The sequence below is a fragment of the Camelus bactrianus genome, chromosome 14 (genome assembly GCF_048773025.1).
Source record: "Camelus bactrianus isolate YW-2024 breed Bactrian camel chromosome 14, ASM4877302v1, whole genome shotgun sequence".
Lineage (NCBI taxonomy): Eukaryota > Metazoa > Chordata > Mammalia > Artiodactyla > Camelidae > Camelus > Camelus bactrianus.
The window spans coordinates 67,834,033-68,410,748 of NC_133552.1; the positions used below are offsets into that span (position 1 = coordinate 67,834,033).

General features: G+C 45.0%; 1 protein-coding gene and 1 long non-coding RNA gene across 2 annotated transcripts; one reads left to right on the forward strand and one right to left on the reverse strand.

Annotated features, from left to right (window-relative positions):
* Positions 1–11,416: 11,416 nt before the first annotated feature.
* On the forward strand, positions 11,417–448,802 carry MYO16 (myosin XVI). The gene is made up of 35 exons (XM_074378522.1): positions 11,417–12,261; positions 121,137–121,400; positions 149,362–149,432; positions 157,227–157,370; positions 163,141–163,249; positions 169,402–169,526; positions 174,286–174,411; positions 181,109–181,184; positions 183,741–183,894; positions 196,954–197,104; positions 202,377–202,487; positions 208,336–208,401; positions 211,965–212,092; positions 216,825–216,930; positions 223,164–223,281; positions 232,732–232,879; positions 264,627–264,738; positions 267,777–267,894; positions 268,659–268,730; positions 270,589–270,730; positions 287,104–287,176; positions 301,869–302,021; positions 305,903–306,103; positions 322,636–322,711; positions 328,164–328,339; positions 330,681–330,761; positions 331,015–331,220; positions 362,689–362,788; positions 379,493–379,589; positions 383,083–383,329; positions 385,196–385,467; positions 393,348–394,427; positions 416,330–416,488; positions 426,520–426,605; positions 447,464–448,802. Exons 1-35 carry the CDS (start codon positions 11,628–11,630, stop codon positions 447,689–447,691), a joined length of 6,210 nt encoding a protein of 2,069 aa, XP_074234623.1. The 5' UTR covers positions 11,417–11,627; the 3' UTR covers positions 447,692–448,802.
* On the reverse strand, positions 68,697–72,308 carry LOC105066900 (uncharacterized). The gene is made up of 3 exons (XR_835097.3): positions 71,917–72,308; positions 70,554–70,674; positions 68,697–69,522 (listed from the first exon to the last, which is right to left on the reverse strand). It is a non-coding gene; the product is annotated as an uncharacterized LOC105066900 (long non-coding RNA).
* Positions 448,803–576,716: the final 127,914 nt, after the last annotated feature.

Sequence of the window (576,716 nt, forward strand, 5' to 3'; positions counted from 1 at the left end):
TCTATTGTGTATATAGTAGCGTGTATCTGCTAATCCCAAACTCCCAATTTATCCCTCCTCCCCTTTCCCCCTTGGTAACGATAAGTTTGTTTTCTATGTTTGTCAGTCTTTTTCTGGTTTGTAAATAAGTTTGTTTGTATCATATTTTAGATTCCACGTATAAGTCATATCGTGTGATATTTGTGTACTTCTCATAATATGTTTTAAGAGTGATAAAAGAGAAAGCATAAGTGGGCAACTGTATTCATCTCACTTTGAAACAGAAACTCTATTCTAAACTTCTCTAAGAGTTGTTTTTGTTTCTTTTTATGAAACTAGTGCTAAAGCCCGACAGCAAAATTGCTGTTTCTAAACCGGGCTCAACGCGCCTCAGATGGGATCTTGTTTGGAAGGCTGAGCTGGATGTGAACAGCAGCTCTGCATCTTGAGATTTTCTTCATCAGTGACTCCGAGATTTTGAATCCGGTTCCTGCTGTGTGTCTCAGTTTCACGTAATCGCGGGGAACCCGTTTGGGGCAGGTAGTATTTAAGAGTGTGGACTTGATGCCTCTGCCTCAGTTTGAAGCTGTGTGACCTTGGGCGGGTCACTTCTTTCTGTGTCGGATTTCTGTGATAAAACGAGAATTAGCAACAGCGGCAGCTGGTGCAAGGCTGAATTTGGGGCACGTTTGCAGGGACACTTAGAGCCGTGCCGTGGTGCAGGGTAACGTGGCTGCCTCTGCTGCGGCTGTGATGGTAGCTTTCTTTACCATCATCTGATTCTTTGGGAAGCTGCCATTGACCTTGAACGTCGACTAAATGATCAAGGAACACGTGAGGCGGGCTACCTTCCATGTTATTCCTCTGCGTGTACTTTCAGGGTTTCCCATCTCATTTCTGATATCCCTTCTCTTGCTTCAGGAAGTTCCCAAACCTGCGCCTGCTCACTGATGTCACCTCTCTACCAGTGGAGAAAATGGCAGCCAAGACTCAAAGTAGGAAACGAGGTGTCTTTTTCACTCAAAGTGTATTTCAAAAAGGAAGAGCTAAGAAGAGTGAGACTGTCCCACCCACTGGTAATGAAAATGTCTTCAGTAAGTGGATAAATAGGTAGCAGTGGCATTCAGCCTGAATTTGCAGAGGTTTAAGTTCATTTGTAGAGACCAGGAATCCTGCAGTAATCACGATACGAGTTAATGCAGTTAATTTGCACCAGGCATGCTAGGAAGGGTTTACAGGTAGTAATTCATTTGTTCTCTTAGTAAACTTACAAGGCAATTGTCATTATCATGCCCATTTTTCAGAGGGGCAAACTGAGGCACAGAATGTTTAAGGTGCTCTCACAAGGTCACTGATATTACGTAGCAGAGCTGTGGAGCCACAGAGCATGCCCATGACCAGGACACTGCAGCTCAAGGCATGCCTTTACATACAGTTCTCACACAGGTTAACCCAGGACATTTATCTGCTCAAAGCATCTCAGGGACATCACGACATTTACTGGGCTCTCGTGCTACTTACTTTTCTTCTGAATATTGGAAATCTTGGCTGTGCTTCTCCTCCACCCCACAATGGATAGTGTCTGCCCTCCCATGTATCCTGACAGCTTCGTGACTAATAGTTTAACTTATTTCTCAGTGTTTAACTTAATAGTGGTTTGCAGCATTTCTGAGTGTGTCATGCATGAGGCAGGCCACATCCAGACCTTTCTCTCTGATGAGGAGAGCAGGCCTGAAGACACAGAAAGAACAGAGATATGGATGGAACCGGGTGGGCAGTGCAGCAAGGAAGCCCACGGAGGGCTGTACGCACCTGCCCCCCTCTCCCCGCCACGTCAGCTGCAGCATTAAAAGGCAGCAGTGCTGGTAATTCCCAGGTTATCCTGGGGTCCTGGTTAGTCAAGAGCTGGGGGATGGCCCACTCCCTGTGGACTCCAGGCCTGGTATCAGGTAAGAATTTGTGAGGGAAGCAGGAGCCGAGGAGAGCTCACACACAGTGCACGTTTTCTGGATCTCCAGGGCTCGGCATCCACCAGTTTGATTATGACACTAAGTGAAAGTAACCTTAGCCACTTGGGGTTGTTCCTGTGGTCAGATCTTGAACTGAAACCAGACTTTGTGGTTTGGCCATTTCTATTTATTTCTCTCTGTTTTGTTTTTCTTTTTCATTTCTACTTATTTTTACTCTGAGTTGAATATAGTGAAGTTCTGAAAGCAAAACTATAAGCCAGGTCTTTAACATACATTATTGGTGATCTGCTTAAAATATTGCTCTGCTAGATTTGTTTTCATCTTCAAGAAAGACAAGTTCCAAATTTCCCAAATGATGATTGGATATAAATACAGAAAAATGGGCTCTATCATTGTGAAATTAAAGCCTGAATAATTGGGTCACCAAAGCTCTTTTAAATGGTTCCCCATTAAAAATTAAATGATCAGTAAAAGCAAAACTGAGTTGACCTCGGGTGCATCAGTCAGAGAGGAGCCTGCTGACTCCAGCGAGCCGATCCTCACTTTAGGAGAGCCAGTTTCTACCCTGTGATAACGAGAAACGTGGGTAAGTCCAGACACTTAATTGTATGGATTCTTTCGTGAAACTCATCTTTTTTTTTTTTTTTTTTTTTGGCTAACTAAAGTTTAAAGGCTGTGGACCTTCCTCATTCCTGACAAAAAGGTTGTTATTGGTTAACTGTGAAATAAATAAATTTGTAAAGGAAGAAAGTCACTACATGCTCGCCTCTGTAATCCAGTCACACCCACCTTGATGTGGGCACTTCGGAGTCACTGCACAGAGGCATTCATTCCTGGGTTTCTAGGTCCATCTGCTTCACTGAGCCATCCGCTACCGTACAGTGGGGAACCCACTCAGAAGACTCTGCATTCCCCGCAAGTTTTGAATAGTCACCAAGCCCAAAGCTGAGGGGTGGGGCGTTCACAGAGTGACTGCTGTGCTGTGCACACCTGCCTGTCTGATGCCACTGTCAGGTGTTACCAGGCTTTGTCGGCAACATTTCTGCTATTATCACCTTCTGGTCCTTTTACTGCAGACCCAGTGTGTGGCCTGGACCCTGCGAAAGCTGGCTTCAGCTTGCAAGTGTCACAGAGTAGAAATTCCCACTGGAACTGAGATTTGGGAGTTTCATGCACAATTATCACGTGAGAGACTGCTGAATGCTTCGCTAAAATCAAGATGTTCTATATGATTCGGCCTTTACTTTCTGTACAATAACATTAATAAGAAAAAAATGTTAGTTTTGCACACCTTGGTTTTAGTGAACTTGCTTTAGTTCTGGCTTTAATGGTCACTTCCTTTTTCAAATGATCTGCTCATGGGGGAGAAAGTGGCTTTTTCTACAAATGATGAATTGGTTTTATTTCAGTAACTAAAATCTACATCTCACCATATGAGATCAGATTAGTCATTGTATTTTTAATTGTCATTCATTCTTTTTTTTACACCCTTTTTTTGAAAAGAGCAATTAAGTGGAATTTAAGAACAGTTAATAGGAACAGGCAATAGCAGTGTAACAAGTCATTGTGCTAAAAAAAGGCCAAATATAATAAATAAAATAAAATTAATTTCTAAATGACTACAAGGAACAAACAATGCCAGTTTTCAGTGAACGCTGGAGGTGAACCCTAGTGGAGAACATTCACTTGGCATTTGGATTCAAAGCCCTGTGAACCTGTTGAAAATATGGGTTCCAAGACATAAAGAATGAAAAAATAACCCAAAAAACTAGGCTCAGAAAATGAGTGTTACCACTTTTGTAAATCTGCCAAGATTCTCAATACAACTGCCAAAGTTTTGATGTTCAGAAAAACGCAGCGGAATTGCTGACATGCATGCTGCCTAAATGACTATTCATTGGATGAATGCTGTGGCTTATATGTGACTGCTTTCCCTGGCTGACTAATATATCAAGCGTGGTACTTGTTTTGTCCATTGAAAAACTTTCTCCATTACCATAGTAACCTCGACATGTTGGCGGAAGCTGATGTCATTCAAGGTATTATTCATTCCAAGTGAATTGATACTCAGAGTGCTAGTAAGTCTCAGGGAGACCAAAAAAGGAACTAAGTATACACACTGGTTAAACATTACTTAACCCTTTCACCCCACACCACCGTCAGATGCCCACGGAGGGGGTTACTGAGGGAAGTTTAAAATGTCATGTGTACTCACAATGATTATGCAGCCTGGGTCACGGTTAAGTTACGGCTCACTTTTCTCAGTAGGTTTGTATCACTTGGTCCTCTGCTCAGACTGCCATCACCAAATACCGCACAGCGAGTGCCCAAAGAAACAGAAGCGCATTTTCTCACAGTCAGAGAGGCTGGAAGTCCAAGATCAAGGTGCTGGGAAATTGGATTCCGGGTGAAAACTCTCTTCCTGTCTTGCGAGTGTCTCTGCTTTGGGGGACCCTGATCAAAATTCAGAAGGAAAACTTTCTAATGTAAATTTAAAATAAAAATGATAGGTTTGGAATGTAAGTAGAACTTTATGCCTGGAATTCAAGGGAGGTCATTATACAATTTGGAATCCTGGGATCTGAATTCGAGTCCTAAATCTTTCCCTCATTCAATTAGGTTCTTGCTCCAGAACTCGAAGAGGTCTGGTGATCTCAGACATAAAATGGAAGTAATGATAATCACAGTTTTTCTAAGAATGGTAAGATTAAAAGTCTTGTTGTATGTAAAAGGGATTTGTAAGCTTTCTGGTAATGTACACATGTTAATTGTCATTCTTGTTGTTTTATCTTGAAATACTGCACATTTTCTAAACCTGTGTATTACTATAGGTAGAATCAGCTACAACCATTTTTGGAACACTGCCTCTTAGACAACCTGGTTTTATGTGTCTCTAAATAAAATGCCTCATGGAAGTTATTTTTCCCAGACCAAAATAATGAGAAAAGAAAGTACATCTCCACAGCGAACAGTACACATTTATCTGGTGAAAAGTGCAAATGTTGGTGTAGATTATATTTACATTCACTTTACTGCTTAGACTGAAACAGGGTGAGGACCAGTTTTAGTGGACATTCATGCTCACTACGTTATTTACCAATTACTCATTGTAACTGTCATTCCAAGAACTTCACAGCGCACAGTGCTGTGCCCTAATGACTTCTCTTCTCTCATCTTATGGTTTTGCCTCAGGTTGGCTTTTGCCTTTATTTTAAAACTATTCATCTCTTTCTACTTTATAATATTTCTCCTTGGAAGCTATTGGATGTCTTTTTGGAAAGAGGAGAAGAATAAATAAAAACAAACATATCTCAGAAATACTGCTCATAAGTTATGTTTGAGATAATTGTGATACACATATAACTATATATCATTTATAAATTGATTTATAAATTAAATAATATATAAATGTATAAATCTAATTTATAAATATATATATATATAGAAAACAGATTTTAAAATGCTTTTTATGGTGTAACTAAATTGAGAATATTTAGTTAAGTAAGTATCATACACCACAGTTGTGCTCAGTCTTGTTAAAAAGACAAGATGTAATTGTTAAAAATTCAAGTTTTGAACATTGTGTTTTCAGAGACCAATGATAGTTTTGGTTTTATTCTTAGTGATTTTCTAATAAGACAGAAATGAGGAACCATGTGAAAATCCAATGGCTAAAACAAACCAGTTTGGTCTCTAGAGGTTTATTTGAAATGATGCCTCATTTTCTCTGGCAAACATACTCTAGTACAAAAAAATTTCTAAAATGCCCAGAGGTGATGGCATTTACACAACTGAGTTGAAACAAAGCAAAATGATTGATTACAGAGGTTTCAACATGGAAACAAATGGGGCCTCAGTTGCTAACTGGCATTCACATTTAAAAGATTTTAGCACAGTTAAGAGAGACCTGAGCTTGGTTAAGAATCAAGCTGGCCTCTGGCATTAGCCCTCAGGCAGGAGGTGGTTTTCTACGAGTCTTGGAGATGTGAAAGGAAGAACTTCTCTCTGCCCGCTTCTCTTGATTAAGAAGAAACAGGAAAATCACAGAATCAGAAAGGCTGGCTTTGGGGATCTCTGATCTTTGTTCAGCTCTCCTTTTCCCGCTCCTTCCCCTAAGGGTACCTCATGATTTCTAACACAGAAAAGATATCGTATTATCATTTACACTGATTAAAAGTGAATTCCTTGTCATCTGTCAGCAATAAAGCTCTTCAGTATCTTTGTTTTAAAATATTTTCTTCTTCCTGTTGGAAGAAAAGAATTTGTGGCTAAGAAATTTCAACTAATATGAAAGTACAATTTTTAGTAGTAGGAGGATGATAACTCTTACTAAGACCATAACACATTTTTTAACACGAGGAAGATGATATTTTAAGACCGTATCATACTTAAGACCAGCCTGACACTGAACCAGCTTACTTACTTTCAAAGCTCCGTCAAAAGGAGGAAGCTGAATCAAAAAGGTGGACAGACAGCTAAGACGGTCACTTGCTTCCCTTTACTTTTCCCTCCTCTTCTCTTTCCTAAGATGACCGTGCCATCCCTGTCCTCCAAACCCCCTAGAAGCTTCACTTCAGAACCAGATCCTCAGACGCCTTCCTCTACCTGGTGCTTTTGCTTCCCATTCATCTTGCTTAGCAGGCATGCTGTCATTTCCCACCAGGCACGTCCTCCCATCCCAGCTTCGACAGCTTCTAGAAGACCCGACACAACCAGAGGAAGCAGGAGGGTAGTTTAAGTTCCTGTCTGTTACGTGTTCAGGGGACCAGGATGAAGGTCGGATAGACTCTGGTAGATGAGCTTCTAAGGCCATCGAAGACTCTCAGATCATGTAGGGGTCAGTTAGGAATAGGAGAGCTCAAAATATTGAAGAATACCTATCTAAAACTTGTTTGCCTTTTAACCTCTAGAAAACAGAATTTTTAATATAAGATGGTATCATAAACAACACACCCTACTGAACTGAGTTATAGATGTTGTTAAGATTTAAAAAAACACAACTGCAAGAGAGAAACTAAAAGCTAATTTGGCTACTAAAAATAATTTTAATTACAGCAGTTGAAATGAGTGTCTTAACTTTCTTGTCTAATGAGCATGAAGCACAATAATAATTACATAAATCACTAGATCTGTCTGATTCAGCCGGTTCAAAGTGTAGATTGCAATCATGAAGTCAATGTATCAATCAACAAGAGATGCTGACATTGTGATGGGATTGTATATCCACTTACCCTCGTCATTTAATCATATCTTAAAAAACACATAGTTAACCCTAATTAGAGAAATGGAAAAGAGCCCTGCTGTCCAGTGCAGACTAATAATATAATAACTAGTAAAACACCAGCATCAGGGCAGAGATAAACCACAGAGTCACAGACTGAGCAGATTCCATAAAGATGGAGACAAGACAGTTTCAACATGAGGGCACTGATCAGGGAAGAATTTTTTCTAGAAGTAAAAATGGGGTTCAGAGTTTAGATTTGGGAAATGCAGGTAAAAAAGTCTGTTTATATGAAAAGACAGAGTAACCGAGTGAGTAATTAACCTGGAATCAGAGTCTGTGCGATCATAAAGCCTGGAAGGAACTACGTCTAAGTAAGGTAATCAGACCCAGGAGGCGAGGATACAGGGCAGAATAAAGTCCTCTGGAGGAAGAGGAGGGGCTCTGTGAGAAAGATCCAGGGCTTGTGTGATAAACTCACCAGCGATGTCACAGCTGGAAAAGCTTGGTACTCACGCTAGGAAAGCAGCCTGCCTTTTGTCTGATAAAGTGAAAAGTAGCTCAGCCTTAGACACTTGGATGTAACTGAAATAGTTTTAATGTAAACTGTACTCTATACTTTGTGGCAGTGTTACACGTTTTTCTGATCAATGTAGCAGAAATGTGGTGTCTTCTTTACCGCAGGGGTCTTCAGGTCCACTTGCCCGTTGCCCTATTCTGACTTCTGGAAACTGAAAAGAGTGAGGTTGCAAAAATCATGGGTAATTATAATTTATGATTAAATTTATTTAAATCAAAAGAAAAACAATTACGCTTTAGAAAGTAAAACTATTTTAAAACGAAACCTGTTTGCAGATCATTTGTATGTTTATAAAATTGAAAACCATTTCATGGACAACTCATAGATTTATAAATAGATTTCACACCACATATGTGGTCTCAGTAACCACCACACAGTGTCTGAAGTTCTCTAAGCCTCATCTTTCTGTCAATAAGCTCTGTGTATACAAATGACATCGGTGTCTCCATGGTAACTGATGTACCTTAGTGTTGGTTCCCAAGCTCAGGAGTTCCCCAGGTGAAACCTGAAACTGGTCCCGTCCAGGAGGGCAAGGAGAGGCAGAGAAAGAGGCAGTCTCTCCAGATTGGTAGGTGGCAGGTGTAGTAAGTAAGGGAACTTACCTACAAGGCTTGTCTTGGGCGTTGCAAGCTGAACTGATCTCCACACTTGCCCACCAGAATCTTAAAAGTTTATAGAAAGGTCTTAATGGGGTTCAGGCATGTGTACTGTCCAGGTGGTCGCAACCACACGGTGCTCTCAGGGCTGCATCCTTGAACACGGCTCCCACTGTGGCAACAGTGGGCAAAGTATACATTCCAAGGACGAGGATGAGGTGAGGAGCCCCTGATCACCCACGTCCAGCTGGAGGGTCAACTGGTGGTCACATCCTTTCCACGACCTCCTCCCACAGTGAGTGTCACACTCTAAATAGAAAGACACAAAGAGGTCAAAAGTTAAAAGATGGAATGAGATACTATGCGGACACTAATCCAAAAAAACAAAAATGCTGAAGTGGCTACATCAGTATCAGAAAAAGTAGATTTCATCTCCAAGAATAGTAGGGGTAAAAAAGATCATTTCAAAGGACAAAGGGATTTATTCACCAGGAATACATAGCAATTTTAAACATTATGCACTGAAAATAGAAATTATGAACACATGCAATAAAAATGGACAGAACTGCAGGAAAACTACAAAAAATCATAATTAAAGTTGGAGATTCCAATACCGCTCCGTCGACAGTTGATGGAATCATGTCTTAGTTCTGGTCGCTATGACAAAGTATCAACAGCACAGATTTATTTCTCACAGTTCGGAGGCTGGGTGTCTGAATCCAGGCCCGGCTTAACCGGGCTCTGGGGAGGGACCTCTTCTGGGTAGAGGATGACTGTCTCCTCAGGGGGCGCTCACACAGCAGAGAGCAGGAAGCAAACAGGAAAGCCCTCCTGTTTCTTCTTTTAAGAACACAGGCCATCAGGGGCTGCGCCCCCAGGACCTAATCACTCCCCGCCAAAGCCCCTCCTGCTGAGACCGTCACATTGCAGGTTAGGATTCCAACAGATACATTTTGGGGACACACAAACACTTTGTCGCTAATAAATAAACTGGACTTCCATACATATTGTGAAGCAGGAGTTAAAACTGTGTGTTATGTAAAAAAGGACCCTGTGTCCCGATAATACATATGAAATGCTCCGTTTGCTGGCACATGTCAATACTTTCAGGGATGTGACTTTGGTCTAAATACATTATTTCCTGGGAAGTGATGTCTCTTGTTTCCCCAAAATGTGAAGAATTAGCAAATTGCCATATTTGCATTTTTAAATTGCCAGTTCATTTGAGAAAGGTATCTAAGAGGCACAGTGGGTTAGGAGTGTAATAAAATACGAGGAATTCACTGCACACACTTTTCTATAAGATGAAGCTAATAATTCATATCCTGCAACGTAACAAGAACTTTAATTCAGGATGCAAAAGTAGCCTGGCTGGGGTTTCTATTTAAGGCAACCCTCCTTTACTACGATGCCAGAGCTGGGTAATGCCTGCTTCTGTGCTAGCAGAACAAGTGTTATCTCAGAATAGGATGTCTCCGCGTAAACAGAGTGCTCACCAATGGCAAAACAGCGTCTATATCTCACTTTAAAGAGAAAAATTACCTCTGGGAACTGAACCAATATGACATTCTTAATAAGATACTGCCTATATACTTGGCTAGCAACGTCATTTTTTAAAACCTGAAAGTCAGTTGTGTATTTGAAGCCACTGCTTTGACTACATGAGGCAGAGTGTGATGCAAATGCCTAGAATACGAAGGAGAGGTTGTTAATCGTGGATATTTTTATGATCATAGTTTTCTTTAATTTCTTATAAGCTGCTAATGTAGAACGTTAGATGTATGATAGATATAAACATATATCAAAGATATAGCCTACGTGTGAGAAATACAACACTGTACCGTGCAAAGCATAAACAGGCTAAATGCATGTCAGTATTTTAACAGACACTTTTTGTTTGATGTCTGCGGAGTATAAGCGCTGGTTACCAGAGCTAACTTTTGTTAGAGTAAATCTGTGGAAGGTTTTTCCACTAAACAAATTTTACAATATAGAGAGAAATGGAATGGTTTCACATATATTTTTCTGCTAAGTTCAAATGCATTTTTGGATAATACAAAAAAGTAATCCTTGAAAATCGGAAAACGTAACAGAAAAAGAGCACAATAACTTAAGTATTAAACATCCGTATGAAATAACTGTTGCAAAGTTTGACAAAAATGCACATTCAAAACATACGGCTATCTAAAAAAAAACAAAAAACAAAAAACAAAAACCCCAGAAACAGAAAAAAACACTGCAAGATTCTGTAGAACCAATGTTATGTCACCGCCAGGAGACAGTCCTCACAGCCTGCTTCTACTTCTTGGTGCCAATGTGTAGGAGGAGAAGACAACAGCTAGGTGCTGAAATATTTATTTTACTTTTAATTCAGAGTTGTTCTTACTAGCCTACATTATTCTTAGCAGTATTGCTGAATTGCTTTGATATGTTCAATGAGCTTGTAAATTATTTTTGTAAGAATTCAGTCCGACTTGGGCCTCCAATCTTGTCGCATTATGTAGGGACAGCACCCCATGGAGTCTCATGTAGTTGCAAGGTTATTTAATTCATTTCATTGATCCTATCTATGAAATTCAAAAAATGTATCTCAAATAAGAAAAATAAGAAATGTAAATGAAAATTAAAACGGTATCTCAGAATCATTATTTAATCCTTTCCTGAACACTGTAATGTTGCTTAAGTATGACTGTACATTCTGTACAGACAGCTCTAAACGTTGCATTTCTTATACACCCATGTCATATGATTCATGCAAATATATCCAATAACTAAAAAGCAGTATAGTTGCAATCTCATTGGAATAAACATTTATTATGTGGTATATACAAGGCCTTATTTTATTGTATACTGTTACATATCTGGACATATTTTATATACACATCTGTATGCAGATATATATGTATATCTGTATACATAGATCTGTATGTATATATCACATTAACCTTAGAATTAATATAGAATATAGCCCTCATGGCAAAATGTGGACAGTGAAACGCATTTACAGAGCCAACCAAAAACAAAATATTTATTTTGTCATGAAAATTGCAACAGAGATCAGCTGCCTGGAGAAAGGCTGTTCCTTGCCCACACTCGTCTTGTCCCACGCTGAAGTTCATATTTTGGAGTAGATTTCAGGGGAATCTCAGGGGTTCTCGAATACCAGAGCTGGAAGGGCTATTATGGCCTCTGTATCTTTAAAAGGGGTCACTCATCTCATCTGGTGACAGCTGCCACAGTCCCCGCGATGGCCTTTGTTCTGGTCGGACTGCCCAAGGGGGATGCCCGCTCCAGGTCGCAGCTCCGGGCCACTGCGCAGAGGACCCGCCTCCGGGCCACCCCCTGCCCCTCCTGCTGCCTCGCTTCTTGCAAAGTCAGGTCGGAAAAGTTTGAAGAGTGAGCCCTATTCTCAGAGTCGCAGCAAAGCGGGAGGCGAGAGACTCGCAGGGGAGGGTCGGGAGCTGGAAGAGGAGAGAGAGGCGCGGTCTCAGACAACGCGCGAGAGCGTGGGAAGGAGGGAGGCTGGAGACCTGGAGGGGCCGCCGGGCGGGAGCGGAGGGAGGCGGGCTCCGCATCCCGGCACAGGCAGGAGGGAGACGCAGAGCGAGGGCAGGCGGCGGGCCGAGCGGCGCCCCCGGCAGCCGGAGCCCAGCCGGTGGCCCGCGGGGCGCGCGGGGAGGGGCGAGCGTGGCCACGGACGCCGGGCTCCGACCGCGGAGCCAGCACCGCCGACCGGGAGGCGAGCGGCCGTCACCAGCCCCGCCGGCCGGGCTGCGCGCACCGCGCCCGCCCCGAGCGCTCTGCGGCCCCGGGCGCAGGAGACCCGCGCACCGCGCACCCTCGCGGGGCGCACCCGGAGCCGACCCCGGCGATCACGCGATCACCCCACGGCTCCCGAGGACCCTTCTCCAGCAGGTAGGGGCGGCGGCGGGCGCCGTGCGCGGTCCCCAGCGCGGTCCTCAGCGCAGAGTGCTTGGCCCGGCCGCCTCGCCTCCAGGTCTGGAGGTCGGCTGGGCGCAAAGCTCCCCTGCCCCGCGGCGCCGGCGACTCCGGGATGGTGCGTGCTGCTGGCACCTGCGTCGCCGGTCCCCAGCCAGAGTCCCAGGGTGGAGAGCAGGGCGTGGAGAGAAGGCTGGTGGTCCCTTTCCGGATAGGGGACATAGGGAGGTGTGTGGCTGCGAGCTGAGAGCAGACCCTCTCTGAACTCTGGACCCGGCCCGGGAGAAGGGAAACTGGCGGTGGAGAGGGACTGCAGTCCTCTCGTTGCCACGGGAGATGCGAGGAGCGGCGCGGTCCTCTACACGACCACTCCGGGGGGCTGTGGGGTTCGTCCTCTGTCTCTTTTTCTTTGAGGATGAAAAAGAGCGACTACTTCAGAGAACAAAGATGCGGGGATGAAGGAGAGCCCCCAGGCTGTTGTCTCTTCCACTGATCTACTGACCCCTGACCGCGACCCCCGCCGGACAGTGTCCGCTCCATTGTCTTAGAGGCCGGGCGACCGCAGGGTGGGCAAAGTGGGCGGGCGGCGTGGTACCCACCGCGGGCTCTGCGTTCATGGCTCCTGCTCCCCACCGAGCCCCCGCCCCATCTTTCCCTGCTGGGGGAACCAACCAGATCTGTGAAAGTGCTGGGTTTATCTGGTACCTTGTACGCCCCCGAAAGGTAACGGGGATGGTTTTCAAGTTCTCTTCGCATTTCTGTCATTTGTCGAATGGCTGTTAGCTGCTCACTCCTGGCTCAGCCCTCTGTTTGAGGGGAGTGAGCCAGACGTTCACTTTGTGTGTTAAGCGTTTGCGGCGGGGAAGAATTATTTAGCCCCTGGAGGAGGGACTGTCTTCTGCTAACGCAGGGCCAAGTAAAACTTAGCCGCTCTGAATTGGCCGGAGCAGTCCAGGGGCAGGAAGGAAGGCGGACGACGAGCTGGTCTTTATCCTCCCCAGTGCCGGAGCTCCGAGAAGCGCTTACCCTCTCCGAGTGGTGGCTTTCTTTGAGGATCTCATGAGATGTCTGGAATCTGCTCAGATGAAGGTTAAAGTGTCTCGCACATGTTTGCCCTGGGCTCTTGGGGGGTGCTTATGAAGCCACTGCAGTCTATCCACGCAGTTCCTAGTGATTTTCTCAGAATCAAGGGGAAGGAGGAGGGACTCCAGAGTCATCCATGAGATTCTGGACTCAGAGCCACGTGACTCGGGAGGAGGCAGCCACAGACCCGCCCGGAACAGCACGCTTCCTCATTGTGGGGATCACTAAATAGCTTCCAGGACACATTAAATTGTGCTCTTGATCTTTTAAAAGGCTTTGAAGGTAATTTGTCATCCTTGGGTTAAGGGTCCTTTGAAATACGTCTCTTTCTCTGTGTGAAGTTGTTTGGTTTATGATGATTATACAAACGTATACAACATACGCTTACCATTCACCGCTATGGTCCTTACGCATCTGGTCGATCTGTGTGAGCGTATGAGGATTTTAGCTGACGGACGTTTTGGAAACCAGAATATACACCATTGCTTTGGAGATAGTACTAGGAAGCCCCAGAGATCTATTACTTGCTACAAAAGTCACCCGGAGTGTGATTATTTAATTACTGAAGGAAAAGTAACTTTAATCAATATAATTTTACCTAGAGGGGATAATGCTATAGTTGAGCTTATCTGTGTCCTGCGAAAATTGGGGGAGTGGAATGATTTGTTTAGTACACCCCAAAATAGCAGAAATATTTTATGTTGCGCGTGCAATTAATACTTTAAAGATTTATTTCTTCTGGTCTGAGGATGCTTGAAGAAACCATCCCCAGTAGCTTCCGTGTTGGGCTGTTCTGTGATCGGGGGGTAAATGAGCAGTCTTGCAGGTAAAGGAGATTGTCCACTAAATACGAGCGCACTGCAGAAGACGAATGTCCTTGAGGGAGATTAAATAAAAATAGAAACATTTCCTCTTTAAGAAATCAGAAAATTAAACTTGTTGAGTAAAACCATAGCACATATAATGCATATGTGGTCATTCATTCCACCTTCCCTATTTCGGATCACTGAATTTGGTTCCTTCTCCCTGGTGGAGGTGCCCCTAGGCAAACATTGGTGCTCTTCCAAAACTCACCTGTATACAGGTGGGCAAGTATGCCATTGTGAGTTTGCTGTGCTCAAGTCTGTTTTCACCTTCATTTCCCAACTGCCTACCCGGGATGTGGTCTCAGTAAGAATTCAGTCAATGCTCTAAGACTATATTGAACTGATGAGTTGATTTAAACTGAGCATTTATACTCAGCTGGCTCCTTTAAGCATGAACTTTTTTCAAGGGAATGTGCCAATGAATTTTAGATGATGTGAAGTGATAAGCATTTATTAGCAGTTTTCTTGTGGGATATTTCCTGAGAGTGGGTAACCATTCGTGTACACAGTAACTTGACTTAGGAAAGAAGATGGTGGACCTCTAAGGACCAGGGCAGTGTGCCAACTCTAGCTCCCCTGGAGGTACCTGTCAGAGTGTATTTCCTCAGCCCACCTCAGACCTACAGACTCTGGTCTGGGCTGACACATGCATCAGCCCTGAGTGATTTCCAGGACAACTGCAGTTGTGAACCACAGCGAGATGGTCATTCAAGTTCACCTTTAGTCTCCTCCACACGACTAGAGTCATGTCTCTTTCTCAACTTCTTTAGGAATCTGCAAAGATTTTCTTCCTTGGTTATTCTTATATTTGATTATAGTAACTGGGAAGATTTGACAATAAACCAAGCTATTAGTTTATGGAAGTTTAGCTTCCCAGTATCTACCTGCAACTAAAAGTATGCATAGAAATGTATTAGTATTTTTGAATGGATAATGAACTTTGAGTGGCAGAATCTTATCCACTGATTTATTTTATATTTCACAAAGGATGACAATACCTTGTGCACAACTGTGTTAAAAGAACTCAATTTTTAATGAGCAAATTTCTTACGGTAGTTGATTTACAATGTTGTTTAAATTTTTGGTGTACAGCATAGTGTTTCAAATATATGTATATATTGAATATGTATATGTATTCTTTTTCATTATAGGTTATTACAAGACATTGAATATAGTTCCCTGGCCTATACAGTAGGACTTTGTTGTTTATATATTTATATATAGTAGTATATATCTGCAAATCCCAAACTCCCAATTTATCCCTCCAGGATAGCCCCTCTTTCCCCCTGGTAACTATAAATTTGTTTTCTTTGTTTGTGAGTCTGTTTGTTTTGTAAATAAATTCCTTTGTGTCGTTTTTAAAGATTCCATATATAAGTGATATCATGTGGTATTTTTCTTTCTCTTTCTGGCTTACTTCACTTAGTATGATAATCTCTAGGTCCATCCATGTTGCAGCAAGTGGCATTGTTTTATTCTTTTTTATGGCTGAGTAGTATTCCATTGTATATAACACCACAACTTCTTTATCTAGTCATCTGTCAATGAACATTTATGTTGCTTCCATGTAATGTTTATTGTAAATAGTGCTGCTATGAACATTGAGGTCCACGTATCTTTTCGAATTAGAGTTCCCTCCAGATATATGCCCAGGAGTGGGATTGCTGGATCATCGGTTAAGTCTATTTCCAGTTTTTTAAGGAATCTCCATAGTGTTCTCCATAGTGGCTGCACCAAACTGCATGCCCATCAACAGTGTAAGAGGGTTCCCTTCTCTCCACACCCTCTCTAGCAGTTAATGTTTGTAGACTTTTGAATGATGGCCATTCTGACTGGTGTGAGGTGATACCTCAGTGTAGCTTTGATTTGCATTTTAAATGACCTGGTCATTATCATTTCTGCAGTGTGTGTATCTCTCGGGGTGTGGAGGAGCTGGGGTAGAGAATCTGCATCACTGCACTCTGTCAGAGTTCACCCCTCAGCCCCGTGCCATCCAGCTGCGATTCAGCCCATGTGGCTGAACTGGTGCCCCCACCGTTGGGTCCCACTCCCTGACCAGCACTCACCCTTCAGCTGCTCCTGGTTCCTCTGTGTCCCCTCCCTGGCTCTGGGCCTCTCATCCGTCTCCTCTCATGGGTTCGTCCATGCTCTGCCTTCAGACCGTTGCTCGTCCTGCTCTCCCTATCACTCGAGGGTCCTCCTCCGTTCTGCGTGCATGTGGACAAGCTCCAGACCTGCAGCCCAGGCCCCAAGTTCTTTTTGTGCTTTCAGGCCTCTGTCTGCCTGCGGACACCGTACCTGGGTGTCCTGTCATTACCTCGATGCTTCATGCCACTTCTGGCTTCCTGGGGCCACGCTGGAATACGTGGCCTCGGCTGCTCTCTCCAAGCCTGCCTCTGTGAGTCCTGGGTTTTCTTTCCTGCCCCAGTGGTGGACGCACCAGCCATGTCTCCTCATTTATTCCGTTTCCCTTTCCTGCCCCCACGTCCCATCGGTCCTCAGGTCTTTACAATTTAACTTATAAGCATTGTCAAGATCAGTCTTCTCGGTTCTGACCTTCCATGACTGCCCTTGGTCAGATCTGCATCAGCCCCTGCCAGGGCTAAGGGACCAGTTTCTAATTCATCTTCCTGCTCTAGCCTGGCCCCTCATCCAGACTTACAGAAGGCGGGGTGATTTATCGTAAATGCGGATTTGGCCCTGAGATCTCCTGCTGAAAGGACCTCAGTGGTTTCCCTTGACCCACAGCATCCAGCACATGCTCCTCTGCACCCCCTCGCCACCCTTCCCGACCCCATCCTGCCTCGGCTCCAGCCTGCTCTCCGCTCGCCTGACCCCGGCTCCTGCTTGGACCACACGGTGTGCAACTTCGCGCTCTCACTGCCTGGACTTTGTTCATGCTGCTTGCACTGGGAACGCACTGCGCCTCTCTTCGCTGAGCTGGAGTCAAACCCAGAACATCTTCCCACAGAAACTCACCCCAGAGACGTCCCTCTCGTGACCTCTCCTTACTGCGGGCACGTGTTGTGCTCTCAGCCTTACCCGCCCTGTTGAACGTCTGCCTTCCCGCTGTGCTGCAATCAGTGCCTCCTTACTCATCGCTGTGTCAGTGTCTAGATTTCTAGAATGGGCATAAGCTTTGCAGCTGAGAAGGCAAGCGGCCTAGAAACACCCTTTGGAGGTTGTAGCTCTCAGGGCTCCCAAGCTCTGGCCACGTGGAGCCTCCATCTCACTTTTTCCTGTAGCTCTTGTCTAACCCTACACCCAGATCCCACCCAGAGGGACCCCTGATCTCCCTGGCTCTCCATCCCCTTCTCCCTCCCATGAGCATCATCTGTTCTGTTTTACAGATGAATCAGAAAAGAAAACCCAGAGAGACCGAGTAATTTATTCAAAGTTGCGCTGCTAGCTTAAGGCCCTCAAGTTGCAAAGGAGTGTAATGATGAGTCTTGAGCTCTTATCCCTTGGCCAGAATCCAGGTTCTTTCTTTATAAGAGAAAAAGAAATGCTTCTTTTACAAATGCCTTATTGGAAACCATTACGGCTGGGGATCAACAAACCACAGCCGGTGGCCAAATGCACCCTGGTCCTACTTGTGTGCAGCCTGTAAGCTAGCCCCCCTGTTTACATTTTAAAGGGTAGTAAAAAAAATAGTAAAAAATAAACAAACAAGCAAAGGATGTGTGACCCACCGAGAACCCAGGGCTCTTGTAGCCTAAAATATTTGCCATCTTGTCCTTGGCAGAAAATCTTTGCAGAGCCTGACCCAGAGGAACAATGGGGCTCCGAAGGTCATGTTTAGTGTCATTTATGTAGGAACTGACTTTAGTAAATAATTGTAATACTAGAAAAAAAAACACAATAAAAATAAGTTGTTGATTAACTGAATTTTAAGAAGAAAAAAAAGAAGACATGACCCATACCTCAGTCGAATGGTTGAGGTTTGGTATTTATTTCTGAAATTTTTGATGCTTCTCACTTATCCATAAATAACTGCCATGATAGACAGCACTGCTAGTAAGTGACATAAGTTACATCAGGCAAGCCCTCATAACAATCACTGTCGGCATTTTCGGTTAAACAATATGATTGCAGGTATGGATAAGGGTGAGTTTGATCAAATTATTTTAATTGGAATATAATTATACATAAAAACAGGCATTTGAATATCCTTTCTATAAATAAAGTGTTGAATGCATTTTTTATTTTTATTACTGGAATTAGTGTTTTGATAATTAACTTGGGAGGTTAAAACCTCTAGCATGTGGCTCTGAATGTCTTTAATGAACACATTTGAAATATTAAATAATTTCTTTAAGAATGATAAAGTCTTATTCAGGCTTACTCTTTTTCTTTCTAATTTAGATTCTTACTTATAAGCAGCTCAGTAATATGTGGTGGGAGTCCCTGGGTAGAAATCATTTCACGAACTCCCCAATCTTCTTTTAAAAAGTCGATTAATATGCCTTTTATCTTTGCAATTTGGAACAGCGAGTCATTAACTTTACATTTATTTCAGTGATTTAAAACTAAATGCAAAAGCGAGACAAAAGAACTCTCACACAAGGAATAAAGAAATTTAGTTGAACAGAAATATTTGATATGGTTTTAGCTTCTCTTTTCATTTTCAGTGTGCATAGAAAGAAATAACAGTGTTTCGGGGTGGACCGAAGATATGTTATTTCTCAGGAAGGGGTTTGCTGAATCTATAGACACATGATAGTTCAAATAAAGATGATAAATAGAGCTTTTATAATATAGGTGATAACAGAGGCATTGAGGCAGGTAATTGCAATGCAGTATAAATAGTCAATGAGAGGGTGAACTTGGGATGAGCAAACATATGCTGGAATTCCAGGTCTGCCTCTTACTTATTTGGGATCATGAATATAGGAAAAAAAACCACAAAAAACCCCCCAAAAACTTTCAGGGTTCATCTGTGAAATGGGGTTAGTAAAGTACCTGCCTTGTAGGACTCAATGTGGGATTAAATGAGATAGAGGTTTTGGTATCTCCTTAGCTCCGGTTTGTCACTGAGCAGCAGCTTTGTACGCCGCGGGGGCTGTCAGCCAGCCCTGGGGAAGACGGCAGTGTATTAAGACCTCTGCTGAAAGTTTCATTCTGTGAAAGTCGGGGTTAATTTAAAAAACTTGAGTTGCCTTCCAACAAGCTTACTGTTGCAAATATCTAAATAATGAGAGGAAATGCTATGATGTTCTTGATTCTAGTTAATCAGTAAGTACTCGGTGAGCTATATATGATGAAAAGATGAGAAAAAATTATTCTGCCATCTTAGTTTGTGCTCCCTTGAAATCGCCTGGTGGATAATAGATCATAAGAGAGAAGGTTTTGAAATGTGAGAAAGAAAGATAGTCAACGGACAGAAATTGTAAAATCAGATATGGTGTAGATGGAATGGGGCCTCTAAAAAGCCAAATAATGGCTTTGTATTATGTATTTCCATTATGAGGAAGCCAAAGAAGTCACAGAGAAATGCCGTGTCACTCCCCAGGGTCCACCTGTGAGATGACATTTAGCCAGGACGTGTGTACCAGGTAGAGGGTGGGGCAGGTGTCCAGGCAAAGAAACACGGAGTGCCAGGAACCCACGAGAACATCAGGACTGAGTCGCGTCGTGAGTGCAGGTTTGGAAAAACTGCTGACGACAAAAAACAGGCTTATTTTGATCATGTTTAAAGTTAGGAGAGCAAGGCACTGGTCAGCCTCTGCTTGGGGCCGATGATGGAAAAGTACAGATGATACAAGGTGGATCTACTTAGCGTAATTTTGGTCCCCATCCTCTTCATCAAAGAGAATGAGCTTAGAAAAGGCAGATGAATCCGAATCTTGGATTAAAGTCCATGAAAGGTGAGGAAATTAAAACGAAAACTTAAAACAAAAAATCACTTGGCCCTTTAAGTGAATTCAGATTAGGCTCCGCTTAATCCCTGCTAGGGCACTGAGGGGACTGCAGGCGTGATTCTGTGAGTGCAGTCGGTACTCTTGGGATGTGGTGGAGCATTACAGGAATGCTAGCGAACTGGGGTGAGTCAGCTGTCCCGAGCTTCATAAAGCATCCTAGAAGCTGTAAACTGGTACATAGACTTGCATCAAAAATAATAAAGTATGTATACATACACACACACATATATAATGTACACACATCACAAATAATTTTAAATCTTTAGGAAAACACAAGGAACCAGAACGGTTCCCAAAAGTAAGTCATTGTAAACCAACCTGATGACTTGGTTGAATAAAGCCAGTTAAAAATTAAGCTATACTTTGTTCCTCTATAAAATTAAGTGAATTAATTTCCAAGTTTCCTAATGTTTTAAGAACTTAACAGAGTTTAGTTCCATTTGTTTTTGGCTTTTCTTGGTGTCATTTTTAATTGTGGTAAAAAAAAAAGCACATAACAAAATTTAACCATTTTAAGATGTGTACAATGGTGTTAATTGTTGTGCAGCAGATCATTTTGCAAAACTGAAACTCTATCCCCATTGAACGACTTTCCATTTCCCTCCTCATCCCCTGCTGACCACCGTCTACTTCTGCGTTTGACTACTTTAGACACCGCATATCAAAATAACCATGCAGCATTCATCTTCCGTGTGTGTGACTGGCCTGGTTCACTTAGTATAATAACATGTCCTCAGTGTTCATCCTTTTTGTAGCCACTGACAGGATTTCCTTTTTTTCTGAGGGCTAAATAATATTCCGTTGTATGGACAGACCACATTTTGCTCATCCATCATTGCTAAATGTCCAAATGGCAGTGGACATTTAGTTTCCTTCCCCTTTTGGGAAATTGTGAATATTATTGCAATGAATGTGAATGTGCAAATAACTCTTTGAGATCTTGTTTTCAATATTTTTGATGTATATCTAGAAACAGGATTACTGAATCATATGATAATTCTGTTTTTAACTTTTTCCAGCTTTATTGAGATATAATTGACAACAACGTTGTGTAAGTTTAACACAGACGACATAGTGATTTTATATATATGCATATATTGCCAAATGATTACCACACTAACACTCGTTAACATATCCATCACCTCACATAGTTACAATTTTGCCTGTGTGAGGTAAGAACTTTAAAAATCTACTCTCTTAGTAATTTTCAAATACACGATATTGTCCCAATGCTGTGCATTAGATCCTCAGAACTTAGTCATCTTATAACTGGGGTTGACCTTTGAGACCTAGGTTCTCTCTCAAGAGACAGGAAAAGTTCGCAACCCCAACCAGGGAAATCCTGGGTAACCTTAAATATCCTGCTGGAAGCATTTCTCTGCATCTTGAACAGAGAGGTATTTCTTAGCCCTAAATTATAACTTCCATTACCACGTGTAATGTGACTCAGACAATTACACCTGTTTTCTGTATGAATAACTACTGCTTGAAAAGGGTATAAAGTCAAAACAAAGGAAAAAGTAACCCCCAGGGACAGACATATTAACAGAAGTTGTGAAAAATCACATTCCACAGGGAATAAGGCTTTATGGGGCCCATTCAGAGCTCTCGCTTACTCAGTTCAGAGTAATCTTGACTGATAGAAGTAGGAATTGCAGTGGAGGGGGTTCTTACTGAGACGACAAAGGAATGTCAGAATACAAGACGCTTTAGAAACCCAATGATTATTTTACTTTTCTAAGACAATTGAATAGGATTAAATATTTCCATCAGGTCAAAGGATGGGCATGAGTTTAGCGATGTGACCTCAAACTGATGTACTCAAAACAAGAAACACTCTCCCTAAGCATCTGGGACTAGATGCTGCTTTAAAATTGTCAAGAAAATAGAAAGAAAGAAAGAAATCCTAGTGCTTAAATATTTTTATATTCTCAAGATATCAGCAGCATAATAAGTTTCTTAAATCTGCATCAAGATCATTTTACCAGAGGCAAGAAGTTCAGATCTCACACAGGTGAGCAGGAAGAATTTAATCTTGCACGGCAGATGGCTCCAGGTCAGCGGCCAATAACAATTTGTAACACACCAGTGAGGGCGTGAGGAAGCCAGCTCTCCCCTGGCATGCAACCTGCCTGACAAAAATAAATCAGGCTTCTGACTTTTCCTGCGGGGTAGAAGCTGATCTTCCTTTCTTTCTTCCTTCTTTCTAGGCTATGGGTCTAACTGTATGTGGCTTTTTTTTTTCCTTGCTTTGGTAACCATACTGCATATATATCTAAACAGGTATTTATATACAAATTTGAACCATGTCAAAATAGTAAAATAAGATTTACTTGGCCAAAATAAGCAATATGCTAAATCTCTCTCCTTTCTTTCGCTCTTACAACCACATGCATTTCAGGAAAAAATTCCAACTTTTACCCAAAGTCCAAATGTTTTCTTAAGAGAACATTACTTATAAAAGCTTTACCCTAAATGGACATTATGTAAACATAAGAACGGGGAGACCATTTGTGAGAGTCAGTGAAGATACGTGAGGGGGAGGTTCTCCGGTTTCCTCTTTCCCTCAAAAGAAGGAACTGCCGTTATTGGCATCATTATCAATACACTGAAAACACAGTTGTGAAAAATTAAGCACTTGTAAATTTTAATGCAAATCTGTTTTAATTAAGAATTTGATGTACTAAACCACATCTAAAGGAAGCCGACCTTTTTTGTCCTTGAGTCTGTGACTCTGGGACATCGGTTTACAAGGTAGCAACTTCTTAGAATTTTGAGTATATTGTCACTGGGGAAATAAGAGAAGTGAGGATGAAACATTCATTTTTGTCTAGTTTTCCACTGCTCTTCCCTTCGCTCTGTTCTTTTTTTCTCTCTGTCCCTACCTCCATGTGACCCGGGGCAGGTCGTTTAATTAATCATTGTGTGATGGTGTTGGTGCCCTAATTCATACAGTGTGTATCGTAAGGTCTGTCTGGTCTGCTTCAGTTTTAGTGAGAATTAAACGAGATGATGGATGCATATGAAAGTCATTTTCAAAACTATAATATGTACTTCATGCACACATGTATCTCTATATATTCCTGTTATATATCTCTGTCAGTAAAAATGCACAATTATAGTCACAATGAAACCCTGGATCATTTTCCTTGAAAAGATATCATTTGAGTTTATAAATAAAGGTATAATTAGACTCTATTATTTGGATATTAGAGATTATTCTTATATCTGCATTGTGAATTTGAGATTCTTTTTTATTTCTTTTTCAGTTTTATTGGTAGAATTACTACAGTTTGACTGCACATATATATTATATTGCATGTAAGTACATACATACAATACACTGCACATGTTTTTTTTTTTTAGTTTGCATACAGGTATTGATCATTGTTTCTAAGAACAGATTAGAGCTTTAGCTTTTTAAACTTACATGGTTATCAAAGGAATAAAGCCAACCACAAAATAAGAATCAACAGAATGCGATTATCCAGTCATAAAGGACAGTCAGATGTGCTTACACATTCAAGAGATCAGTCATCTAAGTTATAAATGATAAGCAGTTCATTTGTATCCTATTTTTTAGATTCCACATGTAAGTGATGTCATATGGCATCTGAGATTCTTATATTTTTAGAAGCTTGCCAGTAAGCACTCATGTGGGGGAATTAATGGTCTTGATGCCTTGAATTAATAAAATACAGCACACCGAACAAAATCGGTATTTGTCAAGGAGAAAACTAGCTAATAAAACTCTGTGGACGATCTGATGTATTTTTGCAGTTCTATTCAATTACAAATACATTGAAACCTTCCTCAGTCTCAGATACATTGAAGTCAATAAATTAGTAACACTCTGTGATATGGGTACATTCAACTCATAAGCATAGGAGACAAATGCGATTTTGACAGAATAGAAGTGTGTCTTTTCAGAGTAAAGATACTTCAGCGGGTGTGAGCATCCTGTCTCCCAGCGGCAACAGGCAGCGGACACTCTGACTCTCCTCTTCCAGGCGGTGGAGGACTGGCATCGGTCAGGGTTTGGACATACGGGCTCAGTTCACTTTGTGTAATGAATGGGTAATTCCCAGGTCACGTGCGTCCTCTCTGCCCTGGTCCCTCATCCTGCCTCTTCCTGCCTTCCTTTCCCCCCTTCCTGGGTAAATAGCACTATTCAACCCGATAACTGTCCTCTTTATATCTGAGAATCTGCCTCTGAGCCTGGTATTTGGGATCTGAAGCAGTTTTGCTTGTAAAGGTAATTATATTTAATGACCTGTTTTATGAGTTCAATGGCTTTTCCTTTCTGTGTGTAGTCAGCTGAATTTGTGGAAAAAAAGTAAAGAAATGTGAGCGTTACACGTTGCAGAAAATGTTCCTATTATGGTGCGTATTTTCAACTTTGTTCTAGATTTATACTAAACACAATTTCATTGTTATTCATCTCAAACCACATAAATATGGTGTAGACTCACGTAAATGTCCTGCGAAGTTTTTCCAACCTTTCTACTCCTCAGTGGAATATATCCAGCATTGTATACAAAGGATGCTAAATCCACAGTTACTAATTTTTTCCCAGTGTAAAAGCGAAATCAAAGTCGTGCAGGGAAGAAGAAAAGAAACACACGTGGAGACTATTTCACACAGTTACTGACAACGTACTAGAAAGGATAGTTTGTTTGTTTGTTTTAATATGTGTGCTCTTTAATAGCTCATAACTGGGCCAGAATTTTGGAGGTGATCAAACTCTTTTCTATCCAGAAAGCAGCGACTTCTTTGAATTATGTGATCTCAGTAATGTACAGGAAAGCCAACCTCTGGCAAGAGTACTCCTGTTTGTTTACTGAATGACTCTGTAAATAAATTACACGTAGTATCTGTCAATTCTTTTCTCCGTGGGTGTTAAGTTCTTGAATTCAACCTATAACAGTGTCCAAAAAAGATCCTGATCCTTTCTTTGTAGGCGTCATGTAGACAGAAGGTAAGGTTAAATGCAGAATGCGAGACCTGGTGAGACGACACCAGGATGGAGGCGTTCTCAGGTGCCCTGGGCGTGCTCATGACAGAGTGCTCACGTCCGGAGGAGGGGAGTCGGGGAAGGTTAACGGAGGAGACAGAATTTGCGAGTTGAAGAATGTGCAGGAATTCGTCTGGTGAACAGGAACCTCAGGTTTAACTTATTTAAAAGGAAACTCAGTTTTTAACCCAAACTGGCAGCTGCTCCTGGATCCCTTGATTCGGTTTGTGGAGCCAATGGAATCTGAAACTTCTCTCTCCTCCGTTGCATCATTTAGACCGTGAATCTCCTCTCTTCTGTCCTCATAAATCACCTGTGTCTGTACCCCCCTGCCATCTTCTCTGCCGCTGCCCAGCATTGGACCTTGTTTCCAGAATGCCAGTGGTGTCCTGTGATACCGCTGCCTTTGTCAGCGTTCCTTCCTCGTCCCTCCTGCACATCACTCCCTGATTCATTTCCTTGGTACCACTTGGATCATTGCTCTGCAGGCCCCAAACCTTCAGTATCTGCTGTCTGCCCTTCTTATTCAAGCTCTTTACCCCGGTAAGCTGCCAGATCTTTCACAGCCCGGCCCTTTCCTTTATTTCCCGTGTCAATATTCAGTAGGGTTAGAGATTCTCAGCGTGGGCATGGACTCTAGAAGTCATGGGGTTTACCCCCGCACCACATGCATGAATCCTTCAGCAAAATCCCAGCTCGGTGGCCATGTCTTACTTCTGTCCCCAATTCCAAGAACGTTGCCGGTCACACAGCTGACCTCTCTGTTCACGACCGTGTTGAGCACGTGGCTGTGCTTTCCCACTTCTGCTTCTTTGTCGATGCCAGTGTTATGCGGTCTTCTTCCGAGACACCTTCACCCTGGCGCGTGTCTACCCCATCCTTCAAGCCTGTTTCCCGTGTTCCTTCCGCGGTGGGGAGTGACTGTGGCACTCAGATGGTAACACCTGAACCAAGGATTGTGCTGGGGTTAAATGACAAACATAAGCAAGATGATGAACTAAAGATGGAGATGGAGAAGGAAAAAAAAAAAAAGAAGTGGAACTCAAATGTTAAGTTTTTATTGAAGTGTGGATATTTTACACATGAGTTAGTTTTGAAAAGGTGAAGATGATTTTTAAAGTCAACTTGCCTATTTAAGATTATTTCTGATTTCAAGGTAAAATGATTGCCCGATAGTTTATATTTTAAAAATGTAAAACAAATCAAACTGCTGTAATATGACTAGTCCAAGTGCAGGAGTGAAATCGTAGAGGGGGAGGTCCCGTGTGAGGACCAAGGGTTCTCATGTATCAGGCGCAGACCGTGCCTCTGGGTCCCACCGCGAACAGCAGTCGGAACCACCTCTGGACCCTGGGAGGTGGGCTGGGGCTGAGTGCAGATGGTGCAAAGCAAGCTGCCCCTTCCTTCACTCACTTATCAATACGTTTCACAGGGAACATTATTGCCTCATACATGTTAGGGAACAATCTACGTGATGGCTAAATTAAATTTTTTGGATCTCCCAACTCTGAAGTAGTCAGTATTAGGTATTTTCTGCTTATAATGGAACTAATGACATTGATGAAATAACACCATTTACCAAACCGTGTGAAGCTTGCACTCCCTTCGCAGTCCTTGGACGGCGTGGGGAGGTCCCCATGCTTTATGACTTTGTTTGAGCCTGAGTCTGAATGGTGTTTTGTCCCTGTCTCCCAGTGGCCATTTTTTTTTTTTTTAATTCTTTTCTATTGAAGTGCTGTCGATTTACAATGTTAGTTTCAGGTGTACAGCAAGGCGATTCAGTTATACATTTACATATATATGTATACTTTTCCAGATTCTTTTCCATTACAGTTCGCTACAAGAAATTGGATATAGGTCCCTGTGTGAGACAGTAGGTCCTCATTGTTTATCTGTTTTACATACAGTGATGTGAGCTGTTAGTCCCGAACCCCTGATCCATCCCAGCAGCCTTTTGCATTTGAACTTTGCATCCAAGGAGGGCACTGGATGAGAAAGGAGCTCTCCTGGCCTCCTGCACCTGCCTAGCACGCCTTATACACTTGCTATCGTATTAAAGGGGCTTTAAAAAGAACCCTGAAACTAAAATGCACACATCTGTGATTCCTTCAGTGAGTGTGCTGCCTGTAAAGAAGGGTGTGGAATTAAATTGCTTTTTACTCACTTTACACACTTTCTGTGTGTATTGAGCAAATGATGCCAATTTTTTTTTCTTTTTTTAAGTTTGGCAGCAGACACTGCTCTTCATCATCCTACGTCTGATTTTTTGTGTGTGGTGGGGGGAGGAGAGGGGCAGGAGTGACACCAGCTGGTGAGTGCAGAATTAATTACAGATTGTTTCCCTCAAAAAAGACACACATGGATTACCAAACCCTAATGATTCTGGCAGCTGCTCCTGCCCTTTTAAGATTACCAGTAACTGAACAGATACTTTATTCTTTTTCTTGGAAGCGTATGTTGCAATTTTGTGGGATTTGGACACTAGGAGCTTTGTTACAGATGCCACATCTGATGAAAAATTTAGACTTCATACGTGATATTGCCTTGGAAATCCACCATAACATTTATTAATTCACTAACTTCTTGGTAGTTCTTGAATTTCTATTAAATCCAAATGTATAAATATATTTCAGAACTACTGACTTGGAATTAAAGCATATATGTCTTAAAAGTGGAAAACTTTCAGATAAGTGAAGAATGATCTTCTCATTTATTTTGGATTTGAAAGAAGAGTGATTTCAGTAATGTTTAAGTGAGCCTTAAAATGAGTTGTGTTCATGGCAGCATTTTTGGGGAGAGTCCTTCCCTTCTCCATATTCTCAACAGTTAATGGTTAATTGCCTTGAAATAGGAAGTTTGAAAAAATACAGGTGGTTAAAACAAAAATGATCTTTGCTAGACTAATAATACTGTATTAAATCTTATAAGTGACATTATTTTAATGTAAATTATATAGTTGAAAGGAAGGATCTTAGTTGTCTCAAAAATACAATCTGCATACTGTCTCCAATTTCTCACTTCCTATTTATTCCTCAATCCACTAAATTTAAACCTAACTCCAAGAGTTTCATTAACTAGTCCACTGGATATTCCTGTGAATATTCTATTTCACTTCTGCCTTCCTCTCCTAGTCATCATGCTGCAAATTCTGCCGTTAATATTCCCTCTAATATTTTACTTCTTTCATGAAGAAGCAACATAGTGTCACGGTTAAAAGCGCAAACTCGTTGTCAACCTGCCTGGGGTCAAATCTTCCTTCTGCGATAGGTTGATCTTGGGAGAAGCCGTTACAAGGTGCCATCTTGTTCTCTCACTGACAATTAAGGTCAAGTTATTAAATTTGGATGGAGTTACAAAATACTGTGCGATCACAGATGGTGAGTTAATTATCATGAAGTTGGTGGATAAAATCAACCTTCTATGACAAAATGGTTCATAACCTTAAGTGAACAAGTACATCTTTCAAAGACAAATGTCCCACAAATGCAGCTTCTTACAACAAGCAATCAGAAATACAGTCCTTGGAACTTTTAAATTCTCTAACCTTATTTTCCAATATTTTTAGAAAAAACCTGTTTTTCCCATTACAAACAGTTTCTCTAGAAATTCAAGTTTATAAGGGCAAATTACGGATTAAGTGTAGCATCAGCTTGAGTTTGATGGTAACTAGTCAGTAAACGCTGACAACCTTTTTCTTACTTTTTAATAAGATGGAATAGATAGTGTGTGCTTTGTTTCATCAAGTTCCCTGTGCTGGTGCTCTCTCAACTCTTTCCATGCTTCTTTATTAAACTATTAATTAAAGCTCTGGCTTCAGTTACAGTTTTGAGTAAAGGCTGAATCAAAGAGCATGGGGCTTAGAGTTTTCCATTTCCATGTTCACTCAGCGAAGAAATCATTTAGCACAGACTCCTGCAGGTGCTCAAAATTGTTTGGCAGCTCGAATTACGTTGTCTATGAGCCATCAGTCTGCGTAGCCTGGCTGCTCCGGTGCCTCCCTGGTAACAGCACATGTCAGTAAAAGGAGGCTTTGAACGTGAGGGGATCTCACAACTTTCCCGTTTCATTTGTAAGGATTATTCATATAGCGGTCTTCGTTCAGGAATAATCCTGTTCGCTTTGCCTGCTGTAATTCAAAACAGTTTTCTTTTTCAGTTGGCCTTTCTAAAGTCTCCGTGTTAACAAGTGTGCCAGGGAAAAGAAGCTTTGCGACTGAGGGAGTTAGCTCTCCGGCTTCTTCGTGGGCTTCCCAAATACGCCCTTTGCGTTATGGTTCCCTCGTGGTCCCTGTGTCTCTGGAGTAAACACCTCACTCCACTGACAGCCTGCTCCTTGGGACCCGATTCCACTCATTTTGACACTTGGGAAGTTGGTACCCACAGGTTACCAACCATCACCTGAGTCACGAGGAAGTAGGGTTACGGTAAATAAGAAGAGCAGGAAAAAAGTGATGAGCGTGCACAGATGTGAGACTTCAAGCAATTAAGTGGAAGTACTGTTTCATGGAACCAAATTAGCAAATGTATTTAATATGTCTGACAGCTTTTTGTTTACATGGTATTTTATTTATTTATTTATTTATTTATTAAATTGAAGGCTAATCAGTTTACAATGTCATGCTAGTTTCTGGTGTACAGCACAGTGATTCAGCTATACATGTATGTATATTCCTTTTCATATTCTTTTTCATTATGGGCTATTAAAAGGTATTGAATACAGTTCACTGTGCTGTACAATAGGACCTTGTTGTTTATCTATTTTATATATAGTAGTTTGTATCTGCAAATTCCAAACTCCTAATTTATTCCTCTACCCTCCCCCTTTCCCCCCCAGTAACCACAAGTTTGTTTTCTATGTCTGTGTCTGTTTCTGTTTTGTAAATAAGTCATTTGTGTGTGTGTGTGTGTGTGTTTTAAGATTCCACATATAATTGATATCATACAGTATTTTTCTTTCTCTTTCTGAATGACTTCACTTAGTATGACTATCTCCAGGTCCATCCATGTTGCTGCAAGTGGCTTTATTTCATTCCTTTTTATGGCTGAATAGTATTCCATTATGTATATATATACACACATATACAAACCACATATATATATATATATACACACACACACACATACTTATATATACCACAGCTGCTTTATCCAGTCATCTGTTGATGGACATTTAGCTTGCTTCCATGTCTTGGCTATTATAAGTAGTGCTGCTATGAACATTGTGGTTGAAATTAGAGTTTCCTTTGAATATATGCCCAGGAGTGGGACTGCTGGATCATATGGCAAGTCTATTTTTGGTTTTTTAAGGACTCTCCATACAGTTTTCCATAATGGCTGCACCAAACTCCATTCCCACAGCAGTGTAGGAGGGCTCCCTTTTCTCCGCACTGCCTCCAGAAGTTATCCTTTGTGGACTCTATGGTATTTTATTTTAAGTGAAAGCTTGCGAATGAGACAAAGGGAAAAATCCCACAAGGAGACAGAGCCTCAAACAGTTGACTTTTGGCCAGATGCCACCACTGGACGCTGTTTATCAAGATCTGAGGATAGAATTTGGGACAAGAAACATTAGGTCCAATGCCAAGAATAAGACAAGAAACTACACAGTGAGGAGACACGGACCGACCCCGGCTGAATAGGTGAGGCAGGATTTAAAGTGCAGCTCCTCGGAGTAACTCGGAAGCACTCGTTCCCTGAGTGATAGTCCTTGGCTGCGAGGGACTGAGGATGGCGAGAAAGAACATAGGTTTAGGAGACAGTACTGACTCTTTCCTTTCATTTTCTTTCTTTTTTTCATTTTCTTTCATTTCCTCTTCTCTTTCCTTTCGTGTTCTCTCTTCCTTCCTCCCTGCATCCCTCTCTCTCCTTCCTTTTGGCTTTTGACTTTCTTACTAAGGCGATAGGGAGTGAAAAGAAGTGACATCTTAACCAGAGGAAGACAAGATAAGTTGAACAGGGAAGAAGAGAGGTCAAGGGTTGAATCCAATCTAGGGTGCCGGGTCAGGAGAGATGTCTCACGTCCAGGAAAACTGGACCAAAAGAGAAGACCACAACTGGACCACAACTGGACCAAACAGAAGACCAGCAAAGCAGGAGCAGAGAACAGCGTTTTAGACACTGGCCGGGCCAGCCCCTCCTTCGGCACGCTGTGGGAGACAGGACTGTGATCTATACCCTCCCCCAGACGCAAGGCTTACATTTTCATTTTTCACAAGCTTTTTTCAACTGGAAAGGACATGCCGTCAAGTCCTGTCTCACTGCCTAGACCCGGTGCCCCTCTGCCTTCACACTGGGGTTTTTCCCACCCGCATGCACCACCTGCAGCTTTACTCTGCCACCAGATTAAAAATACACTATGCCCAGGTGTCATTTAACAGAAACATCACTTTTCATGGGGAGGGTATAGCTCAGTGGTAAAGCGTGTACTTAGCATGCAGGAGGTTGCGGGTTCAATCCCCAGTGCCTCCATTAAAATAAATAATTAGATAAATAAATAAACTTAGTTACCTCCCCCCTTGGGGAAAAAAAGAGGCTTTTCAACATTTCATGTTCTGTACTTGAGTTAAGAGAAATGGATTTCATCAGTGTTTGCCAAAGACTCTGTCTTTCTAAGAAAATATCCTTCTTAGCATTAATAATTTACGTGATGTGCGAAAACTAATGTTCACTATTTGCTTTGCAGAAGAGCAAGCTGCTTCATAGTCTTCCTCCCAGATTCACCCTGCAGCGGAGAACAGGCCCACACTTCCTTGGTACTGGCCAAACAGCAAGCTACTTAGACCCGCCCCTTTTCAGTTTTCAGTTCTTAGAGAGCTGGCATTTTATCTTTTGTGCAAATGAATGATGAATGACTTAAAATGTATATTAAACTTCCTGGTTTATCCAGGAAACCAGGACAAGGAACTGTGAATTGATGATCTAACTTCCCTGCGGGTCAGATAACTTATGATCTGTCAAAGAGTGAATGAAACACTCTGGTTCAGAGGGAATATGGTGGTGGTTATGTGCAGATGTTTCTTACATTGAAAAATGGGTTTATTAATGGCATGCTTATAAAGAAAGTTCTAATCTGGGATTCTGTTACCATATTTAATTAACTAGTCAGCCGTTGAAGATCCACGAAGCTCAGATCTGGAAGTGAGTGGTAATCAATTTTGGGTTTTGCTCTGTCCACAGCTAAGAAGAGGCTTGTTGCAGACCCCAGAAAGCTCAGTGCAAAGAGGAGATCAGTGTTTTGTCTCTGTCACTGGCCAGCTAGTGGGAGGGAACAGGCAGGTGTTCTTGCTTTTTGCTTGCCTTACACTTGCATAATTTTCAAAGGGGTGCAGGGCTGGGAAGAGAGCATTGGATCATTTGTGTTGGTGTGAGATGATGGTGACGTGCCGGAACAACGCAAATCGTGTTTGTCACTAAAATTCAAACTAACAGGGGGGTATCCACCACCAACAGAACCTTCCTAAGAAAAAAGATTCAAAATTTTAGGGACAATCAGCTTGTTCTCTGTATTTGTAGAATGAGCTCCATCCGTTTTCTGATACAACTTGAATTAGATTCTACATAAACTAGACTGTAATGAAGGACACAGGGGGAAGAATATTTGATATTATCCTCATATGTGCCCAGTCATGTGACGGTCGGCAGAAATGGTAGAAATGCCACAGGCTTTGCAAAACAATTTGGACACCTCTTTTTATGAATTTTACTTTGTGGCAAAACCAGTATTTGGTAGGACAGTTAAATAATGGTAGCTCTTGTGTAAAATGAGGATATTGGAAAATTTTTCTTTTGTCCATTTGGGAAAAGCCCTTATTTTACTAATGATGTCATACAAGAGAAATGAGCCTGGGATGGCCAACAAACACCTTGAAGGACAGAAGTCTGTGGCATAACTGAGATTTCCTCTCCACAAGAAAGAAATTATTTACGACCTGTATGATTCTAAACAGTTGTGTTCAAAGCTCAGTCCACTAAAGGCTGGAAAATTGGAGTGGTTTTTTCCCCCCAACACATAACAGAGACATATGTGCTGCAGTATAACTTCGTTAGTTAGCAACATACCATCCGCATTTCTTCACCTGCTTCAATATTCATTGTAACAGGAATGTTGGAAAGACTATTTCTGAGGAGCTTCTCTCAGAAAGTAAAATGAAACGGCTTATTTGGATCAGAACGAATAAAGCTTTGTGTTTTCCCAGAGGAAGAACTATTCCAAGAATGTATCCTCCGAATCAACTTGCCCAGAAGGAGAAGGTTCTGTCTTACTCACGAAATTATGGCAACGTTTTAATTTTCTATGTGTGAAACTTTATAAAGCTTAATTGTATTATTCAAAATAAACCTGTTGAGTGGAAATGTGAAGATCAGGGAATGTTTCAGGTGAGATACATATGGAGATGGAGTGTATGATTTTTCATTTGAGGGGAACTGAGATTTTATTTGCCTAGAAGACCATGCGATTTCCATTCAGGCATCACTGAACGCCTGTGACCCTGTATTTGTCAATATGCTCCGATGACTCCTCACCGCTGCCATTTGCCACAGTGTTATTCCAATCGAAGTTGGGAAACTGAAGTAACAATTCACGCGTCTCCTGTAAGTGTCTTTTAACGATCTATGCTCTGTATATTTATTCATTATACATATTTGCATGGATACTTGTGTAAATACTAAAATGAATATAGGCATATATACAGAATTCTATAAGGAATGCGTTTTTGATCACTGTAATATTGAATGGACAGTTGATTTAACCACTAGGCTATTTTGTTCCATATGTCATGTTTTATGCTTTAAAGTCCTGAGCTCAACATTTTCTTTCGTCCTCCTCTTGAACATTTTTTCATGAAAGAATGCTCAACAAATGTCAAAATAGAATTAATAGTATAGTACATCTTAAGGTACTCTAAATTCAGCAATTATTATTTGTTTCTTAACAAAAGTGTTATCGGGGTTTTGGCTATCTGACTTCCTTCAGTGTCTGAAACCCTGTAGTATTTCTTGAAATGGGTTAAATACACAAATTTATCCTTGGTATAAGTCTTCATTTTAAAATATCTACAAATTCCCAGAAAACAGTAGCCACACTAAAATTTATATGAATGCTACTTTTAATATTTTGACATTGGAATATTTTCCATAATTACAGTTAAGATACAATTGATTATTTCTATAACTTTAAATAGTATTCTTGAGAAAGAGTTTTTTACAACTGGACTAAATGTGTGAATCAGGGAAGTTATGGTGAAGCTCCTCTCCATTTTTAAGGCTTTATTAATTTTTAAAGAAGCCATTAAATTTTACATTAAGATTTTATTGTTATGTAACAGATGTGGTTTTTTTTTTACAAGTATGTTGACATCAACCTGAAGATGACTGTGAACAGATAAAACATTGCTTTGTATTCTACCACAGAAATCAGCTGTTTGATTTCATCCTAAAATATCATGCTTACTTGTTTTAATAAAAAACGTTTTTCAATATCAAAACTCACAAGCTTCTCCTTACAGGAAGTCTCAAATGAATATTTGGTAAAGACAAGGACATTCATTATTGAATGAATAAAATGAAGAGTGATTCTTCAGAAAGATTTATTTGGAGAAAGGGCCATTTTCAAGTAGTTAAAGTTTAATGACCATAGTCTATGCTTACTGTGATTGTAAAATGCACAAGAATATATTGTAAGTAATTTTAGCATATTCTAAGGTTAATATACTTTTTTTAAAATAAAACTTTTTGGGGGTATTAATTAGGTTTACTTATTTATCTATTTTTAATGGAGGCACTGGGGGTTGAACCCAGGACCTTGTGCCTGCTAAGCACATAGTCTACCACTAAGCTACACCCCTACTCCTGTTAATATACCTTTATAAAATAAGATCTTATCTGAGCAAAGTAGAACCCCAGATTCTCTTATTTGACCAAAGTAAATTTAAACAAATTGTTTGCTGTTGGTTTATGCTTTGTATCATGAAAGATAATGATACCTTCCTTAGTTTTTTTTAACTTCCCATAGTATACACAATGTTAGATTATAATGCTTTTTAAGCACCTGTGTGCATTAATATGTTTAAATTAAAATTCCAATTTGCGAGCTCATGTATTACAGGAAGCATGTAGAGATGAGCTCTCGCCCTCAGTTGATCAGACACAAGGCCCCAGAGGTTCTCCTGTCACCTTGGCCCTGAGACGGCAGGTGAGAGTCAGAGGACTGGCTGAGTCAAGGTCAGAGAGAAGGAGCCGTTGAGCAGGGCGGGGCTGGGTGTACCCCTCGGGGCAGCGCCTGGCAGTGGCCAAGACCTTGGCGCGCTGAGTCAGGACTGAGTGAGTGTGGCTTCCAGTTTTGCCTCTTACCCTGTGCTTGGTCAGTCTTCTTAGCTGTCATGAAATGGAGGTGTCTACCTCGCAGTTCCCGTGAGGACCCGATGCGAGAAATGTGTGGATGATGCCTGCCACGTAATAATCTCTCAGTGTGCACTGGCTCCTGGTGGCAAAGGCTGCCGTGATCCTGGGTGGGGACCCTTGGCCAGGGTGGCACAGCTTCCTCTCAGCTGTGCTCTGCTACTGTTTGAGTGGTGACAAGGTGTGTTCTGTGTGTGAAAACGGGGGTACAGGCAAAAGTGAGGTCAGGGGTCTCCCTGACGTGGCCTGGAGCAGTGGCATTCAGATGACTGAGTGTTCTGGGGTGGCTGTGGTCACTGCTGGCTGGGAGCCCATTGGGCTGAATCCTGAGCCTATGGGTCCCAGTGATCAAGTTGCCCACATTCTATTCTGTTCTGAGAATAGAAGTTTCCTGTTATGAGAAGACCAAAACTGCCCTACTGGGGGCTCTTCTCAAAATGGCCTTCTCTGGGACACTTGGTTTTAGTGTGCGAAAACAACATCAAGAACTTGAAGGTGCATCCAAGAGCTTTAAGCTGTGCAATGTGGCAGTGTGATATCTCTGGAGAGCAGATTTATCTCAGAGAAATCTCTCTCTCACACACACAGCCCCAAGTGCAGCTTATATACGCCTGGCTGGCCCTTCCCAGCGCTAAATGTTTACTTCCATTTGCTTTTGGACTGTTTAGCGGAGAAAATCCTCCCTGGATAATGGCGTCATTGTACAAGATGTCAGCGTCCCTGTTTCTCCCACAATGAAAGTCTCTCCCACTGATGGACACAGACCCCTCCTGGAGGGGCGTCCACTCCATTTCTCGCCTCGTTGTGTGTGTTTCCACTTCTCATCTTTGTTTTTCAGTATAATCAAAATAACAGAATTTTGTCTTTGTAGTGCATATTTCAAAACTGACTTTCAAATCAAGAGGAAATTCACGCGAGGTTGGTGGCTGGTAGCCATTATCCTCTTCTGGGATAAAGGCAGAGAGCAGAAATCAGAGCTGGTTCAGAATCCCTCAGTAAGTTCATATCAGGGCTCAGAACAAAACCCAGGACTGTTGAATAGAAGGCCATTGTCAACTCCCCTGTGTCTCCTGGCAGCCGTGTCTGTAACGGTTAACAGTTGACTCATTCCCGGGGGTGGGAGGAGGTAGCCCTGATAGTAGCATTGCATGGTCTCTGAAGTTTGGCTAGTTTCAAGCTACTGACATGATGTCCCTGAACACAGAGTTGGGGAGAGATGCACACCTTTTTGGATATTCAGAGTCACTCACTGGATCTCTAGCAGGTCATCGCTAAGAGCAACACAATGCAGAACAGCAAAGATGTGGGATGTCCACCACAGCATCCGCCACCCAAGAGCTCAACAATAAAGACGGTAAATGGATGTATGAAGGATGCACCATGACCCAGGTGGGCACTGGTTGTCCGACAGTTGCCATACATAGGCCGAGGTGGGTAGGGCCACTGAAGGCTGAATGAGCAGGACTTAGGATAATAGAATTTAAATGAGTGGAACTCTTCAGCGTTGAGACTGAGTCACGCATTCTCATTAGAAACATTACAAACTTCAGAAACTAGATGCAGTTCACATCCTCTGTTTCTAATTTGGATCATTCTTTTGAGCTTGTCACGGTCCCTTCTAGGTCAGATGCCGTTTCATTTCTACTTTCCCAGACACAGCATGGTTTTGAGGAAAGCACGCTGAGTTGTCAAAAGGTCTAGATTAAAAATGGATTCATTACTTTCCAGTAGAAGGTGTTGGGCAGGTCCCTACATGTCCTCACTTATCTGAGCCAAAATTGTCTTCGTATGTGAAATATATGAGGTAGTCCTTTACAAGAATTGTGGTTTCCATTGCAAGCTTGTTTTGAGGAGAAATGATGTATTCAAATGATATAAATCAGTTTATGAGTACACCGTGCTGTAATGCTGCTGCTGCCTAGGATGATGGTGGTGGTGGTGACATTGATGGGATGATGCTGTTGATGATGATGATGACGATGATGGTGATTACAATGGTGGTGATGGCGTGGGGGTGTTGATAATGAAGGCAGTGGCGGTGATGATGATGGTGATGGTGATGTTGATGATGTTGGTGGGGTTGATAATGTGGTTGATGATGATCATGATGGAAATCTTCAGTAAAGACTCTCACTTTAGCTGCCCACCGCAGTCTTTCAGATTCAAAATTAGCCAATAGGATATCTTCGGAATTCATTAATAACTAGTTGCTCTAGTATGGATTAGTGAAATAAAATTGGCAGGAATTCCAATGCATGCATTCCTCTTTGAGTAGAATTTCCAAGGTCCTCTTCTCCATTTTTTTGGGAAGGAAGCTCTGAAGGCACCAGGCCAATCACAGTGTAATTTCACACAGACCTTGGATATTCACCAGCCTACCATACATCTCTTCCTCTCTCTCTGTCTTTGTCCTTAGCCATCGTTGGTGTGTTAAAATACTTTTATAAGATGAAAAAGAAATTATCAGAAAAGAGATTCCATTCTATGCAAAAAAGCATGTTTTTCAGGAAAGAAAAGTTATCTAATATTTACATATATCCTGCTCCTGTTACTCCTAGTATGGTTCCATGCCTGGCACAAAAAAATATTAAACAAACAGAATGTGGGTAAGAGACCAAGTTGTGGAAGGTGGTATTTAACGTAGTAAGAGATACATGTACCTTTTTTTTTTTTTTTACCAAATAAGAATGTTGTTTATACTTTATTTTCATTCCCTAGCACAATTTCATTTAAAAAAGTTGGTGACTACAATTTTGAAAATCTACCTTCTTTTATTGGAAACTTTTAAAAGATTAAACTTTACCCTTGCTGTTTCCACAAGTGATGCCAGGTTCTGCTGGAGATGTGTGAATGTGGTGTCACTGTGTGTGTGTGCATGTGCATGAGAGTGCATGTTCACACACGTGCCCTGAATCAACAGTGATGCGTTTTATTTGGGAGAAAATGATAAAGAGGTAATTAATCAGAATAATTGGTACACCATGACAGTGTGTCCCAATGCCAAGTACATCCTATAATAGAAATCAGGGTTTTAAATGGCTGTTTTCGCCGGCGAGGAATGGCCCAGAATATCTGTCTTCTTTCTTGCAAAGATTAAATGATACAGGATGATGATTACTTATTGGTTCCAATTTATTTGCTGTCAGCTGGTTTTTGTTTGGTCAGATTTTATATTCTTCTCACGTAGATTTCCAGTCTTGCTGGGAAAGTCAGAGCTCTTTAGAGAAACTAATATTGCCTATTAGTAAATTCTGATTTGTGTTTCTGGGGTCGTATCAACAAAAGAATTCTACAGCTATCAGCAATAAATTAAATGGTACATATTCTAAGTATGAATTTTACCTCATCTGCTTATGTTAAAAACATTTAGCATATGAAACAACATTTCTCCTGGCCTAGAAGACCTCAGCGTGAAAGCTTTCTTTATTTATATTCTGAGGCACAAGATAACTCATGGTGGATTATATCTTATATAATTTGATCTTTAGTATAATAGTATTTTATCTTATCATGTTATATAATTTATAGTATATAAATAAGCCTATAATTTTGTGCTTTAAAAAATACTATTTTAAAGTCATAGAGGATTTACAATACTAAAATGCCTGAAACAATGGTATATGTTCTCCTTGGTTCAAGTTTAGTTTTATGTCTCTCAGGAGTGTGTTATAACTCTCCTCACTTAGCTTTTGGAAATTTATTGTTTTGTGTATACACACACACACACACATACACACTCATTTAACTTTTGTGAAATCTTTTTTTTCTATAACACTGCAGAATGGTGCATTTCTTTTTTTATAATCTGTTTCCATTAAAAAATTATATTCTAAGAAGAGAATTTGTTTTGTTCACTGTTGGATCTCCCATGCTATTAGTAGTACGTGGTACATAATAAGAATACTGAAAATATACTATATTGACTGATGGATTGACTTCAGTATAGTTGCTGTAAAGGATTATATAAGTTATAAGTGTATAATATTGTGATTCACAATTTTTGAAGTTTATACTTCATTTTTAGTTACTAAAAATGTTGGCCATTCCCCGTGTTGTACAATATATCCTTGTAGCTTATATCAAAATGCACTTTTGGATAAATAAAAGTACATACAGGTAAGCTTCTTCCCTCTCCCTAACCATTCTTCTCCCAAACACATCTCTCCTTTCAGACAAGGTCTTAGAGATTTTCAAGATAGGCCCTTATATTTAAGTGGAGTTTATTACAATTATCATGGAGAAAATAAGTTCTAGAGCAGAAATTACAGACTGGCAACTCTTGGCAAATTTAGCAGACATCTGTGTTCTTCTCTGAACAAGGTTTAAGTCTATTTTTCAGTTGTGTGGTGCCCACATGAACCCTGAGAATTTTTTTTTAATTGAAGTATGTGGATTTACAATGTTGTCGTAGTTTCTGGTGTACAGCATAGTGATTCAGTTATACATAGATTACATTCTTTTTCGTATTCTTTTTATAGTGGATTATTACAAGGTATTAGATATAGTTCCCTGTGCTGTACAGTAGGGCCTTGTTGTTTATCTTTTCTGTATATCATAGTTTGTATCTGCTAATCCCAAACTCCCAATTTATCCCTGCCCTACTGCTCTCCCCTTTAGTATCCATAAGTTTGTTTTTTATGTCTGTGAGTCTGTTTCTGTTTTGAAATAAGTTCATTTGTGTCATTTTTTTAAGATTCTACATATGTGGTATCATATGATATTTGTCTTTGACTTACTTCACTTAGTATGATCATCTCTAGCTCCATCCATGTTGCTACAAATGGCATTATTTCATCCCTTTTAATGGCTGAGTAGTATTCCATTGTGTCCATATACCACATCTCCTTTATCCACTCATCTGTTGATGGGCACTTAGGTTGTTGCCCTGTCTTGGCTGCTGTAAATAGTGCTCTGTGCCCTCAGGGTGCACCTCAGTGTTCCTCACCACTGCTTTCTGTGCGGTTGGTTATTGCTCATCTGTTGAGAATCAGTTTGTTTACCCCATCATCCGGAAAGTTCTGACTACCCTGCCATCCCTCCTTTCCAACTTTAATTATGTGCTTCACTTTTAGGATTCTGAGAAAACCCAATCAGGTGTGGTATAAGTGTATATATGTCACAGCAATATCTTCCAAATGGGCAATAATATTCCTGAGCACAGGGATTTGACAAGAGTTCTGATTGTTGGCTTCCCATGTGTGGTAGCAGAATAATGCTCCCCCAATGGTGTCCATGTCCTAATCCTTGGAACCTGGGACCATGTTACCTTATATGGCAAAGGGGACTTTGCAGATGTGATTAAATTAAGGATTTCGATATGGAGAGATTATTTTAGATTATCCCAAAATAATCCTGAACATTCTTATAAAAGTAAGGCAGGAGTGTCAGAGTGAGAGAAATCAGAAGATACATCACTGCCAGCTCTGAAGATTGAGGAAGGGGCTAGAAATCAAGAGATGCAGGCTGCCTCTGGAAGCTGGGAAGGGCAAGAGAGCAGACCTTCTGCTGGGTCCTCCAGAATGACCGCAGCACTACTGACATTTGGCTTCTTTTCCCAACAAAGCCATTTTGGCTTTCTCAACTCCAGAACTATAAAATAAAACATTTGTATTGCTTTGTGTTATTGAACTTGTAGTATTTTGTCATAATAACAATGAGAAACTGGTACAAAATATATAGAAGAGAAAGTTTGTAAATGTTAGATGTTAAGTAAATGAATGATAGCATGGAGCATATGATGGAGCAAATTAGATCTCATGTCAGGTGCATAAGAGGAAGTCAGTCCTCAGGGGATGGAGAAAAGAAGATGTTAGTGGTCGGTGGGAGTGAGGAGCAGAGAGAAGACTCTGTCGGTAGGTGTCTGAGATGGAAGACTTCCAGAATACTGAAATAATGGAAATGAGATTAAAATGGCAAAAAAAAAAAAAAACCCTTCAGCTACACTAGAAGATGTTACAAAGTGGTTGAAGGTTAAAAACACGCCAACTCGTGGAGCAGCAGGAACACTTCTTCATTGCTGGTGGGGATGCAAAGTGATCCCACCACTTTGAAAGAGAGTTTAGCGGTTTCTTACAAAACTGAACATCCTCTTACCATACCATACAGCAATTGCACTCAGTATTTACCTGAAGGAGTTAAACACCAATGTCTATGCAAAACCTGCACATGGCTGTTTATAGTAGCCTTCTACTCACCTAAACTTAAAAGCAACCAAGATGTCCTTCAGTAGGTGAATGGAGAAATAAACTGTGGTCCATCGAGCCAGTGGAATATTATTTAGCTCTAAAAAGAAATGCACTATCAATTCATGAAAAGACATGGAGGAACCCTAAATGCCCGTTACTAAGTGAAAGAAACCAATCTGGAAGGGTCACATACTGTATGATTTCAACCGTATGACATTCTGGAAAAGGCAAAACTATGGAGACAGTAAAAAGCCCAGTGGTTGCTAAGAACTGGGCTGCGGTATGAATAGGCAGACCATGAGAATTTTTAAGGCAGTGGGAATACTCTGTCTGATACTATAATGATGGGTACGTGTCATTTTGCATTTGTCCAAACCCAGAGAATGTACAACACCAAGAGTGAACTGTCATGTAAACTATGGACTTTGCGTGATGATGACACGTCAACACAGGTTCATCATTGTAACAAACGTCACGCTCTGGTGGGGGACACTGACAATGGAGGGGGAGGGTGCTGTGCATTGTGGGATCAGTGGGTATATGGGAAATGTCTGTACCTTTCCCTCAAATTTCCTGTGAACATGAAACTGCTCTAAAAATAGTCTTAATTAAAAAAAGTCTTCATAAATCTGACTTAAAATAAAAGCTAACTTCGGTAATAATGTAAAGTAGGAGAAATGACCCTGAGCCCACATTTCCTGCAGGAACTTTGGTGCAGACTCTCTGGTCCCTCCTGGGGCGGGAGACTTTGGACTTGTGTCTTTGATGGTCTCCATGCTGTTGGAACTGGACCCAGCTCTGTTTCATGTCCATGATGCTGAGGGGGCCAGCTGGCTGGCAGACTGCGCTGTCTTTGTGCAGCCCTGGCCTGGACTGCTGATGGGCACGCAGTGGAGCGTACCAGCCAGAGGAGAGACAGCCGACCTCAGGCATGGATCAGCCGCTGGCGACACTGTTCCTGCCCGTCTGCTGTTTGACAGAGCTGCTAGGGTGCTGCTTCCAGTGGCGTCAGCGCATTGGCAGCTGCGCCCAGGGTCTGGGAAAGAACCAGCCTTTGCAGTTGCCTGGTGGTCCAGCTCCACTTCACCCTTGAGCTTTTAACTCCAGCGTAACTTGTGGGCAAAGACACAGGGCACGTACCCACCAGTGATGTCAGAAAATTACCCTCCAAGTGATGTCGACACAAACTTAGCCCTTCAGACCTGATTATGGAGTTTAGGGTTCTTTCAAGAAAGCATAAAAGTAGTTTTCTTCTCAGCTGCTGGAGTACAAACAAAATCCAAAATAGAAAAGCAAGTTGGTGAGGTTAGACCTGCTGTTTGTATTCTGTCCTGACTTTTAATTAAGGCAAATAATACTGCATCATTCAGGCACTTAGAGATTTATTTAAGTCGTAATGTCTGTGGATCTGTAATAGACATGAACTAAACGGAAAGAGGAAAGTAATGACCCTCATTTGTCTTCATTGTACTGTGCTTACCAGAGCTATCCCTCGCCTCTAAATTTGCTTTTCCAATTAAAAAACATTTATTGAATCCCTGCTAATGCTCTGAAAATGAATGATGGCATTTGGGAGAAAAACATTCCACATTTTTCTCTTTTCTTCTTTGCCAGCAATGTTAACTGGCTGTTTGAGAATGCGTCTTAAAGAGAAATACTCTATCCACAGGCATAACGCGTGATTAAAAATGAACCTAATATTTTATGCATTTGATAAATACTGATGTCAGGAAGCCATGCTTTGTAGGAGTTGGCAATGTGCCTGGTGCCTTTTTCTGGAAACTTCTTCTTTGCTTTTTGTAATAATACCAAAATAGCATCATCCCCTGTAATGGCAGCTTCTCCTCACTTTCCTTCCCTTCACACACTTTTTTAATCCGTACTTTTCTTAAATATTGGGGTTCTAAAAATCTGCTCCGTCTTCTGTTTTCACACTACTCAGTCCTCTTGAATAATTTCATCTGTTTCCTTGGTTTCATCTTCATACCAGGTAACCTCCTTATCTACTCCTCAGCCCCCATCGTTCTACTAAGCTTCAGTCTCATCCAGCCAGCAGTCCAGGGAACCCCTTCCTTGGCCAGCTCCCTGGCTCTGAGGTTGAGCTCATTACCCACCCCCTGACCCCCAGACCTGCTCCTGCTTCTTTCTTCCACTGAGAAACGACTAGCCCTGCCTGGATGTAACTCTGAAGCCTCATTCTCAGTTCTCTCATCACCTGGTCTTGCCCACTTGCCATCTCTTGAATCTGTTTTCTTGTCACCCATCCTACCGTAGACTGGCACTTAGCCTTTCCTATATCCTACTGCAGTTGTGCGGTACCATCTTAGTGGCCCCTTCTACCTCTAGTCTGGTTTTCCTACATTTCATTCTGTGTGGTTATTCCAGAATTTTCTCGAACTTCATCACATTTTTGCTCTGTGAAATCTTTCCACATTTTTGCATTGCCTGGGGGATAAATTCTTCACCCTTAAGGTTTGTAGAAAAGCCTTATGATCTGATCCTTATTTTTCTCAACTTACCTCTAGTCACTCCGCAGCTAACATCTAATATTCCAGGCGCACTGAGTTCCCTGTGGCTTCCTCATGGATACTATTGGGTGGGGAATAGTCCTGATGCAACTGTAGCTTCCAAATGCACGGCCAGTCAGGCTGCTCAGGGGCTGCAGAACAGAAAAGCTCATACATGAAAGTACAGTGCCACAAACTTGATTTAAAACACACAGCAAGAGCCAGGGGAGGACATGAGTGTGCTAATATGTAAAGGACAGGGTGCAGGCAGTGTGGACCATCTTACTTGAGTCCTGGGATATTGATGGTGGTGATGATGGTGGTGGTGGTGATGATGGTGATAATGGTGACGATGATGGTGGTGGTGATGGTGGTGATGGTGATGATGGTGGTTGTGATGAAGATGATGCTGTGGTTATGCCCTCAAATTGAGGGTTAAGCCAGGGACCCACGGGTAGACAGTGCTCTGGGCTGTGCCACTTGCTTCCTGTCTTGGAGAGCAGGTTCCCCTGGACAGAGCTGTCGCTTACTCATCAGCCAGCTGTCAGATGTGGGATTCTCTGCTTTTGTTAGGTTGAGCACATGTGGGACAAGGTGGGAGCATATTCAGTGTCACCAGTGGGTGACCACATTCGGGGGACAGAGCTGTCAGCCCAGAGGTGACAAGGTAACAGTGTAGCGCTGCCATCGCTACTAGCCATACACAACACTCCTGTTTGTTGACACTTACTTTTGTTTGTTCCATCTGTCTTCAGCATGTGTCACAGCTCAGTAACACTCCTCGCAGTCCTGACTGCGTCGTACCTTCCTCTTTACACATTACCTGTGCTTAACATATTGCGTGCATGTTGCCTTTACCTCGCAAACTACCAGCTTGCCTGCAGTTTACATTGAATACTTTTTATAAGCTCATCCATCCTTTTTGTGTATGTCATCTAGAATGCTGTACTCTCAAACACATTCTCAAGTGCATCTCCTCCAACACTGTGACGTTCCAGCCGGCACTGTGATGTATCTCTGGGCCCAAGCTCCTCCCTCCTGTCCTGTCTACCTGCCTCCCATTTTCAAGGCTAATTTTCATTCACCCTTTGAGGCCCCAATTTGCTGCTCCCTGTGGAAGCTTCCGTGAGTGTCCAGTGTGGACCAGAAGTCCTGGAGATAATGCTCCCTTTGTCTACCTCTGCCGTAGCGTTTACTGGTAGTTTACTGTAATTTCAGGCGATGGCTAGGTTCTCTGACGTTACACTGAAACAAGCTGGGGCAGCAATTTTGCCTTGTGTCTGCTGGTGTTCTGAGCTATCCCAGGCCGAGCTGTTCCCACGGTGGGAATGGGGGCTGTGGTCTTGAGAACAAACGGTCTTTCTGTGGCTTTGCTCCTACTCCCAGTTGCAAATATTCTGGTTCCACGTCAAGAGTGTGCCTTCCCCCGACAAAGTAAGAAATCCCTGAGAGGTAACTCCTGTGTGCTCCTGGCACAGCCCCTCATCTGCCCCGTGGGCCGTGGCACCCCACTTCTGTTCTTCCCTCCTTCCTAATGTACCTGCAGCTGATGACTCTAGTGCCGAGAAAGAGGAGAAAAGTGTCCTCCGCTGTCCCAAACCAGCTGTGCTGTCTCATCTGAGCACTGGTCTTCCTTCATGTACCATGCGAAGGTCCTATGGGGGGGGGGTCTCTGCATTGGGGCAAATCTCCCTTTATTTTATACTCTGTTCTTGGATCAAATCAATGCTGTCTGACTTGCCAGCAGTGGCAGAAGTCGGGCGCTGTGGCAACACTGCTCATCCTGAAACATCTCCGACCTGCTTTCTGCGATGCGGACTTGTCATGTTACTTCGACCGTTTTTTGATTTGCTTCTTTCCCTGGGGTTTTTTTTATTAATTTATTTTATCTCGATTTCCTAAAGGGAGAAATCTGAAGTACGTGCTTACCTCCCAGTCTTCTCTGTAAGTGCCTGTCACGGAGTGCTCATCCCCTCTTTTGTCTTGAGTGGCTGTATTTATGGCACTGGCTCCTTATTCTAAATGATTAATTTTGCCATCCTGTCTGTGTATTTGTCATGCTTTTATTATTGTCCACTTCGGGGGGATTTTAATATTTCCCAGATTCTACGAGCTTCTCCAATCTATATTTTCACCTTTGATCTGAAAATGAAGTATCTCCACTCAGCCTCTAGTGGTGTCTTTTATAAACGGGGAAGAGATCTGGCTATCAGGTAACAAGTGCAAACTTCTCAGACCCGTCAGATGTTTAACTCGTGTGCTCTGTTTCATTTGCTAACGCTGAACATCTAGCAAGTGTTTAAGCAGTTGTTCATCAATTGGCTATTCTTAAAAGAGGATCTTTGTATGTTTGACTTATGTGTATTCTTTAAACCATTTCTTCTTCATCAGTCATCCAACAGACTTCTGTCAAGTGCTCACTGTGAACTGAAGCTCTGTAAGGAGTGAGGTAGACTCACAGGCACACAGAGAAGCTGACCGCAGGTGATGTCTGCCCGGGTACAAGCAGGTAGGGTAGGTCCCTGAGGGGCAGTGGCTTTCAGTTTTTTTTAATCATGATACACATTAAGGAAATATATTTAACGCTGCACCAAAGGTATTTACATACCACAGACATATATATACACTTACAACTGAAACCTAAGTGTAACTTACAACTGAAATAAAAGTTTCACAGAGTAATACTTGTCTTACTCTTAAGGCAGACTCTGGTCTTTCCAAGTCTAGTGAGGTCGCTGCTTTCTACCCTCTAAACTGATTTCACAGCTTGAACAATGCCTTTGTGGTTGACTTGAAGTTGGGGACAATTGATATTGACTTTGTCCTCAAAGTAGGAAATGGTATGTTCACTCTAAAATCTTAGAAGAGAAGAAACTTTTCAATTATACAAATAAAATGGGTGAAAATAGGTGAATAGATTATTCGAAAGAAAGCACTGACATGTTTCCTACTTAGCAGTCTCGCTCATAAACGCAAAAGGGATTATGCAAAGAAAACCTTAAATACTAGAACAAAACCCTCAGGTCTTACACATGCTTTTTCTCTCATTTAATTTTATTGCTATATAGTGATTAAAAGCATATATAAAATTATATATCCATAGATAACTATATAGATAAGTAGAAAGTTGAAAGATGTACACATGCTCACACAGTAGGACTACATGATAACTGGATTGACTCTAGCAACCAGCATGACGCATCCCTTGAGAATAATTATGGCACTCTTTTATTAAAGCCTTTTTCTCATTTTTCTTAAAGAAGGATTCTAAATATTAGAAGCCTTGCTGCAGTAGAATAAGAAAAAATAACACGGTGACTGCAGTTTTCCTCGGGAGCACTGGAGTTACTCTCCAGCAGAGGCAACGGCGCCCGCTGCCGTGAGCCCATGGGGCCCTCTTTCCCTGTTCCAGGTGTTCGTTGTGCCAAGTTTCCCAGTTTCCCATTGAAGTCAACTTGGCTTTTGTGATGCCTGCTGATTTCACTGGCTCCCACTGACTTTTGCTTTACGAAAAGTCTCCAGTCTTCTGCCCTCTCACATTTGGAAGAGGGCTTCCCATGAGCACGGGTGTCCTTGGTCCTGCTTCCTGAGCTCCACCGTGAATCAGAGGGCAGAGCTACTGTCTGCGGCCCGTGTGTCCTGAGGGCGGCCCCTCACTGGGGTCTCCTAGATTAGCAGCCATGGAGAGAAACGCAGAGTGGAGGGCTGTGCTCTGTGGGGTGTGTGCAGAGGAAATCTGTGTCCGAGGGAAGTGGCAGGGGTGGGAGATGCTCATCCTTGTGCTGCCAAAGCCGCTGCCCACCCCAGCCTCCAGGGATGCGTCCTACATGCTCTGCCCTCGGGGAGTCTCTGGCACCAGCAGGCTGAGCCGTCGGGCTCCTCTGCCCCCTGCAGCTCCCACATGGGCAGGAAGCCGTCTCCTAGGCCCAGGGCGATGCCTGTGGATGCAGCGAGGGACAGAATGGTCCAGAGCCCCGGGCAGGTGTCACCTCCCACCCCTCGGCCGTGCTGAACTCCTTTTCTCACTTGCTCCTGTACTGGGAGCCCAGTTTAGTCCTGGGGTGCCCATCCACACAGGTGCATGAAGCAGTGGGATGCATGTCCCCTCAACAGCACCATGACGGGTGAATTGTGTGCCCCCAGAGCTATGCTGAAGTCCTACTCCAGTACCTCTCTGAGTGCGACCGTATTTGGAAATGGAGTCTTTGCAGGTGTGATCGGCTAAGATGGGCCCTTAGGGCAGCCCTGATGTGACCCGTGTCTTCGTAAGATACACAGATCCAGAGCAGAAGGAAGACGGCCGGCCAGGGAGACAGAGACAGAGGATGCGGGTAACTCAGCTAGGCACCGAGGTTGGCCAAGGCTTGGTGGCAGCCACCGGGAGCTCAGAGGAAGGCATGGAAGAGTCTCCCCGAGACTGCAGCCCAGCCGACACCGTGACTCTGGACTTCTGGCCCCAGAACTGTGAGACAATCCTGTCCTGTTGTTTTAAACCCCAGGTTGAGACACCTCGCTCCGGCAGTCAGAGGAAACTCACACAAACACGTATCACTATACCAGGAAGATTCTGTGCGGAAGACAAGGAGCGACACCGCCATCATTTTAGAGAACCACGTTTTATTTGAAAGTGTAAGATTGTGCCGTATTATTCAACCTGAAAATCAGTGACTTAAACATTGTTCAGGTCAACTCCGGGCCCTCTCACACCTGTAACAATGACGATACAAGTTAGCTCCTGCTCTGTTCATTAGGGCTTTTAGAAACCTTTAGACATGCTCCAAAACGCACTCTCTAGCAAAGAGTCAACCTTATGTTTGCTTTTCTCGTGCTGAATTATCATTAGTTGGTATTAAAACATCACTGCTAAAGCATCAGGCCAAGAGTGACAATGACATTTTACCGGCCCATCGTCCATGAAGGCGCCGTGAAGCTGTGTGCCTGAGGCGGTTCCCTGTGCACTGGGCCTGGAACAGCAGAGCTTGGCTGGCGGTTACCAGGCTGCAGAGTTGCTATGGCAATTTCAAACCCATGAATGGACCACCTCCCGGAGACGGGGAGGGGAGGAAGTGCGAAGCTGATTCAGTTGTACGCAGGAATACGCTCAAGCCAAATTTGTCAGGATCAAATTTCTGGTAGGGAACGGCGTTTTTAATTATACAGACATGATGACTGTGATGTTAAATATTTACTCTGGATATTCTAGTACAACGGTGTTTGAAAATTAAGTGTATTATGGAAATTTTATGCTCTTTATATATGCTCTGTGGTTATTTCAGGTAACACTGAATTTGTTTTCGTTCGTTTAAATTTGGATCTCTAAAGCAGAATTTTGTATTTGAGATGAATATTTTAAGTTGCATATCCTTGATGTTAAACTGCCTTCATTTGCTCATTTTAGATGATCATGTTTAGAGAAATGACTTTTAAAAAAATGTAAATGAAAGTTGTTATTATATGTTTTTATTTTTAGATAACATTTTAAAAAATGTAAATTCCATTTTACATCGAATAGTGTAAAATGTGAGTGGTCTAAATCAGTCAAAAAGAAAAGGTTTACAGTTTTAATATTTCAGGAGCCTATGGTAAGGCTTTATAAAAATGACTTACTCAGAAGACGTTATTTAACTGTGTTGAGGACTCAGGTTTTGCTTGCAGTTGTTAACACGGTGTTATTCCAGGTGTGAAGCGTGTCTTGAAATTGGGGGACGCCATCCTTATGATAAATGGTTGTTTCGAGTCATCTGATAAAATGGATGTGACTTGCTTCCTTCCTTTTCTTACTTATGATGCATACACTTGGCTTTGTCTCCCCATAAGGTGGCTGAATACAGAACAGAGAAAGGTCTGTCTGTGATCTGACGTGGTAATTACTGAAATGCCTCTATCTGTAACTGAATGTGGTTCAGATTAACCAGATAATATTTATCAGGCATAATCGGGTTGAAATTAGAGCATGTCTAACCCCTGGGAGCCCCGTCCATGCTAAGAGCTGTCTACTTTCCCATTAGTTCAACTTGGAGAACGGAGGAGCATGACTGGTTTACATAACAGAAACCAATATTTGCTCTCTTTTATTCTCTTGGCATGGTCTTCCCAGGGCAACGTTTGCCAGATCCTTGCGAAACCCCTTGCTGACGATGCGTTTCTCCTTGGGTGATAAAATGGAACTCTCAAGACTGAAACAATGCTGCCTGAACGTTGTTACGACTTCCTGATAGTTCTCTGTGGATCGTTGGTTTTTCTTATAAAGATACAAATGTTTTTAATTAAAACTGAGGTTAGACATTATAAAATATATTAAGGGTGTTCCCTTTTATTGCATGATCAACACGGATATTTATTTGAAAATAGCAGTCTGTAGTTTTTCAGTAGCATATGTCAATCATATGATTAATGTGTTGCCTTAGATCAAACTGTACTTTGAACTGTTACAGCCGTATGCGTGTCTATATAGATGCTGTCATCTAGTCCCTGTGTATAAGCCCATTTAGAGCTGTGAACATCCCAACTTAGGGAAAAATGCATATTCAGAGTACTAAATAAGACATGCCACTCAAGCAAGTAAATCAAATAAATCCCCTGGTACTGAGTCACTTTTGGAATAATGGTATATTTTCTGGTATCCAGGTAGAACGTCTATTCCAAACAGAATCTCAGGAGACAAGAAAAGTATTTCTAAATACCACCTCCCTCTGTCAGTGCCTTTACAGCATGTCTGAGTCTGGACTCTGTAATCAGCTAGCCCTCCCAGCTCTACTTGTCCAAGTAAGCTTTTCACAGAAGAGGCCCCAAGTGTCGGAGAACACAGGAGCACGCAGGGGAAGTAGAAAAAAGGAATGTCTATTTAGAAATCACGGCCACAGCACCCACTGGCATGTCATTCGCTGCAGATTTTAAGGGTGTGACAATGTATTGGTGATGAGCTCCATTTCTGGGAAACTTGCTGTGTATACTGCTTGGGGTACCTGCATTTAAATATGACATTAGAGACAATTGTGATACTATTTTGGTACACTTACAGAGACCAGTGCTGGTCTGGGGATTTTGTTGTTTTTGTTGATCTGTCGTAAGTACTGGCATTGACAGAATGTGCTTGGAAGTATTTAGATGGAGCGGCGTTGCTGGGACACCCAGTTGCCTGGCCGGGGTCTCATCGCGTCAGCGTGGTCCACATGGGGTACCACTGGGCCTTGTGATGTGTTGCAGGTGCTTTAGTAGGACCACACTTTTCCTAGTCCATTGTATTGAGGTATGATCGACATGTAAAAAGTTGTAGATGTTCAGTGTATACAACTTGATGCGTTTGGAGATAAATATGTACCCATGAAATTATCACCAAAGTCAAGGCCATAGGCGTATCCAACTCCTTCCAAAGTTTCCGCCTGCCTCCTTTATTATTATTCATATTATTGTTATTATTCGTGTGTGTGGTAAGAGTACTTAGCATAAGATCTACCCTCTGGGCAAATTTTAAGTATACAACAGGGTATTGTCAGCCGTAAGCACCTGCCATAGAGGAGATGCCCAGGGGCCACTCACCTTGCAGAGCTCAAACTTTGGGCCCTTGACCTTCACCTTCCCAGCTGCCCCTCCCCCATGCCTGGCACTCCCTGTCTACTCTCTGCTTCTCTGGGTTTGACTGTTTTAGGTGCTACATGTAAGCGCGATCATGCAGTATTTGTCTCCCTGTCTGGCTTATTCTGCTTGCTGCAGTGTTCACTGGGTCCAGCATCCATGTTGCTGCAAGTGGTAGGATTGCTTCCTTTTTTGAGGCTGAATAACATCCCACTGTATCTTCCTTATCTTTTCATCTGCCGGTGGACGTTTAAGATGTTTCCCTGTGCTGGCTGCTGTGAATGATGCTGCCGTGGCTTGGGGGTGCAGATGTCTCAGGAATCCAATTTCAATTGAATGACCACATATTTACTGACAATTCCTTTTCAAAAAGTCATTCATACAGATAGTTTAGGAGGCACTGGTGTGGGGATGTAGGCCAAGGGCTTCTTTCTTTCAAAAGATCCAATATCATAACTTTATAGACATGAACTATATAACATATTCAATGCAGAATACTTTTTAAAGAGAAAATAATTCTGATTCTGACGGGGAACAACAGAACAATTACAGCAAAAACCTGCCACTTCCCGAGTACTAGGTGTATTTTTGGCACCTTGTGGATTTCTTCACTTCCATTGTGTTACTTAATTCATATAAGACTCCTGAAGTGGGTGATATTATTCCCATTTTAGAGATGAGAATACTAAAATGGAGAGCGGTGTTGTTGCTTGCCTGAACCTTAGCACAAGGGGCAGGTCTGGAATTCAAGCCTTTTGCTCAGCCTTAGGCTTTCCTGGCTGCACCGTGAAGAAGTATTTAATTGAGTGGACACCTGACTTGAGCTAAAACAGAGAGGTGGAGGCAAGAAGGGAGACAGTTCAAAGTGGAAGTGAGGTGTTACCTATGGAGATGGGGGCTGGAGACCATCTCAGGGTAGTAATTAGAGCAGTCTGACCAGAGTAGGAGACTGGTTAGTGTGAAATGCCAGAAAATAGCGTGGGAAGAGCTGAGAATGTGACCAGTACATGGAGGCTTGCATTGCCAAAAGATTGATCCTAACCTCATAGGCGATGAGGAAATACTATTGTTGAGCCAAATGATTCCACACAGAAAGAGACTTTAGAAATTCATTTTTAACATGAGTAAGAGTGAGGAGAAACTATAGGCAGGAGAAAAGGGAGGGAGGATATGAAATCGCCTAGCCTTGAGATAATGAGGTAAAGAATCAGGGGGATGGAAGGAGCAATAGAAAGGGAGGGGCAGTTAGGAGAGGACCCAAAGCAAAGGATGAAACTTGATGTGTGGGTGCGAAGAGAGAGGGACATGTAGGTGCTGGCTTGGAGCTGGGACCTGGGTGAAAAGAAGGTTCCCTGCCTGACCGTGGGAGTTGATCAAGGAGCCAGAAGGACAAGATCGATTGGTCACCTGCATTGAGGTACAGCAAAACCTGCAAGTCAGAATGGACCACAGACAGTTGAAAACTTGAAGACAAGATCTGGGCATAGGAAAAGATGTACAGATATTTTGTGATGACCTGAAACCCATTTAAGACGATACTCATGGCATCCATGAGCTTTAGGGAATAAAAGAATAGAACTTTGTGAAGGAAACAGTGTTTTTGAAATTATACTATGGAGTACATGTAACATGAAAGCTAAAATGTTCCCCAGAATAATCTACCAGGATTCAATACAAACTCTATCAAAATTCTAGCTGAGCCTTTGTGAAGAAATTGGCAAGCTGATCATAAAATTCATATGAAAAGGCGAGAAACCCAGACTACCCAAACCGATCTTAAGAGAAAGAATGACATTACAGGGCTCACATTTAGCAATTTCAAAACTTACCAAACAGCCACAGTAATCAAGACAGTGTGACTGGCATAAGGAGAGATTGATGGAATATCATCGACAGTCTATAAACAAACCCTTAGATTTTTCGTCAATTAAATTTTGACAGAGGTGCAAATAAGGAAGAATAGTTCTTTAACAAATGATGCTGGAAAACTTAGTATTCATGTAAAAGAAATAAAGTTGGGCCCCTTCCTTACATCATACACAAAAATTATCTCAAAACGGATCGTCAACTCATAGACCTAAATGTAAGAGTTAAAACTATAAAAGTCTCAGAAGAAAATGTAGGCATAAATCTTTGTGGCCTTGAATTAGATAGTGTTTTTTTTTGTTTTTTGTTTTTTTTTTTTCAGGTCTGACACCAAAAGCACAAGTGGCAAAAAAAAGAAGATAATTTGGACTGTAGTAAAATCTAAAATTTTTGTCATGCAGTTGTGAAAGGACAACCTACATAATGGGAGAGAACATTTGCAAACCATATGTTCTAAGGGACTGTTACTCAGAATGCCGTATCAAGAATCTTTACAACTCAACATGAAAAAGGCCACTCGAGTAAATAATGGCCAAAGGCTATGAATAGACAGCTCACCAGAGAAGACGCACAACTGGCCAAGAAGCACATCACGAGACACTGTTCGTGATTGGTCATTAGGGAGATGCGAGTTACAACCGCAGCCGGGACCGCTTCTCGCCCCGTAAGAAGGCTGCAGTCACAGTCCACACAGCAGGGGTGCTCATGAGGCCAGGGAAATGCCAGCAGCCTTGCACATTGCTAGCAGAATATTAAAATACCTCTGTCAGTGTTTTTTTCTTGCGATGTCCACCTGGTCTGGGTGATACTGGTGTCATGTGATGAGTTGGGAGGCATTTTCTCTTTTTCCACGTCTTGGGAAGTTTCTGTGAAGAACTGGTGTGACTTCTGCTTGAGCGGCTGCTGTAATTCCCGGTGAGGCCACATGCGCCTGGGAAGTCAGCAGTTAGGGCTGGATTTTCTTACCTGTTTGCTCCTTGGGGAACAAGAGTCTGAAGCACTTCGTAGGTCCTGCCAAGTCCATGTGTATGCCTGTGTCAATAATGCAGGGAAAGCATATTTAATTGAAGACTTTATGAAAATTAAAAAAATGCAATGAGAATGACCAACTTTGTTTCTGATTATAAATAGCACAGTTATTGCTAAGAGCTTCGCCTCTTCGCTGCTCTCCTATTAGTCTGTTTTGCAGCCAAGCTTTTCCGTGATTTTATGCTGAGATTAGGGCTCTCCTTTGAGAGGGAGCCATTATTTGAATTAAAACATCTCTTGGGTCTGTTAGACACTTGCTTAAAGTTAGCTCTGAGGACAAAGCATTTATCGGAAACCTTCTGAGGGGGTCTCAGGCAGCACCAACAGGCTACTGTGATTTGGGGTTTTGGTGTAAGTACATGTGAGTGAGTCCAGATCTGATTACCTCAGGTTTTAATGTTACTAAGGCAAAGGGGAAAAAGAGATAGAAAAAGGCAAGTAGTTAGTGCTGTGTTCCCCATTATTTTTTGTTTCCAGGCTCCAGGCAAACTCTTCCCTGATGACTGAATCTCTGTGCGCTGTCGGAGTCTAGGACTTGGCTCACCGGTTAAGGATAAGAGGCTCCAGGGAAGATGAAAGCAGGGGGGTCAGAGGATGGCTCAGAACTGAGGATTAGCCCCGGGAGGGAAAAAAGACAAAACTGTCAAGGTTGGCGAACTGTGGAGAGCAGGAAAAATAAACCAGTGCCAAAGCTGGGAAGGAGTGCGGACGTTTAAGTCATGATACTGAAACTGATTTGAGAAATTTCTAAAATAATAAAAGATTAATCGGGAGTGTTGCAGGGAATCCTCACTTAAGGTTTTCATTAGTTGTATGCCAAGAGCGAGATGTATTTTGAAAGGTTTCAAATGTGCAGGACGTGGAGGGAAAGAGAAGGAGCAGCGCGGGTGGCTTCAGCCTCACGCCTGCAGGGGCAGGGGTGGGTGCACGTCAAAAGAAAACCAAGTGCTAGCTTTGCTGTGTTTGAAAACAAAGTCGGCTCCTTACAAGTCCCTATATATTTATTTCTGAGTGTTTTTCTTATTTCTTTTGCTATTGTAAATAGTTTTTTCCCTAACTTAATTTGACTTGTTTATTAGTGCACAGAAATGTAATTGAGTCTCGTATGTTGATCTTGGACCCTGCAAACCTGCTGAACTCAGCTTTTAGTTCTAAAAGACTTTTTTGTATGGATTCCTTAGGATTTTCTCATACAAGATGATGTCTTTTGTTGGCAGAGGCGGTTTTATTTTCCTTTCCAATCTGGATACCTTGTATTTCTTTCGATTGTCCACTTGTCCTGGCTGGAGCCTCCATCGCAATGTTGAGTAGAACAAGTGAGAGCAGACACCCTTGTCTTGTTTTGATCTTCGAAGGAAAACTTCCAGGGTTTGACCATGAAGTAGGACACCAGCTCTGGGGTTTTGGTAGATGTTCTTTATCAGCTTGAGGAAGTGCCCCCCTCTTCCTTTAAAAAGGAATGTTGTTGGATTTTGTGTCTGTTGCAATGACTATGTATTTTTTCATCCTTTATATTATTAATATGGTATGTTGCAGTGATTTCTTTTCACATGTTAAACCAACTTTGCGTTCCTGGGAAAAATCCTACATGATCGTGGTGTGTAATCCTTTTTATATGTTTCCAGATTTCATCTGCTCATCATGATTGAGAATTTTTTGCACTGACATTTCTGAGACACTGTTGTTGTTTTCACTCTCAGTGAGCTGGAGAAAGTCTTAGGTGAGTTGCAAGAACCCAGTATTCTTATAGTTACCAGTATTCCACTGAGCTGCAGGTTTCTTGAAGGGAAACCACGACATAAACTTTAAAATAAATAGATACATTTTGTCTCCCACTAAACTAAGGTTAAACATGCTTAGTGAAGACAGTGTTCCCTTTGTTGTTGGATGAAAATTCTGACAGGTGAGATGACTTTTCTGCTAACTCCTTTGTGACAGAAAGGCCCAGATCACGTTCCTTCTCAATAAAGTTTCAATTCAGTAACTTAATACGTTAGTGCCTGAAAGTCAGTATTTCTAAGCTGACTTAAGGCTAAATCTTCTCCCTTCCTGAAGTTGAGGCTCTACTGAATATTACTCTGTGTGTGAGAGAGAGAATGAAAGATTCTTTTTCTGCAAGAATGTCTTCCCCAGTTTAAGTCTTTTCTCACAACCAGTACTACGTCTGTGACTAGAGACGGGTTTAATTCAGGAATTAAAATACTAAAGACACTATGTATAACTGCCATGTGAAAAGTGGAAACTAGATAATAAGAAACTTGTTTATATAACTTTATAATTTCAATCCATTTAACAGTCTGAACCCAAATGAGAATTATTACACAAAGTAAAATATCCAGGCTGCCGGGGCTGGATGCCCATTTGAAGACCTTAAGACGAGAAACAACCGCTTGGAAAAGGCGTGTTATGTTGTCCATGAAGCACATGGCCCATGACTCCATATCTCTCTTTGTGGGATTGGTTCTGTTGTTAACAGCATTCGTTTTCTAAGAGAGCTGCCCAAGTTTTTACCAGGGTTGGCATAGTGTCCGCGCGGTGTTTCACACTCAGGTTCAGAACGTGGGAGAGCTGGTCTGGGTCGCTCCCACGGACAGCACCGTGAGCACGCACGCCATGAACTCACGTTCCAGCTCCTTTGCTTTCTTCTCGGTGACATGATTACCTTGAAATGATTATCACCATGACTGTGTGTGTTGGGTGTGTATTTCTAGCTTGGATGAATATTTGTTATTCCAACATCAGAACATCGTAAACATAATTGCTGAGAAATCATCCATTTTTTATTGAAGTCTAGTTGATTTACAAGGTTGTGTTAATATCCTGGTTACAGCATAATGGTTCAGCTATACATACATATTCCTTTTCATACTCTTTTTCATTATGGGTTATTACAAGATGTTGAATACAGTTCCCTGTGCTCTACAGTAGGACCTTGTTGTTTGTCTATTTTATATATAGTAGTGTGTATCTGTTAATCCTGAATTCCAAATTCATCCCTCCCTCCCCACCATCCCTTTGCCCTTTGGCAACCATAAGTCTGTTTTCTATGTCTGTGCGTCTGTTTCTGTTTTGTAAATAAGTTCATTCACGTCATATTTCAGATTCCACATATAAGTGATATCATACAACATTTGTCTTTCGCTGTTTGACTTACTTTACTTATTGGTTACCTCCAGGTCCACGGATGTTGCTGCAAATGGCAATAGTTCATTCTTTTTTATGGCTGATTAGTATTCCATTGTGTATACACACACCAGTTTCTTTATCCAATCATCTGTCAATAGACATCTAGGTTGCTTTGTTTTTGGTAAATAAATTTTATTGGCCAGGTGAGACTCCTATTAATTTAAGTATTTCCTAGGGCTGCTTCTGCGATTTTGTAACGGAAACTGGGCAGCCCACAAAATTCAAAATATTTACTGCCTGCTCTTTGACAAAAGAAGTTTTCCAGTCTTGGTCTAGAGTCTGGACACTTGAAGCTGTGGCATAAGCAACTTGAGTTTCAAAATATAATTCTGGAACTGTTACGGAGAATGTCTTAGAGCACAGAAGCTGTTTTAGAGGCTTGTGGTATAGATGATAGAGACCGAGGACTTTGGCTCTGTGAATTATGACTGGAGACATAAGGAAGAATCAAGGTTTTGTTTCTAGGGGATAAGAGCAAAACTGACATTTTTTAGAAAACAGAGTTGAGAGGTGGACATGTTCACTTCTGTTTGCATGTGTGGAATTTTGCATGTATGCACATCATCTGATTAATCTATGTGGTGAGAAACAGTGACAAAACCTCTGTCTATTGATTAAGATTATGAGCCAGTTTAAATCACTTTCCAATCTCCCTTCATTTAATTTATATTTCTAGGCCCCAAAGAAACCACATTTCTGCTATGATAGAGATACTTCTGTTTAGAGGCTAGATAACATACCAGGATCTACTGGAAATTAATGTATTAATACTTTTCCACAGGCATTTTATGTAGGCGATGTCCCAGAGTGCAAATATTAACATCCTTGTAAAAACTGCATGGCTGGTTTTGACACGGGAGTTTTGGCCTTGGCATTTCTTCCCAGTAGCAGATTACTATACATAATTCCAGGTTTTCCATGCTCCTTCCAACAGGCTGGCAATGCAGGCAGTGTGTTCTCTCTCGTGACCTTAGTTTTCGCTCCAGTGCTCTCGACCAGGCTTCCGCCCAAACTCTAGGGGTCATCGCAGAATCTTACTGTTGTGACTTCTGTTTGATACCTAAGTACGTCCTTTGTATCTTTTCAGTCCTTGGATGTCTAATTACCAATTTTTTGCACCTAATTCCCTTGAGACACTAGCTGGTGTGGCTCTGACTCCCAGTGGGTGCTGACCAACACACTCGCCCTCCCTTGCCCCAGCATTTACGTCACGAGGCTGGAGGGGCACCCTGTTACGCTCTGTGGGGCTGGGGCAGAAGGGAAAGGTTAAGGTCTTTCACTGGGGCTGGAGGTCAGTGGCCGGGTCATATCTGAGGAGATGTGCTCACGAGTAAAGAGAATCATGTCCAAGAAGGTCATCGAAGACGAAGGCTTGAGTCAAGAGTTGCTGAGGTTCTGCAGGGACGGGTCTCGGGAGCCTGTGCTGCCGTGTGGGGACAGCTGCGACGCCCCAGAGGTGGAGGGCTGACTTTCCGGGATATTAAGAGACATCAGGAGAGGGCTGCTGTCCCCCAGGGACTTGTTTCAGGGGAGCTGGGAGAACAGAGTCACGATGTCCAGGACAGTTAGTAGTGGGTGCTGGGGGCCAGGGACACGCACAGGTGGACAGAACACCACCCCCTAGAGACGTAAAGGGGGAGAGGTCCCGGGGGATTCTCAGGGGCTGCTGGGCATCTTGGGACTGGGGGACACAGTGGTGGTCCACACGTCATGGGCTCATTATTTGCAGTTAAGACTGTGTCCCCACACTGGTGTGGGTGTAGCGTGTAGCTTTGGCCCAGGCCACTAGGGGTCTTCCCACCAGCCACCCTTGCCTTTGGGACAAGCTGGAGAAGTAAAATGAGAAGCTGTTAGACATTTACTGTCTCCAAGGCTAATCCCAGAAGGCGGTCACTTGAAGCCGGGAAGAGAAGCCGGTCATCACGCGCCGCAGACGGGGAGGGTCCGTGCTGCCGACTGAGCAAGCGCTGAGGGCACGTTTGGGGCGTCGTCTCCCGAAGGAGGGAATGTGGTGCAGCCGCCCCGGATCCGCAGGACGACTGTGTCCCATTCCTCTAGTCGGAACCATTCACTCACATCAGGAAACTTTGAAATAAATGAATAAAGGTATTCTAACTAACGCTCTGGTTTGCATATACTGAAAAACTTTAACGTAAATGGGAATCCAAACATTGTGATGTCGGGCCTTCCTGAGACAGGTCCACTGGTTAGCGGTCCAGGGGGCTTCCTTCGCTGAGTCACTCAGGTGACAAACCCGGTGAATTCTAGGTTTATGATTCTTCAGGTCAAGCTGGAACTGAAAAACACGGGTGCCATGATCTGAATGCACAGTCTTCCTAGGGTTTGTGAATTTCTCCTCAAGCATTCGTGTCCCCAGCTCACCAGACAGTGCTCATCGGGACAGCTTTGGGTTTGCAAAGTATTAAGCTTAGTTTGCATCATGATAATGCCATTTGTCTGTACTCAATGCACCTGTTTATTTAGTTAAGTTATGTAATCATAAGAAGTACAGATGGCGTGTCCCCATTTGAGACGAGGTCATGCACTCTTGGTGAGCTCCCGTCTCCGCAGGTGGGAATAGAATTCTCCAGGCTGACTGGGGACCAGACCAGTGGCCTAGGTGCCACCAACATGGATGAAGATGTTTCACAGAGGGGACAGAGGACATCCGGAGATGGGAACTCAGAGTCGCTGTTTGTTTTGCACAAGCTAGCAATCCAGAAAATAACACCTAGCCGTCTTGACACGTAGGCTGCGTGGACGCTAGCATACTGAGGAGAATAGATGTCTGTGGGTTGTTCTTCAAGGCTTTAATACACTGTTGCTTTTGCAAGTGCATTTAAAAATTCTTTTTTTTGTACGGCTGGAGATGTGAGTGATTTTAATCAAAGTAAGTTTATATGGGGTGAATATATAATTCCATGTGGATGCATACGATTGATACAATGAACGTAGTCATTTTAGGGTGTTGTTTTTGACTACCTGCTTTAGAGATATAAGAATCTATTAAGTTCTTTTAAATTTACGATTCACTAAAATCATGTGGCAAAAATGATGAAGTATATGTCACCCAATGCACATTGCTTGAAGCAGAATCACATCTAGTAATATGAAGAGCATTAGAGACTTTGGCTGAAATTCTTTTGGACTGTCTGAACCCCGCGTCAGACACAGACGACACGCACATGCAATATGCATGCTAAACTGAGCAAAGGGTTCCAACTCTCAGACTAGCTAATTCTCGTTCCACAATGTTTTCCAGTAATTGAGGCCTTTTTTCTACCTATAAACCCCCATCTTTCTTCTTGCTTATTTGTGTATATAGTACCTGTATTTCTTATTATCATCTTCCCGCTGAGATTTACTCTTTTCCTGCTCATCCTCACGGGGTAACCCTAGGCAACCTTACGAAGTAGGCGTAGGATGTCAGCACTTTTAGATTCAAGTGGAGCTGTTTAGATTCCTCCAGCATTGCCAGTGCGTTTATTGAACTAATGCATATTCATTGCTTCCATTTGAGGGACTGTAAATTATTCAGATACCTTCAATAGTATATTTTCTGTGTACCATTAAGGCCACTCTAGGATAAGATGAAGACCACACATTTTTCCTAACTTGGAAATATTTTTTATGTAAATTCTTTCATATTCCTCAGTACTTTTCATCGTGATGGTTTGATTTTGAAGACTTTCTCTCGAAGGCTGGTGACCATTTCAGATTCAAAGAGATGATGGACTGTGGTGAAATTGCACTGACACTCGACAGTAAAACACTGCCGCGTTGCTAATGCCATAGCCTTTTGCATAATTGAAGTATGGTTGATTTACAGTGTTGTGTTAATTTCGGTGTACAGCAAAGTGATCCACTTTTATATGTGTATATATATATTCTTTTTTAGATTCTTTTCCATTATAAGCTATTACAATATAATTCCCTGTGGTCCATAGTAGGTCCTTGTTGTTTTCCTATTTTTTATATATAGCCATGTGTATCTGTTAATGCCAAACTCCTAATTTATCCTTCCCCTTTCCTCCTGGTAACCATAAGTTTGTCTTCTATGTCTGTGAGTCTGTCTCTGTTTTGTAAATATGTCCATTCGTGCCATCTTTCTGGACTCCACATACAAGGGATAGAAGGTGATACGTGTCCCTGCCTGACTGACTCCACTGAGTGTGATGGTCCCCAGGCCCATCCGGGCTGCTGGTTGATGCCTTGCTCTTGGCCTTGCGTCTCAGTTCGCTTCCATCCTGTCCCGTCCCATAGTTACCTGTTCAGCCTGTTCTGCACGAGGCATCTGCACAGATGCTGCAAGTACAGAGCGAAACAGACTAACATCCCAAACTTGAGGATCTAAGGAGAAGGAGGATGTTCCAACCAGGAAAGAAACACCCCCGCCCTCAGCACCCAGGACGCCCAAACCCAGTCGAGGGAACAAGGAAGACATTTGAGCAGAACACTCAATCCCTAGTGCAAACATTAGGAAACGGTGCTGTAGGACCAGACTGCAGGGACAGTTACCAAGTGCTCTTGTCTGTATACAGTTTTTGGAGATTGTCTCTGTGTCATGTGACGAGTGAGTTGAATTTTGAGGAATGAATAGGGACTGGTCATATCAAGGATGTGAGCGTGTGTGGTGGGAATGGGGTAAGGGAGGAATGGAGAGGAAGATTCCTTCATACAAAAGGAAGACAGGCTTGCATTAAGCAACATTATGGTGTCTAAAGTCATTGCCTAAAAGTTTATGACTTGTTTGGCAGGTGAAGAATGATTAAAACATGACCTTCTTTGTTGACCTCTAGAATTGTAGGGTCTTCCACCCCAAATGGGATCACGTATGGAAAATCACTTTAAAATACGCTTAATTGCAATGTTATGATCATATTCACCTTTAATGTTGATATTTTAGATTCAGACTATGTAATAGTCAAGTTTATGGGTGAATGTGGAAAATTAAAGAAAACATTCAAAGAGCAGTAATAGTTGAAAATTGTACGGTGTACATTTTGGCTGTTACGTTCCAAACAAAATGATAGGAGCAATAGTGATTGTCTTATTTTTAATTTTTACTTTTTACAAAAATGTATATAGGGATTTTATTTTGTACACATTTACTTTCTTCGTATTTTTGATCTGAGAAGATCTAGGATATAAGAGCCACTATTGAGAGCCCGTCCGTAAATCATCCAGGGGCCAAGAAGAAGGACCGTCCATCACGTTGACAGCGTTGATGGTGGTGTTCCCTCGGAATTCCGGTATGCAGATGCAGAGGTTCTAGAAGAGAGATTGCTTAGACAGAAGGCTTCCCTGAGACATGATTACAGTATTCTTTTGGGGTTGTTAAACCTTTAAATGTTAGTACATTGTGGATTTGAACCTCAGATTTCAGCATGAACATCACAAGCAAGCATCATGGACTTGAAATAGTACAATCCAGGGATATATCACTATTTTTGAATAGTTAGGAAGGTGATATATTTTATTTTGTCACTTTTTCAAACTGAGGCTAATTTCGTGATAATTTTCAGTGAAATTAAGGCTTATATTATTGCATTTACATGGTAAAGATGGAAGAGGATTTAAGCAATGAAAATGGATCTGTTGATCAATGGATCTGTTGTTGGGGTGATGAATGATCATAATTTATTCACTTTGGGATTTTGTATTCCTCTGTAATTTTTCTAAATTACAAAGGTGATTCTGGCACAAAGAAGAAAATTTGGAAAACAACGATAAGAAAAATGAAGGAATTAAAGCCACTGTCAGTATCACCAGCAGAAAACAGTAACTGCTAGCTTTCTGGTACCTACCCATCCAGTCCCTTAACAAAAAGGAGTTTACAGATAAGATATACATTAATTTCTGTAAATACTGAATCATGCTTTTGGGTAACTTGCTTTTTCCATGTCATTTATTGTACTGTTGCTTGAGTTAAAATACTTTAATATCTATGGAGGAAACATTACCAGAAGATTAAAATTAAGAATTAAAAGGAAGGAGGGACTCTCTGAGATTTATTCTCTATTAAAATCAATTTTGAATCAATTTAAATGCACATAACTGTTTGCACTCTCTGATTTCTGATCAAATACTGTTTATGTATATGTTCGTTAGAGCAACTTAAGACTAAATTCAGTGACTCAATTCAGAGAAAGTGACATCTGTAAAATATGGTCTGATCTGTAGCATTTTTGTCGCAGGAGCCGATTTGTCTACATTTAGTAGAAAATTATAAAAACAATATAAAATAAGACAAAAATCAGAAAAAAATTACTTAAGGAAGGAGAGAAAGAGAGCAGACTGCCTCCCTCCCAAAGCAACCCCCTCTCAGCCCCCGGAACTAGAAAGGTCTTCAGAACAAGAGCACGGTTCGAGATCCTGAGTGAGGCGGCAGTTTTACGGTGCTCATTAATTACAGCTGCAAATGGTTCCGCTTCACCTCTTCCAGACACCAGGCAGGACTGCACGCTCTAGACCTTTCTTGGTTGGGTGGCACCACGTGATGAGTTTGGGCACATGAGATGAGACAGAAAGTGTCCCTGTGTCTTTTCCAGGGCGGGTCACTCACTCCTGTGGGGGGGGCCTCGGAGGCTGGGCTGGCGATGCTCCCGGTTAATCTGGGCAGAGACCCCGCCTACCCGGGACGGGTGCAGACCACGGAGGACAAGGAGGCTTGGGTTGTTTTCAGCCCCTGGGGTTTGGGGTTGGTTTCCCCACAGCATAATGTAGCCTATTCTTACTCATAAAATAATACAGTATTTGTGGGTTCTGTGCACAACATTTTGGAATCGATTGTGCACTAAAAGAACACTCTTTCATGTTTGCTTGTAGAAGAGACATTAGAAAGGGCTAAGGCAGTGGCAGGGAAAGTGAAGTCAAGCATCATGGCGGAGCAGGTTAAGAGGACAGTGACCGCACATCTCAGGTTGGGAGATAGTCCTTGCATGGTTATTAATAGTGACGACTGCTCCTCTCCAGGGTCCTGGTTGGGATGGTGGGGTGTGTCCCAGTTCTGTGGGACCCACATGTTGAACACGACGTGTGGCTTGTTTGTTACTGTTAACCTGATTAATCAGCTTGGCTACACTCCCCTGTTAGTGCTTTATTCACGTGTTACTCGGCTATATCTCCCAGTTTACTAGCTGCTGTTCTCATTAACACACTGTTTTCCTCTGGATTATCATATACCAGTATTTCTCTGACTCCTTACTGTTCGCCATCTTATAATGAAAACCGTGTACTTTATTGTTTCATAAAATTGCTGTTACTGTCTAGCAGTGATCACTGCAACAGCAAAGCAAATGCTGATACAGGGTTATCCTCAGTCCAGAGAAGAAGACGGCACCCAATGTAACTCATTTCAGCCTTTTCTCAGCATTTTCTAGAGGTCCAGGCTGACTGTACTTACTGAATACCTCATTCTTCCTTTTCCTTTTTTACTGAGAAATTGCACCTATCTATTTAAAACACTTAGAAGCCATTCCAAGTGTTTTCTGAAATCATGACTCTGGGAAATTGGGAACAATTTAGAGGGAATAGTCCAAATACAGTTTTATATTACAGCCCCTTTGGAGTAAAATTAGAGAGAGGACACCATGGCAAGTCTTGAAGATGGTGTTAAGATATCATGAATGCAGTCAGATTAATTTCCCAAACTCAAATCTCTTCAGCTTAATTGTCTCATATGCATTTTCTTCCTTAAACCTATACCTTTATTTCTAAACATCTCTAATGACTAGATATCAGAGTAACAATTTTATAATATGTATTATGTCCATTTTAAAGGAATTACCAAACATCTATAATTACATTGATGAGAAACTTTTGGGTTTTTAAAGAGTGTTATCAAAAAGCCTCTGCTTTTTAAGCAGCGTATATTTAGCACAGACTAATTAACCAGTATATTTTCCTCCAGTTTGTGCTGAGAAGAAAATGTAAACATCTGTTTTGAAAGAGTACACATTTTCACAAGAGCGGTAAAAGCTGTGTCTTAGGCAGTGGTCCTCAACCCTTGCAATGCACTAGAAATACCTGAGGCTTTAAAGACTTGGTGATGCCTCGTTTTACGCCTGGAGGGTCAGACTTACTGGGTGAAATTGGTAAAGTTCCCCAGGTGGTCCTGATGAGCAATGAGTGTGCAGAAACACAGCTTTAGCAGGTCCCAAACGTTGCTGCGATGGGCAAGCATTTTGGGTTGAATCGTGTCCTGTGAGGACGTGTTGAAGTTTTAGCCCCTGGTACCTGTGGGTGTGAGCTTATTTGGACACAGGGATTTGGCAGATTGACTAAGACGAGATCACGCTGAAGTCAGGTGGGCTCCAGTCCAATGACTGGTGTCCTTATAAGAAGAGGGATTTTGGACACAGACGCCCAGAGAGGAGAACGTCGTGTGAGGACATAGAGGCGGAGGAGACACAAACGCATGATGCAGAGATGGAGGTGGAGATCGGAGTGATGTGTCTACCACCCAAGGAACACCAAGGATGCCAGGCACACCAGAAATGAGAAGCGGTGGGGACGCATTCTCCCCTGGAGGCTTCAAAGGCGACACAACCCTGCCAACACCTTGATTTCAGATTTCTAGCCTCCCGCACCGCAAGAATGAGTTTCTGTTGCAACCTACCCAACTGCAGCACTCGGTGACTACGGCCCTAGGAAACTGACCCAGTGTATTGTGGCCACTTGTTGAAATACTTTAACATAAAGAGGTTCAATCCCTACTACCTAAGTACTTACCCTGGGTCCTGGGTGTGGGTCGTGGGTTGCTGAAGTTTTTCCGAGTTCAGCATCATTGACATCACCTGGGGCTCATTGGAAACGCTGGGGCAGGTCCTGAGTCAGATCTCTTGAATCCCACCTGCTTTTGAACAAGAACCCGGTGTGATTTGTGTGCACCCTGAGGTCTGAGAAGGAGGAAGGAGGCACCCTGGAGCATGAGCTTGGTTGCTGTCACCAAGAACATCATTTTTGAGGTGAGTAAGGTCTCCAGTCTTCCAGGAAATGGACTTGGTGGATAAGAACAGGATTTTTTCCCTAAACATACAAAGGACAACGTCGTTGAAAACTGAGTTCGACAGAAAACGCTGAGTCACTTGCTTTTTAAAAGAAAGGAAAGTCTGGCCTTCAGGTTCATAAATGGTTAATGTTTCCAGTCCTTTATTTTGAGCACTAGGCTGCTGTTTTTTGTGGGGTTTTTTTGGGTTTTTTTTTGCTTTTTCATTGTTAGCTTACAGTCAATGGCCTTTCATAACGACTGGAAGGAAATTTAACAACGAAACTAATTTTGTGACTTTTTTCCCGATAGTACTGAACAATGTGCTTTAGAGAAAAAAGGAGCATTTGGATTTGGGTTTCTCTGTTGTTGAGTCTTCGTTTGTATGTTAACGGCCTTCTCTTTCTTCTTCCTTGTCCTTCTCGCTGTGTAAATGACCTACTTTGAAGTTTCGAATAAAAAGAAGTTAAATAGGCTTTTATTTGGCGCTTGACGCTGTCTTTTTCTAGCAAATTTGGAAAAGGTCCTGACTCCGAGTGTAACACAGCTGAGCGTGGAGAAGCAAGAAAGAGCGCTTCCTGTCTTCTCGCCCTTTCTGGGCTGCTCGCGAGAACTCCTGCAGCTCCGAGGGAGAGCACCCGACCTGCCGGTGTGTGCACTCTATGGGTGGAAGCATTTGAGTTAAAAAATATTAAAAAGTAAGCAATAAGAGATGTTTACCTAGTTTTTGAGACTTAGAATGAAAAATCATTAAGGGACAAATCCTGTGTGAGTGTGTGAGTGAGTGTGTGTGTGTGTGTACTCAGCGACTGTAGGGTAGGAAAAATAATTTCTCCTCTGCTGCCTTGAGTTCTTAGCTGAGACCCCCTGTAATAAAAGGTAGATTGACAAGAGAAAAACAAGCTAGAAGTTTTACAACTGTATACCTTGTGTATACACCAGGGGGAAATTTGTAACCCAAAGAGAAGGTTTAGAATTCAGGATTCAATACCATTTCAATAGGGGAAGGGGAGGAGGGGCGTGAGCCTCCCAGGGGAGGGTAAGTGATTTTTTAGGAAAGATGAATGCGCCCTTAGAAGAAGGGGTGGGAGATGTCACAGCGTGGGGGCCACCTCTGGTCTCCCGTCCTGGGACAAGGGCCACCCTTCTCGGGTTAGGGAAGCTCCCGGGGCTGGAGGGGGCGGGGTGGTCTGCGACACTGCCTCTCTTTGGGAGGCTTTGTCCTTAGGCAGAGTGCAGAGAAAAGCAGTGACAGCTCAGAGCAGGCCACGCCACACAGTGGCATATTTGGGGGTGGCACATCCCAGTTCCTAAAGTCGTATTCTGGGGGGTGTATTCCCTCGCCTGCATAGCGGTTTTTTCTGTCTTCAGTGCTGTTAGCCACGTGCGGCCATTCACGTAGGATTTGATGGCAAAAGATTGTTTTTTTAATAAACAAAGTATATCACTGTTGAACTAGGAGACTTCTACATAATTTTTTATTTATCTGAATTCATAAGCCACGGGGCTCTTTTCCACAAGAAATAATAACTATAATTCTTTCAAAATAAAATAGCCCCTCTCTCCATGGACTTAAACTGACCTAGTTTGGTGATACCTCTGTTGCTGGTTCTGTGAACATAGATGAAATACAACATCTCTTACTCTGTAACAGATGAGAACTCTTACCGACATTCCCATGTTATCCACTGGGGTGATCCTTTCTCTCTTGACACGTGCGAGCGGATGAAGGGTGGCTAAGTACAGGTGGCTATAATGCTTAAGAAATGACTGACAGCTCCTTGAGATGCGCATAGTTTATTAGAAGTGTTGAGCAGAGTTACAGCTAGGTGTAAAAACACAACATAGAGAGATTAAATAAACTGAAATATTCAAGGAACTGTTCTAGGGAAGTTTAAGATCCAAGCATGAGTCAACACTGGACGATTTAAGCTGTGTGGCAGGTGCGGAAGGGATGCTGGAGGGTTCTGGGGTCACCTACCCGGGGGGCAGCGCGGTGGGGGCGGTGCGGCAGAGGCAGGGGGCATGAGCTGCTCCTGAGACTACAGGGCTTCCCTGGTCTGGGCCCATCGAGGCACCCCGACAGGATGGTGCAATCTGTTCTTTACAAGCCGAAGTCTGGCAGATACATAGTTTCTCTGTGTATTTTAACAGCGAGGAGTACAGACTATTTTTGACATAGTGGTGTCTTTTGACCCATGACACTGGGAAGTGTTTACCTAGAACATTGGGCAGGTGTGGGCTGGACCAGCTGGTGAGGGGTTTGATAACTCCAGCCCCAGCCCCTGCCTCCCTCAGACCCGACCTGTGACTCCACTCACCCCACCCTCCCCCCAGGATCAGGAGTCCCCACTCCCGCATCACACCTGGGACAGAGCTGCACTTAGAATGTGACTGCAGGAGAGTGTCTGCCAGGAGCTGGACAGCAAGCCAGGCCTTCCGTCCAGAAGGAGTGCCTCCCCCCATACCCCCAGCCCACCTCCCAGGAGAGTGCGGGGGCTGCCCGGCGCGCACTGCCAGCCCGTGCTGGTCTGCTGCTGGACGTGAGCACTCCTCCCAGCACCGGCTTCACTCTGTGTCTGTGGTGGGTCAAGACAGAAACAAGGTCCTTCCATCGTCCTGTATGAATACAGACAAAGACATGAACATTATTCTTTCTATTTACTTATTTATTGAAATATAATTGACTTACAATATTGTGTTAGTTTCAGGTGTATAGCAAAGTGCTTCAGTTACATACATATATATATTCTTTTTCAAGTTCTTTCCATCATAGGTTATTACAAGATATTGAATATAGTTCCCTGTGCTGTACAGTAGGTCCTTGTTTTTTATCTATTTTATATACAATGGTGCGTATCTGCTAATCCTATATTCCTTGTTTTTTTAATTGAAGTACAGTTAGTTACAACGTGTCAGTATTCGTTAGTTACCTCTCCTCATCTCTTTCCCCTTTGGTAACCATAAGTGTGTTTTCTATGTCTGTGAGTCTGTTTCTGTTTTGGAAATAAGTTCATTTGTATCATTTTTTTTTATTTCACATGTAAGTGATGTCATATGATAATTGTCTTTGTCTGATTTAATTCACTTAGTATGATAATCTTTAGGTCCCTCCAAACACCATGAACATTCTTCAAGCCACAGAAATTACCAGACGTCCCCCATTCTGGTCAACATGAGTGACGCTGCTCTTTGACCAATGACAGCCTTAGTCCTGCGGTTAGGAGTCCTCCCTCCTGAGGGAGAAGACCACTGAGACCAGTCAGGGAATGAACCCGATGTCCTGACATCATCTGACCCAGAGAGAGAGCCCTGGTTCCTGGGACCCACACCAAACTTCCCTAACTCAGGTGCCAGTCCTGTAACAAGTCCCTCTTCCTGAGATGGGGTGTGCGTCCTTCCTCAGGCAGTGAGTTCAGGAGGCTCCTGGGGGTCTGGGCTGGAGGGCACTGTCTGTTCCTCTCCACTTTCACCTGGGTTTGTTTCCCTCACCCTCCGACTAATTCAGCTGCTTCTGGAATCCCAGCTGGTTCATTCTACTGTTGTCAGCCACACCCCTCCTAGCCGGGTGAGGGTGCCCTGCCCCCTTTCCACAAACAGGCTGAAGTTCCAGCCGGAGGATTGGCTCTGATCCTGGACTTTCCCGTTACCTGTCCCCAGTGGAACCTTTGGTTCCGGACACATTCAGGCAGCTCTGGGGCGCAGTGCTTGAACACCTCCTGGGTGGCGTGACACGACCCCTGCAGCCGGATGAGTTCTCTTAGGCTCCACCTGTGTTGTGAGCAAGTGACAGATTCTGTAGCATCTCTGCCTGAGGTGTGGCAGTCATGAGCACCTAGAAATATCAGGCCTGGCTGGATGGGACTCTTGTGCTGGGAAGGAGCTTCATCCAGTCAGCAGTGAGTGCCCTTCTAAGTAAAAAATTCGATGATGTTGTGACTCACAGAAGTTGAGAAAGGGAGTATTTTCTTCCTTCTTTGTGATCAGTTATGGATTGCTTTTGCTGAGAGCTAAGCCAGGGTGACTTCTGGATCATATATATATACACACACATGTACATACATATACACATACACACACACATACATATAATACATATATACATGTAATATATACATGTAATTTATTCCTGTCCAGACTTTGAACTCTTTTAAATATATTCAATCTATATATTTTAAGGGTATTTTGACTGCCTGAAAAATTCTGAGATAAAAATGTCAACTCTTGACTTCCCCCGGGAATTTATTCTTCCTGTACATTTTATTTCTCCTTTTTAATCAACCTGAACTGTAGATCTTTCTTTTTTTCGGTGATCAGTCACAGATGTTTGGACAGTCAGACTGGAAAAACCATAGTTCACACTGCCTTTGTTAGTTTCTCTTCAGTTTTTTTTTTATAGAATTGTTAGGTTTGTTTAATTCAGTCCGCAAAATTGAATGGATTCAAGGAATCGGGTCAAATCTCCCCAGCCCAACATGACTGGTCCAGGTCCAGAAAAAAAATCTGGACCTGACTCAGAGCTTGCTCTTGAGTTTTTTGGGTTTTCTTCAAGTTTCCTCAAAAACAGTTTTGAATATTACACTAAGTTATGTACCCAAGTGTTTAAAATGACCATTGCACTTACAGTGTGATGATCGTCTAGTCAAGCTCCGCCTGGTCTCTAATAAGAGTTGCTCCCGCACGGAGGCTCCAGGCGCCGGCTGCCTAGCCACTGTGCTGCCGCAGCCCCCTCCACCTGCCGGGGACCGTTTTGACACAGAGCAAGGACTTGGCTCTGGGCAGCCTCTGATCCTTCCAGTAAATAAAGCTGCTGATTGTCGCACCTCCTTTTCCCTCCCCCAGCTCCCCTCCGTTTCATCCTGAGTGACATTTCTTACTGGTAAACGTTTAGCTTTATTTCTTGCCTTGACCCTGATGTTCACCACACTGGCTCCTTTGAGTGTTTCTGGAGATAAAAAGCAGTGCCCAAGTCAGAGTCCTTTACAAATTCAAGGCTTTCATATTTTCTCTTACCTTGTGCAGACTTCAGTCTCCTTGTTAATTACAGATCTGCGGGACGGCCAGAAAAGGCAGTAGCCAACTGCTGTGGGCTGAATTTGGGGCTGCCTTTAAGTCGACCTGAGCTTCTTTGTTTTCTAGAATGACTTTTTTTTTTTTTTTTTTTTTAAAGTCAGGCTTTGACTTAAAGGAATTGGCCCCATCAGCTGCCCGGGGAGGGCTGGGGGGGAGGAGAGCGATGTTTCAGACACTGAGTGTGGACCAGATCAGCAAGCAGAGACTCCGTAAATGCAGACGAGAGATTTGCAAAGCCCGTGTTTTCTTTCTGGTTGGAGCCTCTCATCTGCACTATGGTAAGTGGGTCAACTCTAGTTCACACTTCCTTTTAGGAGCGGAGGGAAAACCCAGGCATGATTAACCCTGCATTTTCCACAAGCTAATTTTAAGCCCCTTATGTTAACTTTAGAATGTGTGTATTTCACTATCAAACTTCTTTTGGATTTTTGTTTCTGTTTTTGCTTTTGCTTTTTGGTAGTAAGGGTCAGCATAGTTTAATGCAATCATTTTCTTGATAATCTTAGCTCTCATTAAAGCTAAAGATAATAAATCTGAATTCTGAAAGTCATCATGAGGGAATCGTATGTTAGAAAAAGAAAATACTGGCAAAGAAGAAAAAGAAGGAAAGAAAGTGAGTTTCTCAGTTAATATGTGCTTCGGCAAATTCTTAGGTGTAACCTAGGATTGAAGCTTGTAGCGGAAAATAGTTACTTTTATTTTTGGAGAACACATAAACATACATTTTAAATGCAACTATAATGTGTATAGTGCAACTTAAAACTACACCCATTTTCCCTTGTTTTTCACAAAACATGGTGTATTTTTGTAGGATTATAGTATCTAGATTGTCTGACGTTTTCAACCTTGACAGTGACTTTGAAGAAAGTATTAGTGCTTCCTGTAAGCCAGGCTCTGCTCTCCCTGTATTTGCAGTAGCTCGTTCCACACTCACAGCAGACTCAGAAGTTAGACTTTTTGGTTACTCCCTTAAAACCTGTTTGTATCAAAGTGGTACATACTGTGGTTACTGTAAACTAAACAGAACTGAAGGGCTCATAAGAAAAACCTATAATCTCTTGCCACACAGTGTGTTCACCTATTTTTGCCCTCCAGATACGACCATATTTATTTCTGATTTCAGTTCTTTAGGGAGTTACCTCCAGATTCCTAACAACATACCAGTTTGTACCAGTATGCACTGGTTTTATGTAGGCATTGTCTATCGATAGCCTGCTGCGATGGACAAGGATTTAGCTCACCCCTTACCTTCCGTTATGCCTTCCTCCAGCTCCCTTTCACCCGCTCAGTTGAATATACATTCAACTTTGTATCCTCAAAAAATATACTTGGGAGGTGGGGGTTATAGCTCAGTGGTAGAGCGTGTGCTTGGCGTGCATGAGGTCCTGGGTTCCAGCCCCAGTGCCTCTGTTAGTAAAAAAAAGATAAAAATAAAATATACTTGAACCTGCATCTATCATTCTATTGATCATAGAGGATATTTCTTAACTCCTCATTTTGTAAAACACAGCTGTTCACTCCGGGCGGTCACCCTTTTCTGAGCGGCCATTCTCTCCTCCACTTTCCAGTCTCTAGGAGCCATACCTTACATTTATTCAGCTTAAGGCATATGAAATTGCTGAAATGTCATAGCCTTTCATCTATAAAAATGGCAGTTTCACATGGTTGTGTTCAAGGTGGATAAAATTACACTGCATTTCATAACCATTGTGATGTCTTCCATACCTAGGGGATGGTTTTAAAATGGAAGACCAATTAATATTATGCAGATCCCGTGACTGCCTAAATGTGTTTGGAAATAGAGGTGCACAGTGTAAAAGATGGACTCCTCCTGCTTTACCAGCCTGTACCTGAACTGTCCTTTGAACAGCTGGCCGTGTCTCCACCCAGAGACGCAGCTGCTCCACCTCTGAAAACATGTGCATTTATTCAGGGCTGCTGTCAGTACAGGTGAGGCTAGGCGTCAGCATTTTGGAGATAGCTGCAGCAGTGAGATAAACGAGACAGGTGGGCAGCAATCACTGTCAGCGTTACTTCCATTTATTCACTCTGCAAACATTTATTGAGCACTTGCGATGCTCCAGGCACTGTGCAATAAGACAAAGGATAAGTCAGACATAGGTCCCTGACTTCAAGAGAATGACACTCTAGTATCTAGGGACCATTTTGTGGCATTCTACAAAATAAACAGTAGAAGGACTGAGTGTGTGTGTGTCTTAAACCTAGGCTAGGATTCCACCCAAATTCAACACTTCAGAGCATATTTAGATTCTCCTGGAGTTGTGACTTTTTTTTTTTTTTTTTTTTTTTTTTGGTACTGAATGCTGATGGAGTACAAATAACTTTGTTTTACTCTAACATTAGTTTTCTTATCTCTAACACGGAGATAGTAAAATTCTAACTCGTATCAATGAATTGGTTTGGAGAGAATCTGTGTTTCCAAATTTTAAAAATTAAATTCCAAATTCATACAACAAACCAAAAGTGAATTGTCTTCCTCTAGTTGAAAAAAAAAAAAATTAAAGGCTGCTATTGAAGTGATAGTTTGAGGGGCTTTTTTCCCCCCCAACGTCTTGTGTGTTTCGTTAACTGTTCTTATCTCATGTAAGTTCTAAGTTTCCATTTTTGTGGCTGGACCTGCTCTTTCATTAAAACAATGGTGATCGTGGCGAAATAGGAATAGACAAGTATGTGTTCATTTCTTTTGTGATTTGAAGAGACACTTATGATCTCTACTCACACTGTTTCGACTCACTGGAACCTAAAACAGTGTTGCTGCCTGACTTACAATCTATCTTGAGAACAAGAGCAGGAAATCTTGTACTTGAACAAGTGGATTATTGAACAAAGTTACCAGAGGTTTATTTGCAACTCACGTAGCTATTTCCTTGTCATCCTTCCTCATCGTCCTTACCTCAGGAGACAAGGGTTGTGCTCCCTTAGGCTACTGATTTGTAAACTTGCGTCCGTCCCCGTCATAGGTCCCCGTCTACTTTGTCATAGGTCCCCGTCTATTTCTGTCTCAGACAGAGAGGTGTCATGTGGCGAACATCCTGCACGTGGTACGTGCTCCACGCTCCATGAATATATTTGGCATCTGTGAGTGAATGAAATTAACTGAAGCCCCCAATGATGTCTAAAATCAAATGCCTGCCTAGAGAGTTCTGTGACTTCCTGCGGGGAGAGGGGAGGACTGAAATGTTTATGATTCTCTTTGGTTCAAGACCACTTCTTGTGCCGTTTGCTAAATTTCTGATGGTCTCACAAAACCATCCATGATTCCCCAGTGTGGCATGAGGAGACTTCAGAAATGAAACTCTTTTTTTTTTTAATTTTCTGTCCTCTGTACATCAGGAACAGAGAAGTCCACAAAAGAAAATATATTTGTGATTACAGCAGACTTTATTCAAAGCCTGGGGAAATTTTCTCAGTTTTTCTAAGCAGAGATCTGACTGGCCACTTGCAGCCTCCTCTGTCCAGACACACCCTCCAAGGACCTATTTTACAAACAAAATTATTCCAGCGAACAAAGCCGGCCCTTCTCTAATTACTCCTATTTACCCGAATCCTTGACTTTTTCAGGCTACATTTTTCTAGTAGTCTTAATACTAATGCAAAATTTCTGGCAGTGTTGCCCTGGGAGTGTGGGGCGGGGGACTTTGATGAGCAAAAGTCACTCAAGAATTTGCAGTGATGTCAGACAGAACCCGGCTTGTATTTTGGCTCTGTTAGTTCCCCTATCTTGGACGCTGGTTAATTTGCTGAACTTCTGGTAGCTTTATCGTCCTATGAAATGTGGGTAATTTTAGCATTTGAACTACTTCGTGGAGCTGTGAACATAATGCCTGCAAGGTGCATGGAACTGCGTCCGGCAGCTCGGAAGCAGCCAGTGACGTTCTCTGGTTAACGTTGTATTATCCGCAGCGCTGTCGTGAACCCTGACACACTCCGTGCCTTTGTGCTGGTTGACGTTCTAGCAGCCATTTTAGAAATGGTGGCTCCTATAAAACTGACCGCCCACATGGTGGTCTAACAGAATTTCTGTTAGAAATTCTTGTTCTTTGAAGTAGAAATGCTTTGAAACTTAGCAACGGCTGTATCAGCTGCAGCACCGTTGTTTTTCCCCCCTTCATTTTAGCTGCGTTGAGCATTAGTACATGCAGCCCATGACAGATCTCTGAGGGCGAACCGGGTCTTGCTGTAAATGCTGGCCGCTTCCTCATTTCACTGTGGTCTTTAGAAGCGAGTCCACTTTCTCAGCTTCATATTTTCCAGCAGGTCTTACTAAAAAAAGATATTTTTTGGCTCCTGGGAAGCTGCTGGTGACACATGTTTCGCTGTGAGTTTCTTTTTTTCTCTTCATGGAAAGAAATGTGGTGAGAAAAAAAATGTAAGAGATCCTTTTTACTTGAGTGGTTGTTACATGACTTTGAACTCAGGGTGAGGTGTTTTGACCCATATAAAAATCTACAAAGAGGAACCACTTTTCGAGAGGTAGGTCAGAGATAATTGTGAGCATGTGCTTCCATTCAACACGCGCTTCTCCTTCGGAGGCGTGCGGCCCAGGGGCACTGCAGCCGAGTTATAATCTTTTGAAACTCATATTTGATGGACTTTAGACAGTGTTGTGAAAAAATGGAAAATTAGAAAGCCTCCTAAAACCAAAATTAGGGATTTTGTGTGTGTGTGTGTGTATGTGTGCTATTTATTGTAGTTAGACACCATCATCATTATAAGAGTAAATTATTTGAACTTGCAGTAGGCTCCATCCCAATAGATTTTTTTTTTAATGAGACAGGACATAATTTGGGGTCATATCTATAGGAGACAAAGGGGCAAAATAATGCTTCCATATTTAGAGAACTGTAAAGCATATGGTCACCTAAACCTCAGTTAATAATGATAATATAATAATTTTTTCAAGTTTTGAGATGATGCTAAGCTCCTCTGTATAGTGTGTACTGGAAGACTGTGTACCAGGGAAAGTATGAGACAATCCCGAGGGCCCACAGGGCAGGAGTGCCCTTCCCTGCGTGCCAGGCCGTGGCTCCACTCCCTGCCCCTGCCCTGAGTTTAGAATAATTTAGGTAGGAACTAAGTTAACACTGTGTTTGGTTCCTTGGCCTTTAGGTCATCTTGAGAAAGTGTGACATTTAATTGGCAGAAAGCAGCCTTCCTGCCTGCACCGGGGCGCCCTGTGTCATCAATGACTTTCCGTTTCTTTCGACCTTTTGGATCTTTGTAGCCTATCTGTATTTTCATTAACTCTCACCTCTCTGATGTCCTTTTTGGTAGGCGTTTTGTATATAAGTGCAAATCTTGTTTAAACACCATGTGTAGATTTTAAGACATTGGTAGGTGCTTCGATGTGTTTTGACAACAATTAAATCTCTCCCAGTCAAGAGTATTTTTCAAAAACCAAAACAGTCATAGAATGTGTCACTGATCTGCTGAAACATTAAAACGTCACCAAATACAGGAAGAGAATTATATGCTATGTATTGTCACTTAGGCCGAGAGTCTAGCTTTCGAGAAATCTATCTGTCTTGATTTTCAAATGGTAAGTGAAGGCCACATTATAAATGGATGGTTTGGTCCTGTAATATTCTGGAGGATATTGAGGAATAGTCTTCCAGAAAATAATTCAATGTTTTTGGAAGAACTTTCGTCTTTAAAACACTCATTTTCCACCTCTGCTCCCATAACTGTCTCTTGTTGATGATAACTCGCCACTGAATTTGGAGGTGAACTTAGAAAATAACACAGGGGTGGAAAGTGTAGCTTCTGCTGAGGGAGCAGAACGATGCAAGAGAAAGGGCCTGGAGGAATTTCCAGTGTCCAAACTATTTTTCTTTCTGTATTTCACACAGCAAGGAAAGCCCTGCTTAACTAGAGGTTGGTTTGAAAGTGAAAGAGAGTGTACACAAAGCGCTGTTACCCAGCCCGGGTTCAGCCGCTCCTCCCGCAAGAATCCAGGACTCAGGATAGTTCCCTGCGCTGCACAGTGGGACCTTGTTGTTTATCTGTCTTATGTATAGTAGTGTGCACCTGCAAATCACAAACTCCTAATTTATCCCTCCCTCACCTTTCCCCTTTGGTAACCGTTAGTTTGTTTTCTATGTCTGTGAGTCTCTTTCTGTTTTGTAAATAAGTTAACTTGTGTCAATTTTTTTTTTGAATTAAAAGAAAAAAAAAAAAAAAGAAACCCAATATGGAGAGACAGGTGTTAGGTAAAAGGAAAGATAGCTTTTTTGAGGAAGCCAGCAGTCCTGGGGAGAAGGTGGACTCACATCCCAAAGAACCAAGTCCCAACGCCCCACGTTTTGCTTGGAGATTATGCAGGGAAAAGGGGAAAGGGCTGCATGCAGGGGAGGGAGTCATCTTCTATTTTCAGCAGTGATTGTCTTCATCACAAGATTCCAAGTAGCCGTCAAGTCTCGCTTGCAGTTGGAACATTATCCAAGTCATAAATCTCTGGTTAGCTTGTCCTGAAGGATAAGGAACAAGGGTGAAGCCCATAGAACAGCTACTCTTTAGTCTCCACATGCATCCCCAGCTCTCTGCAGCAGCAGCCAGCTAAGCCAAGTTCATGGTGAACTGGGGCTTAGTGAGCGTAAGAGCACAGCCATGTCACAGCTAAGAGATGGATCTGGAGTAATGCTGAGGTGCTGCGGGGCCCAGTTCCAGTCTCATCTCCTCAGTTACAATCCCCACTCCCGGATTCTCCTTCCATTTCTACAGAAAAGGGGCAAAGGTCCATCTTCCGCAACCTCTTCAAGCTGAGCATGGGCGACGAAGGAGTCTTGGAGGAGAAGACTCGACGTGGTGTCAGAAGTGTTCTTTGGTTCCCTTACATGCTGGTTGAGATTCCAAAAGAAGCATCTCATCACTAACCTTTTTTGTTACCGTGTATACTGTCTTAAGGGATACTAGTGATATTTTGGTGGAAAAGATTCCTGCACCGAGGACCTAACTGTGAGACTTTCTCTGGGAGGCCCGGGAGGGATTCAGATACTAGCTGTAACGTTTGGAGGAAGCATTCAGGGAGAGTGCGGTTGACATCTAGATGGATGGGTGGGTTTGGAAGACCTCAATAGGACAATGCACTTTTGAAACTTGCAATCCATGTATAAACATTCCTGCTTCTCCAGCAGTTATCGGTAGTCTGTAGTGTGGGAAATAAACCATGTCTGGTGGTAGTAATAGGGTTCTGGTTATAATCAAATCTCTTGTCCCCTTAATTGTGGCCCTGTATCATAGTTACACATTAATCTCATTCCCCAGAGGACCTACTCATTGACACATTAGACTGCTGTGAAAGAATTACACTTTGTAGCTAAATATAGCCGTACGTGCCAAGAACTTAATTACCTATGTTTCTAAGGAGGCCGTCTCAGTAAAACGTCTAAGAATGTTTCATTTTGGTCATCTAACCCGGACACTCCTTATCTGACTTACTCTGTGTGAAGAAAAGGAATCCCTTTGAATATTCCAATGCCCCACAGGGCTCTCGTATCTCTCTGATGGAGGGTTGGTCCTCAGGCTCCTAGATGTGTGATGCTAGCCTGAAAGGGGGCCCTCGTGTCCTCCCTGGCCCCCATGGAAATTTCTGGAACTGAACTCAACAAGCTGGCGTGTTCTCAGCTCTGATGTCAGACCCCAGTGCCCTCCTCTGTCCTTCCCAGCCTCCTGCTGGGCCAAGCTTTAACCTCTGGCTGTTCCGCGGGGAGCGGCACCCTTTTCTTCCCTCCTTTGCCTTTGCCCACGCCCCTGCCCACATCCCTGACGTGTTCTTCCTCAGCTCAATCTCAGAAGGCCTAAAAATGGCCCATTTTGGACATTGTCAGTGTAAACAGCATTGAGCATCCCCTGATTTTCTCAGCCAGTCAGGACCCCTTTCCCACGGCGCTTTGCAGTTCTAACCATTGATAATTATCACCTTCAGTTTTGCAGATTTCTGGGAACTGGGAGGTCAGTTTCCATCGCTGGTTTGGAGCGTTCCCATGAACATCTGAGTCCTGTAAGGGCCCTAAGGTGGTGTTTAAACGTCACCTTGTAGTCGCTGAAATCCATTCGGTGCCTGTTATCAAGCACTGGCAGTTCCCGCATGACTGGCCTCTGACCTCTGCGGCTCTGACTTCCTCTCCCGCTGCAGCCGCCGTGCTGTTTTCTCGGATCATCAATTAAAACTTTGTCATTATCCTTCCTGCCTCCTGGACACGGTCGCCCGTGCTGCGCCCACTGCTTGGGATTCCTGCCCCCACTCACACCTGTTCACCAAGCCCCTCTCCTCCCAAACCCACTTCTCCACCAAACCTGCCCAGAGCTCCCCCGCCCCCCGCATCCAATTACACTTTGTCTTTTTTATTTCTCTTTCTTATTATCCTATTCCTGACCTTCATAGTATTTTTCACAAATTTTATCTGCATACCTGTGTATAAACTGAATACATCTTTGAACCAACTTGCCCATTCTTTGCAGGAAATGGCATTTAAAGCATTACATCCCTGTATCCCAAATCACCGTGAGGACTGGAACCGGAGTAAGAAATCCTTTATCTCCATGTATCGACGGGCACTGGAAGGGATCCATCCGCGTGTGACCCAGCACACTCCTCCCCAGCCTTCTTCCTCACTGCCTTGATTTTCCTGATTTTCCCAGAGAGGATCCCACACCTCTCACTCACCAGGCAATGCGAACCTTGCCCTGAGCCAGCCGCCGAGCTGTCTCTCTGATCTTGCGGGTCTTAAGCTTCCGACTAACTCAGCCTCTGGCCGGTCTGTTTTTTTCCCGCTTTTCCTCCTGGCATTTCCCTCCACGGGGAGCTGCGGAGCCACCCAGGAGATCCTCCTTCCTGGGCTTCGTCTCCAGATGCTGCGTAGACACCAGACCCGGCCAGTCTTCTGATTCTATGACCCGGACAGCCGAAGTGTGGATCTCTTCCCTGGGGAGAGAGTGTCTGAAGTAGGGACAAAGACAGAGAGGCCCAGAGCAAGGGAAGAAGTCCGGGGATGCACTCAGGCCATTGGGTGACCTGCTCCTTAATGCCCATCCTAGCGCAGTAGCGCTGTCCCCACGGGGCAGGGGCTCCGCGGTGCTGGGCCCGTAGTAGGTGCCCGGCAGTGTCGGTGGATGAATCCATGAAGCAGTGGTTTTGAAGTCATTAAGCAGCGGACTTGAGTGGATGCAGGACTGAGCTGAAAGCACTAGAGGGAGTCAGAGAAGGACTTGAGCACGAAGGATTCAGCAGAAGTCAAGCTGCAGCTGCGATTGCTCGGTAGAGATTTCCCTTCTCGTTCCTTGTCTTAAATTCAGAAATACACACATCCATGGCGTGAAATCTGAACTGAATCTGACACGAATGCTTGCTCTGTTTTTAGTGCAGGCCGTTATGAGCCCTGCCGTCTGTAGGAAAAATGCAGGAGTGCTGAGGGACGTTAGAAGACGAGAAACACTCATTCGAGGAGGAGTCCCATGAACTTGCACTACATCATTAAACAGATGGGCTGGAATTAACACCACTAACAGTTGTCTGCAGTGACACGTGATGGACGCGTGAGGCATGCTGGGGAGGAAAACACTGGTCTTGAAAGGGAATTGCGTGGAGGGCCAGAAAGTCGCGTATCTTACGTGGAGGATTCCCTTGTGTTCTTGCCCATAAAGTCACTAACTAAGTCATAAAATAGATGGGAGAAGTGGAAAGTCTCTCAGGGTAAGCAGGATAAAGTTTGCTTGACGCCTTGGGACAGACTGCTGTGCCCGGACAGGCACCCAGCGCTTATTCTCTGTTTGACCTTGATCAGTTATGCAGGATGCTTTCTAGGCACTGTTTCCTCATCTGTAAAATGGGGTAATAAGGGTACACGTGGCACAGGGATCCAGCGAAGAGAAAAGGAGAGAATGCGCGCAAACGTCTTAACCCAGCGACCGGCCCGCGTGTCCTGAGAAGGTCACGTGCACGAGGACTCCCGGGCGGTGCCGCGCGGAGGCCTTTACGTCCATGTGCCGGATGTGCCGCCGGTTGCCTGCCTGAGCCATTGCCTCTCTCTGGGCTTGCTTTTAATGATTCTGCTGCGCTGGATTTTTGTTTTTCTTGGAAAGTTCCTCAAAATGGGTGTTTTCGGGAACCGTGAGCGTTTTGTGGGGAGGAGTACTTTTCCGTTCCTTTTGGCCCGCCACGTGTTGGTCCTCCCGGCGGAGCGGATGGAGAAGGCCGCCGCCGCGGCCTGAGAGGGACGGTGCAGGGCCGCGATGCTCTAGGGCAGACTGCCCGTGCGCGTGGACGGCGCCGGCGGAAGAGCTCTGCGCTGAAATCCTGTGAGCATTTGAGTTTCCGCTGCACTCACGTTGCAGTTTGTAGCCTGCTCTCCCTTTTATATGCGCCTCACTCTCGGCTTCTGTTTTGTTGGATTTGGCAGAGGCTCTGATTGGCAAATGGCTGAGCGAGAGCCTCGGAGGGGACAGGTGACCTTGAGGCCGGAGGCAGGCTGGGAGGACAGGGTAGACAGAATTGGAGGATGGTTAAAGAAACCGGCCTGTGCCTTTTCTCTCACCCTGAATGTGTTAGGGTTTTTTACCCTCCTAGTAAATAAAGATCTCCTGGAAGTTCATTTCCAAATGCTTCAATAGGTTGACTCATTTTAATGAAAAAAGATAATAGGAAAGCCCGTGGCAGCGTAAAAGTCGCGATGGTTTGAGTGATGAATTCTTACGTGAACTTTAAAAATTAAAGCTGTCCATTAGGTATCACATGTATCATTTTAAAAATAATGTCATATCTTTGGTCTAAATTTGAAGGAAGTGTCATTTCAGTGATCCAAAAATGCATATAATTTAACTCTCTGTAAGTAAGAGTAGGTCAGCTTAAAATATAAAGAGACACTAACACAGGGACATCTTAGAGCCTTCTGGTTTCGAAGACCTGGGTGCTGGAATTGTCTACTGTTTTCACCTGCATTTAATCACAGAAAAGAGGCACACACCCCAAAAGTTTAAAAAGCACCAATTCAATGAATCCAATTAATCCTTTAAAAATTCCAAGTTGTATGTCACACTGAAACAAATGAGAAAGGAATTAATTTGGAACAACTAGAAAAAAATGACATGTAGCCAATATTGGATTCAGTTCAATTTAAAATCAGAACAATTTTTATGTTTTACCATCTGCCTCACCAACAGCCTTGTAAAATGTGAATACTGCAATCTTTAGAGATTCCCATGTGAGGGCAGCCGTTTTTAAAGGCCACTTGAAGAACTTAAAACCAGAATAAATAATGTTGGTGCCTGTCCAGGAACTGAGTTAGTAATTAGTGATCACTGAAAAGAAAATCGCATCTGTGATTTAGGAACTCAGATATTCTCCTTGAACTTCTGCCTTCTACAAAACCTTGCAGAAGTCTAGCAAATGCTCTTCTGTCCCCTGGAACAGGGGGGCAAATGGAGACTCGGAGAAGGGAAAAACCTAGGTGATATTTATCTCACCTGAAAAAGGTGCAGAGCTGGAATGAAAACCTGCAATTCTAAACTGCTGGTTTTAGGCATGACACTTCTTAAACAAAATAGGCAAGAGGCATGAAGCAGAGCTTATCTCTGTCTGCCAAATTTTCATGTTCTAGTTATATATTCAGGTGAGCTGGATCGAAAGCAGGTGATAGCTGCTTTATTTTTATATATACGCATGCCTGCGTGTGCATCTCTGTGGAGATTTTAACCAGCTGTGAGCTGTAATGTATGGATCTGATTGAACATTATGATGTTTTAAGTGCTCACTTAGTTGATTCTTCCACTGCTCTGCCTGGACACAGACTATAATTTATTCAACCTACAGTCTTGCGTTTTGTCCATGGATTGTTAAATGAGTAAACGAATGCAGAAGGAAAGAAGGAATCTGCAAGAAGAAAAATAAAACAGGGATAAGCCCCCGATGCCAGAAGATGAAGTACTAGTATGCTCGAATCACGGGTTTACCACAGGTGATCATTGTATTAAAATATATGATTCTAGGTGAAGTGACGTGTTTGGACAGTAGATACTGTGAGACAGTTCTAGTTATATCTGCAGAGTCCTGACAGAGGAACACCTTCATTTTTAAGATTTCTAACTCACAGTTTACTAATTTAACATTTAACATGTGCTAAATACTGTGTTTAGGTTAAAGTGTCAAGTAAGGCGTGGTCCTTGCCCACGTGGAGTTCACAGAAGACTCCCATCAAGTGATGGATACCAAGATTATCCCTACACCACATACAGGGGAGCTCGGAGGAAGGAGCCCTTTGGGGTGTGGGCAGTGAGTGCAGTTGAGTGAGGAGAACTGGGATAGAGACTGAGCTGTGACAACTCACTCTCCAGTTACAACTTCCCCTCCTCCTTTCAGACTGTGGGAAATGTAATGCAGGTCATCAGAAGAGAACCCTGTTTCATGTTCTTATGCCTCTGTTAGTAGACCCTACCTCTCCTGCTGAATGAGAAAAGAAACCAAGAAAGGTTAGTTCTTATTTTAACCAGGTCATGGAATTAAACTAGGATGCAAACTGGAGAAGTAGGCAGGATAAGGAGAGGGGACTATTCCAAGACAGACTCTGAAGCCAGAAATAGCACAACACATTAGAAGGTGCCGTACTATTTAGGGAGTGGAGCTGAGATGAAAGGGTCAGCAAGGAAATGTGATTAAAGTTGTAAAATAAAGTTTAGAGCTCGGGAAGGTGGGATTGATTATTGACATGCTTAAAGGTCCAGAAAGTAACTTGGACACATTGTCTGAGAATGGCTAAAGTTCAATTAAATTAGATGAAAATGTGAAACTACTTGTTTTCAGACTTTTTCTAAATATAGTAGGACACATTTGAATGTCTGGGGAAATCTACATAATTTTTCTGGATTTGACATTCTGCCTGTAAAAACATTGGAAATATGTAAATGAGTGATTGCATCCAAATGTGCCCTCATTTCTGGATATGCTTGAGACATGCTAAAATTCATCTTTACTCCTTCCCTCTCTTTAATTCTTGACATCCAATTAGTTATCAGGCCTGCTTGTTATGCTCATGTAACTTAGCTTTAATGTGTAACAAAGCACCCTCAAAGCTTGTCATGATAGAAGAGAAAGGAATACTTCCCTAATCATTCTATGAAGACAGTATTTCCCCAATACTAAAATCAGATAAAGACATCCCAAAAAACCATACATAAATGCCCTCTGCAAATATAAAAAGAAAAAGATTCAATAAAATATTAGCAAACCAAATCCAGAAACATATAAAAAAGATTATATACCATGGCCAAGTGGGATCTGCCCCAGGAATGCAAGGTTGGTTTAACACATGAAAACAATCAATGTGACCTTAATGGAAGCGGGGACTAAGACCACATGATCATCTTAATAGACTCAGAAAAGAAATTGACAAAACCTAACAACCTTTCATAATAAGAAAAATGCAGTAGAAGGAAGTATCCTCAACCTGATACAGTGCATCTATGAAAAACCCACAGCTATATTATATATAAAGGTGAATGGCTGAAAGCTTTATTTCTAAGATCAGGAGCAAGACAAGGATGCGTGCTCTCATAACTTCAACTCGATAACGTACTAGAGGTTCTAGCCATGGCAATCAGGCAGAAAAATGATTTAAAAAGGATTGAGATTGCAAAGGAAGAAGTAAAATGATCTACTCTCAGATAACATGATCTTACATATAGAAAATCCTAAGGATCACCCCCCCTCCCCTGCTACACACACAAATATAACTAAGAAATGGGTTATGCAAAATTACAGGTTACAAAATCAGTAAACAAAAATCAGTTGAATTTTTATCAACTATCAATGAACAATCAAAAATGAATTTAAGGAAACAATTACATTTACAAATAGCCTCAAGAAGAATAAAATATTTGGGAATAAATTTAACCAAAAAAATACAAGATTTGTACATTTGTCTCATTGTTGGGTGAAATTAAGGAAGTCCTAAGTAAATGGAAATGCATTTTGTGTTTATGGATCAAAAAACTTACTGTTAGAAAGACAATAGAGCTCCCCAAACTGGTTACAGATTACATGCAATTCCTGTTAAAATTACAGCTGGCCTTTTTTCATAAATTGACATTCTGAGCTTAAAATTAACCTGTAAATGCAAGGATCCCAGACTAGCCAAAACAATCTTGAAGAAGAACCAAATTGCAGGATTGAGTATTTCTATTTCAAAATTACTACACAGCTACAGTAATCAAAACAGTACGGTAGTAGCATAAAGTTATATAGGTCAATGAAATAGAATTAAGAGTCCGGAGATAAACTCTTACTTCTGTAGTCAATTTTTGACAAGGGTGTCAAGACCATCCAATGGGGACTCAGTAGGGGTTTTTTTTAGCAATTGCTGCAGAGACAACTGAACATCTGCATTCAAAACAATGAAGTTGTACTTATACTTCACATCATATACAAAATTAACTTAAATCATAGACCTAAATGTAAGAGCTAAAACTATAAAATTTTTAGCATGAAATGTGGGAGTAAATCTTTGTGACCTTGGATTAAGCAATGATTTCTTAGGACACCAAACTCACAAGATAAAAAATGATAAATTAAACTATGTCAAAATTAATAACTATATGGTAGAAAGGGTACCATCAAGACAATGAAAATACAATCTGCAGAATGGGAGAAAATATTTGAAAATTATACATCTGACAAGGTCTTTCCTCTAGAATATATAAAGTAATTTTATAATTCAACAATGAAAAGACAAACAACCTAATTAGAAATGGGCAAAGAACTTGAAGAGACATTTCTCAAAAGAAGATGTACAAATGACTAAAAAGCACATGAAAAGATGCTCAGCATCTTTAATAATTAAGAAAATGCAAATCAAAACTACAGAGAGATACACTTAACATCCACTAGGATGATTAAAATGAAAAAGTCAGACAATCAGACAATATCAAGTCTTGACAAATTTGTGAAGAATTTACAACTTCAGTAGCATTGTTAAATGGTGCACCCACTTTGGAAAACAGTTTGGTTGCTCTGCAAAATTTTAAAATAGGATTATTATATGACCCAGAAATTCTACTAGTAGGCATATTACCCAAGTTAATATAAAGCCTATGTCCACGCAAAAACCTATTTGTAAACATTCATAGAAGTATTATTTATAATAACAGAAAAGAGGAAACAACCCAAATACCCATCTATTAAAACAGCTAAACAAAATGTCTATCCATACAATGGAGTTTTATTCCACCGTAAAAAGGAGTAAGTGCTGTTCCATGCTACAGAATGTATGAAGCTTGACAACATTATGCTAAGTCTGGAAGGCAGACACAAAAGGCCATGCATAGTATGATTCCATTTATGAAATACCCAGAATTGGCAAATCCAAAGAGATGAAAAGTACATTAGTGGTTGCCAAGGGCATTCAGATTGTTCTGGGGTTAGTTTCCAGACAACCTAATCTACAACTATCTACTTGCGCACTGGATAATCTATTATAAAATTAAAACATGCACTTCCCTCTTTTCTGACCTGTTTATATATCGTTCTGTAATCTGGACTTCCTTCTCCTTCTTCTTTGCTAGGTAGATCCAAATAACTCATTTCCTGTTGGAATGCATCCCTGAAATTTCAAGAAACAACCCTAAAACTCACCCTCTCTGAAACTGAGCTCCACCTGATGTCTGTAGCCCTCAACCCGGTCCTCAAAGTGTCCTAAGCAGTCAGGGTCATCTTGTCTTCTGCAATCTCTCAATCCACCAGCAAGGAATCCCATCAAATTCTGTAAAATCTCCTCCTTTATATTTTGTTTTTTAAATGTGAATCTAAAAAACTCAGAAAAGTTTATAGTTTAGTTTTCCCTGTTTGGAAAGTTATATTAATTTATATCATTACATTACTTAATGCAGTTGTTTTGTGTATTGAATCTTATTTAATAAGATATAGTTTTAAAATTCACGAATGTCATTGTGTAGCTCCCGTTCATTAACTCTTCTGTTGAATAGTATGCATTGGTTGAGTATATCAGAATTTGTCCATTCCACTGGGGAGCAATTGATGTATTTCCCATTTGACGCTACTGCAAACAGTCGTCCTAGGATCATTCTTGAGCCCTGACCTGGTGTCCTCAGGCACACATTTCTCAGGTCATGTGGTCTGCATATCTTCAGGTTTTGGATAATCTCAAATCACATCACCTAATGTTCTTCACCCCAGTGTAATCACCTGAGTTCAGGGTAGCATCATCTCTCTGTAGACTTAACGCTGCACCTCCCCTCTTGTGTGATCTCTCTGCCCCGACCCCAAAGCAGTCTTCACACTACAGTGAAAGCGATCTTTCTAAAGTGCAATTCTATCCATTGCATTCAAATGTTTGACATCTGAATGGTTCCCCATTGTCCCCCAAGTAAAAGCCGAACACCTACACACCGTTTGGCCATCCGGTCCCTGGCTGCTTCTCCGGTGTCATGTCTCCCTAGCCCCCTCATCCAGGCTCAGCCACGCCTCAGCTTCTTCAGCACCTGAACGAAACCTGTCTCTGTTCTGTGTCTCCTACAAGACTTTGAAGGTGCGGTTTTGCTTTTATTGCTTGTTGGTTTGTTTGTTGCCTAGAGAGCGGTTCTCAGACTTAACATACATCAGAATCATCCAGAGGGTCTGTTAGACACCCCCAGAGGGCGGGGCCCTCGCCCAGAGATTCTGACGTCGTACATGGGATGGGACTAGAGAACCTGCATTTCTGGCAAGTTCCCAGGGGACGCTGACGCTGCCGGTCTGGGAACAACCCAAGAACCACAGGGCTGGGTAAGACTTTCCTACCCTGCCCTTCCTTCCTTGACCTCCTTCCGTCCTGCAGACTTTGGCTTAGTGAGCGCCCTTCGGGGAAGGCGTCTTTGACCCCTAGATTAGCAGAGGCCTTCCTTGTGCTTCTGCGTGCTTCTGCCCCTTTTCTCTAGGTGGTTACCAGTCTATCGCTGTAAATGCCTGAGTGCCCACCTTCCAGCCGACAGGTGCCGACAGGCAGGGGCCATCACCTGTGCCGTGCTAGTACGTCAGAACCTGGCACCTTGCCTCGTAGTACAGACCCCGTAAAGGTAGTTTAGTTATTCAGGGATAAATAAAGGAAGGCATGAGTGGAGGCCAGGATGCAGGTCCCGAACATCCTGCACTGTCTCCAGCCCAGCACAGGCCCTGGGCACGGCAGAAGCACTGCCAATATTGGTTGAGTTAACAAAGGATGGCTTAATGGGGATTGAAGGAACATTTTGAATATCTCCTATATGTACTTTCACATTTTATTGAGGACACTATCTAGACTTTTTGTTACTGAACCCAACTTGGGTCCACCCACCCTCACGCAGTCAAGCCAATCTCCGGACCCCGGGTGTTGGTGAAGGGAGGTGCCGTGTTTATTGCAGGTGCCAAGCAAGGAGTGCAGGCAGCTGGCGCTTAAAAGACCCGAACCCCCTGAAGGCTTTCAGGAAGAGGCTCTGGAGGTGGGTGAGGGAGGGGGCTGTGGGGTGTGTGATCAGCTCGTGGACACTCTTCTGATTGGTGAGTGGTGAGGTCATCAGGGGTCAACATCATCAACCTTCTGGTTCCAACTGGTCTGGGGTCTCCGTGCTTGTGGGCAGCATATAGTTAACTTCTCCCACCTTGTGGAGGATTCAGGATCTGCAAAACAGCTCAAAAGACATGGCTCAGAGTAGTATCTGTCGCCTCTGAGGGGGAACTAGAGGTCCTTGACTTTGTTTAATGGGTAAACTATTATTATTTTGTCTTGCTTGACTGTTTTCTTTTCTTTCTACGTTTTCTCACTGATTAAATTTATTCGTTGGAACTTGGAAAAGGCCTAGGAGGCTAAAGTTTTTCTCCAGATAAGAGGTAGGCAGAGGGCATGGGTGGGTGGAGGGGTGGGGCGGGTCTACCCTGGGAAGGCCCCAGAAGGTCCTGTTCAGTTACATGTTCATCCCCAAAGAATACTGACTGACTTTCCCCCAAACCACGCCTTTCTCCACTCTCTGGTCCCACTCATGGTCTCACTGAGCTCCCAGACGCCTGGGGACAGGGTCAATCTTTTCTCCCTTCTTCCCTTGGACTGCGTCTCACTCCCTGTCTGGGCAACCGCAGCATCGCTGCTTCCTGAGGACCTGTCCCATCTGCTCTGTCCCCTCTTCCCTGACCCGATGTCAAGCCCCCTTTATGTCTGGCTTGGACTATTACAGGAGCTTTTAACTTACTTCCCCTCTGCCCATCTTCTCTCCCTCAAAACTGTCCTTCTCAGAGTTTCTCGATTTAGCTCATCTGTTCAAAATCTGTTATCTACTCTCTTTGTCTCAAGATTGGTCTTTATTTTGGAGGTCAGGAACCCCTTTGAAAAGCTCCGGACCCCCTCCTGAGAGTCTGAGAGTCTGTGGGAGTTAATGGGGTTCCAGACTGATGAGCCGTGGCCGAGGTGGTGGAGCTCTCTGTGCCACATGTGATGTCCTTTGTGATTTGCCCTGGCCTTCTCTGTGGGTTCAACTCCAGCCACTTCTTACCTGCAGTGCAGGGGCTCTGAAATAGCAGCTGGCTCCCAGCAGCCCCAGCGCACGAGGGTGCCGGTGCTGGGGGCCCCTCCTGGGAACAGTCATTCAGTCATTCCTCTGCTCTTTGCCAGCACCCTTCTTCCCTGAGTTGACATATTGTATTCTGATCACCTATTTACCATGAGAGGAAATCACTCTAAGCTCAGTGATGGTTCCCTCTTTATTGTATGCATCTGCGTAAGACATGCAGCCTGTCCCTCAATGGTTGTTGAATGACTCAGGGTAGGATGAATTGCCTCAGCTTTATACAGCTTGGAAACCTTTCTTTTGCTGTACCTCTTGTTGCTGTGTTGGGAACTACATCACTTTCTGTGACACTTAAAAAAGTTCGATATAATTTGCACATAGTAAAACGCACAAATTTCACAGCTCAGTAAATCTGTATCTCTGTGTGTTTGTATTTGCATAGCCACCACCCAGAGCAAAACATGAAACATTTCCACTGCTCTAGAAAGTTCCCCAGTGCCTCTTCCCCATCAATGCTCCACCTTGTAAAACTTCTACCGTAAGTGAAGTTTTGCTTGCTCTTGAACTTCATGTAAATGCAGAGTTATATATTTGACACTCCCAAAATATCTCCCCCATCAGCTTCATGTGCGACTTTTATTTCGGTGCTATTTCTTCACACGAATCACACTGTAACTTACCTTAAACACCTTACTTAACACCTCCCGATGGGGCTCTAGAGATGTGTATCAACATTCTTGGTGCTTTGGAAATAATTCTATAATATTAATAACATGTATGATTGCTAAGCTAACAAGTACAATACGTGAAACTGAAGCTTTCTCAGATGCTTTATAAAAACAACCAAGTGCTGAAAAGTAGGTGAGACCTCCAAGCTGCTTCAGAAGCAAACTAACCAAGAGTATACAAATAGCTTCAAACATGCACGCACACGCACAAAGGAAGAGGGAAGGCCATCTGTGGCTTTGTTTTTGCTGTAAACAAAGAAACAACACAGTAAACGACTTAGTAGGTGCTCAGTAACTTCTTGTTATGTTTCAGTCAAAGCAGAAGAGCCTTTGAAAACAACAACATTGTGTAATTTCATACCCGTGGGTTCAGGAAAAATGTGTTGGATTTAGTGTACACACATTCACTCATCGCCACAAGGATTTCTAGCTGTGGAACCATCAAGTCATCTCTTCTTTAGATCAGAGCTGAACAAAAAGTGTCAAACCTCTTTTATTTAATATTGTTTTGACATCCCTTTCCAGGGAGTACCTTAAAAGTGAAAGCATCTGAAAATATAATATTTTTATTGAGAATTAAAAATTTTTCCAAAAAAGTCTATAAAGTTGCTATAGCTTAGCTTAGCTGCTTCATAAGAATCTGAAATTCCACTCCTCTCTGCCCCTTTAATTCTCATAGATATAAAAATTCGTCCCTCTTCCCGCCATAGAATCCCACTTCCTACCTGCGAACCTTTTCTGAACACTTCTCTTTTGCACCTTTATGGTTGCCGGACCCCACGTTACAATGTCCACCATGGCAGATGCGCCTGGGTGTGAGAGTAAACGTGTTGTATTAGCGTCATACTAGCATTTTGAGAGAAAGCCCATGTTGGCTGTAAATAAAACTTAATAGGATGCAGAATCAGGAGGCCTCGAGGCAGAAAATCAGTGCAGCTCCCCTAAGCGAAGAACGAAGGAGTAGGGGTCAGGGAAGGGGCGGTGGCTCACCCACCAGTGATCCTTGCTCTCCTGGGTCCCCAGCTCATTTCACCTCATTTCGTAAACTTCTCACCTGCTCCGCCTTCGCCTCTCTAGGTCACCGCCAGGAGAGCCTTGGTGACGGAAAGGATGTGCCATCCTCTAGGGTTTCATTAGCCCCACCCAGTGTAGGCAGCACATAACCTGTCTCATTGCTTGACTGTGAGAAGTTTCTCTAATCACCCATTTGAGCGAAAAGGAGAGAGAGAGACAGGGAGAGGGGGAGAGGGCAAGGGAGGATAGAAGGGGGAGGAGGAGAAAAGGAAATAAAAGAAAAAGAAGAAGGGAGAGGAAAGAACAGGAGAGACAGATTCAACAGGAAATACGAGCTCATGAATCATGGACCAGAAAACAGACTTTCTACTCACAGAACATCCGAGTGCTGGTTTCCCGAGCCCCGATGCCCATAGAACAATGCAGAGAAAGCCTCATATTACCCTGTATGTGTGGTGGGTTGTGACACAGGAGAGGAAACACAGAATTAGAAAACTCTAAGCTTCTGTAGGCTTTGGGTACATCTTCCCCTTTACCGAGAGAGAGAGAGAGAGACAGACAGACAGACAGAGAATGTAAACCTTCTCCAGAGAGGAGAGGATACGAGAGGAGAGGACAGGAGAGGAGAGAGTGTCCAGCTCCATCACCCTGAAATGTAACCAAATGACTCTGGTGGGGGGAGATAATTCTCCAAATCTCCCCAAAGCTATTCACTCTCTCTAGCCCCCCAGGCATGATTTTATGCAGTTCTCCTTAAACCAAGGAGGCTGATGCTCCTTGCCCTGACAGTGCAGACCATGTAGACATGTGAAAATAGTTATAGAGAATTGTCCCCGCAAAATATGTGCTATTGCATCTTATCCAAAAACGTTTAGCCCTTAAGTTTGGGAAATCATGTAATATTATTTATGAAATTGGATATCTCAATGTACATTTCATTTTCCAAATCACTTTAAAAACTGTTAAAATTTTGTCTGCCCCTTTCCTCCCATCCAATTTCAAAACTATGAATTTTCCTTTGAAGTCCAAAGTGAGATCTGTAACCAGGGAATTCATTTGGAAGAAGAAAGTCATCAGCGTTTTAACTTGCTCCCAAGTCATCCTGTGATCCGTTTTAAAGGAGCCTTTGTAGGGAACATTGAAAAGGCAGATGAGCTAAGAGTATTGAACCTACACGCTCCCACGAAGAAGGCTTATCTTCCCCTCCATCTTTTGCCTCTTCTCCTTCTCTCTCAAGTGTGGTAAATTATGTTTTCCCAGCTGTTCAGTGATCCTGCACTTAATAAAGATCCCCCCAGATATTACGTGTAGTGCCCCAGAAGATGTTCTAGAGTAATTCTGATACTCTGGCTTTTCATTTGGTGACCCTTGCGTGTTCACTGACGGTTTAGAGTTCATAGGGAATACACAGATCTCCACCTCAAACAACTAATCATCTAACTAAAAAGAAGTTTTCCATGTGATGCAGTTAAAGGAAAATTGTAAGCATTGTATTATCAGATGCTAGGTTGACTAGTACATGGAAAAGTGAATAGAGGGTTCAGTTAAGGCCAGGACTTACTTAGGCCAAAATCAATTGAGACGAGTGTAGGTTAAATGGGTTTCAAGTGAACATCAAAGGATGCATAGAAATTGAATATATAACCTAGTGTGTCTGTAGTCAAGTGTGTGGTCATTAAATTGTAGCTAAGGACATGCTTTTTATGAGATGTCTTTTTAAAAGAATATATATCAGTTGGGAAAGTATGAAGGAGAGGGTCCAAGTTTAACTGACTCAAAATTTCATTCATCCTTTCCTTTCAGGAGATTTGACATTATCTTTTAGGTTATCAAAATACTTCAGCTAATGGTCTTCCGGTTGACAGCTGTGTATAGATCTGCTCAACCATCCGACCCTCCCTTTCCCAACTCCCTCTTGTAGTTAGGCCGTCACTGATCTCCAGGCTTACCTTCACTGTCAGTGGGTGTTCATTCATTTGTCTGTCCCACCTTGATGAGCAAGGTAGAGAAGACTTAGTGATTTTCATACCTGCACCCACATGACACACGTGCACACAAACTGAAGTGCAGTCACACAGACATAAACGAACGCTGTCCAGTGAAGATATGCAGACTCCTGTTCGCCAGGTCAAACGCTGGTGAGATGAAGCGGTATCTGAAAATGGGCAGATAGACATCTGGAACTTAGGCTGGAGAGCTTTCAAAAGGGTTGTTAACAATCAAGTGACTAAATTTGCAAATGTTTTACAAATTTCCTTTCCTAGATAGCTAATGTAATTGATACTCATTAGAATTCAAAGCTTTTCATTTGGATTAGAGAGAGAAAATGGTGAAAGGACTGTAGGTAACCAGACCCGTTATGAAGCAATTAGAGCATCCTTTGCACCCTGTGTGTGTGGAGGTCTCCATCTCAATGTAAATACATGCATATGTTATATTACTCCATATTGTATAAGGAGCAATTGTCAACCTTTTGTGGAGCAATTTTTAAATTACATTCTTTTTTAACTTTCCATTGCTGTTCTGTGAATATATTCCTGTAAGAGCTGAGGAGTATTTTCTGGCGCTTATGGTGCATATTCATATTTAGGCCCTAAAGCTGTGCTTTCTCATTGCTCTGCGGACACAGAGAGGCTGGTCTATATTAACCTCTATTTTCTTTCCAGTCATGCAGATCTATATTGTAAATTCTCTCCTCTGTTAGCCCCACGATGGTCTACATCTATGTTAAATGTCCAGTTTTTCTGGAAGGAGACTCTGAGGCTGTTTGAAGGTGAGGAGGCCTGAATCTGATAGCTGCTAGTTGAATACACTGGCTGAAAAACAGATTGGCCCCAACAGTCAGTAGATGGTCAGAGAGGCAGGAATCAGATCAATCAGGCAAGGCAGGCTTGACCCTGGTCCTGATGATCAGAGAGGCTGAAATTCTAGCAAGAACTGAGTTTACTTACACCTTTTCTTCTTGACAACTCAGATCTTTCCTTGTCTGCAGCCATTTAAGCCTTATAGGGCCCTACATTTTTAAACCAGATTATTGTTCTCAGGAGAGGAGATCTTGACTTCATCTACCCAAAAGCATTCATTATTTGTGAGACGTGATTCTATAAATTTAGTTTTGTTGTGGGGTTACTTGGGGATCAAGGTCCCTATTCCTGTGTGTGATTTTCTTTCATCAAACTCTAATATTTTGAAGCCCCAACCTATTCCTAGAGCAGAAGCAAAGATTACTGTCACCAAGGTTGAACTGGCTTTACAAACAATTTGTGCATGTGATTTATAACCTTATTTGGAATTTTTATAGCACCCTATCGACATCAGTGGTGTTTATAAACTTGAGTTTTAACTCCATAATTTAATAAATTGTGAAATGCAGAACTGTTAGATTTAGGAATTATCTACAAAAAGACTGGCATAATAGATCCTCCAAATAGGAGTGGAAATGGAGTAGTATCTCACCTGTGAGCTTTCACTAGCAAAACTATTTTGAAACTGTGTATTATACACGTTCCATTTTAAAAGATATTTAATAATAAGGTAGTGTGTAATTTTTAAATGCTTGTCTGTCACTAGAATCATTCCAGTTTTATATTTCTTTCTTTCTTTTTTTTCTGGTCTGGAAATAATTCAGACTTATTTGAAAAAATCTGGTATATACAGATGTTAACATTTAAAAGAAGAAAATCATGTGTTTTTATCAGAATCAGCGTGAATAGTGAGCAGCTGTTTGCTGTATAAAAGAGATTAAAGAATTTCTTTATTATTTCAAATTGATTTTGAAATATTATGTGTGACACTCAGTGAGAACAATTGTTTGCTCTAATAGTTCTAAAAGATAATCAAATACTTGTTTATTCGTGGGTAAGTTTTGTAGCAATGAAAAACAATTCCTTTCAAATGCATGGATTCCATTTTTTACTTAATGATCATATTCTGCAAAATAAATTGTTAACAGTGTACCTAGTCCAATTTAAGTCTTTATTACTACCGTCATCACTAAGTCTGATGTCTTATTTAAAATATCAGATTCAGAGGACCCCAAAGCCATCCATGTGATGTCCTAACATTGAGCTGAGTTTCACAGAAATGGACAGAAATCAAACAATTTTAATCTATTTTAAGTGACCATTTTTTTTTCTGCTTTACAAAGAGAGTGAAGTTAATGGAGCCAAAATTATTTTCTGTCAGCAATAATGCCTGCAATCGAAGCTACTTTTTGTTTGATGATGATGGAAAATATAAAGATATATTTCTGTGTGGTTGAATGTTGTTGAATCAGTGATTTAAGTATGAGTGTGTAGTTCCCTGAGATAGAACGATGAGAGAAACTTAATCTGGGGGAATTTTATGTACATACAGTTCATGCATATGAACCAGATTCTAAATATTTTGATAAAACTAAGAATAACTTTCTTCGGATAGCCTCCTTTAACCCTGAGTGGATTGGCTGTTGCTCCTACATATCATTTTAGAGGTCTCCAATTCTTGTCCTGTAATTCTCAGCACACTACACTGTGCTGACTTGATGGTCTGTATTTCACCAGACCACTAGCACTTTAAGGGCAGTGATGAAGTCATCCTTCCCAGTGTACCTCAAGTACCAAAAAACAACGACTTGCCAAATACTTATGGAATAAATGAATAATAAACATATTTGGTCATAAGTCCTTGACATATTAATTCTCACAAGGGACTTTGGTAATGGTTCTTACAGGAGGGGGTTTTAAGTTCTTTAATAATAGATTTCTAAGGCTCAAAACAATCCTATTTTCTTTTACATATATATATATATATTATTGAAGTATAGTCAGTTTACAATGTTGTGTCAATTTCTGGTGTACAATACAATACTTCAGTCATATAGTAACATACATATATTCATTTTCATATTCTTTTTCACCATAAGTTACTACAAGATAGTGAATATATTCCCTGTGCTTTACAGTATAAACTTGTTGTTTATCTCTTTTATATATCATAGTTAGTATCTGCAAATCTTGAACTCCCAATTTATCTCTTCCCGTCCCCTTCCCCCCTGGTAACCATAAGTTTGTTTTCTATGTCTGTGAGTCTGTTTGTTTCATTAATAAGTTTGTTTATCTCTTTTATTTTAAGATTCCACATATGAGTGATATCATATGGTATTTTTCTTTCTCTTTCTGACTTACTTCACTTAGAATGACATTCTCCAGGCCCATCCATGTTGCTGCAAATGGCATTATTTTATTCTTTTGATGGCTGAGTAGTATTCCATTATATAGATATACCACAACTTCTTTATCTAGTCATCTGTCAATTTGCCAATGCTTCTTTGACTCTCACACATGTATTTTTTTCTTTCAGTGAGTAAATGGTGCTAGAGAAGTCACTTGTCTTAAGATGTTTGTTGAGTATGTATTATGTAGAGGCATGCAATTGCAGAAAGCAAAGGAATACCTGTATTTTAGGAGTGTATACAGATAACATGCCGACCTTCCTGCCGAGAGGAGGGTCAGGCAGACCTAGATGGACAGTGCTGTCCCCGAAGGGACGCTGTGCTTACCCACACTCATCCTCACTGCCTGCGTACGTGAAGACTTGGACTGAGGCGAGAGGAGAGAGCCTGGATCTCTGTTGGATAACAGACATAAATTGTTGTCTCTCATGGTTTTATTAGGAAACATTTCAAAACACAAGGAACTCTTAAACTCTATATTCCTTGTAAATAAAGGAATATTGTAGTCATAGTTTTATTCCTGAGAAGCACTTAAAATGGTGACTTGATAACAATGACTCTCAGTAATTAACTGGAATAAATGGACAAATAGGAAAATGCATTACTGAAAAGGGCTGAAAACTCTCATTCTAATTCTTGGGAAAACAAGTTAAGGTGTCCATGGGAGTCATTTGATATTTAGCTAAATATTGGTTTCTTGTTAATGCTGACAGAACCTTTTTATTGAAAACTAACAATATCCACTAGAATATGTGTATGTATTTTTCTAACCTTCAGAATAAAGGTTAGGAACTGTACTTCCCTCTGTGGGCGAGGACGCTGAGGCTCTGGGAAGCTAAAGCACGTGGTAGGAGCTGGATGTGAACTCAGGCCATTCTGATCCAAACCCTGAACTTTTTCTTCCACATTGTCCTCCAAAAATAGCCTTCCTCAGTGAAAATTTCAGTCGTGACCTTTGTTACATAGGTTTGAGCTTTAAAATCTTTGTGTTTAATGAAGGCGTTACTCCTTGAGTTTTGCTTAGTAAGGGAATCCAAGACCGAGGCTTCTGGTCTTCGAAGGATGTACGTATTTAACACGTGGTTCATCGTTATCTTTCCAGGGCCCTCAAAATTTGAAACACAAATTCTAGACTATGTCAAATTTTTTTAGATCATTAAGAAGTGTTAATTTTTTTTTAAAATAATGATTTGCATTTGTAAGCAGCCTAAATACGACCTTTTCCTTGGCTGACGTGGCTGTCACATCATGAGTATGGTGCTTATTTTTATTGCCATAACCCTTGAAGAATATTTCTTTCTTTCTTTCTGATCCCACTTCAGAGAGAATTACCTCGCTTAGTTGGGCAGTGAAATTCATTGCATTCTGCCGAGGAAGCAGAAACCTAAATTTGCAAAGCTGGGCAAACCCAAAGCTTTTGGTAGATAATTTAAGTCGTACACTCTGCATAGAAAACCAAAAAGCTGTGCTGTGAAAGGTAACGGAATATCTTCGCTTGGAGAGGCATATCAAGAGCTCCGATTCTAAGGGTGGTTATTTTGAGATTCCGCTGTCCATTTCGTATTCACACACAGCAACCAGTGGCAACTAAAAATACTCAGCTCTGGGACCAGCTCAGGATCTGGTCTCATTCTTCTTTGGACAATGTGCACACATAAGGTTTCGGTGCCTCCTTGAGTCGTTTCCCTCCAGCCCCTCCCTAGCCAGTGGGCTGTCATCTGAAAGCTGTTGAAAAGCCGTTAAGAGGCAGGACCGGGAGGGAGAGCTGCAGTGCAGCACACCTCGTGCCGGCAGAAGGTGCTTGCACGCCGGCGCCAATTAGAGCGGACTGTTCCCGGGACCGTGGCACCGGGCGCCCTGTCAATCAAGGCGCTACAATAGCACGTGCAGCGGCGGTGGCTCCAGACCCCGGCAGAGGCTTGTCTTCCCCCCAGCTGCTGGCTGGGAGTGAGTTTGAAGCTTTCTGCACGATCATGGAGCAGAGCCTGGGTTCAATAATGCATCCTGAGGCAAACTGTTACCTGAGTCAAAGCTCTAAATAATGCATTTGCTGGGGACGACCGCGGTAGCAGGAGAGAATGCTGGAACCCCATGGCACGATTTCTGCCTGAGATGGAAAGATGTCTCACTATCATTTTATCAAGTGCTGTAAGTAACCTTGATATTTTACTCAGATGGGTGTCTTCTTAAAATACCATTTCATGCGGATGCTAGAATTAAGGCAGGTCGTCTGGCATGCCACATCTGCCTGGGTGACACAGAAGGGTGACTTTGCAAGGCGTTTTACATGATCAATGAATTTCCTCTTGATACTGGGTTGTGAAATAATCCCCGTGTGAGCCAAACGCTGATAGCACAGAAATCTTTACAACTCTGGCTTTTGAAGAAAAAGATAGATACACAGCCATTTTTAAAAAGCAATCCACACAAAATAATTTTATAAGGCTATTTCTGGGTATCAGCGTGTATTAATAAAGTGTTTGCATAAAAACTTAGTTCATGAATGTATGGCTGAGGCCATCTGGTTATTGTTTTATTCTCAAGTTTTACTGCATGTATCTCCATCCAGTGCTCAACTTGTAAGCTTCATTTGGGGCTTATCCTTGACTGTAAACTTCTGTCCTTGCTGTGCTCAGGGACTCGGGGGACAATCGGTACCAAATGCTCTACGCTGATGCTAGTATGACGAAAAATAGTTCGGCACTGGCTTTTCTCATGGGTTTATGAAGGGTTTCTTCAATGTCTGACTTTTTAACGGAATTTTCTGAGCCAGATGAAAGCCGCACCTAAACCTTCTCTGGTTGCTCATAGTGAAAAGGGAGACATATTTATGGCAAAGATGGCTTGCTAAAGATACAGTTTTTTCCTCCTGTGGCACTTCTGAAAACTTCTGCACATATATGTCATTGTCTTAAAGTGACAGATGACATTTGTAGAGAATGGTTCCTCCTAAAGATGAAGGTTTTGTTGACAGAGGACATACCAAGGTTACACTTGAGTAACATCAGTAAGGGAACACATGTTTTGAGTGGATTTTGAGGAGGGCACTCCAGGGGACCTAAAAACATCAGACAAATTAGGAGAGGGCGGAATTGACCTTTCTCTTGTCTTTTTGGAGGGATGCATATAAGAATGAAAATGCTATGATTAATGAAAATAAAAATGCTTTGGGCTTCAGCCAAGAGAGGCATGTTTTGGACTGGCAGGACAATTTTAACTCCAAAGAGAATTCCCTTGTGAAATCAGCTTGTGAGTTTGAAAATTGGCTTTTTAATTAATAAAAATTACTTTGTGAGAATCAGCAGCATATTTAGGAATGATGAGAAGCATCTTTTGTTAACCTCTGATATCTTGGGGTTCTCGTCTTGGTGACATTCACGGAGGACGGCGCCCTTGGCTGGGTTTTGTGTCGCCACCCCCCACCGCCGTGTTTTACTACACCAGCAGAATGTCATGGTTTCTCCTCTCTGTGCCTCTGCAGAGAAGTTCCTGAAACCCTCAGCACCATTTCTACAAGGACCATGGGTGCCCCTGGGCAGGAGGCACGCGCCTGGAGGAAGGTGGCTGTGGGGCATGGGGCAGAAGGACAAAGGGAGAGAGTGGTGTGAATGTCGGGGTTTAGGGAGCAGAGGGTCACCAAATATAACGTGAGACTGATCTTTCCTGCCTTACGTTTGTTTCAGCGGGACTATTTGAGTTTAGAGTTTTAGAAAATTAGAAGTGATGATGCCTGGCCAGTGGAGGTGTGAGTGATAATTCCTGCAGTCCAGATGAAACCTGAAATTAATGAGCAGTGAAATGTTCCAAATACCTGGGAAAAAATGTTCCTGCAGAGTTTATCAAAGTAATTCCCGACTGCTTTCTAAAGATCCGACCGCGTTCTAAGCTCTGCGTTTGGCAACATCTAGAAAATGGGAAAGAAACATGAAAACTGTTGAATGCTAACCTCTCTGGCAGCGTGGGACAGCACGCTCCGGGGGTCAGAGGTTATATGTCATTGTGTGCCCCTCATCTAGGGACCTTTTGTTGTCTTGAGCTGGATCCTGAAGGATAAGTAGAATATAGAAGGAAAAGTGGGGGCGGGCATTTCCAGAATCAGAAGGGCTTATTGATAAGGATCATAACCCACAGTTTAATGATTGTTTCTGATGCAGAAAGTGTTAGCACAGTGTGTCCCCGTGTCCCTTATACTGACGCAATCCCTTGGTGAGGCGAGCTGGCGGCTGTGTTCTTCATGCTCCATCCTTTCTGTGCGTGAGTTCTGTGTCTTCCACACGCCTGCTTTTCTCCCTGGCCCTTGTGCATGGCGCCCCATGTCCACCTCGGAGCTGGGCAGCAGTGCGGGAAGTGGACTAATTCCGGGAAGGAGCCAGAGCTCCTGAACACATTGAACAACAGAACCACACATGATCCTTGTAAGGGAGCCTTAGGGCGGGATGCTGGGATCCCAGTGGAGAATGCGCCCAGGGAGCTTTTCATCATCTAGGGAAACATTCATTATTTCATTGTAAAGCACATGTTTACTGAAAAGGTCAAAACTCAAATTTCAACAGTAGTTAACTCTGGCTTATGGAATTGTCCAGTTATTATAATTATAATTAGCTATCATTGTAACTGGTTATTATAATTATAACTCGCCATTAGAATTATCAATTATAATTAGTTATTCATCTCTAAATATTGATATATTAATTATGACTAATTAAATATATGTTATTTGTATAATTAATTATAGTTATCAGTTACTTTTATAAACTATTCTGTATTTTAAAAATTGTCTACAATGGGCATGTGTTACTTATACAGTCAGGAAAACAGAGCTTTAAGACAGTGTAAGAAAGACTATTCAGAGAAAGAAGTGGCCGAGACCCATGTCACCACGCACGTCCCCTTCTGCCTCCACGGGACCTGGCCTAATTCTACACGCTCCATGTGTCTTATATAGAAATGTTAAAAACGAGAGTATAGACATTGATTGTGGAAGCAAGACGTAGCAGGAGAGTTTAGGAACACCACGACACAGCGTGCTGATGTCTCCCGTGTCAAGAAGGGCCTCTGCTGGGTCTGTCGCGAGACTCAGTTGTGCTTGGTGAGAGTGACGTGTGAACTTGGCCAGAAGCCCAGCTGAGGGCCAAGCAGAAATGAGGGGCGGGGCTCAGGGCAGTCACGGGCTCACAGAGTCCTAGGGCCTCGTGCAACCTTGCAGCTGCCTCCTGGCTTCCTCTCAACAGCCTGGAGCGGAAGCTTGAGGTCTGCCCTGTTACGCTCCCTCATGTGCCTCGGGAATCCAGGGGCGGGGCCAGCTGCACCTGGCTTCTGTCTCCCCAGGTTGACTTCATCTTTCAGTATATGGGGTTGGGACAGCACCGTTTGAAGTCGGAGGAGGGTTAAAGTGATGTAAAAGAGGTGTACTCCAGACCTGCTAACCAAGGAGGAGTTACACCAGAAAAGGCCGCTGTTTTGCATATTAAACACATTTTACAATAGCAAGGTCAGCTTATTTCTTTTCTTGTCATTCTCCTAAATGCTACTTCTGCTAAACCGTCTTCCCAGACCTTCTCCTGGCTGTCCATGCCCTTCACTTGTTTAAGCCCCCCGGGGCAGCAGTTCAGCAGCTCCCTGCTGCTCCCGTGCAAGGCCCCCTCCAGAGCCCCTGGCCGCCCTGAGCCCCTCCACTCCCTCGCCCTCACCTCCCTCTGCTATGCTCAAGCGACAAACGCCTATCCCAGGTTGACCCCAGCTTTCCTACTTGTCCGTCCTGACACCACAGCAGCCGGGTGGTCGCTGAGGGAGGCTGTCAGAGCACAGGCAGACTGATTTCATTTTAATCCCGGATGGACAACACTGTCCCACACTCTTACATGTTTCCCAGTAGGCATGGTCACTCAGACCTAGAGACCCCCTGGACCTCCCACCCTGAGGAGACGGAAACCATCAGGTGTAAGTCCTGCGTTTTCCCACCGTCAGGTCGACAAAGGTGCCGGCCCGGCCTTCCTCTGTGCTCACTTCTGTCTGGTAATCCTGAATAGTTCCTCCTCGGATCCAGAGCTGACGTGCTCTGGACTTCATCCCTTGGAGCCTATCCCCTGCCTTTATCTCTTACTCTCCTGAACCGCCAGCCTCTCTCCACTGAACCATTTCCATCAGTTTAAATACAGACAGTCCCCCTTGACCTCACATTTCTTTCCGGCCACCAACTCATTTCTCTGTTTTCATGGTCACGTGGGAAAATTGGTATGCCCCCTTTCCATTCTGCAGGTTCCTCCATTCACCACCCCACTGAATCCACTTTGGTTAAGCCACCTTGATGTGGCCAAATTCAGGGCACGTTGGTCCTTCCCTGTGTTGCTCAATGTCTCACATGGCTTCACTTCCTCTTTTTATAGTTCTGGGGATTTTTCTCCTAATTCCCTGATGGCTTTTCCTCTGCCTCTTTGCTGGCTTTCTCTCTTTAGAGCTTGGCCCTGACACTTCGCAAAGTCCCTGGTGACCTCATCCATTCCTGTGGTTTAAACACCATCTATATTTTCCCAAATATATTCCTTTAACTCAGACGTTTCTCTCTCTCCCTTAACAATGTGGACGTATTTTCCAGCTAATGAAGACATGCCTAAGGCTAATGAAGATACATCAAGGTGTTCTTTTTTGATAGCTAAGTAATATTCCTTAGCATTTGTTAAACTATTTGTTTATAAACTCTCTCTTTTTTGATAGGCATTAAGACATTATATTTGAACATTTTTGGCTTGTATTGCTGGGGTGTTGATTCACAACAGTGGTACTGCTGAATCCAATTGCACGTGGCTTTTAAGAGCCATAGAAACCGCCAGGTTTCTTTGCAATGAGCTATCGCACCGGAGACTGCCGTCACCCGCGGAAACCCACATGCCCGCGCCTTTGCCACCCTGAGATGCTCGGTCTCTCGTCATGTGTTGTCAGCTCTGCAGGGAAGGAGTTTCTCACAAGGCTCTGCTTTTACTTTAATGTGTCTGAAGAAGTTTCCCCCCTTTTCATTGGCCTTATTTCTTCATATCTGTTTTCATTTTTATATTGAATTATTTATCTTTTTCTTATCAATATTGTGTGATCTTTTATATTGAGGACTATTAACATTTTTCTGGATATGTGCTGAGGAGAGCTTCCTACTTGTTTCTTTTGTCTCTGGCGTGTTACTTGGCATCTAATTTTCTAATAATTGTGTAGAAATGATGTCTCTCTTTTCTATTATAGACTTTGGTTTGATTTACTTCTTGGGGTTGCTAATTTTTCCTAAAGCTAAGTGATTAATCTTTTACATCTTATTCTTAACTTTAATTTTTATGTTTTGTATTCTAATCCTTGTAAAATTAAGATGTCTGTGTGATATAAGATGGTCACTTTTTTTTTTTTTCCATTTCTACACACACCATATCCACTGAATTGAAATTCCACTTTTGCAGGGGAAGGTAGAGCTCAGGGGTAGAGTGTGTGCTTAGCATACATGAGGTCCTGGGTTCAATCCCCAGTGCCTCCATTAAATACATACACAAATAAATAAATAAACCTAATTACCCCCTCCTGCAAAAAGAAAAAAAAGTGAAATTCCATTTTTGTCACATTTTATTTTATTCTTTTTTTCTTTTTTTCACATTTTTAATTGAGTTATAGTCATTTTACAATGTTGTATCAATTTCCAGTGTAGAGCACAATTTTTCAGTTATACATGAACATACATATATTCATTATCACATTTTTTTTTTTGCTGTGAGCTACCACAGGATCTTGTATATACTTCCCTGTGCTGTACAGTATGATTTTGTTTATCTATTCTACATATGCCTGTCAGTATCTACAAATTTCGAACTCCCAGTTCAAAATTTTTAATTCTTAAATGTGCTTACATCTGCTCCTGGCTTCGGAGTTACCCTGACCCATTCGGCTAGTTGCTGGCCACAGTCTTTTGGTTAGTGCGTCTTTATAGTAACTTTAACATATAATAAGCCCAGTCCCTTCTGATTAATTTTTCATACTTTCCTTAGACATTCTCAGATCCTTGCTTTTCCATTCAACATTAAAAGTATTCAACTAGTCTTAAACTTCAAAAAAATCCCCAATCAGGTTTAAAAAATAATGCTCAGTAATTTAAATTTAACAGTATATTAGAGTAAGATCTGTAGATCAATAGTATCTATAATTCTATGAAATAAATTAGTTTCAGTACATAACACAGCTGCTCCAAACTGGTCCTGCCTTTATAACAGTATATTGATAATTATATGAATATTTTGTACATGTATATAAATATTTTATTACTTTATTAAGATTTTGTTGAACATTTTTAAAATAAAGAGAATAAATAAAGCTCTCATATTAGTGATGAATCTAAGCCTGATAAACCCAACACAACTGAGAACAAGACAGAAATCACTAAACGTGCTACTAAAGCTGTATCTTTAATGTCAGGTATCTGTGTCAATATCCAAGCCGTAAACCCAACGCCTCTCTCTAGCTGGCTAGCTAGCTGTATTTTATATCTGTGTCTACCCTTCTTGTGTCATCAGTTGCAAAGAAACAGAGTAGAAGACAACGTATAAAGTAACACATTACTATCATACGTATCTGTTGTTCAATGTTTGGCTGCATTGTTCATGTCTTTCACTTCTATTCAGACTCTTAGGCGTGTCATGACCACTTGCGCTCTGACGGTCCATCCATGATTATCTTTCTGTGTTGCTACCACGTTGACATTGCATTATTAAAAGCTGGTCATTATGTCTCCACACTCACGGCCTGTTTGACGTCTGTTATGCTAATGTGATGCCCTCTCTTTCTGTAGGTTCTTTGATGAATGAAAGGAGACTCTTTATGCTTTCAATGATTGGCTCACCCTAGTGTCCCTTGAGGGGTGTAAGTGTTCCACGGCAGCCAAACTGAGCTGGAGAGATTAAGTGGGTTTCATTTGCCTTCTGTCTCATTCATTCATGAATTCATACATTAATGAAGTCAAGAAAGATTATTGATCTCCTATGCTTTTCCAAGCACTGGTCTCAGGGCTCAGGATACAAGGAGAATAAAGTTAGCTAGCATCCCTCCCATCTTGAATTCCCCACACCAGGGGAGAGACAGATTGCAAATAAGGAAGCAAATGTAGATAAAAAAGATTGGTATCAGCAACTGATGTAAAGAAAACTAAAAAGTTAAAAGATCTAATGAGTGACCTGGGAACAGAACAAGAGAGGGACAATTTTAAGTAGGTTGTTTCGGGACAACCTCTCTTGAGAAGTGACCTCTGAGGGACTGAATAAAGTGAGGATGTGAAGATGTGTGGGAAAAATGTGCCAAGCAGAGGAAACAGCAAGTGCTAAGGCCCTGAGGCAGGGCTGGCTGTGTTTCACATGGTTCACTCAGAGAAGCTAGGCTCTCAGAAGTTAACTTTTTTGTTTAACATTTTATTAATACTTCCCAAGTCTATAAGTAAATACTACTTTTTCTTCCAATGTTCTTATCTACTTAAACTAATATCCCACACCTCCACTTACCTTTACTTCCAAACTTCTTAGAAAAGTTATCTGTATATGTCCCTCAGATGTCTTGCCACCCAATCACTGCATTTTAGCTTCCATACCATTATTGCACTGACATGTCAAACTCTCCTTTTTGTTCCCCATTTGTTGCAAAATACTTGCCTTGTTCAACTCAGCAGCCGCCTCTAACGTCTTAAGTCTCCCTTCAGTTTATTTCCTGAAAAAACCGTCCTTGTAGTCTGACCCACACTGCCCTTCCAGGTCCTTCTCCCGATTTCCATCTACATCTGTTGTTTTCCAGTGATTCCATCATCCCCTCACACCAGACCTCATGCAGTGCCCTCCGTGCAGAGGTATAAATACATCTCTCTTCTGCAAGAGATTCGCAATCTAGAGAGAAGACAGAAAAGTGAGTCAGCACTTTGGCCCCAGCTCTGTAAGGCAGAGTTACGGGAGGAGGAAGGGCAAGGGCACCGAGTTCGGCCTTGGGGCATGGGTGCCAGGAGCTGGGCCCGCCTTCTTAGCGTGCGTGCCAAGGCATTTAAGGATGAGGAGGCCTTTACTGAAGATCAGAGGGAGAGGAAACCAGGGAGAGGAGAGCCCTGAACCGAACACGGCGTTGTACGTGTGTGCTCCAGCCAAAGAACAAGCAAAGGAGTGCCCCGTGGTGGAGAAAAAACAACGCTCCATATTTGTGCACGTGTGATGAGTTTTTATGTTATTTGTCATGCAAAGGGGCCCACGGAGTGATTTTAAAGAGTGAGGGATATATGACTGGGTTAGTGCTTTAGATCTGTCCTTCTGGTAGCAACATAGAGGACAGATTAAAGGAGAGACTGAAAACAGGGGCAGATCAGGCAGTAAACCAGGTGGCAGCTTAAATCAAGATGGCATAAGTAAAGGCGTTGAGCCCTGGTCTGATTTCGAGAGATACGTGTAAGAAAGAATTAACAGAACTGGTTGTCTGGTTCATGAAAAATTCTGTGCTTTACTCTTTTCTTCTTCATACCCGTCCTAGTTGGATTATTGCATCTCCATCATCTTTGTGGGTGGTCCAGGAAAGCATCCCTGGCTGTGCTTTTGTCAGAATCACCGAGGACACACCATCCAAACCCAAGCAGGCCACCACATCCTATCTAGGGTCAAACTTGAAATGTCCAAAGCGAATCTATGCTCTTCCCTCCTAAACCTGACGGTCTAGGTTGCCAAGGACCTGCTCTCTGTATGACCATGTTAGACTTCTCCTGAGAGTGACTGGAGCCTATTAAAACCCTTTAAGCATAGGAGTGGACAGCAGAGTTGTAAGCTGGAGTGTGGCTCACATCTGCCGTTGAGGTGAGACGGGTCCATTTAAGACAAACATGGGTCCTTGGCATATTGATTTTATTTAAGCCATAGTACAGGAGGAAGTGGCCAGCAAGGAAATGGGTCACTCAGGTCAGACATTTCTGGACAATGGAGATGGAGAAAGAGGACTTCCCAAAGGAATGAGAGATCTTCAGGCAAGAACACAAGCATTACGGTGTTTGGAGGCAGGGTCTGCTTTTTTTATCTGTTTGTTTGTTTGATTGTATAATTTAATGACAATATAAACAACATAATTTTATTTTTCTTTTAAAAAGGCTAAAGCAGAAATGATTTAAAGCTAACAAAAACTACCATGGCGTCAGTTTGACATTCAAATTTTCTTTTTTAGCAAAATGGCCAAAGATATCTTGACTTGATACAGAACCTATAATATAAAGACTTTTAGACCTAAAAATCTTCAAATATTATTTGAATTTAGCAAATCATCGCAAAATTTTAATATCAAAACTGCGAAACAGTACTGCCTTAAAAAATCACTGCAAATGAACCATAAAATAACTGCATGGAAAGTAGCATTTATTGTACACATGGTTAATGATACCATGTCTATTCACTCCATAGGTGTCTGTGGAAGTCCCTCAGTCCATCAGGGACCCCTCCTCCCTCCCCCCTTATCCGCCCCACATCCCTGCATCTCTGCAGGCAGCGCTGGGTCCCTCACTCGCGGGGCAAGGCGTGCTTGCGCCAGGTCTAGGCTGGGTCTGGAGACCCTCAGGCAACGAGAGACTGATTATGCAGCACACCTGACTTGGTGTTAAAACCAAACTTAACATGAACAATATTGGACACATATTAATGGCACTTACAATAATATATGATAGATGGAAATGCAGTTCACATCATGACTGTCAATAACGTTCTGTAACAAAGTTGTATTTTACACTTTTTTTATGTTCCTATTGTATCTACAACAATTCTCTGTGTTGAAATGGCATGTACGCCCCTTCCTTGGGTATTTCTTGACGTTCAGAGATGTCCGTCTTGCCTGCCTCTGCCTTAGAGCTCCTTACGCCGCCTTGCCCGTCAAACCCCCGCGGGCTGTGGAGCAATGTCTCAGGTAGCTACAAGAATTCTGGAGAGAAGCTCTCTAGCAGCGCTTCTTGCCGGCTGTGACTCTGAGCGCAAATACACCAAGTAACAAAGGACAAGACAGACCAACATGGATGGGGTCACAGAGGACGGTAGGTCTGGAGACTCGGAGCAGCTGAAAGGACTGCATTTGATCCCGGGTGACAGTGGAGCCCAGCACGCCCAGCCTCACCCTTTAGCCTCTCTCTGACCTTGCATGACCCGACCTCCACCCATGCGAGCCACCACGTGATGCTGGAGCCACGGAGAAAGGAAAATCAGTGACTGCAGGTTTCCAATCTCAGGGCCCAGGGAGGTGAGCATTCAGGAGCGAGGCAGGAAGCCCTTCTTAGGGGTGTTTTCAAGGTCAAGAATTCACTCCCTGCCTCACTGCAGCTCTGCCTGAGACTCCAGCTGCCTGGCGTGGCCCGCGCACCGGGGCCCACGGAGTTTCTGAATCCTGAGCTTGTGATCCCAAGTCTGCATGAGGAGAAAATGTTGGTTCTGTGGAAGGAAGCAAGAAAATTAGACAGAGGAGGGGCTTCTTCTGTTTGTTTGTTTGATTCCATTTTGGTTTTGGTGGCACACGACTTCCTTAATTTCTTTGGGTTTTATCTTCTCTGCTTACCATAGGATTTAGTCCTCTTGTCCTTCCGTGTTATTCTGTTAATTTTGAACATGTGTCCACAGATGTCAGAGGCACACAGATAAGCCACATAGCCCTATTTTACATTTAGAAAATGTTTTTGTTTATTTGCAATTTAAAATCAGCTGTAGAAGTGTTGCATGAAAGGGCAGTATTAAAAGCTATGGAAATAACGCCAACTCTACATTAAGGCAAATCCCCGTGTCTCCCCTTAACTAATGACTAGCTAAATAGTGTCGCTCTGTAACATTTAAAAGTTAGCATTAAGATGTGCCAAGGCACTGTTTTGTTAAAATGTTCTGTGACTGCCATGATGTGTCAGAAAGAGACAATATTGGTAATTTCGAGATCATTTGGAAATAATCAAATGCACCCCTTTAAAATTCACATAATACAGCTTTCCCTCATTTTTCATTAAGTTTTAAAATATATAGTAGTTAATCAGGATCGGGGTGAGACTTGTTGTTTATCTGCATGAACCTATAACTGGTTTAAAAAATTATACAGCCGATATCCATAAAATATTCCAATTTCTTGTGGCATAGTTCCTACTGGTGCGCTATTAACACCATAAGTGCATGTACATGTCAATTGATTAATTGACAGATATTAGTCATGGTTGTACACACACATCTATTTGCCCCTCTTCCAAAACCAGTGACATAGCCTCTTTAATGGAGTCTCCTTTACTCCTGCAGTTTGGAAATTCAGTGGCATCTCTCACCCAACTCCCTCCCTTATCACCCAGCAGGGTTTGGTCACCATCTCTTTAAAGTTCTTTCATCTCATAGTCTCTCTTATCTACCTTACCTGCCATTTTATTGCTCGAGTTCAGACTTTCATGACCTTAAGCCTCTTGGGAAGAAACTAGTGTGTTGAAATCGGCAGGAATCCCATTCTGAGACAGTCTGAACACCAGGGAGTTTGTCTATTAAACAAATCGTCTGGCAGAATTGAAGATGTTGACTAGGGATGAAATGTGTAGATGTGGATTCAGAGTAGAAGGTTATTTAAAGTTTGAGGGCCCAAAAATGTATATTTAGTGGTAGAGGGTCTAAATCTATTTGTTGACTATGATGCTAAAGAGAGCTCCTCTCTTGAGCTATCCAGGAATTCAGCCTTGTCTGAGACTGTTCTGATGTCATAGCATGGCCCTCCCTTGGAAGGGACAAGACAGTGATTTCAGTTCCAAATCTTGGAGACACCAGTGCAGGGAGCATGGTGTTTACAAAACCAGGCGCATTCAGGAAAAGACAGAGTTTGATTTCAGCCATACGGTTGGCCATTCCAAGCACCTGAGAACAGCAATCAGTAGGCAGTTCTGACCTTAAAGAGGCTAGACTTCCCCAGAGAAGTTCTCACTGAGTGAGTAAATGATCAGGTAATTGTTGATCTCCGGAGATGGGATTCCAAATCACTGAACTCTGAAGATCCTGAATATTAACTGGGTTGTCTCCGAAACGGAGCCTGGGCATTCGGTGCTTTGTGTATCAGGGTAAATCAGTGTGCTGGGCATCAGCACGTGGGCATGATTGTGGAGCTATTGATGACACAGGACAGAGCATCCATAATGTGGTGCCTACCATTAACCATAGATTTGATAGACATGCGGGTCCACTTGGATAATGAACCAGGAATATCACCACCGCAGGGCAACAATCTGCAGTTTTATTGTTACCCCGAAACAAATCCTGAAAATAATTATGACTGTAAATCTAGTTCCACTGGAAAGTTATTTATCATAATCAAATCACTTGTTATTAAAGAAATACAGTAACAAAAATATTAAAAGTGAAAAATTATAGATTGTTGTGTATATATATGTAATTTAGAATGTGCAGTATTTTTTATGTTGTATAGATTTGCTTCATTTCCATTTTAATTTAAAGGGAAAACATTTTTTCACATTCTCTCACTAGAAAATCATGCCCTAATAATTGGATGGAAACCCAAGAAATGGCCTCTTGATACATAAATTAAAAATTTTGGAGATATCAGTAAAGTAGTGAGATGAAAAATATTGTTGATTTTCTTGGGAAGAATTTAAATTGTTTAAGTTTATTTCTCCATTTTTCAGAGAAGTGTTTCAGTGCATGGTTACATGAGACAGGCGTTGTCGACCTAAATCCTGAGATATTTTAGGGCATAACATCTATATCTTCCCAAAATATTTCTTTGTACTATTTTTTGCTCTACAAAGAGGGATATGGACCTGCAGTTTGATTACTAGGATGTTAAAATTTAGCATTTTTAAGAAAACTTCAGTGCTTAAAAAGATTTTGTTTTAAGGCTCTAGGGAAGCATGTTGAAATTGATTACACTCTTGTCTTTGAAAATCCTTTACTTTTCCTTTGTTTCATCGTCATTGTATAGGCAGTAAAAATATCTTTGGGAGCATGTTATAACAATTGATTCTGAGAGTGAAATTTCTGCCAGGAGAGTTGTTGGGTGCATGAGTGTGTGTCACACCCGTATGTAAGCATGTTAATTTCCTTCCCAGACAGGTACCTTCCTGGAGTTCATAGCAAACATTGTATGAAGTGGAATGAACAACAAGTTTGCAACTGCATTTTCCACAAAATACTTAAAAATATGTTTGTGTTTTTAAATATCCTGTGATGCAGCCCTTTGTGTCTTATTCTCTTTTTCCCCCACTTATTTTATTATGGTTAAAAAAAAATCTAAAATAGAATTTACCACCTTAAGCATTTTAAAGGGTCCAGTTCAGTAGTATGAAGCATATTCACATTCCTACGCCACAGATCTCCAAAATGTTTTCATCTTTAAAATCTGATTCTCTATACCCATTAACTAACAACTCCCTCTTTCCCTCTTCCCCTAGCCCCTGGTAACTATCATTCTATTTTTTTTTCCATTGTTCTATTTTTGTCGTGGAACCAGAACCAAATTTGGGTTCCTCACCCAATGAGCCATAAAGCCAATCTACTGACACTGGGTTGCAGTGAAGGAAAGCACAGTGTTTATTGTCGGGTACCAAGCATGGAGAACGGGCAGCTCATGCTCAGAAGACCTGAACTCCCCAACGACTTTCAGAGAAGGGTCTTTAAAGGCAGGATGAGGGAGAGGATTGGGTTGCAGGGTACTTGATCAGCTGGTGGACATTCTTCTGATTGTTGGTGGTGAGGTAATCAGGTGGTATTTGGGGAGTTAGTCAATATCATTCACCTTCTGGTTCCAGTCAGTCTGGGGTCTATGCGCTGGTGGTCAGCATAACTCCTTCCACCCAGTAGGGGTTTTAGTATCTGCAAAACAACTCAAGGATATAGCCCAGGATATGATTTCTATCCCTGGAGGAGGTGAGCATTATTTTGTCTTGCTTAACTTTTTCCTTTGTTTCTACATTTTCTCACTTCTCTGATTATTTGCTCTTTTGAACTCAGAGGAGGCCTAGGAGGCTCAAACTCTCTGTAAACAAGAGGTGGGGGACACCAGGTCTGTTCCCTGGAAGACCTCACAGGGTCCTGCTTGGTTTCACTTTCTGTTTCTATGAATTAGACGACTCATATAAGTGAAATCATATAGTATTTGTCTTTTGGGGACTGGCTTATTGCATTTAGCATAATGTCTTCAAGGTTGATCCATTTTATAGCATGCGACAGGATTTCCTTTTTTTAAAGGCTGAATAATATTCCATAACGTGGAAAGTACTTATATATATTCCATATATACATATTTTGTTTATCCATTCATTTGTCTGTGGACATTTAGGTTGCTTCGACCTCTCAGTTATTGTGAACAATGCTGTAATAAATATAGGTGAGCAAATCTCTGTTGAGATCCTGCTTTCAATTCTTTTGTTTCATACCCAGAGTGGGGTTGCTAGATCATATGCTAGTTCTATCTTTAATTTTTTGAGGAAACTCAATACTGTTTTCCATAGCAGTTGTACCATTTTACAATCCCACTAACCATGCCCAAGATTTCCAATTTCCAATTTCTTTCACATTCTTGCCAACAGTTTTTATTTTCTGGTTTTGTTTTGTTTTGCTAATAGACCCTCTAATGGACGTAAGTTGATAGATATCTCATTGCGGTTTTGACCTGCATTTCTCTGATGATTAGTGATTTGAGCATCTTTTTATTGGCTTGTTGGCCACCTGTATATTACTTGGAAGAAATGTCTATTCAAGTCATTTGTCCATTGTTTAATTTGGTTATTTGATTTTGTTGTTGTTGATTTGTAAGAGTTATTTGTTCTTTATATATTCTGTTCATTGATGATGTTATTTCATAACTGTTTATTAAGCTTAAGCTCTATACTGAGTTCACAATCCTACAACACAGCTCAAAGTAATTCATCATTTTGGGTCAACTTGGGAAGAAGAGCAGGGGGGCATGTTTTAGCACCTCTGTGTAAGGCATTCAGTGACTGTGGCTGACAGTGTATGGGTAGAGTCTTCCACTCCCTGGGAGACAGCCTGGCAGAGGATTCTCCAGAGAAGGGAACAACTCTGAGTAATTAGCAGCCAATACTCAGAGCAGCTGAGGATGCTGGTGCACCGGCCAGTGAGGGGGATCTGGGCAGGGCACCAGGAACAACGCAGCCTTCTTCTGTGTGTGCGCTGACTCGTGTTGACCATAATTCTGAACTGCTAGTTCTAATAGATGAGTTATAGAATGTATTGATATTTCTATGTAGAATTGCAATATACTGACTAATGACACTTAAGGGTTAGAGAATCTATAAATCAACACGGTTATAAAATAGACTCAGTTTAACTAATAAAATAACAGGATCTATTGGCTTAATTGTAATGCCCAGAAATAACAGTCTCTACGAAATTTATAGACTGAAACACTCATTTATCAAAACAGTCCTTTGAAGAAGAGCAGGCTACGTGATTTCTAACATGCATTGTAGATTACTTTATGTAAATTGACTTTGCATTTTAGCTTCTGTTGGTAGAAATAAGTGATTTTTTTTTCCTCCTACCCACATTTTGTGGCCGTTTTTTTCTTTTTCTTTTTCTACATGTTGACTATAACCTTCATTTTCAGGTATTACGGAAGCAATGAGAGAGGGCCTTCCTTCTCTAAATGTGAAACAGAAGATAAAGCAGTGACATACACTCACAGACATTCTAAGATTAGCCATCCTTTCATTCCACTGACAAATTGCATACCCTGGATTCATATTGCTAATGTGCACACAAGCTATTTCCTTGTGTATTTATGATAAGATTGCCCGGTAACCCCCTTTTTTTGTGATGTCCCGCACTGAGTTTTGGTGTCAAATTTATGATAGTCTTAGAAAATGATTTGAGACAATTCTTATCTTTTCCATTCTCTGGGAGAGTTGGGGGAAAATTCAGGTTATTCATTTCTTAAAGGCCTATGAATCATTTGGGCCATGTTTTGTTTTGTCTGTTTAGTTTTTCTTTTTGGTGCTTAGATTGTAACCACTTAATTAATGTAATGATTATAAATCTATTCAAAATTCTATTTCTTCTTGGGTCACTCTTGATAAGTTGTATGTTTCTAGTTATTGTCCATTTCTCATGTCTTACCTTCTCTTTGCTCTTTCCTTATTTGATTTTTATTCATTTATACCCTCGTTTTGTTATTTTCTTCTTTTTTTGAGCTTCTTTCTTTGTTTGTTTCTAACTATGAATCAGATACTTTTCTCATTGATTCTAAAACTGTATTTTTTCCTAATATATACATTTAAAACTATAAATGAATTCCTGTGAGCTATTTTAGTTTCATCCATGAATTTGATATAGACTTTCATTCATCAATGATTGGTTCTAAAAATGTATTATTTCTATCATGTTCTCCTCCTTAAATTATGCTTTATTTAGAATCAGCTTAAAAAGCTTAAAAAGTTTCTGAATATATTGGGAGGTGTGGCTTCATTTCTGAGACTGAGATCCAGTTCTGAGCTGGGTTCAGGAAATGGCTGTTGAATTTCCCTTCTTCAGTATTTGTTGCAATTTGCTTTGCTTTGTGACCTAGGACAAAGTCAATTTTGAAAATCATCCATGAATTCTTGGAAAAAAAGGTTTGTCCCCCTGAAAACTAGGTGCCCATTTCTATAAACTTCCTTTAGATCAAATTACCTGTGCCCTCACTAACTGTTTTCCTATATAATCTAGCAGTCATGGAGAGATATGCATAAAAATCTCCCACACTGAGGGTGGCGTGCCCACATGAAGATTTTGATTCTAATGGAGACAAAGGCATTTCTGGCGGTTGTACAGCAGGATGATTTCAAGGGTTCATTTTCCTAGTTCGCTTAACTTTATCCCTTATATTTTTGGTTTGCTACAACAAAAAGTCCTAGGGTCAACACATTATGCAGAGCCCTCCAAAACCAAGCAGGGGGCTACTAATTTTTCCACATATGCTGTGCATTTATTTCTGAATATAGACCTTTGCATTTTCCTTGATGTACTTTGTTTGCTGGCTCTCAGTTTTTGTCACATGGAGGTGCACGTTTGCCAAGTGGGGACCTCTGGCTGTGGTAGATGTCTGTACATTTTTATCTAGAATTTCAGGGCAGCCATATGGATATCGGATTCTCCTCCCCCACCCACCCAAAGAGTAACACTGAGGATCATGAAATCCAATACAATGGTAACCCTGGCTGCACTGTATCAGGCCAGATAATTTTGGGAGAAGAAACAATTAGATGAGGAGTTTGATGTCAATATGCACGTCGGTGAGAACAGAATTGAGAAGCATTTATCTGCTGGATGCTGAATGCTCGATCCGGTCCTGGTAATGCATGTGCTTCTCCTGCCAGCAATCTAATGGTCCATTAAATCATTTCGTTCAACAACAGCAAAAATGTTGAATATCGACTGTTCCAGAGGCTGAGAATAAGCAGTGGATAAAACACCCCAAGTTCCTGACTTTGTGGGGCTTACAGATAAACAAGAAAACATACAAGTTTCTTAGTCAACAGCATTAGTATAGATATGAGTATAATATGTATTGTAAGTATAATCACTGCGATTGTAGAAGTAAGGCTGATGGACACTAAGGGGGAAAAAGCGGGGAGTAGGAACTGGAAGCGTTATTTGGGGACATTTGCAGATACAGGTGAAGAGGCCTGTGGGAGCCTCATGAAGAAGGGGCTGTTGAGTGCAGGCCTGGGGGATGGAGGGTGCTAACTACGCAGGCTTCAGCTGTCAGAGGGGGAACATTGCAGACAGAGGGGACAGAAGCACAGCAAAGACCCTGTGTCTGGAGCACCGCTGGTGTGGTGGCGAGCCAGAGAGAAGGTACAAAGGTGAGGTAACTTGGGAGCTCTCCGGATGGATGGTGCACGTCCCTCCCTCTGGTTCTCTTTTCACATGCAGTGTGCTCACTATTTGAGACACACAGAGCCTCATCATATATTCCTCATAAGAACAGTTAACCATTCACTGAGCACTTACTTTGTGCCAGACATTATTTTTTACAAACTCTCTCCTATTTTTAAAAAATTCCAGAAAATTCAACATATTAACTCCTTTTATACACTAATAGGAAAATCTTAAAACTGTTGACTACTTTGCTCCAGATCATAAATAGAAAAATGTTATATCCTACTTCTTATTGAAACCCAAACTACAACTAGGTATAAATCAAACATCCTGAGCAAAGGCTATTACATATAAATGGTTATTTTCTCTTGAAAAGTGGGTAATTCTTGATGCTGTCTGCTTCAGTCATGCCTTGGAAGTCTTGATGGAATATCTTTTCTTGAGTATTTGTGTTTTTCTGATAGATGTAAAACCTTGATTCCCCGGGTGGGGTAGACACAATGGGATTCTGAAGCTGTCCTACACTGATTCGGGTCAGAACTTCTTCCCATCCCTGAGTTTAGTGATGTCACGTGGTGGGGTTTACTTGGCTGTGCCAGGAGTATTTGCACTGTGATAATAGGCAGACACACAGTAATTCCAAGACACCTGCACCCCAATGTTCACAGCAGCACTATGTACAATAGCCAAGACATGGAAGCAACCTAAATGTCCATCAACAGATGACTGGATAAAGAAGCTGTGGTATAATTATACAATGGAATACTACTCAGCCATAAAAAAGAATAAAATAATGTCATTTGCAGCAACATGGATGGATCTGGAGATTGTCATCAGAAAGAGAAAGAAAAAAATATCATATGATATCACTCATGTGTGGAATCTAAAAAAAAAGGGAAAGAAAAGAAAAAAGAAGACACTAATGAACTTATCTACTAAACAGAAATAGACTCACAGACATAGTAAACAAACCTATGCTTACTAGGGGTGGGGGGAAGGGGAGGAAGGATAAATTGAGAGTTTGAGATGTGCAAATACTAACTACTGTATATAAAGTAGATAAAAAACAAGTTTCTTCTGTACAGCACCGGGAACTATATTCAATATCTCGTAGTAACCTATAATGAAAAAGAATATGAAAAGGCATATATGTATATATATGTATGACTGAAACATGACGCTGGACACCAGAAATTGATGCAACTTTGTAAACTGACTGTACTTCAATAAAAAGAATACAAGTGAAAAAACAAAACAACAACAAAAAAAGTGAAAATTTCACCATGAGACCTTTCTTAAGAGGGAAAAGCCAGGGGACTGTTGTGTTCACTGGACCACCCTCCCTCCTCGACTGGCGCTGATCAGCACAGGCTGCTCTGCAGTGCCACTTGTGTTATGTCTTCAGGGTTTGCGGTGGCTCCAATGATTCCCTGGGTGCCCACTGGCGGACGGGGGAGAGTCAGGGAAGTCACAGTGTCCCGAGCATCCAAGTTAGTAAATCCAACCTGGTGATGTTTTCCAAACAGATTCGAAAGCGGAGGCTGTTTCCTGCCCATTATTAACGAGCCCTCACAGACAAACTGCTGGGGCAGTGATCACTGTTTTTATCACACAGACAGACTCTGGAGCAATTTGTCGTAATTTCAGAGCCCCCGGTATCCTTTTGTGCGCGGGTTGTTGGAAAGGGAACATTTTATGCGAAGCTGTTTGATACGTCTAACACCCCTCTTACATAGACTTATGAAGAGTTTTATGAAAACATATGATTCTAAAATGTTTAGCTTTTGTCAAATGCTAGCAAACAACCAAAACACAATTCCCTGACCCTGCTTCTCTCCCCCATACACAGACACACACACACACACACACAGACACACACACACACACACACACACACGTAATATCTGGCTTTCAAGAGGCATTGTCTTTTACTATTTTTTCTTGAGCCTTTATGGAACATTTACGACTCTGTTATATAATCATCTCTTTGGCCTTGGACAAGTTACAGCCTCTCTCAACTTCCTTTTCTTTATATGCACACCAGGAATGGTTGTGCCTGGTGTTTGTAAGAATAAAGCTTTGCCAAGCGTCAAGGGAAACAGAAATGAAAATACCACTGTCACAATTTGCTGTCCTGTCAAAGGAATAGAGCATCTTTCCGAAGGTGGAGTAGACCCTTGTTGTAGGATCTTTCCAGAGGTGGCCTGTGTGCAGCCACATTTTTGTGTATGCAGAGTTACTTTCATTTGCCTGAGACTTACATTATGAATTTCTTAAGAGAAGGACATACAAACGGTTATCTGAACCTGTGTTTGTGAGTCAGATTCTAGAATTTTCGGCTCTTTAACATTAATTTTCTGCCAACAGTAAAATTTTACTGTGGTGGTAAATAAACTGTTGTCAAACCCAAGTTCATGTGCTGGATACACATTGAGGCTAAATGGAAAAGTCAGAGTCTGGAGCAAAGAAAGGTTTATTGCTTCAGGCATGTAAGGAGAACAGGGTAGCTTGAACTCAAAAGACCAATGGATTTCGGGGAAGGGTTTTTATAAGCAAAATTTGTGGAGAGGTCTGCAGGGTGTGTGACTTTTCTCTGACTGGTTGGTGGGGAGGTACCTGGGTGGTGTTCCAGGAATCTCAGTCATCAGCCTTTTTGTTCCTTCCTGTCTGGGGTCCACCTGCCAGTCTGGAGCCCACCTGCCTGTCTGGGGTCCACCTGCCTGTGCTCAGCCTGAAGGTACCATCCTCCACCTGGGTGGGGGCCTTAGTTCCTGAAGAAGAGCTCAGAGCTACATACCAGATTGTTAGGTGAATCTCTGCAGGAGGAACAGGACCCTGCCCCATACCTGCACTGAAGTTTCTTGACTGCTTTCCCTTTGTTTCTACATTTCCACCCTCCACCAATTAGTAACTGAATTTCCCTTTGGAACTCAGGGAAAGCGGGGGAGGCTGAAACCTTTCTCCCACAAGCAAGAAACTGGGGACAGTGAAAGGCTTTTGTATCCAGTGAGGCCCAGCAGGGATCTGTTTGGTTTCAGTACAAGTTTGTACAGTTCCCTTACCGGTGTTTTGGGTGGTGTTGACGGGAAATAGGCAGGGATGCTTTTCAGGTCCAAGCCAGAGAACTCAATTTGCTAATCACTCTGCTAATAAGACAACGACTACAACAGCGGCAATTCTATCCACGGCTTCGAGTTGCCAGGAGAAGACTTGCCTTTCCTCTGTGCAGTCTTTATGCTTAATCATCATTAGGTCTTTCAGAAATGAATGTCACTGATCACAAGGAAAAGGGCTCAGCAAAACTTGGTGGAAAGTGATCTCTGTGTCGTATGAACAATGGATAGCGTACGTATGTTCTGTTACATCTGATCAGCAGAGTCATCAAGACCCGCAAAACCAGTTTTATTAGGCGTTCTCAACGACTGAATGGCCTTCTGCCAAAGTTTAACATGTAGAGTTTAGTTAGCGTTGTTCAATTAGACAAGGAAACTTAATGCCATGGTAAAACATTTAGATCTGAAATCTGGTACAGATGTAAAGAAATAGGAAAGGATGCATTGTTAGTAATGACGTTGAGCAAAAACTACACATCCGTGTCTAATTACATCATCTGTCTTATTACTATGAAGTCTTGAGTAAGACATCAACTCTCCCTGCTTGCCCCGCACCCTGGGAAAAGGCTCGTGTTAGTGTGTTCAGCGCCGAGGGGACTGAGTGGGTCTCCGACTTGAGTGAGAAGGTGATGCTCGGAGAGCTGCTGTCTGGCCTGTGGTAGAAGGTCCGGTGACTTTCCCGCTGTGTTTCTTTCAGGTTGCTTTCAGCTATGTAACGTTTTTCGATCGCATGAAATGGAAATTGACCAGTGCTTGCTGGAGTCCCTCCCCCTGGGCCAGCGGCAGCGGCTGGTGAAGCGCATGCGCTGTGAGCAAGTCAAAGCCTACTATGAGAGAGAGAAGGCGTTCCAGAAGCAGGAGGGGCTCCTGAGAAAGCTGAAGCATGGCCGGAGTCAGAAAGTTCGTTTCAATCTTGCTGACATGATGCAGGATGCAGTTATCCACCACGATGACAAAGAAGGTAACGACTGCAACGAAAACGTTTTCTGATGTGCTGTTTCATATCTTTGGTTGGTTTTTTTGGGGGGTGGGGGGGAAGTAGGAGATAGAACTTCTTTTAAATACTAGAGGTTTTCTTTTACCTGTCTGAAATGTTCAAGAACAAAATGCTCTTTACAAGGAACTTAGTTTAATTCCCAAGTCTCCTACTAAAGATTTAAAAAATGCAAAATTTTGATAAAATTGTGTGTGTGTATATATATATATATATACACATATATATATATATGTTGTGTGTGTATATATATATATAATGCATATATATATATATTAAGAATTACCTACATAAAAATCAAGTGGTTTCCTTGCAAGTTGTTCATTCAAATTGTTGATGAAATGTTTTTCCAGTGAAATTATTTCCTTTGGTATGAGATTGCGTTGCAAAATTTATTATTATCTCATACATGGATATAGTAGTGAAGTCACTTCCCCTCCAAACTCAGGATATAAGAGCTGATTGGCTTATCCCTTTAAGTTGTCTGGATTGTAGTTTCAAAGTGTATTAAGAATACTTAATCCAAATTTCAATTGCCTGTACAAGACTATAAAGTTTCTCAGTTTTTGTATTCTTGTGTATGAATTTTTTTGTTTTTAGAATCTACCTTCGAGAGTTCTAATGTGAGAGAAACTTTCCAGCTGTAGGTATAAATGTAAAAGGCTTCAAAGAAGCAAATATAAATTAATTTATCTTGATTGACTCTAAAATTACTGATCAAATTCATCTAAAACAGGCAGGCCAAGAGTGCAGACCCACAACCCATTAACTACATTTTAAAATCAAATTCTCTGAAAACCAAGTTTTTTGGTAACTCGTTTGATGGCATAACTGTTGCTGAGCTGTTTATTTCCTAACCTGCCCCATCTGGAAAAAGATGATAAATTTAGTAGCATGCTAGGACCCAAAGCTCTCAAACAGGAATTGTGGATCTGTATCTGAGAAGCCTGACAGCGTGCTCTACACAACTACAGCAACGATAAGAGGACTGAAATGGTGCTTCTTCTGGCTTTGTGTGGGCTTGCGAGTCCAACTAGAGCACTCGGAGAAGTTCTGAGGTTTTTTTTTTTCCTTAAAGTGGAATGATTGGCGGAGACTCTCCCAGCTGGGAAGCACCTAGGAAACCCTCTAGTCCAAACTCTTATTTCACATGTGAAGGAACGGAGATGCAGCCGAGGTGTCACATCCTCTAGCAGACTGTCCCAGAGCACTGTTACCGCCCATTTTTTTTTTTTATCACCTCACTTACAGCTCTTCATTTAGTGGCTGTCTCCTCTGCGAAGCTTTAAGCACATCACGGGGCAGGGAACTGAGGTCTGTCAGATTCTCTGCACCCACTGCCCATCCCAGCATCTCCCAGTGGTGCTGAGGAAAAGAGTGAAGCAGCTTTTCCAAGCCTACCCAGAAGGAGCCGTTGGAGCAAACCTCAGTTAAAATGCAGGCAGATTTAATTGCCTTTGTTGATTTAATAGTAAAGAAATAACAAGAAAATTATTTGCAAAGTTAGAAAACCTTCTGTGTAAGGTATCTACAGGAAAAAAATAATCCCTGAGTTAGGGCTGAAAAGAAATTAAGAACAGGAAGTAATCAACCCAGAGAACAAGAGGAAACTATTATATACTATATTGTTATGTATTATAATATTTTACCAAAGCATTGAAGGCATAAAATCTGAATTAATACTTTTAAAGGAGTTGCTGTAGGCGTGGAACTGTCTTGTCACTTGGGTGGTCACAGAGGAATGAATCCTGTTGTCAGAGAACCTCCAATCTAAGTAGAAAGAAAGAAAGAAAGAAAAACCTCAATAAAATAGAAAACTATTAATGAGTAACAGTTAAGTCTGGTGGATCTGGAGCAGATGGGCAAAGTCTCTTAGAGGAGGCTGTATTATCTAGAGACTCTGGTCTTGATGGTTGCTGAAAGCTCAGATGTTTGAAGGAAGGGAAGAAGAGAAGTCTGCCTTTGGGCAGCAGTGCAGGTGCACAGCAGTGAGAGCCCTGCACGCGGAGGTCTGTCCTCTGAAGGGTGTGGGAAGTGAGGGCAGTAGCTGCTAAAGCGATTTTAAACAGAGAAGTTGGGCGGGAATACTTCAAGCTCTGGTCTTGAAGCAGCAATGGGAATGACTGTATATTCCTGAGAAGAAAATTCATATGCTGCAGATGGTTTTTAGCAAACATTAATCAGGGATAAATATCCGTAGGGAGGCACTGAAGGGTGAGGATAAGAACTGAAAGCAAAGACACCAACTAGAATCCATCGTTGAGATTTCCGTGTTAGTAGAGTGAGCTGGGTTCGGGCAGTAGCAGTGGGAACTGGAGCAAAGGAACAGACCCAACAGTCATATTCCACGGGGAAGGTGCACGAAGCCATCAGGTGTTCATTGAGTCATTGTTATGAACCAGACAGCTGTGTATGGAACAGACAAAATCACTACCCCTATGATGCTCAACTGTCTTGTCTTGCGTGGGTGACTGAAAATAGTAAGACAAGGTTAAATTAGTAGCACGGTGGACGATGATAAATGCTGAGGAGTCCTCGATCACCGCCCGAAGGTGCATCAGGGAAGGGGCGTTTCAGGTGAGCCCAAAGCCTGAGGGGGGGCATCCCAACTGCTGGAGGAACCAGCGCGGTGGGAACAGTTGAGTGAATGAGGGGGGGCGGAGGCAGAGCAGCCAGGCCGCGTGGGGCTGGGGGGGCCATGGAAAGGACCCTGGCTGTTGTGCCCAGTGACTGCTGGAGCCACTGGAGGGTTTAAGCAGAAGAGAGCCCTGGTGCCACTTACGAGTTAGCAGAATCAGCCTGGTTGCTGCGTTCTGCATTGGCTGAAGGATCTGAGGGCAAAAGCAGGGACACTGATTGGGAGGCTCTGTTGGTAAACTCGGCAAGAGGCCAAAATGGAACAAGGATGTGGTGAAAAACAGTCAGCTTCGGGCTGTACTTTTAGAATCGAGCTGACAGGAAATGCTGATGAGCTGGTGATCGGGACCTATTACTTTCTGTTGCTGCCATAACAAAGTACTGCAAATTTAGTGGCTGAAAACAGCGTAAATGTATTATCACATAGCTTCACAGGTCCCAAGTCCGCTTGGCATCCCACTGGGCTGAAAGCAAGGTATCATCATGGCTGCTTCCTTTCTGGAATATCTAGGGGAGAATCTGTTTCTCGACTTTTTCATTTTCTAGAAGCCACCTGCCTTGAATTACAGCCTCATCCTCCTTCTTCAAAGTCAACAGTGGTGGATTGTGTCGGCCTCCCATGCTGCAGATTCCTCCTGTTTCTTTTCTATCCTTGCTTGAGTCTCTCTGACCACGTGTTTTGCCTTCCACTTACACTTCTGGGGGCCCTGTGGTTGCATTGGGCTCACCTGGAGAATCCAGGATGGTCGCCCTTTTTTAAGGCCAGTTCATTAGCAATCTTAATTCCCTTTCCCCAGATAATGGGACGTATTCACAACAGAACATCAGAGGGCAGAATTATGGAAGCAAAATCCTACCTGCCATGGGAGTGAGGGGTTCAAGGGTGATGTCCATTTTGTTCTGCCTTGAACAACCAGGAAAACAAAATGCTGTTAACTGAGTTAGGGATGCCTCTGGGACATCAGAATAAGGTTCTTAGAGAAGAAGACCCTCAAATTCAACTTGTATACATGTACGTCTCCCAGGAAATCGTTTCTGTTACTGATGGAAGTAAAGATGATGTTCAGTACTAAGGTTGGCATCAGCATTGAATGATGAAGAAATGGTTGGGTGAATTAGAATTCAACAAAGGAGTCTGCATTTCTAGCCAGTTGTGGACATTTTAAGTCCATTACTGCAGCGTGGAATAAAAATATTTGTCCACAGAGGGTGTCCTACTCAGGCTCCCACGACAAGATACTCTAGACCTGGTGTCTTAGACAACAGACATTTATTTCTCATGGTTCTGGGGGCTGGAGAGTCCAAGACTGCCGTGCTGGCCAGTCCAGTGTTTGGGGAGGGCTCTCCTCCTGGCTTGTGGACAGCTGCCTTCTCGCTGTGTCTCCTCACGGTGGGGAAACAACACTCCATCTCTGTCTCTTTTCTTGTAAGGGCACTAATCCCATCGCAGGGACTCGAGCCTCGGGACCTCATCCAAACCTAATTACCTCCCAGAGGCCCCCAGATCCTAATATCACATTGAGGGTCTTCAATATGTGAATTGGGGGGGAGGGGACACAGAAGTTTAGTCCATGACAGATGGCAAAGTCATTATATTCCCGGCCTGACCCAAGCGTGAAACGATGGCTCTATTTATCACCTCTTTTGAGTCTCTTATCTACCTTGGAAAATTCCAACTGCGTACTGATACACATCACTCTGTCAGAGGAAAAGTATTAATTTCTTGCAAATTTAAGAAATTAAACTGCACTGAAAAGTCAGGTAGTCCCTTTAGAGGCATTACAACCTCTCTGGCACGTGCTTGACTTCTTCTAGAAATATATCCAGGAAGAAGTTTTCATTTAGTCACAGTAGTCATGTTTTCATTTATTTTTAAGCTACTCAAGTAGTCTTATGTACACATTTATACAGTTGAGACAGTAAAAATTACTGCCACAAGAAAAACTCTTTCCATTTAAATTATGGTTAAAAACTTTGCAGAATGTGATCTTGTGTAAATTATTCTACTTTTGCTTTTATTTCCAAGTTCTTTCATTGGCTTACTGAGTATAGAGAATCATATACACTTGTTCAAAGGACAACATGTTATTTGTGCTAAGGTTTGTATTATGTCATTGACAAGCAATTCACGATTTTTATGTAACGTGCTAAATGTTGCATTTTTGTCAGTGTAAATTTAGTATCTTCGGTGCTTTATCGTTCTTTTCTGGGAGTTGGTATTATTTGAGTGCGTAATCTGTCATTTTTAATGTACTGCGTTGGTCTAAAATGTGTTCAACAAGTCTTTTCCATGTAGAAAAGAAAATTTGTTCTAAAGTTTTTTAAGGGTTTCAATTCAACTCTCTTTGAGTTAGTCAAAGAGAGACTTAAATGGGGATGGAGTTCCTCTGTTAGAATTGCTGCTCCCAAATACCAGATTTCACTAATTAGTCCGCAGCATGTTGTTATTAACAGTAATATAAACGGCGACAGAGTGACTTCATTACGCTTTTATTATTTAGCATTTGTGCAGGTACGTTCAGCACTGAGCACTAATGCACATCACTCTGTCAGAGTGCTTCACGTGGTTTTAGTCTCCTCATTCTTCTAACAACCGCCTGCAGGAAGAGGATGTCCTCTCTGTTACAAGGCTCAGGATGCTAAACCTCAGATCTAATTACCATCTCAGGTCTCCCTGAGGGCAGAAGCCACGTTTTTGTCCATAACACCACACTGTCTCTCAAGTTGATTTCTTTTTTTTTAACCACTTTATTGAAGTAAGATTTATATTTAAAAAACATTGTATCATGTATAATATCTACAACTTGGTGAGTCTGGAGATAAGTCTACATCTAAGAAAGCATCGTCAGAACCAAGGCCATAAACTCATCTGCCACCTCCAGAAGTTCCCTCCCACCTCCTTAATTTTTTTTAATTAGTCTTTTTTTCTTTCGTAGCAGGAATACTTAATATATCAGCCCTCCAGCTTGTTTCTGATGGCGAAACGAGCTGGACCCTCAACTCCACAGCTGTAAGTGTAGTGACAGAGCTGCAAAGTCAGACTTCATTTATGTCTCCATTTTATTTTAAAATTCCAAGTCCCCACTTAGGACAAAAGGAAGCTATCAAATGATAGCAGTGGGAGACTCCGTTTCCTCCTCCTGCCGCTCCAGCCCCTGGTCCTCAGTTTCTTGGACGGTGAAGGTCTAACATCCATGGACCAAGGCTCTGACCCTATCTCTCTCCTCTTCCTACCCCTCCTCCCGGGAAGCCTCATTTCTGCTCTCTGCATCCACCTTCACCCACTCTGGTGATTCCCAAATCACGTCTAGACCCTTCTCCTCAGCTTAGACCCCACCATTCTGCTGGCCTTACATTTCTAACTTATGTTCAAAATTGAGTTATTTATCCCCATGTGTTTCCCCAACAAAACTTCCCCTTCTATTTTCTGTTTCAGTTAATGTCACCACCACTCCCCTGGTCTTCTGGACCAGAGATCTGGAGGTCACATTGATTTAGGTACATATTTTTAAAGTGCTGATGGTTGTATCTCCCCTGGAGAATTTATGGGAAGTATCAGCTGTCCGTGTATTATCCAGAGCCCTCTAGGACATGCCTCGAATGCAGGGAATGCTCAGTTTGTTGGATGATTTCCTGAGAGGCTCTGCTTAGAATTCCTTAAGTAAATCACTAGCACCAAATGTGAAACCTTGGGTCGAAGAGTAAATTTCATATATTCCTTAAGTGCTTTATCTATGAAACATGAAATGAGACTGCTGGGCAGCCTAGAGCTCCTGAGTACGGAGCCAGCCCTCTCCCTACGTTTACTACATTGGCCCAGAAGTTAAAATTTTGAAGTAGTTGGTTGCCATGTAAATGCATTTAACCTTTAAGTTTTTAAAACTTATATAAAATCTGTGTTTTTGTTCCAGTATTTAGAGAATAAAAGGGGAAGACCCGTTGGTAACTTTTGCTGCCGCCGTGTGACGATGCCGTCTTTATGACGGCAACTCCCGTGCCCCGGCCCCGTTTCCCCAGGAGAGGCTGTGGATTTCTACCGAACGCAGCCTCAGTCCGTCTCCCTAACCTCCCCATCACCAGCTGCACAGGCAGGCCGTTAGAAGATGTGCCAATCAGCCGGCAGATTTAAGCGGACACCCATTGAAACTGATACTGAGAGCCTGCCACCTTTAGACTAATGACCAAATCCAGTAAGCAGGTACCCAGCCCTTGTTCTGGACTTGCGTTCATCATGAACATAACTGGGTGCGACGTGTGTTAAGTACTCGGCAAGGATAAATATTTCTAGAACTTGACCTGGAATGTAGGTAGACTGTCCCCCAAAGAGCTGGATTCAACCAACACAGATGACTTGGGTATCAGACACTCGGGGCTGGAGAGCAAGCATAAAGCATCCTCTTGTCTTTAAGGAAGAAACAGGGGGAAGTCATATTCCCAGCGAAAAGGCGCAACAATGCATTGTTGTCTGCACCTCCCACGTTCCGGAGCAGAACCAGGCTTGGGCAGAGCTAGGAAAGCCGCAAGCTTGTCAGAATGTTTCTTGCGTACTAGCTTCCCAGTGGTTTGGGAAGACAGCCTCCACGCTAAGCTGAGAGTGAACTGTTGCTGGAATTTGACAAGGAGGGAGCGGATGTGGGAAGGCGGAGCTCAAATAAGATGTTTCCCGGGGCAGACGCAGGAACAAAAGGACCCCTCCTGGATGTTAGAGGAAAGTGCGAGCTTTTCAGGTGCAGGTGCACGTCCGCACCGCGGATCTGGAGCGCTGTGCATCATTTCTGTACCTGCTGAAGCCGGCGACCCCAGGCGGGTCTGAATTGCACAGAGCTTTGTTCACTGGACTGTGGTGCTTTCAGTCAACAGGTAACAGCTTGCTAGGTAATTAAAGGTGCCCATTTCAAAACCAGTTCTAGAATCATAAAGAATTCATACAGAAATTAAGCGTGTTTAAATTCTTTGGGATTCTGTATCAGTTTAGTGAGTGGCTTAATATTTCGGCAACACCAAATTCGTATTCCTGAGACGTATTAATTATTTTCACTGCCTGCTATGTAGTCCCAAATTTATCAAGTACTGAGAGTAATTGAAAAAAAAATAGAGAAAAAAGTGTGCTTCATATGCATCTATCATCTAGTGGAAAGGTGCGCTGTCCTTTATAAATCAAACTAGAAATCTATGTATTTCACAGGAGCAGCAGTGGGCATTTGTTGGGGTGAGGTGAGGGTGAGATGAAGCCGAAACTCTACTCTTTGGGAAATGTTCAGAGTTTGGTGGGAGGAGAGAGAGGGACGTTTTGGCTGTGAAAAACAGCTCGGGTGCAGGGACAGAGGCAGAGGAAAGCAGGTTTCTTATAGGACAGCACTGAGGCAAAAGCATCACTGGAAGTACGGGTTCTAACTGCGTTTGCAGGGATGGGTTTGATTCCAACCTAAACCTCAGGAGCCGTGTCCCTGGGTGGGCACTTTCTCTGTCTCACCTTTCTAGTCCACAAATAAGGTTAAGAGGCAGAGGCGAACATCTCTCCTGAGTGTGTGAGGATTAGTTAAATGGTACGTGCCGAGAACTCACATCTGTCCTGTATTACTACAGGCATAATGCATGTTAGCTGCTGTTACGATTTGAAAGGGAGTTAAGAGATGGTTTTGCCATAGGTGGGACTCTCTGACCTCAGAACCTGTGAGCATCTCAAAATCAAACAGAAAAAGGCTTTTCTTTTATGGGGAGGGGCCAGCAGGGCTAGCAGGGTGGGGGCTGGAAGGTGAGCAGACAGCATGTTGGGAGGTTTCCAGGACATCGCTCTCTCTCTGGGGCTGGGTTATTTTGGAATGAGCTGTTGGGGGCAGATGTCCAGCACCTTCGTGTCGCTTAAACAGGAGGAGCCCAGTCAGTGTGGAAGGAGTGGGCAGCTGTGAGGCCCCGGTCTCCATGTGCTCTTAGATCTTCACTGCCCTGGGGTCAGCATAAGTGTTGGGAATTAATAATTAGCTGAAGAGCAAATTATTTCCCCTGATGCTATTGTGGGCTGTTACACAGGAAATGTCCGGACCTTTTTCCTATTGTTGAAACAAGCCCCTTCATGTTCAGCAGACGTCCCTCTACTTCTCCTTGTTTCTACAGAGAGATTTCAGTGGCATTTAGTGAGTGGTGATGTAGGTGTGTCAGCGTTCAACGTATTTCATTCATTCATTCATTCATTCATTCATTCAGAATTAAGGGCTCACTCTTTTAGGCGCTCCCTGCAGTGGACTAAGTCCTGGGGACACCAAGAGCGATGGAGCCTGGTCCCTGCAACCTGGCAGGAGAGATGGCCACAGCAGGCAGAAGCTGTCTGTGGCTAAAGTCCGTAGCAGAAGATAGCGGGGCAGTGGGCCCCTGGGGTCAGAGTGCAGTGGGAGGGGCAGGGGGCAGTGGAAATGGCATCTCTGGGCTCTTCTGAATCAGGAAAATGAGCTACAGCTAAATTTGGTCTAAGGCCTGAAGTCCTGACTGAGTGTGATGCTCCAGAACTGCCGGCACTCGGATATGTTTGGGGTTGGGGAGGTTGGCAGTGGTCTTTGGAGACAGTGAGCCAGACGCCGAGAATTTAAGAGTGGGAAATGAGAGGGAGGGGATGTTGGTCTGACCCAAGTGTGTTTAATGGTAGAGAAGCACTTTGGACAGCCAGGGATTCTTTGTCTTCCCAGTGTGCACGTCGCCGCCCCCCCCCCCCCCCCCCCCATGATTCATGGTTTTCCTGGCCTTCCGGCGGGATGGCAGTACGGCGGAGGGGCATGAGGGTAGCAACTGTCCTTTCCTTTTTTGAAAGTCAGTTTTCTTACATGCGTACAAGAGAACGTGTTGAAGGGAACTGTTGGATTAAAAAGCACAGTACCGAGTTTCACCCAGCAGCTGGCACGTTTTGGAGGGGAAGGCGGCGCGTGGAGGGCTCCGGCGCGCGCAGCAGCCGCGGCGCCCGGGTTTGCAGCCTCGCTCGCCCGTGTCGGCGTCGGCTCCGCGCGCTGCCGCCGCCGCCGCCGCCGCCCTCCGCCGACAGCACGAATGCCCGGTGAGAACCAACAGCGGAGCCTGAACCCTGTAATTTCTCGCTCTGCGGACTCTCCAGTTTTAATTAAATTGAAACGGAAAAAAGCCCAAACATTCTACTTCGCTGAGTTAACGCTGCGGCTAAGGGCTTCAGTCCACGAAGTTTTAGGTACTGTTGCTGCCGCTGGTTGAAACCGAGAGTTCTCTGGTTCATTGCGCTTTGAACAGTCTATGAAAAAGAAAAAAAAAAAAAAAAAAAAAAAGACTGGTAATTTTCTAAGGAAGAAGGTGCAACCTGTCAGAGGCCCAGACTGCTGCTGAGCGCACTGGAGCAGGAGCAAACACTCTGCAGCTCCCCCTTGCCTTAGACGGCACGACGGTGGCACACTCCGGGGTCAGGTGACTTACAGGGAAAGCGCAGACTTGCCGCTTCTAAGATCAGCGGCGTCGTTTGGTGCGTGCAGGAAGGGATACAGCAGAACACATCGCGAGAGTTTTTCTCCTGAGGTTTGTCAATACATACACAATTTCTAGGAAACAGAAACTTATAAATGCTGTTTTGTAAAGCAGCACATTGGCCCAAACTCGCCCCCTAGACCCACTCCCGCTGGCCTCCTCAGGATCGCCGTTCTCCCAGGTCCCCTTCATTATCCGCAGCATAGGTTCATTACCTAGGAAAACAATGCTGTAATATTTTACAAAGGAAAAAGCAAAGAAAACTAAACTAAACCACATTTCATTGTTCCCTTTATGACCCAGACTCCCCAGGAGCTGTCCATACTCACTGTCTCCGATTTCTCTCCTCGTTGTCTCTTTGAAAACAGCCCTACGAGACTTTCTCCCAGGGATTCCAGCAAACCTGCTACCTGCTCTCATCAGTGGTGCCCATGTTGCCAGGTGCACGGGGTGTTCCTTGGTCCCCACCACCATCAGCTAGAAGCAGCGTGTGCCATTCTCCATCACGCCTTCCTTCTCTGTTGACTTTCTTCACTTGGCTTCTAGACTCTTCTCTCTCCCTGGTGCTCTCTCTACCTCACTGGTCCCATCTTCTGAGACTTCTTTGCATATTACTCCTCAGCTTCCCAAACTTTGAACTCCATAGCATCCCAAGACGTCAGAGCTCTTCTCTATCTGTTTACCCTCCGTCTCTAGGAAATCACAGTCCATGTGTACTCTGTGAACCCTGACTTTTATTCCAAGCCAAGATCTCTTCTCTGGATGTCAGACTTCCTACACTGTGTCCTGTGGCATCCTGTATAAACCTGCCTATCCCACACGCTTGGTTCTCCCTGATAGGACAGCCTGCTCCCTGTCTTTCCAACTCAGTGAATTATTCCAGTCTACCTGGTGTCCATGGCCAAAATCTTGGCATCTTTCTTGACTTCTCTTTTCCTCTCCTCCCCCTCCGCTGATCCATGAGCACTTTCTGATGGCTCTGCCTCCAGAGGGCGTTTATAACCTCCCACCACTTCTGCGGCCACTCTCCTCTGAGCCATCATCATCTCTTGTCTGCATTATTGAATAATCTCCTCAGCGTCACCTTACTACAGTCTGTTGTCCAGCAGCCAGAATAATCCTTCCAACACGTAAATCATTTTTAGTGCCCCTCTCTGTGTACAGATTTTCAGTGGCTTCTAGGCTCAGCTTAGAATAATATCTAAATCCCTTCCCACCAGCAAGAAGGCTCTGCAGCCTCGGCCCATTTTCCTGCCCCACTCCAGCCAACTTTCTGATGTCATCTTCTCCTATTTTCCTCCCGCAAACCCCTTCTGAGCCACCCTGGACTTCTTACTTTTCCCTCCAAATGCCATACCTGCTCCTACCTCAGGGCCTTTGCACCACCTCTTGTTCTGGTTCTGCATGGATCCTTCATTCAGCTCTTTCATTTCTCTGCTGAAATGTCACCTGATCACACCCAGTATGACCCTGTTTTTCTACATTCCCACTCTCCCGTCTGCACAAAAATCTCCTCCCCCGCCTGCCCCCTACATGATCATTTGTCAATGTATGATGGCTTTTCCCAGAATTTGCATTTTTAAACTAAGAGTGATATTTGATGTTTTCTGTCTAAACTAAACATGAGCCTTCAGCCTCTACTTTCCAGATCCCACTAGTGAATTTCAGTAATAGGTTCTGTCCCCCAACCTGCCTGTTGTTTAGTTGCCTAAAAGGATGCTTACAACATCTACGTTGCTTGTCCTTTCTCTGTTGCCTACTCTTCACTGACTGACTTAGCAACGTCTGGAAATGCGAAAAAAATTAAAAAGGGGAAGCCCCGCACATTACAGTCCCTGACCAAACTCTCCCGGGAAGCATCTGCAAGCAAGCACCCTGTCTGATAAACGAGCTGCTTCGTGCAGGGTCGGCATGTGATCTGTGACCTATCCTTTTGCCTCCCTCCAGAAGCCAGTCTTCACTACCTGCGGGCAACATCAATTTGGCAATTACCTCTACTTCCTTCTCAATTGAAACTGATTCTATAAGAAAACAAGAGTACCTTCTGGCTCTAATAAAATGAAGATCAAAAACATGATTTGACGTTCACGTTGAAGTCTAGGCAGAGAAGGCTTGGTATTAACCCTGAGGATTCAGGCCCTGGTGTTCATCTTCTGAATTTCCTTTTCAAGTGGGGCAGTTGGTGGGAAGTAACACGCTTTCTGCCTCTGGAAGCTCTGGAGAAGTCACGATGGATTCTCTGCTTCAGAACCGCGGTGAGGGTGTGTGGGCTGGGTGATGGCCAGGTATGACGTGCAGAGGAGGTTTCTTCCTGTTTTTCATTCTGTGGGATTGTCTAGTTGGCTGACTTCTCCTCCATCCTCACACAGCCTTCCGGGTGCCTACGGAGAAAGTAAACTCTCCAGTGTCTCTTCTTACAAGGACACCAGCCCTGTTGGATCGGGGCCTCACCTTTACGGCTTCATTTAACTTTAATTTACTTCCTTAAAAGCCCCATCTCCAAACAGTCACGTTGAGTGTTAGGACTTCAACATATGGATTTTGAGAGGACACAATTCAATTCATCAGAGGTGTATTTTGGTTTAATTCTTATTTCACGGAGACTGTGTTAGTTTAGGTCCACTGGAAAGAAGACACTGAGATGAGAATACATGCGCAAGAGATTCTGGAGATGTGAATGAAAAATATTTCCCACCATATCAGTAAACAAAGGATGCTGCAGCCGTCAGACGCTGCTGCCTCCCCGGATGGTGAACTTAGCAAGCACAAGGTCCTGGGTTCAATTCCCAGTACTGCCTCCATTAAAAAAAATTAAATACATTAATAAACCTAATCACCACTCCCCTCTCAAAAAAGGACACTACCTGGCCTTGAGTGTTGCTGTCTGGTTGTACCCCGACTACATACAACCTGCACGTCCTTCACAGCAAATTAATTCTGTTCCAGGAAGCAGTTCCAGCCCCTGTTACGTACCACACCTCTCCCCACTACCACGGCCATCAGACCCTCGAGTATCCACATCCTCCAAGACAAACTGTTGTCCGTGCTTGTCTGGGTAACTTCCAGCCTTGATCTTACAGAATTTTAGGGAGTTAGGACTTTACCTAAGTGAAAATAAAAATTTAGGGAATTATTTTGATGCAAACATCTCACTGTATCTTTAACTTGGTTCTCTGGTTTAGGCCTTAAACTGGTTTTAATAGTAACTGTCATCCCTTCTTCCTGACTCTTAATTATTTGGAATCCGAGGTGTGATTTTAGTCTGTGTCTCCAGGACCAGACCCCGAGCACACTGAGGACAGTGTGTCTTGCCTCACTTTGCTTCACCGTCTGTGCTGATAACTGTTCCAATCTTTACGTTCTTAACCTGAACCTCAATTCTTGGTATGAGTCTCCAGGCTTGTGTCTTGAAATATCTTTTACTTCTTTTTAACATGTGAACAAAGGCTCTGCAGTGTTCATGACAGTGTCTACTCAGAACTCCTGGTCCAAGAAGCACGACAGACTGATGGTCCTACAAAATAATAACCAAACAGTGATAATGAGAAGTGCAACTTACACCAACAAGACTGCCGGTTCAGACTGACACTATCTGTGATGGAGGTACTGTTATTGGAGATGAGTAAACCGCGGCACGGGAAGGTTTTATTTAACTTGCCAACCTGTTCACCGCCTCCCAAGGCAGCTTCTTCTGAAGCTGAAATCACTTCCTTACACGGAGCTAAATTCAGCTTTGAACCCCTGGCCTTCTCTCCCCATCGGATCCCACCATGAACAAGTCTAAGTCGTCGTCAGAAGCAGAAGCTGTGAGAACAAGTCCCGCGTGGCCGGGACCTTTTCTGCATACTTGGATTGCTCGATCTTTAACATGTCTCCCCACATCATTGTAGTATGATTCCACAAGTTCTTTATCCAAAAATAATTGTGTACTTGAATGGAAACTACGAGTTGTCATAAAATTGCTCTAGGACCCTTGAAAATCTTAGGGTCAAACTTCTCATGAGTTTAACTTCAAATTGGTCATCAATTTAGGCAGAGAACAGCCTCCCACCTCCTCCTTCCTTTCCCCCGAACTTCCATGCAGGTTGGCACTTGCGGGGCCGTGGGAGGGGGATACAGGCATGTATCATGAGCCACCACAGCCAGCACAGGTCTGGGAACTTCACTTCTAGCAGAAAAGAACCAACTGACTGAGGAACAGTGAGAAAGCAAGGTAGAGAAAGAATCTTCAAAACAAGATCCTACATCTAATGACTTACAGTGGGGCTCAGAATGTCGCTGGCTTTCACAGAATGTAATGGATTGTGTATGTGCTGGAGAGATTTTTACCAAGTCTGTACATGAGCCAGCTCTCAGCTCATTTTCCAGTATCTTCTCCCAATATTATTTAAAATCCACATTTTTCAGCTTAGTAAGCCCAGTGCCTTCTGCAAGATACACTCTGATTCTGTTAACACGAAGGTCCAGCTCAGTGCCTGATAGCACGGATACAATGCAGAACAGAACAAACATGCTCTTGGGAGAGCTTTTGTGAATGCTTCCGACTCTGGGGGAAGATCTGGGTGGTGCAGTGCACTGGCAATGGCTCGGATGACTCTGATTTCCTCAACTTTTGCTTCTTCTCTTTTGCACGGCAATGATTAAAAAGTAAGTTCCTGCTAGTTTATTTGACAAGCTATTTACATCTTTTTTGCCTACCTCCAAGCTCACTTCCTACCCAAGGACTGGAAGAACTGCACGTAGATGGATTTTTTAGCCAAAGTCCATTCTTTCTCATCGGGCTCTATTTGGTGGAGAATCACTCTTCCAGAATATATAACAATCCCCTTGACTCTTCTCAGTCATTTCTTTGTTCTCAGTCATAACTTAATGAACATCCATGGCAAGTTGACATAATCCAGGAACCACCACCGTATCGCCGTAATTTTTGTTTCGATGATACTTATTCTGGATGGAGTTGGCCAGGCCAGAGTTACTATTGACCTGGACTATTCTTGATTGATTGTAATGATCCTCTACCTGGTGTTTCTACCTTCAGTATTTCCTTCTTCTGGTCTCTCGTACACACCACTGTATTAGTACTGTTCCTGCGAAGTCCTAATGATATGTCATCCAGCTTCCAGAAACCTGCCTGCCATTTTTCCGGAAGAATGAAGGCTCCCCCTTCCGTGTTGTGTAGTTTCAAGAGTTTTTCATCATCTCTAATTTCCCTGCGATGCCCGTGCCTGCTCTCACTCTCTTCTCCAGGGTTCTTCAGATGCAGCTAGCATTTTCTTGCCTTCACAGCTTTCTTCATGGTACTGGTTCCACTCCAAAGGCTTCCTCCATTCTCTCAACCTCTGATATGTTTCCCCACTAAATAAAATTTCTGTAACCAAAAACCTTTCAGAACATCCCATTACCTTCCTCTCTTCTCCATCCATAGTACAAAAAAAATTTGTCCCACAAGTATTCAAAAATTGTGAAATTATTCTTTCCTTGATTTACATACGCGTTTTTATAAATTGCTCTAGGCTGGTTTTATTAGTTTTCCATTGGTCTGTAACAAATTGGCCCAACCTTAACACCTTGAAGCACACATTTATCATCTCTCAGTTTTGTGGATCAGGCTACAGAGTCACTCAGTCTTCTACTTAGGATCTCAGGAGGCTGCAGTCAAGGCGAGGATGGTTCTCATTTTGGAGACGTGACTGGAGGAGAACCCACGTATGAGGGTCCAGTTCTTTGTGGGTTGGGACTGAGGGAGCTGGCTTCTTGTGGGCTGTCTCAGGTGCTAGAACCCAGTCTTAGCTTCTGGCCACGTAGCCTCCCAGCTCAGTTCGTTAAGAGGCCAGATGGAAACTGAGCCTCTGGAGTGAGCCTGTTGTCCAGACTGAGATGCAGAACTGACGTCCTGGCACTTTGCCGTGTTCTGTTGGTTGGAAGTCGTCCCGGGTGTCGGCCACACTCACGGGGGAAGAGTCATAAAAGAATGTGAACACCAGGGGCAGGGGTGACAGGGGGCACCCGGAGGGCACCTCCCACCCATATTGCTGTGTCTTCTCCATGACTGGAGCCTGTTCATAAAGACCTCTGTGGGTCTCTCTCCATTTCTGTTACACACACACACACACACACACACACACACACACACACACACACACACGACCTCTTGATCATTTGAACTCCACATCCCTAAAGAGATTAATTCAAAAATTGTTGCATTAATCTGAACTTTCTCTTTAATATGAAGTTTCTTAAATTTATTTTATATTAAATAACCTTAACTGCTAAGTAGTTTTAAAAGGACCTATCAGAGTTAAGCAAATTAACTACAGTTCACACAGCATTTGAACTCTTATTATAAAACGTTCACAAAATTGGCTCTGAAGGGAAGTTCTGCTGGTGATGTATATCACCCCGATGTGCAAAATCACGCTCTTCACTGCATAAAGTTTTCTTTCTTATTTTAGCAGTGATATGTAATTTGAAAACGTTAAAATTGGGCAATTAACTCAGTTCATGGCAAAGAATTTAGAAATAACCCAAGCTAACTTTCATCCATGCTGTGGATTATATTTTGCTTTACAAATATACTTTAACTAAATAGTTCTCTCAGTCTCGATCCTGGGCTACTTTTTCACTTGTTTGTATCTTTATTGTACAGAAGATAGGAACTAGAAAATACTCCTTGTGTGATCAAGTTAGAAGATTAAACAAAACTCCCTTGGGAGGAAAAAGAAAAAAAATTAAAAACATTTTAAAGAATAGGCACGTTAGATAAGACTAGAATATTACACGTGGATGCCAAGAACCACCTCAGCATATGAAATGTGTATTGAACCAATTAGCATATCTGTTAAATAAGACAATCACCTTTTGTTCAACATACATTTTTCCTACATATGTTCCATAAATTTTATTCTACGTAATTAAGATGATTTTTAAATTAAACTACTTGAACTGATTGCATGGATAATCAGGGTAGATTGTAAGCAGTGAAATTAAAATAATCATATTAGCAGAAAATACTGGTCTTTCACACACACACTCAGCTCACACACACATAATCATGCTGTAAAATGCCACGTGTGTCTGGGCTTTTCTGTGCAAGAGGCTTTATCTTTTTAAAAAAAAAAATTTTGGGGGGGCTAATTAGGTTTATTTATTTTTATTTATTTATATATTTATTTTTTAATGGAGACACTGGGGATTGAACCCAGGACCTCGTGTGTGCTAAGCGCACACTCTACCACTGAGCAGTTATGGAAAACAGGCCAGCTAAGAAACAAGCACCACTGGAGGGTTGGAGTACTCAGATGTATTACGCCGGTGGGCTCAGAGGGGCTTCTGCTCCGAAGCTCTGAGCACCTCTAAGACGTGCGCGTGAGGTTTTACAGGGTAAAGTACAAGCTTGGGGTATTCGGCCAATAGGCATGGAACAGCTTTAGCAGCATCATTATCACAAAAGTGGAGGCAGGGAGGGAGCAAACCAACATTCCAAAGCCAGATATGTATCTTTGAAAACCCAGCTGGCTAGGAAAAAAACATGAACAGCAAACCAACACTAATTAACTTAGATTCACAAGTTAGTCCAGCAGAACTCAGATCAGTATTCCAATACTTAGATTTGTGAGTCATCTTGTTAGCCCAGCCCAGCCTCTCCTTCACATTCCTAGACTTGTGAGTTATCTTGTTAGACCAGCCGGGCTTTTCCTTCACAGAGCTACACCCTCCCCCCAGGAGGCTTTATCTTGATATGTTCTTTCATCACTGTCTGTTGTCATTTCTGGTTGGACCTGCTGATGAGACATCCGTTTCTTCACCTTCTCCATGATGTCACCTGGTAATTCCATCACTTGGCTCAAACTGTGGTGCCATTTTTCATTTCCTCTATCTTTATATCCCATTGCCTCTCTGATGTCACCTCAGTCCGTTAATTCTGCAGGGATGTCACTCATCTGCTTTAACTCACTCTTTAATCCCATATTTTTCTAGCTAGCTGCCCATCTTCACTGTCAACTGTACTCTAGATTAAAGCTTCCCATGTATTAAATGTTTCAAAGTTGCTAAGTCTTTTTGATCTGATAAAAAAGTTATCTTTTTCTTAGTTGAGGCTTAACTGTTTTTATTACACACATAGAAATGTTATTATATATTTTTATTATGAATCCCTTTATCCTAACCTTGGGTATGTGATAGTAATCTAAAAATTGTTTTGATGATTTGAAAGTGCAGAGTTGTAGTCTAGTGCAAAAAGGAAACTTCTTACAACCTTGGGAGCTAAGGTTTAAATCCAGTAGACAAAAATTTGTAGTAGTGATGAACAATATATGTGTCAGACCAAAATTCTGAACACTGTTTAAATAATTATGAAGTGGTGCTTGTTAGAACTGAATGTATCATAGACAGTTCACAGTCTGAGAAAAAAAATGAGATGGAATTATTTAACATGTAAGGCTGGATAATGGGATAATTTGAAAAAAATCATTTTGTAGCAGCATTTTTGGATGACTTAAGGTAATAAAATGGGAGCAAGTTTTTTTAGATTTTCGTACAGGTCTTTTTCAAAGCACAGCTTTCCTCCGCCTTTGTATTTTTGTGAGTTCCTCCAGGTCCTGTGGTACCCAGTGTTGCCTCTGCATAGCCACCGATGTGATTGGGATGCTGTGGGACAAAAGAACATTGAAAATCACAGCGACTTTTATTTCATTCCACGGTCTTAATCAAGTGCAGCTGAATTAATAAGTTAAATGTAAAAAAAAAGACACAAATATAGTTAGGTGTTTAACTGATTCCCTTCTGGGAAGGGCTACGTCTTCCTAAAATAGAACAAATGCTGTTTAACCTTTTTTAATTTAAATTTCTGTCTCAAAGTTGGTGGTGCAGCTTAGATTTGCATAACAATTTACCTAACAATAGTTCATAATGGGAGCATTTTGGGTAACAGCAGCATCAGTGAGGCCAAATGTCAGCTCATCCCACCTTTGTGTTAATAGCAAATGAGTATTTGCAATATACAGTGTTTCTGAAAAGGTTTAAAACTTTTCCTGGAATTCTTTTGTTTTTAAAAGGAAACGCCATTTAACAGATAGTGTGGCAGCCCCAAAAGGTGCATTCTGAATAAGTGTGAAAACTGGGGGCCCCAGTCGTTACGTCATTGCCGTGCTTAAAGTAACTAAGCCTTTTTCTGTGTCCTGAATTACCATTCTCTTCGGTTTGTAAAATTGTGGTTCTTACTGTAATTGTAGGTTTCAATTAGTTTTAATGAGGAAAGACAATTAATGCTGGAGGAGGACAGGCTGCCCAAGAGCCAAGGCATGGGAAAGTGGAGGTGAGTTTATCTGGAGAGAGACACGCTCCGTGGACAGAGAAGGGGAAGCGGCTTAGGAGACGCGCACCCCCCCGGGCAGAGCGTGGGCCATCTCAGAAAGGTGAGGGGGAGAGAGACCGAGGGGCGTAGGGTGTGTAGTCCAAGGTAAAAGCAGATACACATGCCATAGACAGAGTGTGGGCTGTCTCAGAAGGCAAGAGAGGGAGCGACCATGAGGGGCAGAGTTGCTAAGTTTTATGGGCTTGGTAATTTTATACGCTAACGAGTAGGAGGATTATTCCAACTACTTTGGGAAAGGGTGAGGATTTCCAGGAAATGCCACCCCCACCCACTTTTTGACCTTGTATGGTCAGCCTAGGGACTGTCATGGCGCCTGTGGGTGAGCCATGAGGCTCAAGGTCTACTGGAAGACGAATCTTCTGCCATCTTGGTTCCAGCCAGTTTGTCCCGTCCTCAGCTGCTGTGTCATTCCTTCAGTGGGTGTGTCCTGTCCCCTTTCCTACCACTTCAGCACAAGCCAGTGTGTCATTTGGGATTTTGCTTACTGTCTGTTTTATAAGGATTGCTTTCATCTTGACTCCACGGGATGGAGGATGTATTTTTTTGGTAATCCTTGACACTTTCTTAGCCATTCCAATATCTAGCTAAATCAATTTTATTTTCAGTTTGAAGAGAGGTGACTTTTGCAGTCTACTCTAATAGTTGGTTACATATTTGATGAACGTAAATTGGCTAGAAAACCAGCCAAGGCTTTTACCATGCTCACATTTCTGAACTTTCAGGAAAGCACACTCTGCATAGGAGGAGACCTCAGTTTAGAGGTTGACTAGTTGACAACACAGGAAGGGCCCCTTTCAGATTCAAAAGCAAAGTTGAAAGTCACTGCTTTCAATGACAACATTTTGAAATATCCCTGAAGCCTGACTCATTTTACCCCTTCCTCTGCCTTTTTTGATTTTCTCCTCACATTTAATAATGGATTTTTAAAGAAAGAACATCATGAAACAAACATAAGTGCTAAATCAGACTTAGGTACCAGGAGCAGATTCCTCTTTAGTACCTCCTCTTTAAGGAACGCTATTCATCAGGCATGCCTTAAATTTCCTGGATTTTTCGTGAAACAAGTATCCTCAGCACTTTGGAGACTAACAGAGGTATTTGGTATTCATCTGCGTTTAACTTAGCCTGTGCATGTAATATTGGATTTTAAAAAGTGTTTATGACTCAGATTGAAACTGGTTAATTAAAATAAAGTGTGCAACATGCAGAGACATGAACTGCTGTTGATTTCGCTTTTGTCGTGCAGTGATAGACACACTTTTCTACGCTGATAGATTTAGAGAGGTGATAGATATGTTTTTCTACACTGATAGATTTTTCTGGCAGCTTCTATGGTCATGAGCACCCTGGGAAGGGACGGGCTCACTCAGTTTTGTTGACTGCTGAAGCCTCTGGCAAGTATTGAAATTGGAAATGATAATTTCCTAAGAGGCAGCGTTTATCTCTCTTCTTTAGTGCGTGACACGCTATGTATTTTTCTACATGAGCTTCTGTGGGAACAACAGTTACGAATGCTTAATGGGGCATATGTCTGAGTATAAAAAAGAAAAATGTACTGATTAGTGAGACTCAAACAGAATGAAAGGGGTTGAAATAGGAACCTGGGAAATACTAGGTTCAAGTAACAACCAAGAGCATGTGGCTTATTGAATGCTGAGTTGGAAACTACAAAGACTGGTGTCCAGGTTGCTGACAGGCCCTAAATGGCTCTGCTGAGTCATTGTAAGTGACCAGAAGCTATACCTATGAATTCAGAATGACTGTCACTACTCATTCCTGGGGCTAAACATACATATTTCAGCACATTGGGGGAAAAATTTCCAAATGAATATTATACAGGTAAGGTTTAGTTATCCTTCCAAATTGTTCCCCTTCCTGCCTCAGAATTTTGGAAAAACCCAAACAGGGTTTATGCGAGTAAAAGTGTTTGACATTAGATTTTCCGTATATATAGTTTTATAAAACATAGTTTTAGTAAAGCATATATCATTTAAGAAGGTTATAAAGTTTAAGAGCATCACTGTAGGAGGACTGTAACTTTTCATTGTGATAAAATCCATCTACAGTAAAACTTTCCATTTATTCAGTGGCATTTAGCACATTCACAGTGTTGTAGGTCCATCACCGCTATTCAGTTTCAGGACATTTCATCGCCCCAGTTGGAAACCCCCTCCCCATTAAGCTGTCACTCTCCATTTCCCCCTCTCCCCAGCCCCTGACAACCACCGATCTGCTTTCCATCTGTACAGATTTCGCTATTCTTGGTGTTTCATGTAAGTGAAATCACACACTACAGAGTTTAATTGTATCTGGCTTCCCTCACTTAGCATAGTGTTTTTTAGTTTTCATTTATGTTGTAGCACATACTCCTTTCCTTTTTAAGGACTAAAATAGTATTCCATTGTGTAGATATAACTCACTTTGTTTATCCATTGATCAGTCAGTTGCTGGACATTTGGGTTGTTTTCACCTGTTGACTATTATCAATAGCGCTCCTGTGCACATTTGTAAGCAAGCATTTATTTGAGTATCTGTTTTCAGTTCTTTGAGGCTTATCTCTAAGAGTGGGTTTGCCAGCTAATATAGCTGTTCATGTTTAACATTTTGAAGAATGCTTAAACGTTTCTCCACAGTCCCTGGACCATTTTTTCATCCCCACCTGCAATGTACGAGGGCTCCAATTTCCCAGGATTATAATCACTGAGGTGCCTTAACTTTAAAAACATATAGGTAGGTGGGCACATCCTTGACCAAGTGAATTTAAGAATTTGGTGGCAGAACCTGGGCATTTGTATCTTTTCAAATTCTGCCGACTGTTCTAATGCACAGTGAGGGTTGAGGACCATTGCCCCAGGCACAGGCTCTGTCCTGACCTGAGGCCCCTCATCCATAAAGACCTTGACCCTCTCCTCTTCCAAGGTTACATCAGAGAGTTTTGGCTAAACGTGTATGTACTGAGAATAAGCCACGTGTCCTGAGGATACTATGGCACACACAACAGTAGGGGCCACGTTTTCAATGGCAAGTTGGTGAGAAAGGAACTGCCGTGAACCGCTCGCTTTTCTGCTTATTAGCTCCATTGCCCCCAGTGAGACATTGGGAGGTAACTTTCTGGGAATGTAAAATCCTAGCAGCTTTGTTTCCAAAATATCTTTAGGAGGACATTTGCACCAGAATCTCCTGGAGTGTTCCTTTAAAATGCCCAGTTTTAGATTCCATCCCCAAACTACTGAGTAAGGGTAACTGAAATTGGGACTAGGGTGTCATTCCAAAGTAGGGAGAAATAGTCCCTAGGGATGGAAGAGGTGGTTGCTGGGGAAGAAAAATCTTAGGTGTAACAAGGGTCTGCTGCCCTTCATGGGGACAGAGGGCAGAGCAGACATACGGAGTGTCTGTGGCGCTACAGTTTCATGGTGGGGCTTGTGCGGGGAGGAGGAGAATGAAAAGTAGGTGAGGAAGGCCTGAATCTGGAAAGGCTATTTAAAAAAAGCATCCTCACGTCATTCTCAGGTAGCCTAAAATTTCAGTTCTCTGTAGGACAGGAAATCTGTATATTAATTAGTGTTCTGAGCAAATAGGCCTTTCTGTGGTGTTGATAATGTCATTTCTATATTCCTGTGTTCTCTGTCCCTTCTTTGTTGACATACTGATGAGCTAGGGTAAACTTTGTAAGTCATTTCTTAGAGGATTATCAGTTGTTAATGGATGTTCTCACACCTACATTTTTAGAAGTCCTGACATTTTTTGGTTCTATTGTCATTGCAGGAAAAAAAAAATGACACTGGCCTCTTTTCTTGTTGCTATTCACTGTAACCTTTTATTTAGAAATCAAATTAAACCTCCAAATTGTACAAAGAACTCCCATATATCCTTCAACCAGGTTGGCTATTTGCTATCGTTTTACCATGTGATTTGTTCTTCTCTTCCTAGAAAATGCCTTTTGCAGGGCTTCTAACTAGAACAAAATGTAGAAGTCATGGTTATGTCTTGTTTATCTCTTCCTGTCCTCTGTTGATTTTAAGCGTAAAATTTTTGTGAATACAGACGCACTGTTATGAGAGGCAGGTGAGAGTAGTCATAGACTGCAGTGCGGTCAGATGTCCACCCCAGCTCCTATGACCCCAAAGCACTTACTGTCATCAAGTTGCTGTCAAGTGATGATCATCAATGTTCTGTATGTCATCAACACAGATAAATCACGGTCATGTCTAGAGACTTAAAATAATGATCGGGTGGACCCGTTGGGTTTGATTATGGCTGGTGATGCTGGGGAGTTTAGTGGAGACAGCTGCAGATTCCACTGAAGCTCCTGAGGAAAATGTTGTGCTGTACCTCCATCCATTTTTACCCCAATAGCTGAAGATTTAGAGAGTGAATGTTTCTTTTTAAATATCAAATCATGCCCCCCGCACAGACATTTCGATGGAGTTCTGTGGCAGCTTGATGATGAAGCCACAGATACACAATAAATGCTGAATCAATTCCAAGCAGTAAGTCTATAAAAGGAAGCATCATTATTCTATCTGGTCCCCAGATGGCTGTTCTTCCTGAGGCTGCTTCCTTGCAGATTTCATTGTAACAGAGCGACTCGGCGTCGTGGGCCATTTCACTTGACTGTCGGCTCCAACCGCGTCGTTACAAAGCTGCTTTCAACCCACAACTTTTTGGAGAAAGTATTTTAACCTAAATTTGGAGTTTCCCACAAAATCAGTAATTATGAGGGCATTAACACGATCTTGATGCCTGTTGTTGTTCCTGGGTTGAAGGGTCACCTTCAGCTCTCTGGTGACATGAGAGGTAAAGATGCTCCTCGTGGTTAAGAACACGATCCTTGGAGTCGCACCAACCACACTTAGTTCTAGCTCCACCACCCCACCGCGTGGCTTGGGGGCGTCTCATTATCTATGGGCCTCAGTTTCCTTACTAGTAAAACAGTGGCAATTGTAGTATTTGTATCATAGAATTGAGAGAATCAAATTAACTCTTGTGCTAAAGTCTTTGGAGCTGTATCAGACCCTACATACTTAGAAAAGTGCCCAGGGCGTGCTTACTATGCAAGTGATATTTTCTTCATTATCTCTTTCTATCTAGGTACCTTACAATGTCCAACTTTTAACCCTTAGCAGAGGCATTGCATTTAGCTCACTCTGCAATTTGTGTATGTGAAGAACATGTTGTTTGTTTATTTCATCAATAGTTGATTTTGTCTTCTTCTTGCTCTGCACCCATCGTATTCAGGGGCAAACCAGCCCATATCCAGTCTGTGGTTCTGATCTAGTTCTATCCGATAACGTGAACAGCCCTTCAGAAAACCATATTTCTCTCTAGGAAAGGAAAATGCCAAATTTCTCCCCTCTCTTCTCCTGAGGCTGATGTCTGGCCAGATGAAGGAAGAGCTGGGGCTTCTTTGTCTGTTTCATGTGGCAAGAAGGATGTTCATGGCCACGGAGCCACGGGCCCTCGTGTCAGTGAATCGCCCCCTCCCCTGAGCCTGAACCGCATTTGGGGTTTATACCACAAGGGCGAGCAAAAGAGCCCGTCTAGCCTTTGTCTGCCCTCACTTACTGTCTCAGTTGGCCCACGCGCTGAAGACTGGGAAGTCCAGGAGGGAGGCACCAGCAGATTCGACTCCTGGTGGTGTCCAGCTTCCTGGTTTATAGGTGACCATCTTCTCCTTGTGTCCTCACCTGCCAGAGAGAGAGCTCTGGTCTTTTCATCCTCTTATAAGGGCACTAATCCCATCATGAGGGCATCACCCTCATTACCTCCTAATCACCTGCCAAATGGCCCCCTTCCTGATACCGTGATCACGTTGGGGAATAGGCGTCAACATATGAATACACAGACATGCAGCCCGTAGCACTTATCTAATGAATCTTCTCCTCCTCTGCTTAAAATCCTGTGATTCTCTTCATTGGCCACAGAATGATGTCCAACTCCTGCAGTGGGATGTAAAATATCCCCCACAACATGTTCCTCCAAGTCATACCCGCTTGGGAGGTATTCCCACTCCTAAGGGACTTTTCACACCCCCCTTGCTTGTCACCCTTCCATCATCTCCTACATTGTCCCCCTCACCCCCCTCTTCCTGCCTGATAAATTGTACCCTCATCCTTCCATGAATATTGCTAAATTTGCATTGCTTATGTCCTACATTTAAATTCAACATTTAATAATCAGAGAGTTTTGAGAAAATTTAGAATAAACCTTAAGATACATGTTCTGCGATATATTACTATGGGTTTTTATGACTTATAGTTATTCTAATAGAAATCATGTCATGATCCTCACGCAGCGCTGGGAGGCGTGCTTAGTGTGCTATATATTGTTTCACTTAGTTCTCATTATACTGTCGTGATATGAGTCCAACAGTAGTCTTTTATTTTACTGATAGAAAACTAAGGCATAGAGAGATTTATAATATTTACAAAATCACCGCCCATGTGCATAGTGGATTCTATATAAAAATATGACAGCATTTTATTAATGTTTTAACTAATATAATCTGCCTGATGCTATATTTGTAGTCATTATTAGTACAAGTTCTTTGCTGTGAGGAATACAAAGTACCAGATAGATATTAGCTAGTTCAGGATGAATACTTTTATTTGCTAAAAAAAAAACTTAGGGTAACAGTGTGATTTTTCTTCTGAGAAAACCATTGGTAAATGTAGTTACTGAACTTTTCTGTTGTCATGAACAGACTTTTTAAAATTAAGGGTAAAAAGTATGTGGGGGAATAAGATGTGCATTCACTTACTACACATATGTATAGAGAGAGGCAGAGAAGGAGAGTGAGAAATAGAGTCTGCCTACGACCAGGCAACAGGATGCTTATTAAAATCACACAGAAGACAAGAGAGGCAAAGGCCTCCTGACGGCTGACAAGGGAGCTGCCGGAGTCAGCAAACGGTGAGCCGCGTGGTACGAATTACAACAGATCCTATAAGGTCACCACTTTTGACAGGTTTTTTGTTTTTTGTTTTTTGGTTTTTTTTTTGTAACAAACTACCCACATTTGGAGAATCTAGGCTATGAAAATAATTAAATTATGAGTTGAAGAAAGAGTATCATCAAGGGAAAGCCATCTGGTAAATGAGTAGATGTGGACATGCTTCTAGGTAGGGAGTTCATTCTGGGAGGGGGCCGGAGTGAAGGGGCTACAAGATCAAGGAACCGGGCCAAGTGCTGCTGTTGGTCAGAGAGGACAGCAGTGTATTTGGCGTCCCTGAGGAGGGAGACTCGGACGGAGGGTGCTTCGGTTTTAGGAAGGGCTGTCTGGAGGACACCGTGGGCTGGTTGTGGGTTGTCTCTGCTCTCACATTAGCCGGGCGTCGGAGGGGCTGACCTGCCTCACCTTCATACCCACTGGGCACATCACCCGGGACACGGCCTTCCCAGAGGGAGGAGTGTGCAGGAGCACCTCGGTCTGCTCTCCGTGATGTGCAGTTAGAGTTGGGGAAGATAGTGACAAAGTAGATGTTGGAACAGATAAAAGATTTGGAGTGACGCAGAAAAGAAGATACATTCAGGTAACATTCCAGATGACAGAGAGAGTTAGTGGAAAGACAGTGGCTCAGGGAGGTATGAGGCTCGAATCTGAGTCGTGTTGTGTAGTTCTGTGTTATAACGGAATAGAGTAACTTGAGTTGCTCGAGTTATTTTTTTTTGTGGAAAAAGCATGAATGGCTTTTTATTAAAACTGTGATACTGCTTAACAGTGGAAACTGGGACAGTGTCCTGGGGAGGGGACAGGCGTCCCTGTAAGGCTGGCCTTGGGGTCCACTGCACGTAGCAGAGAGTGTGACACCGTCTTCCGGTGCCGGTAGTCTTCCATGTCCTAGCCAGTCACCTCTGCCATTCAAATGGAAACACGGGGCACTTTGCAACTGTGCGTTTATTTTGATAAGCGACATGCATTTTGATCTACTTGACATTACTAATTTAGATATAAATGGCTTTTTGAGAATGGTGGAAGCCAGGCCAAGGGGTAATTGCGCAAAGGGAAATTTAATGTGCCAAGTGTCAACTTTTATTGTTTTAAACCAATGGATCATAAGGAGTTTAAAAAATTAAAAATTCAGGGAACTGAAGGATACATGAGCTGAATGAAGTCATTTCTTGCTTTTTCTTTATTTGTTCTACAAAGGATGCATAGGCCAAGCACTTCGAACCAGTAAATTTTACAGCTGTGTTGCCCTTTCTGAATAGTTTGCATGGCTGTGATGGGTAATGATGCTGACAAACCGAGGAAGAAGTTTCAGTGTGAGGAGAAATGCTGTGGCCAATTGGAAAAACCACAAAATGAGGTCGGATGGAGATTAATATGTCCTCTTTGCTTCGATGCTGTTTGTGTTTTAGGTGCTAATGAAATGCAGCCCCGCTGGGTTCAGGGTGTGCAGGAGAGATGTGCTGTAACTCCGCTCTCTCTCATTTTTCCAGCGCTGCGACTCCTGAAGGAAGGGGCCGACCCCCACGCGCCCGTGTCCTCAGGAGGGTCCCTGCTCCATCTGGTAAGAACTGTGATGACCCGGCGAGCGTGGGTGGAAGGAGAACCAGTTATGGGCCCAGGACTCAGTAGCAAAATGCGCATCTAACGGATGACGATCAGCGCAATAATGTGCTTCAGATCAGCAGGACTGCATAATGATGCACTGATACTTGTTAATTACTCGCATTATAGTTTGTAAATAATCTTTAGCAAGTGGAGTCAGAGTCTCTGGCCTAAAGAAGATGCTTTTGAACGTGAGTGGTACTCAACAAATAAGCAAAACAATGTTGTATCAGCTCAGCTTTTACCCAGGTGGTTATTTCCTTCCTTATTGCACAATTGCCACAACTACCTGTAAAAACAGATTATAGGTCTGTGTGATTCTGTTCTGTTTACCAGACTGTCAGCTCCACGAGGGCTGCATCTGCGGTGCTTAGGGGAGTGCCCGGCCCTCAGCAGATTTATTGGGTAGGCACATTAACCCATGAACCGATTAAATTAATTCACATCTGATGCTGTGACAGATGTTAGGAGCACAAAATGCAAAACACAGTCTTTATAGAGCTTCGTTTTCTGAGGGAGATAGAAAAATAAACCAGAGATTACAGCAGACTTGGAAGATGGATGAACTGGTGGGAGAGAGGGGGAAATGATGAGACCACGCGGCCACCTTCAGAGGTCAGCTCCAAAGCCTTTCCTCAGCCTCCTGACTAAGTGCTTGTCTATTCAAGGTCTCGTAACACGTGGCCCTTGCTTCTGCTGTCGATCTTGTTTTGATAAGGTGCCTTTTCTCTCTGCTAGACGGAATTGTCAAAAACTGGGGTGTCTTAGGTATTTTTCTATTCTTAGCATGTGATGCACCGCAGATACTCAGTGCATCACACGTGGATGAATGGATGAGCTTTAAGAACGTAAGGATCTCTTGGCCTGCTGAGGAGGCCCGGGTAACAGACTATGAATGTTCAGCACTGATAGCGTCAGAAGAAAGAAGAGATGGGAAGATGAAAGAGAAGCACTTCGTTACCTGTGGATCCGATGCAAACACCGCGCAGGTTTCCACTGTTAGGCCTGGGCTGGGAGGCAGCAGGGCGCTGGAGCTGGAGCACACGTAAGAAAGCCTCCCTTCGGCTGGAGGGACGTGGGCTCAGCACTGAGCCTCCTCTTCCTGGGGTTACCGAGTAAATAAAGACAAATGAAAAACTGCGGGTTGCCAGAGAGAGAAAATTACAGAGTTTCAAAATGCCGTCGGTACTGAAGAGGCAGCTTCGCCCTCTGAGATGTCAAGAGCCAGCGTCTCTGCCATCCGCCCCACCTCCTGGGCCACCTGCCTGATGCAGCCTGAGCTCTGTCAGCACCAGGGCTCTAATTACACATCCTTAGAGCTACGTCTCTGAGAAAAAGGCATCATGTGCTTGTGCGGGGCATCGAAAATAAGCTGTGGAGATTGTGAGGAGTTTCCAGAATTTTGTTTATTTAACTCAATTATTATTCACTGAGTACCTGGCTCCAAGTGTAGAATTCTGTAAGATTTCTATTAGAAATGCCACAGTAACTTCCAAGTTGTAGATAAAAAATTCCCCCTGTATTCAAAGTAGACCATTGAGAACAGGTTTTGATATTTTTTCATCATAGGCAATCTTTAGTTTTATTGTCTTTTTAATAAACTTGCAACAATAAGTCTGAATTTGCCTGTTTACCTACCCATCATTAAATAATTCATGAATCACACTTCTGGCAGGTGTCAGGTACTGTGACGGACAGACAGGAAATAATGACACCAAGTAAAAACACCTGCATTCCAGGGATTTAGTCTCACGAGGGCTGTATAGGCAGAAACTCAAATGTAACTCTGGAAGAAATGATGGTATTTATGGAACCAAAAACAAAATCGCAGCGGGCTTTGCTAAAATTCAAACTTTTAGGTTATAATCTTTAATGCATAAGCTACTGAGAAGCAGCTCCTGATTGTAAGGAAATCCTCTTGAATGCAGTATAAAATGCAAATTCTTTTTGTTCTGTGCTGTGACCACAGAAGACCACAGCGAAGCTTCAGTGAAATACATTAGAATGGGAAATACTCTTTCTTCTACCTGGCGAGTGACAGCTGTACCATGAAGACGGGCAGTTCAGCAGTGGAATTCCATGTAGCTGATGAAGACATAGAGCTGCCACAGATACATGCAAGCATGTCCGGGACATGCTGGTAAATATCAAAAGCAGATTAGAGGACGGGGGCACAGCATCACCCTCAGACAGACGGATGGAAACAGGGAGAATCTTCTTCAACTGCAGGGGGAATCTCGAAGGCTAGACAGGAAATTTATAACAGTGACTCAGCCTGGGCGGAGAGACAGGATCTCTTTTTGACTGTTTCCTTTTCCATATTGCTTGAACATTCGAAATAATGAGTATGTATGCTTCATATAATAAAATAAATTAACAGACAAATACTTAGGGCTATGTTTTTTTTTTTTAAATTAGAATCTAACATTCTGAATATTTTAATCAGTTTCCTACTCTTACCAGAAAGTCTGGAGTTCTGAATCGTGCTGTCCGTTGGGCTCTCCTCCGAGTTTCTCAAGTCTCGGGAGCTGTAAGCAGCAGAGATTATTAGCAATTTACTGCAGTAGCTGCAGCTCAACAGCCATTTATCTTTAAAAATCATGCAGAAAACTGTATACTTTGAAAAGTGGCAGCATATTAGGACTCTGGAGACAGTGTTTGAAGAGATGTCTTATTTTAGGAACTGTGTAGGTATGAAAGGAGAAAGAGAGTTGATATGTTGAAGTTGTCCACGCTTTGCCAGAGCATCTGGGCACAACCATGTAACTCCACCCTGCTTTGCTTTCCCAGAAAAGGAAGGGTAAATTGTACAGGGGGTCCGTTTTGCCAAGAAAATTAATGATAGCTGAAGACAGTGTGTCCTCCTCACGGGCTATTCCCGGAGAGTTTCTTTGCAGGGCGTCCATACAGGACAAAGCAACAGAAAGCAGAGGGGCAAACGAAGAGGCAAGATGGGAGGGAAAGGGCGATGTCATGGAGAGAGAGAGCTGGGCCGTTCTGAGAGATTGCAGGATGCTGTGAAGTCCTGGAATTGGGAAATCGACTTGCCACCTACTGTGAACAATAGCCCCTTTAAATTAGTCCAAGGATGTGATTTAAGAGTCAGATTCCTGACTGGGCTTGGTGTTAAAATCCACCCTCTCTGGTTGGATCTTGAGTTGGAATGTCTGGCATCCGTAATTGGAACTTCAGAGTCCAGGATGTAGAGCATTAGATCAGTGTCCGGCTGAATCCCAGGTGAAAATCATACCCTTGCTCTGCAAAGTGTGGGTGCATTTTTATCATGACGACCCACGTGCACGACCTAGCGTATAAATAAAGTGATGGAAGAGCAAGATGTGGAGGCACTCGGAAACTGAAAGGAGTGAGTTTTCCATTTTTGAGTGAACAGACCACACAGAACTGTTTCATGCAGCATCAGTTATAAAAAAAGTTCCCAAGTGAAGTTCCTGGAATGTTTTGTTTTGCTTTGTCTCTGCAACAATGGAATTCAGTTTGTAAAGAATCCGAACCCGTTCTTACGGGGTGAAGGCAAATAGGCACAGACTTCTCAGAACTTGAGCTTCTCCAAGAAAGCTTTCCACCCGCCAGCGTTGAAACCCCTGGTAAGGATCTCTTGTAGGGGACCTGGAGTGTCCTGTCAAGAAGGGTGTCCCTCAGGGCAGCCTGGAACTCACCCACTCAGAAAGCCTTCCTTAAACAGGTCTAGTCATTTAGCTGACCCTCTAGACGTGCCAGATGGCATGAATCCCACAGATGTCTGTTTTCCTCCTTCCTCCGTGTTTCTCCTGCTGTTTCCCACTCAGGGCTGCTCTGCTAAGATGTCCCCATAGCTCGCCGGACTCCCGCATCTTAGATCTTTTCTGACCGGGCTGCCCCCTCGAATGTGGGGGAGCACGTCTAGTTCACGATACCAGCCCTCTGGCTTGGCATATGCTGGGGTCGTGGTCGGTCCTCGGAGGAGACGTGCTTAATCAGTGGACCATCAATGCCTCGACTCCCAACCCCAGTCCTGTGTTCCCACACTTCACTGTCCGGTTCTCGCTGGGCAGTTAGCAGCCCTCTGCTGTGACCCTGTGGAATGCTCTGCACACCCTCAGCCCTGCTGAACTGTACTGCCTGTTTCTCAAGGGTGGTTATCACGTCCTTGTGTTTTCAAACACCTTGCCAAGCCCAGTGCCCAGTCTACAGGGCCGCCTGCTACAATCTTGTGTGTCCCGGTGAAGCAAACCAGAGCACAGCTAACGGAGCAGAGTCCACAGCCACTTACGAGGAGACCAGTTCTGTGAGAAGCTTAACATTTCTAGATGCGCCTCAGCAGTACGTCTAAGTCTGTTCAGCAAAATGAGAGTCTGGTCCATCGGCTGGAAGCTATGGCTGTGCGGAATCCAGGTGGAAATAAGAAATACGATTCAACTTAGACTATGCTGGCTGGTTTGTCTATGGCAGGGTGGTCTGGAGTATATTTCCCCGAAAGAAGATACATAAAAAAGCAAAAATTATAAGAAGTATATTCAAGATGACATGATAATGAATATGGTCTGTCGATGTGATTCAGTGGGAGAGAAGGGGGAACGATTCTGCACAGATCCAAGCACTGGGTGAAAAGTTTGGCCTGTGGGATTGACACTGAATTCAGTGGACCATGTGGAAGTTCCAGAGTGATGTCAAAAATGTTGGAAATTGCAACAGATTTAAACTCATTTTTACTGCTGATGTAAATCTCTGTCTCCCCGTCTCTCTGTCTGTCTGTCTGTCTCTCCTCTCTCTCTGTCTCTGTGTCTGTCTGTCTGTCTGTCTCTCTCTCCTCTCTCTCTGTCTCTGTGTCTCTCTCTCCCTCTCTCTTCCTCTGGTTGTAAAAATGTTTTTTTGAACCACTAAGAACCCATAAACACAGGAGAAGAAAACGGAAGACAGTTAATCCAAATTGATGGTGTAAATGGTATTGTTTCTCCTCCGCCCAGAGCCGCCAGGTTCAGAGGTACCTATTGTGTAATATTAGAACTGTGCCTGGCACGTGGAGCCCACTCAGCAATCGGTATCTGGGTCAAACTGGTGGTTGTCTCAGCTCCTTTTGTTAGACTCCTCTGCCCCAGCGGCTTTGTAATCAAAACAAGGAAGGGGAAAGAGAAGTTTGCACTGAAAATAGATCGTCATTGAGAAAACCAATGTTATAGTAGATCTGACCCTAGTTAAAAAAAGAAGCTGGCACAAGATAACTTTCACGTGTGAACCATGGGATTTGGTGTGCGCACTCCGTCTGTTTCGAATTTTTGATTTTCTGAGGATGGATTTCAGGGGCATTCAGGACATGCTGCTCCTTAGCCAGCAAGAACTAAAACACGTAAAATATGCCTTATGATAAGATGTAGGGAAAAGACAGCACATTTTAAGCTGAGAATTGTCTGCCATTTGGTTTCCATGGTTTTCAGAGTCTTTTCAGCTGGATCAATAATGCGTGTTGTATTGGGTTTGTACATTGAGAAATATCACCTGTGTTTAGAAACTTAAAAACGAGCGGAAGGACGCACTGCGAGAAACTGCGAAGTCCCGGGCTAGAGCTGGAAGCGCTGGTCGTCACCTTCCAAGCCTAGTCAGTCCCACGAGCGCCTCACAGGGAGGGGCTGGCGGTCCAGGGCCGGCTCCGCAGGCACGAGGCTTGTGCGCAGAGGGGCCGGCCCATGCTTGCAGGCGCTTCAAGTTCTCCATAATTTTTGAATTAGGGGCCCCACGTTTCCTTTCTGCACTGGGTCCTGCAACTTCTTTAGCTAGTCCTGCCTGGCCCTTTGAGAGGGAGACGATGGTGGAGCTGGGAGACTTGGCCTCAGGCTCCAGGGGCGGGTAACTGATGGTGGCAGCGTTCTGTTGAGGGTGGTAGAGTGGGGCTCTGCCATTTCTCTGGTGCTATAAAGTGTCCCCAGAAATTGGTGACAGTGATGAAGAGCCTGTTTTGGGGGGAAGATTTGTTAGCATTTTCAAAGAAAATTCCTTCTCGGGAGGATTAGGTTTATTCTATCACAGTAACATTGTAAGAACGTCGTACCAGGAATGTTCAGCCATCATGATCTTTTCAAATAAGTGTGATTAGAAGGTATTTATTGCTGTCAAGTTATTATTCATAATCCTATGAAATGTGAATCTTAAAACTTAACATCGCTTGAGAGGGTGAGTATCACTTTCAATGCAGTGTCTAATTAAGTCTTCTTTGGTAAAAGACTGAAGAGCCAGACCTCAGGTATTTGTGAGCTGGGGACTCCGGGGGTGCTGGTTGGGGCTGTCCTGGCAGGCACGGAAGAGGGAGGTGGCATCGTGCCGATTACGCGGTGAGCTGCCAAAAAGGTAGAGAGTAGAGTAGGAATTACTTGCATGTGAAGTTCCTGAAGGAAATTGGGTCTAGGCCCCAAATTCTAAAATGGATTTACTGAGCCTTCATTCTCGGTCCTCACCTCATCAGTCTTTGTACCCAACCTGCAGTGACTGTGGCTGGGGACACAGCTCACACCGTCAGGCCCTGACGGTAGGGACCCTTTGGTTATTGTTACACGTGACATGGAACATCGGATACACAAATATTTTAGTTTAAAACTGGAACTAATCCTCCAACTTCATATGTTTGCCATTGCCCCAAGTGCTTCCCTGCCTCCCAGTACCAGCATCCCTCACCCCTTCCTCCGAATGAACTTGCACCGTGATTTGCATTGTCCTCATTGTATGTCCTCGGATGGGACTACCAGAGAAAGAAGAAAGATGTGAAGATTCTTCAGTGACCATGTTAGAACTGTGAACCACAATTCACGTATCTTTTTTTATGGAAGTATAGTTGATGTACAATATCAGATAAGCTACAAGTGTACAATACAGTCACAATTTTTAAAGGTTATGCTCCATTTATAATTATTATAAAACATTGACCATGTTCTCTGTGTTGTGCAGTATATCCTTGTAGCTTATTTTATACATAATACTCTGTAACTCTTAATCCCCTACCCTATATTGTCCCTTTCTCTTCCCTCTCCCCACTGGTAACCAAAGTTTGCTCTCTAGATCTGTGAGCCTGCATCTTTTTTTGTTATATTCACTAGTTTGTTGTATTTTGTAAGTTCCACATATAAGCGGTATCATACAGTTTGTCTTTCTCTGACTTATTTCCCTTAGCCTAATACCCTCCAAATCCATCTACCTTGCTGCAAATGGCAAAATTTCATTCTATACGATGGAATACTACTCAGCTATCTTTTTAGTTTTTTGGTGAAGTATCAGTTCAAATCTTCTGCCTAATTTTTAAAATTGGATTGTCTTCTAATTACCAATTTTAAAGATACTTAAATAATAAAACCATGTATTTATCCTTATAGTCTCCATTTTCAGTGCTGTCAATCTGATTGGTTATCAGTCAGTTTGAAGTTTTCCCACAACTCACTGATGCTCTGTTCATTTATTTAGTCATTTGTCTCTCTGTGTTGCATTTGGTATAATTTATATTACTGCCTTCAAGTCACTGATCTAGTCTTCTGTAATAGCTAGTGCATTTTTCTTTGTTGTTCGTGGACTCGATTTCCCTTTCAGTCTTCCATATGCTTCTTTCCTCATAGGTTCATTGGGGAACATAAATACATTCCTCCCCAGTTTAGGTCTGCCACCTCTCAACTTCCAAAGCTGGCACTGAGGTTTTCTACCTAGGGAAAGGAAATTTGGAATAAAGCTTATCATAGTTTATTATAACAGTATATTTTCTTTTATCTCTTTTCTTCAGTGTGCCCGGTACGATAACGTCTTCATTGCAGAGATCCTGATTGACAGGGGGGTCAACGTCAACCACCAGGATGAAGACTTCTGGACCCCCATGCACGTTGCCTGTGCCTGCGATAACCCAGATGTCGTCCTGCTGCTTGTCTTAGTAAGTAAGGCAGCTCAGTGCGTTACCATTTGAAGATCTGATGGCATATAAACGTCTATATATTCATCTAATAATATTTCACAATATGTAATACTTCAGTTGAGGAAAAAAATGTGTGTATACATCATCAATTGTTTGCCTGAAATTACAAGAAATTTAGAGACTAAGGTTGTGGGTCACCTTTGATTCAGAAAACAGATTGCGTAGACGTCACTCCAGGCTCTGCTCCTCTCACCTTTTCCTTGGAAATTATACCCTTGATGCCTTGCAAGTCAGTCCTGACTAAAATGATTTGATAGTTGCTGTTTTTTTCTGTCAATTCATTCTTCTAATTTTAGCCCAACTAGACATATAATAACAAGGAGAAGAGGTTCATAGTACATCTTCCTTGTTTACATCTAGTAAAGAAATGTCTGTACCATTTGTTTACATGAAAGTGAAAACTTTAAGTATAAAACTCATTGAGTTGTGTGTTACCATTGTCTTCAGTGATAGCTTGGACCCTGACGTGGATTTTCATACATACTATAATTATTTTAGAATTGGGATTTTCTGATTAGTTTATCTCTAACGAAGATTTTAGAAATTATGCAGAGTCTTTAGAAAACATGCAGAATACAAGAATAAGAATGAATGATTCGATGATTCCCTTTATTAATAAAAATTGTGTAATAATTCCTTAATGATTTTCTATCATCAATCTGGCTTTTCTCATAAGCCCTGAAGATTTTACACACAAGCAAACTGACACTCAAAGATATTAAGCAACTTGCCATAGGCCAAAAACAAACCATAGATTTGAACTCAAGATCATTGTCCAAGGTCTATCCTTTCTCCCCTGGGTCGTGCTGCCTGTGTTAACAAATTACCACATATTTAATGGCGAATACAAGTTTATTCTCTTACATTCTGGAGCCTAGAAGTCTGAAATTAAGGTATTGGCAGAGCTGGACTCCCTTCCCCGAGTTCTAGGGAAGAATTCTTGCTTGGCTCTCCCTGGCTTCTAGGGACCTCTCGCCGTCCCTGGGGTTCCTCGGTCATAAATGCATCCCTCCAGTCTCTGCCTCCGTCATCACGTGACCTTCTTCCCTGTGTCTCTGTGTCCCAACCCCTCTCTTTTCTTTTACGAAGACAGCAGTTATTGGGTTTAGGGTCCACCTTAACGCAGTATGACCTCATCTGACCTTCTCTGCAAAGACCATATTTCCACACTAAGACCATTCACAGATATTAGGGGTTAGGAGTTGAATATGTCATTTTAGGGAGCACAGTTAATCCCACTAATTCTCCCTTCTTCCTCCCTTTTAAAATCATAATCAGAAGCATCTTATGGTGCAAGACTATAAATAGAAACTTTTGTAATCTTGTAAGAGGTTAAATTTGGTCTAGTTTTCTCTTATTTGCCCCTCAATCATTTGTGTCCTTTTTTGTTTTTATAGTAGAAATGTATGTCACTGAAAAAAACGTGTTTCTTCCAAATCCTGGAAAACGGCAGCTCTATTCAATTAATAAAGTAATATAAAAGAAATAAAGATGGTTTAGCTTGAAATAGAATCACTTGGAGGGCAAATACTCTACAGGAAAACACACAAAAAATGCTTAACTCATTTATAAGAATAAATTTTCATTTTATAGAAATTGAGCCTATAAGAAACTAAACTAACAATTCAGCAGAAAGGCTGAGGGATTTGCTTAATGTTAAAGAAAAATATAAAAGACATTTTACAAGGGAACTGAATGGTCTTTGAGTGATACTGTGAAATTATCAGCTGTGGAATATGGAGTGTATACTAAACTATTTAGGGATAAAGGGACATGGTGCCTGTGACTCAAAAATAGTAGAAAAGTACAATGACTGGTGAATTTGGGTAAAGGGTAGTGTCAGTTTCCCCGGGTGGCTGTAATAAAGTTCTACAAACTGGGTGGCTTCAAGCAACTTGTCGTCTCACAGTTTTGGGGGCCAGAAGTCCAAACTCAAGGTGTTGGCAGGGCTAAGTTCCCTCTAAAAGCTCTAGGAGAGGGTCCCTCTGTGTCTCTTCCCTCTCCTGGTGGTCCCCAGTACCCACTGGCTTGTGGCCGTCTTCCCTCTGTATCTGTCGTGTCCCCAGTGCCCCCCCTCTTGTAAGGACACCTGTTATTTACAGTACCCCAGAATGACTGTATCTTAGCTGTTCACATCGGCAATGGTCCTATTTCCCAAAAAGTTCATGTTCACAGGTGCCAAGGGGTTAGGGTTTCAACATGTCTTTTGGGGGGTACAATTCAACCCATAACACTCATAACAAGAACACAAGAATTCTTTGTACCACTCTTGCAACTTTGAGTAAACTTGAAGTTATATCAGTATTAAAAGTTACCAAAAAGTATTCGCATATGAAAAGAAATTTGTTCACTAAAATGCTATTGGGTACTGTCATTGAAATTTCAGTATCAATGTGCCAGAGAATTACTGCTGAATGAAACAATCAACAAATGTTGACATTATATTGCTACATAAAGTAAACTAATAAAATGTTTATTGACAGGAAATGTGCATTTATTTGTTCATATGTCATCTGACAGGCAATAGGATTCCTACTTGAGGAGAGTGATTGATTTGAGTTCTGTTTCCAACACCTCAGGAAATGTTTTAAGACCAGTTGGAGATTGGGTGGCCTTCCAGTTTGAATAATGAGACAGGAAGGGTACTCAGGGCTCCCAGTGGGAATTTCCCAGTCCTCAGCTGCAGAAGCATTTGAGGCATTTAATTTTGCATATCTAACAGGGACTACTTTTATTTCCCTGATGAAACCAATCATGCAACGGTTGATTATCTTGAAGCCCAGCTGACGGACTTGCCTCAGACTCCTGCCTTGCGGGTCATCAGCGCCTCAGTTCCAAAGGGACCCGTTAACAACTGTCCATGCTCATTAGCTTCTGAGTTAGACTAAGAGTGATAGTCAGCCAGGAGTCTCATCTGCGGTGGTTTATATATATATATCTCCAATTTCAGAATTTTAATTCAAGAAATACAGCTTTTTCAGGGGGTTATTGAGGAGATTTGTTTTATCGCATGTGCATCAGCTCTTCTGGGGTGTCTACCAAGGCCAGACAGCCAAGTGTGTGCACAGAGCCACTGCAGGGGGGTCGTCTCGCGCGTGTCCAGTGGCAAAGAAAGGAAAGAGCAAGGAAGGAAGGAAGAGAGAGAGAGAGAGAAGGGAGGGAGGGAAAATGAGAGGAAGGAAGGCAGGAAGGCAGGAAGGAAGAAAAAGCCTCACACATTGTCGTCCATCTAGAAAGAGTGGAAGCAGGACACTCAAGTGTGCATATGGTGGTTTTGCAATTTTATGTATACACTCTTAAAATTAAATATCAGAAAATGTAGTAAAAAGGAAGTATCACAAAAATGAGAATTCTGTGCTTCAATTTTTAATAATTCATTTAAGTTCATGTTTGGCTGCTCATTTTTCAATTCATTTCAGTAAACTGCGTTTAGGACCTAATATGTGCGGGCACGGCTGGGAACATAAAGAGGAATAAGGCGTGATCTGTGATGAGGGCCATTCCTAACCCCGGGGAAGTCCGTGCACAGAGTCACTCCTGGTAATTCAGCAGCAGAGACCCGTGGGTGATGAATGGGTTGAAATTTCAAGGAGAGAACCCAGTTAAAATATTCATCACCATGTTTAAGTTCCATGTTTAAGCTGTTTCTTTGAAAGAGCCTTGTTACTTCGTTAAGAATAGAAGAGATTCTCTCCCAGTGGACTGCTTCTCTCAGCAGCACGTTGCTCTGTTTACTTTTGCTTTTATTGACAATATGTGACTCTTAATTATATTCACTGTGGTCGGGAACCCAGAGGTTTGGTATCTGTAAGATGCTATCTGAAACATGTATGCACTGGGAAAAAAGATGAACTTGATTATCGCCCACGTATTAGCACTGAACTCAGTAAGGGCACCCTGTGGTTCTATGTCTTAACTGATTCTCTAACTTGGATAGGTAATGCAAAACCTGCTTCTCCTCCTGCGTGGGGACTTAAGAAAAGGGATCGTTAGCAAGGTCTGCTTAAGACTATTGCCTCAAGTAACTTCTTTTCAGACTCTGAGTAACTGAACTGAAGTGAAATGCACTTAGAAGATAATTGGAAGTCTTTAGGACCTTAAAATTGCGCTTTCCTTGGATGAGTGAAAATCTGAAATGCATAACTTGCTCTGTTCAAATAAAGGATTATCTTTATATGGTTACAGACAATATAATGTGGTGCACTCTAGATGGTAAGATGAACAGCACAGCTGATGTGGAGGGCAAACAGTAAGATATGGGACATTTTACCACTTTGACCTGCTGTTTTATTTTCTTTTTACAGTATATTAGAGTAGTTCTTTGGAAAACCTGTGCAGACTTGCTAAGACATGGGAAAGTTGTGTATATACAAAAAGCAAAACCTCACCTTTAAATATATATAATTATTAGTGTGATATTCCTTTTTATGTAAAGTTATAAACTTGGGTATTATATAAACCATACTGACTATATACATTGCAATACAGATTCCTATTCAGTAAGAAGAATAGGGTGAAGCTTGCATTTGTCTGGCCGAGGTTTAGTGATGTGTTATTGGAGGCATATGAAGATCTTGCCTAGTAAATTTCAGGGAGCTCATTGAAGAATGTGGAGCAGTGGTGACAATGGATGTGACCAATCTTTAAAGAGTAAAAGCACTTTGATCATTGTATTTAGGCTGGGATGGGCAAAGAGTGGAGCAGATGTGCTCGGAACTGCTTGAGAGAGAGCCTTTTGAAGCTAAAAGATGTGCAATTACCATATTTAATACACTCCATCCATTACTATCTGTGGATTATGGCTCTTGTTAGAAAACAGTTTCTGGAAAGAGAAAAACTAACTGGAAGCCACTAGTTCAAGTCTGTATCGAAACTATTACAGTGTGAGAATAGTTCTCACATGAGCTTCTGAGGAGAGCAAGGGACTTAAGGGTTTAACAAGATAGTTTGGGGAAGATCAGCCCAAGTTCATGCCGGAATTTTCCATTCAGACCTTGAAGGCACAGGGCACTCTGCTGTGTTAGAACAACCAGGCAGGTGTAGGGCCGCCAGCCAGGCGCAGGGGTCAGATATTTCGGTTTTAGCAAGAGAGGTGGGGAGAAGTTGGGGCTAACGTCTTGCAGGGGTCAGTGGAACATTTCTAGACTATCAGAGTGTCTCACAAAGTATCTATTTGTCTTAAAAAAGTAATTTCATGCCATCCACATATAGTGACAGTTTTACCTCTTCTCTTCCAATTTGGGTGCCTTTGATTTCTTTTTCTTGCCTGATTGCTGTGGCCAAGACTTCCGGAACGATGTTGAATAGAAGTGGTGAGAGTGGGCGTTCTTGTCTTGTTCATGTCTTGCATATAAAAATAGACAAAAACAAACTTCTTCTGTATAGCACAGGGGACTATATTCAATATTGTGTAATAACTTTTAATGAAAAAGAATATGAAAGCAAATGGATGTATGTATATGCATGACTGGGACATGATGCTGTACACCAGAATTTGACACATTGTAACTATACTTCAATAATAATAATAATAAAACAGAAAAAAAAGCTAAAAATCTGCCTAACTGAAAAAAAAAAAAAGCCCGTTTCTTATGTGATTTTTGCCAGCTGTATCTAATGCAAACTTCTCTGGGTCTGTTTCCTGAAGAAGATTGAAATGAAAGTTTTGGTCTGCTCTCTGTGTTAACAGCGTATATGTAATGTTAAATGTGGTCTTTTTCACTTACAGGCTGGAGCCAATGTCCTTCTCCAGGACGTCAATGGAAATATCCCACTGGATTACGCCTCGGAAGGGACAGAATCCAGCTCCATCCTGTTGACCTACCTGGATGAAAATGGTAGGCTGGCGCTTTGAGAAATCGTAGAAAGACAGATGAAGAGATAAATAGTAGAATTATCAGTGTGTCTGTTTTTTTCGGTGTGCTTCCATGACTTCAGACGGACGTCCTTTCCCTAGCTTATGTGAAATGAGGTCTTATTTATGCAGCATTTCATCGCTGCTTTAGTCAGTGTGATTCTGCAAGCCAGCAGAAATCTAGAGACCAACAGTGAGGGAACATTTTAACAAGCATCCAAGGTCTGTAATTAGCAGGACCGGGTTTGTAATTATAATCTGTTCTCCACTGGGAGGCGAAGGGAAGTGAACCAGCACAGTTGAACTTTGGGTTAATGAGCACAAGGTCACGTGATGTGTATATTCCCTTAGGCGCCTCGGGTCTCTTAGGGATCACTTGCAGGTAAGTGAGGGCTAAGTCAAGGGCAGTTCACACAGCATCCCAGCATCCGCTCTTGGGGACACTCAAACCTTGTCAGAAGAAGTCCCCATGATCATGGTGCCAGCCTGAAAGGATGAGACTGAGGCCCCAGATGTATTCAGTGACAAAGAATGTTTAATTGCACAGACCGAGTGTATAATTTCATGAGTAAGTCCAGCATCACTGAAGAGGGAGGTATTTGAAACCCTGAGTCCCATACAGTGTTAAACTCAAGATGTATGCCCTGTCTTTTTTTTTTTTTTCCATCTGTGATTGAGATATAAATAACAACAAAGAAATTCCAGTGCCTTCAAGTATGGCCTTTGGCCACAGAAGAAGTTGAACGTCTGTAAGAGCCGCGCCTCTCACAGCCGCGCCTGTGACTCTGCCCTCCTGCCTCTGCACCAAGCCCGCACATCTGTGTCACTGTTCCGGGTGCTCTGCGCCTCCCCGAGAGTGCTTTAGCAAAGGTTCTTCTGAGGATGGCTTAAAATAATAATAATTAGTACTTAGCAGCCATGAGCTCCTTAAAAGGATTGTCTTATTAATTCTGAAAGCAAGGTGAGTGAAGCTAGTTATTGTCCGTGGAGAAGATGTGAGCTGAGCTGTGCTACCGAAGGTCACCGAGTCTCGGCGGGACCGCAGGCTGTGCGGCGGGGCCACCGGTTCCCGCCTCATCTCCCTCCCTCCTTCTCCGACAGGAGGGACTGGGCGTTTTCTCACACCTTGTCACCTGTGACTTGCTGGAGGCAGACTCCACTGCTCCCCAGGGCACAGGCTTAAAGCCAAGCACATTCCGCTGCTGGAAGTTCATCATTTGGACCTTTGCAAAACTTACCTGGGAGGTGGGGAGGGTAGAGCTCAGTGGTAGAGCGTGTGCTTAGCATGCACAAGGTCCCGGCTTCAGTCCCCAGCACCTCCAATAAAAAACACAGAAATAAACCTGATTACCCCCCCCCCAAAAAAAGGGCAAAAATAACAACAAAACTTAGCTTGGAGTGCCCAGCTCTGAAGCTGCATGGAGAGCCTGGCTGTCCATGGTTCAGCTGCGCCAGCTCTGTGTGATGCTTTCCAGCTCTTACTGTCCTGAATTTCTTTTTTTTAACTGAAGTACTGTTGATTTACAACATTCTGTTAGTTTCTGGTGTCCAGCATAGTCATTCAGATATATAAATATATACATTTTTTTTCCTTCTAGGTTATTACAAGGAATTGAATATAGATCCTGTGCTCTGTAGTAGGACAGTGTTGTTTATTCTGTGTATAGTCATTTGTATCTGCCAATCCCAAACTCCCAATTTCTAATGGCTGTAGTAATAACTCTCTCTGGAAGCTAAAATTAGGTATCTTTATTTGCAAAAGAATAAACTTTATTTATAAACCTTTCCAACACATCGCAGGATTTTGTCCGATAAGAAAACTGAGGATTGGCCAAAGCAGTATTCCTGCATGTCAAGAAAAATAAGTGTATTCCTTTGAGAGGCTGAGTTAAAAACGATTAAGGGGAAAAAATGAAGGGGAGATTCTGACTCTGAATGTTTAGGAGAAAATCTGTCACGACGATGGCTGTCACAGTCGGTTTGTGAAATACATGTTTGCTGGAACAAATTCAATTGAATATCTCGTAAATTTTTAATTCTGTTTTCCATTTGTCACTGCTGCTGCCATGGCCTCTGCCTTCCACCCATCTGCTCCTCCCTCAGCTCATTCACAATCTGCTTCCACTTCTGCCCGCGTCCCTCCCGTTTATCTCAGCAGCTGCCGCGGTTCCAGTAAATACTGTCGAATTTCATTTATTCTCTGTCCCCCTTGGGGTGCACCTTTAGAGTCCTCCGCGGCAACAGCATGGGCTGACATCCTTAGAGACGTCCAATCTTCCAAGATGCGCATTTGTACTATTATCGGTTCACTGCGTTCTTCTAAGTAGGCGGCAGTCTTTGAATTTTCACTCTGCACCGTACAGTTTCGAATCGGAGTCCTTATCTAGCTGTCACCTCAGGGTGCAGGCGGCAGGAGGCAGGAGGCAGGCCAGGTCGTGAGCAGGTCGATGACGTGGAAAGTCGCTGGTCACAGGCTCTAACTGCACCGTCACCGCCGCCGTGCGCGGTGCAGCCGGCACAGCAGGGAGCCTCGGCCCGCTGCCGAGCTCCCCGGGCTGGAAGACCAGGCCGCCGGGTTGTTCCCATGGGGCGTTGGATGCCTGTGAGGTCTCCAGGGCAAGGCAGGCCAGCTGCTGTTCAAGGACAGCAAATGCCTCTAAAGTGGGCCTGCAGGGAAAGCCAGCGTGGCCAGGAGAGCCCGAGGTCCAGGGCAGGAGCTCCCCATGGGAGACGCACATCGGTGTATTTTTTCAAGTCCCTAAAAAAGAAATAAAACCGAACCTTTCTTCTTTGCTCTGTGTATATCGTCGCCCAGTGCCTTTCCCCTTCCTTTCAAGTCCACCCTTTGAGACAAAGATGCTCATGTCAGTTCTTCTGAGTTTCCAATCTCCTCCACTGAGCCCGGGGAGGTTCAGCGTTCGCCCCTGCCGATCCGCACGTCCCCAAAGTGACTGCCGCCGCGTGTCTGCTCTCCTGTGTCTCCCCTTCTCTCTGGGGCATTCGATGCCCTCGACCACACTCTCCTCTGGAAGGTCTCACCGTGGTGTTCTTTCCGTCGTCCTCCTGCTCCTCTTACTCTCCCCTGGATGCGCTGCTTGTCCACCCAGAAGCCACGACGTGGGTCACCCTCGGGCTTTGTCCTTGGGAACCTCCCTTCATCACCCCACACACCGTTCCCGGCTCATCTCCCCTCCTCCTTGTGTTGTTCGCACCTGCTGCTCCCAAGGGTGCTCCTTCAGCTTACGTGGCTCTCACGACCGCCAGTCTTGTGTGTGCAGTTGGATTACATGTCTTTGCCTTGGGTGTCAGACAAGCTGAAATAACACGTCCAGCAGAGACCTTCTGGTGCTTTCCTACTCTCTCTATTCCATTCACCCACATCCAGGATCTCAAGGATCTGAACATCCCCCTTCCCCTCAACCCCACACTGAATTGCCGCCAAATCTTGCAGATTTTGTTTCCTTACATCCCTCTGCTATGTTCACGTGTCTCACCAGTCACGCTCTCACTGCCGCAGGTAAAGCCCTGGCCTTTCTATCTTGGAGCGGCCTTGGAAACTGGTCTTCTTGCCCCCAGACTTAGCCCTCCCAGTGCATTTTTCAGCGGACTCCCTGGTGTCCACAAGTGACTTTGTATATTTCTCTTGCTTAACAAAGTTCGTTCAAAATGCTGTCCCTGCACCAGTCCTTCTGAGTCACCCATTGTGAGGGTGGCAGTGACCCAGTTTGCCCAGGACAGTCCCATATCATGTCTGTGGTCAGGGTTGAGGAAGGAATTTGATAGAAGGTTCTAGTATCCTTTTGGCTTAAACTGGTTTATTTCTTTTTGCTCGAATAACTTTTTTTATTTGCTTGCTTAAGTCTTTTGCTTTCTTCAGGTCTTGGATCTCTTAGGAAGCTTACTGTGGAGACAAAAATTGGGGTTAGATGCAATTCTAGGAGCTTAGAGAATCCTGCGGTGAAATCATGGGATGGGCCATTGCCATAGCTAATGATAAGACTGTCTGTACCCCCAGTACAGGACGGATAACGGGAGTAAAGGAAAAGTTGAATTGTTACAAAACAGCATTACCTTAAGAGGTAGAGGTAAGGAAGGTTAAGGTAGGGGTTCAGATTGACTTGAAGTATTAATGTAGTTTCAATTTTGCACAAGTATCTTGATATAATCAAATACAATCAGACAATAGTAATTAGTAGAACATGTGATAACTTGTGTATTTCAGAGATATGATTTGTTTCTTATGTCCTAAGTTTTTAAAAATCACTAAATTCCTGTCAAAATAATAAATTTATACAGAATATGTTTTTCTCAGAAAGCAGTATGAAAATAAAACATAACTTCTTTTATTAAAGAGGGGACTGGCCCTTACCCACCACGAGGTAGACTGTAGCCATCGTGGTCTGTTCCCAGGAGCGGCTTCAGAAATCTGTTTGACCAAGAAGAGAGGAAATTTCCATTCTATTGTGTTACCAACAATCGACTTGTGCTTTTTTCCTGAATATATAACAAAAATCTAAAAGTCACATCTTATTGGGTATTATATTCGGTTCAACATTAAGTTTCACAATAATGGGAAACAATGTCATAATATTCCACTCCGACCCCTTCACAACAGTGACCAGAAGTAGGTTGTTTTCCCATAGTATCTTGTGCTGTGACTGTGTCTGCAATGAGTGACACCTATCCCTGTTTTAATTTACGTCTTTCATCTTTGCGCCCTGTTCTTTTTTTCAGTCACTCAATTTTCCTCATTTTTTAATTGGACTGTAGTTGATTTATCATGCCGTGTTAGTTTCTGGTGCACAGCGTAGTACAGCATGTGTTACACCTGCACACACACATACATGTACATGCACGTATTCTGTTTCATTACAGGTCGCTACCAAACACTGAATGTAGTTCCCTGTGCTCTGCAGTAGGACCCTGTTGTTGATTTCTTCTGCACATAGTAGTTTGTATCTGCCAGTCCCAATTTATCGCTCCCTCCCCAGTTTCCCCCAGTAACCATAAGTTTACTTTCTATGTCTGTGAGTTTCTTTCTGTTTTGTGAATAAGTTTGTTTTTGTCATTTTTAAACATTCAATTAGATAAGAGATAAAAAGTGCTCAGAAGTGTGGCTGGTTCCGAGCAAACACTTGCTGAGATGCAGATGTCATCTCATCGTCATCTTCATCCCCCCCGTATCACTGTTCCTGTTAGTGTCACTTGGAATGAGGTGGCTTATTTCCCCTTAGTAAGCACCTGTTACGTCCAGGAACCAGAGCTAGGAACAGGGGTTGCATCAATGCAGAGAGAGAAGCTACCGTGGAGATGACACTTCCGTGAGAGCTCAGATTGTAGTACGTACTAGACAGACGTACAGACAGGAGGTGGGCAGACCTGAGCCTTCTGTGCATAAATCACCCTACCTGAGTGAAGCCAGGTGATTAAGTCTTCACTCAGTTTGAGTTTACGTCTCCTTCTTAACATCAGTAGTCATGAAATGGTCGATTGGAGCATCCTTTAAAAATATTTTGGAAACACTTTAGATAGACGAGAAAGTAGCAAAAATGGCACAGAGAGTTCCCAGAGACCCTTGACCCCATGTCCCCAGACACCAAAAATGAGCACAGCCATGGTCCATGAGTCCAAGTGAAGAAGTGAACATTGTCACAATATTATTAACTAAACTACAGCCTTTATTCAGACTTTCCCCATTTTCCCACTACATTTTTTTTTTTTTTTTATTCCAGGACAGTACATTGCTTTTTTGGAGCAACCGTTTTGACCAAAATATCATAGGGAACAAAAGCACATCTTTACCACTCATTTCAGTTCAGTGCAAGCACTTCACTATACTTTGGGCAGTGTGTGCTGATGGTTTATACTGAACAGGTATCCACTGAGAGCCTGCTGTGTCGAAGGCATCCTGTCACATCTTTGGGATGTAATAAGAGGAAAATTATTCAAGACTCTAGCTGGGAAAAAGACTGTGTGCCAAGAGAAGCAATTATAGATGCTTTGAGTGAGAATTCAAAGTGAAAGAGGGGCTTCAAAGAGAAACAAGTTGAAAAATATAAGATAAAATGAAATTTTTACCCCCAGCAGCTGAGAAGCAACTCGATATTCTGTTTGAAAGTCTCTTTCTTCCCCCAGGAGTGGATCTGACCTCACTGCGTCAGATGAAGCTTCAGAGACCAATGAGTATGTTAACAGACGTCAAACACTTCTTATCGTGCGGAGGAAATGTTAACGAGAAAAACGATGATGGCGTGACACTGGTGAGTTACTGCACTCCTGTAGGAAATGCCGCTTTCGTTGAGAATGTGCGTGGATTTCTAAAGCACAGAATTGGATGTAATTAACTTCTAAATAATTTTTAAAATTTTTCTGATCATAAAAGTAATACATATTCATCACAGAAATCCTGCAAATCACATTAATATGCAAAGAGGAAAATGCAAATCGCTTATGCTACCAAGCAGAGAAAACCAATGTTTATCTGGGGTGTATTCTCTTTAAGCCTTCTTTCTATGTCTGTTTTTCCTACAAATTCAGAATAATGTTATCCATTATTTTGTCAATGTGATTTTTGAGATGGAACTTACAGGAGGATGTTTTCATTTTAATTTTAAGCAAAAGAAACTGTGGGACACTCTGATGAATCAATCTCTAAATTCACGCAAACGCCTCTCATCACTCTTTTATTGCTGTCAGGCGCAGTTGCAGTAAATCAAATACATAACAATTAAATTTGGATTAATTTTAATGTATGTATAATGTCTCATCCTCAAAATAAGAACATTTGTTCCCACTGAGCCATAAAAATTGCCTGGATCGGCCATGCGGGGTTAAAAGTAATAATGGTGGAAATAAATGTATAAAGTCCCAGGGCAGTAAGCGAGGGCAGCTTTTCAGCATGAGATACAAAGAAGCGGTTGGAACCAATTTCAGAGAAGTGATTCCGTTTCTTCCACAGGAAGACAGTAGGTGAGGATAGCACCTCAACTAAGTGGATGAGGGTTTTGTGAGACCCAATACCTTTGTAGATTTATTACATGCAAATTAAGTGCTTTGAGACTTCCAGCTAGAACTGCCTTCCTAGATGTTGATTCTGGCCTCGGGAGTGTAAATTTCAGAAGGCTATCAAAAATGGAACTCTCAGCTATAAGAAAAGAGTTTAAAGTTAATTGTTAATGTTAATGTTAATGTTAATTGTTAATGTTCAGAGTTAATTGAAAAATAACACATTTAAGTGGAAAAATATTCTAACTAAATTTTTTTTGGTTAATGGGTTTTTTAAAAACTTTTTTAATGAATAAAAGATTCTTTAAATTCCATAGTGCTTTACAATTTTCAAAAGTTTCACACACATGATTTCCTAATTTATTGAGGAAATATTTATTGACCACATCTTGTGAACAAAACCATAGCAGTTCTTTGGTCATGGGCTCACATTTCACTGGGGGAGACATGTAATATACAATATGAATGAGCTAAGTGTATATGGTATTAATAGTGATAACTGCCAAGAAGGAAAACAAAACTAGGCAGGGCCATGCTGGGTGTACTGCTGACCTTTTGGGGTGGACAGGAAGGATCTCACTGACAAGGAGAGTTCTGAGTGATGATGTGAAAGACGACTGCACTCACTGCACGTGTGAAGGAGGAGCATTCCAGCCTTCACGGTGGTGAGTGCAAAGGCCCTGGGGCAGGGCCGGGTGTGGTGTGATTGTTACACGAAGTTTAAGCCCTCGACCTTGAAATCACTGACTTGATACAGAAGGAAAGAGGATTTGGGACTGAGCCATGGAGATTAGGAAAAGGTAAAGATCCAGAGATGAGAGGGGAAGAGGAACTCCCCAGGTAGGAGGAAAACCAAGAGAATGAGATGTTGCAGGAGCCAAGGGAAGGGAGTGTGACGATTACCTAGCAAAGAAATCCAGCTGAGATGGCGCCTAGGCTGCTGGGCTTAGTAACTAGAGTGGCTGGTCTTCTCATCCAGGACAGCCTCAGGGGAGCCTGGGGTCAATTTAATTAACAGTTCACTTAACACATGAACTACATTAACCAATGCAGTAAAAACCCAAAGGGTCTCTGTTTCTTTGTTTGGCAAAAGATCTTACAACTTCATTAAAAAAAAATCGCAGCTAAATAAAAACAGCTCACATACTTCAATCTCTGCTAAATAAAAGGACCTACATGCTTCAGAAGATAAGGTATTGGAAGAATCAATACACAGCAATAAATTGCTATCATTTTCAACCATCTTTAATTTTGACGCTGCCTGTGACCTTTTTTTATTGGACAGAGAACGTAAATGTGGCACAGGATTATTCTGTAATGACTAAGCCCTGTGGTGATCATCTTTGAGCTTTTTACAAAGAAATCACAATGAACAGGAAGTGCATCCTTGATGATCACAGCACTTAGCAAGTGGCAGGTTCTTTGATTCTGAATTGGTCTTTGAGTCTGAGCTTGGTCAGTCGATTGTGGTGATAACTGCCACTCCTGGAGTTGTCTTTCTGAAAGAAGCATGTGTGTGGTGTGTTCCTGCCGGTTGGTGCTGACAGTGATAAGGAAGTCTTGTCCACAGGCTGATTTCTCTATCCCGAATTGGAATGTCAGCCATGGCTCAAAATTAGCATCATGCCCCAGGCTGCTGCTCTACTGTGTGTGCAGAAAAGGGGACGCTATCAATGAAAAAATAAGAACGAACTTCTAGTAAGATGGTTTTCAGCTTGGTTTTCCTTCCTGTTGTAGAATATGCAATAAAATAATGAACAATAGAATATGCAATTAGTAAGGCCTTCCTTCCACCACGCAGGCACCCTGGGGGGGGGGGTGGACTTCTAAATCACTGGTGGTTCTCTGCAAAGTTGGCCAACATTTTCAGTCTCATTTTATCTCTGATTTTGACCTGTTACTCCTCAGTCTTGAGGAAGAGGTCGTCTCAGCTGTTCGGGGAAACTTGTTTCAGATTTGCATCTGTGGTCGCACTTGGAGAAGTGATGTCTGTTCTCTTCACCCTTCAGTCAGAAGTGAGATAGGAGAAGTCGTCTGTCAGCATTCTGGTATGCATAAAGATTAGGAAAGATCTGAAGTTAGAAGTTAAAAATCTGGACTGACCCTCATAGGTATCTGAGTGGCTGTTCCTCCAAGTGGATTTTCATTTTTTCCTACAGAGTTTTCTTCTGTCAGGGCAGTTATGAAGGTGTGTATGACTGTACACTCTGCTTTCCTGGGAAATGGGGATTCAGAAGAACAGCTGGTGAGGAGATGGGACAGACCTCAGTGCTCACCCTGGGCTCCATCACTTTCTGGGTGTGACTTTTTCTCATTTTTTCAACTTTCTGAGCCATCATTTCCCCCCTCTTTTAAATTGAAATATGAAGATACATGCACCCCAGTGTTCATAGCAGTGCTATTTAACAGTAGCCATGACATGGAAACAACCCAAATGTCCATTGACAGATGACTGGATAAAGAAGATGTGGTATATATATATTTATTTATACAATGGAATACTACTCAGCCCTTAAAAAGAATAAGATAATGCCATTTGCAGCAACAGGGATGGACCTGGAGATCGTCATTCTAAGTGAAGTAAGCCAGAAAGAGAAAGAAAAATACCATGTGAGATCACTTATGTGTGGAATCTAAAAAATAGGACATATGAACATACAAAAAAACAGAAACAGACTCACAGACATAGAGAACAAACTTATGGTTACCGGGGGGAAGAGGGGTGGGAAGGGATAACTGGGGAGTTTGAACATTTCACCTTTAACCCTGTCTCGATTGTGGCGGTGGTTTCATGGGTGTGCATTTCTGTCAGAATTCATCAGATTGTGCACCTAAGACGTGTGTAGTTTACTGTACGGGAACCACACCACAGTAAAGGTGGTAAAAAATTAAAATTAAAAAAAGAAAACAACTGAAATACGAAGAGTGCCCACATCACAGGATAAATGGGTCCAACCAGACATGTAAGTCCCTGAACCTGCTGTCTAGTTAGTACACGGTGAGCTCTCAAAGTGAGTCATCACAGCATCTTAGAACACGGAAAATATTCAAACTCTTTAGGTAAAATTAGTTTTACACTAGTAAGAACATGACGACTCTAACATTGTCAAAACAGCAGCGTGTACATGTCGTGTGCATAGAAATACATCACCAGCTGTGCCTCAATTGAAAAAAAAAGAAATTGCTGGAATGTCAAAAGCAACCATCAGAACAGTGAAATTGTTAGTGTATTTTTAATTTTGTTATATTTTATTCATTTTTTAAAATCATGCAAACATGCAGACAGATTAATTTATAGTTGGAGAATGTAGATATATCCTCGGGGCTGTTTGCTAGGATATTAATCAGATGAATTCTGTGTGTAATAAAGTGTGGCAAGATTGATGTGAAACTTAATCTCTTAATGTTTGTGCCTTAAATTAGATGAATGTATTTGTTATTCTAATATAGTTGAGAGTATACACAAAACATAAACATGTAAGTATCACTGTAAATGATCACTTCATAATCATTTGAAAGCCTGTCAGCGTTAACGCATCCTTTCCAGCGTTCCTGTCTGCTTTACGCATACGTAGGCATCTCAGTGATGGCACTTGCTGTTGTCATTTACATCTTTGAGTCCCTTCCTGTAACACCAGATACAGTGCTGGAGTTTCAGGGCCAGTCAGTACATGTGTGACTTTGGGACAAGAAGTGGTAAAGTACTGAAATGTATTTTGTCTTGAAAAGTATTCAGATTATAGTAGGAATGCGGCACTAGAGAGGGAAATAGGAATTACAGGAAAAAGGGCCCATTGTTAGAATCAGAAGGAAAATAGTAAACAATTACCCCACACCCCTTTTTCTCAAAGAATGATGACATCCATTTGTACCAAATAAATGAAATTACGTATATGTTCTTTTTTAAAGGTCTCTGTATTTTAGATCCTGGACTTTCTTAAACGGCTCCTTAAGCCACTGAATAAACTGTATTGCTGTCACTGCTGTAAATGACAGAGTGTCTCTCCGTTGCAGTTACACATGGCATGTGCAAGTGGCTACAAGGAGGTGGTGTCTCTTCTCCTGGAACATGGTGGAGACCTCAACATAGTAGACAATCAGTACTGGACCCCGCTCCACCTGGCAGCAAAGTATGGCCAGGTAAAATCAGGCCCTGAATTATTTTAAAAAATCATTTTATGGTCAATGCGTCATTTCATATTTAGTTTTTGATTTTTTCTTCAAATCGTGCACTAACACTAATTTAATTTGAACTAACACTAATGTAATTTGACTTTTAATGGAGTCTTCTTACTAAACAAATATGTTTATGGTTGAAAGAAAACATTTACTTTTAGAAGGACACATAGCTCTGCATAATAGTCAAAATCACTGGAGAAGGGGGGAGTATAAATCAGTGAGGGAGCATGTGTTTAGCCTGCATGAGGTCCTGGGCTCAATCCCCAGTACCTCCGTTCAAACAAAGAAACAGACAAACCTAATTACCTACCCCCCAAATTAAAAAAAAAATCATTGGAGAAATAATCAAGACATAAACATTCTTTAGAGAATGGACTTAATACTATTTTCTTAACATTACGTAGCCCTTACAAACTTCTAGTTTCCTGAGTCTGTAATAACTGTGTTTCTTTTCTACAGTCAGTGGATGTAACACAAACTAATATTTTATATTTTATTTTACCCATAAATTATATTTCATTTTAATGAATAAAGGGTGGGTAGCAGAGTTATTTCTCTGAATTAATGCTTGGCTGTAGCTAATACAGCTTGAGTTACTGTGGCACGAGCTAATTTCTCACTAGGTTACTATTATGCCATGAAGAAGAAGCAAATTTTAACTTTTAAATAATTCATTTGGGTGCATGTGATCAAGCAGTACTCATAATAATTTATAATAGTAAAATTAATTTATGAAAATATGTGATTTAGAGAAAGTCTTAGTAGCAATAGTATAAAATAGAACTCAGTTTTACATGTATATGGAGACTTAAGCTAAACCTATTGCTGTCCAGACATTAGTTTGGGGTAACAGTGAGACCCTCTGAGTTTATAGTCAGCTACATCCCTTAGATCCTAACCAGTATGCAAAATACCTATCATAAAATTTGAATAGTGCAATTGTTGGAAAAACTGAAAGCATTTGCATCTCAAGCATTTTAGGAAAAACATATTGCTTGGGAAAGTCTTCCAAACTGACAAGAACATTGTTTGCTTTGACAACATGTCCTGTAGAAAAAGATTCATTCATTCAGTTAATACTTTTAACAGGCTCTTAGCAGTCCCCCAGCTGTGCTTCTAGAAGGTGAGTGTGCGTGTGAGTGAGTGGTTGGGGTAAGGGGGCGAGTCTGCAGGTAGCTGAAGTCTCTGTCCTCAGGAGTCCAGGTGTCCCAGGTCTCACTAGGTCACAGGAGTACTGGGGGTCACGAGTACACCGCCAGTACGATGCCCCATTTCTAGCACAGCACCATCCCGGGGTACCCTGGGTTTTGTCGTTATTAAGAAATTGAGAAGCAAACACATGAGCAAGTACTGACTCCTCAGACACAACCTGCAGGCCTGCGCTGAAGAAGCGGTCATCAGCGACTGGCCAGAACGCGCCCGCTCTGGTCGGAGACTGCCCCTGGAACGGGCCGAACCGGCAGGCGGTAAGCTGTAGCGGGACGCTACCCAGACCTGAACGGGTCATTTAGCCCAAGTTTCTGCCTTAGTGACTGGACACGTAGATTTTGGATCAGGCATCTTTTCCAAGAGCAACACGTTGGTTCCCTTTAACCACTTTCAGAGATAATAAACTCTGGGGAATAGGACTAGATTTAATACAAACTTTGTAAAGACATGACTTGGATTAAATATGTCACTATTTCTATTATTTGATTTTTATCAGAAGCCAGTGTATGATTTTTGTTTTTACTTGCCTGCAGGTCAAATGAAACATTTCGTATGACTTAGTGTATTTTACTTGCTCTGGTATTTGTCAGTTCTGTGGTTTCCATCTGGCTCTTTCTTACATAACAACTCTTACACCTGCTGTGTCTGAGGAGGTTCTATTTTATCATTTGTTTCAAGAGAATTTGTAATTGCTTGTTGAAGCCTTCCTATGACGGCTGCTTTAAAATCGTCATCAGATAATGTCAGCATGATTCATCTTGCTTTCCCAGACACCCCTCCCACACCAGCACACCTGTATTCACTCTGCTCGTCCCAGTGACTTCGCCAGCTTTGTGCTGAGGGCCCCCCGGCCTCCTCCCTGGCTCCGCGCACAAGCCCTGGCTGTGCGTCTCACAAGGCCCCGGGTTCTCCCTCCACAGAGCCTGGCCTTGGGTCTTGCATCAATGAGAGCCATCAGCCTCTGTGACAAGAGGGTTTTTACCTGGCCTAGAAGCTCGTTAAGAACACAGTGATGACGGCATCAGACGCCTGTTGAACATCAGTGGTCACATGTCCAGGTCAATTGCCTCAGCTCCTGGGTCTGCCCAGACAGATGTCCAACAGAGCTTTGTGGAAATGGCCGCTAAAAGTGTGCAAATGAGGCGGATTTAAAAAATAATCTCACCTTTATCCTCTGCTTTCCTATTTTCTATATCCTTAAATATTTTAGTACCAAGGATAGAGTCTGAAGATCATACATCTTTTTCCATTTTGCTCCGTTAAACCTGCTGGAAAGGGGTGCCCACCAGAACATAAGCTCCAGCACAGCAGGGACTTCATTTGTGCGGTCCATGGTGCTGTCCTGGTTCCCAGCAGAACAGCTGAAGGAACCAAGTGGACAAATTCATCAGCCAAGACCTAGAAATTAAGCTCTAACACGGAGAGGTAGAGTGAGGCTTTTTCTGCTAGAATCCATGACACCAAATCCGAAATATTCACCCTTGATTTAGATGAAACAAACAACTGATTTATGTTATAGAGGATTTTGAGTAAATTATATCTTGATTATTCTGTCAAGAAAATACCATACGATGTCTGGAATTATTTTTAAAAATTGTTCACCCATAAATACACCACTTAAAATTCATTTGGGGAAATGATATTTTAGAAACAGGTTATGATTTGAAAATCAGTTTATACGCATGGGAGATTTATAAATCTCTAAAGAAGTTTGCTGTAAATAAATATATTTCAGTTCAGGAGAAAAAAAAAGCCTTTAGAAATGCTAACATTTTAGAGGAACTAATGGCATTTTTACAGACACTCATAGCATTTCACTTTCTTATAAATGTCTTACAAATATAAACACCCTTATGGAGAAGGCAGTGCATAATCTATAACAATGTTTATAATTGGCAATTATTCTGGGATGACATACATATTTTAAAACTTGCCTTTATAAATGTAATAACTTCTCTAGTGAAAAGGAAGAGATGCCTGTTCTAGTCTAAAACAGAACTGAGTATGTTCTGTGAGCAGTAAGTCATCTGATTTTACAATTTTTATGAATTGTACATAAAGTAAAATTTGCTTCTAGCCCTGTACATATTTTTAGTGTTTATAATAGGATTGGCAATACTACAACAAAAGAGAATAATGGTACAAATGCTAGAATCTAAATCTTTCCTTCAGAAGTGTCTTGTGCCACACAACCCAGATATCCCGATGCTCAAACGAGTTGTTTTTATTCTCAAATACATTTTACCCAAGTACGTAAGGCTTGAGATCTATTCAGCTTTTTTGTTTTCTTTAGATATTTCTTCTTCCATTGGAAAAAAAATAAAACCACTCTCTGGTTCCCCCATCCCTCTGAGCACAAAACATCGATGAGCTCAGTGTTCTGTCCTGGGTCCTCTGTCTTCTCGGTGTTTACAGTCTGTGGGGGATCTCACACCTGCAGCTTCAAACACTCTGCATGAGCCGCGCCCCCAGAGCTTTCTTTCCCTTCTCGGTCAAGTTGCAGACCCATGAGGACCACTGCCCGGAGGGTGATCTCTCTCAGCCTGCCCTCAGATTCAGCTCCTGTGCAGAGGGAATTAACGCCTTCTTCTCCCCACCCCCGGTCTGCTGCCCCGTCTGTGTCTCGTAGCTCACTCATCACAAAACTGGGTGGTACCCTCTTTCTGCCTCTCCCTCCCCTCCCGTAGGTAATACACCACTGAGCCCATGAACTTCTACTGAGTAAACGGTTGGGAGCTGTAGGCATTGTAGTCACAATCAATTCCTCTGTGTGTCCTCACTGCCTCTGCCCTCACCAGGCGCGTCAGGATCTCTATGGCAGGATTAACCATCAGCCTCCTCCCAGGGTCGCCTGCCCCTCTGCCACGCCACTCTCAACCACGTGGCCACCATGAGCTTCCGAAATGCAAAGATAATCAAACTCTTCAATGCGCCATCCTGTCCATTGCTGTGGTATCAAACACCCACTCTGTAAGACAGGTTCACAAGCCTCCATGTGCCAGGAGTTCTGCTTAATGCTCCAGATTTATTTCTCCTATCCTCCCACCGCGTTAGACCATATAGTTGTCCTGAACTTCCTTCGATTTCTGGAATACGCCATCACGTACCTCCTTTCCGTGTTCTTTGCTCTCCTTGAAACTGTCACATGATTGAGTCTCACTTGCCCTGCAGGACTCCACTGAGATATCGCTTCACTGGCTGCCTTAATGACAAGAGAGTGACTGCATGTCCTTGTTGATCAGATGCTTGGCTTTCTCCGAGCATCTCTGGGTACCTGAAGAGCGGTGGGCAGATGAGGGAAACCCTTGGGGAGCCAGCCAGGAGCCCCAGGCATGTGCAAGGTGTTGGCTAGGGCTGGAGGCAGAGATCTGGGATGGAGCACTCACAGAAACTGGGCACAGCAGGCAGGGAGCTCAGCACTAGGGGCAACAGCATATTTAATAGTATAGGGTGTGAGGTTAGACATTATCTGATCGCCTAGAATCCATCTTATTTTTTCCGGGGACCCCAGTGGGCTTTGTTGGTGACAATATCTGTGGAAGAAAGACAAATAGATGAACAGGACATAAAATTGAGTCCCAAAATGGCCAGGGACATGTAGTCAATTGATATCTATAAGGCACCAAAACAATTCAATAAAGAGAAATAGTCTTTTCAGCAAATATTAATGAAAAACAAAGGATGCTGGACCAAAGTTAGCCTTAAGCATTTAGGTACTATTTACAAAAACTCACTTGAGATGGAGCATAAATATAAAAGTAGAAGTTGGAATTATAAAGTTTTTAGAAAGAAATATGATATTGTCATGACCTTTGAGGAAGCAAAGAGTTATTCAAACATTAAAAAAAGCACTAATGACTAAAGAAAAAATATATGGATGTTATACAAAAACAGAAATAGAACAAATTTTTAAAATCCTGTTCATCAAAAGACATTTTTTAAGAAGATAAACAGTCATTCCATAGAATGGGAGGGAGTTTTGGCAGTACATATATCTGACAAATGTGTCTAGAACATAAACACTGACAGATCAATAATTAAAAGGTAATCACTTTGGTAATAAATGATCAAAGAATCTTGAATAGATGCTTCACAAAAGAAAATATATGAATGGCCATTGAACACATGAGAAGGTGTTCAGTGTCATTAGTGATCAGGGATGTGCAGGTTCAACTGCACTGAGACACTACTTCTTTCCCAGTACAGTAGCTGAATATTCTTTTTGAATGACAATAGCAAGTGTTGGGAGGGATGTGAATCTAGCAAAATGTATATATTCAATAATAAAATTGTCAAGTAGAATGTGGAACAACAGGAACTCTGGTGAGCGGTTGGAGTGTAAATTTGAGCTCCTTGAAAAAAAACATTGGTGCCATCTAATCCCTTTGACGATGGCCAGACCTTTGTGTCAGCAACTTGCCCGAAGTACCTCTATCATGAACAACCTCTTGAACGTGTACGCGAAGAGAGATCAACTAAAATATTTATAGCGACACCATTTGTAAATATAAATAAATGCCTTCAAGTGGCTTGAGTGCCCACTGAGAGGGAGGTGGATAAATCGTGATACATTCTTGTACAAAGCAACTGTGTGCAGCCAAACAAATGAATGAACCTTGGTACACCCATCACCTCTGAGGATGCTCAGAAATTCAGTGTCAATTCATGAAAGCAAGGCACAGAAGAATATACGCGTGAGGATTTCATTTCTATAAATGTCACAAACAGATGAAACCAAGAGATTTGTTGATCAGGGATACTTCTATACGTAAGGTCTAAGCTTACAAAGAAAATTAGTAGTGCTTAGCACAAAATTCATGATGGTGGCCAACTCTGGGAAGGAGAAACAGGGACAGTTTGGAGGAGGGACACAAAAATACTATGAGTGACATTCTAAAACCTTGGGTGCATTGGACTTTATTTCGTTACTTACTCTCTCAATGGTATGTATCCGTTATATACACTCTTTGTATGTAGGATACAGTTTATAATAAAAATTTAAAGGTATATTAATCTCTCATCAAGTTGCTTCATCCTGTAACCTGAGGTGAAGTTTCCCTAGTTCTCCAGTGTGACCTGGAGTTCATGGTGGCCACAGTGCTCTGCCCGGTGGCCGGTAACAATAAGTGAGCACTTCTATGAATTGTTAAATTAAAACAGAACACACTGTAATGTATAATTCCTCCCGTAAGATGCCCTAAAATAAGCTGAAAGGTGTTACGTGGGCCTTTTCAAAACCTCAGCGATTCAGCCCTCATTTGATAGGTAGTTTTTTTATTTGAATGCATAAATTGATGCGATAGTTGGAATGTCATTAAAAAAAAAAAAGCACTGAAAGTGGAGAGAGTAAGACACCTTTGGGGGGTGGGTTGTGCTGGCATGTGCATCCCCCAGTATTTCCTGATGAATCTCAGTACCCAGCATAACCTGTCTGATTTTAACGTTTCAGACGAACCTCGTGAAACTTCTTTTGATGCATCAGGCAAACCCACACCTTCTGAACTGCAACGAGGAGAAGGCTTCAGGTGGGTCATGAGCATCTGGGACCACTGAGCCCTTCTTGTCCCCTTCACATCATATTGACCTTGTCCAGCTGTCACTGGCATTCTTATGAAATGGGGCAGCCCCTCCTGAGAAGCTCTGTGAAACCGCCCGGCTCCAGCTTTGCTCCGTTACGAGAGGCTGTTAGTTGCATTTTTAGGTTCCGTTGTGCTTCATTGCCACTTGCTCTTCGGGCTTTAGACTGCCTGGGCGGTGCTTCCTGCAATGTCTCTGACTTTAAAATTTTCTTGTTTCTGTTATTTAACTAGTTTCTCATCATACCGAGCGCATGCTTGTTTATTAGCTTATTTTTAAAAAATAATATAGCATTTTATCTGCACAGATATTTGCTAGTTTAAAACTTTGAAAATCTTAATGTTCCTTATGTTTTAATAAATATCTTTTTGAAACTTTCTAGGGTTCTTTTTACCACTCCTCTAAAAAGTGGTGCTACCTTAATTTATTTTCTAGCTGTTACTGTTTGACGGCAATGTTACTGCCCCGAAGTTATTTTTGGTATGTTAAAAATAAAAATTCTAGATTACAAAGAGAAAAGTCTAGCATAAGTAACAAAATAATATTAAAAAATTGAAGGCAGTAATTGATCTGAATAACGTAAATCTTCTTTTTGTGTCTCTGCCTCTACTGACCTGAAAGCACTTTGTGCCTGAAATGTCTTCTTTCCTGCACTTCTCGGGCGTATGATCACCCGATAACCCTCCGGCTTAAGACAGGATGAGGGATTTGCCCTACTTCTTATTTATGGGGATTAAGTGTCATTGTTTAATGTTTATTCATCTTACTGCCAGAAATAAACCGAAGGCGTAACGAGCGGAGCTGCAAGATGGCTTAGAGCCCCCAGGCTTCAGAATCAGGCCCGTGTGAGCGAGAGGGCAGTGAGCTTAACTTTAGCTACAAAAGTAGGCCTGATGGTAGATATTAGAAAAATAAGTAGAAATTTGTAGCTTTTTCCTATCTTTTTTCAAAATTATTTTTGTAAACAGAAGCCCCATCCTCTGTTAATTCTAGTTCTAACAGGAGATCACATTTTTCAAGATCATATTTCTGGCTTCTTTCCCAGAGGATGGAGTATATGAGTGACCCCGGACTGCACGGACCCCCATCTGCCACACCTACACCTTTTAGGTCCAGTGTCAACTTCGCCAAAACAGACATCCCAGGGCGGAGCCCCAGGGAGTGACTACACTGCTGGTCTCTGTCAGCCCCGGTCACCTCTGGTCTAGGGTCTGGTGACTCTCAGACAATTTTGCTCATGTTGGTCCCACAAAGTCCACCATCAATGCCACCCACTTTCCATGCCAGGTTGGTCATGAGAGACACAGTGATGGGACCCTAGTGGACTCTCAGTAAACATGTGTTGGTTAGAATGACAATACTCCCTAACAAAGGGCTTTAAGGCAGGGAGAAGTCTCAGGCAGGTGCAGGGCATACTAACATCTCATCCAACGGCGAGAGGGAGGAACCAGATAAAAGTGCAGAGAGCAGGGGACTAGACACCCATGGCTGAGCACATGAAGGTCATCATCTGCCTTCCATTGTGTCCTTGTTATTTTGTGCTTCTTGAATTTGGGAGGGACACATAAAAATTAGCTGGGGGATACACGCAGTTGGAGGTGTAGCTGCTATGCAGTGCAGAAGTAATTTCCCAAGACGAGGACACGGAGCTGCCTCCTACTCCTTAGGCAGATGTGATTCAGCCTAAAGCAAATGATGATAAAACCCTGGCAAAAATATCTTCTTGTGGTGGCTGACTTGCCTCATCCAGCCCATGAAGCCATATAACTCGGATTCATGGACACAGGAGGCCATGCACCTGAGCAGTGAGGATCGGAAGGGAGAAAGCACCACCACTGGGTTCCTAATTGTTATTAATGTGAATTTTCCTTCAGGATGCATTGATTCTCAGTTTCAATTGTTAGTGATGTAAATTTGATTAATGCACTTCTATACTGCTGCCCCAATATGTTTGGATGTCACTGTTAATGTGTAATTTGTAAGGAAATATAATTACTTTATTTAGGATTAAAAAAAAAAAACCATCACAGAGAGGCTAGACCCAGAGTTCTGAAAGCACAACCGAGCAGTTACTTGTGCATCCGCCCCTTTAGCAGAACGTTTGTAGCACCCCACCACGCGCGTTATGATAGCCGGCCATCGGGAGGCGTAACTGCGCCCCCGGGTGGGCGCTGCTCCCCAGGACGCAGGGAGACGTCCACTGAGGACGGAAGGGCATCGCGTCCTCCCAAGCTTAGCATCCCAGGGGTTTCACAGTTGCCCCCTGAGCGCTCTGTGCGCACCGTGTTACGTTCTGCCGCTCCGTCTGGAACGACGCGCGGCACGGGCGCAGGTTCAGGCAGCCGTTCGGGGCGGCCCCGCCGCCGGTTCCCGCCCACCGCCCGCCGTGAGCGGGCTGCGTTCGGCTTCGCGCGGCCAGTTCGGCGCGGCGGCCTCTGCGCGGCGCCGGCGGGAGTGCCCCCGGCGTCCGCTCCGCGGTCTGAGCCCCTCGTTGTTCCCGGCAGATGTCGCCGCGTCTGAGGGCATCGAGGAGATGCTGCTGAGAGCCGAGGTGGCCTGGGGCGGAAGCGTGCGGGAGCCTTGCTGCGTCCCCTCCGCGGCCCACGAGGAGCTGTATGAAGAGGTGGCCCACGACCCCCCCGCCCTTCCCGGCAAGCTGTGAGTGCCCCCCCCCCCGCCCCCGACGGAGCCTAGCTGGCTCACGGCACCCGCGGTCACCCCGCCATCCTCCCTGGCCACCTGGCATTTTCCAGTCCCCGCTAAGTCGGCCTCTCAGCTCAAAGTGAGACACTCCAAGCTGCGTGTCACATTTCCCAGGAGATCCCTGTGGACAGTGATGAGTTCGGTGTGAAAACCCTCTGAGATTTTAAACATTACCATTTTAGTTCTTTAATTAATTTGTCATCATGAGACCAAAGACACTGTTTTAAATACACTCCATATTTTCACCTAAACTGACGTGTAAGGTTTCCAACAACCGTCATAGTGGCTAAGTGTCTTAAAGAAGGAAATACAAATACTCATTTTTTCTCTCTCTAAACTGTAAAACTAATGATTTCTTACTGCGTAAAATATCCCCTAAATCTGACGCATGCTCCAGCGAGGCTGGACCTTGAAAACTTCATCCTAGGTGAACGAAGCCAGTCAAAAAAAGCACATTAACGTATGATGCAATTTATAGGAAAAGTCTGGAACTGGCAAATTCACAGAAACAGAAGGTATATGAGCGGTGGCCACGAGTGGGGAGAAGGGGGGCTCGAGAGTGACTCTGGATGTGGGGTTTCTTTTGGGGGCTGATGGAAATGTCCTGGAAGTAGCTGTGATGGTTACACAAATTCGTGGCTGTGCCAAAAAGCACTGCCTTACACACTATGAAAGTGTGAATTTTGTACCATGTGGATTAGATCTCAATAAAAGGCATAAATATATAAAGAAAAAGTATTTCAGGTTGAAAACAAAATCTACGTTGTGTAAGCAGGACCTTGAGGAAGGTTTTCCTCTCTCTGAACCTGCGTCTTGTCTGGCGGTGGAGTGGTGGCGAACACTGGGGGATGTGGGGGTTCCCTGAATAAAGAGGACCATCTACGTTCTGGACAACCTGAGAAATCATCAAGCAGTAGAGATGGAGGCCCGATTACCCCGATCAGGGACGGAGGCCACATCAGAGGACGTGACTGAGTGTGGCAGCTGGAAGGGTTTGTAAATATATCCCGCTGTTGGGCAGCTTTGTGCCAGGTCCAAGGCGCCTGTGAGCAGGGGAGATCTCCCAAGTGCGGGGCTCCCCAGACAAGGCTCACAACAGTAGGAGGAGGAAATGTTGTGCTTCCTGCAGGGAAGTTGGCTCCCGGAATGACAGAAGAGCTGAGGAGATGCGTCCCCAGTTGATCCATTGGAGAGTTCGTTCCATTCTCAGGCGCAGAGGCAGGCTGAGAGTTAGCGTGACTTGCTGTCCCCTCCCAGGCAGTGGGAGAGGTGCTTCACAAGGCCGTTGTGGTGAGTGAGTGAGTCTGGCGGGAAGTCTTATTTCAGAGCCCGTCCCATCCCAGGCGTTCAGAAACACTTACTATAAAGCCACGCCAGATAATTCAGAGGGTCAAGGCGTGCATAGCTGCACTGGCCTCTACTTAACACTAAAATATACTCAGTACTGGATTTGATTTTTCGACTGTGTTGAAAAGGCGCTGAAGTTGTGTGTCAGACACGATGCTAAGAATTTCATGGCTTGTCTTATTCTATGGTCAGAGCCCCATCAACATTGTCTTACTTTCCCCAGATTTCAGAGCTGGGAAGTGACAAGTCAAGATTCACAGCCCAGCAGTCAGACCCCAGGTCATTTGTCCCGACACCACACGACCCCTCTCCTACCTTCACATATGGAAAAAAATGGTGTCATATTTATGTGGGAGGAAAAAAAAGAAACCCACAGAAACACAAGTTGGGTCAAGAGTAGTTACTTGATAAGCCTGGAATTAACGGCTAGAGTATGTTGACCCTGCTGCTTACGTTAGTGTATTCCCGACTCGCTGCGGTGAGGGGAGTCGTACGGATGTTTGCTGTGGAAGAATTTTACTTTCCAGATATTGATATTAAAATCAATACCCAGTAAGTTCCACTTTACTTTTAGGATTATGTTATGGCTTCCAAGTAGGGAGGTGTGTAAATATAAATGGAGTTAAAGTTTGAGTTAAAACCAAATTCTTCCATAATGAGTTATTTTGGATAAGTATTAACTTACCTATGTGTCTATAGTTTGGGATTTTTTTTTCTGCTTTCAGAAATAAAAGAAAGCAAATCAGTTTGACCAAAGAGTACTTTTTACTGTTTTTTATATGATTGATTGAACAACATATTTTAAATAGATTAATCAGTGGCTTATGTGTCCTCTGCAGTGAAGTGTAGCTGTTTCAATCACGTTTCCCCCTTGCTGATACTGGGCAAAGCTTTGAAACCTGGAGATAAGTTTATATTGAAGTTTGACCTTCTTTTCATTGCAGTCTGCTGTTACTTTCTTCAGAGATAGAATAGAAAATTAAATCGAACATCAACTCAATTATTTAAGGGTCTTTTTAAAACTCTGAACGGCTCTTCTCACACTTGACTGCCGGTCCCTGTGCCTTCCCGCTGACTGGGTGCCTCCTCTCTGCGCTGTCTTTTCCGTCCTTAGCTGTCTCAGAGCCTCGCTGACTGCTTTTTTTTTTTTTTTAATGTATATATTTTATGGAGGTCCAGTCAGTTCCCAGTGCTGCGGCAATTTCTGGCGCACAGCACAATGCTTGTTGACCGGCCCTGCTGCCGAGTGTGCCCGTCGGTGTCTGAACATGGAAATGCTCTCCTAGGGGTTCGCCCACTGAGACCCTGAAATGTGCCCACTGTTGTTTCTCATCTTCCTTTTCCTGGAGTCCTGGAGTTCGAATCCACAAGAACCCTGCACAGGGTCTGTGTGCAGCAGAGCAGTTCACGAGACCCTGTGGGTTCTCACTTATTAAGGGTAACAGCAGTGAAAACCAAAGCAAAAGCCAGCTTCTGGCTGCAAGAGGGTTTCTTCTCTGATCTTTGCTGCTCAAATGAAAATAAATGCAATGTGCATATCAAAGCAATTTCAATAATAATTTCCATCTATATATTTTTAAATTCCATGACCTACGATGGATAGACCTACATTTTATTGACGGAAAAACAGAAGCGCAGAGGGGTGACAGACTTAGGGCGCAGACGTCAGGGCGGCTGCAGTGGGAACCCATGCCTCTGGGTTCTGTTTCCATGTCCTCCGCCCTGAGGCAGGACGGGGCTCAGGAGGGCTGCGTGGCGGGCACCATCTCGCCCTGCAGATCTGAAACCGCTGACGAATGAGGGAGACAGCTGTTCTTCCCTGCCCTGCCAGGTGAACGCCATGTCGCTGGTTCCTGTGGGACAGTTGTCCTGGTAACTTTCCTGTGACCCTGAATGACCCGAGTGTGCCCGATTCACCGCGGCTTCTGTGAACATTTTGTAGTAAAAGAGCATCACCTGAGATCAAGCCCCGCCAGGCTCCCAGCCCGAATTCTGCAGAGTCATTTGGAAGCTCTTGTGCTGTCGCTCTGGGTGGCAGGGCAGTTGTGGCCGCTGGTGAACAATCTGGATTTTGTTAGCATGTCGGCCGCAGGGGTGCGTGACAGTGAGCAGTGAGACACGGGCACACAGAGTCCTTGCGTCTATACTGAGCTTTCTTACTGCTACTGTTTCATAAACATTTTCTGTGATCAGAAGCATCCATCCTTTACACTCTCTTTATGCATGAAAGAAAGAATATGTAAACCCAATTTCAAAATGTTAGCACGTATCATTAAGAAAGGGAACTGTCTTATTTAGAGATGTTTCTTCTTTTGAGCAGGGATGCGATTTGCAGTGAAATCTCATTATGCAAGCTTCACTGAGAGAACGCACTTTTAGCTACAGCCCCGACTTCGCTTCTCAGCTCAGAGCATCGTGCTTTGTGATTGAGCCGGGGATGCTCTGCAAATCCCCTGCTGCTTGTCTTTGCCCAGCTGGTTCTGTTGTAGGTTAGCACAAAGGAAAATAAACTAACATCCCTTGCTGTGGCCTGTTCTCAAAGTTCCTCCTCAAAGGATAGGTGTTGACCTGAAGTGGTGAATCTTCAGAGAATGAGACACAGATAGCATGAAGCAAATGGAAAGGTTCTGTTGGAGAGGCCGTGTTGGCCCCACATCCGAACCCCAGAAGAAGAGCAGGCGACGTGCCGGCCACGGCCTGTGCCGAGCACTGGGAACAGACAGGAGGATTTAGTGCATGTGGTCTCGGTCTTTCCTCCACAGGTAACTCAGACCTGCCAGGTGTGCCATGATCGCATCGCACGATTCAGGGAGATCCAGTTTTTGTGCCCGGCCTCTGTTGTTAGGAAGCTTTGAGGGGTGCCAGGGCCAGTGCTGGATGACGGCTAGCTCAGCCCAGAGCTCTGCTCTGACGTTCCGCAGAGCGTGTTCTAGTCTCTCGGCCACCAAGGAGCCCTGCTTCGTTCCTCCGTGCAGAGCGGAGACGGCACATTCTCTGTCTTGATCCTATAAAATGTGCACCAGCTGGGAGTGAACTGAAATATGTAGAAGTCCTTCAAAACGATACTATTTTAAGCTCCATCAGCACTTGTTAGTGGCAAAGTCGAGTATCACTTAGGAAGATGGACAGGAGAAGGAGCCCCGGGACTTTGTTAGGACTCCTAACGTCTAGTCGTTCGTTCTGGACCAAACTTGCAAATGCCCCTCAGCAGAGCAAAGGCCCTGTGGTTACTCCGGGCCCCCCACCCAGAAAAATTCCTGTGTTACTTGGGGCCAATTCAGCGAAACAAAGCCCTCAGCATAGCTTGTTCCACTTTCCTTAGAAAGTCAGCTCACACACTTCTTGGTGTGGCTCCAAGCCAGCCGCCCACGTGTTACCCAGCTTCCCCTTGACGTGTACTAATGAGTCCCAAGTGTTGCACTTTGGTTACTGAATCTAGTGAGTCTAATGGGTAGAGCTTCTAGGAAAACTGTTGTTCTCCTGTTTCAAGGGACAGATTTTTCTGGACAGCCTTGTTGTTTTCTGCCCTTTTGTTCCCTTCCTGCCTGGGACACAAAGGTGTTACCTGGAGATGCCAAGTGTTCTTGCAACCAAAGGGTGAGAGCCACTTGCTAAGAATGCAGAGCAGGAAGCTACAACTAACCTGAGTCCTAGACGATGTCTTCAAGGTGGCCAGCATCCCTGGGCTGTATGTTTCTGGCTTTCTTCTTATGAGAAAAATAACCCTTCGTTTCAGGACACTACCCTTAGTTTCTGATCAGTGCAGCCCACGGCAGGACCGCCTGGAAGCTAGTTCGCCTTTGGGGTGTTGCAGTTGGGGCCGCATGCCCCACTAAGAAAAGTTGTGATAATGGTAATACTCTGACGCTCTCCAGGGTGTCTTAATGTCCCCTGTGGCTTTTTATGACCTTAACAACTTTTCAGTCCATCACTTTCAGAAGTTTCCTGTAACTAGAGTGGCTGCATGTCCTGCGTTGGTCCAGTTCTAGTTAATGATGCTGACTTACCTAGCGTAGTTATTAATACAGCCCTCTTTCAGCTTAGAAGTGTCCTAATTACCAATTTATATTCTACCTATGGAGGGAACTCTGGGATAAAATTTTTTGTGTTGTTTCATTTCAGATGAATACTTTAAAGAAAGTAATTAAATGGACAGTTGTTTCAGCTCTGCTAATTCATAGTTTCGTATTGTTCTTTAGATTATAAAGGACTTTGGCATTTAAACCTCACTTGATATAAACAAAATTCTTTCTTTTAGTAATAAATTCTATGAGAAATCCAGCCTGTCTACTAATCAGATATTATGACTACATTGTTAAGAATCTGAAGAATGTAGCCATAAAATCTTGCTGAAGCGGTCGATCAATTCCCGAAGAATTTAACTTAGGAAGGGATTCTATAGTCTCGCAGAGGACAGAAGGAAATGTCGGAATCTGGGGACATGATGAGACGCTGATAATTGTTTAATCTGGTTTCCGATTTAAACGATCCACACTGTCTGTCCCTCAGATACTGTTGGGTAACCAGTTGGCCTTCCAGTGTTGGCTGAGAACTGGACTCACTTAGTGGGGAGGTGAGGGGAAGGTAGGCATTGATATTTAATTTTTTCCCTGTATTTGAAACTGTTCCTTTCAAGGAGGTTGATTCCATCCACCATATACATTCAATATTTTCTTCTTTTATATTATAAACTGCGTGTGTGTGTGTGTGTGTGTGTGTGTGTGTGTGTGTGTGTGTTCCGGGCTTGCTCTGATAAAGTTTTACCAAATTAACTTACAAAAAATGTCTAGAAAATGCAGTAGATTATTAAACATCTCTTTGATTTAAATGAATGAAATGTTGTATCATGTAAATATTGTTCATTGAACACCTATTCAGCAAAATAAACATATGCTAATGAGTCAATTCTAGCAAATGTAACTCTTGACATAGTCAGAAACTCCCTTCATCCATGCATGGAGCTTCTGGATTTAACTTATTTTAATTTAGAGATTTAAAAAAAGAAACTCTTTGCAGATGTCTGTTGAGAATTCCTAAGATGAATATGAGATATCTTAAACAATATAATTTCCAATCCAACCACAAGTGACAACAATGTTTTTATTTGTGTTTTGGACACAAGTAATATTTTACCAAAACATTTTTTTAAATTGTAAGCTTTTTTCTCTTACAAAAATTGAAGTCATTTTTGGAGGCCAAAGATCACAATTAATTCAAAACTCTAGGAACTGTTTCATTCATCATTAATCTTCGGATCAGTATTTTATTTTATTGATGCAGAAAAACCCCCGTTCCCTATAATAAATAACTCATGTAGCTCTGTTTCCTGGAGCAAAATTGAGAGCTGGCTATCTGGTCCATTTACTTTAACCACCAAAATAACTGGGTCACATATGCCATTTCCTCCCCTTTGTCTCTGTTAGGTTTGTTTTCCTTGTTGGCCCAATATGTCACCATGTAGTCAATTTTATTTTTTCTCTTTAGTTTTCTAAAATTGCTTTAGTTATAATGGGCAATAATTGTCATCTTCGTTAGTTTTATTATGTTTCTGTTTCCATTTTCAGAAATAAAATCCCAGTTCCACAGGCACATTCGCTCTGCATGAGATGCTTTTTATGTTTACAGAAATAAGTAAGTCTTGAATAAATCCAGTAGAGTTCAGAAATTGGCTGTCTGCTGACCTAACGTCTTCCGCGGGCAGGCTGCCGTCCCCACTCCTGCGTGCATGCAGACTACACGTGGATGGCAGCTCTTTCGTTTGCCTTATGTTTATGGGGTCTGCCTTACCGAAAGCCTTCTTTTAGAAAAATATACTATTTAATCTTGTTTTTCCTTTCTCACTGATAAATGCCTAGCCCTAAAACTTTCTATTTTTAATAATCAGCAGATGTTTTCATTGAAGAAAATTTGGGAAGTGCAGAATAACATGTAGAACCATTGAAAAAAAAAAGTCTCATTAGTGTCAAAGAAAAACTGCACCAGAAAAGTTAAAGATCCAAGAAAGAATTTTTCTAAGAGTATTGCAGGAACAGAGAGAGATTGAGCTGAGCTCCCAGAAGCTAAAGGCCAGAGAGCTCGCTGGTCCCGGACTCAGAGGACCAGTGCTGGGGGAAGTTGTCCGGAGGTTGGTCAGGCCGATGAGGCATCCACTTTGCGCACTGGTGCTGTGGGGGTTAGACCCCCACCCCCACGGGGACGGGAGACGGGCGCTGTCAGCCATGATGATGACATTTCCAAAGGATGGCTCTCAGGTCCTTGAGAAAGACATCCTGGGCTGCAAGACTGGGAGGGGCTAACAGCTCAAAGGGGAGGAGAAAGCATTTTACAGCTGTAAGTTCTCTAAGGAGAGGTCAGGGTTCTCGAGCAGGAGAGAAGCCTGTCTAAAGTTGAGCTGAGTTGAGGGGAATATTACCTGCATCTTTGTCATTAGTGCACCTTTTTGATGAAACTACTATTAATGTGGCATAGGTCTTCTCTTCCTTTATATGTTTCTTCTTGTTTATTAGCTGAATTCTTATTCTCCACAGCTAATTGGAACTTATTTTTGAAAAATTAATTTTGTACCATAAATATTTTGCCAGAATGCATAAATATGTAATGAATATTCAAATACCAGTGATTACTTTGCTCATTCCTTTTTTTAGAAAAATAGCATTTTAATACATGTTTATATTCTACAAATGGATAATCAGTAAAAAATTAAATATATAGAATTAAGTTATATGAATGCTATTGTTAATTACAGTGGTTACAGATAAAATGTTTAATTTAAAAAGTAAAATAGAAACCTGAAGGAAAATTGTTCTATAGATATTTAAAACATTAATACATGCCATCAGCCTAGGTGCATGATTTTCATTTTCTTAGAGAAAAAATCTGTGTGACTAACATGTTGCCATTCAATCCAACTGAGTTATTTAGAGTCATTGTTTCTTATATGAATGAGAGTATTTGTAACTAGCTACGTGCAGTTATTTATTGTTAGCAGTAGGTCCTAGAGTGTATGACCTATATTAAGTGTGTAAATGATTTTTTTTTAAATACAGATGAAAAAAGTATACAAAAAGAGATTGTGTGCTAGCATCATGGAACTGTAGGACTTGAAATACATTTAGATATTACTTAGTCTAATTTCTGCATTTGGCAAAGGTGGAGGTGTGGCCCAGAGATTTTGAAAGTCTTAGAAGGTCAGGTAATAGCCAAATTGGGGTAAAAACTGACTTTGAATGAGGTCACTGTATTCCTGGACCCATCTTCTTTGCAAGTGTAGCTTTAAAGGAACCTGCTATTAGATTTGAGACATGAAAGGAGGATTTCAGCCATTTTAATAAACTTACCATTTATTCTTCTTAGAAATTCTTTATAACTGATGATTTTACTTATTTCATAAGCTATTTTTCTGATTTCTACCTTGACCAATCTAACTATTGCTTTATTAGTTGCATTATAGTCAAAAGATTCAGTATATGCAAAACCTCTCTTTAATTTTTTCTGTTTGTTTCTTAGAATTTTCTTACAATGCAGAGAAAGGAGATGATAGATGCAAAGAAGACAAGTAACGCAATATTTCAACAGGGTGAGGGTGGGGCTTTAGTGTAGGCAGCGTGACCCAGTGAGGACAACACAGCCTCTGGGGCTCAGACCCCAGCTCACTGTGCGTCCGGGACGAGTTGGTCTCTCTGGCCCTCAGTTTGCTCATCTATAGAATGGGCATAAAAGCGGTGTGTAACTAGCCTACCACGTTGTCAAAGAGCTCACGTGTGTGCGGCAGAGCTTGGGCCAGAGACTGCCACACATTCAGTGCCACGTAATTACGAAAATATTTTGCAAGTGTTTCACTCAAATTGTAGGAAGTATCAGGGAACCACAGTTGTCTTCAAGTATCTGAAGGGCTCTCAGGTCAGAGAGGCCGAGGGCATGTTCTTGGAGCTCTAGGCACGATGGATACAAGGAAAAGCAGACCGACCTTGTTCCAGAGTCACTCATGGAAGAAGTAAGGCCTCTCTGAAGGCTGTGAATACCTTTCCCTTGACGGTATTCAGGCAGATCTGGACATGAAAAGTGCTTACGCATTTTCTTTACACAGTGAATTCTTTAAATGAATAACTATGCCATTGGGAGGGGCCCCACTCCCTCCCATGGGCCCTGAGCATCTTCTGCATTCCTGCTCAGTTGGTCAGACTGCAAGGCCTGTGGAGTTAGTCATGCAGGCAACTTAGCAGCTGGAGGAGACCACAGCGCTGGTCCCCTCGGAGGGGCACTGGCTTATCAGCTACTGGGTCCAATGCTGCGGCTTGATCGGGCTTCTGGACTCGTGGCCGGGCTTCTCTCCCACAGCACAGCACGGTGCACCTGTAGGGGTCCACTGAGGTCCACCCATGCTGCCCCCTCCTACCCCCGTGGGACGCGGGTACAAGTCAAACCCGTGTCAACACAGAGTGTTGTCCGTGAGCAGCATGCCCCCGTCTGTTATCTGGGACCCTCCTGTCTTCCGCACCCGCCATACGTGGGGCTAGGCTCCCCTGCTAGCTGGTAAGTGGCACAGATTCAGAAACGGCGGCTCCTCCTCCTGCGCGCCTATCACCCGGGCCTCGTGCCGCGCCGTGTCGGCGCCCCCCCTCCCGGCCTCGTCTACGTTCCTTTTGCAGGGCGGTTACGTAGCCGCCCAGGCGGCAGAGCCGGCTGCCAGGCCCCGTAGCCTTCCTGTGCGCTGGCGCCGCCGTTCGGCACCACGCCGCCCCTTTTTCATGTGTCCCCCTGCCCCGTGGCCTGCGGAGAACATCGTCAGGGACGGAAACGCCGAAAACCGTCGCGCAGAGCTCAGAGGGAGTCGCAGTGGCCGACCACGTGCGCTCCAGCTGTTCCTGCCTGGGCCTCGGGCCTGTCCCCTCGGCCTCCCTTGGTCCGCGCGCTCCTGCGCTGGGGCACGGCCGGGGCACACGACGCCGAGGCCGGCTGCGGAACACGAGCCTTCGCATCGCTCCCTCCCTCCCCGTCAGGGTGAACCTGAAACAACCGCTTGTGTTTCGGTAATCCACAGCTGGAAACTGAAATACAAATCCATCAGTGATGGCATAAGGCATGCAGTACATCAGAATACATCAAATTATTTGCAAGATTTTAATGCTGACAGTGCAAAATACTGATGAGAGAAATTAATGAAGGTCAAAATAATAGAGAAATATACTGTGCTTAGGGATGACAAAATTTGACATTGTTTTGTTTTTTAATTTTTGTTTCTGTTTTTGTTTGGGGGAGGAGGTAATTAGGTTTATTGATTTACTTATTTAATGGAGGTACCGGGGATTGAACCCAGGACCCCTTACATGCAAGGCATGTGCTCTACCACTGAGCTATGCCCTCCCCCTTGACCCTGTTAATAGGTTAATTCTTCACAAATTGATTTATCATTTGGACACAATGCTGATCAAAGTTCCAACAATTTTTATAAAAATTGACAAAAAGATTCTAAGATTTATACGAAAATGCTAAACCTCAAATAGCCAAAATAATTTGAAGATGAAAACAAAGTTGGATGACTCATATTGCCTGATTTCAAGCCTTACTGTGAAAGTACGTTAATCAACACAATGAACGTTGGTGTAAGAATAGACTGTTGTATCAGTGGAACACAATGGAATATCCCAAAATAAACCTGCATGTATATGGCCAATTGGTTTTTAACAAAGATGTCCAGGTAATTGGATGGGGAGAGATGTTCTTTTCAAAACTGATGCTGGAACATTTGGACAGCCATATGAAAAAATAATGAATCTCAACTTAAATACAGCACCATATACAAAAAGCCATGCATGATGGATCATAGACCTGTGTAAAGCATAAAGCCATAAAATTTTTGGAATAAAGCCTAGTGGAAACCTTGTTGACCTTGAGTTCAGGAAAGAAGTTTCAGGTAAGACACAAATCATAAGGGAAAAAATATTTCTTGAAACACACTGTTTAAAAAAACTGAAAAAAATGAAAACACAAGACACAGACTGGGAGAAAAATACTTGCCACGTGTGTATCTGATAAAGGACACGAATCCAGAATCTGTAAACTCAATAATCTGACATCAAAGAATCCAATTAAAAAACAGATTTGCATGTACACTGTACAGAAAAAGGGATTTGTATGTCAAATAAGCACATTGAAATGCAAATAAAAACCACAGGGAGGTGCCACCAACACACCCACTTGAATGGATTAACAAAACAGACAAGGATGTGAAGCAAGTGGAACCCCAGCCCATGGCTGCGGGAAGCACCAGTGGTTCCCCCACTTTGGAAACAGTTTGGAGTCTCCTTGGTACTCAGCCGAGAGAAATGAGAGCACATGTCAGCACAAACGCCTGTGCATGAATATATGTGGAAGCTCCTTTCACAGATGACAAAAACTGGACAAGCAGAAATATTTGGTGAAAGGGTAGCCAAAGTGTGGGATGTCCTACAGGAGACTGCCTCTCAGCGATAAAAAATGACAAACTGTTAATATATGAAGCAGCATGAATGAGTCTCTAAAACATGTTACGTCAGTGAAGCCAGGCACACAAGACCATGTGGTCTGTAATTTCCTTCATATGACCTTTTAGAGAAAGCAAAACTACTGAAAGAAATAATTAGCCGTGGTTACAAGAGGCAGGGGGTTGGGGGAGATAACCGACTGCAAAGGGCAGGCACAAAGAGCTGTTTGGAAGTGATGAAAGTTCTATGTGTTGCTGGTTAGGTGGGTTTCACAAATGTGTGTATATATATGTGTGTGTGTGTGTGTGTTTAACCAACTATATATAAGTGTGTGTATATCTATATATAGAGAGAGACAAAACTCATTGAACTACACATCTGCAGAGTGGATTTTACTATTTGTAAATACCTCCATAAAAAAATAAAAACCAACAAAATGCATTAAGCTTCAATTAGAATCACAACTACTATTGTAAAATACATGAAATAATTCTGTTTATATATATTGCTGTTGATTAAATGTGTGTGTATTTATGCTTTATGATAACATTTTGGGAAGTACATTTAAAACATTCTACTGAAGTGTTAGAATACAAATTAAACATTTAGATCGTGCTTATGTTTTAAGAATTCGGCTCTCTTTCGGCAGCAGTGTTTATGGTAGAACAAAAAATTGAGTAGGTTTTATTTATTTTTGCTTTGAGCTGTAAAGAAGTAATAGAACTTATTGTTTGTAACTGCAGTCCTTAAGCATGTCGTTCTTTTTTTATCATTTCATTACAAACTCTACTGCCTATGATTCTATAATGTATTTTAAATCCTACATGAATAATATTTTAATTAATTGTAGAATTTTGCCTTCATTAATTTGCAATTCATTTTCGCACTTAAATACTTTGCTTAGTTCAGTCTTGCGTTTCAACCTTAGCATCTAAATTGCTGTTTGATTTGTCTGTTAAATCATATAAACACTCAAACATTTTCTTCTCAAGTTGAAATGAGCACATGTTTCTTGTAAAGGCGAAATGAAACCAAGAGCTAATAGGAAAGTTTGCAGATTTCCCACCGATTTTTTTTTCTCTGCAGTGTCCAGACTCTTCCTTATCCCAATCAAATAACTTCCAATAACCACACTGCTCAGGTGTAGTAATTTTTGATTACCAAGGTTGGAAGACTAACTGTAGTATTAATTGTTTTCCTGTAGCAGGCCCCTGGTGTTGCCAATTGCCAAGCAAGACAGTTTGTTGGAAAAAGACATTATGTTCAAAGATGCAGCAAAAGGTCTATGCAAGCGACAGTCTCAGGACAGCACTCCGGAAAATGCCACCGTGAATGGCCCCATCAAACCCGAGCAGGTAGTCACGCCCGCATGGCACATGTGCTAGTTCTGTTTTGTTACATCATGCTTGGAAGCCCAGCTTCTCAGAGACAAATACCTACTAATTTCCATTCAAAGAAAAATTAATGAATGCAAATGTTAATATTTGGTTTAAAATTCCCATATATAAATTGTCATGGTGTTGTAAGGACCATTAACAAACATAACCGCTATCGTGTTTTCCAAGGATTTGAATGTTACAGTCTTGATTTATGTACCAGGAATGCAAGTTCAGCCAGTATGTTAATTCCTGAATATTTCCTGTTCTGTCATTAGTCATCATTGTGATTATGATGTAGACTGTGTTTTTTGTTTCTTACAAATAGCAACTACTTGACATAACAAGGAGAAAGACAAACCAATCACTTATCCGTAAAAGCAGCAATGGTGGTGTAGTGAGTGTGTGTGTGTGTGTGTGTGTATGTGTGTGTGCCCCAGTGTGCAAATGATGGGAGATCACATTGAGGAGCTTGGGGTTGTAGACAGTAATACATTTGTTGTTATCATTGCGATAGAAATAAGTGACTTCTACATGTTTCATGTTTTATAAACTTTATAAATTTATAAAGCAGAATAATTTTATGTGTCAGAGTAATCCTTGAAAATATTTTGTTTCACTGTATCTAAGTTTGAATATTTTAAAGACAATTTAGCTCCATTTCCTAAAGATCCTCCTTTCAAAAGTCTTTAATTTTATTAATGTTTGTTATTTAAAAATAACAAATCATGTCTGTAATCTTGAAACACCTTTCAGTTTTAGTAGGCGCACCTATCAGATAGGGCGGCCTTAACAAAAACCACAAACTGGGCGGGTTAAAGAGCACAGATTCTTTCCTCACGGTTCCCGAGACTGGCCGTCCAAGGCCAGGGTGCTGGCTGATTGGGTCTCTGGTGAAGGCCTTCTTCCTGGCTTGCAGGCGTCTGTTTTCTCCCTGTGTCCTCATGTGGTAGAGAGAGAGAGAAAACAACCTGGTGTCTCTCATGAGGACACTAATCCTATGGGATCAGGGCCCCACCCTCATAACCTCAGTTAACCTTGTAACCTCCTAAAAGCTCCATCTCCAAATAGTGTCCCATGTTGGTGAGAGCCTCAGCAGAGGACTTTGGTGTGGGCGCAGGTCAGTCGGCAGCAGTAGGCAGATGGAGTGTCAGGTAAAATTTAAGGCAAAGCTTTTTCTTAACTTTTTTAAGTGTCCTATGAGCTTTCTGTAGCCTTAAATACACATGACCAAGGGAAAGGGGCCAATCTGAAAAGGCTGCATGCTGTATGATTCTGCTGTTGGACACTCTGGGAGAGGCAAAACTATGGAGACAGTCAGAAGATTGGAGGTTGCCAGGGGTTGGGGTGGGGGGAGGAATTTGTGGAGCAGAGTTTTTAGGGCAGTGAACCCTGTGTGGCACTACAGGGGCAGACACACGGTGCTGTACATCTGTCCGAATCCACAGAATGGACAGCACCGAGAGTGACCCCGGTGTAAACTGTGGGCTTTGGGTGCTGATGTGTCAGCGTAGGATCCTTGACTGTAACAAGTGTACCATTCTGGGGGGGGGGGTGTTGACCCTGGGGAAGGCTGAGCGGGACCACAGGTCGCTGGGAAATTTCTGTACCTTCCTCTCAATTTCGCTGTGAATCTAAAACAGCTCTAAAAAAATAGAATATTTTTTTAAAAATGAGAGGCCATTCCCAGCATAATGTCGACTGTAATCCTTACAGGGTGACTTTTCGGTTGTTAAAGTGAGCTGTTTACCGTTGTGTCCTAGAGAATGAAGGCAGCTGTAATCATGGCCTGTCGCTCTGGTGTTAAACAGGGAGGGGTGACTGTTCAGGGTTTGTGTGCGAATGTGATGGGGTAACATTTACCCGCATCCCCCACTGTACGCATCGCACGGTCCTTCATTCTTGGTCGTCAGATGCAAGGATTCTCACCAGGACTGTCCACCAACTGGATTCCTCACTCACGCTTCAGAGGAGGACTTTAGAAAAGGGTTGTCAAAACGATAAAGGTCTGATTAACACATTAAAGAGAACCACACTGCGTAGAATTTAAGTGGAAACAAAACCCGCAGCATCTCTCCCTCCAGATTTTTAGAAAATGTAGATCTTATCAAATGGTAACTATATACATTAATATTCAAGACGATTTAAACTTTTTTTTGGGTTCTGATAATCATCTGAATTCACATTCGCTTTATAATATCTCTGAGAAGGTAGAACTTTTCTTAAGTGGCTTAAAAACGTGCGGGACGCTCTTCCTTCTCGCTCTGTGGCCGTCCTGTCCGCCCACGCCCTCCCCTGCCCCATCGTCTTCCATTCTCTCTCTCATCTGCTAACTTCTTTTCTCTCTCCCTTCCTCCCTCTCCCCTTTCCTTTCACAATATATTTATTTAAATTTGGTTCCAGCTTGTGACTCAGGGCAAATTTTGATTCCATGTAGTGAAGCCGTGCTTTCCTGGGAGTCTCACAGCTGTGCCCTGTCAGGTCTGCCCCGGGGCGCCCCGACGCCGAGCTTCCTCGCCTCCCTGGGCCCCGGCTGTGAGATGGGGACCCAGTGCCGACCTCATCGGGTTGTCACGAAGATGCCGAGAGCTAAGGCTACCAGGTGACCGCACAGCTGCCACGAGCAAGCCAGGAGCTCGTCAGACACACGGACTGTCTCCATTGCTGTCCGTAGAGACTGACTGTTCTGCCAGAGTGGTTGAGTCCCCTCCTCGCTAATTTATCAGCTCTTAATTCACGTCATTGCTGTCAACACAGTGATTGGGTTTTCTTTTACTCAGTGTAAGTGTAGATTATTTTAAAAATTATAATAATACAAAATAATACTTTCAAAGCTTACAAATACTTTCCTTCATGTTACCTTCATCCTCAGAGTATCTCTGTGAGCAAGTTACTACCTTCACTACCTACCTGACACTCAGGTTTCAGACCGAGTGTTTAAGCTGACCACACGTAAACTCGAGACAGTTAAGCATACCACCTAGCATCACGAAATATTCTTTCGCTCGATGTCCAGTGCTCTTTGGGGGCCACCCCAGCAAGCTCTTGGTTCGTTTTCCAGAGCCCTGCTGACCTGTGGCAGCTCTGGACACAGGAGACAAGTTTGTATTTCGTGGCTGCGCGTGCAGTACAGGGGTTTTGAGTATCGGTGACGGTTCTCTTTCTGTAGTCCACGGAGGTACCAATATCCAGGTTCAAAAAAGTGTAACTGCAGCCAAGCCAAGGACCTGATAAACTGCTCTAGGTAAGCACCATCTAACCGAATAAGAAGCAGGTGAGGACAATCATGCTGTCCAGGCACGGGGGTGGGCTTCTGCTTTGGGAAGCGTAGTGGTCTGTCAGCTCATCACCCCTTTCCCGGTTAGCCCCGTCCCCGTCATCTCTTGTTTGTCTAATTTCCTTTCCTCTTCATTCACGCAGGCCTGGCTCTTGCCTCCTTGACAGCCTCTTCCCAGGGTCTTCCTCCTCTCAGCCCACTTGTCAGACTTTCTTGCCCACAGAATTCCTAGTTTCTGGACATGTACTGCTAATGTCCCAGAGAGAGAAACCACAGTCAAACAAAACAGAACCACACAGTCAATCTGACAGCCCTCAAAGCAGTGTTGACAAGTGGCGACAAGGAACCAGGGACTTCAGAGTATTTCCAGAATGTAAATTCCCTTTGGATCTTGAAACATTTCTCAGAATGTTTCTTCTAATTGCTCTCTGCTTTTCTATCCTGAATTACGTCTGTTTTGTGTTCTAGATCTCTGTGTTTGGAAATAAATATATACGTAGAAATGTGTATGTGTATATGGAGATTTGTCTTTCTCCAGAGCTGTAATGATCAGTCCTAGAGGAGATGGTAATTTTTTTACACATGTATCCTGTCTCCATTTTGACTGTCATAAATGTCTGGGAGACACTGGCCGTACACACTGCGGAGCCCGCAACTCTAACATAAAAATACTCACAGACATATTTTTATTTCTTTTTCTGCTTGCTATTAGCTGTCACAATGCTTTCGGCATCTTCCTAAGAATGTGTCCCTTGGGAAGCCTTGTTAAGACTGGTGATCAAAGTGTCATTCCTGATCGTTTTGAGTCTTGACATGATAACTAGATGGAATTCTTCCCTTGATCTCCTCTGACACTGCGTCTTCACATCTCATTCCTACACGCAGGCTGGGGAGTCGTCACATTTTTACTGTCAGTCTCTTTCTCTCTGTGACCCATGCAACGGCTGTGACTGTAGAGGAAAAACCCGCAAGAATTCCAAGGAGATGCTCCCACAGCCCTTCAGGCCTGTTGGAACACGTGTGGAACTTCTGGTTGTGCTAGACATGCTTTAAAAAAAATGTGCACACAGAAGCTTGCATTGAGCTCACCAGAGTTGCGGTTAAAGAGGAATTTGATTCTCTTAACGTGGACCGTTACTCCTGAAGGAAACAAATCCTGCTCGTGGTCTTCTCCTTTGCTGTGGGAGTTAGATGTGTGCACTAACTTGCTACAGATGGTTGTCTATGTATATAAAACCAAACATTGCCCATTTCTGACTCGTGACTAATCGATTTTCATCTAATTAAAACATGTAAACTCATCTTTTTATTTGAAATATTGTCCAGTTTTTCAACTCTGCCACTCAGTATTAAATTGAGTTGGAGAGCAGTTTTTTTCTTTATGACAGAATTATCTTCATCTCCAGCCACCTTAAGAGTCATGTAGAGCAGAATAAAAATCACAAGGAAAGAGTCTAGAGTCTCCTTTTAAAATCCAGCCCCCGCCTCCACGCAAAAACTACGCAGAAACTGAAGTCTAGACACAGCGCTTCCTTCTCATGCCAGTATTGGTGGTGGGTGTCTGCCTTTAGCTTTGGAAACACTGCAAACGTGAGCTTCCCAACAGCTGGTCTTACAAAGGACTCAGCACAGTTCAGAACTGTCTAAATTCCAGGTCAGGCCTAGGAAGAGCCAATGCTCTGATTTCAGAATTTATGACTTGGAGAAACAGGGCCACACGAGGGGTGTGTGTTGGTGCTTGTGTGAGGGTGTGCGAACGCTTGCGGGTACACAACAGAGTCTCATCTGAACACACTTCTCTGTGGCTGTTGAATTTTTTTGTTCCTCGTAAGTGAACCATTCCATCTTTTAATAACAGTTTCAAACTCCTGTGGTCTTTAAACTTTTGACATGTAATTGAAAATGGAACTCCCAACTGTGAAGAAAGTTGGTTGGAAAGCAATTAGAATTGATTTTACCTGTTTTCCCTCCCAGATCAAGCTGATGCCTCCGGCTCCAAATGATGACCTGGCAACGCTCAGCGAGCTCACAGACGGCAGCCTGCTTTATGAAATTCAGAAGCGCTTTGGGAACAATCAGATCTACGTAAGTGCCCTGGAAATTGCCTATTGCACTGCTTTTGTCTTGCTGAATAATTTCACCCTTCAGTGCTGCGAATATTACAAAGAAAGGGCTCAGTGTTACTTCCGGTCATGCTGACAGCGTCAGGTGGATTTCGCAGAGTTTGGGTCATTTCTTCTGATTCACTTATAAAGCAATTTCAGCAAAGATCCAAATTTCGGAGATGCTAAGGGAAGGTTAATACCCCAAGGGCAGACAACGTTCCTGTTGCCATGTTTGCTGGGGAAGAAGACCTTGCTAGAATCGTCAGGATCTGCAAATCACTTATAAAAATGCTTGTTTCACCTGCTTTAACTCAGCCTCCTAGATCCAGAGACAGAAGTTAAGGAGGAAAAGCTAAGCATATGCGGAGGACTGCCTTTCTGTTTGCATGAAAAAGAAATTATCAGGAAATGTCTTTCTCTGTAAAGTAAATAATTTATACACACATCTCTGACAATAGGATACAAATACATGACTCAGATGACAAACAGCATGGAGAATTGACTTGCTGTGGTTCAATTCTGGTTTATATGTGTTATTTCTTTCAATATGTGTATCAATTTAGGCACCACGCAATCTCAAACTCTCTTCGCTCTCCATCTCTGTCTCACTGACTTTGTGAAACTCAGAGCAATTCAATCAGGGTGTCTATAGAGAAGTCTGATTATGCACATGCCTGCTAGCCCTTTTTGATAACTCCCTTTTTTCCTACTCTACTGAGAAACTGATTAAGTAATTTTCATGTAAATGTGAGGTCTGAGATTTCTTTACAAGTAATAAATTGTCAGGTGCTGATTAACCTATGAAAATTCAATGCGGCATCTTAATGCTTGGATAAATTGCCTGCCACGGTAAATACACTTAAAATTAAATACTTCTGTCAGAATTAATGGAATTGAGTCATCGGCATAAAGTGGTGAAACCTGATTACTCTGGGCTCTGTTACTGCCCTGCTACTTGTGTGTTATTTTTGTTCCATTTTCTCTCCCAGCGTTGTGTTGATGATTCTTCTTTTTAGATTCTTATTTACATTATCAGAAGACCACTGCTTGCATTATTTGTGTTCCTTTATTTCCTTCATGCTTTTCAAGGGGCTTTACTCCCAAACATGATTTAATCTACTGCTCTGCAGCCCAGGGGCCACCATCCATTGAGTGAATTGAATGATTTATGCATTGGGTAGCACCCCATCCAGCTGGTAGAGGGGGCTCCAAAGGGCTACAGAAGGGGAAGGTTTTTAAAGGCAAGACAAGGGAGTCATGAACCAAAAAAGGTTGTTTTCAGTTTAGGTAAGCTCCCTACGGCGGATGGAGAGGGCCCACGTGACAGGTTACCTCACTGGCACTGATCAGAAGATTGCAGACTGACCGGTCAAGACCACATTTCTGGGGGAGCTGAGAGCCTCAGTTAGGTCAGGTGTTACGTCCCTGTTGATGGCATGGCCCAGTGCACGTGACTCTATTTTGGGCCCGTGGTTTTGCTTTAAACAGTGTAAATTTGTCACTGTGTGAGGCATGATTGCCTTCTCTGTGGACCTGAAATATTGAAGAGCTAACCCACCTAGATCAATTTTGTAATGAGTTCTCCAAGTTATGGTATTTGAATTTGCCTTTAATGGATAGACAAGCAATTTAAACATCATTGATTGAATTATAAGTGATTCCCACGGAGTATCCTGTGGACCGTTGGATAATGCAGAATTTTTATTACCCATCTGCAGTGAGAGTGAGCGTTTAGACTCTTAAAGCGATTTGATGGTTTAATTTCTGTCTGTTGAATCACATGAGTCAAGCTGTGTATGTCTTTGTCTTTTCCAATTTCATCTTTCCAAGAATTCATTTTTATTGTTTTGCAAAAGTATTAGACCATGATGAATTGGAAATAAAAGTGTCCCTTCCCCGCAAATCAAAACCACTGGTTTAGGCGATGTTTCAGCATTAAAATAGTCAAATTTGATTGTCTGATGTCGACAGGCCCCTCCCAGCATGCCCCTCCCTTCTCAGTGGCGACCCGCCTTCAGCTTTCAGGCCAAGGGGACTGTAAGAGTGTTGATGCCTGTTTTCCTTCCATATCCCACGCATAATTCTCCTGCAAACCTCATCAGCGCTGCCTTCAGGACATTGACAGAATTCCACCTCTGCTGCTGCCATCGGGGCCATCAGAGTGAAGATGCCACATTTCAGCTGGATTAATTGTTTAAAAGGGTTTTTACCTTTTCGCTCTGTAGTCCTGTAGTCTTGATTTGTTATGTAAAACGGTCTTTCAGAACAATCCGTGAGTTGCTCTTTTACCTGAGTGTATAGCCTTCCATGTGGGTATCAGACGGGGAAGTTTCCCACAGGCTGTAGAAGCGGGAACTTCCCAAACCACCAGGCAGAAAATGAGCTGCAGGTAATGTGACATTCTGTTGCCAGGAAATGCACAGAATAAACATCATTATTAATATTCAAATACTATTTTTATAAATTATTTTTATCACAAAATGTATTTTCAAAGACAGTCTTGAATTCCTTCAATAATTAGGCCAAAATTAAAAAAAATTATATCTCAATGAAAAAAATGTAATTTAGTGTATTTTTATTTTAAAGTTCCTGATCTTTCTTAATTAGCAGATTTCTCAGCTCTCCCTCAAACTACTTTCTATCTTTATTTCTCATCTCTGGAATTTAAGACTAATTTTCAGCTGTTTCACTAATACGGTCTCCCTCTGGCGCAATTATTCCACTTTTATTTCCTTCTTCCTTTACTTGGCTGTAAAATGCTGGCCAGTTCTTCTTTTAAGTGAATGTCGTGATGAATTATGACATATAAAGAGAGGAATACATGGCTCATTAGTGTATTGCTTTATGAATTCTTATTTGGTGAACACACCTGTGTAACCAGCAGCTTCCTAAAGAAAAGCAACATAAGCTCCTTCCCCAGTTTACCCACACCATTACAAAGGATGCTGGCACATACAACTGTGCGTACGTTTGTTTAGTTTGATGTAAAAGGAATCACCGGTGTATTCTTGTTTGTGTCTGCCGTCTTTCAGCGTCACTACGTTTCTCATACCCTCCACACAGTTGTCTGAGGCAGCAGTTACCCATTTTTATTTCTGTACAGGGAGCTACTGCATGAATATATCGCATTTTATGTATTTACAGTTGAGTAGTCTCTGAGTTGTTTTCACTTTTTGGTTATTATGAACAATGCTGTTATAGACCGTGTTTTGCCTTTAGGGGGCACACATATTCAGCAGCTCTGTGGGGTCGCCCACAGAAGTCTTTTTGTGAGGCTCTCCCCTGGGGCTGGGTCAGCATCGCACAGTACGTTTCTGCTCAGATGCAGCCACAGAGCGTTTCAGAGCGGCCACGTGCCCAGCACGGACCTGTGGGTTTCCACATTCCGACCAACGCTTGGTGTTACCAGTATTATTTATTTTATTAATTTTTAAAAAAAATTCTAACCATTCTGGCAACTGTGCCGTGACATCTCATTGTGGTATTAGCATATGTTTCCCTGATAACCGCACACACTGCTATGTCGTCTCCAGGTGATGACTTTCATGTTTCTCTCTTAAATCTTGATAGATTCTTTACTTTTCTTCTTGCATTATTCCAAGGTATCAGACTGTTAGAAGAAGATGACTGGGCGTGGCAGTGACAGGCGTTCCTGTCCCATTTCTGGTCCCAGGGAGGAGCTTTCAGGGTCTCATCATTAAGCGAGTTGTCAGCAGTAGCCATGCCAGAGTCATGCTGGTGTCATCACTTTTTATTAGATAAAGGAGGGTCCATTATATTAATAGTTTTAAAGTTATCATTATTTTTAATCACGAGTTGAAATTTAATGTTATTAATTTTTATCGGCATTTATTGAGATGATCGTATAACTTTTGATGTTGACTTCTTTTCTTTTTTGTCTCTTCATTTTTTTAAATTGAAGCAGCATTAGTTACAATGTGTCACTTTCTTGTGTACAGCACAACGTCCCAGTCATGCATACATACATATATTCATTTTCATTAAAGGTTATTGCAAGATATTGAATATAGTTCACTGTGCTGTACAGAAGGTTTTTTTTAAATCTGTTTTTATATATAGTGACTAACATTTGCAAATATGAAACTTCTTGATATTAAAAATTGTTAAGAGTTGATTTTCTAATATGAAGCCAACCTAGAATTAACTAGAATAAAGCCTATTTGTTGAAATAGATTATCTGTTGAATGTAACACTGGATTAAACTTGTCACTATCTTACTTAGGATTTTTACACGTATTTTAAAGAAAGAGAACAGCCTTTGATTTTCTTCTTTTTCAATAAACTAGTTAGGTTTTTAACATCAAGTTTATGCAGGCCTCTTAAAATGAAGTGAATCATGCTCCCTGTTCTGCCATTTTCTGGTATAATTTGTGTAACATTTGTTTATTTGTACATCAACGTTGGGATCTTTTCTTTGCGGAAAGGTTTTTAGACATAGATTCAATTTCTTTTACAGAAAAACAAAACTAGATACGCTTCCTAAGTCTAATTGCATTTATTTGGTAAGGTGGTGGCCTGTTAGCCACAGCATCTAAATATCCAAACTGGTGGCTAAGATCTGGCTCCTCCTCTCCTCTCCGCCTGCCTTCACGCCAGCAGCGTCTGCAGGGATGTCGTACTTCTGGTGTCGGTAGCTGGTGCGCTCCCTCAGGTCCTCCGCTCCCTCAGTCCCTCCGTCCATCTTGTTAGGATTCTATCCATTTTGTTAGAGTTTTCAAAAGATTGCCTTTTGGCTCTTGTTTTTCATCCCGTGCCTTTTGCTTACAATTCCATTATTTTCTGTTCTTTCACTGGAGATTTCTTTGTGCGTGATTCCCTGGAGTTTGAGGAGCTCCTGGAAAGGGCCACTCCGAACTTTGTCTTTCTCTCTTCCTTCCCAACACGCCCGCTTGAGGCAATCATTTTCATGCCAGATATACCTTTAGTAGTATCTCACAGGTTATGGCACGTTGCAGTCGAAAGAATTTTCTCAGTTGCATTGTGAGCTCTCTATTTTTTTTGGCTCATAGGTTATTTGCAGGTGTGGAAGTTGTATTTGGTGATCTTCTAGCTATCCATTACTAATATCTCTCATAATTCTCCTGTGATCAGAGAAGATGCTCTGTGTGACTCCAATCCTTTAAATGTAATGAAACTGGTCTCTATTCAGTTTAAAGGAACCTGTGTTGTGCATTCTTGGTAATAGTGTTGTATTTAAGGCAATTAGTCCACCTGGTAATTATTTATTTCAAATTTTTGTCTGCTTGTTCCGTTAGTTACTAAGAAAAAGGTGCTAAGATCCCCCACTATCGTTGTGAATTCGTGTTTTCTCCTTATAGTTTCTTTTTGCTTCACCTATTTTATGCTAGATTTTAGGCTTTCAGAAATTTACAATTGCTATAACTTCCTGAAGGATTTATCATTTTATTGTTATGAAATGTCCCCTTTTGTCACTGGTCTGCTTCTTACCTTAAAGTCTGTATTTTATTATTACTAAGTAACAACATAGAACTCAGTCCATTTACTCCTCCACTGTATTTTGTGTATGTTTAAATTTTGTGTGTTTTTATTCAATCATTTCTCACCAAGCCCCTTTAAGATAAGAAATTCTTCGATTCCAGGCATTTCACCAGTTGTGTGCAATGGAACCTACCTTTTAGTTTAGTTTTATTTGAGTTCGACTTTTCTATTTACTTACAAACTTTTAAAAGTGTGTTGTTTACTTATTCTCAATATTTTGCACAGTGATTTTTAAATTATATACTTTTTAACTCTAATGGTGCAATTTGTATGATTCAAGAACTATTTATTTCCTTTCCTTTTAACAGACTTTTATTGGGGACATCCTCCTGCTTGTCAATCCATTCAAGGAGATTCCAATGTATTCCACCATGGTGAGTGTAAAATTTAAAATATCATTTAATAATGTAGAGTCACACTCACTAGACATACCTATTTGTATCCCACATGAAAAAGATGTACAGGAAGAGGGAACTCCGAAAGGTCATTTGTTTGATTATCATGAGACAGTTTCATTGAGACACTCAAGATTCATTACCACATCGAACGTCTAGTGGAACTTTTAGTGTAAGGAGAATCCGTAACCCCACATGGGTCTGAAGGCACAGAGCAGGCCCGTGTGATGAACCCCACGTACGTGTAGACCCAGGCATGCCCTGGGGTTCTTGTGTCTCACTTTGTTTATAGCATCTAATGAAATCCTCAGTAGGACTGTACAAAACAGATTGAGTTCAAAAGCGTTTGGTCAAAATTAGATCAAGGTTGGACTTGAGGAAAAGTGAAATAGTGTTAGTGCAAGTTTTCCAAAACCAAAACCAAAACAAAAAGAAAACAGGAATTTTTCATGCAGGAAAATAAAGGTGGGCTGAACCGTCCTAGCTGCTTTATGAATTATAATGCAGACACCACTGTCAGTCAAGTAGTTAAATAGTTACTTTTCCTTCTGGAATAATTAGAAATACAAAAAGGTCAAGTACAATAGACAGTTGTGTGTCTACCACCCATGTATGTCTCATATCTCTAAAAAATTTAAATGAAAAGAATGCCTTTTTTTTTTTCACATACACGCCTGAGATCAGGATGTAGCTTTAAAGAGGTGATACCAAGCCATCGTGTCCCAGTTTAGCTGTAATGCTATTTTCTGGTGGTACAGGAAATAAAGGTGTGTTTCAGTTCCACGGTGTCTGAGGTTAAAGGACACTCCATGCTGTCAACACAGACTGGGTTCCACTTCAGCCTGTTGCTTCGCACAAACAATGCCAACCACTCTCCCGAAGTTATCCTTCCACCCATCTTCTGTGTGCTCACCGTATACACGTGACATACACATGCAATGACAACTGTATAAACCATTGTTTTCTCTTTTAATTTACTCAGGGGCTGTATTAGCTCTATTCTTCTACAACAACAACAAAAAATTTCATTAATCCTTGTGCTTCCAAAAATTTTCCATAATAAAAGGTTCCAGCCTAGGTGCCTTATTCTAAATGCCCTGTAGTATTTTATTGTATTAACACACAGCTATGCTTATCCATCAGTACCTATTACAGAATTATTGCCTTGCTTTCTGCTCTGACAGTGAGTGCTAAGGATTGTTTTGTGTGCTTCTTGGCTCACGTTTGTGAATTTCTACAGAGAGATCCCTAGTCAAACCTACCTCCCTAAGTTTAGGAGAAACTGCCAAATTACCCTTCCAGTGGCTTTGAACACTGCGTATTATGCATGAGTTTTCCAGCGTGGGAGAAAACTTCATTTTGAACTCAGACTCCACCGCTAACCAGCCCTGTGACCTTGGAGGGTTTCTTCGCATCAGTTTCCTTCTCTGTAAACAGGAGCCGCATTCTCATGCCCAAGTCTTAGGTTTCTGGGAGAATTGGATGGATGAGTGAGCGTAAAATGCTGAGAGGAGCAGCAAGCATGTAGCAAGTGAGGCCATTACCATCATTAACAAACTGTTATTGACGAAGTTAGCAGTGGTTTATGTGTGCTGTATCGCCTTCAGGTTTGAAACGGCATTTCCCTGGTCACCAGAGAGTTTTGTCACCTTTTTTTCGTGTGTATTGGCCTTTCTTTTCCATTTCCATTTTTTGCCCAATTTTCCACGTCATTTCCAGTTTTTCGTATTGATTTGTAAGAGTCTTTTCTAAAATGCTGACAATTTATTGATCATATGCACAGCTGACTCTCCTCTTTGCCTTCCCCTGATTTTTAAAAATTTTAGGTGTGGTGTTTGTAAGGGTTGAACAGGAGCCCTTAGCTGTAATGTTGTGCAGTCTTTCGCAGTATAATTCACGTCTGTGACCCTATTCCCTTACCCCGCAATCATGAGAGTGCTCTTCTATACACTTGTCTACGTGTGTTAAGCTTTGTTGTTCATATCTGGGACTTGAATTCACCTGCAGTTTATTTTTACACAGGGCAGGAGACACACAGCATGTTTGTTCCCTTTACAGATCACCAGTTTTCTCCACAGCCTCCTTGACACGTAACAGTCTGCCCGGTGGCCGCCCAAATCTCGCCATGTGTGGTCCTGAGTTGAGTCCTGTAGTCTGTCCCAGTGGCCCCTCTCTCTGTCTCTGCACCATATCCACAGTGTCGGATGACCCTGGTGTCCTGATGATTTTATTGGGCCATAATGCACACAGGAAAGTGCTCATCTCCAGTGTGCAAATCAGCACTGTGCCGTGAGCCCGAGGGCAGAGCATCCGCCGCCTCCGGACCCCACGCTCACTCCTGTCCACTCACTGCCCCTTTGCCCAGAGCACCACCAGCCTCACTTCTAACAGCGCAGACTGGTTTCCTCTATTTTTTGCTCCGTGTAAATGGGATCTTGTGACGCGTTCTCCTGTGTCGCTGAGTCTACTCAGGGTGATATTTGTGAGTTTCACCCAACTCTCTCTTTTTGCTGTAGACCATTGATTCTACTTTTTAAAATTATTTCCCCCTATAATTTGAAATAATCTCAAATTTATGGAAGAACATTTGCAAATCAGTAGAACAAACAACATTTTTCCCTCATTTTAAAATGACTTGCTAGCATGTTGTCCCATCAGCCTTGAATACCTGTTCTGTATATTTCCTACAAAGGCCTTTCCCTGCGTAACCTCCATACAGCCCTCAAAATCGGGAAATCACTGCTCATGTGCTGTTATTGAACGAGAGGCGTCATTCAGGTCTTTCCCATTGTCCCACTGATGCCCGCCGTCCCCGGGTGCAGTGAACACTGGGCTCTTTACCTCCTTCAACCTGGAGCAGTTCTTCAAACTTCTTGAATTTCCTAACCTTGACATCTTTAAAGATACAAGCGAGTTGTTTTGCAAAATAAAAATTAAGTTTTTCTAATATTTCTTCATGACTCAAGAAGTCTTCTTATCATTTCGTTTTTAATCTAACATTAACAGAATTCACTAAAAACTCAAAAGGACTAAAAACACTAGCGCTGAATCACCATGGCACTCATTACAAATCACCAGAGCGCTGAAATTCAGTTCACTTAAGTTTTGTTTTTTCCCAAGAAATTTGTAAATTCATATGTGTTTCAGCTGCAACTGCTTTCTGTGCAGATGGAATATCCTGGCCATCTTACATGACTGAATTTAAAATGTTGCTGAGAAATTGGATTTGATATAAATTGCCACAATTTCAGCTTCCTTCATGGGTATCTTTGGAGCTGGATTTTTGTGAGTTGCGCGTTTGGGAGACAGCTAAATAATTTAAAGCCTGTGAACCAAGGAGAGAAGGCTCGAACGCACGCCTCCGTCCTGTCGTTACGAATGCTTCAGATAGAGCATCGTTGTGGTTTGCAGTTACAGATGAGGCTCAGGACTGGAGATGGATGTGCTTGTGTGTGTGTGTGGGGGGGGGAACTGCGTGGTGAGGGGGAGGCCCTGAACCCCTCTCACGGGGACTGCGGCCTGCGGGCGGCGCTGTCTTCCAGGTGTCGCAGCTGTACCTGCGCGGCGCGGGGCCGCCCGGCGCCTCCCCGCCGCCTCACATCTTCTCCTGCGCCGAGCGCGCCTTCCACCAGCTCTTCCAGGAGCGGAGACCGCAGTGTTTCGTTCTCAGGTGAGCCGCCCCCGCCCCCGCCCCCGGCTCCGTTCTGCCCTGGGCGCTGGGCCCTAGAACCGTCCTCGCTGCCCACAGTTGACCCGTCCTGACTCCCCCGTCGCTTCGCGGTCCGGGCTGTCCCTGCAGGGAGGACGCTTGGCTCGGTCCAGCGGAGAAACAGCCCCGCTGCTAGAAACGGCCCCGAGTGTGGCTGAGTCGGTATCTACACACTTAACCTGAAACTCACTTCATTTTGAAGATTTGCGGCCTGGAACCAGCGGGTCTTGCTTTCAGACCTCAGTAAACGTGGGGAAAGGCAGGCCGGCGGTAACAGTGACCCTCCACCGCCGTCCTCCGACGCGTGGCGCTGAGCGAACCCCCTGCGGCACCTGGCGGACGCGGGTGCTCCCGCGCGCTTCGGGGTCTGCCTCTGCTCGCCTGTCACCGAGATCACACACACACTGATCTCTCATTGAAACGTAAGGCAATATCGATTCATAGTCACGACGTGCAGGAGGAGGATTTACTCTGGAGCAAACATTCTTCACGTCAACAAGAAAGTGTGCCACCGGAAGTAGGGGTGAGATGTGACTAGCTATTGATAGAAGATTAAAGAAATATTCAGGTATTAAAATGAGATCTGCATGGGAATCATGCTTTGTGTCAGGCCGAACGTCCACGAGGGCGAGCCTTCCGGAAGTGCCCACGGCCTCACGTAGTCACCGGCAGGAGCAGCAGCTGAAAACTACACGTGTGAACGAAGCACTGCGCAGCCTGAGTCTAAGTGAGACCAAAGAGTTTAAAGATGGAAAAACCTGGAAAGAACCCCAGGACATTTAAATATTTAAATAAGCACCTATGTATATACTTTCACATTATTAATTTGATCAAAAATTCCCTGGAGGGTCAGATTGATGGGTTGCAAACTTTAGTGTTCACAATAGTAGGGTTGTTGCCACACCTGTTCTGAAGTGTCCCTGGGACCTGAGAGGCACTGGGGTGGGGGGCAGGGACCCGAGAGGCGCTGGGGCAGGGGGCAGGGACCCAGGCATTCTTGACTCAAGCAGCTCTGTTTTTATCTGCTTTATCTACGGGCTTTCCTGATCTTCCTTTGACAGAAGGGAAACACTTTTTAAATCTCAGGAGATGGGAATGTGTAATAGTGTTGATGATAATAACAACTAATATTTATTGAGAACGTAGTCAATGCCACACCCTCCACTAGGCGCTTTCCTTGTGTGAGTCCTTGCTCTGGTAACCTTAGAAGACAGGTGTTATTATTGTTACTATTATTACTATCTTTTTATGTGTGAGACACTGAGTATTAGAAGGGTTAGCTAATGGGTCCAGGATCGCACACTCACAACTAGTAAGTAAACAGTGTGTCCGGGATGTGAGCCTAACAGCCTGGCTTCTGAGCTGGAGTGAATCTTACCTACGCTCAGAGCCAGACCCCAGTGCATGGCTTGCCCAGTGCCCCCAACCTCCCTTAAAATGATGGCCACAAACCATGGACCTAACTAAATTCTCACTGAATTTGCTTAGTTCTTGTCAAAGATTTGGGTCCTTAGTGAAGCTCTGAGGAGCCAGTGAATCCACGTCCTTTGAGAACCTGCCTATTACAGGTTCACGGTGTCCACCACACCCTTCCAGTGAAGAGGCCTGTTTGCCCTGTTTAACCCAGTGATTTCTGCGTGTGCTGCTCACGGGACGGCGCCTCTGGTAGGGCTTGTTAATGTGCTGCAGAATGAGCATTCCTTTGGGACATTCTTAAAGGCTAATAATGCCCTGTATCAACCACTCATTCTGAAAAAAAAGATTTCTTCATTCAAGTTTAAAGAAGTGAAGAGCAAATCCATGACCACAAGGAGTTTTTACTTGAGTCATTGCCTTTCTTCTTTTAGGGGTTCGTACGTGATTTCTCTGCCTCCTGGACGGTCTTGACTGAAACAAGGCGTTCTGCATTTGTACTCATCCACTAAAATTAGTGAATTTAGAATTCAACTAAATACATTGTTTAAAGCTGATTTATCGAGTGTCCATTGTATTCCATAACTAGAATTTACAAAGGATAATTTAAGATTTGGAGATCAAAACTCAGACATTCCTGGACTAGATGACTTATAACTTAGTACCAGGCCAGATAATTTTTAATTCATTTTCAATTTTTAATTTTATTTCTCATTTTGTTCATAACTATAGGCTTCAGTAACACGCTAGGCTTCAACTTGAGGAATAGTTTTTAATAATTTTTAGATCTTTGTCCTGGGGTATAACTGGGTGTTTGGAGTTCACCATCCTCTGTTTTAACCTTTAGTTTTCTGAAGGCTTTGATGGATGGTTTCAATTAATTGTTTGAGCTTGTGTGATAAATGTCCATTATCCTACCAGTATGCTGAGCAAACCTAAATTAATGGCACATGCTGAACGTACAACTAACTTGTGAAATAAGCAATGTAGGGTTTTTCTCTGCCATGTGCAGATTTAACAGACAAGGCTGTTCAAATGAGTTTCAGATTTTGTCTGGGTCCACGATCAATCAGCACCACCCAAAATCTTTGGTCAGTTTCTAGTTTAATCATGGACTTGGATTTTCAGATCAAGAAGTATTTCTCAAACACGTGGAACTAAGATTTTTAGTTTTACCCTGTCATCCTAAGAAGCCAAGCCTATCAAACCCATTTCTCCTTTTTGTTTATCTCCTTGTAATTACTCAATGTTTAAATAAAATGTGGTGGTCACTTGGGGATTTTATAAGGTGGCTCAAAGGCATGTGATCGAGTTGATGGTTTTCCCTGCATGTCATTGCTAGAGTGAGGGCAATGGTGGGGAGAGGGGGAGGGACTCGCACGACCACCAGGTCAGCCCCACGCCCGCCCGGCCCCTGTGTCTCCGTGTCTGCCGACATTCCAGACTCGCCCCAATGTCAGGTCGCTCAGATGCCCAGGAAGTTGGTGGAGTGCTTCCTGTTGGGTAAGCACTGTCTTCTGGGCTGGCCCTTCTCCAAGAATGAGCTCAATTCCCACCTCATCCGGAAGTCTTCCCTGGCTTCTCTCAGGAGATGCACCTGCCCCCTGACCCGCAGGTGCATTGCTAGCTGTGCCTGCTCGTTATAATTACTCCCTATTTATGCACTTCCTGCTTCCTTGAGAGCATCCCCAATCACTGGCACTGGCAACAGTATCTTTTCACCTCTTTACCCCAAAGCCGAACAGACTCCCGCACACGGGAGGCCCTCAGTAAGGCTCATTTGAAAGAACAAGCAATATTTTTAAAAGTAAAATGATATTTTCAAGGATCGATCCCTGAGTGAATGCAAGCCAAATCTCTACAAAAACAAGATGCGTGAGATATCCCATTACGTTGCTGGGGAACAGTTTTTGTAACAGCGAATGTAACTGTAGAAGTTAAATTTCCGTCATGAAAGATTCTGAATTGCTTCTGCTCTGAAATTAGAAAGTTACAAGAAAAGGTCTTTGAACCCAAAAAAGGAGTTCTTTTCTCATGCACGTCACTGTCACCTGCTCCCCTGAGGCTGCTAAGGTGGTTTTCCTGAAGGGGTTAAAATGCTCAAGGTCGGCACGGATGAGCGGATAGGAGTTCCCATTAACAACCTGAGGTGTGAATGAGAGAATTAAATGTCAGCTTCTTTGCTGGCAAACACTCTTTAATCAAATCCATTAGAACGAATGTTCAAGGGAGAAACCTGAGAGAGCCCTAGGAAAAAGCTTTATATATATTTTCAACTTTTGGCTATCAGACGAATAAACATTGGTTTTATAAGAATTTCATCTGGATACAGTAAAAACCTTATTTTATATCAGACTCCTTTGGCATAAATAATTACTGTGTTGCGATTTTATGTTAACCCTGCATTGTCTGGTCTCAGAACTACAGTACAATTACTGTTTAGATGAATTAGATCAGTGGGGACGTATGCCTGGGGAACACCAAAAGTGTCGTCGTTACAAATAAACAAGTGTGGCCTGTACTTGTTCCTCGATTAAAGGGAAGTAGAAAACAGGGACTGTCAAAACTGGCAGGGACGTCAAGACGGAACGGGCTGATTTAGGATGAGCTGAAAGCCAGGCACGTTACCTACCTTGTCACGCCTGCCATCTGACCGGCTTAGTTTTAGGAGCTGCATGCTTGATTGCACTTTGAAGAAAGGAGAAGGAAAGCCCAGAGGATGGCTTCTCCAAGGAATATGTAACATCTTTCCTGGAAGATGCAGAAATGTTTAACGAGGCAGCGCCTGTGGTTGTGGCACATGTGCATCTCCCATGTGGAGGACTGACACCTGGCGGCCACCTCACTTAGCGGGGGAGGGGGGTCTTTCTTTGCAGCCTGAGGCCTTTCTGCTATAACCCACCTACCAGGTGTGGTTCTACTCTGTAGGATGTTGGGTGGCAGAAAGTTGCATCATGTTCATTTGTGGTCCCAGCATGTAAAACACTGTAGTGTGTGTATACAAACACACACGCACACATTTATTTATTCACCGTACACCTAGGGCAGTAGAGTACATACAGTGTAGCACACATATGCCACATATATGCCGTCGAATGTATTTACTAAATGTTTTACTTGAGTGAATCGAATGAGAGAGTTAACTGATACCATAAACTCATTAAAAGTTGTTAATGTCATTTCCTCACTTTTTTTGTGTCTGAGAATTATCTCTGGTTATTTAATTTTTATACCACGTTCTCCAAAACAATAAACTTGTGTTTTCTCTGTCTTCCTTTAGTGGAGAAAGAGGATCTGGAAAGTCCGAAGCCAGCAAACAGATAACGAGACACCTCACCTGTAGGTCTGGCGCCAGCAGGCCTATGTTCGATTCCAAATTTAAACACGTAAGTTTCTTCTTTGGGTCGGGGAATATGGGGAGGCCAGAAAAATTTTAAATTATATGCAGTAACACTTGCTTTTGTTTGAAGACACTTTATCCGGCTACTTCATGGTCCTAAAATACTGTCGGGGGTCAGTGAGGAACCATTACAGCCTATTTCAGCAGCCAAGGGAAAGGCCAGATTTCACACGATGGAACTCAGACATGTTGCTCAGGGAGGCGCCTGCGAGTGGGCTGGTTCTCTTTTCCACACGGTTCCAGCCTGACTCTGTTCCCTCGAGATCCCATCCAAGGGCACCTGGGTTCCCTCAAGGATGGAGCTGGTTTCTCTAGCCGTGAAGCGCGACTTCCCTGCGCTCCTCTTCTAGCTGAGGCCGCCTTTGGACACGTGTCCCCCCGTGTCGGGCCGTGGGGTCTCATTGGCTTATTCCTTTACTCAGCCGGTGTCTCAGGTGGCTGCCGGGTGCCTGTCCCTTGATTTAGACACACTGCTGTGGAGCCTGGTCCTGGCAGGAGCTCGATTCTATGTGCTGAATGAACAAACACAAGAATAAAATAGCTACTATTTTCACACCTCGGAAACATTTAATTACCCCAGGCTCCCCAGACTAACTGACTCTAATGAAATCACATACACTTAAGGCGGACAAACCGTTTGTATGTCATCAGGACCTGGTAAGTCCTGGTGAGTGTGTGTGTGATTTACAGAACCACCGCTGTCATGTTCTTGGGCTCTGTCTTAACCTGCTGTTAGTTCAGACAGTGGGAGTTTTCTCTCTTCCTTTTTGTAAAAAATAATCTTTTTTTTTTTTGGCCAAGATTAAGGAAGTCATATTTATCCAAAAATTTTCATTTTCATTGCCTTGGGCCAAAAACCCATTATATTTATGTATCAAAATTATGTTCAGTTCCTTACATGTATAAAAAGAATATAAGTTTTGTTAAAAATAAGTCAACATGCTCTGCATGACATTCAAGAAAATGCCCTTGTTATATCATTTCCTTGACAAAAAAAAAAAAACTGCACACACGGCCGGCCAAGTTACAGCAGTACACGCTCCCTCGGTGAGAAGTTCAAGTGAGGTCTTGCAAATAGGATGCTGCAGTCGCATTACAGTTGTTCTGATATTAGATTTACAGGCCTTGCTCCTCCAGGATCTGCCCCGCACGGACCTTGCCTCACACCTCTTTGCAGACAGACACCTGCATTTCATTCATCAATTTTATATTTAAAAGTGTCTGGTAACAATGGAGTGAAAACAGTTGCTGCTCATCTCAGGTCATTCCCTAAAACAATGCCATCTAAAAGTCCAAACGGTAGCAACCTAGAAACCTATCTTCGCATGATGGAAGCTGTGTAATTTTTGCTCGTTTTTGTGTCCACCTGCCCTTTATATCTTGTAGCTGCAGGTCCGTTATTTCGGCCTAGGTGTGTTTACGTGGCAATATTCTGGGAATTTTACTATCAGATTCCTCATTTAAAAATGAGAGGAACTTACATTTAATTGACAGATAAATGTTATGTCCTTATACTTTCCACTTTTGAATAAGAAGGCCTTAAAATGAAATCTGCTCGTATTCCCAAGCATATGCCTGATTCTGGAGATTTTTCGCTTTACAAAGAATGTATAAGCACTCAGTTCCGCATGTGTCTGTGGTATCGTATGTGTTCACTGATGACTTTATTTCATAACTGTTTATTAAGCTTGAGCTCTATACTGAGTTCACAACCCTGCAACACAGCTCAAAGTAATTCATCATTTTGGGTCAACTTGGGAAGAAGAGCAGAAACTTTGTTCAGATATTGCAGTATACCGACTAATGACACTCAAGGGTTAGAGAATCTATAAATCAACACGGTTATAGAATAGACTCAGGTTAACTAATAAAATAACAGGATCTATGGGCTTAATTGTAATGCCCAGAAATAATAGTCTCTACGTAAATTATAGACTGAAACACTCATTTATCAAAAAAATCCTTTGAAGAAGAGCAGGCTACATGATTTCTAACATGCATTGTCGATTACTTTATGTAAATTGACTTTGCATTTTCACTCAAGTGAATGCAGTCTAGGCTGCATTTCTTTGGGTAAGATAGCCATAACTTTTCCAAATCAATCAGCATCTGGGAACCAAGGTTATAACTTCAATGCAAATTTCAAGTAAGACCCTTTCTAATTCATTTGTTCGTTTTGTTTGTTTCTCATGGCAAATTAAGGACGTCATAACTAAGTGATCTGTAGTCTCAGGTTTGAGTAAGTCTTAAACTTCATGCCAGTTATGCTATTTTTGGTTTCCATTTAAATTATCGTCCACATGCATTCCCTTCAGCGACAAGACATTCTTGAAAATTATCCAGCTGCAGCTTTTGCAGAGAAACCCAAGTGAATAAGCTGTACTAAAACACGAACATTGGAAAAATTTATGAATTGACTGTAAATCTTTGTAGCATCACTGGGGTTCTGTGAAATTGTGTACATTTACGAGATGGGCTGCTATTTCCCGCATGAAAGAGATTGTGTTCAGGAGATGAGCAGAAAAGAACACCCTTGGTGCGCAGAGCTCCGTCGTGCAGGGCTCTCCGTCCCGCGCAGGGTAAGAGGGCAGGGCCGTTTGCCAGGCAGCCCTGCAAGGAGGGATGCGAGTGAGCTGAGTCAGATGGTGAGACACCCTCTGCGGTGCCACACGGCAGACACAGGGCGTGACACTGCCACGTGATGCCATGTGCAAGCAGACGCATGGTATCTTCCACTGGGAGATACTGGTTGAGTCCAGAACAAACAATTTGGCCCTGGATCATAGAGAAAAAAGTCATCGAAGGTCATTCTGATGAGCAGTTACCAAAGAATGAACAGCAGAAAAGCCACAGAGACGCAAAGGGAAAGACGCGGGGCGGGTCTGCAGCGTGAATCCTGACACGCCCGGGAGCAGGGGTCGCGTTCCTGCTGGTGACGTCCATGGCGTCATTAAAGATTTATCAATCAGAGATTACTATTTGGAGTATGGGGAGCAACAACAACAGCAACACAAAAATGAGGGGATTTAGGAGGAAGCTGGCCCTCTGTAAGTTCCATGCTGTCGAGGTGGGCGGTGCAGAGAGGACGGGAAAGAGGCTGAGCTGGTGGCAGACGGTGATGCAGAGCATCACGCACTGAGGGCCAGGGATGAGTTTTGGTCATTTTAAAGCGGGGAATACACACATTTTAAGGGCCACACAGCTGTGATATTTCTGGATTTTGATCTTACACTTGACTTGTCCTGCCTTGAAAGTCTCCGTAGGCTTGCATCCCGGCTTTGTGGGGAATGCGCGTCACCCGGGGGCAGGGGTTTGGGTCCCGCCCCTGCAGACTCTGCTTGGTCTCCCTGTACGATCTCAAAACAGCTGAGATCAGTTAAGAGGCTGTTGTTCTCATCCTTGTGTGGGAATTTCAAACTGTGGAAGCAGGGACTTTCCATGCAGTAGGTTTATTGGAACATAAATATCATGTTTTTGGGGAAATAAAAACACAAAAAACAATTGCCTGGAACTTTTCACTAATTCTTGCCCAAATGAGTTTCAACTGCAAGACACGTTCAATTTCTTTTAAGTTACTTAAACAAACGTTTATTGAGCAACTGCTTTCATGCAGCAGAGTGATGGGGCCAGCTTGATTAAGCCATTATTTTTTATTGAGGAGGTTACAACATTTTACTTTGAGAAAATGCAGTAGGTTAACCACTAACAGGGTAATAGTGCATCCCTGTTAGTGGCAGAACTATTAAAATTTTATAGAAATAATTTACAATGTAATTAGACACAAATCATGGCAATAAAGATGTGAATCAGTAAATACTGAGGAAATATATACTGACTTCCCTTTGCCTATATTTTTGCTTAAAGTTTTATTACCGCACAACATTCTCATGATTTTGTTTTAAAGTTAGCAGAACAGTATTAATTTTGCATCTCTCAACATATTTGTTTAGTGCCACCTATTGGCCAAGTGGATAATTACAGATAAAAAACTGATTATTTCAGTGTAACCAGTGTTTTAATCTTGGATTATGGACCAGCAGAGCACAATGAAAGAATGCCATGTGTTTATATTTTGTTCAGTGGTTTTACTTTTATATTAGTTTTCTGCCCAATATGTCTTTATTGTTATTTTGATACAGTGATTAAACACAGCCGATTCTGCAAGAGATGGCTTGGGTTTCAGTCCCAGCTTCACTATATACACACTCTTGGGAACTGACTCAATCTCAATTTTCTTTTCTATAAAATGTTGTGAGAATTAAAAGAAGCTATATATACACGTATACTCATATACATACGTACATATTTATATGTATATACAGTTACATATAATTCACACATGACTTTATATTTGCGCACACGTATATAGATGGACAGAGAGAGTTCTGGCACACAGTAAGTACAGTATAAATGCTTAAATGTTCTCTGCTATTACTGACAAAAGCAAAATTAACCCTTGTTATTTGTTGAGTACTTACCGTGTGCCAGGCACCAGGCTGAGTGCTTCATACACCTGACTCTGACAACCAGTGAAAGAACAGAGGAAAATGAGGTTTGGAAATTAATGAAACTTGCTCAGTGTTACCTAATTTGCCGTTAGCGGAGCTGGACTGTGGGGGTGGCAACTTCTCACCCCCGAGCACACGCGTGGAACCATTACCCTGTACTTTCTGCTGGGCCACGTGTCATTAATTATCTTTCATATTCATTTTCTATTATCGTAGAAAATTAACATACTGTCAGATACAACACCAATATAACTAGAAGCAAAAATATTTTAAACATTTTATTCTATTCCTTTTTATGAATTTTTAAACCACTGTTTAATGTAATATTACAAAGGTTTAAAATGTGATATAATTACACTATTAATTTTCCATCTTTTTATATTAAATTATTGGGGAAAAAACAAAAACTAGGACCTATATAAATACTATTTCAAATGTTTTTTTCAGAAATATTTCTGCCATCACTACTATCAACTCACTATTACGGTCTTTAAAATGAAGTTATTATAAAAAGACCTAAATCATAGGGTTTCTGTAAAGAGTGAGTGTTTCTCTCCAAAAGTTCAAACTTCAAAAACAGACATTTTAATATATTTCATCGTTACCACAATGTTTAGCACTTTGATTTGTGATTAGAATCAGTGTTGTTTTATAATCTTTCAAAATATAAAATACTTGCAGGTGAATTGAATACCTTTATTAGAGCAGTATCCAGGAAGTTTAAAAAGTAACAGCAAAGTTTTTTATTATTTAGAATAAAGCTCTCCAAAAATACTATCATCAGAAATTATCAAGTAACACCCAGTGTAGCAATGAGGTATTATTGTGTCCCTCTTGTGGCTGATGCAGGAACTGCACTTAACGTATCAGTAAGTTGAAAGATACAGAAAAAAACCTTTGAACCATCCAGACTTTCATACTTTGGGGAGAATTGCTTATTCATCATCGTTATCACAGGCACACTCAATTGTGAGAGGAAATGACATTTGTTCTGTAATCAACTTATAAGGAAATATGTTAAGGAAGAGTCTCAGATGCCAGGTTGCCCCGAGGAGCTGCGTGAACTACGCTTTCCAGCCGTGACTCCCCGTCTCTGAAAGGGAGCTTGTCGCCGTGAGACCCTGGGTCAGAGGGCTTCGCCTGGAGTCCCTACCCCTGCTCCTACGGGGAGGATGGTTGGCTCGGAGCAGAAACAGGGCAGGGGAGGGTTACCTAGCGGCTCGGGTGGGAAAGAGTATGTGGCAAAGTGAAAACGGGGTCTGAAGAAGTGATAAGCAAATGTTTGAGTGAATTTGTTATTTTTAAAAGAAACTCTGACTGTTGCTTAGATTAACTCTAACCCCTCCCTCCAAAGCCGCAGGAGTACTTGTAGTGTTCAGGTTACAAAGACCAAACAGCGTGTGCTGAGGGGTGTGTGTGTGTGTGTGTGTGTGTGTGTGTGTGTGTGAAGACGGTGTCATCATTCTCCACTTACTCTGAGGGGAGGGAGTCACGTGCTCTGTGTGTCATCATCTTGTTACCATTGGCTACCATTTGAGAGGGAGGATGCTAGTGGTTCGCAGCTGAGGAAAGAGTGACCTTAAAAATCCAGGGCTGAGTTGCGGGAACAGTGGGGAGCCTCTGGGCTCTCGAGTACTCCTGTCTCTTTGCTGTCGCTGCCCAGTTCTATTTAAACAAAAGAGTAGCTCAGTAAATGCTCCCTTTGCTGCAGGTCACATGCATCCTGGAAGCCTTTGGACATGCCAAGACCACGCTTAACGACCTGTCCAGCTGCTTTATTAAGTATTTTGAGCTACAGTTCTGTGAGAGGAGAAAACACTTAACGGGAGGTAAGTGTAAAATTAGCGCGGGGAGAGTTAGGAGCTGCCAGAAGAGGGCAGAGAGACACCAGCGTGGCAGCAACGTGTGTGCTGCGTGTGTGCACGTGTGCTCGTGTGCACCAACGTGTGTGTATCTGTGGGTGTCAGCATGCATACCCAAGGCGTCAAGTTATGACTTCTAAAATTATTGTGAATTGAGAAATATTCTGATAAGCAAGATGAACCTTTCAAGACAATTTTTGTATAAGCTGTGTAATATGAAAGCAAACCAAAAATAGCTGAAATGAACCATACTTGCTGACACAGAAAAAAAATCAGGTACAAGAAATAAATTATAACTTGACATGTAATTCCTTCATGCAACACACATTGAGTTCTATTATAAATAAAGCTGAATCTGTATTTTAAATGATTGAAATTAAAAAAAAACAAAACATCAAAATAATGACCCAACTAAACCCAAACAGAAATGTTTATTTGATTTAAGTATTTAATGTATATGAAAACCTCTAATTTAAAATTCAACTAATTTATTTATTAAAAACATTGTTTTGAAGTACAGTGAATTGCAATGTAGCAATTTGTGTACAGCACAATGTCACAGTCATGCACATACACACACATATTCATTTTCATATTCTTTTTCATTAAAGATTATTACAAGGTATTGAATATAGTTCCCTGTGCTATATGGAAGAAATTTGTTTTTTAATCTATTTTTATACATAGTTTGCAAATGTCAAACTCCCAAATTTATCCCTTCCCACCCCTTTTCCTCCAGTAACCATAAAATTGTTTACTGTGAGTCTGTTTCTGTTTTGTAGGTGAGTTCATTAGTGTCCTCTTTTCCTTTTTTTAGATTCCACATTAAGTGATATCATATGGTATTTTTCTTTCTCTTTCTGGCTTACTTCACTTAGAATAAGTCCATCCATGTTGCTGCAAATGGCATTGTTTTATTTTTTATGGCTGAGTAGTATTCCATTGTATAAATAAATATACCACAACTTCTTTATCCAGTCCTCTGTTGGTGGACATTTAGATTGCTTCCATGTCTTGGCTATTGTATGTAGCACTGCTATGAACATTGGGTAAAATTCAACTAATTTAGAATTCTCTTAGGATTTTATGTCTTGCAAATCAAAACAGATTATCCATGCAAATTAATAACATGAATACAACTGTATATAGAATGCCTGAATCCACTTGGAGGAATTTTGAAAACTTTTATAACAGCTGTCAGCACACAAACAATGGCTAATTATAATGATCTTTGAAAGAGATCAATTTTACTTGGCGTTTCAAGTAACCCTAACTTCCCTGCAGGAGACAAATTTTGACCATAATTTAGAAACAAATAACCTATATTTTGCAGTAAATGTATATCAAAATCGCATTCTTGCTAAATGAAATTTGGTAAAAAATATATATATATATAAAATATGTATGAAAGGAGAAAGAAAAGGTAATTTTAGATGTGGAAGTTAGATGGTTAAACTCTGCAATAGGAAAGATTTTGTTTTCTTTTTTAATCCATGGCTAAGAGCGCTGTTTGAAGGTCTACCATTTTAGGAAAACCTTGGAGGAGAAATGTCTAGAGCCTCAAACTCCGGTTTTCACATCCTTGTTTATAACGCCCCAGTGAGAACGTCCCTCTGGGTGGGGGCACAGCCTGACTTCTTCAACTGTGAGCACCACTTCCCCTGAGCTTTCAGGGACCCGTGGTTGGAGCCATAGATGCTGGGAGCTGAGGAAGTTCCAGAAGGTGCACGTTCCGCCCCTCGCTGCTTCCCTGTATGACCCGAGATACCCTCCACCAGTGTGACCTGGGGCTTGTCAGAAGTGCAGGCCACCGGGCCCCAGTGCAGACCTCAGGACTGGGGCTCTGTGACAGGATCCCCTGGCGATCCGTATGAGCACAGGTTTGAGAGGCGCGTTTCTAGCCAAAGCCGGATGCCAGGGTCCTCGGAGGAGATGGCACTTGTCCTTGATTCAATATTCCCTTTACCAGGATGGAGGGACAGTAAGTGGCTTCTGGGGGTCTCAGCCACCACCAACTTTATTTTTTTTTTCTGAATAGAATTTAACATGTCCTCTGCAGGAGTGTTAATTTAGAAAATAATCGTATGCTCTGTAAAGAAGTAGGACGCTTAGGTCCGAAGCCTTCTTCTCAGCCCGGGTGCGGATGGCAGGCAGCCCACGGAGCTTCAGGTGATCAGACCCGCAGATACACCCTCAACCCCGGCCGCCCCTGCCGGCTGCGCCTCGGGACACAGGCTGATACACATTCTTACGGATGAGCCGGAGGCACCTTCAGGTCCCGAAGTGCCCTCTGAATCCTCGAAGGGCTGTGCGCGCCGTGCAGTCTGCGCTCAGCCTCGCACACGCCGGAGCCCGCGCCCGCCAGCATCCTCCCCTCCCCGTGTCGTCCTGCTCGTCCTGGCCTCCCCGTTAACACCCCCAGTTCCGTTCCTGTCTCCTGCGTTTGGTTAGCAGCCTCCTGCTGTGTTCTTTTTAAAATCTCGAAAAATGATTTTGAGGAGGTTTTTATCTATTTTTTTAATGTTAAGAATAAAACCACTTCTAATAAATGACACAAACGTATAAAGTCGGTGCTAGCTCGAGCTACGCTAAAGGACGCATAATGCCTGGAACACATGTGTGTGGGGGCCTGAAGAGCTCGGACTGGGAGTTCAATTCTTTGTTCCCCATTTTGAAGAGGAGAAGGAAGGGCTGCACTCAGAGTGTTTACCAGGAGGGTGAACGTTCCAGCGCCCTGTCTGGGTGAGCCTTGAAGGAGATAAACACTTCACACTGCAAAGCAAGAGACTCACGGAAATGTGACAAGTGTCTCCCAACGCTGTCCCCCCCGAGGAGGGGGTCCTGAGCACGAGGATGTGCCCTTCGTGCTGCGAAGCACTGGTGGGTGTTTCGGAGAAGGGACATCTTTAACGAGGACGTTCCACCTGCCCTCCTGCCGATGGCAGCGTGCTTTCTTCCCCCATGTGGCCTGTGTCCAGGCAGCTGTGATGGCAGGCCCTGCAGGCTGAAAGCCGTCCGGCCCGGGGCAGGACACCTGGACTGGGATATTCCACAGGGGCTGCTCCACGTCCTCTAAGCCCGGGTGCCAGCACTCTGGTACCTGCTGGTGGGCTGGCCCAATGTCAGGCAGGGAGACGTGTGGCCCTGCCTGGCTCCCGGCGCAGGGCCACGCTCTCTAGGGGAGGTTCCTTCCTTGCCTCTTCCAGTCTTTTCTCCAGATAATCATGTTACTGTTCATAAATCTTCAAAAATCTGAGATTGAGACCTTCTGAGTCGGCTCGTTCCCAAGTCACCTGCTCCTCATGAACCAGGCCGAGTCCCAAAGCCGCTGTGATCGCGGGAGGCAGCCCGGCGTGGAGAAGGCGGGGGCTTCGGGGAGGAACCTGCGCTTGGCCTCCGGGCTGTGGGTCCCGTGAGCATCACTTGAGCCTCCTCCCCAACTTTCAGATTAAGAGGCAAACGTCTCGCTCTGCAGCGTTCCTCTCAGCGGCGTTGTGCCGCTTACACGGAAATGCACTGCTTTTGAATTTGACCGTTTCTCAGTCTCATAACAGAAGCTGTGAACGGGTTGCCGGAGCTGCCTCTGACTGTGAAATGGATCAAGACGGTGCTGAGAAGGTGACCTTGAACTTGGCACAAAGCCGTCATCACTCTCCCTCCATTTAGCTACAGGGTGGCCTCAGGGGAGTCCTGGTAGCGATGGCATAGGACCAGGCGGTGTGCAGTCCCGCTGCGCTCCTGGCCACGGACACGTGCCGTTTATCCAAGGTAAATCTAACCACCCACCAGACCACTTGTCTGGTGATAATATCATCTCCCATTCTGGGATATTTATTATCAAAGAGGATGCTGTTCTCAAAACACGGATTGAAGGACTTTGAGAAATTCACCACATCCCAGGAAGCGGGGTTTTGATGCTCTTCCTACCTGCGTAATGCTGGCGTGCACACCCCCGAGTCACACAGTAAGAGGAGCTGAGAAGTACCAACTGCGTAACTGAATGCGATTCACTAAAGCGTCAACAACTAAGTCTTTGGAGACCGACGTCTGCTTCTTGCCATTTTGCCAAGAATTGAATTGCAGTCTGCTCTGCCCGTCCTGTGGTTGGATAATTTGCCTGCCCGCATCAGCAAGCATCATTACTTGCAGGCTGCAATGCATCCGGGCTGTAACGCATCCGGGCTCTCGCGGGACTCACCCATCAGCGGGTTCAGGTGACTCATGCACGGGCAGTGGAATATGCTGGCTTCCTCCTGCCTCGTCCCATCTCTGTCCCCCTCCAGTGTTCACGGAAGTCCCCCTGTCCCAGCGCAGCCGCCCTGCTGTGCATCAGACTCCTGGAGCCCGTGGGCCGCCCAGCGGTGGAAACACACTGGTTTCCGTGTGTGAGGACAGCACTGCTCTGGGTTTTCCGGGGCCAGAAGGTTCTCAATGAAGTTCCACATTCCTATGTTTTCTAAGTTTACCCTCGTTTGTAACCCCCTTCCCTTCAAAGGACACTGACCGGCTCACTTTTTCTGGTTTTCAGAACTGCTTTTCTTCATGCCATCGCCTCGTTTACCTGCATAAGTAGTAACTAAAAAGATAACGTGCTTTGGTGGCTCAGTGACATGTAAGGCAACCATGCAGTCAGGCGTGTGCTTACGCCTCAGCTGTTCTCTCTCAATCCATCTAATCTCGTCAGAATGTCACCTCCAGCCTGGCAGCCCTGGCTCAGACCTGGGACTGGGCCCATCCTTTCAGAATGGCATTGTGACCTGAGCCTATGAGGGCCACTCGGCCCTCCATCGTCAGTGTCTTCTCAGAGCCCCGTCCCTCACAGTCCACGTCCGCTGGCCACACTGGTCCACGTGAGCCCCTCGGCTCCCTGACTCCAGAGTGTCATGTCTCCTCTTTGCTTCGAGGTCCCTGCCTCCCCTCCTGGTCACTGGCCACGCTCACTACTGGTCTCTTTTCAGTGGTTATCCTGCTATGTTGGCTTCAAGTCACCTCTTCAGGAAACCGCTCTTTCTTCCCCAAGCCCCTCTCTCTAACGTGCCCCCTCGATTCCGCCCTCATCGCCCTGGACCACGTCTCCATCCACGTGTCTTCCGCAGGACTTGTCAGCACCTGGGAGCGTGGCTATTGTCTGCCTCTCCTCTGGGATGGAAGTTTGCTGATGGAGGGGTCCTGTCGGTCCCGACGCGTAGTGGGCGCACATTAAGCACTTGCTGGATGAATGACTCGGAGGCGTGGCTTGTGACGTCACCTGGAGTGAAGCCGGCATCACTGGGTTCAGGGAGGGGACTGTGAAAAGCCCTCGTGAGCTCGTTCCTGCCAGGGGGGAGCACTGTCGCTGAGTGTGAAGTACGTAAGGAAAGTTACCAGTATTTCACTCTGGGCTATTTCTTCACTTAGAGCTGATTCCCTCCGTAATTAGAGTTTGTGTACGTGAAGACTGGAACCGCTGTCTTCTTCCTGAGTGTGGGAATGGGCCAAACAGAAACACGCTGGGGGTCCGCAAGGCAGGGGGGCCAGGGCCCCCGTGTGGGGAGTGGAGCAGATTGGGATCCTTGTGTCTTCTGTGCCTGAGGACACCCGAGTCTATCGAAGTGGACATCGAAGCTCGCTGACAATCGGAGATGTCTTCCATAAATGTACCCCTTGGGAAACTTAAGCCTTCGAGTGAACACAAACGAGATGGAAAATACATTAAAACCTTTGCGTTTCGTTTTTTCAAAACTTGACTTTCCAGTAGACAAACCATCTTAATGGATGTCGTCGTCAACCATCCTTTGTGTTGGCCTGTCAGCAGTTTCAGAGTGCTCTAAATGATTGCATCTCCTTTGAAGAGCAGCACCTTTCAGTGCAAACAGCCTGGGCTTTGGAGATGAGCCCCCTGGGTTTACGTGTGGAGGGTCCTGCTGCCACAGGATTTAAATGAGCCACTGTTTTAAAAGCACCTGGCGCAGAGCCCGGTACCCAGCAGGTGCTTTAAACGGTGGTTCCTTCCTCTTGGAGTCACCGCAAGCCGGGGACCCCTGCTGCTTCTCATCCACTTCCGATGAGGAAGGTGAAGTTAGGAGGGACGTGGAGACTCCGTGTCAGGTTCGGGACTGGGACCGTACTTCGGACTCCTGGTTGGGGCATCATTCGCTTTTACCACCACCCTGCACTGCTGATGGTGGATAAGGACGTCAAGAGGAGTGAGTGCCGAGGTGTGAGAGAGACCACCGCACTGTGCTGAGTCACCAGTGATTTGCTTTAGGTGACTGTGGGCTGGGCGTGATGGGGCTTTCAGGGAGGAGATGCTGAGGGGTCGTGTGTTCATAAGCACGTGGGTGAGATGTGGGGGCTGGAGGCCTCTGGACGTCAGTGGTCAGGGTGCCAAGGGAGAGGGGACTTAGTTCTTCCGTCTCCTTTCATATTTAACAAAAATTGGTTCAGCTCTATAAAAAACTTTCACTGCATATCACAGTATTTATAATCTGCAGACATGAATATTTACCAAAACTTTTTGAGAAACATACTCACATATATTTCTGGAAAGATGGAGAATCACAAGTATATGGCCAGTCAAGAATGTTTCTGATAGAATTTTTTTTCAAATATACAAATTTTGAGAAGTCAAAAATTAATATAAATTTTCTGTGCCTGGACACTTGCATGAAAGCATCAGAAATCTCTTTAACTTCCAGCTCTATCGTTTTCCCTTCCATTATTCCAGTTTCATTTCAGACACAACAAAAAGGCCCCATATTGGGAAGAATATTAGAGTCTCACAGAAATTTGAATTTCTGGTTGTTTCGTGTTTTCTTCCATCTAAACGCTTCTTCAAGATATAATTAAAAAACAAAACCCTACTGCTCAGAATTCTGCTAATCCACAGCAATTTCGTTCACTGCTGGAGACGCGCTAACTAGGGTGATTATTGATTGTGCTGTTTCTGAAAGATGAAAGGTATTGAAGTCTCTCTGAGGTGGGATTGGATTAGCTCTGCGTGCTGCTTTAAATTAAGCTTGTGCCCTGGCTGGGACACGTGGACGTGAGGCCAGCCTCCGCTCTGAGTGCAGACGGCGGTGGTCGGAGGTCAGCGCTCAGCCCCGTCTTCACCTGACAGTTGCTTTAGTTGAGGGCCGGAAAGCGGCAGCAGAGACGACCATGGCAGCTCATTTCCTGTGTGCGCAGAGTTTTAAAACTATTCCTCTGAGCAGGTCATTACTTCAGGGTTAATATTATTAATAAGAAACAGAAAATGTTTTCGGCAAGAAATTTGCTTAAGAAGAAAAAGGAGGCAAGAAAATTTGGTAATTAAGATCTCAGCGTGAAGTCACCAACTGACTGAATACCCATGGAGAAACGGGAGAGAAGCTGTGCCACCTCGTTTGAATTTCACCATCACCTTTGGAATTTTACGTCCCTATTGAAGGCATACTTTGGAAGAGTGTTTCTTTAAGCATTTATGACAACCTTTCTAGACAGTATCCAATGAGACAGCTTTTCTTAGTTAGTTTATTAATTCTGAGTTGTTTTAAAGCACTGATAATCATTCGGACCGGCTAAACTGACCACTTACAAAATATACAGGGACAGAGCGTTACAGTGCTGGGTCTGCTCCAGTCGGTTTGCTGTATGAAACTAAAATTGGGAGACCTCACACTGTGGCATTTAGAGGCTGGGCTCTCAAATAGTTATCAGCAGACCCATTACACGTGATTGTTTATAGTTCAAATGTATGGAAAATTAAATCCATTTGCCTTTCTAGAACGAATCCTAAATGATCCCCAACAAAGGGTTGACCATGAATTCTTACTTCCTAGTGGAAAACTATAGTAATTCACAGTTGCATTTAAAATTGAAATACATAACTGTTTACTGACCATTCATACTGATAAAAATAAACCTAAATTGAAATTAACAGAATACTCCAGAAACAGTAGGATCTTCTGCAGACAGACATAAAGCCGTAAGTTCTGACTAGCACTGGTTTCTGAGTTTCCAGCCCTGTCTCTGAAGGAACACAAGGCTGTGACTCCTGTATTGCACACTTCTGTCACTGTTCAGCTACTGTGAACTAGATTCCAACGTGTATTTATGATGTTGTTCCTTTTTGTTTTTTCACTTTTGGAGTGTTGAAAGGCAGAAGACCAAAATAATGAATGTTAGGTGTTGGTCCTACTGACACCCGTGAGGTCACAGCAAACCCGGAAGATGGCTGGACACCTTCACACTGGGTGTGCGCTGCCCACAGACACACCACTCATCCCCCGGCCGGGAAGGAGGTACGAAGAACTCTTAATACTCACTAGTAAGAAAACAAACAGCCCGACTTTAAAAATGGACAAAATATCTGGAAAGACCTCTCAGCAAAGAAGACAAATGGAAAATAAGCATATGAAAAGGTGTTTCACATTCCACGTCATCTAGGGAATGCAAGTCAAACGAGTGAAACACCACTGTAACCCCTGTTAGAATGGCTAAAACCCCAGGCGCTGACAACAGCTAATACTGGTGAGGATGTGAGCCACAGGAACAAGGATTAACTGCTGATGGAAATGCAAAACAGTGCAGCCACTTTGGAAGACAGTTTGGCAGTTTCTTACAAAGTTAATCATGTTCTTACTGTATGATCCAGGAATCACACTCCTTGGCATTTATTCAACTGAGCTGAAAACTACATCTAAACGTAATGTAGACACAAATGGTTATAGCAGCTTCATTCATAATTGCAAAAACTGGAAGCAACCAGGATGTCTTTTAACAGGTGAATGGATAAACGAACTGTTGTACATTCATACAATGGAATATTATTCACTAATAAAAAATGAACTATCAAGCCATAATAAGACAAAAAATAAAAACCACCTGAAATACATATCATTCAGTGAAAGACACCAACTTGAAAAGGAGTACATACTGTGTGATTCCAACCATGTGACGTTCAGGAAAAGGCAAAACTATGGAGACAATAAACAGATCATTGGTTGCCAGAGGTTAGGGGAGAGGGAGGGGTGGAGGGTGGATCACTGCTCATATTCTATATGATACTGTAACGACGGACAGATGACGTATAAATTTCTCAAAATCTATAGAACTGTACAACACGAAGAGTGAACACCAATGTAGATTATGGACTTTAGTTAATAATAGTGTATCAATACTGGTTCATTCATTTTAGTAAAGGTACCACACTAATATGTTAATGACAGGGAAACCTCATTGGTGAGAAGAGAGAGAGGATGTACTGAAACTCAGTAATTTCTGCTTAATTTTTCTGGACCAAAAAATTTCTCTAAGAATAAAGTCTACTATTTGTTTGGAAAAGGCCTGTGTTTGCAAAGGAGCTGCATTATTATCTCTTCTAAATAATATGGGCAAATTTATGGAAATGAAACTAATAATGCCATTTAACAGAATCACTTTCCTTTTCTTAACCAGCCAGAATTTATACGTATATGCTGGAGAAATCCAGGCTTGTCTCGCAGCCCCTCGGCCAGAGCAATTTTCTCATCTTCTACTTGTTGATGGACGGCTTATCCGCTGAGGAGAAGCACGCGCTGCACCTCGGTAACTTACGTGCTCATCGGTAAGTGGCTCCGTATTTTTTGTTAGGTTGATCTGCCTTCAAACTGTGATAGTGTTTTAGCAGTCTTAGATTTTCTTCTTATTTTTTCAGAGAAGAAATGGTGACTTCTTTTAGGAGAATGATTGGGTATACTGTTAGGTTAAAACCATTTGTATAACGGGCTTATAACCATTTACTGAGTGTTTAGGTGAGGTTTCATGTGTGCGTATAAACTTATGTTTCTATTTTCCTAGTCTTCAGATCAGAATAAAGAATTAGTGCATATATAAGCTTTTCTATTCCTTTGAGTATTTTGTATGTGACTTTAGTTATGCATTCCTCATTTCGTAGTCTTTTGAAACAATGGAACGTAACATTTGAGCAATTGTTACTCATTAGTAACAGATGAGGTTACACAACGGCTTGAGATGAACAGCCCTCATAAACCGGGGGGGCTGGTTTGCTGCATGGGAGGCAGAAGGCATTTGTGAAAGTGAGAATGCCTTGGTCATAGCATGGCTGTGGAGATGAAGGATCTCAAAGGCAGAGAGCGGAGGAGTGATTAGCAATGCGTGCGTTTCAGCCAGCTGCCTGATGGAGTGTCTACATGGAGCTGAACCCCCAGGCCTGCTGGGGAAGGGGCGGGACAACTCCTGTGGTCCCCATTGCTGGGGGGGTGGATGATGGAGGGTGTGGGGCTGGGGGAGGGGAATGGATTGGCACTATTCTCGTTTACTGAGACATTATTAACAAGGCTTATTCAGTTCCTTGAAGATACTACATCCAACAGTGTAGATATAGTTTATCATGTCGAATAGGAGAGAAGCAGTCAAGATGTTAAGAAGGCCTTGTCAAAACTGTGTTTTATTCAAAGGGAGAGACTGTCTGGAGATTTACCGCCCCTCAAAACAACAAATTCAGAAGGAAAAGGCACTAATATTGTAGCATGATAGCCCGGACAAAAGGGATTTAAAATAATAGAAATTCTGAGCTACCAGAGCACTAGAAATGTTTATCAATTCCTCTCATTTCATAAAGGAGAAAACCAAACCCAGAACTAGAAAGAGGTTTACACCACAGTGAGTGTATTACACAGCAGCAGTGCTGAGAAGACCGGCTACTCCGAAGTAACTTTTTATTTTTCTACATGGAATGTCTCTAATGGGAGGAAAAGCATCAGACTGGGAACCAGGGGGTGGGTGTTCAGCGTAGCCTGCAAGGAAGAAAAGTCTTGGATTTTTGCATTCCTAATCTTTCCTGCAGGCAGAAGCTCAAAGCTGGGAGCTGACGGTTGGTTTAGAGGGTGTGTCTGAGTGTCTGTGCGCGTGCGTGTGCGTGCGTGCGTATGCCTGGCATTGGGGACCCAGCGCCACTGAAGGTTAGAGGCAGCAATCTAGCCCACGAGGCAGAGGAACAATCCAACTTCTTGGTCTGGGGTCTGGACCCGCCTTCTGAAGCGTGAGCGCGTGTGGGGGAAGCAAGCATTTCTTTATTGACCTCAGTTCTGACATCGGTTTCTCTTTGCAAGAGAGTTTGGAATCACTTAAGTTGTTTAGAAAGTCAAACGTCAGGAGCTGCTTTGTGAGACGCTCCAACAGGAAAGAACTCAGCAAAATCATGAATAATTCAGGTCCCTGGAACAAAGAAGTTATTTTATTAAAATGAATTATAAACATCTAATGGGCGCAAAACAACATTCCTCAATAAAAATGTGGACCGCCACTCCGGATTCATAAACAATACCCTCTGGAACATTTGTACGATGAGAATTGCACGGGCAGGATTCTCTTTGCTGATAAAACGAGCTGTTTTGCAAGCTATAGTGCATTGTCTCTCACAGTAGTTTCATGATTTGTGCCACGTGAGCCTTCTAACAGGTGCAACGTTGGTGCGTTTTGTCACTTTCACGGTGCTGGCGAGGCTGGAGGGGTTCACATTTGTATGATATTTGAATCTGAGTTGGGGTATAATCTTTGTTTAGTAATCACGTATATTAAGGACCACAATTTTGGAAATTGTTCTGCTTGTTTACAATCAGTAGTATAAACTTGAACTTGTTAGCTTTCCACAAATTGATGATCTGAGTTTCCTCCTTAAAATCAGTGCTCAGAGGTCAACGAGATCACTATACATATACGTACACAAAATCATTATCATCACCACACCTACTTGTCTGATTTTATTTAAAAAGATGTGGACATCTCTATTAAGGAGAACAAATCAGCCCCTGCATTATCACCTGAATATCCCTCTGTTTATTCGAGTGACTCCACAGCTCAGTGGGTCTTGAAATTTTATGAGGTAAGCTGAGTCTTAGAGCAAACTTTACAGAACAATGAAGCCTGTTTTCTTCAAATGCATCTTTTCTCTTTATTACTACCAACTTGTTACCTGCGTGGAACGTAAAATAAACATGTAACAGTAACTGTGAGCTGAAGGCATAGCCAATGTTATGTGATTAGAGCTCCAAAGAGAGGAAAGTATTTTTGTAACCAAGGCTATTGTAATTAAAGCTACAAAGAGTGGGTTTTTTTTTTTTTTTTATTTAAAACAAAACAAAACAAAAAAACCTTGATTCTGTTTTTGGAACTAAAAGTTTTCAAAGTCTCGCATGAAAAATTTATCGAGGCTTATTTCAGTGTTAAATACACTAAAAATACTTCCTTGTTTGTAAAATCGGAATGGTGTCTGGAGCAAGCAGGCAGCATTCTTGCTCATAGAACAGCAGTGGTGCAGACGTCGACAGCAGCTCCTGTGCTGCCTGCGTAAGTCCGGTATTTATAGCGCTTTGCACAGGCTCTTCCTGGACAGATTGTTCAAACAGGGGCAGCAAGAAAGAAGCCTCCAGGTCTCTAACGTTTAGCCTCTGCAGTGAGATTGCATTGATTGAGAATTCCCACTAGATGGCGCACTCTCCACAAAGTCAGACTGAAGGGAGGAAAAAGAAAATGCCCATCTTTAAGGGTCTCTTTTTTATTTACGTTCTTCAAATGATTTACCTTTTCTGTCTCCTGGCTGTTTTTCAAGTTTCATTTCAGATTTTCTAAGTGATACTAACATTCCATCTGGGGAATAAATGTAGCTTATGTTCAAGGGAATTGAAATGTGATGAAAATTAGAAATAGTTACTAATTGCTTATGTTCAACCTACTTTAAACAGCTTTTACGAGTTTAGTCCCGGACCAGCAGGGCTCTGAAATCCAAAGAAGTTATTCCTAATCTCCTTTCATATTGATCAATGATGGAAAAGACGGTGGCGCTGCATAGTAACATTCTCAGCAAAGGCAGGTTTTGAATTATACGCTGAGAGCAAGCAACGCTTTGACTCAGTGCGTGTGACCCGCCTCTAACCTTGTGTGTTAGCGCGAGGAAACTCTGACTCACCGAGTGTTTGAACTGTGAACGCTGCCCGGAGTACACCTGTCACAAGACACTACAGCAATTCACTCTCAGTGAAAGTTCATTTTCTGCTAAGGATTTATTACGCACCTTGAGCTGAATCTGAGAAAGTCTCATATAATTAAAAAAAAAAAAACAAAACCTCAGGGTGAACTTAAATATTCTTTGCGGATGATTTTTCATGATTTTGTGATATAATAAAATATCTACTCAGCCATGAATTTCAGGCATAAAAAAGCTTGAAGGTGCTCCAGAGGCAAAGGTTGGAGGCAGGAGGTATTACGGTCCATTTCTAGCTAATTCTGTGATTAATTATCTAACTGGTCGTCACAGCCGTAATGCATGCAGCTCATGCAGCACTTCCCGTAGGCCTTGCCCTCTCCCAGAGCCCGTCTTCCCTGCTGGGTGAATCCTCGCTGTGCCCAGGCAGCAGGGGAATCGGGTGGCCCAGGACACGAAGACGAGAGGCCCCCCAGGAGCCAAGTGTGACTCTTAGTCTTATCCCCGTGTTGCCTCCACAGCCACGTTGCCTGTAAATGGCACCTGCTGCTGCTACATCTTCGCGTCAAGGATATTTTAAAGAAAATGAGAGGGCGAGTGCACGGTCAGGTCTGTAAGCTCGCTCCTGCTTACACTTGGCTAAGCAAAGCTAACTCAGGGCATTCTAGAGTTTGTCCCCTCCAGCTACCATACAAAGCAACTCAGGGCCATTTCTTTATCCAGTAGCAGAAGACAGATTTTGAGATTCATTACCCTAGCTGAAGGTTATATGGAAAACGTGGAGAGGGTTGGATTACCTCTGTAAATGGCAGGTAAATCTCACTTTGAAAAGCCACCAGGAAGCAGCCACCAGGCTTTCTTCCTTCCTTCTGGCCTTGATTTATGTCGGCCCCAGAGGGGAGAGGGGAGAGGCGGGAGCGCAGACACGCAGCACCACACTCAGCCCGAAAGCCCGTCTTCAGAGCCTGCAGCAGAGTGGGGAGCTGCGGTGCCCCTGACTGAGTTTGTAGCAGATACAGAGCCGGGATATGCAGTTCCCTCATGAATGTTTAGTGGATAAATGTAGTAAACGGAAGAGCTGGGTTCCAAACCCAGGTGTGTTTGGCTTCAAGTTTTCTGTTTATGAGAACTCTTTGATTTCTAGTGTCGGACACCCAGCTCTCACACAATTAAGGGAAAAAAGGAAAGAGGACTCAGAGGGTCATAGAATAGGAGCAGACGGGAGTAAGGTTTGCCATCAGATAGCTAAATCCAGGAACGCAAGTGCTGGAGTCTCTCTGGGTTTTCTCTCCGTCTCTGTCTCTGTTTCTCTGTCTCTCCTGAGTGTGTGTGCGAGCCCACGTACACACGCACACACACCTGCTGTAATTGGCTTGTGTTTCTGACACAGAGAGGCATCTGACACGCAGGGCCCTAACCGTCCACGTCTTAGGAGCACTGCGTGGAAGCCAGAGCTTTCTTTCTCAAACAGGCCGCCGTGGCCGCCCAGCTTAGGTCTCTGGCCCAGCCCTGCCCCTGGGTCGAGACAAGAGGGTAGGGAAATTTGGCCCATGAGTAGGACGGGGAGCTATTTAACTGAAAAAGGGGGAAGGAGACCTGGGCACGTGTAAACAGCCACGCAGAGCCTGTTTCCTCCACGATGATGCTCCGACAACCAGGCGGGTCCTAGCTGCCTGGAGGGAGGGTCAGCCCCCCGCCAGAACACAGCTGCCGGGAGACCAGGGAACACACACAGCTCTGCCACTGCTGAGCGACTGTGGCCCAGCTCACCAGCTTGGTTTTCCAACCACGTGGGTCAGATAGCTGCCTACACAGGACCATGAAGATGGTAAATTTATTGCAAAAGGCCCGCAGATAAAGATTGCAGTACATATCCATATAATTTCTGTTTTATAAACGTTTCCCCAAAACCAGCTTTGGAGGGGGTTAAAGATTAAAACGCTATGATTCACCCAATCCACAATATTATTAATAGCTAGTATATGAGAATTTTGTTATCTGAATAAGTCTCAGAAATTCAGATTTCTCCCTTACCTTTCAGCGGCCAGCATGTGTTACATGGTGACGCACGTTGTTTGCGTTGGTGGAGCTTTTGCATTTCTGTTGTGCTTCCTTTCCTCAACTGGGCATCTTCCACAGACACCTTTGTCCACCCACGGTAACGGTGGGAGGTTGTGGCTGACCTCCTTGCGCTGCGGTTGGGCAACTGAAAACTACAGTTGCTTGGCTAAGTAACCAGCGTGGAGCAGAGGTGATGTTTGAACTTGTCTGTTTAATTCTCAATTATTTATGTGAATAGTTTTAAAATTATTCCATACAGTAAATGAATTTGCATTACAGATACACTTTATTGTCTCTACTACAGCAAGAAAATCATTTGCTTAACTCTTTTTTTCTTCTAATTTTTAATAATAGTAGCATCATTAAAATTTTGAGGGTGTGTAAATAAATATGCACACCCATATGTACATAGAAAATGTACATGCACATAGAAAACAAAAAGAAACCACCTTTTAAGACTGCATGAAATATTGCACTGACATTTATTGAGTGCCAGGTACTACATTCAGTAATTACTTGGATTATCTTATTTAATTTCTTTAATGACCCTTTGAGGTAGATACTAATATTGTCCTTGTTTTATGGATGAGGACCCTGAGAACTAGAGGGTGAATAACTTGCCCAAGGCCACGCAGGAAGGAGATGGGGGCACGGTGACTCAGAGCTGGTGGTCGGTCTCAAGCCTCCTGCTACTGAAAGCTGTTTTTGCGTTTGGGAGAAATGATGACTGTGCTTATAGTTTAGAAACGGACACTCTGTTCTGACATATAAACTTAATGCCGTTGTCTACACAGTCATAGTTTGGGGAAAACAGATGAACGCGTGCCTCTTCTCAGCATATCTAAACGGTTATGCTGTTTCCCGAGTTGTGTTTCTCTGGTCCTTGAACCTCCCGTTTGACTGTGTCTGTTTTCCCCGGCACCAGCACCGAAAGAAGATACCATGCTCCCCAGTGTCCTCCCGTCTCTGCTCGTCACATGAACACAGGTGCTGACTCTTTGATTCACCCCTGTTTCCTGGCCAGGCCTGTGTCCTGTCTGCACAGCTTCTCTGTGTGCCTCTCCAGTCCACTCCTTGTATGCCCAGCAGGTTAGCATTCGGTAAATTCCAATTTAACTCTAAAACCTCTAGAATCTTTAAGAAATGCTGCTGTTCCATCCTGTCACGAAGTCTCCTTGCCTTGGTGCCAGGCAGCAGAGCAGACCAGGCCTCAAGGAATTCAGAGAAAGGGACCGTTAACTTGTTCTTTGAGAGTCTCTCTGTGGATGGTCACCTGTGGGGGCGGAGTTGAGTATCAGTCACGTGAAAGAACTTAGTTGTTTGCTGAGTGAAGGAGATCAACTTTCCAAAATCCAAAACTCCAAGTATATGTACATATATATACATATACACATGTATATATGAATAAAAGAACGTATTTTTTCCTAAAAGTTCAGGATGAGGGGCTGTGGCTTACAGGATGTAGTTTGCATGTGTCGGAAAACATGGCAGTAATCATCCGTCCTCAGGACAGCAAGGCAAATGGTCACAGAAAAGGCCTCCGTCAGGTTCCATGTCCGCCAGGAGGACCCGTCCGTGCCCAGCTCTCCCTCCTTCCCAGTCTCTCTCTGTCTCTGTCTCTCTGCCTTTAAAATTGTTTCTTCTTTACAAGTAGAAGTTATTGTATTGTGTTCTATGTTATGAAGAACTGTATCGAGACACCAAACAGGGAAGGGTGGTGAGAATCACCCATTTGTAAGTGGAGGTGTGGTTCCCACAGGCTGGACCGCCTTGTCCAGTGTTTGGTGTCACCACTGCCATTTTAGAGGGACTTAAATGTGTGCATGAATTTGTTTGCTTCTTCCCAAAACCTGTGACTGAAGCCAACAGCATCCCACACTTGAGTGCGACCCTCTGCCAGCTCCGTCCGCACGTGTCTGCCCGGTGGATACAGTGGGACATGGCTCCTGTGAGCCGGGCTCCTCCCTTCCTTGCACTTGGGCCCCACACTGCCGTGCTCACTGGTTTCCCTCCGGGTCAGGAGTGGAGGGACCGCCTCCTTGCGACAGGCCTGCCACGGCGTTCATGCTCGGAGCCCAGGTGAACGTCCCCCCCTGTCCCAGCCCAGCCTGGCCTCATTTTTCTGAGACATGCCACAAAGATATCTCTTTCCAGCGCTGTCCACATGCACCCTCCCCTGTGATCTCCCAGTTTCCCCTGTAGTTCACAGGAAGCGTAGGGGTGACACCACCCAGTGTGAGGTAAGGTGGTGTCCTCTGTCCCGTCCATACGGTCCATACGGCCACATTACCAGATGGATGCACGCGAATCTCGTTAGCAAAGGGGTGCCTGTGCAGCCTGCGGAGTCAGGTCCCGCACCTGCTGACATCTGGGGGACTTGTCCTCCGTACCGGGGTGGCTGTCTTTTGCATGTCGTGAACGTTCTGTGACAAATACGTACGAGCTACTAAAAACAGTACTTTTAGCTGAAAGTACACCGTCTGCCCCGCCTTGTGCTGGCTGGGCAATTTGGGAAAACCGTGCAACCTCTCTGTGCTTCTCTTGGCTCCTCCGTGAAGCAGCGCTGACCTGGGGGCAGGGTTGTGAGTGAGGACCGTGCGGCTGCCCCCAGCCCTCAGGCTCAGAGCCCAGCCACACCGCTCCTGCTCGTGCAGGAGGCTCGTTCCCACAGAAGTCGTTACAACAGAGAGAGTGATTGTGATGAAAAAGGTGACAAGTTATGTGCTTAGCGTGCATGGGGTCCTGGGTTCAATCCCCAGCACCTCCATATAAATAAATAAACCTAATTACCCCCCCCAAAAAAAAACCACATAAAAAATTAAGTAAAAAAAAAAAATGTCGCGTCAGTGTCAGAGCTGTAGGTCTCCTAGAAGAGCTGTTGTCTGGGCACGGCTTCCCCCCAGTTTCCATCTCTGCCTCCGCCCAGCTCCACCCGGGATGTTCCAGAACTCCTGCCGTGCAAGTGGACCTGATTCTCTTGTCACCGTGATGAATTGCTCACTTAAGTGATTGAAACGTAATGGGATCTTTTGATGGAAATCAGCACAGCCTTTGTGAAGAAACGCAGGCGGCTGAGAGTAGGTGCAGGGAGAAGGGTGGCGGGGCCGCAGCCGGTGCTGATGGAGAGGGAGGGGCCCCCCTCCAGCCTCGCCGCCCGCTTCTCCCACGGAGAGTGTCCCGGCACTGCTACCCAGCTTCAAAGGAAGGTGGAACCCTGGGCAGAACTTGCACACGTCTGGGCAACTTCCTGTTCACATCTTCCCCGGGGTGGGAAGCCGACTGGAATGCTTCAAATTGTCTGTCTTTCTGTCCCAGCTAGGGTAGGGGAAAAAATGGAGATTTTCTTTAAGTCCAAAAACCTGCGCTTACTTAATCACAGGAGAGGATGACCTCTGTAAGGGTTTGGAATGCATGCCTTGTTCCCAGTCATCTGTCTCCTCCGGTAGATTCTGTGAGTTCAAACGAGACGTGCACTGTGTATATTACAGGGCGGGTTTTGACACTGAGAACGCGGTGTGGATATTTATGTGGAACCCTGTGATAAAACGCTTGCGTTCACGTGTGCACACAGAGCTGACGCTGCATCCAGACAGGCAGGAAGGAGCACTTTGAAGCTGACGCTGTCTGTTCTTGTAAATCCACAGTGGGGTCTGACAGCACGTGGGAGGTGTAATTAAAGTCATAATAACCAACATTTACTCACGCTAAGAGCTTGCGTCATCACACTGTCCACAGCCCAGCCTGACACGAGGTTGAGCCCGTCACCCCGTCACATCCTAGGAGCTCAGGGGCCGCTCTTAAGCACCTCACATTTCTGCCTCTCAAACCCTGATTTCCAAATAACAGGTGAAAGATCCTGTGGAAACATTTGCAAAGGAACCACAGAAGGACCACGGCACCCAGAGAAAAGCTCTCTGACCCGCGAGGAGAGGCTGGGGCCCCCGAGGGCCTGGATCACAGCTGCTCCTCCCGTCCTGGTACCAGAGGCCTCTGGGAGGATGCGTGTGGACCAGAGGGTGCAGGTAAATGTGGTTTGGAACAAGCAACTCAGACACAGGGAAGTGTGAGGCATTAGGGGAACTGGTAATAAGGTGGAGATGATGCAGTAAATGAGTGCTGCTCACAGTCTTGGCCTCTGGAAGGATCATTGTGCAGCCGGGGCTGCTGGTCACTGGAGGGGAGCGCTCTGGATTAGGCAGACCGCCGAGGGCTGCAGGATCTCACTCCCAGTGAGGCTGGAGGGGGGAAGGGAGACGGGACCTCTGGCCGCTCTGGGGCGCCCGCCCCTCCCCGCCCAGCCCTCTGCCTTCTCTAGCCCTGCTCTTTCTTGCAGATTCAGAATTCTCAGAATTCAGGACAAGCAGTTTAAGATCCCTTGTTTTTTGCTTTGAAAGTGGCTGCACTTGTCCTGGAACAGACTAGGTTCCGAGTCAACCCTTGTTAACTGGGGAACACATGAAAGTGCCCGTTTAACTGAAGTCATTGAGAACGTCTTACCCTTAACCCCCCAATTATTGCTCGTGCTTGAGATAAAACAAGACTTTCCAAATGGTGCCCCGGCTTTCCTTGTCTGGGCTGTCATTTACCGTAGCCGGGGGGTTTCCAGAGCGAATCCCGTGGTGTTCATTCTCAGGCTTGTTTTCATGTCTTCCGACAAGGACATCTCTTTTGCAGTTGAGCTCTTTCTGATGCCGGAAACTTCCTTACAGAATCTCAGAGGAAGCGAAGAGTTTCTGCTGTCTTCCACCATCACTTTAGGGCCAGAGAGCCAAAACATGTTTAAATACACCCACTAGTCTCTGTGTTTCTACACAGAAAGAACTCCTATGGACAGGATGCTGGCTCCATCCATCTGCCCAGCTGGCGCCCCAGCTAAGCTGTGTGAAATGTTGTCAGGGTTTGTAGCCCCGTAAGTTGAACCCAAGATGCTGCGAGTGAGTGGGGCTGCCTCCCCTATCCTGCTCCTTCCACACCAACCTGGACAGAGCTCCAGAAACAGAGCAGAGCCCCTGCTTTTCTGAGTCACGGGGAAGATCATTAATTATGCTCCCACCCCTGTTGCAGAAGTCTCTTCCTCTCTGCAGATCCGAGTGCTGAGTGATCACGACTCCTTAAGCACTTCAAAGAGCCACTCTCACCCCCTTGAGGGCTGAAGGGTTGAAGGTGCTCGAGCCCCAGTAGGAGGAAGCTCTCCCTCCCAGCAGCGTGGTATTCCGAAGCTTTCCTCACTCATTGATTTCCGAGCACTGCGTCTTCCCGTTGCTCTCGAGCTCTGTACCTTCCAGCAAAGGCACTTCCTTGTCGCAGAAAGAAGTCTGAGGATTGCATCCGTGCGGGGCGGGCTTTGGCAGCGCGGCGTGGCCCGTGGCGCGCGTCTGGCGCAGCGCCCTCCGCTAGCACCCAGGCCAGCGGCTTCCGTTCAGCACCTCAGCTCTGCTTTAGTCTGTTTGTCACCAGGGTGTGCAGCTTAACATCTTCACATTAATTGGAATCAGCCAGTAAGTGATTTCTGCTCTTCGCTGCTCTGAATGTGACGTCCCTTTTCTTGACGACTTCTCGGCGTCTAAGAGAACTCACTTCGAGCCTAGGAAATGTCTGTCCTTGTCTTTCCAGCGGGGCGGCTCGGCCTCAGTGTGTTCAGAACAGCATCCTTCTGCACATTTAGCTGAGCATCAGCCAGAGATGCCCCAGAGTGCACGGACATCGGGTGTCGGAGGGACAGGGTGCCCATGCTCCTGAAATGCAGTGTTCCCACCAGAACCTGCTCTCCTGTGGCATCTCTTGAGATCATGATGCAGCTTTGAGACGATGAAGTCCTTACAATGCACTGGGTTTCAGGGGGAAAGGGGAGGTTATAACAGACAGGTGGGCCGGGCTGAAGCAGTCCTGGGATCTCGCTGAATCCTGCCTCTCACTGGCGTGTAGACTGGGGTCATGGAGACGATCATTGTTGCCCACCCGCCTTCAAGCCGCCTAGCGTCCCCCCGTGGAGGACAGGACGCTGCAGTGCCTTGAAGGTCTCCGCCCGTGGGGTCTGCAGGCCAGGCTCTGTCCCCACTGCCGGGAGACACAAGTGCGGCCCTGAAGAGAAGCAGAGACGTGGCCGCGTCTCCGTGTCCGCAGAGACAGGGCGCAGCACAGAGCACGCATCTGGAGGCCGGCGGTGAAAAGCTGGAGAGAAGTGTGAGCAGCAGCACAGAGGAGCCCTCCCCGGGGGGGCTCACCCCGGCGGCCCCGCCCTCCCCCCGGAACACACCCTTCACGGAGCCGCATCTGCTGGGCTTTCTCCAGCACAACGTCAGGCCACCGTGGGACTTGCTGGTGCCAAAGAATACGGAATCGTAGGTGGAGGAGATTAAGAGGCACACACTGCCAGTTACAAAATAAATGAGTCACGTAGGAGAGGTGCAGCGTGGGGAACGCCGCCAGTAACAATGCAGTGTCTTTGTCCAGTAACAGCGCAACCGACTTCTCAGGTGATCAGTTTGAAAAGCATAGAAATATCGAACCACTACATTGTGTACCAGGCACTCACATGGTGTTGTAGGTCAGCTGTGCTCCCAAAGCAAACCAGCACACAGACTCAGAAAAAGTGATCAGCTTCGTGTTCACAGAGCGGGGGTTGGAGGAAGGGGAATTGAGTGAAGGTGGTGGAAAGGTACTAACTTCCAGGTATCAGACGAGTAAGCTATGGGGAGGTGATGTGCGGCGCGGTGCGCACTGCTGGGTTTACACACGAACGCTGTGAAAAGACTAAATCCTAAGAGCTCTCGTCACAAGAAAGCGTTTTTCCTGTTTCTTCAATTCTGCATCATTCTGAGCTGATGGATGTGGAGATGATCGTCCCTTCATGACGTACGCGTGTCACATCAGGACGCTGTGCACCTCAGACTTCGCACTGCGGGTCACTTACGCCTCCGTGAAACTGGGAGAAAAACGCATACTCCCGAAAGTGTTTACTTCAGATTGCAGTTCTGTCCAGGTCGCGGCCACTGTGTTGGAGGCCAAGAGCACTGAGATGTAAAATAACCTGTGGCCAAGTTTCCAGAGTCCTAGTGTGAGAAAGACCTAAACTGGGCGGAGGTGGACGTCGGCCTGTGAGACAGCAGTCGGGAGTCACCGGTGGACCCCGGCCGAGAAGCACATCCCGACTGCACACTGCCCTGGCGACTGGAGGGTCGGCGTTCACCAGGCAGAGAAGGTCCCAGGCAGGGCGAGAACACAGCTAGGGGGCGCTAAGAGACGATGAGCACCGGTGGTTTTCCGAAGTGAGGAGGAAGTAAATAATAAATCAGATTTGTACATATTTTTTCTCTTATTCCTTCCTCCGCACAACAAGACTGATCTTTTTCTAGGCGCGATTTCCAACATCCCTTGGAGAGTGTAATGCTCGACCCTCCCTGGAGACGCCAATGTCGCTGGTCGTGGTGTGAATGGCACGTGGGGACTCCGGCCTGGAATCTGAATGTGCGCCAGCGAGATCCACGGTCTCCAGTGAATTGGGGGCGGTGGTTCTGCAGGTCCCAACCATCCAGAGGTCCCTGGTGACGACTGCGTGAAAGTCCAGCTTGTGAAACTGACCCGCAAAGACAGCCTTATGACCTGGAAATGTGTGTATACTTTACAAGACTTTTGAAATTTTGAAAAATTTTCCTTGGAAACAAGGTGAGACCCAGACAGGGCAAATATTCTGCTGTGTGGAATGAAACCTAATGGGGATGGACTTCACATCCCCCTGGTGCCAGGGCAGGAAAGGGCTGAGCACAGCATGGAAATTCAAAGCGACCTGCGTTCCCCCACACCCTGCAGGGCGGCCTCTCCTGCCATCCCAACCGTCAGGAAGTAAACACGAGGCAGAGGGACCTGATCTCTGGGACGGCCGAAGCCAGGGCGACCATCAGACCCAGAGCCCGAGCGCCCTCCACGATGTGCCGTCTCGCCATACCACGTTGCTTTCCGCCAGACGCGTTTTTGGTAAAGTGCCCAGGCGTTGCTCCGGAAGCCCTCCGTGAGATTTCCAGAACTCTCTGTCTCCCCAGGTCTCTAGTGTTAGGACTCCCTGTCCAAGTGCCAGACATGTCCTAACACATCCCATCATTAAACGCCTTAGGACAGCTGTTAACAATGATGTGATGTTATCGTCTATGTCGTCAGGTTCTGGATAAACCTCATAAAATATTGCATATTATTATACATAACCCCATGTCATAATATGGCTACAAACATACTTAATTTCATGTGTTTCACATTTAAGCAGCAGTGTGGCACCCATCTCGAAATACAGAAGTTCATGTTGAGTGGATGTTAGCGTGTAAGGAGAGGACGGCTTAAGATGCGTGCAGAGAACTGGCCGTGTGGGTGACTGAAAGGAGAGTGGAGGGGGTGGTTGGGTAAGGGCAGTGCTCGTGGACAGGCCACGTGGTGATGCCGGGGCCGCACGGCAGCAGGGCTGGAAGATCAGCACTCATCGCAGACAAAGCTGTGTTTACCTGTGGACGGGAATGGCCCGGAGCGCAGTGGCGAGCAGAGGGGCGCTGGGGCATGCGGAAGCCTCGCGCCGCGTCGGCGCTGTTCACATGAACGCGGCACCTCAGCATCTGTGGTATCCTCCTTAAGGAGCTGAGCACATCTTAGGCCACAGAGTAAAGCTTCATAAATTCCCTGGTTCAGAAATCATGCAGGGTATATTCTCTGTCCACAGGGTAATAAAATTAGGGACTAAACACGGAAGTAGACGCAAACAGATGAACAGTCACTAGGAAATTAAATATTGATCATTGGTGAGAGAAGCGAAGGGAGCGACACTGAGTGAGAGCCCTGTGCGCAAATCTGAAATTGACTCTAAAAGAAACGAAAAAAGTCAAATGCGATGAAAACCCTGAAGGACTGTTTCTGTCCCCAAAGAAGCCACTCCCGGGAAGTTCCTAAGCGCATACTTTCAAAGCTCTTTCAAAGAACAGAGAATTGTTTAAACCCTTGCAGAAATGAGTGACTGAGGAAAATCCTCATTGCTTTTCTGGACGGCAGATGATGCAGAGGAGAATCCCTGGAGCTCCGGTAACCGTGCGACAAAATGCACGTTCTCACAAGCAGCCGAGGAAATGCACCTGAAAGAATTATTAGGTGTCACTTCACGGTGAGAACGCTGGCAACACCGGGAAAAATCAGTAACTCGAGGGGCCGGGCGCTCTGGCCCACGCCTGCTGCGAGCTTAGGTAAGCACAGCCACTTTGAGGAGCAGTATTTGGTAAAGTTGGGCACGTGTGTAGGGTACCAGCCAGGTGGCCGTCACCCGCCATGGGGCTCTTGGCCGTACCTGGACACACGGCTGGTTGTGACAGCTTGGAGACAGGGTGCTACTGGCGCCTGGTGAGCAGACACAGAGGGAGCCACCCAACCCCCTGCCTTCCACAGGACGGCCCCGCAGCAAAGAGTCATGGGCCTGCAGGGGTCTCCAGCCCCAAGGTGGAGAAACGCTGGCTTAGGGAGACCCCCAGAGCGCATAAAAACATGGACGTGGGTCTTCACTGACACATGTTCCAAAGATGCAGATAAATAAGAGAAAAGAAAACAAACGACCATCTTTAAGAAAATGAATGAATTAATCAGCTGTGGTCATGGCGGAGCGTCTTCAAGCAACGTTAAATGGACCTGAGCCCTAAGGAGGAACAGACCTTATAAATGTACAGCAGAGCTAAAGCAATTTGCAAGCGGCACATGTGACGTGGGTGTGATGTTTATATAAGTTTAAACACAATAACGTTACATATTTTCTAGGTACACACAAGTGTAATTTAATTTTTTTAAATGGACTGAAAGATAGACACAAAGTGGGTCACATTTATTTCCTCTGATAAGGAAGGAAATAATGAATGAATAGGTGGGGATGTCAAGTTTATCAGTGAAATTCATTTGTAAAAAACAAAGATCTGAAGTAAAGATGTGCCATGTTGCTGTTTTCAGTTGCTGAAGAATGATCCATTGGCTGTCTCTGTGTTCCTCTTTTAAAACTCTTAAAACTTTTCTCGCTGTCAGACTTTTTTAAAATTTAAAATCCAGGGTATCTCTGCTATCAATACATCAAAAGATACACTAATTAAAGAAAAGAATAGAAACGACCTGACTTGTAGACACGCACCATAAATAAAACATTAGCCAGTGGAACCTAGAAATCCATTAAAACATACTCAGTGGTCGGTATTAGGAAATTTAATTATTAGCACTGTCCATCACATCAATAAGTAAAAAGGGAAAAATCAATTGACCGTTTTAATAGGTGCCAAAAGACAGTAACATTCAACTCCCAAATCTATTTTTAAATTAGAAGTAGAAGGAGTCTATCACAAGACAAATATTATTTATCTTAAGGCCTAGGTAGATACCACATTTAGCTGTGAAATAGGTATAGGCCCTTTTCAGCATCAGTCCCAAAGTTGTAGCCATTGTGATCAGAGAAGAAAAAAAAAAAGGAATAAATGTTGTCAAGGATAAGACAGGAGTACCATTATCTGTGAGTAGTGTATGTCCACCTAGGAAATCCAGTAAATCGGTGGAGAAGTATTTTCTCTACTAATATAGTTCAGTGATGTTTTGAGTTGCAGAACCAACAGACGCAAAACGTAAAAGGTCACATGCACACCAGCCATAACCACTTAGACGAAATAGACAAACAGGAGCCTTTCCTTTAAAGAAGAAACTCTCTGTGACTGAGAGTGAACCTGGTAAACACACCCACAGAGAAAGTGCCATCACGAGAGCGGGGATTTCTGCCTCCCACGGCACCAGTGTGAACACACATGTTCTTACACCCACGTGCGCCTGTATACACACCTCCCCTGCTATCTGAGCATCTCTGTCTTACCTATTTTTAAAAAATTTGTATTGAAGTACAGTCAGTTACAATGTATCAATTCCTGGTGTCCAGCACAACGTCCCAGTCATGCATATACAGCCATATATTCGTTTTCATTAAAAGTTATTACAAGATACTGAACATAGTTCCCTGTGCTATACAGAAGAAATGTATTTTTTATCTATTTTTATACATAGTGGTTAACGTTTGTAAATCTCAGACACCCAGATTTATCCCTTCCCACCCTCTGTCTACCAGTAACCATAAGCTTTTTTACTATGTCTGCAAGTCTGTTTCTGTTTTGTAGATGAGTTCATTAGTGTCCCCTTTTTTCTTTTTTCTTTTTTTTTAGATTCTACATATGAGTGATGTCATATGGTATTTTTCTTTCTCTTTCTGGCTTGCTTCACTTAAAAGTGATGATCCCTGGGTCCATCCATGTTGCTGCAAATGGCATTATTTTATTCTTTTTTATGGCTAAGTAATACTCCATTGTTTTACCTGTTTTATGTATTGGGATCCCTTAACATTTGTATTCAAAGTCTTCGTGATGGAAAAATTCTAAAACCATTGCTCCAAAGCATTCTAGTCACCTAAGAATTGTTTATGCACATCTGCTCCTCTTCCCGTCTGAGCTAATCTACCGATTCCCACCGAGTCGTCTGCGCTCCGGGAGCAAGACGCATCACGCACCTGGTCAGACGTACTCAGTGCCTGAGTAAGCGAATGACTGAGTGAATGAATGAATGCCTTCACACTCTTCCTCTTGCCTGGATTCTCCTTCTCCACCTAGAAAACACTTTCATTCTAAAAATTCACCTTGAGCACCTCAGTCCTTCAAAGGTTTCTCTGTCCTTCATGGTCGCAGGCAGCCCCCCCCCCACCTCCGCTGTCTTCTGAACTCAGCGTTTGCTGCCCTTGCCGCTACTGTGGAATTCATCACGGGTGATATATTGCGTGTTTATGTCGCTGTTTTCCCCCAAGAAGCAAGTATTCTGAGAGTCGAGACCATGACTTAATCAGCTCTAGATCCTGCAGAGTAGGTGTGCGGTGAAGGGATGAATAAACATTGTTATGTGTGAGTGCACACACGTGTGTGTAGATTTCTAACTGTATAGCAGTGATTCTGGCTATAAATTTTGTTTAATTTATTCTGTGTGAGGCTTCAATTTGCAAATCATTGGAGTCATTCATTTTACCAAGTTTGAAAAATTACTGGCCGTGGTCTCTGTGAACATTCCCCCTTCCCTCCAGCACGCCTGTGGGATGCGCGCTGTCTTTCTCATCCTCGCTCCCCTCCTCTAGCTTCTTTCATAGTTTCAATTTCTGTCTCTCTCTGTGCTTCATTCTGGATAATTTCTGCACTGCTTTTTTATAGTTTTGGAGCAGTGATTAATCTGATGTTCAATGCATATATTGCGTTTTAACTTAAGTGACATTTTGCCCCCATTTCTAAGAGATCTGCTTTGTTCTTCTTCCAAATCTGCTTTTTCTTAAATATTTTTTCTTGTTCTTTTCTCATATTTCCAGTTCCTCTACTTGTTTCAAGCCGGCTTGTTATAATGTCTATGATCCATCACTGTATTAGCTGAGGCTCTCAAGCTTCGACTACTGCTGCTTACGTCTGCTAACAGTTGCTCAGGGAAGGTTATTTCTCCCTGTCTTTGAACTTCAGGGTGTGACCTGGTGTCCCTTGGTGGTGTCCCAGGCTGGGAGAGTCCTGTGTGACTTGGGTCAAGGGTTACCCCTCTAGAGATCTTTTTTTGCTTTGATCAAGTGTTACCCCACCTGGGACCATCTTTACGCTAATTCTTTAGTTCACGTGCCCCAAGGACACATTGGGGTTTGAGGTTAAATCCCTAAAACCAGGAAAGAAAGGACTGCCTGTGGCCATGACTCCTGGGGGAGACGTTTGCCCACCCAGAAACCGCCTGTCTCTGTCCAGGGGCAAGCATCTTAGGGTGTTCTTCCCCTTCAGGTGGTAGCCTTTGGACGTCTGACTTTATGTCATTTCTGGGGCCTAAAACGTGATCTCCTCCCTGTATGGACCGCGGCCCCTGTTTGACAGAATAAATCAGACTTCCTGTAAACCCTGAGGGCCAGGGCACGGTCGCCCCTGGGTGACCCAGGGGCTGTTCCTTGCCCACTGAGCCACCTTTCCCACTGAAAGCCTGCTTTCAGTTTACCTGGTCCACGTGGTCCCGGAAGCGCACCAGGCGAGGCATTCTACGCTCATGACATTTCTCCTTGAAGAAATGAAGAGCCTCTGTTTTCCTTCACTGTCAATCCAGGGTAAACAGGGGGTGTAGGTTATTCTGAGACACATGAGCTGTCTATGTATGCAGAATAGATCGTATTGGGTGGTGTGTGTGTGGGGGGGGGGGTGTGATTGGAAGCATGTTTACATCCACCCAGGAAATGGATCTTACTAAATTTGATTAGAGTTAAATATTTTGACAGATTCTAAACACTTTGACAGACTCTAAACACTTGCGCGCTGATTTGGGGAATATTGTCAGAGCAGCTAATCCTAAGAGCTTCAGCTTTCAGAGAGATTAATTAATCCAACACTTTTGTATAAAGCAAAGCACTCAAAAGCGTCCGCATCAACAGCCGGCACGGGGCGGCGTCACACACGGTGGCACCAGGCTGTGGGGCGCGTGTAATGCAGGGTGTGTGCACGCGCGTGTGCGGTGTCAGGCTCAGGACGCCTTGTCCTGGGAGCTCCGCGGCGTCTCGCCTGTTTAAATATTTCGCGGTGAACAGAACATCACGCGGTGGTGGCTGATTCTCAGTCGTCTCTCACGTCAAACGCATTAGCTCGGGAAAACCATCCGCGTGTTACACCTGGGAACCTCCGCCGTGAGCCTTCTGCTTGCCGGTAACCTTTGCAGAACACGTTAATAAGGAAAAAAGACTCTGAACACTGAAAACGGCGGAAGACGCTAATCTGTGCCGGAGATGTTGAAGCGCCGGGATCCTGGTGCCACGGGGAGCGGCAGCGCAGCAAATCCTTTAAAACTGAAACTCGAGTATTTTGAAGTTTGTGGCCCAGCGGACCGTCTCTGCTTGCTTTTCACGAGAAGGATCACCTGCTGTGCGCCCTACTAACTCAGGCCCCCTCTTTGTGCCTGCGGGGGACTGTGCTGGAGCCCCCGAGTAAGCCCCGGCCCGGGAACGCTCGGCAGACGCCGCCGCCCGGGGTCAAGCTCTGGGCACGTGGGCGGTCGGTCCCGACGCAGAAGTGGTTCCGGGGGCATCTGAAGGGGTGAGCCCGCTTCTGGGAAGCAGCAGCCACATGGAGAGGTCGCTGGAAGTCAGTGGCAGGAGACACGACCTGAAGGTGGACTGACACTGACCCCTGCCCTCTCCTTGAGCCCCTGCCCCCTGCCCCTCCCTCCTGGGAAAGCATTTGGAGAGAAGGGTCCTCCTGGACGTGGAGGATCCCCTTACAGAGAGTGAGCTGCAGAGGTGCGGAAGGAGCCAGAAAACGGACAGGAACACGCATTCGCCCTTTTGTTTCCTTAAAGAATGCTCCCCAAACATTGATTCAATCGAGAGAAATGCCCTTTCTTGCTGGCATGGTTAGGGAAAGCTCACTGCAGCAATCAGCGTTCAAATTAATTCAAAATTAGCATACCACGCTTCCTGCTTTGGACACGACAAACGCGTCTTCCTCCTTCTCTCAAAGCAAATTAATTTTGTTTAATTAACTTTGAATTTTCCCAAATATCTAGAAGTCAGTTTAATTATGCATGCATACAGTAATCTATTTTGTGGACTAATTGGCATAAATATACCATGTTTTGCATTCGTCATGTAATCGATTCCTCGCTTCCAAAGAATGCCAGAGAGGCCGGCGGGTCTGCATTTCATGGACAGTGCTTTGTTTTCCCTCTTCTTTGGTTAGAGATTGGTTTTTTTAAACCTTTCATTGATTATTTCAAATAGTCACTCTATTATTTGACTATTTGTCTTTGTCTTGGATAATATAATTACTATTACAAGCACATTTCCTCTAAGTATCTGCATTACTTCTAAGTTCCTCTCCCTGACACAAGGGATTTTTATAATGTTTGAAGAATCCCCAGGATTGTAAAGCCTCTTAGACAACATGTTGATGAGACCAAGTGCATTTACAGAATGGTTAACATTTCATTCCGTCACTAATTGAAATGCACATGTACAGTTTCTGATCAAGCCAGTTGTTGATTGAAACATGCAGGAGCATTTTAGTATTCAAAAAAACCAAAACCTTCTAAAATATCAGTTTGCCTTTCAGACTTAATAGTTAAGTAATCATTGCTATTCTGTGTGTTGGTATTCTATAGAACATCATGTTTTACTCTATTGCTGCCATCTTATCTGAACGCTGCTGACTGTGTGATGTCTCTGGCCATAGACTCTGTCTCTTCCATCTTTGAGTCCCACTTACCACAATTCTTGGCAGGTGTGCACACTCAGTATTGTCATGTGCTTGGGTAAAGCCGGGACAGCTTAAATTAGCAGTTCATAATAACAAAACACGGGGCACTGTCTCTTGCCAGCATGTAATTTGTTCAAGTCTGTCTTTATGAAGCTTCTCTGATTTCCCAAATCAACTTAGACTGACGGCAACACAGTTATCTCTATTAGAGAAATATTGATTATCTAAATTTTTTGTTCAGAACTTTCCTTATTAGTGAGTAAATATTGAGAGAGTGGGGACCTTGCTCTGTTCAGGACTGTGGCCCCACTAAGAAAGCATGGCTGGTATTAAGTTAAGCGTTTGAAGACTGAGCCAATAAACTGATGACCAAACAAAACTCAGCTCATTTGCTGTGATGATAAGAATGTCCACCCAATGAAAGAAATGAATATTTTGGGCCCCCCAAGAGGAAAAGTGTAAAAACATTTTATGGGTACTCGTCTGAACGTAATCACTGAATTCTTAGCATCATACACTGAGCAAATTAAATTATGATTGATAAAATGTGGCCTCTACATTTCTGCCTTAACTGCAAGAATATTACTCACTGGCATTATGTGATAAGATACTGTGGTTGCTGCAGTGCAGAATGACTCAGTAACACATCACTAAACTTTACAGCAGCCTCCTGGTCTAGATCATTATACAGATGCAGGACCGTTATTCAAATGTAGCATCATCAACGTTTCAAATGTCCTGCGTGCCCGGCCTTTTCAAATGGATCTTGATTCCTCTTTGGCTGAAGTGGGTGACTGATTCCACTTAGCAGACGGCTTTCAGTTTCAGCAGGAAGGGATGTCCTGTCTGAAACTGGAGGTTGGCGGGAAGTGAGAAGGAAGCTCAGAGCAGAGCTGTTGGCAGGTCAGCTGTTAAAGGCTCCGAGACAGAGGCACAAAGCGCAAACAGATGATCTGTGACACCTGACGTGCGTCGTCTTTGTACTCTGCCTCCTCTGTTCCCACCGGGCTTAAGGCGGAGCATCATTCTGGGAGGGGAGATGAAAGAAAGAAGGAGGAGGCCATCCCACCTTTTAATTAGTTAATTAATTAATTAATTTTCAAGGGGGCTTTCTTTACATTTTACTTTTGTGATGAAAACACAGCAGAAAATTCATCATCTTACCACTTTTAAGCACACTGTTTCATAGTGCTAAGTACACTCACTTATTGTGCAGCAGATCTCCAGAACTTTTTTCTTTTTTTTTTTTTTCCACATTTTTTATTGAGTTGTAGTCATTTTACAATGTTGTGTCAAATTCCAGTGTGGAGCACAGTTTTTCAGTTATTCATGAACATACATACATTCACTGTCACATTGTTTTTTCGCTGTGAGCCACCACTAGCACGGGGAAATATATACAAGATCTTGTGGTAGCTCATCCCGCCATTTTAAATAAAACTTTTCCTAAAATCATCAGGAAAATAGGCCATGATCACTCCTTTTTTTTAAAAATCACGGCAACTGTAGTTTTTAACTTGCATTAGTTACTTTGTGTAATGTGATTCTTGCCCATTCCAATTTTAAGTTGTCTCCTAACAAGTCAGAAGTAAATATCCATTGAGTTTTATCTTAATTATTTTATAAGCGTTTGTTTTCATAAAATTTGGGATTCAAGGTTAACTTTTTCAAGTGTTTGAAACCTTAAATATAAATGCTAAAGTTATTAGAAGCAGCAGGTTGTGCAGAAAGAAGCTACAGAAGGATTTGTATAATGTTTAAGAATCCACAGTACTAAAAACCCATTTAAATTAAATTTACTTCTAAGGAAATGTACATTTGAAAATTGAAAATAAGTTTGACAGTGGAGAGGCATCTGAGCTTCATCATGTTTCTCTTTAAAATGATGCTTACTAACATTTTTAGGGGTGGCACTGGTTTAGAAAAATAGTTATTTCTCGAGAGAATGATATTACAGTCATAGCAGTAGTAATAGTGAGGATGACCTGATTCAAAGTGTCATTTCATTTCCTCAGTATCTGAGGGAAAAGTTAAAACAGAATGGTAATTATGCCCCTAGACTGATGGACATATTAAGACGAAAACAGTTATGCCTACTCGTCTCGAAGATTCCAGAATCTGTCTTTGGAAACGCTAGTTTTAAACATGCTTTACTGACACTATGCCTCTCTGCATAACTGATTGCTTTTTAAGATTCTTGTGTAACTTCTTGAATTTCTCATATTAACATCTCACAGCTAGAATATTCCATCTGGAGCTACAGCACATCCTTCTGACCTTCGATAATAATGTTTTCAGAATTTTTACTTTCAGCTAATTTTTAAGCAAAAAAATATAATGACAGTTAGGCAACCTGCCTGTGCCTTTTCTGCAAATATATTCTTTTATGTAGAAGAATTTTGACCTAAAAACACAGTGCAATGTCGGTAAGCTCGTAGGCATCCCTTATTTGGACCATGAAACTCTTATCTGAACTCCGTTATTCCATGAACAGTGTATTGTTGTTCAAGTTTAGCATACAGGTGGAAATACCGGAGTAGTTCAAAGCAATTTAGAGCTAAACTGAGCATAAGTGCTAGTTGCTTAATTTAATTTTCCTTTTAGATTATGTTGACTGTTTTTAAAAAATCTGTGTTGTAATATTATGTATAAAGTATATTTTTATATAATATGTAATTTTACTGAAAATACGTAACGTTTATAATCCTAACGACAGGTCCCAAAGATAGACTTTACTAGAAAATATTCAAACATAGGCACGACAGAGGTGCAGGAGCACAGAAGCTCTTGGAGAGGAACCCACGTTTCCTGGCCCTTTTTTCCTGATGTCATTAGGGTTAATTATGATAAAGAAGTATTTTTGTGTGTGTTAACGATCAATTTTATTTAGCTTTTAAATGAGATGATATTATCAAAAAGAAAGCTTGGGGTATTTAGTTTAATTTAACTTATGAATCTCTCCTGAAACAACCCATTCTGAAATCCCATTTCTGACATCATCCACCTGCTCGCTTGGCCTTGGGCAAGAGTGCTTTACTAGATACTGTCTTCAGTTTAATAAGGAATTGTGGTCAAGATTTTCCTGAATTTTATTTTTAAAATCTTTTTAAAATTATAGACATAGTATATATTTATTTTAGTCATTTTAATTTCATTGCAAACATCCCAGATTGCTAAAATGGAGTCGGTGCTTCTTCCTAAAGTGACAGAGACGTTCTAGCTGACCTTTGGACGCTGTAGGGATGCCAGGGCCGTGAGCCCTTGCACGTGGGGCGTGTGTCTTTCTGTGTGCTTGTGGACATGCAGTTTTTTCTATAAAGGTTAGACTTGCTGTTTGTCCAGTCATGTTATCTGGAAGGGCCATCAAGCTAACTAAGTGAACTATTTATACTTCTGTTTAAAAATGTTTTATTATTTCCTCACTGCTCCCCTCCCTCCCATTTCCTCAGACTTCTCTCCCACCACTCCTTAAAGAACTTAAGGCAGATTAATCACCTCTGATCGCTCATTTGCATGTTTGTTTCTTAGACTAAACGTTCTTTCTAGAGCATTTCCCAAATAAATTCTTCATAATAGTGTTTGTGGGGTTTTGTTTTGTTTTGGTTTTATTTTGGCAAAAGAATGAATTTCATGGCACTGATTTTTTACTTCCTTTTGCCAATCTTTGGCCAAAGAAAAAGAGCAGAGTTTGTGTTCACTACTTTCTTATCAACCAACTACATATGGCCCCTCCCGTGCATACTGGGAGCCTACCAGGTTTAAACAGAACCAGCCATGTGTGTCTGGAAACTCGGAGACACATAAATAGAAATGTTCAGACGTACATGAAACTGACCATACATCCAATACAGATTTAGATTTTACAAGACTCTAAATCAGGAACGCGGTTGACATCATTTCTATCCAAGAGAATCAGATTGATGACATTTAAGTTGTGTATGTTAAATGAAAACTATTACGTATTTAAGTGTGTGAATGTGTGAGTAACTGAAGTGGGGAAGGAATAAATCTCTTTATGTATATGTGTGTATGTATAGACATACGTGTATACAGAATTGGTTCACAAAGCTGTGCAGTAGGCGAGGTGGAGACCCAGGGAGCTGGTGGTATACGCCCCAGTCCAGAAGCCAGCCGGCCCCAGACCCAAGTCTCCGTTCGAGTCAGTAAACCGCAAAATACAGTGTCCTGGCTCAGGACCGTCCGGCAAAGGAGTCCCTGTCACCTGTGGAAGGAGCAGCCTTCTTGTTCTATCCAGGTTTGCACTGACCGGATGAGACCTGTCCAACTGGGGAGGGCCATCTGCTGACTCAGTTCAATACTCAGTTCAATTCAAGTGTTAATTCCGTCAAGAATCCAAGTGTTAATTTCATCCGAAACACCCTCACAGACACACCCAGAATAGTAATAAAACTTAAAGTCATAATAATGATAATAATAATAAATATTTTGGCACCCTCTGGCCCAGCCAAGTTGACACATTCAGTTAAACAAGGCAAAAGGGGATGGCTGGAGCAGTCAGGGAAGGTTCTGAGGTTCGTTTCAGTGTGTGGCTTGGTCCGGCCTTGGCACATGGGCCTGTCTGGGCAGGAGGAGAATCCTGGGAAGCAACTCCTGGGAGCAGACGGGGGGGCAGCGCCGCCACGCAGTGGCCGGCTCGTGGAGAGGAGGGCGCAGCGCAGAGTCCGACAGAGGAAGAACAGTTGTACGGGGTGGAGCTGGGTTCTGGGGACCCGGGAAACAAGCAGGAGAGTTATTCTGGAGATGGAATGTCCATAAGTGGAGAGCTGACATCATGGCGGTGAACCGTTGGGAAGGGTAACCCAACAGAGGAATCAGGTGTACACTCATCCTCTTCAGTCCAGAGTGACAACTACTCAGCTGGGCAGGGTTGGTGTGATTCAAAGACTGGCCTCGCCCTTGTAACTTTTTAATGGAAGCATAGTTGATTCACAACATTGTGTTAGTTTCTGGTGTACAGCATGGTGATTCAGTTGTGTACATATAAGTACATACTCTTCTTCTGATTCTTTTTCGTTATAGGTTATTACAAGCCATTGAATATAGTTTTCTGTGCTGTACAGTAGGACCTTGTTGTTTACCTATTTTATACATAGTCATTTGGATCTGAACATCCAAAACTCCTAATTTATCCACCCTTCCACCCCCAGACATAGAAAACAAACTCATGGTCTTGCCTGTTGGGGGGAAATGCCTGTCCAGGCATTGTAACAGCGTCTGACAAAGCAGAGCTGTGGGGGGAGTGCAGGGTTTGCTGAGCCCCTCAGAGGCACACCCAGCCCAGGAGACTTCCCCGAGAAGGTGGCGCGTGAGGGAAGACAGGACGCACCCTGCGTTTGGACGTGTGTGGATTATGCTCAGAAGGGAGAGCGTGGGCCGCGTGAGGGCACAGCGGTGGATGAGAGTGACTGAGACGACGTGGAGTTCCAGGCTGGGGGCCCAGGCAGGCGTGCTGGGGAGATAGCATTTTAAAGGCCACCAGAAGCCGTTGATGCATTTTGATTTGGGAAGAGAGTTCACTCAATTTACACTTTGACTGCAAGGAGGAAAGCAGACTGGTTGTAAGATTGGAGACGGAGGCTCTTGCAGTATTTGGGTGATTTGATGGGATGGGCGTGGAGGTCACTGCAGCCCCCCGGGAGGGGTGAGATGAGCTGGTCTCCAGACGCTGGGGCCGTGGGGGCCTTGGGAGGAAGGTGACCTCTGAGGTTCATTGTCAATGAAGAATCATCGCCGTTAGGCAAATGTCCACACAGCAGAGGAGAAAGATTGGACGTTGCGGGCATCCTGATCAGTGGAACTGAAAGAAAGGGGAGTGAAATAGGGTAGAAATAATAGAAGTAATTCCCTCGAGAGGAAATTAAAATTCACTTTTAGACCTACCAAGTTGAAAGAGAGTACGCAAGGTGTCGGTGGGTTACAAGCAGCTTGGAATTTCACAGGGTTAGCGTCACACATCCACGGACGGGTCCCAGAAGGGGCCTGGAAACCGTGCGTCAGCGGTAACTGTCCCTAAATGGCATGTGTGGGAGTGTCATCTTCTGGAATAGTTACCAGTTGCAGAATTTACGGTGCAGGTGTCTCCCTCAGTCAGTGTTTAAGACGCAGGGTGACGTTTGAGTTTGTCCTTCGTATCAGTGTTCTGAGGATGACCTTACACGATGCTTTTTGGTAAGATTTCCCGAGGAGGAGTTTTGCACCTGTTCGACCTCGGCTGAGGCATGTTTATGTAAACACCCCTGCCGCCCCTCCCCACGCACAGAGCCAGAGCCAGTCTGCTGTGAGCTGGGGTCCCTGGGAGTCACAGAGAGCCCTCCTCCACCCCGGCAGGTGCAGCCCCCCGCCTCTGCGTGTCTCACGGTTTCAGAAAGGCCAGACCAAGGCACAAGCTCTGAGCGAAACCTTCTCTCTCTCTCCATTTCCCTAATTCACCCACATAAACATGGCTGGTTCTCTGGGTCTCGGTGGGAAGGAAAAGGTGCCCCTTCCTCTGGCAAGAGCGGCCCCTGCTGCCCTCAGGCCGGAGGACGGGGTGCAGCCTGGGGTTCGGCTCTGCAAACACGTGTCCCGGGCCCCCAGTGCAGGAGGTGACCACTCTGTCCTGGTGTCTCTACTTCCATTTTCAAGAACCCAGTGAGTTCACAGAAGCGTTTCCTCTTTGAGAGATGGTCAGAGTTTAGAATCTGTTCCGCCAGATGTTTTGAAGAAATAGTCTGACTGATTTGAAAAATATGGGCAAACTATTCTGGGAATGTCACAGGACCCGAAGTCTTTCTGAATGTGTAATTTATTAAATGGATTCCATGCTTTTCCTGAAGACCACTGGCAGGGTTTCCTCTCTCCAAACAAAACAGTGTGCAGCTAATACATTAACATTCCTGTGGGTGGAGATTTATGTATCTGAACCTGGGGTTAATAAAAAACCTTATTCTTATTCCATTGCAGGGGGGATTTAAAATTGGTTAATACTTTCCAGATAGTTGAAAAACCATAAAGGAAAGAATTTCCTTCTAGGAGCGAGGTGGGGCTGGGTGGGCAGGGAGCAGAGTGTACCCTCTTCCTTCCCAAACTGATAAACAGGGCTGTTGTTGACGCCAACGGTTTGGTTTTGCTTTATCTGGTTTCTGTTTACATATTAAACTTCCCCTAGTAGAGAGAAGGCAGCTTTGCCCACAGTAGGGAAGACATGGTTCTTTCGTGTTTATGCGGCAGATCAAAGGCCAGCAAAAAAAATGGTGCTTTGTAGTCTGCGAGCCCAGACCTGGTGAACGGGCCCCACCCGCGGTTTTAAGTAGTAATTGCCTTTATTTCTATCTGAGCCTTCACTCCCAGCTCACCTTGGGCGCACCCACAGGCGTATGAGAGTCATTGTGTGTCTGCTGGGCTGGGATGCCCCTGAGCTCGGGCAGGGCAGCTGTTGTTGGTTCGTTTATTTTTAAATTAATTGATTAGTTGATTTCTGAGATGTAGTTGACATATCGCCATGTGCTGGCTGAAGGTGCACCGCGTGTCAGTTTGGTACATTTGTGTATTGAAATAGGAAGCCACCCTCATGCTGGCTAACGTTCTGCCACACCTCGTAACCGTCGTTTCTCTTCGAGGGGAGAAGTGTTGACATCTAGCCTCTTAGAACTTTGACGTTTCCAGTACATGCTGCTGACCGCAGTCGTGCGCCGTGCACCGCATCTCCGGGGCCTGCTCTCCTGCCCCTGGCGGCTTCGCGGTGTTTGCGGCGTGTCCGGCACCCCTGGGAGAGCGGAGGTGTCGGCGCCCGGCGCGGTGCTCAGGCCCTTGAATGTCGGCTTTTTGCAAAAGGTTATTGTTTGTATTTGGTGTTCAGATGAAATCTGCCACCTTGAACTCCTCGTCCTCTTGTCCCAGTGAAGCCACAGGCGGGGGTGGGTGGTCAGCATCTTTAATTTGCCCCTTTACACGTAAGAGATTTATTCCAAGATCGGGTTTTCTTTGCCACAAATCACGAGTATCAATGCACACACACACTCACACACACAGAGATACACACACACAGAGACACTCATACACACACACTCACACACACACAGAGACACTCATACACACACACTCACACACATACACACACACACACACCAGAGACAAACACATGATTTTGACGATAAATTTGACCCACCTTAGGAGATGTATCACTAAAAATGCTATTTTTTGTCACGACAACAAATTGGAACAATGGAATAGTTGATTAGAAACAGCGCAAGTCAACAGTCGTTGCTCCTGACTTATTTTAAATAAAGTCAATGTGCAGTGAATTCTGGTCTCACCCAACGCACAAGCAGAATTTTGCATGTTCAGTTGTAACACATATTCATCTGGTTTGCTGTTTTTTTTTTTCCCTGTAAGTGAAAGCAAAGATGTTTGTATATTTGGCGCAGGTGTGCTTTTCTCACACTGACCTGTGAAAGTGAGTTTTATAAACTTAGTTGCTCAGAATAATCCCCCGCATGAACCTGGTAACTGAGTTACAAGGGCGTAGGGTGGGGGTCGGACAAGGTGTAGCAGTTGGCCAGTTATTGGCTTGGAGATCTTCAATAAGCTTCCGTTCCCATGTCTCCTACAAGGGCACAAGAGCAGCTCTGCTTCTCAGGTCGACGTGAGGACCGGCTGGGAAGCGCTCCTGAAACGCCCAGTCGAGGATCTGACACAAGGTGTTAGCTCCCACCGCCCTTGCCTTTGAGTAGAATTCGTCAAACAGGATTAATCTGTCTACGATTTTTAACATTCTGTACGTCGCATCCTTCTTCCCCTTGGTGGAAACATCTGGACCGTTCCCTTGAGCTGTCGATCTTTTAAAAGCAAATAGCAGTGATTCTCTGATGTTTCTGGCTCTGGACGTGGACGTTGCCAGATGTTGCTGTTCGAGTTATGTATGAGTTAAAAGGAGATGACAAAAAAAAAAACAGATTGTTTGAGCCGTAAGTATATGATTTTGAGACGTAAAAGTGATAACATAAGACAGTGACTGGGGAGCTCTAAGGCCTGAACACTGGGAGTTGGTAATTGTGGGGCCATTAATTAATAGGTGACGAAGTCAAAAGCCGTCAGTCAGAACTTTGTGAATTTGAGGCAAGATGACTCTGACCGTCGTAACCCGGTCCCTTGACAATTTGGCTGCCCTTGATGGTTTCCTTTGTTCCACTGCCCCGACCCCAGCTCCATCGCCCTCTGGGGAAGGAGACAGCCCCACCTGGTGCCCGCTGCATCCGCTCAGCCTCCAGTGTCCCGCTGCTTGGGGACAATGTCCCTTCTCAGCAGCGAGTATTCGAGTTCTCATGCCCTTCCTCAAGCCATCTTCCCCTTGTCCTCAACCTTGCCTGCTTTCTGAAGCCACCAGTGGTGGTTCCTTGGCTCCCGGAGACACTTCTGGCCCCTGGACCACATCTACCACCTCATCTGCACGTGGAGAAGGTGGGGTCCCTCCTCTGAACTCCGATTCCAGACCCTCTTCTTTCCTTCTCTTCAGACCCCACACCTTTTTCTTTGAGTCTTTGATCCAGTCTTCATGTGCTTCTGCCTCAGCTCCTGAGCCTGCTGAGGGCCGGCCCACCCCCAGTCGACCCCGCGCAGCCCAGAGGTCCCCCCAGACCCCGCCCCCTCCTTCCCAGGGTCTCCTTTCTTCATCCCTAGAACGTCAGCGTCTCCTTCCCGTGAGCTCGTCCGCCGCCTGGTTTTAGTCTCCGCACGCCGATGACGTCCAGACCTTTTCTGGTTTTCTCTGAATTTCAGATCCTTATGCTCAATTATTTCTTGGGCCGCTGCTTGAACTTTACCAAGTAGCTCAAAGGGAACATGACTGTGATAAAATAGAAGTCTTTCTCTCAGAAACTTAATTCTCCTCTTGAGCGAGGCCACCGTCCACCTCGTTTCCCCAGAAAGAAGCTCGAAGAGCACAGTTCACGCCCCTGTGTTCTCCGCGCCTGCATCCAGCCAGCCCGGCCGTCCTGCCTCCCCATCCGTCCTGTCCCGTCTTCTCCACGCTGGACCCCTGAGCTCATTTCATTGCCTCATCTCTTTCCAGGGAATCTTTCACTGGGCTGCCAGAATGTTCTTTCTGAAACACCAATCTGTTCCTGCCCTTTCTTTATTGCAAGGACTTCAGGACCACCCGTTCCTTCCAAGACATCATGGGAACTCTTTTGCAAGATACACAGAACTCTGGCTACATGTGTGACCTCCTTACCCTCTGCTCCTCTCCCCGGAGGCTCCAGTTTTGGGGACACCCCCGAGTTCCCCATGTACCTCACGCCTGCTCCATCCCGGTGCCTCAGTATGTATTGCCAGTCACTCCAGGGACACCCTTGGGTCTTGAATTTGCTTGGCAATTCCCTACTCGAGTGTCAGCTCTTGGACCCTTTCCTCATTGCCCCTCCTCCCCTCCTCCAAGCAGGCTGAGTGGGTCTCTGTTACTCTGCTCCTGGGTTGTGCGGCGTCGTGCTTCCCTCGCCTCTGCCCTGGGAGCAGTGTGTTCGTTGCTGAGCCCCAGGGATGCACTCTTGCATCTTAATAACTTCAGCTGGAAGTATTGCGTGATTCCTGTGTGTTTGTTGAATGAAAGGAATAAATCAATGAATTAATCAGCCACCTTGTAATGAAAAGGTATTGACAAGAAGAAACAATAAATGACTCTAAATGAAAAATCTTTAACACAGATATTAATTGCAAAGCACACCATGGAACCTGCCAGATTTCTGCACGGAAGACGGGCAGCACTGGTGACCTTTGCCTGCGCAGGGCGCAGCTGAAGTGAGAACAGGCAGGACAGTGTCAGTATGTCCTGGTGCAGCAGGAACTTTTCTCCCCTTCCTGAAACATCATGTATGTTTGTTATGCTGTTATGTACCAGGGCCTTGTAAACACATGGGCTCACAGTGTCCAGGTGGTCCCCATCAATCTGGGGACCAAATACGGCTGGAGCGACTCAACCACCGGAGTTTGGCCGCACGCCCAGCCATAAAGCTCTGTGCTCTTCCTCCTCGCAGGTATTTGAACCAGACCTTTCGAGACGATGTATCAACAGCAGAGCATTCTCTGAACAGGGAGAGATTTGCTGTTTTGAAACAAGCACTGAATGTAATTGGCTTCAGCAACTTGGTGAGTCATGCCACAAACATTTCACTGTGAAAATCAACCTTCTCCTGACTTATAAAAGTTATTCATTCAAAACCATTTCTCTACCTCCTGGAGTTTACGTTCCAGTGGGAGACAGATGTAAACAGGCAGGAGGCTCAGGGCCTTAGGTACCAGGAAGACGAACAGGGTGACAGGAGGACGGGCTGCTGTCCTTAAGAGCGTGGTCAAGGAGCCCTTGTCCCGTAGGACCTGCGAGCAAACCAGAGCAAAATGGACTTGAGAGAAAATGGCAGCTTTAATCACATCATTAAAACATCCTAAACAATATGCTTTGTCAAAATTCTTAAGGAATTATCAAATGCCCCCAAGCACTGTAAAGCTGAAAAACACAATCTGAAAGGTAAACCCACTGCCGAGCCGCGGGAACCCCTGCGATCCTAGGGAGGCTCTGCGCCTGCGCCTTGCAGCAGGGCAGCCACTGGCCGTGTGTGGCTGGTGAGGCTCGAGCAATGGAGCTTAACTGTTCTTAGTTCTGATTGATTTAAATGGAAGTCGCCTTGTGCGGTTTGTGGTCACTGAAGGGAACAGCAGAGGTCTAGGGAATAAGAGATGTGAAATGGCCTGAGCCTGAGACCAGTCAAATGCCCACCAATCTGTCTCCTTTACACGTAGTCTCTGTGTCTCCTTCATTCAATAGGGTATCATTTTGAATGAAGGCCAACTCCCAGTTAGCAAGCTAGTGACCAGTGTGAGACCACGCGGGTGATCTGGTAGACCAGTAGCTCAGGAGCCCAGATGTAGTCGCAGATTTTAAAACGTTCCTTTTTTTCTCCCCTTAGACCAGTAAGTTGGTTAATTTGGGTCTTTGTCTTTTCCCTTGTCCACCTGGCTCATGGGGCAGTGAGTGGGTGGAAGGGGTGTGAAGGTGGCAAGAATGAAGGCGTAAGGAGGTGGGACCCACCCCAAGTGGATTAGCTCTGGGCACTTGGCCTCACCCCGCCTGTGCCCCAGGCAGGGACTGGAATTCTAGGAACGTGGGCACATGCGGTGTTTTGTTCTTTGATGCTCTGATTCTGCCGTCTCCGTATTCCCGTCTTTCCCTCGCTCCTGGCCATCTGTGCTTTTCTGTCTGTGCACTCGCCACTGTGGTACTTTTTGTTATTTTTCCCTTCCTCCAAGTCCAAAATCACTGCTTCCTTAGAGGAAACTGGGATGTAGGGGTGGCCAAGGGGCCATTCCTCCAAAAGGTCAGTTGCTTGGAAACAGGGCATTTAAAGTCCATGCTTGGTCCTCAGAGGCAGGGCAGGCAGAACATACTTTCCATCGCAGGTAGCCAGCAGGGGGGTTGACAAGCTTTTTAGTAAAAGAAATAGTGCATTTTAACAAAAGGCATGAAGGTAATCACGTCATCTCAATCCTTGGGAGTGACTGGGATGGTGACACCTGGGTCCACTTAGGAGGAAAAGACCGTGTCCCCTGAGATTGGGGGGAAGGTACTTCTGGGCCAGCAAGACCCTGAGTCAAGGCGTGTGGCTGTGGTCCCGGGAGATCCGTCCGTAAAGGCGCCGGAGCCTCCGTCCTCCACCAGCACCAAGCAGCCGGCCGCGTGGAGGAGAGGCAGGCGGGCTGGCTCACGGCGGCCAGACACAGAGCCACGGCCCCTGCCTCTGCCTGCAGAGCGGTTCGTTTTCACCTCTGTCACAGTGTCGTGTAGTGTCGCGTAGTAGCACATTGTAATTCGGATTAGGGCTAGTTTTCCCAGCTCTGTCTCCATCGCTGACCTGTATGATCCTTGAGGACAGAACAGAGTCTCCCTGTCTGTTTCCAGGTGTGCCATCTCACAGGGCACTGGAAAATTTAGTGAGGAGTTGCTAGATTTATTAAAAAGGGAGGAGGAAATGTTATGTAAACAAGCATGAAGGAATAAAATTTGAAACACCAATTTAGGATTTCGAAGTTACCAAAAAACTTTCTAAGCAATGCTACAGTCATAGAGTATCATACTTGAAAATTACTTACAGATTATCCTTTTCAATGCTCTCATATTAAAGATAATAAAATTGAACCTTAATATGAAAACTGAAAGTTCATGAGAGTGGAAATTAATGAAAGTCTCAAGGACTGTGTTGTATCAACTATGTGTTTATAAAGCAGATAATAATTGTTAGAAAAATTTCCACAAGCAGGAGCTTTTTATTCCCAAGTTACAGATTAGGCAACTGAGAATTTGGAAGGTTATGTCACTTGTCCTAAAGGAAGCTTACACATTTTTACTATTGATATCATAACACTAGACATTTGCAACTCTGGAGAAGTACGTTTCAGCTTACCGCTTTTTCTTGACTTTTCATTCTTACCACAAAATGACTGTCCAAAACCAAATCTAAGGTCTAATTTCTTTCTTTATGCAGAGTTCCAGGTTCTCAGATATTCTTTAAGGAAACACTCTCATACCTCCTGCTACCTTCTGCTCAAAGGTTGCTCTAACATCCTTTTCCCCTGAGTGTTCCTTTAAATACCTTTAAAATTAGCATTTTGTTTATCTAGGCAAATTGTTTTCATTGTGCCTCTTCCACTAATTTTCTAGGAGAAATGAAAAATTCTATAATCATAATCAGTTTATCTTATAAGAGAGATGGCTATGAGATGGATACGGTAACTTCGCCTTCTGGGAGGAGATGTATGAAGTCTGACTCTACAGCTGATGCCCAGCCAGTCGGACCATCACTACATGATCATTTATTTTTCATCCTGATACTTTTCCAGAAACCATCTGTTAATATCAGAACGTCACTTTCTTGCCCTCTTCCTCTTTTGTTTAAGGTACAGAAATGTGGATTTTAAGAACAAGTGTTGAATTACGAGGTTTTGGATTTGGAGTTAGAGATTGGCAGTTCTTTTAAGGAACATTCTGGATCTGAAAAAATATCTCAGTCCCACTAATAGCATGCACATCTTTTTTTTTTTTTTTAACCTACTTTGAGGTTTTTAAAAGGATTTGTCTTTTCATCTTTCTTCTAAGCAAGCCCATTCATTTTCTGTATTTGTACACCACGTAGGAGGTGGAGAATCTGTTTGTGATTCTAGCAGCCGTGTTACACATTGGAGACATTCGGTTCACCGCCCTGACCGAGGCGGACTCGGCGTTTGTGTCTGACCTCCAGCTCCTGGAGCAAGGTCAGTGGAACAGATCTAACAGGCACCTCACCGAGGTGCAGTTTTGCAGACTGGCCAGCAGATGGCGACACAGTACAGAGAAGCCGGGTGGGATGAAACCCTTTTTGCTGGAGTAGAATTCAGAGGTTGCAGGGGGATAGGGGGCGGGGGTATCCACTGTCTTCCTTCTGGTTGTGTGAGTGAATGAGATGTGCATTTATGTTCTCGTGCTGCACACCACATTAACAGTGTTGATGCTTCGGCATATCACTGGGTTTCTTTACATTATTCTGAGGACTCTCCACCACCCCCTGCCACCCGGTACATTTGGGGAGCATGTTATTAGTTAAACATTTTAAACAGAATGTAATTACCTCACTTCAAAGCTCTAGCCAAAAATCTCTCTCCACTTTGAAGTTGCCTTGTTAGTCACTCCCAGGTTTTTTCAAAATACCTTAAAACCACAGGTTGTTGATAATCAGCATGTCTTCACTTCATGTCAAAGTAATTTAACTAGGAATTGGGGAGAAGCCTCCTGGGCCATTCATGAGGGCAAGGAGGGAAAAAAATACCCGTGGTGATTTAATGCCTGAGAACTCGTTAGCGTTTTGATTGCCGTCAGCTGTCTCTCCAGTTGCACTGGCCGCTTACAGAGGTGGTTTAGTTCCTTCAATACACACATTTTCTAATAGATACATACAGATCTTACAAATTATAAAATCCAATGTTCTTGCCATCAAACAGTACACACTAATGATATGTTTTCATTGCTGCTTTAACTTTAGTGGCTGGAATGTTGCAAGTATCAGCGGATGAATTGGCGTCTGCTTTAACGACTGATATCCAATATTTTAAAGGTAAATTTTTCTGTACTTTGCTTTTCACCTTTATGAAACTCCTAATGCTCTTGAGAGACCATTCTGATTAACTGGTCACCTTTTTTGTAGCTGATCAGTCATTTTAGACAAATAAACTCATTGATCCAGGAGGGCTCACGCAATTAAAATGTTGGAGCCCTTGGTGTACAAGGTGCCTGGCTGCCCTCTTCCTTGGAGCGAAGCCCCTTCTCGCCACCTCGTCAGTCGCAATGGCGGCGGCCGCTTCCCAGGCACCAGTGAATCGACGGGAATGGTGCCTCGTGCTGAAAATGCTGGGATTTCTGTTTATTCATTTATTTTTACATAATTTTTAAAATTGAAGTACAGTTGATTTACAGTGTTGTGTTAGTTTCAGGTGTACAGCAGAGTGATTCAGTTATACACATATATGTGTGTATATATACATACATTCTTTTTCACATTCTTTTCCATTATGGTTTATTACAGAATTTTTTGTGTGGGACCAGCAATTGGGTTTATTTATTTTTTTTTTTAAATGGAGGCACTGGGCATTGAACCAGGACCTCATGCGTGCTGAGCGCACGCTCTACCACTGAGCTGCACCCTCCTCTTGTTACAGGACACTGAATACCGACCCCTGGGCTGTACACTAGCAACTTGTTTACCTGCTTTCTATGTAGTGGTTGGTATCTGCTAATCCCAAGCTCCCAATTTATTCCTCCCCCTCCCCCTGCTGGTAACCATAGGTTTGTTTTTTTACATCTCTGAGTCTGTTTCTGTCTCGTAAATAAGCTCATTTTTATCATTTGTTTAGTTTGTTTAGATTCCACATATAAGTGATATCATATGATATTTGTCTTTCTCTGATTTTCTTCACTTAGTCTGATCATCTCCAGGTCCATCCATGTTACTGCAAATGGCATGATTTTATTCTTTTTTTAAGACTGAGTAATATTCTATTGTATATACACCACTTCTTCTTTATCCAGTCCTCTGTTGATGGGCACTTAGGCTGCGTCCATGTCTTGCCTGTTGTAAATAGTGCTGCCATGAGCACTGGGGTGCATGGATCTTTTCAAATCGGAGATTTCTCCGTATATATGCCCAGGAGTGGGATTGCTCGGTCATATGGCAAGTGCTGGGATTTTTAATTCTCACGAAATACTAGGCCTTCATTTAACACAGTCAGCATCCTGTTGCTTGACTCCCCATGAGCCCGCATCCCAGTGCAGCCGGGTTGGCCACGACCACGGACTGTGGACGCCAGATGCCCGCCACCCTGCCACCCTCCGGCAGAAACGGAGAGTCCCTCACCCCCAGTCACCTCCACGTGTTTCCTTCTCGGTTTCCTCTCTAGTCCAGTCTCCACTCAAAACGTTATCGCTCAGGATTTCAGCCACTGCTGCTTTGAAAATAACAGAGATTTCCACCTTCAGTCTTGTTCCCCAACTCCCAACCCACGTTGTGATGAGCAGGGTCAGCTCTTTGAAAATACCTAAACTATGATGACTTTTCCAGATGGCCAGGTTTCCAGGTGCCTGGAGGATGACTCCATATCCACATCCATGAGCCGTTACCAGAAAGCTGGTTAAGAGGGCTCTGCAGAGAGTCGGTCCCCTGACCGCAGGGAGATCGCACAGCCTGCACGGAGCTCAAAGCTGGGGTCAACGCCTGCAGCAAACAAGGCTGCAGTATGTGTGACACGCCCTTCAGGGAAACATGGTTCTGTAGTAACTGACAGAGGGCTCATTTATTCAAGTCAGTGTACTGGTAACATCTTCTGATGGATGTGGATATGGAGGAAGACATCCACGGGTGCAGCTCTGCGTCTGAACGAGGGACCCTGGTGCTTACGCCCCCCCTCCTGCTCTTCCAGGGGAGCTGATCACACGGCGGCACACCGCAGAGATGGCTGAATTCTACCGGGATCTCCTGGCCAAGTCCCTGTACAGTCGTCTGTTTGGCTTTCTGGTGAACATGGTGAACAGTTGCCTCCACAGTCAAGACGAGCCCAGCAGGTAGGACTGATAGATGCTGGGGGGTCACCGCCGGCTTGACAAGGCTCAGGCTTATGGACGCGCAGAAGCCAGTGTGACCGTCAGCCATGAGAACATTACAACGTTTCATTGTAGCGAGGTGATTTCACTTCAAGGATTTTATTGACTGTTTTTAAGGGATTTAAGCCCCTCCCCCACAGCCACACCCCTCGATGAATTAATCAGATCATCTCTCATGCCTAGAGATGCAGATGTGCTCTCTCTTGGCTGAAGGCATCGATGGCCTTCTGAGCACCAAGAAGTATTTTAAAACCCTATAAATCTGGGAAGAAGACAGCCCAAGAATATGGGAGGCTTTCGGTTACTGGGGGGCCCATGACCCTCCAGAACCAATGTGACGATGGTTTTGGGCTGGGAGTTCTCCCTGTTTTCCTCACCTGCTTTGTGGGTTGTTTGATGAAGCATCTCTGGTAACCCTTTTGACCCCTAACCTTAACCATCTTTAAGCAGCAGCTTTCCGGGGCTGTTTGATCACCTGGATGTTCGAGCGCTCCTTGGCATCTTGTCAATGGAAACCTTTGTTAATATTCTTGTCACTAATGGTGACCGTGGGCAGGGCAGGCCGTCGGGAGCACACGTGCATTCAGGAGTCTCTCCACGTCTGCTGGTCTTGGAGCGAAAGCTCCTGAGAATTTCTTTGTTGTCCATACGATCTTCACCAAATTCCTGAAAACTGCCGCTTTTAGAGGCTACTTGGGGAACATGAGAACTAACAGGTATTAACAGGAAAGTTCTTAAATAAATACAGACATACCAGAAGATTTCAAGTCATACTAAAATTCTGGACAAAGGCGGACTAAAATTCTCATTAAAACATGCACGTGCAAGATCCCAGCGCACGTTGATCAGCACGTTCAGCGCTCAGTCCGCAATCCGAGGGTCGCGGTCTGTCACCTGTGTTCCAGCAGACAGAGCTTAATATCTGATGTGGGGAGGATTCTGGATTTTGTTATAGTTTCTTACCATCAGTTAATTTGTGACTTCCCTTTAAATACGGAGCTTATTCACAGAATGCTGACATGTCAAGTCCACCAAATTAACCTCTTACAGAATTACTGGCAGCGCTGCTGAAATTCATGTTGAAAAATTAATGTGTAGATCCAGCTGCTCGTAAAAACTTTTAGAAAATTTCCATTTGCCATTTAAATCGCACAGAGCCTTAAATGTATATAATTGGAAATACTTATACCTGGTGTAGAGTTTTGACTCTACACATATGTAGAAAAAAAAAGAAACATAGGCCTTGGAAAGCACATGATTTTCCTTTCAGTAGGAACACGGCTGCTGTGTCAGTGCGCCCATTTATGGTGTGAGTCTTATTGTAAAGATTCTTTACTAGGCAGATGAATAAAGAAAAGAATTGCTGGAAAATTAGAGATGAATTAATGTATCATAAGTTTAACTTCTAAAAGGTACTATTCTCCTTTGAGTCCTAACTCCATTTTTTTTTTCCTCTGTTTCTCCCATGGGTCATGCAAACCTGAATTTAAATCCCAAAATAATGGAAAGAAAGGCTATGTTTGCAGTATTTCTGACTCCTTGAAATTCATGGAAGCCTTAAGGATTTGCAGATTCACAGACCCATTTCCTAAGTCACAGAAAAGTCTCAAAATTTGGATAAACTTAGAATAGACTTTTATTGTTTCTGAATCCCTATTTTTTTTTTTTTGAAATTTTGTAATCATGTCAGAAAAGATTGTATTGAATATATATATATTCCTGTGGTTAACGTGGTGGGCACCCTTGATATGGATGGGCAACACAGTCTGTCAGATGTCTGTCTGTCTGCACCCCCCCCCAAATATGTAAGGAACTTGTGTAATTATCCCCTAACTCCACATGTAAGTGTTCTCTGCCCTTTGGGACTGTCCACATCATCCATGGCACGGTCTGTAGGAATTCTCAGTAGTGCGGGCAGGGCTTGGCGGGGCTCTGTGACCACTGCAAAGCAGAGCAATACCCAAATTAAACACTTTTGCCAAACCACACACATCTCTCCCATTACACTCCAGGAATCTCAGTGAGGGAGCATGCAATGCCCCTCAGGGTTTTTGAGGCTAAATTAAGTTAAGAAACTATCTAAATGGTAAACCAGGTGGTAAGAAAGTAGAGAAAGAAAGTAAGGAGGAAATGTCTAGAAATTAAATGTTTTTTCACTGTTATTTTGATAATAAAATTGGAAATTAATTTCCCCAAGAAAACATCTGGCTGTGTGATATATTTAGTATCACTTGAGAATCCTAAGTAAAATCTCATTATCTCTCTCTCATTTGATACATATTTTATAAATTGTTAGTAAAAGTTTAAAAAAAAAAGAGTCGTGGAGATTATCTATCCTCAGTTTCAGACACAAAACTACAAAGTAAAACTTGCCTCTGAAGCAGGGACTGAATGTGTAAATAAATTCGATTAAAACCCGAATGCTTACTTGTTAGTTTCAACGTTCTCCCTTAGCACTTTATTAAAATGATTATAAAAATTAAATTCTTTGATGGATATTACAAATCAAAAGATATCTACAAGAAAGGTAATCTAAAACTCCATACCAGCAGTTCATAAGTAGTTAAGAATTGGGGAAATGGCATTATGTACACTGCCTTATTAATTGTAATGTGCAGTACTTCATTCTTAGGAAATGAATTTATATTATGAACTCCCCCAATGCCTCACAGAGATACTAGAACACCTGCTGTGCACTTGTGAGAAATTGAAAATAGACATCTAGCTTTTTTCCCATTTAATGTGTGCTCTCTCTCTTCATTACCTGTATTTTTTGGGGGGTGAAATATTTAATCATCAAGAAGAATACAGAGGGTCACAGGCAATCACTTACCTCCTACCTGACACTATTAACATTTGCCACTTTTGCCTCAGATTTTCGTTAACACAAAAGAAAGGGAAAATTGCAGCTAAAAGCTGAAGTTCCTTTTGTTTATCCACATAAATCCGTTCCTCTCCTTCCTGCCCCAGAGACAGCAATGTCCTCCTGTGTGCATTCTCTACAGTTTTTTTTATTTGTCTAGATAAGTGTTTTTTCATAACAAGTATGTGCCATTGTGCTTCATTAAGGATTAAAGAAATGCTGTGAGAGTCCGTTTTATGCTGAACTTCCCTTTTTAACTCTGCACGGTTTTTGAGCTTTAACTATATTGAAACCTGATGAGCTAATTCATTCTTTGTAACTGTTGCATTAATTCCCCTGAAGAGAAACCACAATATCCTCATCTGTCTCCTTTCAGATGGACACGTAAGTCTCTTTTTGTTTTCAATTGCAAGGTTGCATCCTTGTAAAGACTCCTGAGATAGTAGTTAGAGTTTTCCCTGGGGCGTGTACTGAGTAGCAGAATTGCAGGGAGAGCGTTAACTTGCATCTCCCTGATTGCAAGTGAGGCTGTACAAGGCGATGCAGGTCTGCACTGCCCCACGGTGACCTGCTCATACACGTGCAGGAGGATTTGTTCAGTTCTGTACAGTGACCTGCCTGCAGCGGCTTAGCAGAGACATTCTTTTCCAAGGGCATCTTACATTTTCTCGTAAAACCTTTAGATTTTCAATACATCAGGAGTTTATTTTTGTTTATATGAGAAATTGGTATGTTATTTTTAGACAAATATTCAATTATCTCTATCCTATTTATTCGAAATTCTTGTTTACCCCCTCCTGATTTTTAATCTATTTGACTAAAACTGTATCAATAATATATTGTTTTAATAAGTAAGTTCTCATAATAAGTTTTTGTTTTTCATATTTGTTTTGGTTACCTCTGGATCTTTATTTCTGCATATGAATTTTATAATCACTTTGACTCAGTCCATAAAAAACATTCTTCTGGGATTCCGACTAGAAATGCATTTACAGATTAATGGGGAGAGTTGGCCTTTTCAGGCTATTGGTTTCTTCCATGTGTACAATCTATATTTCTCTTTCTTCGTGCACCCTTTTACTTCTTAAATATATCAGTGTGTTTTTTCTATCAGTTTTACGCATATTTTTATTTGATTCTTTTCTAAGTACTTTGTGCTGTTGGTCGCTGTGATGAGAGCTATTTTTCTGTTACATTTTAATTTGTTTATTAGGATACTCCATCCTGAGTTTCCTATGCTGATCTTCTGTCTGGAAACCCTGCTGACTTTGCTTATTAGTTCTAATAATTTTCCTGTGGAATATCTTATCATCCTCTAATGTTCTAACTAAGACCATAATTATGTGTTTTGTCTTCCTTGTCTTTTATATCATCTATTTCTTCTTCTTTTATTGCATTGGCTAGTGCTGCCAGTACAATGTTGAAAATTCATGGTGATAGTAGATATTCTTGTCTTGTTTCCAAATTAATGTGTACCTTTAAATATCTGTCAGGAAGTAATCTGTTTACCTAGAGTTCCAGTAAATAATCTCTGCTAAATGTTTTCATTATAGATGGATGCTATTTTACCAAAAGTTTTTCTTTTATCTATTAAGATTATTGTATCTATTTCTCTTTTTCTTTGCTTATGTGGCAAGTTGTATTGATGTATTTTTTTTAAGTTAAATAATTCTTCAGTTTTAGTTCAAGCCCTATCTGGTCATGATGTACTAGATTGAATTTTCTAGTCAGTATTATGGACGTTTGCATTTATTTTCATTAGTGAGACAAGATTTTGTTTATTTTTTCTTTTTATACAATCTTTTGCTATTAACTTTATGTTAGAGAGTGAATTGAGAGTAATCTGTTTTTCTTCTCTTCTAAAGCGGTTTATGTTGAATGAGGGTGATACATACCTCGAATGTCTTGTAGAATTCTCTCTAAAATTTTTTGGGGAGATGGAGGGAGAATTGACCTGTGAATACTGTCTTGAAGTTTCTAAGTCTAACCAGATTATTTTCCTTCTTTTTAAAGTCATATGTATTTTCTAGAAGATTGTCCCCTTGAAGATTTTAAACATATTCACCAACTAAATCACAGCTTTGCTTTATAATCATCCAGTCAGTATCTATGATAATTCTAGTTTGACAACTTTTACATTCCTAATATTCTTTACTCATGCCTTTACTCCAGTATCACTGATAAGTCTTGCTTGAAATTTGCCTCTAAGAATTATGGATTTTCAAAAATCAATTTATTTGTCTTTTTGTCATTTCTCATGTTTATGTTATCTATTTTACTAAGTTCTGCAGTTCTGTGAAATCCCTATTTTGACTTTCTTATAATTTCTCTTTTTTTTTTTTCCTCACTTCCTGACTGGAATGTTTGCTCACACTTTCTAGTGATTTTGTTGACCTTGCATCTGCGAAGTGTCTCGTGAGTGCTTCTTGGTGCATTCCAGCTGCTTTACACGTGGTGCTTCTGCTGCCATTTAGTGGCAAATATTTTGTCTTTATGTTGTTTCAGAGATGAAATAACAAGCGGTTCGTCAGAAAAATAAATTTGACACACCACGTTTTCCCCTCCTTTATCCAAGTTGAGATTTTTTTCCCCGTTAAATAATGAGATTTTGTCGATTCTTGTGAATATAGTATGAGTGACTTCTATTTCTGCATAGACATTTATATCATGGTGCTTATTGCCATGACAACCAAAACTACACAATTTAGCAAAATATCTGAGACAAACCTGCTTTCTAAATAATTCTCCTTCTGCTCCATTTCCCTACCAAAACACCCATGTGTATAATGATTTCCTAAAGAGCTAAGAACCTTTCTCTCTAATTGCACATTTGCTTTTCATTATTTTGTGAGAGCCTTTTTTTAAATAGGAGGATCCAGAAAAATAAAAATATTAGAGGTTTACCAAAGTATCATGCATATTATAATACTCAGAAATCACTTAAAATCACCACATAATAAATACAATATAACGGTTAAAACCTACCACCCTTATTATAAAAGTTACCACCTACTATGGACAGAATGATGGTTAAATATAAATATTAATCATGAAAGGTGATACATTGTTTCAAGAAAAGTGCAGCTTTTCGAGCTAATAAAGAGCTATGCACTTTCCCTTTAAGTGCGTGTTTTCAGGAGATGGGAGGGAAAAAGAGAGATCTTTCACATCTGTGAGAATATGGCATTTTTAGGATCAGACAGTAGCGTTTTTCCTTTTTGATAATGCCTATCATGTGATTTGCAAATATTATTTGAGAGCCAAATAGATTCAATAAAATGTGCAAGTAATTCAGTGATTTATAAGGCTCATAAAAACCTTCCAGCAGCCTCCTCTCACTCGTTCTTGAGCCAAGAGTGCAGAGGCTAAACCTTGTCTATTTTATACGGAGGATAAAATTCACCGCATCGCTAATAGCCAGGCCCACTTGGGAAATGCATCTGGCCTCTTTTCAACCCCCTGATAACCTCTCCTGCTCGGTGAAGTTAACCAAATCTGTATTTCTTATGCCCCTCTGTGCCTGTCACCCGGCCACAGTGGCAATCCTGCCAGAATAAATAAAGTGGCCGGGTCATTCAGAGAAGGGAGCAGAATGTCCCATGCTGCCTCATAAAGACCCTGCCTCTCCCTGAAGAAGACTCCAGGGAGGAGATGCCGGTACCACTGTGTAGACATCGCCTGCCTTTTTCTAATTTTCTAATTGAGGAGCATGGGCTCTTTAACTAAAGGACATTCGGAGCTTTTGTCGGCTCTGTGCTGTTAACTCTTCCCTCAGTGCCTGCATACAGTCTTACTAAACCTGCATCCCCAGCCCGTGTCTTGACGTGTGCAGGTGCAGCTGGGCTCCCGGAGCGCGCACTGTGGGTGTCACCGGTGCGTGCGACCCGGGAATGAGCCGGGCGTTGAGCGGGGGTGGCTGCAGTTCATAGAGACATGAGCATGAGGGAGCAGTGATTGTCTCCCCATTTCAGAGGAAGAAACTGGAGCTCAGAGAGGTTAAGTAAGTGGCCCAAGTCACAGAGCCAGAAAGTGGTGGACTGGAGCACGAGCCTATGTTGCCTTGAAACCTTGAGTTTTTCCAAAAATGCCTCCCCATGGAAACTGTCAGAAAATTGATTTTAAAAAAAAAACATAGTTTTAAAGCTAAATTTTAAAAATTAACTTTTTCAAAATATAAATGATTTCTTTATTTCAAAAAAATTGTTATTTAAAGTTTACCGTATCTGTATATGGGCGTGTCCCTGAGGGTCACATTGTTCCCTGCTCTCAGCATCTGGGTCTCCAGCTCTCAGCAGAGTGCTTTACAAAGCTAGGTGCTCCATCCACGTTCATTCAAAAGGGGAGTGAGCTAATACATAAGTTAGTTTAAAGCCGCTCTCCAGAGAAGAGGCATTGGTGGGTTGCAAAAATAGTCCCAATCATTCAGTCATTTCTTCTGTGTGTCCCTGCTCTGTGCAATACAACTTTGACACTCCTCTTATCAAGAGGTTATGTCTGTTTCTCTCCTGTTGACTTTGAGCTGCCCTTGTGACTTGCTTCAGCCCAGACAATACAGCAGGAATGATGATGTGTCAGTTCTAAAACCTCGCACAAATCTGCTAAGAGCCCTGTCATTGTCACACGGGGGAGCCCAGGCTCTCCTGCGGAAGATGAGAGACGCTGGTAGCCAGCCAAGAGCCAGCCACCCCCAGGGATCTGGCACCCCGAGCCCGGCCACCCACGCTGACAAAGGGACTTGAGGCCATTCTAAGTACTCGATGTTTTTAGTCACTGAGTTTTGGGGTGATTGGTTTGTCCAGCAGTGTCCCCTTGTTACAAATCACTAGCTAGTTAATTTAATTTTCCTTAAAAAACGTTTTTTCATTTGTAATGTTTTTCCATTTTTTTTTCCTGCACTTTTACTTTTTGTGGGGGAGGGGATTAGGTTTGTTTATTTATTATTTTTTAAATTTTTCAATGGAGGTACTGGGGACTGAACCCAGAGCCTCACGTGTGCTAAGCACGTGCTCTACCACTGAGCTCTACCCTCCCCGCCATTCAGTTTTCACAGCTGCTACTTCGAACCACAAGTTGTGAGTATGTTCATTTGAAGGTGGTTTTTAGAAGGACAGCTCTTCTTTTCGTAACTGATTGGAGGGACCCTGTGATGATTCCCCCACCCCAGTGTTTTCTAATGGGCAGCAGAATCACAAACCTTTGGGTGATAAAAATTTACAACTTCCAGAACTTGCTGCTAAGTTGCACGGCTATCCAGAAGTGCTCTCTAAAGCCTTCAGTAGCAGGAACCTCATGAAAAGCGGGGGTTTTGTTCAAAAAGAATTATTATGAAGGAAAAAAAGAAACTCTATTAAGAAAAGCATGAACGTGTTGGGGTATACGTGTATCGAATCAGCAGGCGGTGCACCTTAAACCATCCAGTATCACACGTCAGTCATAGCTCAGTGAAGCTGGGGGAAGGGAAGAAAAGCATAAGAAGTAAAAAAATGAAGCAGCACTTTTTAGCATCGTCTACAGCTAGTGGGTTGAAGTATTACGTAGATTTCAGATTTTGTGTGTGTGCCTGTATATTCAAGTACTTGGCAGTTTGTTTATGAGTTTTAGCTGGGTTTTAATTTTTTTAAAGAGGGTGATAGAAATAAAGAGATCTGGATTTCTGTTCCGAGCCTGACACTTAACATTAATGAAATCTCAGTCTCTAAAGCTGCGCTCGTCACATCTCATGTGCCTGCAAACGGAGGCTCGGCGTCGCTCTCCCCCGCTTGGCTTTGCTTTCAGGACCTGTGAGTCTCAGCTTGCGAGTCAGGGTGTGCTGGAGAACACCAGTCCCGTCCAAATAGCTGGCGGCTCACCGCGTCATTCACTACCGTGGGTGCCTCTGAGTCAGCCCCCGCCAGCCCGGACCAGGCGCAAACGCCTCACGTTCAGTGGATCCTTGAGTCTTAGGAGCAGTGGTGGCTAAAGGCTGCAGATGCGGTGACACCTGCAGTTCCTCTTAGCCACGCCTCGCTTAGCTCACCTCTCCCAGTGGCTCTAACGAGCCCCCCGGGGACCTCGGTGCTGCCTGTGTGGCTGGCCCCGTGCGCGGGCGCGTGTGGCTCTGCAGCACAGCGTGCGCCTGCTAGCACTCGTCCACCGTTCACATCGGGCGTTCGCACGCAGGGGGAGCTCCCCTCCCCGTAGTTAGTAATCATACCTCTTCTTTGAAGATCAAGGAAACTGCAGATGAAGTGTGTGGATGGCATCCTGAGAACCGAATGCGCCCAGCCTACCTGGATGACACACCCTGATGAGATCCTGCCTCTCCTCTGCCTTCCAAACCAGACCCTCCTGGTTGGGCTTTATACCTTTTGAGTTGCCCTCTGTCTGTCCTGAGCATCCCCTGCCTGACCTTGGCCATATACCCTGACTCACGATCTCCCCTGTGAACCTCAGGCTTGTCCAGAGCTAAAACGTGACCTGCAAATACACCTTCAGAGCTCGCGCTCCTTCCAAGCCTGTCCTCTGATGCACTTGGATCCTTTGGATCAGGTGCCACGAATTTCCCAGACACGCTGGGTTAACCCAATCCAAGCCCTGAATCTTTCTCTGTATTTCTTTCTTTCTTTTTTTTTTTTTTTCTTTTTTAATGGCGGTACCGGGGATTGAACCCAGGACCTTGTGCATGTGAACAAGTGCTCTGCCACTGGGCTGTCCCCTCCCCCTACTGCTGCATTTCATCGCACAGGCATCTACCAACTGACACAGACCAAAGGATCTTCTAGATATGAGGCTGAGATATGTACTTCCTAGAAAAGGCAAGTCAGCTGCAGAATTCCCACGTCTTCATACAGGTTTTTATTTTGACAGGTGCCAGTTTACAAAAGGTGGTGGGAAAGCAATGATACAGGGTCCCAGTTTAGGGGCACAGGGATCTGACACGACTTGGTATTGTGTGGCGTGGAGAATACAGACTCGTCCCTGACTCCCTGCCTCTGCGACAGCAGGGACAGAGCACAAGTCACCTGCAGCTGAGCCTCTTCTGTGCCCTTGTTTTGGTTTGCTGCTTTGCAAAGCTTTGCGGCACGGTGTGTGTCCTCGTGTCCCTGAGGAGAGCCATCCCCCCTCCTCACACCTGCGACCTCGGTAACAGAGAGCCTCCTCCAGCATCTTCCTGACTCCAGAGAATTGTTGTCCAGAGAACTGGCTGAACCCAAGAGCTTACCTCTTTATTTTGTTGGAGGGACTGAGGCCACTGGTCTGACGGCATCTCCAGGAAACGCAGCTCTGCTTTCAAAGAGAGAGTTGCCGAAGAGTCAGCAGACAAGGGGGGAGGTGAGGGGCAAACCTCAAACATGAATGAAAGCAGTAACGGGGCAGATGCCGCTGTAATGATATTCAACTGTCAGAAGAACGTATCTCCATCTCTTCCTTGACCTCTGGGCCACTGTCATCTTGTTTGTAATTTTCTTCCCTACTGAGGTCTTTATTTTAATAGATGAGGCTTGAGCCTCTTGTAGGCGCCAGGGCCTGTGGCAGGGAGGGTCGCATTCTAACATCGCGTTAGGTGGCAGTACCAAAGCAAACGTGCACCTCAGTGCTTCTCACTCAGCAAGCGTCCAGCCCTGAGTCTCTCTGCCCCTGTGCGTAGCCGTGATCCTGGTGAGCATGCCTTTTTTATTCTACTCTTTTACCGAGGTCTGACCTAGCTGCAGTGCACATATCCTGTACAGAGTACGAGGGGTTTTACCGCGCAGCGTGACTCGTCACCTCCACGCGGAGGGCAACGTGGGCTCCTCCTGCACGTGCTGTGTCACGTCTGGCTTCTGCCGAGTGTTGTGTGTGTGAGGCGCACTTACACGGTGCGTGCAGCAGGAGTTCGTTCTTCCTCTGTTTCCGAGCGGTGAAAACAGGCGTAGACGCGCCGCTGGTTAGGCATTTACTCAGCTGTTGATGGGCACCCGGGTCGTCTGCAGTTCTGACCGCAGAGGCGAAGCGGCCGTGAATATTCTGGCGCGTGTCTTTTACGGGGCGCAAGCCCGCCTCCTCCTGATTGTCTGCCTGGAATGGGATTTCTTGGTCCTTCAGCTGATACGCATTTAATTTTAGTGGTCAGAACCAAACCACGTTTCAAATTTCAGATTTAAGCTTCCGCCACCAACGCGGGAAGGTTCTAGTTGGTCCCTACCCAATACATACGGTTTTGTACCTGGATTTCTTCACTGTGATAGCAACTTCTCCATATTTCTAACTCTGCGTCATAACCACCACTTGTAACTGGAATGTTTGGAGGAGCAGTGGTGTCAGAATTTAAATAGTCTGCCTTCTCAGATGAGGGCTGTTTCAGACTAGGAATGAAAAGTCATGTAAACGAAATATTATTTGTGCTCTTAAAGAAGAGAATTGTGTGGTAGGTTGATTCTTGTTTCTAAAGATGCTTTTGGTAATTAAACATACATGCGCATCACTGTTTTAAATACAGTGAATAAGGACACATATTTATTAAATGTACTAACGCTCTTCTGGTGTGAGTTGTAGCTTTCCCTCGTTAGAAGGGGGTAAGTGCTCTTCTATTTTCTGTGCTCTTATTGCCCCTAGGGAGCGGTCCCTGCCTGGCTTCTCTGTGGGTCAGAATTAGCCCTGTTTATAGGATTAGTTTATATATAGTTATATATTATATATAATATATTATATTATAGTATATAGTTTATATATTAGTAATAACTTTATGTAGTATTTTATTAGTGAAATGTTGGCTCTTGTTTTCACCCTCATCGCAGGGTTTTTGTGTACGTCCATGCTGATTAGCTACAATTTTCATTTCAAGGGACCTCCCGTTTTTTTTTAACGTCCTAATTCTTATTTCCAGCGGCAGAGTTGGTGTGACGCCCTCATAAGTATGCAAGGAGGCAGACGGCTGCTCTGGTGACCGTGAGCCTCACCCCTCGCCCAGCTTCTAATTAAACTTGCCAGCACCTGCAGACATCTTCCTTAATTTCTGACGTGTTTTCAGAAAATAATAAGCCCCGGGTACTTTCTTTAGTCGATGAATAAAGGCAGGAACTCCCAAAAGTACGCCATCCTGGAGTCACGTCTCCGTCCCAAGTTCGTCAGACTGGAGAAGCCCTTCCGGATTCAGACAAGCTGTGGCACGGGCGGAGGGAGTCACCATGACGAGTGCACTTTGCTGATTATGAGCAAAACTTAAACTAAATTCTTCAGCGTATTGGTCATGGAGCTGGCGGACGCCACAGCATAGCCCAGCTTCTCCAGGGACTTGGCGCCACTAACCTTTGTGCAAACCCATCCGCCGCTCGGGGCAGTGTGTCTGGACGGCCGGGTCATGCAGGTCTGGAATGCTCTGATATTTCACTCTTGCCCCGTCTGGGTTCTGACCCGTCGATGGTCAGCAGAAGAGGCTGATCCGGCTGTGGCTTAGTCTAAGGGTTTTGTGCCAAACAGGGCTCAGCTCTCCCCTAAACTGACTGAATACTTCAGTGGCTCTCAAGTTAATCTCCCTCCCCGGAGATGACTGGGGACAGAACCTGATTTGTGCATATCATCACCGGACCACTCTGTACCCCAAATAAAATTAGTTCATCCACGTTCCAAGGTAGACATTCTCCTTAATTCAGACTTTGGCCCTTCTCATACCCACACACCTGGAGGGGAAGTCAAAATCAGACAGATGACTTGGCATTTAATGTTTCGTCTGATATGAAACGTGGTGTATTTTACTAATGAGTTCGTGCAAGTTAGACATCAGGAAAGCCCTCAGGAGAATTCTAGGGCAGAATTTGAACTAAAGCAGCCCATCTTATTAATATGTTAATTTTACCTAAAGGATTGACTCCTGGTTCATCAGATGACCTCTGTCTGCTCCTTCTTGCTAGAAATTGGATGTTGAGTTAAATGCATGTGTGGTATGAGTCAAGATACCAATAAGAGACATGACAATAGTGCTGACTGCTGCACGGAGGGGCGTCCTGCTGGCTGCAGGCCCTGGGAACCCTCCTGCCAAGACTGCTGTTGCAGTAACAGATGCATAATTCATTCAGTCATAAATGATGAAACAGGTCTTTGAAAAAAATGAACACATTATGTCTGTCAGTAGTTGCAAGACTAATCCTTAAAATGCATTAAACGTGCATTAGATTTTTTTTCCTGACAATAGTTTTTTTCTTCCTTCCCATCTCTTTTTTTCTGACAGCATTTTTATTTTGTAACTAAATATAGTTTAGAATCCAGTATGTATTAAATGTGAAAAAATTATTTAAGAAGAGTGTTCTTTCAACCAAATATGCTACTCTAAATTCCTAATTGATAAGCTGCTTTCCCGAGTCCGGACCAGAACCTTTCAGTGTGTCTTGCTCACCCATGTGTGGCTGGTGGCCTCCGCGTCCTAACTCTGCTGTCAACACAGAGTCACAGCCCTTGTGAGAAGGGGGAGGGCGTGCCATCCCGTCGCTCGTAACGCTTACCCTCCCCCAGCTTCCATTGACATCGGGTGCCCTGATGGTAGGGCCACTGCCACAAGGCAGCGGGGAGCCCGCCGGGGAACCGGATCCTGGGGCCTGAGAGGGAGAGCCTGACGCAGGTCGGCAGGAAGCACCTACGCTTTCCACCAGCACGTGGCCTTTGGGAAGCTCTCTGCCCTCCCCTGACTCCTGGGGTCCCTGCTGCACCTCCCGTCCCTGGAAAACCAGACCCTTTTCTCCAGCTTCTCTGCTGGGCTCCACTTTCCTCTCTCTGCCCCGAAGGTTGTTGTCCTTCCTCCACCAACTTAGAAAATGCCCAACACGTAGTGAGTCATGTGTCTTCTAAATAAATTATGAGGAGTATTGTAAACACCCAGTGCAGAACATTGTAAAAGTGAAGACGTCACCTCTAGGTGTGCCGTTCAGGACTTCTCTAGCTCCTCTTCTCAGGCTGACCTTCTTTCTGGGTCTCCTGCGTGTATAATTGGGGCTGTTCTTTATACAGAATTTGTATATTGTTTTCTGTTAACTTGACTGTTTCACTAAATTAATCCGCCCTAGTGCCTGCTGCTTAATTAATTGTGTCTTTAGTGTGGGGTATTTGTTATTTCTTTTTGTTGTTTTGCTATAATTAAGATAACAATGAACATCATTATTTATAAGTCTTTAACTGCATTTCTGATCATTGTCTTAGTGTATAGGTTCCTGCATGTGGAAATACTGGTTCAAATGACATGAGCATTTCAAAGCTTTGGGCCACATAAGCAAATTGTCTTTGAAGAAGGTCCTACCAGTTTCAGCTGCCGACAGAAGTGTACGGGAACATCTTTCTTGTCGTAATTTTGAAAGTTTTACTTGTTTTACAATTTTAATAAGATTGACATTTTAATATGCCTGTTGGCCATTCATAGTTCTTCTCTTAGCCGTCCTCTCTATTTCTGTGACAAGTTTAAACAGTTATTTTAAATCAGATTCCTGTGACTGGAGACACTCTAACCAGCTGTAGCCCCTCCTAATTGTAGCAGACACCTGGGTGGGTAAATGTTACTTGTTATCTTCATTTTATAAATGATGAAACTGCAGCTCAGAACATTTAAGTGACTTTTGCCCAAAGTCATCCAACTAAAACGTGTTGGAATCAGGATTCCTACCCAAGACTGAACATCTCCAAAACTTGACAAGCTCTGTCACTAAGCTTCTTACGAGGAAACGCTGCAGGTCATTACGTGGGAAACACATGCATGTGTGCGCGCGCGCGCGCGCGCGCACACACACACACACACACACACACACACTCAGACAAAGCCATCAGCACCTTCGTTCCTGCTGTGTGAACGTCCTTCCCAATGTCTCTTTGTGCACCTTGGAAAGACGGTGGCCTGGAAAGAAGCATGGATGGGTGGAAGGTGATGTGTGGCTGGACACGTGGGGCAATAGATTGAGAAAAATCTATGGAAATGAATGAGATGATGCATTTGAAAAAAATACTTACCTCCGACAGAATTTAATTTTATTTGTACTATTTATCTGCAAAAGCATTTAGTATTTGTGTAATCATACTTTTGAACATTTTCCTTTAATTTTTCCCAGAAATGAAAATAGAAAACAAAGTGATCACATTTGTTTTCTTGTATATTCTTATGCTTTCTTTTTCTAACTTGTAACTCTCTAATCCATGTAGAGTTTATCTGGGCACATAGGGTGAGGTACAAAGCTAACTTTATTTTTTCTTCTAAAAAAAACATGATCAGTTAACCTAGAGGTGTCCACGGAATGATTCTTCCCTTTCCTCACTGACTTGTACTCTTTGCAAGTTTATATTGAAAAGCTCTCCCTCCTACTTAGGCAGCTCATAGCTGTGCCGTCTGCAGCAAGTAATCTTAGAGACAGGATAGCATTACTTTGCCTTTTTTCAAGGAAAAAAATGGTCTTTTAAGTGGCACAGCATCGACCCTGAAGCATTATGGTTATATCCTGACTGTGAAAGCAAAACACAGAGAGTTGGTGGCCAACGGGGTTCTGCAGTGTGGACAGTGGTGGAGCATCCGAGAATTTGGTCCTGAGACAATAGGCAGCCTGGGGATGAGGAAGGAGCACTTCTGCTGGCAGGTGATGAGGAAGGAGCACTCCCGCTGACGGGAGATGAGGAAGGAGCACTCCCGCTGGCGGGAGATGAGGAAGGGCCACTCCCACTGGCGGGTGATGAAGGCAGCAGCCGCACTGCTGATGCACTGGACCAGCCGTGGGGGAGGCCTGGGGGGCGTGCCCTCTTGGTGACAGTTCCAGAATCACCGGGGGCTTTCTTTGCAAGGAGCACCTTAGGCACGCTCCCCGTGCCGCCCCCACGTCCCCGCAGACCCCAGGTGGTCAGGTCTCCGGGCCACACGCGGTTTCCTTCCTCTTTCCTCACTCCCGGCGTAGGTTCACACCGGTGCTTCACCACCCAGATCTGCACCGTGTTCCAAGCGCGATAGTCTACATGGGAAATGGAAGTCTTTACTTAGATTTCTTTCCAGTTTGCACCCAAGTTTCATGATCTTTATTGTTCTCTACTTAAAAGAACTCCTTTAGGAAAATCGTAATTTCAGTTTTGGGGTGGCTCAGTCTGTTCCAGGAAGAGCCCGTGTGTGGCTTAACCGAGGTTTCCCTGCGCTGCATGCTGCTCGCTTCACTGCTGCCGCCGTCCGGCGAGCCCCCTTATCGGGGCGCAGACTCCTGCAGAGGAAGCGAGTCTGTCGAAGGAGGCAGCAAACATTAAACCACCCACGGTTTGTTACACTTTATGTTTAGAAATCAGTGCATTTTTGTTCATGTGTCTGTGTTCGGATCAAAGCACTAAAAGAACACCTTTTCCTCCTAACTTTTAGAGGTTTTCACGAGACTCTAAGATAATCATTTGCATGTTTTTACTTCAAGTAGGCAGGGATGTGCTAAGCGGCCGGCCGGATTTCCCTGACCTCAGGGAACACCGGGCAGCATGCAAGATGCCTGACCACTCTTTTCTTGTTCTGTTTCAGCACACAGACCTGGGATATTGGAATATTGGACATCTTTGGCTTTGAAGAATTTCAAAAGAATGAATTTGAGCAAGTAAGTGGGTTTTCTTTTAAAATTTTGTTTCAAAAGAATGGTTTTTCCAACCGATAAGTCATCTCTTTTAAATTCAGTGGAGACTATTTGCATTATTTCTTGCAAATACGTAATTAAAAGAAGTACTTTGCCATCGTGTTTTAAATCCACGTCCCTGGTTTGTTGAAATAGTCATCGCTTTTATGTGGTCTTGGCGCACTCAGTCTTTCCTTTTTAATTGCGGTAATTGTTTTAAAAGACAGTATTAGTTGAAGACCAGAGTGGGGTTTATGGAAATGCCGTTTCAGTGGGTCAGAGACACGGGAGGGCAGCTCTACTTCAAATCAGGGCAGAGATCTTCAGACTCCTGGGCCGAAAATCAGGCTGGAAATACTGTCTCACGCTAAACGCTATTATTTGTAGAGTCGGCTTTACGTGACATACACACGACTATGGCCAACTCGTAAAAACAGACTAAACAGACATCAGTTCTTTTTAGTCCACTTACAACTTAGGGCACTTGGAAAAACACTCGATTCTTCACTTTGCTGTATATACTGTTAAATTAAGTATATTTTAAAATTAAGTGTTGAGAGTAGAAATAGACGTTGCGTTAGCAACCAGAGAAGGAAAAAGGTGCAGGTAGAAAGATGGAAAACCACGCTGCATTATATTACATGAAGAATTTCAAACGTGTGGTGTTTAGCGTGGTTAATGACACTGGACAAGGGACTAAATAGAGTGAAGTTGAAGCCCAGTTCTGTGACTTTTACTAGCAGAGCTGTCTTGGCCAAGATGAAGAATCTATAATGAGCTTTGGTTTCCTTCTCTGTAAGGTCCAGATAGTGATAGACATACGGAGCTGTGAGATTGCACAAGACGGCTGTCACAGAGGTGCTGGTGTCAGTTCCCAGCTCACTCACACATGTGAGAACTGGTGGGTAGATACCATCATGGCCATAAATGGCAACACCCAAAAACCTTTTAAAATGCAGCCTATTTTGTCTAAAAAAACTGGTGCAGCATCCTGAGAGTAGGTCCTAAATCACGCTGACTCACTTAATCCAGGGTGAATCATCATGAATCATGTTCTCTGCAAAACTTTGCAGAAAGTCTCGTATGAAATCAGACCGAGGAGACCAGAGGTTTCTTCTCCCTTCATGCTTTTGTATCCATGGATTAATGGAAAAGGGAGGACTGTGTGGTTCTATTTATTTACTGCTTAATAATAAGAAAAAGTGGCAAACGTAAGGAAGAGCAGTTAAAAGGGCGACCAGTAGGAGGTCCGAGAGTAAACGCGGCTCGCAGGCCACCTCTAGGGATGGGTTCCTCGGTGCGAGTGTCTGCGTGTTGCCTGGTGGTCACATCGATTCCCCACGTCTTTGCCTTAGAAAACATGCGGACTCTCGTGTCTCTAATGAGACTCCCGGTTTCTCCAGCTCCTGGTGAGTGACATGCAGAAGCCACAGGTGGAACGGTGTCTTGTCCAGGCCTCTGCGAGGGGCCGGGCTCCCATCCTCCTCCGCACCCAGACACGAGCACCTGCAGGCCTGGGCGGCAGCTGAAGTGGGCAGAACATTTATGTTCTCTTCTTATGAACACTTACTCACTTTACTACAGTTACACGTGTCCCGTATTATTCTTTCATGCCGTTAGATATTTTAATTACGTATTTTAGAATATACTCATAGCCTGGGATTTTTATATAGCAGGGAATGGCATTTTTCCCCCTCAAATCTAAAGAACAAGTCTCTGCTAAATACCAGAAGCTAATTTTAGATACTTATGGGTAAAAGCTCAAGACCAGTTTTTAGACTTAAATTATGAAAAGAGTAAACATTTTTAAAGATGTGCCTTTAGTTTTCTTGGCGGGTTTGCTTGATTATTGTGCGTGGCAGGACCAAGGAGCCGTTTAGAAGAATAAAATGATTTTTGTGTGTAGGGTGAAGCTAAATCTTATCTTGCAGTGGATTTAGCGAATTCCTAAATTTGCCTATGAACTTTTGAAAGGCCATTGGTTTGAATGATACATTCTAGATTCTTGAGGTGCTAATAGAGTGTGAACGTCCTCATTTTTGATCCCATTGACAATTTGCAACAGAATGTTTAACAGACTGACATTGTATCCAGAACCAAACCCAGAAAAATCTTGGTGCCTTTATGAGCATCTGCTCTGTTCTCCGTTGGGCACGTTGCCCCACCAGCTGTCGGCCGGGGGGTCAGCTCCTCTGGGGCCGCAGTGGTGTCTGGTGCAGAGTTTTGTGTCTCATACAAGTGTAATGACTGTGTTTCAACTGAATCTTAAAGAGTAAACTCTTAAGGACAGAATCTCCCTAGTGGATTTGCTAGTTTTTCCTTCTTGCTCAGGAATAAATGTATGTATTTCTGGACAGTTGGTCACCCATAAGAAATCTGACAAATATTTGGAACAGGGACAATCTGGGGAGACACTAAGAGTCACTCCAAGACAGCCGCGTCCCCACCTCAGTGTCCTCAGGCAGCTCTAAAGCATTAGATGGACGCGTGTGAGACTTTACATGAGAATTTGTTTCAGCTGATAGGAACTGCTCGCCCTGTTTTCCTTGACTTTCAGTAAATAATCTCTATTCAGAACTATTTTATATATTGTAAAGAAGACAGGTTTTTAGATTGAAAAGTGTAATATATAAAACTCAACAGTACTTTGATGCTGCAGTGGAGAGGGGCTCACTAAATAGTCTGGGTCCAAAGAGCATTTCAGGAGGCTGTGACGCCACCACCATAATTAATTAGATCATTACATTATTATCAACTCACTCTGTTATGTGACACCTACATTTCATGAACTCTCATCTCCCTTATGGATCTAGCGCTACAAAAACATCCTCTGATGCCCTGAAAAATAAGCCTCTCCAGTCAACTCTTCCATGTTTCACAGCCAGTGAGTCCGAAGGTTGCGACGCTTGGTAATCAGAAAGGTGACAACCAAGACAAAAGTCACCTTACACATTGTGCTGCCAGTGGTGTTAGAAAAGAGAGAGCAGTTCGGGGCACCACGTCTAAGGGAGAGGCAAAAATATTTTTAGTTCCAGGGGTTAATATTTAGAAAGCTGAAAAGAACGAATGAAAACGTAACTACAAACCATGAGAGACCTTGATAAAGTAGCAAGTTGCAAATCAGCATATAAAACCAATGACTTTTATATATTTTTTGAATAGTTTGTTAGAAGACATAGTGGAAAAGAAGAAAACATTTACATGGTCAAGATCAGTAACAGCCTAAGTGAGGGAATGGAAAGATGTACCGCATTCTTAGAAAGGCTTGGAGACGGTAAAGATCCTGACCGTCTCCAATTTATAAATATGACTTGAGGTGGCCCCACTGCAAATGGACGAACAATGAATGACAGAATTAGAGCATTCAGGTTCACAGCTGCGCGGAAGTAGTGAGCCTGTGCAATGAGTGTCGATCCCTGCTGCCGTTCGAGACGGGAGACCACACAGACAAGATACAGATCAGGAGTTCTTGCCAAGGAAGAAAGAAAAGAAAGAAGGAAGGAAGGAAGAAAATAAGGAGGAGAAAGGAGAGACCCTGGATACAGTGAAACATCTTGATACAACTACTAATTAACAGAAACAGAGGACAGAGGAACATGAGAAACTGAACCATGAGGATGCCCTCTGCAAAGCCCAGGCCCTGAGAAGTGAAATGGGACAGGGGATCTGATTTCTTCAAAGTATAAAATGCAGAGATAAGAATGTAAAAGGAGGTGATATGTAGATTAAAAGAGATCTAAGCGACATAAATCAATTAAAATGTGGACATTGTCTGGATCCTGGCTACTTAAGTATAAGCAGCTATGAGTTAATTAATGTCATATGAAATCTAGATATTTGACAAAATTAAGAAATCATCCTTCACAGAAACTGTGTGTGATAAAGGTCACGTGGCTGTGTTTTTGAAGTCCTTCTAGTTTAGGGAATTATACTAAAATACTTGCCAATTAAATGACACAACGCCTGAGAATTGCTTCCGATGAGTCTGATTTTGAGGGCAATATGGAAATGGATAAAGCAGAATTGGCTAGGAGATAGTAACTGTTGATAATTGTTGGAGTCGGCTGATGGCAGATGGGGTTTATTACGTTAGTCTCTTCACTGTTGAATACGTTTAAAATTGTCCATAACGTACAGGTGCACCTCAGAGGTATCGCAGGTTCGGTTTCAGACCACAGCAGCAAAGGGAATACGGTAATAAAGCTAGTCACATGCGTTGTTTTGCTTTCCCAGTGCAATGTTGTGTTTACACCATCCTCTAGTCTGTGAAGTGTGCAGTGTCATTATGTCTAAAAAACAATATATCTACCTTAATTATCAATCCTTTATTGCTAGAAAACACCAACCATCATCTGAGAGTTCTGCAAGTCTTAGTAGTAACATAAAAGATCACTGATCACAGGGCACCGTAACAAACGCAATAATAATAAAAAAAAATTTGAAATATTGCCAGAATATTGCCAAACAGCAACACAGAGACATGAAGCGAGCAAGTGCTGCTGGGAAATGACACTGACAGGCTCGCCTGACGCAGGGCTACGCCACACCTTTGATTTGTAACAACGCGGTCGCTGCGAAACACCGCCAAGTGAGGCGTGCCTGTACTAGTTAAAGTAAACGAGAACTTTGAAGCTGTATAAATATTATTTTAATAAATGCTAGAATATGTCTTCGCTGCACAAAAGCTATCGCCAAGCTCTGCATGTTACAGATCCTTGCCGAAGGCGTAGAGAACAGAGTAGTGGAAACTAATGATTTAACATTCAGTAATTTCCCCCAAATTTCCCACTAGACACATAACATGCAGCTACATATAATGAAACTCTTGAAGCTGTGGCGTCTAGTAAAATTGCATATCAACAATTTGCTGTAAGAACACAGAGAATTTGGAAAGAGAACACATTTGTTCAAAGTAAAAGCTTCTGTCACAAGATAAAATTGTGATACATGACCTATCTTCAAGCTCGGCTTCGTCTAAGCTGATTTTAGAAGAGTTTTCACGGATTTGAAATATTCCCCTGCTTACAAATTCTTTTCTAGAGAGTGAGGTTTGCTGGAAAGTCCTGGTGAACAATAACTCAGTCAGGCTTGGGCTGTGTGCAGAGATTTTGGGAAAAGCCAGATGCTTTGACTTTGAAAGTTTTATGAAATAAGATTGTACAGTTTGTCAACCTCAATCTCAGAAAAATACCATGAAATCCTTAGTTGTGAAATCACTATCCTCGATATGATACAAAGATAAATTAAAGAGTATATTAATGACTGTCAGCTGAACACATGTCATGTACCTTTGATGTCGATTATTCCATTTTACAGGTGGAAAAACTGAGAGGCTATGGCCTCTGCCCTGTAGGAAAGGGTTTTGTTGGTCCCCAAAAGGGTCCATTTTTTTCTGGCTCGCTTGCATCAGGCTCCTCTGTCATTCATTCATTCAACTACCTGATTTCGTATGCGCACCACATTCCAGACCCTATGCTTGGCACTAAGCAGCACGCGGACATCACGGTGCAGTAGGCAGGCAGTGCAGAGGAGGACCAGTTCTGACTGGATGGCAGAAGGGTTAGGAAAACCGTAATGAGGAAGATGTTGCTACTTTCATCCCAAGGTTGGCAGTTCCCATGCAATTTTAATCATAGCATGTGCTCTGAGAGCTATTAAGTGTCAGTATGAACTATTTGCCACTCAATGAATTGACCTATGAATATAAAAAATATTTCATTGTTCAAATTGTTTTACATTTAGCTTCCCAAATCATGTGTACATTAAATAGCTAACTCTATCTCAAAACATTTCCTGCTCTATGATACTGAATTTTCTGAACTCTTCTCAGGAACTCACCAAGCTGTTGATGTCACACAGTTCAAGAAAACTCTGAATGAGGAAACTTATTTCTGTTACATAGCAGAACCCAGGGATAGTGCTGCTCAGGGTTCTGCAGAAAAATAAGCAGAGTAACGAAATAGTGAGATGCTATTTGAATGTACTTCTTGCAATAATATGGGATTCTATGTTTTAAAAAGTATGGTTAGACATTTTCAGGTTAGTAGCTTTTGAAAATGTGTTTTGAGGAAATAAAGATGACTGGATAAAGAAGTTGTGGCATATTTATACTACAGTGGAGTACTACTCAGCCATAAAAAAGAATAAAATAATGCCATTTGCAGCAACATGGATGGACCTAGAGATCGTCATTCTAAGTGAAGTAAGCCAGAAAGAGAAAGAAACATAGCATATGATATCACTGATATGTGGAATCTAAAAAAAAAAAAAAAAAGAGGACACCAATGAACTCATCTACAAAACAGAAGCAGACTCACAGACATAGTAAACAATCTTACGGTTACTGGGAGAAAGGGGGCAGGAAGGGATGAACTTGGGAGCTTGAGATTTGCAAATGTTAGCCACTATATATAAAAATAGATCAAAAAAAATAAATTTCTTATGTATAGCACAGGGAGCTATATTCAATATCTTGTAATAACCTGTAATAAAAAAGGAAGAGAGTGCAGCTCATCTTCCTTGTGAAGTAAAGGCATACTGGGCTTTACTGCATTGGATTTATTGGGCTTCACAGACGGTGGGCTTTTTACAAAGTGAAGGTTTGGGGCACCCCTTCATCGAGCAAGTCGGCTCGGCACCATTTTTCTAGCAGCATTTCCTCGCTTTGTGTCTTTGTGCTGCGTTTTGGTAATTCTCACAGTATTTCAGACTTTTTCATTGCTTTCGCATCTGTTACGATGATCTGTGATCAGTGATCTTTGATACTACTGCTTCTAACTCAATGAAGGCTCAGGTGATGGTTAGCATATTTTTAGCAATAAAATATATTTAATTAAGGTGTGTACATTATTTTTTAAATCATAATGCTATTGCACACTTAAGAGACTGCAGTGTAGTGTAAACATAACATGACATATGCACTGGGGAACCAAAAAATGTATGTGACCTGCTGTCTTGCTCTGTTCTGGAGCCAAACCCGAAATACCTCTGAGGTCTGCCTGCACCAGAACGGTTAAACGGAAGTGTTACAGAATGCAAAGGGCAGAATGAATGGAGTGGAAAATATATTTCAGGCCACTTTAGAAGAGAGTGAATTGAGTTCTTACAATGACAATGACCCAGGGAGAAGCCCACCTTCACCGCAGGCCCCCAGGGCGCCGCCCAGGCACTGGGGCCCGCGTAGTTTGCGGCCGACCCTCAGCAGTGGCTGCAGTGTCTCGCGCCCTCGCTGTGAGTCAGGAGCCTCCCTTAGATGACGGCCGGCACCTCCGGCCACCCCCTCCCAAAGAGGGGCAGGACGTCCCAAAGTCTGTCTGGGGCCGCGTGGGAGTTCAGACACCAACCCCTCGGGCCCCAGGGCAGTGCTCTCCGTGCCGCTGTCTCTTTGACACCTTAGGGCCGCTGCTCTGGGGTCTGTTACTTCTTCAGTGTCTCTCTAAGCTTTGCATTCAATCCTGGATAATGACAAGTATTTGAAAAGGACGGTTATTTCAGTAGAATTTGCATTTTTCAATCTGATGTTAGCAGATTGTTAAATAGAATATCAGAAGAAAGTTAGCCAATAGGTTTATTGTCGGCTGAGCCCTTCAGAAAACCCCTCCGGTCCCCGCATAGCGATTGTTCATGTTAAAGGAGATTATGGGCGTGGATTAAACTCATTAAAACAGTGGATTTATTTTATGAATCTATGTTGCACTGAGTAACACAATCACTGAAAGAAATGTTATAGAGAAAGTGTTTTTTTTTTTAATCTGTGTGAAAACAATGTCATTGTGCCTGTGAAGTAACTGCCAGCTGCATTTGCTTAAAACCTATTGCACGGAATTTGATATTAAAATTGCAAAGAGAAACAGTAATCTACTAAAAGGGGTGCAAAGTAGGAAGGGTGAGAACCAAACAAAACCAGCAGACAAACAAGTGCAGAAGCGGGTCCCTGCAGGGCCCCGGGCCTGGAATCTGCTGGTGAGGCTTCTGGTGCAGGGCTCGGCCAGGGAAGCAGTCCTGCCACACCGCGCCCTGCGCTCACCGAGCGCCGGCTCCTGTGTTACAAAGCACGTCAGGTTGTTGGCCGAGGCGGTCTCTTCTCACTGTTGAGTTGAGAGATGGTGCTGGGAGAAAGGCAGCATGACTTTTCCCATACAGGGATGGAGAGAAGAAAGGCTTTACCATGATGGGACAGTCAAAGCTGGCAACATAAATGACAGAATGTTAAAGCTGAAACAGATCCGAGAAATACTATTTCCTCATCACCATCCCTCCCTGCCCCTCAACTCCTGCCGTTTTACAGAAAAGGTGCCTAAACCAGGAATGACTGACTTGTTGGGGAAAGTACATATAGCAATCTCTAAGCCCCTGGCGTTCTTCAAAAAAAGTAAGTTGGAGATTCACAGCACACTTGGCAAAGGCAAGGCCCTGAGAAGTCTTGCAGGGAAGTGTTAGTTTAGCTCAGTGTTTCTCCAGTAGGCTTCAGTTCTGTTGTTTTTTAGACAATAGTAATTGACATCTCATACAATTAATGTTCTGCTGAACATACTTGAGGAATACTGAGTATCTGAAATCTGACATCATTCCTGCTGTCTTATATATATATATAAGATATATATCTTATATCTTATATATATATATATATAAATGGGTTAGTAAGCATTAAGTCCTGTCCAAAACCTCTATAAGACGTTTAGTCCACACCAAAAATCCTTGAAATTTAGTCCTATCCAAAATGTCCATGAGCATATTTGGTCTACACCAGATGGTTTTGGACAGAACCAACTGTCAAGGACTTTTCGGTATGGACCAAATGTCTTATGGGCCAAATGTCTAATGGACATTTTGGACAGGAACGAATGTCCTTTAAAGTATAACTGCATGATATATATGTCTCACACACACACACATATAAATTGATGAGGAAATCAGTTAAATGGATTGTATTTACCAGCATCTATCTCAGTGTATTCCACCAGGTCTACATATTATAATCACCTAGAGAGCTTTTAGAATACATCAGTGCCCGGGCCCCACTCTGATTTAATTGGTTTGGGGTCAGGCCCAGACATCAGCCTTTTTTGTAGAGCTCCTGGTTAATTCCAATGTTCGGTAGGGTTTCAAATCACTGTCTCATGCCTGGGGCTCTGCCTTCAACTAGAGTCAGCTTTAATTAATCTCCACTTTAATTCTGGGATGCATATGTCACGCTTTATTATATTTTTGCTTCAGATAAATTTCACTGAGTAATAAAAATAAAGGGAGAACAGTTGGTGAAAATTTACTCAAGAAATTAAGTTTGTCATTAATACAAATGATAGGCCATCTGGATACGCAATAAGGTTCTGTTACTAAAGAGTGTTTTCAAAGGGTGCATAATTTTTATTATTAAACCGCTTAGCAACAGCACTTCATGTACAAAGTGTGTATTTTAATCAGAGAATGGCGCACGCTGATTAAGCAGTATTTAATAATTTTTCATTGTCACTTATGAATACTCACCTTTTATCCACATTCAAGTCTGCACTGAGGAAGACCTGGAAATTTAATGAAACCCAAGAGCAGTTCTGATGGATGGAGTTAAAAAGTAAAAGCGATGTTTGTTTTGCATCGAAGTCAGTGATGTTCTCAGTTCTTGGTGCAGATGCACACTTGTAGGCACCTACACTAATCTGCCTTCACAAGCCTTTCATTCCTTTTCTCTGGTGGTTTGCGGCACCCCCACCTGTGCGCACGCAGAGCTGCTCAGTGAACGTGAACTGAGGATACGCAGGTTCTCCTCGTGATTCTGGCCCCCATTTGGTGGGTGGGCCGCGTCTTTCGGCTCCCCAGCTGGGCGTCTGCCCCGGTGATGTGTCCCGATCATCTCCTTGGCTGCCTTTCCTGGCGGGTCTGAAATTCACATTTCTAGCACTTCTTTTATATGTTAACTGGTGAGCAATTTGAATAATTTAGAGTCAGGAAAGGCAGACTATTTTGGTAAAAAAAAGTTTGTGCATTACTTCAAAATGAGTTTGAAAACCATTCTACTTCAAACCCCGTATGCCCCCAGCGCTGCTCTCCTCTGCTAGAAATCTGGGTACTCAGGCAGCTGCAGGAAGCAGCCCTCCGATAGACGCTACAAGTCAAACATCACCCCACAGGCTGCTCAGTTTTACCCATCCCGCTGGAGTTCTCCTTGGGATTTTTATAAACTGCTTCTTTTTTTCCCTCCGTAATACAAAGAACACGATGCACAGTAAACATTTCCGATGTGTTCTAAGAATCACCCATGTCACCAAGTCCCGTCCCCAGTGCAGGCTGAAAACGGGGGAGCTCAGTGGGGAAACTGGATGTTCTGCGAATCTATTTTGACCAGGAGAGCAATCAGGTGAGTTGCTCTATTCAGAAGCACAGGCCAAATCAGTTTTTTGTTACTGAACATTTGGTAGACAGCTTTAGGCCTTCCTTCCTGGGGGAAAAAAAGACTGGAAAAGCTTTTTCCAGCCCTTTCTAATTACTGTGGCTCCATCCACACACACATACGGCATCTCTCATTCTGACTAAAACGGTGACTCGGTTCAATAAAGGCAGCATTCGGTTCAATAAAATCCTAGGAAACAAAGCCATTTAAAATGTCTGTTTTTATTCTAAAATGCTTGGGTCAGGCTGCAGCAGGCTTTATATACAGAGGTGGTCAGCTGTCAGCAGTCAGGAGCAAGAGGACTGAGTCAGATTGTCATCGAAAAGTGCTTTTTGTAACTACTGGCCTCGGTCTATTCTGAATACAAAATGGTAAGAGAATTATATGAAATATGTGTGCGACATCCACCTCTAAGTGTGTTCAATGAGAGAATCTCAAGATGAGGGGAAAGATAAATGTCATAGAATTTGAGTATTTCTTCCACAGCAGAGAATCAGCCACTGACGGTCTTGTTTCAGGCTCCTTTGTCAGATTTCGCATTGTTTCACGTAGTCACACACATCATGCTATTTTTCCTTGGCCTCTACATTTATTTCTTGAGTAATCTATTTCCCAAAATATATAACAGTTAGTTGCACCTTCCATAGCCATTTTAAAATCAGACTGCTGAGGTAAAGGATCTATTTGTGTTGTCTTAAATAATTCGATGCATTTATTAACATCAAAAAGTTTGAAAAATTGCAGTCATGTACATCATCTCATCAAAGAGAATCTTTTCCAGTGGTTTCATTCCATAATGGAGTCATTTATTTTCTGGACATTTACTGTAAATATTTTACTCCAAAATCAAGAAATCGTTTTATAGCATTTAAGATCTTCAGTAGAGAAATTATTACAGTATTAGAGTTTTACGCATTATTAGAGTGGGGAAACACCTCAAATTATGATTTTTTTAAGCAAATAAAAAAATTGAAAATTTTTTTCCTCTAACAACTACTTTCAGAAATTTGTTTTTCGTTCATGATTGAAATGATAGTGATAAATACTCCTTTCTCAGGGGGCTGCTCCTCTGGACAGATTCTACGCAGTTTTATAGAAAGTGATTTGTCTTTGCAGAATCATTCCTGGAGATTTATACACCACAGATAAAACAAACAGAGATCCTGAGCTATTGCTACCAGTTAGCTTTGATGGAACAATTCTAGGGGATGGCTGTGCTACATTGTATCAGGTACAAGGAAGGAAATATTTTTCAGATGATATTTAAATGCTGAATCCCAGCCCTTCCTTTGCCAGCTGTTATGTGTGGGATTTATGGGTCTACATCTATACGCAAACTGTTTTTGCCCAAACAGCCAAGCATATACAGTTAAATGCTCTATATGGTATGTTCTCAAATGAAGTGACTGTAGTTTTGATATTTTTACATTCAGAGAATTGATCAGCAAAATGTGAGTGTATTTAAGAAACATTTAGCTTTAAATTTAAAGAACCTTCCAGCTTTGCATATATCTCATGGGATCTAGGAATCTTGTCAAGGGGCAGAGAGGGAAGGTTCTGGTTAACTACTGGCCCAATCAGGTAGAAGGGAGAAAACTCAAGAAATTTCAGAGATCACGGATGGAGCATTGGCAGGAAGAGAGGATGCAGAGAGAGATTCCAAGTCTGAGCAAGTTCTCTCAAGTACTTTAGGTTTTTGTTTTAATTTATATTTTTAATTGAAGTGTAGTCAGTTTACAATGTTGTGTCAGTTTCTGGCGTCCAGCCTGATGCTTCAGCCGTGCGTATACATACGTGTACTTGTTTTCATGTTCTTTTTCATTGTGCGTTACCACAAGGTATTGGATACACACGTCCCTGTGCTATCCAGTAGAACCTTGTCGTTCATCTGTTTTCTATATGGTAGTTAGTGTCTGCAAATCTCGAAGTTCTTTAGGGTTTAAAATGACTTCCAAGACAGCAGCAATGTGGCATGGCTCTTATTTTATTTTTAATTTAGATCTTACTTTGTGATGGAAGGCAGTAGGGAAGCTCATTCAGTCTACAGACAGTCACTTGTCACCAGATTTGCAGAAACCGTTGTTTACGGGGAAGCAGAGGCAAGAAAAACTACTGGAAGCAAGGGCAGTGACGCTGGGACACCTTTTTTGATCTGGAGTGAAGAATTATTTTGAATATTCTGTGCATGTCAATATGTGGTAATCGGATCTTATTTTCCATAAGTTATTTAAATATTTTATTTGGAATATTGCTACTGCATTGACTATTCTCTATCTGTTGCCTTAATAATGAGATACCGATGTACGTTCATCATCCAGATAACTTGACTAGATTCGGGTGCTGAGCCTCTGCATTTCCAGCTCTCCCAACTTCTGCTGCCATCAGGGCAGCCCCTTGTCTGCAGCCTCCAATCACCCCGTTTCCGGAGATGTTTGAGCTGCCTCTGCCTACTCACAAAATTCTGGTCCCGGCAAGAACTGAAGAACAGACCTTCCTAGCAGACAGCTCATCTCAGGTCAAGCTCCCCCTGTGGGCTGACTCGTGCCCTGCACTCTGATGTGTTTCTTCTTTTCTTCCCTCTGGGGCTGCTTCGTGTCCCTGGAATGGCACACATTTCCATCCTTCCTAGTAGCTAGATCTGTGAGAGGATGGATCTTTGTTCCTATGTGTGTGTTACTCTTCATTTATTAATAGCCACCCTCTGATGGGCAGGCTCAGGCCACCCGTGCAGAGAGTTAACGTGTCCTGGTGTTGGTCCTTTGAGACGATGACTTGACTTGCTGGTTGGAAGCTGGAGCCCAAAGGAAGCTCTTCCGTGTCCTGGAGAGAACCCGTGGGGATCGAATGTCTGTCTGAGAGGAGCTCCTACTTAGCAGGTGCTAGGATGACACCAGATTTGGAGGAGAACTCGGGCGCGTGGGAAGGAGGCGCCCAGGGCGGTCTTCTTTTTTCCAGTGACTATTCCAGTCTTGTGTGATTTACAAAAGCTTTGGCATTTTCTTTATATAAATACTGCACATTTTACGTTAAACATAATCTTAGATGTTGTTCCCTTTGCAAATGAGATCTGATGTCCTTTTACAAACTTTTTATCAGTAACTTTGATGTATATAAATTGTTCATCTCTATTTTCAGTGAGTTACTGAATTCTAAATGTTTCTAAGTGATTTGGGGTTTTACCTTATATAACGTCGTGGTTAGGGTGCAGATGGGAAGGCAGGATGGTCTGTGAAACTGCCGTGAGATCACAAAGGTAGGGGGTGTAGGGACAGAAGACAGGAGGCCCTGGACGGAGCCCTGGACCACTCCAGGGTGGAGTCAGAGGAGACAGACAAGGACCGGCCAGTGAGGCAGGAGCCCCGAGAGTGTGACGTCCTGGAAGACACTGGGGGCAGCACTCAAGGAACGCAGAGGAGCGGGCTCTCAGACATCACTGGGAGGTCAAGGGCAGTGAGCACAGAGCTGGACGTCAGATTTAGAAATGCAGGCATCACTGGTGACCCCCAAAAAGCATTTTTGGGGGAGCAAGGGGAGCAAAAATCTATTGAGTTCAGTAGTGGGGAGAAGAGGAATTCGAGGTGAGACAAGACAACGTTTTTGAGGTTTTTGGATTATTCGAAAAAAGCAGAAAAACAGGAATGTCACCCCAGAGGGAAAGCAAGACTTCATTTTGGCTAGACTTGGGTTGTTTTATTTTATTTTCTAACATTTTAAGGTATTTTTAAGGTTAATAAATTAGCACTTGAAGATTAAGGAGTAGCACATTTGTTTCCCGATGGGCACGCCTGGCGGAAAGAGGAAAATGTAAAAATTTTGTGCTACAGGACTTGGTGCCTGCAGTCAGATATTTAGACCAGTATCCTTTCTCAAACGAACCCCGTGCTCTTTTTTGCAACAGGAATGAGGAGGCAAGAAACACACCCCTCCTTTCCCTGGTGTCTGAGGTTAGGGCAGCTTTGTCGTCACTTGTTGGCAAGGGCCCAAACAGCATTTCCTTTTGGAAATATTTTTAAAAAACTCACATATGTTTTAGGCCCCGCATTTGTAAGTTAATGTTGTCGTTATACTTCCTGCTGCTTTTCGCGGCCAGCTCTCACTTGCATAATCGGGCCGTGTGAAGTCAGCAGCGTCAAGCGGAGCCCTTTCCTTTGACTTCTCAGGGCGGCGTCGGGAGACGCTAACTGGCGCTGAGCGTTCTCGAGTCCGCATCTCGCCCTCTGAAACGGGGCGTGGAAAGGGGGTCTGCGTGCCGAATTCTCTTGTGAACTGTTTTCTTTCTCCCCACAACAGCTCTGTGTCAACATGACCAATGAGAAGATGCACCACTATGTCAATGAAGTGCTTTTTCAACACGAGCAAACAGAATGTGTACAGGAGGGAGTTACCATGGAAACCGCTTATGCTCCTGGTAACCAGACTGCAGTTTTGGATTTTTTTTTCCAGGTATTCATATCATATAATTAGCTACTTTCCTGGGTACGTGCATTTAAATATACTGGAGACAAAGAATTTTCTTCCAAGGGGCTGTATTTGGGGGATATCTTTATAGGCAGCTCGGCAGTTTGTAACTTATTTATGCTCTTTCCATGTTGATTGAGGCACACGTGACCTTTCTCGGAAAGGACATTTGAAGAATTATCGATCAATTGAAATGACAAGAAATATCAGATCATTTTGTTATAAAAATACTGAGCATCGGTTATGTCGCTGAAACTCTTCTTTTGGTGTGGTTACAAATGCCCATCATACAGACCTACTATTTTATAAAATAATACCAAGGCTTACAAGATCACAAAACAAACTCAACAATCTTTTTTATCTCCAAATTTTTAAGTTTAAATATAGAAAAAAAAAAGGGAGGAGGGTGTAGCTCAGTGGTAGAGTGAGTGCTTAGCGTGCACGAGGTCCTGGGTTCAATCCCCAGTCCCTCCATTAAAAAATCAATCAGTCAATCAAATTACCCCCCAAAACAAAAAATATAGAAAAATGGCAAAATATATATACATATAACAGTACATTTGCAAGTTTTTATACGCATCTTTGTCCTTTCTACCTTACAATGCAAGAATCTTTGCCTCAATATCGTCATCATAAGAACGAAAATCGATCATACAATCAGCCATCACTTGTCTGCTAATACAAGACATTGTATAGACTTACCAATAATATTTCTAAAACATTTGAATGTTGTTTAAAACTGAGACCATTTAACTATTGGGGAGCATAATATATAATTTTCTACCCTTAATTTTTGTAAATGTCTACTTACAATTACTTTATTTTATGCACTTTCCTAATCTGTAAAATGTTCTTGTTTCTGCTACCAGCTTGTCAACATTCCTTATTTTAGTTCCAGAAGAAGGTCTCTTCCTCCAGAAAGCCCTCCCTCATCCTGACACATGTAGCATATAGGTAATCTATGTAAGGTTAAAAAGTGGCCTGAGGGTGATAGACCCTTAACTGTCTGTGGGAAGCCTCGGGCACCCACTCCCCTCGGGCACCCACTCCCCTCAGGCACCCTCTCCCCTCATGCTCGCCGGCTGCCGTGTCCTTGGCTGCTGCACAGCGGTCAGCAGCATGGAGTTATTTCTGTCTTTTCATTTCTTCTTTGGAATGAGTATTTCAGTAGTGGGTCCCTCATCAGGATGGGCTGGAAATGAGAGCGGGTGTTACTGCTGTGGCTTCTCTTGGATACCCGGAGAAATGAAACGAAAAGACGTACCAAGCAGAGGGTGAAGCTAGCCTTTTCACCTACAAATATGTAGGTCTACACACCAGGCAAGCGTATACTCTACGGCACGAAACAGGCTGGTTATTTCCTTCCTAGCAACTCATAACCCTCCGCTGTGCACAGGCGTGCAGAGTGTTTGCACGGCTGTCTCTGTGTTCCAGTGATCACATGTATGTCTCACGTCTCCGAGGAGCGGGGTCAATGCAGATCCTCACCGAACTCTCCATGTGTCCAGGGCATTCTGTCGCTGTCTCTGCCCTTGACGCTTCTGATGGAAGGATGAAACTGTCTGTGACGTCCTTCCACACCCAGTAGGACAACTTAGCCTCCTCTGAAGGCATCGAAGGCCATTCATCCTTTTTTTAGAACCCATTTCTCCATTTTCTTCTTCTTCTGACACTTCAGCAAGTTTTCCAAGCCTCTAAATTTCATAACCCCACTCTTTCATGGCTTTATACTAAATATTGAGAAAATATAACGTATAAATTCAAAGAATTTTTAAGATGATACAAAGTATCATGCTCTAAAAAATATCTTGTTGGTAACCAAGCCACCATCCTTGGGAAATCTCATCTTGCGTTTGGAGTGGAGTAAGTCAGCTCTTTTTGGATCGATTCCTTTTCTTGGACTAATTGGGACCTTGTCTTTGAGTTACTGAAACACCCAGTAAAGCAAAAACTCTCACCTCCAAACAGGATGTCTCTCAGTGCCACCAAAATACAGACACACGTGCAACACCTTAAATAGCCCATTACCCCCTCCACTGTGTGTGTGTGTGTGTGTGTGTGTGTGCGCGCGTGTCTGTATGTTTGCGTGTGGATGCGTGTGAGTGTGCTGTGACACCGTGCTCTGGTAATAGACTAAGAAATGACTTCTGAGATTATAATATCAACATCTTCCTTCCTCTTCAGCAGATAGTTGCTGTAAATTGAAATAAAGCATTTCTGATTTTTAACACAGGCCAGGCAAGACCAGTTCGCAGCAAACTTCTTAAATCCATTGCTCTCTTTGAGGGCCCTTACCCACCCATTCTGTACAGCCATGCTTTAATTTTTTTTTAAATCTCGGAGTTCTTCATGGAGTCCTTGGCTAGTCTGAAGATCTTGGGATGGCCCACGCAGTGGGCTTTCTTCTCCAGATTTCCTTATCAAAAAACATTTTTACCCTGGAGGCAGAAGTCTCTCCAGCTCTTACTAATCTGGGTGATTTGCTGTGGGAGGTGAACTCAGTTTTGCAGGCATTCCCTGCATTTTACTGCTGTTTCCTGCCTCCTTAGTTCTTCCCTCTCCTTCCAGGGCGGCTGTCCAGCCCCTCGCCTAGATATGCTGTCATAGTTGCCAAATATCTCCAGAAGGGTGCGCTCTGGTGCCCGAGCCCCCACCAGGCATAGGCCCTCTCGAAGGCCAGTGGGTTCAACCTTTTTTCCCCATGGATGGCACCAGAATGATCTCAACTTTTGCAGCCCTCAGACAATGACAAACAGTCTGAATTTTCTCTACTATGACCAGGAGATCCCAGAAGACTTCAAACACCTAGAATAGTTCAGACACAAAGAAATGACTTTCTCTTGACCCAGTAAATGACATCATGAAAGGCCTGTAGTGGACGGTTCTGTGACCTCAGATCTAATACAAGCTGACATCACTCTAGGGGGCAAGATAGATCTCTCCACTCCCTGAGAATTGTTTTTATGGGGTTCACACTTTGAAAAGCACACTGAGTCCATGGGAAGAATTGAGATATATGGAGAATAATGCAAATAAATAATACAAAATACCACATTTTAAAAGGTAGATTTGACCTGTCAATAGAAAATCTTCCCTACGGCCCTGGGAAAGAAAAGGCGAACAGTGCAGCAGGTGGGTAAACAGTTACTTGCCTGATGTCAAAGGCCCACGGGCAGAATGGTGCTCTGCGTAGGGGGTGCAGTGTCAGAAGCGGGGAAGTTCTTGAAGCAGCATTTTCCTTCGCATGAGATTAATTTTAAATTGTTTCTTACTGTTTGATATTAGTTTCCTTGTTTGGCAGTTATTAGCTATCACACTTCTAATTTAAATTTTGTAAGTTATTGCTTCAAAGTTTCTTTTTTCTGGGTGTAAATATTGGACTATCATAGGGTCCCTTCCCCTCCCACTGAGTAGGACTTTGCTACACTTGTTACGACTTAACATCATTGTACGTTTTGTTCTTTGATTAGTTACATGTCCCACCACAGGTATGAAGTGTTTCACGTGGGTTATAGGACAAGAAAAAAAATGACTTTTCCGTAGTTGGAAATTTTATTTCTTTAATTAAGATGAGAATATACATTTTAATAACTCCAGTGTTTTTAATGGCATTAAAATACACTCTTTTATTTATTAACTCCTCTAATCAGTAAATCCTCTTGGGGGCCGACATTACATCAAAGGTTTGCTAGGTAACGGGGACATGACAGTGAACAGAAATAGATGTGTATTGAAAGTAAAGACAAACTCACTTTCTGAGCGTATATATGAGCATCATGGGACTGTAGATAAGTGTGCATGAACAATAACACAAATACCAAATTGAGTAAGAGAAGGGAAAAAAACTCTCTCTTCTTAACTTTCAGAAGCCTTCTGGATTTCTCTCTTTATTGGATGAAGAAAGTCAAATGATTTGGTCAGTGGAAACAACTCTTCCCAAAAAGCTACACAGTCTTCTAGAATCCTCCAACACGAATGTGGTCTACTCTCCCATGAAGGATGGGAACGGGAATGTCGCCCTCAAAGACCACGGCACGGCGTTCACCGTCATCCACTACGCAGGACGGGTAAGTGACGAGCCCTGAGTTGTTCATCGTGTGTGCTCGTGGACCAGGAGTCTCAAGGACGTGCCTTTGAGCTTTGGATATTTAAGAGTTTTGGTAAATGCAAGCTAGGTGAACAACCCACAGAATGTTTCTTCTCTAAGTTGTCTCCTTTCGCCTGATAAGGACTCAGCATCTCCAGAATGTGGGTGATGAAGCACGTGGTGTGATTCTTCTCATAATGTTTCCAGATTCACAACTTAATACGAGCAAGAGACCTGGATTTACTCCAGGAGCTCTGCTCTGAACTGCGGGATATTTTCAAAATCCAAACAAATGCTGGCCATCTGGGTTTACTACCCTCAACATAGTTCTCAGTATTCAATTACGTTTCCTGAAGCAGGTGGACCTGAGAAAGAAAGTGACTCTCAGGTCTCTCTCTGTTCCCCAGCCGGCTCTGTGAAACACACCTCTTTCTTCAGGACCTATGAGGACCAGCCCTTACCCGTCTAAACCTGTCACCTTCCCTGGGCTCACATCAGGCTCCCCGGGGCTGACGCCTGCCACTCACTCCAAGACTCACCTGTCACGACTCTCCCATAGAGAACCTCTGTTCAAGTTATTTTCCTAATCCACTCACTGTATTCCTGTATCCCCCTTCCCCACACTCAAGCTTGAAGCGTCCTCCTGGTCTTCACAAGGTCAAATTACATCCATCTTTTAATGCTAAAACCCACACCCACTTAGTCTCCCGTCCAAAGTGAATTCTTCCACTTTGGGATTTGTAGATTTGTCCCCGGGTTGGCATGTAGCACAAAGAACACATCAGAGGGTGAAGTCGCTGCTCCCTGTCTTCCTCTCAGAGTGTTTCAGTTCCTTTCCACCAGTGTTTACGGAGACGCCTGTATGCCGACCCCAGGGCATAGAGGGTCAAAGATGAGTAAATCATACCCCTTGTCCTCAAATAGGTCACAGGCAATTAAGGAGCAGGTGAATTAACAAATAAGTATGCTATACTTTGCTTGTAAAATATTAACAATATTTTTTGAAGTTCCCTATTATCACAAAGAAAAAAGAATTTATTTGGTTCCAAAAAATGTATAGAAATGTTTTCTAGAGGAGGTCAAGTGTGGCCTAGGCCTCCAAGGGTGAGTCTGGGCTCACTGAGGGTGCAGGGAGGGGCATCCAGTGAAGATGGGGGCTCGGGCAGACGGTCCGTCCCTCAGGGCTCAGTGTCGTGGGACAGAAGCAGTAGAGCCGTTCGAGCGGAGAATGGCCTCAGTGCAGGAAGAGAACTGTTGGGAGACTGAGTTGAACTTGCAGAACTGACCTGAGGGCCACACAGCAGGACGGGGCTGGCAGGGCCGTCAGGGCCACATCTGGTCAGGGAGCCTCCAGCCGGACTCAGGAGCGGGTGCTCGTGGTACTGGTTCTCAGTCATTGCCCCGCCCAAACCAGTGCAATGCCCGCACCCTGGCCCTCAACAAGGAAGGGTTGGTGCCTGGCCCAGACCTCATTGCTGGGGAAAGACAGGCATCTTCATGACACGCTCGCCAGGTCAGAGGAACAGCCTCCACCATGGCCACCTTCTAAGCCTTGAGCGGGTTCCAGACGGGTGGGCGCTGCAGAACGGCCCTGCCCCAGCTGCAGAGGGGTCTGAGATGGTGACGCTCCCACTTCCCAGCGTCCGCAGTACAGGACACGCCCAGGATGAAGGCTGCCGGACATCCCACCGCGCCGCCACGTGTAGGCGGGTGAGCCCACAGAGATTGGGAGGGAAGACATCCGGGAAGGTCGCTTCTGGGGAAGACATGCATAAATGCACATGTTCTACTCAGGGCTTTGTCCTCTTGCCAGTGTTAACTCGTCACGTGTTGTGAGACAGGGCGAGGAACGAAGTTAAGGAAAACAGAGGATGGAATATAGGGTTGATCAGGGAAAAAGGATGCGGGGCTATGGAAACACTCAAACAAAGGCTGCATCTGAGCAGGCGCAGTGGGACACGGCGGAGACATTCACCAGGAGGAGGGGCTTCAGGGAGTGAGTGACTAGATGTGCAGGGCAAGAGGGGAGACCGGCTAGAAAGGACACTGAGGGGTCTCAGCCCGTGAGCTTGGTCTTATGCCCACCAAGAGAGGAAAATCCTGGAGGATGAGGCAGTTTGGAAAGAAAGATACTCAGCTGTAGATGTTCCGAGTTTGAGATTTTTAAGGGAAATCCCGACAAGGTGCTGAGAAGACTTGATTCTGGGAGCTCGGTTGTTTTTAGAAAACGTAGTCATCTTTTTGGAAATGTGTCTAATTGGATCATTTCACCCAGGAAGAACGTGGAGAAGAGGGAGAAGGACGTTAGTAGGAAAGAAAAGGTTTATAAAATGTACCACAGGAAAGTATCACAGCATCCAGGAGGAGAGAAGGAAGGGTGGGGACAGCAGGAGGCGCACCTGGACGGCACAGGGAACACCTCTGTAGGAAGTGCTGGTGGGACGATGCTGTGTGACGGCTTCGTGGTCCTTGGGTGTACGGAGCACGCAGTGGGTGATTTTGTGCAAGTCTAAGTCTAAATGAATAAACGAGTAGCTATTCCCAGAACGTTAGTAACTGTCTTTTGCATTTGAGAGATTTAGCCTTTGAAACTGTTTGTGACAATAGCAATCTTTTAGTCCTATATTCAAATTTTTAAATTTATATTTTCTTTATATGAAGAATTTACTAAATTCATAGGGCTTATTTGAAAAATTGTAGTATGGAATAACCAGGGATTTGGGGAAATCACTCTTCTCTAAGTGTCGTGGAAGCTGTCTGACGTCGGTACATACCCGACCCGCCTTGTGGGTCTGTTTCTGTCATATCGTGGGCATGTGCCAGGTGTTCATAGATGCTAATTGCATTAAACTGCATGGTATAATAACTGCTTGGGAATAATATTTTGCTCATTAATTATTTTATGTTTGCATTTAAAAAGTATTCTATAAGCCCTTAATAACATTTCGATCTCAATTGTTTTAAGAAAATCTGAGGAAAAACAGCAAAGAGTTTGAACGAATGTGATTATTCCACTGCGCTCTAACAGCAATACAGCCAAGCAGGGAAAGCCAAGTGATCGGCTGCCACGTCACTAAAGCCCTGTGGGATCATGAAATTTCCTGTAACAGCACCTTTATGTTTTAAAGCAGGATTTTCCGTAATTGGAGTCAACTTTGTGGTTTTGTAGAAGTCTTTCATGTCACCGCGATGTACTGATGAGCCGTAGCCCGAGGGCTCCCCGAGGGCTCCCCGGGGACTCATTCACATGTTCCAGTTTAGAGACTATGTAATTTGTGGCAATACGTCAACCTGTATGCCATTCTAATCATCAGGGGTGGCCACATATACTTAAATCTCGAGCTATTGCGTTTTCAAGAAAAGCAACACATCCTGCATTTTTATAAATCAAGAGATGTAGCAAAGAGCCAGTTGGCTCAAATCAGCACACAGGTCTGCACAGGGCAGCAGGTGCGCAGACGTGAACAGCTCCCTGGTGACAGAGTTGGTCCCAGGGGGATCACGATGGCTTTGGGGGCTCGCAATTGTTCACAGCCTCGGTTTGGCCGGATGGATGAGCTGGAGTCCCTCTCATCACCACTTGCTTCTCCTTGTCTTGTCAGGAAAAAGGCACTAGATCTCACAGGCAGGAGGGCCGTTCCTGCTGCCGAGGATGCTGACACCCAGCAGGCCCTGCGCCGGCCGCGCATCCGGCAGCCCTGCGCCAGCTGCGGGACCCAGCCGCGCTCTGAGTCTCGTTCCGAGCAGAGGCTCGGAGGGCCTTTTAGAAATGTTTAAGCAGCATCATTTGAATTATAGCTGAAGACCTTCCCTAAACACGTTTGAATTTTTCATTACTCCTAGGAGCGTGGTGTATCTTCCAATCTCCATTACGGAAATATTTTAAAGTAAATGGGAAGAGGCTGTGCATGAAATATTAACAGGGTCTCATTAGTGAGCCTGCGTTTGAATCATTGAAGGCTGTGAGTTGTGTTTTTTTATTGTGGTTATTTGTTTTTAGCGAATTTTAAACCACGTATGGGATTACCTGTTTTAGGAATTGCTCTTAAACTTCTTCTGGTGATTTAAGTGATGGAGAAGCATTAAATCCAGAAATGTGTCTAATTTTATTGGCTTTTAAAATTAAGAGTCTTGAAGGAAAGAAGAATTATGATTTGGCAAGAGACATCGGGTCTTAGAAAAGTTGAATTTTCATGAAGGTGATTCTGAACTAAACTCTAATAGGAAATAGTATTTTGAAGTTTCTAAATTTTAATGTGAGAAAAGGGAATGGGTTAAGAGATAGTAAAGCAATCTGAAGTAATAAAAATTAAATTAATGAAAATGTAGGTCAAAATTAATAGTTACAAAATATATGCCACTTACGTTTTTGACCCCCTTTGGTGTCAGCTCGTAAGGTCTTTGTCTGGAAGTAGTTTGTCGCCATCATTGTTTTCGGCGTGAAGCGATTGCTTTGGGATGGCAGATGCGCGTCCCGCCGCGTGACTGCTGATTCATGCACATCAAGCTGACGATTCTGCTCCTTCCTAAGATGAGGTGTCTGTTGTTCAGCCTCCTTCTCTTTCCAGACCCTTAAGTGCTATAATGAATGGAATGGGTCCCCCCACCCTGCTCGTCCCTGGAACCTCTGAATGGGACCCTCTCTGGGGAGAGGGTCTTTGCACATGTGAGTAAGGCACGGATCTCAAGAGGAGAAGCTCGTCCGGGATTATCTGCTGAGCTCTCAGCACCGTAACAAGTACCCTCGTAGGAGTGAGGCCGAGGGGGATTGAGAGGAAAGGAAGCAGAGGTGTGAGGGGTGCCGAGCCAGGCCGAGCAGCTCCTAGAGTCACCAGGAGCTAGAAGAAGCCGGGAAGGAGCGTCCCCTAGAGTGCCCCGGGGTGCAGCGCTGCCAGATGTCAGAGTTCTGGCCTCCGGGACTCTCACAGAATACATGTCTCCAGTTTTGAGCCACCCAACTTGTGGTCATTTGTCACAGCATTCCCAAGAAGCCAATACAAGGGTTCACTGGCTCAACGTCTGTAGGTTAGGAAAGTAGAGAGGAGTTTTAACTCATAACGTTGTAGATTTTTTTTTTTTTTTTACCACATCTGATTCATTTGAAAATGAATTCTCCACTTCTCCATCTCTGTTTTTGTTCCTGTGGTTTTCCTCAGCTGGAATGCCCCTTTGGAAAGAAAGGTCCTTCCAAATCTTGCCCATCTTGCCAAGGATCAAGTTCTTGGCCTCGTCCAGGTTTCACTGACCTCTCTTCCTTCACCACTAAGGGTGCCTGGTGCTTACAGAGCAGTTTTCCACTTACAAAGTGGTTCTGAAACATTGTCACCACGCCTTTCTGCAGAGACGTGGCTGTGTCAGCCTTGGTGAAGTTCAGTGGTTCACCAAATACTGTACAGCTGTGTTCAAGTCTCTGGGGCCGCCGTCACAAAGTCCCCCATGCAGGGGATGTTTAAAACGAGAGGAATGTTTTCTCTCACAGTTCTAGGGGCCAGGGTCTGAGGTCAAGTGTCAGCAGTGTGGTTCCTCCTGCAGGCTCCGAGGGAAATCTGTTCCAACCCTCTCTTCTCGCCTCTGGTGCTGCCAGCGGTTGGCGCTCCTTGGCTTGTAGACACAGCATCCCAGGCTCTGCCTCCGTCTTCACATGGTCACCTCTCTGCCTGGGTCTCTGTGTGTCCCCTTCTCTTCTTTAAGGGTACCAGGCATTGGGTTTAGGGCCCACCCTGTGCAGTATGGGCTCACCTTAACTAGATTCACAAAGATCTTATTTCCAAAAAGGGCACTTTCTCTGGTTCCGAGGGAGCATGAACTTGGGGGGGTACACCGTTCCACACCCCCAGGCCAGGGAGCCACAATACCAGGTCTCATTTTCCTCAGCTCCCTGATGTCTTTCTCTTTCCACCGTGGTGTGTGTGACATTCTCAGTGTCTATGATCTGGGGTCATAGAATCCGTGCTGAGCAGTAGAAAGAGGAGATGTTCTGGGGCACATTGGGGCTCCGTTGCTGTGACTTTGAGGGGTGCACTGACCCTCAGCTGGCACACTCATGAAGTCTCAATTAAGGGGAATATAATCCTGAGCCTCGTGAGCCCGTTCTGAAGGCTCAGTGTAGGCAAGCAGCCGAGGCAGGCGCACTTACTTCGAGCTGCCGTGTCAAGCACTGGAGTCAGATTCCCGCCAGCAGCAGCCGGAGGTCTCTTGCTGCAGGAAAACCACCGCATTCAGCAAAAGTCTGAAATCGTCTGTCATAGGTGTTGAAGCCTGGAAAATATTTCAGGAGTCGTCTCATCAACTGCCCAGCTGACTCGCTCAAATTAAATTACTGGTAAATGTCCATAATTAGGTAAAAAAAAAAAAGTTGTTGATTCTTGTGTCTTAGACACGAGCTCACATTGCATAAAGCAATGTTTTACAAATGTGTTAGAATATGTATTTTTAAATCTCACGATGTTATTAAGATCACTTTAGCGGATGATAGGGGATATGTAAGCCCCGAAGTTATATTGTGAGATCTTCTTCACTTCCTGTCACACTTGAAAGGCTCTGGTGGCGGGAGAGTGCAGGAAACCGGGACACGTCTCTGTCTATGGAAAGTGTGCTGTTCAAAGAGAAGACACTTAGGTCAGGGTTTTCCTTGTGTTAACGTGGCCTTCCTCTCTCCACTGGGGATACAGATTTTTGTTGTTTTTTTGATGGGTGGCTCTACCTCAGTTAAAGAGAATTTTTGTAGAAAATTACATGCCTTACCATTTAGCTTTACAACTAATGTTTTAATCGAGCCAACAGGTGTGTGGAATTTTACTGCAGATTTTTAAAGGTCCTTTCAATATTACTTCCCCTAAGAAAATTAAAGCACATTCTGCAGTTTATATACACATCCTGAGATGAAATTTTATGACAGTGAAAATGTGTGACCCCTTTATAACACGTGCTGTTGATGTGTGCCTGTGTGGCTGGGTTTAGTCGTGTTTCTCCGAGATTCCTTTTCTGTCCCCCTGAATCGCATCCCAGTGGATAGAGCTGTAATCCCAGACATGTGGGCCCAGGTCTGCTTTATGCTCCTGTCTCTGATTCCCACAGCCTTTACGGGAACCCCATTACTGAAACATTGCTGATGGAAGTGATGTGGGGAAAAGACTGATTTGTGGCCAGCCTATAAAGCACCTGCATTTTTTTCCCTTCTCCTTGAAAAGAATCTACTTCTATTGTTGAATAAATTAAGTATGAAATGTACCGGTTGAGATTTATCGTGGTACCCAGACCTCTGCGGAGTAGAGATCTTGATCTCATTGACCCTGCAGTGGATTCTAGGTGATGCACGGAGGAAAGCCAACCTCTTTGCCCTCAGACGTGTTTACGTAACATGCATGCTGGGGAGATCTGGGCCCATTTAGTTTCCCAGTGCCGCCCCTTGTCAGGAAGACCTTCTGGAGCTTGTTGGCTGGCCTTGACCCCAGAGATTTGTGGGAGACACAGCGTGCCCAGGAAGACTCTGAAAGCGAACCTTTAAATCAGCAGCAAAAGGAGAGGGACAGATCAATAGGGAGGCTCTGTTTATTTCTCTTTCTTCTCTCCAGGCAGAATCCCCAGACGTAACAATGGGATCTGTCTAGTCTAAGCCAGACTGATACTATGAAGGGTTATTTGACAAAGATATTTTGATCCACACAGAAAGAGCTTAATTTACATCTGTGTATGTTCACCTCTTGGGCAGACTTTTAGAAAAAGGAAAATTAACTTCAGCAAGCTCCTCGTGCTCCGTTGCTTTTATTAATTTCACCGTTGGCATAAATTTTTGTAGCCTTGACAAATGTTGCCTTATCCTGGGTTTTATTAGGAAGAGAAAGTGCAGGCTCTTACTTAGGGAGTCTTACTGTTTTTCAAAGATTTAACTGGTTCTGTTATCTTCATGGGCTGACAGAAAGTTATAAATAAGGAACTTCAGATTTCTGAGACTGTTGGTATCTTACTGTCAGTTGATGGGTATTTTTTTCCCTAAAAAGGAACCAATGAAGCATGTTCATAAATTTCAGATACGGTCATTTCAGAGCAATGTCTATATCCAGATCCAAGGTATCTAGACAAGAAGTCTTCACAGCAATGCTGTGTGCTTCTTGTAACGTTCTTTGTTGATGAGTGTTTATCAACTTAGAATGAATCAGAACGAGAGCAAGCAAAACCACTAGATAGAATCATTTAATAGAAAAGTGAAAACATAGAAGCCTCTGCTTGTAACTGTTGATGCTACAGAGAGGTGGTCAACTTGCCACCACCCAGGAAATTCAGACTTCTTCAGCAAACTTCAAATAGGACGCTGAAACGAGGCATGAAAAATGATCAGACCCGTTTACATTTGCTGAAAATGAACTTATTTCTTTTGCTAAAAACCAGTCTTTACACCCAGTGTGAGGTGATACAGAATTCAAGAGTGTATCTCAAAGTTTCCCATTTTTGTCAGCAGTTAATCCCAACCAGCTTTTCTAGGGGTCCTGTTTTGCATCGTGTAAGTAACACGGTGGAGAAAGGGATTACAAACTTGACTGATAAATGAATTTACTTCCACTTCATTCAAACTGTGATTCCCGGGACACAATTTCATCTCCTGCTAGGAGTTTATATACTGTCAGGATCCCATTTCCTGTGTGAGAGGTGACTCCCACGCCTCTCCAGCCTGGGTCCCTGTGGGCTTCATGCCTCAGGTCTGCCTTTGAGCGTCCCTGCCTGGGCGGCATCTTCACTGTCACAGACACGGAAGTGAACTAGACTAGACTCCCCGGCCACCTCCCAAACACACTCTCCCTCACAGCTTGCTCCAGAAAAGTAAATGAGTAAGTAAAACTGATTTTCCCATACTTGTCCCACTTTTCAACTTATGGTAAAATCAGAAACCCAGTTGATTGTCAGATATGAGCTACCCTCTCCCCTGGCTACCCCTGGAACCCAGGTACACCCCTTCACCTCCCAGCACCCGCGTTCATCACAGCCTCAGTCTCTGGGCCCCTTCAGCAGCCTCCTCACCCTGGCTGATGGGCTAAATACAGGTTATCAGCGAACGGGTGAGACAGACCTTTGCTTAAAGGCATGCTAGCTTGCTCCATTCCACGCATCATCTTGTTTCTGTGATAGCACTGTCTGAAATTAGATGTGAGTGTTCTGACTTGACTTGTGAGCGGTGGTCCTGAAACAGGGGCAGGAGTGCCTGTTTTCTTTTAACTATTTTTCCCTCCCAGCTTGCCTCCCTTGGTAGAAGAAGAAACTCTGCTTTCTCTTTGAAATGTCAGATCTTCTAGATCGTTTTAACACGTGTTCCTCATGGGCCTTGCAGATGAGCACGCACACCTCGGGGCGGGTGACTGGGGCTCGATTTTTATTTTGGGCTCACACCACTTTTTAAAATATATTCAGCTGGGGCTGTCCTTTCCTTTTAACCAGATAAAAACTAGTCTCTCTCCAGGAATAGAAAGTCCTTTATTATTATTATTTTTTAATTGGCGCTCACAGACTCAACACTATGATGAAGAATTTCTAGTCCTGAAGAGCGATCAAAACCACAGACTTAGCTGAACGTTACATCCCTCGTGCCTCAGCCACACAGGGGACACCGTCCCGTATTCCTCCTGTTCTTGTGCTGAGTACCCCTCTCCTTCCGTCCTCACTTGCCCTTCACCCCTGGCTGCCGGCGCCCAGAGAGGGGCTTAGATGGGGCAGACAGAAGGATGTTGGTCCTCAGCCCCGGCGACCCCTGCGCCTTCTTTATCCAGATGGAGGAAGCCAACTGCCTTACTGTCATTCAGGCAGTTGAACTCTGAGATGGTGGACGGAGCTGTTCCCCTGGAGCTGTCTCACCTTTGGACTTCAGTTTCCTAAGAGATTAGCCAAGCGTGAATTTGGTAGTGTGCAGCTCAGAAGAAAATGCGTGTGGTTTGGCATTTTGTAGCTTTTCTTTGTGGACCCAGGAGACTAGGCTGTGACTCACAGCCATGGTGAAAGTTTTATACCCCTGTTTTCATATACAGATAGCACAATTTATCTTTGAATCATATTTACTGCAGTACCAGTAAGTACTTCCAAAAAAGCCGCGCACTGCCAGCGCCCCTGGTTCACTCCGTGCTCGTGCGGCGCCCACACTCAAGCCTTTGGATGAGTATTGCTCACTGCTGAAATATGAGAAGAATGCGAAATTTCCTTGGGAGCCACTTTATTGCACAGAATCATTCCAAAGGAAGGCTCTGAATACACGACAATTTCCTTAAAGATTTGGACGGGGCTGTCTGCATGTAGATGTCTCCGTTACGTGCATGAGAGACTCATGAATCCTACCAGCCAGTCCTTAAGAGGGGAAAAAAGAGCAGAATCTGAGTTTCAGTTATACAAAGACAGAGAGGGAAAAAGAGCGTCTATCCTGGTCTCTGTCTTTTGTAACTTTCGTGTTTTTTTCTCCTTTCATCGCGCACATAATAAAGCAGCAGGGAAAGGAGGGGTGAGGCTGGGGGCCGAGCGGCTGTCCTGAGTGACCTAGAAAGGTCCCTGCCTGAGTCCTGCTCCCTGCCGGTCCAGCTCTGTCCCTCCCCGGGGGCGCAGCCGAGATAGGACAGGCTTCGTCTGTCCCCCACGGACCCGCAGAGCTAAGGGGACTCCCCGGGACAGCTGAGCTTTCCCTCGGGGTTTTCCCTTTCGTACGAAGCCCCCCGTCCATTTAGCTAGGCTCTGAGACACAGCGCCCCTTGAGCTCTCCAGAACCCTGTTGGGGTGGCCTTGTCCCACCAGGGTTTGCAGCGCTGTGGTTTCTAGGCGGTGTTACAGCCTCCTGTGCCTCCTGGAGGCCACCGGTCCCGGGGGGCCTGGGGCCCGAGGTTGGATGGCTGTGAGGGTGATGTGCTCGCTCTTCCAGCGGGACTGGCTTTCCTTGGAAGCAGTTTCTTCGTAAAGTAATAAGTGAATTTTGACTGGTATGATTACAGGTCCGGGAGGAGGGTCTCCTTCTCAGATGGCAGCTCACTTAGCAGCCTCAAAATAGAGGGTGCAGGTCATGCCATGAGTCCTTCTCAAGTCAGTAGTGCAAAAATACTCTGAAAGAAGGCTGAGAGGAAAGGACAGGTGAGCATTAAAAGCAGGAATGGGGGATACCGATTAGAAGATGTTAGGGACTGTCGAAACTAGGTGCTAGCATACCTTGTTCACTTACCTTCAAAATCACCGAGAGGAGACAGAGGAGAGAGGCAGAGAGAGAGGTTGACGCTACCACCCGTGCTCTGCGGGTGAGAAGTCAGGAGAGCTCGATATTGTGTGTGGTCACCGCCAGGCCCGGGGACTTGCTGAAACCGCCCCCCAGCAGGCAGGCCACCGTGCGAGGCTGGTGCTCCTCCCGGCACAGCGCGACGCCTCCCAGAGCTGGGCCTGGAGAGCAGACAGCAGTGGCAGCTGGAGCGGCTGGAAAGGGCTGTACGAGAAAGAAAGGCGTGAGTGACGTGGAGGGTGGGGTCCGGGGGGGGGCGAGTGACGTGGAGGCTGGGGTTCGGGAGCACAGTGGGAGGAGGGGAGAAGGAGAGCATCGTGGGAGCACCTGGAAATCTGCCGCAAGTCAGAGGGTCTCTCGGGCGAGGAGGACGTCCTTCCGAGCACGGGGAGGACTTCCCAGGGATTCGACACGCACTATCATCTAGTTAGGCATTTGGTTTTCTGTTCCTGTCTTTTCTCTACATTAAATTCTCATGTTAACTTAGGGCAAAAAGAAATTGTGTGAGTTATCACAGTCCGGACTATTATTATTTTTCCAGCCGTGGCCAGCTCACTGGCTATAATTTTTTTAAATGAAAACAAAAACCAAGCCTTGTACTTACATGTATTAAAACTAGTTTTCCTTGTAGGATGTGCGATTTTGAAATGCTCGGGCACAGCTCAGGCATGTGCTACATTCTGAATCGTGTTGTGCCACCACCTCTCTGCTGTGCGGGGTGGGGGGTGATGTCCGGGGGGACAGGACTCTCGCCCCTGTGCACAGGTAACGGGCTGCAGGTCCCCTCTCCCCACACCCGGTGGGTGGAGGCCACTTAGGAAGCAGGAAAAACTTCAGCCCCCTTCTTCCTGCTCACCCAGCGGCTGGGGAAGTGTGACCGGGGCCCAGAGGGGCCCAGAGCTCGCACACACCCAGCAGCGACGACACCCCTCTTCTTTCATGGCAGAGGAGGCTGAGCAGGGAGCTGGCTTCTCCCGCTTGGCAGTGCCGAGGCCGTGCCTCCTTCTGCTGCTGGGTGGTGTCAGAGGAAGGACGTCCGCTAACACGGAAGGTCTAGTTGGAAATCTCAACACTGCCCCCTCAGCTGACAGAGCAGCCTAGCAGGAAATGAGCAGAGGTGAGAGGTGCAGAAGGAGCCGCAGCACCGCCAGCCAGGGCTCTGCTCATCGACAGACACGCGAACCCTCCACGGCAGAGCACGCGTTCTCTGCAGGCACGTGCGTCAGGACCACATTCTGGACCGCAGACCAAAGCTCAAGTTCAGAAGGATGGAGATCGTGCGGACTGGGGCGTCCCTACCACAGTGGAGTCGAACTAGAAATCAAGAACAGGAAGATCTCCAAATGCTTGGACACTAAATAGTGCCCTTCGAAATAACCCGCAGATCAGAAAGGCGGCCTCAAAGCATATGCTGAACTGCATGAGAATGAAAATAGAACATATTAGACTCGCGAGGCAGACCTGAAACAGGGCCAAGAGGAGAATTCATAGCGCTAAGTGCACCTATTAGGAAAGAGGAAAGTCTCGAGTCAGGATCTGAGCTCCCACGTCAACAGCCTAGAAAATGGAAAGAAAAATAAGCGCAGAGCAAGCAAGCACAGGGCCGCGGCCGGGAGCCAAGTGAGTGCGTCTGAGAGCTGGTTCTTTAAAAATAACCATAGAATGACAGACCTCTAGTAGGAATGACAAAGGAAGCAGAGAAGAAACACAAATCCTTACCATCAGGAATAAAGCAGGAAAAGTCACCCCGAAGCCCACAGTCCACGGAAATGTCAAGAGGCAGTGAATCCTACGAACCGCTGTCGCGGGGAAATTTGACAACGTGGGTGAAATGGCCCAGTTCCTCAGAAAACCCAAGCTGTGCCGTTTCACCAGACATGGAGCAGAGTCCTGAGTCTTCACTGCATGAACGCCGAGATCCTGGTTGTGATGGTTTTGTAGGGTGTTGCCGTGGGAGGGAATTGGGTGAGGGGTCCACAGCATCCATCTGCGTTATTTCTTAGAACTGCAAGTGAATCTGCAATTAACTTAAGATTAAAAGTTTAGGTGTTTCAAGGGGGGTGGGAGCAGGTCATATGCAGACATAGTAAGTAGGCAGGAGTGGGTCTCATTTATTCAGACGTCCACAGTGCCCTTGACAAGGTCAATACCAAACCTTATTGGATTGGGGGCATTATCATGGTTAAAAGACTAGCTTTGAAATCAGGTTGTATTGTATTCTTAAAATGAAAAAAAAAAAAACCCATCTCATATACACACACACGTATGTGTGCTGTGTGCCTGTCTTTCTCTCTTCATCCACGGGAACGTCCTAGCTCAGTAGTAACTGTGCACCACTGCGCCTCTAATTTCAGTTTTCCCGTAGAATGGGAAGGGGCTCCTTGATTCCAGATTTGGGGCCACAGTGAAAAACACATGATTTGGAACCATGTGTTAACATTCCGCTAATTCCAAGTTTATGTAACACATCCTGAGTCATTTGTGTTATTGTATTAACTCTGGTAAAAGAACGCAGCTATTTTGGGTAGTGTCTCATACTTCTGTTGAGCTGTCATCTCAAATCCCGTCCCTGTTGTGGTCATCTGTATCTCAGGAATAGGGTCAGAAGCTCTTCAACGCCGAACGCCTTTGCAGGATATTAGTTGAACACATCCTCAAAGACTCAAAGAGCTAAAGCCGTTTTCCCACTATCACAAAAGAAATTAAGCTTCAAGATTCATTAATTTTATACAAAATAAATGTTTTGCTAAATTCTGTGCTTCCTACAAGCATCAAATAGCTCTCTAGCGTTTGCACTTGTGTTAAATGTCTTCTAGGTAACTTGGCCAGTTGGATTCTCCAGCTGGGAAGTTTTGAACTTTAGGTTTTTGTTTTGTTTTGTTTTGTTTAACATTTTTTATTGATTTATAATCATTTTACAATGTGTCAAATTCCAGTGTAGAGCACAATTTTTCAGTTACACATGAACATATATATATATTCATTGTCACATTTTTTTCTCTGTGAGCTACCATAAGATCTTGTGTATATTTCCCTGTGCTACACAGTATAATCTTGTTTATCTATTCTACAATTTGGAAATCCCAGTCTATCTCTTCCACCACGAACTTGTGGTTGCCAAGGGGGCAGGGGGTGGGAAGAGATAGATTGAACTTTAGTTTTAATGGGAGACCTTTAGCTTTTGCTCCAAGTATCCGAATACAACCAGGGTACCATTCGGGAGAATTTCCCAGAGCACAGGCTTGTGATAATGAAATCTCATCAGCCTAATCTTAAGTAAAAGGGGCAGTCTTAAGCTATATGCAGTCACAGTATAACAAAACCTTTTTGTTCACTTCCCTACAAAGTTATTGAATCTGCCCAGTGCGGGGGTCGTTTTGCTAGTAGCTGCAGAGACAGGGCTGAGCAATCCATAGTCACTGCCCTCAAGGTTCAGGGGGAGTTTTACTGCAGGAGCCAGGAAGCGCCATCACTAAACAAGGCCACAGCAGCACAGACAGCAAGGGGTGTATTCAGAGAAAAGCAGGTAGTTCGTGTGTGTGTGTGTGCGTGTGTGTGCGTGTGTGTGTGTGTGTGTGTGTGCGTCTGTGTGTGTGTGTGTGTGTGTGTGTGTTTAATTCCGAATCATCAGACTCCTATGAAAAGAGCAGGCTAGCACCATAGACTGGGACCATACCAAGGAGGACCCCACACTGCAGGATGAGCTCTGGGACTTTAAATAACCTGCCAAAGTCCACAAAGATCCCACAGTGGCTTTGACGGGTGTCTGTGGTGTCACTGGGCACTGCTGTCTCTAATATAGGAAGGCATGGAGAAGCCAAACCCTGGTTCCAGCACTGGGGCCAGATAACCCCTCCCAGTGGAGCTGTCCAGTGCACTGTAGGGAGCCCACCAGCATCCGTGTCCGCCCGGCCCCTCAACTGCGACAAACACAAAAATCCCCAGACACTGGCACATGTCACCGTCACCCTAATTGAGAACAGCGGCTCTAGATGATATATAATTGCTTATATTCAACAATGTATAATATGTAACATGATCTACAGCTCACGTTTTAATGTTGGTCACCCACGTTCTGGCACAAGAGCAAACTGGGTGACTCGATAATGATTAGAAGTGTCTGAAAGTTGTCCAGCTGTTGGGCACTGATGCGGGGCTTCACCAGTCTTCAGATCCAAATTCAAATTGGAAAATATGGGAACCTGCAGGTTGTCTTGTGATTTCCGCGCCATTTAGGCTCTTGTGACAGCAAAGAATAAAATCCCAGTGAAGCTTTATTGTGATGACTAGGGTTTGAAAGCCTTTTAAGAACCAAGGCTCACATGGGCACTCAGCCTCTTCCTCATGGATCCTCTGTCTAGTTCCCTCCTACTGTCCTATGGACAGCAGGGCTGGGCTCTCTAGTTAAAATTTCCAAAGAAATGAGGTGACTATCACTTCCATTGGTCCAACCACCCACACTCCCCCACGGCTGACGCAGCAGGAAGAGGCATCGTTGGTCAGCTGCCCTCTGGGGCTCAGTCCTGGTCCACGCAGAGTAGAGGACAGCCTGTGACACCCGACCCTGGTGCCAAGGGGCCCCAAAGCGGTTCCCCAAGAAGCAGCAGCGGCTGTTGAAACCGATAAGCCTCCTGGCTGATGCAGCCTCGGGGACCACATTGGGAGTTCACACTGAGCCAAGACTGAGAGGCGGTAAAACCATGGCTGTGTACAAAACTCAGATCCCCAGGCCAGACAGTAAAGTCGTTTAAATCTATTCCTAAGTAAACTGTGGTGAAGAAAACTGCCCTTTGAATAATCCCACATTCATTGTTTCCTGAGTCTTCTTCATTTTAAAGACTTCAGATTTATTGCTTGAAGGATCCAAGGGAACCCTTTTGATAGAGACTGTTCTGCTTCTCAGGCTGATGTCTCGCTTCCTTCCCAAGGCAAGGAAGTCTTTCTCCTTGGTCTTTCTCCTTGGTTTAGAGAGTTTTCTGAGCAGGTGAGCGTTTTTAAAAATTAAGGGAACGCAACGGATGTGAGTCCCACCACCTCCTAAACTTCCGATGGGAGGAGGGCTTTGCCAGGCAGAACAGGACAGGTGTCCCTCGTTCGCGTGCAGACCGCGAGCTGGGGATGCGAGCTTTGCACTTGCCGGGAGCGAGAACTCTGAGACCTGAAGATGCTGCTTTTGTGAATAATTTAAAACTGCTGCCGAGTCAAGCTATTCTTTAAAGGAAATTACTTCCGTGGTCACGTTTAACCACTAGTAATTACGCTGTTTTCTTCTATTACAGGTAACGTATGAAACTGTTGGAGCAACTGAAAAAAATAAAGATTCCCTTTCACAGAATCTTCTATTTGTGATGAAAAGTAAGTCCGCCCCCTGCCGCTGCCCACTGTGGTTCAGATGCCACCTGTTCCCTTTTTCTCTGTCTCTGAACAGTGTCCTATAAAACATGCTGCCAGCCAAGGGGTAAATGAAATATCTTTTGCATTCTAATGCCCAGAATAATAAGGAATGGCTCTGGCCGCACTACACATTGGGTACAATTTAATTTGGAGCCTAGTAGAAAGCATAATTTAACTAAGCTTTTAGCAGATAGAAATATAAAATACCTTCCCCACTGTAGCAGTATGAATATTAAAAAGCTCTTCCGTGGAGACTGATGAAGACGAATAGGGCTTCCCAGTTTATTTAGGCCACAGCAGGGTGAATTCCACGACTTAAGATGACTCCGGAGCACACCTAAGGGTGGTATTTTATTCTATGTACTTCCAGTTGCAAAGAACTAACGCTCCCAAAATAGAACGAGCATAAAACTTTATATATACATACAGACCTGCATGCACGTGTGTGTCAGTATAGATTTAGAGGCGCCATCCACTTAGTGAAGCCTGGCACTTCAGGTACCTCTGTCTCTGATTCTGTGCTGCACGTAAAGCTGCGTGCTCTACTTACATGCCGTATAATTAATAGATGTATATATGATTCTAGCTCTTTAGTCATTATTTCCTTAATAACTGTTCTTCAGTGACTCACATTTTCCTAATAATGAATTGAATTTCCTCTTCAGTGAATTAAAATGTATCGTCTTTTGTGCTTTACATTGCTTTACATGAGATGGAGTCATTTATCTTTTCTGGGGAAGGAAGCAGATGATAGGCTGTCATGAAATAGTTGGATGCCTTTGAGCTGGAAATAAGAGCTCCATATCAATTCTGGCTGGAGGAGCACATTTACCTTAAATCAGATGGCAGAGTTGCGACATATTGGTCCTCACGGGGAGTTGCGCGGCTTGCCTCTCAGAACGGATGGTTATTGAGTTCTCTGACGGGCAGAGACTAATGATGAAAGCTCGGACTGAGCATAAACCCACGTGAGAGAAAGAACTGAGATAATTCATCCTATCGATTATCACTGGAAACACCTTCCTTCCAGTTTTTAAATATTTGGACTTTCATTTATAACAGACTTCCGTTTAATCCATATATTCTGTGAAGACCTAACATACAGGGTGTTTTCAAAGTTGGAGCAGTGCCTCCTTTGTTCTTGTGTCTCATGGTGGCAGAATACATGTTTAGGATGAAAGCATGGTGGCTAGTGTTGGTGCAACTCTGCATGTGTTCATGGAGTTCCTGTATTTTGAAGGCATTCTTTTTGTGTATACTTGACAGCAAGCACCGAGAGAGAACAGGTAGATCTTGTTTTATTCGAAATACTTTAGACCATAGGTACCTCTGAGCAAGAGGACAAAGTTTACAATGTGTCCTTTTATGTCCTTACAAGAGGGAGCAAGCTTTTTCTGCAAAGGACTAGAGAATAAATAGTTTAGGCTTTGTGAGCCGTAACGTCTCTGTTGCAAGTACTCAACTCTGCTGTTACAATAAGGAAGCAGCCGCAGACAATACAAATGGATGTGGCTGGGTTCCAATAAAGCTTTACTGACAAAAACAGGCAGTGGGCTAGATTTGGCCCACAGGTCAGAGTGGCTCACCCCTTCCATCATATAAGCCAAAGATGCCTGGTTGTGATAGTATTTTATGAATCTGTGGAATGTTTTGACACTACCAATAGTTATTAAAAGCAAGTGTAATTTGCAGATAATAATAATAATGATTTGTTTCCAGGCACTTTGCTAAGCCCTTTGCTTATGGCATGTGATTTAATTTCATATTATCGGGAGGCTCCGAGCTGAGGAAGGAGACAGGGTCTGCTGTAGGGTCCGGACTAACAGACGTGTGTCTTGTGAGACACCTGACCAGGGAAGACAGGGCGCCGGGCGGCTCAGCTCACACAGAAACATAGCGAGTGCCCTCGTCTGTGCCTGAGACAGAAATGAAGTCCACTTGACTCAGAAAAAGGCAGAAAGAGTTAAAACCCAGACTCTTCAGTCTGCTTATAAGTAGAGGAAAGTTTACGATTTACCATTAATGATGATGTTAACGATTTTGAGCGTCTCTGCGTGCCTGCTCATAGACTTGGGCACCTACGTTAGCGTATCTCATTTACGGACAGAAAGATGCCCAGTGCTGTGTGCATGGGCCCCAGAGAGGGGTGCTTCCCATGCCAGTGTATGCTTAGAGGAACATGAAGGGAGGTGCCAGCCGCCGGTGACTCCCAGACGCAGGGAAGGAGGCTAGAGCCATGCCTTCAGCAGGGGCTTCTTATCAGGTTCTGCGATCAGGGGCAACACGGTGGCCAAATTTCTTTTTTTTTTCTTCATTAAAAAAAATTTTTTTTTTACCTGAATTATTTCATTTATTTGTCATAATATCCTTTATGTGATATTCTTTAAAATTTTATTTTATTGAGTTATAGTCAGTTTACAACGCTGTGTCAATTTCCAGTGTAGAGCACAATTTTTCGAATTTCTCTTTTTATGTCCTGAGGAACCTGCTCCCACCTCCCACTTGCTCAGCTTGTGGGCGGGGCTCGGGTGCTAGGGTCGCAGCTCGGGTGCTAGGGTCGCAGCATGCTGGCTTCTCCCTGGCAGTGGGTGGACGCTGGTCCTACTTGGCCCTCATGCACGTGGTTCAGAGAAAGGACAGAAACTGGTCAGTTATGTGTTTTGGGTCATAGTTATGTCTAATGTTTCTAGATCTAGTAAAGGCTTTTTTCACAATTATGGGAATCCCCTGTTACATCATTTATCTGTGGTTCTATCCATCTATAGACTGGCTATAAATAAAAATAACATTTTTATATCTGAAACATGCTGTACACCAGAACTTGATACACCGTAACTGACTATACTTCAATAAAATATATATAAAGAACATTTTAATTTGGTTAAAGGGGCCATGGTATTATCTGTTTATTGTTTAACTGTTTATTTTGAAATGATTTCAAACTTCAAGTTATAAAGTTAGTACAGAGAGCTCCCACATGCCCTCCCCCAGATTTCTTCCGTGTCCTTTCCTGTTTTCTCTTGCTCCTTTTCTCTCTTCCTCTCTTTTTCCTCCTCTGTACGTGTTTGTGTGCGTGTGTGCTTGCGTGTATGTACGTACATTTCTGAACCACGGGAGAGTGACCGAATGTGCCTTATGCCTCAGTACTTCCATGCATGCCCTGAGACCGGGGACGTCCCCCCACACAACCTCAGTGAGGTCCCAGCACATTTAGCACTGCTGCGCTGCCCACGGCTAACTCGGAGTTTATGTCAGCCTTTACCGGTGACCCCCCCAATGTCCTCCACAGTGACTCCCCCAGTTCACCGCCCTTTGCTGCATTTCTTGCCACTTCTCATTTGTCTCCTTTAATCTGGGACATGTCCTCAGCTTTTATTTTTCTTCATGACATTAATATTTAAAAAAAAAAAAAAGAAAGTCCAGCTTTTGGAGAACGTCCCTCAGTCTGGGCTTATTTGCTGTCTCCTCACATTGGAGTCAGTTTTCTCCTTTTTGGCAGGAGCCCCGTGGAGGAGAGGAGGGAGGTGTCTGTCTCAGCGCATTTTGTTTGGGGGCACATAGTGACCGGTGGAAAGGTCAGCGGTGACCTTCACCTTGAGCACTTTGTTAAAGCGGTGTCCTGCAGGGTTCCCTAAATCACTGTTTTCTTTGTAATTGATAACTGACTTGTAAGGAAGTATTTGAGACAATATAGTCTCTCTCTCACCAAACTTTCACTTGTTTTGCATACGTTAATGGTTCTTACCTAAATCAGTAATTTCTCTTTTGGTTGCAAAATGGTAATTTTCTAACCCGATCGACAGTGACATTCTACTGTAAGAATGACTCTTTATTTTTTTTTTTTAATTGAAGTATTGTCAGTTACAATGTGTCAGTTTCTGGTGTGCAGCACAACGTCCCAGCTGTGCATATGCAGACATATATTCCTATTTATATAAGAACTTCCCTTTCTGATTCCTTCATTCATTTGTTCTTTCATTTATTATCAGATGGACTCATGGATTCTTATTTTATTTAAGGAACCATAATACATTACTGTCATTATTTTGTTAGTAAAACTGCCCAAGACTTGCCCAGAGGGGTCCCCTCCAAGCTAGCCCCCTGTCCTTCTGATAGGTTCTCACATCTTTTTAGTGCTTTCTTACGTTCTGGCCTTCCAAAATGTTCCAGGGTCCTCCGCCTCGCCTCGGCTCTAGAATCAGCCATTTATCCAAGAAGCCTTATTTTATTGTAGAGGAGAATGGAATCAAGAAACACTAAGAAATGGGGTTACCGTGAGCCCATTGCTACTGGGATGTTATTGCTTTTAGACCCTTTCAGAACTAGAAAATTTAAGACATAGGTGTAGATTTTACATGTATATGTTTGTGTGTATATATTGCTGTATATTAAAAGTCATGAATTTATCATGATACCTGTAATTCCAGCCCAACACCACAGGCTCCTTTTTGCCTTCCTGTCATTCGTAGTTGTATCTCCCTTCGCTGACCCTCCTGGCTCCCTCCTGGCTGACTCACATGGGGACCCTGCCCTGTACGCATGGCTGATAAATGTACTAACTGGGCAAGCAGGGTAGTCTGAGTGCAGAAGAGGCAGAGACCGAAGCGCCTTGTGACTGACCGTCGCTAATGGTCTGACGGGAGGATCCCAATTTCTGTATGTCTGTTACATCACATTTGAGCTTGTAGGAATCCACAAAGCAGGGACTGTCACGGTTATCTTAGAGAAAAGGGAATTAGGGCTTCAGAACTGTCTACATACAGACAGAAGTGACAAAAGTACCATGCCTTCTAGAGCCGTGACTGCCACTGACGTCATCGTCACCATTCCCTCGTGAGCCCCTTTCTTCCTGAGGTGTCAAGAAAGGATAACGGACCCAGAATCACTGGACTCTTTGTAACCTAACTTCTAAAAGGAAGCAGTTGCTTTTGCTATTGCAGCTTAGCTGGCTCAGGAGGAGAGGCGTTTCTTCCCCCTACGGCTGAGTCAGTCGGAGGAGTCGGGGTCCCCCCAGGTGCCCACAGACAGCTCTGAGACAGTGCCTCCTGGGGCCCGGGTTCCCTGAGCGAGGCGCTGCCGGCAGGAGCCATGGGCCTTGGGGACACGGTCAAGGGCACTAAGGTCTGAGTGGGGGCCCTGTGGTTCTGCCATCTGGAGGGCAGTCTGCGCTCAGTTCCGGCGCAGAGAGCGCAGTGAGGACTGGGAGCCTGGGGTCAAGGGCAAGGAAGGTCAGAGTTCACTAAAGTGGAGGAAATAGAAGAGGGGCAAAGGGAACCGTGGCCTCCTCAGTTCCCTCCCCCCTGAGAGTGTCTTAGTGGGGGGAGCCCATGGATGGGGAGGAAGCTGAATGCTCATAGCTGAAGTCAGTTATGATTTGGACGCCACTTACAATCTTCGCTTATTTATTTCCCAGCTAGTGAAAACGTCGTGATCAATCATTTGTTCCAGTCGAAACTGTCAGAAACAGGATCCCTCGTATCTTCCTCTCCTTCTTGTAAATTCAGAGGACACAGATCTGCCCGGCTCAGCAAGCACATGCCAGAGTCTTCAGCGATCGGGGACAAGAGGAACTATCTAGAGCTTAGTAAGGTAGGCGTTTTTGTGATTCTTGTTTGATTGCTTTTAAGTGTGCTTAGCACATTCACCTCTTCTTTTCAAGAAAAAAAAAAGCGCCATCCTGAACGCTAATGGAAAGAAATTGATATTTATTTTAAAAAATTAAAGAAAAAGACCGCTTACCTAAAGTCTTACCCTCCAAGAGAAAACAGTGCAGGAGAAGGTGGAGCAGAGGGGAAATCTGATAGCAAGCGCGGTGGTAGTCATTGTATTGGTGGTCGGGGCAGCGTCTTATTTCTGTCTCATCTCCGTGACTGTCTTTTTGATGAATGAGTGGGAATTTCAGGGACAGTAGGTTTACAGGGAATAAACTTAGCCACCTGATTCGGTTGACATTAACCACTTCAGAGGTTTTAAGTCCCTAAACAATAAATTGTAGTTTTTCACGCAGACACAGTGTCTTTTTCAGGTCCTAGAGGTGCGGTGTGTGTTTTTAGATTTTTGATTCATGTTAGCATGGCGCTAAGGTTTTAACGTGTATTTGTGCCACACAAGTGTGGTGGTACTTAGAACCTGAAGATTCCATTTGTAAAACAGAACTAAAAAACTCAGTGAAGAGTTATTTCAGACTGAAATGTTTTAAGTTTATGAATTCAGTGCCCGATTGTACCCCAGTTTGTTCTGCTTGCCTCTACAGAGATGATGAAAGATGAGAATCATGATTGGGAAGGTGTCCAGGACAGTCCGTTTTAGAAATTCCGTTGTTGTAGCTTGCTGGAATGTGTTTCAGCTTACCAGTTAAAATAAAAGCACAATTAAAGTCAACTCTATTAGGGAAGGGTGGCAGGAATGTGTACAGCGTAATAGAAATGTGTTGTGTGTCTGTGTTTAGCCAGTAGACCCAGAATCAAGAATCCTTTGATAGAGTTGTTCCGGAACTGGGTGATCACAGGAATTCAATCTCATTGCACATGAAATGGCATCTTTTACATAAAAAAGACAAATGATTACCCTTTGTAAGAAAGATCTCAGTTCCTGGGCTTCTGCTGAAAGGCCTGGTCCTTGCTTTCTTAATCATCCTGGAAAACAAGAAGTCACCACACACCTCTAAACTGAAATTCCTAACCTGAATTATTGCACATTACAGGCATGGATGCCATTAGCCTTTTCCCTGAAGGCCTGCCAAAGGGAGATCATTCACTGCAGTTCCTCCACCCGGAAAGGGACACGAGTGCTCAATTTCAAGGGCTGGAGTCTTATTTATCATGATTATTCCTTAAGTGTTCTGCTCCGCACTTCCCTTCAGAGGGCCATCACCCCCGCACATCCACGCCCGCGACCAGCAGAGTGGCTGTCCACCTGCTCCTTACCTAAGCACCACGTTTGGCTTTGGGTTTGTGGAAAACAGGTTGATCTTAGACCCATCGCTTCGTTTTACATCCGCTTGTCAGTTACACGCAATCGTTTCAGCTGACAGTTCACCTAATGGAAGGAAATGAGCCGTCACCTTGTTCCCAGTAGCACCGTATTGACAAGAACATTTCACCTGTTTTTTTTTTCCTTCTATTGAGACCTGTTATTTTAAGAGAAATGGTTTGGAATCGATAGGTGCGTTGGCCTAAGTCACTGTGAGATTGTGGCGTGTGGTGGTTACGTTAGTGGCTGCGGGTTCTTTTAGCCTCTGGTGGAATTTAATTAATTGCCTCCTGCCCTTTACTTCTTCACCCACTGGGTTCATTTCCACTGACTTCTTTAACCCCCATTATCATTTAGTCTTGGCTGTGTATGAATTTCTTCCTTGTAAGAGTTATGGGTCATTATTGATCAAAGAAAGCCGTCGATTGTCATTTTTCACAGGCAAGTACTTTACTAACCTCTTTCAGTCATTAAAAAAAAAGAAGAAAAGGAAGCGAAAGGAAAACTGAGTAAGAAACTGACTACAGTTAAACTTAGGGGGCAAACCGATGACTGTGAAAACATCAAACCTTTGTGACATAACATAGCATCCTTTCGCCCCAGAGTAAGCTACATTTCACGATAAACACGGGCAGCTAGCGCTAGGATCCAGACACCAGGCTGAGACGACTGTACCACCACGCAAGTCAAGGTCTGTGTTTATTCTCAAGTCAAAGTAGGTGCAGGTTGGTGACAGCCATGGACTTGAAAGGCTGCGGTAATGTTTTTCTGCACGAAGCTGTCCGTCCCCCTGACTTAGGCTACCATGGCAGGAAGTCCCCTGGTACTGATTTCTAAGAGTCTAAGTCTGCATCTGCCTGTAAGTGAGTTTCCCTGGATGGGAGGATTAATTGTTTTCTTCTAAACTGGAATTCAGTCAAATAAATCTGCTCACCCTTTCTTTTTGTTTTCCTTACAGTTATTAAAAAAGAAAGGAAATTCTACATTTCTTCAAAGACTAGAACGGGGAGGTCCGGTCACCGTGGCGTCGCAACTCAGGGTTAGTTGAAATTTTCAGATTTCAAAAACTTTTTTGATTATATCAACTGTAGAGGGCTTACATAGAATTGCCCCTGTCTTTGACCACTTGGGTTCCTTTAAAATAGTAGGCATGCCCACGGACACCCAAGATGAGTGAATGTGTAGTCAATAAAAGCCAAGGACCGAAAATAAAGATTTTTACTAAAAAACTGTTTGCATCGCGAGCTGGTGTCTTCCCCGGGGACTCAGCCGTGTTTTGCTTCTCTCCGCAGAAAACCCTGCTGGACATTACGGGGAAGCTTCAGAGGTGTTCCCCACACTTTGTTCATTGCATCAAGCCCAATAACTCGAAGCTGCCAGATGTGTTCGATAACTTTTACGTGTCAGCCCAGCTGCAGTACATCGGGGTCCTGGAGATGGTGAAGATCATCCGGCACGGATACCCCGTCCGCCTTTCCTTCTCGGACTTCCTGTGGAGGTGAGTCTTGCCCCTGTGTCTGCTGCTCCGGGTAACGCGCTGATGATGTTGGAACAGGGTTCTTCTGTTTTCTTTCCTGGCGTTTCTTTTATCCTTTACATTCTTCTCTCCTGAGTAAACAAAATGCTCTGGGATACAATGAAATGCTCTGGAGAAGCTCAGATAAAAAGTTGCTGAACATACTCGATACCTTGGAAACAACGTTCACGTTCCCTTAAATTTAGATTTCCTTGGATGTAAACATTTATAAAAATGTGGCACATGAGATACCCCCTCCTTTATACCTATGGACAGAATATTTTTTAGACCAAGAGTTGGCAGACTGCACTCATGGGCCAAATCCAGCCCACCACCTATTTTTGTAAATAGAGGTTTGTTGGGACACAGCCAGTGAAAATAATGAGAATGTCTGTTTTTAGACAATCAAACAATAAAAGAGGGTGGGGGAAAAAGAAAGCAGAAAGTATTTAGTAATCTTATATCAAAATTATAAAATTTAAAAACAATATTGACATAACATAGTATCAACATTATAAGTATCACACATTTTGGTGTAAGTATTAAAAGTCAGCTTTCCCACCCCTAAGGTACAAATGATCTTTGGTTCAATGAGTTTAAAACCTGCCCATGTACGAGTTTAAAATAATAGATTCCCAAATTTATCCCAGCCCTTCTGAATGGCAGCCAGCAGAAAGTGGGGTCCACAGGCCCCCTGGTTTGTCTGCTGGGGAGGGGGACGGTGACGCTGTCACCCGCCTTGCCTTGCTGGAAGCAGGGGTCCTCCAGCGTTCCTGCTCGTCAGCATCACTGCAGGCTCGGCAGAACGCAGACTCCTGGGCAGCAGTTCAAGGGTTCCGGACTCACAGGTGCAGCTGAGGGCTGTGGATCAGCGTCCCCCACCAGTGCCCGGGTGGCGCTGGCCTTGCTGTGTGTGGGCAGCCTTGTGACGACCACTGGCCTGGAGCCTCTGCTCACTGGAGGATAACGCCTTTGTTTTGTTCTGGTTTCCCCGGCCGAGGGCTTGAAGTATGTGAATGCATCTTGGTGATCAAAGCAAACTTGCTGAGAATGAAGAGTCCCAGGCATTCACTGATTTACTGGATTAAATCTGCAAAGTTGTGAGCCTCCCCAGTGATCTGTGTGCACGTGTTTCAGAAGCACTGCTCACGGGTTCCTACATTGGATGGGAGATAGGATTAATCTCATCCTGTTTTTTAAAGTGTATTTGATGCATTTTCTTCAGTTTATTTTGTTAGGGTCTTAGAATCATAGAATCAAAGACACTTTGCATTAAAATGTCCCTCAGTGTTTCTCTGGTATAATCTTCGGTAGCTGCACGAATCTTCCTTCCTGCTGCTCAAGCACTCATTTGAATTGTCCTCTTTTCCCAGAGAGCGTGCAGAACGTGGCTGTGTGTGTGTGTGTGTGTGTGTGTACACAACATTATACTTCATAATGATTAGAACATTTTTTGACCTTTGTTGTTTGTGTTTGTCCAGTTTGACGTATATGCTCCACCAGGAATTATCTGCATTAAAATAGTATATGCAGTGATCATCCTCTAAGTATCAGTGCAGTTCCCCGTGTATATGCGTTCTTGCTGTGCTGTGGCCTCTAGGCAGACCCCTCTTATTCAGTCTCCATGCGTGTGCCTCGTGGGTGTTTAATCAATGTTTTCGGTATGAAGCTGGCACTGGAGACTAATGGTTGTTCAATTTAAAGTAATATTTCGGCAAAACAGAGACCACAGTTATATCATGTTTGTTTAGAAGATTAATGGGGATGGGAAATGATACTTTTGGGTAAATCTTTGCATTTCTTTAACCAGACCCTTACTGAAAAGGAGATGTGATTGCAGTGTGTCGTCCTTGTTTGTAATTGCGTGTCAACAGAAATGGAATTATTAATTTATTTCCATGGAAATTTGTCATGATCCCTCTTAAATGAAGGACTTCAATCTGGAATATTATCACAAAAACACCGATCCATACAGAAATGATCAGTTTCTACAGAACTTGAATAAAACACGATCCACCGAACGTCGCATCAACATACAGCATGTTTATTCAGAAAGCTCTTCGGAACTTTGGAATTCCCCTAGGCAGCCAGCATCACCATATAAACAAAGCCTAGAGGTGTCATGTAATAGAAGCTTCTGGTTGCCAAAGTATCAGATAACAGTTTCTGTGTAAAACGTTTATTTTCTCTTCGTTATCACATTCTCTTAACTGTTACAGAATAAAACCTGATCAAATTACTTTGTGTAGTTTACAAAAAGGAATATGGTTACCTCGAAAATACTGGACAAAGAAGGAAAATACGTCCAGTTATGAAGCAAGCACCGACTCGTTTGAACAGCATGTGTGTTGCTTCTGAAGTCCGGCATGATGACACATGCGGATGACGGACACATCTGTGGAATCTGTAGGCGGATGTGATGATGTTGCAAATTTGCTTTCTGGAACCCTGGCTTTAATAACTGTCCATCATTTTGAGGCTTCCTAATCGAAACTGGAGAACTGTGTTTGTCGAGAGATCCTATTTTGATTAAAAGAGAAGTATGCTTGCTGAATTCCTTTTCCTAATAACACCAATACCTTCTGATGATGCGGATGTCAGGGCCTGTCTCCGTGGCAGGAGACTCTCCAAGTGTGGGTGCACGAGGAGGAAGGAAAGGAGCAATCGTGCTGAATTATTATGTGCAGATCATGGTACATCACTGGACTACGGGCTACTGTTGACTGAATTGTTCCCCCACAAAACCTTCTGTGTGGGAGCTGTAACCCCTAATGAGACCTGTTTGGAGATGGGGTGTATAAGGAGGTAATTAAGGTTAAGTGAGGTCATAAGGGTGGGGTCCTGATCCGATAGGGTTAGTGTCCTTGTAATAAAAGTCACCAGAGAGCGCGTCCTTCTCTGCTGTTTGGGTCCTCAGTGGAAACTAAGTGGCCCGCACTTTGATCCTGGACTTCCCAGCCTCCCGGACAGTGCGAAAATAGTCTTCTGCCGTTTAAGCCTTCGGGTCTGGGGCATTTTGTTGTGGCGGCCTGAGCGGGCCGGGTGCCTGTGTTTGTGGGCCTGTGCTTCTGTGGTGTCAGAAGGCCACAGAGTCAGACGAGCTATGCTGGGCAGCTTTGGCTGCTTTGCTCGCATGTTATGATAAACTCTTGTGCGGATGAGCCGAAGTCTAGTTTACACGCACGTATCACGTGGTTTCAAAAACTCCGTGGCTTTGTTCATGTGATTGTATCCTTTCCACCTTTTTTTCTCCAACTACTCAGTGACGTTTATTGATATTTAAGATTCACTGAGGCATCCTCTCCATTGGAAAATCTTCATAAAATCCAAAATTGGCTTGTGTCTCTTCCCTAAGCTCCAGAGAGGCCTTGTGTATTAGGTTTATTATGTGCTCACTGGAACTATTCATTTATGTGCCGACCTCAACCACTAGACCAGAGGTTAGCAAACCACAGCCTGCAGACCCAGTCTGGCCTGCCGCCTGCTTTCGTATAACCTGCGAGCTAAGAATGTTTCCTACATGTTTAAATTGTCACATGTTAAATGGGCAGATACATCCCTATGTAACCGCCTCAGTTGTTCCTCTCCGCACACAAAGCTGAAATATTTACCCTCTGGCCCTTTACAGAAGAAGATCGCTACCCCTGCTCTGGGCCGTCGGCCCCTTGGATGCGGGCAGGTAGCTCTCTAATGCTGGCTGGATTCCTCAGTTTGTAAGGATTTTCTGCTGGCACTGGAGAAGGCAGCTCTCACCAGCACATTCTGTAGAACATGAAGTGCCACATTCGTGGCTGCAACTACGAAGGTTTCTTTCTCTTTTACGTTGTATTTGACTGCATTTAGAAAAAGTACACCTCAGCTCGAATCAGCTCTGACTCAGATCTTGTTTTCACGACAGACTCTGGGGTTAAGGACCAGCCCGGCTCTAGGACGTGCTCTTTCTGTGTCTGGGGGAGAAGAGACGTGGCTGGATGGCTGTCACAACTTCTGCTGAGTCGCGGCATTTGTCACTCTCTCGTATTCCGTTGGTTAAAGGCGGTCCCCTGGCCCAGGCCAACAGTAGAGTGGAGAAGTGTCCTGCTCACAGGAAATACTGCAGAACGCGTAAGAGGGCGAGGATCTGTGCGCGGGACCTGTTAGCAGGTGCTGTGTATCAGAACACTCCAAACCCGAGTGGCATGAAACGACAGCCTGTTACTTCTCCCTGTTCTGTGGGTTCCCCGGGCTTTGTGGGGCATCCTTGCCTGGCGTTCTCCATCAGTTGCAGGCATACAGCAGAGGCTGGTGCTAGCTGGGCCCGATGCACAAGGCAGCTTCTCTGTTCATGTGTCCGGTGCCTGCATGTTCCTCCTCAGGGTCTCTCTCTCCAGCAGAACAGTCTGGACTTCTTACCTGGTGGCTCAAAGTTCCAAGAAGCAAGAAAATAAACTTGCAGTCCTCTTAAAAGCTGGGCCGGGAACTGGTGCCACATCACTTCCCTTCTGTTTTACTGGTCAAAGCAGCCGCAGAGCAGCTGAGTGCTCTTCCCTAGGGAGGAGGCCATCAGCAGCGGCCGGCTGTGGGACAAGCCACCGCATCCTCTTAAAGGGACAACATGCACGTGACTGGGAACAATAAGAATTTTCCCAGCCATGCCTGTACCTGTGAACTGCTGTTAGCTCATCTCTCACAAATAAGTGTACATGAGTTTGGAGTGCTGAGTAGGGTAATGCCAGCGTGGCTTGTTTTTTTTTTTCTCCAAATTGTAGAATTGAGGGAAAGGGTCATACGAGGCCATGCTGAAGAAAAGGTTCTGAGGCGTCTGCAAAGTACCCTGTGTGGCGCTCATGCTGCCATCGTTTTCAGAGCTTTCCTTGATCCCCAGTGTGCTTGAGACATGATAATTCCCATGGCTTTTTAGCGGCCAAGGCCGTGCCAGACCTTGGTCCTGCGCCTGTCTGCTCCTCTCTGGTGCCAGCCTTCCGCGTGTTCCTCCTCTTCCAGACTGAGCGGGGACCCCTTCTGGAACCGAGCTGTGGGTCCCGGGTGGCAGGCCGCGAAGGGCCGCGTGCATCAGCTGTCTCCGGGCTTGTCTGTGGTTGGCCGGGGGTGGGGGCAGGACAGCATCTCCCCGGGGAGAGGTGCACCCGTTACCGCGGTGCCTTCATTTGGAAGAGACAAAGGGCTTGTTGAGTTGGAGCAGCTCGTGGACTGGTGTTGTGCTTGGCATGGGGAGGGCCGTGGTCTGCGTTTTGAGACTGTTACTGGATGAGATCCCTCTTAGAAAGAGGTGGAGCCATTCAGCTTGTTCAAGTGGCACCGTTGTTGCTGAATTAAATTGGGTGCGAGGAGAGGGATGAATGCAGGCACACTCAGCTCGTTGGATTAAACTAAATGGCAGTGGCTGCCCAGGGAGGCAGGATCCCCGGGTACCAATCTGGTTTGGAATCATCTAAAAGTTTTCCTTGTTCCGTGGAAGTGAATCTAGTTAGTGTCAATACATCTTTCACAGAAACGTGAATTAATCAGCTCAGGAGCTATTAAATATTCTAATTTGACTGGCGAAGGGTGCGTTTTCTTCGGGGTAACTTTGCCGAGTCTAAACATATTCTTTCTGCTAAAACCACTCTGCTGGGGTGGCTGATCGTCGAAGGTGCAATGAAGTTCGGGAGGAAACAGGGCCTGCTGTGGCTGTTCAGTGACACACAGCGGAGAAAGGAGGAGTGGAAGCAATAGCTTCTCGCGGGCATTTCAGTGTGAGCGGATTAAGCAGACCTTTACCGGGAGCTTGCCCTGCTGCTCAGTGGGTTATGAGTCACGCATCCCCCACCACCTACTTCGGGCATCTGTGAACTTGTACAGAAGCCCAGGTGGGAAGCGCGCAGGCCACAGGCCACAGGCCACAGGGTGCCGGTGCACCTGCTCAGCCCCACCGTGGTGCCACAGACAGCGTGTGAGTGAGCGGGCGAGGCGAGCTCTGCAGACTTCGTTGGCGTGAACAGAAGGTGGGTGGTTTTGACCCAAGGGTAGCCAGCGCTTTATCTAGTCCCATTCGTCCTCTTTCTGATAGCACTGTGGGGGGGGGGGGGTTCCATGGAAAAGGGGGCAGATAATGAGAGATGACTTTGACGTTTGCTTTTGTATGTGTACCACCTGGCTTAGACCCTAATCTCTACCCTAGGAAGCGGGGTCACCTCCATGACAGCATCCGTGCTCTCACTCATCGCCCCCTTCTCCGTCATTCGTTCATTCACTCCCACGTTATACAGGCACTTTGCTGAGCCAGAATGCCGTTGTGACTTGGAAAGTCACCGTCAGCAGCATCTCAGGCGTCGTCACAGGTGGCGTTGTGCCCCCGCCGTGGCTCAGGCCCTGAGCCTGCACGGTGCGCCCGTGACCCTGTCCTCAGGACCGCCCTTCAGGTAACTGCTCTCACCTCTCAGCTCGCAGTTACTGCGCCACTAATGTTTCTCGGCCTCTGCGTTACGTTTGCCGCGGGTCGGATTCACCAGCGCCGACCGAGCCCTGGCACCGCGCGCCGGGCTCCTCACAGGCCTTGTCTCGTTGAACCCCCGCCGCGTCCCCACGCGCTGCCTTCTCAGCGGCGTGCCTGCTTTACTGTTGCGAAAAGTGCGGTCCCGAGGAGCGAGGAGCTGGTCCTAAGCCTCACCCTGTCCCTGAGGGAGTTTTAACCGCTCCCCATGCGAGGGCTGTGCTGACAGCGGCCCTGCTCCGAAGCCTCGCTCCACTCCGACGGGCAGTCTCTTCACGCGCGCTTGCCTTTCACGCCTCCAGGCACAGCCGCGGGGCACCGGGAAGGCACCGGGACCGGGACGGGGCAAAGAACCCCTGGAGAGCGCTGAAACTCAGCGCCGGGCCCTTCACACTGGATCAGCTTTGCTCTGTTTCCCGAAAAAGAACCCAGTCAATTTTGTTGAATTTCCTGGACTGAAGTTGCTCCCTAGCAAGCTTGCAAGTTCACACGGTGGTGACGCTGCATCGGTGGTGGATCAGTTGTGACCTCTGAAAAATTAGCTTGGAGAAGAGTAAGAAAAGCGTTCCTTGAAAACGGAGCACTGCATGCTTTCATTTAAAATAATGCAAAAAATGATATTAAAAAGGCTTTAGTAACTTTCTAACAACCTCGGGAACAAGACCCCAAACTGACCAGTCCAAATGATTTAAAACAAACACATAACCCCACGTAGGTAAGCCTTCACTATGAAGCAGTGACAGCCCAGTGATTATCAATACGCCAGGAAAACAGACAAGAAACTATTTTTAACATGAATTCAGTGTTTTGACAGTTGTATTTTATTTGTAATGCAATTTTGGTAATGCATGAAAAAGTCAGTCTTCAGCATCCTGAGTCTTACTGTTCATCATTTGATTTATCTGGGCCTCTTCCCCACTTCCATCTACTGATGCAGCTGAATGTTTTTAATTATATCAGGCAAAACATAATCCCAAAATGACCCTGCTTGTAGGGCCAAACCAGTTTTAAATAATTACCTGTAAGTTGCTTGTTTCACGACTTAGAAATTGTTTGATTCTGTCTCCAGCACAGTAGTGTGATTTCATGCGACCGTTGGTAGCTGATAGTTTTCATTCATGACGCCTGCTTGGTAACTCAGGCATCTACACAGAAGCTCGGGCGTCACCGGGACCTTGGAGGGAACCTAACCAGTACCCTTTACCTTAGCCGGTTCTTGATCAAAGCGAGAAGACAAAATGTTCAGAGTGTCCTCTTCCTTGTGCACGAAGCCTGGGTTGAAGCACGTTGCTCGGTGTAAGAGGCAGGAGAGTCTGCTGATGGAATCCCAGGATGCGGCGGGGCTCCCCCCGCGCCCACCGGCTGCAGACGGCGCGGGCTCGGGTGACCCTCCCCACGGGGGTGCTGCGCGGGCAGGGCTCGGAGTGTGCAGAGCGAAGGCATACAGCGATTCCTCTGCGGGCAGTTTGTTCTCAAGCAGCTGAGAAGCCTGTTTTGTTCCCTCATTAAAATTCCCAATTAGATTAGTCAGTCCCTGACCTCCCCTCCTGAGCTGTGAAGGACTGGAAATGGGCTGAGTGTCACCCTGCCTCCGTCTCTCAGGAAACGTCAGGAAAGAAGAGGAAGTGTCCTGGGCCCAGTCTCTGCATTGTCTTATGTTCAGAATGAGCGGATGCACCCAGAAAGCCTGCAGATGACAGGGGCACCTCGGCTCCTGGTGGGGCATCTGTCTTTCAGAATATTCTTTCCCCCGTCTCCACGAGCACCCACTGCTTCTTCGTGTATCTTTCTGGGACCACTGAGAAGCAATATAGATTTTGTACCCAAAGATCCTGAAGCGGGCCAACAACACATTACTTTAATTGATTTCAAGGCCACTCTGTATTCAAGACTGTAAATGCATTTTATTTCCCATCCCAAGCCCCATCCTGACGCATTAGCCAGCAGAGCCCAGCAGGGATTCTGTGACCAGAATAAATGAAAATATTAAAACAAAAGAGCAACTCAAATAATAAAATCCCAATAGCCTGAATATTCGCAAATTGGACTATAAATCTTTTCCCGTTACTAAGTTCCCAGTGAGAAATGAAAGGTCAAAGATTAATGTGTCTTGTAAAGTCCAGATATACTCAGTTCCAAAGGAATTGAAATCCCAAATCTGATTATGTTGCCTCTCTGAATTAAATGTCCAAAATTCCATATGCAGAAATTAAATGCCTATTTCCGAATCGCCCTTTTCATGTTTGTTACTTGGCTCAGAGTTAGCTAAAAGGCCCAGACATCTGGGTCGAGCTGGGACCCTTCCGTGTAACATTCCGAGCAGTTAGCCATTGTACTAGTCTGTTTGGGCAACATAACAAAATACCTTAGACTGGGTGGCTTCAACAATTGGCACTTACTTCCTCATGGTTCTGGAGCCTGGGAGCCCAAGACCAAGGTGCCAGGGAGACAGAGAGAGACAGAAAGTCCCTGGTGTCTCTACTTACAAGGGCAGCAGCCCGACTGAATTAGGGCCCACCCTCATAACCTCATTTAACCTTAATTACCCCCAAAGGTTCTGTAGACAGAATGCTGTCACATTGGGCATTAGAGCTTCAAAACACAAATTTTTTCTAGGGGGACACAAGCATTCAGTCTGTAGGAGACGCCTTAATGACGGGACTGATTTAGACCTCGTATGTTGCGTTTATTCAGTGCCAACTCTCTCATCAACTTCGCTTTTCCAATGAGTAAATATTAAACATAAGATTATCTGGGCACTAATTTTGCACATACTAAATATGGTTCTCTGTCCCTAGCCTCTGGAGCAGCAAATTATAGGCAGAATTATTCTAGAATCTCGTATTTTATGTTGCCAGTGACAAGGGTGATCATGTAGTATATTGACCAAATCAGGATATGTTTTAGAGTGAAATGCGACGCTCTTAATAATTTTGACAGGAAAGCTGTGTAAACTAGGCCTGTCCCTGGCAAACCAGGACATCGGTCACCTGAACTGTCTTTACCCTGCACTTATTTTCTCGTGATTTCATCGCACTTCCCTGCCAGGAGCCTTTCACCTCTGTCGTTCCCAGCAGACTGCGAGCTCTGTTAAGGAAGACCTGCTACTGTGTGCACGCGCTAGGCGGCCAGCAAGTTCTGTTGAATTTAAGACGGGAGTAACGCTTGAGTTTTCTGTATGGTTTTATAGTTGAGCTCTGCATTGTGCGTCCACGGTGCAGCATTCACTGGTACCCTCTGCAGGATGCATTAGTGGGCCAAACTGGTTGTCATTCTCTCACCACCTTAAAACGTACAGTTTCATTTTGCCTAAATACTTCCATTTTAGGGTAGCCATTTAAACTGTAGTGCAAGATAATGATTCCAGTCTTGCCTTTGGCACAGTTTAATAATAATAAAACAAATAATAATAAATAATAAAATAAGGTTTCTATCTTGAGCAAAAACCAATTTTGGAATAAAAGGAATTTGTTTTATTATTAGGAAATCTTTGCTTCTTAAAATCCATGGTTTTACCAATAGGGTGACGACAATATGTTTTTAAACTTTAAACTAATAGGCTTACAGATCTCTCTCCATTTATGACCAAAAAATCCCAGCATATTTCTGTACATATTTCTCAGCTATTTTCTTCACAGCTGTCAAAAATGGGGTAACTTATATTAGGAAGGGACTTTTAATATATTCAAAACAATGAAGCTTGCCGGAAAATGAATCATACACAGAGTGACCTGAAAATTATCAATGCACGTGGTGAGGGACTCAAAAAGAAAACGCTTTAATAGGAAGGAAGAGCCTTCTCAGCAACTGACAGATGGTTAGAGATGGAGCAGTGCGACTTTTTCCAGCTCTGATCATCGTCGCTCTGAAAATCAGAGTCCCACTCAAGAACTGGGTACCAAATGTGGCATTTGGCAAAATTATGTCCTCCCCACCCCCCCACTTTTTTTTGAAGGAACTTCTATTAGATCTCTACAAAGCTAAGGGACAGAAGTGATCAATTATAACTTAGATTCCCCAAAGCAATGCTTCCTTAACAGGAAAGTAAAACAAGAAAGCTCTGTCTATACCTGTTCCGTTAGAAATGACCCACATGTCATTTCCAGGTGGACTTTTATAGAACCATCAGGAAGAGACTCACTAAACACAGTCAGTCCATGGGCTGTTTTAAAATCTGCTAGTCTTGTCCCAGTGAAAGGTGCATTTGGAGCAGGTGTAGACACAGGAAGACTTATTTCCTATGCCCAGTGCGCCACATCGTCAAGGCCGACACTGACACCATAATCATGTTCCCACACTTGAACAGCTCAGCACTTTCGGTCCTTCCACACAATGACCTCTAATTCTCTGTGCTTGGTCATGCACATTCTGGTAACAGGACACGCATTTCCCCCAGCTCCTAGCCCAGCGCCCTTACCCATGGCAGGTGATTCACATCCCAGCAGCAGCCTCTTCTATGAGGCAGCTGTGACTCTTGCTTCACAGGCCCCCTGGCTTCACAGCACAGGTTGGATCCTCTTGGTGAGTGACAGCACATGCTCACTGAGAACGGTTCATTGCCACCTGCTGTGCTATCAATGCAATGTCAAAGGCATCTTCTCCTGTTCCAACTCTTGGTTATTGGAATAGAAAAAATTTTGAATGAAGGAGTTTGATCTTCCCACTCCACCATCACATCTACTCACAGCCTTACCTAGATGCAGCCTTAGTGACATACACCAGTCTCCTGTTACAGGCTGTGTCCCCGGCATCTAACACAAGGCCTGGGGCAAAGTCGGTGGCTGGTAATTAGGCTGTTGCTATTGAAGTAATGAAGAAAGCGTTCAAGTCATCACTGGGAATTCTCCAGGGGCTGCTTTGCCTCCACTAATGTTTGTAAGTTCTGTTATTAAACACACACACACACACCCTAAGCATTCTTCAGAACAAATTCTTTAAATCAGTGCCTCTCAACCCATGGCAGCTCGGTAGACTCTTCAGGATTAAATATAGATATATATATATTTTGGGTCCTGGGCAAGTAGATAAGGTTGTCAGGTAAGATACAGGATACCCAGTTAAATTTAAATTTCAGATAAACAACAAGTGCTGAAACCATTTTCCTCGCTTTTTTCCGCCAAGAGGAGGTACTCCTCTGGTGTTTACTTAACATGCAAACTAAACATCAGAAGAAGCAGGAACTTTGGTTTCTATTGTAGGCATCCAGGACAGAGTTTTTGTTAAGTTTCTCTGAATTCTTTTTATGAATGTGTATTTATTTATTTCTGAAAAAAATTTAACTGGTTTAATAAACTATGACTGGCATGCAATAAACTGCACCTGTTTTTTAGTTTAAAAAATGATGAATTTTGACATAAATCTACATCTGAGAAACCACTTCACAAATCAAGATGGTTAATGTATCCATTGGCCCCAAGAGTCCTTATGCCCTTTGTGGTCTCGGCTTCTTACCCAGCCCTGATTTTTCATTCCCAAACGAGCATGGATGCTTTTTGTTTACTATAAATTAGTTTCAGTTTCTAAAATATTTTGCAAGTAGAATCATAGATTGTGTACTGTTTTTTATCCGGCTTCTTTCGGTCAACCTAATAATTCTGACATTTAACCATGTACTTGTGTGTTAGCAATGGTTTGCCTGGTAGCATTCCTTTTGAATGTTCACTCTGCTGATGGATATTTAGGTTGCTCCCAGTATTTGGTTATTACAAGTAGGGCTGTGTGAACACTCGTGTACCAGTCTTTGCATGGACATGTTTTCATTTTGGGGTGGCTTTGGGAGTAAAAGGAGAGGAGTGGAATGGCCGAGGCATATGGTTAGCATATGTTTAACTTTCTAAAAAACTGCCAAACGCCTTTCCAAAATGGTCCTATCATTTTGTACCCTCACCACCCTCACCAGCAGGGTATGAGAGTTCCAGTTACCATGTCCTCTCCAACACACGGCCATTTCGTTGCAACCTTCTGGTGGATGTGTGCTCGCATCTTTCTGGGAGTTTACTTTGCATTTCACTGCTGACTAGTGATGTTGACCACCTTCCCGTGGACTTACTTGCTTTCCATACATCTTCTCTGGTGAATTTTCTGTTCAAATGTCTTGCCTAATTTTTCACTGGGCTGATTGATTTTAAAGTTTTTTATAGATTCTGAAGACACGTAAGTATTAAACATTTAATTGGCAAACATTTTTTCCAAGACTGTGTCCTATCTTCTGCATTGTGAAAAAGATTGCATAGACTTCGTGTTGATTTTTCTTTAAATTTTTGGTAGAATTTGCTAGAGACGCCATTTAGGTGTGGAGGTTTTTTTTTGGAAGGATTTTAAGTATGAATTCAATTTATTTAATAGTTCTTGGGATATTCACGTTGCCTCATTTTTGGTTGGCTTTTAGTGATTTGTAGTTTCTAAGCAATGTGAAACCTTATTTTCTTTTCATATAAATTTCATATAAATTTCCCTCTACTTGTTGAAATTGCATCATTGAATTGATGGTGAGTTGACCACATGTTTTCAGTATCCATTGGCTTGGAATCCAGGCAGTTCTAAACCCAGAAGTGGGCATTGGTGCAAACAGAAACAGCTCCAAGAGGCGCTCTCTACTCCAGGCACAAGGTGCAGGACACGAAACTAGTAAAGCTCCAAGCATGTGGAAATAGACTATTTTTCATTCCTTCATTCTCTCCCGCCTCCCACAAGCAGTCCTATGTCAGAGGGCCCATGGGCACCTAATTCAGAGCAGTGGTCCCAAGAGGGTGGGATGAACCCCTGTTGATCTTCTCTCTTGCCTGTCAACCTGCATCTCAGTCCCAGGTGCAGACATACAATGGGGACGGGTAATAAAGCCCCAGACTTCCGGCTGGAACACGGGAAAGTGGAGACTCAGGGAGCAAGAAAGCACCAGTGAGACTGGGAAGGAGGGGAGCTCTGGGAAATTACACAGTCAGGCTTTTTATGAACCCATAGCTCCCCTCGAGCTATGTGTGTACGGACTATGTACGTATTTCACCTTTTTTTTCAGTTTATTTATCCTTACAGACTATTTTTAGAGTACTTTTAGGTTCACAAAAAATTGATTGGAAACGAAGAGAGTTCCCATATACCCCCAGCCCCCAGGCATGCACAGCCTCCCCCACGGTCAGCATCCCCCAGCTGAGCTGTACATTTGTCACAATAGATGAGCCCACGCTGACACATCCTAGTCACCCAATGTCCGTGGTTTCCATCGTGGTTCACCCTTGGTGTTGTACGTCCTCACCTTCACTTTCCAAATATATTTTGCAAGATGATTGAGTAATTTGAGTGTGATGGTCTTAGAGAGGTTTTCTTCATATTTCTTGTGCTTACAGTTCATCAAGCTCCTTGGACCTATGAGTTGACAGCTTCCATCGAGTTTGGAAAATTTTTGTCCATAATCTTATTGAGAATTTTTTCTTTCTCACCTTCTGTCTCCTCTCACTTAGACTCTACAGTTACGTGTCAATTAGATGCTTGAGTCTGTCCCGCAGATCGCTGATGTCCGTGTTTGTTCTGTCTTTTCCCTCAGTGTTGCAGTTTGGGTGGTTTCTGCAGCCGTGTCTTCAAGCTCAGTCATCTTTTCTTCCGCAGAGTCTAATCTGCACTTAATCCCATCCTGTGCATCTTTTGCTCCGGTTACTGGAATTGTAATCCCTAGAACTTGGATCTTTTTAAAATCCTTCAGGGTTTTGATATGTTTAATCTTTATTTTAGTGTCTGTTCGTCTACAGATTCCATTACCTGCCACTTCTGGGTCGATGTTGACAGATTAGCATTTCACGTTTTTCCCCTTCTTTGCATGCCTGGCAATTTTTGATTGGTTACTGATATTACAAATTTTACTTTCTCATGTGATGCGTATTTTTGTATTTCTATAAATATTCTTGAATTTGGTCTTCGAAACAACTAAGTTACTTGGAAAAAAAATTTGTTCTTTTGCAGTTATACTCACATGCTTCTTTAGGTAGAGGCAGATCAGCATGTAGTCTGGGCCTTTTTATGTCGTGCTACGGATGCAAAACAATTGAGTCCTCTCTCCAGTGCCCCGTGGTGTGGACTTTTTCACTCTGGCTGCCGGGAAGGGCCTTCCTCACTGCCCGCCTCTGCACTGGGGATGGTGTCCTCCCCTCCAGCTGGGCGGTTGTTTCCCTGGTCATAGGCAGTGTATTCACATGTATGTGCTGATCAGTGTTCTGTGGCAGACTTGGGGGGCTCTGAAGGGCCCTGGAATCTTCTTTCTGTGCAGCTCTCTCTTAGATTATCTGCTGTGAACTCAAGCTGGCTTGGCGTCCCCCACCCCCAGGGCCATCTCCTCAACTCAGGGAGCTCCTCAGGCTTCACTTGGGACTCCTTCTCAGGCCTCAGCCAGCGCCTCCCCTGGATGGAGGAGGCTGGGGGTGGTCTTAGGGCCCTAACTGACTTGTTCCCTCTCAGGGGTCACCAGTGTTCACTGTCTGGTGCCCGGGTCCCTGAGAATCATTGCTTCACGCGTGCTGTTGGGGTTTAAGTTGTGTAAGGATGGAGAGTACAAGTGGTCCCTATTTTTTATTTTTCACATTGATTTCCTACTGGATGGTATTTTATGTATTGAATCATTCCTGGGCTGTCATGTGAGCACCTATCATCTATTCTCACAGCAGAGAACTTCCTAAAATGATCCTATTGTTTGAAAGCTTGTATCTTTTCAAAGGTCATTTTTGATAGTTTGGATGGTGGTACACTTTTCTTCTTTGCTCTTCCAATTATGTATACCACCTTTGCCTAAACAGACTTGTATCTCGGTGTAAAAATTAACACAGAGCAGCTGGCATTTTATAGAATGATGATGCTAGACAAGAGTTTGGGTGGGAAGTGGAGGCGGACACTGTATTTGTTTGAATGTGCATGGGATTTTAATTAAGCTAAAATTAAGCACGTTAGAAATTGTCCAGGAAGTTGATGACTTTTTCCCTATTTTTAGGGAATTCATGGATTGGAAGCTTCTATGACCAAAATGACCAGAAATGCATATTTATGTGCAAAGCTTTGAATAGACTTATGAGCATTCGGCCCCCTACCCCACATGAAAAAATACTTTGACTCAAGAAAAAAAGACTTCACCTGCTTTGCCCCCAGTGAATTTTAAGAGTTAGTAGCAAATTTCCCAATTCTCTGATCACCAGTGCTTTACCCTAGGGAAACCCTAAGACATAAAAAAAAATAATCCTTAAGGTATTTCAAAAATTAATACATAACAAGGATAAAGAGATAGCTTTTTAAAAAGTAACTTTCACTTACATTTCTCATGTGTTATCTCGTAAATATTTATAACCATTACCTGCAAATATTGCTATAACCATTTATCAGACATTTAATAGGTCATTGAATAAGGCTCAAAAATTAGGATTTAAGGAAACACTTTTGGCCTTTACTGTGTGCTATTATCATTCCATTTCAGTGGTCAGAGAAAAAATATATATACACACACACACACATATATATAGCATATACAGTGTTATATATAATATACACTATATATATATTTATATATAACTAGCAACAATTGGTGTTTCAAAAAACAAACAAAAAACCAGAGTAAGACAGGGTTTGAAAGGTATAAGCTGTATGTATATCTTACATTCTCTCTTCAGGATTCCCATACATTATTCATTCATTTAGTTAAAAAAATAAAGTCTTCATGTGAAGCTGCAGATATGTCATTCATTGAAGTATTTAAAATTAAGAAAAGTAGTGATCGCACATGAAACCTAACAAAGTACAACGTTCCATGATGGCTGTACTTTATTTTCCTTTAAAGATTATTTTATTTCTTGCCCTTAATCTTACCCAAGTGCCCTCTAAAGACCTGCAAGCTTGAACGCTCAAAGACATCTCTAGAAAAGTTATTCATTGGAGTTAATGCGGAGTTCCTGCAAACTGCCTGAGGTCGGGCTACGTGTTAAGGATGCAAAGATGAGTCTTGCCCAAGCCTGATGTATCTCTCAGTTCAGCTGAGGGAAGAGATGCATGAGACGCAGTGGTACCAGGGTGCTGTCACAGCCTAGAAGTAAAGCCTCTCATCCCATCAGGAGGAGTGCCTAGAAGATTCTCGAGCGAGCATGAGAAGTAAGCTCATTGCAGGAGGTGATGGAGGAAACCCCAGACTTGGAGTGAGATCTCGGGATCTGACTTGAATAAAGGGAAGGGAGTGAGAAGCACCCTAAAGTGTTTGGGAGGACTTTCTCGTTGCAATAGCACAAATACATCAAGAAAATGAAAGCAGGGAGGAAGGCAGGAACGACGTGTCAGGTGCGAGACTTGGAATGGGTCCTGTGGCTAATAGGCATTAAATGTTTAAAACTCGTGGGAACTGTGGTCAGAAGAGTTTCTGCAGCAGAGGATCAGAAAGGAGGAGCCCAGGTTCTCTGCTGTGAAATTAGTGACCCCCTGAGGGTTCCAGGTGGAAGAAAGACTGTGCAAACTGAGGTGTGAATGAGAGAGTCAAGAACTTTTCAAAGACACAATGAGAAGACAGCCAAGAAGAGAAAAGATGGGTGGGGGGGTGTCAGATCTCCACGGCCTCTAAGGAGCACTGTAGAGAGAGTCACCCTTAATGCTGGCCAGAAACACTCCCGAGAAGGCGTCGGTGAGCAAGACACCGCACTTCCACGCTTCACATGGCAGGTTCCCCGTGAACTTCTGAGTGTCCCGATCTGGGCAGGTGGCAGCTATGACACCGTGAGAGGGTTTTCGGGGGCACCTGAAGTATCTGCAAGAGTCTGGACGAGACGCAGAGGGTGTGAGGACTCCACCGAGGTCGCGGCTCACGCCCCGTCTCCGTTGGTAAGAGACTGCGGCCCTGCAGGCGGCCCGCGCCTTGCCACAGCGGCACGTGTGCGGTGCGCCCCGTAGCAACGCGGGTTTAAGCCTGATCCACTTTGTCATTTTCACTGAAGTTGACCCACTCAGCAGTCCTATTTTTAGATGATGCTTGGATAGCTTAAAAATGGTTTTAAATAAATCAGCCACAGGCTTGTCTTAGCATCACCCAATCTGAAGGTGCGGGAGAAGACACACTTGAAGAAAAATGGGTACTTTAACATTTTTAAAAAACAATCCAATGAATAAGAGGAAAAGAGTGCTCGTGGGTAACCGGTGAGACCCTCCAGGGGCCTGGAGCGGTCTGGAGAAGGAGTGGCCGTCGCCAGTCCCCCGGCGACGCCGGCTCCCTCCGCCCGGGGCGGACGCTGCGAAGGCGACCGGCGCCGCTTCGCTGCTGTGGGGTGGGGTCCCTGCGAACCGGACGGGGACGCCCACCTCCGCTGTGCTGACCAGGCGCCAGTCAGACGAAAGTGGCCAATTCCCCTGGATAGAAGCTAGAGATACAAACAGGAAGTGAATGACTAGGAAATTGTGCTTTCATTTGATCACTAATATGCTGTGTGATGGTACAATCATTAATTTTTATATATTTATATAAAGGGCTGGTCACTGGCAAAACAGTATCCCTGAGTTATTATTAAAATAATATTAAATATTAAATAGCATTATTTAAGTATTTTTGCTTTAAAAGTACATATACTTATATATAAACACTATAAATTTAATTATATTAATATATAAAATAATATTTAAATAACCAAAAACATTTTATTTTTCTCCCACCTCCTCTCATTTCTGCTTTCTTGCCATCCCTCCTTTAGTCATTCAACAATAGCTTGTTGAATGGTTTCAGTATACCAGGTACTGTGGGATAAAAATATGGATGGCATAGAATGTTCTCTGCTCAGGCGCTAGGGACACGGAAGACGGCAGTGGGAGTGAGGAGACAGGAGGATGCAGGCAGCATCTGGACCAGGCAGGGGGGCTTCCCGGGAAAGGGGCTCCCAAGATTTCCCGGGGTACATGACATCGAACCGATTCTTGAAGACCACTTAGTGTTAACCAGAAAAGAAATCAAAGAGCAATTGCCACCCCCCACCCCAAGCACGTGCAGAAGCACAACAGTGAGGGAGAAGGGTGAGCTCAGTAAAAGTCAACGTGCAGAAGCCCGCGATCCTAATGGCCAGGAGATGTTTAACTCAGAGAAGTCAGAGAGGACCGCTTCGTGAAGCCTGTAAACGTCCAGGACCCTGTGCGGAAGGCGGGGAGCCCCTCAACAATGTCGGAGAAATTGTGAGAGTTTGACAAAACTGAGGTGCATGTAGGAGAGGATGGAGTCCAGTCATTGAGAATGAAGTGGTTGAGGCTTCATGGCATGTACTTAACTGAAATGAAGAGAATATAAACTTGATAGATGTTTAGGATGTGAAGTGGTCAGTACGTGCTGATGGACCAGTCTTTCCAGACTTCCAGGTGCCAGGGAGGGAGGTAGATAGAAAGTTGACCACAAATAGGAGCGTATGGGGCAGGAGTGGGGAGTGGAATGGGTTGATCCGGAGCTGTGCTTGGGACATCCAATCTGCCTGTCCAGGGGCGATTCAGCACATTGGTGTGACGTTCAGGGGAGTGACTGTGGTGTCTTACATACACAAAATTTTTAAAACATTGGTTTATAAGAGATTGTTACAGCCTTGAGTACGTTTGCTGTGACTGGGGAAGACATTAAGACATTTGGGAGAGGCAGGAAGCAAGTGCTACTAAAAAGCACAGACAACGGTTAGCAGGATGGAGGAAATGAAGTGCAGGGTGGAGACCGGGAATGTGTGGGACAGGTGAGAGGCAGACACAGAGGAAGACTGTTTCAGGGAGGGAGATGCCAGGGGGTTCGTATGCCACAGAAAGATCAAGTGATACGAAAACAGAAGCATCAGGGGAAGAAAAAGCCCCGAAATGCAGCCATTGGGTTTGCCTGTATAGATTTGTGAGCCACCTTGACGTATAAAGTTTCCACAGAGTGATGCTCACAAAAATGGAAACTGGATTGCAGAGGCTGGAGAGTGTACTGGGATGAAGATGTGAATTGGATTTGATTATTTCTAGAATGTTAACCCATCCCTTGCTAATTCTCGATCACCCCATCATGCCGTGGTAAAATTCAATTTTCAAAAAGGTAAAATCATGACTGGCATATAGATATAATCTAAGCACACATCAAATATTCTATTCAGCTCCTTATGTAAAGAGAAAACTAGTCAGATGTTGAAACTAGGTTTTATTCACAGAGACGATCTTCTCTATGGGCAAAATTTATTGGTGCTGCCCTGGCAAACGTCATTTCTGTTACTTTGGACAAAAGTTATCTGCACATTATCAGATTTCTATAGTTTCAGTTCTGTCTCTGCAGAGCTACGAAATTGCTTATTCAAAAGCAATCAAAGATGATACCTCTATAGAATTAGGTAATTCCCAGGGGTCCACTGGATAGCACCCAGCATTCTTGTGAAAGGATACCCAGAGGCAAGACCATATCTTGTCGACCATTGTGTCCAGGACCAAGCAAAGCGCTGTACACCTGTTGGTCTTCGTGGTAATTGTCAAGAGAAGGAGCGTAAGAGCCAGAGACCATGGGAAGCGGAACTTTGCAGCGTGCGCTGTGTCACGGGTGTGTGGTGTGTCAGTGGACGTGAAGAGACAGAGCGTTTTGTGTATTATTAATTCCTTTAGAGTTCTAGTTAGTACTAATTTTAATTATGCCTTTCTTTGAATTAAAACTTTCATTGGAGACATCAGTGCCTGACGGTGGGTGATAATATCCTTAAATTTCCGAGGTGTCTCAAATACCAGCGCTTCTCATGTGGACTTATCCTGTCCAGTCAGTGTTTTCAAATGGTGACAGTAAGTGATCAAGATTAAATATGACAATTACGTGACCATGTTATTTTCCCTCAAAATGCAAGCGTACTTGGGTTCTCATTCTTAATGTTAGTTATCCTTCACTGTTGTCAAACCGTCTCTGTTATATTGTTCAAGGGTACCATATCTGTATTTAAAGTGTCTCCTTGAAGAGAAAGGAAATTAGGTGTTAAGTTTATCATTTTGATCCTGGGTTCTTAAAAATGCACATTGCTTGCCTTTCATGGCTCCAGATGAGAACCCTGTTAACTGATGTTAGAATTTACTACTGCTCATTTTTCACGACTCGACCACCATACAAATGCCAGTTTTGTCTTTGTAAGTCTTAGCTGACTGCATTTCAAAATTAGTACTCTCCATGTGGTGTTTACATACAACGGAATAGTATTCAGCCTTAAAAATGAAGAAAATGGTTTCATTCATGAGAACACGGATGAACCTGGAGGGCATAGCGCTAAGTGAAATAAGCCAGGCACAGAAAGGCAAATGCTGTGTGACCCCACTTACACATGGAATCCAAGGTAGTAAGGAGTCATAGAAGCAGAGAGCAGAATGGTTGCCAGAGGGTGGGCAGAGGGGAGAGCGGGGAGGTGATGGTGAAAGGACACCGAGCCTTGGTTCTGCAAGATGAGTGAGTCCTAGTGGTGCTCCGTACAGAGTTGTGCCTGCACTTAACAGGAGTGTATTGTAATCTTAAAAAATTGCCAAGAGGGTGAATCTTATGTAAGTGCTCCTATTTAAAAAAAAATAAGTGAGTGAAAATGAAGAAGGCAGAGGCAATTTCTGGAGGTGGTAGATTGTGTTTATGGCATTGGCTGTGGTGATGGGGTCCCAGATACACACTTATTTCCACACTGACCCTGTTGGATGCCCTGAATACATACAGCTGCTTGTCAATCACACCTCAATAATGTGTTTTTTAAAAATAATTAATACTTTCCAAAATTAACAAACATCACTGATGTCCTGAACCAATACTGAACCCTAAGTCTTCCCTCAGCTCTTGTCACACACTTTCAAAACAGATGTTCAAAAGAAAGTTTCGTGGCCGTGGAAGTCGTGAGATCTGGCTTCAGTGCTAGGCTGTTCCTCTGGAGACCGTAACAACTTCATTCTCCTTCATGATTTGCTAACCAGTTATAGTAGCAATGATATTCTGAACAGCAGGTTCATATGGTTGGAAGTAGCCCAATGCGGATCTGAAATCGGCATGAACTTATGGAAATAGTAAAATAACTGGCATTAGCCACCAATCTTCATAAACATTTTTAGCCTTTTTCAGGGAGATGAATTGCCTTCTCTGTGTGGTAGGGAGAGCAAACACTAGAAGAACAAGTATCTCCAACAAATAGATCACCCTCACCCTGCCTTGGTTTCCTGTTCCTAGTGAAAGACAGGAGGTCAGACTGACCCTGGTGCACATGTGGTTAAGGAGCAAATTGCTTTAGGAATGGGATAATTTCCCTTAAACCACAGAGCTTAGAGAGGCCTCCTATTTAGGCTTAAACAACAAATGAACATCTGTTCTTTTCAGTCGAAGGAAACAAGCTGTTCTTGTACCTGATAGAGCCAGGCTGTGGCTCAGCCAGGACACTCCGCAGAGCGCCGCGCAGGAGGGACCACGGCGGCTCAAGCGTCCGCACCGCTGGTGCTCGGCATCCTCCCCGGCGCACGCGGCGTGGTCGGGGAGCGGCGGCCCCGGGTCCTTTGCCTGCACTGGATGTTTCATCTCCATCACAGATTCTGTCCTCCCAGAGGGCCTGGTTCTAGATGTCCCCCACAGTAGATGGCTCTCGAGTGCTGTGCGTGCACAGAAGGGGCTCCTAGGTGGAAAAATATCCCAGGGCCGTATTAGAAGCAAGTCCAAACCCGGCCAAGGCAAAGGTCACCTGCTGAAGAGGCTGCCCTGGAAGTGGAATTCCACGCGTCCTTCACACCAGGACGCGCGTGTTGGGGGTTTCACTTCCCTCCATTCACTCAGTAAATAGAATGGTGCGACCTGTGCAATTAAAATGCAGCGGAGGGGCGGGCCGATGTGAGAGCACTTGAGAGCATTGTCGTGGAAATTCTGGGCAGGTGCTCTGAATTCATTTTTTATTGGCTTCGTGGTACTGGCGAATCCCAGGAGTGGAAGTACGATTTTGCATTCTTTTTTATTGTTTAGCTCCATATTGTCTGGGATAAGAGCCTCTGGCTTAATTACGTGAAGTGCGTGAATGAAGGCCGCAGGATTAAGGCCGCGTCTCCGCGTGGCCTGCTTTGCCGCGGGCAGCGGAGCGAGATGCTGTCGCGGAAGCAGCTGCGGGGCAAGTGGGCACGTTCCCGTCGTGGTCCTTCGTACCCGGCCGTCCCCACGGTGCAGCCAGTTGGCACATTAGCAGTGGGCCCCCAAGAACGCCCCACACCTTCAGTAGAACCCTCACAAAAACCATCCCGGGGATTTTCAGATGAAGGGTACAGAAGGGGCTTCTCCGGGGCCTGGCAGCCGGCTCAGGAACTGGGTCCAGAACCCCGCTCAGTCTACCGTATCACCGCCTTTCTCTCACCTTTGGGTCTCCACCAGCAGCGATGTGAAAGCCAGACACTGAGTTTGAATTTGGGGTGCTGTGTTTTAGAATCTTCACAGATAAATGCCTAATAAATGTAACCGTGATTACATTAAAATAGTAACATAGTAACATTGTTAAAATAATAGTAACAAAAGCAACACCTCCCCAGCATAGTGAGAGAGACACAGAGACAGGGATATAGAGACAGGGACACAGAGACAGGGACAGAGAGGAGGGAGTGTAACCCTGATGGGAAAGACGGAATTTCAGGCAGTAGCCTGGAGCCTTGCTCGTCCCACCTCCTGTCTTATTAATGTTTCTCATTTATACGTTATTCCATATTCTGATGGCTGCCTTTGTCCTTTCAAGCTCAGAAACAAAAGGGGCAAGTGCCAGGTTTTTTCCCATCTCCCAAATTTAGTAGAAGCCACATGAGACTTGCAGTTTCGCCACCTGGATTAGGATCCTAGCTCGCTATAAACTGACTTTTTGAAGTCATCCTGTAACTCCTGTGCAGGTGGTTCTGGGGTTGCTGGGAGAGTTCAGGAATGATGTGGAATGACCTGGCATCATAACCTGACATTCACAGGTACCCGATACCTCTTCCTTGGGGTCCCCCTCCCTCCCTCCATCTCTCCCCCCCTTGCCCTGCCTCCTCCTGCCCCATTGTGAACTCTGGAGAATTGCGCATGGAAGTCAGGGAAGACCCTCACTGTGCTGGTCACCCAGCCCCCCAACCCCGACAGCACCGTCAGGGGCATGCAGCTGCAGGGTGACGTCAGTGGGGCAGCTCTTCTGCCCTGTCCCCCGACTCTTCCCAAGGACCCTGTTCCTGGGGGCTCTTGAGCTGGGAAGCCCATGGGAAAGTGAAGCGCCACAGTGTCTTTGAATGGTCTGCTCTTTTTCTAAAGGTGACAGCAGCCTGTTTACCACAATTTGGAAAGTGAGGGGAACTCAGTCTTGCCTGGTGGACTGAGCAGTGGGTCAGGGACTGTCATGGTGTTCACGTGAAGACTTTTCTCCCCTCGGCAGAGTCACACGCAGATCCCGATGAGACTGAGGAGCTGAATGTTGGTCCCAGTAGATGTGAAAATAAACTCAAGACCAAATTCCAGGTCTGAACACTCCAGGAGACACTAAAGCCACTGCAAAACATAGCTAACATTCCCCTCCCATTCTTCCTGTAAATGTCCAGGGGGAGGTCGTGGGGACTGGAGAACAGAGGTGGTGAACCCCCTGGAAACGGTATCAGGCTGACGAGCTCCAAGCAGAGGGTCCAGCAGGTACAAGGCAGGTGGGGAGGGCGGAAGCGGTTTGACTGGCCGGATGCGGAGGACTGGTGGGGAGCTGGTGGGAGACGGGGGGGGGGGGGGCGGTGGGCAGGTACGCGTGGTAAAGCTCTGTGTGGGGTGGGGGCAGCTTGGGTTTTATTCTGCAGTGTGAGCCTGGGGGAGGCCCCGCAGAGCCCACCCACCACCGGCAGACGGCGCGGGGGCTGACACCTGGACAGACCCGCCAGCCTAGGTGGGACGTCCAAACCTTAGAGTTATGGAAGGAGAGAAAGAATGGGCACGCTTAGAGAACACAATAGATTTGGGGGTGAATAAGATGATTTTTTGACAATTTTATCTCTTTCCTTTCACATCCTTCCCTTTAAGAGGAAACAGAAGTGATCTTCTTTCATTGAGAAGCACTTCTGCAAATCCTCCCCCGGTCTCATTTCCCCTCACGCCCTGCCCACCCCACGGTGAAATCGGTTCCCTTCCTCTCCAAGCCCACTTGTGCTCCTTTTCCTGCATCCCTCACTGTTTCCGTGATGTATGTCAGTCCCGTTGCTAGGCAGCTGTTACGCTCAGCCCACCACTCAGCGCTCTGAATGCTGGAAATTAGCCCCAGAGAGCTAGAAAATCACGCCTCGCACCTGCACTGCATTTGCTGTGAGCGCAGGAACATGAGGGCGCGGTGACAATCTGGGCAAGCTTCTAGAACCGTGAAACGCATCCCTGTTTAACCGTGGCCCGACGGCTGCGTGTGTGGCCAGCATGTCGGAAAGAGAGACCATGCAGGACCCTACCAAGGCCGTGGGTCCAGAAGAAGCGGCGCCCTCGTCCTGTGAGAGCTGAGCATCCGCGGACAAGGTCACCCAGAGGAAAACAGAAACGCACAAAAACAAGCACGAACAGAATGTAGGACCTGCGTGCGTCTGCAGGCCGGCCTATGGAGTCTGTGCGTTCTTCCTTGCCTCTGGAAAGCAAAGCATCCCAGAACTTGGCTTGACTCCACTTGGCCCTCAAGCCCTTGACCTCTCCTTTTACGTGTGTCCTGAAGCACCAGACCCAGTCCTTGCGCTTCTCCACCATCTGCTAATGTGTCAATGCCACAGGATTCCGGTTTCTTCTGGGCATTGTCTAGAGTCCCCAGTCACAACTCCAGCAGCCCCTTCCCTGTGCGACACACTTCAACCCATCCACACTACCTACCACACCTCCAGCCCTGCCTTCTCTGGCTGCTCGGAAATCGCACAGTCCCAGCCCCGCCTGTCCGCCCCCCTCACCTGCCGTCTCCCTCCACCATCCTCCCTCCACTGAGAGCTCCCTGGCGCCCCACCGTCTTCCTCATGTGGATGATCCAGGCCTTCCTCAAGGATAAGGAGGTTCTCGGTTCTCCTCCAACATTCTTTTGTTGTCCTCAACTAAGTGATCAAAATACGTCCATAATAAGACAAATACCAATCCCATGAGCTCTTGAAATAAGGAAACCACGTCTTTTCTAAGGTATAATTTTGGCCAAGAAATGTCATGTTGTATGTTTGATCATACGCAGTGAAATCAGAATTCATTGGTGACCAGTGCATTTCTTAGCAGAGTATATATTTTTTTTGCAGCACTTAAAAAAATTATTTATTGGAGTATAGTTAGTTTACAGTGTCATGTCAATTTCTGGTTTACAGCATAGTGATTCAGATTTATATATATATTCCTTTTCATGTTCTTTTTCATTATAAGTTACTGTAACACATCGAATACAGGTCCATGTGCTGTACAGTATAAACTTGTTGTTTACTATTTTTATATACAGTAGTTAGTATCTGCAAATCTCGAACTCCCAATTTTAACAGAGTATCTTGCTTGTAATAGGTCCTCAAAGAATATTTGCTGAACAGAATTGAATTTTAAGGGGTTACGGGACTAAAACTTTCACAGCAGAATTTTCCTTGAGAATGAAGGAAATATTCAGCAAACAGAAGCAATTTCAGAGACACCTGAGTTTCTTAAGCATTAGCTTGATACACACACCCTGCATCTTCTTAAGGCGATGACTACAATTTCGTGACAGTCAGTTGACTCACTGCAGTGTTTACCCTGATGTCTACGGTCACTGCATAAGCTCTTTTTTTTTTATGTCTAGGACCACAAAGATCTTCTTAAAACTAGATGGAAGAACCGCCTTAGACAAGAGAAATGCTGATTTCAGCTCTTTCCTTAGGTTTTGCGTTACATTTCTTAATTGTTAGCATTTCTCTGCTACCTCAGCGTCAATCTGTTCCTCTTAGAATACAGGGACCCCAAAATGAAAATGAGCAGTGGTGTGGTTCTGCCCCTTAGAATTTTGTAAAGTATGGTCATGTCCTTTATCATTTCACTGTCATCTTCTCAATCCTGTGAGTCCATGGGGAGTCGGCGTCCTTGAATCCTTGATGGGGAAGCAGAACTTGACGAGCGGGGTGTGTGCACCGAGGTTTTCAGTAGCTGCGGTAGAGCCTGCTGTGGAAGCCCACGCTTACGCGTCGGCAGTTCAGGATGGAGGCTGGCGGGGGGGGGGGGGGAGGCTGGAAGCTGTCAGAGACACGTTCACAAGGCAAATGGAGCATCCAGCCCGGGTTTCAGTTTCAGCCCCAAGAGAACGCCGAGCGTTCAGCCCTGCGACGGTAAGAGACCCAGTTTCCTGAACGGTCAGCACGTCCTGTCCGGTCAGGCAGGCGGATGCGACGCAGAAGAAGCTGACCGCCGCCGAGCTGCTGGCCCAGGGAGGCAGGGAGCCGGGTTCGGGGCTGTCGGCTGGCGTTGGGCCCACTCCTCTTTGAGGAGTTTCTCTGTGCCTCCTCCTTTTCGGTTCTCCTCAGTGGCACTGATGGCTTCCGCTTGTTTACGCGGCATTGGTCCCGGGAAATCACTAAGCTTCCCAGTCTGCTCCAGCTCAGTGAGTGTCAGCTCATCCTCCTGCCTCCTGGGCCTAAGAACTTGGGGTCGTCCTCTCTTCTCCTCACATACACATCCCGGCGTCTGTTGGGTCTGCCTCCAGTCTGGACAGAGTTCAGCCAGTTCCTGCCACTCCCATGGCCTCCCTCCGGGGCTGTGGGTGGGGTCTCCAGATAGCCCCCTCGCAGCCTGGCAGCTCCGACGATTCTGTGAATGTCGTGATGTGACTTGTCTATTCAAACCCTCAGTCCCTCTCCAGGACTCTCAGAGTCACAGCCAAAGTCACTGGAGTCGCCTGCGGGACCCCTGTCCTCACTCCGTGTGGCTGCTTTGTGGATCCGACTCCTCCACCTTCCCTCTCACCTGCCTGCCGACCGCACTTGCCGCTCCCTGCCCCCAGCAGGCATGCGATGCCCCACCCCGGGCTTCTGCACCTGCTGTGCCCTCGGTTCTGAGCCCTGTTCCCCAGAGAGCACCACCTCCCTTTCCTCCCCAGCTGACACCCGCCGGCCCCAAAACCTTGCCTGCTCTGTGTGTCTCCCTCTCTCTCCTCATATCTGACATCCCTCCTCATCTACGTGTCTGTCTGTCTCCATCCTAGGCTATAAGGACCTTAGTCTGTTTCATTCCTCCCACATTCCCGGTGGATATTTTGTGCTCAGTCAGCATGAGTTGATGGATGGAATGAGCCCGAATGAATGAGCCACAGGACCTTGATTCTGGATGTGGACTGGATCCCAGTCATGCCCGTCATCCAAACCAGGATGAGACAAGAGTGGGTCCGCTGGAGGAGTTAACACTGACTTCTTACCATCGGCTGGCTGATCTGGGACGCAGAGCAGGTGTCAGCCTGGTGTAGGGACCTCCAGTGGGCCAAGGTGGCCTCCTCTTGGACCATGGAGGCCAGGAGGGTGGACTCCAGTCCCACCCGTGCTCGGGACGTACGTGCAGCGCAGGGCTCAGGCTGGTTACCACCGTGAAGTTTCAGTGCGGTCGTGTGTCAGTGCAGTGATAGACCAGTGACACCGCGGATAGATGCCACTCACATCACCAAAGGCAGATGTTTTTAATTACACTGAGACAGAGTACCTTGCCTTGCCTGAGATGACGTTTTTGTCTTTTCAGTTGAAATGTCAGAATTATACCATTTTAGGTGTCAAAAGAACAATATAAAATGGGGGGGGGGGAGCCCCAAGCGTTCAGATTTTTATTCTGACTTGTTAATGCCGTATTCAGATACTTGAATTATGTCAGCTCAGTTCTCAGTGATAATTAGCCAAGTTACAGAATGAGACAATTATAAAAGAATAAAGAGATCATTTGAGTGATTTCACTTCATTGTGTGACTCTGGGCAAATGGTAGAAACGCGTTGATTTTCCTGACTGCCTGAATGAGCCTGTGTCATTATGAGTTCTGGTTCGCTGCTGAGGAGGGGCCCAGTCACCCAGAGGTCAGGGCCCGAGCGGTGTCCTCTCTGCCTGTCCCGTCTGCCAGGGGTGACCGTCGGGTTTGCCGTGTCGGTCTTTCACGCCGTCTCATCCTGTTTTCACTCTGGAGCCACGTGGGGCCGGGGGCTCCCTCCATCCTCCTGAGACTGCCGCAGTGCTGCTGGAGATTTTGCCCTGGAGTCGGGTGGCTCCGGGTTCGAATCCAGCTCAACCACTGCAGCCGTCCGTGTCAGGCTCCTAGGGCTGCCCTCACGAGGCACCCCAAACTGGGGGAACTTCCAGCAAAGGAAACGGGCTCTCTCACAGTTCTGGAGGCCAGAAATCCAAAATCAGGGTGTCACCAGGGCCGCGCCCCTCTGAGGCTGGGTGGGACCCTGCCTGGCCTCTTTCCGGCTTCCGGTGGTGGCCAGCGATCCGTGCACCTGGGTCACTCCTATCTCTGCACCTGCATCTCTCCAGTCTCTGCCTCCCCATGTGTCTCTGTCTGTATGTGGCGTTTCCTCTTCTTATAAGGACACTTGTCCTGCTGGTTTGGGGTCCACCCTAATGACCACATCTTAACTGCATTACATCTTCCAGGACTCTGTTTCCAAACAGGGACACACTCACTTATGCGCTGGGGTAGAGACGCAGTTCCACATCATCTGTGTGTGAACTTGGGCAGGTGACTTCACTTCTTTGACCACCAGCTCTCTCACTATCAGAAGATGATCCTCCGGACCCCCTGCATCCTCCAGGAATGATGCAACGTGACCTATGAAAATACCCTTGCCCTCATTCAGTGCTCAGGAGATGTCACCCCATCCTCCACTCCCCCAGCCCAGTTCTCGGCCTTTCAGCATTTTATCACACTTCCCTATACACAGGCAAGCTAGCAGATGCAAAGGTGGCCCTGTGTCCTTGGGAACCTCACACACTCTGAGGACGGATACGAATTAAACTCATGTTCGTAATGCAGCATCTGATTTGTGTCCTGTCCTGAGAAGCACGCCGGGGCAGGACTGAGAGGGGAGAATTACCCGCCAGGTGTCTTGCCAAGGGCCTTGTGGGAAATTTGCTGTGGAGTTGGAAGCTGAAGCTGGGTTTGGATCCCCAGTCCAGTTTCCTTCTAATTCAGACACATTGTGCAGTTACCAGTTACTGCCATGGAACCACTCCGACATTATAGCATGTCATCCTGGTTTGCCCAGTGACGCTCCGATGTGAAGCACCAGCATCTCCTTGGGGTGCTCATAAGCTTTCAGGTGGTCCCTCCACTGCCCTCGGCACACCTTACTCCTAGTTCTCATCCACATGCACACTCCATTATACCCTCTTCCTCTGCTCTGTTCCACCCTGGAAATACCCCTTTTCCTCTGCAGCAACCACAGTAGGACCAGTAAAAAAAAAAAACAAATAAAACAGATGCCAACTTCAGTGCCTGCTGGGTAGAAAACCACATTCTTGCCTTTTATCAAAAAAAAAAAAAAAAACAAATCACTGAACACTTCCATCATCCGCAGATCGTTTCAGACCATTCCGTGTAATCAAAATGACAAACAAGGGTTTTCACAGCCTTGCCTCTGGCACGACAATTTCACGTTCTGCCTCCGGAGCTGACCTATTTTTACTCCTTCCTGCACCCTGACCTGATACACAAGCAAAAATCTGTGTATGAGAAGGAAGGGAGGTTGCTGATGCTGGTGTATTTATTTTGTCCAACTCACAGCTGGTGAGATTCTGACAATTCTCAAACCAGGACAGATAACAGAGTGAGTTTTCGGTGGCGATACTAAAAGGATTTTAGAGAAGGAATGAGTGTCTACTGCTGAAAAAGTCAAATGAATCTATTTTCTCAGTATTTATGGGACATGCCAGACCCACGGTTCCCGCTGCACTGCCCTGTGCTGGGCACCTCATTTCACCACTGCCCTTGTAGAAATGAAGGAGCGGTGTGTCCGCGGGGGACGCGCCCGTCCTCCCAGCGCCCGGTGGACAGAGAGTGGAGGCAACACACCTCCTTCCTTAGTGGCCCTCGGGAAATGAAGGACTCGTTTTAGAAGATGCCAGGTTTGCTGCAACAATCTTAGATGAAAAGCTGAGACATTTTCCAGAAAATAACAGAAAACTTAGGTGATTTAATTTTTGGCACTGAGTTCCCAGGGCAGCCCAGAGTGAGGAACATAAACACACAGTGCAACCAGATGCAGCAACCCAGCGCTTCCTCCTTTCTCCTGTCTCTCTCCTCCCCCTCCTCCTCCTCCCCCCTTCTCCTCCCCCTCCTTTTTACTCTCCTCCCCCTCCCCCTCCTCCTTCCTCTAACGCAGTTTTGCTTACATGTCAGGTTAGATGCCCTAAGTGCAAAGGGAAATTTCACAAAGATTTTTTTAATGGGTCACAGAATTTTGAAAGGCATTTTTTTAGAAACCTTTGCATAGCCATGAATTTCAGTCAGGGAGTGAAATGTAATTATTCAGAGGAACCTTCCCAAAACTAGAATGTCCTACTGAAAGATTTAAAATACTCAAAATCTACTCTGTAGGGGAGGAGCTACTCTGTCTCCCACCGACACACCCTCGTGAGTGTTTGGGGTACTCCTTTACTGCGGATTCTAACTACGTCTAGACTCACTCTCAAACGCTAATAAAGAATGTGGGAACACCTTAAAAGGTGTGGTTCAAGAGTATTCTAAAAATTTAAATGAAAACTAATTGGTTTTCCTTCTCTTCAAACTTTCTTTCGATAATTTGCTTCACTCTGTGGTCACACTAAGCACACATGAAGGGACTGAAAAATATACTGGACTCCCTTTTGAAATCATTTTCCATGTGAGGCGTAAGGGCTGCCTCACAGCTGTCCAGTGTGAACCGCACAATGAACGGAGTTTGGGGGGCTCACGGGGCACGGTCAACAGGGGAGAGAACTGAAGAGACAGGGTAACAAAGGCAGCCCTGTTGAAGAGAATCATTTTCTTGGCCGGTCCAGTCACTGCTTTCCTGTCCCCGCGCTCTCTGCAGGTATAAGCCGGTGGCCGAGACCCTCCCAGGCGCCGAGATGCTGTCCCCCGAGGAGAGATGCCGACTCGCCCTCCAGCGGTGCAGGTTACAAGGCTGGCAGGTTGGTGACCCCCGAGCTCCTCCCAGAGCAGTTTAGGGTTTTCTGTGTGTGGCCTGAGTCATCGCAGGGAACCAGCAGTCTCACCCAAAAAAACCGATCGCTCTAATGTGTTTGGCAAGGCGAGGCGCTCATGCACTCCTGGTAACACAGCAGTCCTTCTGATTAGCCGGTCTCAGCAGCAAACACAGGGACCCAGGGGCTCTGTTTAGGGCGGGGGGTTCTAAAGCGCCCTCCGTTTGCCCCCATCTCAGACCCCCACGATGACACTGAGGCTTTCTGGAGTGTCTCAAAGGTAGCGGAAGTCAGAGGAGTCAAGTCAGGGGACCGAGCCTTGGTTTCTTGGCTCTTCTGGGAGTCCCCCAAGTGTTCTTTAAGACCCGGGCCTCCCAGGCACCCCAAGTCCTGTTTGGGCTCCTTTGTCCTGTTTCTCTTTGCCCTGCTTCTCACCCACCACGCACTGGAAGTGTCACTGCCCCTCCAACCTCCGTCAATGGCCAGAGCTCCCTAACTGTAAATGTCTGACTGCGATCCGTCACCCTTGTGGCTGGCGGGGTCGCCAGGCTTCCAGGAGGACGGAGTCAGAGGAGACTGATTAGCCAGGGACGCCTCCCTGGAAACACGAGGGCTCAGGCAGTCTGGACTTGGTTTAATCCCTTAAGAACCTAGAATGCCGGCGTGACCAGTGTGAGGAAGGGGAATTTGAAACGTAAAAGAACCAAGAAGGAAACGTCAGCACAGCCTGGGAAACGGACGACCGTCCACAACACGAGACATCACTGGAAGCTTCGAGCTCTGGAGCATCTGAAAGCACACAGGTGGTGAAGAGCATGGTGCTCATGGCTTTGGCAAAGCGTCACAGTTACTAGAAAGCAGACATAAATCCCAGTTTTTTAAAACGTAATAATGAGACGGCATCTACAAGTGAAAAGGTTGGTAACTGACGAGGCCAAAAACAAGTGCCTCACTTCAGACATGACGTCAGCAGGAGGTCTGAATTACCTACGTGTCTGAAAGTGGTCCAGGGGAGGCAGAGCACGGGGAGTATCCGGAGTGGCACTGGCGCCCGCATCCGTCTATGACGAGGAACTAAGAACCTAGAATTTTAGCATCAATGAGTCATGGTTTAATTGTCTGTGCCGCCCAGTCTCTGCCTTTATTATCTTTTCCCTTGTTCTTTCCTTTTTTTTTTTTTAAACTAATAATGGAGTTGAACTTTAAATAGCGGTCTGAAGGAGGGCGCTTACAGTCTGTAACAGTCATGGATGCACATCCGTGCCAAAGGACTGGATAAAAAAGGAGGAGGAAGGAGGAATCACTAGCAGAGGATGATGTCAGCGCACTGCTCTGGAGTCGGTGGCATAGGACGTGGGGTTCTAGAACGGAGTTGTTCGACAAGCCGTAGGCAGCTGAAGTCATTTCAACTGAGTCACTGTCGGAACTTTTAAGTCAGTATTCGAAGAGTTGTGGTTTGTGAATATATGTAACACTAAGATTTTCTCACTGCATTTTCTTCTTTAGAAAATACTCACAGACAAGAAAGATTTATTAAACGTTGAGAAGGAAGCTTGAGTTGTCGAGGAAAAGTGAGGGGCTCTGGAACAGTTATTCCACTAAAAGAATGCCAGGCAGTAGCCACAGTGCCTGGCCGCCCGTCAGTCCCCCGACTCACCTGTGCGGGGTGCGGGGTCAGACGTGGGGGGGCTGGGAGGCAAAGCAGTGCACCCACAGCTGCCATGCCGCCCGCGTGCCTGCGTGCGCGAGGTCCCTTGAAGCTGCAGCTGAGGACGGTGTTACACTGAAACACACATGGGGACTGAAAAAGTGCATCAAAATAAGAATTGGGGAAGAGCTCCCATTTCATTACACTAGTTCATTTTCCCTCCCTTTTTACCTCCCCAAAGGAGGCCAAAAATACGAGACAAAGTGAAAGAAAAGAAAAGTATTCATTTTGATGATAGTGTTTGCTTACACGATCGGTACTGAGTAGTCAGGAAAACCTGCTTTCTCCAGCTTCTTTCTTCAGCTTCTTCAAGATGAAACCTTTCATGTCCTTTATGCTATAAGACAAATCATTGGCTTCATGGAAATACAGCTTATTCATATTTCACTTTTGTGCTAGTCAGACGGCAAATGAATTTTTAAAAAACCATGTATTTCTGACCCAGAAAAGCCAGATTCCTTTGTTTCAAAAGCAAAGCAACTCTGTGAAATGGGTTGAAAGTTGTAGGAAGAGTTGCCACCCCTCCTGTGGGAGGGTCCTCAGCACAAGGAGGAGATGGGGGCTATGTGAAGCAGGAGCAAGGTCCTGGTGGATGGTCCTCCGAGGCGCAGCGTGGTTCTCAGACTGCCAAGAGACACAACGCACGTTTCTGTGAAGCAGCCAGTGTTCATCCTTCGACTCTGAATGGTTCGCACAAGATGGACTGGAATTCTTTTCCATAGTTTTTAGGAGCCTTGCCAGAACCTACAGTGCCTGGAGTCACCTTTTGCTGCGTGAATCTGCATAGATTGTTAGCTAGAAATTCAGTTCCCTTTCCTAAAAATGGGGTCCATTCACTGTGGCCCTGACGGGCCTTGGAGATCTCTGGAGGCTGCTTTCTCCCTCCTGGGCGCCGATCAGAGCCAGCACAGGGAGCCTCTGATTGTCAGGGCCAGGGTTCCAGCTCTATCTTCCTTGTTCTTTCGCAGGTTATAGCAATTCTGTACGTGGAGGTGAACATCGGGGTTTCCTCCTGCTTCAGATGAGGCTGGGAACCTCTCTCCTCCAGTGCTGTGCGCATGTTTACCAGTCCACGCAAGCCGTCTGTTTATGTGGTCGTGGGTTTGAGTCAGTGCGTGAGGCTCTGCAATTTCCAATATCTCATAAATGATGATTCTTTTCATCCTTGGAATCTGTTACAACTATTCAGAGGGTTTTTTTTTTTTTTTTTTTTGCTTTATTCAAGTTACACTTAATGACAACTCCATGCAGAAAAAGCAAGGTGGGCAGGTGAGCAGTAATGACCTCATTTCAGATGTAAGAAAATAGAATCTTAGAGATCAGCCTACCATTGGAAGTACGCTGTGTGGCTAACACTTCTCTTCGGCGGGAAGGCCACTGTGCTGAGACCAGGCCACGTCTCCTGCGCTGTGTTCTTCCCAACACCTCGCCTCGACCTGCATCCTTCTGCGTGGCTGTCCTCAGAAATCCTTCCGTGTGGTTGTCTTCGGAAGTCCTTCCACGTGGCTGTCCTCGGAAGTCCTTCCACTCAGACTGCAGGGCTTGAAGGGCCGAGGTCACGCATCATGAGCTTTGATCAAAGGCACGGGCAGGCTCCTCCGTGAGCCGGAGCAGATTGCTTCCCGTCGCTGCTGTCTTCTGTGTGTTTCTAATTCCCCCGTAGACCGAGGGGAAACCAGCTGGCCGCTTCCCGATTGGCTGATTCTGGCTGGAATCTTTCCTACTCGGATGGTCAGCCCACCGACCCTTTAAGAGCCAGGACTCTCAGAGGCTAGGTCCTGACTGCCTCTTGCAAAGAAAAGAAGGTGGAGGAAAGGGAGGAAAGGGAGGAAAGGGAGGAAAGGAAGGAGAGGAAGTGGGATCCAGGGAGGAGATGTTTGACTTTGTCCAGTGTTTATGGTCAGTTCTACTCTGAGAGCCGAGACTTGGGTGCTCCGGGCGTCCAGAGGGAACAGGAGGGGTGGCGATGGTTCACGGTGGAGATATGCGTCTGGGGCATGCTGGCCCCCGGGTCCCGGCTTGGGTGAAGGCAGGTCAAGAACGGTCCCCCTAGACCATTCGGCAGCGCCCCCCCCCCGCCCTCGCTGGCAGCCCCCCCGCCACTGGCAGCACCCTCCCCCGCTGGCAGGCCCCTCCCGCCCCCACTGGCAGGCCCCCCGCCGCTGGCAGCACCCCCCCGTTGGCAGCCCCCCCCCCGCCGCTGGCACCCCCCCTCCCGCCCCCGCTGGCAGGACCCCCGCCGCTGGCACCCCCCTCCCGCTGGCAGCCCCCCCGCCGCTGGCAGCCCCCCTCGCCCCCGCTGGCAGGCCCCTGGCTTTGCCACAGCCGCGCCCCCGCCCTGCCCTCTGCTTGCTGCCACTGCTGACGTTGTGCCTCTGACAGAGTTGCCGCCTGCGTCTCGTCCAGCGGCGACAAGCTCATGGCAGGAGGCTGCGTCTGCCCAGTTTCCTGCTCTTTCCCCAGCAGGGGACAGAAGGACGTACAGCAGACACTCAGTACGTGTTTGCCAGGCCAGCAAATCAGTCTTTGTCAATGAAAAACCACCAAGCCTACTCTATACTTTATATGGATATGCAGACGTCTGTGAATTGTTTTTAATCTGGAGTAAGTCACAAACACCTAACAGTGCTGATATCTGGAGAATGGTGTTCAGATGAGAGTTAAATGGTATTTGAGCTTATATCTGTGTTTAGAAGGTAAATGCATGTGTGCCTTACTTCTGTAATTAAAAATGACTTTTGAAATATGTAGCCACTACACAAACACAGTTTAAGTGGAATATGGTGTAGGGTCAAATTAATTATTTTAAACATTTATGAAGAAACTGTAAATCACACTGACTGAGCTTCCCTAAAGCATTTTGGTTTCCAAATAACAACTCACCTGTGGTGCATTTCACACCACCGGCCCTTACTTCTCAAAGGAATCTGCACACAATTCGAACCGGTAACCACTCATTTCGGCAAACTCACTCATGCCCTCGCTCCCTTTGCCACATCTCCGCTTTGCTGTAAGGTGGTTTTATTTCGAAGAAAAGTGAATAAAGCATGATGTAGTGATGGCTGGGAAGGCATCCTGCTTGGTGGTGACTTGTTCCTGTTCACAACGAAATGGCACACTTTAAAAATACAGTGGACTAGTCAGAGCTTTGTCGTTATTTCAGGGCAGAATTTAAGTAAGTTGTTCTAAAAGGAATAGCAGGTTCTTGAAACGCTCTGAGTGGACTCTGCGTGCCTTCCGGGACTGTGTTCCGTCTCACCAGGTGTATTTTTCTTTATGAAACAGAGAGTCTATTAATTACTTCGTTTGTGGAAAAAAATCCAAGTAGTTTGAAAACAAGTTAAATTAAGCCACTAATTATTAACCTTCTGCTATTTGGGGCTTTCTGAATTATTCGGGTATTTTATTTCTCTAAATAGATACATTTTTAATTCAGTCCTGCATTAAGGTACGTTTGAAAATAACCCCTGCCGACTCTGTGCATGTTTTTATTGACGTGCAATTGATTTACAACTGCGTTCGTTTCCGGTGTGCAGCGCAGGGATTTGGTCATATATACATGCATCCTTTTTCCTATTCTTTTCCGTTATAGGTTATTACAAGCTGTTGAATATGGTTCCCTGTGTTCTACAGTAGGAACTTGTTTATCTGTTTGCATAGAGTAGTGTGTATCTGCTCATCGCAGCCTCCTAATTTATCCCTCCCCACTTTCCCTTTGCTGACCACACATTTAATAAGGTTTTTCTGCCCTGATTTCCTCTAAGCCATGGAACAGTGACTGGCAAGCACTTAGGCCCATGTGGAACATGCTTGTTTTGCAATGTTATGTCATTTATGTGAAGGGAAAGCTTTTGAAACTAATTCTAAGTGGAAAAGTAAATGGTAGAATCTGATTTTCACACATTTTATAAGAATCAGCTGGCTATAGGAGGATTTCTTCTATGTAGTTATTCGAATGCTATATTCACGGTAGAGCCATCTGGAGGGCTGACGAGCAGAGAAACAAATCTGTCGGAGCTGGTTCCCGCGACGGTGCCCCGGGGGGCGCTCCCGCCCCGGCACCGGCCGGCCAGGGAGGGGCCAGGGCTGGGGAGCGGGCGGCCCCACCCAGGAAGGCTTTCACAGCGGAATGGTTCACTGTCTTTCCAGACAGGTTTCTAGAACTGTGGGGCAGGGGCAGCTTTGTGGACAAAGAAGAGTGTCCTTGGGCAACTCGAAGCAGGTGTTCATGACCCCTGTTCCAGGACCTCCTGGAAGGAGATGTTTAGATGATAACCTTAGCAAGAGTCACGTATCCTTTAACACTGCAAGGATGGGGAGTCAGATGCAGGAAGGCTTCCGGTGACTCATCCAGGATGCTACAGGCAGGAAGTGAGAAATGAAATTAGAGCTTTAACTGTATCTCAGCTACCCACGGGAGAGGGGTATGATGCTGAGTACCGTGTGTGTGTGTGTGTGTGTGTGTGTGAGAGAGAGAGAGAGAGAGAGAGAGAGAGAGAGAGAGAAAGGGAGATAGACCCTGAGAGAAAAAACAAAAGGCAAAGTCCAAATTTAATGAAATTTATTTTTCCTGTTTATGTTTATTCATTCACAAAAAGTAATTGCAATAATTATTTTCTTCATCATCATCCTCTAATGCCATTTTCAATTCGATTTTGTTGCCGGTCTTTGAAGGATTCACTCCTCCAGTGCGGAGAATTGCAAGATCAGGATTTTACCATAACATTAAATAAACTCAGTTGGATGAAGGATTTATTATTTCATTAATCTAAAATAGTCCAGTAGGGCAAAGATAATAAAAGTAAGAGCAAGAAACTGTTAAAGTTTGAAGCACCCGCCACTTTCTGTACATTTTCCAGGACAAGACAATTGTATTAGGGCCGTTGGTGCTTATTAGAACAATAAATTAATGGCTTATAGGCTTTGTTTTATTACTCAAGGAGCACTTCACAAATCAACTGGAAGGTGCAAGCTAGAAAAGAGTCTGTGAAATTACTCCTCTTCTCATACTCCTCCTCTTTCTCTGGCATTATTAATGTTGAAAATAATAAAAATCAGCAATCTGAGAGTATCTCTTGGTACTGTGGGCATGATATCCAGGAATTGCTACATATATACTTATATTTATTTCCTTTTTTCTCTTGTACTAAAGACATATATACACACAGATGTATGAATATAACTTTGTGATAAAAGCACTCCATCTTCATAAGAAACTTGAAAAATAGAGAAAATTAAAGAAGAAAATATAGATCACCCATAATTGAACTACTTAGAGACAGTAGTACTCCAAATGCTCACTCAGTTTTTAAAAAGAACATTTCAGATGTTTGATTCTTGGAAAGTATGTCTCTTTCCCTTTCACCGTGAATTTTATTGAGGACAAACAGGACTTCTCTTTTTTTCTTATATATTGTCACACACGTGTGTGTGTTTCACTCTTACTTCCCCTGGGTCTGGGTCATAATAGACACTCAACCAGTGTTTGTTGAATGAATGAATGAACCGACTTCCCAGCTGTTATCACACGTTCCTTAGGGACCCACAGTCAAGTCCTGCTGATACGTGTGATGGTTTCTTTTTTAAAGCAATTTTGTTTTCCCTCTCAGCTTCATTGAACAAAAGGCCAAGTGTAGTATCTGGCACTCAACAATTGTGACGTGAAAACTGCCTACTCTTAATCCAATTTTCATGCCTTAGAAATCGGTCTGCCTTCCTCCGATTCCAGGTCTGTTGATTGAGCAAGTCAATAAACGTGTACTGAGCCCCGTTTTTGTCCTGAAGTCACACGAGGCAGTTGTAAGGTGACGTTAAGGAAGAACGGTGTGTCCCCCAGCACAGGGCTTAGGTCTAGTCAGGGGGTGGGGGTGTGGGTGGGCCATAAGCAGTAAACAGATAGTTACAGGTTGGGGTCCTGTAATCCCTCACCTGGAGGGAACCACTGCAGACCCCGTGATGGCCAATCACAGTGTCCCTAGTTCAGGTGGCAGTGATCATAACAGGTGTCTCCAAACCCAACAGGCTCTGGCTGAGCTCTGAGGGCAAGAAGAAGCCAGTGACATGATGGGGCAGGATGCAGGGTTCGGGTGGGAGCAGGGAGTGCCAGACCCAAGGGGGAGGCGGCCAGGGAGAGCTGAGGGGGGCAGGATGGTGGAGCCCTGGGCACCGGTGAGAAGGGGAGAGAAGACGCCATAGGGCAGTGTTCCTCGACCTTTGTTATCTCAGTGTCGCCCTCCTCCACCCAGGGAGAGAAATAAGTCAGAGAAAAGTCCTGGGAGACAAAAAAATTCTTAGCTGTTACAGTGGCTGGTGGCCCTTCAGTGAACAGTCTTCCTGGACAACCTGGCCTCTCAACAGCCACTAGGAGGGTGGCGGCCACGTCCATGCCGAATCCAGGTCCACCTCTCCTACACCGATCTAGTCTTCGTGTCCTCACTCAGCAAGCCCTCACAGTCATGTGCCACGAACCCTGTTGCTAAGAGGCTTTTTAAAGCACATCAGGAACCAACTTCACTCTCTGGGCAGAGTCTCCCGGCTGAGATGGGTGCTCAGAGGAACGTGTGCAAGCAAAGCGCAGTGTTGTACTTCAAGTTCAACGTGGAGCCATCAGTAGGGTGTCAGGAGGGTGTCAACGTGATCTGGTTTATGCTTGAGACATGAAAAAATGTACTGTTGGAACACAAGACCAGAGCCGGGAAGCCAGGCAGCGAACCTAACGGAGTAGTAACCCAGGTGGGGGGGAGCAGCGCGGGCAGGGCAGGGGCCGCTGGGGCCGAGAGGGGGTGGCCGGGACCCTCCCGCTCGGCCCGTCCGGCGGCTGACCCGGCGTTGCTGGCGTGGAGGGTGCGGTCCCCGGTAGGCCAGCCGGCTAGCTGAGCCCGGGGCGCGCTCCGGGCCTCCCTCACGAGAGGCAGCCCGGCGCACCGAGGGCGCGTGGGACGCTCCGAGCGGGGAGGGGCCTGGCCCCCGGGGAGGTGAGCGCGGATTAGCGCGGCGGGGCGCACGGCAGCCGCGGACACGCCACGGAGCAAGTGTTTGGGGAATTAGGAAAGCGAGGTAATTTTTTTAAATATCTACACGCACTCTTAAGGATGAGCCACGTAAGACCAGATGCCCGGGCGAAGGGCTGGGGGCCTTCCCCTTCCCGGGGCAGCAGGCGCCGAGGGCCGCGCGGGCCGGGGGGCTCCCGAGTCAGCGCGCCCCCAGCCCGGGGGCGCGGCACCGCCTCTGCTGCTGCTCACGCGTCACACACGTTCCGTGCGGCAGGTGACTGCCGTCCACACCACTGAGGCCGTTTTGTTAGAAAGACAGACTGAAGGCGCTTCGTGCATGAAGGTGGTAGCTTACCCCGTGCGGCGTCCTCTGAGCTTTTGGGGCCAATCGGCCTCGTTAGGGTTTGGCTTTGGCTGCTTCTCACAGTGGGTCGCTCTGCGAGGAAGACAGGGGCTTTCTCTTTTAAGCTTTCTTGACCACACTGATAGGATTCCCGTAATGAAGTAACACGCAGGCTCCCATAGTGAGTAATTCACTGCTACGCTCAAAATAGTAGTTTTATTCCTCACTGCTTGCTGTAGAGGTCAGACCATTCTAGGTGAGAGTAATTAATTTTCCTTAACCTGTAATTATATGTAATTCGAACCAAACCACCTTCTTCAAATACCAGAAGATACAGCGCTCTGCTAGATGCGTGTGGCTGTAATTATCTTTTCTGTGCTGAAGCTAAACTTCAAGAATAGTCTATTTATAACAAAGAGAAAAGAACTTGTGTTTTAGTACAAATGTATCATTTGAGGATGTTTAAAAGTACATTCAGAGCCAGACTGAACATTAGAACATTTCTACCATGAAAATGTAAAATATCAAAATATTAGTAATAAACAGAAATAGACAAAATAGTGGTCTTCTGTGGAAACTTCAGGAATCAAAGATGCAAATGGGGGAAATATGTGAATTAAATCTGGAAAAGATCGATTTTAGTTAAAATGGTTGTTTAACTGAGATTCCTGAAAGGATAGACCATGTTCTATTCATCCCTGTGGTCCTAGAGCTTGGCACAGAGGTTGGTATTAGGAAGGCCCTTGGCAAATGTTTGATTTATGAATGGAGGGATGGAGGGATAGAGGAGTGTATAGATGGGTGGATGGAGGGATGGATGGATGAATGCATGGAGGGAGGGATGAAGGGATGGATGGACAGAAGGATGGATGGATGGATGGAGGGATGGAGGGAGGGAGGGATGGATGGATGGATAGAAGGATGGATGGTTGGATAGGTGGGTGGATGGATGGAAGAGTGGACAGAGGGAGGGATGGAGAGATGGATGGAGGGAGGGACGGATGGGTGGATGGATGAAGGGATGAATGGATGGATGATAGGTGAATAAATGGGTAGGACAGACAGATAGTAAGGTAGGTGGTTGAATTAATGTGAAGCCAGAAAACCAGGAAGGAGATGAGATACAATGCACATAAGCACTATGTGAAATGATGAGCAACCAGGAATGTGTGAAGGACGGCTCACAGCGAGCATGTGGACATGCTGGGGTTTGGGGGGCTATTTCTGTTTGGAAGGGATTACCTGGGAGGTACAGAAAGTATGTTGCATGATGAAAGCAGAAAGAACTATGTTTTAAAGGAGCACAGTGACATCTCAGATCAGCAGGAAGAAAAACAAGTCTGATGGGAGAGTGACACAGACATCAAAACACATGAAAGTGTGTGTTGTTCTTATCATTGTCAATAAAGCTATTTTAGAAACCGAACAGACTGACACTGGCAGGGCACTTTAAGAGGTACCAGGGCATCTTGTTTGAAATTCTAATATTGCAGTGAAAGAAGCTGACTACTTTTAATGCAGTTATGATATTATGTATCTTGGCTTTAAACAGGACATATCTATTTGAATAGTGCTAATGTTTTTAGAGCAAGGGACATTAAACTTTTTAAAGATTAATTTTTTTATCTGTAATAACAAAGAGAAAGCATGTTGCAGGAAAAATATAAGCATTCCCCATAAACTGTTTCTCATTAAAATATAATTAATAAAGTATCATTAATGAAATCCACGCAGTAACTAGAGACCCAGACACAAAGCAGGACAGCTGACAACAGTGGCGGCTGCGGCGGCATCATCAGTGAGAGCTCTGTGCGTCAGGAGCTGTGGGCCCGGGACCTCGACTGCACAGGTCTCACATGGGTTGTCTGCTCTCAGGGAGGAGGGGTGGGGGGGCGGGATAAGGGTCAACGGCACCTCTTTTAGAGGAGTAAAAAGTGTTAGCTCTTCCGAGGTGAGGAAAGAGCATATTATGGAGGGCTGTGGACACTAAACCCAGAAGCATGCTTTTGAGCTTACAGGCAGTACAGAATCAGTGAAGGTTCTGGAACATTGACAAACTGGAGGCTGTATGCAAGGTGAGTCAGCGAGCAGGTAAAGAATTAGGGGACGATGTAAGCGCTAGATTTGGGTTTGCAATGATCCTACACCAGACTGTGATGGCACCAGAAATACGGAATTTAACATCTTTGTTTCTTGAACAGTACTAGGTGCGTTTCTATAAAATGAATGAAGCCATATAGTTTCAATAGATTTAACTTTTTAAAGATCAAGTCTTTGAAATAAATTAAAACTCACATATCTGAGTTCACATTACAGCTAGTGTCCACTCAAATCACTTTCTTTGAAATTCTGCTTTCCCCATTTTATCATTCCGTCTGCTTTCTTTCACATATTAAGATATGTGCAAATTATGACCTTTATATTTTTCCAACATTATCCTAGCCTACAGGTATTTCACAGTCAAGCTGAACGTTCAGACAGGTGGACCAATAATGACAAAACCAGGAATTCAGTGGTATTCTGGAGATATCTCACAGTCTATTAGTGACATAGATAAGCTGTTTTAATGAATTTAATATTATAAGATACACGCTAGACTGAGGGCTCGCGAAGCAATCTGTGTTTTGGAGGATGAACAGGAGCTTATCTAGTAGATGATTTAGAGAAAGGTATGAAGGAAAAATAAACAGTCTATGTTAGGCTGGAGGTGGGAAAAGCAAGTTCCCATTTTGGAACAGTAAGAAATATGATTCAGTTTGAGAACAGATAAACTGGAATGTACTGAAGAAGGCTCGTGTGATAGGAAGTCTAGTAACATTTCAAAAGAATCTGAGTGTTATCCTGAAAATCATGACCTGCTATTAAATAATTTTAAGCATGAAAGTAACATAATGAGATTGATGTTCAGAAAGATCACTCTGAAGGTAATTTTGCCCACGATCCCCCAAACAGCCAGGGGTGGTCACGTGGTAGGTGTCCCTGAAAAGATGAGGCCAGTGATGCGCAACCCCTGCCCTGGAAACAGGAAGCGTGGGTCCCTGCCCTCCTCCTCTGTCTGCATCTCTGTGATTGGAAGCAATCGGTGAGGAGTTGGAGGCGGAGGACCCCCAGGGGCCCTCGCTGTCTCTCCAGTTCAGCCTCCAGGCCACCCCGCCCCATGGCAACGGTCCATCCAGCCCTTGTTTGTGCTCCCACAGCCTACACCTCTTAAAAAAAATCCCTGAAAACTGGAAAACAGGAACTGAAACTTACGAAGTCATCAATGACAATTTTGCTTAATCTTTAAAAATCTGTCACTTCAAAAAGAAAAAAAACTAATTGTTTTCTAATAAAAATAGCGCTGACTCTAATTCACAGATGGTTTACTTTCACAGGAGTCAGGATGACAGTCACGTTTTAATCTCAGATATGAACACTCTGCGTCAGGGAGGGCACGGGGAGGGAGGACGTGTCAGCCTCTCCTTGTCTGGCTGTGAGAACGTGTTTTTGTAAGAGAATGCAACCCAGATCAAGACTGTTGGTGATCTGAACGTTTGGTCTCAGGCAGGTGAGCCTTAATTGTTGGATTTGATTTACAGCACTGACTACAGAGTAACTGTACGTGAATTCATTACATACACAAAATTAGACTCCTAGTCAGTGTCACTAATAGACAACGTAAATCCCTGGAAAGTTAGAGTTCATGTGATCTTGTCCGGGTTTTCCTGGTAAAGATAGGTTCCTAGGTTTATGTCCCACTAATCTTTACCGTCGGTGAGAGCAGGGGACTGAAATGTATTACTCAGAATGGTTTCTGAGGAAGGAATCTGAAATACTGCTAAATGGCTAATTTCATTCTTTAAGGACAGAAGAAGTGTTGACGGCAACCATGGCATCTCTAAAAGGCCGGCAAAGCCAAACAAGTGCTCAGATTTCTAGTGAGCATCTCCGAATATAGGTCGTCTACCAAGAAGTCATACGGTAAACAGTAAAAATTAAAAATGAATGAATGGATGGATGAGCGAGCCTGCTGAAAACTGTGAAGTCGACCCGAGTAGCTGAGTGAAGAGTCTGTTAAAACCCCCTGGCTGTGAATACGGGCACAGCACCCGGCCGCTGCCTCGAAGTCTGCAGCTGTGTCTCCGCAGGACACTTGCAGCGTGGATTCAGCGTCCCCCCCCACCTCCTGCGACTCAGAAGCCCAGAAGCCCCCCTCACTTACAAAGCCCTTGGTTCTACTGCGGGAGGGAGAATTTTCATGGGCATAAGTACCCCGGAAAGTCGCCGGCAAGAACGCCTTTTTCCTCCCTCGGAGTCTGGCCTGACTCACAGATCGCGTGTGAAACACTCAGACCCCCTCTTAACTGCCACTGTCGGCTACTATGAAGTCTCTAATGTTTGGGGAGAAAAACCCATTTCATCCATATTTACTCCCCTTCCGAGTGAGCGCCCATCTGTAAACTGAAAACTGGCTGTTCCCTGAAAATACTCTATTACAGGGCTTCTCTTTCACTCATTCTCCTTGTGTGAGTTCAGGGGAGGGGTCGGCTGAGTCATCGCTCCCCAGCCTCCTGTCCTATGGTTCTTTCTCTCCTTCCTCCCGTCACTTAGTCTATGGCCTGTCGACTTCCATGACTCACCCCCAGCTCGCTGAATGACCTCAGGGTCTGGCTTCTGTCTTCATTGTCCATCGCACCGTATTTCCATCCTTGACGACATGATCATCTGTCGCTATGACTCATCTCATACCAGGACTTCACAATTCCTCATCATCTGTTTCTAATCTGAATCCACCTTCCCCACAGTCCTACCACTTATGAAGTTCCAGAATATGTCCTCATAATCTTCAGGAGATATAAATATACATGTGTAATGGCAAATGCACGGCATGGCACAATAAGAGAAATAAAGAATCATTTACAGGGTGCTCTGGAAATACAAATGAAGGTCATCCAAACCCGTCTGGAGGCAGAGGAATGGGTATCAAAACTCCACTCCTGGAAGTGGGTGAAGGGTCGACAGCAGTCAGCTAACGGATTAGCGACAGCCGTAGACTCTTCCAAACCTAAGTCGTTCGTTGCGTTACAGTGTCCGCCCCATGAGGCCAAGCCCAGCAGCCCATTCTCCAGCCACATTTCAGCAGGAACTTTATAAATTTCAAATACAATTTCAAAATTATTTTTATTAAATGTAGATAGGATCCTCTTTAAATCTTCCAGTGTGTACATGTTGTTCGCAGGAAAATGCCCACATGTTTCCTGGAATATTCTTCACGATGTGGCCACTACTCGGACCTACAGTCTCTTCCCTCGTCGCTCTGCACACGGCTGTACATCAAGAGACTTTGTTGTTTTCTGCTCCTTGCCTAGTTTTTCTGTCCCACGTTTATCTCCCACCATGCCTGGAAAATTCCTGATTGTCCTTCAAGACTGACCAGCTTAGACAGTGTGCATCTCAGTGAGTTCTGGCCCATCCTGGTGAGCACTCCCTCTCCGAGGGCCCGTGGGCGTGGCTCTGGCATCACCCTGAGCATGCGCTCCTGCTGGGTCTGCTCACTGCTGACCCTCCCCAGTAAACGAGGAGCTCTTTGAGAGGGAGGACCTCTTCCGTATCCCCAGATCTAGCACAACTCTCAAGATAAACCTACTTTGGGTTTTGGATGGTTGTTAGAAACGTCACTAGAAGAGATCTTAGTCATCCCGTCCTGCAGTCTTCCTGCCAAGGGTCTCTGTTGAATGAAGGGGGTAGGATTAGAACCCAGTTCTCCTGTCTCCATGCCGGTGGTCTCATCCCTGGGGCGTGCCCTGCCCTGTATCAGCTCTCCCAGTGGTCACTGCTGATTCTCCTCATCCTGTAGCTTTGGTGCCCAAAAGTCTTCTGGAGTTTCATTTTGGAACCCAAGTTTGCATGGATTTCGCTTTTGGGATTCGGGTTCCTGCAGTGAGTCGACAATGAACAGAAAGATGACACGCTCCCTCCTCCCCAGCACCTGTCTCAGATCTGCTCCGCGGTGCACACAGACAGGACCAACTGTTCTTCCAGTTGGCTGCCAAAGGAAGTCAGCAGATGGGAAGAAAAAAGAAATGAATTGTGGAAAATAACTAGGAAGAGAGAATGGCAATACAATGGGGAAAAAGTAACAATTCTCTGTGGCCACCCACTCCAGCGACTGTCTCGGATTTCAACCGACTGAAAGAAAAGGAAATGAAGAAGCACATGTGGTCAGCCAGCCCCCCCGAACAGGAGAGCGGTCGAGAGCGCACTCAGTCCATCCAGCCAACTAGCCTGGCTGCCAGGACACAAAATTCCGATCTCATGCAAAAGTGTGTTTCAGTAAGACAACAGATCATGGCTATGGGGAGAACTAGATGGAAGGGTGAGGCATGACAAGCTATGCTTGGAGTAAACTCAGTTTCCCTACAAAGAGCCTCACAAACCATCTCTGGCCAAGCGCTCTGAAGGCAAGTCTGAGCGATGGGCCGTCCCGGCACCTCACGGTGTGTGCGTCCGGGCCCACTTTACATGTCCCTGTGATGCTGACACAGGCTGTCCTGCAGCCCACGCCTGGGGACACATGTGCTAGTCGTCCTCCACTCTTCAGGATGTTTGTCGCGAGCGCCGAGGGGAGGACTGTGAATGCACCACGAGGTTTGCCCGGACAGTCTGCTCCTCATCTAACAGAACCTCGCCTCTGACTTCCATGGCGTCCCTCGGTCACAGTCCCAGGCTCTCCTGCAGTTACTTGCGTCTGCACCCCCCCCCCCCCAGAGGCTGTGAGCATCTCTGCGAAGGGCGTGCCTCACACCTGCTGCGCTCCTGTGAATTCCTGGAAAATGGGTGTGACGCACAAGAAACCTGTTTTCACGATGCACGGACGTGGCTTGTTGTCACATGTTTTTGAGAAGTTTCTTTGGCAGCTGTCTGTATCAATAGCACATTTGGACGGGCTTGCCCAGCACCGGAGCTTTTAGTAAAAAGTGATTTGGTACATGCTGAAATTCCCTTTTTAAAATCCTAGATGAGAATATTCATCGTACAGCCCCCGGGTATGCAGGCATTTGGGGGACGACTGCTCGGGGGCGACTGTTGAGACTTTCCACTTCTATGCTGAGCTTCTGTAGTTGCAGATGCGTAAGCTTTTGACGTATAATATACATGGTGTAGTGGAAAACACAATTGCAATGATTCTGTGTGTCAGCTTTAAGTTGTGTTGGTTTTGGTTTTGGTCTTTTTGTGTGTTCGCGTTTCCTTTTCATAGACTCAGCCTCCCTGCTTTGAGTCAAAGAAAGAAAAGGATTGTGAAAGGCAAGACGGGGTTTAGCCCTGGAGTTTGGGAATTCACTCACAGGAACGGTTGACTCTTCCCACAAAGGGTCAGGGCCAGTGTTTGTCTCTTGCACTGCACGGTACAACCATAGCTGCAGCGTCTGGGTATTTGCAACCATTAGTGACCGTGTACGCACAGCAAACATGCTTATTAGGAACAAAACCTTTGGGATTTTAATTAAATGTAATAGTGTTAAAAAAAATAAGGATGATGTACTGGAATTAATTTTGTTAGCTTTGTTTCTTCTAATCTTCTTCTGGAAGATTCTCTTGCCTGATTATTTCCTCATCATTATTTAGGCATCTTCATGCTGTTAAATGTTTTCCTGTTGTTTGCATTCTAGATCGGAGTTCGCAAAGTGTTTCTGAAACACTGGCATGCCAACCAGCTAAATGACTTGTGCCTGCAGCTGCAGAGAAAAATTATCACCTGCCAGAAAGGTAACAACTCCACACTAACGTTTCTGAACTTTGTTGAGGTGTGAAATACAAAATCATTTAGTGCACCCCTGAGTTTAAATGCTCGTGATGGCTGCGTTATAGTGGACCCTGACCCAGCACTGTGTCCATCTGTCCCTAACCCGGGGGTTAGCTAGGGTTAGAGTTAGGGTTAAAGTTAAGGTTAGACACTACGTTCCGGCAAATAAATAAATTTAGGACTTTAGGGAGCTTTATGGCTAAGTTTGCTATTTGCCTCTCTAAATCAGTGTGCAGGCTCGGCTCCTGCTTTGTTTGGATGTCATTCCGTCTGCAATTCTGTATCAAATTTTCACCTAAGTCATGATTTGGAAGAGGGGATACACATATCTTTTAATTTATGCATCCCTCACCTTGAAAATATTCATGCCTGTTGATCCTTCAAGAAGCACAGGACAAGAGGAGTGTGCCTTTCAACCCACAGTGAGGGAAAAACCAAAACCAACCAACAGCAAAACCACGTGGTCCTCAGGTGCTGCTGTAGAGCCGGCCCCCGGGTCCGCTCGAGTTGGAGGACTGCCACCCCAAGCAGCCAGACCTCCTCACTGTCATTCTGCGTGTGCCTTGGGAAAATCCTTGCCTTCGTTTTTCCTTCGTGAAGGGGTGATAATGTTTGGGCTGTTATCTTTGATAGCAGACAGTATCTATTTCATTTTAACTTTGAGGGAGTCCATGTAGAATTTTTTTTTTATTGAAACCCAAGTGACCATCGAAAATGAGTACATTTTAAAAATCATAACTGTGCCTCCCATAAAACACACCTCAGGCTGCAAGTGGGACCGCTGACAAGACCAGCGCTCGGCCCCTCGGCCACGGGGTCAGCTGAGAGTTCCCCCGGACCCTGCGTTACACGCACACAGGGCGGGTGTCAGATTCCCCTGGAAATCCTCCTGCGTGAAGGATGTGTATGTGCCCTGTCTTCCCTCAGGGGTGCCCACCAGAGATTTCTCTCGTAGTGGGTTACAAATATTAAATCACTGTGCCCTACGGACCTGAAAGACAGGAAGTGAGCAGGACTCTGGTTCCATCTTCACCTCTAATGATAAAAATCAAGAATGCTTTTTGAAAAAAATGGCATCAAGATAAAAACCGTAACTTCCCATTGCATCAATGAAATAATGGCTATCAAAGCATTTTTTTAAATTACAGGCTCTTCAATGCAAAGCGTTAATTATTGATTTTTATTTTTACATTTCTTGGAGCCGTTGCTTCAGTACTTGGGGCTAGTTTGAAATTTCCTCAGAATTTATATCATCTAGAGTCATTTCCAGTTTTTCTAGAGTTCTCATTTTTTCTTTGTCAATATTGGGTGGAAGACAGCTGTAACTTTCCATCTTAAATTTAATCATTTCAACTTCAAATTATTCCTAACAGAAGTTCCCCTCTGACTGTAATGCATTCATTCCATCCTCCATGAAATTATCAGAAAGAACAAGTATCAATTATCTATTTGCGGCAAATGTATCTGTATTATCTCTTATAAAAGATACCACGTTTTAGCAACTGGTATAACAACTTTAAAGGCTTTTTGAAGACTGGTAGCATGAAGTGTGGGAAAACCAAGTCAGACGCAGGACAGTGGATTCCTGGGTAAACACGGAGCCAGTGAAGGTCCGGCTGTAGTTGGAAGTCAGAAGCCTGGCGGGTCCACGTTAATCTTCCCTTTATTCCAAGAGATTAAACGTCTTGAATGTACCCTCACCTTCATTTTCCGAAAGTCAGTGTCTCAGTTTGTCTTTTTAATGTAAGAAGAACGAGCAAGTGAGCAGGCCAATTTGAGTTCTCTCCCTCGGTGTGCCTGTCACCTGGTTAACATTTCTGCATTTTATTCCGCATTTTGTATTCCTGAAAGTCTGATGGTACCTTTGACTGTTTAATTATTTTCTCTTTTAGATTAGTTCAGCACGGCTGTTTTCACAGTTGATACAACCACATTTCGAAGGAACTAAACATTTAGTATTGCCGTCTGAAAAAAAAAAATGCATTGTGAGTTTTAGATGTCTGCTTATTATTTGCCTCTGAAGACATAAGTATAGAAAGTTGTACAGCTTTCCACATCCCGATCAAGGAAAGGCGTCTGAATATCCTAGACATGCAGATACGCGCGCAGTTGCCGTCCCATAGCCAGGGAATATTTGAAAGCACTTAACGTTTTACAGGGATGTCCCCTCCAGATGTGAATGAAGTGGTTTTCCCTGCAGCTATAGCTCGTCCCTTAATCCAAACAACTCCTTCCACCGTTAGAAACTTACAAGGGATGCGTCCTAGCATCAAGTGGCCCGAACCGGAACTCCTCCCCCGGCACCTGTCACGGCCTCCCTGAGCAGGGGTCGTCCTGCTTCTTGAGTGTGCCCAGGGGCTGAGAGCTGACTCTCTTTCCCGGGAGATGCTTGATGCATTTACAACCTGTGCTCACTGTTAGGAAGTTCTTCCTCATACTGATCCCAAATGTGCTCGCCTGCGACCTCCCTGTTGAGCTCTGCTCCCTGAAAGCTACAGACTGCAGCTACACGGCCGGTCAGCAGAGTTTGGTCTCATCAGGACAGAAATTTGAATCCACCTCTAGCCTCTGCCGGTTGTGTTTACCTGGAGTTGTTTTCTTAGCCTCACTAAGCTTCTCTTCCTTTGGGCACAAAATGGAGACACTGGAACGTTAATGATCATTGAGTTTGTGCCCAACAAGATGGACTAGAGTTCATGGCAGTGTCTTTAAGTGGTGGGCGTGATTTTAATTTTCAAGTCTTAACACCTGTTACTGACATATCAGTGCTTTCAGAGTGTCTTCATTTACCTGTTTCCCCCAGTGCGTACATGGCCTTCTGGCCCTGCTTCCCCGGAAAGCAGGAAGGATGCCCCGTATTTCTACACAATCTCTTCCTGGGGTCCTAAAGGCAGTGTTAGTCTTTCTAGGAGTTGAGTCACAGTCTTTTTTCAATTGAAGTATATAGTCAGTTACAATGTGTCCGTTTCTGAGGTGCAGCACACAGGCTTGCTAATAATACGTGTGTAGCGTCTGCAAAGCCTGCTTCGTGAGCCTCAGACGTTTCTGTTAGAATCTGTTAGAACAAAGTGTGATCAGTACATCCCCAAAGGGTCTGGTCGGAGCTCCACCCAGAATTCTCTGGGTTTGGACTTTGTTCTTTCCCACTGATCTGAATGCAGTCCGTCAATGTCCGGCCTGTGTTACCACAAGAAATGTGGTATTATTATAATATTACCTGCACCATCTCATCCGGGGTGAGGACTTTTGCCTCTAGTGTTATCATCACTGAATTTAGGTATCTCTTTTTAACACAAGATTAGAGTGTTTCAGTCAAGTCCTAGTCTGGGTTCAATACGCTTTATTTCATAGCTGCCCGGACATGAATGTATCAGTGACTTCTGTTGCTTTCCCTCTGGGTTTCTTGCTTCTGCTTCTCACGTCTGACTGACCCGTGATTGTGTTCTTTTGCCAAAGTTATAAGAGGGTTTTTAGCACGCCGGCATCTGCATCAGAAAAGGAGCATCACACAGCAGGAGGTCACGTCCATCAGGAGCTTCCTACAGGTCACAGAGGACATGGGGCTGAAGACCTACGACGCCCTGGTGGTTCAGAACGCCTCGGACATCGCCCGCGAAAACGACCGGCTGCGGCGCGAAGTGAACGCGACCTTCCACGAAGAGAAGGCGGAGGCCAGGACCACGCAAGGTGGAGGAGCTAAGAGGTAAGGCCAGACTGTGTGCGCCTGCAGCCACCCCTGTAGCAGGTCCCGTGGAGCTGGAAGATGCCGAAGGAACTAGCCCTTGACCCAGAGTTCATCAGATGTGCTGGCACTGAGAGGAACAGGCCTGTGTGCAATCACGGTGTGTTAGGTGAGACCCCCTGACATCTGAAAGGATGCTTTTCCTGGGCCTTCCTTCCATGAAATAGATGCTCTGTGTGCTAGTTAATCACATAAAATAACTGCTTCCCCTACAATGCTTGCCTCTCTTACCATCTCAAGCACAGTTTTAAGGCATCTAATATTTCTGTCTTAGTGAAAATATACAGCTGGGTTCTCCATCTTTATGCAAGTGTCATGGATATAAGGCTGACTCACAGGAATTTCTGAAAATCTGAAGTTCCCCAGAGTGGAGACGCCACGCCAAAACCGTGAGCGTGGTGAAATCAGGCAACAGTGGCATGCGCTGCGTTTTCCTGGGGAGAGGCTCACATCTTTGCCAAGGAGGAGCACTTTGGAGAAGGTGTTATTTTGAAGTTCACGGATGCTGACATTGGAATAGACACGTGGGGCCCACCAGGCCCCTCTCTGCTTCAGCGCTCTTGCCTCTCCGTGACACCCATGATTGACAGCCCTCCCCGGGAGGCCAAGGACCTGGGTGCTTTCTGCCCTAATTTGCTGTCAGGGAGATGTTTGTTTTTCCCTAGGAACTTGGTAAAGTCTAGTGGTTTCTCCCGGAAAACAGTTCCCCTTCGCCTTGACCGCCTGTGTCAAAGGATTTTTTATTAAAGCGGAAATGGTGATGTCTCTCACTAATTAGCTTCAAATATCTCAGTGATTAAATACTGAAAAAATTCCCTTTGTACGGAAAACTGTAATTAAACATTACAGGGAAAACAAATTATCCACTGAGTGCCACGCTTTCATCTTCAGCTAGTTCATTTTCTACACGGGCGTCTGACTCGGCCTCACAGTGGATCCCAGCCCTGCTGGTGCCCTGCTGCACAGAGATGTAATTACAAAAACAAACGCTCAGAGACTGCTTGTAAAAGAGCACATTGGCATCTCCTTGGCACATGATCACATTGACATGTGAAGCCAGAGGAATTTTTTTAAACCAGGTAACTATTAATTTGATATGACTTCCAGAATAATATTTATTATCCTCTCTGCTGGAGCTAACCAGCCACCCCAATTTCTCAGTTTCATTATGTATTCATTTGCCTGATACAAAATTAAGTGAAGAAGCATCTGCCTATTTATTTATTGAACACCCGCAGTTCCCTGGGCACGGGGCAACCAGGTGGAGTAATAGAAGAAAAATAATAACTCTGCACATAATTAAATAATTGCTGATGGAATTTAGGTGGCAAGGAAAAGAGAGACAGGGAGAATGTGAGTCTCTGATAGTTTGAAGTAAAGTGTGTCCTCCTCTGCAAGGGGAAGCAGTGACGGCCTCCAGCATCTGATGCATCAGTAACTCTCTATTAAGATGGATTTCCCAGAAATTATCATTCAGATCGAAATTCTGGCATTTTGATTTGCTTAATAATCAGAGTGTGAACAATTCCTTCAGCCCATGCCTGAGAGCACACGTGGCCCTCCTTGAGACGTCTGCGCTTGTGTGAGATGTTTTTTAAGTGCTCGTGATGAGCGTCCCGCGGGCGTGTTTATCCTGAAGCAGGGCTGGAAGGGCGGGGCGGCTTTCCCCGGTGTGCCGTGACCAGCAGGCCTCCTCCAGCCGCTGCAGGAAGCTCTTTACCAAAAAGCCTTGATTATGTCTGCTTGAACTGGTTCATTGTTACCGTCTGAATAATGCATCTGGGTCTCTCTGGTGGGGCCGTGTTTCTGCTTCCTACCCTCCTCCAGAGCTGAAGACAAGGGTGGACCCAGGCACTTCCACTGCAGCTCCGTCCCCGTCCCCATGGTGGTGGACAGTCTGGTCCAGTCCCTGGCTGGCGCGTCCACCCGGTCTCCGTCTCTGCACTCGGTGTTTGGCCTCGATGACAGCAGTGGCCTCCCGTCACCACGGAAACAGCCTCCGCCCAAGCCAAAGAGGGACCCCACCACGCGGCTGAGCGCCTCCTATGAGGCTGTGAGCGCCTGCCTGTGGGCTGCAGCCAGCGACTCAGCAGGTGAAGGTTAGCCTCGGGAGGGAGGGAGGGAGAGAGGGGTCCACCCTCGGAGGGAGGGGTCCGCCCTCCCCCCCCCCCCCGCCGCAGGGAGGGGTCCACCCAACTCAGTCGCAGATGCTTGACTTTCTTCCGGTCTTGGAGTGCCCGTGGCAGTCATGTTGCCCTAATATATTTTTAATAGAATTAAATCCATTGTCGGCTTGCCAGGGGCCCTTTAATCGTTAAATATAAATAATATTTATTCAAATCTCTAAGCCTCTTAGGGAAAAGCTACTTATATATCATTTCTTTAACTCTCATCCCAACTTCAGCATTGAATGAGGAGCCTCAAACCAGAATCATTCAGAAAGTGTTATGGTAATGCTTAGGTGGAGAGGTAGAAGAAATTCATCTCTTTGGGGAGAAGAGTACAAGTGTGTGTGTTTTAGCATCGCTGGTAACAAGGACAACGACAAAAGGGGAACATGACGTTAGAGAAATCGTCTGGAGGACAGTCTTCAGGTGCACAGTGATGGCAGCTTGGGCAGAAAGCGAGGGCTGTCCACAGAAACACGCCTTTCTCCCGTTCTCCCAAAGGACTCCACAAACCAGGAGGGACTCGGAGTCCACGCGGGTTGTGCACACTCCCTGAGAAAGCAGGCTGGTCCCGTTTCCACCAGTAGTACTTGCGGACCAGTGCAGTGGATTTACAGTGCATATCTCAAAAAGATGGGGAGAAACAGGAGACTGGGGGGCATATTGGGGAAGGAAGAACCACATCTCAAAGGCTAAGCCTGATGAGATGGGAAAATGTGAAATAAAGACTCAACATGGCATGAGAAATGGAAAAAAAACAATACAAAAAAAAGATCGAAAGTTTCACTGTATGGAAGATGGAGGCCACCCAAACCTGAACACCAAATAAACCCTAGATTTGGACAAGGAGGACTCAAAATATCCAGAAAGTCTAAAATTGCTTTCAGTTTGTGTGCACAGGGAATGTTCACCTGTCCTAGAGTTGAGATTTCGGAGAAATTCAGGTGCCAATGTGTCACATAGGTGTGAAAGGAGAGAAAATATTGAGTATAAAGTTGAGTTCTCTCATGTGCAGCCCCAAAACAAAACAAAACAACCCCTCAGTTTAAAAAAGTCACTCCAGAACCACAGGAGATAAAAATCTATATAAAAGCAAATGACAGGGGGGAAAAGTGGTTACAAAGAGGAAGCAAGAAAGGCCACAGGTGTAGAACTCTGAGAATCCAGCTACTGCGAGAAGGCGCTGAGCTCCTAAGGCTGCTGTTTACAATACGTGATCTGACCATTAGATTTGCAAGACTTCTATATAAATTGCAGGTTCTCAGAACCTCATTTCAGCTCCCATGTGGCTCTGAGATGCTCTGGGTGTCTCCCAACCAGCCTTGCCCCAGGGGACCTCACACTTCAGAGGCTGCTGTTGGTTCCTTTTTTAGCATCTGCTATGTTTGTCCTTCCTCCTCATCCTGCTTCCCCTGCAGCCACCCATGCACCTCCTGCAGCTGCGGGCAAACTCCTGCATTTGGGCATGTGCTTTAAATGGGCCTTTAAGGATAAAAATTCACCTGATTGATGGGATGGAGCAGGTGCGCCGGCTAGTTTTTGTAGCTTAGGAATCAGACTTAAATTCAGATCAGCAGTGCCTTGGATTTCAATAAGCAGGTCGTCAGCAGCGGCTCTGGTCCCACCTTCCTGCTGAAGGTGTCCAGAAAGTCGCAACTAACCACTTGTGCCATTTAAATTTAAAATAATTAAAATTTAATAAAATTTAAAATTTAGTGCCTCAGTCCTTAGTTCCAAGTACTCAACAGCTGCAGGTGTGGAATTTCCCATCCTGCCAGAAAGTTCTAGCAGACAGCACTGATTTCAAATTCTTATTTCTATCACCAGGGCAATGCTGAGTTTTATTTTTGTTTTTGTTTTTTTTTTCTGCGCCTAGTAACATGTCCCACAATTATCCTTCTTCTGCAAAAGTTAGGGAGGAAATCTGTTCATTGATAAAAATGCTCTGTGAACACTGTTCACAAGAACAAGAACCACCAGTAGAGTTCAAGACCTTTTCCTTCACAAGCAAAACTGCTGATCCATTCAGAAGGTTGTCAGGTGAAAAGAGATCCGCGGAGAATGAAGGCCAAGAGCCTTGGAGGAGCCCGTGGTCGGGGTGCATTGCAGTCCAGCCCTCCACACGTGCCTCTCCCTCAGGTTTTCATCCAATAAACACGGAGTCGTAAAACAAGGCGGGCCGGAGGGCTTGGGTTTTTTTCACTATCTTTGTGCCTGAAAAGCTGGAACCAGTTTTATGGGCCGGTAAATTTTAACACTTGTTTGCAAACTGTTAACAAGCTGGAGCCAACTATTTGAAAGCTTGATTTTTAAAAGTCTGGGGTTGCTCTTTGCAAACGGAGACAAGGAAAGGAAGACCAGGGTCCCCACTTCACTTTTTCTTTGCCAGGGAGCTCCGAGCTGGGAGCTTTTCTAGAAAGTCGAGTCTTTAAATCCAGCGTGCTGGCCTTCTCCCCAGCACGGCGACGACTGGATGGTCACGTTTCTCTTGGGCAGCTGTAGGCTCCAACACTGAACCCTGGCCGCGTGACCTCCTCACTCACCCTCCTTCATGCTCCAGAAGCCCAGCCCTTAGACATAACAGCAGAGGAGGAATCCATATTTTTTCATCGCTGTGCAGCCTCCCTGTGCTCCTTGGCGCTCTCTTCTCCATGCTGTCACTCCGCTTCTGTCATAATCCGTGTGGCCATTTTTCTTCCCCCTGGTCTCCGAGGCCCTCGGGGAGAGGCCAGGCTCGTGGAATACACTGAATCCATACGTGTTGAATGGACAGATTGTGAAACAGACAGTCACGTTCTCCTGTTACATCCAGTGACACGCTCTCAGGGCAGCGTTCAAGGAGAACCTCATTTCTGTCATATTTCAGGTGTTAGATGAAAATATAAAGGGGCTTCTGTGAAAAATAAGTCAGCAAACATGAAGGGTTACACTTTGGATCTTGCCAAATTGTGCTCGTTTTGATTGATTGATGAGAAGCGAATTCTACTTTCATGAAAGCAGTACAAGAAATATATTTCTCTAACATTTATTTATTTGTTCTTAATAAGTATTTATTAAGTGCCTACTGTGGTCCAAATGCTATTCTAGAATAAATATATAAACAAGACAGTAAAAAAAAAAAGGAAGCTAACAGTATTTCCAAATTAAGACACACGGCTAACCCATTCTTGTACTTATGTATATAAACTGTGTTTTGCGGGAAATGGAGCTGTATGAATATTTTCTTGATATACAAGCTTCTCTTTTCTTTTTTCTCACATATTTAATATGCAGGCATCTCAGTCTGAGTGAGAAGGGGCCCCGATAACTTGTGTCTTGTACAAAGTCACTGACATGCCTTGGCAAAAAATTCAAAGGGGAAGTATTTCATACAAGAAAATTTTTATCTCCTAACAGAACTTAAAAATGACACAAGTCATCACACAGTAACTCCAGTAAGAGTCAAGTTTAAGAAATAATGAGAGGGCTGAGAATGTGGCATTTATCCCTGAAGTTACTGTCAGGACAGTAAGACTTGCCTAACGGTGGTCTGTGACCATGAAATGTCCACCTGACCCCATCTCACTGACATCATCAACTCGTCCCAAATGCTTTGCCCGTGAGTCTTAGGACTCAAACAAATTGTTAAGAAAACTCTTCATGTGAATTCATTTTGAAGAGCCCTTAAGTCCATACTTGCAAGTGAACAGTTATCCTGGGCTTGTGTGGACACACACGCACACGCATGCCCACAGGAACAGCCATGAAGCCAAATTAGGCTCTGATTCTCTGACTGTGGTGGTCTCATTCTGGCTGATGCAGAAGGAAGCTCTCCAGGTCCCAGCCCAGACACTCCAGCTCGGCAGTCACGGGGTATTCCAGGAAGTGCGCTACCCGCCCTCTCCGCCAAGCACGCCCTCTCCGCCAAGGACCCGATACCGAGGGACCCCAGACCACGCTCTGCAGAACTCGTGATTAATTTCCGGTTCTGTGGTAATAACATGATGATGGTGGTGACAGCTGACACTTGCTAAGTGTCTAATCCATGCCAAACACTATGCTGAGTGTCTTCACTCCTTAGAACTACCTGATGGAGAGAGACTGTCATCCCTCTCCAGATGAGGATGTTGAGTCAGGGAGCGGTGTGTGTCCTGTCCCATGTCACATGCCCGAGCTTTGGACCCAGGCAGTCAGATTCTAGAGAGTCTGTTTCTCAACCACTTCCTGACAAGCCATGCTACTTTCATTTATAATCATTTAATACAAAAAAAAAAAAAAAAAAAGACTGTTCTCTGCGTCTAAAGATTGCCTTGAGGGAATATCATATCAGCTATCCATTGTTGCTTAACACAGCCTCCAGACTTAGATATCTAAATAAAACGTCATCACTTTATTATTGTCTTGGGTTCTGGGTGTCAGGTGAGCTCATCTGAGTGGCTGTCACTCAAGGTCCTCCGTGAAGCTGCAGGTGGTGGTTGGAATCGCCTGAAAGCCAGTCACTTGCATCTCTGGTGTCCTAGACATCTGGGGACTGGGACTCCTGGGCCATCTCTGTGTCTAGGTGGCTCCTCCACTTGGTTCGAGCAGCCTGGCAGCTTCAGGGTAGCTGGACTTTTTCTAAGGAGAATCAGTGAGTCAAAGGCATATGCGCCAGGAAGGAGAATGCCCCAGGCGGGCACCGTATTACCCCTTATGAACAAGCCTTGGAAGTCAGGCAGCATCTCTTCCACCACTTCCATCCACCAGGCAGTCTCAAAGGCACATCTAGGCTTTAAAAAGTGAAACAGATTCTACTTCTTGGTAGGATTGGGAACATATTGTGGTTTTCAGAAAATACAGACTGCCACAGTCCACCCTCTGGACAAAACAATTCACATCCCACCTAAATATAAGAGGCACTCACGCCGCCCCTCCCCTAGAGCCTCTGCCCATCATCACATCAAGTCAGGCCCGAGGCCCAGATCACACCATTGAAATCAGATCCAGGTATCCTGGCTGCTCAGGTAAATCTCCTTAGGTGGGGCTCCCCCAGTACTGTCCCTAACTCTCTGAAGACAAGTTACCTGTTCTCCATACTACTTGTTGTTTGTGCCTTGATTAGGATGTAGTCCCAGTGTCTAGGAAGTGTTTTCCATAGCTGTTAAGGCCGTGCTCTGGAATTTTGGCTTGCCTTTGGATATTATTTCCTCACCCACAAGAGGTGACTCCTGTTTGGGGCTGGTAGTTTTCTCAGCTTGACTCCTGCTCATAAAATTTTAAAGCACCATAGCCTCTTTATTTTGTATTAACTCTACCCTTTTCAAGGCATAGCTGATACAATTCCTTTAAAAGCTTTGTGAGTTTCCTATGAATCAATTTATAATCCGCTTCATTAGTCAAAAGCTACATCCACAAATCTTTTTGAGATAATCTCTTTTCTATGTTTTTTTTGTTTCTTTTGTTTGTTTGTTTGTTTTATTTTGGTTGTTTTTTTTTTTTACCTGCAAGATTTCTGCGGGGCAATACTCTTGATATTCTTAGAAGTACTGTGGTTTTGTTACTTTGAAAGGGTCCAGTGAAGCGCCACCTTAAATCTTTCTGAGGTCTTAATAAAGGGGTTTATAGTCACCTTGGCTTCATCTTTAGATCATGTTTCCCTGAAAATGCCCGAGATTTATTCTCTGCTTACAAATCATTTCTTAACTTCAGAGCTTTTTGCTATCTGGATGGCCTGGCAGTGAGAAACAATTTTATTTTCAAACTCAGGAAGTCCAAGCTCCTTTATAGTTAATAGTTCTTTCTTTAGATTATCTGTTTTCCTGTAGGCAGCTGGGAGAATCTAGGGGGCCACTTTTACACCCTAAAAACCTCCCTACTTACATCACCCAGGTCCACTGTGTCATCCAGTTCCCACTTTACTGCAGATGACAGTGTTGCTAAACTTTCCACAAAGGTGTAAAAAGGCTTATGTTTCCTTCAGGACCCAATGTCTTCCTCACTTTCCTTTAAACCTCACCAAGAGCTTTCTTGAGGGTCACGCTTCTGCTAACAGCCTCTTCAAGACTCCCCTGGTCTCTATGACCCTGTAATAGCAACGTTACAATTGTGTCTGGTTCACTGGCTTTCTGGAAGAAGCTTACGAGTGGCTGTGTCTTAGCACATTGAAAGCCTGGGGGTAATGCTCTTCTGTGACAGAATTATGCAGTTTGGGTATTCTCTGCTCTTAAAAGCTGGCTGCTTTGGGGGAAAACCCTGAATATACTGGCATTCAAAGATGTCCCCTGAGTTAGAAAATGAACTGTGTCCTTTTCCATTCTCACTTGGAGGGCTGCGGTTTGTTCCACGCTTGCAGGGTGTCAGTATCTGAGCTCAGCCCTGACGTGCACTGTCTGTTTTACCTCTGAGAGAGTCACTGATATCGCCCCGTTATGCATGACCGCACTGAAGCCTGGAGAGATTTGACCAAGACCTCTTTTTAAATTGTAATTTGCACCAGTGCCATCCCTGCAAATACACACACACACACACACACACACACACAAACACACAATTCTGTGACCCTTTATGGCCAGTGGTTCCCACTTCACAGCGCATCCTAACATGCTATAGTATTTGCTCATTTGTTCTCTTTACTTCTTTCTTATTGTCTGACACACCTCCCGGTGGGGCAGAGGAAGGCAGGGAGCACTTTCTGAATATTCACTAATGTGTCTCAATAAATACCAGCTAAAGGCATGACTAGAATGATAGCATAAAAGAATAGCCGCGGTGGGACTTGAATCCAAGTCTATCTGATTCCAAAGCCTTTCTTGTTAACCCTCAGAGTGGAGTTGTCACCCCAGACGTGGAGATGGGACTACCATCACGTGTGCAGTCATCATGAGAGAAAAGTCCAGCTGCCCCAAATGACTCAGGAACGCAGCACAGTTAGACGTGCTTATTTATATCAAGAATTCCTACAGATTCACAAAAGACCGAATTTGTGAAGTAGTTAAAGATTTTTGAGAAGTTTTGATATTTCAGTAATTTTCTAAAATTAGCATCTCAGTGTCCAGAGAAATTAGATTTATTTAATAGAATCTTCCATAATTTATAGTAAATAAATGAGAAAGAGAAGTCTTTTAGAATTTTTTTAACTTAAACATGAATAAATGTTTTGAGGCATATTTAAATAGTCTTTCTGCCTCTTTGAAAGTTCATACTAATAATATTATGCTCATTTGTTTTCTTAAATACTTTCCCTTTTTTCAACTTAAGTTCTCACTTAAGTTCTTTAATATTAGCCTCTTCACTTCCCTGTTAAATCTGTTGGGATTCAAATATATTAGTTAGTGGTGAAACTCGCCCTTGGCATAATTTTAACAAGGTCCTTTTTGGAAAACTAGTCTCTCCATGCACGTAGCTGTTGGCGTCGGTGTTGGCTGTGTTCACTTCAGTCTGAATGATCAGGCCGAGGCGTCTCCGCAGGAGGCACCCACCTGGGCCAACTCGATAAGCTGCTTGTCCTCCCTCGGCTTCCATTTCCTCGTCTCTGAAATCGTGAGGATGGGGCAGCCAGTGGGCACTTAGTTCACACCTGCGTCAGGCCGAGCGCAGGTGCCAGCAGGTGCCAGCAGCAGCGCGGCCCCTCCCTCGCCCGCGGCTGGCCTTCCTGGGCCTGCTTGGGTCCCCCCTGAGGTTGTCCTGCAGCTGCACGATCAAATCTCGCTCTCCCCTTGGCCGCGGCGGGCAGGGTGGGGAGACCTGGGCCCCTGAGGGTGGAGGGGCGCAGGCCGGGTCCTCGCGGTCGGGGATCCCGGCGGCTCCGCCAGCCGAGCCGCCTCGCACAGCCACCCTCTCTGTCCCTCGCGCAGGCCTCGCCCGGCCGCGGCCGCACAGCGATGACTACAGCGCCATGAAGAAGATTCCGCCCCGGAAGCCCAAGAGGAGCCCGCACACCAAGCTCAGCGGCTCCTCGGAGGAGATCGCGGGCGCGCGGCAGGGGGCGGCCGGGGCCGGGGGCGCGCGATGCGGAGGGTCCGGCCCGCAGCGCGCCCGGGGGGTCCCCGCGCCCCCCGCGCGCGAGCCCGAGCCCGAGCCCGAGCCCGTGTACATCGAGATGCTGGGCCGCGCCGGCAGCCCCGAGCAGGCCGAGGCCGTTTACGAGGAGATGAAGTACCTGGCGCCCCCCGACGACCCCGGCGGCCGCGGGGTGGGCGCCTCGGCGGCGTCCGCGTCGCCGCCTCTGCCGCGCGAGGCTCGCAGCCCCCTCCTCCTGGAGGACGGCGACGCCGGCAGCCCCGCGCCCGGGCCCGGCAGGGACGCGTGCGACATCCCCGCGCCCTTCCCCAACCTGCTGCCGCACCGGCCCCCGCTCCTCGTGTTCCCCCCGACCCCGGTCACCTGCTCCCCCGCGTCCGACGAGTCGCCCTTGACGCCCCTGGAGGTGAAAAAGCTGCCGGTGCTGGAGACCAACCTCAAGTACCCCGTGCAGCCCGAGGGCGCCAGCCCCCTGTCCCCCCAGCACCCCAAGAACCCCAAGGGGGACGGCGACCGGCCCGCGTCCCCCGGCGCGCACAGAGCCTCCCCGCCCCCCACGCCCCCGCCCGCGCCCCCCGCCGCCCCCCGGCCGCCCGCACACTTCACTTTGGCGCCCGAGCCCGGTGTGGGGAGGCCCGGGGCCCCCGCAGACCCGCCCAAGGGCCCCCCGAAGCCGGACTCGGCCCAGGCGGGGGCGCCCTGCAGCCCCTTCTCCAAGATCCCCTACTCACCTGGGAAGGCGGCCCGGGCCGACCACAGGAAGGCCCATCCCGGCGCCCCCTCCTCGGTGCCCTGCAGCCCCCCGAACTCCAGGCCTCTGGGCAGCCCCCTGGACGAGCTGGCCAGCCTCTTCAACTCGGGACGGAGCGTGCTCCGGAGGTCGGCGGCCGGGAGGAGAATCCGCGAGCCCGAAGGTGAATCGCGCGCACTGGGTCGTTAGGTCCGTGGGTCTAGGTGTGCGGATGTCCGCTCAGATCTAATTTAAGTCATGCTTGAGGTGATGGTGGTGGTCGTTCTGAGCAGATAACGACTTAAAAAGTCTTGTGCAACCCATAAGGCCAAGGAGGTAAGAACGAATATTTGCTTTGTAGATAAAAGTTTACCGTCTGAAAATACGTAGCGCTAAACTGGGTTTAACGCAGCCTGTGACGTGGTAAGAATTAGACAGAGCAAGATTCAGCCTGAACCACTGATGTCTGGTTCCTAATAATACTCACTTCCAACATGGACACGGCGTTTTTGTGACACTATGGTGCGGGCCCCTCGGGTGTGCAGTTCGCGGTTGCCCCTGGAGTGTCCTCCGTCTCGTTTCCCACCTCTCTTCCGCTCCGGGTTCCTCGGATGACCGCCTATCCAGTGACTACCTTACACTCAGGACCACTCACTTTGTATTGTTTTGAACGAATGATTTTTTTTTTTTCTTTTGCTTGTATACCGCACTCGGAACGCTTTCACTCGGTTCTGTCAAATCCTCATCTTGTCCTAAGCAGCTCAGCCTAACGCCTGGTTAGCCGTTGACAGTCCAGTCAGGTGAGCTCAGGGCTAGGCTGCGGTGGCCGGAGGCTGTTGCCTGTGTTACAGAGTGTTTCTTTAGTGTCCCTGTAAAAGCGGAGCTTGCCGAGCAGAAGAATCCTCACTGAGAGCTTTCTGCTCATCTCTTGTACGTAGTTAACCACATGCGACAACGAGGCCTTTGTGCCAAAGGTGCTGTTTGGTCACAGACTCTCTTAATAATCCTAAAAAAGGTAGTCATCTTCCAAAAAACATCCTAAGTCTTTTATACAAAAAGTTGTCCAACATTCTGTGTTTCAGGGAAGAATTACATCGATATAAAGCATCTTCTCTTTAAGGGAGTTGTACCAGGTCCCTCAGTCATGATGCCATTAACCCGAATGTGGATGCCAGCTCTTAACATCCGCCTTTTACAGAGGTTGGGAGCTTCAAAGCGAGGAGGTTAAGCAGCTTCCTTAAGGTCAGGTGGTAGAGTGGAAATAAAAATTTGACTTATGACGTAACGTTCTGTCGTAGACATTAGCCTGCCCTTTCTCCTAAAGAAAATAACAAATACGTTGGCTCTCCTCATTTGAGGAGGTCCAAAAACTCCGGCAAATCTAGAAAGCATTCTGAATAAGTGACAAGCAGGTCAAAGCTAAGAACACTTAGCAAATGGATGAACCACCTACTCCCTCTTACTCTTCAGACAAATCAACTAATTGTTTGTTCAGCTAACAATTTCTTCTTAATTATAGGCCATTAATAAATGAAATTGTCCTTGTAAGCAGGAGATTGTTTGAATTTCCCAAATCATGTGTTTCATTCCAATGAACGAAATGGAAATCTAAGGGAACAGCATTAAAGGAACAAATTAATATTTGCTTTTAGATATATATATATATATATATATTTTAATACATACTTATTAAAACCGCATAAACCTCATTTTACTATAGATGGGAGTTGGGTGAATTAGCCTTGGCTCTATTCAAGAAAGTGAAGTTATTGAATTTCTAGACAGGCATCATGGTTTGGAAATCCCTAAGTCTAGGCTCTGAGCAGAGAGGCTGACAGGGAGGCCCCCAGGCAGGGTGCGGAGACGTGCTAATTATATTTCCTGTGGAGGCTTTAGCCAGCATTTGAGAACACACAGCCAAACCTCAAGAACAACATCATCGTTAGTGCATCTCTAAAATTATGAAACATCTATTTTCCTAACGTGGGCTTTTACAGAACGTTCTTTATTTTGAAAAGATTGGCTTGAGCCACTTAGGATTTTCTCACAAGTAGACGAATTGGCAGCACCTGCCCTGGCACTGCAGTCAGAGACCAGGTCAGCCCCATGGACCAGGCGTCGGGGGTTCCAGTGGCGCAGCTGAGAACTCTGTGGTTCTGGATGGTCCATGGTGAGCGGAATATGCTTCCCAGCTTGCAGGCTGTATTCTCACGGGATGGGCAAGTTTTAGAATGTAAAAGGGGCTTAATAAGAAGACATGGAAGAAAAAGATAGTCTTAACACTGGAGCTGCTTATACGATTATTAAGGTTTACACCATTTGATCCTGAAGCCACTAATCCATTTCTTCTGAATGAATTGCGTGGCTGTTATTAATGATTTACTGTCGTTTTGGGACTCCTTTCCTTTAAAGTTCTAAATCTTCTACCTTCCCTTCTTTATATTTAAAGAGACTTGTCTTTTCACCTGAAATAGCTTTCTTACCCAAGAACCCAGTGGGTGGCTAATTCAGCCTCAAGGCACCTAAATTAATTACAGCTCATTTCTTGGATATTTGTGAGATGGGGAAATTGTACTGCACGTTTGCAGAAGGGTTCAAAATATTCCCCTTGCTTCTTTGGAAAGTGACCTTGAGGAGATTAAACTGCTCCTTCTTACCCTGCTAGAGATATTTCCAGTTAAAATATTCAGGAGGGTGAACTGTGGGTAGGAAGTGAGGGCCTTTGGTGTTTAATTCCACTCCATAGACTTAGATGTGGGATTCCATAAACACGATGTTTCTCAAAACAGTTCATTCTCTATAGACTCTTGGATATTCGATTTGAGGCACACCAAGTCACAGAAATTCCAAGAATCCAGGATGCAGATACAGAAAAAGGGTGATTGTGCAGGTGGTAGGTGTGTCTGTAACCTGAGACAAGTCATACAGCAGCAAGTCACAGGAGTGCCAGCTCTGCCCCAGGCATCGTTTTAATAACCTGCTTAATTCTCGCAAGACTAAACGCTGTCTGCTGCTAGTATCCCATTTGACAGATGGGATAACTAAGGCACAGAGATTAAACTTGCTCAAAGTCTCTTTTCTTTGAGAGACATAGCCTGACTTGAATGCAGTGGAATGTGTTCCATAAACTCAAAAATGCCGTATGTGTCTTTTACAGCCCATGGGTGTATGTATACAATTTTGGAATACTGTCTGGGGGCCACTTGGCCCTTAAAAGTAAGAACGACTAAGTGTTAAAATTGTCTATGCCTTTCTATTTATTCTGTTCATTCACAAAGTGTTTTTCAACTGATTGTATAATACGATTGATGTTCTTTTGCTAATTATTGATAGTTGCTCAGTTTCAAAAATTATGAGACCAAATTCAAATGAAGGGGGAGAGTCATTGGCTTGTTTGGGCCACCAGGGTGCGCCATTGCTCCAAATGGCACTGAGGCAGCTGGTGGTTTATCTGGAAGGAGAAATAAAATGAGTCTGTTATTCTGGACCTAGTGAGAAAGATCAGGATGCACAGACATTGACAGAGATGCGGGCCACCTCGGAAATCTGGAGAAGAAAGTGGAGGAGCTTGATTTGCAGAATACTCTGTAAAGGACAGTATTGTATTACTTTCTGACACTGTGTGCCATTAGTTTATACGATGTACAGAGGTAGTTAAAAATTATACTGACAACAAAATATGAACACACAATATTTCTTTGCATATAGTAGGTGTTTATTAAATGCATTTGATGAAAACCTACCTTTAGAAAAGCAGTTTGACTTACAAATATATCTGATAAATCTGGCCCTTGTGGCATTTTTACTTAAAAACAACCACTTAAGCCAAATGGAAATTACTCCTAATTTCAAGCATTTTATTTTATTGCATTAACATTCCAAATAAGAGTGTTCTGAGGTTTTAAATCAGAGCATTATATAAATAAATTTTTTTACAGTATGATACTTGATTCCATAAAGCCATTTATTTTAAAAAGAATTCTTTTTAAAGTTGGTTTTATGGAAAATTTCAAACACATTCAAAAGTAAGGAGAACAGACTAACAAACTCTCCCTAGGGCCAGCTCTGTCTCGTCTTCACTCCTGCCCAATTCCCTCTGCCGTCACCGGATTGTTTTGAAGTATATGCCGATGTCAAATCAGTTTATTAATAGATATTTATAAATATTTTATTACAGAAGTCCTTTAAAAAAATAAAATATTTATTCTTAAGTCACTGTAATTAGCATAGACCAATCAATCCGTTTGAGCTTCACGGACGTGAGATTTCTGCTCAGGATGGAAGCCTGCCTCTGGACACTGGAGCATCGTTTTTCATGATATAAACAAAATAATTCTCAGGAGTGAGCTTCCCCCCCAACAACACTGGCTGGCAAGCTCTCCCACAGGGCCTTCGAGAGGCTCTGAGCACAACCCCGGCCGTGGGCAGCCATGCAGACAACTTTCCCACAACAACAACAACAACAAAAATGTGGATTTCTAAGTATCGCGTCCAAACAGAGCTAAGTACGAAATGTCAGCATACCATCGGACATACAGTTGCATCTTAAATCAATATTTTATGAGGTCTTGATGTTTGTCTGCCAAATTAAGCACAATTACTTATGCATTGTTCAGTTACAAGAAGATGCTCCAGAATCACCACAATATCACAGAATCACAGGCGGAGACCTACAGTCCACTCAGGGATAGTGTCGGTAAACTGCCACTCTCTGCTCCTGGTGTTTGAAACAGAAGTTTCGACGGTGTCTTCATTTAATGTCTGATGCAGTCTAATGAGATTGCAGCCTGAGAAATCGGTCCTCCGTATGCAAATCTCTACATCCCATAATGGGATACAGGGCTTGACGCCCCGGAGGCTTCGTGCCACCTTGCGGGCACTGCGTCCTGTGCCGAGCCCGTCACCTCTCACTCCCCACGCGCTTTGCTTTCTCTCCATGGTGATTTATTTGTGGGGAGGGCGGTGGCCGGAGGCTTCAGGAAAATTATAAAGGGCGTGGACAGACAGGCACATAGTTTACTGATGTGTTGTGGGGTGTTTTCCTGCCTCGCATGAAGATCTCCCTCCCCTGAGAGTAAGGAATGCCTCCGTGTTCTGGAGCCGTTTGAAATCAACACGCGATTTCCCTCATTTTCCAAATGAGCAGGTCTTCGGGCAAGTCCTCTGCTTGTCACTCGGTGGACGCCAGGCAAGGATGAGCCAGAGAAAGGTGCCCCCCCCACCCCAGCCCCGCCTCCGCCGTGTCAGTGAATCTGAGCTTTGACGTAGGGAGAGTCGCTCTCTCTGTGAGAACAGGCTTTCTTCACCCACATCCTGGCCCCTCTGCGCTGACGGAGAGCATCTGAGTTTGGAAATCGCAGCCGTGCCTCGCCACGTCTCTACTTCCCCAGATGTCCAGCACACACAATACGTAGTCCATCTGCACTTGGGCGAGAGCTTTCCGCTGGCGTAAGCTGATCAGCAGCCAAACTGACCTACGTTAGGAGCACAAAGCTCTTGGTCCTCTGTGTTAATTGGACAGTTTTAAAAAAGAACCTACGCGTTGTTGTGAAGTGTGAGATTTTTTTCTCACACTTTACAGCACCTTCTCTCAGGAATTCACACAGGGAGATTGTGCAACCAGCGACCTGTAAACCGGACTTGCATTAACTTGTACAGCTAACTCCCTCGTAGTCATCCAAGAAGCATTTACTTAATGCGAGCGCAGGGCTTGCTACTGGGAACCAAAGAAGAGAGAAAGAATCGGTGTGCCCTGTCCTCTCACAGACACTGGGGGCCACCTGGGTCCACCCCATCTCAGTGAGGGACAGCCTAACCGGAAGCGGCTTTACCTGGGCGGCCACAAACCATTCGTGGGGCCGTGGCTGAGCCCCAGGCGGCCTGGGGGTCCCGAGCTATGCTTGTTCCTTGTTTGAGGAGAGACTTCACAGGCTTCATCCGATGCTCACAAAGTGTCGGTGACCTGGGTGGAGTGCAGGTCCCTTCCCTGCAGCAGATGGCCACAGGTGGTGACGGCGGCTGGGAGGAGGAGTGCGTTACCACTGTGGAGTCTAGGAGAGCCCGGTGCCAGGGCCGACCTCGAGCAGGACAGGTGATGGGTGAGGATGGTGGGGCACGGAGTTCCCCGGGTGCAGAAGGAAGGGATACATATGGCAGCCGGAGTTGCTGATGTGGGGTGAGCCCTGCCCCTGAATGTGTGCTCAAGGTACCTGGTCCTTTTAGCTGGGAGCATGAGACCAGAGGGGGCTACTTGTCTGCATGGACACAGACCAGGTGTGTTTTCCACCTGGACGCTTGGTGGCAAGACCTGGCATCCTCTCGCACGTTCCTCTTCTGTCTTGCGAGCATTCAGCATTAACCCCTGGGGTTGCTCCTACAGAGCCGGCCGGGAGCCAAAGGGAGGAGGTAAACCCAACCGAGGGCAGCAGTCCTAGGTATGTGCGTGTGACCTCCGACAGCGGGAGGTACTCAGAAGCACCACGGAGCGCTTGGTCGCGGCATTCTGTGAATAGCTAATATTTGTAAGTGGCTCTTTCCTGTCAGCCAAGCGTGCTGACGTCCCTTGTCCCCGGGTCCTGTCTCCAAGACCAGCGGAGCAGGTGGCAGCCTCCCCATTTACTCATGAGCACTCGGGGACGCAGAGGGGCTAAGTGGCTTTGCCATAATCTCAGAAACTAGTCATTCCCAGAGTCACAAGTCAAGCACGTCCCTTTCCTCCCAAACCCTGGATTCTTCCTATTATAGCATTCTTCATCTCCAAAAACAAACAAGCAAACAAACAAACAAACAAACAAAAATTAAAATGTAGAAATGATGCAAGGGCCCTGCCTCAGGAAGTAACTCCCTTCTGAAGGTAAACATGAACTCCTCAGCAGGAGATCTGGGAAGAGGGCACAGAAAACTTCAAAAAAAGCCACGTGCAGCTGCTGGGCATGTTCCTGAGGGACACGCAAGGGCCGTTTTTACCTGAGAGGAGGTTCTTTCAGTGCCGCTTTTCTATAAAACCTTTCCGCTCTCCTGTCCCACAAAGCATCTGCTTTAGGTCAGAGACGCACAGCACACAGAGTACGTCCTCACATTCAAAGACCGGCTCCTGGCCTTCTGTCTCCCTTTGTCTCGGCCTCTGTGAGGGCTTGCTGGGCACAGCGCCTGCCTACAGGGAAGCGGCCACTCACGGAGGTTGTATTCTTTGCAGAGTGCCCACCCAGCGCCTTTCCTGAAGGAAGTATTTGACTCTGCAGGGTGTGAGCAGCCGTCCCGGTCGTGGGGCATCTCAGATGCCTGCTCAGGACCAGCCGGAAGGTAAAGGTGTAGCGACCCTCACCTCGTCCCCGGAGCCGTGCTGAGGGCTGCAGGGTGGTCAGCCGTGGTCCTCGGCAGCTGCCGGGAGCGGGGCGGGAGAGCGGACACACCCAGCTTAGCTCTCCTCGTCCATCTCTACGGCAGCTTCTGGTTTTCTAAATTATGTGGCTGCGGAAGCAGAGAGATAACACTGAACTTAGAAACACGGCTGAATGAGAAATTAGTGTCGGGCCCCGACTCAGAGCCCTGCGGCACATGTTTGCTGGGAGAATCTTCAGCTCATCAGGTCTCCTGAGCTGGGCACCTCCACTGGGTCCTGCTACCTCATTATTCTTGGAAACCCAGAAGCAAAACCAAGTGGAGAGTTGTGACAATTAAATATTTAGATCATCTGATCAAAACGTTATCCTCTGAATAGTGTGAGTTGTCTGGGGAAGTTTCCTTAACACATTGGCCATGCAGCTGCAGCTGGTAGCACGCAGCCGTCCCGGGGACTCGGATCTTGCATAAATAGTTCATCATCTTGAGATGAGCCAAAGAAGGCTGGGGAGCTGGCGCAGCTGGCCTGTTCTCCGAGGCCCTGTCCGTGGGAGGAGACTCCATTGTACCTGGAAATCTGGGGGGAAAAGGCAGTCTTTTCAGAAGCGGATTATCTTTCATAACCAGGAAATATTTTTCATACCGTCAAGCCGTTAAAGCAAGCGGCCGTTGTGTACGGTGGGTCTTTCTGCTAGATTCTGAATTAAACTCCCACTGGGGGCTCCTAAGAGAAACCCAGGGCTTTATCCTCTAAGCCACTCGGAGACGCTCCGTAAGCAAGTTAATAAAGACCTTCCTGACTATCTGCATCTCATTCTTGCCACATAATACAATGTCCTGGGGTTTCCTTCCTTTTGTGAAGAAATGCTTGGAAGAGACATGGTGAGTGGAATGTTTTCCTAAAGATGGGCTGGCTTGCTACCCTGTTCTCTCCTTCCATAAGAGCACTGGAAGAAAAAACCCTGTTTCTTAATTACCTAAGAGTGTTTAGGTCCTTAATGCCAGTTGAGTCATTTGTTATGATTAATTCTCAGATTAGCCTAGAAAATTCCACACCATCTGAGAGTGAGCTCTCTTCGGGGTCACAGTACCCAGCGCGCCATCCCAGGAGCCAGCAGTCCCCCTCCTACCCACCCACCCACCGTATTCAAAGCTTCTCAGACCCTCTCTTAGCCTGGTTTTCACTCCTTTGTTCTTTCGATTTCTCCTCAAAATCTGCAGTGTTCATACTTAGTGTGCATTTGCAATTACTGAGCCATCGCAATTTCACGTGCAGTGAATACACGTTAATTGTAACAGGACAATAGACAACAATCTGGTTCGTGTTCCTCCCACATAGATGATGAGGTCCTGAAATAGGCAGGGCCCAGACCAGGCAGGTGCGAGCTGGATGTGCGCTGACATGCGTTTCCAGCGGAACACTCCCTTTGCCAGTTCCCAGGGAGGTCGTGCATCGCCCAGAGTCCTGCAGAGCCTCCAGAAGAGCCACTCCACACGCAAACTCCACTCCGGCTCATGATCAAATATTGTCTTCCAAAAAAAAAAAAAAAAAATGTCCATCTTAAAGAAGGGAAGGACTGATGGGTACATCAGAGGTCCCACAGGGTAAATTCCCAGGCATGTTTTAGATCTGGGTTTTATTACTCTCTTTGATGTGGAAAGACCCAGGAGGTAAGAGACAGAAGACTTGAGCAAAGCAATGGGTGAAAACTGCCCCTCTGCAGGCATTTGCATGTCACTGAAAAGCGAAGTAAAACTCGCAGCCCTTAAATGACTTCCTGAAGTCACGTTTGTTCGTTTGTTTGCTGAAGTTACCTTTGCTTAATTTGAGATCTCAGGTGAGGCCACCAGCTGATGGGGCCAGGCTGGTTTTAGACGCAGGATGAGGGGGTGGCATACAGAGCACAAAGGACTAATTTAACATAGGGTGACCCCCACAATACTTCTCCCGGTTCACTTTATCTTTTTTTCAAGTAAATAACCGATGCTCAGCGGCAGATCTGTAGTGCAAAAAGAGTGATTTTTAAAAATTTTTCATGAGAATTGTATTAACTTTATTTTGTCTCTTGGTGTTTAACCACTTCTATGTATGGCTCGGAATGGGGCCCCTCTTGGAGCTTTAACAGATAAATTGCTTTAAGGATAACTCCTTCGGTCCTTTAGAAAGATGTAGTCTGCACTCGCTCCATTTCAGGGACACTGCCGTCTGCTCCCGTCTTCACGTGCTGTCCTGGTGCCTTCTGGGCATCCCTGTCTCCACCAAGCAGACCTCAGCACAAGCCGAGATGTGGCTGCATCACTTACGTGTTGTACGAGACAGTCAAACTCTGATTGTTGGCATTCATTTCACTGATGGCGTTGCAGCCACACAGGGAGTCTCCTCTGTTCACTTACTCAGGCTTGAAATCATGTCTGATTGACGGAGGCTGGGATGCTGACATGGGACAGCGGCACTATGCTTCTGTATGATGGGGAGGGATCCAAAAAATGTCTTTTTAATCTGATGATCATTAGAAAACTCAGGGATGTGGTCCAGCTGCCAATCAGAGAGCATTCCCCTTGCTGCAGGGATCGAATCCATCCTAGGGACTCTGTAATGATTTTAGGGAAGACGGTCCATTTTTTAGATAATAAAATCATTCTATGACATGGCCCCCAAGACACACAGTTCTTCTCAGAATTCAAACCATCAGAGGTTCACCTCAGGCAGAGAGATTCAACTCGCCGTAGAATTGTGTGTTGCTGTTTGCTACCTGCGTCAAGTTTTCAAAAGGTTTTGGAAAAGTCATTAGATAAGAAAGGGCAGCTTCATTCATCTGTTCAGAAAATGCACCGAGGGTCTGTTTTGCGCTGGGCGTTGTACTACGTCGTATGGACTTTGAAAGTGAAATACGGGGTCTGCTGGGAAGCCGCTCACAGAAGGGAGACAGGGAAAATCCAAGGCACCACGTAGCGAGGGGCGAAGTGAGTGAAGACACCATTCATGTTTCTCCAAACACTGCCTACCCTTAATGCCTGTGAAACGCTGCATTTTTATTCGATTCATGCAACTCTCTTTCGTTTTTAAATGCTTTCTGTGACCCACTACACTGATTTCCCAAATATGACTTTGAAACACTGGTCCGGAGGGTAGGATTTAGATGGAGGGGTGACGAGACTGTAGGCGGACCCCTCCCTCCGGCTGAGGCAGCGAGAGCTGCATCAGGACTGTGAGGAGGAGGGTTCAGAGCAGGGCAGATGCCATCAGTAAGTGACGCTTGGGGGAGCGACACCAGGGTGCGTGGAGAGGGGCTTCTATATTCATTTGCATGTAAACATGTATACTTCACAGATGGTTAATGAGAAACGCTTACTTGCGGGCGTTCGAGGAGGGGACCCCACCTCCTGGCTGGCTCGGGGGGTCTCCTCCTACAGCCCGGGGTGAAAGGCGGGCCCACGGGAGACCCCGGTCAGCCCTTTCCCATGGGGTCCCAGTGGCTCATCCATCCTGAGTAACTGGCATCCGCGCTGTGACAGCTCCCGGGAGACTCAGTCACCTGCACGTAGGGATGGAGGCCCAGGGAGTTAGAAACGCCAACCAGTCTGCCCGGGGAAGGACCCAGTCGCAGGGGCCTGCGGAGAAGGAGGCACGCGGCTCAAGGAGGCTTCGGACAAGAACTCACGTCTACAGAGACATTTCAATGTGTTACGGAATGCGCTGCGGGCTGGCAGCCAGCCAGCGTGGGCAGGGGCTGTCCCAGGGGGGCAGGGGGCCCGTCGCGCCATTGTCACCCTGCGGAGACGCCCCTGCCCCGGGCGGAGATGACTGCCGTCCTGAGCCCCCGCGGTCCCCAGCGTCCTGCTGCCCACCCCCCCCCCCCGTCCCCTCCCTTAGGTACTGACACAGGGAGAGGCTCCCAGGGCCCTGTCTGCCCCGCGGGCCCGGGCCTCTGCCCTCTGGGCTGTGCGGTATTTGAGGGCGGACACATCTGTGGTTAGTTCTGAGCAAGACTCGACCCCCACCACTGCCTTCTGGGTTTTGCCTTCCGCTGACCTCCCTGGTTGTCCCTGAGCGCGCTGCAGTGCCGTCAGCGAAATGAATGCCGGCAGTCAGAGGCTGCCTCGCAGGACACGTGAGAGATGCAGCCGAATCCCGGCTTGTGCTGAGGCTCACGTGGTGGCGGCGGGACGCCCGGAAGCCCCCAGAACAGCATGTTGTGACAGAAACAGAAGGCAGTGCCCTGAAATGGGGCAGAGGTAGGTTATATCTTTCTCAAGGGCTGAAGGGGTTATCCTGAAAGCAGTTTGTCTATTAAAAATCCAAAAGGGGCCCCATTCTGAGCTCCATCTAACGGCGGTTAAAGACCAAGAGCCAAAACAAAGTCAACACGATTCTCATGAAAATAAGCGCAGAAATAAATGAACAAGCCGCCTGGTTCTAGAGGGATCTGGGCCGGGCTGTTGGTTTTCCCCGAGGGAGGACGTAGAAGCTGATGGGAGTGTCGCAGAGACACCTACTGGGGTCTTCTTGCAGGTTGGGGTGTCCCTAGCCGCCCACCCAGGCAACACCCTGCCAGCGTCCTGACCATCGGGAGCCCCTGATGGAAGGACAGGAGCATCGTGCTCTCTGCCTGTGCCTTCTGGGGAAGGAGGGGAGGAGCCGCCCTCCCGAGCCAGGGCCGCTGTGCAGGTGCTGGGTCCTGGGGCGCTGGGGTGCCCGTGGCCACGGGCACCGGGGGAATGTAAAAATAGCCGCTGTGTAAATACCGTGGCCCGTGCGATGAGACGTGAGGAACGGCTCTCCGGGCCGCCTTGCTGTGTAGATGCTGCACATTCAGCTGTTATAGGGAGGGCAGGCTGCAGGGGAGAGAAGGGCGATGGGCTTTCCCTGGTTACGGCCGGGGCAGAAGAGGTGGGCTCCCAAAGATCCAGCTCGTCAAACTGAAAAGGAAACTGGCGCAACAGAATTTTCTGTGCCTTTTTGGGTGAAAAACCTTATTTATACTGACAGGCATTTTTTAGCTTTACTATGGTGCGTTCTTGCCCTGCTCAGCACATATGTTGTTGAAGATATCACTCTATTTCCTGCTTCAGTTGGTGTTTTTAGCACAAACCATATCTGAAGACTTGGCAGGGGAGGGGGTGGCAGGCGCTGAGGGGAGGGGCAAGGGAGCACTCCCGTCCCACCCGGCTCAACCCCGAGGACGCGTGTGGAGGGACTTCCTGTGGAGAGGATGCTTCAGATACGGGCTCAGGAGCAGTTCTGAGCCACTCAAAGGTGCTGACTCCATAAGAGGGTTTTAAGAAGTAGAGAGGAAAGCTGAGGGGTGGGGAGCTGTAGCCTGCTAAGAAGCAGGGCCGGCGATGACATTTTCTCAACCTGCCCAGCCTTTCCAGTCCCACCCTGTTGTGTTTTGCCATTTCTTGGCTAATCAGTTCCTACAGAATTATGACCACATTGTGGGACTCGGCTGTGTCCCAGGAGTGGTGGTGAGGGAACCTCGTGTCGGCCCGTTTCCCCGGGACTGGTGACACTGAAGCCCTCTCTTGGTGCATTTCTGCAGCTGTTAGCACAGGGACGATAAAGTCTGGTTCTCCCGGTTTCGGGTCAGACTTGCACTGTTCATTGATTGATTAATTAGTGGAGGTGCTGGGGCTGGAACCCAGGACCTCCCGCACGCTAGGCATGCGCTCTGTCGCTGAGCTGTACCCTCCTCCCCCCACCACGCTGTTCCAGACACAAGCCCCTCCTAGCACGCGTCTCCCTTGGGTAACATGCCCTCCGCGGGCAGCTTACATCTCGATGCGCGACCCCACGCGTGACTCCGCTCTTCTTGTTTGAGTGTAGGACCAGCCTCCGGGTCGATGAGAATCGTATGCTTGACATCTGTCTTTCTCTGAGGCAGTGTGCCAAATGTTTGGTCCTGCTCTTCTGTATAAGAAAAAAGTCAAACTCCCTTCTCAGAAGCCTGTGACAGCAGCGTGCAAGGGGCTGGGGAGGGAGCCGTAGGTCCTTGTGTGTGTTTCTTCCTCATGGGCAATGATAAAAGATTCTGGAGAAATCAGAGATTTGACAGGCGTTGTTCTTGTAACACAGGGTGAATTTGGTTTAACACAAACTAGGTCCTGATTTTGGGTCGGAGAGGTCCTAGCCATGCTGTCTGTGTGTGTCTGTTGGCAGAGTCTAGCTGCAACTTCTAAATTTTAAAAACAAGAGTGTGAGAAGTGGCAGGACCATGCCCGGCTCCTCTCGCAGCCTTTGTACTTTTCCTTAATGCCGGAGAGGGAAACACAAGCACGCCCCTCCCCGCAGTAGCTTTTCTGCAGAGGAATTTTCCTATAGACTTGCAGGATGAATTACAGCCAGCACGCGTAATGAGTTTAAAATGTATTTTCACATTTTTTATGCCTTGCATCACACTCTCACTCAGCATTAAATCAGTCAAACAGCTATAGTTTGTTTTTCTCCTGCGTTACCGAAACCTGGATCCTAATCTCATATGTTTCCAAAATACACTCTCAAACCATCTCAGGTTAAGGTAACTGAGACTGAAATGATGTCTTCAAACATTCTTCTTAAAGAAACCCTCCAGGGCCCGTTCCTTCCTCATTCCTCTTGACCTTTCTGTGGCATTTGGTACCATCAGCCTCCCTCTGCTACAAGAAGCCCTTCCTTCTGCCGATCGCTGATCCCCATCCCTGCCCAGGTGCTCCCCCCCAAGCCCACACCTGCCCATTTGCACCCACAATCCCCTGTGCTCTGCCTTCTGGCTCCTTACTCGGAGGAATGTTGCTTTTCCTGGAAGCAATCCTCCCTACCGAAGGATTTTTAGATTTTCTTTTCAGTCCTAGTAACACTCTTGTTCAAATAATCGCCACTCGGTTTGCCCTGTGGGTAGGTGGCTGTCACTTCAAAGACCACATCCAGGGCTCCACCCTCGTCCCAATCACCAGGCCCCTGCCTAGTCCTGACTTACTCCCATCCCTCAGCCCGAAGGGACCACAGCTCAGTGAACCCCCAACTTCCCTTCCTCCTGCCACTGCCTGAGTCTAAATTCTCACTGCTTTTCCATTTCTAACCTCTCCTCGAAGCTAGTCAGCGGTACGCTTTTGGGGCTGGATGAATAGCACTTTACAAATCCAGCCTCCCTCCCACCACACCCTCGCCCAGAATCCTCGCTGGAACCCACTCGGTGATGCTGCCGAGCTCCCGGCGGCTCGTCCCCCACTTCCCAGGGCAGGGAGAGGGCAGAGCCCGTGAGGTCCTGACTCTGCTGCTCTACGTTTCTGCTTCCTGCTTCCTTCTCCCTCCTCCTCTCCACATTCTGTCCATGCCTCCAAACCCAGGGTTTTCTCCCACTGCCCACACAGTGGGGCTCCCCCAGCCGCCGCAGCCCATCTCGCCTGTGGACCCCTGGGCATTCGCACGACTGTCCTTTCAGCCTCTGGTCCGCTGTTGCCTCCGCGTTTGCCCTGAAGGGGCCGAGGAGGTGACCACTTTTGAGCTGGGTCACCTTTTCTGTCGAGTCACCACTCAGATGCTTGAGAAGGGGCACCTGTTAGGATGCACCTTGGGTGTCACTCCCACACGTGTTAGCAATTTATGTGTCAAAGGCTTTAACACAAAAACCCAGCAAGCATTAATTCAGCCGAGTAAGATGGAACTCCTGCAGTGGCTATTCCAGGTTGCTCATTCCTGCACCCCCGAGGTGGTTGTCCAGCCGTCTGTGCTTCCGTGCATTCCTGTCCTTTACATGTCTTGTCGCCCCTCTCAGATGGGAGCATCTGAGGAGCCAGTTCTTTGAGGCGTATCTTTCTAAAAGCTCTCGGCTACATCTTCGTATGCAATTTGAATTGTGTCAGACTTAACAGACATGTGTCCAAGCCCTGGGGAAATCTCCTGGTTTGGAGGAGGAACGTGGTTGGCTTCTGGGTCGCCATCAGCTCCCCAGAGTGGCCACCAACTCAGGGCCATCTCAGTGCTTCCCAGGGAGGGACGGCCACTGTGCCGCTGTCTTCTGGACGTCGACTGGGAGTGAGTTCGCCTCTGAGTCGCTCACTGCAGTGCGTGTTTCTCTAACCCCCAGACTTACTCAAGGGGTCTTCCCCGTCCCGAGAAAGGTGCTTCTCTCCCCCGCTGAAGAATCTGTGCTTTCCTTCCCCAAGAGACCTACCTCTTCTTAGCCTCAATCTCCCCTCTGCTTTCCCTCAACAAAACCCCGTCTTCTTTCCTCCCCTCAACGCAGCCCCCGGCGTGAGCGTATTCACTCCTCTCACGTCCAGGAAAGTGGCCACTGCGGTCCTATGGGCAGCGTGGGGTCGGCCTTTTCCCGCCAGGACATTGCCCCAGGACCCGTGTCAAACAGCAACGCGCCTTAAAAGAGTGAACAGAAACAGACCCGCAGACACAGTCAGCACTCTGATTACTGGGAAAAGGGGGTGGGAGGGGATAAATTTGGGAGTTTGAGATTTACAAATGTTAGCCACTATCTATAAAAACAGATTTTAAAAAAAGGTTTCTTCTGTATAGCACCGGGAACTATGTTCAATATCTTGTCATAACCTTTAATGAAAAAAATATGAAAACGAATATATGTATGTATGTGCAAGCCTGGGACATTTGCTGTGCACCAGAGTAAACCCAGGACGCAGGATCTGAGCTGATGCATTACTGCCCAGCGCTCTGTGCCCAGGACAGGTTCTGTGTTCTCTGTTTTCAAGAAGTTGAAATTTGTCCCATTGGCAGAAGGAGGGACTTCTTTAAGGGAAAGAATAAAGAGGACAAAAATTTAGGGAGCAAAGTGGACATTAACTTAAAATGAGGAAATACAGCCAAGGACTCATTGTTCTGTGCCTTGAACAGGACCTGCACGTACCAGATGCTCCACAAATGCCTGTTGAAAGGAAAAGAGAATAAATAACTAATCTATCGCTGCAGCAGTGTTGCTGTAGAAAGTTGGTCAGAGAAAGCAGTCAGGTCCAGAGATGTTCACATGGGTGTTTGCCTGACTGTCACTGGCCCTTGCAAGTGGGGTGGGGTCTGGAGCCCCCACTGTACACTTGTGGTCATCCTGCCTCTGACTGTCTCTAGACACCAAGATCCCAGAGTCAACACTGACCAAACTGCCTGTAATTAGACATTGACATTAGACATTGCAAAACCATGGAGAGTAAGATTCTTTGCGGAGTGAGTGTGTGTGGACCTTGCGTGTTGGGAGGACGGGCATGAAAGACTCATCGGTGATCATGGTGGGAACATAGTGAAAATACCCAACGTGCCGCCACCCGTCAGGGACAGATGTCCAGTACCTGCAGGCGCTGCTTCTGCAGGCAGCACTCTCAGGTAGACGGCAGACAGCCCTAGCCCTTTGCTTTTGTTTCTGGAAGACGTTGTATTACTATGGCCTGTATTCCCCACCCTGGTGTCTCATACCTGCGAGTGACTCATTTATTTTGTACCTGGAAGTTTCTACCTCTCAGTCGCCCTCACCTGGTTCCCTCGTCCCCCCGCCACCCTCCCCTCTGGCAGCCACCTGTCCATTCTCTAAATCTATGTCTCTGTTTCTGTGTGTGGTCACTTGTGTTGTCTTTTTAAATTCCACACATAAGTGAAACCATACAGTATTTGTCTTTCTCTGCCTGACTCATTTCACTTAACATAATAAATACTTTCTAGGTCCATCCCTGCTGCCCCAGATGACAAGGCTTCATTCTTTGCACGGCTGAGTAATATTCCACTGTGTGTGTATGTGTGTGTGTGTGTGTGTGTGTGTGTGTGTGTATGTGTATATACACACACCGCATCTTCTTCATCCAGTCACCCGTCCGTGAGCGCTTGGGTTGCTTTTATATTTTGCCTGTTGAATCCTCTGCAAGTTAACACCCTTAGGTAGAAAGCAAACAGCTCTGGCCCTTTGAATAAGTAAAACGTGCGTACTCACACACTGAGACGTTTTCCGTACCTTCTCATTTTAAATAGGGATTAGAACTCAAAGGTGTGTTATTAACAGTGGAAATCCTTTTATTCGTTTCCAATAATCTCATGTGAGTGGGGACAAATGAGTACTGTGATGCATGACTTCTGTATCATAATTCACACGATTTGTTTGGTTCACAAACTTGTCCACTCTTTTACAGTTACAGAAAGTGTGCTTTCTCTTAGGAAATGATTTTTTATACAAGGCTATTGTATTATTTGTTTGTTATTCATTATTCTCTTTTTCCATCAAATGTTTGTTGAGCTCCTACTGTGTGCAGGGGCACCCTTGAAGGCACCAGTATTGCATCTGAGCTCGTGCTGACACGTTTCTAGAGGGAGGAGAGAGGAAATAAACAAACAATGGAAATGGGATGTGCCATTGGTGAGGACTTCGAGGAAAACTAGAGCAGGTTGTGGGAACAGAAATTGATCGGGGGGGGAGAAGGGTGCTGTCGTCTCAAAGGGGCTGGAAGGCCTTTCTGCTCAGGGTAATTGGAGCAGAGCCCTGCGCTCTCTGCCTGGAGAGTGAGGGGCTGAGTGTGGGGAGGCCGAGAAGACAGTGGGGCCGGTGGGTCTGGTGGGGCAGGTGGCAAGAGGGTTGTTGGAAATGAGGTTCAGGACCAGCAGGGAGTGCGTTCATGGGGGGGTCTCTCAGCCTCAGGAAGCTTTTGCATCTGGACCTGAACAAAATAAGAAACTAGTGCAGAGACATGAGTGGCAAATGGCATGATCTGACTTAGCTTAAAACAGGGTTTGCCAACCTTGGCCCCATGGACACCCCAGGTGGGACGAGTCCTCGTGGGGGCCCGTCCTGTGCATTGTAGGGGGTTTGCAGAATCCCTGACCTCTACCCACTGGATGCTGGTAGCACCCACCTCCCCCAGGGTGACAACCAAAAATGTCGCCAGACATTGTCCAGTATCCCCAGGGGGTTGGGGGGGCAGTAGCATTTCCTATTGAAGACCACAGTTTTCAAAAGATCTAACTACCCCGTGTGACACTTTAGTTATCCGGAAGCCAGCCCTGGACCATTGAATTTTTCTTCTTTTTTTTTTTTCCTGTATTCATATGTAGAGATTTGCTAGAATTCTCTCACTCGATTAATACTCGACTTAAATGTGCCTTGCTTACCTGCTTGTGCTCAGTAATCACATCCTAACGTGAAGGCCAAGACTTCATCTTTGAGCCAGATCCCTGAGTGACTCATCTTTCCCATACCTGTGAGAACAGCCCCAGACGGGTCCCCGGGAACCCCGGTTCACAGGCTGAAAGAAAATACCGCAGCTACTGCAGTCAGCTCGTGTCACGATGTGCCCGACGGGAGGGCTGCCTCGGGATTACACAAACCGCTGATTGCACAAGATGCAGAGATGCAAAAAGGCTCACTATGAGGGGTTTTCCAGCACTCACTCCCCCACTTGTTTGCTTAGATTCATTGAGAATCTCAAGTATGTTCTTTAGGTGTGCCTTTTCTTCACCCTCAAACCCTGCTGACCCCTGCCTGGAAACGTGAACAACTATGATGGCTTCATTTGCTCTGTGTTACCCGGTTCTTAATTTCCCGTGAAGTATCCGTCTCGCACCTGCGCTGCTGTGGCTGAGACCTCTTCGGACTGAATGCCAGAGTCCTCTCGGTTTGTTCCTGGTGTGTCTCCTCCTGTGCTTAAGCAGAGGAGCGGGTGTACCCTTAAGGAGAGGAACCGTTCCTGCACTCAGCCGACACTGCAGCAAAATCAAGGCAGTTGAGAGTTTCCGCCTTTGACCCTCATTGTGGCTGAATTGAGAAATTAACAAGTTGGGGCGCACACCGTCTTGCACGTGGATTCGGCCTGGAGTAAAAGGGTGCCTACGAGCCGAGCCTGACGCAGAATGAAGTAATCAAGAACCCTCGGGTAATATTCATGGACAAGGATAACCCCAAAGTGGAGAGGTCGATGTCCCGCTCTGGTTCAGTGGCTAGAGTACCATTTTCAACCTGGGGCTCCGAGTTCATTACCACCGGGGCACCGGTGATGAATGAAAGGAGCAGAAAAGAAGCTGCCGATTCCTGGAGTCAGCAGGTGGAAGAAGGAGGGACGGCTTTTGAGGAGGGGCCGTGCTGAGGCGGGAGTGTGGGCGGAGCCCTGCAGGCCTAGGTCTAAGCCTGGCTGCATCTCCGACTGATTGTGAAATGTCTGCAGGTAGGTTTACCATCCCAGGCCTCAGTGACCTCATCTCAAAAATAGGCCAGAGAATGGCAGCTGCTCAGAACTGTACTGAAGGTGAGCGTCAAGCCCCAGGACTGGCAGGGAACCGGTCACTGCTGTGAGAACAACGGGGAGGAGCCTCATCAGGTTGACCGTTCATTCTCACATCTTAGGTTCGGAAGGGCTCACTGCCTAATTCCCACCAGAGCATTCCTTGGATGGACAGACGTGTGCTTTTAAGATAAAAACGTAAGGAAAATTTTAGTGGATCACAGAAGCATCACAGCCTAACCCGTGACCAATTTTTAAAACATTTCTTGGCTACAATTTAACCTGCTGATAGGAAATATGAAAAAAATTAAACTTTAAGAGTAAAAATGGAGGTTTTGCGTATGATTTAATTTTTACCTTTTTGGAGGAAGTAACTAGGTTTATTTATTCGTTTGTTTTTGGAGGCAGCAGTGGGGATTAAACCCAGGACCGAATGCGTGCTAAGCCTGCGCTCTGCCACTTGAGCTGTTCCTTCCTCCTTGACTGTAATTTAAATACACCCATTGTTCATGAGGTAGAAGTCAGTTATGAAGGAAGCTTGCGTCATGTATTCGTACCAGGAGCCCCCAGAGCGCCTCTGAGTTCTGAGTCCTGTGCTGACAGGTGTAAGAGGGCGTCCCTGTTCCCCAGGCGCTGCTCCCTGCTTCCCTCCCTCCAGAACCGACCATCGCGCTGGAAGGAAACCTCAGCTCCTGCCTGCGGGGGCCTCCGGGGATCCGCGTGCCGCCTTCTCGCCCGCCCCTGCGCCCCGCGCCTCTCGAAAGCGTGCTTCTGCCCGGTTCCCTGGGAAAGGGGAGCTCCTCCCTGCTCTAGGGGTGGGGAGGCTGTCCGTCCACACAGCTGCTGCTTCCGCTGCCTCCTCTGAGCCTAGACAAGACCCCAGGGAGGTTTCCCTGGGCCGCCTCGGTAGCCCCCCCCCCCTCCCGCGCCGGGAGACCACCACTGCCCACCGCCCGCTCCTTAGTTCCCTTGTCCGCTTGTCACGTCCTGGGAGGGGCGTCCCAAGCTCCCTGCCGTGCTCCTTGCTGTCCCTGCAGCCCCCCGAGGGTGCCTGGCGCAGAGCGAGCACGCGGTGAACAGCTGAATTGAAGAGTGAAAAAAATAGTTCAAAGAGAAGTAAAAGCAGGTGAACGTCTGGGTCTCGAGACAGCTTTAAAGCCAAAGCTGCGTCCCTCATTTTCAGACGGTCAGAAGAAGGGAGGCTGAGCAGAGCTGGCCCGGCTGAGCAGGTGCTGTTTCAGCCCCGGCCGGCGGGTCCCCGCGGGCGCCTCGCGAGGGCCCCTGTTCGCCGCGGGCGGGGCCGTGGCTTTTTCACCGGGTTTTAAGTGCGAGGCGTCAGGAGCTCCGGCGTCTCCCGGCTGGTGCACGGGGGAACCCTTCTGCCGGGCGTCAGCGCCCTGCTGGCGTTGCCTCAGCCCCCCTCCCCCTCCCCAGCCCCCCCATCCCCAGCCCCCCCACCCCAGCCCCCCTGCAGGTCTGGGCGCCCCGCGCTCCCGTCTAACGCCGTCGCCGCCCCGCGGGGGGCTGCGCTGGCCGGGTCCCCTGGGCGGAGCGAGGGCTGGTCCCCAGCCCCGAGACCTGAGTCCCCGTGGAGCACCTAGGGACAGGCTCGCAGCCTGAGTGCTGTGCGGGCGCAGGTCTCAAGGGCCGGGGTGGGCGGCATCCAGGAGGGAGAGGAGGGTCCACCCGGGAGTCCGGCTCTGAAGGGCGGGCCGGCCGCCCCTTCCCCCCTGCTTCCCGTCCTCGGGACCACGGGAGAGAAACCGTTCTGCCCCGTGAAAGTAGAATCCAGAATATTCTGCTTATTATCCCTTTTGAATAATACGTTAGCCTAAAACTTGAGAAAACCTAACTCAGAGCCGGGCAGATCTACTGTGCCCCCGCCACCAGGGGCAGGAGCTGCACCGTGTCCCTGGCGTTGAACAAAAATCCCCCAGTCGGGGGGACCTCCTTTTTTTGGCTCTTCAGCCTAGTTTGACAGCGGCTTCTGTGTCCCTGTGCCTCGGAGAACTCAATGTGGGATGTGCACCAGACGCTCAGCGAGTTCTGTCACTGCGCAGCAGCCAGAAGTGGGGCTTTGAAGTTTAGTGCTCCTGAGCAGACAGTAACAAATTTTATAATAATGTTGAAAATACATTTATCTTTTCAAAACCATAAGGTGGCTTCAGCTCGACTTCATTTAAACACTCAGAAAGCTTCTGAAACATGGATATAGCGCCATGCTTCTTGGAGGAAATAGCCTTCTCAAGGTAGACAGTTCTCTAATGACCCGTTCTTAGACCGAGGACATCAAAAATTCTGTATAGATAAGCTTGAAAATAACAGATCAGGAAATTTCATCATCATCGTCTCACGTATCCCATTACGTTTAACAGCGTTGTGGCAAAATTTGGTGAATGTTCTGTAGGCCATACACTTGATTAAGGATGATTATTTATTTACTGTTTCAAATGCAACTAATGTTGTATGACTTCCTTCTACTCTTTGAATTAACTTATTCAGTACATGTTATCAAAGAAGAATAATGTTTTTTTCTGCCCTGTATTTCAGGTTTTGAAACCAACATGAACCTTACGAGCCGAGATGATCTTGGTGCACCAGACGTGGCATCAGAGACCCAAGATGGAAACGCGAATAACCACGGAATCCAGTTATCTAATTCACTCTCCAGTGCCGACACCGCTGAAAATGGGAATCCTGTCTCAAATGGTAAGCGCGCCTTCAAACTCAGAAGTGAGTAGGTACAAGCGTTGAGCTGTGCCAACTGCCTAGGAAGACTGAACTTTTTGACGTAAGAATGAAGCAGCCTTAAACACTGGGGATTGGTTTAGAACATGAAATATCGCCATGAGGTATATTGTCAACGTCTTATTTTTAACTTAAAGAATTAAAATTGCGTTCGTCACTAGCTGACTTTTTGGAGATTTTTCTGGAGTATTTGGCCTGTGGAAACCAGTAGAGAATGAGACTTGTACTGAGCAGAAGGAGGAAATGGATGCTCTAACGGTATTTTTAAGGAAAAATTATCTTTTTCTTTTCCTACCTAAAATGTGTGAAGAAAAGTAATATTGAAGGAATGGTAAATGTCAGACTGGCTTTAAGTATTTAATGTGAGTGCACCAGTGAACTTGTGTAGAAATTCGTTTGACCACGTGTGTCCAAAACCTGTCAGTAGTGGCTTAAATAAAAAGCTATTTCTCCCACACTGAAGAAACCCAGGGCTTCTAGTATTGTCTGAATGCAAAATTCAGACCAACCTTATCTTTTATTTTATTTCATTTAAAAAAATTTTCCCCTGTTTTATTGAAATATAATTGACATATAACATTGGGTGGTGTAAGGGCTACAACATGATGATTTGATACATGTGTATTTGGCAAACGATCACCAAGATAAGGTTAGTTAACACATCCGTCATCTCACATAGCTACCGTGTGTGTGTGTATGTGTGTGTGTGTGTGTGTGGTGAGGACATTTAAGTTCTACTCTCTCAGCCCCTTCCAAGTATACAATATGGTGTTCATTTTTTTTTCTGGCATGCCAAGAGATTTTGTTTTTCAGTGTTATTTTTGTGATTTTAAAAATGACACATACTTATCGGAGAACATTTAGCACATCTTAAAAGTTGTCAGACCTCACATCCCACCACCCAGAGCTAAGAGCTGTTACAGCAGCAACTTCATTGTGTGCTTTCTCTCTATTCCACGTGCATGTTTCTGTTTCTATATAGAATATTTGATGTCTTATATGATGTCATAATATTTTGTCTCTTAATATTTTGTCACACATATTTAACTTTACCATCAAATCTTGTTTTAATTGAAGTACAGTTGATTTACAAGTGTGTTAGTTTCGGGTGTACAGCACAGTGACTCAGTTATACACATTCCTTTCCATGATAGGTTATTAGAAGGTATTGAATATAGTTCCCTTTCCTGTACAGTAGGTCCTTGTTGTTTACCTATTTTATGTACAGTAGTTTGTATCTGCTAACCCTGAACTCCCAGTTTCTCCCTCCACCCTCCCCTTTCCCCCAGTAACCATAGGTTTGTTCTCTATCAGACAGTCTGTTCTTGAAGGGACTGGGGGTGGGTGTGGAGGGCAGTGAAGGCCAAGCCAAAAGGCCTATGTTCTAGCTTTTCTCCGAAGGCACTGGGGATCTCCCTCATTCCACAGGAGGCAGCTGAGAAGCTGGGCTGTGCCTCCTAGGATTGTGGGACAGGCTGAGTCTAGCACCTGCCAGAGTCAGAGGGTGAGGCCAGAAGACCAACCAGGAACCACAGCTCAGCTGGGAACCACCTCATTCTCTGGGGCCGGGCTGAGGGTGCCCCGGACTGACGGAATCCACAGGCACCGGGGAGGAGAGCGCATACATCCATCCCAAAGGGCAGAAACAGCATCCCAGGCTTCAGAATGTTCTTGCAAACCGCTCTTCAAATACAGAGTTCAACCCATAATCAAAAAGAACCAGGCGCATGAGGACACCAGATAAGATGAAAAACGACGAGCAGAAATACCGGTCCATGGCAGAGGATCCGAGGGGGCTCAAAGGATTGGCGTTCAAAAGCACGTGCTTTAAAACAAGTCTGTTTACTACGCCCAGGGAGATGAAAGAGTGAGACTCTCAGCAGAAATGGGAACCCATAAAACGTGTCAAATGGAAATTCTGAAATTGAAAAATACAGTCGTAAAGTTAAGGATAATAGGAGATGAGTCTAAAGTTAATTAGACACAGCTATTAAAAAAAATCCCAGGGAAGTGGGAGATAAATCAGAAAGTATCCCGAATGAAACACAAAGAAGCAAAAGAGAGGAATGGAAATGCCAGAAAATGGCTTGGAGGCCTGACGGGCGTGGTGAGGAGGCTCCTGGGGATCCGGGGAGAGAAGGGAGGACCCGGCGACGAGAGACGGGACCTGCTGAGGAACATGAGAGAATTTTCCAGCCTGGATGAGAGCACGGAGAAGCAGGTCTGAGTTGGCGGTTTTCCTGCAAAGCTCGACCTGCACTTTCCAGACGACCCAGCAGCCGCTTCCGGGTATTTACCGAAGAGAAATGAAAGCGATGCCACAGGCACCTGCGCGCAAGTGTGTCTCCCGCCTTTGCTGCCATCACTTAGAACTGGAAACAAACGAAGCCCCTCCAGCTGGTGGCTGCACCCTATTGCTCTGTAGGAACTGCCCCCTGCCCCGAACTCAGAGGCTGCTGTCTTGTGGTTTCTGTGGGTCAAGGAGAGTCTAGGTGGGTGCGGCTGAATGAGTGACTTTTGGTTCCCTGGTGAGGAAGCAGTCAGCCGTCAGCCAAAATGATGTCATCTTGAGGCTGGTTGGAGAGCTGGCCCAGTTTCAAGATCACTCACATGGGCTTCTGCACACCGGGGGCCTCACAGCAGGGCAGCTGGCTTCCCCCGGAGCGAGGAGTCCATGGACGGCGCCTGAGACGAAGCCACACTCCCACACAGCCTGCTTTCGGGGGACACGGGGACACCAGCACTCCTGCCACATCCTGCTTGTCAGATTCGGATCCCGCGTCCCATTGTCTCATGGGAGGGGGTGACATGAGATGTGAGTGCCTCCAGGAGGGCCCATCGGGGGCCAGTTCACAGGCCGACCAGTGCAGGGTTCAACTTTGCAAGAAAAAAGGATGAACCGCTATTACACAGGACAAAACAGGCGACCCGCAAACGCAGTGCACCAAGTGTAAAAAAGCTAGAATCCAAAGACTGCAAGTGCGATTCTGTGTAGATGCCATTTCGGAAAAGGCAAGACCGAGGGACAGCGACAGCCGAGTGGCGGCCAGAGGCTGTGTGTAGTGGCAGGGGCTGGGCCCGGTGACGGACATCGCAGGCTGGGCGGCTGATAAAGGGCAGTGATTTACGAGTCACAGTTCTGGAGGCTGGGGTCCAAGGTCAGGTGCCGGCCTGGAGGGAAGCGCTCTTCCAGGCCGCAGGTCGCCAGCTTCCTGCTTGTCCTCATGTGGGGAAGGAGCCAGCTAGCTCTCTGGGGTCCCTTTTATAAGGGCACTAATCTCATTTGTAGGTGCTCTGCCCACATGACAGAACCCCCTCCCAAAGGTCCCCCTTCCTGAAACCGTCACCCTGAGGGTCAGGGCATCAGCACATGAATGTGAGGGGACACAGACTGCTGCAGAGGGGCGTGTGGCGCTGTCGGCAAACAGGGGTGCATGTGTTCCTATGAATTTATAGACAGGTACACATCATAAAGGTGCGTCTTTCTGTCTGTAAATGTGACTTTTGTTTAAAAAAGAAAAAAAGCCTGAGCAGAATAAATAAAGAGAAAACTAGGCACATTGCACTGAAGCACTGGGTAACTAAGCGTGAATCTTAAACGCAACCAGAGTTTAAAAAAAAAAAAGACAAATTACCTTTAAGGAAGCAGTTGAAGTCTAAAGACAATGGAATCACACATTTAGCATGCTCAGATGAGAACTACCAACCTAGAATTGTATAGACAATAAAAACCTTTTGAAGGAATGAATAGGAGTTAAGGATATTTTTAGGGGCAAAAAACCCTGAAAGAATTAAACATGGGCAGACCCCGAATGCTCAGAGATAAAAGAAGGAAAAATCAACAATAAAACTGTAAGTGAAGGCAGGAGGGGGTCAAAATAATATTTAATATTATACACTGATAAATCAAGTTAGCAGGTTATAATTTCAAAGGCAACCACTGAAAGAATGGTAATGGGGTATATAATTTCCAAATTAGCAGAGTGAAATAGAATCATAAGAAGTCAATCAACGCAGAAGAGAGCAAAAGGGGTAAACTGGGAGTATCTGGAAGTAAGACAAATAGAAAGCTCTCAGATGGCAGGCCTAAAAGCACATTTGAAAATAATTAAATTGAATTCCGTTAAGTTTAAAAGCTTCTTAGTGTAAGTTCACATGAACGATTAACTGATTAATACAGTATTTTAAAGTCTGAAACTTCTGCAAAACATGAGGACGCTGAAAGTTTAAAAGCGAATCGGTAGAAAAGGGAAAGATATTAAAAACACAAATATTAAAAACAACAGTTCTCGTCTGTGGGGAGGTTATAAATTGCGTCTATAAGAAATGGATAGATTGAGAAAAGGGAAGAACCTAAGTTACTGAGACATAAAACAAGCAACACAGCCGAAGGGTAAACCTTTAAACAATCTTTGAAACATTAACAAAATTGAGAATTCTCTTTCAAAGGTGACAGAGAAATGAAGTGGACACAAAGAGCCAACTCTGAGTGACAAGGGAGACCGGCCAGAAATCAGGTAGAAATTAAAAATGACCATTCATTATATTTTGAACAGTTTTATGCCAGAATAAATTTGTTAATTTAGATGAAGACGTTTCTCAAAAAACAAAAATTGACAAGTTACCAAAATGGAGAAAAGCCGGAGTAAGTCTAGCCGGTAGTGTAAATGTTCAGTTGTTGAATTTGTACATGGAACCTTTCCTACAAGGAAAGCTCGAGGCCCAAATGACTTTTCTGGTAAGTTCTGTCAAAATTCTAAGGAAGAAATAATTCCGCTGTTACACAAACTCTTGTGGAGAAAAGAAATGAAGAGGAAGGGGAAAATAAATAAATAAACAGAGCACTCTCCCAGCTGCCATCAACAGCCACTTAGTGACGGCAGGACCGGCACCGTGGGATGCTGGGGAAGGGATGATCAACTGCTGTCCACGTGAGGAACAGAAATGCATCCTGACCCCTACCTTGGGCCACACACAAAACGTTCCTCACAGGTTGTAGGTCTAAATGTCCAATGTAAAATAAAATGTGTAGAAGAAAATACAGAATAATAATTTTTTAACCTCAGCGACGGGAGAATAAAGGACTTCTTAGACAAGTTAACAGGACACAAGGGTGCCAACCACAAGGGGAAAATGTGTACGTAGCAGGAGAACTCGTTTTTAACGCATTTAACCGATAAAGGGTCATATTCAGGGTTTACTTAAAATAAAAACAGACAAAAACCACTGGATAGAGAAATAGAAAGGAGAAGTGAATACACACACAAAATATTTTTAATAAAGTCCAAAGTCATTGGTAATTAGATGCAAATTAGAGCTGCCACGTGACCCTGTGACACACTGTACGACATGACAGGCCTGGCCAGGGTGGGGTGTCTGTGGCGGGGCTTCCACCTCACTTAGGGCAGTGGTTTTACCCAGAGGAAAAAGAGCCACAGAGATTCGGAGAAAGGGTGTTGGGAGCCCCCGGGTGGCTGACAGCGTTCCATCTCTTGGCTTGAGGGGTCATTACAATTCCTCAAGTAAAGAAAAGAATGGGAGAGAAAGAGGGAGGCAGATTTCCGAATGGATGTCAGAGGTCCAGGGCCCTGGACCTCCGTGAGCGTCAGAGATTCCGGCTTCATCATCCCGTCTCTGGCTTCCCTCCAGGTCCAAGGAAGAATGGGGAGGTAGTTTTTCATCTGAACACATGCTCACCCAAAGACGTTCATTGCTGACTTACGCAGCAGGAGGGGGCAAATGGATCCAGGATGAGAACTAGCCAGGCAACGTTCATCACAAGGCTGGCTGTACTCGGGAGGGGTCTGGAGGTGGATAGCAGATTAGATCAGGGTTTGTTCAAGCTCAGCATTCAGGTCCTCAGGGTGATGTGGGAATGTTCTGGTGGCACCAGAAAAAAAAAAAAAAAAGATTATTTTAATCACACACACAGAAAAAAATCCGAATGTGTTTACGAATGCTGCCCCATCATATTAAGCAGGGGTTGCATATAATGATTAGAAGCATTTGGCTCATAAGACAGAGGCTTTTTGGTGCAATGGAAGGAAATGACACTGGGAAGACAGAGCATTTTTATACCAGCAATAAAGATTTCTAGACAAAGGAACTGCAGTTACCAAGAATTTATTACCACCGAAAACAGACAAGCCTGTGCGGGCGCCCGGGTCCTGCAGTGTCCGCCTTCCCTGAGTTCCCTCCTCTCTGACTTGAGTGGCCTCTTAAATAATAAATAATTATTCATTGGCTGCTTTAATTCTGTGCAGGTTATAAAAGCTATATATGTTTTATGTGACAATTTGGAAAATACAGGGAAGAATAAAGAATGAGTAAAAACTACCATTCATTCTATTAGCTAGAAATACTCTAAACATGTCTGATACTCTGCCATGTGAAAAATTCTGTTTTTTAATACAAATATATGTGTGCATTTATGTAATATATCTGGTTTTGTTTTTACAAGGTTTGAGTTATACTATACATGTGGTTTTAACCGTCTGGTTTCCCCCCTTAGGAATCTCATGTAGTGTATATCTATGTCAACAAATTCAGATTGCTTTGTCTACCACTAGCCATGAGTTGTATGCAATTCCTTGCATCTCATCAGACAGGACTACCAAGGTTTAAAGTAACCAAGCCCTGTCTGTGGCATATTAGAATTATCTCCCAACTTTCCACCCTTAAAATCACACTGAGTGTTCATGATGGATTACTCCAACTTGATTCAAATAGGCATCTTGTAAAACTTTCCATGTTAATGTGTGATGTTCAGATTTACGGGTGTGTGTTTAGATGGAAATATAGAGATAAAAATCTTTCTTTTAACACCATTGTTTTCTGAAATCTCTGATAATAACCTTTTGCAAAAAAAAAAAAAAAGGTAAGGATAACAAAAACATTGGATACCTGTATATTGAAATTAAAAATTCCTAAAATAACAAAAATGGAATTTGAGTGGTAGCAATAGTCAATGAGAGTATGATGGAAGGGCATTTCACAGAGGTTGTGTATATCTAGTAAGAAGATTTCAATTTTGGAGTTTTTAAGGCTAGCCACTGAACAAAGAGGGAATTTAGAATATATTGGATGATCAAAACTGAATACACATATTTAAGAAAGATGACCATATGCACATTCCCTTCTGCTACATTGTCTCCAGCTCACCTTGAGTGATACTTTTCCTACCATAAGGAGAGGAAAAAATAGAAACGTCCTTCACCAAAATATTTAGTTTGAGTTTTCAGTCAAAGCCAAAAGCTATGACTTGGGAAATATCCTAGAAAACTTAATACAGAAAATTCCTAGTCTTACTCTAAAAATCAAAATAAAGCCCCCCAAACCTGTGGAACAAACAAACAAAAATCTCTCTAGACCAAATGGAAATTTTTATAGAATATGTTGCCTGAAATTCACTGTTTAAAATTGCATATTTAGGAATACCAGGCTTCTAAATTTCAGTATGTAACAGATAGTGTACATTCAAACCCTAGAACAGAGGGTTATAGGTTATCCCAGAAATGCTTATAGAGACCAGATTTTAAAATAAAGCTAGCTCTGTGTCATTGTTCATTGAAGACCACTTGAAAATCTCAAGAATTATACACACAAGAGGAAAATTATTTCATTTGGGATTTCAGTCTTTCAAAGGAGCTTGGCGTGTTTCTGTTGATCTCCATGTGACAACCATGAATTCCTGGGTTCCTGAAGACTCCCATGAGTATTAAAATATCCGGCAGGATGCTGGGATACTGAGGCAGACATTTACTGATTGCAACAAAGTTACATATTTCATAGGAACCGCTAAGTCCTATGCAGGGGCAGAGTCAGAAAATTTCTCCTCCTTCGCACGATAAAAATTGAGCAAATATTATACACGTAGAGCTCATGATATATACAAGAGCATTATAATTCAAATCAGTTGGCAGTGCTGATTCATAATTCACAGTATATAGTCAACGTGCATTCCAAATAAAGGCACAAGATGGAAATAAAGGTTTAAAATAACTTGAAGTTTTAATTGAATCAGAAGTAGTGGTATTTGCAAGGAAATGATTTCCTTTGAATTCCAGTATCTGCATGCTACCTCTGTTCCCAGAAATAATTATCTGTTTGTTCATTTGCTGAAATATAGTTATGTCTGGGTAATTATAGCTATCACTTACTTTAATTGCCATCCTTTTACTGATGTGAACACAGACTTGGATCTTTTTTTGTATACTTAATTATTCCCTGGACTTGTGGTTATTTATCATTAGATTAGAGAACAGTTTTTAGTGCTGGAACGTTGTAGTTCTATCAAACAAAATATTGTGAATATAAAGATGTTTATTTTGTGGGGAAATAAAGATATAACAAATTCCATCTAAGCCATTTTATGTTCAGTGTGATTTTCTTTCTTGCGGCTCGATGGCTATACATTTTATTGCTGGGCATCAGGAAAAATGGCAATTAAAGAATGCAGTCATCACGTTTGGTTTTACATTTACCGCTCTGGGAAGACCAGCTCTTTTTATGTGCGCTGTATTTATCCTCGAGGTCTTGTAAGGGAATCTGTGATGCTGAAGGGCTCTCCACCGGGAGGGACTGGGTGAGCCTGTCTGCAGGCCCAGCAGCTCTGAATTCTTTGCACAGACGCCAGACTCCGGGCCGTGCTGGACCTGGTGCCATAGCAGCACTGAACCATGCAGGTTCTGAGAGCATCTGAGAATGGCTTTTTCCAGCCAAGCTCCTGATGGGTCCAGAGCGCTAGCGAAGGAGTCTTTGGTTGGCGTCCATGAAATCTATTCAGATGCGGGTTTTACAATATCACTTTGTTTCTGGGAATTGTATAGATCCTTTGGAACAGGTACTGCTGTCTGATTCAAAGCCTAACCAGCAGGGGAAGCAAGCCTTCACTTGACAAGCTGGGATATTGTGCAATTATCTATTTTGAGCAGCAGAAGGTAGACTTGTAAAGAAAGCAGCAACTCCTCAGGCGTTCAGAAAACCCTGCCCCACACCTCCTTTGAGTTAAAAATATTTCCAAGTCACATTACATGGTTTCTGGTTTGGACTTCATTTCATTAAATGTCCTCCACCGTAGCTGAGAAGTCGGGTTGAAAATGGCTGGACTGAATTGCTGGCTCGGCCAGTTCCTGGCAATGTTGGCTGCTTCCTGTTTCCCTGGGTTCAGACCCAAGCGTTGATGCTTACTGCTAACTCTAGGACCCCGAGAGAAAGACTTAAACCCTCCAGTGCTCACTTTATCATCATAAAAATGGGGATAATCAAAGGAACTGCCTCGTGGGATTGTGATGAGGACCTAGTACGGCGATGCCAGCTCAGATCAGTGCTCAGTAAACACCACCTATACACAGACGTCATGAGAGCTTAGATATTTCAGAGCTAGCATATCCCTGAGGATTTGTCCAATAAAAACCAAAATCATAGCATGCGTGTGAATGGGCAGCTACCCTGACGTTTCCCTCACAGGTCTCTACCCGGCCTCCTCCCTCCCTCCCTCCATGTGTGAGGTGAGCACACGAAGTCAGCAGTCCGTAGAGTGCATCCGACACGTGCCTGGATCACGCCTTACCTGACTTCTGTTCTTCTCTGCCTCAGATGAGACACACGCTGCAATCCCCCGAGCCCGTTTACCCCTGGTGTCCACCTGCTCCTCTTCCCACGTTGGGGTTCCTTCAGTCTGTTCTCAGGCTCTACAGGACTTTCCCTTCTCCCTTCCATGACCTCTTTGCTCCCTTTTGTGCTGTTATGACCTATTTCTTCACTCTCATTTCATTTCTTTTGCCAGTGCAATCCCCCTTTTCTCAGGTGGAGTGACACCAGGCAGCTCTTGGTGTTCCTGAGCCGCCTGGGGAATGGACCCTTCAGTGAGTGTTCACTGACCTTCATTTACATTGAAATGTAGCAGTTTTAGTCCATTCAGTAGGCGCCCAGCTACCTGTATTGGGGGAAGGTCTCACAGTCTGACTGCTGCTTTGTGTTGACCTCAACAGGTTTACCTGAAGAGGATGGATTGTCCAGGTTGTCCGGGGGTGGAACCTCATCCTTCCAGAGACACAGAGAGAGTCACACCACTCAGGTAATGAGCCCTTGGTGTTCCCCTTTGTGGTGATAACTGAAGGTAAATTACAAGAAGAGATTCACGAAGGCATGACCCGGAGAGTTTGTTCTTCACGGAGTAGGGAACAGGTATTTTCAGCTCTGCCATGAGTTTCTTCAACTCTGCATCCTTTTTCCCTCTGTCTCAGCTGACACCTCTCTATTTTCTGCTGGTTTCAAAAAAAAAAAATTAGAAAAAGGTCCAAACTAAACAAAAATTAATAAATGATTTAAGTGAAGTTGATAAATGTGATCTTTGCTGGGGCATTTTAAAGGCACTGTCAGACGAAGGGGGATTACAGCCACCGAGTGGTGTTAGTGTTACTGCGCTGACCTCAGCTTGAACAGGAAGACTTTAAGTGACGGCAACATGGAAATAAAATGCTTGAAGCACCGGGGCTTTCTGGCAGGCCGTTGTGTTTCAGTTACTACCTCCCCACTCCATGTCATCCAAATTCACTTTAAAAATATCATGTGATCAGAACACTGCAAAATCAAACTGAGATTACAGTTCACAAAACTGTGTTTTGATGTGTTTCAGTGCTGTTACCTGTATGCTTAATGTGTTTGGCTTCAAAAAGCTTGCCAAAATAAAGAAGATAATCATTAAAAAAAAAAAACAAACTAGTGTTAGTAGAGAGAAAAATGGTTTGTATCCGATAATTTAGTATTCTTTTTATGTTGAATTAAAAAATACTGTTTTCAATAATTATCTTCAAAAAGATATGACTGTGCATTCAAGGTGGTGCACAACGCAACCAACACAATACCAAAGCCTTTACCATCAGTATGTTCAAAGAGTATTGCTTTAGCAACAAGATTATTGTGCATGAAGTTACAGGGCAACTTTTGTTATGTCAAATATCTACATTAGGATCATTTAAAAACTCAGTTAAGTATCCTGATGTTTCCATGAAACCAACTATACAGCTAAGGGTCTGCTTTCATCTGAATATTTGACACTAAGTAGGCACAGTTAGCCCTGAGATTTTTCTAAATAACACTGAGGAGGTAGTGAGAAAATCAATAATTTTAATCTTAAAAATAAATCTTACAGTAGGCAATCTGCTGAAATCACTTGCACTGATAAACAGGCATCGAAACAGGAAAAAAAATGCTGATTGCTTGCGGTAAGAGATTGTCCTAGTCTCCCCTCTGTTCCTTAGAGATGCATTCACTCTACCTCGGAAGCATTACGGATGCTTTATCCACAGTCATTCACGGGGGGACCTGCTTGGAAAGAAAGATGGGGCTTCCGACGTCCTTCCCAGGGCTCCCACTCCTCTGTGATTCATAGAGAAAAGGGTTAATTTTGAAAAAAGATTCAAAGAACAGGCATCTCTGGAACTTTCCCTCTGATCTTTCATGGATTTAGCTAAAAAGCAGAGCGAGATGGGAAGGTCACCAGGAATAATTTCGCGTTCTCAGCTTTCAGTGAGGGCTAGTTTTCAAAGGCAAACAATCCCGAGTTACCTCACGGTGTGGTGTTTTTGTTTTTGTTTTTGTTTTTGTTTTTGTTTTTGTTTTTGTTTTTTTGTTTTTTTTTGAGGAAGTGGAAAACCAGGCTCATTTTCTTCCATGCAAAAGTGTGGGCAGTTTCACGGCAGGACACACGCCTCCGCATTGAGGAACTGGAAGAGTTCTGTGAAACTAGGTGTTGACCAGCCACACGTCTCTCAGCGTAAATGCCTCTCGTGTGACATTTATAGAGGAAATACGGACACATACAGGCACACTGCATTCTGGGTTTCCTAGTGATGCACTTAAACAGGAATTCTATAAAATCAGTCCGGGGCTGATTGCTCATGTAGCAGTAGAATTAAACGTTGGCTAAAAGTTGAATTCCTCTTTGAGGATGTCCAGATTTTAATTAGCAGCATCAGTGATTTTAATGAAGTCCCTTTATGGAAGATAAAATGTATGGGCATTATTGCAGACAGGGAAAACAAGAGATGGATTTAGTCATTTGCCAAAGATCACAGGGAAAACACAGAGTCCGAGGTTTGAATGGATGTCAAGTTTGCAGGCCCTGTTTCCGAGAATGAACTTGCCATAACTCATTAAAAGCGATGGAGGCGCCATCCCACGTTTACATAAAATTTAAAGAGCTTTTGGTCAGTATGGAAATCGTAAGAGGCCGGAGTGGATATTTTTGATTTGTGCTTTTGGCTGCCGGCCACGCCAGTTTCTCACCTACCACAGTAAAAATATAAAGGGGACACTCCCCGCTCCTCCCTTCCTTTGAGAGCGAGGCGGGCGTATGTGAGGTGAGCTGCGTCGACGAACCACGGGTTATGGACTGAGAGACACGCAGTGGGAGGGGTGAGAATCGGTGTCACCGCAGGGGTGTCGTCCAGCCACGGTGGCTCCGTGCAGTGGCCGCAGGTGGTAGCCAGCCTGTGTCTGAGACCGCTGGTCCCTGCATTCACCTTGGGTCCAGGCCACATTCTAAACCTTTCCTTCTTAACCTCACTTCCTTGTTTTGCTTTCCAGTAAAGCTTCCACCTGTGAAGAGTCTCAAGTTAGTTTCTTGCTTGCAAATAAGAATTCTGACTGACACACCAACTTGATTTTATTGCTATTATCCATAAAATTCACCTTCTATCCAAACACGTGTGGTTTTTTTTTCACATAGAGCATGCACTTTTTTTCACTTTCACTTTTTTATTTTGCTAACCTGCCTAATCCCATTTTTTAAAATTGAAGTCTAGTCCGTTTACAGTGCTGTGTCCATTTCTGGTGTGCAGCGTCGTGTCTCAGTCATACATGTGCGTACATACACTCCTTTTCATGTTTGTTTTCATTAAAGGCTACTAGAAGACATTGAATATAGTTCCCTGTCCTATACTGAAGGGATTTGTTGTTCATCTATTTTATAGTACTTAGCAAATGCTTTCTTCTTAATATGAATGTAAAACATTTTCTAATAGGGGTAGCACTTCAATAGACAGTTTCTTTCCTCAAGGTACAGAATACAGGAAATGTAGTTTAGGTTCTAGTCCATCATTTTTTCTATTACTTTGCAAGATGTAATAGCTTTAACAGAAAGGTAGTAAAAATTAATTTTACTTAAAATAGTTGGCACGAGTGAAGGCCGAGCCCCTTGCCGCATCGCGTGCATGGCTGTATTCATTTGTGCTCCTCGTGGAGAAGGCAGGTCCAGACCGTGAAACACTCATGACCTTCTGCAGCGCTGGGCGCGAGTGACACCCGCAGTGAAGGTGCAACGTCACGGAATCCCACTTCCTGGTCCTGGAGCGGGGCTTTGTGACTCGTCCCAAGCCTCAAAACTAGATTCATAGATTGAAAGAAGCCACTTCAGGTTGGTTCTGGAACCAGCGTTTATAAAAAATGCCATGCCATTTGTCTACTTGCCTTTGGTGACATGGTAGACAAGTGTTTCTAAGTTTGTGCCCCTTGGCATGAGGCAGTCCCTCAGAAGTGGGTCTGTGTGAGAGGCCCAGCGCTGAGGGGGCCCTGAGGACATCCCGGCTGCCGCCCTGGAGTGACTCTCGGTGTTTTTGCTGAGACGGCCGTCCTCGGCTGACTCGGAGGCCCGGGCACCAGCCCCAGGAGGCCCACGGATTGTGAATAGAGCAGAAGGGGGCGGTGCCGAGGGCAGGGGGGCGGCCGGAGCGGCGGAGAAAGCAGAGCGCTTAGGGCCCGCCCTCGGCGGGACACTGCGAGTTGCACATCTGTTCCGGGGTCCGCACTTGACGTTGAAAAATGAGATCATTGCTTTCGTTTGAGCAGAGTTTATCTGTATTTACACCCGCGTTCCAACTTGACCGACTGGCTTTCTGCCGCCTCCTTCCTTCTGGCAGCTGCTCTGCGCCGCCGTGCTGTGTGGTTTAGGGTCTGACGTTCATCGTGGGCATTTACCGTATTTCTTGCCAACCTTTTCTTAAATTCTTTTGTTTTTTAAAAAGCGCAAGAAGTTATTACTAATATCTGTCATATTCACATACTCACTGTAAGAATCACGGATGGTTTCTGACGAAAGAGCGGCGACCCGGCGCCGGAGGGCTCGCTCCCGACGCGGCCGCCGCCGAACGCCGCAAGGCGGCCAGTGTGCGACTGATGCGCGTGAAGAAACAGACTGCCGTGCGGTTTGTTTGACTGAACCATCAAAGAAACCTTTCTGTACTGTCACATACGAAAGAAGTGAAGAGTTGCAGAGCACTCAGCAAGCCCAGTGCCTTCCTTCTGTATGCGTTTTATTTGTCACGTGGTCTGCTTGAAATACATTGTGGCGCAGAAGAGAAACAGTGTTAGAGAAAAATAACAAAATGTAGACCTTCATCGAGAAGGGGCCGTTCTAAACACGGGACAGGGGATGGACAGTAAGCAACGTGTCAGAAGGCATGATCTGTATTTCACTTGGAAGCTGCAAACAAAAGGAGATCTTGCGCAGAAAGCCCTTCCACCCAGCTGAGGTTTCTGGAAATCAGCATGCACCCCTCGTGACTCCCTTATTACGTGCAAGAAAGCAGGGCAGTAAATTAATTTGATGGTGTGACTTAAATGGCAACATTTTCAGCAGCGAAGGGGCATACCCTGTATAGATATATAGAAACTTGGAAGATAACCAAAACAAATGCTACATTTTGTATTTTTCCCTTCGTAAAATCGCTCCATATGTGTATCCTAAATGCACTCAAATACATAACGTTTTTCCAGTGAAGACCTTGACTGTGATCAATGAGGAAAGTTCAGTTGTAAGAAACAGTGAAGGGAGGAAATCAGAATTGTGACTGTGTTTTTAAAGAGGACAGAGTTCTCATGATGTATCTGCACGTCGCCTTCCAGCTGGGGAAGCCGCAGAGAGCCCGGCGCCACCGCGGAGGGGGGCGGCGACGGTGCCGCTGGGCAGGGTGGTTAAGTGCAGAGTCTAGTTCACAGAAGAACTCAGTATTAACTTAATTTAATTTTTGAAATTAAAGAAGAAAGAGAAGATCTAGCTTTGAATCCCAGATCTGTTATGTCACTTGTGGGTATGGAAAGTAGTAATTTTATTTCAGGTTGACTGAAGGAAATACATGTCACATGTTTAGCACGCTCTCTGCGACATAGTAAGTGCTCCAAAACATGCGTGCCATTATTGTCCTAGTATTCCCTTTTGTTTCCCCGAAGGTCAGTGTTCTGAATACCAATTCTAACACAGCAGGTGTTATCAAAAATATGCAGGAGATGAGCTTGAGTGAGCAGGACCCCACTCTTATCTGGGATTTTGATAAATATGTCATTTTTGTGATTTTCGAAAATAATTTTGTTACAGAATATTATAAACCTAGGAAGCAAGCATGGAGACTAGTGCAACACCCAACTTCGGTAAACCCTAACATTTTACCCTTCTTGCTGGTGCCACATTTTTGCAGTGTGACTTAGCAACATAACTGCATTTTTCTGTCCCAGTCACGGTTGTCCCACACCTTTTACAACACAGGGCTCTGCTCCTGCCTCGCTCCTAATTCTGGGTGCGTTGCCAGAAGTGGGCTGTTCTCCACCTTTGCCTGTGACCTTGCAGACCTTTCTTTGGTGTGACTTTCTTCCTGATGGCCTTCCTCCAGCAGCCCCCCGAGCACAGTCGTGGCCCCTGTTATTCGGTTTATGTAACTCTGCAACATGGGTCTCTTTCACACAACTTGCTTTGTTGTGTTATATTTGTGTGTGTGTAGATGTAGACCCTGGTGGGCTGTGCAGGGTGTAGAGAACACATGGACTACATCTCAGTCATTTTTTTATCCCAACCCAGAGCACTCAATAAACTGCCATCTCCATGGCAACCAGGAGACGCCTCAGAAGAATTGAGAAACAGACAGATAGAAAATTTCCTAGCTTTATCAAATATTTTGATTCAGTCTCATATTAAAAATGTACCAGTAAACTTGGTAAATAGGGTCATAAGCAGTTGCATCCCGGTGGTTGGAGGATATTAAAGTCAATTCCCATCTTACAGATTCGGTTCTAAAGTCAGCATGTGATGTGAAAGTCACACACAATGAACATGACTCTGCAAGACCCTGGTGTCACCCATGAGGAACAACATGCGTGGCTTTAGTGTGCTCAGCTCTGTGTAATTAGGTGTGTGTATTCATACATAACGTGCACAACATAAAGCATATAATATGTGTACATTATTTTGAATTCTGGGAAAGTGGATTGCATGAGCTTGAATTTTCATGCATTCATTCATTCATTCAACAAATATTTTTCGAGGACCTGCTTGTGCAAGCCACAGGTGTGGGCACCTGGGAAACTTCGGTCTACAAAGCAAACATCCTTGCCCTCTTGGAACTTAAATTCTAGCATGGGAAAGCAAACAATATACAATGTTTAGATAATATGTTTAATATGGTAAAAGGAAATAAAACATTTTTAAAAAGTCAAACAGAATAAGCAGGACTGGGAGTGACGAGAGGGGTGTGGAAGCAGGTTGGGTTGGGTTGAAATTTCCAATCAGGTGGAGTTAAAGCCTCACTGAGCAAAGATGGAGTAAGAAAGTTGAGGAGTCAGGCGTGTGAGGTCGGGGGGGGCACCCCTGGTGGGGAAGTATACGGGCAGGAGCTTGCTTGAATCTCAACAGCCAGGTGGCTGGAGAGGAGTGACTGCATGTCACTAGGCGTCTAAATGCAGAGCAGCTGAAATTGCCATGAGTTTGTGTTAATTCAAGAAATAAGGAACTTACAAACCACAGCGGGAGGTGCGATGCAGAATACCAACTGTGACGGGATTGCATTGTCTTTCAGCAAAACCACTGACCAGGTCTGGAAACTTGGGTCTGCTCAGAAGACAAGTAAAGGGTAGACAGTTGCCTTTTCTGCAAGTGGGAAATAGGAAACAGATAGCTGTATTCCTGCTCAAGATAACAGAGTGTTGGAAGGCTGGCCCCTGGGAACCTGGGCCCCGGGCTTCCTGACTGCTCTGTACATTATTGTGACCTGACGACTTTGAAAGAAAGATCCAGGTTAAAGGAACAGAAAGGTTTGCATTGTGTTGAAACATAACCAGCTAACGTTGGTGAAGGAATTTATTTTATGACCTCAGTAGACCTCGAAGACCTGATTCTTCTCTGATATCTATGATTACGCTATTATTTGAAACTGTCATTTCATATTTCTGACTCTGTCAGAAATAGGTTCTAAAACAGATGAACTATGATATTGGGAAAAGTGTCATGAAGTCAACGATATAAAAAGCCTAGATTTTGAAGCCCAAGTGGATTTAACTTTATACACTTGCAGGTGATGTTTTATTATCTATTTTGGGGAAGAAGCCTTGATCAAAGAGCTGTGATCCCACACGTTGCCTACTTTGGCAAAATCTTATCTTTTTCTTCCCCATCCTTCCTGTTTTCCTTCCCCGGTCTTGTCTAGCATTTGTATCCACCCGATTTGCCATGACTGGGCCTTAAAGACACTGTAATTGACCCGAGGGGCCACACCATGGCAGCCACGGAGCCCGCCAAATCCCTTTCTCCTGAAGCCCCTGCTGGACCGCGTTTCCTGGCAGCCTTGCGGTTAGGGGTGGTCACGTGACTGAGGTCCAGCCACTGGAACGGGAGCCATGGTGATGCGAGCCGCTCCCAAGCTTGACCACACAAACCTCCCCTTCCCTACAGTATTGCATGCCTTTTCCCAACCAAAAGCTGGATACGGGAGACTCTTAAGACCCCGGAAGATGCAAAGTCCACTCACGCCAACGTGGAAGGTCATCCGCTGATCAGAAGCACCTCCTTAGCCTTGACGTGGGCAATACACTTCTTCTGTGTCAGCCCCCCGGCATTGGCGGTCTGCCTGTCACGGCATCTTGCGTAACAGTAACTGATGGCCTTTATCCCGTGTTTGGCTTAGTGTCTCCCATGTTGCTGCTGCGCGTTATTTATAGTGCTTAATTAACTGAGCTCAGCCCCCATTCTTCAGCAACCTTTTTTCCTTAAGACAGTAAAAAACATGCCTGTTCATGGCTTCTGATGATAGAATTATTGCAATGTGGCTTATCAGACGGTTTAATGCAAAATAACGATGAGTGGTGCCCCCCCACACATCATAAATATATAAAACCAAAGCTTGTAATTCTTAAGAACTGGATGTTGAGAAATTCCTCAAAATCAATAGACTTAATTTTACTCAGGGACAAAATCAGTCCCCGGGAGTAAATTGGGCACCTTGGAGAAACATTCTAATCCTTTTAGGACCTTCTTGTGGATTTAATGATTAGAAAGAATCACCTCTCTCACCGCTAGTCCTCATGCAGGTGGCTCGGGCTGGTAGCTAAGCTTTGGAGGAAGAACCAAGGTTGATGGCAGAGAGGGTGCTTCCCCCTCGTTCAGTCAGTCCCAGCTGCGAAACTAGGCCCCTTTCCTAATTGCAGCTGATTTTTAAAATTTACCTGGATAGGGCTAGTAGTTTTATTAGCATTCAGTTTCATGAAATGGTTTTCCTCATTTCTACTTATATTTAATACTATATATAACACACAGAATGTGGTTGTTTCCAGAAAAAAAAATATTTTGGGAAATTAATAAGTTAACAGATAAACTGTGCCCTACGAAACAGTGCAAAGGACCACACGGGCTCCTTGGAAAGTAGATACGTGCCCCCGGACTTAGACCCTCCATCCTCTGGAGGCTGTGGAGCACTCAGCTGCCGCGGTTGCGGCCCTTGCCTTTCTCCCTTTCACACCCGGACCACCCTAATTCACATCTCTCTTGCTGGCTCAGGGCTGACTCTCAAGCTGTACGTGGCACAGTGCCTTCCCCTCTCGTGTTTTTGGTAGTTGTACACGCAGACGTGAACAAATGTGTGGAAGCCGTTCCTCACACCACTCCACCCAAGGAGCCTCCTTTCTTTTTGTGTCCTACCCCTCCTTTCAGTCCAGAACAAAGCCCACAGCCCAAGAGGAATTTCTTGGCCACGTTGCCTTGAAATAAGTCGCATCTCCTCTGTTCCGACAGCAGTGACTGCGTCTATGATTTACTAGTCAGTTATAACAAGCATGCTGAGTCATCTAACTCTCTATGTCTTGTGCTCAGTTTGAATGAAAGCCTCTTGAGGGAGCAGGTCCTCAAGCATGATTCTAGCCCTGGGAAACCCGTCACAGCACTTTCTTTCTCCTGATCGTTGAAAGCACATGTGTAGATTGATTAGCAGATAAGGGAGACTTCTCCAAAGTCAAGGTTAGTTCAGAGGGTTGACTAAACTCATCATCCTTGAATGTGTGTCTGGACTCTACCGCTGATCAGCCAGGTGAGTTTGGGCTGTGAGGATGCATTTCAGCATCTATGAAATGAGGCGAAGGCTCCTTAACCGGCTCGTTTCCCATGGTTATGAGAGTCTGCTAGAACAGCACGTGAAAACGCTTTCAGAACAGACAGCAGGACCATGAAGACGATGTTTGAAACGGGCTTGGGAGACCTCCGAGCTTTCTACACGGGGCATCCAAACTGGGACTGTTGTGGAGAAGACAGGTGGACTTACAGAGTGTCTGGGTGCATCTGAGTGAACCGACAGAGACGAGGTGAGAACGCATGCTGATGAAGCTGGGATAATCGGTGTGGTCAGAGAACACGGGACTTCCTGTGCTGGCTCTTAGGCTGGGGCGAGGCGGCACTGAGGATTTGTGAGCAAGCGAATTACATAAACAGATTTATTCTTTGGAGAGAGAAAAATCTAGTAGATTATTTGTCCCTAATAATACCTCCTGGCATTTGCAGTGAGCCTCCCACATAATTCCCAGAAAAATAATTTTAAAGGAATTGTAATCTCTGACTCTCTGTGTTCCCAATATAATCGATGTGTGTTTTTCCACATTTGAACCCATGACTACGCCATCACTACAGACATATTCTGCACGTGTGTTACCAGTTTTTGCTGCAATCTGCTAGTCACTTATACTGATGCCGCCATGTTTTCTGAATGAATTGAGGTAAGAGACCAGAGCTCATATAAAATCCACATCCTAAGGTGTCACAAATGAATTATACTGCATGATGTATAATCATGAACTTCTGTTTTATAACTTTCCATCATAAGAAGAAACATGCATTCACTTATCAGAGTCTTTATTCTTGGCTATGAATTTACAATCAGCTGCAAAATTCAAATTAATGTTCACTTAAGTTACATTAATTGTGTTCCAATATAATATTATTTATTATAAAAGTAAAGTATAATATTAGTTACTATAAAAGTAGTATTATTTATTTATTTTTTAAAGACATCAATGTGTGCAGATAAGGTAAAACATTTAAATCCTGTCTCCCTCCCTCGCTGCCTGTTGCCCAGATCCAGTTGCTCCTGTTTCCAGGAGAACTTGCTCCTTCGAAGGGATATTTTCCCTTTTTTTTTTAACCCTTCGGCAACAGAGGAGACAGAGTAGCAGGAATGAACTTCCCTGGGCTGCAGTGTGAATGGCTGCTTCTCACCTCGGAAGGAGCAGCTCTTTCCTGCCTAAACCAAAACTGCTGTTTTCACTTTCCAATCATTTTCTTGATTTTTTTTTTTTTTAAAGTGTGGACATTTCCGTCCCTTTAGTCAAAGACTTTTTGAATCGCATTTCATTTTAAGCTTTGTCGCTGGGATCTGTTTAGGTAAACTATGGTTTTACAAACTGATGCTCAAATTTCTTTTTTTTAATGTTTTGTCCTCCAATATCTTGTTAGCAGGAGTGCAAATGGGGTTTGCATCTGAAACACTAATATTCACTATTCACTCAGCTGAGACACTTCCTTCTTTTAATTTCCATAAATGTCAGTTAATGCCTCTTTTCACCTTTGGGTGAATAGTCAATAGAAAAATCAATTCTGTGACAAATGAACAGCAACATGATTTTACATATGAATTATTTAACACAGGTTATTTTTATCCTAGGAGAGAAAGACTTAAGGTAAAAATCAGCAGCAAATTATTAATTTACCTTTATTACTATTATTCATAGAAATGCACACCCACAGGAAGTAAGACAATTTATAGCTCACTTTTCAGTTAGTTCACGTCATAGGACTGTAATAATGACGCAATAAGAAACCGCTGAAAATGAGTAAACAGATGTGTAAGCGATAAAGCTCATTTAAGCCTCTGCATCCTGCTGTGCTTCCCCCTGGGTCGTGAGAGGTTTAGTGGGGTTTAACCCCTAGAGTAAGTGAAGGGATTAGCAACGCCCCACGGCAGGACACAGAAGTCGCATGAAGTTGGTCCTCACATCACTTGATCAATCAGACTCTACCTTCATAGCTAACTGACACCTCCTGGACATCAGAAGACACAAAACAGGTGACAAATCTGGAGTGCAGGGCAGGATGGGGGTGGGGAGCGGGAGATGGAGACTGTATTCTTGTCTTGAACTTTTAGATATCAGATCAGCCAGATTTTCTCAATAACAGGAAAAAACCCTACTTTTAACCCCCGTCCTGAGTTGTCCAGGCTGTGATCACCAGCGTCTTAAGTAGCACTGTTTTCTAAAGATTAGTTTCAAAGAAGGAATCTTCTTGTTAAAAGTCTGCAGAAAGGGAGGGATTTTGTTCATGGATGAGGACCGCAGCCCACAGGAAAGTGAATGTGGACTGTGGTCACTGCTGCAGCTGTCCTCATGTTCTGGGAGCTCGAAATAGGCTGTTCAGAGGCATATTTATATGTTGAAGGTACATAGCTTCGCGTCTCCCTTCTACAGTCCTTCCTTAAAGGCAGAAAAGAGAAGGTGGGGCTATGGGTGCAACCCAGGCTGCATTTCAGGTGGTCTAAACTGACTGGAGGGGGTAAATTAAGAAGGCTGACCTCCCCTAAGTGCAGCCCACGTCGGGGAGTGCCTTGGGTGATGCTGCCCGACCCCCAGTGCTTGTGGAAGGGTCAGACTGCTGTCCCAGCTCCCAGCAAATCCTGGATCCAAGTGGACCCTGAGCTCTGCAGCTTCCAGGTCTCTTTCAAATGTCAACTATAAAATGAAAATCAGAATAATCTCCAAGTGTGTTATTAGATCTTCCACCAATTTGTTGTCAAAGACATTTAAGCTGACAGATAGCTTGTGCCCTTTTCTAGAAGCCCGAGTTTTACACCTGTCATTGAATAGCACCATTTTCCCCCATGCTGTCCAGAAATAATAATTCTGGGTATAAGGTGTCTTAGGCCATTTGGGGTGCTATCACAAAATGCCACAGACTAGGTGGCTTATAAACCACAGAAATCTATTTCTCCCAGTCTTGGAGGCTGGAAGTCTGAGGTCGGGGAGCTGGCATGGTTGGGTGGGGCCTGTTTCCCAGGTCACAGACCTCTCACTGCGTCCTTCCACGGCGGAAGGGCACTGATCCCATTTGTGAGGGCTCCGCCCTCATGGCCTAATTACCCCAAAGGCCTTATTCCAAATGCCATCACTTGGGGCATAGGATCCCAATGTGTGAATTTGCAGACACGAACGTTGAGACCATGGCATAGGAGACGCTTATTTGATTGGCCAAGGCATTGTGGTCTTGGGCCACCCTGACGTCTAGGGTGACTGTCCCACTCCCTTCACGGACCCCACTCACCAGCCACTCAAACCCATCTAGGCATGTCTGAATTCAGAGCCACGCTTGAGTCCGGGACCCCTCACACGCTCTGGGGTTTCAGAGCCAGAGAGCGTTTTTAACAAGTTGCCAGGGCTTTACAGTGTTGGAAAGGGTCTTCTCTGAATCTGGGAGATGGGAACTACCTCTCAAGGGTGGGGGTCTGTCCACAGTCAATCTGGCAAGGCTCCCTTCTGTTGACTGAGATAAGCACGCAGCCTAAAAGTTCAGAGTTACGTTTTATCTGGCAGGAGGACTCTAGCCCGGCTGGCAGCCTCTCAGATGGCTCTGAGGGACTGCTCCCAAGAGGTAGGGGAGGAGCTAGGACATCTAGGAGCTTTACAACAAAGACCAGGGAGTTGGAACAATAAAATATTGCTTGTTATCTAAAGAAAACCAGGCATCACAAATTAAAGAATTTAGTGCTTTTCTATGTACGGGAGGGAGCAAACATTTGGGCTCACTGAATTCATTCCTTTGACCAGCACCCAGCTATCTAGGGCCAGAATCCTGTCCTTTCTTATTCTGAGTCCGCTCAGGGTGCACCACTGTGAGTGGCTGCAGGCCCGTCCTCACTGGGGGGTGGCGGTGGCCGCTGATGACTTGGTTTCAGCATTCTTTGCTTACTGCTATGGTTGCAGTATTTTCACTCACACTTCCCTGGCCTCGATGGGGTGAGGTGCCTGATTGCCCCTAAGTTTCCAAAACAGTGACACCACAAGTCTAATACACTGTAGTGACATTTGTCCCTGTTCTCAAACATGCATCCAAACATTCATACGCTCACTCGGCTCAGACCCTCTGAGTAAGTGTACCGGACGCCTTGTGCTGGGCAGAGATTAATTCACTAGTTTTGGTCTCCAAAAGACACCCAGCGTCTCACCATACAAAAACGAATCTTGCCCACGGGGCGTCTCAGCCACACAGACCAGCACTCTCCCCAGTTGCATTGTGTCTGTGACCCTTTTTAAATCATATAAAAGTTATCCCTGACTCTTAACAGTTCTTAAATGATTTTACTATAATGTTAATGAAACCTGCATCCACATCATTACATAAAATCTCTTTATTCTTTTAGCTTTCAGTATAGCTATGAAATCAAAGCAGATTCAGTGAAACAAAAACCTACAAAAGCCAGAAAAGCTGAAATTTACATTTATTTGAAGTATGATTTTGTTTAGATGAAATGAAATTGCTGTTGAAAATACTAACCTGGCTCTGACTCTGATCCCTGCACCTTAGTGCAGACCTACCATCGTGTGCCTTTGGTTGACCCACGTCTCCATCTCTTCTATTTGAACGGCTAGGCAACCTACCTTACAATGTCAAATCACTTAGCATTTTCTTGGAGGAAAACACCTTATCTGAATGTTAAATCCATTTACTCTCTCCTCATTAGCCTGCAACGATATAAATAATACTACCTGTGTCAGTCTGCTTGTAAATAAAATACAATGTCAGAAAATGAAATCTTACTGAGCACTAGCTTAAAAAGCAGGCATTCAAGTGGCCCAAAGCACAGTTACACCAGTTTTTTTAAAGTATCATAAAAATAAAAAATGCAAAAAATTTTTAGATTGTCCCAAGAAATTGAGGACCCCTGGAAAAACATTTACAAATCTCAATTTCAGAAACAGGTAACAGTTGTTGAAATTACTCACTAATATCTGATTTTTAGTGCTTTTTCTCTTACTCCAAAATCTAAAAGACATCTAGACCTTTTGTCATTTTCTTCTTGCATAATTTTCTTTATTTTAAATCATAGTTATGTTGTAAATCCAGTATTTTGAGATCTTGTTAATAAGGAAAGAAAAGAACATGTTATATTTACATAGGGCCACAAATAGTGCAAACTACTTTGATTTAACATTATCTGATTGAGTCATCAAGATAATCATAAGTCAGTATGTTTGAGGGTTTTCTCAAGTCAAAGAGTTAACAATTGACAAAATCATAAGAGCCCACATTTATAGAATGCTCCCTACATTTTTAAGGCACTTAAAGGCAGCTCACACGTGGCATCCATGTAACCCCCACCCCCGTCCTTCTGAGGTTGACGATGACTGTGAACCCACTTCACAGGTGAGGAGGCTGATGGGCTTGGTCAAGGTCACACATCCATTAGGTGGCAAATTCAGGATTTCCATCCAGGCACCCTGACTGGAGAGACGTGGTTTGTCCACATCCCACCCAGACTCAAACCAGAATCAGAGCCCTCGTGGGTCTGCCAGTCCCTGTTAGAGACGGAAGCTCAGTGTCATTACCGGCACTTGTCCCCATCAAGCCCCGTGGAAATGCCTCCCGGCCTTTTCCACCCCTCTTGCCAGCTGGGGCCCATCTCATCTTTCAAAATTCAGAGCAAAGTTACCACCTCTTTGAAGTCTCTCCAGACCTTCCTCTACAGAGCCCCCTTCTCCAGGTAAATGATACAAAAAAAAAAAAAAAAAGGAAAAAAAGCTTAAAAAGACTCCTTCTTGTTGACCCACTCATGTCAAGACACTTGCATGGCTGGCACGTCCACCAGTTCGTTTAGAAGCAGGACACTTGTCACTTCCATGGCGCTGCCGCATAGAGCCCCGCGGTCCGGGTCCTGTCTTACTTCCCAGCGGGAGTGCTGCCCTCTGGTTCTGAAAGATAATGATTTTGTGTGCAAACACGATTATATAGAACATGCCAGAAGAAAAACTAGGTAAGGGACCAGCTGTCTGGAGGGATAACGTGGGGCAGAGATACATCTTTGGCAGCAATGGAAAACCAGACTGAAGACACCTGTATGGCTCCTTTCACCCTTCAAACAAACCAGGATAAATGAGGTCCAGGGAGAAGCCGGCTAACTCCAGGCCACACTGCCAGGGGCACCCCGACCCCACAGTCATATCTCCTCTTTCTGAAAAGGAATGGTTCCCTTTCAATACCCAAACCAAATTTTTCATGCTTAGCATGCACAGGGTCCTGGGTTCAATCCCCAGTACCTCCTCTAAAAAGAAAGAAAACCTAACTACCTGCCCCCTGCCAGTAATAAAATAATTAAATAATTGAAATATTTTAATAAAACAAATAAATAAATGATCATATTCAATTTATTGGGAAATAGCAAATGATGGCAAGGGACGTTGTAACGGTTTCTGTTACCACCAATGGGACGTGAAATACAAAGAATGACCAAACACTGATTTTGATGTTTTCTCTGCTGCTGGATAATATCGCAAATACTTCCTCTGCCTCGTAGGTTACTTGACCACCACTTAGGAAACATGCAGAGTTGCATGTGTTTGCTGTTCTCAAATATTAAAGCTCTTACAGTGTCTTTGAAAAATGTGACTTGTGTGCCTCATAACCTGGTAAATTTAATAAATCTAAATGAAGCAGATCAAGCGTCATTAGTCAGGGCACACGGTCCCTGTCTTCTGATCTTTTCCACGTTGTCTCACAGATCATAGTTCTCAAACGCCCTCTGACCTTCACTGTGTCAAAAGGGGTGGCCGAGCATATGTCCTTACACAGAACTTCAGCCTTCACTTAGGACAACCTGTGAAGATTCATTGTGTTTTTTATTCTTTTAACAAAGACCAATACTGTTGATATTTCAGCATCTCATTTATGCCACTCTGGCAACTATTTTTATATACCTCTTAGATTTTACTCAGTGCCTGTTAATCTCCATAATACAAGATACAGTCATGGGATCTCTCAGTGAGAAGGTTTATTCTGAGCATTGGTTGATTATCGCAAACACCAGTCAAATCTTTGCTTATCACAGAAGCATAGAAAGCTCTTGGTGGTTGATTCAAAGAGGGTGGGCTTCTGTCTCCACTACATTATTCAAGACATCGATATCCTCATTAAGAAAATGCCTTCTAATGGTTTGTGTGTCTAAGTTTCACCTTTTATAATGTGCTGGGGAATTCAGATATTTTTAGTCAATGCAGAGAAGCTTTGAAAGGCTAGAGAGCTTTTTTTTGTTTCCCCAGGGAAGCAATGACTCAGGGGATTTGGGACATTTTATGTCAAAATCCCTCCCCACAAGCCTAATTCAGATCAGCAGCCGCTGAAAGTCACTCTCAGCAGATGGGCTGCTTCTGTGGTGTGACTCACTCTCCAAATCGTCCCTGTTATGAAGGTCTTAGCAGAGGGTCACACTTAGTATATATTTTTGACCATTATGAAAAGCTGCTGAAAAGAGTTTAGGATGGAGAAGAAATACAGAATGGATAGATTCTGTGCCTGATGCGAGGACAGAGGGTCTGTTCCCACCAGCAGCAGCATAAATACAGCACAAGCCATCAGGTCGTGGAAAAGCACCTCCAGCTGCTGGGTGGAGACTGGGATTCTGTTTTCACGCTTTACTCTGTTTTGTTAGGAACTGGCCTCCATCTTTATATGTATATATATTTGCACTCTACTTGCTTTCTTTTAGATTAATTATTTGTTATTTCATATTAATTTGTTAATTATACCTCCTCGCACTATTCTTTTTGTACTTTTGCTGGAGAATAAGGCGTGGCTCCTTGATTTATTTCATCTTAATAAATTACATTATTCTGGTCATTTCCCTAATACCGCTGGCACCTTCGACCCTCTAAGCTCCACATCCCCCTCCTGGCTCTTGTAGTTGCTGTTGGCATGCCATTCTACATACGATGTAAAGTCTGTAAGACACTGCAAGCATATCATTTATATTTACCCATGGACTGAATTCCCGTGTCCTTAATTCTCTCTTAAATTTCCATTTTTCACCTGGGATCATTTTCTTCACCTTAAAAAAAAAAAAAAAAAAAAGGCAAGACTTGTGATAGCAAATTTCCTCCTTCTCATTTGTCCAAAAAATTGTTTTCATCTTTCTTTCATTTTTGCAAGATGTCTTGATTGAGTATAGAATCCTAGGTTGAACTACTGTCTTTCAGTGCTTTAACCTGCAATTTGTGGCTTTCTGGCTTCCAGTGTTTCTGTTTAGAAGTCAGCATTCACTCTCATGATTGCTCCTTTGAGGGTAATTGGTTTTTTTTCCCTCTAGATTTGTAAAACTTTTTTCTTTGTCTTTGACCTTGGGCATTTTTAACACAGTGTCTTATCGGTTACAAATTGTCCTTATTGTTGCTGGCAGTGTGTGGATTTATCTTGTGTGCAGTTTACTGAACTTCTTAAATTTGTCCACCCCGGGTTCTGGAAACTTATTGCTTTGAATGTTGCTTTGCCACTTTGTTACATTTCTGCTCCTTTTATGTGTATGTCTATTCTGCTGTTTCTTTTATTTATTCATCTTTTTCTCTATTCTCTTAAGCATTTAATTATAGGTAATTTTAAAGTATGTTTCTGCTAACTCTAAACCTGGACCATCCGTGAGTCTGTTTTTGCTTTTGGCTTTGGGTAAATATCCTTGTCTGTTCACATGTATAGTAACTTCTGATTGCACAGTAGGCATCGTGGGTGAGCAGACTACAGACACCACAGATGATGCCTTCTCCCTAAGAGGATTCCACCAGCCTGCGTCAGGAAGCAAAGGCAAGAGGTGATCGCCTTAATCCAATCAAGTATTGAGCTGTGATGGAAAACCAGCCTACCTCTGGTTGTCCCCTAATCCTCCGGCCGCGCCCTCCCGTGAGCGGACTGAGACCCTGACAGTGTGCGCTCATCAGCACTGAAACATTATTGTAGCTCCAGCTGTGCGTTTCAGAGCCCCTGGCCCAGCTGTCCTGCTGTGTGCCCCACTCAGTTTCAAAATCTGCAAGTCTTGAAGATGAGGCTTGTCGGATACTTAAGGCTACCACCTCTCCTGTCATATTTTTTGCTTCTGAAGCACGTCTAGGAGATATCACTCTGCTTTTTATAAGCTTTTGGCTCAGGGCCCCACTCACTCATACAGTTGAAGATCTCAACAAATGTCTCTTGGGGAAAATGACCGTGCATCTGGGGGGCTCAAGTTTTCAAATGGTGCATCTAGTCTCATTCAACTGCAAAATATCGTATGGATTTTCTTTCTTTTAAAAAGGGTTCTCGAGACCTACAGAAGGACTCCACATGTCCCCAGAAGACCAAAAAAGTAGCTGGTAATTATCCAGTTATCCATTTGCTGGGAAAGATTCTCCCCATCCAGAATGTTAGTTTTTCTAATTCACAGTTTACCAGAGTTTTCCAGTGTTTCAAAAATATGATTTTTGTAATTTATCCCCTTTTTTGCACTTTTACAATGGGAGCAGTAACCTGCCGTGACCTAAACATCCAATGTAGAGGGTCCTTCTTTTGTTTCTAAATAGATCGATGTGAAGTTGTGTTACTTCAGAAAGATGAGATCTCTATGAAATGTTGGGAAAATAAACAACTGAGAGGGATACACTTCCATCCATTAAATATCCTCCCATAAGAGTAAATCCAAGGACAGTGTTTTTCAGAGGTTGCTGTTATACGCTGACTGTGTGCCAGGGAACATACATACAAATATTCAATATTCAATCTGATTTACAGGGTAAATCAAACTGATGCTAAATGTAATCAACACAGCATCCACTAGTGGAGAAGATAGAGGAACTAGAATACATGAGTGAAAGAAACACATATTTCACTCAAATCCCAATTAGAAAAAGAAGGAAAGAGGGAGACGGTGTAGGGACCCTGGTCTTTCAGATCCTCGACATCAATTCTTTACGTAAATAATAAGCCTTGTGGGACAAGAGTTAGGAAGACAGACTCTGCATTCAGACTGCCTGGTTCCACCATTTTCCATGTGACTTTGGGCAAATTACTTAACCTTTTTGTGCCTTAATGTCCTCACCTGCAAAAGGCTTGCAGTGCTTTCCAGAGTGCTTGGGAGGACTGCATGAGTTCACATTTGCAAGGTGCTTAGGAAGGCACCTGACACATATTTAGCACTGAAGTGTTCATTCCATAACTAATTTTATGCACGCCCTCCCCCCTACTTTCTTGGCTCACTTCCCTGACAGTAGAGGCTTTCCAGCTTCCACAAGAGTCTTCCCAGCAGGAAAATGCCTGGTTTCCAGGTCATTCTGGTGCAACTCTGGAAACTAGAGAAAAACACCCTTTTCAAGGGGTGTAGTGTTTGCGCAGCTCACTTTTGATCAGTGCCTGGAGCTTGCTTCAGGGATTGGGCAATCACAGTCTTGCTTTCCTTTTTTTAATGTGGTTATCAATAGATTCAAGTTGGGGAGACCCCCTTTTGCTAATAACCAGTTCCAGAAATCTAGTTTTGCACTACAGACATGCATTTGACCTCCTGGCTTCTGTGTTTTAACATCATGTCTCAACATCCTGCCCATCTCTTTGGTGCTAGGCTTTAAGAATCTTATTCTGTCAGCTGTAGGCTCGGGTACCCAGGGAAGGTGTTGGTTCAGACCTGTCCTGGAACGCTGATGGTTCTTGTTGTTTTCAGATAACTGTTCTCACCTAAGCCAACCAGTGGTGCCTTTGTTTCATTCTCCTTTGTCTTGATGGAGAGGCTGGAGGTGACGCTGGGACAAAGTAGCAGGTGCTTTGAAAGCTGGCTGAGCTGTCTCATTTCCTCTGAATCCTCCCCAGTATGCCCATTCTGATGTCCAGAATCTCTTTTTTTTCAACCAGCATACTCACTATAGAATTGACAGAAAAATCGGTCTCTGCCATGCACAGCGGTTCCAGATTACTGGTTGCAGGCAGTAGAGGGAACCCACAGCATGTAGCCTGCTTGTCTGGAAGGATCCCAGCCGCCCCCAGTGGGCAAGCTCTGCCTCTCCAGGGACCTCAAGGAAGCCGATGAAGCAGCCGATACAGTTGCACGTTGTAATGCCCTGCTACCACGGCCCCTGAAGTTCCCATCTCTGCGGACCCCGTGGGTTAATGCATGGTGGTCAGAATGGAGTCACATGACCTCAAAAGATGTCGGCTAGTAACTGTGCATAGGCAGAGGAGTGGATCCTGGAATGGGGTGAGGCTTCAGAAATCCACGCACCATCTATTACAGACGGAATTACAGTTGCGATACATTAAATGACCAAGTGGGTGATGCTGTAAGAGTGTATACAATGAGAGGGCAAACAGACACTGCATTCCTTCTAGTATCCCTGGGTGTACATCAGATGCTAACCAGGGCCCCCTGCTAACTGTTTCACAAGTTCCATTTATTGTCTTAATTCTGCCGCCAGCCGCCGAGCCCTGGGCGCGCCGCTCCCGGGGCAGCAGAGCCGGGAGGCTTCCGAGCGGGGCCGGGGTGTGTGTGCCCCCGGCCGGCGCCCCGGGTCCAGGTGCCCCTGTGGCTCTCCTCACGCGTCCGCAGTGTTTGGTGCTACCGCTTCCCCCCTCTCCTCCCGCAGGTGATCCACCAGCTGCGGCTCTCGGAGAACGAGAGCGCGGCGCTGCAGGAGCTGCTGGACTGGCGGCGGCGGCTCTGCGAGGAGCGGGAGGACTGGCCGCAGATCCTGCGCCGCTCGGAGCCCAGGGCGCCGCCCCCGCCTCCCTGCAAGAAGCCCACGCTTCTGAAGAAGCCCGAGGGGGCCTCCTGCAGCCGGCTGCCCTCCCAGTTCTGGGACACCACCCTGTGAGGCGGCGCGGTGCTCCGGGCTCGCGGGCGGGGCCGCGTCGGGAGCATCCGCGCGCTCAGGCCGCACGTCTCCACGCAAAGCGCAGGACAGCCCGCTAAGTGCACGAGACCCCCTGGGCGTGTGCGCGCGCGCGTGCATGCTTGTGTGTGCGTGTGCGCTTTCCCACCCGGGATACGCTCAGATTTTCAGGCCCCGCGGATCCGGGCCGTGCGACCCCCAGGGAGCGAGAGCAAGGCCGGGCCAAGGGTGGCCGCGGAGGGAGAGGACGCCAGGGCAGGAGGGGCCCACGCACACTGCGCAGCCGTGTCTGCGCGGTCCGACCGCGCGCGACTGTGCTTCGGTCACCGTGAGACACACTTACAGGACATAGGTTCTCTTTCTTTGTAGGTGTTTGTGTTTTATTGCAATTCTGATCCTGATCGTTATTTACATGTTTGTTACTGTGTTTTATATCTTTATCCAATTGGTGGTGCTCCCTTTCTTCAAAATACAGATTTTAAAACATCATTTCTAGAACTTTTTTTCCCCACATACCTTTTATTTTATTTTATTTTTTAATGTAAAGTACCTGAAAATGCTGAGACAGTATCGTTTTTGCTTCGCCTTGTGGAGCCGTGCAAACCCCTGGCTGCAATCCCACGTCTTCTGTTTCATTCACTGGTCAGCAGGTGGTGCCTTCCCGTGCCCTGTATTTCTGGGCGTGTGGGTTGGGAGCTCTTTACTTAAATCTCATCTCCTGACTTGGGCAGAGGTTACAGGAAGTGAGGCACTCACTTCAACTCACTCACAGGGCTTCAGATTCATAGCTGGGGCGTGAAGGGATCGTGTCCACTCAAAGGTCTGCCTAGTGCAGAGCAGCACGCTGAGAGCCTCTGGCTGCAGTGGCTGGGCTGCTCCACAAGACCTGGTCCCTGCAGAGCTCCCCTGCATGGCTCGCCGCCCCAAACCCTCTGCCTCCTTGGATGCACAGGTCTTGCTTATCCATGGCTTCTGTCCACTGCTAGGAAGTTCTGAGTACTGGCATCAGACCATCACGTCTTGCTCTTTGGAACTTTGTATTCATACCCACCTTTGAAAAGTTACTGTGGCAATAAAAGGGTACAACTCTGTTCTTCTGTGCTGGTGTTTATGTGCTGGTCGTGTTGTTTTGCACAAATTTTTCCGTCTCCTGATTGGATAAGTAAGGGCAAGGAGGACGTCTCATTTCCACGGCCTCCCTTCCTACGTTCTTCTCACAGCATCTTGCCAGCTTCAGGCATTATGGTTTATTTTAAAACAAATTTTTTTTTGAATTTTATTTTTTATGGAAATGTAGTTGGTATACGATGTTAGTTTCAGGTGTACAGCGAAGCGATTCACTTATATGTATGCACACACATATATATGTGTATTTTTTTCAGATTCTTTTCCATTACAGCTTATCACCAGAATATAGTTCCTTGTAGGTCCTTGTTGTTTATCTATTTTATACGTAGTAGTGTGTTTCTGTTCATCCAGATGCCTAATGTACCCCTCTCCCCCTCTCCCCTTTGGTAACTATAGTCTGTAAAACGAAGATATTCGTGGTTATTCACGTGTAACTCCTAGGCAGGCATATGTCAGTTTAGGAATAATAACAGGCCAGTAAATCAGGAGAGGACTTCTACTGCAAAGACAGTTCATTAGACTCACAAACCCCACACTGCACCGGGGGCAGGGCGGGGGGATGCCACGTGGAGAGGCCCCCGGGTGCGGCTGGAGGCAGTGGAAGCGGGGGTGGGGGTGGGGCGGCAAGCTTGTTTTGTGGTTTCCTGGGGAGGAACGCGAGGCTGGGTGTGCGTGTGTGGCAGTGACGGGTCTGTGTCATTCCAGCTGGCTCTCGGGTACAGAGGCTGCCTTGGTTGTCTGGTGGCTGGCCCGGGGCAGGGGGACGGTGGCCTGGAGAGGGAGAGGCAGATAAAGGGAGTGGCTGTGGTGTGGCCCTAGAATGGTTGGGGTTTTCTCCCTCTAGAACCAGGCTGGCCTGGGGAGGGGCAGTCGCCCCAGGATCAGCAAGGCCCAGATGTCAAAGCATCAGAATGCAGGACATTAAGAGACCGTGAAGACATGGTCAAGTGGTAACATGGCTGAGGTCACCCGACCATCTCAGGGAGGTGTCCGCCCCTCTCCAGCTTGACAACAATCCAGCCCCACTCCCCGCCTTTCTTCCCTCTGCCCTTGACGTCCGGCTGCCTAACCCCAGCCACGGAGCAACAGTGATGCCAGCCTCCTGCGAGCCACCTCTTCCTTGGCCAGGCCTTCACACTGGAGGCACTTCACGACCTTTGTTAAATTAAAAGCGTGAGCTGGATTTCTCTGCGCACACACACACACAGTGTGTTTATTTACACCAGAGTGAAAAGTGAACAGTTCAAGCACGAGACTTGTGCGGACTTGTTCGAACGTGCGCCGAGCACCTGCTGCGACCGTTCCGGTTGCTCTGCACGTGCGGCTCCGGCAGTCCGGGGCTCGGGCAGCGGCCACCCGGACCTGCCCGTCACCCACTCCAGGCAGCGTGAGCATCATGTGTAAGTAAATATTTACTCTGTCTAGTGGTGCCTGTGTCTCATCCAGGGTCCTTCATCTTCTAGAGCTAAAGGCCGACCCCGGGAAGACTTTCGGAAACACAGCTTCCAAACTCAGAAGTCCCGCCTTTTGTGCTTTGTGGTCTGCACTCCGCAGCACAGGGGTTTCAGTCTGTGGCCCTCACTCCCTTACAGCCGGCTGATCAGGCCTGTTCCGCTTGCAGGACAGGAAAGTCAGCTGAGACTCAGAGCATTCACAGCCATGATGGTATTAACAGCATTACCAGTCGTCATAATATGGGATAAAGTCCAAATCTGTGTGGGTATTAAAGGTCCCCTCGGAATGATTCTTTAAGTTCCTCAACAATTACAACATTGTCAAAATAATAAACAAAGGTACTATTCTGGATAATAAAGCACTGAATGCTTTTCCACATAAGCAAGATTTCCACAATTATGTATGTTTGCAGTGTATTTAATGATGGTGTTTTAATTGCTATCAGACCATAAGGTATGAATTATGATGGATTGTTGGGCCTGAGACCTTATGTTTAGCAACATAGTTGGTATGAATTATTATCCTCTGTTCAAAAACTGCCCAATCTTACTGTTTTTAAAAATAATACTTTATGAGAGGTCACTAAAAACTGCTATCAAAATGTTTAGGGTGGGTTAAAATGATTTAAAAGGTATTTTCTACAGTGGAAAAATATGTCCTCGGTATTCTCAAATAGTGGTAAATAATTTAGTAGAATTCTGCTACCCAATGAAAGCAACAAAAAGTTAAAATCTTAGCTTTGGAAATGAACGCCGCATGTGAACGTTACACAACTGGGACAAGGAATACATTGTGAATTCCATAGTCTAGAAGCGTGGACACATTTCTGGGAAAATTCTCTTCCTACCCACTTGCAGCCAGACATCCACCTGAGCTTCTGCCACAGCAAAGGACAGGAGGCTGTTACACAAGGGCACTCCACAGTGGAAACGTTTCACCCACTGGCTATTGCTCTGCACTGCTAACTTTTTCCACCTTTTAAATGTATATCTTTAGTTAGAAGTTAAAAATTTTTATTTTTAATTCTCATTGGGAAATTTTCAACAAAAAAATTTTCAAAGCTGCGAAAATAAAAACAAAAACCCAACGGTGTTCCAAGGAAAAGTTTGGTGTAATTTCATCACATTTTTCAAATTGTTTTTAGCTGCACATAAAAATCCATGCAATGGAGATGAGAGCAATTATATTTTATTGTGCAATGGTAAATTCTCTACAATGTTCATGGTTTCCCAGAACAGTAACACTGCTTTCAGAAAACTAAAAATACATTCTTCACCCCCATTCTATTTCCTTTACATCTTATTCATAAGCAATGACTTTATCAAACAGATTCTACAGTGTTCTACCCGTGTGAGTTACAAAGTTACCCACATAGCAAGGGGTTGTAGCATGCTGAGTTAGAGCCTGGAAGAATCACCTTTGTAGTTTTTCTCTTTACCTAAGTACTGCAGACCCCTGGGATGTTCCCATTATTGTGGTTTCAGTAAGTTTCTCTAAAATCCAGGATGCTTTGTAAAACTTTAAAAATGACTTTTTCAAAGGGTAAGTCTTATTAGCTGCCTATAATACATCTCCAGCACCTGTTCTGATTTCTCAGATCACTTTTCAGATTTTTAAAAAATCTATTTATACCTCAAATACCACTTTTTTTGTGATTTGACAGCACAATATAATCTGGATTTTATGTAGCGGACAAGGTCATTACAATGGCAGAAGAAAATCTCGGTGTCATCTCATAAGAAAATATTAAAGGTGAATAAATCTATGCAGTTATTTCAATTGTTGTTTTATAATAGGAATGCATCAAGTGTGTCTTCTCCTTCCTTTGAATTCGTCATCGACAGACGTCCTGGCGTATCTGCTGGCCTGCCTCCCCCACAGCCCGGGGAGCACGTGTGGCTTCAAAGGAAGTCTCCAGAGCTCGCCCAGGGGACGATTCCCTGATGCCACCACTCAGTCTCCAAAGTCTACAGAAAATGAAAGAGAATGAAAGTATTGATACATTCCAAGGGGGGGGGGATCAAAGCTCTGAAAAAAAATGGAATAAAACTAAATTCAATTTGAGGTTTTGATCTTTTAAGATTTCAGCAAACAAAGAGGATGGAGGTCCATGATCTAAAACAATTGGTTGAAAAGTGGATAAAGTCTGTCACCTTCTGAAGGGTGATTTTCTTATTGAACCCACTTTGGGGGCTCTGTTAAACTGAAATCCATCAAACGAGGTCTTGAATGATAACAAGCAGAGCCAGTCTGCCTGGCAGAGTCCCCATTGTGGTTTACCAACGTTATTGTTGAATAAAATCATCTTTTTTGTTGTTACCAAAGAAGTACAGTTGATTTACCATGTTATGTCAGATTCTGGTATACAGCACAGTGATTCAGGTATATATATATATATACACATTCTTTTCCATTCTAGGTTATCACCAACTATGTGTATAGTTCCCTGTGCTACACGGTAAGACCTTGTTGTTTATCTATTTTGTATAGTTTGTATCTGCTAATCCCAAACTCCTAATTTATCCTCTCCTTCAAAATAATCAATGCTACAAAAGTAGCATTTTCCATATTTTTATATAAATAGGTTGCACAGTACATGCGCATCGTAGGGGAAAGAAAGTTCTGCATTTGGAGAGCTGTTGTCATTCCCAGACTCTTGGTGTTGCTCAGTCCTTGGCACACTGAGAGCAGCAGCCTCCCCTGGCGGGTGAATAAATGAAACAATGCATCAATGAATGAATGAAAGCCAGTGCAGGTGTTTCCAAGGTTACCAGACTGTAGCATTTGTCATGTCCTTCTGATCCCATGCCAAATCCTTAAAAATAATATAAAATATTACTTAATATTTAAATCAGCATGCAGGACTTCTGGTAGACCAGAAAATGTGAGAAATGCCAGAAACGTAAAGCAGAGTGACAACAGAATTACGAAAGGAAGCCACAGCCTCATGTGGACACAGGGGAGCCCCACGCCCACAGTGGGAGCTGGTGCCACAGTTCTTCATGGACACACACAGGGATCAGGGCCAACTGCAAGGGGCTTAATGAACGGGACACTCCAGCAAGAGAAGCCAAACACATCAACCCATGACACCTCTCTTTTCCATCATCAGCCACGCAGAATTGTTGGAATTAGGACACATAAGGGCTCGTTCAGAGAAGGAGACAGTGCCCGGGTATCAGAGATCCTGGGCCACAGGGACTAGTCAAGAAGGAACATTGCCTGGTCATTCATTCAGCCCTCCCGGCAACCCTCCCCCCCCCCCAGGAAAATGATCTCAAATGGACGTCACACCTGCACATTTCAGCCCTTCCCTAAGAGGGCAGCACAAACAAATTCAGCAGAACACCTAACTGCTTCAGCACAATCAAGGGCCACGAAGTAGCGGAGAAACGAATGACCGTGACTTCAGCAAGGTGAGGAAATGGTGCCCAGAGCACAGTCTCCGGGGCGAGCGGCGCTCTGTTGAAATAAGTAAGTTGTAAGTAATTTAGGGGACAGCTTTCCAGCTTGGCAGGTAAAGTGTGACTCAACAACTCTGATTCTGGAGGCATCTTTGTAACTTTGTCAAATTCAGCAAAAATTCAGATTCTGGAAGCCTTTTAATATCCTTGTGAAAAATCTGGGAGACACTAGCCAGAGTCGGCGTTCCTTCCCCGGAACCCTCCCCAGCACGGTCACTGGTACTGGACGTATCTGCGGACACCAGGCTCTCAGAGAAGAATCTGCAATGACTTACCTGACCTATTAGACTTGAAGGCAGCAGAGATGCCGCTGGCACTAAAGAATGAGACACCGGTAGTCTGCGTATCCGCTGGTGAAGGACACACTTAACGCCCAGAGCTGTGGCAAATAAAGTGCCCACTGAAGGCAGGGCTGTGGCTTCGGGGGCAACCGGCTGCCGTCACGGACAAGCATGGTGGAGTGAGGGACACGGTGGCTGTGGGCTGTGCCCAGTGGTTTTCACCTGCATTCGGGACCGTGCCTATGGCGCAGCCAGACACAGGGAAATTAGCAGTAAGGCAGGTGAAAAAAACGCAGCCTCTGTCTGGAGTTCGTTTTCACGTGGTGTGACGGGTCCCCTCTCGTGAAGCTGGGCGGCAGCAGGGAGCCGCCGCTTCCACACTGACAGCTCCGCACCCAGCAGCCGTTCTGGTTCACTTTCAGTACGGATGTCGATGAGGTGCCTGAGCTAGTCAACCCTTTTTTTATAAAACAGGTTTTGTGTTGGATGATTTTGCCCAGCTCTCAGCTAACGGAAGCGTTCTGAGCACGTTTAACGCAGGCTAAGCTAAGCTGTGATGCTCAGGAGATTAGGTGTTTTAAAAGCATTTTCACACTATTTTCAACCTAACAATAGGTTGGTTTCTTGGGACGTAACCCCATCTTTGGACGTCAAGGAAGATCTGTATAGGAGATTGGTGGAAATGAGCTCAAAGAGATAGCACTGGGGATAAGAAATCTTTAAGCATCTTTTTACATAAATTTGGCCCATCCAAGTGTTTTACATATTAAAAAGTAAATTTAATCCAAATAATAAAAAAATCTTAAAATTAAATACAGATACAAATGAACCAAGAAGCATATCAATATAATAATCTCATCACATTTATTAAAGAGTTAAATTAGGTAACTTTTGAACAAGTATCTTAACTATATCTTTACTAGAACAGAGTCCAAAGACAAAAAGAACTTCAAAGACACCTTGAACTTGACTTAGTAACTCTGCTGATAACTTGGTATCACGAAGGTAATGCTAACCTGCTTAGTTTTACGGTAGGTCCGGCAAATAAGTTAACATGTTACAGTTGCTGGCAAAGGTGGGAAAAGAAGGGTGCATGTAGACTTGGAATGAAGACATGTGAGGAAGAACTCTGCGCTTTCAGATTTGATTTCGTTTTCAGAATAAAACATTGAAAAAAAAAAATCCCAGCTCTATCCACTGGAAGCACTTAGAAGGAACAAACCCTATGAGCAGTGAGCGCCCTGAGCACACACAGGCTTCTGAAGGGCAAATGTCACCTCTGGGACAGAGGAACCCGGAGGCGAGCCCGGGCCCTGCTGTGGCAGCAGAACCCAGGGAGGTCCTGGTGCCAACACAGCACAGGAGGGGGTTTGGAGTGCTTCCGGTGACCAAGTTTGGGTTCTTTTATTAAAATTACAAGAGAAACACTACAAGAAATGACACAGACAGTTTACACTTCAGACAAATAGAGGAAACATTTAAAACCTCAAAAAGGAAAACTCACGTGGCTAACTCACAGAGAGGCAGGGCTGACGGCGTCAGCGAGCCCCTCCAGTGCGCGGCGCAGTGAGAGCGGCGCGTGAGGTGCCGGGGTGTCTCCAGACACCTACGAAATCACAGTAAATGCAAACAGATTGCATTCGTTTATGAAAAGATGGTGAAATTAAAAATTAAAAAAGAAGAATGAAATTAGAGGAGGAAAGGGGAAAAGAAGAAAAGAAATCCAGTTAGCTGAAGTAGAATTTGCTGTCAGAATACATCGCCTTCCCCATGCACTAGCTGTTTGAGCATAAAATATTCTTTCCTGTCGTGATCCCCAATATGCTTAACAATAAAAGCGGGGGGCTACATCCATGCACCACGCGCCGTCAAGGTGAGCGTGAGCTGGAGCGGCCCGTGGGAGCGTGGCCTGTCACCTGAGCAGACGTGGGCTGTCATCATCTCACCCAGAGCTGCTGCTTTGCACTTACCTGCTCTGCCACTCAACCATCTGTAGCTCTTTGAGTAGCAACAGAATACTTAAGGTTTGCTTTTCCTCAGTGATCGCAGGCAACCCTGAGGCAAAGGAAGAAAAAGAACAAATATATCCTATTTGCTAGTCTATTTTACCCCTGAAAAGAGAAAATTAAGAGGCCAGTCACTATGATGTGCCACGTGTTGGAGTCTGATATCCACTCATTCAAACGAGTACTAGTCGTGTGTGTGTGTGTGTGTGTGTGTGTGTGTGTGTGTGTGTTGGGGGCTGAGAGGTGAGTGGATGTACAATAAATTGCTAAACGATAATTCTAAAATGTTACAAAACTCATCATAGGATAATTGACATTTTTGAAAAAACAAGATAGAACAGCCAAAATACGAATTTGTCCCAGCCAGAAAATATAAAAGCGATGGTAGTGCCCAGAGGAAGAGGAAGCTTGTCTCTAGTCAGAAGAATGCAACTTACTCAAGGTACCAGTTTTAAGAACATATACATAAGTTAAAAAAACAAAACAGAAAAGTGGCTTCAAGGATTAACTGTGCTGGAAACATGAGCCCATTGTCTTCCAGGTTTGCTCTGACACTTATTCCCAAGACGAGGTGTTCTTTCTGAATGATGAAAATAAAAATGACGTGAAATTGGAAATAAAGCCCCCCTCCCCCAATGATTTGACGGTGTCAGACCTCGCCTCGGGCAAGCCCAAGGAAAACGACAGGGAAACACACGGAATTCAGAGCGCCAGCATTTATCAGGGTCAAAGCAGTGTCTTTTAAGACTGCAAGTAAGCACAGAACATCCCACCCGACCACAGGGGGAGTGAGGGGGGCACACGGAGGCCCGAAGTGCACGCTTCTTCCCCGGGGGGGCCCAGAAGAAATCTTTGAAATCTAAAGTTGCGGAAAGAAATGTGAAGTGGGAATTTAAAGACTTCGTGTGTGAGTCTCCATAAAACCTGGGCAGATTCTGAAATCAAAGCAACTGAGAAGGCTCCGGCGGCCGCCCCGCAGCACGTGCTAAACACACGGACGGTGGGGAGGCCTGAAACCGACCGGGCAGGCAGCCGAAGTTTTTTCTGTTGTTCAAGTTAAAGGATTATGTGTTTGGTGTGTGGTAATCTTTCCCCCGATTGTTCTGAGGGAAAAACAGCAACAACGAAGTGAACGGCTTCTTAAGGAATAATTTCAGAGACAAGACCTTCGGGCTTTGATACCGTCAGTCGGTATTTTTGAGAACTCACTAAGGGACGAGTCCACAGTGGTCCCAGGGTTTACAAAGACCAGAGAAACCCGGAGCTCCAGGTCTTGGATGGGTCACAGTCTGGACCGCTGCATGAAGGAGTGGCAGCAGCAGCAAGGCTCAAGGCACCCAGACCAGCCATTATGAGAACACATGGCTCGGAGGTGATAACAGGTTAATCCTAAAACTGGGAGGAGAGCCAGATGCTGCCCAAAACTTGGAAGGAGCAGAAGCAAAATAAGCCTGATGCACCAGTTTAACTGTCAGACGTCTGGGAAAATTCTTCAATTCTGTACACTAGGTGCCGAAGGTACCAACATGCCTTTGAACAGACAGCTGAAGAAATGTGTTAAGACTCACATGTGTCAGGAAGCACCCCAGTGTCGGAGGTCAGGAACACCTCAAAAGCAAACGAACGAACTAACGCACAGAGAAAAGGATCAGATCGGTGTTTACAGAGGCGGGCGGTGGGGGGAGGCTGTCAGCAGGGACAGACTCCCAGGTATTAGATGAACATGCATAACGTGGCCAATATGATGAACGGCGCTGTGTGTCACACATGGAAGAGAGCGAGTCCTAAGACGTCTCGTCACAAGGGAAAAATCACTGCTTTTCCTTCTCCTTCATTCTGAATCTGTGTGAGGTGAAGAGGATTTACTCACCCTGCTGGGAGAGGCCCTCTCCCGACGGCTCTAGGTCACGTCACGTTGTGCACCTTAGACGTACACAGGCTGCAGGTCGGTTACGTTGCAACAGAACTGGGAGGAGGAAACAACAGAAACAAGCAATGAAGGGGGGAATTACTTTATGCCTCAGATTTTTGTTTTAAATGGCTTTTTCGTCCCTGTCTTTTCACTCGCCCAGGGCATTAGGTGTGTTTCTGTGCCTCCCGCTGGCTTTTGTCTGAGAGGTTTAGGGGGGTCTGGGGCCACTCCCCTTTTGAGTTAATCTCAACATCAGTGGCAAAAAAAAAAAAAAAAGCTACTCTTTTCCTGATCAGAAGGAAATCTGAGGCCAGCCTAGCGTGGAACAGGCGTTGCCACCAGTGAGTCAGGGCAGAGCGGCCCAGGCTCACCCTCGTGGGTGGCTCGGATCATCACATGCGGACTCGCGCTCCCTCCTGTCCCTCTGTAGACATCATTTTCAGTCATCTGAGGGTCACTGCCGGGCAGTTCCCGTGAGCTCAGTTCCTGCTCGTCACCCACGAAGATGTTTGCCCACGAGCCGTGGTAAAAAGCACAAAGGACAGAAAGCCCTCAAAAGGAGAAAATAAAACCCCACTGAGCCAGCCCGCATAGTTTCCATGTCCCAGTCCCCGCAGCCCGACATTCCGTTCTTGTCGATGAGGGAGCAATATAACATACAGTGCTGTCACCATGGCTATTAATAACTTGGGTGGCGTCCAGAAGCACACGGGCACAGGGCGGCAGTCTGCCCTTAGTCGTCCCATCCGTGTTTAGCTGCTCCCTCTCCGAGGCCAGGCTTCTGTGTCTCCCGCCTGCCACGTGCGGGGCTTCTAATTCTCCAGTCACACAAAAGCCCTGATTAATGGTGATAGGGGCTGATTTTTTTTTTTTTAAAAGAGACTTAGAAAGCCACAAAGGACTCTGAGTTCCAAAACACTCCATTAGCACTTTCCAGTCCTGTTTTAGAAAACCAAGGGGGAAAATGTAAAACGGAGTGGGTTGGAAAGGTTTTCCATCAAAGTAGAGTTGTAATTTTAAGTAGGAGTTTGGCATTTCCACCCCCTAATGGTAAGCGTGGTTAGGAGAGGCTTGGCTTCACTGTTTACAGCAAACCTTGATTAAATACAAACAGGCAAATGAAACCAAAAAAAAGGGAAAAAAAGAAAGAAAGAAAAGAAAAAGAAGACCCTCCCAGAATGTCCTGTGGTCCTAACCCAGGAGAATTATCTTAAAGGGAAAAAAAAGAAAAGGTCTGTCAACTTGGCCATCTGTCTCTGCCCTCTTCCTCCCCATTTTCTTCAGCCTTTTGTCCATTTGTATGATTTGTCTGCTCTGGTCAGTCTTTTGAGTTTCGCCTTTTCAGAAAGCAGACACCACGCCAGCTTATTTTATGTTCAGCATCCATCACTGGGGGCTTTATTAAATGCTAAGGACCTATAATTGCACTGCAGTTCTTCGGGTTTTTTTTTTTTTCTCCTGAAGAAAGGAAGGCTGAACATCATGTGTCTGCATTTTCCTCTGAGCCTTGGGTACCAGAAGGCTCAGGGCATTAAAAACAGGACAGCCTGGAAGCAGGGACAGGTGATTATACACCCTCGGGGGCTTCTCTCCGGCAACTCTTTCCCCCTGCTCCCTTCTGTTCTTGCTTCTATAAAAGGAGCAAGCACAGAGCAAACATCATATAAACCGACATCAGAAAAGCAAAAAGAATTCATCTGTCAGGAAGAAAGAGAAAATCTGACTACCGAGCAGTTGTAGCACAGTGACTAAGGGGGAGGATGCTGGTGGGAAACAGGACCTGTTCTCTTTCAAAGGGTCCGACTCTGAGCTGAGGGAAAACGGGCAGAATCTTTGAGATGCGGAAGCATCACTGGGAGATTACGTAACACCATCTGAGAGTGAGCCAGGTGGCATGTGGGGGCCGAGCCTGCAGATAGGAAAGCTGGCCGGGGAGACGCACTCAGTGTCTCTGCATGACTTGGAGAGGAGTCAGTGGGGAAGTTGACTCTCATGGAAGAAATTCTCATATTGTGGAAATCGTTCCACGAGTGTGAGCTCAGCTAGGCTGCAGTTTCTCCTCCTCTATGTCCTCTTTCTCCGTCTTTCTCCCACTCCTCCTGTGGTTGAATAACGTTCCGTGGTTGTCATCCTGCATGAAGTCAAGTGGAGATGACCTTCTCAAGTTCCGTTATTGGAAAGCTGACTTGGCGTTAAAGGAGATTATCTCCTCCACTCTTTATTTTTTAACCCAACAGAGATACATGACTCTTTTATTTTTTATTGTCTAATGTTCTAATGGTTCTAATGTTTGGGGGGTTTTTTTGTTTTTGTTTTTTTACAATGGATGCTGTGTTTCCCTCCTGGAAAGGAAGCCCTGGGAGGCAGGATCAGGATCTCCTGAGCTTTCCCTCCACCTCGTCCTCTCTTCTTCATTCATCTTTTCTGTTCCTTAGAAATACCTCTAGAGTCACCCTTTCTAAGAGGCTCTCCAACACCTCGCCCTCCTCACCCACTTCTGGGCCATGGGAGGTGCCACCCAGACATGCACCGTCATTGTGGCCTACAGGTAGATTGCTATCTAGTAACTGGTTTTGTAGGGATGTTGGAGAGCGGGGTATTGTGGGGATGGAGACTGAGATGAGAATGGAGGGGAACTTTATGACTGCATTCATACAGGACTTCCGTGTCTGTCCAAGATGGAGGGGCAAGGTCTGGATTTACCGAAAACCAAACAAAAAAATAAACACAATATATGAAACAATGGCTTTCGAGACACAAGATGGCAGGCAATGAAGAACGGTTGTCCCCGCGAGATGTGGGGCTGTCCCTGAGAGGTGGGACAAATGGGATGAGAGCTGAAGTAGCCTTCACTCACTGCCTTGAGAGAGTCCCCAAGACACAGGTCAGGAACACAGAGCCTGGATCCAGATGGACACTCTGAATGGAGGAGGAGCCAGGGACCCAGTGATCATGGTTCACAGGACGGAGTGACGGGCGGGGTCCGCAAAGAGAGAGAACTCTGGGGAGCCAGAGGGCCCATCTCAGTGATTCAGCTGATCAGTGATAAGCACATGCATGTGAGAAACCACGCAAGGTTGGGAAGAATCACCCAAAGGATCGGGCCAACAGAACGTAGCACTCGCAAAGGGCCAGCTTCTCCCATGGGCTCGACTAGAAACCTCCTGGTTCACAGGGCACCGACCAGGCTGCGAAGGAGGATCCTGCCCGAGTGGGCAGGAATAACGAGGCTAACCTGAAGACCGTGACAACCCTGCCTGACATCACAGGAGGAAAGAGCAAACGGGTTCCCAGATAGCTGAATAGCCCTGAACTAGACTGGAGAAGATCTGTGTGAACACAGAATACCCAGCACCCAATGAGATAAAATCCACCACCTCTGGCATCCAGTGAAAACTCACCAGGCAGGGAAATACAGCCCCTGAAGGCGAGAACCAGCTGACTGACGCCGGCTCAGAAATGGCACAGCTGTGAGAATCAGCAGACAGGGGCGCCGGTAGCTACTGCGCCTGTGTTACACGTGTCCAAAAGGTCAAGCACATACATGCGAAATATAAAAAGGAACCATGTCTAAACTTGAGAGATGAAAACTACAAAACGTGGCATGAAAAATACGCTGGGTAGGATAAATGACAGAGTAGACATTTAAAAGAGGTCTAGTGAATGCTAACACCCAGAACAATCCAAAATAAAATAAAGAGAATTTTAAATATATGTATGCAGTATCTCTGTGCTGTCAGAAAACTTCAAGCAGTCTAAAATATGTGCCATTCAACTCCCTGAAGGAGTGAAGGGGAAAGAAGGGAAAAAAAAACCCTGAAGATATAATGGCTGAAAATTCTTCAAATGCTATGAAAACAAGAAACCTACAGACACAGCAAACAGCGCAGCCACAGTATGAGAAACATGGCAGAAGCGAGACCAGGTCACACCAGGCACGAGCTGTACAAAAAAGGCGACTTAAAAAAAGTGCAGTGGCGACCAGAGGGAAAAAAGACAGATTTTACCCCGAGGAGAACGAAGAGAAGAATGATTTAGATTTCTTATTAGAGACAATGCAAGTGACAGAATGGCCAGGCGAAGTCTTTAAAATACAGGAAAAAAAAAAAAAGTCAGTCTAGGATTCAGTAACCAGCAAAATATCTTTCAAAAATGAAGCTAAATTAAAGCTTTTTTCAGTCATACAGAAGCTGAAGAACTTGTCGCTAGCAGGTCCCTGCTACGAGGAATGTTGAAGGACCGTGAGAGCAGAACGACACGCAGATCTGCAGAAGAAGGGAAGAGCATCAGAAGGAATAATTACAGGGATAAATATAGAAGACATTTTAAATTATTTTTTAAATCTCTTTAAAAGAAGACTGAATACTTAAACAAAAAATATTAACAATGTATTGTGGGGTTTGTATCATTTACGCAGCTAAGACAACAGCTGCACAAAGGTGAGAGGAGAAACGGGTCTGTACTGTCGTGAAGATTCTGGTCTGTGCGAAGTGCCGTGACACCACGGATGTTTCACTGTGATGTGTTAAACGTGTACTGTATGCCCTGAAGAAACCACGAAAATGACATGTTAGATATAAATGGTGTATCTGACAAGCCAACATAACAGAAGAAATGAAACTAAATGAAATGAAAAAAAAAGACTCAACCTAAAAGAAGGTAAAAAAAAATGAAAAATGGTAAAAAAAAATCAAAGCAAAAAACCAGATGGGACGAATGGAAACCAACCAGCAACACGGTTAGTTTAAACTTAGCTGCGTCGATAATCACCCTAAAAACGAGTCCTCTAACTGCCCCAATTAAAAGACAGTGATGATCAGTTTAGACCAAAAATCCAAGACCTAACTCGATGCCACATGAAAAAAAAAAACACTTTAAACACAAAAAAGTTAAAAATATGGAAAATATGTTATGCTAAAGCTAATAAAACTAGAAGAATAACTTAGTATCAAGGTAGATTTCAGAGCAAAGCTATCAGGGATAAAGAAAGTAATCTCATTAAAGTCTTAATTCATTAAGAGTTTATAATAACCCTAAAAGTGATGCACATCATAGAGATTATAAATACACAAGAGGTGCAAATCACATATTGATGGGGAGCATGAATCCAGAATATATAAGAAACTCTCAAACTCAGTAATCAGAAACCAAACAACTCAATAAAAAACAGGAGAAAAGTTTTAAGCACACACTTCACCAAAGAAGATGTATGAAAGGCAAGCAGACACAGGAAGAGATGGTCTACATCATTAGCCATCAGGAAACCACAGCATGGTGCCACACCTGTTTTAATAGCTAAAATTACAAAGGTTGATAGTCTGAAGTGCTGGTGGGGATGTGGAGGAACTCGAACTTTCATGCACTGCTGTTGGGGATGTGTAATTTTGGAAAACAATTTGGAAACTTCTGAAAAACGTAAGCATACATCTAGCATCTTCTCCAGCCATTCTGCTCCTCTGTATTTACCCAGATGAAACAGAAGCAGACGTCCATGCGGAGACTTGTACCTGAATGTTCACAGCAGTGTTATTTCTAACGACCCCAAACTGGAAAGAACCCAAATGGCCTTGGAGGGAAACTAGACATATGGCAGTAAGGATATCTTACAGCAGAACACCACTCGGTGATGAAAAAGAAGAACCGCTGATCCACAGTGCCGTACGCTGACTTTCAAAATGATTATGCTGAAGGAAGGAAGATAGACAAAAAAATTACAAAAAATATTATTCTATTTTTACACGTTTTTAGAAAACACAAGCTGACCTACCATGACATAAAGTGGACCGATGAGGGAGGGGCAGACAGAATTACAGTGGGACGTGAGGACACTTTGGGGGCTGGTGGATGGACTTGCTATTTTGATTGGCTCGACAGTTTCACAGGCAAACACATATGCCAAAACTTATCAAATTAATTCACTTTAAACATATGCCGCTTATTGCATGTCAATTACATGGAATAAAGCTGTTTAAAAAGGAAAGGAGAACCACCAGTCACAGGGCTTTGGAAGAGTCCCTTTCAGGCGGTGAATGAGGTCAAGCTTTATCTCTGTGTATGCTTGTCTCTCTCACTGGGGCTCCCTGAAGATTCGTCTTTGTGCCCCAGCGCCTTGCGGAGTGACTGCCACGTGACAATTGCTCAGCTAATTCTTTTGGCAGGTCGGTCGATCAAATAAATCCATGCTTAGTCTCTGGGCGGCAAGGGGAGGTCAGGAGGCAATGCCCGGGGGAGAGTGCATGTGGGTCTAGAGGAGACCTGGAGATGGAAGGGGTGGCATTTGGGCAAGGGGAGTCCCTGGGACCAAGTGAACCACTTTCCATAGCAAAGGGGTTGTTTTAGATATTTAACCTCCTGCAGCCGTGGGAGACGGCAAGACTTTTCACTGGGCTTCCAGGTTCTGGGCTGCCACTTGAAGTCAGCCGAGCAGACAGCCGGGAAGGGACAGTGGAGTGAACCGGAGAAGGTGGAGCCTCCTGGAACCGGCCAGGAGGAGGGAACCCACCAGGATGAACAGGAATCTTCAGTCTCTCACTGCCTCTGCTCCTGCGTGTCCTTCCAGAGAAGCTGAGCCGTTGTCCTAGGGAAGAAAAGAAAGGCAATTGTAGTGGTCTTAATCACACGTTCACTTTGATTTCACTTGCAAAGTGTTTTTAAAAAATGCTTTCACCCACCAGAGTTTCTAAGCTCACTTACTGCCCAACATCAGTCTCCTACTGCACGGTTTCCCTCACCACTCCTTGTCCTCAACTCTTCTAAAGTTTCGGTCTCTCACTCCTGGAGCAGGCCAGGATCCAGGCACAGTGAACTATGATTTTGCAATTTTTTATATTCTATGTATTAATGCGTGTAGTCTCATGGGGCCAGAACCGTGCCTTCTTGTTTCACAGCTTTTGCTTAGAAAGTGAAAACTCAGTAGACACTTTTTGTCTGACTGATTGGCTGAAAACTCGGAAAAGTCTAGGGACTTCCCTTCCCCTTGCTATTTGAGCAGGTTCCAAAGTTAGATGACTTCCCCATCTCTGAAGCCGGTGGGATTTATTTATTCAAAGTAATACTGGAGTTCTCCAGATCAATATTGCAAAGTGTTCATTATCAAGAATCCCCTGAACACCGCCTGCAAGTCTGAACTGCTGATTGGAGGAAGCGAATGGGTTTCTTCCAAGTTCTTTGAATTAATGCCGGCATTACTTTCCAAGTGACACTCCAACCTGGACAGTTCACACGGGCATTTTATGTGCTCATTACAGGACATCGGGCACATGTCACCCATGGGAGGTCATTTAAATGAGCGGAGGGATGTAACAGGAAAAGCCTGGACAGTCAGAACCACCAGCTCATAGGTGTAAAACAAAACTCATACTGAAGATACAATGGAAATCCAACTGGAAAGGACTGTGGAACGTTGAGAGATACATTCCTGTCCTGAAATGTCATCCAAGTAGTTCTCCTCAGATTCAAAGTATAATTTGCGCTTCAGTTAAAGGGCTTGAAATACGATACAGTGATTAGGAGCTGCCTATTAGGAACCTGATCAGATTGGAGAGAGAGAAATTCAGCATTTGGTCTTATTTATATTCTGAACTGTAGCTTTATAAATCTTCTTCACCCTTCACCCAAAGTGCCAAAAAAAAAAAAAAAAAAGCTTTATTATGTTGATCAAGAGTGCTGGAGAAAGAACAACAGTGTTGCTTCTGTGGGACGTCAGAAGCTGGTCCTAACCGAGACTGCAGAGCTAATGCCAGGTAGACGCCTGGGCTGCCCTGAGAATGGGGCAGGTCATCCTCAGGGGTTCCATCTCAAGGGTTTCAGAACTGGAAGCAAGACTCAAATACCTTAAGACTATTTCTCATCATAGCTGAATGGGCACAGTTTGCTAGGTCAAGAATAAAAGGGGCTTTTGTTTAATTTTGGTACAGAGGTTCTCTCAAATTTGCTAAGCTCAGTGGTTTAGTAGTCTTTCCAGAAAATGACCCTTTGTTTGTGGGAAACTTAATCTTTTTCCAAGTAGTCTTGAAAATTCGAGGGAGATGCTCAGGAAGTGACGAAGGAAAGCGTGTTTCCTTAGTCAGCTGCCTCTGCTGACTGTATCCTGGCAACAGACTAGCGCGTCGCCTTCACATGCTAAGATGCTCTGGGCAGCGCTGGTCCCTGCCACTAGGGAGGAGACGACGGCTGGTTCTGCTGCTCACACACGTTTTGAAACATCTCATTCTCTACTCTAATTATTAAAAGTTAATCTGATAAAACCACAGTCAATGTGAAAAGAGTAAAACAATTTTCTAAAACTTCAAAGTAAAATGAGGGATAAATTAGGAGTTTGGGATTAGAAGATATACACTACTTGACACAAAATAGATAAATAACAAGGACCTACTGTGCAGCACAGGAAACTCTATTCAATATCTTATAATAACCTAAATGGAAAAGAATCTGAAAAAAATTGTATGTATATATATATATATACACCCGTATAACTGAATCACTTTGCTACATACTTGAAACTAATGCAACATTGTAAATCAACTCTTCTTCATTATAAAAATTAATAAAAAAGCAAAGTAAACAGAAAGAGAAATTTAGATGTAAAACAAGAGGCAGTGAATCTAAAGTAAAAATTAATATAATAATTCTCTAACAATCAAGTACTATGTTTGAGAGGATTTGTTTTAAATTTTTTATTGTGGGACGTGCAAACATAAAATAGAATGGTAAATCCTTATGTGTCCGCACCTGGCTTCAAAAATCACCAACTCAAGATCGGTCTAGTTTCATTCCTACCCCACTTTCCATTTATCCCACCTTCCTCATTATTTTGCAGAAAACCCAAGACCCATCATTTCATTTTCAAATATTTTAGCGTATGCCTCTAAAGTTCATGAAGGCTTATTTGCACGAACTGGTCAAAGTATCATTCCAAAAACTAGCCATAATTCTTTTAATGTTTTCAAATATACAGTTAGTGTACAAACCTCTAATTGTCTCATAAAAGGCACTTTTTTTTAATAGTTTATACGAATCAGAATCCAAACGAGGTCCACAATTGCAGTTGGTAGGCGTATCACTTAAATATTTCATAATCTATTAATTTCCCCTTCCATCTATTCATTTTTCCTTGTAAATTCTATTTGGAAGAAACCAAGGTGTGTACTTTCTAAAGTTTTCCCCAGTCCGGACATGACCTTTTTTCAGGTGGTTCCCCCAAAGAAGAACCATGTCAGTGCCCTCTGTTGAATTTCAGGAGCCAGGTCTGTTTACTCTGAGTTCACTAATAGTAAATTTTTTTTGAAGAAATTTTCTTTGTCATTAAATAAATATTTTTCACAACATTCTTGCCATCTTGTAGGACAATGCCAATTCTTTTGTTTTCCTTTGGTTTTGTGGCCCGTGAGGAAAATAACACTCATCTGTTTTCTCTTGAGAGTTACTCTGAAGGAGCATCGCAGTGAGTGTGAATGAAGAATTGTGGCAGTGAATAAAGAATTTCCCCCGAACCCCACCCCGGGGCCACTCCAGCCTCTCTTATGTATGACGTCAGTGGCCAGATGCCGGCCGGCGGGGTGTGACAGAGGCCACTTCAGACATTTCTCTGGGCTCTCCTTCCCCCGTGTTTGAGACGAAAGAATCCCGGTTCCCTGATACACACTCGGAAGACAGCTGCCCGACCTTCGTCAGACCGAGGCCCGAGGGGGACACCAGACGTCGTGTTAAGCCAGGTGAGATCTCGAGGTTTGTTACCTCAGTGCGGGCTGCCCTCGTCTGTCCTGGCTGATCCGGAATCTGGGCGCTGAGGTGTAAGTAAGCCGTGCGCAGTCTGGCTGAGAACGTTACGAAATCCCTATTTGAGTAAGGCTTCCCGTCTCTAGTTAAATAAATGAATCAAAACAGACTTTATATATTAAAAACTCACTATATAGGAGTTCTATATACATAGATGTGTATATATATATATTTATAAAACAGTAAAAAGTTAAAAATTTTCATCACATTTACTTTCAGATCTACATATTCATTTGACATCAATGTATCGAAAGGGAATAAAATGGACACTGGACACCGGGGCCAGTGTTCCTTCGGTCGACATCCAGTCAGCACAGAAGAAGAAGGAGGAACATTTTAGCTGAACGTTTGATTTGAATGCAGTCATTTTCAGCACTGAAGGGAGTTTTCCACCGAGTCATCTATTACTTTGAAGTAAGTTGCTAAAACCCACAGTGGTCGGTTGTCTCTGGGAGGATTTCCTGGGACAGGTGGAGTTGGCCCTGGAGCCACCCTTTAGGAGTCAGTCCTTATGCTCACCGGCATTCAGCCCCCATATAGCATACTAAGTTATTTAATTAAAGCCTGTTTCTGTTCTAGCTTGTTGATTGTGACATAGACAAGCAAAAACACTGAAAAAGAAGATGCATTTCAGCCAAATGATACAATACAGACTCCCAGAAATTTAGCAACTGGGGCACGAAGGTGAAGATGGTGTCAGCTGATTCCTTTATCACACAGATGAAGAAACTGTGTCACCAAAACCCAAGAGGCTTAGACAAGGACAAGACCCAGCACGCAGCAGGGACACTGACAGCTGTACCCAAATTTCTGACTCCTGGGTCTGAGCCCCTTTTGTCCCCCTTTAAATAGAACATCGTTTTAACACAACTTGCATATGCTAAGTACACTGACTCATTACAAACCTCATTTAAATATTCATGGGACTCAGAATAAGCTTTCTTGTCACTTATGGACACAGGCAGCCATCTTTTTAAAGATGTAGAATAACCTAACAAGAGACGGGCTATCAAAATAGAAAGAGAATAAATTATGTTTTACGAACGTCGCTTTCCTCGTGAATTCAGTGGGGAGGCTAATAGCCCCGTGCAGATCCGAGTCCTGAGCTCTGCGTCTGCACCGTCCCGCCAAACACCACAGCCCTTACCCAACAACAGGTTCCGTGTGCTGGTCCTGCCTAGGGTCTCAGAGATGCTCCGTGTAGGACCAGGGGACTCGCCCGGTGTTATTTTGCCAACAGTTTCAACTTTAAATTTTGAGCATCCTGGGAAACCAAACCACAATAATCTATTTATTAAACCACTGATGTAAATGTACTTTCCAGTGAGATCAACACTGTGTGTTTTCTAGAAACACAAGTGGACACCACCCCATCTTGTATTCATGCCGACTTAATCACCCCGACAAGCCCCAGGAGCCCGTTTCAAACCTAACTGCTCCAAGGTGGCAAGAAATGGAAACATACAGAACACGGTCTGCTGAGGCCATTTGCGAAAGGAAACGCAGCCCGTCACCAAGCGTTCTCTGCTGCCGCCGTGTGTGGTTGCACTGCAGGAAAGAGAAGCACTTGAAATTGTGCAGCTTTGAGTGCACACTTAGAATGAAGGAGCGTGGGACTCACTGCACACAAAACTCCAGACCCAGCGGAAACGCATGCTTTCACTGTAGGGGGACAGGCACGAGGGCAAGAGGAATTCAGAAACAACACCACACACCCACTCTTTCTCTGCCCCTTACTCCCTTCGCCCTGACTTTTGCTTCCTAGTGACAAGCATACATTTTTAACAGAAATAAAAATACAAAGTTATAAAATATGATTTTTATCCCCACTAAAAAATACAATAGGTACACAGGGCACCAATACCAAACATTTTTAGCACTTGATGCGTTAACACCTACAAAAATGCAAGTTGTTCCTCCTTTGAAAACAACACAAGTTTAATTTTGTTGTTGTGCAGAATTTAGGGTAAGCCATCATACGGGCTACCCTGAAGAACAGAAGAGACTGTGTGAAATTCACACGCATGATAGAGGCAATGATGTAACATGTTGCTATTAGGTTTTACTTTAAATTATGTTTCGCATCAATACTTTTAAACTGTGGCTGATAAATAGATCTGGACCGAAAAAAGCTTCAGTGAAAATTTAGTTTTTGTAGTGTTTTTTGTTTGTTTCTTTGTGTGTGTGTGTTTGTGTTTCAGTTTTGCTTTTGATCGTGTGTGTGTGTGCATGTGTGTGTGTGTGTGCACGTGGAAGGTGGGATGTGGATTCTTGTTTCCTGAGGACCACTGAGTCTGATCCGGATTCGACCACGCTAAGGCAAACTGAGACAAGTTAAAATGTGTCCAACCCTTTGACTTTCCAAGTCAGACACCAAAATAAAAAGCTTCAGGATTACATCAGAGAGCATGTCAGAGATTCCTGGGTTAAGGGGCGTTCCTGACGACCGCGAAGGGGCATGAACTACAGATGCATGTCATACAAGGCACTGGGCTCCCTGTAAAGAAAGTGAATACCAATGAATTCAAATGCCAGCAACCCAGCCTGCTACTGGAGCCACCCTGGACTCTGCTGCCTGTTTCCACACAGATAAGGACCCGCGTCTATAATGAGACTGAGCGTCCACACTGGCATGTAACGCTGAGGCAGAGCATGTGAGCACAGGTCGTTCAGATCGCTCAGAGGGAGAAAGGAAAGCACATTGTGCAATCTGACGCTTTGGAATGTCGACGTGGTGCATGAATCACCTGACAGGCTTCGCCTCTGTCCATTTAAAGACATTATTCAAAGAAATTGTCTGCACATCACTGCCCAAAAAGGAGACTTCTCTCTTCCAAAAGTAAATAAACTTCTCCACCAACTTCTTAGCAGCATGTGTCATGACTATTGAATATGAGATAATCCATCACGTGTTCGATCCTTGTGGGTCATGAAGGATATGCTCTAGGACACCACAGGTTTGCCAAGGGCATGGTACCAAGAGACCGAAATCCTAGATTCTAGAATGTGCCAACCGTTCCCCAGCAGGTGACCTTGAGAGAGTACCTGAATCTCTCTGAGCTTCCATTTCCTTCTTTGCTAAGGAGTTCCTGAATTTTCCTTCCCACAGGACTCTAGTGAAAATCAAGGGGAATAATTTATGTAATAATGTTTGATGAAGTCTAATGTACAGGCATCATAATGATAGTAACTACTTTAATATTTTTATTATTATAAAAGTAGAATCTTCTGCAAAACAAATTTTTAGCTGAAGACATAGGAGTAAATGAGACTACCCAAGAGAGCTTTTGGTGTCAGCCAGCAAGTGGAAAAAGAAATAAAAGTCATAAGAAAGACTAATACTCAGGAATGAGGCCTACCCAAGAGCCAGCAAAGGAGGGTAAGAAGTGATGGGAGAAGCAGTGGGTATCTGGGCGTGCCTGTCACTATGGAAACCAGTGATGGAGAGGCACGGTCGTAGGCGCCATGCAACAACGCTGGCAAGTAGGAAGAGCACAACTAAATTGAAATCTTTAGGTTTGACGGTTAGGAAGTCACAGCTCTGTTTCTATTAACTAGTTTTTCTCCTGGTCGTGGACCACAGGTCCTGCTTCGCCACGTGCCTAGTAATTTTAACTGGATGCTTGACATCGTCCGTATCATCCAGCATCATCTGGATTCCTGTCTTCCTTTCAGGAGCACTGGGCTTTGGCACTTGGAAGAAAATTAACTTATTTAAGCATTAACCTGACCCTTTTAGTTGTTTATTAGAGTTTTTAGTGCCTTGTTAGAGTGGGCTTAGAGTTGCCCTTTTCAGGGCTGGTTTAGCCTCACTCCTTGGGGGTAACCCTTCTGGAGCCCCTACTGAATGCCCTGGGGGTTCAACAAGATCTTTCCACTCAGGCTGGGTTTAACTCAAGTATCTCCCAGCTCTGTGTAGGCCTCAGTAGCTTTTCTCAGTTTGTAGTTTCTTGCTGGTCATCATTCTCTGATAGTTGCTCAGACTAAGGTTCAGACAGAGACTCCAGGGAAACTCTGCATGGCTCCTTGTCCTCCACTATTCTGCCCCCCAAATTCCAAGCACATGTTACCTATGAAATTACCTGTGAACCAGCAGTCAGTTTCTCTGAACCCTGATCTCAATCACCTCCTCTCAGGGAGGCCCCATGCTCTGCTTGGGCTCCCCCATCCTGGGCCATGATCCAGAAATATCTTCCAGGCAGAGAGCCAAGGGGTCAAGGCATCACTTCCCGCATGTCTTTCCTGCCGTGGGTTATAGTTCTGTGCCACCTTCAGTCTGATAACTGGAAGGCATACGTTTTGTACAGTTTTTGTAGCTGTTTATGGTCTGAGGGCTAGTCCAGTGCCAGACTACTGGACCCACGGCCAGAGAACTCAGGGGCCACCTTCAAGAGGCTTCCGTGAGGCAGTAATGGGTAAATCTGAACAAAAGTTTAAGATTCATAGATGCAATATTGCAGGATGTCCAAGATGTTAACTCACGTGTGTATAATATAACAAAACTGAAATCCCGTTGGTCATATTTAGAGGATGTTCAGAAAACAACTCATTATTTTGAAAAAACAGTAAATAAAAGACATAATCAGAACTCACATGGCCTGTTCTGTAAGAATTCTGCCTCAGGGTAACTGAACAATGTACGAGGGAAACGCATGCTTTACAGACACATTGTAGACAACAAATAAAAAAGGAATGATCAAATTAAGATCCCACTATTTTGCAATTCCTAAAGTATTTTCAATCTGTCTAGATAGTTTATCGATGTTAGTTTAGCCATCTTTACAAACAGAAAGAGGCCTTGGACAGCCTGTGCCTTCTGATAGAAATATACAACACTGCCTCTGAGACGGTTTTGCATAAAGTAAGATAAAATAAAACGATAATCCGGATCTCATAAAAACTCTAGGTCTAACTGCCAATTTACAGAAAATACGGGATTCAAGGAAATACAGGATTCAAGGCAATGACACAGCAGGTATTCAGCAAAATGTGAACAGTAAAAAAAGAAATCTCTTCAGAACAAACAACCCAGATCCTTCAACGAAAAAAATGCAAGGAGCAAAGGAGGGGCTGTACATTTACTAAAAGAGACTTCAGAGCTGAATCAACCAATTGCAATGTTTGGACCTTTATGGAAATCCTGAATCAAATTATGAAAAAAAGAGAAAATCGGGAATGTTTAACACCCACCGGATATTAAATAATGGAAAGGAATTACTCTTAATTTGTGTGTGTGACAATGGTACTGAGGTTACCCTTTGAAAGAGTCCTATCTTTTGGAGATACATGTTGAAATATTTGTGGAAGAATTGATATGATGTGTGGGATTTGCTTCAAAATAGTCAGGGAGGAGGGGTGCAAGCTAGGATTAGAGATGAAACAGGACAGCCCTTGAGGTAATTTTTTGAAGCTGGGTGATTAGTACATGAAGTTATTAGAATATCCTCTCTCCCTGCTTCTTATAGGTTTGAAATGTCTGTAAATTTCTTTAAGTAATGACACTTCTTTAAGTAATGTCTTTAAAAGTGCCTTACCACTGATACTGCTTTAAATAAAAGAAGTTGGTGAGATCTGTAGCAATATAATAGATTTGTTGGGAGTAAAAAGATAGTCAAGAGTTAGCATTGGCTAAATTCCAGAAGGAAGGAAAGACGGATAGAAGGAAGGAAGGAAGGAAGGAAGGAAGGAAGGAAACCGATGCTTAATGCAGACATCTTTTCAGTTTGTATGGAGTTTTAAAACGTCATGAAATAGTTTGTCACCCCAAATTACTACGAGTTAGTCAATTTTAAAACATTTTTTCTTACATCTCTGATAAGATGCCCTAAGTGGAATAACCAAGAAATCATGTGTAGAAGGAAGAATGGGCCCTGGGTTACCTCTGATAAGCTCTTCGCCGTTGAGCAGACTCAGCCACGACCAGCCCGTGTCTGCCGAGATGGTAGTCTTCGGGGCGCACAGCCCTGGGTGGCTCCTGCCTGTGCAGCCTCTCCAGGGGAGCGAGCTCAGGGCTGCTGCCTGCAGAGGAGCGAGCCGGGTGGGGCCCCGCCGGGCCGCGCCCCCCGGGGCGACGCTCACAGCACAACCAGGGTGGACGGGTGTGCTCATCAGCCCGCCTCCCAGCAGAAGGCAGCAGTGTCGTCTTCTAACAAGACCATAAAGTGTCTTAGAAGGGCTGTCCTCCTCCAGTTTGTGTACAGGCCCTGAAGGACTTACTGGCTTCCCTTTCTCTGAAAGTTTTGCACTTTTTACTGTATCTCTTGGTTTTTAAGAATAGAGGTTTTATTTCATCTCGCAGACCTGGGTTTGTAGATCAACATACAGTGGTTAGCCTTGAATTTTTTCTCCTATTTTTATCGTACTTTCTGAAGTTCTACGGATTATATATGCATGTGGATTAATAATAATCTGCTATTTTAAAAATATAATTGGGAAGCTACCATGTGGGTCGATTACAAAAGCCCAGAACATATACACGGCGGGCAAACCATTGGAACTTCCTGATTGTCAGCTGGATCTGTTGCTTAAAAAGGACTGTCACCCTTTCCCTGCCTCTTAAGACTGTTATAATGAGGAGTGTGACCAGGTGGACTCCTGATTGCCGTCAGTGTGCACAGCGCTGGGGACAGATGGAGGAGGATGACAAATGCCCCGGTGGTATTTCATGAGCATGTTTAGAACCTGGCCTTATTGAGCAGTTACTAGGTGGCAGGCGTTATTAGCAGGGCTGTGTGCGTATTAAGTCTTCTCAGTCCCAAACTATCCTGTGAGGTGAGTGTGAACATCTCCTTTTTAAAGAGGAGAAAACTGAGGTGCTGAGAGTTGAATGAAATTGCCACTGCCCTGCTGCTAGCACGAGCCAGCGGTGGGGCCCGGATTCCCAGTCCAGGCGCCTGCGTCAAGCGCTACATTCTACTGGGCAATTATTTGATTGTTGGTATTTATTTGAAAGGCCTGGTAGGACAGATAAAGGGAAAGCAAGTCCAGACGGAAAATTTGACCCCCTATTAGGCTAACAGTTTGGTCCCTTGGGCTATGAAGGTCTGTTAAACGCGTATGCAGAGGAGCCGAGTATAGATCACAGAGGAACAGAAATAGAAGAAATGAAAAGGACCATTTCTACTGCGCCAAGCACTTGAGATCCTCACGTCTGCAAGCCTGTTTATCAGAAGAAGAGCCTACAGCTCCAAGAGGGTGTTTGACTCCCGTGTGACATCGCCCAGTTATTCCCCTCGGAGGAACCGCCTCCCGTCACCAACCCGAGAAGCTTTATCTGAATATTGTTTCTCACCATGTATAGGAATCTTTCAAAGAGAAGGGGTGGAGAGTAAAATTTCTCCATCACACTATCTCCCAGGGGTGTTTTGGCAGTCCTCGTAAATGCTACCCCAGGTGGCTGCCCACCTGACCCTTTGTGTGGCTTGAAAAACAGGTTCCCTGCTAATGGAGCAACTGCAGTCTAGGTCAGGAAAGAGCTATGAACAGCTGGCAGTTATGTCACATCCCAGAGCTTCCCTAACCATGAAACTCCTCCCTTGATCACTGTCTCCACAATCACTTTGATATCATCTTCTCCGGTGTCTCCTACATCCAGTTTGTTGCCTCTGGAATCCCACTCATACCACCTGCCACGTTCTCTTCCCTTCCACTGCCAGTACCACCGGGTGCATCTGGGACCCCCCCCCCCACAACCAGGGGCCACGGTCAGCTGCTCTCCAACCCCCATTCCCCAGGGACTGGCCTAAGGCTGCCCACTAAGAAAAAACAACCCAAAGCACATGTGATGAATAGGATTTGCTATATTTGATAACAAACCAAGAAATTACCTGCTAACTAGTGACTGAAATGCTTATACCTGTGGAATTCTGATGACTGATTGTATTTCCAGATCTGATAACTGACTGCATCTCTAGGGAATAGAACATTTTGAGTCTAAATAAAAATACAAGCAAGGTTCAATTCTGTTTCCTGCTGTCCAGGAGCGTCGTGGGGAAGACAAGGACGCATCCTGAGCAGGAGAGATGTGGGGACGGAGAGCGTCTCCCCTTCTAGGCAGAAATAAAGGCGTCGGTGTTACCTGCAGCCACGGGTCCCGGGTGAGTCCCCTCTCATGTGGAAGGAGGGACAGCACTCCTGTCATCTGCTCCCAGCAGGGACAACAGCAGTAGCCTCTGCTGGGGCAGGTCCGATGCCTCAGGATTTTGAGGAAGGTGGCCCCGCAGACCCTCTTGTTTGAGAAGTGGCCAGTCATGCAGAGGGACACTGTCCCATAAGAACCCTTATTAAGACAAAGCCCAGAACTCCAACCGCGGTGACCAGTTCAAAGGGAGAATGAAAATGAATAAAATCCAATCAACTGAAACCAAATCAGTGTTACCCAACCTTTTCTGGCAACCAGGAAAACAGCCGGTCTGGATTATGGATGAAACAAGTCCAGAATGCCAGCGTTTTGCCATAATTATTCAGAGAAAAGAGACTGTGTTGTGGTCAGTCTTTAACTCACAATCAAAGCGGTGCCCCCGGTGGTGAGATCAGCGTGACCAGATGTCCCTCCTTGACCCCGGGCTCTTCCTCCACCTTTCCTAGGCCCCCCCGACAACTGTCCGGATCACCCAGCGTCTCGGGCGCTGCAAGGGTGTCTCCTGTCACAGGGGTGATGGAAGAATGGGAGGGCTCTTGGCGGACAGCGTGAAGTTTCCCTTTATGAATTCATATTTTGACATTGACATCAGTCCCCCTGAATTCAAATAGTCATGGGGACACTGACAGATTTGTTCTTCCAAGTGTTCAAAGCTGAGGGCAAGCCCCTGGCCGTGGTGACTTTATCTGGGTCATGCCACCCTCTGATGCCAGCTGGGATGACTGGGGGACAGCCCCCCGTCCCCCACATCACCTCCCTCAGCACCAATGAGCAGTGTTAAGGGTCTGGTAGTGTTTTTGCTCTAAGTTTGCCAACTGGTGCCACCCAGGACTTTAGATTGACTTTCTTCTCTCTCTCTTTTGTTTTCTTTTAAATGTCAAAAAAGCACAGCCTCCTGTAAAACTTCAACCCTGGGGCTTGTTCTTGAGTTTGACGTATTAAACTAATGAACGGTTTTCAACTGATGAATCGTGTCCCTCAGTCCCCATTGGACTGTGGGTTAGTTATGCACGAGAAGGTCTGCCAGCATTGACAGGGGCACGTCTCTCAGGTGGGTGAGCCACCTGTGATGAAGTGACCCACTGAGAAAGCCTATTTTCTTGCTGCATAAACACAGGCCTGAAGACCACGTGTGAGCTGTCATACACGTGCCTCCCAAACGCAATTCCCTGGAAGTGACACGCCGCCATCACTCACGTTAATGTCTATTTGTGCAACGATATTGTTTGAAATAATCGACCAATTCATCAAAAGAAGCAGCAGACTTTGGAGGAGGGGGAAAGGGGGCTTTTTCAGTCCTAATGAGAGAAATGACATTTCTGTTTACCATTTGTCAGCTTGACGTCGTCAACAAATGTTTGTAATGATTTCCAAATTTTGTGATGTGAGTCATTTGTGAAGGTGTGCAGTCTTTAAGATTCATGGAGAGGGTGTTCCTCCCACAAACATTCAGCTTTGATAATTATTAGGAGAGCTGTTCATTATGTCTCAGAATGTAAATGCATGATAAATGGAAAGCCTCTGATTGGTAGCAATTTTCCGAATGTAAAGAATGCCTATTTCTTTGACAATCAACTCAAATACATTAGTACTAATTATAAAGCTTTTCAGTGCAGCAGGTCTAAAGTAAGCCTGAAAACATAGAATTGTATGATCTTTGTATTAAGTTTGCTTTTATTATCAAAGCAGACACAACAAAAATCAGAATTATCTTAGGGTTTCCTGGGACCCCACCCAGATAGTCTTGAGTGATAACAGCTAATAGGGTAAAGCATGCCCTCCTACCCTCAGCTCCCCATCTCCAAAGAAACAGCCCCCCGAATCCCCTACTCTCCACAGCTCAGAAACCCAGCTGGGACCTGGAATCCAAAGAATGTGTTTGCATTATCAAAGAACTCGTCCTTTACCCCTTTACCTAGGGGTCCACCCTGGGATTCCATTCTGGTGACTTTACAGAATCCACCTAATTCCTCATTAGTTAGTTCCCAGGATCTGCTTAAGATCTTGTTTACTTGTTAACAGAGAGGGTGGGGTGTTCTAGCCTTAGGAAGCTCCATCTGCGAACATCAAAGCTAAGATAGACTTGTCTGGGGTGATCACAGTGCTCCCGAGCAGCCGAGCTGGAGGGGGCCACCATCGCCCCTCTGATTCTCCAAACGAACAGATGGGGAGGTCACCCCAAAGTCCGGCTGGGAAATTTGCCCGCCTGGGATCCCATTCGCAGCCCCTGACTGGCCATTAGATGGTGCTTCCCCAGTGTTTGCTGAATTGAATGACAAGGGCTGGGTTTCTCTCCTTTCCTGTCAGATACCTAGTTCTAAAATAAAAAGAGAGAGAGAGAGAGAGAGACCGGTGCTTCAGCCACGCAAAGCTATTAAGATGTTTCCTGCTGAGATGTGGGAGAAGATGTCTCCTGCCGTAATACAGCCATTAACCGCTCTCGGAGGTCAAGCCAGACCGCAGAAGAGCACAGACACACACACACACACACACACACACACACACACACACACAGGCAATCTCGTTTGCAGTCATCACAGCCCACAGGGAGTTCAAAACATTTCACCCACTTTATTAGCAAGAAAACACCTGAGACATGACATCCTCTTGGACTTGGTACAGGAAGACCCGAGGGCAGGAGATGTTCTGTGGTTCCTGTAAGTAAGTTTGCTTTCATGGAGACAGGTTCCTGCATGAGGTCCGAAAACCATTCTGTAAGATACAATCCAAACATAAAGATAGTTAAGGGCCTTTTCCGACTGTATTTTTAATGCCCCCAGAGCCGCCAGGTCACGACTGCGCAAACGCTAGTGGGTTACCACGTGGTAAAGCCCCGCTGGCTTCCTCGCCCTCTACCCAGAGAGGATGAAACCGTGTCGTCTAGGGAGTGGAGAAGAGGGAGAGGGGTGCAGGAACCGGGAATTTTATTCTGGCCTGGATGCCTATTCTCCTGTGACCTCAGCCAAGCCCCAGAAATTGTTACTATCTGCAAAGTGAAGATAATGGGCCGGCCCTGCCATCCCACAGGAGAGTCTGGAGATTAATCAGGCAGCTCATTTGAGATGCAGAGTGATGCGAGCCCACAGGAGAAGTGATGGGGAGGACGAAGGTGGGCGGCTCTTCGTTCTCGCCGACCCGGGACCACACAAGACAGTCCCAGGAACCCGTGCAGTGGCACGCCAGCGTTTGTTAATTAACCGGTACTAGGAAGTCATCACGGTTACTGGGGGTTAATGGAAAGGCTGAACTTGCTAAAATTGGATTGCAGCAGTGTAAATCGAGGGCTCCTTTGTTCTGAAGGAAGACTGGGCCCTTGGCATCACAACACTTGAGTTAGGTGTTTTCTGCCCTTCCCAAAATCTTTTAGAAACTGCAGGTAGCCTGCAGCATGAACAGTTTTTCTTTTTTTTTCAGTGAAAAATGAAACCTAATTCTTACAATGTCTGAAACAAAAATCCTTAAAAAAATTTAAAGGAAGAGAATGATTAGTATGCCTTTAGTAGGCTTAATGCTTTTGTGGAAGAGTTCCATCCAGTGTTCAGACGGGGGGTGCTGGGTGAACCTCACACACACACACACACACACACACACACACACACACAGCGCCAAACAGGAAGTCTAACAAGGGACCAGAACAGCATTCCAGGAGGATCCCGGGGGTCCTCAGCCCCCCCGGGGAAGGAACAAATGTGAAGCACGCAGCGCAGAATGAGAGAGAGCTTCCAGCGTTTCCAAAGCTCAGCTCAGCCCCAAAGCGACGCCTGATGAATGCAGAGCAGTCAGAACGTGACGGCAGGACACGAGGGGCGTGTCTTTCTGTCAGAAAGGTGTCTTTTGAGGGTGAACGTTGGGAGGGTTATTGGAGGGCAGGAGGGGTGTAGACAGAGACCCAAACCCCAGCGTCCTTGGGCTGGCTCCCGCCCCCGCCCCGGGGGAGCCCAGAGTGTGAACCTGATCAGACTCCCTGAAAACGCAGCCACTCTAACCAGTTCCAACCGGCCTGTTTGAATTTGCTCAGTAGAAACTGTCCCATCAGCAAGAGAAGCGGTATTGCAGGGACGGTGCACACCCGAGGGCGCTGCCCTCCTGCCCCGCCCCTCGGGAGCCCCCTGGTTGGAAGCGGGAGGAGAAGAGGGACAAGGCCAGGAGAAGCTGCGCGCGATGCAGGAGGAGCGCCTTCCCGCGGGCCGAGCGGCCGCCTCTGAGCTGCCCGCTGGCGCCCGTGAGGGGCTCATGGCTCTCTGCAAAGCACTTGACGGCTTGCCAGGGTCGGGCTCTGGCCGCAGAGCGCGGCATCCTTCCAGAGCGCCCGCTGAGACGTGTCATCTGCACAGATGCACACACGCACCGCCTCCTGCGGGGAGACCCCTGGCAAGGCGGACCCGGGCCGGCACCACCCTCACCACGGGGACCGTCTACACCTGCGGGCTCTCTGCCCTGAACAGACTCCGTCTCAGGATTCCTACCACCAGCAGGGAGAGTGCAGCGGCACTCATTTTGTTTTCTCTCTGGTCTTGGAATTTCTGTGTCTGGGTGGGGAGCGGGTCCACCGCCTTGAAGGGGCCTCTGGAGTCTCTGGACGTTGAACCCCTGGGAGAGACGTCGGAGAGAAGGCCGGCCCTCCCGGGGAGGAGCTGGAGCCACATTTGAAGGGCCTCCCCTCCCCCCCAGCTCAGCGAGGCCAAAGAGTAAACATTTAAATATTTAGATTGCTTGAGCAACCTGAATGTCTGTCGACAGACGTCTGGGTAAAGAAGACAAGGTGTGTGTGTACACGCGGTGGAACACTATTCAGCCATAAAGAAGAACGAGATGACACTACCTGCAGCAACACGGGTGGACCTGGGATGTCCTAAGTGAAGTCAGTCAGGCAGAGAGAAAGACAGATATGTGTGATGTCACTTATATGTGGAACCTAAAATGTGACACAAATGAACTTATTTATGAAACGGAAAGAGACTCACAGACATAGAGAACAAACTGATGGTTACCAAAGGGGAAGGGGAGCGAGGGGTAAATCAGGAGTTTGGGATTAGCAGGCACAAGCTACGCCATGCAAAACGGGTAAGTGATAAGGCCTCACAGCACAGCACAGGGAACTGTACTCAACACCTGGTAATAGTCTGCAGTGGAGAACAACGTGTGTACATACACACGTGTAGCTGAATCACTTTGCTGTGCCCCAGAAACTAACACAACATTGTACATCAACTGTACTTCAATTAAAAAAAATTAAAATAATACTTAAAAAGTAAATGTCTGTAGAAGGGAGGGGGAGGAAGGGGCACGGGATGGGTGGTACAGCGTGGACCCAGCGGGCATCCACCCTTTGGAAAGCGTGGGCCCCCCAGTGCCTCCGGGACCCACGTCCTCTGTTCCCTCCTTGTCCCCCAGCCTCTGTCTCCACTTCTCTCCTCCTCTTTTCTCTGCTGACCCACAGTCCATGGCTCCCATCTGTTCGCCTCCATCACTGACCTGCTGCCGATCAAGAATGATGGAAAAAGGGAAACAGAAATTCTCCCACAGCCAAGTGAGCACCAGAGCTGTGATGGGTCCAGGACACGCCTCCCCCAAATACAGCCTCATGGTGACGTGGGGAAGGTCTGAATATCTGAGCACCTGGCAGAAGCAGGATGTGGCTCTGACCCTTCCCTCCCTGAAACAGGTCAAACCCCCCCGTGTGGGGCGCCCTCCCCGTGCGCCCAGGACAGGAGCATCCTTAGTGCAGAAGATGAAGGGGTTCTCCTTGGAACCCCTGGACAGCCGCACCTCCTCCTCCTCCTCCTGTGACCCTCGGCTCTTCAGGGAGCCCCGTGTAGACACAGCTCGGCCCCTCCACATCCTCGCTGCCTGATGAAAGCGCCAGGTCACGCCAAACTCACATGAAGTGAATGTGCGTGTTTTTCCCCTGTTCATCTGCCTCTGTCGGTTTAATTTTCAGACCCAGCCGGGGACCTCAGAGGGCTGAGGAAAACTTCCTCCCCCGCACCCCCGACTCTTCCCAAGAAACGTGACTCGCTGGGTCCTCTGGCCTCGCAGAAGCGGCCGCCGGGCCCCCGTCCGGCTCCTTCAGGAGCAAGGGCAGCAGCAGCGAGCCCCGTGAAGCCCGGCAGGCTGCCTGGGCCACGCGCCTGGCTCCCGCCGCTGCTCCCGGCCCAGGGCCGCGCGGCCGCCGGGAGGCGTTGGCCGTCATTTCCCAAAGTGCCCGGGGGCCTTTTGTTGGTTTCTAGTGACGGCCCCCGGTGACACTCTGCCCACATGTCCCTCAGCTGTGGCCGGCCTGTCCCAAGTGGGCCAGACCTAGACCCTTCCGGAAGGCCTTTGCTGACTGTCCCGAGGCTGGTGGAAGTTCCTTGACCCAGACCCCTGGGCCTTTTGTACGTCCGACTGCTGTCTTCCCTGACCCGCTTCTAAAGAAGACAGTGCCCGTCACCCTCCTTACTGTTACCTGGCTTTATGGCCATCGTGGCATTCTCACTGTGCAGACTGATGGCACAGTCACTGATTGAACAGCTTGCCGATCTGCCAGGCCCTAGATAAATCCCATGATGGCCTGGACCTGGCCGATCTCGCAGACAAGACGTGCCCCACCATCGAGGGCGGGGCATGAAACGCAGCCATGCGGCCACGGCCACGGCCACGACCACTCCCAGGCCTCACGTGGCCCCGCCGGTCCGAGAGCTTCACCTGCCAGCTCACTGAGCCCTCGCAGCCGGCTGCCGAGGGCAGCGAAGTCATCCCCTCTGCAGGCAGGGGCTGAGTGTGCGCAGGTCACACGTGCCTGTGCTCCGCTGCTCGTGTGTAGAAGCCAAGATGCAAATGCAGAGATCTGGGTCCAGGCTTCGTATGTTTAGCTGACAGACGCTGCCATACCGGTGCCTAACCATGACTTGTGAGTGGATGATTCAGGGAATGAAGGTTGTTTCCGTGGCCTGTAGACTCCTGGTCGAGAAGCAGCCTGCTTCTCTCGCCCCATGTGCCCCTCGGACCCCGCGGGCACATAACAGGACCCTCATGTCCGTGTCGTGCCCTTGGTTGAGTGATTCCACAGAGCCTGTGCCGCAGGGGTGCTCTCATTGTCCCAGGGCACACCTGAGAAGACCTTTCACTGACCCTTCACTCTCCATTCTGCAACCCAAGGAAAATCTGAGAACCACTTTTCAGGAAGAACTTGAAAAGCAAAAATGTTACCTGTTAATAAATATTTCTCTTTTTTTTCACTTTACTTTTTTAAAATAGATTTTATTCTTTTAGAGCAGTTTCAGATTCACAACAGAATTGAGCAGAAAATACAGAGCCCTCCCCACCCACACACACATACTCCCCTCCCCTCAACGCCCCTCATCCGTGTGGCATATGTGGTGCAGCCGATGAACCAGCGTGGGCACGTTATTACCAAAGTCCACAGTTTACATTAAATAAGTATTTCTCATCTCAAGGAGGCGCTAGGGCACATGACTTGGAGAAACACCTTGGCAACGACAGGTCTTGGAGGCAAGGTGGCCTGGGTCCCAGTGCTGGGGACTTGCTACGTGGCCCTGAGTCACGTTCAGGGTCTTTTCCTGTGAACTTGAGATAGCGTGCGTACCTCCTTCTAACCGTGCTGTGCCTCGAAGACGGAAGGACTAACAGACGTGAACCATCCCAGCCATCAGTCACCACGAGTGGCGCAATGCTCCTCGGAGGACGGACAGTGAGCAGGCTGAGCGTCAGGCAAGTCGTCACAAGCAGGGTGCATTCACCCGGAGATTTTAGGGTTATTTTACCTACAACACTAAACTGCAGTTCATCTCTTCCCTCCACAAACATTTGCTGAATGCCTAGGATGAGCAGGGATAACCCCTGGGAATGGATCTCAGTCCTAATTCCTCTTTTATTGTTGTTTTGACACCGAGAGAACACCACTGACATCCCCAGGAAGGAGGGGAAGAGCTGTCCGTCGTGTGGGGGCAGAACTGAGGCAAGCAGACATCTAGAAACAGAAGGCAAAGTGATAGAGGGAAGGGCTATTCAGAGAGGAAGGGCATCCGCAAACTCAGTGCTGCAGCGGCAGCTAGTCCACAGGCGTGAGTGACTGAAAGCGATCCTGGTCTTGCAAAGGATGTAATTTGTAGAATCTGTGCTAGAAACCTCTCAGGGCTTCATGCATCTGGGGTGAAGACAGTGAATGGGACTTTGAGGAGATGAGGAGAACGGTGGTGGTCTCCTCCCAGCCTTGAGGAAGCCCAAAGTTTGGAGGAAGGAGCCTGGAGGAGCAGAGCACTCCCCGCCTCTCTCCCCGGGAAGCTTGCCAGGTGCAGCTCGGGACAGCCGGTTCCGTTTGGACGTCAGATGCAGGACAAATGCATTGTAGTCTAAGTACGCCCCAGGTATTGGAAGTGGCACACCCAGACTAATAATGCATTCCTTGTCCATCTGAAATTTGAATTTGAGTGGGCATCCTGTATTTGGATTTGCTAAATCTACCTTGGCCACCCTTCCTAGGATACTACCTGGAGTCTTTAAAACAAAGAAAGGCAGACCCCAGGATGGCTGGTACATTAGGTAGAGTCCTCCAGGGGAACAGAACCAGGAAGATGGTTCTGGAGAACCCTGACTCATTCTTAAACCCAAGGAGATGGAGAGAGAGAGACAATTTGTAGAGACTGGCACAGTCAAAACCTGCAGGGCAGGCCGGCAGGCTGGAGGCCCAGGGGTCTGTCGACTTGCAGTTCCAGCCCAGAGCCAACTGCTGACAAAAGCCTTCCTTCTCTGGAGAAATGAGTCTTTTTGCCTATCCAAGCCTTCAACTGATTAGACGAGGCCCACCGACGTTGCAGAGGGGAAACTTCTTTTATTCTTCAAGTCTACTTTGACACAAGCGGTCATCTCGTCTTAAAAAGACCTTCATGGAAACATCAAGAATACTATTTAACCAAAGATCTGGGCACTCTGGCCTGCCTGTGTTGACACATAAAATTAACTCTCAGGTTGGGGAAGGCAGCTGGCTCAGGCTTTGGATTTGCAAATGTGGTGAATCTGGGGTGATTAACTACACATTCATGGGACATTCATCCCAGCAGTGTGTGTCGCGCCACACAGCAAAGCCTTGAGCATAGACATCTCGACCGTCAGGGAGCTCCGGGCACGGGGCTCGCAAACAGGGCCGACGTTTTCTTTTTTAAGAACCCGTTGCCTGGAGATGTTTTGTTTTGCTTTGCTTTCTCCTTCTCTCTCGCTCTCTCTCTCTCTTTTTTTTTTTCTTTTAACAACATTGATCCTCTGATGCAGAAAGTGAAGGTTACTTTTGTTTTATCTCCTGCTCGCAGCAGAACAGCCGGGAGCGGAACGGGGCATTTGAAAGGGCAGAGCTTTCTGAAGCCCGGCGGGTCCGAAGCGTCTCCAGATCACAGCGGACGAAACAAGTGCTCACTGCCGGCTCTTACTCACTTGGCCCCAGAGGACCTGGCTTGGCCTCTCGTTCAAAGGCTAAATTTAGCGGGACAATTCTTGGCCAAGTCTCCTGATGAAGGTGAGGGCTCACGAGGGCAGCCGAACTCCGAGCTGACCTACGGAGACTGTTTCACCACCAGAGATTTCAGTCTGGCATCCAAATTATGATGGTTTTAAAGAAATCTGAGGAGCCTCTCAGTGAAGAAAAAAGTGAAGAACTCTGCCGATGGCGCGTCCTCTGGAGACGGGCGGGCTGGCCCTGGATCCCTGGCACCCAGGTTTCTACAGCCTCCGCTCCACCTGCACCCACGTGGCTTGCAGCCCCTCCAGGCTTCCTAGGAATCCACCCGTCATCAGATGCGTCGATTCTGGAGAACAGAATCGGAACCCAAAAAGGAAGGCGCTTCTTCTGAACTGTCTCCTCCCCGAGGGACCCAGGAATGTGAGCAGTTAGCACCGAGACTGCCTGCCACGCCCAGGTCTCCTTCTGTCTGCCTTCTTTGTGGACTGACGAAAACGCTGTCCTCAGACTCTGGGGGGGAGACACGGGGCTGCAGTCCCCTGAGCCGCACGGGGAGGGTGGGGAGCGGGCGACCCTGGACCCTGAGCGCCGAGGAAAGCTGGCTCCAGGACGCGCCAGGCGGCAGAGAGCTCCCCAAACACCCCGCTTGGGAAAGTGCCCCCGGCCGGGGCCTGTTTGATCAGGAAGGCCTTGTTCTGTGACTCTCCGCACTTCCTTCTCACCCCACGCACAGACTCACAGAAGAGTAAGAAAGAGACGCTTTCTCGCTGGCCAAGCAACTGCCGTGTGCCAGGCACCATCTTCAGGCACTTTTGCGTATGAACTTATTGAACCCTGGAAGCGCCCCTGTGGGGCAGGCGGACAGCTGGCATCTGGCTTCAGAGCTCACGGCGCTTCTCACGGGAAATCACGTTTTGGTATTTTCATTATAATGACAGCTGACATACCACACGTTTTAAAGCTTTAACAAGCGTTTTCACAGAACCCACTCTCCTTCCCCTTCTCTGCGGTGTGTGAGGCCAAGCCTTGCTTGTCCGACCAGCCCCGTCATCTCGGCCGGAGGAGTGAGGCCATCAGCCTGGGAGAGGCGGAGGGGTCGGCGTAGCCTCACCTGGACTTGCAGGCAAGCTGCCCGGCTGGGGGCCAGGCGCTCTGTCCGCCGGGGTCCCGGTCCCCTGCTTGTGGCCGTCCAGTGTGGTGTCAGAACCCAGCTCGCTGCCTAGGGTCAGAGTCCTCCCAGGCTCAGCCAAGCCGGAAAGAAGCCTTGCCTCCACAGACCGTCGCCCCCAGTTCTCCCCGTCTTGTCCTGGTGACCGTCTGTCTTCTGGTCTCCCTGTTTCAAGGCCTAAGTGTCATCTTTGGTGAGCCCTCCCCTCCTACCTCTCCCATCCAACCAGCCACCAGCACGTCCCTTGAAACACGTGCCTCCAGCTGGGGTTCTAAAGAAGCACTAACCTGGTGCCACACCGTGCTCTGAGCAAGGGGCCCAGCGATGCGGGGAAAGGATGGCCACGGTTTTATCAGCTTGTGGAAAAGGCGAAGCAGGAGCAGGGCTCATGATCATTCAAGGTCGGAAAAGATGGGGACACAAGAGAGGCAAGATGATTCCGATCCTCACGCACCAGACGAGGGGCCTCGGAGGAGGGCTCGCTCACCTCCAAGGGGCCAAGTCAGCGAAGCGAGGCAGCGCTGAGCAGAGACTTCAGTGAATCAGAGCCTAAAACACAGGGGCAGGGCTGGTGCTCAGAAGTCAGAGGCAAAGTAGGGAGCAAAGAACACTGTCTTTCGGCTGAGTTTTAGGGGATGGGGCATCTGAAGAAGATCTGAAGAAACTAGATCATGAGATGAACATGTCTTTGAAATTCCCTTCTCCTTTCTCTGGTTGCGCTACGATCCGTTGGTTCAGGCTTGTCTCACATGCTGACGGCAGTAATTCCATGGCCCCCAGACAATCACCAGAACTCCGGGCCCTCCCCGACCCGGGATGCTGGGGGCCATGCTCACACCACCCTTTCCATCACGGACATTCATAGTTTATCATTTGCTAATAAAGACTGTGGGGAGCACGGCCCGCACACTCCTCCTTCCTTCCTGCTACACAGGACTGTCCTGCTGAACAGAAAGCCTCATCTTTCCCCTGTGCTTTGGATCCCACTCATCTCACCTACTTAGTCACCAAAGAGCGTGATTACTGATCAACAGTTCTCTCTTGTGTATCCAGAGTCTTCCTCTGCGCTCCTGGACCCCTTGTATCTTCATTTCAATCTTCCCAAGTCTCTTTCATTAAAAAAAAACCTCCCACCACTCCCGCGGCCCCCACAGGTCTCACAGCCACTTCTCTTCGACCATCTTTCTGGCGAGCACGTATCTGTCCACACTCGCCCTCAGCCTACTGGGGGACTTCACCCCGTCACAGCAGAGCAGGTCTCACTAAGGTGACTGCATCGCTCAGGATGCTGCAGGGCTGAGAACAGCAGAAAACCAGAGTAAACACTGGCCTGAACGAATGACTGGCTGCTTATGGAATTATTTCTCTGTAACAAAGTCCAGGGCTGACACGGGGGCTGCGTGCTGTCCTCAGGGACCTGGGTGAGTCTGTCTGGTGGCCTAGACTTTCTCAGCATGTTGCCTTCACCTCTGGGGTCATTGAACGGTTGCAGGGTTCTTGTTCCACGGTCAGCCATGCACCTGGCTTCCAGGTAGGAACAAGGGGGTGGGACAAGGGCAGAAGCCGAGTGGGGCCTCGAAAAAGTCCCTGCAAAGCTGTTCACAGGGAGACTCAGTGGTCAGATCTCATCACAGGGCCTCCCCAGGGGAAGGGGACACTGTCCACTGAGACGGGAGTGGGTTCTGCTGGAAAAGGAGGAGAGGATGCCTAGTTGATGGGCATGTGGTCCACAGTCACCAAGAACCTCTGTGCTCCCAAAACAAATGAACTTGACTTCCTAGAGGCCCAGGAAGCAGGTGACCTTCTCGCTCCTTGATTCAGGCTCTTTTGGTGGCTCCATGACCTTCTCTGGAGTCAGTCTCACCCGCCCCACTGGGCAGCGCCTGCTCCCCTGTGCTGACCGTGGAACTGTGCACCGTGTGTCCTGAGCGCACTGTGGGTCCCCATCCCTTTGCTCAGACCCATCCCAGCCTCCCCACCCCGGGCTCCTTCTCCTCCACTTCCTGACAGTGACCGTTCTCCTCAAACACAGGTCTAATCTCACCATCCCCAAGGTCTTAAACACCTCCGTTGTCTCAGGATGGGATCCCCATCCTGACTGTGTTCCACTGAGCTCTGTCCCCAATGTCCTCCCCAGGGACCGCAGGGGCACCCCCTGTCCTCAGCCTCTCCCCTCCCCCACGCCACTTCTGGGCGTTCACCTCCCTGGATTACTTCCCCCCCTTCCAGAGCTCGGTGCTTCTGTTCACAGAGAAGAGGTGGTTACGTTCCCCGCTTGGCTTACTTCCCTTCAGTCAGCTTTTAGGCTGGTGATGAGCCCCTGTGGGAGCACGTCCCCAGCCCCCCCAGCCCCACCCCACAGCGTACCTTCCTTCACAAGAACGTTGCTCCGCGCTCCTGTGGCAACGAGCATCGTGCCCCCGATGCAGAGCAGTCACCAAGAGTTTGTTGCGTCATTTCAGAGGGGTTTGTGTTGGCTGGGGGGGGGGGGAGCCTGGCGTTCACATTGCAGCTCTAAACACTTGCAAACTCTAGTAGTTCATTAAGCACAGATACACATTTTTTCACACGCTAATCTATGAAATCTGTCTTTCAATCTGCTGCATTTTATATTTTTAATAGGCATTGCTTTTTAATAGTGCAGAAAATCATGGTATGTCTTACAATTCAAAATATTGCACATTTGATTAGCTGTATCATGTGACCTTCCGCTGCAAATTACTGGACCTTTCACTGCCTGAGTTTTTTCATCTGAATGGTGTGGTAATACTCAGATCTCAGGGTGGTTGTGACAAGTGAAGAAGGGGGAGACACGTAAAAGCCTTAAGCAGCCCTGCCCAGCACGTGGTCATTGCTTAGGAAACATTAGCTGTAACCACCATGCCTTTGCTAAATCTCAGAGACATGCAGTGAGCTGACCAGCGTCTGACCTTCCTCAGTAGACTAAGAACTATGTCTGCTTGCTCCCCTGTGTCCCAAGGCCTCCGTGGAATATCTGCTCTCTCCTGGGGTTTATTATGCATTTGAAGGACAGAAAAACAGACACAGCCTGCTCAGCCTTACCTCTGTGACTTATTACTAGACCTAGAATAATTCCACCACTTAAAATTCCATCTACTCGATCAACAAATATTTAGTTTAATGTATTAAAAATCATGAAATTCAAGATAATTTCTAAAATAGTTCTAAGAACGCTTTTTAAAAATATAAAATGTGAAGTATTTCATCCTTGTCCTTCCAACTCCACCCTCCAGAAGAAAATTGCCAAGTCTAATATGAGCCTTTCCAGACTCTTTTCCAGTGCAAATTCTTTGAGCTGAGTGAAGTAGTGATGATTTGAGAAGTTGCTTGAGATGAAATAAGCAATTATTCCACTCCACAAAAATTGGGCTAAATCTCACCTGCCAGAGACAACACTGCCCAGTTACCACCCCCTCAGTCCCCACCTGGACTTCTCCCCTTGTGGTGTCTGGTTTCAACTCAGTCATTCCTGTGACCCTCCCCCTGCTCACACACACACCACCCTTCTCCACCTTCTCCTTATTTCTTAGTCTTTTCTCAATAATTATGAAATCAGTGGAAAACTGGTGGCGGGAGGGATAGAGTGGACTTCTTCCCGCGACGACAACTGTAGGACAAGCTGGTCTTGAAGACAGAGCAATTTTAGGTGTTTTTGAGCACGCAAGGGCCAGTGAGTCAGAAGAGCTGTCCATGGTCCTACCACCTTTCACTTCAAATGCCCCCTCTTCCCTCTGCCTGGAACCAGCAGGGGGACGCTCTTCTTCTGGGGCCATACAGTTGTCAGTCTCTCTGAAGTCCCTCTGGTCACAAGAATCAAATTTCAAATGTCAGGAACTTTTGACCCAGTGACCCCACTGGCAGAAATCGGCCCAAATAATTAAGAGGACAAATACACAAACACATGGGTGAGAACGTTCACAACATTGCTTGTAACTGAGAGACACAGAAAGTGAGCTGACTGTCAGCAGAGGCATAATTAAATAAATTATTATAGATATGTGCAATATACGTTTGCTAAGAGTGATGAAACGGATTTGCATTTATTGGCATGGCAAAAATTATAAGGCAGATTTTTAAAAAGTTATAATATAACCTTTTAAAAATTACACAACCCAAGCACACAAACATAAAGAAAATTCTGGAAGCAAAGATCAAGCAGTGGTATCAGCCAGCAGCGGTTTTCCTTAAGAGATTGCTAGTGATTTTTTCTCCTTCTTTATAATTTATAGTATTGTGTGTGTGTGATTTTTCTTTTTTTACAGTGGTCATGTTATATAATAAACTTATATAATAAGTTACTTACATAATAAAATGAGCTCTTTTAGTCTTGGAAGACTTAGGGGCCAGCCTCACCATGCCTTCCCTATTTTTAAGTTGTCACCCCAGTTTTGTGTGGGCTGAAGGGATCATGTTAAACCTTAGGTCCCAAAACAGTGGTGCCCCAGTGTCCACCTCCCCGACCCTGATCATCCTGCTCTTCTGTGCTGACTTGTCCTAAGGGAAGGGAGAGGAGAGAAAGACAAGGTTCAGCCCAGTCTGTCTTTCTAATTATTTGAATTTAAACTGTTGATCTATGTCACCAATAGCACATGTGTAAATTCACATCAAAGCCTGTTATGAAAGAATCCACATGAAAACACTGAGGAGAATTCTGTGGTTGACAAACACCAGTGACTGTTCTTTCCCTCAGTCCATCTACGTCAAGACCAGGGTCACGCCCAGTACAACATAATCACATTCATCATTGCTCTGTAATAAGGCACAACTCTGTGTGCTACTCTTTTCTTATTTAACTGCAAGGGCCTGATTGATTTCTAGTAGACGTTTTCATAATTTTTGCACAATCTGTCCTGGATGGATGTCTGTGTTTGTGTGGTTTCTGAGGTCATCATTCGGAGACAAACAATCCAAATAGAAAAAACCTTGCAGCATCTCATATATAGGATTTTTCCTCAAACCCTGCCTATTTCTGTCCCACACGGCTGATAGGCCCCTGAGGGCCCCTGAGGACACTTGTGTCCCAGAGAAAAGCTGTTCTGCCCTCAAAGCCATGGCAGCTCAAGAGAAGAATCCACTTTCTAGCTAAATTCCAACACGCAGCAGTGCTGACCCCTCCCTGAGGGACGGCCAGGTCTCTAATGAAAGTGAGCTAGCCTCTGTCTCGAGCTATTTTCAGCCCCGCCTCTCCAGCACATTTGGCTGTTTGTTTATTTTTGTTAGAAAGACAGACTTGTTCTCTTGCCAGGGAACACTCTAATATCCTGCCACCAACATCTGCGCAGAATAGAATGCTTTGGAGGGTCAGATTAAAAAAAAAAAAACCTTCCTTCTGAAAGGGGTGAGAAAGATAGTAGCGTTTCTGTTTGAAGCAACAGAATGTGTAAGAGAAAGTGCCAGCTCAGCTACACCAAGAAGCCATTGTGCTGGGCCACTGCCCCCGCATCCCAGGGATCTGAGGCCGCCTAACAAAGGTGAAGGGGACACAAGACGACTCCCAGCTCCTGCGCCATCGGCATCTGCCCTGCGGAACACAGCGCCATTCTGCTGGTGCTCAATATTCTCCTTGTGCGCGGCAGCCTCAAAGGGCACTTTAACATGTTGTTGACTTATTTGTAGCTTGTCTCCTCCACCAGATCGTCAGCTCGAGGAAATAGAGCACGTCTCATAGACTCACTGGTGTAGACGCAGTGTTTGCTAAGCAGATAGTTAACGAGAGGAGGCAGGGAAAGAAGGAGGGAGTGAGGGAGGGAGAGGGGATAGGAGGATCTGCACACTAGCTGGATTACACTTCCTTCGCCCCTCACACCAGCCTGCTTGCTGCTCAAAGGCCTCCTGCAATTCCAGGCACAGAGCAAAATGACCCATAAACTCCTGCTGAACGGGGCATGTCCTTTAGTGCTGTTTGGATTAACAATAGGTTAAAAATGACATTATAGTAAAAAAAAAAAAGAGTGCTCACATCAACATGCTCATAAATAAGTTCTTTAAATGAATTGGTTTTATAAAAAGGAAGCTTTCAAATCCATTCTGATAGCTAATTTTGTCACGTAGTCTTCTAAGCTCCAGGGACATTTCTAAGGTGGAGACAAGGGGTTGTCATCACACCAGGGCAAGAGGTTCCTTGCATTCAGCAGGCAGCCCTCCTGCTTTCCCGATGGACGTACTGCAGGCCAGTCAACCCTGGGGCCACCTGAAGGGCTGGCTCTGTAGCCCGGAAGAGATGGTGCCACGGCACAGTTGTTGGAGGATGCTGCGATTGGTGTGTTGTTAGAGGGGAGGGGCGAGTGCTCACACCACATCCTGCTGGGCTCACCAATGTGTCAAAATGGGAAATCAGACTGAGGGTATCGCTGTTCCTCAAAGGCAGCTTTGGCTGGTCAAAGCCCTGTCTCTCAGCCATGGTGGGGCTGAGAACCTTACCGACCAAACACCAGTTTTCACAGACATTTTATTTTCTAATTCGTCCACACAAGTGGAAGCAAGGACTTTGCACCCGGGTTCTGGCCTCCTGTCCGAGCTTCACCCACCACAATGTGTAAAGATTTTGACCCGAGGCGTCTTGATAACACAGAACATCCTGTCCTGGTGACAAGAAGACGATCATTTTGCTGCTGTAGTTCTGTTTTTCTTCTTTCTTGTTCTGCCTTCTCTGTTAGATCCTGGAATCATTTGAGATTTACAAATCTTGCAAGATCTCTGGTAAGGGATAAAAAAATTAGTTACTGGTGATTTCTAATATTGAGATAATTGTGATATTAACTCCAAAAGTGGGCTAGGAAAAAGGGAAGTCAAATGTATGGGAAACCAATGTGAAAAACATCTTGGCATGAAATTTGCATGTCACTGATGCACTGATGTCTGCAGGACACATGGAAGGTTACACTGAGGCATCACCTCCAGCAATGCAACATATAAATCAGATGAAGACTTCCCTTCGAGAGTAAAATCATAAACCGATTTGATGGTTCAAAGCACAATGAACACAAAGTTACTTTGAGAAAATGGAAGGGCTCCCTTAACCTGACTGAAGGGATTAAATTATGTGAGGGAAAAAATGTGTCTTTTAAAGAGAAAGAGAATGGAGTAATGGTTACAGGAGAGCGGAGACAGAAGTTGATGTGTGGAGCTGCCCCCACTGCTCATCTGTGAAAAGAATGTGATTTCCCACCTGGAAACGGAGGTCGCTGGGCGAGCCTTCTCTTCCTCAATGTGTGCTCACTGTGCAAGGGTGAGCCTTTACAGCGAAAATCCAACTGTCTTCTGTGACTGTGCCTGGTGGCTGGTTAATTGAAAAAAAAAAAGTTAATATAGAGAATTATGCAAATGAATCATCCATACTTTTAAAGACTTTATCTGAATGTCTTAGAACATGTAAATACACATTCACTTACATTGATGATTTTGCTAATGGTTCCACTAATTGGACTTGCCATGGTATTTCTGGCATTAACCCACATAGATAACAAATAATGATTGTCTATTAATTCCTGTTTCTATTTCCTGAAGTCAGATCAAGAACTTATTAACCCCAATGAGGCAATTTAATTCAGATAACTTAGCTCAGAAATTTCCTCCTTAGCATTTATAACGGCCTGATCTGTATCCAATGGGAGAAAATCTTGAAAAAAAAAAGGGGGGGGGATCTTGCTCATATCAAATCCTTCCATGTAAGTCAACTTTGCTGTCCATAGAAGCAACGGTTTACACGCCTGTTTCACTGCATTTAACCTCGCGGTAGTGAAGCGCATGACTGCAGTGAGGCGGGGCGGGAGCGCGCGGCCCCGCCCCGGGGAGGCGGGCCCGGCGCAGAGCCCCTCCCGGCGCGCAGGCGCGGGGCGCGCCACCCGGGTGGCGCATCTACTGGGGGAAGGTGCGAGGGGAGTCTCTCCTGTCCCCTGGGTCTCGGGTGCTTCGCAGGCTGGTGGTGACGGGGCGCGTGGTTTCTGACGTCACCTGTCTTTCTCCTGCCGAGACAGTAAATCGGCTTCTGGCTGCGTGTGTTTTGATGCAGCCTTTCATTTCGTCATTCCATCGCTCAGCTGCAGGACAGGTAACGAACTCACGAAGTGCCGGAATCCAAAAAGTGCATGTCTCCCTGTCTCCCCGCCCGCAAGTTCTCCCTCCCAGGAAAGCTGGTTACCAGCCTTCTGCTCCTCAGGTGCTGTCATACTCGCTCTGCAGGCCCCCCCCCCCCCCCCCGGAAAACAGCAGCCGCGTCTGGACGGCAACGGACCCAGGAGACAGCTGCCCCGCTGGAGGGCACGAGGGCTTCCGGCCTCCCCTGCGGACGCCCCGGGCTCAGACCCTGCCTCCCACACCTCCCATTCTTCTTCATTTTGCCCCGTGGGTGTCATCGGAAGAAAGAAATGCGCTAAAGATGAAATGATTTTGTGTCAGACGAAAGCGTCGATAGGATTCCGTTGTAAAGTCAACCTTAACTGGTCAGTTTTCCTGATTGGAAGGTGCCTGTTAGGACGACATTCCAGCCCCGGGGAGGGTGGGGCTCAGCGGTAGAGCGCGCGCTTAGCACGTGTGAGGTCCTGGGTTCAAGCCCCAGTACCTCCGCTAAAAAATAAATAAATAAACGTAATTTTCTACCCCCAAAACATCAAAAAAAAAGGACACCATTCCATCCCTAAAGCAACCCGACCTTGGCATTGCCCATGAAAGGTACCAGCCTCTTTGGCTCAGCAGACACAGGACAAGCTCTTTACCGCCTACTAACCGCCTGCAAATAAAGAATCAGATCCCCTCCGGTGAAGGGAAGTCCCACTGGTATTGGTGTCTTCCCACCGGGAGGAGCGCTACCCCAGCGACCCAGCTCATCACCCAGGAGACGCTTATCTGCATGACAAGACTGACTTCCCACCCGCCTCCTCCCTCACCTTCTCATAACTTGCCTCCCCCTCTTGGCAGTTCAAACCCCCTTCCCTGCATTTGGCCTCAGCTGTATCTAGGCCTCCGTCTCCCTGGCTGCCTCCTTGAGTCTCATTTCTTTCGAAAACTCCCCTGCCTGTGTCCTTACTCAAACTGTTGTTCTCTCCAGTTAATTTTTTCATCAGCCATTGAACCAAGGAGGAAGAGGGGAAGAGCTTTCTCCTCCCCTGTACGCATCAGGTCACATGTGTAGCGAAGTATCTGTCTTCTGTTTCCCAGAATTTGTATGGGATAAAATTAAGACCAGGAGCCAAGGAAAGAGGCCGGGTGGTAGGTTTTGGTTCTTTAACACTTCTTTGCCCGGGAATGGGGTGAGCTATTCCCGGGGGCCCAGGACTAATGTGCTAAGCCAGGAAATACTGTGAGCAGCCCCCGGGTGTAGTCCAACTGTTTGATTCAAGCAATTGGAGTCCTGCCTTGAACCCCACATTTACACACACACACACACACACACAACACAAAGTTATTTAAAAGCACAAGGGTATCTCAGTCACTCAAGACCCAATGTTTTGTGCTGGTAATCACACCTTAAGCATCAGACCCAAAGCAACTCATTTCTATACCTCTTTCCCTGTTTCCCTAAAGCAAGAAGCTACTGTGTCCAGCTCAGAGGTCTGGGGGTGAGCCCCTGTCGTCTGGGAGGTGAACGACACGGCTCAGATGGACAGGGGCATTTCAGAGGCCCCCGGAGGACAGAGAAGACACATCGGCCGGGATGCCCTCCCTCTGCGTGGTCAGATTCCTTTCCCGGGAACGCTGGCCACCTGCTCCTATGCCTCCCGTCCATCTTGCGGGTCTGGAGGTCCTAGAAAGCCAGGTCAGCACCTGCAGTAGCTGCAGAGGAGTTAGCCACACTGGGAAAGAAAAAAGCAACCCAATTACTACTCAACGGTTGTGCTCTGTGTTCATATTTTATGGCTCATCTCAATATTGAGAACACCTAGACATTCAGGATACTAATTAAATACATGGCCTTTGACAGCTGGTTAACACTCCATCCTGAGAGTCACAGATTTGCATGTGCTGTTCATTCCGTGGTTAAGCAGCAACTTCCTTTGCGAGGGAAGCAGGCATGGAATATTTTTTATCCAGTGTCAGTTGGGTGCAGGACTTAGCAATGCTGAGAGAGACCAGACACGTGTCCCCGGGGCAAAGTCAAGCTGCAGCGACCGAGGACCGTGCTGTTCGGAAAGGGGGCTCTCCCCGGCCTTTGCTCAGCTTCTGCTGCTAGAATCTCTTACTTTGCGCGTACCGTTGAGACAGCTGTTGACAGTGACTTTATCGCCCTCCCCCAAGATGCTTTTCTCTGTGACTGAGGGAGACCCCTAGCACGTGAGCAGCCCTCACGGAGCCAGCAGAGGTCAACAGCAGAGAGCCTCCCACCGGAGGCGGCCGGCGCTGCCAGGAGGCCGGGCCCTTTCCTCGCGGAGGGAGCAGCTAGACGTTACTGACATTTACAAATCGGGAATTTTCGTGCCAATTCTCAAAATTTCCGTCTGAAACCGCAAAGCCCACATACCTTCAAGGCAGTGACTGGCAGAAGCTGGGTTCCAGCGGCCTCTGTCGACAGCAAGCCGTAAGTCAAGGACCCGGCGGCTCTCTATCCCGAGACGGAAGCAGCTGCCCGGTGCCACCCTTCCCCGGTGGCTTACCAGTGGCCAAGTCCACCCTCACTCACGCCACCCGCCTGACGCGGGGCACTGGAGCGCGACGGCACAAGTGAGGGCTTTCTCAGATGAAGACCAAGCTGGCGGGAGGGTGGACGAGGGGCAGCCCAGCCTCCGCCCCCGGGGCCTTCCAGCCGGGATGCTGGGACTCCTGTGGGTTCACGACTCACACACAGACAAGGTCTGCACCCGTTCTCAGCGATGCAGACAGATCCCCGTCGCGTTCATCCAGCTGAAACAGAAGCAAGGTGACAACCAAATTTATTTACTTTTTTTTCTTATTTTTAAAAATTGAAGTATGATTGATTCGCAATGCCGCGTTAGTTTCTGGTGTGAGCATAGTAATTCAGTTATACATATATATGTATTCTTTTTAAATTTTTAAAATTTTTTATTTTTAGTTAATTTTTTAATGGAGGTACTGGAGGTTGAACCTAGGACCTTGTGCATGCTAAGCACACGCTCCACCACTGAGCTATATGCTCCCCTCCGTATGTAGCGTTTTTCATATTCTTTCTCGTTGTAGGTTAGTCAACCAAATTTGTTTTTGAAACCTGAATTGAATTCCCATTAGTTCAGTGTCAACTTCAGCAACAGGAAAAAAATAATGGAGGGAAAAAATTGAAGAAAAAAAAAAAAAGAAATGCTTGCCCTCAAGTACTGTGACAAGACCTGGCTGACACGCTCTCAGTGCCGAGCCACACTGAGGAACAGGCTCCTGGGTTCTTCCTGTGCCCCGTGTGAACTTCCGGGTTTTAGTCATTCCCAATTAACCTTCAAGTCATCCTTGGATTCCGTGTTTCTAAGCCTAACATCACTTATTCCTCTCCCTGGCAAAATCCGCCCCCCGCTAGTGAGTGCCTGCGTCTGCGATCCGGAGTCAGCCGAAACCCCGTTTGCCAGCTCGCACCTGGGAAATTAGTCAGAGCTTCTATTAGACATGATTACCCTGATCACTGGACGTGACTTTCAGCCCAGCCTCTGGGGTGTTTATCACCACTGGGACTGCCAGGGAACTGGGCAGGGGAGTCAAAGATCCTTATTCTACAAGGGAAATGGAGGGAAAAAACAGTACAAAATACTTCACTGTCATTTTAATGACAAAGAGGAGAGGAACCTAGGCTGAAGCTGCCATTGGATGTGACTTTGCCAAGCATGTGATGATCAGATGGATGTCAAATCAGCAGTGGAACTTCGCTGATTGCTAACAGTGAGCAGGGCTCAGCAAACCACCATCTGCGGGTCAGGTCCAGCCACGCCTGTGTTTTTCCAAATAAATTTTGTTGAAATGCCACTTAGCTCACTCCTTCGTGGTCTGTCCTGTTTTGTGCTGCAGGGGCACAGCTGAGCAGTTGTGACAGACACCTTATAAGCCACCAAGACTGAAATATTTGCTGTCTGGCCCTTTAGGGAAAAATTTTGCCAGACTAAAATTCCAACTGATCTGAAATAATTGACTGTGGGGCAGTACATCGTAGGCAAGAACACATGTGTGCATTGGAGGACGACGGGCCTCATTTCAAACCTGATTCCTGTATTCATCCAATGAGCATCACTAGAACGTCCACTCCATGTCAGGTGCCATGCCAGGTAGGACAGAGTAAACAGGGCAGGACCCTCCACTCTCAAGGACCTTACATTCTAGGGGCCACATTAATTCATATTAAAAACTAGGGAAAAATTATTTCTCTGAGGGTCAGTTTCCTTGGTAGTGAGAGTGCCACACGAGCACATCACTTGTCGAGTGGCTAAGAGGATGACAGGAGGAAATTTATGAAATGACTTAATACAGTGCCTGGCACGAAGGAATAGCTCAATAAATATTTATATGATGGTCTTCCTCTCAATAAATAGATGGATGAGATATTATTTTTATGATTTCAAGGTCAACCCATTCAATTGATCTCTTGATTTAGGGTCATGTTGTTACACACTAGCCAATCATGCTGCATAGATGAACCTTAGGAAGTCAGGTCGGTGAGGTGGGGTTGGGGCCAGCCTGTGGAGAGACTGTGATGGTTGTGCTCAAAAGTTTGGATTTCATAGATGAGGGCTCAATGCAGAACTTCAAGAAAACTGTGAGGATGGTCTGATGATCATCAGACCCATGGTTTAGAAAGACAGTGTGAGCACGCATTTGGGTGATGGGGTTGATTCAATTCTCCTAATTTTATAGGACGTATGACTCATCTTTAAAAAGGTGACCACTGAAAAGCCAGACCTGAGCTGTTACTACAGTAGCCACTAGCCTCTTACGGTTATTTAAATTTAAATAAGTTAAAATGAAATTAAACTAAACATGGTTCCTCAGCCACATGAGCCACATTTCAAGTGCTTGGTGTCCACACTGTGGCTGGTTGCTCCCATACTGAGCAGTTCAGATACAAGCCATTTCCTATGAGAAAGCTCTGCTGGACGGTGCTGACTGCACTCTGGAAAACATGCAAGGTAGTAACAGTCTACAATTGTTTGGGGTCACAGGGTCTTGCTCAGTGCTTCCAGATAGTTGATAATTTTTAGTGGGAAATGAGGAAGATGCTTGGATCAGAAAAGAATGGAAATTTATCTTCTCTGTGAGATCTGTTCTTTCTGCACAGACTCTGCCACACGGCTTAGTCTCGAGTGGGTAGAGCAACGGAGTGATTTGCTGTGAACTTGGGGAGCTCAGAGTGGGGGTGAGTGCGAAGCCCAGGTCAGTGCTGCTGCCGACGGCACCGGCTCAGACTTTGGAAGGCAGCCCTGCGAGCGAGCGTCTTCAAGGACAGCCGGTATCCATGACAACAGTGGTGGAGACTTCCAGCCTCTGCTGGGAACACCTGAGTTGTGAACAAATTCTTGCAATCGATATGGCAATAAAGATGCTCACCTGTCACTGAGAGCAGTAGGAGACACTTCCTGAGGTCCCGTGGGACCACCTGGTGCCCCGCCAAACACGGCAGAGCAGCACACTCAGAGAGACTTCAGCCATGGAGGCAGCCGTGGGCCACAAGACGAGGGTCTGGGGAGGAAAGGCCATGGATGGCTGCTTCTGCACGACAGTGAGTCCTCTGAGAACTTGCAGAAGTAACTGGGCAACGTATTGCAGTGAGCACACATCTCTCACGTGGGTGGGTTTTGTCCCACACCACACACACTTGGCTGTGAAACACACACTCATCATGTAGCGAGTCAGACCTGGTGAGATCCGGTATGTGTGACTTACCATTCATTCTTCTCGGCCGAAGAGAGTCCATTTGAAGGTCTTTTTACATATTAAAATTAACAACTCATAATTTTTCCTAGACTGTAATAAAGTTGCTTCATTGGATGGAGGGCTCTGGGCAGAGCAGCCTAAGCGAGCCAGTGGTCACTAGCAGCTTTCTCTCTTCCTTTCTTCTTCCTTCTCTTCTTCCTTTCTTCTCTTTCTCTTTTCTTTTTTCCATATCTCAAATCAGGGGAAGAATCTTGGTCATGCTGCCCAGTCCTTCATCATTTCTCTGATAGACACTTACAGGTTTAAAAAAAGCTTGATTTCTTCAGTGGGACTGAATCGCAGGGCGTGGGGTTAAGCAGCGTGAGAGCCATCCTCCCGGAGGTCTGTGAGAGCGCGCAGGCCCCGGGCACCAGGGCTGAGAACCCTGTGGAGCAGGACAGAGTCACTGAAGGACCCTGCTGCTCAGTCGCGAGTTCCACTTTGGGAAGTTTATTTCCCCAGTAACCTGGAGGAACGGGCAAAAGCAGGTAGATTCTAGTGACTCACCTGTAGTCGCTGCCCTGAATTCCTGGGAACTTTACATAGACCTTTGGGCAAAGAAAGCTGTAAAGGGGAAAAGGAGTGAGCGCCAGCTTGTCCCAGGAGCTGGACCCTGCCCTTCGCAGCTCAGTGAGACAGGAGGCTCTGGGAGAGTGCCGGCTTCCTTCCTCCTGGGGACTTGGGTTAACAGAGGTTAGCCACTAGCCCAAGGGACCTGGGGGTGAATGGGAGGATGGTGACAACGCACGGGATAGGCCACCAGGGCCCCGCACCCCTGAGTCTCCCAGGTTCTGGAAGTACCGTGTGTGCTTTGTCTCTAAGCAGGAAGCAGAGTTCCCTCCAGAGAGCATGTTCTCAGAGCCTGGGCGTTGCCCCAGCACAGGGAGGTGCTTGTGCCCACTGGGAGGGAAAAGCTTTACAAACCCAAACAAGGTTGCCCCTGTGCGCTGGGAATCAGGCCTTGCTCCTCACCACAGCCGGGTCCCAGGAGAGGAGAGCACCTTCGGGGGGCAGCCCCTCCCCACGTGGCTGGGGTGGACGCTGTGAGCCTCCCCAGGGAGAACTCTCTGCATCTGTGCTGGATCTGCCTGGGGCGCCTAGAAAGGCGTGGGCTCACATTCGGAGACGACAACACCGCTGGCGCTCGAGCCAGAAATCACCGTATTGCCACCATCTTGCAACGGTCTGTGGCCAAAAGCAATGATTCTGACTGGAGAGGGGATTCAGGCTTCCAGCCAGCTGTTCAGTTGGACCAAACGAATCCTCCAAAAACCTACAGGATATCAGCTGACCATTTGTGTCTTTCTCTTTTTTCTTCCAAAGAGCAGGGATCTGCCCTGAAACTTTAGCTCAGTCCCTGCATCCTCCAGGTTACAGGGAGAGACTCGCTGTGAACCCCCTCTCCTGGGAAACCCCGATCCTCCCAAGGGCCAGGGGCGCCCACACCTGGACTGGCTTATTTTCTGCGCACATTTGGTTTTGTCTGGATTTGGGCAAAGCTCGTACTTGGCTTTATTATGGGGAATGCAAGGTGGCTTTCAGAGTCTGGGAGGGAGCTACTCGTGGTAGAGAAACCACCTGTAAAAAGTCGTCCGCCCGTCTGACAACCGTATTTCTATGTGATCAGCAACAGATTTACAAAGCGATGTGGACTCACGTGTTCTGTTTATGACTAGCCATGCTGGTCTCAGGAAGGCCTGCCGAGATCCAAGTTGTCTCCTGTGCTGACAACCAGCACTCCTACCCTCTTCCTTCTCAGCATCATTATTTCTAAACCTGCACACGCATCCATCAGAGATATTTTATTATTTTGATACAGGCCATTAGACTTTCATGACATACTGAAATGTCACTGAGTTATAAGATTTTTTAAATGCATTTTTTCCAGCCCAGATAAAAGCAAGGTTAGATGTCCCAATGTGATTAATATTCATGAAATATAAATTTTGTATAATAAAATTTTTGAAAGATCTTGAATATATCTTTTCCTTTTCCTTTAGGTCTAGTTAGGTGGGAAAAATCACGTCCTTAGCATCTTAATTAAAATAGCATTATAATGTTAGCCAAACAACAGAAAGAAAGCATTTGATGTGTTCATGTGATAATTACATTAGAAAAAGACTACTCTCCATTAGTCTTTCTGATTGCAGTAAGCCATCTGTGCTTGTAAAAATAATAATAAACAATGAATTTCATAAGCCATATGTACTTTGCTGTTTAATAGTAATTAAGCAATAATCCTAGAGCCATCACTTGTTAACTATGATAATTGCTTAAAGGTAATTATTTGGTAACAAATGATAATCAATTATTTGTAATATTAACAATAGTTTCTTAATTTTTTTTAACCTTTAGAAATTGCTGTTAGCCATAACCTGTCTTAGCAGCTGTGCTGGAAAATTACTAATTCTGTGGTGTTAATGACAGATTTTCCACGAGTCAAAATTCTAGTTATGGTCTATGAGATTTGTAATATGTGTTTATAGTATTTTTAAAAATGAGGTTGCAATAAATATCTCACTCACCTTATTATTACAAATAAATGGCTTTAATAAAACTTCCAGCAAAATGCCAAATGCAGAGTGACAGATACTACAAAGCACAACATGAACACGAAAATAACAGAGAGTTAGGGTCTAAGAAAGAATAGGCTGGCAGAAGCCAGAGTTTGATCTGGAGGAAAAAGCGTAAAATATAACTGCTTATCCACAGTTACGTGCGTTTCAAAGGCATCAGTATTGATTCTGGCTTTAGACAGTCTACTACACCGTTTCAAGAAATGAGGTGTGGTATCAAAGTGTGGCATTTCCAGTGACGGAGAGTGACTGAAGCACACCTGTTTGAGCAATAAAACAACCTAGAATATTTATGGTTCACAGCAACGGTTTTGTTCAGTTTTTAATGCAGCAATAAGGGACGCGTGGGACCAAACCGCTCTGCATTTCACATCCAGTGAACAATCGGTCTCACATTCGTCCCCTTTCATCCTTGGTTTGCTCTCTGTGGGTTCGGTTACCTGCCGCCAACCACAGTCCAAAAGCACGAGATGGGAAGTTTCAGAAACAAACAGTTCGTAAAGTTTTAAACAGCAGCCCGTTCTGAGCAGCGGGGTGGAATCGCGCACCGTCCCGCCCTGCCCGCCCAGGACGCGGAGCGCCCCTTCGCGCTCCTTTGGTCCCTTAGTCGCCCCTTGGTAGCTACCAGGTCTGCTGTCACGTATCACACTGCTTGTGTTCACGTGACCTCGACCTTGCTTACTGATGACCCCAAAGCGCGAGAGGAGTGACGCTGGCCCCTCGGATATGCCGAGGAGAAGTCGTAAAGTGCTGCCCTTCAGTGAAAAGTGCGAGTCCTCAATCTTATAAGGAAAGAAGGAACGCATGCTGAGGTGGCTGCAATCTGCAGTAAGAGTGAGTCTCCTCTCTGTGAAGTTAGCAAACAATCTTTGGCAATGCTAACAGATACATTTTAATACTTAATATTAAAGGTGTATATAATGTCAAAATCATTTGCCCAAAACTAATACATATATTAATAAAGTTATTTGCCAAAATTTAATATATTTGGGGTAAAACCATTTCAAATCCAACTTGCTTTTTGCCTCCTTTCCAAAAGGCGTTCTCTTATTCAGTGCCCTTTAAACCCGTCTCCTCGTATATCTGGTCATATTTATAGTCAGTGAAGTGCTTGACTATCTACTAAATCGCATTCTCCTCTAATTGCTTCTTGCCCATAAATCTTCTCATCCAGGCTTTAGGTTCTTCCAGACAAGGATGGTGCTGGCGAAGTTTCTTTTACCCTCCACCGCCAGGCCCTCGCTGAGAGACAGACAGGGGTCAGCGAGGGGACCAGCAGGCTGTGGAGCTGCCTAAGATCTGCATAAGCTTCCATGGTCACCATTCACGTCTGTAATTCGGCATTTCATCAACATATAAGATGACTCAAAGATTTAGAAAAAGAGGACAACCACGTGATGGTTGGTCTCCTCCCTCTTAAAGTATTCCAGACATTGGGTGAAAAGTTGGAGGTTCCAGCTACTTTCACACAGCAGGCATAAGACCGGGCTTATAGAGCAGGTCAGCCTTGAAGGCGGGGCTGTGGCTACGACTTTGTCCCTCTCACTCTCTGGTAGCGGCACACTGACCTATGGTCTGCTGAGGGCCCCGTATCCTGGGACTGGGTTTACATCACATGCTGTTGGGGATATACTTGGATTACATAACATGATAAACTATAAAATACGAAAATAATACAAAATAGTCAATACAGTTACCTCTTGGTAATGCTCACAGATAATTTCGCTTGTTCTTAGCAGAAAAAAAGGATCGGGGCTTTATCAGTTACGCCACACACTGGCATGCTGTGGAAGAAAAACGTGTAAGTGGAAAAGCTACCTGCTGGAGGCAGCCAATCAGACACGGGTGGTGCGATGACGTCATCGTGACGCTGGGCATCTGGAAGGAGGCCCCGGCGATGCTCGCCACCTCCCAGCCCCGGAGCCCCGGGCAGAGAAGAGCCAGCATTTGCCCTGACTGTTCTGAGTCTGGCTCAGTAGGAGCTGTCTCTGAAGGCACGAGCAAACCACGCAGCTCCCCCCTGATAAGGCAAACACTGCACTAAGATGATTGTGAACTTCGGAGTGAGTCCCACAGTAGGGCATGTTTCACTGCTAGCCAAAACCGCATGCGTCTCTGGAATTTAGCAAACCTCCCCTTCCCTGCATCAGAGCCTGTGGAGAGCAAAACAGGTAGAAATAAGACCAGATTCTAAATTGGAGAAAAGTTTTGACCATCTTCAGGATAAAGTACGGGAAATTCTCCCACATCAGTACCACATATAATCCTGGTGCTTTACAGAATGTTTAATTAGTAACTACAACCATTGATGGAGGACTGGGATGTGCTTTACAAATGTCTTACATTTTACTTGCATCTCACAACAACCGCAGATATGGAAATCCTGAGGGGCCAAGTGCCCCCTCCTCCAGGAAGCCTCCTCTGACTGCAGAACTGGAGTGGTCATCCCTTGTGGCACCTTCTGTGGCCCCTCTCTCCTTCCCAGCACTCTGCATGCACCTGCCACCGCGTTTTCACCCGCTCTGTAATGATTTGTAGTTGAAATGCCAGCCAACAAAACAAAGTGTGCCTTTTTAGGGTAACATGTTACTTCTTAAGTCTGTCTGGAGACTTTCAAGAATTGCCCCAAATACAATTAATAAATGTATATATCACGTGGCTCCATTATTGTGAAAATAAGACTGCAGGCTCAGAGATTTGGCATCACAGCTTTTGTTGTTTATTTATCTGCTTGTGGGAAGAAGTGAGGGGGACTGACCCCGCCCGTGACCCCAGCCACAAAGAGGAGATTCTCACACTTCAATTCCTCCGTCCTCAACACATGGAGTTTTCAAGTTCTCTTCCTACTTCGATACAGCTTAAGACCTCTTCTTCTGCCCCAGCTTTTATCTTTCCAGGTGTTGCCATCGGACTACAGGGCAGGAAGACCCTTACACTCAAAAGTAAACAAAGATTGATAATACGCACTTCGCAAGGGACATGAGTATGCATTTTGGGACGAAGGAAAAAAACAGTAAACAAAATAAAAGGTGTATTTGGAAAGAATTTCAGTTCCACCTGGTACAATAAACCAGGTTCATTCTTCATTCCTGTTTCTGAGGAAGGCGTTCCGGACGGCCAGACAGACGATGAAGGTGATGAACACGAGCTCTCCGGTGGGCCGTCCCGCTAACGTCGATAAAAGGGAGCGAAACAATGAAGCCCTTTGGTCTTTGGGAGAAGCCAGTGCGTGGAAAGCAAGGTGGGATTACAGGTGGAAAATAAGAGACACAGGTGAACTCCCGGTCGAAAGACCACGGTTTGTCTCCATGGTGGTGCCAGAAACTCGTGCGCTGTCAGGCAGAATTAGCCTGGCGCGGTGCCTTGTGGCCAGGAATGTTTGTTTATTACTAAAAAGGAGGCGGGGAGGGGGAGGAGGAAAACACGTCGGATTTATCCGCTCACCACTTTCCATTTCAACGCGTTTGGGAACGGCTCGCTCAGAGCGCTGGCTCTTACCAAATGGATGGCTGCCAGCGGCTGAGGCGGGCGGAGCGTCAGAATTCCCTACCGCGCTTTTCAGCTGCGCCCCCGGGGCTCATCCGGATCCCGACCCGGCCGCTGGGAGCAGTGCCTTCCGGGCAGAGGCTCGGTGGTGATGGGTTTGTGAATGACAGATGGATGTCTTATCCTGTGCTTATGTGGAAATTAAAAAAAGAAAAAAAAAAAAAAACCAAAACACTGAATTGGAAATACTTGAAAAGCAAAGGAAAATTGTGGTGCACTTAAGTCACCCCCTAATTTGTCAGTGTTTGTGTGTGCGTGAGGCTAAAATTGGCATCCATCTGCACGGCGTATTTTGTTAGTAGAAGGCTGAGAACTTTCTGTACATTTGGAAACTGTTATCTCTTTAAATAATAAAGCATAACATGCTTGTTGGGTGGAAGCTGGTTCGAGGCAATACAGAGAACTGAAGTGACCTAAATTATCATCCCAAAAGTGGCACGTCCCCTACTGAGCTTGGTGCAAACTGTGCTTAGTGTCTGCACTCTGTCGGCATAAAGAAGTCAGTCGGAAGGACCCCAGTGTTTGGAGACGCCGCTGCGCAGGGTGACCTGCGGGACAGCCTCTGAGACACGCACGGCCACGATGTTGTCTCTCACAAGTGGCCTGGCTGGCACTCGTTACACTTCTGCATCACTAGATACAATTTTAAATTCCTCACGTATTTTAGTGAGAAAAACAGGGTGCGTCATCACCCTTGCCTCTGGTTAGTCAGCTAGACTCAGCGCAGAGATTCTCTTTCTCTCCATCACAGATGCGAGTGCCACTTACCATTCACACGGTGAATGTCACTCTCTCACTTACGACTGTCTCCCTTGCTTCCAAAGTGTAGCAGACGCTCCAAAACTGATTCCCTTCTCCAAATAAACCCTAACTGCTGTGTACAGCTCAAGTCTGCCGTGACAAACATTCAAAACAATTTTCATTTTCCACTTCAGTTCAGGACAAAAGAATGGATTTCTTCTCCTTGCTCCAGATTCTTACCCCAATCTTTTTTTTTTTTTAATGTCTTCAGTAATCTGTATTTATTTCCACTTTGTAGAAATGAAGTTTCGACGAGCATGTCCTCTGAGACTGTGAGGATGCTGACTCCCGAATTTCAGGAGCATCAACTTTGTTTCTCTGATGAATTGCTCCTGTGGAAGCTGCAAAGGAGCCGGCTGTCTTCTTCTTTGCCTGGGAGCCAGGTAAAGGCGGTCAGGCTTCACCGTCTCCTCTGTGGGACGCGGGAGCTTTGGAGAGCAGAGCCCTGACGTGGGACCGGCTATCCGGAGGCAAATCCTCAGTGCACAGCTGGACCCCTTCATCCTCCACTGCAGAATTTTCTTCCAGTGTAGATGCTTGGTCTTCTGGGGTCGTCTCTGGAGAAGATGAAAGCGGACACACACTCCTGCAGCCCAGCCTTGGACGGGAGTGCATTAAGACAGCTGCACCCTAGCCAGGCTGCTGGGTCCGGCTCCCAGTGCGCATGGCTGAGCGGACCATTTCCACGCGGGCTGCAGTGTGAAAGGGCCCATTACTGATACCTAAAGTGAACTAGACAGGATGACTTTGGAGAAAATGATCTGCCACCAGTGGTCACCAGCGAGAACAGCCGTAGGGGCTATCGTTTTGAGAGCTGCTGAGGGTGAGGCTAAATCACTCCAGCCTACGGAAAGACCCTTACATTCTTATACCCAGAAGACTGCATTTTGCACTTTAAAAACCTTTGCTGGAGATCAGATTTTATAGCTTATTAAGAGTTCTCCATTTATTTGTAAATTTGTAGGAAAAACTCAACACTCCTGGTGAAAGAAAAAACAAACAGAAGAATATGGCTTGAATGTGAGCTATTTACAGGCACCTTCAGGTTGGGAAATCGAGTGAGATGGTGTAGGTTTTGTTTCAATGTCTGTATGTTTAAAAGGACCCAACTCTGTCTGCCTCTTAGAGCAGTTGGTCATTTTGGCACATTTCCTCTCCCCATTGTCGGTAGTAAACCATTGTGAATGTAAAAGCTGTTGGGTAAACCTTTCTCCTCCCCGCCCAGTCACGTCCTCTCCCATCATTATCTCTGAATTAATTGCCGTAGTCATGGAGCACAAAGAGATGCAGTCACAGGGCTCAGGTTGAGTAAGGCCAGAACCGCTCCCGCAGCTGGTCTCCAGGTGGGGCTCGCTGTCCTGCGTCTGCAAAATACCAGGTCAGCACTCAGGCCCTTAGAAAAGCGTAACTGACTGTGTTCAAATGGGCTTTGATGCCAGGCTTACCCCTGCCGTTTGCCAGTTGGGTAACCTGGGCCAACACAGGCACAGAGGAACAGTTTCTTCATCTGTCAGACGGGGTCAGCACTGATTCCTGTCTCCCAGGGTGCTGTGACGGGCCGGTGACTCACGCCAGGCTCTTAATTCTGTGCCTAGCATGTAGGGGACAGGTTTTATCCTTGATGCACTGAAAATTCACCACCACAAGAAGGCTTTCTCCAGCACATGTCTGAAAATGTGAACCAGGCTGGGGCAGGGGTCTGCGCCAATTCAGAATCTGGCGACCCACCGAAACGCCCACAGACCTTGGAAATAAAGGTCACCAATCTTTTCAAGGTCTCTTCTGTATTTGTTATCAGGTGACCCTTAAAAAAATTAACCAGGAAAACAGAAACCAGAACTGGAGCTGTTCTCTTGTCAACATGAAATAGTTTTAAAACTAAAGAACTCCAAGCAAGTGTCAAAGTCCTGGTCAAGAAGGCAGAAATTCAGACCAGTAGAAGCGCTAAGAGCAAAGGCGTTAATGGTGAACTAGCTGTTCCCGGGATGGGAACGGTCCGCTGTCGGCGAGCGCGTAAGCCAAGCCCTCACAGAGTCTGTGTCGGGATGTGCTCGGTTCTGCCGCGGTAACAAGCAGCCTGGGAGGCTCAGAGACTTAACGGCGGTGTGGCTTATTTCTCGCCCTGCGTGTCCTTTGCCCACCTTCTCGGGGTCTTGTCTTGTGAATCGTGGTCCTTTCTCTGCACCGGAGGCTGAGGGAGCAGGAGCGCTGCTTGTGAAGGTGGCAGGAGGAACAGTGTGCTTTCCTGGGTGATCGGCGCTCAGCCCGACAAGGACCAGGGCACGTAGCTCATAACTTACTGGCCACCTGTGTCACATGGCCTTTGCTCCACAAAGGGAGCCAGAACATATGAGGCTTCCAGGTACCCAGAAGTGGGGCGACTGGGAGGACTGGCAAACAGCACAAATGGGGCTGCACCATCTGTCCACCAGCCTCAAAGCCAGTGCCGGGGCCGTGGGGGAAGTGGGAGCGAGGGCAGAGGCCATGGCAGGAGAGCTACGTGCCTCTGCCAGTTTGGGGTTAAGGCTTTTTTTTTTAATTGAAGTGTAGTTGATCTACAATGTTGTGTTAGTTTCTGGTTCACAGTGTTGTGATTCAGCTGTACACATATAAGTTCTTTTTTATACTCTTTTCCATTATAGGTTATTACATGCTATTGAATATAGTTTCCTGTGCTGTACAGTAGGTCCTTGTTGTTTATCTATTTTATATACAATAATTTTGTATCCACTAATCCTAAACTCCTAATCTATCCCTCCCCTGCCCTTTCCCCTTTGGTGACAGGAAGTGTGTTTTCTATGTCTGTGAGTCTGTTCCTGTTTTGCAGATAAGTTCACCTGTGTCATTTTCTAACAATCCGAGCTTCAGGGCATGCACATGGCATCAGGGAAAGGGCCCACGGGCTCTACAGCTGCATGGGGGTGGCTCCTCCCTCCTGGGGGCAGTGTGAGCCGGGCTGCAGTGTGGGAAGGGTAACGATCCCAGGGCCTCGGGGTCGGGCAGATGAGTGAGTCCCAGCAACGTCACCGCAACAAAACAGTGCTAACAACGGCTCACGTGCTGTATGGCCGTCACCTCGGTGGGGCCCACCTTCTCCACACGTGGGTCAGAATGCTGTTGTCACTCACCAGACGTGCTCCAGACTCGTCAGAGTCAAAGGTGAGCTGTGAGGCTTACGGACTGTTGGCCAGAGGCCTCCAGGGAGTTACCCTCAGGGGACTTCACGCTACCTTCCTGCCCCCTGGGCTGTGTCACCAAGAACCAGCTACAGAGATGGAGTCATTTGACGGGGTGGGGGGGGTGGGTTCCATCATGAGAAGTCATTACCTTGTGAACTACGACATCCAACTACCATGTGTAGTAGTATTTTTTAACACGTATATTATTAAATTGTGGACTCATTTTCTGTTACCCATCAAGATGTGTATTTTTTGTATAACTATGACCTAGAGCAGAGATTCTCCAAGCTGGGTCCCGACATACCACCATCAATGCTACTTAGGAACTTGTTAGAAAGTCGAGTTACCGGGCCGCAGCCCAGGCTACGGAGTCAGGACCGAGGAGGGGCCGCCCCGGCCACCTGCTGAGTAACAAGCTCTCCAAGGGACTCTGGTGCGCTCTCAAGTGTGGGGGCCACCGCCCTAGGACACGCTATTTTAGAATTAACAGAGATTTTTAGAGTTTAGATAGGAATGCAGCAGTTCTGAAACTTGGGTACAATCAAGGTTATCTGGAGAGCATATTAAAAAAATACATCTGCCTGGGTCTCACTTCCAGAGATTTTAATTCAGTTTTTCTGGACTGGGACTTCTCTGTCACCTGGGCTGGGACATGCTGCGTCACTGCTTGTAAGGGCAGCAACGGTGAGCCGAATGCTCGTTTTCCTGACACGTGCGAGGGGGCGGGGCGGCCCGCGTCCCCTAGCTCCCAGGCAAGCACAGCAGACTGGCTGCGGCTCATTTAGCAAACACTGCGTGCTGTGTTATCGCATCATATCAGATCATCAGTGCATAGTTTCAAGCTTCATAATCTGTTTTTGACCCGGATGAGTCATAACCATGCATCTCTGTTCCTGCCTCCACCCTTAATTAACCATCGCTTTGCTTTCACAGTGATCCCAGATTTTTTTTTAATATACAAATTTGTTCATCCAGCAAGACGGCAAATGGTTGATGTAATAATGACGCAAGCAATGGACAAGCCGGTCATCATTTTCCCATTCAGTTTAATCAGGATTCCTTCCTGTTTGTGTTGTGCAAGTCAGTGATGATGGCGTAAAGGTTATGTTTCAAGTACAGAGAGTGTGTGGTCTCTTAAAATCAAAGACTGGATCTGTTTCTGAACCAGATGGTTCAACCATCAGTGTCAGGTGCTTAACTCATCTGAGACAATTAGATTTTACAGGAAGTGCTGGACAACTCTTTCTTCGATCCAGATGTCTGGGTGGAAGGGCCGTGGCAGCTCAAGTGCTACTCCGTGGAGGCCACTGCGTCACCAGCGCCCCGCGCTTTTTCTGCCTCCGCCTACCTGATTCGCAGCCGACTGCCGGCAGCGCCGCCGACGGGTGCGCCTGCAAGGGCTCCGAGCCGCGTGCTGAAGCCTGCTCCGGGAGGCAGATGGAAGGGGAGGGCGGGGTTTGTCTAGTCTTCCGTCTAAACACAAAAGAATAATTTCACAGATTGAATTTCTTCTTCCCAACATTCACCACGTAGGAGAACGGCTGCGAAGACTCGGAAACTGACTCAACACCTCAAGACACAAGCACAGTTGGAGCAGGGATACAGGAGGATGTTGGTGACCAATATTTGCACACCTCTGCTGTGTCACGATGTGTGCTGGGAAACTGGGTGCTGCTCAGCGGGCACGGGGGACGCTGGCCTTGTAACCAGACCTCTGCTCATTCTCCTGTGCTCTGGACATAACCATCAGTTCTCGGAACCGGGCTGCAGTTTGCTGTAGCATCGCTGCCCAAACTGCTGTGAGGAAGGAGGCTGTGGGCTGGGAAGTGCTGTCAGTTCAACCCCTGACTTTCAGGGTGTGGAACCTGACTCTACACCGCATCTCAGCGTACAAGGCAGCGGCGTCCTGGGAAGGCGTGGCGCGCCAGGTGTTAAGGTTCCTGATGGGACTTACAGGCCGCCCGAGAAATCAGCTCACTACAAAGAACATAAAACCCACCTTCTGAAGCAGTTACAGTTTGTAAAACAGGTGTCTGACCTCAGCTTGAAAGCACACGTGAGGGGGGCTGGGCAGAGAAAACAGGCCCGTCAGGCCCCATCGTGGCACACTGCGGCCGGGGCCCCCGCGGGGCAGCGTTGGGGGCGGCAGCCTGTGCTGGGGCCGGGGCCTCCTCCCCGCCGGCAGGCAGCTCCCCGTTCCCAGGGCTGCGGGCCCCTGATCTGTACACCCTTCCGCCTTCTTTCACGGGCCCGCCCCCTCCTTCCTCTCCTGTTCCTGCCTTCCAGAGCTTAGCCCTCCTTCCTAGGCTGTTAGCACAGTCTCCACCTTCAGGCGCCCATGGCTGCCTCGCCAGCCCTTACGTCCTGGGTGTCGGGGAGGGAGCGAGGCAGGCCGCCGCTCTCGGGCAAGGCACTTACAGCTGTGAGAGCGCATTCTGCCCTGGTCCTTCCCGTGCTTGGAGCGATGCCTACCTTGCAGGGGGCGCAAGGACTGCAGCAGATGATGAATTTGAAGTCTGTGACCAGAACACAGGCTCCTGGCCAGAGCTGTTCCTAGAGTCAAGCTTCCAGGATCCCAGCAAGTGAGGACCGGCCACGTGGCTGTCACTCTTTGAACCTGGGTGAGGGAGGCCCCTATCCTGCACCTCGGCCTTTACAGCCCCACCCTGGCCCTCCTCTGGCCTTGGCCTTGAACTTCTAAAGGGCCAGACGTGGAACAGGCCCGGGACCTGCCCTGGAGCCATGGTTATGTTTCTAGTCCACACGATGCTCGTCCAGGAGCCAGGCATCCCAAGGAAACAGTCTTGCAGGCTAGGCACCCACCTGCACAGTCAAGGCCAAGGTGAGAAGCCAGGTGAGGGGCTGGGTCCTGTCTTCCAGCTCCTCCTGGTTCTGGCTCAGAAGTGGGAGGGGCCTGAGAATTCCAAATCAAACCTGGCCATTCGGGCCATTATTTAGATATGCGTGTCCAGGTCGGCAGACAGAACATGTCTTATTCAACTGGGTGCTGGCCTGATCCGTCACTTTGTGATATGTATACAAATGGTGTGAAGGCTCCTTTTGCACTGTTGACTTGGCCCCTACAAATGGCAGGCTTTACACACACAGCGTGCGTGTCCCACGGATGCACAGCAAGTGTGTTGACACCAGGAAACTATCCAACACGGCAGCCACTTTGAAGTGCTCATTTCTGTCATTTAGCAAAGGGATTTCTTTTGTGTGATGAGCGATCAGGTAACATCAGAATAGATACAGAATACACACAATCATTTAAAAAATTGGAAAAGAGGTCAAAAAGGAGGGGAAAGAGCTGAAATTTGCTTCTGGTGAAAATCTCATTCGAACATCCTCCTTCCCCTCTTCCTCACCAGTTATCTGGGATTTGTAATCCCAGAGGAAATATGAGAGCAATGCAAAAAAACCCCAGAATTTCCGTGGTTTCACAAGAAGAGTGCGGAGCAGTCTAGCTGGGAGGGCTGGACGTTCCATTTGATATTAGAGTGCGTTTGCATCATTTTCCGCCCTGACCTTAGATTGTCTGCTTGTGATACGGATTCACAGGCTGAGCTGAATTAAGTCGTGCCAGGGATGGATTTCACAGGAAGAGCAGGTGTTTGCCTAGGGCAGCAAAACGTTTTAGTGACTCTATTATGGGAGGGTCGGTAAGCTGTGAGGGGGTGGGTGGGCTTGTGGCTCTTTTTTCCATCTTGCCTACGGCAGCACATTCCCAGCACCCCCCGGGGCTGCGCCAGGCAGAACATTTGAATATATTTGCATCTCTAATTGCAAGGGGGGCAGGGAGAGGGGAGGAAAGCGTTTGTTTACTATTCCCTGAGCTTTGGATGAGAATTTAACTTTCTGTATCTCCATGCAGCTCCCACATCGCCTCCTGTCTGGGAGAGAGGCTGACAAAGCCAGACGTTTATGTGGGTGCTGACATGAAGGCCACATCACCGTCATTAGGGGTGTGCCAACCCAGACAGGCCAGCGGGACAGCTGGCATCCCTGCCCACTCCTCTTTTCTTCCCTGTCCCTCTCTGGAGAGCGTGTTCGTCGATGAAACAATATAATCGACGTCCTGAAGCTGGTCCAAATCTGCACCTGGTTCCCACAGCTGCCAACACCATCTGCACAGGTTGTCACAGCAGCTCAGGTGGTCAGCACCTGAGGACGCCTCGGTGGGACAGAGCCCATGCTCAGAGCAGACCTGCTGCTTCTGTGGCGCTCGTCTGTGCTGTGTTCGAAATTCTTCACGTGTGGGTGAACCAGAGTCCGTGAAATGCAAGTGAACTGTAGTGCAAGGTAACATGCCATGGAAGGAACAGGGCAACCCAGATGGACTCCGGCCAAAAACCGGTTCTGCGTGACATGGACCGCGCTGTGTGAAATGCTCCCTCAGACGTTCCAGCCCACCACTGTTACCGCGAGGCAGCGCGGGGCAGGCAGACCAGCCATCCAGAGGGAGTTTGGAGGCTTGGCCATTTGCTGAGAAGTAACACTTTTAGGAAATACCAGAGAAGATTATCTTAAATTAGCCGAGATCCTTGGAATAGTCACTGGAGTCCATTAAAAGCCACAAGAGACGTCTTTTGAGCAGAGGTTCCACTGAGGACATTCACAGTGAGCGTACACTGTGTACACAAAGGGGCACCATATGGCCAGAGTAGGCTTTGTCCGTCATGGGCAGTGCAGCTGCAGAGAATGGTTTTACCCGAGGCAAGTAGGAACTGGGAGGAAAATGAGGACGCTGGAGCAACCAAGGTGCAGTTCCTTCTGGGAGACTCTTATTGGGAAGAATATCCCGTAATACTGGGGGACTAGACTTCAGCATCCTCTCAAACCAGATCCTTCCCACGTCAGCAAAAGATTTTTCCTCTTTTTTTCCAAAGTAATTTAATTTTAGGTTTTTCTTTTTTGATTTGTGGGATATTTGTTTGTTTTTTAAAAGTACTTCTCAATTAAAACCTGTACTCTCCACATAGAGCCCAAGGGATCTATTCTTATGTCAATATGGCCACATAACTCACCACTAATGGGAACTAAATATGCACATCGCTGCAAGAAAAGAGCCCTGCGTGGCCCCAGTGGGCACGCTTCACTAATGCCACATCACGGGTGACTTCTCCTGAGAAGATGCATTTAAGCCTAAAGGTTCAGGATAAATCTGAACGGTAGATACAAACTCAGCCCAAAGGGATTTGAAAGATAATAGGGCCAGGACTGCAGGGACTTTTGGGGGAAACTTTGGGACATTGAGTCAATAGCAAAATGTTCTGCAGGCAGGTCTCCCTGCAGAGGAGAAGTGATGAGGGGAAGACCTTGAAGACCAGAGGTGGACGCCTAACAGAATGCTTAATTTTGCTGCAAGAAAACAGTAATAAAGCCCACAATGTTAAGAAAAAAATGACAATTTCTGTGCCATGACAAGATGAATGTCTTTTTTGTAATTTTAATTTTATTGAAGTGTAGTTGATTTACAGTGTTAGTTTCCGGTGTACAGCAAAGCAATTCAGTTAAACATATACATACATATATTTTTTTTCTTTTCAGATTCCTTTCCTTTATAGTTAATACAGGAAGTTGAATATGGTCCTCTGTGCTGTACAGTAGGTCCTTGTTGCTTATCCATTTTATATGTAGTAGTGTGTATCTGTTAATCCCAGACTCCTAATTTATCCCTCCACTCCCCTTTCCCTTTTGGTAACCATAGTTTGTTTTCCATCTCTGAGAGTTTATTTTTGGTTTGTAAATAAAATTCGTATCATTTTTTTAGATTCCACATATAAGTGATATCATTTGATATTTGTCTTTCTCTGTCTGACTTACTTCACTTAATATGATAATCTCCAGGTCCATCCATGCTGCTGCAAATGGCATTATTTTATTCCTTTTGATGGCTGAATAGTATTCCATTGTGTAGCTATACCACAGCTTCTTTAGCCAGTCATCTGTCGATAGACATTGAGGTTGTTTCCATGTCTGGCATTCTTAGTAGCGTTTCCTAAGACAATTGTTCAGAACTAGGGGATATTACCAGATGGTAAGGGAAATTGGGTTTTTAGCCTTGACAGTAAAAATGTCTATGGCTGTTTGGAGAGTGAAGGACAGTGTAGTCAAAACCTCCCAGGAAAAAGCAAATCGTGGTGCTTGTAGCCTTAACACACTTACTGAATTCAGGGCCAGGAAGAGCTGGCCTTGAGGATGAGCCAGTTCACGAGCTGAAAGCACAGATGAAGGCACTGACGTGAGACACTTGCTTAATCACTGTTCTCGTTCTGCCTCTCCTTCTTTTTTTATTTTCCAATTCCAGTTGCAGTGATTCCATTCTTGGAATTCAGTTATTCAATTCATAAAAAGTCACACTCTTGACCACAGAATTTTTGTTCTCTGTATGCTCCCACTGCCCCTGGGAAGAAGAAAAGTAAACAAGAGACAAATCAAACAATTCATTCTCTTGTGTATTCTAACTTGTACAAACGTCAGTAATTCACAAAGAATAAAGAAAACGTGCAAAATAATTTCTCAAGACGTCAGGGCTTTGATCGCCGAAAGCCTTTCTTTCATGTGAGCCCTCACTCCTGCTCAATGTCTCCATAAAGACGTGCTGCCTTCTCCGAATGGTTTGATTTTACAGATGGTCACACCGATGGGCTGAGCGCATTATGTGGGAGATCTTTGAGACGATCTTATAATGAAGTTCCTGAAAATGGCTTTGAGAGGTAGCCTGCCATGGGAGTAAGGGTCCTGAGGGGCAGGCTTCCATTGTGACTGTAAGATTTTATGTTTGTGTTAGCCTTTACAGGATCACTTTTATCCACACCTAAAACAAAGGAGGGAGGCTGGGGAATCAGGAAGGTCGTTTCCAAAGTGTGTTCATTGGTACATGTGATCTGGAAGATCGCTTTTGGAAAAAAGATTCTTGTTTCTTAAATTAGGAAATACTGTTTATTGTATTTTCTTGATGATTTTCAGTGATTCTTTTTTAATCAAAAGATCCGAGATATCTTCAGTTAAAAATTAATTTTAACTCACATTTCTTCCCAATCTCCATCATTGCTGAGAAGACATTAACAAAATTCAATACCGATTCATGATTTAAAATACTCAAGAAAATAAAAAGATGTTTCCTTAATATGCATGTGCATACTATTCACACACACAGAGAGAGAAACAGAAACATACAGATACAGTTCAAAACCCACCTTGTTATTTAATAGGGGAAACTCTAGTGACACTAGGGACATTTCCCCAAGGAGCAGGAAGAAAGCAAGGATGCCACTCTGTCCACTACTGCTCAGCTTTGTACTAGAGGAATCGACCAATTCAGTCACACAAGATAAATCAATTAGACACATGAGAATGGGTAAGAAAGAGTAAAGCATTTTTTTTTTACAGATTATGTGACACTATACTTGTAAAACCCCAAAGAATCAATGTTAAAACTAATTCAAAATATAAAAGAAATCAGTAATGTAGTAGAACATAAAATCAACACATAGACTTCATATCTACAAATAGCAAGCAGTTAGAGAAAGTTCTGTTTACAACAGCAATAAAAATTTTAATACTTGAAAATAAATGTGACAAGAAACATACAAAAGCCGTATGAGGAAGATCTGAGTGTTCATGAAAGTTGCAAAAGTTGATTTGAGCAACTGGAAAGTCAGTTCCGTTTTTTGGATAGGAAGGCTCAACATTATGTCACAGTTCTCTTTAGGTTGATTTATAAAATCAATGCAGAACCAGTAAAAATGCCAACAAGTTAGTTTATAGTGTTAGACAATTTGAGAAAATTTGTATGGAAAAACTAACATGCAAATACTCCTATAAAAATACTGAGAAACAAAAACAAAGGGCGGGGCTTGCTCTATCAGATGTTAAAGTGTATAATGTATCACTTGTAACTGAACAGTGTGGTACTGACATGGAATAGACAAGTAGACCCCTGGAAGAAATTTATAAAATACAGAATTGGACCCATTCACGTGGGAATTTACAAAGATGGCTTTTCAGCTCACTGGGGAAAAGATGGACTTAGTAATAAATAGAGCTGGGACAAATCAGTGGTCATTTGGAGAAAGATAAAAATTAGATTCATATCTCACATTATAATTAATATATGCCAAATTGATTAGTGAACTGATGTAAAAAAAATCACACAAGTACTAGAAGGTAAATGGGTAAATTCTATTTAAACTTGGTGAAAAGAAAAACTTTCTAACTATGGCTCAAAATTCAGATGTAAGAAAAGATTAGAAATTTTACAAAATAAAACATACAAAAATTATATGTCAAAGACTCACAATAAGCAAAAGAATTGAAAACTGGGAGAAAATATTCTAAACAAATAACTCAGACAAAAAGTTGGTATCTCTAATATATAAAAATCTATTAGAAATTGAAAGAAAAATGGCAAAATACAATAAGTGTGAAAAAGGCATAAACAGATCTGTTTCTTTCTCTCTCTTTTTTAATCAAGCTAGAGGTTTACTTTTCAAAAAGCCAGTTTTGTTTCAGTGATGATTTTCTTGATTGTTTTATTGACTTCCATTCTTTCGTTTTGCTTAATTCTGTTTTGGCTTTGATTTGATCTTCTTTTTATCTCCTTAAGGTGGAAATTTAGGTCATTGATTCTGAATCTTTCTTTCCTTCTTACATACCTTTTAAAGCTAAAAACTTCCTTCCAAGCATTGCTTTAGCTGTATCTCACATATTTTGCTATGTTGTGATTTCCAGTTTTTTTCTCATCCCCTTAATTTTAACAACTTTTTTATGTATAACAGTTTTAGGAATACAGGAAAATGAAGGCACTGGAGAGAGCAGGCACATCCTGCGGCCACACGGCGCGCTCGCTGCAGTGAGGGAGCCAGTGCTGGGTCTCTGTAATGGGCTACACGCGTGGTGTCTTCAGGTTTCCTCAGTTTTGCCGAAGGCCTCTTCCTGCTCCGGGACCGCACGCGGGACCCCACTTTGCACTCAGCCGCCACGTCTCCTGAGGCTCCTCCTGGCTGTGACAGTTTCTCAGACTTTCCTTGTATTTGACTCCCTTCAGGTGTTTTGTAGAAAAACTGCACAGAATTTGGTGTTTTCTCGTGATCATATGGGGGTTATTGGGTTTCTAGGAGGACTACCCCATTGATAAGGCACGTTTTCATCACAGTGTATCGTGGGTACGTACTATCCACGTGACTTACCGCCCATGACGTTGACCTTGGTCACCTGTTTCAGGTAACGTTAGGTTTCCCCACTGCACCGTGGGAGGAACACTCCCCATCTTGAGGGTGAAGAGTCTGCAAAAATTACCTGGAATTCTTCTGCATGGGAGAGTTGCCTCTTCTCCTCTATTTATTTACTTAGATGTTTATTTAATCATTTATTTATATCACATGGACTAGTTGATATCTACTCTATACTTGGGTTATAATAATTTACATATTATGTTTTTCATGTTATCTTGCCAACATGTAAATATGTTAGTAGAATAAATTTCTAAAAGTAGACTTGTAGAACCAAAGTTTAAGTACACTTTAAATTTTGATAAAGGATCAAATAGCCCTCCTTAAACGTTGCTCACCTTTATGCTCTCCTCCGTAAAGTCGGAAAAGGGCTGTTTCATCGAGACAGCCCTGCTAAAACACGGTGGTACATGCACGGAACTTTGCTGCAAATCAAAAATCTCGCGAAGATCTCATTGTGTTTGCTACTTTTTAATTAGCTCTAACTTACCAACAAGTATTTGTATGGTTCCTCTCTCTGCCACTTTTCCCCAGAGCCAGACTCATTCTGGGGTCAAGACAAATGGGTAATTTCTCATTAAGCTGGGGTAGAGAAAAACATGCATGTCTTGTGAATGTGAGGTTAGATCCTGGATGCCGTTTACTGTCAACGTGGACACGCTGAAGCTTTCTGGGACCTGAGATCAGGGCTGTCCGCCTTCCGCGTCTTCCGAGTTTGACATCTGTCGCTTTTGACAGACTATCCTCCTATTTTTTCATTTGTTCCCTCTTTCCTTCCTTCCTTCCCATCAAAAGTGAAATTTACTGTTTTTACTTTGCCTCCTATTTTGGATTTATTTCTTAGAGGAGGAATGCCTTCTTCTTTTCACCATGGTAAAAGCAGAAGTCCTTACCGACTTCGAACTGGTGGGCATGTACCTCAATTTGAAAGATGTTCACGGGAGCAGTTTCTGCCGCTTCCTTTTTCACTTCACGCTGGCACAGCTGGATCATTTGAATCTCGATGCAGTCATCTGCCAAAGTAGATTCTTCCCTCCTGATCATTAGACCACTCTAATTTGAGAAGCATGTTTCCTATGCCTTCAAGTAAGTGAATGATAAAAGCGTTCTACTGGGCTTAATCACATCAGAGCCTTCGGCTCACTGCTAATGACTTCCTCTCAGGTGGATATCAGTACATTAATCACCACTTATTTTTTTTACAGCTATCCGCTTCTTTACATTTCATCCGATTTCACTATCAGTCGGATCATGTCATCCTGTTGTGCGCCGTGGACACTGAAAAGGCTCCGTCATGTGCTTTGATGAGACCCAGATACACCGTGTCCCTGTCATCCACGCGCTGCCTGCCCAGAAATGGAGTCAGAAAGCCGAAGAGGTATGACTTGCAGGCAGGGAGCCCACGCTGACTCCTCGAAATCATTACATCTTTTTCCAAAGGGCTTATAAATCTATTGTCTAATAATTCACTCTATGATTTTACCAGGAAATGTCAAGTGTGTCTATTTGAAGTTTTCGGAACTCATGGCTTTACCCTTTTACCTTCTTTGTGATTCTTCAGAGACAGCTGAAATTTGTTTTGTGACCACAAATTTCCATCCTGCACACCTTGGGGTGAAACTCCTCTGGACCCGAGACCACTCCCCTGTCACAGGGCCAGCGAGCCCCCACCCTCTCCTCAGCTCCCTGGGACCCCACCTCCCATTGCTCCTGTTTGCTCTCCCAGTTCCTCTGGGAAGACTGATCTTGCTCACAGAGAAGGCTGGAAAGAAACCAGTAGGAGACGAGGAGTTTTCCCTCCGTCATCTGTTGACACTGAGCCGCAGCTGAAGGCTCCTGCCATTACTGATAGCGCTTCTTCTTAATTTTTTATTTTTTTAATTGAAGTAGAATTGATTTACAATGTTGTGTTCATTCCTGGGCTACAGCGTCGTGCACAACAGATCACTGGAGAAATTCCTGTTCAGTGAATAACTTTTGTGAATGGAAGGAGCCTGTGAATGGAAAAGGAACGTGCCTCCTAGAATTAGAGTTTTCCAGGAGAACTACCAGCAACTTGACCCCATCCTTTAAATGATAATGTTCCAGCTGTAAATATTTGCTTCTGAGCCCTTAAAAATCGAAATCCTAATGTGAAAATAAACCAGGAAAAAACGAAGAGGGTGAAGAAGAGAGAAATACCCAGAAACTGCATGAACACGTCCAGCTACGAAAGCATATGTGGCGAAAGTAAATGCCTTCAATTTACCAAAGAAACCGTAAAGCGTGTACTTCTGGAACTGTGCCGAGCGTGCTTCTGTGTCACTCCATTTGCCACTTCCGGTTGTGTATACTGATGATTTCTTTTTAAAGATCTCTCCTCAGTCAGGATTACTAAGAAACAGACACAAAATTCAAGAGAGGCAATCTAACAGGAAAACCCGCAGAAACATCTGCCGTGGTGCTGCCGCACGGAAGAGGACACGACGAAGCCACGTTGAGCTCTGTCTGCAGGCACGAGCAGAATGTTCCACGTGGACAAGGGTCCGCAGAGGGTCTCGCAGGCAGTGGGAACAGCGGACGCAAAGGCCAAAGCAGCCCTGGTGCAGGCCAGCCAGCGAACCGCAACCATCCGGAAACCGAGGGGGCCTAGCTGGGAAGAAAGGATTGAAGCTGGAAGCCACCCAGGAAAAATAAAAAGGCATCATCTTTGCTAGAGAGGTTTATTTCAATCAAGACTATGTGACATTAGGACTTCCCTCAAAAAAGGGACAGAAATTCTAAAGTTGGGGGAAAAAAATCACCTGAAGCCAGTAAACACATACTAGTGTTTAGAAATACACATTAAACCCTGAATGGGTAAGTATCACATTCATAAGGGAACCAGCTTTCTCTTGGGCTATGACCTGAATTCTGTCCCAACCCTGCCACTGACACCTCGGCACAGACAGAAGTTCCTGTTTTTATGGTCTGTGTAGATCACAGGGCTCGCTGCTGAAATAAATAACAGTGATTGTAAACTTGTTAAAACTACTTAAATGCTAAGCACGTAATTATTGTTTTTCCAAAGACCCTTACCAGCAAGAGTCACCACCCAAATATTGGCAAATCTGGATAGCTATGCCGTCGATATCGCTGAGATACTGCTTGACATCATCCTCAGAGGATGTTTCAAGGCCCACAAAGGAATAGTTATGACACATTTTGAAGATGCAGTACACACAGCTAAAGACCGATACAGGTTTGCCCGCTCCCATTCACTGCTGAGTCGTGGTCAGAGGACACAGCGGGACAGAGCGCGCTCCAGGCCAGGAGGGAGGAGACCTGGCGACAGGCCTTGCTGGTGCCTCTCTGGATGGTGACCATGAAGTGGCTGGTGCCGGTGCTCCAGGCCTTCAGACCGAGGGGCCCAAGTAGCTGCTCTCCCTCACCAGAAAAGCCAGGGGCCCTGGATCATGTCCCACACGCCTAGAAGATTCCAAGACACCCCCGATTTTCCCTCATGCTTCCATAATCAAAGCACGTGGGAGCCGGTGTGTGAAAATCCGTATCTTCATGAGGCTACAAGTGCTTTACCTTATTTTTCTTTTTTCTTTTCTTTCTTCTTCTTCTTCTTTTTTTTTTTTTTGAAGTACAGTCAATTACAATGTGTCAGTTTCCAGTGTGCAGCACCATGTCCCAGCCATGCATACATATACACAACATTCGTACATTTTTATCTTTGTTATGATTACATGCCAACCAATGATCACCTGCTTTTCCTCAAACATGCCCCCTTGCCTGGAACACTCTGCTTCTTTCCAGGTTGTCAAGTCCTGTTCACGGTTCACTCAAAATTCCTCCAAAAAGTCTTGCTCAATGACCCTCACAGAGGAAGACCGCTTCCCTCTCTGGAAGCCCCGGCATGATCGTGTGCTCTGTGCGGCCACCCCCAGGGACCAGCCGTTCTCCGCCTTGTGGGCAAAGGCAACCCTCTATGCCTTCCGTCTCCAGGGAGATTGTCACATACAGTGTGTGCTTGATTCCCACAGAGCTGGGGGCCAGTATGGCGGATACAAGGGAGCCTCAATGTTTGAATTGAAAATGCTTCCTTTGGTTGCACACATGGTTGGCTGTCACCACTCAAACTCAGATACAGCGAAATGGTGAGGAAACAAGAGGAGGTAAGGTTTCCGCACAGGCTAAAAACTTAATTGGAATTAGGTGGAAATTAAGATGAATAAAATTGTTCATCCTTTTTACTATAAAAACTTTATTTTACTGTTTTAAATCATTTAAGTTCCATATGCAATATAAATAAATAGAAATGATTTGTCTCTACATGTGGAAATTTTAAATTATTTTATACTCACTGAAACCTGTGGCCAAACATAGGTATTTGTAAAGAGCTGAAGCCATTTTGACTAGTGAAATTCACCCCTGATGCATTTAGCTAAGTCTTATCCTTAAAAAAAAAGTTTGTAGTTTAGCAAAGACACATCATTTGAATTTTAGAAAAGTTGAGGCTTAAAGCCTGTAAGATATTTAAACTGTTCTAAAGACGTATAATCGCAAACATTTTATGTAAAGAAATTTAATTGCCAATGATGCAGCCTTTTTTTTTTAATCATTGCCTTCCAGTTTCTCAAATAAGAATCAAAGAATGCCCTTTCTCAGGACCAAGTTTGTCCAGTGTGGACACCATTAGATCTGCTCATCTATCGAGATCTTAAAATGAGGGTGGTGAAGGTTACAAGTGCAGAATAAAAGAAGAGAAGGCACAATAGGTCATTTACAATGTATATGTTGATTTTATGTTGACAAAAACATTTTAGATCTGTTGGCTTAAATAAAACACTGTTAAAGCTAATTTCACATATTTCTTCTTACTTTTTAACAAGTGGCTACTGACAATTTAAAATTGCATAAGTGGCTCACATTCCATTTCTACTGGGCGTCACTCTTCAAGACAGTAACTTCCAGGCAGATTTTATTCAGCCTCAAATAAAGAGTCAGAATTGTGTTATTCGCAAAAAGACTTGATTTTTCTGAAATATACCAGCACAGAACTTCTCTCTATCTGATAACAAGAAATGAGGAGAGTAATTTGTGTAAGTCCAACAGGAAAAAAAAAATAGAAAAAACAAAAGAAGAAAGCCATTAGAGTTTAATTCCTTTCAATTACTTTTAATATATGATTTTTAAAACATACCACACAAACACCCCAGCTTTTAGCTTTCAGTGGAAAAATTGATTTGTGGAAAGGATTGATTCCCCCATCTACCAGCCTGCCAGGTCCAAAAATAAATAGATTTACCATATCAGCTAATAAGGATGCAAGTCCATGGGCACCCTGGGGCAGACGCTTTTTTCTGTGCCATGTTGATGGAAAAACTGACAAGGGGCATTTAAAATTCATTGCTGGGAGACTCCACATTGTAATGAATCTCATTAATAGTAATTAGGATTTTTTTCTTCCAAGCCACCAAATCTGACACTCTCCTTTTATAGGTCAAAGGAGCTTAAATATTGGACGGCACCCTAGCAACTGGCAATATCATTTTGTTTCTTAAGACTGTGTTGTAAGCTTTAAGCAACTTGTAAGCAGAAAATGTCTGCACCGGCCTGACCATGACCACATCACAGATTTTTTAAAAAAATCCTGACCAGAAATAGAGATCCCATACTTGTCACAAAATCACCAGTGACTTTTAATCACAATTACAGGTCGACCGTAAGTGGAAGCAACCAGTTCTCTTTCCTCGTCCAAAGAGTTCTCTTGGAATTCATTGTGAGAAGCCGTGACCCTCGCCCCACAGGCATCCCCTGGAAAGAACAGTGGGGTGTTTATTCATGTAAATGGGCAAAACGGACTGTTTTCTTGCACAGATTCACCCCGAGACATGCAATCTAATTAGCCCTGGCTTTCACTGACGTGTGCAGACGTTTGCTCCAAAGATGGGGGCGCCTACCTCTTTTGGCAGAGCTGTGACGTGGTGCCCTCCTGCACCGGCGGGTGGTAATGGAACCGGCGTGCTGGCGCTGTGACAGGGGCGCGGGAGGGCACGCTATCAGATGAGTGTTTCTGCTCTGTTCCCAGACAGCCAGCCCCTCACAAGAGCCCCAGCCATTGTGCCCCTGACACCGCACTGCCATCGAATGTTCATGCCAATCTAATTATGTATTTTGGCCTCCGTTTTCAAAATAGGCTGCACTTAAGCAAAATTTAGTACCATCTTATGTGTTCCTACAGCTGGATAATTACAAGGCATTTCGGTTTGGGAAGCAGGAAATTAATGACACGAAGATCAGCAGCTATTTAAAGACAGTGGTTCTCTGCACTCCCAGGGCCCACGGCGGGGAGCACGGTGCACGCCCTGAGGATGGCCCTGAGCTGGGGGCAAGGAGAGGGGAACGCGGTTTTGGTTCAACTTGAGTCCCAAGCATCTGTTATTCTTTGGGTCAGTGCACTGGGAAAGACGGTTGCTACAGAAACATGTCTCTCTTGTCACACTTGCACCTAAATTCCTCCTGGTAAGTGATTCTCAGGTGGGGGTTGGCTGCGGAAGGTGCTGGCAAAGCCAGAAGCTGGGAAAAGAGACCTTGCTCTTCAGAATGTCCTGATCACGGGCACAGAATGATAAAGTGTCACGGACTAGAAGAAACCTTAGAAATCATGCAGTCAAGGAGTGCTGAAATGCTTATTTTTTTCATGGAAGTAGAGTTGATTTACAATGTTGTGTTAGTTTCTGGTGCACAGCATGGTGACTCAGATAGATAAATAGATAGATAGATAGATATTCTTTTTCGTAATAGGTTATTACAAGATATTGAACAAAGTTCCCTGTGCTCTGCAGCAGGACCTTGCTGTTTACCCGTTTTATATATAGCAGTCTGTATCTGCTAATTGAAATGCTTACTTCTGAACTACAGATACATTCAAGCGGAGGTCAGCCTGTAAATCGCATACATCTGGGGCTGCCCTGGGTCCCTGGAAGCTCCCACAGTCTTAAGGTGGGAAAACCCCTGAACAGTACCCGAGGCTCTTTTCGTAAGGAAAGAACTAGCTTTTCTGATAGAATTATTGTATCACCAATATTATGTTTCATCAAGTCTAACATACTAACTGGGGATTGGTGACTGATGCGCATGACAGAAGAAAAAAGAACTGATTGGGACCCCAGACTGGGCTCTGCCCTACAGTTCCCGTCCCAGGGCAGCTGCCGAGACAGGCCGTTTGCCTCGGCCTACGTCTTTAGAACATGAGATCCATTTGTCTTACAAATGATTCAGACTTCCAGGCTGGAGTCAGAATCACTACACACTCAGAGCCACAGGTGAAACTGTTTAGAAAAGAAGCTTGTATTTGGTGAAATAAGGTTGAGATGTCAACCGACAAAGATTCTTGAAGAAAGAACAGGAAGGCAGACAAATTATTTTCAATGAATTCGTTCATTTTTCTCCCAGGATGAAGAAGCTTTTTGGCCTTTGGCCTTTAGCCTTTGACCTTGACATTGATCAGAGTAGAAATAATAGTTATCATTGCAAACTCTTTTGAAGCAATAAAGGAGATGGTCTTTGCTGCAAAAACTCCTAAGCTTCCTGGCTCCTCCCTTGCCTGGGCGGAACAGCTCTGAGAGCGAGCTGAGAGGCTGCGTCCCAGGCTCAAGTCCTCAGAAAGTCTGCCGAATAAAACACAGCTCTCGGCTTTTAGGCGGTGCATTTTATTTCAGTCGACATCCCTCGTAAAGGAGACCTAAATTGGAAAATTCTGCGGCCGGGGAACACGACACGGGGTGTTGGCAACTGTGTGCTGCTTCAGTGCTCTGCACTCAGCACACTATCGCTCTTTGATATTTTGGCTTTAAAAACAATTCAAAAAAAAGTTACATTAAGGCAATAATTACACTTGAAATGTTTCTCTTTTGACTATGCACTGGCCACCCATTCCATCAGGCACCTTCTATCTGAGGAAGCAGAGATAATGAACAGTCAACAACTTTGCTCCTCACCTGCCACCTGGAAGATGTTCTCAGATTTCAGATTACGATTTCCAATCATGTGAGCTCAAGGTTACAAGGTTCATCTAAGTTCTTTTAAATATTTCAATAGTATTGGTTTAAAATCCAATGTAAGTACTGGTCTTTTCTTGTGCTTTTGAAAAAAACAAACAATATTTCAAAGTAATGGCCTCACAAGCATGAAATATTGGAGCCCTTGATTAAATTTTGTAGCCTCTGATTACATTAGAGCTATGAAATATGACCCGCTCGCTGGCTGGCAGTGGATGGGTTGTTAATATATCTATCTTGCTACCGTATTTAGGTATACCAGATCCCTGCGTCTGCTCGGGGGGGCAGATAAACGAGGAACAGTGTGATGACCGTATAGCACAGAGGTGTCGAGAAAACTGAAAAGAGAAATTCAATTACTTTCCTGATCCTTCTTACATTTCTCCTTCACATAATTCTTCATCATTTTAAGAGGCCACTGGTTCTTTAACTCACCTTGCATTATAGACAGTCTTGTCACCTATTCCAACTCAAACCACTCACCTGGCCACAAGGCTCCAGTGTGCTTGCCACAGAAGTTTAGATCTTGCTTTTCACATAGTTAACATGACCCAGATCCATCAGAATTTCCCCCTTTACTTGTAGACCTAATCTCAGCTGCCATAAGAAGTAGCTCATAGCCAGGCCCATAGGCAAAATATACTTAAGGTTCAGACTCCATGGTGTCTGTTTATATCTTCACATCCCAGGGGCCCGGTACTTACCCAGTTAAAATGATCTAGTTAGATGTACATGTGAAAAGTAAATATGAACACTGACACTCAGTTCTTCCAATTACTCAGAACATACAGACACATTCACAGAAGATAAACAACGTTGATGCCCTGCAATGACAGAGGGCGTCGGAGATCCTCGTTGATGGGAAGATATCCCTTACACTGTCAGGTGCTGATTCACTCTAATTCTCCTTCGGCCTTGTCCCTGATCCGTTTCAATTTCCGCTCACCTGGCCCTGGTCTCCTATTTCCGCGTGGGCCCATTAAATCAGTATTTCACACAGAGTGGTGGGGGTCCGACTGATGCTCCAAGGCCGGGCGGCTCCCGTGTTCACCCCAGGCACGCTGGACACAAGGCCTGAGGTGGCAGGATTAATGAGTCCCACTCACAACCTGAAATGTCTGGCATTTTCATCAAGAAGCTAAAGGAAGATGTACTGGAAACTATCCATTAAGGTTACCACCGGGAGGTAAAGGAGTTCAAGATAAACAGCAAAAACCGAAGATGATTCGACCTGAAGGTAGATCCCAGTCTCCCGGCTTTTTAAAAATTTTAATCGGTGGGTTCCATTCAGTAGAGTCAATTGATAACACCCAAGCTGCAAAATCTGGCGATTCTGGAGAAAAGGGAAGAAGGAGTCAAATCACAAGTTTTGCCACTTTGATCCAAGGAAAGGATGTCAGCCGCCTGCCCTGTCTTGCTTCCCATGTCCCCAGGGAAAGGTGACAGCCACCCCCTCGGCCACCCAGGTCCTTTACTCAGGATTCTATTCCCCTAACAGACAAACACACTGCTTCCCTGGGTTCCTTCTGTCATCTCCCCTTAACCTGGAAGCATCTGACAGGTTTCTAGAAATCTCACTGATGAGAAAGTGTTTCACAGAGGCGAGATTCCCCCGTACTGAATGTGCAGCAGAGCCGTCTTCTGCAGGAAACGAGCGTGGGGGATCTCCGCTTTGCACCCTTGCCCCCAGACCATCCTCAGCCCCGATCAGCCGTGCAAGCGTCGGCTGTACTGCCCGGCACGGCAGGTCCAGAGGAGAAGGAAGGTGTCCGCCGGCAGGTGCTGGTGTCAGCGGACGAGGAGACAGGACAGGGCGGGCCCTGGGGTGAAGCTCTTCCGGTTCCTGCAAGAGCCCCCTGGGAGAAGTCAGGTGGCCTTCCTGTTGTGGAAATGCTCAACCCTCCCCAACACACACACCAGAAAAATAAGGGAAAAAACTATTTCATAAGAAAGTAGTTTATAAACTACCAGGTACCCTACCCACAGAGCATTGGGTGACTTCATCGAACAGTGAAGCAAAAAATACGTGAAATGATCAGCGACAACTGCTGCGAACTCGGCTTTGAGGGAATTGGTCGGAAAATGGGGAATAACGCGGGGGACGCCCTCACCCCTTCAGGCCGGGGCTCTCCCCTCTCAGCTCCCCTGTCTTGCTTAACAGAGCAGCCCCTCAGAGCAGGGTGTGGACCCAGACCCGGGCGAGCCGCCCGCGTCACCAAGCAGAAATAGATGTGCGACCCGCAGCCCATCCATCAGACGGAAGACTGCCAGAAGCCCGAGAAGACTGGGTCACCGCACCTGCACCCACCATCCATTACCCTCTAGGTCACACCCAGGGGGCCACGAGGTTCGCAGTGTGTATTAAAGCCCCACAGCTTTGTCGTTCCTAGAAATCGCTAGGAAAACAAAAGAGGAAAATTGATGAAATAAATAAATGAAAGAACCCGAGTCACCCAGTATTAGAAAGATACGTCTTCATACATGAGTCACAAAAATTTATCGCCCTGCCCGCATGCAGTCTACGCAGAGCCGTATATTACTGCGTGTTTTACTGGCTTGTCTTGGCAGCGTTGCCTCGCTTGCAATGCATAAAACCTGAATCCGGGTTTGTTTTTTTTTTTAACATTTTTTATTGATTTATAATCATTTTGCAATGTTGTGTCAAATTCCAGTGTTCAGCACAATTTTTCAGTTATTCATGGACATATGCACACTCATTGTCACATTTTTTTCTCTGTGAGTTATCATAACATTTTGTGTATATTTCCCTGTGCTATACAGTGTAGTCTATTCTACAATTTTGAAATCCCAGTCTATCCCTTCCCACCCTCCACCCCCCTGGTAACCACAAGTCTGTATTCTCTGTCTGTGAGTCTATTTCTGTCCTTTATTTACGCTTTGTTTTTGTTTGTTTGTTTGTTTTTGTTTTTGTTTTTTAGATTCCACATGTGAGCGATCTCATATGGTATTTTTCTTTCTCTTTCTGGCTTACTTCACTTAGAATGACATTCTCCAGGAGCATCCATGTTGCTGCAAATGGCATTATGTTGTCGGTTTTTATGGCTGAGTAGTATTCCATTGTATAAATATACCACATCTTCTTTATCCAGTCACCTGTTGATGGACATTTAGGCTGTTTCCATGTTTTGGCTATTGTAAATAGTGCTGCTATGAACATTGGGGTGCAGGTGTCATCCTGAAGTAGATTTCCTTCTGGATATAAGCCCAGGAGTGGGATTCCTGGGTCATATGGTAAGTCTATTCCTAGTCTTTTGAGGAATCTCCACACTGTTTTCCGTAGTGGCTGCACCAAACTGCATTCCCACCAGCAGTGTAGGAGGGTTCCCCTTTCTCCACAGCCTGTCCAGCATTTGTCATTTGTGGATTTTTGAATGACGGCCATTCTGACTGGTGTGAGGTGATACCTCATTGTAGTTTTGATTTGCATTTCTCTGATAATTAGTGATATTGAGCATTTTTTCATGTGCTTTTTGATCATTTGTATGTCTTCCTTGGAGAATTGCTTGTTTAGGTCTTCTGCCCATTTTTGGATTGGGTTGTTTATTTTTTTCTTATTGAGTTGTATGAGCTGCTTATATATTCTGGAGATCAAGCCTTTGTCGGTTTCACTTGCAAAAATTTTCTCCCATTCCGTAGGTTTTCTTCTTCTTTTATTTCTGGTTTCCTTTGCTGTGCAGAAGCTTGTAAGTTTCATTAGGTCCCATTTGTTTATTCTTGCTTTTATTTCTTCTAGGAGAAAATTTTTTAAATGTATGTCAGATAATGTTTTGCCTATGTTTTCCTCTAGGAGGTTTATTGTATCTTGTCTTATGTTTAAGTCTTTAATCCATTTTGAGTTGATTTTTGTATATGGTGTAAGGGAGTGTTCTAGCTTCATTGATTTACATGCTGCTGTCCAGTTTTCCCAACACCATTTGCTGAAGAGACTGTCTTTATTCCAATGTATATTCTTGCCTCCTTTGTCGAAGATGAGTTGACCAAAAGTTTGTGGGTTCATTTCTGGGCTCTCTATTCTGTTCCATTGGTCTATATGTCTGTTTTGGTACCAATACCATGCTGTCTTGATGACTGTAGCTCTATAGTATTGTCTGAAGTCTGGGAGAGTTATTCCTCCAGCCTCTTTCTTTCTCTTCAGTAATGCTTTGGCAATTCTAGGTCTTTGATGGTTCCATATGAATTTTATTATGATTTTTTCTAGTACTGTGAAATATGTACTGGGTAATTGGATAGGGATTGCATTAAATCTGTAGATTGCCTTGGGCAGTGTGACCATTTTAACAATATTGATTCTTCCAATCCAAGAGCATGGAATATCTTTCCATTTTTTAAAGTCTTCTTTAATTTCCTTCATCAATGGTTTACAGTTTTCTGTGTATAATTCTTTCACCTCCTTGGTTAGATTTATTCCCAGATATTTTATTACTTTGGGTGCTATTTTAAAGGGGATTGTTTCTTTACTTTCTTCTTCTGTTGATTTATCGTTAGTGTAAAGAAATGCAACTGATTTCTGAACGTTAATTTTGTAACCTGCTGCCTTGCTGAATTCTTCAATCAGCTCTAGTAGCTTTTGTGTGGACCTTTTAGGGTTTTCTATATATAGTAACATGTCATCAGCATATAATGACACTTTTACCTCTTCTTTTCCAATTTGGATCCCTTTTATTTCTTTCTCTTGCCTGACTGCTGTGGCTAGGACTTCCAGGACTATGTTGAATAGGAGTGGTGATAGTGGGCATCCTTGTCTTGTCCCAGATTTTAGTGGGAAGCTTTTGAGTTTTTCACCGTTGAGTACTATGCTGGCTGTAGGTTTGTCATATATAGCTTTTATTATGTTGAGATATGTTCCCTCTATACCCACTTTGGCGAGAGTTTTTATCATAAATGGGTGTTGAATTTTAGCAAATGCTTTTTCTGCATCGATTGAGATGATCATGTGGTTTTTGTCCTTTCTCTTGTTGATGTGATGTATTACACTGATTGATTTGAGTATGTTGAACCAGCCTTGTGTCCCTGGGATGAACCCCACTTGGTCATGATGTATAATCTTTTTTATGTGTTGTTGGTGAATCTGGGTTTTGATGGTGAGCGGCCTCAGATCCGTGCTGGAAATGAGTGGGATGGCGATAAAACATAAAAGAAATATGTAAGAACTGCTGGTTTCCGTGCGGGTGGGAGAGGATGAGAAGTTGGCGTCCCAGCGCTAGTTTTAAAGATGAGAAAACTGGGTGCAAGTTAGTGGCAAAATTGTTACAAGAATCGTGATGCCATACTCCAGAAATTGACACAACATTGTAAACTGACTATACTTCAACTAAAAAATAATAATAAATAACTGAAATTAAAAAAAAAAAAAAGAAATCTTAAGGGTGGTGCCCTTGTCAGAAGAGAGACACCAAGGTGCATGCTCAGAGCAACGCCACGTGAGAATGTGCAGTGTTGCGTTAGTTTCTGGTGCACAGCATAGTGATTCAGTTATACAGGTATATGTACATATTCCTTTTCATATTGTTTTTCACTATAAACTATTATAAGGTATTGAATATAGTTCCCTGTGCTGCACAGGAGGACCTTTTTGTTTATCTATTTTTTATATATTAGTACCTGCAAATCCTGATCTCCCAAATTTACCCCTCCTCATCCACTTTCCCCCTGGTAAGCATAAGTTTGTTTTCTATGTCTGTGAGTCTGTTTCTGTTTTGGAAATAAGTTCACTTGCGGCCTTTTTTTAGATTCCACATGTAAGTGATATCATATGATATTTGTCTTTCTCAGTCTGACTTACTTCACTTAGTGTGATCATCTCTAGGTCCATCCATGTTGCTGCAAATGGCATGATTTTATGCTTTTTGATGGCTGAGTAGTATTCCTATATATATATATATATATATATATATGTGTGTGTGTGTGTGTGTGTGTGTGTGTGTGTGTGTACATATTATCCAGTGAGACTTCATTTTTAACTTTTAATTACCTCCATACAGACTCCATTTCTAAATACAGTCACACTGGGGTTTTGGGCTTCAGCATATGGATTTGGTGGCAGTGGTGGGGTGGGCACAGTTCTGCCCCTAACAGAACTCAGACTGCCTGTTTTCCTCACTGTGTCTGTGGGTCAGGAGCCCGGGCGCCGCTGAGTGGGTCTTCTGTCTCAGGCTCTCTCTCAGGTGCAGTCGAGATGTCACCTGGTCTGCAGTCACCACAAACTCTCCCGAGATGGTCTCTTCCCAGCTCAGCTCCCTCCTGAGGGTGTGGGATTGGGAGCCTCGGGCCCCTCCACAGTCAGCCGGGGCTGCTTTCAGCTCCTTGTCCTGTGGGCCTTTCTAGCTTCATCAGAGTAAAGACTGTTCTCAGCAGAGTCATGCCCTTTACAAGCTGACCTCACACAGTGTTTCTGCTGCCTTGACTCCTTGTTGGGGGATGGGACTCAGAGGAGGGGACCACAGACGACAGAACTCTGGGGGTCATCGGGACTGATATGAAGATGCTGTGGCACTGCCGTCTGCCAGTCCGGGCCTGGGAACACAGTTTCCCCTGAACAGGGAATGGTAACACAAGCTGTGTCAGAAGAAGTCATCGTAGTGATGGTGACAATCATAAAACAGAACAGAGGGGTGACAGTTCCATTCACATCACAGTGGAAAGTGCACCCAGCACTTTCACGAAGATTATGTCTGAGAAATGGAACTTTGGGCAGAACACACCACCTCCGTCCTGAGAGCCCCGGGTGAAACTGAATGCGGTGCTGTCTGTCCGCGCAGCTGGCACACCTGCTGTCTGGGTGAGAGGTTCCAGCCCGGTTCCCCGCGCCGCCCTGCCGGCGGACAGGCTGTGTGGGCAGCAGGCGCCAAGGCCGTAATTAGGGAGGGACTGCGCAGAGAGACGGGGTTCTCTGCAGGCGGAACTGAGGGGGGCCAGAGGTCGCCCCCTCCAGGTAAGACTTGAGCAGCAGGCATGCATTTGTTCATGAACCTTTCCACCGTCAGCACGCTCTGAAGCCAGGATTGTGCACTCTGTGGTCACGTATGACATGGAGTTATTTTGAGTTATTAAATATTTAATATTTGCCGGGGTGTTTTTTTCATGCAAACTAATTACCTACAAAGCCTTTTATTGCCAAGAACTACATGCTGGTAAAACCGATTAGCATCCCAGCAGCTGCCCCTTGTGTAAGGAGGGCTATAAAAGAGCCAGACACGTATTTAATTTTAATGCTGTTTTTAAGCCCTCCTCAGTTCTACAATCAGCTTTCTCAGGGGACCTTAGACGCTCTTTCACAGTAAACAAGTGACACAGAACACGTCACCATGGCAAATCGTGACTTGCATGAGCAAAGTTTTCATTGGCACCTGTTATGGGTTGAGTACTGTACCCCCACAAAACAAAGATCTATTGACATCTTAAGCCCTGAAACCTCAGAAAGTGGTAACACTTTGGAGATAGTCTGCACGGAGATAATCAAGGTAAGATCAGGCCATCAGGGCGGCCCGAGTCCAGTAGGGCTGGTTTCCTCTAAAAAGGGGAAACATGGACACAGAGATGGGAGGGCGTGCGTTCAAGCCAGGAAATTGCAAGGAAGGCCGCCGTGATGCTGGGAGGACCCTGACGATCGAGTGGGAAGAGAAAGCCATGCGGAGGTTCGCCCCTCCGTCATGACAGACAGGAGAAAGAAAGAAAAGACAGAAGGTACAGAGAAGTGTGTTCACTGCTGTGTGACTTTCGGCTCTCAGTCCAGGCTGGGTATCATGCCCGTGTTGAAGGCAGGGGGGAAGACGGCCCGAGCTGTCGAGTGCTTCTGATCTGTCTTGTCTCCCACATCATTTAATTTCTAGGTGGCTTCTGACGCAGAGCAGAGCCCCAGGACGCTGAGGAGATGGGGGATCCCTGAGGCCCAGATGCTCTAACCTGGGCCTCGACCTGCGTCAGCTGAAGGAAGTGGAGCTGTGATGGAATGTTCTGGGTCATCTCAGCGAGCGTGCTGTCCCGACTCATCATCCACCTCAGTTACATCCCCTGGGTAACGCCCCAGTTTCCCATCCCCTCTGTCCTAAGCTTTGCTGTAAAGTGTTACTATTCCTCTTTAAATCAACTTTAGTGCAAGTTAAAAGTTACCATCGTGAAAGAAAAGCTTCCTTGTGTGTGTGTCTGTCCGTGTGTGTGTGTGTCTATGTGTCCTTGTATGTTTCTGGGTGTACAATACCTCTATGGCTGACGGTTCGGGCTGAGAGGCAATGTCACCAGAATGCTCACTGACAGCAAATGAGCCCCCACTCCCACCCAAGTGACACAGCAGCGTGTCACAGGCTGGTGGAGAACAGATCACACACCGAAGGAACCATTTCCTCCTCGTTCTGATCCTCCGGCGCCCTGATTTGGAACAGCCTGGGCCGGTTTATGAGGTTTTCCTCCCCACCCAGGCAGCGAGCAATGTAAAAAGCGTAGAAAACGATGGAACTGTGGGCAGCAGCAGAGGCAGTGGCAAAAATAGAAAAATCCATTCGAAGCATGTGGGTCAACGATCTCAGATTTCCCAAACTGGAGCCGACTCAGGGGGAGCGGTTCAGGCGGTCCTGTGGATGCTCCCTGCACGCGGTCCCCGCAGGAGGCCGGGGTCTGAGCAGGGTCCAGGCTGCGCCACCTTCCTGGACCATCTCATCCAGGCATCTGGTCCCAGGACAGGAGCCCTGGAAGCACCACCAGCCTGGAGATACACCACAGGGGGCCTCCTGCTCCTCTCCAAACCCGAGGGGGAGCTCTCAGTTTTCTGTGATCTTGCTGTTTAATTCAGGGGCACACTCTGCCTCCAGTCGGAATCCTGGGCATGGACAGCCTCGAGTCCTGCTCCTTCAGCTGTGCTGAAATGACACCTCAGCCCTTAAGTCAGAGGCTGGCTCAGAACCGCACATCACCTCCTCCAGGAGAGACCACCTCACAGATACAGGGAAGCACCTACGAAGGCGCAGACGCAGAACGACAGTGTCCCCGGCGGTGCCACCCCTGTGCCCCTCGGACCTGGGGGAAAGCCTGAGGGCCCGGGAGGGAAGGGACACCCCTGCACTGGACTCAGAGCTCAGCTCACTGCCACCCAGCTGTCACCTCCCCTTGTCCCTGGGCCTCAGCTCTTCCCAGTCCCTGGGCTGTGGTTACAGCTTCTAACTTCCTCGGTGTCCTCACCCCCCTTTCCCCCCAAAGTCATCTCCCAGCAGAGTGGGAGGTAACTGCCTCCATCCACATCCACTTTCGCTCTCGGGTCAGGACCCCCATTCATGTTCCCCTGTTTTCTCTCCAGCTCATAGGTCAAGGGAATGGAGGAAAAACTCACACGCCTTCTGCACAAACTCACCAGCCCTCGGCATGACTCCACGAGGTCTGGGTCCTGCTACCACGTCACCAGGTTGACCCTCTGGAGAGGACGCATCCGCCCCAGTGCACCAACGGCCTCGGCAAGGACGTGGGTCCACCGGCCCTGTGCCTGCTGCTCCTGGAGCCCCTCGACACCCAGGGTCCTACGCCCCCCGGGAGCCCCCCCCCCCACCGGCCCCGCGCACACCGCCCCGCAGAGGAAGCCCTCAGCGTGGCCACGCCTCCGCCGGCTGGGGGCGGTCTGTGTCCCCGGGGCCGGCTGGCCCGCCGCTCTCCCGGGCTGCCCGGGCCACCACGCATCCAGCTCAAGTTCCCAGGAAGCAGAATCCGAGCCATATATTTGCACACAGAAGGTACGCTGGGAGGAGGGTTGGGAACAGCTCCACCGGGGGGCCCGGAGCAGGGCTGTGAGCAGAAGGTAACCTGCGTGCGGCCGCAACGGGCCTCGCTGGCCTCACCGGCAGTTCCGGAGCTGGGCGGTGCTGGTGGCTGTCAGGAAGGAGCGTGGGCTGAGTGTGCTGCGTGTGCATGACCGGTCACGGCGCAGAGGTGAGCGGCCTGGATGCTTGTGCTCCCCACAGATTCATCTGCTGAAGTCCTAACCCCTAAAGTGATGGAATGAGAAAGTGGGTCCTCGGAGAGATGACCAGGCCACGAGGGTGGAACCCCATGGATTGAATGAGCGCCCTTATGAGAGGAGCCCAGAGACTCCCTCACATTCTTCTCGCCACGTGAGGACACAGAGGCTAGTGGGCCACGCGCCGCGCAGAAGAGGGCTCCTCGCGGAAGCCCTGACCTCGGACCCCAGGACCCCACCGTGCTGTCGCCCTGACCTCAGGCCTCAGGGTCCCACCACAATGTCACCCTGACCTCAGGACCCCAGGATCCCACCACACTGTCACCCTGACCTCGGCCTTCCAGCCTCCAGAGGTGTGAGGATTAACCCTTCGCTGTTCATGCTCCCATTCTGGGGCGCTTTGTTGGAAAAGCCCAGACGGGCTCATTCAGAGGCTGCTGCCGGGAAGGGCCCCAGTCTGCCCGAGGCAGCTCTTACAGGCTGAAGCAGCTCCCGGAGAGGGACGGACTCCCAGCCTCCGAGGAGGGGCGCCCGCCCTGCAGGGCCCTGGGCAGCTCTTCAAGGCACCCATCGCCCGTATCAGCTGCATCCACACAAAGCCACTTTTCTGATGACTCTTGGGCCTCTGTTCTCACTGCCTCTGACTGTGGCTGGCAGGGCGCTGTCCGCCCCTCCTTGGGCTCTCAGCGACCAGCGTGGTCCCCAGGCCTCGTCCACCCCAATTTATGTTTGTTCCACAAATACCTGGATGGACCAGTGAAGGTATCGTGTTTTCAAGCAGAGGAGAACAACCCCTCAGGCCCTTGCAGAGGCTGACTGTGAAAGTCGGAAGCGTTCCCTCCTCCTGTGAAGCCTCTCCTGAGCTCAGAAGCCACATTTGCTTTTTTCCTTTCTAGACGGCACTCCCTCTGTGCAGCCTGCAAAGTCACCGCAGGGACCGGGGCCACATGGGAAGGTGTCCTCTCTCTGCTCTGCAAATTTCAGTAGTGTCTTGGGACAGATTCCTTTGGCACCATATGCCAGATGCAATTGTGACTTGAACTTAAAAGTACAGAATGAACACATTGTCTAATTAATTAACATTTAAAGTCTCTCTGAAGAAGCAATCACTGGGCGGATGACGTAAGGAGGGAACATGAGAACGATTAAACTCCAGATCTGGGGAACTGAAGATATTATAACAGGCACCCAGTTTACGTTCTGGGCAGATCCGTTCAATGGCGCCTTGGGCTCTGGGACATAACGACCAGGTGCCAGATGTCAGCCCACATTCCAGTCCAGGCTGGAGATCTTGAATGACTCAAAGCCAGTCCTTCAGAATGTATTTTTTTATTACTTATTTAAAAAGACAAAAACAAAAACTGTTGGCCTATTTTCTCTTATCAAAAAAATCTTCTTGTAAGAAAATGGAAACCTGATGATAATGAGGCTTCCGGGCTGGGTAAGGACACTGCACACAGCGCGTCGCGAGCAAGACCTTTCCCACAGAGTTGTGCCCCTCTGAATCTGAACCAGCCCACAGTGCCGGTGGGTCATGAAAAGCGAAGCGTTAACGGACATAAAGTGAGAGGCTGGAAACCTCTCAGCTGTGCTGAAAAGCATGTCCGCCTTTGATGCTGGGGCCCAGCTGTCTGAACTGCGATGCGTTATAAGCGCAGCTTTGGGGGGTCGCAGTGCGGGCCGGCCAGTGGGCCGTGCCCTGGCACTTAGCGGACATTCTCTGCTGTTTCTGTCCTGGGAGGACCTCAGGGATGTCCTTTAATCTGCAGCACTTCAAATGCATGTAGAGTTTTTGCTGCTTTTAAATCTTCCAGGCAGGTGGCATTAAGACCTCATCCCAGCCCCTGGGGAAGTACTTGCAGGTAATGCCACTGGGGGCGGGGCCTCGGAAGGCCCTTATAACACCCACTGCGCATTGCACGGAGGATGCACCCGAGAAAACCACGAACAACTCCTCGGAAGCTGCCTGTGGGTGGCGCGCGCCTTCCCGGGCACCCACGGTGTGAAAATTGATCGCTCCTGTTTCTTTCCAGGCAGAGCGCCTCCATCCGCTACCTGGTTTTGCCTGGGTCACTTCCAAAAGCAAGAGTTCCTTTTATCACTCAGCAGGAATACTAATAGTTAACGGTCCCTCTTGAGAAAACAGCCCCTGGACATTTTGAAATGACCCAGAATTGCCGGGGTGGGGGGGGGGGTGCCAGTCTCCTCCACAGCACGTGCTGCAGGTAAGCCGCCCCGCCCTCCTTTGTGGGACTAATGGACCTGCGCTTCCGAAAGACGGGCAGCTTGCTGTGCAGGGATCACACCGCAACACAGTTACTGAAACAAGTAATTAGCTGGAGGACGTTTCTAAGTATGAGAAATGCGATCGCTTGCCGAGCCTTGATCCACCCCTCTGACCAGGAAAAGGGCAAAGACCCCGGAGCCTCCCACTGGCTCCGAAGGAATGAAAGTTCTGCTGTCCGCCTTGGTTAGAAAGGCCCCGTGAGCACACAATACCTCTTTGATGCTGGACAGTGATATTGATCAGGGTGCATCTGTCTCCCAGCGGCTGAAAATGACACCACGTGTGACTTCCTGTCAGCAAAGCCCGGCAGGCTTGGCCGGGGCCGGGCTCGGGGTGTGCGCGGCTAGCGTCAGCACCTCGGGGCCAGGCCTCTCCTGGCCTTCCAGGGGGCATGCCCGGGCCCTGCTGCACCCAGCTCCAAGCACCTTGTGACCTCCTTCCAAGGGCAGTTGGCTTTTATTTTCATTGGCTGCTGTAGCATAAACAAAACATTTTTTAAAAAGTAAAAAATCTTACAAAACAAGCAATCAGAAAAAAAAAAAGACAAAAGCCCCAATCTTTCAGGAGAGCAGGCTTGCTAAAGCTTTGCTCCCCAGGGTAAATGGTGTGATTTATACCTGTTGTTTTCCTGTCCCATCCACAGTGCTGCAGTTGCAGAGAAAACATCACAGCTTAAAGAAAAATGAAATCCCGCCAGCCCTGTTAATCCCCGTACCCAGGAGGGAGAAATTAAAGTGTGTGGAAGGCACCCTGAACTTTGCAAACCTACACCGAGTCCCGGGCAGGTAAAATGCTGACGTTAATATTTGATTGCATCGCACCTGAGCTGCACACCCCACGTACCACAACGGCCTTGGAGGAAATCCGTGTCATTACTAATTGTTACCTTCACGCGGTGCTTTCAAAATATTTTCTAAATGTTAAATGAGAATCTTAGGTTGAATTAGAAAGTTAAATGCTGCAGGCTGAGACGGTAATTACTTTAAGAGGCATCCGTTTGATTTGCGCTTTATTTTTTCCTGTACTTTAATGCGAGGTGGTGTGTGTGTTTCTTTTCAGAGACGCGCAGTGGCGTCTGCAGTGTGCTGGCGACGGCAACGCAAGGGCACGAAGGGAGAGGGGCAGCAGCGGCCGGAGGCACGCGCATCTCTGAGGCTGAGGCTGCGGGACTGCGGAGCTGGAGCTCAGAGAGCATCTTCTTCCTCAGATGCTTGCATCTCACAGCCAAGGACGCCAGGCAGTGTTCTGGGTTGACTTGGGTCCCAAAAATGGTGTGTTCAAGAACCAGCCCCCTGTGTGTGTAATCTTGCTTGGAAATAGAGTTTTGGCAGATGTGATGCGGTCATAGGTGAGATGAGGTCACAGGGTGGACCCTGATCTAATGATTGGTGTCCTGATAAGAAGGAAAAAGATACAGACACTGACAGGTGTGACGCTGACTGTGAAGGCCAGGGGACAGCGAAGACTGCTGGCCACACCGGAGGTCAGGAGACAGGCCTGGAACAGATTCCGCCCCGAGCCTTCAGGGCCTTCATGGCCCTTCTGACACGTGGACTTCAGACTGCTGGCCTCCAGGATGATGAAAGTATACATTTCTGCTGCTTTAAATGAACCAGTTTGCAGTAATCTGTTACACCAGCCCCAGGAACCTGGCAAGGGCACCAGCGTCCCACGGGCGTCCGGTCCAGTGGGCCCTGTCATGTCCTCAGCTCCAGCAATTCCACGGAAACGCAGAGTTACCAGCATTCCCAGAGGAAAGTGTTTCTACCTGGGTGTGAGTTACCCTAAAGGCAGAACCTGCATCAAGGAGTCGGTGCAAGAGGCCATCCGCAGAGGGCGGTGCTGCGACAGGGCGGGTGACTGCTGTGGTGACAGGCCCCGGGGTGGTCCCCCGAGGCGTGAGGGGCGGGGCCGTTCCATTGCTCTGGAGGGCGGGTCTGCCCCCGCTCTGGCCTGCCTTCCGTGGGTGTAGCACACTCCCTTGGACAGAGGATGTCCTCGGGCAGGAAGCCTAGCAGAGCCTCGAGCCTGTCTGGGAGGTGCACTTGGGGTGGCCTGGGGGTCCGGGGGTACCCCACAGCATCCTCTGAGCTTCCCTTCCCATCGCTGAATCCACATGTTAACAGCAAACAACCGAAACACAGTCCTTACTGAATTGGAGGGCGGATGTGGAGAGTAAGAACCAGAGGAATTGTTTTTTGTTTTGTTTTGTTTTTAGGTCTGAAGGATTTTTGAAAAGAGACAGTTAAGTAAGGAAGGCTGGAGCAGTCAGAAGCGGCAGGATCAGTCTTAGAACAGCACCGAGATGCCTTGAACGGTTTTTTTCAGCCTCACTGGTCACAGGTTCCGTGTTTGCAAAGTCATCAATGCATCACATTTATCTGTAACCTCCGAATCAATGCCCGTGGTGCAGCCTCGCTCATTCACAGATGTGGGCAGAGCGACAAAAAATCTGAGTTGTCTAGTGTGTGTTCCCAGCTGAGGACTAACCAGGGACCCCCTGCCTTCCTGTCCCACATTGTAGGCTATAAACGAGGGTCCTTTTTGTGGCATTTTTGTGCCGCATTTCCCACATTTTGTGACCCCCCTCCTTTTTTTGGTGATTTTGCTGTTTGAAATGGCTCCAAGTGCAGGGCTAGGGAGCTGTCCCGGGTGTGAAAGGCTGTGATGAGCCTCGCGGAGGAAACGTATGAGATCAGCTTTGTTCAGGCCTGGGTTTCACTGCTGTTGGCCACGCATTCAATGTTACTGCTGTTGAATTAACAATATCTATTAAATAAGATGTCTTTAAACAGAAATGTACATAAAACAAAGGTACAAACTGATGGGCTGGTGAAAATGTCACACGCAGAAGCTTGCAGGAACCTAACCCCGTATCTCCTGTAGGAACGATGGTTCCGCGTTCACCAACTTTGTGTTCACAGTGACTTTACAGAACAGAAACTACCACAAATAACAAGAATGGACTGTACTATGAGAAGCTCTCAGCCAGAGGGTCCTAGCAGACTGTCTGTGTTCAAAACACAACTACGCCGAGTCTTTCAGGAAAGAGAATACTGTCTGACATATCGTGACCCCGTTTTTTTCTTTTTACATTGATTTTAGGTACAGCGCAGGGAGAGAACAATTTTTTCCTAACCTCCCACTTCACATGGGTGAGGTCCTTGGACTGACAATAAAGCATTGCAGACAGACAGACATACATCACGTTATATCCTTTTGTTTTAAGCACAAGGAAAAGTAGGTCTAAAGTTAAGTCATATGTTTCCTTGTTCCAGTGAAGAGGGCTGGAGAAACAACACGTGAATGCAGAGCAGGTGCTCCAGTGGTGGCTTGTGAGATTGTTACCTAAGAAAGCAAACTGGTAATTGGAGGCAGAGCAACTCAGAAAGAAGTTACTGCAGAAAGTGAAGGACAAGGAGAGGATCATGGTCATCTAAGATCAAGGCTGTGTTGAATTACAGACTTCAGATTTCTGAGACGTTTTAGCTTGAAGCCCTAGTCCCCCTCAAGGCACAGTGTTGGTGTTTACTCGTCCTAATTGCTGGTTTTGGCAATTTTTCAGGGGACATGGAGAAACCTGTGACTGCCCGGCCAGGTGGAGGTCCACACCTGCCCCATAACCCTGAGTGTGCTTCACGCCCGTCCCGTGATCCTGAGTGCTCACCAATGATGACTCCAGTGCACACTTTTCAGATTTCATCTGGTTGGAGAAATTAAGAGCAGGGACTTTCTCCATTCTTGTCAGTTCCCCAACTTGAAAAAAACAAAGCATTATTGTTTCAAAGAGTGTGTTTTCTTCTTGACTTACCAAGGAGAATGTTCGTATTGTTTCAGAAGGTCTCAAAATGCAGCAGAATTTGGAGATTTTTGTGATTCAGACTCTGCCAGCCGGTTTTGTTTTTGTTGTTGTTGTTTCTAAAATATTCATAAAAACTTCCTCTCCAGAAGGCACTGCACGTCTATGTGGGATCCCAGATTGCTCTGGTGGCTGTGGTAAGGAATACACGTGGGTTTTAAAGTATGGCTGCCCTTGAGAAGAATGTGGCTCTGCTCACTGCTTCCCTCTGTAAGTTGAAGCCTATCTGATCCTGCCCCCTGGAAAGGCAGCCGCACTTGCTACGTAATATCCTTTCTTCTGCCCCAAATGCCCAGAACACCTGACTCCCCTCCTCCCTCCTACAGCCCACTCCCCTCTCTCCTTTGAGCCAAAATCACCCCAATCCAAACTTCAGTTTTTTCAGGGACAAGATAATGCTGAGACGATTGAGCTGGGTGTGAGTTGAAGGAGGTTGGAATGCTGCTAAAAGCCGTAGGTCATGGCCATGGACTGCAGGGGAGAGATGAGAAAAATGGACACCTTTCAGTGTTTCTGTGGAAAAAGGCAAAACAGAATAATTAAGCGAAAGCTACCAAGAATGGAGAGGAGATTAAGACATCCAGTAGAAAGGAGAGACAAGGAAAGAATAACAGGAAAGAGAAGAGATAGAAGAGATTTGAAGTATGTGCTCCAGAGTCTTGAAAGCCAGACCCAGACTCTCTGTGCCTCAGAGTGACCACTGGTTCATGAGAGGAAAACAGGACCTGCCCCACAGGGTGCTCCTGAGGACTTAATGGGATTATGCTGTGAAGCATTCAATATGGCACCACTTCCTTTATTCTTTCCTTCCTCTTTCCCTCCTTTCTTTCTTCCTTTCCTTTCTTCTCTTTCTTTCTTCCTTCTTCATCCCTTCCTCCCTCCCTGCCTCCCTCCTTCTCTTTCTCTCTCTTTCTTTCTTTTTCTTTCCTTCTTTCCTTCCTTCCTTCTCTCTTTCTCTCACTCTGTCTCTCTTTTTTTTATCCCAAAGGTCATCTTGGAAATGATGATGTGTTGACACAAATGGGAGGTCAGCATATCAGTAAAACTTCGGAGGACTAGAAACCCAACATGAGTAAAGCAGGATGACAGCGTGTGAGCTCCCTAAATCAAACCTCAGGCACGAGAGAACGTTTATAAATGTGATCTCCGAGACATCTTTTCCACCTTTGAAAAACAGAGAGCAGAAGGAAAGACCACAGAAAATGAGTGAATAAATGATATTTCAAAACTACAATGGAAAAGAAGATTCACTTAGGGACAACTACAGACTGATGGATTTAAAGAACATCCCTAGAAAGGATCTAGAACAGGTTATTAAAATCATGGTCTGAGAACAGCTAAAGAGAAAACAGTGGTAACTAAGACCCAGTGAAATCAGGAAGAGTGAGTCATGACTCTTTCTTTGAAAGGGTTACTAAAGTCAGATTTCATAGAAATGCTTTAAGGAACAATTATGTGGACTTCAATCTACTATAACAAAGTATTTTGTAATATCCTCACAGATAAGATAACATTTTAAAATAAAACATTTTGACCAGCATCTTATCCAACCAACATCTATTTGTAAATACCTGCCTTGTGCTTTCCTCTCCGCTCAGGTCCAGGGATACAAAGATGGGAAGAGGCAGCTCCCAACCCACGGCGGTGACTGCAGCTTTGGCCAAGAGCGGAGCACCAGTAACGAGTCAGATACCCACACGTGGAGGTCTCGGGTTAGTGTGTGCCTGCTGTTGGTCCACTTCACCTGCCCGTCTCTGCAGCGAGGCCACGCCGCTCCGTGTCTGCGACGCCTTCATGGCACTGGCAGCAGGCGTGTTCTCCAAGGAAGGATGAAAGTCAACTCTGCTTCCTTTCCTCACAAAATAAGCTTTTCAAAAGATTCTTTTCTGGGTCGGTAGGAAGTCTTAACCCTCCCACTTGGAGCAGACCATCCAAATCAGCAGCGGCGTTCCAGCTCCGGGAGCACCTGATGACGTCAGACCATCCTTTTGTTGCAGGCGACCCAGCGCAGACCCCAAATCTCACCTGACCTACTCAGATCCCTGGAGCTGTTCTTTTCTTCTCTTTTTCTCTTTTTATATTGAAGTATAGTCAGTTTACAATGTTGTGTCAATTTCTGGTATGCAGAATAATGTTTCAGTCAGACACATACATGCATACAATCATTTTCATATTCTTTTTCATTATACTGCAAGATGCTGAATATCGTTCCCTGTGCTATACGGTAGAAACTTATTTATTTTCTATGAAGTAGTTATTATCTGCAAATCTTGAGCTCCCAGTTTACCCCTTCCCATCCCCTTCTTCCTCCAATAACTGTAAGTTTGTTTTTTTAAAAGGACAAAGAGTTAATTCTGACGTTCACAACAAGAGAAGGGGAACTAAAGCCATCATGCAGTGGAAACCCCAGAACATCACCTCTGTGTTGACCGATTTTTTTCAGAAGTAGTTGCGCTTAGCTTTATTGCATGACTTCAGCATGCTGATAAGTTTTTAGTTATTTAAATTTTCAGATGAAAACTGGGAGCTGAATGGTTAAGAGAGCTGTGACTTTCCCAAACTGATGTATTGGGAGGAGGGAGTGTGTGAGTGTGTGTGTGTGTGTGTGTGTGTGTGTGTGAGGGAGGGAGGGAGGGAGGGAGGGAGAGATGGAGAGTATGCGTACACTCGTGTTCTCTTCCCAAATCGAGTGTTTTACCTTTTCCCAGGAAGCTTTAAGGCAGACTGATGGGTGGCGGGCTGTCAGCAATACTGGTAAGTGGAAAATCAAGCGCCGCTCCGGAGGCGCCTGGCCCTTCTTTAAACCCTGCCTGATTTTAACTCTTGAAGGTCTGCAGCTTCTGCCTCTTTCGGGGTCACCGTGAAACTTCAGTGGGTTCACTGGCTTTTATCTCTCACAAATGTGCTGGTGGGAACGCCACCCTGCAAACTGCTGAACGAGTGAAAACAGGAACAAAGTGTGAGCTCTTGCCTGCAGCAGCCCCTGTGCGCAGGTCTGCACGCCCGCTCTCCCTTGGTCATGTGGGCCTGGCTGACGGCAGTGGGGTGTGTTGTGGACCCGGCCCCACCAGGTTCCAAGCACCCCAGCCTCCGTGGAAGGTTTCACTATAAAGGGGGTCCTAACCAGGAATGTCATCGTTAAACGTGGAGCATTAGGTGCCTCCAGTCACCATCAATTCCCGGAATATGGATGGAGCTGGTTCTCTGTTTCTATTTTCATTTCCTGAGACATGTAAAGGGCATTCAATCAATTGATAAACCAGCCGTAATAATGAACCAGACAGAGTCAAATCATTTATTACTCAAACCTTATGACTTCAACCTTCATGATTACAAAGGGGAAAAAGCCGCTAGCCTCCTACAGTTATTGCTACATGAATGCAAGCGAGCCAGCCGGTTCAAGTTGTATTTTTTCCCTTCGGGAACTCTCTTTGCCCGAGAACACAGACTACAGCGCTCCCCCGTTCATGCTGGTGACTCCACAGTACGGGCTGTTTTCACAGGCAGATGAATTTGCAAAATCAGACCTACTCTTCCAGATTACACTGCCGTAGCCACAAACATCAACAAAGTCAGCAAATAAACAAGTCTCAGAGGAGCTTTCCTCAGGCCCTGCTGGCGTCGCTGGGCTCCTTGGGGAAGAGTTACACAACCGTTTCTCCACCCGTCCGCTAACCAAATCAGTAAATGTGTATTTAGAGCCTACTGTGAGCCAGGCGCGCCGCTGCGGGGCAGGGAAGACGCAAAGCCGTATAAAATGCAGCCTGGGATGCCGTGGGGGAGGCGGGTCAGCTATGCGTGCAGGTGTCCGAGGGGCAGAGGGAAGGTGATTCCCACCCAAGGGAAACCCGAGGGGAGCCGGGAGCCCGCCCTCCTCCTGACCGTCCGTGACCTCCTCCGCGCCAGCATCACTGCCTCCTCCTCCTCCTCTAAGGACAAATGGCGCCAGACTCCCCTCCTGGGTGGGCTGCCTGCACCCACCCTCGTCCAGTCCAGTAAGTTCTCCCAGCGGTGATAAGGCTGATGTTCAAAAAGTCCAAATCTGATCATTGAAATGCCTGCATAAAACTTAAATAGCTTCCGGTTTCATTTGAGGCTAAACAGCTACATTTTCACCTTGACCTCCAAGGTCGTGGATAGTCGGGCCCTGCTGACTTCTCCCAGCCCCGCTCCCGCTGACCGCTCCGCTGCTCTGCTAAAGCCACAGTCTTCGGATCTTTGACTGTGTGCGTTCTCTCCTGTCTTAGAGTCTTTATAACGGTGCTCCTCCAGCGCCCCCAGGAACCCTCTCCTCCCCGGCTGCAGTGAACTCCAGACCCTCCTTCTGATCTCAGCTCCAAGTCTGCGGCCCTGGGGAGTTCCTCTGAGTCACCAGGCTGGGGTGTATCATACGTTCTGCGGGCACCTTGCACTTCTGGGTGTTAGCCTTTATTTTAATTAGACACCACTGCGTGTGACAGGAAATCTGAAATACCAATGACTTAAAACAAGAAGGCTGTGCTGTCTCCTTTAAAGTGTGTGGAGCTGACCAGAGCCAAGAGACCAGGATCCTTCTAGGGTCTTCCTCTGGCCAGAGTCAACATTCGCCTTCCACCACATTGTCCATGATGGTTAATCTGACTCCAGGAGTCAAAACTACATTCCAAGCAGCAGAATGAGAAAACAAAAAAGCACGTCCTCTCACTTTAAGATATCATACTAAGTGAAGAAAGTCAGACAAAGACAAATACCATATGATATCACTTGTATGTGGGATCTTAAAAATATGATGCAAACAAACTTACTTACAAAACAGACAGAGACTCACAGACATAGAAAACAAACTTTTGGTTCCCAGAGGGGAAGGGAGGGGTAAATTCGAAAGCTGGGACTAGCAGATGCAAACCACTACATGTAACAGAATAAGCAGCAAGGTCCTACCGTGCAGCACAGGCGGCCACAGTCAGCATATTGTAGTGACCTGTCATTAAAAAGAATGTGGAAAATACATTTATGTATAATTGAATCGCTATGCTGTACATCAGAAACTAACACAACATTGTACCTCAACTATACTTCAAAATTTAAAAAAAAAAAAGACTACATTTCATAACCTGTACACAACACTTCAATGCACAAACCATTGACTAGAACTTACTCACGTGCCACAGCTAGATGCAAGGAGTCTGAAAAATGTTCTCAACAACAGACGGTCCCTATATATATGCGTGTGCAACTGGAGGGGAGGGGACAGCTCAGGGGCAGAGTACATACTTACCATGCACAAGGTCCTGGGTTCAATCCCCAGTACCTCCACTGAAAAATAATGATAAATAGATAAACCTAATTATCTCCTCTCCCCCCAAAAAGAGAATCATAGTCATATGTGGAATGGACTGCTTTATTGTAGTCAATAAATACTAAAAAAAAAAAAAAAGGTGGGGAGGGTATAGCTCAGTGGTAGAGTGCGTGATTAGCAAACACAAGGTCCTGGGTTCAATCCCCAGCACCTCCGTTAAATAAATAAATAAATAAATAAATAAAATTACCCCCCCGAATTAATTAATTAATTATCTACCAAATCAGTCTTTCCCTGAAATAAAGATTCTCAGAAGATGGACATAAAACCTGAGAGAAGCAGTGACTCTGGGTAAACTGAGCGCTGCAGTTGTCATCTCAGTGCCGTCTCTTTGCTGTGTGAAAGGTGGGGGAGGGGGGTAGGGCAGCTACTGATAATGACAATAGGACAGCAGGTGGAAAAGCAGGACTGTCCTGGGCACACGGGAAGCTCTGTAGGAATTCAGAAACAAGGTGAGCAGAGAAAAGAAAGACAAGGAGGTGGTGAAACATCTTGAAGCAATGTTACCATGAAACGGCTACGGACAAACATACCACATGGAGCAGGCTTGTAAGAAGATGCGGTAGGAACACAAACAACACCAAGGACCAGTTGAGCGTCAGGAACAGTAAACATACCTGGAAACAGGCCACCACTGTCACCACAGGGCAGATAAACAAACAAACAAAACACTGCATACGTCCTCGCCGCAGAAAGGCTAACAGGTTCAGGGTAATTTATTCACACAACCGCAAGCATCGCTCAGCGTGAAGGACTCACGCATTTATACAAACAACAAGGGAGTGACATCCCAGCCACCACGCCCAGAGCCCTCTTCCTTCCAGCCGTTAATCCTCAGTTCATCTTGAGACAACATTAGACAGCAATTTGTTTTCTGATCATTCCCTTAAGTCAACTCAGATGTGCAAGAACAGACAGCTTGCGAAGGTGCGGATCACAGTGAGCCAAGAGGGGAGTCGCATAAACGGGGAATCCATGATTAACGGTAGGAAATGGCAAAACAAACAGGTCGGGTTGCAGCTTGCATTTGGTGAAGGAGGGTGCGTGAGTTATAATCCCACGCTTCTGCCCTCGGCTCTATTGATCCTTCCACTCCTTAAACACGAAAACTGAAGAAAGGCAAAGGGAGGGACTCCAACCGATGTTTCAAAGAATCTTTGGTTCGAGCTGGATCCATTAGGACCCTTCCACTCGCAGCAGAGCAGAGCCCTCTGTGATCCAGTCACAAGGGTGAAGCCATAACTGCATAGCTTACTTTGAGCCTCGGGAGGTAGTGGTCATTAGAATTCCTCAGATTGGGTTCTTGGGAGAAGGAGAGGGGCGTGTGCCACTCAGACCTGATGGAGCGTGGGTGCCCTGAGCACCGGGGGAGCCCAGCGGCTCTCCCGCGTCTTCCCACCCGCAGCGGGGGCCCGTAGGCACGCGGGGGCCCCTTCCCAGGGCCGCCTTAAGAGAACAGCAATTTTCTCCCACAAATCACATGACGTTCAGTTTTACCCAATATCCACACCTGGCCTTTGAAAGTCAAAGAATTGGCTGTTTTCTTTTTAATTAATGATCAGAGAGAAAGGGAATTGGGAGACTATGATGCCTGTTTTGTGACGTGCACTGTGGGTCCTCTCTGAATCTCTTAAGGAAAATATCAGACGTAAGGTATTTAATGCAAAGCACGGCAGAAATTTCCCTACCTTAGAACTGTCTTAGCAATCGTACTGCATCCCCAGGTCCACCCCAAATGTGGAGGGTATTATTTTCATTCCCCAAATTTAATTCTGGACTGAATTTTCTCGGAGCTGTTCCTCTGAAATGACAAAGCCGTGATTCTACTGGGTCACTTCAAGTTTCTAAATATATTGTTATCATTCCCATCCTGATTGCATTGTCTCCTAAAGGCTCTTAGATTAATAAGCATAATTCTGAGAAAATAAATATGTCATCAAAACGTAGGGAAGTCAGAGCTAAAGCTGAGGCTGGGGCAACACACACTTCCCACGGTGTTTTCTGTCTTGCTCCCCAGATCCCTGCGCAGAAACGTGTTCTGGGAAGGGCCCCCTGCTCGCCTGCTGGGCAGCCCAGCATTAGTCAGCACGGAGGCAGAAAATGGCAGCGCCTCACTGCCAACAGCCTGCGGAGCTACCTGCCAAGTCCAAGGGAAGGCGTACGGCAGAGACAGACAGAAAATGACACTTGGGGGACAGTTCTGCCATCAGGCACCAAGCAAGTCCCCTAGGCTCCCTGTACCTCAGTTTCCCCATTCGTAGGAATCCTATTGGAAGTCCAGGGCATTTTGCAAAGTTAAAACCATCTGGAAGTTGCCTAGAAAGTGCTTTATCCTAGAAAAGATTCACCAATGAACAATGCATGAGTCTGGACCCTTCACGCAGGGGGACAAGGTCAAGCCTGAGACATGACCCAGAAAAACCAAATATACAGTCACGTGTCTAAGACCTGTAGAAAATGGGAACTACACCCACTCACCCACCCACCATGCGGGCGCCTCCTTGAATCGATTCCAAATTCTGACGTAAATGAATTACCCTTAGAAACGTTATTAAGCATCTTTGAAAGTATAATTTCTATAGCAGCAAAAGAATCCATGATCATTTAAAAATGCAAGTATTGGTTATTTCTATATTTTTACTAAAATGACTGACACCGTGACAATCACCCTTGCAATGACTCTTTGCTTCAAGATGAGTCATAATAAATTACAGTTAATTTTTTGTAATTCATGTGTTCAGGCCCTAATCAGATTGCAAGTTCCTCAGGCTGGGGACCATGTCATGTATCATAACAACGTCACAGAATATTCATATTATAAAATCACTGATGAGCTGTAGTCTACAATGGAAGCCTCTCAGGAAGCTGCTTCTCAGTAGCTTGGACATCACAAAACTAAGATGTGTTTTAGAGCATCCAGCCATGAAATAGCACATATCCACCAACTTGGAGAAACGGACCAGCTCTTGTGCCTGCAAAACGGAACTTCAGCATGGTGGAAGGCACTCGGCGGAAGACCATTGTTGTCAGGAGGATGGTAGGGAGGGGTGGGGCTACAAACACAGACAAAATTACAGTAATTGCTCAAAGTTAGGGAAACAGGTGGTGATTACTCACTAGGAGTTGGTTTAAAAGCTCCATCCCCCAAGGCTCCGAGACGCAGTCCCAGAAGCGGGATCAGTTCTGTGTTTGCGGCCCTCCAGAGCAATAGACAGGCAACTGATTGGATTGACTACATTCAATTGGATTTATTTTCTAAAATGGCTATGGTAACTGGATTGGTCCTGCCCTGGTCCAGTTTTTCCGGGTATCAAGACAGTTCCCAGGACAGAGTGATCGCCTGAGTCGGCTCGCTGATAAACAAATCTTGGCTGCATTTGTCCGGAGCACCATTTGCATTTGAATGCACTTTTCGGACCTCCCTCAGGAAGAAGAGAGGGTCCCACCCATAACTCAGCCCCGGGGCCCCTTCGGCAGCTCACCTGGAAGAATCCTGTCTCTGAAAGTGACCCTGATGAAAAAGCACCACTTGCCTAGTTGTCGTGAAAATCAGAGCTTTGTCTCGTGTCTTCCTGAGCCCTCTTCCCACAAACACATTAGAGGCAATTGCTACTTTATGGTCTCACTCATTTAAAAGGGACGATGCTAAGGCTGTGGAGCATTTGTAAGATGCACTCTTGTTACACAGAAGCAGGCAGCAGCGAATGGGATGAGTGGTTCTTCGAACCACACCGTAAATCAGGCTGATACCTGGCATTAGAACTCAAACATTTCCCTCCTCCTCCTCCTCCTCTTCCTCCTTGTCCGATGCAGCAAGTGCCATCTATCCGCTGGAATGCATTTTCTCTTTCCATGACATTAGTGCTCTAAACAAACAAATGTATGGCATCAACCCAATCAATATACTCTGAGACTCATGACCATCAAAGTTATGGAAATGTATTTCGTACATCTTCAGTGTTCAGCTAAAAATCAATAAAAATCCATTATCTAATATTTCAACTGCTACACACCAGAGAAACAGTTGGAAATAAATCTCTCCAAAGAAAAAATTAAACTATCTTACGCGATTACTAATTATTGATATTTACTTCTTACAATATCATACCTGGTGGGCAATTATTAGTAATTAAGTGTATAGTACATCAGCCTCAAAGGAAAAGAAATGTTAAATTGTTGGACTGAGACACTCCATGCGTGTTGCTGACTGTTTCAGTAAATCTTCAGAAAACATGGTGAGGAGTTGTATGTATGGTGGGTGGGCCTGGCAGGGAGAGATGGCGTCGCTGAGGGCAGGTGCGGGGGGACAGTCCAGTTTCTTGGTGAATCCCCCATGGGAATGAAGACGAGAATGCTTGGTAGAAGGAAGTCAGGTGAAGCAGGTGAACTCAGCGTCGAAGCTGAGTTTCAGGTGTTTTTGTGACATACCTTCCAGATTCCAGGGGACTGGGTGTGCGGCAGGCTGGGCTGGCCGTCCAGCTGTGGAGGAGATCAGAGTATACAGAGTCAGGCACATGGGATGGCCATGTGCCAGGATTTAGGGCATAAGGAAGATCCCCAAAGAGGGACCCAGTGGAAATAAACCCTGGGCTGCCCAGAAGTGTCTGAGAAGGAGTTTGGAAAGGAGCAGCCAGGGAGGGGTGGAGTAACTCAGGTCCCAGAACCAAGGCGAAGAGGGGGCGGGGGGGAGATACCTTCCCTCCAGCCCAGCAACACCCAATCTCTTTGTTTAAAATCCGTATTCTTATGATTTTTAAATTAATACAGTCTATTGTTTAAAACTTGGAAAATGTGAATTCATACAGAAGAAAGTACAATTTCCCTGTAACCCTGTCCTTCCAGAATAACCACTTGGCACACTTTTCCACACGCCTTTCCATTAGATTCCATCCTTAAACTAGTACTTACCTTGACAAAAAACTTGAACAATCCAAGTTAAGGAAGAATTTGCTTTTTAGTTTTTTGATGTCGACTTCCATTCTTTGATATATAATGATGAATGCTTTCAGTTTTTAAGAAAATGCATCTATTATTTTCATGTTAATGTAGAGAATTGATAAACATTTCCACAGAACTACATGCAGATGATTATTTTATCTGCAGAAAATTATTTTTACAGTGGATTTTTTAAATTAAAATATTTTAAAATATCCTTAAATAGATAAACATTAAAAAGTAGAGTTTATCTAATTTGAAAAGATACATGCACTCCAGTATTCACAGTGGCACCATTTACAGCAGCCAGGACATGGAAACAACCTAAATGTCTACTGACAGATGACTGGATTAAGAAGATGCGGTGTAGGTACACAATGGAATACTACTCAGCCATAACAAAGAATGAAATAATGCCTTTTTGCAGCAACATAGACGGGCCTCGAGATAATCATACTGAGTGAAGTAAGTCAGACAGAGAAGGACAAATATCACATGATTTCACTTATATGTGGAATCTGAAAAAAAATGACATGAATGAACTTATCTACGAAACAGAGACAGACTTACAGACATAGACAACAAACTAATGGTTACCAAAGGGGTTAAGGTGGGGAGGGATAAATTAGGAGTTTGGGACTAACAGATGCAAACTACTAATAAAGAAGAATAAACACAACTGCACAGCATGGGACCTGCGTTCAATATCTTGTAATAACTTATAATGAAAAAGAATATATATGTGTCACTGAATGACTGTGCTGTACACCAGAAACTAACATGACATTATAAATCAACTATACTTCGATTAGGAAAACAGTTTAAAATTTGCAGACCAAGATTCAAGGAAACCTGTACTTCAGCTTTCCAAAGTCAGGTACAATTTTCTATGCTTCTCACACGTGGGATTTGGAGGACCCGTGTCAGCACAACAGCTTTTTCTTGTGATTTGGGCCACGGAGCTATAATTTCGGATCTTTCATTCATTACTTTTATCATTTTTGTTTGTTTTTATATCTTTCTCCATTCTGGTAACCCAGGCATTTTTTTAAGAACAATTTTAGATTATATATCAGGCATAAAATTAAGTGCTGGCCCAGGCGTCCAGCGTCTTCAAAAGTGGCTGAGATGGACCCTTGGCTGCTTGGGGCCCGTCTGCAGCCTGGGGCGTCGTCGGTGTGTTTGGCTGAATTCAAGCAAATCCTCAGCTTCTTCTTGGCTGGAGTCTGGAAGGGCAGGTGACCAAGGACACACATAGACCGGCAGGCAAGCCACCAGCCATGATGCCAGGAAGCCAGATGGCCACATAGGGCAGGAGTGGAGGAGACTAGCTTTGCTCGGGTCCAAGTGCATTCTGGGCCTGTGGTGTGGACTCCCTGGTCACCGTGTCCCCGATTACCTCCCCCATCTTCCCAGGGGGCCGAAGGCTGCCCTCCTACTCGATCTCAAACGCCAGTGCCCAGGGCCCGGACCTCCACGGTCTGCCTCACAGAGCTTGTGCTTTCCTGAAGACGAGCTCCTTTCCTGGCTCCACGACTGCTGGGGGACGAGGCCGCCTCCCCCCAAAACCATCTCTGACTCCCTCCCACCCATGGACAGAGCGCAGAGTGGCAAGATGGCACAGCGCCTGCTCCATGTCTGCTCACACCTTCTGCTGCCAAAAGAATAACTCTTTAAAACAAGGACAAGTTCTGAAACATGTCCTGGTATCTTTCGGCAGCGTCACCTACCCATTAAGATCAAAACTCGCACCCTGACGTCACAGTGGCAGAAATACCTCCCTCCTTCTATTTTAAAATTCTACAATGTTTCAAACCAAGCAAGGAACATCTCTGGGACGCTGGCTGAACTCCATAGCCTTATTTCAGGCAGTGTCCTCAGACTGGTGTCATCTCTAGACAAAGGCAGTTTATTGCACTAGTCTGTAAACACAGGAAGCAACTTTAATCATTTAATAGGCATCGATCAGAATAAACCCTGAGATAAACTGTGACTTTTCTCCATGTACAAAGCAGCACATTTAAGCTGCTTAGAGTACATTTTGTTGTGCTCCTTGGAGCAGAAAAATATCAAAAAAGAAACTAAATTTCTATTCTCTGTGGTCTTCAATAAAGGATGAGAGTAAGACAAAGTAAGGCTGTGATAATTAAATGTATCCCAAATTCACACAGGTTTTGTCTTGGGCTCCTAACAACACCCAATAGCCACTTGGGATGATAAAGGGTACCCGGGTCACAGGAGAGCCAGGCTCCCCCCGGGGGAAGCCAGCTAATCCTTGTCTTTTGTGACTGTGAACCAGGTGTAAAACGAGGAGAAAGTGTTTTGTTCCTTCCTTGAAGTGTGAAATTAACCAAGTCAAGACTGAAAAATACACCCCTCCCAATAACGTTGATTCTGAACCAGTTTTCTTTCAAACACAGAATCCAAGGAAACGTACATGTTGCTGAGGTCACGGTTGGGATGCTGAGTTTCTGAATTCTGAGTGTGAGAACTGATTTTCAAACAAAACAGTGAAACGGAATTCTGTTTTCCAAGCACTCTGGGGCTCAAAACCATTTTCTCTGTGCACTTACAGCATTTAAAAATCCACGGGGACGGCTGTGACATCCGGCTTGCGTCTAAACCTGTGCACGAGGACATGAGTCCCGTGTGGAGCCTGGCACGCGCAGCTGCACACGCGCGCGCACACCTGCACACGCGCGCGCGCACGCGCGGCCCGGGCTGCCAGCTGGGCGGGCCCCGCTGGTCGTCGCGGGGACGCAGCCGCTGTCCGAGGCGCCCCCGCGCACCGGGCGCATCGCGGCGCTGTCAGCTGTGCGGGACTGCGGGGGCCGTGTGGCCTGCGAGACCTTTCTGTCTGGGACAGTACCATTCTGTCTAGACAGGGAGAGACCATATGTTCTGGTTGTTATTCTCGACACCGAAAGCGCACTCCCACAGCCCTTCGCTGAGGCTTCCTTTAAAAATGTTTAAATTCCAAAAGTGCTCGTCGCTGAGGCTGCAAGGTTCACGCTGGGATTCTCAGCGCGGCGTCTGTCCCTTCATTCTGCAGACCAGTTGGCCTTTCCCACCAGTGAGTGGCTGGCTGCAAGCACATTCTCCTGCAGCACCGGGGTCTGTGCGAAAAAGCCGCCTGCTTGCAAATGAGGAACACGCGTTTCCTTGCTGGGAGGAGGGTGAGGCTGTCTGGCTAGAAAGACAGGGGCAGAGGTAAAAGACGTTGCTTTAACACCGTTCTCCGTTAGGCCTGGCTGTAAGCGCAGGAGCTTCAACCCCCAGAGTCAAAACCTTAGATGTGCCCAGTGATTCCAAAAAACATTAAACATCAAATAGAAATCTTACAATCTACGCGAAGCATATGACTCTGCAGGTGTTAACCCAGCAGTTCAAAGTGCCTCCTCTTACTTAATGAAGGGAATTAGCTCAATAAAAGTTCATATGCGGCACGTTCTCTGCTTGGTACGTGCGTTCTCTCTGGCATGTGTTACTCTGCCTGCTCTAATGAAATCTTCAAAGGGTGAAAATGCCCTGTGGCTAACAGATTTTCCAGATCAGACACCGTGGGACAAATAACTTGCCTTTTTTGATTGCACGTAATGAACGAGTTTTATTTTATTTTTCATTGTACTCAGACAGAAATTCAGAGCGCAGACTTTTTATAGGATCTCTCAGGAAAAAGAAACTGTGGCCTGTTAACGGAACTAATCATAAATTCCCATTTCAAAGAACTAACTGATAGTCCCCCAAAGGTACATTTTTGAAGAGAGATTTTGCATGAGAAGTCTTCCTCCGTACCCCATAGTGAGCTAGAAAGAAAACCCTGCTCATGGAAGTCATTTTTCTCAGAAGATAAAGTTTAAACAGAGGTCTTTCCTTTTTTTATTTAGAAAAAAGAGCCAATTTTATCCTTTTATGTCAGGGAAGGATAAAAAAAAAAAGCGGTGGCCAATCTGATCCAATGTATCTAATTCCTAATCCACATGTGCAAAATTTATTTTTAAAATCCACACTGGTTTCGCCAGTGGTACACGGGGATGGTATGTGAACGCTCTGACCTGCTGCTCGGTGGTAGGAAGTGCGCCTTTGGGCCGGGCCGCTCAGCCTTTCCAAGTAGGAAATTCTTGGGTAGCTGCTGTAATCTCTGTCGAACAAAAAGAAAGCTCAAAGATACAGACCCGTTTCTTGCAGAACCTGCCTTTTAATTTGGCACCTGTTACGGTGTCTTGAAGAAAATATCAATTTAGATGACAATTTTTGAAAGACTGTGGATAGCACAAGATTTTTAAATTTCCAAATATTAGCTTGTGCCCGACTGTCTTAGAACATGTGTTCAATCACATCCTAAGAAACTGAGGCAAAAAAGTGAGCTCAAATTATTTGCTTAAAATTAAGGAAAACTTTAAAAAAAAAAAAAAAAACCTTTCCAGAATCCCCATTTTAGAGCATATTATCTTTTACTCATGCCTTATACAACGTGATTTCCATAGTTTATCCTGAGATTTTTTTCTTTCTTCTGTTTTAATAATAAATTTCCCAGGAAATTGCCCTATAACTGCCACATAAGGGAGACAGATGTTCCAAAGAAAAGAGCAATTTTATTTTATATCTTTTAACATATGCACGTGAAGGCTCATAAATTGTGGAAGGGTAGGAACATCAGATGAAAGGTGAGGCTACAGCAGAATTCAGAAAATGTGACTCTGCAAAAAACTAGTGTAGTATAATTATCTGTGTCTCTAAAGATTAAATTGATCAAAGAAAAGAATTTTGAGGACCTAGAGAAATGATGGATGATGTACCTCTTATGTGGATTTAGCTCATTTCCCCCAGACACAGCCTCTCCAACTCTGCTGTTCTGCCACCACATGTGACTCTGGTCACTTTGAAACAACAAAGATTTTTTTCTTAGTCATTAAAGTAAGTATTTTGGAAAAAAAATAATAGCATAAAAAAGAAAGAAAACATTTCTCACAGTACCATCACTTGAATGGAACCAATATGAATTTGTCGTTTTTATTTCTAGTTCTGTTTCTTCTTATACTAGAAACATAGGAGGGACAGTTTGAGAAACGTGAATAGGAAAGCTTTGGGTGTCTCTCATTTTCCTTTGAGAGACAGACATTGTGGTCCCCCCAGTACACACCCGCCTTGAGGAAGTGCAGACTTTGTATCACAGATGCTCAGAGAAAGATGCAGCTTCTGACCTTCAAAACGGACTCTTTTCCCCCATAAGACACTGCTGAGAAAGACAAGGATTTTGTTTTCGTCTCAGGCTCCGAAGGGTCAGAGATTCACATTTCTCAGTTCATGGGGCGCTTACACGATTGTCCTGCTCTGGGAAAGGGTTTGCTAAATTCTGCTGTCTCTTCCTTTGACACGGTAAGAGGCAGGCACGCTGGATCGGGTACAGGTTTACCCCGGAAGCCTGAACTCCAGGTAAACAGGAAGGACAAGGTAGGGAGCCCGTCTTTTCTGGTGGGGATGGTGGCGGGCTAAGTGGAGAATCAAAAGGTTCAGAAGTAGGTGCAGGCTTGAGGCACACCTCCTCCCTGCCTTTCCCTGCCCCCCCGCTCTGTGCCTGGAGTTGACCGAGGCTGACCTGCATGGACCACACCAGGGTACTTCCTTGCGCAGAGTCAGCCGAAGGGAAGCAGGAAACGGGAGAGGCGGGGAGAGTGAGGCGGGGGTCTTTGCTCTCAGGTGCCCTACCTGCCAATCTCTGAGGGTCGAGCATCTCTACCGCAGACCAAGGCTCCAGCGGGCTTCCGTGAGCTGCCCTTCTCCGGTGCTGGACGCCACTCTCTCTCATAGCCTCTCAGTCCTGGGGACCATAAGGGCTTTCTGCAGCTTTGGTCCCAGAATGACTTCCCATTTTTCAGTAGTTTCTCTAAACCAACACGTGTCAAACCCCACATTTGAAAATAGTTGTTCTGTTAAACTCGCCTCGATTTTGCTGCTGGCATAAGCCATTTGCTTCCTGGGCAAGACATTGACCTGCCCGGAGCAGGCACGTGGGTCCCAATTTTCTCTACAAAATGCAAACCTTTTGGAGGGGGCAGTGTAAGAGAAAAGAGGGGGATGTCACAGTAGACAGACTCTCTCTGCCTCCCTGAATGAGTTCCTTGTCAGAGACTTGTATGGACATACAGTCAACGTGACCTACATAAGAAGTCAAAGAACTGGGCTCAGATTACCATAGGAATCTTTCTCACGCCCAAGCCTGCCTGAACCCCCAAGTCCCCTGCTCTTTGGTGGGCCGCCCTTTTCTCTCCTCCTGGTGTGCGACATGTTTTAAAGTCACAGGACTCATCGGAACACAGCAACTTTACAGTAGAGCTACTTAATAAAATTTTTATAATGTGTTTTTTGCCTACAACTTTGATGATTTCTTTAGGATAGTTATCCAGAAGTATGAAGTGGAGAAATGCAGAAACATTGTTGAGTGCCTTGAAATACAGCAATAAACTTTAAAAAGCCATATGCATTCATTTCCTTTTTAATTTTTTTGTTTTTAACTTTTCACTTTGAAACAATAGCTGAATTTTTTTAAATTGCAAAAAGACCACAAAGAATTTCTGTATATCCTCCATCCCAATTCCTTTTACAATAACAGGTTAGGCAATCACACTACAGATATAAAAATTAGGGGGGAAAATTAACATTGGCACAACACTGTTATCTAACTTGCACATTTCATTCAAATTTCACCAAATTGTTCCATTCATGTCTGTTTTCTAGTCCAGGATGTAATTCAGGATCACAAGTTGGTTGCATTTAGCTGCTATGCTTTGTTAATTTCTTTTAATATGACTATTTCCTCTGTCTGTCTTTCGAGCCCCTGATACTTTGGACCCTAGTGGCCAGATTATTTTATATCGTGTTTCTCCATTTTGGTTTGCCTAACATTTTCTGGTAACTACATTCCAGTTTTGTCTTCCCGACGGAAGAGGTGGCTGGTGCCTGGAGCCCGCTACCTAGAAACACAACGATTTGCCCCATTGCTGTTGGTGTTAACTCTGATCGTTTGGTCAGTGTGGCTTCTGCCTGGCTTCTCCACTGATGGAAAACTCTGTCTTCACAGTAGAATCCCAATTAGCAGGAAAGACAGAAATAGAAAATCACCATTTGGTAGACACCACAGGTTTCTCCACCATTGGAGTAATCTGACCTTTCATTAGAATGCCAGTTCATAAATGTAGAAAAAATGATGAATTTAGAAAATCCCCATTTGGCAAACACCATAGTAAACATTGTTTCAAGCAAAAGTCATCACTGGATGCTAAGAGGAGTACCCGAATGTGATGAGAAACGAGGTATTTACACAATCTCAAATTCTCTCTCTATGTGATACTTACTAATTACAATGAGGGAAAAATAGTAACTTTACAACAGAAAACAGCAAATCACAACATATTTTTATAAGCATCCTCAGGGAAAAATCTCATTAACATGATGGGAAAAGTTGTTAATTTGAAAACAAAGGTAGGAAGATTGAACACATACTGGTTCTGTGCTTTTCCTTAATAAACTGCCTGTTTCCATTCTTTGCAAATTTCTCTCCTAGGTGCATTATTGTCTCATCGATTGATTTATACCCTGGTTTTCTGCATAAAGGACATTAATCTATTGTTTGCCATGTTTGTTGCAATTCTTCCCAGGTTGTTGTTGCCTTTTAATGTTATTTATGCTGATTTATGAAACAGAGGAGCTTTTTATGTAGTTGACTGTATCGATTGCTTCCATTGAATTCTCCCTTGTTGCTTTGCGATTGTAAAATTCTTGACTACCTTGAGAACAGAGGAATATTCCCCCTGCATTTTCCACCGTAGGTAACACTAGACTCTGACTTGTTTTTGTTCTCTCAAAGAGTAATACATTGTTTCAGAAAAAAAGGTCACTTGTAATCCTTCTGTTTCTCACAACTTTACGATGCTATTATTATTATTTACCTTTCTTGCAATATGTCAGCGTGTTTCTCATTCATCTACTTAATCCACGAATCCATTCGCCAGGACCAAAGTGACCTGTCTATCAAAGCTTTATGTCTGGGCAAAAATGCTTATCGCTGCTCCTTTTTCAAAATTTTACCCTTCAGTTTCCTGTGGCTTATCTTCCTGTTAATCTTAGAGCCACTTTGCTTATAACCACCACCCAAACCCCAAATTTCCCACAGGGGTTTTGTTTGGTATTGCATTCAACCTACTGTAGAAGCTAATTTCCAGAAGGAAAAAAAAATACTTCATTCAATTTTCTGAATTTTTAGCTCTTATTTAGTTCAGATGTTCTTTGTCCCTTTGGGAAAAATGGTAGTTTTTATGATATTACAAATTTTGACAGCTTTAGGATTCTATAAATCATATATATATATATATGCCAAAAAGCAAAAATACATCCTTCTGTATCCATTAACTAGCATTAAACTATATATTTTTAACTATTCACATGATATTTTAGCATGACTTTCTTGAAAATCACCGTTCAATTTCCAAATTCTTTGTTGATGGCTGATGAATTGTTTCTGTAATTTTTTGACAGTACTGTCACCAGGTAAATGCTAACCCGTCTGACATGATTTGACTGAGGTGACTGCTTCAAAGTCTCCCAAAGGCAACTCTGTTCAGCTGATAGTCATTGGATTACTTGTAGCCTGAGGAAGGAGAGAAGTTTTATCACCATCCACATTATTCATCCCGCTATCCAGTACTTACACTCTTAGATTTTTTTCACAAACAGTGATTAAACTCAGTTTTCCAGCCTCCGTTATATAGTCCGAGGCTTACATATATATTAAATATCTCTGTTATCAAAGTCACAAACATCGTTCACTGGCATATCCCATTCATTTGTTGGCTTAATTTTATTAATTAGATCACTTTCAATCCAAGGAGCTTTGCAGGAATAGAGCAGCCTTGGTAAGCCGAAAACTGTGACATCTTTTTCAGAATGAGTTTTACTAAAGTCAGATTTCAAAAAGAATTGTTTTCTAATGTCTAACTGCTTCCATATTCACTTACTGCTAAAATGAATGTATAAATTTTGATATAATTTTCAAATTATTTTTGCAGCTGTAGCACTAATACGCTGCTGTCGACGTCCGCACCGTCTTCCGGCTTTCCTCATTTGCATCTTACTCTTTTCAGATACGTTATTTCATTTTCTGCAGCATTTACTTGGCACACAGTACAAATAAGAGTTTTATCTAGACTAGCGGTAAAGTCACTGACGTAATTTTTATCTTTTACAGCGCGTCCAGTGTAGTTCTCCTGTCGTGGCTTTGATGATGCCAAATTTAAATGCATGTGTTTCTAAATTTTGGCTGAAACTTCTCATTTTCTCCATAGCTTTATCTGTATAACATCTGTACAAAATCCAGTAAGATTTTATTGTAAACTTTTCTCTTTAAAATATTTTTCCCGTGTACCGAGAATAAGATTCAAATTTTTTCAGATAACATGTCTTGCAGCTCCCAAGATCACTAGAAAACATTACTAAATTCAAAAATATTGAATTTCCCATGAAGTTATTAAAATAGTTTTATGTGAAAACTTGCCATCAATAATGATTGAAATTTTACTGCCTTGATTTTTACATTTTTCCCCAAAAGTTACAATCTTATTTGAATAAGTCAAAAGGTTTGTGATAACAGAGTCCATCACTCTAATTTTCATGAAACACTCTTATTCATATTAATCTTCCTTAAAGTTCTGTATAGTATTTAGTGTCTAAGATATACAATCATTTCTAAGTGTTCAATAGAGCTAACAGTTCTGGTGGTTCATTCTGGGTATATGCATTTGTTTTATCAGCATTCTTTTAATAAAGATCTTTTGGAGTTTTTATTTTTCAAACACTTTATAGCGTCAACATGAATCGTAATGCTATCTTAATTGTCTTTATTTAGATGTCTTGCTTCACTGGGGTTTTTTTTGCCAGCAAACAAGAACGCAGGGTAGTTTCTGAGAGAACAGACAGGAATCAGCTGCTGCTCAGAATGAGTTCACATTTCTTCTCTAGAGACACGTTAGCTCTGGGTTAGCACTTTCTGCGTTTTCAGTATCGTTGCCACCTCACATCTCCTGTGTGTGTGTGTTGAATGCTATTTGGATTTATTTCTGTTGAATATATTCCACAAAAAAAAAAAAACCATTAAATAATTCATTAGTTACCAAACTGTGGAAAGATGCCGACTCAGAACTTGAGAATTCTGCCCGTGGCCCCTGCCCTCTCTGATACGCATTTCCCATAGCAGGTTTATTGAGATATAACTCACATACCATAACATCCACTCTTTGTTAGGTGTACGGTTTGTGGTTCCTAGCACAGTGAAAAGTCATAGCTGTCTAATTTTCCTCCCAGAAAGAAGACATTCCGATGAGCTCTCACTCCTCAGGAACCCGGCCCTTCAGCTCCCGACAGCCGCTAATTCGCTTTCTGTCCGTGGATTTGCTGACTTCGGGCATTTCGTATAAAAGGGATCACACGGTGCGTGGTCTTTTGTGACAGGCTTCTCTCACGAAGCGTCCTGTTTTCCAAGGTCACCCATGTTGTGGCGTCTCTTGGTGCCGGATGCCCTTTACGACCTAATACCCCCTGTGTTTTCACAGGACACGGGGCTCCGCTGTTGCTGACTCCCCTCCTCACTGAGCTCTCCTTTGTGTCTGAGCCCTGTCCCCACCACGATGCAAACAATAGGAACCCTTAACACGAAGTTTTCCCTTTTGTCTCGCTCACCGCAGATCACCAGTTCACTGCAGTGTTCTCATTTACTTCATTAACAGGGTCTAGGTTGAAAAGAAAAGCTAACATTTATTGAGTGGTTATTATGCGCTCAGCACTGTGATGCACAGGCTCATCTCGCGTGAATGAAATTTTAACCACAGGCTGGGGAGGGGGGGATCGTTACCATCTTTATCCCACAGCCAAGGACTGTGAGCCTTAGTGGATGTGAAACACCTCGCCCACAGTGGCTGGTAAGTCAGGAGCCAGGATCCGCGCGTGCACAGCAGCCTCTCTGCCTAAGACAAGGAAGAGACAAGTGGGAGCTCGAGATGTGCGAATACTGACCCTTATGTATAAACGAGGTAAACAACAGATGTCTTCTGTAGAGCACAGGGGCACTAGATTCAGTATCCGGTAGTAACCTATAATGGAAAAGAGCGTGAAAATGAATATCTGTGTGTATATGTATGATTGAAACAGGACGCTGCGCACCAGACACTGACACGTTGTAACCGACTGTCCCTCAATTGGGAAAGACGAGGAGGAGGGGAAGGGAGCAGGGGAGCAGGAGGGAACAGAAGGAAGCACTCGGGCTCACCTTTCCCGCCTTCATCTTCAGCCGGCTCTTCGTGCTTTGTAAGTCTTCCTGAGTGACACGCACAGCTAGTCTCCCTGCCTCTCTAAACACAGCAAACGCCTCTTCCGGGACAGAAGTAATTTTTTTCTACTGATTTTCAATCTCTTCACGGGCCCTAACGCGACGCCCCTCTCAGTGCGGATGCAGACATGATGTGGACAAACGCCCCAGGTAGACAGCTCCAAGGAAGCGGGCGTGGCCTCCAGGGTGTTTTCTCGGGCAGAAGGGCCACACCCGAGTGAAATGCTCAGGCGTTTAAAACCACATTCTGAAATTTATGAGTCAGCGTTTAAAAATAACAGCCCCCAAATGCCTCAAAAGATTCGTGCACCAAACTGAATCTCTTTCTGTATTTATTGCAGAGTAATAAAAATGTGTAAAAAAGGGGTTTGATGGCGAACAGTCTTATTAAACCAAGGAGCCATGCCGACAGCTACGACATAACGTTGGGCCACATAAGCTGTAATTCTGTCAAGGAGGGCACATAAACACCCTGATGGAATCAGAGGCTTCTATGACATGGTAAATGGACCTTACTGCTCATAAATAAAATGCCAGATTAGGTGGTGTGGTTGGCCACGGTGTCATTCCTTCTCAGAACCAAGACGATGCTCGGAATTCTTTAGTGCTTCTTAGGAAAAGTGGAGGTGAGACACTAAATGTGGTTAAGGTCAAGGGCACCAGGGCCCCTGAGCAGAATGAACGTGGCGGGGAAATTCTCTTGGAGGGAAACATACAAGCAAAACAAAATTGCGAGCATTAAAAAAGATTAGCTCTGACTCGGGGTAGGGGGATTTTTTCTTCTTTGTCATTGTTCAAAGCTGAAAAGCACTGAGATTGTAAATGGCAGCGTTTCATAATAGAGCGAGGCCCCCTCGTATAATGAGGCTCATTATAAATGACATGCGTAATTCCCACCCTGCTCTGTGTTGATTCCGTCTTTTGTTGTGTAGACAGACTGCTTTAATGGGCCTGAGGAGCCACGGCACACTTTAAACACACTTCAAACTATTTTGCAAGAGTGTTTTGTTTTCTTTGCTTCTTCAATAGGTCAAAATTTAGACAAAATACCCATCTGGATAGAGTGTCTTTATGTTTAAAAAAAAAAAAACACGCATATTACACAGGGCACTATTTTCAAGTTCTCCAGGGATGAAAGTGTATGTGTCGAGATTGCCTGGTGAGTTAATCTCATCTGTTAGTAACCAAAATATGCAAACGACACAGGGAGATTGTTTGATTAGTGTGGATTTTCAAAGCTGAATATTTATGTCTGCCAGTCCACCACCACCACCACCACTGCTTAAATCTTGCAGGAAAAATCAAACACAGTGAAACGCGGTGTAGCCTCTGCAGAGAGATGAAAGGACGTGGGGCTACGATGGAAAGATAAATAAAAACAAAGCCAGTGCAAGTAAAATATCCACGTGGGCCCCTAGCAATAGACCTCAAAACTCCACTGGGTTAAAAATGGGACAAAGGGAGTGAAGGTAACAGCTCAGTGGCAGAGCACATGCTTAACATGCATGAGGTCCTGGGTTCAATCCCCAGCAACTCCATTAAAGAAATAATAATAAAGTGGGACAAACACAAAACAAACCCACTGCAGAAATGCCCACCGCCTGTTCCGCCCGTCCCCGCACACATGTTCTCCCATAAGCCCTGCAGGATGCGGGGAAGCACATCCCAGTGATTTCCAGAAGCATCTGGAATAAGGTGTCTAGGAGGTCTGTGACCTGCTCTGGGCTCTTTTATCTGTTCGCCCGGTTGTCTTCTCTGCCATCTGATGAGACAGAAGCAAAGAGCAAACTATCTAGGCTTCAGAAGTTCCCTGCAGGGTCTGGTCTCCTGGGCTGAGCACATCTGTCCTCACTGGGCACGCGGCCTCCCCACGGGCTCACCCGGAGAGCACAAGCCCTTGCTCCACCGTTCTGAAATCCGCTGAATGCCGGCGGAGACAGAAAGCTACGGAAAGCCCAGGCTCCAGAGCTCACGCCGCCCTCGCTGCAGTAACGCTAGGCGTCTGCATCGATATTTAACGTGAATGGGATACAACACATCCAGTCACAACCAACGAGCAGAGTCACAGATGCCATGACGACACCAGCACATCCCTCTGGCTGGACGTTCTGCAGTGTGCCTGCCCGGAACAAGCTCTCACTGCTGATCGCAGGGGAGGAGTTCTCCCTTGCACTTCTCCCTTCTCTAGTCAGCGTCCAGCATGGCTTTGGGAGTCTGCAGTGCACCAGATGTCTCCGAAAAGCACTGATATCAAAGTTTGAAAAAAGGCCCAAGAGCGCGATGCGGAGCGGAGGGAGGGGTGGCTGGGTCCCAAGCCCGGCACGGCTGGGCTGGCAGACGAGGGCAACCACAGGAATGAAAATGACTCTATAATTAGAATCATATAAATTAGACATGAAAGAGGCCTATTAGCCCATCTCAGTCACCCCTCGAGGGACCGGCAGAAGACTGCTCCCTACAGAGCGCTTTCCATGCTTCGTCTGCGTCGTCTCTAACGGGCTTATCAGATGACGCACTTTCATTAACTGCGCGGACAGGAGCTCCGCTGTGATTAAATAACACGGAATCTTTGATCTTAGCGGTTTGAGCTGCAGTTTTAATGTGGAGTTAATGCTTGCAAGGCATATAGGAAAAACAGGGGGGTGGGAGGGCTCACGGCTTCAAGCACACTTGAAACTTCCCGACACACACAGCAATTTCCCGCCCCGGCTCCCCCGCCCTCCACACACATGCGGACACTTGCTCTTTCTCAAGAATCCTGAGATCAATAGTCCCAGGAAACGACCTCTCACCTGGGAGGAGGTGAAGGCCGGCGATGGATCGGAGATGACTTCCTTGCATTACTGACCCCAGGGTTCCTGGGGAGGAACAGAAGTGGCAGCCTGGGGAAGGGGTGGCTCTGGTTTCTCCTCCCGAAGGCGCTGCGCCGACTCGGCTGAAGCGTCAGGTTTTACCCCAGTTCAGCTCCTCCAGCGTCGTCTACGGAGGGAGCAGGGATCTTCTGCAGCAACCGGAGCTGAGAGTGGGGACGAGGCCGGGGATGAAGCCCTAACACATGAAGAAGGGGGTGGGCGGGGAGTCCTTCCTCTGGAGGCGGCGGCCCCTGGACGCTCAGAATCCTCAGGTCAGACCACCGGCGGCCACCGGGGGGGGGGGGGCGGGGGGACATCAGAGCCACCTTCCCAGCAGCGTTTTGGAGTTAGGACAGAGATGCCACTCTTTTACTTATCAGCTGGGAGACTCTCGGCCAGTGACTTCATCTCTCCAAAGCCAGTTTCTTCATCTGTGAAAGTGGTTTGTTTTTCCGTTCAGCCATCGCCTGTTCGTGTGCCACGTTCCTGGTCTTCCACAGGGAGCCCAGAGGAGCCCGGCACACACACCAGGCAGGGTCCCTCTCCCTCCCTAGATGCTCCGAGGCGGCCACGTCAGGGCTGCGGCGGGGGATCGATGAAGTCACATTGCAGGACTGATTGCCGATGCGTGGGAAGGCCCCAGGCAACACCCGCCTGGTTGCTGCTCTTGTACCCGCTGGCGCTGGGGAGGAGACTTTATAAGAGGAGGGCAGGAGGAAGGGATTTGGGCTGTAAGATGACATATTTGGGAGAATTAGTCTCTTCCCACTTTGGTTTGCTTAAATCATCACCCTTCCAAAAAGAATGGCCACTTCTGCTTTCTCTAGTCCCTTCCCTTGACTTCACTTCCTTAGCCCGTCATGATCTGGGTGTGCACATCACTAAGCATTCAGTTTAACAGCACCTATTGTGTGCCTACTGCATACCGGGCACTCTGGGGATGTGAGGACCTGCAGGAGTGGGTCAGGAACACCTGAGAAGGGCCTCGGCGGTGAGGAGGAGGAGTCCACCAGGCAGAGAGCAGGACCCCAGACGGTGGGAGGAACACGCTTACAGTTATGAAGCAAAATTTTTAATGGCTCTTCTCTCATCTTAAAATATCCTCTCAATGAAAAATCAGACAGGGAAAAAAAAAAACACCATTTGACACAAGCAAGGTTAATTTGGAGATTGCTAGATTGTCTCCATGTAGATATTTCTTTCTGATTTATTTTCAGAGTTGTGATCCCATTTTTCTCTCTTTTTCATGTATTCTGCTGTAAAGGACCAGAATACGACCCAGAAGCAAGAATTACTGGATAAACTGGTATAAATATTTTCACAATAGAGTTTTCTTTTCCTTATCTTATTTTCTTGATCTTATTTTCTTATTTTATCTTATTTTCTTTATAAAAGAACGCCAGGTTATTATAAACTATTATTATTCTAAAATCATGTCAATATATCAAAACAAATTCTTAATACATTAAAATAAACAGTTTAAAGAATGTTCTTACATATTACAAAATAGATTGCACATATTTGTAAGGTAAAAGAGAGACAGAATTTGACTGCCCACGTTGTGAACGACATAAAGGAGAGAAATGCACAGTGAGGAAGAGCTGAAGTATTTCTGCGGACGATGAAAGTGATCGAATCCTTAAAAGATGAAAAGATTTTTAAAACAAAACTACATTCCTTTCCAGAAAGTGGTGACGGCTGCTGAAACTCGTAACGGTCGCTGCCTGTTGAAGAAGACAGTTGCCGCGTCCCGTGGAAGGAGGTCTCGAGCACAAGGACTCCTAATCTGCGGGGACAAGTGAGCATCGACCTCTAGTGAGCGGGGAGTAAAAATGTGTTTCCAGGAAAGAACGGTTCTGCCACGCATCAGTTTAAGGCAGGTCCTCCGGGAGGACTCTGGTCGGAGTTAATTGAAAGAGGTGGAGACAGAGAGAGAGAGTTGAGTTTGGATGGCAAACGAGGGGTGGCTGCCGCCTGCGCTCAGCTGAGGGAAGCCCTCTGACCCAGGGAGGACGGGGCTGGTGTCCCAGTGGACACCATCTGCCACCAGCTGTCACGGGAGTGTGGTTCCAGGATCGCTTGGAGCAGAGGAGAGGGAACCAAATGCCTGCGTTCCTGCTGACGGACACCTCCGAGTCTGGAAGTGTTCAGCCTCTAGGGAACTGAGTTTTCTGGGCATGGGTTTTCCAAACAAAAACAAGTCAGGCCACATCCAAACAAGCATTCTGGTGTGATGCACAGCACAGGTTCCGATCGCCAGTATCAGCTTCAGCACAATGAACTGACATGCCCCGCTGGGGCTGTCCTCCCCGTGTCTGGGACGGCATGTTCAGTGGGGCTCGAGGGAAGCAGGCGTCCGGCCTGGTGGTTGCAGTTTGTGAACTTCCTGCCAGAGAATGCTCTAGCAGCTGCCTGGGGCACCAGCCACGCCCGGAGAGGGCATGCAGTTCTTACCATTAAAACACTTTCTTATTTCATTCTTTTTTATGGCTGAGTAGTATTCCATTGTATAAATATACCACAGCTTCTTTATCCAGTCATCTGTTGATGGAATGCCATTTGCAGCAACACAGATGGAGCTGGAGATCATCATTCTAAGTGAAGTAGGTCAGAAAGAGAAAGAAAAATACCATCTATATCACTCATATGTGAATCTAAAAGAAAAAAAAAAGACACAAATGAACTTAGGCCGGGAGAATTTAAAAACCTGAGGATTCTCGGCTGTTAAGGTTTGTTCTCAACCCTTCTGACAGCCTCAGTTCTGCTTACCTGAGATAATATTTAATTTCCCCTTCATCCTGTGTTGATCATTCCCATCTTATTGCCAGGTATTTTTCATGCCAGGTGACGTGTTCTTAGGGGTTTTACTCTTATTAGTATGTGAACTACAAATAACAGCTAACCTGATATCTGCCTTATCATTCAAATCAGATGCCTGTAAACATATCAGGTAAGTAATGGATGTGAAGACAGCTTGGAATTGTAAAGCACTTTATGTACACAGCTATACAGAATGCATACGTGTATGTGCGTATGTATGTCTGATATGCACGTGTGTATGTGTGCATGTGTACACATTGAGAGCAAGAGACAGAGAGGGAGGGACAGAGATGTCGCCAGTGAGAGTCCGGAAAACACAACTGAAGAAACACTGTCGTCCTTTATTTCTGCACTGGCCCTGAGCACACGTGGTCTAACTTATCCATCGCAGAGAACAGAGGTGGCCAAGGGAGATAAGGGGGGTTGGACTGTGTTGGAGAAAGTTGGGCTTCATGCCCAAGGGCACAGGGGACGTTCTCCTCGCTTGACTGGCCACCCGGGGATCTGTCACCTCGGTAGCCCACCCATCTTTAGTTTCATTGGGTATGTTGATCAAATAAAGCAGTCAGCTAGAAAACAAACGTATGGTCACCGGGTGGGGGAGTGGGTGAGAAGGGATAAATTGGGAGCTGGAGATTTGCAGATCCTAACTACTATACATAAAACAGACAAATAACAAGTTTCTTCTGTACAGCACAGAGAGTCACACTCAGTATCCTGTAGTAACCTATAAGGAAGAAGAATTTGAAAATGAATGTATGCATGTACATGTATGACTGAAACATGATGCTGTGCACCAGAGATTGACACAACATTGTAAATCGACTATACTTCAATTAAAAAGAAAAAAGAAGTAAGAAATAAAGTGGTCAGGCTCCTCAGGGCAGCCCAGCATGTACTAGCATTTCTTAAGCAGGTTTGCCTACTGGAAGTTAAATCTCCAGTTTCATCAGAGATCGGGGTTGATCTGTGAGATGCACACGAAATGACCTTTTCTGGCTTTTTTGGGGAGCAGTTGGGTGGGAGAGAATCACTAGTGTCTCGCCTGTTGGATTACTTTACTTTTTGGTTGGTTGGCATTTGGTGTTCAGGGTTTTTGGAAGACGTATCTCCTTGTAGCTTTGACCTTCAGAGAGGAATCACTTTAAACGCGAGCATTTTCAACAGCCTTTCGATCTGGTCTTGTAACCGTGGGGAGGTCTCAGCCACACCTGAGCGCTCACACAGACACACGAAGGCGGTGCGTCCAGTTCACCTCCCCCTCAATTCATCTTCTCCAAGTGCAATTAAGCCTTCGGACAAAGATGTTGACGGTGACGCTGTCACAGCTCTCTTGCCACTGGAATTTGTACTGAGTGGATCATTTCTAATTTAAATTTAACACATAACTTAAGGACAAAACAAGGTGCATGTTCTAAGATCTGTTTCTCCATCCACAATCCATCTGTTCTCCACTCTAGATTAAGCATGGACCGTTGAAAGGACTCTGTTCTCTAGACCGATGTGCACTGAGACCCAGGCACTCATTAGAAGAGCGTGTCCTCTGTCTGTTCACAAACTGTGAAACGGACAACATTTAAGCAGCACAGGTTTACAGGAGAAGACTGTTCAGTCTTCAAGAAGGTAATTAGGTCACAATTGTATCGTTAATCTCATGCATTTTAGGTGAGTAATTTCCTGTATTCAGTAACTCATTTCAATAATTTCCCTTTCCTCCTTCACTGTATTTATTTTTTTAAAAGCTGATTACTACCCAGTTTTCTCACTACCATCTAATACCACAACTTAATTAAAAAAAAGAAACTTCTCATTGTGAAAATATGCAGAAACACATCCACATAATGCCTTAATTCTTGATTGCCTTTGATTATTTAAAGCACACTGTTTTAAAGTCAGATTACAAGTTACTGAAGGCTAACATCAATGTAAAGAAAAAATGACGCAATGTTCAGCCCAGTCAAGGAGCAGAGGACACAGCCGCAGGGCCATCACGACCTTTTGGTGCTCCACGGAGACGCGGGTTAGTCGTATCTTCTCCCCTTCAGTTACCCCGACAGCTTGTTGCGCGTGTCAGCTCAAACGAGATCTTCCAGACGAGAAGTGTGACTCCCCTCCAGGTTCCCTTTGTTTTTCTCCATTTATGCACCGGGAAATTGTTGAGAGACCGTAATTGTTGTATGTCGAAAGATCTGGAATTGGCTTTAGTCCATTCATTAAACTCATGCATTTGTACAGAGCACATCCTATTTGTGAGATTCAGGCAAATAATCCTAGACTCTAGATCCTTTTCAGATTTTCTCCCTTGGACCAACCCTGGCAGAGTCCTGAAAACTTACTTGATTTATTGTTGCATTAAGGAGCTGACTTAGAGCTGTCATCCTCTGCTAAATTCACTTCGTCAGGGGGGAGGGCAGCCGGCAAGAATGATGGGCAGAAGAAGTGGTTCCTGGCGCGTGAGTTCCGGTCCTAACAAAGAGAGGACCCGCTGAGCTCAGAGAGGAACACAGAGACCAATGCCCGGTGTCAGAAGCCATCGAATAACCAAGCTCGCTCATGCTGAAGGGTGAGTGATGCTCGAGGTGGGAGAAAGGTGAGAGCAGAGTGTGTCCACACCTGAAGGAACAGGTGCTCCAGGTCTCTATCCAAAAATGCTGGCCTCTGGGCTCCATCGGGAGTTCAAGGAACCATGAAGGACCAAGATGCCACCTCTCTACAAGCCGTCGAGCTAGACAAGCAGAGTGTCCTGGATGTTTGCAAAAGACACAAGACTCTGGGGCCAGAGGCAGAGACGTCATTATCCATGCACAGTAAAAATTATTTTTACAATTAGAAGAATGTGTGTTGTGTATGCATACTGTACACCTTTCTCCCCACAGAGTCAAGTAGAAAGACAAAGAAGTAGAACCCTTTCTCGTGAACCTATATCACCATCTCACGAACCCACATCATCTTTGGAAGAAACCAGCCTTAGCAGTTCCTTCTGTGTAGCTCAGAATTAGGAAGTACTGTTTTCTAAGTCTGTAAACTCCTATGAATTCTTCCCTTCCCTTTCTTATTGTACAGATGGGAATAAAGTCTTAGCATCTTTATGCATCTTTTAAAAAATTAACGTATCTGGAATATTTTTCTGTGTTTGTGCTGATTCATCTATCATTTTTAAAAATAGCTCTACTTTCTAAATGTACCACAATTTAACTGCTCATTCTCTGTCAATGGACATTTATAGTGTTTCCACTTTTAACATTTCAAACAAGGCTGCCAGGAAAATGCTCGTGCACGCCTCCATGCAGGAATGAGGATACACCTCTAAGGTAATTTTCCAAAGTGAAATTGGGAAGTCAGAGTACACGTGTGCTGCATTCTGTTGGACGTCACCAAAATGCTCTCCAAAGAGATTCCACAACTTTCACTGCCGCCAATAGTGGATGACACCATCTGTTGGCCTCTATCCTCTGTACCCTGTGAAACAATGACTTTTCAGTCTTTGCCCATCTGATGGGTTCAGAAAAATAGCATCTCATTCCCACTGGTTATTACTTAAGTCAGGTGGTGCTCCTTTTCTCTCTTTATCAGGCCCTTTCGTCACATTAGTATTTCTGTAAACTGCCCTTCACGTCCTTTGCGTAACACACTTTAGTGGGACCAAACTGAACCAGGTAACTATTGCTAATATTATGGAATTATGTGAATGACTCTCACTGAGCCCTGTGATTTACCCCAAGAAGATATTTCTGAAATTGTGTTCTTCTGGCATCGATGAGGGCTTTATTTTAATTAATTTCATTTTCTAAATTCTTAGTTCACATCATTTCTCTTTATAGATTATGATGACAGCAATATTTTTTGATGTTATATTAAAGATAGGGGTTAAGTCCTTCTTAACTAACCCAGCTGAGAAGAAGGCAAAGCTCTTGGATCATTTTTGGACACCTGAGTCTCGCTGACTGCGGCCTGTTGTCACCACACATCCTGAGTCAACGTCCTGTCCACGTCGGGGTGCTGATTCCACCCCCGTCCACACCAGGGAGCTCAGGGTAGAAGCCGCTGCTGCCAGGCCTATCAGCTTATTGATGGGAGGTTGCATCTCTCATTAGTCTGATCAAGTTATGAAGGCGTCATGGAGAAGGTGCTATTTGTGTGGTTGATTAAGGGCTGATTTCTGCCTCTTGCGGGATTTGCGTACAAGCTGGTGGCAAGGACGGGTCCCTCGGGGCTGCTCCCAGGCTCCCTGGGGAGCTGCCCCGCAAGGCTCTGGGACGTGGTGAGACCCTGCTTGAACTTGTGTAGACGGAGCCTCAGACGGAGGCCGCCTCCCACTTCTCGCCTACATCTTGGGCTTTGGCAGCCCCGTGCTGTGCCAATATGATTAACCCACGCATGATGTCACAAGAGGGAGAAAACACTATAAATGGCAGCCAGAGTCTCCAAGGGCCATGAAATGAGAGGGCTGGTGCTGCTGGCAGCATTTCTTGGCCCAAAGAAGGCCAGTGGGGAGAAGACCAAGCTGAACCATAGATGCGGCTACTAGCTTAAACCCGTAAGCCTCACCTCATTAATCTGGGTGATCGGGGCACCAGCCATCACCCCCTCCTGAGAATAGGCTTTGTTTGTTCAAGTCTTCAATCGCCTCCTAGTCTCCGTCGCAGCTCCATGACTGTGACCTTACGACAGTTACCACGGAAAGAATTCCTAGATTATAAATAATGAGTTTCCTAGTTACCAAGTGTATTTATAAAATGAATTCCAAAGGTACATGACATTTAATTCCAGCCTATTTTTAGAAACTAAGGGATAATAAAGGAAAATATCTTTTTTTTTTTCAGAAAGAAAGAATTGTACTGTTTTTCCAAATCTAATTATAAAGCAGCAGATCTATGTGACTATTAGGAAAAATTAAGGATTTTTAGTAATAGACTGTTCTGGGAGGCTTAAGGAAAGCATTTACAATAACAGAATGAATGTTAAATCACTATGACCATGTATCAGAATTAGATTTATAAAAATTACCTTGGAAAAAAAAAAGCATGGTGTCCTTTGATTATCTCATCAGATGTCTAAATTGGGAGGACAGATAAGCCTTCTATTTTGGAAAATATTTTTATTAAAGAAAACCATTATTTTTTATGCAGACTTCTTGAAAGCAAACATTTCCCTAGTCAGAGGAGTCATGAACCAGAAAAAGGGAGTGAGAGAACTGATTACATAAGGAAAGCCACCAAAAGGGCATTAAATCACTTTTTAATATGCTGCAGAAATCCAAGTTTGAAAAAGATACTAAAGCAATGGAAATGCAGTCATTCTTGTGTTCCTCCGAACATTCTGTCTCCTCTGAACATTGTTCCAGGAGACACTTCGAGGACGTCAGTCACATAATCACTCTTCAATGTGGTGACTGTGTCTCACAATTGAGGAATTTTCTCCTTTCTGGTCTTGATCTGAATCCTATCTTTTGTCTCACACTCTGAAACATGACAATCAGAAACTGGACAACTGGAATCTCTCACATTAAAATTCTCCTCTCTCCATGTATATTCCATGTATCATATGTATTGGTAAGTTCTTTCGGTTCAA

Excerpts from the sequence above, each read along its gene's own strand:
- MYO16 (XM_074378522.1), top strand. The coding sequence starts at position 11,628 with ATGCCCGCTCCAGGTCGCAGCTCCGGGCCACTGCGCAGAGGACCCGCC. Across the intron at positions 331,221-362,688 it reads TTCTCGGACTTCCTGTGGAG|GTATAAGCCGGTGGCCGAGA; the intron begins GTGAGTCTTGCC and ends CGCTCTCTGCAG. Across the intron at positions 416,489-426,519 it reads TGGGAATCCTGTCTCAAATG|GTTTACCTGAAGAGGATGGA; the intron begins GTAAGCGCGCCT and ends TGACCTCAACAG.